Source organism: Salmo salar, chromosome 28 (assembly GCF_965601325.2).
Source record: "Salmo salar chromosome 28, fSalSal1, whole genome shotgun sequence".
NCBI lineage: Eukaryota > Metazoa > Chordata > Actinopteri > Salmoniformes > Salmonidae > Salmo > Salmo salar.
This window is the reverse complement of record NC_138318.1, coordinates 7,758,261-8,334,976: the sequence shown is the minus strand read 5'-3', so window position 1 is coordinate 8,334,976 and position 576,716 is coordinate 7,758,261. Positions and strand designations below refer to the sequence as shown.

The following is a 576,716-nucleotide window of genomic DNA, read 5'->3' as shown; positions in this document are numbered from 1 at the left end:
ATCGCTTTTTTTACGAGAAAAATAGCATAAAAATTGATTTTAAACAGCGGTTGACATGCTTCGAAGTACGGTAATGGAATATTTAGAATTTTTTTGTCACGAAACGCGTCGGGCGCGTCACCCTTCTTTACCCATCGGATAGTGTCTTGAACGCACGAACAAAACGCCGCTATTTGGATATAACTATGGATTATTTTGAACCAAACCAACATTTGTTATTGAAGTAGAAGTCCTGGGAGTGCATTCTGACGAAGACAGCAAAGGTAATCAAACTTTTCTAATAGTAAATCGGAGTTTGGTGAGTACCACACTTGGTGGGTGTCAAAATAGCTAGCCTGTGATGGCGGACATAACGAGTGCATAAAGGAGTTCTGTATCTATAATTCTGAAAATAATTGTTATGTTTTTTGTGAACGTTTATCGTGAGTAATTTAGTAAATTCACCGGAAGTGTTCGGTGGGAATGCTAGTCACATGCTAGTCACATGCTAATGTAAAAAGCTGGTTTTTGATATAAATATGAACTTGATTGAACAAAACATGCATGTATTGTATAACATAATGTCCTAGGATTGTCATCTGATGAAGATCATCAAAGGTTAGTGCTGCATTTAGCTGTGGTTTGGGTTTATGTGACATTATATGCTAGCTTGAAAAATGGGTGTCTGATTATTTCTGGCTGGGTACTCTGCTGACATAATCTAATGTTTTGCTTTCATTGTAAAGCCTTTTTGAAATCGGACAGTGTGGTTAGATTAACGAGAGTCTTGTCTTTAAAATGGTGTAAAATAGTCATATGTTTGAGAAATTGAAGTAATAGCATTTCTAAGGTATTTGAATATCGTGCCACGGGATTACACTGGCTGTTGAGTAGGTGGGACGCAAGCATCCCACTGGCCCAGAGAGGTTAATCTGCAGACAGGCTTTCACAGCTCTCTGTATCTCAGGGCAGAACACCTCACAAGAAATAGACTACACAAAAGTACCTGCTCTATCCAGAATAGCCTACTCTCTCACTTTGACAGCTGGGCCTGCTATCCTTTCACCCTCTTTCAAAAAATACAAAATGTTGCTATTATCAATAGTGGCACTGGGGCTAAAACAATATCCTACATAGTGTTGGATGACTGCACCTAAAAAGTCTGGAGACTCATAAATAATCGAAGAGCTTGCATGTATATGTCCTGACCAAAAGATGAGGAGTCAGTGGTAGAGTCCACTTGACGTTGCAGCACAGCAAGATTCTCACTAGACAGGGGGCATGGGATGTCAGGAACAATGACCCCATTGTCGGTGTTTCTAGATTATCCTACTGATAAAGCAGGTCCTCTACCTGATGAATCTGGAACGCTCAAAAGAAACAAATATGTATTAGTGACAATAAATTTAAAGGAAGATCTGTCAAGCCATTCACATATCACACAGACACATACCTCTGCATAGTCTGGCTCAGACAGGTGTTTGGAGCATTCCGATATGCCACAGCTGGTGAGATGTCAGGTTCGCCTCTGTACTTAAAGGGTGATTATTCCAACTCTTTGTGAAATGCTGCAGATCTGCCAACAGACGAGGTAGGAACACATATCCCACACAGAAGAGGTGCACAGAATTTGACAGGTCAAGGTAGCCGTCTTCCTCCAAACTGTGCAGCAAGTTGTAGTACCGTCATGTCACAGCAATCCAAACATCTCTCCATAAGCGTTCCACTCTAACAGAGAGATAGAAAAGGTTTTGTTGGGGGGAGGAACCTAATCTCTGTGGTCCTGTGGTCTTCCTCCATGAATAGTGAACACTGAGGTGGGTCCGACGTTATAGAAATGTAAGTTGTGTGTGCCTCTGTGAGTGGTTACTGACTGTATGTGACACAGACAACTATGTGAGTTTACCTGAAACATTTAAAAATAGAGGGCTATGTGTCTCACCACTTGGTTATTGCAAGGCTAACCCCCAGGGAAATCATGACTTGGCAGCAATAGGGGCTTGATAGTCCAGTGAAAATGGCTGAGTGTTTACGTGGAGTAAATCTGAAAATTATCTTAAGGGTTTTTTAATTAATGCATGTGAGACAGGTTCCATGTACAACAAGACAGGCAGAGAGGAAGAGAGAAAAAGAACACAGAACAGTTTAATTACCTCTGGTTATGGACACTTTTGCCAGCAATAAAGCTTCCACAGCCTGTTCCTCGGACAGTGAACATAAATCTGGCAATATCTACATTTTCGACCCCTTGATCAGCTCGCACACTGAAAGTAAAGAAAATTGCTTATTTTTTGTAGATATGAAAACAATAACTGAGATATCACCGTTCAATCTAAAGCAGCAGATGTCATTTTCAGGATACGGCAGTACAGTACAGAAAGCAATCTTACAAGGTTTGATGAGAAAGATGTCAAGGGTTTTTATACAGAAAGTAACTCCTCACAAGATGTTACAATATGCATAATACAAGTAATTTTTTTTATTCTACTATATCAATATTTACCTTGAAAGCCATCCATTTCTGCCAACTCCATCCATAAAGTATCCAAAAGTAGTTGCTGCTTTGTTATTGGCCGCAGTGTCCAGATAGAACATCTATACAAGAGGTAGCCTACGCTTAACACCAGACTGGTATTGTGGTTGTTCATTAGGTGATGGGAAAAATGCAATATGCATACAAAATAATATACTTACCTTCATTGGAAATCCATCTATACCGCCAAAGATGACAATGTTGTATCTTGAAAAAAAGGGTTGGAATAAAAAGTGAAATGTTTAACCTATTAACCTGCTTCATTATTTATGTATTACCATTTGATGAAGAACAACTCCAATACATAATTGAAAATGTGTCTACAAATAAGTAAGAAAAAAAAAGTTAAAATAACTTCTTAGATTTGTTGGAGACATTATATATCTTAGTATCATTTGTATCAATGTGGATGAGAGACATTTGCTGAGCAATGCAACAAAGCTGGATTTCTGGTAGTGATACCTGCACCATCTACACGCTGCAAAGATTCCCTAACTCTTCGCCATTGGACACGATGGCCAATTGCTTGGAGACTTCCTTTGACCATTCTAAAGCCCACATGGGGCAACCTTGCCTTAATGGCCCTGACTTTCTGGTCTAACTCTTCATCTGACATATCAGAATAGCATTTCCTGACAGACATATTGTGTTCTTTCATCCTCTGTTACACTGTCATGAAATATGATTATAGATCGACTATGAAACAAATAGGACATGGCCTGCTTATGAGTTGCCATGAAAGAAAGTTAGATGAATTCAACTGAAAATGGCGAGAACAGGCGTTTGTAGCTAAATGTTTTTGGTTAGCTTGAGAATAATAATTGCATGATTTATAATTTATCATCATGATTTATCATACTGTACATATGTACGTATGTACAGTATGTAATATAGTAGAATGTTATGAACCGACACTGACTCGTAGGAGCTAACTACTAGCTATGTAGAAGTTGGATGGAAGAATGCCCAGTGCTGCTTATCTGAGAAGCCATCATCACACAGTCCTTCATAGGAGTCTGAAATGACTTCCTTTGTGTCGGAAAGAAAGGCTGAACAGTATTGGTTGTAGCCAAACTGACACTCAAAAAATGGCCAAAATGGAGGGTGGTTGATAGCGCAATTAAATTGGAGTTTTGTTTTCAAATACATTTTTTTGTTCTCAAAAAATATATTTTTCCATCCTAACAGAAACCCAGAGGGTTTTTCATTTTTCATGGAATAGAAAGTTGTCTAATGAAGGCAAACAATTTAGAATATTCCAATCTTCTTATGCTGTAGCCTACTCCCGACCGTCAAGTTGTACAGCACCATATTTCCATTCATTTACATTTTACATTTAAGTCATTTAGCAGACACTCTTATCCAGAGCGACTTACATTCCATCCTGACGGAAACCCTGAGGGTTTTGTTTTTATCAGAATAGAAACATCATGATATTAATCAAATGAATTAAGCAAGTACCAGTCAAAAGTTTGGACACACCTACTCATTCCAGGATTTTTGTGTATTTTTCTATTTTCTACATTGTAGAATAATAGTGAAGACATCACAACTATGAAATAACACATATGGAATCAGTTAAGAACAAATTCTTATTTACGAGAACAGCCTACTCTTTACTCCCGTCGGGGAATTGAACCCCGGTCTCCCGCATGCCTGCATTTTGTAGTACAGACATGGCTTGCGCTTGCTTTATGTAAGGAATTAGGCACTTTCCCATGTTTACTACAGTATGCATTGTAGGCTATGTTAGCCCTAGGACCATGCCTCAGGACTACCTGGCATGATGACTCCTTGCTGTCCCCAGTCCACCTGGCCGTGCTGCTGCTCCAGTTTCAACTGTTCTGCCTGCGGCTGTGGAACCCTGACCTGTTCACCGGACGTGCTACCTGTCCCAGACCTGCTGTTTTCAACTCTCTAGAGACAGCAGGAGCGGTAGAGATACTCTCAATGATCGGCTATGAAAAGCCAACTGACATTTACTCTTGAGGTGCTGACTTGTTCCACCCTCGACAACTACTGTGATTATTATTATTGACCATGCTGGTCATTTTATGAACTTTTGAACATCTTGGCCATGTTCTGTTATAATCTCCACCCAGCACAGCCAGAAGAGGACTGGCCACCCCTCATAGCCTGGTTCCCCTCTAGGTTTCTTCCTAGATTTTGGCCTTTCTAGGGAGTTTTTCCTAGACACCGTGCTTCTACACCTGCATTGCTTGCTGTTTGGGGTTTTAGGCTGGGTTTCTGTAGAGCACTTTGAGATATCAGCTGATGTAAGAAGGGCTATATAAATACATTTGATTTGATTTACTTGTCAGAGTGCACAGTAGCCTAATAAACAAATGCAGGTGGCTTATCTTCAAAATGCTTTAAGTGCTTTATTAACCAAATGTAAAACCATATACTGTACAGTACTGTATTTTTTAATTAGCATATTTATGCTTTCGTTAGTAAAATAGTGATTAAAACACTCTTTCAAAATGCAGATGTTGATTTAGTTATGGATTTACAACGAATTAATATGGGAATAAATATAACTGATTTACAGAAATAAAGTTGTCTAATGAAGGCAGCAATTTGAATCCTCCAATCTTCTTATGCTGTAGCCTACTCCCGACCGTCACGTTGTACAGCACCATATATTCTATTCCATCCTAATGGAATTCTGAGGGTTTAGTTTTTTGTTTTCTCAGTATAGAAACACCATAATTTTAGTCAAATTAAGCCACATTTTTTTAAATCAATCCCATATACTATGTTATTACAAAAGGTTTTAAATTATTTGGTAATGCCAATATGGAAGACTATCAAACGCTTCTCAAAGATGCCCTCTGGTGGTCAAACTAGCACTAACTTGCAGTAACAGAAAAAATGGCTGACAATTAGATAACGTGCCACAGAATGCCATGCCCGCAAGGTGTGCTGCAGTATGACACAATAATTTAAAGGAGAAACCACTGTAGCAGGTCCTGGATTCCATGCATTGTCACACCTTGATCTGTTTCACCTGTCTTTGTGCTTGTCTCCACCCCCCTCCAGGTGTCGCCCATCTGCCCCATTTTCCAATGTGCATTTATACCTGTGTTTTATGCCTGCTGTTCTATACCTTGCCCCACCTCCCTGGATTATTGACCCATGCCTGCCCGCCATTCTGGACCTTTTGCACCCTCTCTGGATTACTGACCTCCGCCTGCCTTTGACCTGTCTGTTGCCTGCCCCTGTACTAGAAATAAACTTTTGTTTCTTCGACACTGTCTGCATCTGGGTCATACCTGAAACCTGATATGCATAGTCTACAAGCCACTGACGCAGACCTTTGGAACATCTACATTAAAAAAATTATAATAAATCCATAGCCTACATCATCACAATAAAACCATTATTTATTTTAGACAGGTCTAAAGAAACATGATATGAAGAAAATGTAGTCTATTTCAGAAGAACAGAATAGCATACTCATTATCCTTATGTTATGCCCTGATCTGGCTATGCCATATGGCTGTGGGCTACACACGTCCATTTAGCAAACATGATTTGCTTAGAATTACATGGCATTATTTTATAGTATGAAGAATACAAGTGAACATAGATTAATAAAATAGAAAGCATGTTTAATCCAAAAGATTTCTGAGGGAGTGCGCACATGCGGCTATTCTGCGTTGAGCGGTTAACAAAGAAACAGGTCTTCCTATATTCTTAATTTAGAAATAGCCCAACGTTTGTATTTTTAATACATTCTAAGGCTGCATGATACGACTCTAATGATTTGAAAAAAGTTGAATGAAAGGCATGAGCTCTGCTTTGTTATTTGCGTAGGCTGCACACATTTCATCAGTCTCTCATTCACAATTTTACAACCACTTGATAATGCCTCACATTTCAGGGTGGCATCCCCTTTGTGGCCGTAACGCCCCCTAAAAAAATCCATGCCTTCTGCGGCCAGTGGCCGTTGTGCCATTGGGCTGAATATAATAATTATAATTCCCTTCTCCCGGCTGTGTGCTCTGAAGCACCTCTCACTCACATGGCTCTCCCACTGCTGGCTTGCTTCTGAAGTTAAGCAGGGTTGGTCCTGGATGGGAGACCAGATGCTGCTGGAAGTGGTGTTGGAGGGCCAGTAGGAGGCACCCATTCCTCTGGTCTAAAAAAATATCCCAATGCCCCAGGGCAATGATTGGGTACATTGCTCTGTGTAGGGTGCTGTCTTTCAGATGGGATGTTATCCAATTCTGAGGCACATATTGAAGAACTGTCTACATTTACTTTTCATCAGCCAACAAGATGTGTAGGCCTAACGAATAGCAAAAGCACTAGCCTATGTCAGTCTACTATCCCCCATAGTACAAAAGTTGACCTATTCTGTGAGAGAAATAAATACTCTAAACATAGTCTGGGATAGTTGTGGGATGCAATAGATCCCAAATTAATGCGCACACGACAGTAGGCTGGAAGCCCAAATGTTCCAAAATGCAATCAATTAGTGGGAAAACACCATTCTCAAAAGTGACCGCAAATGCAATTATGCATGTAATACTTTTATTATAAAATGTGCATTTGTATGGTGATAATGATTCAACTTGAAACTCACACGCTGCGTATGTATGCCAGTATGTATGCCAGGAATTGTCCAAAGAGCTCCGAGACAGGATTGTATCGAGGCACAGATTTGGGGAAGGTTACCATTTTTTTGGGCAGCATTGAAGGTCCCCAAGAATACAGTGTCCTCCATCATTCTTAAATGGAAGAAGTTTGGAAGCACCAAGACTTTTCCTAGAGCTGGCTTCCAGGCCAAACTGAGCAGTCAGGGTAGAAGGGCCTTAGTCAGGGAGGTGACCAAGAACCCGATGGTCACTCTGACAGCGCTCCAGAGTTCCTCTGTGGAGATGGGATAACCTTCCAGAAGGACAACCATCTCTGCAGCACTCCACCAATCAGGCCTTTATGGTAGAGTGGCCAGACAAAAGCCACTCCTCAGTAAAAAGGCACATGACAGCCCACTTGGAGTTTGCCAAAAGGCACCTAAAGGAGACCATGAGAAACAAGATTCTCTGGTCCGATGAAACCAAGATTGAACTCTTTGGCCTGAATGCCAAGCATCACATCTGGAGGAAACCTGGCACCATCCCTACGGTGAAGCATGGTGATGGCAGCATCATGCTGTGGGGATGTTTTTCAGTGGCAGGGACTGGGAGACTAGTCAGGATCGAGAGAAAGATGAACGGAGCAAAGTACAGAGAGATCTTTGACTAAAACCTCCTCCAGAGCGCCCAGGAATTCAGACTGGGGCGAAAGTTCACCTTCCAACAGGACAACAACCCTAAGCACATAGTCAAGACAACGCATGAGTGGCTTTGGGACAAGTCTCTGAATGTCCTTGAGGGGCCCAGCCAGACCTCGGGCTTGAACCCGATCTAACATCTCTCAACAACCTGACAGAGCTTGAGAGGATCTGCTGAGAAGAATGGGAGAAACTCCCCAAATACAGGTGTGCCAAGCTTGTAGCGTCATACCCAAGAAGACTTGAGGCTGTAATCGCTGCCAAAGGTGCTTCAACAAAGTACTGAGTAAAGGTTCTAAATACTTATGTAAATGTCATATTTCGTTTTTATAAAAAAATTATAATAATCTAAAAACCTGTTTTTGCTTTATGGGGTATTGTGTGTAGATTGATGAGGAAAAAATGTACAATTTAATCAATATTAGAAATGGCTATAACATAACAAAATGTGGAAAAAGTCAAGAGGTCTAAATACTTTCCTAATGCACTGTATCAGCAAAGACTTTTCGAATCCACATTGAATAATTACGCCCTGTACGGATGTATAAACAATTTGCAATTAGAAGACGCATTGTGACCTGATTGTGATCAGAGCTTCCTGACCACCCCCAGAGATAATCAGGTACGCATTATGGCTGCGTTTAGACAGGCAGCCAATTCTGATATTTTTTTCAATAATTGATCTTTTGACCAGTCAGATCAGCTCAAATGTAGACGGATCATTATTCAGCGCTCTAAAATCATAGACCATTGACTTATGCCATCAATTAAAAAAATATATATATATTTTAAGAATAGCTGTAAAATAATTTGCATACAGAGAGGGACCTGGTGGAGGGACAAGAGACACATTTTAATATCATGTGTAGACATTTCTGGGCACAAATGTGGGCACAATAACAATGTGGACAAGATCAAGACACTGGACCAATGTTAGCGGCAGGTATAAACAAGGCTTTGGAGAGAGGAACAGATGGTGACAGAGATAATCAGTGGATGATCACAGCAAGGGGAGAAGAGAAGTAACCATCGATTTTTGGAGACAAGTGTGGTTTTTCACCCAATACCCAACTCAATAAAGTGATCTGATAAATTAACAAATCAAAGTTATTTATGCCCTTATCATGTCATTTCAAGTGCATAATGCATATGATAAGGATCAACAGGATTTCTCCCAAGGGCATAGCACGCCATGAGGTTTTTTATATTTGTTTTCTCACCACATTGGCATAATTACATGTTATGAATTGATGCTCTGGTGATGGGGTTGAAGCAGAGAATAACTCCATCCTACAGTTAGCACAGCAGGTTGTATTAATTTGAATGGCAGCCTATAATTCATATTAGATAAATATGAATCCCTGTGTCTTTTTCCTGCACAGCCCTCCCTGCATGGCTTGGCAGGCAGCAGTGGTTGAGCCGTGGAGGGATACGTTATGTGTTCCAGTGCCTGGGATTCTGTCACTTTCAGCATCATCCCATGAGGCTGCCTTTATCAGCCGGCCCACACGTCTGTGGACAGCCTGATAACATCAGTGTGGCCACCGCACCCTTCCTCTGGCAGCAGATCTGACATCAGAGCTGCCTTAATAAGGGGAAACAGTAGACATCTCAGTTGGAGTGGTGGTCATTCCTTCTGATGGGTCTGTATCTGAATCAGGACAGCCATTTTGGCTAATGCCTGGAGTTGTGTCTGAAGTTTTAGTAGATGGAGGATTGATATGTTTTCCCCTGACCACTGTGTTATGTAATTCCTCATTGAAATAATTGGTTTGGTTAATGAAGTAAGGAAAATAATTGGAAAGGTTACATTTTTACATTAGAGCCATAATGTAAATTTGAGAATGTGTCGGGAGGTAATTGAGGATTGTGTGTCACGTGGCAGCAGTTTTATTCCTGACTTGATGATGGAGACATTCAGTTACAATACATGTTTCTTCAAAGTCACTTAAATAACTTTGGGTTAAAGCCATTATTTTCCAATAGTTTCATTTTGGACCGAACCAGAATTATTTTCGTTCCATTCTATTGTTCCAACCAGCAAAATAAAGTTCTGAACCAGATTTAACCTGTTAAATTAACAGTTTTTTCATTTAGCTTATTAAATGACTTCAGAAATTAGTGCGGATAGAGTAGGCAAGGTAGTTATTTACATGTGTGATGGACAGACAAGTGTAGCCTATGGCGCAAGATACGACTGAAATTTTGCAGGTGGGGAGAGAGCCAGAGTGTTGAAGAGGAGGCTTGAAGTTCTGGGTATCTTATCTTGTTATGACATGCGTTATCTGAACTAGGTCCACAGAATTATACCTAGGAGGAGTGGCTTCTATGGAGGAACTTTGATTTTGTAACATCCGTTGTTGGAATGAGACCAAGGCGCAGCGTGGGTTGAGTTCATCATACTTTAATATAAACGGTGAACCAGCAAAAACCAAAACAAGAAGCAACACAACGAACGAACGAACGAACGAACGAACGAACGAACGAACGAACGAACGAACGAACAGTTTCGCAGGCTACTCACAGCAATGCAAAAACAACTTCTCACACCAGACAGGTGGAAAAAGGGCTACCTAAGTATGGCTCCCAATCAGCGACAATGATGTACAGCTGTCCCTGATTGAGAGCCATACCAGGCCAAAACACAGAAATACAAAACATAGATAGGGAACATAGAATGAACATAGAAATAGAAAATATAGAACACACATCAAAACCCCGAAACACACAAAACAAACACCCCCTGCCACGCCCTGACCAACCTACAAATAACCCCTTTTACTGGTCAGGACGTGACAGAATTACGCTTTCACGTCAGTACAGTAGCCTATGCTTTGGAAGGGAGGAGGGGCAGGCTGCCTAAACATCCACACACACTTGCAAAGATTTTCAGCTTGCCGGCAGACACTGGAATGCATTTGTGAGTGACAGAGGGAGGGCTTTGCATAGGCGCTTTGTTGCGTTTTTTTGTGGGACTAGAAAAAAATGCCTGGAACATAAAATAAAGTTATTAACCGGTTCCAATGTTTTTAAAATAACAGTTCTTGTTGTTCCGGAACAGCATAGATAATTTTCGTTCCCGGTTCCATTTCTGTTCCTTGAAAAATGCATTTTCCGGTTTTCGGTTCTGTCCCCTGAACTGGTTCCAACCACTGGTATAAACCCGACCCACTGGTCACACACTGGTTGAATCAGCATTGTTTCCACATCATTTCAATTAAATTACGTTGAACCAATGTGGAATAGACGTTGAATTGATGTCTGTGCCAGTGGGTAGCCCAATGCATATCACAGTGTGAACTTGGGTAAAGACCTGGTTAATGTCTTTGTATTGTCTCTGTTCATAGGTAGTGTTTTTATGTTGCTCAAAGGTAGCCTATAGAACAAAGTGTTTCCTGTACATGAACAATACTTTAATTGCATCATGCATAACAACATAAAAGAAAAACTGTGCCTGTCTGCTTTTACAGAACTTTCTGACCTCAATATGTTCCATTCACCTTTACCATTAAATGCTGCTTCTCAAGTGTGTATTGTATAACCTGCATTTTAATCGAAGGCAAGGAGTGTGACATCTGTCTTTACAAATCCATTTTTAGATTTTGTGTTATGTAAAATAGCTCCTCTTCATGCAAGGGAAAATGTAGCTTGTGAGATTGGCTAAAGTCCAAGGGCTGGAGCTTTGGCCAACCAGCCAGCAAATACAAAGCACCTTGCCTGTCTCCGCCAAAAGCCTCCCCTTGGGACTGAATTATCTTCTCTTGGAGGTTAACAAGAAAACAAACAGGCTCTCCTTGTCTGCACTTCATTACCTTCCTACTCTCCCACTCGTTCTCTTTCTTGCCTTCTATTATTCTCTTCCTCCCACTCTCTCTCCCCCTACACACAGGGAGTTGTCACTGGCACGTGTCTTGACCTAGCAGATTTGAATTAACGACTGTTGCTATTGAGTTTTCAACCACGACCAATCCCGGTCAGCGATGTTGAGGAAGGGAGACAAACCGGTAGCCGTCATGTCTAGTGCAGCCAACATACGATGCTCAACCGTGAAGGTATGTTTTGGTGTTGCAGTGATATCTATTATCCGAGCAGCATGCTCCCTGCATACAGAAATGTGCACACTGAGTCCTGTTGTTTAATGGGGAAACTCCATCATACCTGCATAGCTCTCTCCCGACAGAGCTTAGCAAGTCTGGATATAGTATAGACAGATATAAGTGTGGCTAGGTTGACTGAGTCTATATCGGCTAGGTACCTTTCATTCCTCAGACATGAACTTCTGAAAGTGCAAAAAGTTTAAAAGTTTTACAGCAAAAAAATGGGCAGAACATCAATTTTCTCCTGCTGACGTTTTTTTGGGGGCAAGGCACTGTTGCATGGCACAGAGGGTACAGCAGGGACATTCATTTTCATGGCATTTAATTGCAGGCCGTCTCCGGCAGATGCACTCATTACATCATAATCTGTGAGAGGTCACCCAGGTCCATCTCTCAGGCGAGGGAGAGGAGAGAGAGGAGTGAGTCTGCCTGTCAGGCTGATGAGCACTCATCAATCAGCCAGACACCTGTTTGGGCAGGGCAAGAGGAGGAAGAGGGACACTGGTCCACTTACTTAGCTGCCTGATGACTCAGGCTAATGGAAACTCCACCTTCAAATAGAGACAAGTTGCAGTAGCGGGCCCCACCGTACATTGTCGAGTTGGCCCATTAAAGTTAATATCAGGGGTTACACTTGATGTGCTATGGTGATCAATTATTTATTCTGTTCTGTTGACTTAAGATACAGTACAGGTAGGAATTGTCTGGTGTGTTTCTATTCTTTTCACTTTTTGCATTACAACTTTTCATTTAGCATGCCAATACTGCAGTGATTGCAAATAGTTACAACTTTTTAAAAAATGTTACGTTCAAAGGCTCCAATAAGTTGCTAGTGGTCATACAATGTGATGCAACAGTAACAATATTGCGCCTCTAGCCTGCATGAGAACTGCTGTATTCATTGGTTTTCATTTTCCCTGTTGGGTCGGAACCCATGGCCAACACTTGGCAAATGGCTAGCTTACAGACAAGGCAGACATGAGGGGCAAATTACCTGACCCAGCAGCAACTACTCCTCCATCTAAGCCAAAGAAAGAGAGACATTTGGAAAGCAGACAGGTAAACAGGGAAAACAATAGAGCCCAGGCCAAGATGGATTTGCGTTCACACAGTGAAGAGCACTAAGGGAGTTGAAGGGATTCAAAACCGACCAAGAAAAACATAACTAGCTGGATAATATATCCTGTTAGATATAAAGTTAAATTATGCTATTTAGTTGTAAATATGTATGTGAGTAATATTTTTGGATTACTTGTTTTGATTGTTTTCAAGCCACACATGCAATAGTTCATATTAGCTAGCTAGCTAATGTTCGCTAGTAGCTTGTTAGCATACTGTGACATTGGTTTGTTTAATTTGAATATAAAATGTTGCTTCACTAGTTAGTCGTAACTAGCTAACTTGTGTGTATAACGTTATTTGACCTTGTGTCTGAAAACCACGCTGATATTGGCTAGCTAGCTATATACTTCCGTTCACACGAGTGTACTGGCATGGAATAACTACAAAGCCCAGTTCAGATAAATAAGATGAGACATTACACAACGGTTTGTCTCACGTAGTTGGCTGTATTCATGTCAACTTTAGCTAAAGTCTTGCAATGAGATGGATCCATTTAGCCATTCAAAGAATAGTGCGCTAACATTCTGTGTTCAGCTAAGCAGCTAGATAGCCCCAAGCAGAGAGCTAGCTAGCTATTTTGCTGTACATACTGTAGTTAGACTGGCTTGCTGACATTTATCTGACAAGTCAAAAAGCGTACCCTGTTTCTCGTGCATGTACTTCATGACACTCGTTTGCTACAACAATTGGCAACTTTGTTTCAAAGTTTCATCACGGAATTGTAAAGCAGCACCGTTACCGTGGAAATGTTCTCAACTGTACATCTCATGTTCTTGATATGAAGTCAGCAGTTGTACAAATCATTCTAAAACTAGCTAGTTTTATCTCTGATCTAGGTCAGTGATGGTCACCTCCAGTCCTGGGGGCTTGAGCTGGAGTCCTTTCAGAATCACAAACTCATCTAGTGGTTTGCTTTCGCTCCTCCAGTATATGAGGCTGGAACCCTACTGGCAGCACTTGACTACAACCTTTGTAACAACCGTTCAGCCTTGGAGAATGCGTAGGCCAGGGCAACAAGACTTAAGTGTTAGTTGTCCTCTCTGTTGTGAAAAAGATTTGTATGATGTAAAACTAAAATATTTCAATTTATTAACTCATTACAATATAATACATGTTATCACTGTTATATTTTCAACAGATATCAACACTACAATTCTGCACGGATAGTAATGAAATTCTATAGACAAAATTTCCAGCAAATATTATTCTATCTTTCAGCTAAAGGAGAGACTACGATAAGTCTCGAAGGTGAAGTGTGTCTACGCATTGAAAATTGCAAAGTACATCCCAGAACTTCAGAGAACAGTGTTGAGAAGACTGGGCTTTCAATTGGGGCTACCAAGGAGAATGATCCTGAGATCAGATGACCCAAGACTCCCTGAAGTGCCACCACCTACAAAGGCTGAGCTGCTACAACTTCAAGGAGATGTCACAACTCAACACAGGGTGCAGTAAACACAACTTTGAGCTGGGAAAGACCGGAGCTTTCTTGTACAACGCTGTGTACTACTCCCTTCACCGAACAGCGCAAACTGTCTCTAACCAGAATAGAAAAAGGAGTGGGAGGCCCAGGTGCACAACTGGGCAAGAGGACAAGTACATTAGAGTGTCTACTTTGAGAAACAGACACCTCACACGTCTTCAACTGGCAGCTTCATTAAATAGTACCCGCAAAACACCAGTCTCAACGTCAACAGTGAAGTGGCGTCTCCGGGATGCTGGCCTTCTAGGCAGAGTTGCAAAGAAAAAGCCATATCTCAGACTGGCCAATGAAAAGAAAAGATTAAGATGGGAAAAAGAACACAGACACTGGACAGAGGACCTGTCTAGAAGGCCAGCATCCCGGAGTCGCCTCTTCACTGTTGATGTTGAGACTGGTGTTTTGCGGGTACTATTTAATGAAGCTGCCAGTTGAGGACTGTTTCTCAAACTAGACACTCTAATGTACTTGTCCTCTTGCTCAGTTGTGCATCGGGGCCTCTCACTCCTCTTCTATTCTGGTTAGAGACAGTTTGCGCTGTTCTGTGAAGGGAGTAGTACACAGCATTGTACGAGATCTTCGGTTTCTTGGCAATTTCTCGCATGGAATAGCTTTCATTTCTCAGAACAAGAATAGGCAGACGAGTTTCTGAAGAAAGTTCTTTGTTTCTGGCCATTTTGATCCTGTAATCGAACCCACAAATGCTGATGCTCCAGATACTCAACTAGTCTAAAGAAGGCCAGTTTTAGTGCTTCATTAATCAGTACAACAGTTTTCAGCTGTGCTAACATAATTGCAAAAGGGTTTTCTAATGATCAATTAGCCTTTTAAAATGATAAACTTGGATTAGCTAAGACAACGTGCCATTTGAACACAGGAGTGATGGTTGCTGATAATGGGCCTCTGTACGCCTATGTAGATATTCCATAAAAAATCAGCCGTTTCCAGCTACAATAGTCATTTACAACATTAACAATGTCTACACTGTATTTTTGATCAATTTGATGTTCTTTTAATGTACAAAAAATGTACATTTTTTCCAAAAACAAGGACATTTCTAAGTGCCCTCAAACTTTTGAATGGTAGTGTACATATTACAACCATTACCTCGACTGACCGGTGCCCCCGCACATTGACTCTGTACCGGTACCCCCATGTATATAGTCTCGCTATTGTTATTTTACTGCTGCTCTTTAGTTGCTTGTTACTTTAATTTCTAATTCTATTCGTATTTATTTTTCTTTAAACTGCATTGTTGGTTAGGGGCCTTACAGTGAAATGCTTACTTAATGTTGTATTCAGTGCATGTGACTAATACAATTTGATTCGATTTTTTATTTGATTTATTATCGACCATGTAGCTAGCTAAGTTAGCTAGCTTGCTACCTTGACATTTGTAATGTTAGCTACTTTTCTGGCTGACAACATGAATATTATAACATATCATTTTTCTAGTACTTGTTCTGAAGACATTGTCGCTAAAACGGAATCAAGTTATCTTCAGTCTTGTCTGTAATTGTTATCGTATCGGCATCCAGAGTTTCAAATTTCTTGTTTCTGTTGGGTTGCCACTAGTTACCACAGTTACCAAAGTCTCAGAGTGGATGTTGATGCTGCGTAAAGTGGGAAATGCAGCGGTGACTACCAATGAGATCTGGGACTTCTGGGATATTGTGTTCAAATCTACAAAAAAACTGCATTCTTGCCAGAGGGGGCAAAAAAAACACACCTGTACACACATCATTACGTAGTGCAGGTTTAAGTGGTTTTATTTTCATTAAGATACTTATCACCTTTTTGTATTTGTTTTAGACTACATCTAATATTACCTCTTAGCCCACATGCTTGTTGTTGTGATTGTATTAGAGAAAGTTTATTCATACCGTATTGACATTGCACTAATTAGACCCACTCAAATGTGGTTTTAATGCAGTTAACTTCATCAACAGTGTGGAACAATGCATTTGATATACTGGGGTTAATTCTGATGCATTTATATTGATGTAATGGATCTTGGCTAACTTTATAAGTATTTGGTACTTCTTTATCACTGTCTCTATAGATTAGAATAGATCAACATTATCGTCTGTTCACATAAATGTACTGTACGTACTAGAAATGCACTGCTTTAATTCATACTTATTCACCAATATCCATGGTAATCTGAACATCACATTTACATTTTATTGTAGGTTGGAAGTATTTCTTTTCCACCTGCAGTGAATTATGATGATGGAAAATAATGGAGGCCCTCCATGTAGAACTCTATAGCTGAACTATGAGAAGCTAAAACAGGATTGTTCAAACTACTCCAGTGTAATACTTTTGGGATACTGTTGGGATTACCTGTGGTTTCCCAGGGTCAATGTTCTCTCCATCTGTTCTTGTTCACCCAATCAACCTTTCTCTACAACCATTTCTACATTCCTACAATTTCTACAGATGAATGTTACAATTAGGTGGTTTGATTGCGGTGAATATGGCAATCCAAGGAGGTCAGTTGTAGGTTACCATTGATATTATCACCATAAATGCCACCAATTTCATTTCAAAGGGTTACCCAACTCATTTGGCCATGTCAGTCATTGAGCATACATACTCCAGTGTGAAGTTTGGCAAAGGCATTACCATTGCATTTCTAAATAGCATGTCTAAGGGATAGGCAATATGTGCATGAGACTATAGAATAATACATACAGTATGTTTTGCAATAATTTCAGCTCAATTGAAAGGTGTTACATAATCTGATTGAGGTGACACAGTTACTAATAATCTAATACCATGTTTAAATTCAGAGAATCCTTTTTCATAAACCCATAAAACCGACAGTTATCCAGTAATAAGAATTTACTTTTGTGTCTGTAATACCATCTGAAGTAGCAATATCCCTTCATGCCAATATATTTTGGTTCTGAATATTCTAATTTCCACTTTGAGAGAGGACACCGATGGGTGTGATAGGGCAAACCACTGATATTGAAGGTTTATTACGTAAAGCATTAGTTTTGTTCTTCTGAGACTTCCTTTCCTTTTAAAATGTTCAACTGTACTACCGTATACGTCTAGGGAGCCATAAAACACCATAGGATGATAAAACACATTGTGCAGTGAAGAGGTAGGGGCTGATTGCTTGTTGCGTGTGATACAAACTCATCCTTCTGATAGATGGATATGGAGATCGATCAATATGTTAGCACTTCATAGTTCTTTAACAGGCTGACATATTGATGGATTTACAGTACCATATCTCATTTGACCACTCAAGTTATAAATGAGTATGTGTACCTGGAGCTGTGCTCTTCGGCTTTGCATGAATGCATTTGGGTAATTACTATTCTCTCATCATACACCCGTGGACGGTCCCCCAGATATGATCAATGATCAGATATTAGCCATTTTTAAGCTCCGGCCAGCCCACACTTAAAATACAAACCATGTCAAATATTTAGAAACAACAGAGTGTTCTTATTGAATGAAAAAAAAGGGTGAAAATGTACTTTTCTGTTCATTAGACAACATTGGAAGTAAATGCCATTGAGTGAACCTGAATCAATAGAAATAAGTCATGTCCATGGTTATTAAGAATGTTAATGGGGAATGATACACTATCTAGTTAACTGCACCCTTATCAGTTAGGAAGTCCATGTGTATAAATGTGTCCCCTATAAGATGAATAGTCTCTGATCAGTTTGCCTGGGAGGGAAACCCCGAGCCGCTCAGTAAGTCTGCCCTCGTAGAGATTAGTCAGCATTTTTCACCATGATGGATTTTACCCCTGGATAGTGAAATGGAATCCATTTACCATATGGTATTGACTCCCTGATCCTAGGAAACCAATCTGTTTGAAATGCAGGAGCATGTTTTGCTACTGTATGCCATTTGATGAACAGATAAAAGAGTAGGTGTATTTTGACTGCTTGACTGAAAACACCTAATTTTAAACAATTACATTAAATGTATTCACTGATGTAGTGCATACACAGAATATTTGTTTTATTGCAGAAACAAGAGCGGTGTAAAAATAGTCTGAAAACAGCCTCAGGTCTTTTGCTTATGCACATTAGCTTGGCATCCAAACCAGGCCTTAACATTTGTATTGCAACTAGTAATTGGCAAAAAGGTAAACAAGTATTTCAAATGCCCTACCTGTGATTGTCACGACAGTGACGGATGGTGGCGCCCCTCCTCGGCCGGGCGGAGCTCGGCGGTCGTCGTCGCCGGCCTACTAGCTGCCATCGATCCCTTTTTGTTTCACTTTCGTTTGGTTAGGTCTAGGTAGGCACGCACCTGTTTTGGGTTAGTAATTAGTAAGGGGGGGTTATTTAGGTTAGCGTAGGATGTATGTGGTTGTACGTGATTGTGTTGCTTGTCCGGGTTTTGTGTGTTCGTCAGAACGTGTATTGAGTTTTCCCTTCTGCCAGTGGTTTCTTTATTTTGTGTACACCACCGCAGAATCTTTCAGGGCTGCGCCCCTATACCGTATCGACCGCGTACAGTACTTCAAAAAAAGAAGTGTGGTCACGAACTCTCTCTGTCTCCTGCGCCTGACTCTACCTCTCCTGTTGTTCCTCGAGCCAGCCCGTGACAGAAATCACGTACCCAACCTAAATGGAGTCAGCAGGAGCTTCAGCGCCAGCCATGTCCATGGAGGAAACCGTCGACCAACACTCCACCCTGCTCCACCGGCTGGGGAACGCCATGGATCAGGTGTTGGCGCGCCTGGAGAGCTGGGACCGACGCGCTCTCGGCCCCCTGAACGCGGCAGGCCAACAGCCTGCGCCCCCACCAGCACCCACAGCACCCAGTACCAGTGGGGTGAAACTCGCTCCCCCCAGGGAGGACGATGGAACGGCGGCTGGGTGTAAGGGCTTCTTGCTCCAGTTGGAGTTATACCTGGCGACCGTTCGTCCCTCTCCCTCGGGGGAGGAGAGCGTCAGCGTCCTCGTCTCCTGCCTCACGGGTAAGGCCCTGGAATGGGCAAACGCCGTGTGGGACAGTCCGGACTCAGCCAGGGACAACTACCCAGAGTTCACCCGCCGCTTTCGGGCAGTATTCGATCATCCCCCGGAGGGGAGAGCGGCGGGTGAGCGGCTGTTTCACCTGAGGCAGGAGACGAGGAGCGCGCAGGACTTCGCGCTCGAGTTCCGGACCCTGGCCGCGGGAGCAGGGTGGAATGAGAGGGCCCTTATAGATCACTACCGTTGTAGTTTGAGGGAGGACGTCCGCCGGGAATTAGCCTGTCGGGACACGACCCACACACTGGACCAACTGGTGGATCTGTCCATCCGACTGGACAATCTGCTGGCCGCCCGCGGACGTCCGACCCGGGCCCTGCTCATTCCACCCTCCAGCCCTCCTGCTCCCACGCCTATGGAGATAGGGGGGGCAGCAGCCAGGAAGACTGGAGGGGGAGGTCGCTCCTGCACCTCATGTGGTCGCAGAGGGCACACTGTGGACCGGTGCTGGGGAGACTCCCCTAGGAGTCCAGAAGGCAGGCAGAGCGCTCCTTTGACACCTCAGGTGAGTCAGCACCAGCCTCACCCAGACCCCCCTGTCCGTCACATGTATGTGTCAGTGTCCTTTCCTTGTTTCTCCCCTCACTCCCGGTTTAAGGCGCTAGTCGATTCAGGCGCAGCAGGGAGTTTTATGGACCGTGGGGTCGCGGCTAAGTTAGGGATTCCCCTGGTTCGGTTGGACCAACCCTTCCCCGTGCACGCCCTAGACAGTCGACCACTAGGGTCAGGGCTGGTCAGGGAGGTCACTGTGCCTCTGGTCATGGTAATGCGGGGGGGTCATGAGGAGCGGATTAGTCTTTTCCTCATCGATTCCCCAGCATTTCCAGTGGTTCTAGGGATTCCCTGGCTAGCCACTCACAACCCTAAGATTTCGTGGGGACAGAGGGCTCTTAAGGGGTGGTCAAATGAGTGCTCGGGCAGGTGCATAGGAGTTTCCATCGGTGCGACTACGGTGGAGAGTCCAGACCAAGTATCCACCGTGCACATTCCCTCAGAGTATGCCGATTTGGCTATCGCCTTCAGTAAAACGAAGGCGACCCAATTACCACCTCATCGACGAGGAGACTGTGCGATAAACCTCCAGGTGGGCGCTGCCCTTCCTCGTAGTCACGTTTATCCCCTGTCTCAGGAGGAAACAGCGGCTATGGAGACATACGTCACTGAGTCCTTGAGGCAGGGATACATTCGGCCATCTCACTCACCCGCCTCCTCGAGCTTCTTTTTCGTGAAGAAGAAGGAGGGAGGTCTGCGCCCGTGCATTGACTATAGAGGTCTAAATGCCATCACAGTGGGTTTCAGTTACCCACTACCTCTCATCGCCTCGGCGATGGAGTCATTTCACGGGGCGCGCTTCTTCACGAAATTGGATCTCAGGAGCGCATATAATCTGGTGCGTATCCGAGGAGGGGACGAGTGGAAAACGGCATTTAGTACCACATCTGGCCATTATGAGTACCTCGTCATGCCGTATGGGTTAAAGAATGCTCCCGCAGTCTTTCAATCCTTTGTGGAAGTGGTTCTCCGGGACCTGCTCGGTCAGGGTGTAGTGGTGTACATCGATGACATTCTGGTCTACTCCACTACACGCGCCGAGCATGTGTCTCTGGTGCGTAAAGTGCTTGGGCGACTGGTGGAGCATGACCTATACGTCAAGGCTGAGAAATGTGAGTTTTCCAAACCAGCCGTCTCTTTCTTGGGGTATCGCATTTCCTCATCAGGGGTAGTGATGGAATGTGACCGCGTTTCAGCCGTGCGTAATTGGCCGACTCCCACCACGGTGAAGGAGGTGCAGCGGTTTTTGGGATTTGCCAATTACTACCGGAGGTTTATCCGGGGCTTTGGGCAGGTGGCGGCTCCCATTACCTCACTGTTGAAGGGGGGCCCGGTGCGGTTGCAGTGGTCCGCGGAGGCGGACAGGGCCTTTAGTCGTCTGAAGGTTTTGTTCACCGACGCTCCGGTGCTGGCGCACCCGGACCCCTCTTTGCCCTTCATAGTGGAGGTGGACGCGTCCGAGGCTGGGGTAGGAGCCGTGCTGTCCCAGCGCTCGGGCGCCCCCCCAAAACTCCGCCCCTGCGCCTTCTTCTCTAGGAAGTTGAGTCCGGCGGAGCGTAACTATGATGTGGGGGACAGGGAGCTGTTGGCTGTGGTCAGAGCCCTGAAGGTGTGGAGACATTGGCTTGAAGGGTAAACCAGGAGGTGGGCAGGTTCCTGCGGTCCTACTGCCAGGACCGGCCAGGGGAGTGGGCAAGGTTCGTGCCATGGGCCGAAATGGCTCAGAACTCTTTGCGCCACTCCTCCACCAACATATCACCATTCCAATGTGTGTTGGGTTATCAGCCGGTCCTGGGGCCATGGCATCAGAGCCAGACGGAGGCCCCTGCGGTGGAGGAATGGGTTCAGCGCTCAAGGGAGACCTGGAACGCTGTGCAGGAATCCCTGGAACGAACCAGGGTACGACAAAAAGCGAGCGCTGACCGGCACCGCAGCGAGGCCCCCGTGTTCACCCCAGGGGAGAGAGTCTGGCTCTCGACCCGGAACCTGCCCCTCCGCCTGCCCTGCCGGAAGCTGGGTCCGCGGTTTGTGGGGCCATTTAAAGTCCTGAGGAGAATAAACGAGGTGTGTTACAGATTACAACTTCCTTCTTATTATCGCATTAACCCCTCGTTTCATGTGTCTCTCCTCAGGCCGGTGGTAGCTGGTCCGCTGCAGGAAAATGAGGTACGGGAGGTCCCTCCACCCCCCCTGGACATCGGGGGGCCCCCGGCGTACACAGTCCGGTCCATCTTGGACTCCAGACGCCGGGCGAGGGGCCTGCAGTACCTCGTGGACTGGGAGGGGTACGGCCCGGAGGAGAGGTGCTGGGTACCGGTGGAGGACATACTGGACCCAGCGCTCATCCGGGAGTTCCACAGCCTCCATCCGGATCGCCCTGCGCCTCGCCCTCCGGGGCGTCCTCGAGGCCGGTGTCGGCGCGCTGCGGGAGCCGCGCGTCAGGGGGGGAGTACTGTCACGACAGTGACGGATGGTGGCGCCCCTCCTCGGCCGGGCGGAGCTCGGCGGTCGTCGTCGCCGGCCTACTAGCTGCCATCGATCCCTTTTTGTTTCACTTTCGTTTGGTTAGGTCTAGGTAGGCACGCACCTGTTTTGGGTTTGTAATTAGTAAGGGGGGGTTATTTAGGTTAGCGTAGGATGTATGTGGTTGTACGTGATTGTGTTGCTTGTCCGGGTTTTGTGTGTTCGTCAGAACGTGTATTGAGTTTTCCCTTCTGCCAGTGGTTTCTTTATTTTGTGTACACCACCGCAGAATCTTTCAGGGCTGCGCCCCTATACCGTATCGACCGCGTACAGTACTTCAAATAAAGAAGTGTGGTCACGAACTCTCTCTGTCTCCTGCGCCTGACTCTACCTCTCCTGTTGTTCCTCGAGCCAGCCCGTGACAGTGATAAATATTCCGGTAGTGTGGATATGACAATTTACATTTCGCTTTAGGCATCTAATTATAATAATATGAATATATAATTTTTCTGTTTTCTAAGAATTGTTGCATTATGAAAACGTTATTTTGTTTAATCTGAAATAGAGTTTGATTCTAAAGTAGTGACTCTCTTGTATGTTAGATTCAATTGATGCAATTTCCACAAGAGTGGGGTGAACGCAGTGAAGTATATTGTGAAGCCATCTGAGGGCTCAGTCAACACTGGAAATGTAACAATGTACCAATTCAGTGAACTGCTCCAATGTATTTCTTCACATGCTGAGCTCTGATCCAATGTGAGTGAGCATGCTGCACCTAGCCAGGGGGTCACATGTGCACTTTGGATGGCTACCTCAGTGTCACTTTGACAATTGGATTGATTAGACAAGGAAGTTTCCAACAGGCTAGCTCCTATTGGTTTTCTCTCTGTAGGAGTGTAACGCTCGTCGTTAGAGGGAGAAGTGCACCAAGGCGCAGCGTGGTAAGTGTTCATGATAATTTATTTCAAGAAACATTCAAACAAGAATAACCAAAAACAACAAAACGAAAGCGCACAGGTCTGTCAGGGTCAGATGCTAAACAGAAAATAACCTGCCACAAACACAGGCTGCCTAAGTATGATTCCCAATCAGAGACAACGATAGACAGCTGCCTCTGATTGGGAACCACACTGGCCCAAAAACAAAGAAACAAAAAACAGACTTCCCCACCCGAGTCGCACCCTGACCTAACCAAACATAAAGAATAATAAGGATCTATATGGTCAGGGCGTGACAAGGAGGGCTAAGTGCCAACTGTCCAACAAGTCGACAGTTCAAAGTGGTAGATTTGCAAGAGATTAAGCAATACATGGTTAAAAGGGATATTCAAGTAGATATTTGTGATGATGGCATTCAAATAATTAGAGCCAAGAACAATAGGACAGAACATACCCACTGATTTATAGTGCATTTTAAGAAACGTGTCACTGTTTGTAAACTGTCGCAAGCATGGACATAAAACAGCATATCTGAAAACATTTTAAAATATCCTCCAAACCATCCATTTGGAGTTATTTCCCTTTTTCTCATGACTGAATTACTGCCAAATGATTGGATGAACTACAGATACAAGGAGAAACAAAGTGACCAATAGCGTCACTGAGTCACATCGGGCTGACTTGTCTTTGACTGTAGAGCATGACTGCTCCGTTCGTGCTGAATCTTGGCTGTTGCATGACTAGACAAAGTGCTTTTGACACCTGGTTATACAGTCCACATCAGACCATGTCAGCAGACTGAATTGAGTCTAGCTTGCATTTCATTGCTCTTTTAAATTCTGTCATTACACATAGATCCCAGGGCAAAGCACATCAGTAATATGGCTGGGGAACAAATGTCCAAGCTAGAGGGAACTGTCACATATCTACTGGCTGATGAAGATAAAGGATGAGTCAGCATTGCTGCTTTAAGCGCAGAGACTTCGTAATAACACTCACTTTGTAACACATTGATATACAGTTTATCATTCATATATACTGTTTTACGTTTAGTGATGTTTATATTTTGTTGCGGTCAATCATGTTGACCTATCCCTTTGAGGCAGAGTTAGACTGAAATATCATGCATTATTGCATGCATCTAGAGCCCAGTGTGTACATTTTGTGCAGCCGTACGGTGCTAGGTTTGCACCTGTTAGTGCCATAACGGAACGACTAAATAAGCGAGCTAGATCATGACACTTTATTTATGTTCTAAGACTGTGTTACATTTTTATTCACTTTCTCTATTTTTTCAACCTTTATAACATATTCTGCTCCCCAAACATTAACAGGTGAAAACGTTGCAAAATATATGATAAGTCTTGAAATAATTTCAGGAGCATCTGCGACTTTCACACGGCTATCACTGTGAGAACAGGGTCGGATCTCTCTCTTCTCTCCTCCTCTCTCACCTCTCATCTTCCTCCCCTTCTGCTCCTAGATCATACACTGTCTGCTGAACCCAGCTTCTTCAACGAGGAATCCAGATTCCCTAACGAGGTGCTAAATGATTCCACTATGCCACCACACCACCCGTGAACTGAGTGATTCCGCTTCCTTCGTAAACAAAGTGTCTGGACAATGCAGCTCGCTGCGTGATGCCAAAGCGGAGAGGAGAAGGAGGCCAAGGCTATTAATGCAGTGTTTAATGGTCTACAGCTGGGTTATTCCACCTCAAAAAGCACAAGAAAAAGGATTTTGATACCCACCATCTCAGATTGTTCTGAAATCGTTTGTGTCGATAGAAAGATTAGCATTCCTGAACACTAGTTTGTTTAAATATAATTTATTCTCTGAGACATTAAGCTAATTGACTGCACCCATTGGCCATTTGAATTTACAGGATTCATATAATATATAATAAATATAGTACCTAACATCCGATTTGCCCCAAACATTTTTTGAACAATGAGTTAGACATGAAGAATACAAATAAATGGTCAAAAATCCCATGTGGACCCCCCAAACCCAACGTCAATTCCACCCCGACAATGAGTATATAGTATCAGTTCTCTATGCCTGACAAGTAGTGTGGAACTATGGCTCTGAGTTTTGTTTCTACATCCTATGTAATGTTTTCTCAGTGAATTGGGTTATGTTTTTTCCCCCTGTTCAGAGAAATTAGTCATTGAAGTTGTTAGGTTTATGTTCCATCCTACATCCTGATATTACCAGGTTCTGAACGCTAAATGCTAAATGGTGCTGTTCCCTCTATTAAGGGAATAGCACCGCCCCCTCAAAGTTAATGGATAGTTCACCCAAATTAGAAAATGACATATTGGTTTCCTTAGCCTGTAAGCAGCCTATGGACAAGGTATGACAGCAACCCATGCTTTAATTTCGATGGCCACTGTTTAAAATGCTAACTTTTTCCACATTGTGACATAAATCCAATGCAAGTCAATGGTTCCTATATTAGCATTTTCACACTTCATATCCACATCATCATAATGTATCAAAAAGGTAGTGTGTAACTCAATGATGTTACTTATAGATGATTTGGATATTAAGTGTGAAAATGCAAATATAGGTAGATTTGTGCCAAAAATGCTAAAAAGTTATCCTTTGAAACATTGGCTAGGTCAACAAAACCAAAGCATGGGTTGCTGTCATACCTAGTCCATAGACTGTTTACAGGCTAAGAAAACTATATGTCATTATGTAATTTGCGTGAACTATCCATTTAACATTGAGGGGGGATTATTATTGAAATTTTGTATCACCTAATAGGAACAGAAACAGTTCCATCTAGTGGTCAGAACCTGTTAATATCAAATCAAATGTAATTTGTCACATGCGCCGAATACATCAGGTGTAGACCTTACAGTGAAATGCTTACTTACAAGCCCTTAACCAACAATGCAGTTTTAAGAAAAATAAGTGTTTGACGGGACATAAACCTAACAACTTCAATTACTAATTTCTCTGAACAGGGGGGAAAAAACCATCACCAAGCTGACGGAGAATACATTACATAGGATGAAGAAACAATACTCCGAACCGCAGCTCCATACTACAAACCTGTCAGACAGAAAATATATACTCGTTGTTGGGGTGGGATTGGCATGGGGTGTGGTGGGTGGCTTTGACTGTTTCTTTGGATCCCTCATGTCTTACTCCTTGTTTGAAAAAAGTATGGCCCAAATCAGATGATAGGTACTGTATTTACTGAGTATCCTTTAAATTCAAATCCTATACATTGAAATGGCCAATTTGTGTGCAATCAATGAGCTTCACTCTTTCAGAGATCAAATTAAATATCAACAAAATAACGTTGCAGGAATGCTAATCTTATCTGTTTCTAACTACAGAAATGATTTCAGAACAATCTGAGACCCAGCTACTGTATGGAAACCATTTAAGAGTCATCCTTCCCTGATGCATAGAGACGTGAGTCACAGAAGGACCATTCTCAGGAAAACTAAGAATGGTAGATGTGTTGGAGGGTTTACTCTGCATATAGACTGGGTGAACAATTTGATATAATTAGGGATAGCCGCCAGCAGGACACCTGTCGGCAACATCCGGTGAAATTGGAGAACGTGCAATTCAAATAAATAATCGTAATATTAAACATTCACGAACATACAAGTATCTTACATCATTTAAAAGCATAAATTCTTGTTAATCTAACTGATTTGTCCAATTTACAATAGGCTTTACAGCGAAAGCATAGCATGCGATTATCTGAGGACAGCGCCCCACATCAACATATTTTTCAACCAGCACAGGCTTCACAAAATCAAAAATAGCGATTAAATAAATTACTTACTTTTGAAAATCTTCCTCTGTTTGTAATCCCAAGGGTCCCAGCTACAACATGTATGGTTGTTTTGTTAGATAAAATCCTTCTTTATATCCCAAAAAGCTACCGCTAAACTTTGTCCAAACAAGTCAAACAACGTTTCTATTTAATTCTCAGTTATCCTAAAATGTAAATAAACTATAATATTTCATACGGAAAGTAGTATGTTCAATAGGAAAGGAAAATTAGTTAGCACGCGCCCTCTTCCTCGAGGGCCGAAAGACTGATATTGTTCCGGTGGTCACTTCACAAAAACTCACAATTCTTGCTCGTTTTTGAAGAAACAAGCCTGAAACCTTGAATAAAGACTGTTGACATCTAGTGGAAGCCATAGGAAGTGCAATCAGGGAGCCAGAATTCCATAGGAACAGTAGCTTTCCATTATAAGAGCCTGGGACCTAAAAAAAAAAACGTTCTGGTAGTTTTTTCTTCGGATTTTCACCTGCCATATCAAATCTGTTATAGTCTCAGACATTTAACATTTTTTAGAAACTTCAAAGTGTTTTCTATCCAATGCCACTAATTATATGCATATCCTGGCTTCTGGGCCTGAGTAACAGGCAGTTTACTTTGGGCACATCAGTCAGGCGAAAATTCAGGAAAATAGACCTTAGCTCTAAAAAGTTTTTAATGGTTAATAATATTTAACTAATAGTAAGACATCTTTGTCCTTCTAGTGTCTGTGTTTTCATGGGCTCCACTCTAGTTCCCTGCAGATAATCTGGGCGTATGGTCACTGGAGATGGCTTGAGCTGACAAATGAGTTAAAAACCGCGTTACATAGACAAGAATGTGTTTTACTAGAGATAGCTTAGGAGTAGAACAATCCCTCATTGTCTCAAATTCATCCTTGCATCTGGGAAACTAAGCCAGGGTGTGGTTAGCGGGCAACATCTGGTGACAATATCTGGTGAAATTGCAGGGCGCGCAATTCAAATAAATATTTGTAATATTAAACATTCATGAACATACAAGTGTCTTATATCATTGAAAAGCATATATTCTTGTTAATCCAACTACGTTGTCAGATTTCAAAAAGGCTTTATGGCGAAAGCATACCATGCGATTGTCTGAGGACAGCGCCCCACATCAACAAATTCTTCAACCAGCACAGGCTTCACAAAAATCACAAATAGCGATTAAATAAATCACTTACCTTTGAAGATCTTCCTCTGTTTGCAACCCCAAGGGTCCAGCTACAACATGAATGGTCGTTTTGTTCAATAAAATCCTTCTTTATATCCCAAAAAGTCTGTTTAGTTGGCGCCATTGATTTCAGTAATCCCCTCGTTCAACATGCAGACAAAGGAGTCCAAAAAGCTACCGGTAAACTTCGTCCAATCAAGTCAAACGACGTTTCTATTTAATCCTCAGGTAGTCTAAAATGTAAATAAACTATAATATTTCACACAGAAAGTGAGGAAAAGTCATAAGTTTGCGCCTTCTCCCTCGAGCGCCGAAAGACTGATTTGCTTCAGGTGGTCCTATTACAAAAACTCCAAATACTTGTTTTTCAAAAAAGAAGCCTGAAACCTTGAATAATGACTGTTGACATCTATTGGAAGCCATAGGAATTGCAATTTGGGTGATGTAGATATATATAAACATTAGCTTTCATTCTGGCCAGATTTTCTTCGGATTTTTGACTGCAATATCAATTCTGTTATAGTCTTAGACATTATTTTAACAGTTTTAGAAACTTCAGAGTGTTTTCTATCCAATGCTACCAATTATATGCATATCATAAATACTTATGATTGTCACGGGTGTCGTAGAGATTGGACCAAAACGCAGCGGAAACGTGTAAACTCATCTTCTTATTTTATTAAAGAAGGAAAACAAAAGAAACACATATACAAAAACAACAAATGACTCTAAACAGTCCCGTCAGGTGCACGAACACAAAACAGGAAATAACTACCCACAAAAACACCATGAAAAACACCCCTACTAAATAGGACCTTCAATTAGAGGCAACGAGGAACAGCTGCCTCCAATTGAAGTTCAAAACAATAAACTAGACATAGAAATAGAAAAAATAGAAAATAGAACATATAAATACAAAACATAGAACACTACCCAAAAACCCCGACAACACAAAACAAACACACCCCTGCCACGTGCTGACCAAACTACAATAACATATAACCCCTTATACTGGTCAGGACGTGACAATGATAACCACTCTAGGCTACCATTCATTGAAGGTAGATATCATAATAGTCTTCGAAAAATTGCCATTGAAAAACAGCACAAACCAATGTGTTATACTTTATGTTCTCTCAACATTATGCCCCTGCCCTCCTTTCAGACTTTGCATGTCCTTGTCAAACAATCAAAAAATATGTTTAAACAGAAAACATCCACAGGTGATCTGGAACTGAAGTGGCTATTTTCTCCTTCAAATGGACACTTCGTAACTCATTTGGTCCTCGCCCCATCCTTGTGTCAAAACTCTTACAATTTGTGCAGTCGTGGACCTGAATCTGCAAACTAATCATTACTCATTCAAATTGTCCAAAATGTTATATTGACACTTTTTGGTATTTGTTAGAGCACACAATACTTTTAAGGGAAAGTACCCATGAAGGACCCTTTTACAGAAAAGGAGACAGATAAGGAGACATGACATCCAAGAGCACATACTGTGGAGACCCCAGTTGCTGTAATGCTTTATTGTGAATCTGTGTAACTTATACTCTAGAAGTCAGGAAGCAGGTGCAGAAGGTAAGTTTAAGAAAGAGAATAAGCAGATAAAGAAAACAGGAGAAGCGTACTGAACCTGAACAAAACCAATACTGCCTGAAGATCAAGGCTACTGAGGGCTAAATAAAATAGAAGTAATCAAAGTAATGATGATACAGGTGTGCATAATGATGGGGAGCAGGTGTGCGTAATGATGGTTAACAGGTGTGCATAATGTGGGTTGCCAGGACGTGGTTAGTAGTCCGGCGACGTCGAACGCCGAAGAGAGGGAATGGGAGTAGGCGTGACAATCTGAAAATAAAGTTGTAAATCTGGACAATGTTGGGGTTGAGGTTGTCGGCCACCGGAACACAACAGCGCTCCTCTGGGCTGTACCCCTCCCAGTCCACCACACCACCTCTGCACGTCGGAACCACTCGTCCATTGCAGGGGACAAGGTCTGGCTCGGAGTCCACGGAGCCAGGGCTGGCTGATATCCCAGGATGCACTGGAAGGGAGTCAGCCTGGTGGAGGAGTGACGAAGTGAGTTCTGGGCGTATTCCGCCATGGAAAGTACCGGGCCCACTCCCCCTGCCGGTCCTGCAGTGATAATAGTGGTAAAACCATCAGAAAGGGGGAGATCAGTTGCAAAGTCGATGGACAGATGTGACCAAGGCCACTGAGGTAGTTTCCCTGCTGGAGAGTGGCTGGGAGGTTTGGATTGGATACATACGGAGCATGAGTTGACATAGTGGGCGACGTCCTGCACCAAGGTGGGTCACCAGTGTTTATCAGAGAGGGATTGGATGGTGTGGGTGATACCTGGGTGTCCAGCGGCAAGGGATGTGTGTGCCCAAGTCAACAACCAATCTCTCACCCTCGTGGGGACGTAGATGCACTCTGGAGGGCAGGTAGCAGGAGCGTGTTCCTTCTCCAGAGCCTGGCGGATGTCCTCATCTATGTCCCAACACACGGGGCCAACGATTTGGGAGGACAGATTGATAGGCTGGAGGGCACTCACAGGGCCCTCCACCAATGTGGAACCACAAGGTGCGGGAAAGCAGGTCCTCCGGCATCCTGGTCTCGAGTTGGTGATTCTCATCCTCGACCAGGAGATGGTGGGGTTATGAAGTTGGAGCCATGGGAGGCTGAGGATGACTGTGTGTAGGAGTGCGGTGGTGATGAGGAAGGCTTTCTTGGTGCATCCTGGTCCCACTGTGATGGTGAGTGTGGCTGTGATGTGCATAATTGTGCCGGATCCCAATGGTCGCGTATCCAGGGCTTGGACAGGAAAAGGAGAGGAGAGCGGGTATAACGTTAGGGAGGAGGTGAGGGCCTGGTCGATGAAGTTCCTAGCGGCACTGCAGTCCACTAGAGCTGTAGAGACAACACTTGAGGGACAGACAGCCAGGGAAATGGGAACCAAAAAGGAAATGATGAAGTCCTTGTGTGCGTTATGATGGTTATCAGGTGTGTGTAATGTGGATTGCCAGGACCGGTGGTTAGTAGACCGGAAACGTTGAGCGCCTGAGAGCGGGAACGGGAGTATGCGTGACAATCTGAAAATAATGTTGTAAATCTAGTATCATTAATTAAATATAGAGTAATAAGATATTTCTTAACAGGTTATTACCATAAATTATAAATAAGGCCTAAAAGAACATACACTATTACTTACAAATGTTTTATAGTTCCTGGAAGTTTTTGGGGAAATGCAGCACCGCAAAAGAAAAAGGTGAAAAACACAAAACAAAGACCAAAAACCTGAGCAGAAAGAGAGAGCAAGATTGCCTGCCTGACACAGAGGGGGATTGTGCAGGTGATAATGATTTCTTACCTCCAGCCCTGAGCCTGAGCTTCTGTGGAGGGGCCATGAAAGTGTAATGCTTTGTCAGAATACAGCATGTCTCCCTCTGTAGATTATTAATAAAATACTCCCAGGTTGTTTAGAACACTACAAGGTCTGTTCCTCTCCCACTGTGTGGATGCAGTATGGCCTCTGCTCCTTTCTCCTCTCTCTCTCTCTCTCTGGATTGGACATATTGTTGGGATTCCTCTTCTTTTTTTGCTCTTATTTCTCTCGTAAGGTCTTGGTATTCTCATTTTCGGGTCAATTTGTGTCTGTTGTTGTTGTCATCTTTGAGTAACAAACAGTGTTTCCTGAAGAATGATAATATAGACACAAAGCAGCAACGAGGAAAAACACTTTTCCTTCTTCTTTCTACTCTCTTTCCTTTTCTGTTGATCTCTTGCAACATTGAAATTCCAAATTAAAGTATGGTTTCTTTCCCTACAAATGGGAATAATAAACTTGAACTTAAAAATCAGAATGATGTTAATTTTCCTACAAGAGTAAATCTTGGCACAGCTCACACATTACATATACAAGACATCTACAATGCCATTAGATAGTACTCATACCCCATGACTTATTCCTAATTTTGTTGTGTTACAGACAGAATAACCTTTGGCAGTGATTACAGCTTTGAGTCTTTCTGAGTAAGTCTCTAAGAGCTTTGCACACCTGGATTGTACAATATTTTCAGAGTTTTTTTTGTTTTTAATTCTTCAAGTTCTGTCAAGACAGCCAAGACAGCCATTTTCAAGTCTTGCCATAGATTTTCAAGCTGATTTGAGTCAAAACTGTAACTATGCCACTCAGGAACATTCAATGTTGTCTAGGTAAGCAAGTCAAGTGTATTTTCGGCCTTGTGTTTTAGGTTACTGTCCTGCTGAAAAGTGAATTTGTCTCCCAGTGTCTGTTGGAAAGGAGACTGAATCAGGTTTTCCTCCAGGATTTTGCCTGTGCTTAGTTATATTCCATACATTTTTATTTTTTTAAACGTATTTTTTTTAAACTACTCCTTGCCGATGACAAGCATATCCATAACATGATGCAGCCACCACCATGCTTGAAAATATGAAGAGTGGTACTCACTGATGTGTTGGATTTGCCCCAAACATAACACTTTGTATTCAGGATATGAAGTTAATTTCTTTGCCACATTTTTTGCAGTTTTACTTTAGTGCCTTATTGCAAACAGGATGCATGTTTGGGATATTTTTATTCTGTACAGGCTTCCTTCTTTTCACTCTGTCATTTAGGTTAGTATTGTGGAGTAACAACAATGTTGTTGATCCATCCTCAGTTTTCTCCTATCACAGCCATTCAACTCTGTAACAGTTTAAAATCACCATTGGCCTCTCCGGCAACTGAGTTAGAAAGAATGCCCGTATCTTTGTAGTGACTGGGTGTATTGATACACTATCCAAAGGGTAATTAATAACTTCACCATTTCCAAAGGGATATTCAATGTCTGATTTTAATTTCTTTACTAATCTACCAAATGTGCCCTACTTTGCGAGGCATTTGAGAACCTCCCTGGTCTTTGTGGTTGAATCTGTGTCTGAAATGCACTGTTCTACATACTAATTGTATGTGTTTGGTACAGAAATGAGGTAATCATTAAAAAATTATGTTAAACACTATTATTGTACACAGAGTGAGTCTATGCAACTTATATGCGACTTGTTACACATTTTCACTCTTGAACTTATTTAGGCTCACCATAACAAAGGAGTTGAATACTTATTGACTCAAGACATAATAGCTTTTCATTTTTTATTAATTTGTAAACATTTCTAAAAACATAATTCCACTTTGACATTATGGGGTATTGTGTGTGGGGTATTTTGTGAAGGCCAGTAACACAAAATGTGAAGCTAGTTGTACTATACATACTGCCAAATTCTCTAAAATTACGTTGGAGGCGGCTTATGGTCGAGGAATTAACATTAAATTCTCTGGCAACAGCTTTGGTGGACATTCCTGTTTTCAGCATGCCAATTGCACGTGCCCTCAAAACTTGAGACATTTGTGAAATTGTGTTGTCCCCAGCACAAGGTGCACCTGTGTAATGATTATGCGGTTTAACTCTCTGGGGTATGTGGGACGTGACCGTCCCACCTGTGGGACACACTATTCAACAGCCAGTGAAATAGCAGGGTGCCAAATTCAAAACAACAAAAATCTCGTAATTCAAATTTCTCAAACATACAACTATTATATCCCATTTTAAAGATACACTTCTCGTTAACCTGTTAGGGCTAGGGGGCAGTATTGACACGGCCGGATAAAAAACGTACCCGATTTAATCTGGTTACTACTCCTGCCCAGTAACTAGAATATGCATGTAATTATTGGCTTTGGATAGAAAACACCCTAAAGTTTCTAAAACTGTTTGAATGGTGTCTGTCAGTATATCAGAACTCATATGGCAGGCCAAAACCTGAGAAGATTCCATGCAGGAAGTGGCCTGTCTGACAAATTGTGTTTCATCTTGGCTCTTTTTATTGAAGACTGAGGATCTTTGCAATAACGTGACACTTCCTACGGCTCCCATAGGCTCTCAGAGCCCGGGAAAAAGCTGAACGATATCGAGGCAGCCTCTGGCTGAAACACATTATCGCTTTTGGCAAGTGGCCAATCAGAGTAATATGGGCTTAGGCGCGTGCCCGAGTCGACCGAAAGCTTTATTTTCTTTCGTCTGTTTACCTAAACGCAGATTCCCGGTCGGAATATTATCGCTTTTTTATGAGAAAAATGGCATAAAAATTGATTTTAAACAGCGGTTGACATGCTTCAAAGTACGGTAATGGAATATTTAGAATTTTTTTGTCACGAATTGCGTCATGCTCGTCACCCTTATTTACCCTTTCGGATAGTGTCTTGAACGCACGAACAAAACGCCGCTGTTTGGATATAACTATGGATTATTTTGAACCAAACCAACATTTGTTATTGAAGTAGAAGTCCTGGGAGTGCATTCTGACGAAGACAGCAAAGGTAATAACATTTTTCTTATAGTAAATCTGACTTTGATGAGTGCTAAACTTGCTGGGTGTCTAAATAGCTAGCCCTGTGATACCGGGCTATCTACTGAGAATATTGCAAAATGTGCTTTCACCGAAAAGCTATTTTAAAATCGGACATATCGAGTGCATAGAGGAGTTCTGTATCTATAATTCTTAAAATAATTGTTATGCTTTTTGTGAACGTTTATCGTGAGTAATTTAGTAAATTCACCGGCAGTGTTCGGTGGGAATGCTAGTCACATGCTAGTCACATGCTAATGTAAAAAGCTGGTTTTTGATATAAATATGAACTTGATTGAACAAAACATGCATGTATTGTATAACATAATGTCCTAGGGTTGTCATCTGATGAAGATCATCAAAGGTTAGTGCTACATTTAGCTGTGGTTTGGGTTTATGTGACATTATATGCTAGCTTGAAAAATGGGTGTCTGATTATTTCTGGCTGGGTACTCTGCTGACATAATCTAATGTTTTGCTTTCGTTGTAAAGCCTTTTTGAAATGTAATGTTCAGAATTGTTTTGCCTCCCAAAACTCCCGGTGAATGAGCACATCAATTTACAGAAATACTCATCATAAACGTTGATAAAATATTAAACTGTAATTCAAAGAATTATAGATACACTTTTCAGACAAGACTGACTTTATTATCAAAATTATTCTATTTACACTTTGTAGTCAATTTTGACACTAGAATAAAGGTTTCTGACTCATATCGATGCTTGATATCTCCCACCTAATGGGAGAAGATCCAAGCAGTGTTGGACTGGTATAATATTAACACTGGAGTGATAGATGTTCAGATGATGATGTGCAAGTAGAAAGTAGAAATACTGGTGTGCAAAGGAGTGTGCAAAGGAGAAGAAAAAAAAAAAAGTTAATAAAAACAATATGTGGATGAGGTAGGTAGTTAGATGGGCTATTTACAGATGGGCAGTGTACAGCTGCAGCGATCGGTAAGCTGCTCAGATAGCTGATGCTTAAAGTTAGTGAGGGAGATATAAGTCTCCAACTTCAGCAATTTTTGCAATTCGTTCCAGTCATTGGCAGCAGAGAACTGGAAGGAAAGGCGGCCAAGGAAAGTGTTGGCTTTGGGGGATGACCAGTGAGATATACCTGCTGGAGCGCATGCTACGGGTGGGTGTTGTTATGGTGACCAGTGAGCTGAGATAAGGTGGAGCTTTACCTAACAAAGACTTATAGATGACCTGGAGCCAGTGGGTCTTGCGATGAATATGAAGTGAGGGCCAGCTGACGAGAACATACAGGTCGCAGTGGTGGGTGGTATATGGAGCTTTGGTGACAAAACGGATGGCACTGTGAAAGACTGCATCCAGTTTGCTGAGTAGAGTGTCGAAGTCGAGGATAGTTAGAAAAGTCAGTTCTACTAGGGTATGTTTGGAAGCGTGAGTGAAGGAGGCTTTGTTGCGAAATAGGAAGCCGATTCTAGATTTAATTTTGAATTGGAGATGCCCTCCTACAGCCTCCTCCACGTCTCCTGATGTACTGGCCTGTCTCCTGGTAGCGCCTCCATGCTCTGGACACTACGCTGACAGACACAGCAAACCTTCTTGCCACAGCTCACATTGATGTGCCATCCTGGATGAGCTGCACTACCTGAGCCACTTGTGTGGGTCGTAGACTCCGTCTCATGCTACCACTAGAGTGAAAGCACCGCCAGCATTCAAAAGTGACCAAAACATCAGCCAGGAAGCATAGGAACTGAGAAGTGGTCTGTGGTCACCACTCCTTTATTGGGGGTGTCTTGCTAATTGCCTATAATTTCCACCTGTTGTCTTTTCCATTTGCACAACAGCATGTGAAATTTATTGTCAATCAGTGTTGCTTCCTAAGTGGACAGTTTGAATTCACAGAAGTGTGATTGACATGGAGTTACATTGTGTTGTTTAAGTGTTCCCTTTATTTTTTTCAGCAGTGTATGTCACAAAAACCAAAACCACAGCTAAATGCTGCACTAACCTTTGATGATCTTCATAAGATGACACTCCTAGGACATTATGTTATACAATACATGCATGTTTTGTTCAATCAAGTTCATATTTATATCAAAAACCAGCTTTTTACATTAGCATGTGATGTTCAGAACTGTCAAACTTCCGGTGAATTTACTAAATTACTCACGATTAACGTTCACAGAATACATAACAATTATTTTAAGAATTATAGATACAGAACTCCTTTATGCAATCGCGGTGTCAGATTTTAAAATAGCTTTTCGGCGAAAGCACATTTTGCAATATTCTGAGTAGATAGCCCGACCATCACGGCTAGCTAATTTGACACCCACCAAGTTTGGCCCTCACCAAACTCAGATTTAGTATAAGAAAAATTGGATTACCTTTGCTGTTCTTCGTCAGATTGCACTCCCAGGACTTCTACTTCAACAACAAATGTTGTTTTGGTTCCAAATAATCCATAGTTATATTGAAATAACTTTTTGTTCGTGCATTCAGGTCACAATCCGAAGGGTAATGCGCGAGCGCATTTCGTGACAAAAAAATTCTAAATATTCCATTACCGTACTTCGAAGCATGTCAAACGCTGTTGAAAATAAATGTGTATGCTATTTTTCTAATAAAATAGTGATAATATTCCAACCGGGCGACGTTGTATTCATTCAAAGACTGAAATAAAAATGGAGTCCTCTCGTGGACGCGCATCTCCAGTGTCATTGTTCCCTGCCTGACCACTCACAAAAACTCCTGCTGTTTTTCGCCCAGAGACTGCAGAGACGTCATTCCACTTTCTGGCGCCTTCTGAGAGCCAATGGAAGGCTTAGAAAATGTCACGTTACAGCAGAGATGCTGTATTTTTGATAGAGATGCCACAGAAGGAGATCAAATTGTCAGACAGGGCACTTCCTGTATGGAATCTTCTCAGGTTTTGGCCTTCCATATGAGTTCTGTTATACTCACAGACACCATTCAAACAGTTTTAGGAACTTTAGAGTGTTTTCTATCCAAATCTACTAATTATATGCATATTCTCGTTTCTGGGCAAGAGTAGTAACCAGTTTAACCTGTTAGGGCTAGGGGGGCAGTATTTGCACGGCTGGATAAAAAAATGTACCCGATTTAATCTGGTTACTAATCCTACCCAGTAACTAGAATATGCATATACTTATTATATATGGATAGAAAACACTCTAAAGTTTCTAAAACTGTTTGAATGGTGTCTGTGAGTATAACAGAACTCATTTGGCAGGCAAAACCCTGAGACATTTTCTGACAGGAAGTGGATACCTGATGTGTTGTATTACCTTTAAACTTATGCCATTGAAAAACACAGGGGCTGAGGAATATTTTGGCACTTCCTATTGCTTCCACTAGATGTCACCAGCCTTTACAAAGTGTTTTGAGTCTTCTGTAGGGAGATCTGACCGAACAAGAGCCATGGAACGATGATGGCCCATTAGACACCTGGCACGCGAGTTCATGTTGGGTACCCTCGTTCCAATACGTTATAAAAGAGAATGCATTCGTCCACCTTGAATATTATTCATGTTCTGGTTAAAAAAGGCCCTAAAGATTTATGCTATACAACGTTTGACATGTTTGAACGAACGGAAATATATTTTTTCCCCTCGTTCATGAAGTGAAGTCCGGCGGGCTTAGATCATGTGCTAACAAGACGGAGATTTTTGGACATAAATGATGAGCTTTTTTGAACAAAACTACATTCGTTATGGACCTGTGATACCTGGAAGTGACATCTGATGAAGAGAATCAAAGGTAATGGATTATTTACATAGTATTTTCGATTTTAGATCTCCCCAACATGACGGCTTGTCTGTATCGCAACGCGTATTTTTCTGGGCGCAGTGCTCAGATTATTGCAAAGTGTGATTTCCCAGTAAGGTTATTTTTAAATCTGGCAAGTTGATTGCGTTCAAGAGATGTAAATCTATAATTCTTTAAATGACAATATAATATTTTACCAATGTTTTCTAATTTTAATTATTTAATTTGTGTTGCTGACTTGACTGCCGGTTATTGGAGGGAAACGATTTCCTCAACATCAATGCCATTGTAAAACGCTGTTTTTGGATATAAATATGAACTTGATAGAACTAAAAATGCATGCATTGTCTAACATACTGTCCTAGGAGTGTCATCTGATGGAGATTGTAAAAGGTTAGTGCATCATTTTAGCTGGTTTTATGGTTTTGGTGACCCTGTCTTTGAATTGACAAAACATTACACACAACTTGTAAATGTACTGTCCTAACATACTCTAAATTTATGCTTTCGCCGTAAAACCTTTTTGAAATCGTAAAACGTGGTTAGATTAAGGAGATGTTTATCTTTCAAAGGGTGTAAAATAGTTGTATGTTTGAAAAATTTGAATTTTGACATTTATTTGGATTCAAATTTGCCGCTCTTGAAATGCACCTGCTGTTGATGGAGTGCACCACGGGTGGGACGCTAGCGTCCCACCTAGCCCATAGAGGTTAAATCGGGTACATTTTTTATCCGGCCGTGCAAATACTGCCCCCTAGCCCCAACAGGTTAACACAGTGTCCAAAGAAGGGCCAGATGTATACAGAATGGTGTCGTCTGCGTAGAGGTGGATCAAGGAATCACCCACAGGAAGAGCGACATCATTGACATACACAGAGAAAAGAGTCGGCCCAGGAATTGAACCCTGTGGCACCCCCATAGAGACTGCCAGAGGTACGGACAACAGGCCCTCCGATTTGACACACTGAAATCTATCTGAGAAGTAGTTGGTGAACCAGGCGAGGCAGTCATTTGAGAAACCAAGGCTGTTGAGTCTGCCGATAAGAATGCAGTGATTGACAGAGTCGAAAGCCTTGGCCAGGTCGATGAAGGCTGTTGCACAGTACTGTCTTTTATCGATGGCTGTTATGATATCGTTTAACCTCTTGGGGCTAGGTGGGACGCTAGCGTGCCACCCGTGGTGCACTCCATCAACAGCAGGTGCATTTCAAGAGCGGCAAATTTGAATCCAAATAAATGTCAAAATTCAAATTTTTCAAATATACAACTATTTTACACCATTTGAAAGATAAACATCTCCTTAATCTAACCACGTTTTACGATTTCAAAAAGGTTTTACGGCGAAAGCATAAATTTAGAGTATGTTAGGACAGTACATTTACAAGAGTTGTGTGTAATGTTTTGTCAAGTCAAAGACAGGGTCACCAAAACCATAAAACCAGCTAAAATGATGCACTAACCTTTTACAATCTCCATCAGATGACACTCCTAGGACATTATGTTAGACAATGCATGCATTTTTAGTTCTATCAAGTTCATATTTATATCCAAAAACAGCGTTTTACTATGGCATTGATGTTGAGGAAATCGTTTCCCTCCAATAACCGGCAGTCAAGTCAGCGTCACAAATTAAATAATTAAAATTAGAAAACATTGGTAAAATATTATATTGTCATTTAAAGAATTATAGATTTACATCTCTTGAACGCAATCAACTTGCCAGATTTAAAAATAACCTTACTGGGAAATCACACTTTGCAATAATCTGAGCACTGCGCCCAGAAAAATACGCGTTGCGATACAGACTAGACGTCATGTTGGGGAGATCTAAAATCGAAAATACTATGTAAATAATCCATTACCTTTGATTCTCTTCATCAGATGTCACTTCCAGGTATCACAGGTCCATAACGAATGTAGTTTTGTTCAAAAAAGCTCATCATTTATGTCCAAAAATCTCCGTCTCGTTAGCACATGATGTAAGCCAGCCGGACTTCTCGTCATGAACGAGGGGAAAAAATATATTTCCGTTCGTTCAAACATGTCAAACGTTGTATAGCATAAATCATTAGGGCCTTTTTTAACCAGAACATGAATAATATTCAAGGTGGACGAATGCATACTCTTTTATAACGTATTGGAACGAGGGTACCCAACATGAACTCGCGCGCCAGGTGTCTAATGGGACATCATCGTTCCATGGCTCTTGTTCAGTCAGATCTCCCTCCAGAAGACTCAAAACACTTTGTAAAGGCTGGTGACATCTAGTGGAAGCAATAGGAAGTGCCAAAATATTCCTAAACCCCTGTGTTTTTCAATGAGATAGGTTTAAAGTCAATACAACACATCAGGTATCCACTTCCTGTCAGAAAATGTCTCAGGGTTTTGCCTGCCAAATGAGTTCTGTTATACTCACAGACACCATTCAAACAGTTTTGGAAACTTTAGAGTGTTTTCTATCCATATATAATAAGTATATGCATATTCTAGTTACTGGGTAGGATTAGTAACCAGATTAAATCGGGTACATTTTTTTTATCCAGACGTGCAAATGCTGCCCCCTAGACCCAACAGGTTAATACCTTGAGCGTGGCTGAGGTGCACCCATGACCAGCTCGGAAAATGGATTGCACAGCGGAGAAGGTACGGTGGGATTCGAAATGGTCAGTGATCTGTTTGTTAACTTGGCTTTCGAAGACTTTAGAAAGGCAGGGCAGGATGGATATAGGTCTATAACAGTTTGGGTCTAGAGTGTCACCCCCTTTGAAGATGGCGATGACCGCGGCAGCTTTCCAATCTTTTGGAATCTCGGCCGATACGAAGGAGAGTTTGAACAGGCTAGTAATCAGGTTGCAACAATGGCGGCGGATCATTTTAGAAAGAGAGGGTCCAGATTGTCTGGCCATGCTGATCTGTACGGGTCCAGGTTTTGCAGCTCTTTCAGAACATCTGCTATCTGTATTTGGGTGAAGAAGAAGCTGGGAAGGCTTGGGCATGTTGCTGCGGGGGGTGCGGAGCTGTTGGCCGGTGTTGTGGTAGTCAGGAGGAAAGCATGACCAGCCGCAGAGAAATGCTTATTGAAATTCTCGATTATCTTGGATTTATCGGTGGTGACAGTGTTTCCTAGCCTCAGTGCAGTGGGTAGCTGGGAGGAGGTGCTCTTATTCTCCATGGACTTTACAGTGTCCCAAAACTTTTTGGAGTTAGAGCTAGAGGACGCAAATTTCTGTTTGAAAAAGCGAGCCTTTGCTTTCCTAACTGACTGTGTGAATTGGTTCCTGACTTCCCTGAAAAGTTGCATATCGCGGGGACTATTCGATGCTAGTGCAGTACACCACAGGATGTTATATCTGGTCTTAGTTCTACATTTTTTGAAAGGGGCATGCTTATTTAAGATGGTGAGGAAATTACTTTTAACGAACAACCAGGCATCCTCTACTGACGGGGTGAGGTCAATATCCTTCCAGGATACCCGCTCCAGGTTGGTTAGAAATGCATGCTCGTAGAAGTGTTTTAGGGAGCATTTGACAGTGATGAGGGTTGGCCGATTGACCGCGGACCCATAACGGATGCAGGCAATGAGGCAGTGATCGCAGAGATCCTGATTGAAAACAGCATTTGGTGCATTTGGAGGGCAAGTTCGTCAGGATAATGTCTTTGAGGCTGCCCATGTTTACGGATTTAGGGTTGTACCTGGTGGGTTCCTTGATAATTTGTGTGAGATTAAGGGCATCTAGTTTAGATTGTAGGATGGCCGGGGTGTTAAGCATATCCCAGTTTAGGTCACCTAACAGAACGTTCACATATGGTGTCCAGGGCACAGCTGGGAGCTGAGGGGGGTCTATAACAGGCGGCAACAGTGAGAGACGTATTTCTGGAGAGATTAATTTTTCAAATTAGAAGCTCAAACTGTTCGGGCATAGACCTGGAAAGTATGACAGAACTTTGCAGGCTCTCTGTAGTAGATTGCAACTCCTCCCCCTTTGGCAGTTCTATCTTGATGGAAAGTGTTGTAATTGGGGATGGAAATCTCAGAATCTTTGTGGCCTTCCTAAGCCAGGATTCAGACACGGCAAGTACATCAGGGTTTGTGGAGTTGTCTCAAGCAGTGAGTATAACACAGTTAGGGAGGAGGCTTCTGATGTTAGCATGCATGAAACCAAGGCTTTTACGGTTACAGAAGTCAACAAATGACAGCACCTGGGAACACCTGGGTTAACCTCTACATCACCCGAGGAACAGAGGTGGAGTAGGATGAGGGTACAGCTAAAGGCTATCGTTGGGGACAGAGTATAAAAGGAGCAGATTTCTGGGCGTGGTAGGATAGATTCAGGGCATAATGTACAGACGGGTATGGTAGGGTGCGGGTACAGCTAATTAGCCGGAAGGTATATTTAATTTAAAAATGAAAAAAGAGATTGAAATATATTGAAATCTATACAAAAGAGACGAAAAAAACATACAATTTACACGGGACAACGACAAAAACGTCTGCACTGCTACGCCATCTTGGACAACAACAGTTTATTGGTCACGGAGGTGACCAAGAATCCGATGGTCACTCTGACAGAGCTCTAAAGTTCCTCTGTGGAGATGGGAGAACCTTCCAGAAGGACAACCATCTCTGCAGCACAGCACAAATCAGGCCTTTATGGTAGAGTGGCCAGACGGAAGCCACTCCTCAGTAAAATACCCGTCTGATGAAACCAACATTGAAGTCTTTGGCCTGAATATGAAGCGTCATTTCTGGAGGAAACCTGGCACCATCCCTACGGTGAAGCATGGTGGTGGCAGCATCATGCTGTGGGATGTTTTTAAGTGGCAGAGACTGAGAGACTAGTCAGGATCAAGGCAAAGATGAACGGAGGAAAGTATAGAGATTAATTTCCTGCTCCGGAGTGGTCAAGACCTCAGATTGGGGTGAAGTTTCACCTTCCAACAGGACAACGACTCTAAGCACACAGCCAAGACAACGCATTAGTGGTTTCGGGACAAGTCTCTGAATTTCCTTGAGTGGCCCAGCCAGAGCCCGGACTTGAACCCAATCGAACATCTCTGGAGAGACCTGAATTATGGGTATTGTGTGTAGATTGATGAGAAAAACAACAACAATTTAATACGTTTTAGAATAAGACTGTAACCTGGGGTGGCAGGTAGCCTAGTGGTTAGAGCGTTGAGTCAGTAACCAAAAGAAATATGTTGTTCTGCCCCTGAACAAGGCAGTTAACCCACTGTTCCTAGGCCGTCATTGTAAATAAGATTGTGTTCTCAGCTGACTTGCCTAGTTAAATATAATATAAACAAACTAACAAAATGTGGAAAAAGTCAAGGTGTCTGAATACTTTTTGAAGGCACATGGCTTCTCCAAATGATGCTAATCCTACAGTCCTGAATGGATGAAATCCATCACTGAGTCAAACAATTATCTTTTATAATTCCTCACACATTTTTCTTCGCTCGTGCAAAGATTGATGTTGAGTTGTATTACCCTAATACGGGGAATTGATACAGCACCCCGGCAGATAACGCTCAAATATCTAATTGCACTTCTAATCTGAAACCTAATTTTAATTTTGAAGGTTGACCCCAATGTGCTGGGAGGGCAACATGGCTGATACTGCTGCACATTGTACTATTTGCAGGAGAATAGTGGAACGGGTCAGGTCAGAGATAAAGCCTTAATAGGGAACACTCACAGGTTATGGCACATGTGCTGAAAACATCCAATCACTTTGTGATTTCATTAAGGAATGGCATTAAGTGATTTGTGGGATGACACAGTAAATTGTCAGCGGCCGCTGGGTGTGCATGAATTGGATAGGAGGAAACTCATTAGGGCCCAGTGCAGTCAAAAATGTGATTTTCTTGTGTTTTATATATATATCCACACTATGAGGTTGGAACAATACTGTGAAATTGTTTGAATAGACCGCCTGTTTTGATGGGATGGAGTATCACCAATAAGAAAGAGTTCCAAATTTCAATTCTCAGTTTTCCCCTCCTCACTCAGACCACTCAGACAGTCCTAGCAAAATTCTTGCGTGAGAAATTGTTCTTTGCTAAGAAGCTATTTTTGGTTTTATTTTTTACATTTTTTATTGAAAACAATCACAGTAAGGTTCTTCATTGTTACACAGAAATTATTTGATATTGAAAAAATAAATGGCTGCACGGGACCTTTAACCAGCTCAATGGAGGAGAGAGGAGCAAAGCAGAGGGAGTAATAAATTCAATATTTTGGGGAAAAAGAGGGGCACAGGCCGACACAATTTTGTATTGAGTCAAATTGATTGTCTTTGACATTGTCTTTGCAAAAAGTGTTAAGTATATGTTTGATAATTTGTTTGATAGTTGGTTCCATTTAGGCTAGTAGCAAGGCTTCCACATTTTTGGAGATACCCCTACCTGAGGTACAACAAAACACAACCATGTTTTTTTAACATCTCTTATGTCTCCCATTTATGAAATGGATGGTTGTTAAAAAATATTTTACTGCAAAAGTGGTTAAATTGATAGATATTGTGACACCCCCTAGATTCAAACAGTGCAGAATAATGTCTGGCTGGAGGGGGGAGTGAACACATAAACTCATGTAACCCAATATTGCAAGCTCTGATATGCTAACATGTGGAATGCAAGTAGTCAGTTGTCTGTCCTACATACACAACATTAGGATATCTTAATGAATCGTGGAAATATATATATATATATATACACTTGTAAACACAGAGATACAATATCAAATACAGTGGCAAGAAAAAGTTTGAGAACCCTTTGGAATTATCTTGATTTCTGCATAAATTGGTCATAAAATTAGATCTGATCTTCATCTAAGTCACAACAACAGACAAACACAGTCTGCTTAAACTAACAACACACAAATTATTGTATTTTTCTTGTCTATATTGAATACATCATTTAAACATTCACAATGTAATTGGAGTCCGGAGTCAGCTAACCTGGAGAACAATCATTGAGATGAGATTGGAGATGTTGGTTAGAGCTGCCCTGCCCTATAAAAAACACCCACAAGAAGAGCAGAAGACCCAAGATTAAGAATTGTTGACTTGCATAAAGCTGGAAAGGGTTACAAAAGTATCTCTAAAATCTGTGATGTTCATCAGTCCATGGTAAAACAAATTGTCTATAAATGGAGAAAGTTCAGCACTGTTGCTACTCTCCCTAGGAGTGGCCATCCTGCAAAGACGACTGGAAGAGCACAGCGCAGAATGCTCAATGAGGTTAAGAAGAATCTTAGTGTCAGCTAAAGACTTAAAGAAATCTCTGGAACATGCTAATATCTCTGTTGACGAGTCTACGATACGTAAAACACTAAACAAGAATGGTGTTCAATGAAGGACACCACGGAAGAAGCCACTGTTGTCCAAAAAACACCTTGCTGCATATCTGAAGTTCGCAAAAGAGCATCTTGATGTTCCACAGCGCTACTGGCAAAATATTCTGTGGACAGATTAAACTTAAGTTGAGTTAATTGGAAGGACCACACAACACTATGAGTGGAGAAAAAAAGCACAGCACACCAACATCAAAACCTCATCCCAACTGTAAAGTATGGTGAAAGGAGCAGAGTCACTGGCTTACTGGTGCTCTTCCATGCCGTCCCTAGGAGGGGTGCATCACTTGAGTGGGTTGAGTCACTGACGTGATCTTCCTGTCCGGGTTGGCACCCCCCTCGGGTTCGTGCCGTGGGGGAGAACTTCGTGGGCTATACTCGGCCTTGTCTCAGGGTAGTAAGTTGGTGGTTTGAAGATATCTCTCTAGTGGTGTGGCAAAGTGGGTGGGGTTATATCCTGCCTGGTTGGCCCTGTCCGAGGGTATCGTCGGACGGGGCCACAGTGTCTCTCGACCCCTCCTGTCTCAGCCTCCAGTATTCATGCTGCAATAGTTTATGTGTCGCGGGGCTAGAATCAGTCTGTTATATCTGGAGTATTTCTCCTGTCTTATCCGGTGTCCTGTGTGAATGTAAGTATGCTCCCTCTAACTCTCTCTCTTTCTCTCTTCTCTCGGAGGACCTGAGCCCAAAGACCATGCCTCAGGACGACCTGACCTAATGATTCCTTGCCATCCCCAGTCCACCTGGTCGTGCTGCTGCTCCAGTTTCAACTATTCTGGCTGCGGCTATGGAACCCTGACCTGTTCACCGGACGTGCTACCTTGTCCCGGACCTGCTGTTTTTGACTCTCTCTCTCTACCTCACCTGCTGTCTCTAACTCTGAATGATCGGCTATGAAAAGCCAATTGACATTTACTCCTGAGGTGCTGACCTGTTTCATCCTCTACAACCACTGTGATTATTATTATTTGACCCTGGGGTCCTGTGTGGCTCAGTTGGTAGAGCATGGTGTTTGCAACGCCAGGGTTGTGGGTTCAATTCCCACGGGGGACATTTTAAAAAATTTATGAAATGTATGCATTCACTACTGTAAGTCACTCTGGATAAGAGTGTCTGCTAAATTACTGAAATGTAAATGTAAATCTATGAACGTTTGAACATCTTGGCCATGTACGGTTATAATCTTCACCCGGCACAGCCAGAAGAGGACTGGCCACCCCTCAGAGCCTGGTTTCTTCCTAGGTTCCTGCCTTTATAGGGAGTTTTTCCTAGCCACTGTGCTTCTACATCTGCATTGCTTGCTGTTTGGGGTTTTAGGCTGGGTTTCTGTACAGCACTTTGTGACATCGGCTGATGTAAAACTGGCTTTATAAATACATTTCATTGATCATGGTTTGGAGGTGCTTTAATTCCTCAGGGCCAGGACAGCTTGCTATCACTGATGGAAAAATGAATTCCAACGTTTATCAAGACATTTTGCAGGAGAATGTAATGCTATCTGTTCGCCAGTTGAAGCTCAACAGAAGTTGGGTGATGCAACAGGACAACGACCCCAAAACACAGAAGTAAATCAACAACAGAATGGCTTCACCAGAAGACAATACGCCTTCTGGAGTGGCCCAGTCAGAGTCCTGACCTCAACCCAATCGAGATGCTGTGGCATGACCTCAAGAGAGTGGTTCACACCAGACATCCCAAGAATATTGCTGAACTGAAACAGTTTTGTAAAGAGGAACGGTCCAATATTCCTCCTGACCGTTGTACAGGTCTGATCCGCAGCTACATACAACTTTTGGCTGAGGGTATTGCTGCCAAAGTAGGGTCAACCAGTTATTAAAACCAAGGGTTCACATACTTTTTCCACCCTGCACTGTGAATGTTTACACAGTGTGTTCAATAAAGACATAAAAAAAGTGTAACTGTTTGTGTGTTATTAGTTTAAGCAGACTGTTTTTGTCTATTGTTGTGACTTAGATGAAGAGCAGATCAAATTTTACAACCAATATATGCAGAAGTCCAGGTAATTCCAAAGGGTTCACATACTTTTTCTTGCCACTGTATGAATATTTATGATAAATGTAAGCTTTACTTTTTGGTAACTTATTAATAGACAACTTTCAAAGTCAAATTTGCTCTCATTCATTGCTTTATGGTGCTGCCTTTGAAAATACATACAGTTACACATGTCTTTTGATGTTGTGGCTATTGTAACTCCAAGGAAAAAAAAGTGGGCTCAGACATCGAAATTACATTTTTTGGGGTCCAAGGTTCCTTGGCGGATTTTGTATCTTTATCCCCTACTCTTGCAATTTAGGCAGGGGGGAGCCACAGATTATCTTTGTGGGCCACCCTAGATTTTGCCTCAAATCCAAAATGGCTTCCAAAATCCAATATGGCTGCCATAATACCATTTGATGGAGGTTAAATCACATGTAAATACACTGCTCAAAAAAATAAAGGGAACACTAAAATAACACATCCTAGATCTGAATGAATGAAAAAATCTTATTAAATACTTTTTTCTTTACATAGTTGAATGTGCTGACAACAAAATCACACAAAAATAATCAATGGAAATCCAATTTATCAACCCATGGAGGTCTGGATTTGGAGTCACACTCAAAATTAAAGTGAAAAACCACACTACAGGCTGATCCAACTTTGATGTAATGTCCTTAAAACAAGTCAAAATGAGGCTCAGTAGTGTTTGTGGCCTCCACGTGCCTGTATGACCTCCCTACAATGCCTGGGCATGCTCCTGATGAGGTGGCGGATGGTCTCCTGAGGGATCTCCTCCCAGACCTGGACTAAAGCATCCGCCAACTCCTGGACAGTCTGTGGTGCAACGTGGCGTTGGTGGATGGAGCGAGACATGATGTCCCAGATGTGCTCAATTGGATTCAGGTCTGGGGAACGGGCAGGCCAGTCCATAGCATCAATGCCTTCCTCTTGCAGGAACTGCTGACACACTCCAGCCACATGAGGTCTAGCATTGTCTTGCATTAGGAGGAACCCAGGGCCAACCGCACCAGCATATGGTCTCACAAGGGGTCTGAGGATCTCATCTCGGTACCTAACGGCAGTCAGGCTACCTCTGGCGAGTACATGGAGGGCTGTGCGGCCCCCCAAAGAAATGCCACCCCACACCATGACTGACCCACCGCCAAACCGGTCATGCTGGAGGATCTTCCATAAGTGTTCAATTGGGTTGAGCTCTGATCACTGAGACACACACACGCACCTTTTAAAACCCCTATACTATTTTGAGACCCCTCTTTCAAAATCACTGAGATCTCTTCTTCTAGCCATGGCAGCCAAAGTAATGAGCAATTGGGCATTTTTATACATTATCTTAATGGAAAACTCCACTCCATTGTTTAATTGTTTCATTAGTCTATTGTTGGCATGGTCCCAAAATGGAATCATCTGGGATGATTTCAAAATACAGACTTGATTGCTGACAAGCAAAACATTTTGGGACAATGTCAGCAATAGACTAATGAAACAAATACCAAAGATAGTTTGGGGGAGGAATTTGCATGATGTGACGTTAATTGTTTAATTAACTCAGGAACCAAACCTGTGTGGAAACACCTGCTTTCAATATACATTGTGTCCCTAATTTACTCAGCTGTTTCCTTTATTTACCTGTACATTTGAAGATGATCTCTGGACTTTGATGTAAAGTAAAGCGGTTGCAGAGGTGGTGGAACTGATCAAGCAGAGACCACTATCTCACAGTCAAGCCCAAGCTACCATGATCACATACAGCATACGCCCACGCACACAAGTTTCACTTTCACACATGCATGGAGCACAAAGAAGAATGAACATCAAGAGAGAATTGACATTGATTAAAGTAGGAAGAAAAATAAATGAATTTGGATGGAATTTATAAAAAATAATAATTAAAGGTTAAATATGGTAAGTATTGAAAGCATGGGGAAACATACTGTGGGCGATATTAAAGGGGGGATTGAAGTAATGCAGTAAAATGGTTAATGTTATAATGTTGTTTGCTTTAAGGTGTGATGCCTATAGACTATGTTTGTTAAGCTTAGAAGAATAAGATGAACAAGGAGGTTGATAATTTAAGGTTATAATGTTGAGATGTTGTAATAATGAAATGTTTAAGTTGCTGGAGGTTTAAGATGTAATGGGAGTAATACGTTGGGTTGGAGGAAGATTAAAATTGACCGAAGAAGGGAATGTTAATGTTTAAAAATGTAATGGTTTAAAAGTTAATGATAATGTCGTGTTGGGTTCTGAGAACATGAAATATACTTATTCATGTCACTGAGGGAGAGAGGGTAATGTATAATGTTTACATTATGTCAGGTTATGTTATTGTTAGCCATTAGGGATCATATGGGAGGGATCCTCTGTGAGGAGAAGAGACACTGTCTGGTACCAGTCACCATAGCAGCCGTGAGTTGGGGAGGAGTGAGCACTTTGGGGCAGAGGTCAGGTCAGATGAAGTGAGGAAGAACAGATATCACTAAGGTTCTGTCTAGCAACAGAGATGCATTGGCTGTTCAGATGTGTAGGAGGAGACTCAGCATAGGAGAAAGGGTTAAATATCAGCGCTTGTGTGAATATGTTTTGGTCAGTTCAGCTGTTCGATCCTTTGGGATGAAGAAACTTGGTTTGAGCTTTTATAGTGTCCATCGAGTTCTTACTATGATATTTAGAACCTAACAGTAGTGTACTAAGGGTGCTAGCTTGCATTGGAAATTCACTGGAGGATGTGAGCATCTTGTGTAAGCAAACGTCCTGCCTAGGCGGGGAAAGGAGTGATGTCCGCTTTAGGTGTTAACCACTGAATGCGTCATGGGGGGTTAACAAAAAGGAAGATGGAGGATATAAAGGAGGCATGATTTGGGAGAATGGGGAACTTTCTTTTTGAGTTTGCTAGAAGAGCCTGTCGCCTGCTGAAAGAAGATTTCTGCTGTAGCTTTTTAGCTTAATTAAGATGCATATCTACATTTTTATTATACTTATATTTAGATTTTATTATACTCAGTTAATGTAAAATTGTAGGAGGAAGCCTTAGGGTTACCTCATTGATAGAGGTGTGGTAAAGTAGCTGTTAGAGTTTTTCGATGGCATCTGAGGGACTAATCATCCTGAGGGGGGAGCCAAAAAACTGTTTATAAAGTTGTAGAAGGTAAGAAACTGTTTTTCTTATTATAATCCTTTTCACATGTGAGTTCCAAATATCTCTAACAGTCGTCCCAGCGTGACATTTTTTATGCACGTTATGTTACAATACACTCACTGTTCCAAAATGTGATTGTTACGCTACAGGACAGGTAACACGCGCTGCCTGCGTATTACCTAAAGACTACGCTTCAATTCGTCAATTTGTAATTATTTTCTAACAAGTTGTATTTTCAAACAGTTTGAATTGAGGTGTGTTCCGCCTCCTCATTAATTCACATAGAAGTAGCCCATTTCAGTGTTGCGGACAAGGAGGAGAGCCCTTCCCCATGTTTTAAGCACATCAAGTATGTAGACATTTGCGCAGTCTTTTACGAACTGGCACATTTTCTGTCTGGGGCTCACGTAGTTGTATTGTTGTTTTCCTTACAAATAATAACTTTGGACATGTGTGTGTTCCTATCAAAGTAAGTGCCTTATTTTCTGTGTATAATGTTGTCATTTCTACTGTAGCATACATTATGTATGTACATTACCAGCGAAACATTTGGACACACCTACTCAGTCAAGGGTTTTTCTTTAGTTTTACTATTTTCTACATTGTAGAATAATAGTGAAGACATGAAATAACACATATGGAATCATGTAGTAAACAAAAAAGTGTTTTATATTTGAGATTCTTTAAAGTAGCCACCCTTTGCCTTGATGAAAGCTTTGCACACTCTTGGCATTCTCTCAACCAGCTTCATGAGTTAGTCACCTGGAATGCATTTCAATTAACAGGTGTGCCTTGTTAAAAGTGAATTTGTGGATTTTTCCCCCTTCTTAATACGTTTGATCCAATCAATTGTGTGGTGACAAGGTAGGAGTGGTATACAGAAGATTGCCCTATTTGGTAAAATACCAATTCCATATTATGGCAAGAACAGTTCAAATAAGCAAAGAGAAACGACAGTCCATCATTACTTTAAGACATGAAGGTTAGTCAATTCAGTCAATTTTAAGAACTTTGAACGTTTCTTCAAATGCAGTCATAAAACCCATCAAGCGCTATGATGAAACTGGCTCTCATCAGGACCGCCACAGGAAAGGAAGACCCAGAGTTACCTCTGCTGCAGAGGATAAGTTCATTAGAGTTAACTGCACATCAGATTGCAGCCCAAATAAATGCTTCACAGAGTTGAAGTAATAGACACATCTCAACATCAACTGTTCAGAAGAGACTGCATGAATCAGGCGTTTATGGATCTGATTGCTGCACGGAAACCACTACTGAAGGACACAAATAAGAAGAAGATACTTGCTTGGGCCAAGAAACACGCGCAATGGACATTAGGCCAGTGGAAATCTGTCCTTTGGTCTGATGAGTCCAAATTTGAGATTTTTGGTTCCAACCGCCGTGTCTTTGTGAGACACAGAGTAGGTGAACGGATGATCTCCGCATGTGTGGTTCCCACTATGAAGCATGGAGGAGGAGGTGTGATGGTGTGTGGGTGACACAGTCTGTGATTTATTTAAAATGAAGGCACACTTAACCAGCATGGCTACGACAGCATTCTGCAGCGATACGCCAATCCATCTGGTTTGCGCTTCTGGGACTATCATTTGTTTTTCAACAGGACAATGACACAACACACCTCCAGGCTGTGTAAAGGCTATTTGACCAAGAAGGAGAGTGATGGAGTTCTGCATCAGCTGACCTGGCCTCCACAATCACCCGACCTCAAACCAATTGAGATGGTTTGTGATGAGTTGGATCGCAGAGTGAAGGAAAAGCAGCCAACAAGACTGTTGGAATAGCATTCCAGGTGAAATTGGTTGAGATAATGCCAAGAGTGTACAAAGCTGTCATCAAGGCAAAGGGTGGCTACTTTGAAGAATCTCAAATATAAAACATATTTAGATTTAACACTTTTTCTGGTTACTACATGATTCCATGTGTGTTATTTCATAGTTTTGTTGTCTTCACTATTATTCTACAATGTAGAAAACAGTTAAAATAAAGAAAAACCCTTGAATGAGTCCAAACATTTGACTGGTACTGTATGTACAGTATGGAGCATAATGTATTTATAGTTTTACTCACATGTTTTCATGTACTGGTGACAAATAATGCATTACGATTTTTTCATAGATTGTAATGGTCACCTATGATGTGTGTAAAATACTTTTTGGGTATTTTGATGTAAAGATTACAATGAGCTATTTGCCAGCTATGTGTGGCACCATGTTTGTTGACATTATACAATGCATTCTGGATGTCACGTAAACGTTTGTCAGACCAAAGATGTTAAAGACACCCCTCTTTTTTTCTTTGGTTGACGGGAAAACAAACATGGCTGCGTACACAAACTACCCATCGTCGAATGACTTTTGATTTCTAGAACGTGTTTGACTCAATTATTCAATCAATGTTGAGCTCCCCCATGATGTGATGAATTATAAATAGTAATTGCTATTAACTAATTCATATTGTGGTTTCTGTCAGCCGAGAGTTCTCTAAATATGACCACTTGTGTTATGTCAATCTTTCCTCAGTTAGCGCTAGGACAAATGTAGCCTTCATTTTCCGTGGATGATTATGTATGCAGTCACTACTTCTGTGAATGTCTGAACATTGCATTCAAAAATAAACTGGTCACATTCAGGACATAACTTTGTAAGGACCGTGTTTGTGCAAAACGTTTCGTTGTGGCTAGCTCAAATGTTGCGTCAATCAAAACTGGACATTCTAAATAAGGATTCTAATCACACCGGTTTGAGCGTACGCTGCAGGGACCACTGTAGAATGATCACCCCCGTTTGTCGGTACCTGTGAAAAGGTTAAATACTAAATAATAGACCAAAAAAAGTATTGGCACACCCCAGTAAGGGTTTACTTAACCTCTTAAGGGTGCTGAAGGGGTTTATCAATTTAATTTGCTGTTGATGCTTTCCTATTATTGATTTGTGATATTTTGATTGATTGATCTGGGATTTTCAATAAACTTGGTTTATTGTTCTGAAACCCTGTGTCATCAGAGAGTCCTACCAGTGCGTGTTGTTTTACTTCCGGTTTACGAAATAGACTTGATTAAATGTAGGACTTTTTTTAGCATCTGGTTAGTTAGTCTATCAGGGACCTGAGTGGCTGTTATAAAGGAACCTAACCTGAGACCCAACTATAGTTACTGAGTGCATTGGTAGGAGTTGTAAGGAGGGGTGTCTCTGGGCTGAAGCCAACCCACAGGAGGGCAACTCACTCATAGTGTGCTAAGGTTGAAACTCTGGCCCGGACGATCCTGAGAAGGCGCCGGGTTTATAAGGTTCAGGGTGAGGGAGCTTAGGCACTCGACTTCGGGGATAGCTCACTTTACTGTATGGCCCTGACTGTTGAGTTTGAGGAACAGTCCCTAGCTGTATACTAGCTCAGAGATAAGGCAGAGCGGCATCTATCAGATCTGTAGGGGTTCATGAGGACTGATAACTGACCTGCCATTGGGTAGGCAGGGCAAGTTTAATTGCTAACCTGCTGAGGTGGTATTTTAGCTTTGACAGTACATATGAGGACAATACACGCCAACATTTTCCAGATGATATTTTGGCTGTTCAATTGTCTCCTGGCATGTGTCAGTCCAGTTCCATGGTGTCTGTCTTTATTAACTGCCAGAGGGGGGACTGATGGTGGAGTGGGCCTATCGAAGATAGTTCTGGGAGATTCAGGATGGAATTGACATTGGCGAGGTGTGTTGGTTAAATGTGGTGAACACCTGTCCAATGAGCTTGTCTTACTGTATATGGTTGCATCCTCCCCATACACAAAAATGTCACCAAGTCAACATGTACGGCAACTCCAGGGCAGACTGGAAGATTCAGGATGGCATTGACATTGAATTGGCACAATTCCACTAACATGTGAAAGCCCAAGTTGATGGCAGTTCTTGTCAATGAGTGTCAGGTTGTGTTGGTTTATTGTAGTGAACACCTGCCTAATCTGCTTTTCATCATGTGTGGTTGCACGCCAGCACCTTCCAGATTGTATTTTGGTTGTTTGAATGGGCCCCCAGATGTGACAGAAAGTGAACATATTCAGGAACTTCAGGTCAGACAGCCAGGATGGTGTTCTGTTTTTTTGCAACGTGCCAGCCCAACCCAAACAGCACGAGTTTACAGGAACATCCCAATGCCCATCACAAATACAGTGAGCCAGCGGAAGGTCATGTTGTATTCAGGCAGCCATATTGGACTAGCAATGAATCAAAGCTTACTTCGAAATAATGAGTTGAGTTAAGAGCCCAATCCTGGAGGCACAAGTTATACCACAGTGGGGGCAAGTTGTAGAGCTAGGGAAAGCGTGTCCAGGGTTCTCTTTCCTTTCGTTAGAGCCTACAAGTTGCTTCATTGATCCTCAGAGGCTCGTGACTTGGAATATTTGGTATTGCCATTCCAGTCTGCTATATCCAGACAAAGGTGTTTAAGTGTAATTATGGCAGGCCTACTAGATTCTCAGCATGGTTGAAGTACACAAAAATAGTTTTGAGTACAGTACACAGATCTGAAATACTTCTCTAATTTAAAACACATACAGGTGATTAAACCAGCCAGGTCGCCCATGATGCAAGTTAAAATTCAACGTCCATCCATGTCTGAGGACGTCGGGAGATGACATGGAAACTGGCTACTAGGGGCAACAGTGAGCACTTTTACCTTCAAGTAGGTTTCGGTTTTGCCTAGAGCATTGTGGATTGGGATGGTGTCCATGTCACAAAAGCATCTGTCTCTGATTCCAAAGAGTGCAAGCTCATATCCACAAAAGAAAGTTGTTTTTGAGATTTTAGTTTTAAGCCTATCCCAAACCTTAACCCTTACCTTAACCATTTAGAGTTAATGCCTAACCTTAAGATTTCGGGGTTAATGCCTAAACTTAACCGTAACCTTAAAAAATCAGAGTTAATGCTTAAACTTAACCTTAAACACTTCCAAATGTTATGTTTGGAACAACTTACAAATGTGAAGTTTGAGAAACACGGATGAACTTCTTATTCTGACGTGAGACTGTAAGAGCTAGTTGAATAAACCACCATGTAATGTTATTGTGCCAGCCATATTGAATTTTGAACACCATAATGGATTTGGTGTCAAATCTAGAAGGGTCCCCTAATATAATTTCAAGAGGATGAACAGTTCAAATCCACAGAGGAACCTTTGACTAAAAAGACATGACAGTTTTCACTGTCTCAGCCCACTTGTTTTCCTTCGAGCCGATTAGATTGCAGTAGCCACAACATAAAAAAGCATGTGTAACTGTTTAAAATATATATATAATTACAGTATATATATTTAATTTTTTTTTATTTTTATCAATCATTATATTTTGAGTTTAACCATAATATTTGCTGTAATATTTCTTATGTATTTTCTGGAGGATAAAATTGAAATTTGTCACATATACTCCCTCTCTGGCCTCTAGGTCACCAGACTCCTGATTATTAAACACACCTGTCACCATCGTCCCGCACACCAGCGCTTATTGACACTCACCTGGACTTCATCACCTCCTAGATTACCTGCCCTATTTATGTCACTCCATTTGGTTCCTTCCCCAGGCGTCATTGTTTCTGTATCTGTTTCATGTCGGTGTGCTGTTCGTGTGTCTTGTTTTGTTGGTGTGTCTTGTTTTGTTCATGTTTGTTTATTAATTAAATGTATTCACTCCCTGAACTTGCTTCCCAACTCTCAGCGTACATCATTACAAAATTGTAACCAGCTTTGTATGGCTTGTTTAAGAAAGGGTGATACTTTGAACAAGGTTTAATTTCAATTAACTGAAAATGAGAAATTGTAATCTGTATAAAGGGAAAAAAGCTTTTTTTTTAACAATGGATGATCCTTTCTTAGTAATCTACTGCATAACCAGTTTGGATTTAAGTATAATTTAGAGAATGTATGCGTGAAGTTTTTAGTGAGAGTTTTAATGCTTTAATAATTTCAGCCCCCCAAACTCCTATCCATTATACAGTGGGTATAGAAAGTCCCCACCCCCTTTCAAAATGTTCAACTTTTGTTGCCTTACAGCCTGAATTGAAAACACATAAAATGTGTTATTTTCCGGTTTTATTTACCCACAGTAACCCACAATTTACAGTAACCCACAATTTATTTACCTACAGTAACCCTCTGAAAATTAAATATAAGTGAAACAGTAAAATACCCTATTTGGATTAGTGAACACCCCCCTTAGAATTGCAAATGCCAACTTGCTGAGGTATAACCAACCACCTTCCAGATCACAAATCACGCTAATTGGCTTCCATCTGTGATCAATTCTAGTGACTTTGATTAGTTCAGAATAAAAGCAGTTGTTCATAGAGGACTCCACTGCTTAGTAGTGTAATTCAAAGCAAATAACCCATTATGGGCGGAAAGGTACTTTCAAAAGATCTACGAGGTCATGTTGTGGAAATGCACAAGTCGGGATGGATATAAAAATATTTCAAAGGCTTTGTCTGTCCCTCGGAGCACAGTTAAGACCATTATTAAGAAGTGGAAGGCATATGACACCACCCAGACCCTGCATAGATCAGGCCGTCCCTACAAACTGGATGACCGGGCAAGGAGGAACTGATCAGAGAGGCTACCAAGAAGCCAATGGCGACATTGAAGGAGTTATGGCAAAGACCTTTATGACAAAGACTGGTCAATGTGTGCATGTGACCACAATATCACAAGCGCTTCACAAATCTGGGCTCTATGGGAGGGTGGCAAGAAAAAAAACACTCCTCAAAGAAATCCACATCTAGTCTCATTTGAGCTTTGCCAAAAAGCACATTATAGATTCCGAGGCCAAGTGCCAAATGGTGCTGTGGACAGATGAGACCAACATTTTGCCTGAACGCAAAACAATATGTCTGGCGAAAACCCAATACCTCTTTCCACCCAAAGAACACGAAGCCTACAGTAAACCATAGCGGTAGCAGCATCCTGTTGTGGTGGTGTTTCTCTTCAGCAGAGACTGGAGCACTTGTCAGGATAGAGGGGAAAATGGACAGGGCAAAATACCGACAGATTCTTGAGGAGAACCTGCTGCCCTCTGCAGGAAGTTGAAAATGGGAAGATGGTTCATGTTTCAACATGACAATGACCCAAAGCACACCGCCAAAGCAACCATACAGTGGCTGAAGGACAAGAAGGTGAATGTCCCCGAGTGGCCTAGTCAGAGCCCTGACCTAAATCCCATAGAGAATCTGTGGAATGACTTGAAGAGCGCAGTCCGTGAGCGGTCACCATGCAATTTGACTGAGCTTGAACAATTTTGCAAGGAAGAATGGGCAAATATTGCACAGTCTAGGTGTGCAAAGTTAGTAGGGATGTATTCAAAGAGACTCATGGCTAAAGGGGGTTCCACCAAGTATTAACTCAGTGGGGTGTTCACTTATCCAAATAGGGTATTTGAGCGTTTTATATATTAATATTTTTTTTCACTTGGGTATTGTGGGTTACCGTGTGTAAATAAAGCTGGAAAAGGTCTGATTTTATGTGTTTTCATTTCAGGCTGTAACATTTTGAAAGGGGGTGGGGACTTTCTATACCCACTCCATCGGCACGTATAATTTTGTCTGACTTAGTGTTCCATATAAAGTTAAATGTTTTGTGCTCATATGATTTAAAAAAACAAGGCATCTGGAGTAGGCAGCGCCATAAGAAAACTGTGATAGGACTATAGAGTTAATCAATGTGATTTTTACATAGGTATACAAGTATTTAACTCTCCATGGTTGCAGGATCTTGTTTATTTTTGCTAACTTTCTATTTAAATTTGATGTGGTAAGTTAATTTATATCTTTAGGGATATGAATACCAAGTACTGTATGTCTACATCATTTTAACTATCCAATACGTAATATGATAGTTATCATAATTGGGTTTCAGTCCTGAGGGGCTAGAGAAGTGATCTAGATCTTCAATGAGATTGTGCATGGATCCAGATTCGAGCAATATCAGAACTCGCAATATTGGGTTAAATGAGCTTAAGTGGGCCACTCCCCTCCAGCCAGTCATCATTCTGCAATTTTTGAGTTTAGGGGGTGTTTTCTTTAGAGCCAATTACAAAAGCCACAACAACAAAAAAACTTGTAACTATGTTTTTTAATCAGAGAAGACCATCCAGCACTGAATGAGAGCACATTTTACTTGGAAAGTTGTCTATTAATCAGCTACAAAAAGTAAAGCTTACATTCATCATAAATATTCATAGTTCAGATTTTTTGGTATATCTGTGTTTACAGGTCTATATTTCCAAGATGCATTAAGATATCCTAATGCTGTTTGTTTGTGTATGTATATATGTAGGACAGACAACTGACTATTTGTATTCGACATTTTTGCAATATCAGAGCTTGTAATGTTGGGTTACATGAGCCTAAGTGCCCCCCCCCCCCCCCCCATAATATCTGAAAATGTAACCCCTTTTTGCAGTAAAATATATTTTCACAACCATACATTTCATAAATGTGAGACAGAGATGTCAACATGGTTGTGTTTTGTTCTACCTCAGGTAGGGGTTTCTCCAAAACAAAATACCTTTTAGAGGATTGGCCACTAGCCTAATAGACATGAACAAGACAAAGGCTCTCCATGGCTGGTTCTACAGTATGAGCATTCAAAACCACTGTTTAATTTACAATAGAAAATAAATCCTTGTAAAGTTATAGCTTTTATGACGATCCTATGGTCACACTTTATTTGGATAGATGGGAATTTCCATCTGTAGATGCTCTACCACAGGAGGTTGGTGGCATCTTAATTGGGGAGGATGGGCTCGTGGGAATGGATAGATGGGTGGAATGATATCAAATGTTACTGATAGTCTGTAGAGTATCTACAGATGGACTATCCAAATATATGTTCAAACATCTGTAAAATATCAGATATCTATATTGCACTAATTCTACATCTTATCTCATTTCACAATCCTGCATTCTGAGTTTTATCAGTTATATCACACCTTTTCACCATATGCAAACCCAGCCTATATTACTCCTCCGAAAGTAAGCTGGGTGTACTGAGAAATCTCTCTCAGAGAGTCTGATCTCTTACCCACAGGGCTGCAGACTTGTGAATGATAATTAATGATATGCTTTACAGGGCCCAAGCTGAGCATGCTGGGCAGCTGAGAGCAGCTCGCAGGGTTTCCATTTATCACCAGTGACAGGGCCATTTATCTGGTCAGCTTTACTGGAGATCCTGTTTCCCTTTGACATGACCAAACAAGGTGGGTAAAGGAGCATTGATAAAAACATGGGATTACTGGTAGCCTTGATATACCCCTGTATGGCCCTGTAGGACAGGGTCCAATCTATGTATTGTGTATTGTGTTAAGAGCTAAGAGTATATAACCCAATGTGGAATACATACTGTATTCTTCAGTACAAAGCTGACTTGCTTTAGTGAAAGGGCATGCTCAGCTGTACATGCACCTCCAGGGTCCCATCTATCATAAAGGGCAAGCCTGTATTTACTTTATGTGCAAAAAGATGGAAAATGTCATTACCTTGATGATATAGGCAATTGGCTAGAATGGTCTTTTCAAAACCTTACATACATCTTGGAGGCATTGACAGTAAATATGCATGGGCAGGAACGCCTGTTGAGGCACAACAATATGACATGTTGGCGGGCCAATTCTCTCTCCTGTAAATTAGATTCATAAATGTTGCGAATCAATCTAGGTTGCTAGGCTGGCTAGTGCATTTTCATAGATGGCGAATCTGCATATCGCATACATGAAAATAAAACGCATATTTCCCATGTTTTGCGTTGTGTAATTGTTTTCATACACTGCACATTATTTGAATAGTAAACAACTTAATGGGATGGTTCTTCTTCTTGGGCCAAGTCACACCAGATCCACTTCAGTATTTAATGTTTGTCCAGGTCCCAGGACGTTGGGAGATGCCTTCAATACCATCCACTAGGAGCAACGTGAGTTTCTAGTAGGCTTGTGGCTTGCTAAGTTGTGGATGGGGATAGAGAAAGGGCTTAAACCGCAAGCTACGGCCAGTCAGAATTAATGGAATTTTTTCTGTTTTAACCCTGTCCCAAACATTATCCCTTACCTCAGTGGTCACCAACCGGTCGATCGGGAGCTACTAGTCGATCTCCAAGGCATTCCTCGTCGATCACCAAACATTTCTGTAAAAGAAACACAGATAAAAAAATAGACTTTCTAAACCCAGAGGCACAACATGCTTGCGAAACAGACCAAACAAACCAGGCCGGGGTTTGGGGTTTGAGAAGTTAATAAGAGAAGAAAAGTCTTCCACAGTTGTTAATCTTCTCAAAATGCAAAGACACAACCTAGGTTCGAGCCAATGTCTTAAGTTGTTGAACATGTTGTTACTCCAACCTCATGAAAGTTACAAACTGACACCTTTTCATTTTCATCAAAAACAACTTTATATCGAAGGAGTGCCTATTGTTTGAAGGCCTGCACATGACAACCGTCATAGCCGATGATGTGTTTCAGCGCATGAGCTTAACTAGCCAACGTCACCATGACAAGTGTAATCAGGGCTCCCGAGTGGCGCAGCTGTCTAAGCCTACCACTGCCCAATCAGATAGCTCAGATCACTGTTATTGAACAGTTTCCTCGAACCATAGACTAAAAAGAAGCCTCGAACTCACAGCAAAGTTGATACTGTGAGATTTCCAAACTTTTAAAACCATGACTAGAGAGAGACTCTAGAATCTATTTTTATGAGTAAGTTCATGTTTAAGTTGTTATTCAGCACTGTCAACACTTTGTTCAGCACTTTTAAGTGAACACTTTAAACAAAATAAATCGACGTCAACCAACAGTTCCGTAAGGACACAAGGACTATACGAAAAACAACTACCCACAAAACCCCTGAAAAAAAACGACTTAAATGTGATCTCTAATCAGAGGCAACGAGATTCAGCTGCCTCCAATTAGAGATCAACCCAAAATACACAACAGAAATATAAGAACTAGATAAACACAGAAATAGATAACATAGAACATAAACCAAAAACACAGAAACACACAAAACAAACACCCCCTACCACGCCCTGACCAAACTACAATAACAAATAACCCCTTTTACTGGTCAGGACATGACAGACTGACCATCAGGGGCAGGCCATTAGACCAGTAAATAAAAAAGCTAATTATTATGCTCACTCAGCTGTGCCTCACAAGCAATACAACAAATGATCTGTTACCAATAAGCTTGTGTTGTTGTTATTAGCAGCTTGTGTCTTTTTTAATATCGAGGAATATTCCACATTCTCTGGGCATAGGAGTAACAACACTAATTGATGCATGAGGCAGACATAATGCAGTGCAACTTGAGTTTCGCTATCAGCTGGAAGACTCTGTCCTCTTTTCTCAGCCTCACCACTGCTCCCTCCCTCCACACAGACGGACCATCAGATGCAGGCCATCAGACCAGTAAATAAAAAGCTAATTATTATGCTCACTCAGCTGTGCCTCACAAGTAATACAACAAATTATCTATTACCAGTATTGATCATATATCTACATTTTTAAATATAATTTCAAAATGGTTTGAGAAGAACAATATTGGCAGGGCAATTCAAGCCAATATGCAGTGGTAACGTATTGGGCCTATAGCCTACTGCACAAACCTCATTGCTACAGAACTGTTTTTAATTGGTTAATGTTGCATAGGCTTATGTTTTTCAAGTCATGTTTAAAAAAAATCCAAGCGGTAGATCTCAGAAAGGGATCTTGATTCAGACAAGGTTGGTGACCACTGCTTTACCTTAACCAGTCGGAATTGATGCCTAAAGTTAAAGGAACATTCTACAGTTTGTCTCCATAACTCCACAGCAAGTTGTTAGTGGCCCTGGTTATCCAAATTGGCCAAAAATAAGCAATACAATTCATTGAACCAGGAAGTCATTTGTTTGGCCCCTGGATCAATCTTTATTTATATACAGTACCCGTACCAGTACTTTCAATTCTTTATTGATCTACCATTTCTATCATAGGCCACTGTAATCGATGGGGGCTCAGGGCGGTACCATTCTGCTCATCTGATGAAGGTGCAAATGGATCAGATTCTAACTTTGAAGACCGAGAATGAGTCAATGAAGGCAGACCATCAGAAAGAGAAACATTATCTGAGGGCAGAGATACGGGTGACAGCTGATGCATTATTCCAGAGCCAGGCGGTATTTGCAGAGAGTCACTCGTCATTAACAGAGAGTCCGACGGCATTGGCGGAGAGTCAGGCGGAGAATGACACGCTGAGGAGGGCGAGGAACAAGTCACAATCCATGCCAGGCACACCTTTGAGCTCTCGAACTCCAACTCCAACAGGCTGAGTGAACATACCTGGCGGGTTCGTCAGATCGTCGGTTCACCCTGACATTTTCATTCCTCTTCTGACAACAGAACTTGACCAACTACTCACCAGGCACAGCAAGGGCCGTCCGGACCATTATGCTGTTCTGCTATTCTGCTATTACAAAGATTGAGAGAATTCCAAGAGTGTGCAAATCTGTCATCAAGGCATACAGTATATCTAAAAATATATATTTTTTCAATGATGTGACTCTCCTCCAATAATTACATTTATAAATTAATATCTAAGGGGAATTTAATCAATTAGTATATTTGAGTTTAACCACAATATTTGTTAGATTATTTGTTCTGTCTTTTCTGGTGGATTAAACTGAAATTGCAACCAACTTTCTATGGCTTTTTTAGAAAATTACGATATTTTGGAGATTTAGTTTTAAAATAACCTAAGAAAAAGGCCATTCTTGAACATGGGGTGAGACATTGTTACTAATTTGTAATTATAGCCAGTTTGTTGTTTTAGAATGATTTATTTCTGTTTTTAGAGCGAGAGAAACCAAAAGCCTACCATCGCCTCATGGGTCTCGGCAAGCACAGGTATTGAACCAGCATCTGTAGCTACGCAGCTTGCACTGCAACGCAGTGTCTTAGACCACTGCACCACTCAGGCACTGTATAATGTGACTAGTCAAGAGTAGCCTACAATACTACAGTAAGAGCAAAGTAATCCTAACATCTTAGTGTAACAGTTTTAGTAAGTAATATTGACGAGTAGTAACAAAAAATAAGTGACAGAGGAATAGCAATTCTTACACTATTGTTCTAAATTCAATAAACTTCTTCATCCTCATAATTCAGTTCATTGAAATTCTATTTTGAAGTCATGCACACTTAGCAGTTTCTATTTGGTTTACGTCACCCATTCATTGTCAGTTAGAGACATGATAGCACCTTGGTACCCAAAAGCATAATCAGTGATCTAACTCCTACTTGCGCTGGTCTAGAGCAATGAAGTAGTGACGCAGGGTATCATACTAAACCACAAATTACCTCCAAGTCCTGCAGCATAATCGCAAAAGCTTTTAGTCGATCAACCACTGTACAATGCATTCGGAAAGTATTAAGACCCCTTGACTTTTTTCACATTTTCTTACATTACAGCCTCATTCTAAAGTGAATTAAAATGTTGTTTTTTTCCTCATCAATCAACACACAATACAGGTATTTAGAAATTGTTGCTAGTTAATTTTTTTTTTAAAAGAAGAAGAAAAATCCCATTTACATAAGTATTCCATCCCTTTACTCAGTACTTTGTTGAAGAACCTTTGGCAGCGATTACAGCTTTTGAGTCTTCTTCGGTATGACGCTACAAACTTGGCACACCTGTATTTGGGGAGTTTCTCCCATTCTCCTCTGCAGATCCTCTCAAGCTCTGTCAGGTTGGATGGGGAGCGTCGCTGGACAGCTATTTTCAGGTCTTTCCAGAGATGTTCGATTGGGTTCAAGTCCGGGCTCTGGCTGGGCCACACTATCTTTCCCTCGATCCTGACTAGTCTCCCAGTCCCTGCCTCTGAAGAACACCCCACACCATGATGCTGCCACCACCATGCTTCATCATAGGGATGGTGGCAGGTTTCCTTGTGATGTGACGCTTGGCATTCATGCCAAAGACTTCAATCTTGATTTCATCAGACAGAGAATCTTGTTTCTCATGGTCTGAGATGCCTTTTGATGCCTTTTGGCAAACTCCAAGCAGGCTTTCATGTGACTTTTACTGAGAGGTGGATTCAGTCTGACCACTCTACTGTAATGCCCTGATTGGTGGAGTGCTGCAGAGATGGTTGTCCTTCTGGAAGGTTCTTCCATCTCCACAGAGGAACTCTGGAGCTATGTCAGAATGACCATCGGGTTCTTGGTCACCTCCCTGACCATGGCTCTTGTCCCCCGATTGCTCCGTTTTTGGAAACTCTAGGAAGAGTCTTGGTGGTTCCAAACTTTTTCCATTTAAGAATGATGGAGGCCACTGTGTTCTTGGGGACCTTCAATGCTGCAGAAATGTTTTGGTACCTTTCCCAAATCTGTGCCTCAACATAATCCTGTCTCGGAGCTCTACGGACAATTCCTTAAACCTCATGGCTTGGTTTTTGCTCTGACATGCTCTGTCAACTGTGGTACCTTATATAGACAGGTGTGTGCCTTTCCAGATCATGTCCAATCAATTGAATTTACCACAGGTGGCCTACAATGAAGTTGTAGAAACATCTCAAGGGTGATCAATGTATACAATATGTACCTGAGCTCAATTTCGAGTCTCATAGCAAAGGGTCTGAATACTTGTGAACAAATATATGAAGGCAACATGAAACAATTTCAAAGATTTTACTGAGTTACAGTTCATATAAGGAAATCAGTAATTTTAAATATATTCATTAGGACCTTATCTATTGATTTCAAATGACTGGGAATACAGATATGCGTATGTTGGGCACAGATACCTTTTAAAAAATGGGCATTACAATGGGCTCAGGATCTCGTCACAGTATCTCTGTGCATATAAAATTTGCTATCGATAAATGTAATTGTTTTCGTTGCCTGTAGCTTACGCCTGCCCATACCATAACACCACCGCCACCATGTGGCACTCTGTTAACAATGTTGAAATCAGCAAACCACGACACCATACACTTGTTCTGCGGTTTTGAGGCGGGTTGGATGTACTGCCAAATTCTCTGAAACGACATTGGTAGAGAAATAAACATTACATTCTCTGGCAACAGCTCTGGTGGACATTACTGAAGTCAGCATTCCAATTGCACACTCCCTCAAAATTTGAGACATCTATGGCATTGTGTTGTGTGACAAAACTGCACATTTTAGAGTGGTATTTTATTATCCCCAGCACAAGGTGCACCTGTGTAATGATCATGCTGTTTAATCAACTTCTTGATATACCACACCTGTCAGGTGGATGGATTATCTTGGCAAAGAAGAAATGCTCACTAACAAGGATTTGTGCACAACATTTTCGAGAAATACGTTTTTTGTGCAAATGGAAAATATCTGGGATCTTTTATTTCAGCTCATGAAACATTTTACATGTTGCATTTTATATTTTTGTTCAGTGTATATTTGGAACTCAGTCTGGGTCTCAAATTATTGTTGAGGGTTAGAAAAATAGAATACACACGGTGCAATTTTGAAATTTGTTTCAGTAGTTTTTCTCTTGTTATGTCAGTCATTGACAGTTACTCGATTAGACCATGTCAGATTTTTTTTTTTTGGATTTGTTAATTAGGCAAGTGGCTAACTATCTAAACTTGTAGTAATCATGGCCGAATTACTGACTGAGGGGCTTGGATTGATCAACAGATATCATATTAAAAACTGCAAACATTGGTCTCCACCAAATGACAAAATGTGTGGAATTGCAAGAAATGAGTTGTAAGACTACTAATTTTCCTCTCCGCCCAATGGCAAAATTAGGACAATTGTATGAAACTTGCTTTAAATGTCAAAGCTCAAAAGAAGTCCCAGATGAAGACAGCTTCAAAGTAACAAAAGTGTATTACTCAAACAGGGGGGCAGGCAAACAACAGGTCAAGGGCAGGCAGTGTCCGAAAGGTACAGAACGACAGGCAGGCTCAGGGTCAGGGCAGGCAGAATGGTCAAAACCGGGAAAGCTAGAAAACAGGAACTAGAGACAGACAGGAGCATGGGAAAATACTCTAGTAGACTTGACAAAATACGAACTGGCAACAGACAAACAGAGAACACAGGTAAAAGTACAATGTGGATAATGGGGAAAATGGGTGACATCTGGAGTGGGGTGGAGACAAGCTCAAAGACAGGTGAAACAGATCAGGTTGTGACAGGCTGGCTGATGACCCAATAAGCGTGCAGAACCGGCTCCAGCCCATGATGGCACCAGCAGTCCAGTCAATAAGGGGATTGTGTCGCTGGAGCCAAGAGAATCCCAATACCATGGGAACTTGAGGAGACTTAATCAGCATGCATTGGATAGCCTTGCTGTGGTTCCCTGACACTCGTAGGTTGATGGGAGTTATATTATGGGTGACCTGGCCTATAGAGCGCCCATTCAGCGCTCTAACATCCATGGGAATGGAGAGGGGCTGAGTGCGGATAACAGCTCAGATGCCAGGGTAGCATCCATAAAACTCTCTCATCGGCTGCAGAGTGGATGAGCACCCAGAGAGATTTCGACTGGTTTCCCCACAGCAGGAAGGCATGGAAAGGGGTGCGATTAAGGGGAGAGGAAAAGTTCTCCGTATGGCCCACCAGAATACTGCCCCTACTGGTGAGCCTGGTCTTTTAGTGGACAGAAGGACACAAAATGACCGGTAGTCCCGCAATACAGGAAACTCTTTGTGTGAAGCAGGTGTACACATTCTGCTGGGGACAGCCTAGCTCTGCCTAGTTGCATCGGCTGAGGAAGAGGTGAATCGGCAGACTTCGGTGACTCTTGGGGGAACTCAGGTAGCCATGGGTCCTCTCGGCAATGGAGACGTCGGGGACTTCCGGGATGCCTCGGAGGCGAGGTGGGCGGGCGAGTGGAATTAGACCTCCTCTCCTTCCTACATTCCCGTAGCCACCCCTCAATCCGGATGGTCAAGGCAATGAGTCAGTCGAGTTCTGTCGGTACTTCCTGGGCTGCTAGTTTGTCCTTAGCATCCTCCAATACTCCGTGCAGGAACATGTCAAACAGCGATTCCGGGTTCCAGGCACTTTCAGCTGCCAACATGCGGAAATCCACCACATAGTCTGCCACACTGCGGGAGTCTTGCCGAAGCTGGAGTAACTTCCGGGCAGGCTCTCCCCGGATAATGGAGAATCAAAAACCTTCTTCACCTCCGCTACGAACTCCTCCAGACTGTTGTTCCCACATGGCCATAGCCCAGGTGAGAGCCCTCCGGGACATCAGCGTGATGAAGTACGCTATCTTCGAGCGATCCAAGGGGAAGGATTAGGGCTGCAGATCAATGATGAGAGAACACTGCGCAAGAAACGCTGATTGGATCCAGACTCTCCAGTGAAGCGGTAGGCTGCCTGACAGACAACCCGCGGAATTGCTACAGCAAAGTGTTCCACGCGCCGTCATGGTGTTCGGCCAAGGTCTGGAACCCTTCCATAAGGCCATGAAGCAACTCCTTGTGCCTTCCAATGGTGGCTCCTTGGGAGGAGACAGCGTTGCGGAGCTGGTCCGAGTCTGCTGGGTCCGTCATGGCCAGTTCATACTGTCAAGGCTCAGGAGAAGACCCAGATGCAGACAGTTTCAGTAGTCCAGAGGTCAGTAGTCCAGAGTAGAGTCAGAAAGGAGGGTGGAGACAAGCACAAAGATAGGTGAAACAGATCAGGGTGTGACATTAAAACTGCAACATTTTCTCTACGCCCCATGGCAAATGTTTATAATTGCAGGAAATAACATTTCAAATCCTAAAATGTTTTGCTCGTAAGGTGGGGGGCCCCAAAACATGTTTTATGTTCGGGCCTCCAAAAGGCTAGGGCCTGGTCTGACTGCATGGAGCCACTGCAGCCCCTCGTGACGAGTTCTCATTTGTTGTTGCTCATGTGTTATAATGATGAGATTACTGCAGTTTCCATTAAGTTTTGCATCTGGAAGACAGGTATGTGGAGGAGCGTTAGATTGGTGTTAGATGGGCGCGACCTCTGGATGAAAACATATCAGGCAGAACCTGAAGTCGATCTAGCTACCACAATGCACACAACAGCACTATATGAAATTATGCTTGTATAAAAACATTAGCTATGAGGGGCAAAGCACTTACTCTGTATCTTGTCCCCACTGGTTTAGGCTGTCTTCGCCAGCCTTCTGTGCCCAGTCCCACTCCTTACAACATACGATCTGTCTTTTTAGCCATTACTGTCTGGACAGTTTCCCCTCAGTTCATTTTTTTAACCAGGCAAGTCAATTAAGAACAAATTCTTATTTTCAATGACAGCCTGGGGACAGTGGGTTAACTGCCTTGTCCAGGAGCAGAACAACAGATTTTTACCTTGTCAGCTTGGGGATTCGATCTTGCCACCTTTCGTTACTAGTCCAACACTCTAACCACTAGGCTACCTGCCACCCCGCTCACTTAGTGTTGCGCAAGCATCCCCAGCTTTGTTGCTGCTCGCGTCTTTGTTGTTTCTATTTGTTTATTTGTGGATTTGCGACAAAATGAGGACTACTTTCACTTGGAATGAGCATTTAAATATTAGGGACACATTGCCAACTGGTTTGTGACCCAAAATTCGGTCCTCATGCACTGAAATATTGCGAAAGGACCATCCACGACTATGAGTTGGTCTACTAGCCAGGAATGTGGAGGTGTACACCTGAGGAGAAAGCAGAGGTGCACAAGGGCTCTCGTGCGCTTTAGGAGATGGGACCTCCGTGCTTCACTTTCTGGCTTGTTCCTCTCCAACAAAACTGACAAACTAAATCAGTCTATACTCCAGAGTTTTATGTTTGATGTTTACTGTTCCGATATATTGTATTCTGTGTAATTGTCTATTGCTGGCAGCACCTTCTCACTAAGTCACATTTCTGGTATTTGTAAATGTACTTGGTGAATAAAGGTGATACACCTGATAAAAGTTGTAATCGTCAAACAGTGCAGAGGGGTCATTACTTGCAGCAGCTATTCAACAACGTATAGGTTATGTGACAGTAGAGAAGCTCTCTGACTGATACAGAACTACCGTCTCAAGACTGTTTAATTAGGAACGCCCACTTTTTAAAATTCCCAGCGTTTGGGGGTGGGACAATCGGTGGTCAGGAAATCAACCTCACTCTTCCCTAAAGCTTGTAATAGTAAAAGAAAAAAACACATGATTAATTGCTTTGATCAACAGAACGCATTTGGAAGCTATTTTCACAGTCCTACTGTGCATGTTCATAACATGATCTGGACAGCGATTTTGAGGTAAAATTCAGAACGTTTCTTTAACTGTCGAGTTTTGATGTTTATCCCCTGCTGGACAAATAGAATACTGAAGTGAGACTGTGAGAATTTGTTGCTTACACACCATAGTTAATTCTGCGATAAATGGACTTTAGGAAATTCCATGAGCCTTTGTATGAATGTTATTGAAATTCACAAAATCTGCACCACTCAGTCCATGAGCAGCCCTTACTTCCTCTTCACTCTTCAATCCCAGCAAATATTGATCCACCAAATTACTTCTCAAGGTCAGCACTCTGGGCAAAGCAGTGCTGTTAGCGATAAGACGGTAAAGCAGGCAGGCAGGCACCAGTCTCGACAGTAGCTGTCTGGGGCTGGTTTGCATGGTGGTGCAGTCTCTGTGGTCTCTCTGGTCTAAACCAACCATGCAGAGTCCAGGTTCACTACAGTGGCTGGTCAGGCACAAACAGAACCCTTGGGCCTCTCCTACTATGACACCTGAGTATGGTGACACTGTACAAAATTTGACCATAGCCTTCACATACAAGGTTGACCAAATGCACAACATACACAGAAACGAACACCAACAAGCATGGACAACCACACTTTCAGACACATACACAACTGGACATATTGATTGGAACTGGCTCAAGGCACCTACACATGGTGCAATGTTCCCATCATGTCAGGATGGCACTACATTGTGTGAAAAGGAAGCTACAGTAAAGGGGATTTTCGTTGCTAGATTGGAGAGACGCTTGGTATTTAACTTTAGTGCCAAATAAAGTGTTAGACTCGCTAAGAGGTCAGCTATGCACATAGTATCCAATGACTTTACCACCAGCAAAGTCATAGAAATGTGTCACTGGAGTGGCACTCCACTTTAAGTCATGATGAGGCGAGAGTATACAACTCGTATGACTCATGACCAGCAGCACTCTGGTGAGCCAATGACAGCAAATTATTCTGACATGTATTTATCAAGATGCCTCATCCTGAATTTAAATTATAATCACTCTCTCTCTTTCCACTGTTGGACAGGGGCATTGCAAACTCTTGGTGTTACACAGCTTAAAGGAGAAAGACGGGGGGGGGGGAGTAATATGGAAGTAAAGCATTACGTCACTTTTAGGTATTTAACTGGTCCCTTCCACAATGAGTTCCAGAAAAGCCCTTCCGATATAATTATAATCATATATGGCCCATGTCGCACTAGTCATTAAAAAACACTCAAATGTAGATTAATTGCATAGAAATAGTAACTATGAAGAGAAGGACACAGCATTAAATAATGCAGGTGAAAATAACAGTGGTTGTGAATAGGGACCTGAAACACTGTTATTGCATAGGTGTTATGTGGTGTTGTGAGCCGAGGTGCTGTGAGCTGTAGTCATAATGAAAGAGATGTCTACCCAGCGGTGATGGTCCCCCGCTCTGCCTCTGCTTGCTGCTAATGGACAGAGGAAAAGACTGATTAGTCACTGAATACCCATCAGGCAAAGCATGCAGCCATTAAACAAGACTACATAGAGAATCCACTCGCTGGCACAAATATCCAAAGACCTGCATGCTGAGTCCAAATACAAGGAGCTTAAAGGACAAGAATAACATACACTAGATGACCAAAAAGTATATGGGCACCTGCTCGTCAAACATCTCATTCCAAAATTATGGGCATTAATATGGGCCCCCCTTTGCTGCTATAACAGCCTCCACTCTTCTGGGAAGGCTTTCCAATCAAATCAAATCAAATGTATTGGTCACATACACATGGTTAGCAGGTGTTAATGCAAGTGTAGCGAAATGCTTGTGCTTCTAGTTCCGACCATGCAGTAATATCTAACAAGTAATATAACCTAACAATTTCACAACAACTACCTTATACACACAAGTGTAAAGGAATGAATACGAATATGTACATAAAAATATATAAATGAGTGATGGCCGAACGGCATAGGCAAGATGCAGTAGATGGTATAGAGTACAGTATATACATATGAGATGAGTAATGCAGGGTATGAAAACATTGTATGAAGTGACATTGTTTAATAAAGTGGCTAGTGATACATTACATCAAGATGGCAATAGATGTTGGAACATTGCTGTCAGGACTTGCTTCTATTCAGCCACAAGAGCATTAGTGAGGTTGGGCACTGATATTGGGCGACTAGGATGGCTCGTGTTTGATGGGGTTGAGGTCAGGGCTCTGTGCAGGCCCGTCAAACTCTTCCACACCGATCACAACAAACCATTTCTGTATGTATTGTCATGCTGAAACAGCAAAGGGCTTTCCCCAAATTCTTGCCACAAAGTTGGAAGCACAGAATCGTCTATAATGTTATTGTATGCTGTAGCATTGATTTCCCTTCACTGGAACTAAGGGGCCTATTCCAAACCATGAAAAACAGCCCCAGACCATTATTGATCCTCCACCAAACTTTACAGTTGGCACTATGCATTTAGGCAGGTAGCGTTCTCCTGGCATCCGCCAAACCCAGATTCGTCCGTCGAACTGCCAGATGGTGAAGCGTGATTCATCACTCCAGAAAATGTGTTTCTACTGCTCCAGAGTCCAATGGCGGCGAGCTTTACACCACACCAGCCGACGCTTGGCATTGCGCATGGTGATCTTAGGCGTCTGTGCGGCTGCTCGGCCATGGAAACCAATTTCATGAAGCTCCTGATGGAGAATTCTGGTGCTGATGTTGCTTCCAGAGGCAGTTTGGAAGTCTGTAGTGAGTGTTGCAACTGAGGACAGACGATTTGTACCCGCTATGTGCTTCAACATTCGGCAGACCCGTTCTGTGAGATTGTGTGGCCTACCACTTTGCGGCTGAACCGTTGTTGCTCCTAGACGTTTCCACTTCACAGTAACAGCACATACAGTTGACTGGGGCAGCTCTAGCAGCGCAGACATTTTACGAACTGACTTGTTGGAAAGGCGGCATCCTATGACGGTGCCACATTGAAAGTCACTGATAACTTCAGTAAGACCATTCTACTGCCAATGTTTGTCAATTGAGATTGCATGGCTGTGTGTTCGATTTTATACACCTGTCAGCAACGGGTTTGGCTGAAATAGTCAAATCCACTAATTTGAAGGGGTGTCCACATACTTTTGTATTTATAGTGTACATAAAATCCCTTGGACTCCCCGCCGTTGTTTTTTCCCTGACATGCTGTCTGACTAAGTATTATATCATGTGCGATTGAGAACTCCTTTGTTTGGACTTAAAATATGTCTGTTGTGTTGGGTATAACGTTATCTTAATCGTACACATTCGTCTCTCTCTATCAACCTCCCGCGGTGGCTGCATCTTTACACTCTGATAGTAGGAGACTATCACACTGCCAGCCTTTAGTGAACCATGCTTTGTTTGTCATACTGTTGACGTGTTGTTCTGCAGAGTTACAATAAACCCAGGTGCAAATTTCACCTGAAAATCTAGAAAATTGCCAAGCAGTTTGTCTTTCCGTTTGTACTCAAGGGGTGCACATCTGTGCCTTGGCATGATGAACAGCTGGCTGAGTGCTGGCGGCATCAGTCTGCTAGGGAGTGGAGACGAGGTTTAGGCAGGTTGCAGGAGCAGCAGGAAGAGAAAGCCTTCCTCAGAATCATAGCCGCCGGAAGTAGGGGTGCTGAGGGTGATAAAAAAAAAAATATATATTATATATAAAAATTACCACCAAATTAGTGCACTAGGTCTTTATTGCTCCTGTATGAGCAGAGCAAATACCCCCCCCCCCCCCCCCCCCCATATTCCTGTGGCCATGCTCAGAAGCCTCCCAGTCGGGTGACTGCCAGTCTGCCTCCATCTCATCGAAGAGGGGCCACTCCAATTTAAAAACCGTCCCTATGATCTCTGTGGAGCCGGGTTTGTGAGGCAGCAGTATTTTCAACACCTCTGTGTGTGTTTTTGGTGACTCCAACAGCCCTGCTATGGAGACAGTGGTCTGTCTGACTGACTCAGGGGATTTGTTTGTTTAATCTCAGTGGTAGGAGGAGGATGACGAGGAGGAGGGTGGGGATGTGCTGCTACCAGTTGAGCTTTCTTCATCTTCTCCTACGCTCTCCTATCCTCTTCTCCTCCTGGCTTCAAAGCCCTGTGTCAGGCTGTGCTGCGCCTCTATCTTCAGACACTAACACACTAAAAGCTGCTTTTAGGTCAGACAGAATGTCCCAGCCTCTGTCCTCATCCAGGGGTCACCCGCCTCTCCTGTACACGGGTTAAAAATAATCTAAGCATTCATTGCTTTATGAAGATGACAAGACGTGATAGTAAATAAAGTGATCTTAAAACCTCTCTGGGGTATGTGGGATGCTAGCGTGGACGCTAGAGCGCTCAGCAACAACAACAACCAATACAGAAACCCGCCATATTGCGGAGCCAACAAAAGACAGAAATAGCATTATAAATATTCACTGACCTTTGATGATCTTCATCGGAATGCACTCCCAGGAATCCCAGTTCCACAATAACTGTTTGTTTTGTTTCGATAAAGTCCATCCTTTATGTCCAAATACCTCCTTTTTGTTCGCGCGTTCCGTCGAGTAATCCAAATGCACTGTGCTCGCGCAGTAAGTTCAGATGAAAAGTCAAAAAAGTTATATTACAGTTCGTAGAAACATGTCAAACGATGTATAGCACCAATCTTTAGGATATTTTTCTCATAAATCTTTGATAATATTCCAACCGGACAATTCCATTGTCTTCAGAAATGAAAAAGAAAGCAGCTCCCGCTGACGGCCACGCGCATGATTTCTCTAATGGCAATCTGCCAGACAGCTGGTGCCAACAGCTCTCATTCTCTTCCCATTCACAGTAGAAGCCTGAAACAACGTTCTAAAGACTGTTGACATCTAGTGGAAGCCTTAGGAAGTGCAAAATGACCCCGCAGACACTGTAAATTGGATAGGCAATCACTTGAAAAACTACAAACCTCAGATTTCCCACTTCCTGGTTGGATTTTTTTCTCAGGTTTTTGCCTGCCATATGAGTCCTGATATACTCACAGACATCATTCAAACAGTTTTAGAAACTTAAGAGTGTTTTCTATCCAAATCTTCTAATAATATGCATATCCTACCTTCTGGGCCTGAGTAGCAGGCAGTTTACTACGGGCATGCTTTTCATCCGGACGTCAAAATACTGCCCCCTACCCAAGAGAGGTTAAGGAAAATGAAGTGTAGAAACTGAAAATAATACATTCTTGCAAGAAATATCAGTTGCACTTTAGAATAACTCCACGTAATAAAGCATTTAGAATGGATTAGTAAATAGTTTATTCATCATTTATTAATCATTACTCCCACATTTGTAAATGTTAACCTAGTTATTCACACATTTATAAACAACTTAAGGTATTTTATGATTCATTAGATCATTCACAAAATGTTTAATATAGGTCCTTATAAACCATTTACTAACCATTACTTAAGTCGTTTTGTGTGGCCTCATCTAAAGTAAGGGCTATTTGTACTTTATAAATACTTTATAAATATTTTCAGTGACCAGTGTAATTTCTCAAGAAAAGATTGACATTCCAACACTACCTGATGTTCCTTAAGGTCTCAAAAGGGCCCCTAAAACATATCAATGGTTAACAAACATTTCCCTTAAAAAACAAATTACAGGCTAGATAGACAGGCTTATTGACCTCCTACTCAACGAGGTCCCCCTTGATCCAGCAACGTATGTGGGGAAGCTGTGTGAACTGTCCATCCCAGGACCCCTGTCTGCCCAATATGAGTGGCCTGACAAGGAGGAGGCCATAGCTGGATTTGTCTCCCGCTTCTATCTTAGGGGTGGCTGAAGCCAAGTGGGTGACTGAAGCCTGCTTGATTGAAGTGCGGTACACGGGTCCCCCTCCTCTCCCGCTCCCCTCCCCATCAATCTCTTTAATTGGTTCAATTTCCTAAAGCATAAACAATTGACTTTTACCTGATATGATATAACATTTTATTACCTTGTACTGTTTTTTTCAAGCATTCAGACGGGAGATGAGTGTTAAAATTTTTACGAATCAATGGGTCCTGCACACTGTAGGGCAGCCGGATGCCTATACAAGGCTTTAATATTTGTATTTACAGTACCAGTCAAAAGTTTGGACACACCTACTCATTCAAGGGTTATTCTTTATTTTTACTATTTTCTACATTGTAGAATAATAGTGAAGACATCAAAACTATGAAATAACACATATGGAATCACATAGTATCCAAAAAATTATATAACAAATCAAAATATATTTTATATTTTATATTCTTCAAAGTTGCCACCCTTTGTCTTAATGACAGCATTGCACACTCTTGGCATCCTCTCAACCAGCTTCACCTGGAATGCTATTCCAACAATCTTGAAGGAGTTCCCACATATGCTGAGCACTTGTTGGCTGCTTTTCCTTCTCATCCCAAACCATCTCAATTGGGTTGACTTCGGGTGATTGTGGAGGCCATATCATCTGATGCAGCACTCCATCACTTTCTTTCTTGGTCAAATAGCCTTTACACAGCCTGGAGGTGTGTTTGGTCCTTTTCCTGTTGAAAAACAAATGATAGGTTGGCGTATTGCTGCAGAATGCTGTCGTAGCCATGCTGGTTAAATGTGCCTTCATTTGAAATAAATCACAGACTGTGTCACCCACACACCATCACACCTCCTCCTCCATGCTTCATAGTGGGAACCACACATGCGGTGATCATCCATTCACCTAGACCTAGTCTCACAAAGACACGGCGGTTGGAACCAAAAATCTCAAATTTGGACTCCTCAGACCAAAGGAGAGATTTCCACCGGTATAATGTCCATTGCTCGTGTTTCTTGGCCCAAGCAAGTATCTTCTTACTACTTGTGTTCTTTAGCCTGTTAGGGCTAGGGGGCAGTATTTACATGGCCGGATAAAAAACGTACCCGATTTAATCTGGTTATTACTACTGCCCGGAAACTAGAATATGCATGTAATTATTGGCTTTGGATAGAAAACACCCTAAAGTTTCTAAAACTGTTTGAATGGTGTCTGTGAGTATAACAGAACTCATATGGCAGGCAAAAACCTGAGAAGATTCTGTACAGGAAGTGTCCTCTCTGATCAGTCCTTGAGCTTCTTGACTCTTTTTATTGAAAACTTAGGATCTTTGCTGTAACGTGACACTTCCTATGGCTCCCATAGGCTCTCGGAACCCGGGAAAAAGCTGAATGATATCGAGGCAGCCCCTGGCTGAAAACATTAGCGCGTTTGGATAGTGGTCGGTCAGAGTACTATGAGACTGAGGCGCGTGCACGAGGCGACCCCATGTTTTTATTTTCTCTCTCTTTGTACTAAAACACAGATTCCCGGACGGAATATTATCGCTTTTTTACGAGAAAAATGGCATAAAAATTGATTTTAAACAGTGGTTGACATGCTTCGAAGTACGGTAATGGAATATTTAGAATTTTTTTGTCACGAAATGCGTCGTGCGCGTCACCCTTCTTTACCATTCGGATAGTGTCTTGAACGCACGAACAAAACAGAGGATATTTGGATATAACTATGGATTATTTTGAACCAAACCAACATTTGTTATTGAAGTAGAAGTCCTGGGAGTGCATTCTGACGAAGACAGCAAAGGTAATAACATTTTTCTTATAGTAAATCTGATTTTGGTGAGTGCTAAACTTGGTGGGTGTCTAAATAGCTAGCCCTGTGATGCCGGGCAATCTACTGAGAATATTGCAAAATGTGCTTTCACCGAAAAGCTATTTTAAAATCGGACATAGCGAGTGCATAGAGGAGTTCTGTATCTATAATTCTTAAAATAATTGTTATGTTTTTTGTGAACGTTTATCGTGAGTAATTTAGTAAATTCACCGGAAGTTTGCGGGAGGTATGCTAGTTCTGAACGTCACATGCTAATGTAAAAAGCTGGTTTTTGATATAAATATGAACTTGATTGAACAAAACATGCATGTATTGTATAACATAATGTCCTAGGGTTATCATCTGATGAAGATCATCAAAGGTTAGTGCTGCATTTAGCTGTGGTTTGGGTTTATGTGACATTATATGCTAGCTTGAAAAATGGGTGTCTGATTATTTCTGGCTGGGTACTCTGCTGACATAATCTAATGTTTTGCTTTCATTGGAAAGCCTTTTTGAAATCGGACAGTGTGGTTAGATTAACGAGAGTCTTGTCTTTAAAATGGTGTAAAATAGTCATATGTTTGAGAAATTGAAGTAATAGCATTTCTAAGGTATTTGAATAACGCGCCACGGGATTCAACTGGCTGTTGAGTAGGTGGGACGATTTCGTCCCGCCGACCCTAGAGAGGTTAATACATACAATTCTGAAAATATTTACATTTATAATGCTAACGCAGAGGTACCAATAAATTGTCCAGTAAACTTATTGTATGCTGTTTTCATGTACATTTCGTTATTTCTAAGCTTCTAAGGTGACTCAGGCTTTGCTAATTATTGTAAAGAAGTGTATCAGTAAACTGTATTCTGTAAGTAGTTACAAATCAACAGAAAAGCAATTGTATATTGCTGCTGTTTGTCTGATATACAACAGTCAATGATCAGCTCTGTTGATCATGAGAGCATTTTGCAGAGAAAATGGATTGAGGCATACTATTTAGGCTCGGAATGTCATGTGGCCCATTGTGTACCTTGTTGCCTGGCAACGACCACAAGGGCGTTTGAAAAAGCTGTCAGTCAAGGCGAGCTCATGAATAAAAGCTCCTCGCCCACTCGGCGTGTTCTTTTAAGCTTCGAACACACCGACTGCGTCATTGCATTTTGGTACACCAGATAGACATTAATTTCCAATGGAATGCTGCGTTTGCCTTGCAGCATTGTGTTGCAGAGGCAGTTGCAGTGCATTCTGTGTGGTGCATACGTTGGATTTATCGAACGTATGCATCAAGTAGCAAAATGTGAATGTTGAATTTTTGTTGCACACATATCCAGTAAAAAAAATGTGGGATTACATAATAAAAACAGTTTGACTGTAGAATGTCTTTGAATTTTGTATTAATTTATTTGCCAAGTAGCATACATATTATTTATTCGATGACATGTAACAAAAATTGTGAGAGACTGTAATATAATTTCCCTGAAATGCATAGTTTTGGAGCGAAATGCAATAATAAATAGTCAAGACAGCAGAGAGTAGGCTCTTTCAACAATTAGACCAACGTTGAGAAAGGTGGTCCTGATCATGCTGTTGCCCCGCCGAAAGCGCAGGTCTGTGTGGGTCCAGAGATGGTCGAAGTCCCGAAAGCAGGCAGGGGAGTTCCACCATCCTATTCAAGAGTTTCGACTGTTTGGAGAGGAATTACGAAGTTACTTTCGTCTGGACAGAAGCCAGTTCGATCATCTGCACCAGATTGTTGGGGCCAGGATCACCCAGATGGATACCAACTACCGGGAGTCCATCAGCCCAGTTGAAAGCCTCGTGATTTGTCTCTGGTAAGCAAAATTCTAGTACATTTTTAAAGCCTTTGATACCATAATTGATTGATATTAGATATATTGTATGTGCAACCTAGCTAGGTAAAGGGCTCTCTAGTTACAATGTGACATCAGATGTACTTTTACAGAATGTTCATTAAAACTATAATTTTCCCAAAGTTGCTTTACAATCATTTTTAATGATGCAATGTTACCAAATAAAAAGAAAGTTGAGGTGCCTTCTGCCTTGATGAAGGTAGGCTAATCTTCTCCAGGACCTCTTGTTGCTCAAGACAGTTAGTCATTCATTACATTCTGGTTGGAATCATGTACAGTGCCATGCAAAAGTATTCACTCCATTGGCATTTTTCCTATTTTGTTGCATTACAACCTGTAATTTAAATGGATTTTTATTTGGATTTCATGTGATTGACATACAAAAATAGTCCAAATTGGTGAAGTGAAATTAAAAAAATAACTTGTTTCAAAAAATACAAAATAAAAAAACATGGAAAAGTGGTGTGTGCATATGTATTCACCCCCTTTGCTATGAAGACCCTAAATAAGATCTGGTGCAACCAATTACCTTCGGAAGTCATATAATTATTTAAAAAAAGTCCACCTGTGTGCAATCTGAATGTCACATGATCTGTCACATTATCTCAGTGTATATATACACCTGTTCTGAAAGGCCCCAGAGTCTGCAACACCACTAAGCAAGGGGCACCACCAAGAAAGCGACACCATGAAGACCAAAGAGCTCTCCAAACAGGTCAGGGTCAAAGTTGTGGAGAAGTACAGATCAGGGTTGGGTTATAAAAAAATATCAGAAACTTTGAACATCCCATGGAGCAACATTAAATCCATTATTAAAAAATGGAAAGATTATGGCACCACAACAAACCTGCCAAGAGAGGGCCACCCACCAAAACTCACAGACCAGGCAAGGAGGGCATTCATCAGAGAGGCAACAAAGAGACAAAGATAACCCTGAAGGAGCTGCAAAGCTCCACAGCGGAGATTGGAGTATCTGTCCATAGGACCACTTTAAGCCTTACACTCGACAGAGCTGGGCTTTACGGAAGAGTGCCCAGAAAAAAAGCCATTGCTTAAAGAAATAAATAAGCACACACGTTGCAAAAGGCATGTGGGAGACTCCCCAAACATATGGAAGAAGGTGCTCAGGTCAGATGAGACTAAAATTGAGCATTTTTGGCCATCAAGAAAATCGCTATGTCTGGCACAAACCAAACACCTCTCATCACCCCGAGGGCACCATCCCCACAGTGAAGCATGGTGGTGGCAACTTCATGCTGTGGGGATGTTTTCATTGGCAGGGACTGGGAAACTGCTCAGAATTGAAGGAATGATGGATGGCGTTAAATACAGGGAAATTCATGAGGGAAACCTGTTTCAGTCTTCCAGAGCTTTGAGACTGGAACGGAGGTTCACCTTCCAGCAGGACAATGACCCTATGCATACTGCTAAAGCAACACTAGAGTGGTTTAAGGAGAAACATTTAAATGCCTTGGAATGGCCTAGTCAAAGCCCAGACCTCAATCCAATTGAGAATCTGTGGTATGACTTAAAGATTGCTGTACGCCAGCAGATCCCATCCAACTTGAAGGAGCTGGAGCAGTTTTGCCTTGAAGAATGAGAAAAAATCCCATTGGTTATATGTGCCAAGCTTGTAGAGACATATCCCAAGAGACTTGCAGCTGTAATTGCTGCAAAAGGTGGCTCTACAAAGTATTGACTCTGGGGGGGGGGGGGAATAGTTATGCATGCTCAAGTTTTCCGTTTTTTGTCTTATTTCTTGTTTGTTTCACAAAAAAAGTATTTTTGCATCTTCAAAGTGGTAGGCATGTTGTGTAAATCACTCTTAGAAAAAAGGTTTCCAAAAGTGTTGTTCTGCCATCCCCATAGGATAACCCTCTTTGGTTCCACGTATAAACCTTTGGGGGAAAGGTTATACATGAAACCCAATAGGGTTCTACTTGGAACCAAAATGTTTTTTTGAAAGTGTTCTCCTATGGGGTCAGCGGGAGAACCTTTTTAGGTTCTAGATAGTACCTTTCTTTCTAAGAGTAGAGTTGGCCTGGGCTACAGTTTATTGATATAATCATAGACTGAATTGTACTGTTTCAAGGCATTGTTAATGATGGTTGATGAGTATGACAATATAATAAGTTGAGCATAATAAACAGTAATGAGGTAGCTATATGAGTAGATCGAATATGTGGGTGGAAATCAAGTTACACACAATATTGATAATTATATTTCAGATTCTTGGCGACAGGGGACTTCTACAGGACCATCGGATTCAGCTTCTGAATTAACTTGCCTGTCCCCAAGAAGGAAGACTGGAAGGCCATCGCTGCCGAGTTCCTGGAGAGGTGGAATTTCCCATTGATGGCAATCATGTAGTAATCAACGCTCCACCGTGCTCGGGTTTGCAATTCTACAACTACAAGAGTACATATTCAGTTGTACTCTTGGCTGTTGTAGATGCCATCTACTGTTTTCGTGTCGTCGATGTTGGTGCTTACGGCAAAGGAAGATGATGGCGAGTCCCTCTGCCTTCGACCAGGCACTTCAGGATGGCACCCTGGAGATTCCACCGCCTGTATCACTCCCTGGGGCTGAAGACCTGGGACCCGTTCCTCACGTCTTCGTCGGTGACGAGACCTTCCCTTTAAGACCCAACCTCATGAGGCCCTATGTTGGACGCCAGCTGCCATTGCCAAAGCCTGTAAGGATCTTTAACAAACGACTGTCTAGGGCAAGGTTAGTTGTTGAATGCGCCTTTGGGATTCTGGCAGCCCGGAGGAGAATGTATCAGAGAGTGCTTGGTCTCAGCCCCTCAAATGTCGATGCCTGCGTGAAGGCCACATGTGTTCTCCACAACTACCTGCGGAAGTCATTCCAGGAGCCGCTCCGGATGGAGAAGGGCACACCAAATGGTCACCTACCGGATGTCACCAGGCCAGGTGCCAACAACATCCCCAGATAGGCACTCAAGGTGTGGGAGAAGCTGACCACCTACTTCTCATCGCCAGCAGGTGAAGTCCCATGGCAGCATGCCGTGGAGTGAAATAGCTATTTTAAGAGCCCACTTACACAAAAGTTATTTTAAAATGTTGTTATTTTAAGGATATTTTGTCCATAAAATAGCATTTTTTCCCAGATTATTTTATTTCTCATTGTCTCTCTTCATTTGGAAGTTATATTTACTTGAAATTTGGGAGTAAAGACCACACCTTAACCCCTTCCCTCTCCAATTAACGTCAGTAATATACACACCTGGCATGGTACATCAGTTGAGCAGTAGCACTAATTAAGGTTATACGACATACAGTTAGTATGATAACAAAGGGAAAGGGTAACCTAGGGTCCTGCAAATAGTACAGTTTACCACCAATTTCACTGGTCTGACAAAACGCAGGTGGGAAAAAAACGAATTAGGAAGAGAATGTTTTTACTTCCATCTTGTCTTAGGTCTGCAAAAGTATAGGGAAGAAATAAGCAGATTAAGTCTAAATTAGATATTAACAAAGACATGAAACCATTAGAATTTAATAAGAATTCAAGTACAGGAAAGAACATGGAAGGTATACTGTACAAGAAATAAAACAATTATTGAAAGAAATGTGTGTGTGTCTGTCTCTGTCTCTGTCTCTGAAAAAAAAAAAAGAATGTGTAGCTATAACACAGCTAAACAAACAAATGGACCCTGGACGTCATGGACCAGTCGATGGAACATAACTTCACAAAAGGTTTCAACACCCTGGTTTTCAAGTAGTTTTAAATTAAATCAATATATTCACTTTTAGTCTTGTAAGAGACCAACAAGAGCATCTGTGAATTCTCCAGTGTATGAGTTTCAATTCTGTCAATTCAGAAATCTATGTAACACTAATAATGAATGCTATCCTAAGACTTTAGAAACAAATGACTTTATGAATTGACTGAATTTAAACAGAACTGCCGTCTGTGAAAGGAAAGGTACAAGGTACAAGGTCAAAACAACAACCAGACAACTCCTCTCCTCTTCCTGTCCTTCCTGTGAGCTTGTCGGTTAAATTGACTCCATCTCTGGAAGGGAAGATAAAAAACACATACAAACATTACATAATATAACACCATAAAAGGTGAGATTTATGTTAACCTCTCTAGGGTAGGTGGCACCAAATCGTCCCACCTACGTAACAGCCAGTGTAATCCCGTGGCGCGTTATTCAAAAACCTAAAAAATGCAAAAACTTCAATTTTTCAAACATATGACTATTTTACACCATTTTAAAGACAAGACTCGTTAATCTAACCACACTGTCCGATTTCAAAAAGGCTTTACAACGAAAGCAAAACATTAGATTATGTCAGCAGAGTACCCAGCCAGAAATAATCAGACACCCATTTTTCAAGCTAGCATATAATGTCACATAAACCCAAACCACAGCTAAATGCAGCACTAACCTTTGATGATCTTCATCAGATGACAACCCTAGGACATTATGTTATACAATACATGCATGTTTTGTTCAATCAAGTTCATATTTATATCAAAAAACAGCTTTTTACATTAGCATGTGACTAGAATTCCCACCGAACACTGCCGGTGAATTTACTAAATTACTCACGATAAACGTTCACAAAAAGCATAACAATTATTTTAAGAATTATAGATACAGAACTCCTCTATGCACTCGATATGTCCGATATGTCAGTAGATAGCCCGGCATCACAGGGCTAGCTATTTAGACACCCAGCAAGTTTAGCACTCACCAAAGTCAGATTTACTATAGGAAAAATGTTATTACCTTTGCTGTCTTCGTCAGAATGCACTCCCAGGACTTCTACTTCAATAACAAATGTTGGTTTGGTTCAAAATAATCCATAGTTATATCCAAACAGCGGCGTTTTGTTCGTGCGTTCAAGACACTATGCGAAAGGGTAAATAAGGGTGACGAGCATGGCGCAATTCGTGACAAAAAAATTCTAAATATTCCATTACCGTACTTCGAAGCATGTCAACCGCTGTTTAAAATCAATTTTTATGCAATTTTTCTCATAAAAAAGCGATAATATTCCGACCAGGAATCTGCGTTTAGGTAAACAGATGAAAGAAAATAAAGCATTCGGTCGACTCGGGCACGCGCCTAAGCCCATAGTACTCTGATCGGCCACTTGCCAAAAGCGATAATGTGTTTCAGCCAGAGGCTGCCTCGATATCGTTCAGCTTTTTCCCGGGCTCTGAGAGCCTATGGGAGCCGTAGGAAGTGTCACGTTAGAGCGAAGATCCTCAGTCTTCAATAAAAAGAGCCAAGATGAAACACAACTTGTCAGACAGGCCACTTCCTGCATGGAATCTTCTCAGGTTTTGGCCTGCCATTTGAGTTCTGTTATACTCACAGACACCATTCAAACAGTTTTAGAAACTTTAGGGTGTTTCCTATCCAAAGCCAATAATTATATGCATATTCTAGTTACTGGGCAGGAGTAGTAACCAGATTAAATCGGGTAAGTTTTTTATCCGGCCGTGTCAATACTGCTCCCTAGCCCTAACAGGTTAACTAAACACTGCTTGTACAGTGTCGTTAGTGGCATAAATATTGGAACAGTGTGGTAAAGTTAGTAATAGTTGCTGTTTACTCATGGAATTTGTATTTCAGATTAAAAGATGAATATGACAGGCAAATATTTAGACAGCAAACTGTTGCTTTAGGATATTTTCTAACCCAGACACAACAGCTATACATTTGCCTCATATTAATACTTTGATCTGAAATACCAATTAGCCTACATGAGTATACTGTAAAAATGAACTACTTTACTTCACTGTCGCAATACTTATGACACTACCTGATACATTTTAACCTTGACTGTTGCTTTTCTTTGCTGAGGCAGCCTCTTCAGGGTTGGCACCAGGCTCATGGCAAAGAGGGTCTCTTCATTCTCCTTTCTGTGAGCATCAGGTTTGGCTGCATCCCTCTCGACGGCTTAGAGGAGCCTCTGCTGAAATGAATTGAGTGGATCTGGGGGCTTGTACCTCCGATGACGCCTGGTGTGTCGTTGTTCCTCTTCATTTTCTCTCCCTGTTTCTCTCCTCGTTTGTTTCCACGGCCACATCCTGTTCAATGAGATCCTCAGTGGTCACTACCGTGAGGATAATAACAATCTCAGGTGGTCCTAGATCCAGAGGTGCTTCCTCCATTTCATCATCTTCCATGGCTGCACCGGTGGTTGTCATACTTGTGGATGATGTAGGTGTTGTAGAGGGTCTCGCTGCACCGGTCGTGGTCGCACTAGTACATGACATAGAGGGTCTCGCTGCACCGGTGGAGGTGGTAGTCACACTTGTAGATGATGTAGAGGGTCTTGATACACCGGTGGTGCCCACACTTGTGGATGACGTAGTAGAGGGTCTGGCTGTAAAATTGCCACTCGTTGCCCATAGGCACAATAAATGGATCCAGAAAAGAAAGAATATGGCAGAAGCGCCAAGGCTGCTGGCCTGAAGCTGCTGACCCAGACCTCTTCTTCTCTTTCTCTGCCCTTCTCTCTCTCTCTGATACCTGTCCCTGAGTCCTCTCCACTTCCTCCTACAGTCTTCTTCTACATAGACATGAACATGATAAGCAGAACCAATACCTAGCATAACTATAGTTATTAGATAGCTATCATGGACATGTCACCTACTGTACACACACACACACACACACACACACACACACACACCACACACACGGTTATCTGACCATATTATCAGTGGTTGTATCTACCATCATTTCTATTACTATTTATCTGACATACACACTCACACTCTCTCACATACACACTCACACTCTTTCAAATATGATTATTTGGCCACGTTATCAGGAGTAGTAACTAGCACCATTTATATTACTATTTCTCTTTCACACACACACACACACACACACACACACACACACACACACACACACACCTCATTGGCTAGGTTAGCAGGCTAGCTAGCTATGTTAGCTAGCTAGGTTAGCTAGCCACATCTAGCACAAGCTCACTACTAAACTGGCCTGGCAATCCAACTATTGTGGACACTTGTCTCCAAGCAGCATTTTCTTGTATATCCCTGTAGCTGTCAGCAGTTGTGTCAAAAAGACACGGTTTTGAGGACACTGCGAAAATGATTCTCTCCTCCATATGTCCAACCGCATGCGACCGTCTGCAACAAGTGTGTAGATACCTGCATTCAGTATAGTTGCGTAGCTGCGTAACATGTTATGCAACATTGATGCAATGACGCAGTCGGTGTGTTTGAAGCGTCAGGCTTCCTGATAGTTAGAGATGAGAGAAAATGTTGTTCATTCAAAGGCTATTTTTACTTTGGAAATAGTATAATTGTGCGGGACCTTTTAGAGTAAATTATGTTGTCAAATCGTTGTTCAGTGATAATAGTAATTTGTCTGATGATCACAATACATTTCTTAATAAAATAAATAAAATAGTGCTGTTCTATCATTTATGTATTAAAATAGCTACAGTTTTCTTAAAAACTAAACATGTCTAATTCAGAAGTGTCTGATAGAACCTCATTGCTCAATCCAGATTGTCATTTCAGAGCCAGAAGTTTCTATCTGCGATTGCACCCCTCTAAAAAAAACTGATTTACAAATGTCTCAGGATTTTTATACTCTGCACTTTAGGTACCTTTAAGGTGAGGACCTTAAATGGAGAGATTTTAATGGGGATTTTTGTATTATGCTAATTTAATTTCCACGAGGGCGCTTACTTCAACCTTAGGTGCTTATAGGTTAAATGGGTAGTGAATTGAATTGTATTTTATTTATTGAGTTATGATGCTATCGATTCATTGATGTAGTGATCTACTCAATGTGCTGTCATGACTTGCCCTCCTGGATGGAGATCAAAGGTGATGGAGATCAAAGGTTTCAAGACCCCTCTCTCCTGGGGGAGTTGGACAGTTTTATGATGGTCGTAAATACCTAGCAGGAACGTTCTCTCCTTTACCATGCAGATTGGAGGACAAAGTGATTCTTCCCGCCAAAACTCCAACATCCAAAAGTGGATAATGAAACAATATTTTGAACACAAAGAACGTGGGAAATGGTCGGGAGGGACTTAACCTCTCTTGGGTAGGGGGCAGTATTTTGACGTCCGGATGAAAAGCGTGCCTGTAGTAAACTGCCTGCTACTCAGGCCCGAAGGTAGGATATGCATATTATTAGTAGATTTGGATAGAAAACACTCTGAAGTTTCTAAAACTGTTTGAATGATGTCTGTGAGTATAACATAACTCATATGGCAGGCAAAAACCTGAGAAAAAAATCCAACCAGGAAGTGTGGAAATCTGAGGTTTGTAGTTTTTCAAGTGATTCCCTAGCCAATATACAGTGTCTGTGGGGTCATTTTGCATTTCCTAAGGCTTCCACTAGATGTCAACAGTCTTTAGAATATTGTTTCAGGCTTCTACTGTGAATGGGGAGAGAATAAGAGGTCTTGGAATCAGATGACTGAGAAAATGACATGAGCTCAGTGGCGTGCGCTCCCGTGAGAGTTAGCTGTGTTTCTTTTCCTTTTTGAAGACAAAGGAATCATCCGGTTGGAATATTATGGAAGATTTATGATAACAACATCCTAAAGATTGATTCTATACATCGTTTGACCCATTTCTACGAACTGTAATATAACTTTTTTGACTTTTCATCTGAATTTACTGCGCGAGCACATTGCATTTGGGTTACTCAACTGAACGCGTGAACAAAAAGGAAGTATTTGGATTTTATCAAAACAAATTAACATTTATTGCGGAACTGGGATTCCTGGGAGTGCATTCCGATGAAGATCATCAAAGGTAAGTGAATATTTATAATGCTATTTCTGAGTTTTGTTGACTCCAAAAAATGGCGGGTTTGGTTTTGTGACTGAGCGCTGTACTCAGATTATTGCAACGTGTGCTTTCGCTGTAAAGCTTTTTTGAAATCTTACACAGCGGTTGCATTAAGGAGAAGTGTATCTATAATTCTTTGAATAACAGTTGTATATTTTATCAACGTTTATGATGAGTATTTCTGTAAATTGATGTGCTCATTCACCGGAAGTTTTGGGAGGCAAAACATTTCTGAACATTACACGCCAATGTAAAATTGTTTTTTTGGATATAAATATGAACTTTATCGAGCAAAACATGCATGTATTGTGTAACATGAAGTCCTATGAGTGCCATCTGATGAAGATCATCAAAGGTTAGTGATTCATTTTAGCTGTATTTCTGGTTTTTGTGATGCATCTCCTTGCTTGGAAAATGGCTGTGTGGTTTTTCTTGTCTAGATGCTGTCCTAACATAATCTAATGTTATGTTTTTGCCATAAAGCCTTTTTGAAATCGGACAGTGTGGTTGGATTAACGAGAAGATTATCTTTAAAATGGTGTATAATACTTGTATGTGTGAGAAATTATAAGATTTTTGTTGTTTTGAATTTGGCGCTCTGCTATTTCACTGGCTGTTGGTGAGGTGGGACGCTACCGTCCCACGGTAGCGTTAAAGAACAATCATGTCAGATAATTTGTTTTTTCTGATATCATTAAAGACGTTACAACGGAAACATTTTAACTTCAAATGTTGTGAAACATATATGACTAAATATGAAACTATTTGTGAGAAGATTAAATATGATTTTAGCCTTCTAAATGAAATAATTGTTTTTTTATATAAAGTTTTACACAGTCAGTAACCAAGCCCACGTGAGCACAGACTTTATGCCAAAAGGATGGAATGGCCCTTCATAAGGGCACAAGGCGAGACCCAGATGCAGACACGGGAGGCAGGTGGTTTGAGTCTTGATATTTATTAAACAATCCAAAAAGGGGTAGGTAAGAGAATGGTCATGGACAGGTAAAAGGTCAAAACCAGTCCAGGAAGTACAGAGTGGCAGGCTCGAGGTCAGGGCAGGCAGAAAGGTCAGGCAGGCGGGTACAGAGTCCAGAAAACAGGCAAGGGTCAAAAACCAGGAGGACTAGCAAAAGAGAACAGAAGCAGGAGTACGGGAAAACCACAGGTTGACTTGAAAAACATACAAGACGAACTGGCACAGAGAGACAAGAAAAACAGAGATATATACACCAGGAATAATAAGTGACACCTGGAGGGGGTGGAGACAATCACAAGACAGCTGAAACAAATCAGGGTGTGACACCCTTTTGCCAGAGTGCTTATAAAGGACTCCTAAATAACTAACATATTAGACCAAAACATGCCAGGTTGCTGCTGGTGTGTAGAGTGGTTCTAGCTCTACCCTGAATAATCAACCATTGAGACCAGAGAAAGTGAGGATTATCCACACGTTGAAATGGTTGGAATCTCTACAGACCAATACATTGCCGGGTTGCTACTGGTGTGTAAAATGGTTTAAAACTGCTAGACCAGTATATGTCTAGCGGGAGCTGAATGTGTGACAAATGCCCCTCTGAAACCCACCAAGTGAAGAAGACTAGACTAAGACATGCACCGCCTGCAGCTCTGCATGTAAAGTAGTCTAGAACTTTGACCAAAGACACCCGGAAGATCTTATCAAACGACCATCTAATGTATCCATTCTAAAGAACACTTCCAGAATAAAGAATGCCTACTACTACAACTGAGGACATTGTGACCCTTGGTGGACAACCAGAGACTTACACAACCAGAGACTTCTGTCGAACCACTCTCCACAGACGGACCGGGTGATTTCAACAGATAGATGACAAAGACATACATGCCGTAAATATATATACATTGCAATTATTTTCGAATGAGTAATCGTTCATGTGCAAAGTATTCATATTCCCATGAGCATAGCTTCCACATGTATGCACAATAAGCCCCTCCCTTTTCATTGTGTACCAAGCCGTCATAGCGGGTTAGTCCACTAGGTACTTTTCATTGCATTATGTTAGTAATCAACATATAATCTATCCTGTGTGTGTGTTTATGTCATTCTGTGTGATTATTTAGTTATATCCTGTGTGTTTACGTCATTCTGTGTGATTATTTAGTTAGTTAGTAAATAAATAATTAAGCCAATTTGTGTATCGCTGAATCATCATTTAGACTAGGGTTCGTGCAGATTTGAAGTCAACGATGTTGAGAATGAGACTGATATGAGGTAACAATAATTAATGGATGACTAATATGATAGCAATATATTCAGTATATTCTTGAGTTAATTCGGGAAACGGTAACTCATTAAACAAACTTTTTCCGCGGTGCCCCAAGGTTGCTAATGAGTTAATTGTTACATGATTAATTTAATCATGTAACAATTAAACATAGTATGTTTGATAAAATAACAGTCATCACATTAATGGTAGTCACGTCATGACAGTGCTTTCTGGTGTATTTGAAGTACTCAATTTTAAAATGGCAATATTTCAGTGTCCTCTTTTTTGGGGAAACTTTGTTTCAGTGTTTGTATTTGGAATTTTTGTGTGCCTGAAATGCTCAATTGATGCAGATTTTAAATGAATAATTATGACAGTATGTTGGGTCTGTCTTCACAGCAGGCTTCACAGCATATCCCCCTTCTTTGCCTTGGAAATCTGATATATATCACAGCATTCCTGCTGCGGTGGTTGACTGGGAAGCTGTGAAGACAGAGTAGATGGTGAATTTGGTGAGCCCCCCCCCCCCCCCCCTCCTATTTATCAGGAAGGGAGCATGTATTAGAGGTTAATGGTTCACTGTCTCAGACAAAACCAATGAGTTGTGGCGTTCTGCAGAGGAGCGTGCTTGGGCCTCTGCTGTTTTTATTGAATATTAATGATATGAAAGATGCTTGTTCTTGCCGTCTTTTTCTATGTTGGAGAGCATACTTAGCACAGAGCTTACTAACATTAGCAAATGGCTTGGAGATAATAAGCTATCTCTGCACTTAGGGAAAACTGAAGCAATTCTTTTTGGGATCCAGACCTAAATTGTGTAGGTCATCTGAAATCAGAGTGAGTTAGGGGATGAGGTGCTGACTACTAAAACCTCTGTTAGCTACTTGGGATCTATCCTTGATGGAAGATTGGGAGGTGTGAGCATGGCCAATAAAGTGCTTGGGAAGGTTAATGCCAGGACTAAGTTTTTGGCTAGAAATCATAATAATTGATAAGGACTCCATGAAAGTGCTAGCTACTGCCCTCATTCAATGCCATTTTGACTATGCTAGTACTTCCTGGTTTGGGGGCTTATCTAAACTTATGAAGGGGAAGCTCCAGATAGCCCAGAATAAGCTGATCAGGGTAGTATTGAAGGTGAGCACACGTACTCACATAGGCAGGAGCTGCTTTTAGGACCTAAACTGGCTGCCTGTTGAGGCTAGGGTGTCCCAGATTAGACTAGGTTTGGTTTACAGGAGTATTTATGGTCCTGTGCCCAGATATCTAAGTGATTACTTTCCTTGTGTTAGGGATGCACACAATCACAGCACCAGATCAGGTGTTGCTGATGTGTGCTTATCCTTTCAGCGCACGGTCAAGTTTCCTGAATTTCCGCCTGTCTGACGTGCCCAGAGTAAAGTGCCTGTTACTCAGGCCCAGAAGCTAGGATATGCATAATTGGTATAATTGGATAGAAAACACTCTGAAGTTTCTAAAACTGTTAACCTGTTAGGGCTAGGGGGCAGTATTGACACGGCTGGATAAAAAACGTACCCGATTTAATCTGGTTACTACTCCTGCCCAGTAACTAGAATATACATATAATTATTGGCTTTGGATAGAAAACACCCTAAAGTTTCTAAAACTGTTTGAATGGTGTCTGTGAGTATAACAGAACTCATATGGCAGGCAAAAACTTGAGAAGATTTCATGAAGGAAGTGGCCTGTCTGACAAGGTGTCGTTCTTCTTGTCTCTGTTTATTGAAGAGTGAGGATCTTAGCTATAACGTGACACTTCCTACGGCTGCCATAGGCTCTCAGAAGGCGGCAAAATGCTGAATCGTGGCTTTGCAGGCTCTGGCTGAAAAAAAGTAGCGCGTTTGGGTAGTGGCTGGTTACAGTACTGTGAGACTCAGGCTCGTGCCCGCGTCGACCGAAAGCTTTCTTTTCCTTTGTCTGTTTACCTAAAAGGATATTCCCGGTCGGAATATTATCGCTTTTTTACGAGAAAAATGGCATAAAAATGTATTTTAAACAGCGGTTGACATGCTTCGAAGTACGGTAATGGAATATTTAGATTTTTTTTGTCACGAATTGCGCCATGCGCGCGACCCTGATTTACCATTTCGGATAGTTTCTGGAACGCACCAACAAAACGCCGCTATTCGGATATAACGATGGATTATTTTGGACCAAACCAACATTTGTTATTGAAGTAGCAGTCCTGGGAGTGCATTCTGACGAAGACAACAAAAGGTAATCAAACTTTTGTAATAGTAAATCTGATATTGGTGAGTGCTAAACTTGCCGGGTGTCTAAATAGCTAGCCCGTGATGGCTGGGCTATGTACTTAGAATATTGCAAAATGTGCTTTCACCAAAAATCTATTTTAAAATCGGACATATCGAGTGCATAGAGGAGTTCTGTATCTATAATTCTTAAAATAATTGTTATGCTTTTTGTGAACGTTTATCGTGAGTAATTTAGTAAATTGTTAGTGAACTCGCCGTAAGTTTGTGGGGGGTATGCTAGTTCTGAACGTCACATGCTAATGTAAAAAGATGGTTTTTGATATAAATATGAACTTGATTGAACAAAACATGCATGTATTGTATAACATAATGTCCTAGGGTTGTCATCTGATGAAGATCATCAAAGGTTAGTGCTGCATTTAGCTGTCTTCTGGGTTTTTGTGACATTATATGCTAGCTTGAAAAATGGGTGTCTGATTATTTCTGGCTTGGTACTCTGCTGACATAATCTAATGTTTTGCCTTCGTTGTAAAGCCTTTTTGAAATCGGACAGTGTGGTTAGATTAACGAGAGTCTTGTCTTTAAATAGCTGTAAAATAGTCATATGTTTGAGAAATTGAAGTAATAGCATTTTTAAGGTATTTGAAAATCGCGCCACTGGATTACACTGGCTGTTGCGTAGGTGGGACGAATTCGTCCCGCCTAGCCCAGAGAGGTTAATGCATGTTGGAATAATACGGCCACAAACAGTGTGTGAACCTCAAAACCCTCCATTACCGGCTGAAGAAAGAGTGACAAAGGCGTTCAATGCAACAGTGACTTTTAACACTCCTATCTGAGTCCAAGCCATTAACCTGGGTACCGGCAGCAGGAGTGCACCAGAGTCCTGAGACTGCGCATGTGGAGTGAGCGTGGAGAGAGATAACATACACATTTCTCTCATGTTCCTGGGTGCTGGAGGGAGAAATGGACCAGACAGGATGGTGATAGCGGCTCAGGTGAGAGACTCGTGTACGTGGGAAAAACGAAGATGAACTGTAACGCTATCTGAAGAAGACAGGCTGGAATGATAATTACCGGGAGAAAGGGGGTGGTCTACACACTGTGAACAATTTAGACTAAGTATGCATTGAGATACTGATCTTTCATTACCAGGCCACTCGTGACAGGAAAACAGGGAAAAAGGAAGGTTATTAGAGAACTCACTGGATGGTAGCTTGGGTCAACCATGAAGGTTTTTTTAGTTTTCTTTTGTTTTACCACGTCATCAGAATTATGTTAAATCACATCGATACATAGAGATTGCTGGATGATCTGGTACAATTAATTGCATACAAAGCTCATAGTCTGTGTTTTTTTGTGATAACATTCAAGGATGAAAACGAAGGCGAGGGCATGGAGACCAGCATCACATGGGTATAGAACATAACGGATGGACGGTTATCTCCCCAGTTTTAGTGTGGTGTGAAATTATTAAACATGTACTTTTTTCTCTTTCCTTTTTAAGCCAATATGTTTTTAGGTTCCGTGGAACATAAGAGTGATCATTGTTCCAGAGGAGGGACTGATGTATATTGACTAATTGATTTGAGAATGGTTTAGTATGTTTATAACTGTAGGAGTGGTAACTAGTGTGTTATGGGTTAGATGGAATGATATATGTGCAAATGTATTTGTAGCAGGAGGCGAGGTATACATGAGGCCTGTGTTTGAGAAAGAATGTTTACATAGGGCTGTTAATAAGGAGAAGTGTATCTATAATTCTTTGAATAACAGTTGTATATTTTATCAACGTTTATGATGAGTATTTCTGTAATTTCACCCGAAGTTTTGGGAGGCAAAACATTTCTGAACATTACACGCCAATGTAAAATGTTTTTTTTTTATATAAATATGAACTTTATCGAGCAAAACATACATGTATTGTGTAACATGAAGTCCTATGAGTGCCATCTGATGAAGATCATCAAAGGTTAGTGATTCATTTTAGCTGTATTTCTGGTTTTTGTGATGCCTCTCCTTGCTTGGAAAATGGCTGTGTGGTTTTTCTTGTCTAGATGCTGTCCTAACATAATCTAATGTTATGCTTTCGGCATAAAGCGTTTTTGAAATCTGACACTGTGGTTGGATTAACGAGAAGTGTATCTTTAAAATGGGATATAATAGTTGTATGTTTGAGAAATTTGAATTATGAGATTTTTGTTGTTTTGAATTTGGTGCCCTGCTATTTCACTGGCTGTTGGCGAGTGTGTCCCGCAGGTGGGACGCTAGCGTCCCACATACCCCAGAGAGGATAAAGGACCTTTCACCCACCTCCATTCCCGATCAATGATTCATTTTAGATTGCATTGTGTACCGTGGTCCTCTTTCTGTCAGTTTACATGCCTACCCCTTTCAGCAGGTGTGATGTATGTGTTTAATCACATGGCCAAGCGTGCCATCCGCTAAAACCAACAGTGGAATACATCCTTTATACATTCTCTTTCTCGCACTCTCGCACATGTGCTCTCTCTGTCTCTCTCTCTCTCTCTGTAATCCCCTGCTCTATCAATTAGGGATTTAAGCAGGAGGTGCAGGATGTCAGCTGTCCTCTGTGTTTAATCTCAACCATTCTTCATCTCCCCGACTCACCATTGCACATATCTTTTATCACTACTTGCTCAGTAGATTTCCCTCAGGAAATGTAGAATCATATTCTTACCTTCACAGGTGAGCATGCTCTGATAAATCGACGGCCTTTCCAGAGGGTATGGACGATAGCAGTGTCACAGCCTTTGAGATAGTGGGTGAGAATGGGAGTTTTGATTTTTATTACCCTTTATCTAGGAAATCCCGTTGAGGTCAGAAGACTGTGGTGGATGAATCAGAATTAGTTGGGTAACATATATAAGACATTATTTACCTGCATAATATGCTGATGTGATATACTTGTTATTAGAATGTATCCCTTTGGACTTTGGTGTTGGCAGTTGCACTTTTCCCTCGCTGGGGCTCAGTCACTTGGGGCCCAGAGAGGGGAGAGGTCAGGCGTGTCTTTTACATGTCTCTGGTGCTATGCAGAATATCAGAAAGGGAAGAGCCTTCCCTGTAGCTCAGTTGGTAGAGCATGGTGTTTGCAACGCCAGGGTTGTGGGTTCGATTCCCACGGGGGGCCAGCACAGAAAAAAAATGTATGAAATTGTATGAAATGTATGCATTCACTACTGTAAGTCGCTCTGGATAAGAGTGTCTGCTAAAATGACTAAAATGTAAAAAATGTAAAATGTAAAGAGGAAAGGATGGAACATTGTCTTCATATGTGAATGTGTCTTTACCTGTTCTTAAATCTTGTGAAGGGATGGTGTGATTAATGGGGAACCAATTACTTGTCTCCACAATGTCTGTGCGCAAGTCACTCCCTCCTTTCGCATTGGGGGGAGGTGTATGGCAGTGTCTGGAACCATTGTATGTCCTCTCTGATGTTGCACTTATCCTGGGACAGTGTATGACATAGAGGCTCACTCCCCTCAGTGAGTTTGTCCAGGAGAGGGGTCAAGAAGGGGTTTTACTTTAGATGGGAGTATCTAGAGTTGACAATTGATTTATGCCATTGGATGAGTTGGTGTTTTTGTGCTATGAAGTACCAGGAACGAGATTAGAAACTCATCTCGGGGACCAAACTGAACGATAATTTATAGCGAATGCTATCTGGCTACAGGATACTCCTTTCTCATTATAAAGTCTTCCTTTGTGACCATTCTATGTATCTGTGGTTCGTCATGAAGGTTGAGAGGGGTGTATCTTGGCTATAAAAGATCTTTGTACTTTTGTGTTGTCACTATGAACGGTTCATTAGAAATGGCGAATCATTGAAAGTCAGTGCTATCTTATTATTAAAGATGTAGTTTAAGTATAACTCTGACTGGTGTGTGAAGTTTGTAACTCTCCTCATTTGGTAATGCAGAAATTAGCCACCACAAGACCTCTTTTACAAGGGAGACCTGGCCACAACTAGATGTCACTTTGATTGTGTCCCCAGGTTTTTTTTTTTTCAGTAGGTAGTGTCACGTTGCCTCTTGTCGCAGGAGTTAACAGTGTTGTTGACTGGGGTTGTAGACACTGACTTTCATAATGTAAAACACTGGGGGTGGTCTTAATCTGTTCCTTTGTGATGTGGTACACAATCTTAAACCTTTGGGGATTACTTGACCAAAGAATATGTTATACAAGTGGGCTACGCTACAGTGTACATATGGCTTTAGTGTCTGTTACCACTAAACAGCTTCACATTTGAACATATTAGTAGTTGTATTTGACAGATTCCCCTGCAGCCTCTGGCTCTGCCCCTGGAGTTTATTGTAGATGAAGTACCTCATTACAGATTTATCTCAAACAGCTGGGAGAAATAAAAATGTAAATGAGTCTCTCCCTAACAGAGTTGTGAGGAAGTGTTATGGATCATTACATGATATGGCCTAACCCTTTCTCCTCATCAGCTGACAAGGGGAGCCAGAAACCAGAACAAACAGAAGCCGTCTGTGACCTTGGGATTATAATGTTCTATGTGCGCAAAGCATAGTTCTGTGACATCGAGCATCAAAGTTTTCTCATCCCAGATCTCAGAACTGTTTTGTAGTTCATTCTTCTTTTATAACCCATTTAGGTCCTTGCCTTAAAACCTCTTATGTAAAGTCCCCTGTTTTGGGGTTTATGTAGATTACATTTAGTTACATTTAAGAGTTAAAGGTACCTAAAGTGCAGAGTATCAAAGTCCTAAGACATTCCTACAGTTTAGGGGGGTGCAATTGCAGACCCTTATAGTTCTGAAATATCAATCTGGGTTCAGTAATAACGTTCTATCTGGCACAGAATGTTACAATTATTTAAATAAAAAAAGTACAGATATTTAATAATGAATCACATCAAATATATTAAAGCGATAGTTTACTAAAATGCAAATCAAATATATCCTATAGAGAACTAGCAACATTGCTGAAGTTTAGCTCTGGTCTCTGACACCCAAAGTCGGTAAACTACAGATAACTGGCAAAATAAAGAAAAACCCAAGTATAAATCCTGTTTGGGAAAGGGGGCAGTATTTTCACACCCGGATGAAAAGCATGCCCAGGGTAAACTGCCTGTTACTCAGGCCCAGAAGCTAGGATATGGGTGTTTTTCCATTGAAAGCCTATCCACCATATAAAGGGATATGACCCAGATCGTGTTCCCTATGGCTTCCACTAGATGTGAACAGTCTTTAGACATTGTTTCAGGCTTTTATTCTGAAAAATGAGGGAGAATGACCACTTTGAATGAGTGGACAATGGAAAGTCCCAGACCTGTTTTGTGCGTGCGACCGAGAGCGTGACTTTCGTTGTTTTTCCTTTATATTGACGACGCTATTGTCCGGTTGAAATATTATTGATTATTTAGACAAAAAACAACCTGAGGATTGATTATAAACATCGTTTGACATGTTTCTACGAACTTTACTGGTACTCTTTGGATTTTTCATCTGCCTGTTGTGACCGCCTTTGAGCCAATGGATTACTGAACAAAACGCGCCAACAAAACTGAGGTTTTTGGACATAAAGTGGGACTTTATCGAACAAAACGAACATTTATTGTGTAACATGGAGTCTTGTGAGTGTAACCATCTGAAGATCATCAAAGGTAAGTGATTCATTTTATCGCTATTTCTGAATTTTGTTACTCCTCTACTTGGCTGGAAAATGTTTGTATGGTTTTGTACGCGAGGCGCTGTCCTCAGATAATCGCATGGTATGCTTTCGCCATAAAGCCTTTTGAAATCTGACACGGCGGTTGGATTAACAAGAAGTTAATCTTTAAACCGATGTATAATACTTGTATGTTTTATGAATTTTTATTATGAGTATTTCTGTTTTTTAATTTCCTGCACTGCAATTTCACCGGATGTTGGCCAGGTGTGCCGCTAGCGGGACGCCTTTCCCAAACAGGATGTGACGATCGTCAAAAGGAGTAGATCAAGGTGCAGCATGGTAAGTGCTCATATTTCTTTATTGTAACTCAGAACACTAAATCAAAATAATAAACAACGAAACACGAACGTCACATTCTGCAGGCTTATTGAGCTGTACAAAAACAAGATCCCACACATATTTTTACTTTATTTTTAAAGCTGCCCAGAGAGGACGTTAGAGGCAACTCATTCCATTGTGAGACTCCAGTGTACAAGAAAGTACCTTTCCCAGCATTACTCCTGAACCTGTATATATATATATTCGGTGAAATCGGAGCGCGCCAAATTCAAAATACAAAATCGTAATATTAAACATTCATGAAAATACAAGTGTCATACATGATTCTTTAGCTTAGAATCTCGATAATCGAACCGCATTGTCCGATCTACAATGGCGAAAGCATAGCATTCGATTATATGAGGACAGCGCCCCACAACAACATATGTTTTCAAACCAGCACAGGTGTCAAAAAATCATAAATAGCGATAAAATAAATCACTTACCTTTGAAGATCTTCCTCTGTTTGCAATCCCAAGGGTCCCAGCTACACAATGAATGGTCGTTTTGTTCGATAAAGTCCTTCTTTATATCCCAAAAAGTCAGTTTAGTAGGCGTCACTGAGTTCAGTAAACCACCCGTTCAACATACAGACAAAGAAGTCCCAAAAGTTACTGGTAAAGTTCATCCAAACAAGTCAAACGACGTTTCTAATTAACCTCTCTGGGCTAGGCGGGACGAATTCGTCCCACCTACGTAACAGCCACTTGAAGCCTGTGGCGCGATTTTCAAAACCTTAAAAATCCTATTACTTCAATTTCTCAAACATATGACTATTTTACAGCTATTTAAAGACAAGACTCTCGTTAACCTGTTGGGTCTAGGGGGCAGCATTTGCACGTCTGGATAAAAAAAATTTACCCGATTTAATCTGGTTACTAATCCTACCCAGTAACTAGAATATGCATATACTTATTATATATGGATAGAAAACACTCTAAAGTTTCTAAAACTGTTTGAATGGTGTCTGTGAGTATAACAGAACTCATTTGGCAGGCAAAACCCTGAGACATTTTCTGACAGGAAGTGGATACCTGATGTGTTGTATTGACTTTAAACCTATCCCATTGAAAAACACAGGGGCTTAGGAATATTTTGGCACTTCCTATTGCTTCCACTAGATGTCACCAGCCTTTACAAAGTGTTTTGAGTCTTCTGGAGGGAGATCTGACCGAACAAGAGTCATGGAACGATGATGTCCCATTAGACACCTGGCGCGCGAGTTCATGTTGGGTACCCTCGTTCCAATACGTTATAAAAGAGTATGCATTCGTCCACCTTGAATATTATTCATGTTCTGGTTAAAAAAGGCCCTAATGATTTATGCTATACAACGTTTGACATGTTTGAACGAACGGAAATATATTTTTTCCCCTCGTTCATGACGAGAAGTCCGGCTGGCTTACATCATGTGCTAACGAGACGGAGATTTTTGGACATAAATGATGAGCTTTTTTGAACAAAACTACATTCGTTATGGACCTGTGATACCTGGAAGTGACATCTGATGAAGAGAATCAAAGGTAATGGATTATTTACATAGTATTTTCGATTTTAGATCTCCCCAACATGACGTCTAGTCTGTATCGCAACGCGTATTTTTCTGGGCGCAGTGCTCAGATTATTGCAAAGTGTGATTTCCCAGTAAGGTTATTTTTAAATCTGGCAAGTTGATTGCGTTCAAGAGATGTAAATCTATAATTCTTTAAATGACAATATAATATTTTACCAATGTTTTCTAATTTTATTTAATTTGTGACGCTGACTTGACTGCCGGTTATTGGAGGGAAACGATTTCCTCAACATCAATGCCATAGTAAAACGCTGTTTTTGGATATAAATATGAACTTGATAGAACTAAAAATGCATGCATTGTCTAACATAATGTCCTAGGAGTGTCATCTGATGGAGATTGTAAAAGGTTAGTGCATCATTTTAGCTGGTTTTATGGTTTTGGTGACCCTGTCTTTGACTTGACAAAACATTACACACAACTCTTGTAAATGTACTGTCCTAACATACTCTAAATTTATGCTTTCGCCGTAAAACCTTTTTGAAATCGTAAAACGTGGTTAGATTAAGGAGATGTTTATCTTTCAAATGGTGTAAAATAGTTGTATTTTTGAAAAATTTGAATTTTGACATTTATTTGGATTCAAATTTGCCGCTCTTGAAATGCACCTGCTGTTGATGGAGTGCACCACGGGTGGCACGCTAGCGTCCCACCTAGCCCCAAGAGGTTAACCTGTTAGGGCTAGGGGGCAGTATTGACACAGCTGGATAGAAAATATACCTGATTTAATCTGGTTACCACTCCTACCCAGTAACTAGAATATGCATATACTTATTACATATGGATAGAAAACACCCTAAAGTTTCTAAAACTGTTTGAATGGTGTCTGTGAGTATAACAGAACTCAAATGGCAGGTCAAAACCTGAGAGATTCCTTTACAGGAAGTGGCCTGTCTGACCATTTCTGGAACTTCTTTGCCATCTCTATCGTTTACTAAGGATCTCTGCTCTAACGTGACACTTCCTACGTCGTCCATAGGCGCTCAGAGCCCGGGAAAAACCTGAATGTCGTCATCCCAGCCCCAGGCTGAAACACATTATCGCCTTTCTCAAGTGGCCGATCAAGGGACTCTGGGCTTATTCGCGTGACCTGACCGCCCCCGTCTTTGTGATTTTTTCCTCTGTTTGCCGAAAAGGAGATTCCCGGTCGGAATATTATCGCTTTTCTACGAGAAAAATGGCATAAAAATTGATTTTAAACAGCGGTTGACATGCTTCGAAGTACGGTAATGGAATATTTAGAATTGTTTTGTTACGAATTGCGCCATGCGCACGACCCTTCTTTACCATTTCGGATAGTGTCTGGAACGCACGAACAAAACGCCGCTATTTGGATATAACGATGGATTATTTTGGACCAAACCAACATTTGTTATTGAAGTAGCAGTCCTGGGAGTGCATTCTGATGAAGACAACAAAAGGTAATCAAACTTTTATAATAGTAAATATTATTATGGTGAGTGCTAAACTTGCCGGGTGTCTAAATAGCTAGCCCGTGATGCCTGGGCTATGTACTTAGAATATTGCAAAATGTGCTTTCACCAAAAAGCTATTTTAAAATCGGACATATCGAGTGCAAAGAGGAGGTCTGTATCTATAATTCTTAAAATAATTGTTATGCTTTTTGTGAACGTTTATCGTGAGTAATTTAGTAAAATGTTAGCGAATTCCCCGGAAGTTTGCGGGGGGTATGCTAGTTCTGAACGTCACATGCTAATGTAAAAAGCTGGTTTTTGATATAAATATGAACTTGATTGAACAAAACATGCATGTATTGTATAACATAATGTCCTAGGGTTGTCATCTGATGAAGATCATCAAAGGTTAGTGCTGCATTTAGCTGTCTTCTGGGTTTTTGTGACATTATATGCTAGCTTGAAAAATGGGTGTCTGATTATTTCTGGCTTGGTACTCTGCTGACATAATCTAATGTTTTGCTTTCGTTGTAAAGCCTTTTTGAAAACGGACAGTGTGGTTAGATTAATCCACAGGTAGTCTAATATCTAAATAAATACTAATATTTCATACTCAGACTAGTATGTTCAATAGGAAAGGAAAATAACGAGGAGCGCGCCCTCGTTCACGCACGCAAAGAGACTACTTTTGCCTTAGTGCTCCCCTTGGAGAAAAAAAAACGATGACTTTCCCTTGGATAAACTACCATTGGGTTTTCAAAAAACAAGCCTGAAACCATGTATAAAGACTGTTGACATCTAGTGGAAGCCATAGGAACTGCAATCTGGGAGGCGGAAGTCATAGTTTTCATTTTTTAAGTGGCTGGGAGCTCTAAAGAAAATTATTCCGGATGTATTTTCCTTGGGTTTTCGCCTGCCATATCAGTTCTATTATACTTACAGACATTATTTTAAGACACCATCTGACGTCACCTTCCGTGATAACCTCAAGAGAGGACAGATCAGAACAACAGTTTAGCTCAATTCATTTCTGTTTCAGGAAATCCAGACACATTGACTATATGACAAATTATTACATTCCCAATTTTCTCTGTAACATTATCTCTATGACAAATGTCAAAGAGCATAACAACATACTGTTACTGTTGAAACCATTTTCAAAATGAGTTCATACTCCCTTATTTTACTGGCGACCTGTTGGAAGAGTTACCAGATCAGGGAGTTAGCACATTAACCCTGCGGGGAATCCCACACTCCAATCCAGCAGTCCCAATCCAAGGACCAGGACCCCAGGAAACTGGTAATTTTCCCTTCGAACAAATTATTCACATCGTGATTCAAAAACATGTTAAATCAAAAATAAACAAATTTGAATAACCAATCAACTTAGAATTGCAACTTTTGATAACGCCATAAGGAAATACTAGTATCTCATGAAGTAATGGTAAAATAGAATAGAAACTGGGGTTTCTCATTCATTTTATAATTAAATCCCACCTGTTTCGATGATTTCTAGTGAGATTGATCAGGTCTCACCAGAAAGTCCGGATACCAGGCATTCGAGAATATTGGATATTTCCTCTCCCTTTTCTTTTCCTGTCCTTCCGAAACCATTTAAAAACCATCCAAACATTTACATCCCTTTGCATACCCAATTTAAAACGGAATTGAAAAGACCTCAAAAAATAAACTCCACAGTATCAACACCACTAATGTATAATCATAACCGGTAATTTGTGTGTGCGTGCTGGTGTGTGTGTTTGGTGAACCATTGGCCACAAACACACATGAACCAGCCTTACTGATCTGAGAAAGTGTACATTTTGTTAGCATTCACTATGCTACATCTTAATCAGCAATCTGAACGTATTAATTACAAACCAAACATGATAATGGTAATTCCACTGTCCTTACTCCAATCATTAAATATTTGTTTTAATCCACTCCATAATTTATGTATCTTTTATTTTGCATGTACTACCCTTAAACACGGTGACTTTATCTCGCCACCGAGTCCACCATCACCACCGCACCCCGCTAACTAGCTAAAGTAGCAATTTCACACCGGTTACACTCACTCCCCTTTTGACCTCCTCCTTTTCCACAGCAACCAGTGATCCAGGTCAACAGCATCAATGTCACAGTATTGCTTCCGTCCCTCTCCTCACCCCTACCTGGGATCAAACCAGGGAACCTCTGCACACATCAACAACTGCCTCCCACGAAACATTGTTACCCATCACTCCACAAAAGTGCAAGGGAAACAACTACTTCAAGGTCTCAGAGCAAGTGACGTCACCGATTGAAATTATGTTAGCGGTCACCCCAATGTTCATGGACAAAAAAAATGTAAAGTTCATTTTAGGTTTAGTAACCCCTTTGCTAATTCCTCGTTACCCCTCCCCCCTTTCATCCATTACAGAAATCTATTTCAGAATGAGACAACATAAAATGTAAATCTATTTCATAATATAACCACATAAAAGTCTCATGAGATCAAAAAAAACAACAAGCTTTTCTGAGTTTGCAAGGAGTGTTTGTCCAGCTCATTTAAATGTGTTACCTCTTTAGAATCCATTCCCCTGGCATTTCGCCTAGATCCTTCAACCCAAAATACTTTTCTCTGTGGCAAATTTAGCCAATTTCTCATCATAAGGAATCTGCAATATTTGATCCTGGCATCTATTAAAAAGTTGGGTAAGATGTGATCTCATAGTCTTCCTTCACATAGAAACTGTAATCTCTATGAACCACTATCGATCGAACCGATGCCATATGTGAAAGTTCCTGTCCTGCTACTTTCCGTAGGATTCGTTGTTGCTCTTTTGAAAAAGATGCAAACACTTGCATAGAGGCATTTACTCTGCAGCAGGCTCCATTCCCACTTTACACTCATTCTTCCAATGTCTGATAGCTCCCTGTTTTAGATGTGGGGCTATCTCCTTACACTTTGTTTTTTTGCTACGTTTCTTTGTCTTATCTTGGCCATTGAAACCACTGTTAGTGACTTTCACTGTGGCCATATTAACCCCTCACACATCTGCGAAGTGAGCAGAGTTATATTCCACTCTCAAAACATCTTGCTCTATTTCATCCACAACCCCTGTAATTATCATTTTGATCACAGGTTTCAAACCTGCCATCAAAGCCGAAGTACAAATTCTATCAATGCACTAACATACCCAGTCTTTTTGCAGCTGAATACCTCAACTAATTTCCCATATTCGAGCCAAATTGGTATAATGCTTGTGCGCTTCTTTCAGTGCCTCCATGGTTTATTTAAAATCCTCTAGCTCAACTTCACAAGGAAAATTGGGAGGTGTCACGGTTGTCGTCGGTGAATGAGGACCAAAACGCAGCAGGTACGTGAATGCTCATCTTGATTTTTAATTATCTTCAAAAATGAACATACAAAATAACAAAACCGAAAAACGAACAACTAACAAACAGTCTGGCAAAGCAAAGCTCAACACAGAACAATCACCCACCAATCACACACACAAACACATCCTAATATATGGGACTCTCAATCAAAGGCAGATAGACAACACCTGCCTTCAACTGAGAGTCCCAACCCCAATTAACCAAACATAGAAACACACACACTAGACTAACCATAGAATACAAACACATAGACCATCAACCAAAAACCCGGAAATACTAAATCAAACACCCTTTACACAAACACACCACCCCGAACCACATAAAACAAATACCCTCTGCCACGTCCTGACCAAACTACAAAAACAATTAACCTTATACTGGCCAGGACGTGACAGGAGGTCTGTCACCATATCAATAGTTATTATTCTTAACCTCTATGGGCTAGGTGGGATGCTAGCGTCCCCCCCGTGGTGCACTCCATCAACAGCAGGTGCATTTCAAGAGCGGCAAATTTGAAACCAAATAAATGTCAAAATTCAAATTTTTCAAACATACAACTATCTTACACCCTTTGAAAGATAAACATCTCCTTAATCTAACCACGTTGTCCGATTTCAAAAAGGTTTTACGGCGAGCTAAATTTAGAGTATGTTAGGACAGTACATTGACAATAGCTGTGTGTAATGTTTTGTCAATTCAAAGACAGGGTCACCAAAACCATAAAACCAGCTAAAATGATGCACTAACCTTTTACAATCTCCATCAGATGACACTCCTAGGACATTATGTTAGACAATGCATGCATTTTTAGTTCTATCAAGTTCATATTTATATCCAAAAACAGCGTTTTACTATGGCATTGATGTTGAGGAAATCGTTTCCCTCCAATAACCGGCAGTCAAGTCAGCACCACAAATTAAATAATTAAAATTAGAAAACATTGGTAAAATATTATATTGTCATTTAAAGAATTATAGATTTACATCTCTTGAACGCAATCAACTTGCCAGATTTAAAAATAACCTTACTGGGAAATCACACTTTGCAATAATCTGAGCACTGCGCCCAGAAAAATACGCGTTGCGATACAGACTAGCCGCCATGTTGGGGAGATCTAAAATCGAAAATACTATGTAAATAATCCATTACCTTTGATTCTCTTCATCAGATGTCACTTCCAGGTATCACAGGTCCATAACGAATGTAGTTTTGTTCAAAAAAGCTCATCATTTATGTCCAAAAATCTCCGTCTTGTTAGCACATGATCTAAGCCCGCCGGACTTCACTTCATGAACGAGGGGAAAAAATATATTTACGTTCGTTCAAACATGTCAAACGTTGTATAGCATAAATCATTAGGGCCTTTTTTAACCAGAACATGAATAATATTCAAGGTGGACGAATGCATTCTCTTTTATAACGTATTGGAACGAGGGTACCCAACATGAACTCGCGCGCCAGAGTCTAATCGGCCATCACCGTTCCATGGCTCTTGTTCGGGCAGATCTCACAGTAAAAGACTCAAAACACTTTGTAAAGGCTGGTGACATCTAGTGGAAGCAATAGGAAGTGCCAAAACATTAATCAACCCCTGTGTGTTTCAATGGCATAGGCTTAAAGGTAATTCAACACATCAGGTATCCACTTCCTGTCAGAAAATGTCTCAGGGTTTTGCCTGCCAAATGAGTTCTGTTATACTCACAGACTCCATTCAAACAGTTTTAGAAACTTTAGGGTGTTTTCTATCCATATATAATAAGTATATGCATATTCTAGTTACTGGGTAGGATTAGTAACCAGATTAAATCGGGTACGTTTTTTTATCCAGACGTGAAAATACTGCCCCCTAGCCCCAACAGGTTAAACCTCTACCGACGTTGTCCAAGATGTTTTAGATTTCTTTATTCCCATCTATAATACACACCTTCTACTAACTATTTTCCAAGGTAGCACTACCCACTTCCCTGGAGAATAGTTATGGTATTTGTGCCTATTAATTGGTCACGGTACTTAATACCTTGTATTAGAACCAATACTATAGCATCTGCAAATGTATTACTGGAGAATACGGATTACTTAATGTCTTATTCCAGTATTGTGCCTCAAATATTTTTGTTGATAACACACATTACCAAAATTATTCACACTTGTCTTCCTATTTCCACATAATCTGTCATGGTTTTACCACCCAAACAGGGCATACGATCAACCTCTCTTAATTGCTACTGCTAATACACCCAAATCCAACAGTGTTCGAATATCTTGTTGCTTTTCTTTTAACCCTGAATGGCAACTTTTTATCCTAGTACACAAGGATGTCACTTTATCCATCCAAACACACTCTACTGCCACATGGCCTTTGCGGCTGAGACTTTCACCCTCTCGTTACAGGTTTAGCAGGGAACCAACCCCACCCAGGTTTTACCCACTAGGACTTACCCTTCGCAGGTTCCAGCCTGCTCGGGCTTACCTTTCGGGACTCACCCTATTCTTATAGTCACATGAACTAACCCACTCGGGATTTACCCCCTAGGACTTACCCTACAGGTACCAGCCTGCTCGAGTTTACCTTCCGGGACTTAGCCTATACTTTATAGTACTAGCCGGAACCAACCTACTATATACCACAAAGCTACGACCGGGCCTACTGAATAAAACACAATCGGCCTACTGAATAAACTTATGCTTTCTAGGTCCGTATCCTATAATTATTCAGCCAATGATTCTCATCTCCCCAAGATGTCAAAATGAGTGGAAACAGGTGTAGGAACTGTGCCTACCTTGTTTGTTGCCAGCTCCTGCTCCACTGATCTAGACTCTCTGGTTTGACTACAAATCGTGGTGAACCCTGCTCGCAGCGCCAACTGTTAGGTTCCAATTCTCTGAGTAAAAAACTCAACGGACACTATGAAAGGTTAACCAAGTTTATTCTTCCCAGAAGGTCAATACAGCTGCATTAGACAAAAACATTTTTATACAAGCACTGACATTTAATCCTTCCTCCTAGGCTGAGTCTCCTCCTACACATCTGTACAAGCTTTGTGTCTTTACTGCTAGGCAGGACACTAAGTGATACGGGCCATAAACCTTTATTTCACCCTTAACGTCACCTGACCTGATCTCAACCTCCCCCCTTCATCATTAATCCATGGCTCTTTCCCCTTATCAACGCCTGCCACATGTGATTGCTTCCCTGCACTCAATATTTCATATTCTCAGAACCCAACAGCAGAAAACACCATTATCAAAAGTGACCGCAAATGCAATTATGCATGTACTGCTTTTATTCTGAAGGTGCATTTTTATGGTGAAAACTCATGCGCTTCTTATATATGCCAGTAGGCTCTACATCTCTTGTAAAGAGGATTAATGTGCTTAATTTTAAGACGTTATTTGGCCACTTTAGTTGTGATACAAACCTTATTAAAACCTTTAGGCCTATGGGCTAGGCTACATGAGGTGTGCGACTATGATTAGAAAAAGTCGCAAAAAAGGCATTGCTTCTTATGCTGGGCATCATTCACAAGTGAAAATATATAATTCACAAGTGATAGGCTAATATTGTCACCCATCAGACTATTTTGGATTTAATCTTTACATATACTAAATCATATATGTGTGACATTTGTTTTGATGAAGAATGGACCATTATCATGCAACTGTCTCAAAACAGGGGCAGCGGAAGAAATATGTCATCTATGCACTTAAATAGCGAATAGAGGACGCTTTTCCCCGTGGTTTATTTTCATGCCAGCCAGGTAGGCTATACTCCTGTTGTAAATATAAGCAATGTGCTTAATATTAGGAAAGTTGAGAAATAAATATAGTAGGCCTAGCCTATAGAAAGCCGATGGGATCCTCGTCTGTTTATTAGCAGCCATCACTTTGTTTTCTCCCGCAATTGCATAGCCTATAGAAATGTTGCGCAACATGAGCTCATGGGCTCTCATGAAGTGTTTGATTAGATTTTCAAATACATTTGTGTTGATGTCTGAGTGATTAGAGGAACAATAGAGTGCTGAGTACCAGGCAGTTAGCAAGTTTGATAGGCTACTAATGACCAGCAGCAGCATCAGAGCTTGGAGAAGCCTGTGGAATTTCACTGCCTTCATGACTCGTGACCGCCGGTGTGGCGGTAATAGGGTCACCGCAACAGCCCTAGGCGTAAGTAAAGGCCCTGTTGTGATGAAGAGAACTTGTTGATTGGTCTATTCTGTCATTCTCAGCTATCTGTTGGAATCATTTCCTTCATGTTGGCCCGTGAACAGAGCACCACCTCAAAGGGATGATTTTCATTTATATCATAGCGAGAGCATTAAAGCAAATAAAGCAAGGCAGACATGACTTCTATGATATCAGTTAGTACGAGAATTGGTTTTCAAAGATCCAAATAAAATGTTAATGTTTTCAAAATGTTTAAAAATAAATGAATATAGGACAAACGGTTTATAATACTGGCACATGCAAATGTACTGTACGGGTTATCTATCGTCACATGCCCGTGAATCATAGAAACAAACATATGTAAACCATATTTCTTTATTAAAGATTAAGAAACTCCAAGCAGCATATTCATAAATAAAATAAGTCTCCCTTAGATGTACTTTTACAGACTATATGGTATGATAGCTTTTTATAATATTTTCTTTAATATTGTGGTGTGGGCATTGATACAGTAACGGGGGGGGGGGGGGGGGGGTAATATAGTAAGGCAGTGAAACACACTAAACCCTTACAGTACAGTAACGTGGGACTTCCTTTTCACCACTGTTAGCTGATCAGAGCCACAGGTTGTATGCAGAACACAGTGTAAAATTAGATCACTTTGGTTCACATTAGTAAGTACTAGTACTTGTACAAAATACACAGGCTTATAACCTCGCCAATTTTGTTTGAGAAGCATGAGCGGAGAACGGGTGATGCGAAACATGATTCTCTCACTTTGAGGTATGGTAGTTCTGTTTATTCTCATGACATCACTTAATTATCGTTCTTTGCTTTCCCTCAATGGCTCTGCAGGGAAATTGGTTACATTTTCCAAGAGGTACGGACAATCCAGTAAATGAAAACCTTTTGAACAGTATGAGTATAGATCACCTATCAGTACTCCTGGTACACGTTGTATTGTGCATATAGGATGTGACGAACGACAACACAATATAACCACTGAGATTGACATTCACTATCTCACTTCCTAGCAATGAGTTTTCCAGAATGACAGGCTAAAGGAAATAAACAGAAACAAAAAGTATACTGCAGGACATACTTGCATTTTAATTGCACTTATGAAAGTCTTGGTAAAGTTTTGCAGTTCATCTTTAGTTGGAAATGTGACATAAACTGCTGCTCTGCAAAGTGCCCAGGTTAATTGATGGGAAAATTCTGTTTATTTTATGAACAGAGCTCCATCAGAATTTAGACATTAGAATATGCCACCTGAACTGCTATTACCAACACTAATAGTTCATAATTTTGATATCACTCCTTTATCTTCCATCTCCCTTGGTGATAATTGCTCTATTACAAATGATAAATATGAGATATTATATATCTACTTTTCTCCCTCTGCAATTCAAATGACTTCACTGCTCTGAAAGGAGAACCTGTATACAGATTTTTAACAATAAATCTTTAAGTACGAAATGAATACATATATTTCTTTCTAAAATGAGCCTTTTTTGTTAAAGTTTTGTTTTAAACATCCCTCCCACTCAATCAAGGAAACATGTAGCATACACTGGAAGGGACATGATTCAATCATGATTTATGTCAGTTAAAGGTTCCCTTTGAACATTCCCTTAACGTGGCTGATGTTAGGCTGTACACGGCACTAGTACCACTAGGACTGCCTTTCTTTGCTGTTGGGGGCTGACTGAGACTGTATCTCCCTCTGTCTTTGACAACATAGGGCTGAAATTGAGCTCTATGAAATACCATCCATTTCATAAATCTGTAGAACTCATGAGAAACAATGTTCACTTCAGTTTCAGCCTTAAACAATGATTCACCAAGACTTTAAGTTAGAAAAAAAAATAATATGAAAAACGTATATATGTCTTACAAACAAAATGATTCCATCTATTTGGAATATTCTTATCTGATACTGAAGTATAAGGTTGTTAAAGAGGTGCATAACAGTTGGAGTTCAACATTATGTCCTATGGTGAATGGGAATCTAAGAATGAACTGTGGAGAGACATTTTTTCGGCACTTAGAAAACAATCACAATGAATTTGCGTCATTATTCATATAGAACAAAATTTACAAAGCCATTCAAACAGTCATTTTTTTTACTTTTTTTTTTTTTTAAATCTTATTTAGTTTTTTTATAACTCAACTTGAAAAATTGAGAATATTCAAAATACACTATAACTTCACTTCGTTCTCTCAGTATTTACAAATATATACAAAAAAATGTTGCTGTTCCTTTGATGTCGGTTGTTCAACAGGTAATAAAAATCTCTTATTTCTCTTGTTTGCACACTTTCCCAAATTTTTTATTTATTTACTTTCCCCCCCACAAATAATACCCCACAAAAATCAGGTGAGGGGTAGGAGATGTGACGTTGAGGCACCATCAGATGGATGTACTGTGGGTGGGCTCAATGGCTTCTGGGATGGGTCCTCCGGGAACTCCCTGGTATGACATTGGCATGGGTGTCTTGGCGGGACTCAGTCGGAACAGCCCCCCGTTGGGAGCTCTGTGTTTGCACTGAATGGAGGGGATGGTGGAGCTGCTGGGGGGGTGGTGGGGGAGTGTGCTGCCAGGGCCCTGAGCTAGTGTCCGACCCAGGCCCACCCCATGGCCCTCCCCCGGGAGATAGGTGCTCACAGACAGGCCCGTGCCCGGGTAGTCCCGCACAGACTCCAGCTGCCGGCTGGGCTGCATGCTGTCGATGTCCTGCGCAGAGATCTCGATAGACGGGCCAGGGATCTGCTTGTGCGCCATGTCCTCGTCCATAAGACTGTTCATACGCCGATGCACCTGTTCCAGATTCACCTCCTTGTCCTAGAGGGTGAAAGAGAGAGGGGGAGGAAGGGACACAGAGGCTGAGATGGGCTGTTCTCCATGGGATTCTCAGGCTTTTCACCAGCTCCATGCATTTAGTTTCCCTCTCCTCTTCCTTAGCTTTTTTGAGGTGGTTTGTTTTCCCAAGCCTCTGAGTGTTTCACTCAACATGCTGATTGAGTAATGTCTGTTTTAAGTGCCCAATTGGAATTGAGGTGACTCAATTACAGGTGTATGGAATGTGCACCTTGAAATCAAACTTGGCCAGTGGACATAGACAGTTTGATGTTTAGTAAGAGGTGTCAAATCTTTGACAGACCGCACCAATGCTGGAGCCAAGCTACATCCTAACCTCTACTGACTGATCTGGGGCACCATGTAACCTTAGGCTTCATTGCTGATGCTACAGTATATTGAAGTAAAGTTGAGGTAATATATTGGTGTCCTATTTAGATGGCCACATATGGGCTTTTACAGTGTCTGTTCTACCTCTCAATAGTGCTGAGCGATTAGTGATTTTTGAGGTCGGTTCAATTTCGATTTTGTTATAAAAAAAATTAGCATGGTCTTCGATTTAAAAAAATTATAAAAATTGTTATATATTAAATGCCCTATACATTATGTGGGTTATGTGCCCATTACTGCTTATCACTTATTAACCATAATTTATTGACATTACTTTACTTTAATAAAATATTTGTTTTATTTGATGACTTTATTTCATTCCAAGTCATCATCTAATCTCTATAGAGCTGCTGCCTGTCTGACAAAATCACTATTTTAGTGGTTCTGCAAAGTAAATATGGCATACTTTTATGACTGCTGAATACCAACTATCAATCACTTAGATCATGTATTTTCAGGTAGAGCTACCTCGCAAAGCAACTGCTCTCTATCCCTCTCGCACCTTCTCTCTTCTCTCCATCAAAGAGGTCTCTGTGTCTGCTCCACACAGACCGGACAAGTAAACGGGCGCGCAATGGATTATGGTCATTGTAGTTAATTACCAGGTTTTCTGCTCTAAACTACGAAGAATATTGGCCTATTGGAAACTACAACATCACACAGTTTGAGCTTGATCTGATTTATCTCTACAGAAACTGAGCAGAAAAAAATGAATGGAATTCAAATAAATAAACTGACTTCGGCGAAAAACGAAAATAACCAACATTTTGGTTAATCGCTCAGCACTACCTCTCAATCAATTACTTACTGATGTTGGCCAGGTGAATCGATCTGATATCAGATCAATATATTTAATACATCTGAGCTGCTGAGGCTGACAGATGTGTCTGTGTCTTTGGATGACTGTAGTTATGCATAAGCTAATTGACACTTGAGGTTCGTTGCTGACAAAAATGCTACATTGGGACATTTAAAGGTAGGAGAGGACAAAACATACTTCAGGGTAGCAGGTATCACTAGCCAATCAGGAGATGTGTCCTAGCACTTGGAGGCTACACTAGACTATTGCAAAAGGCTACTTTGGAGGCAGGCATAACTTGGCTCCAGTAATGGTCTGACTCAACAATGATATTAGTAAAAAACTGAATATGGAGACAAAATCCAAGTTGATCCTTATGTGCAGTACATATACAACACAACATACTGCAGAGGTTAAGATTCTATATGTGGAGCACAAAACCAACCAATGAAAATAAGACATGTTTTGGAATGGAAGACATAATCAGAAATGTGTTTCTATGAAGACCGATGATGATTTACTATTTTATGCTAGGTACTACATGCTCTACAAATGAAAGAAAGGCTGGCCTTGATTATATTGCACTTAGGGAAATGAAGAACTCCTATATTTCAACCATCTTTAGGCAATTTTATGGAAACTCTCTAGTCTAGTGACTACCCTAATGCACTGGAAATACAGAGTATCCTTCTTACTATGCAATTATAATGGATGTTGTTTGGCAACAGATGCAGAAATACCTTGAAATCAACTGACTCCTCTCATAACGACACAGTGTATGTTAGTCATTTGACCATCAGAAGCCATGCCACATCAAACAGTGTATTTAAACTCCACTGTGATTCTACATCATTTACTCTTCCTCTTGTCAATATCAACTGCCTGTCATAAGTAAAACAAAACTAGAAAGCCACTCTATCCATCCATGGTGGCCTGACACTTGATTGAAGGATTTATCGAGGCGTGAGTACGCTGTTTTCAAAGTGGCCTCCGTATGCATAAGACTATGATGATTACGCATACGTCCTGTATTGTGGCTCATCTCTGTATCTGTAACACGTTCTATACACCACCTTCGTCAAACTTGACGAACCCATTTAGAGATATGTATGCAAACAGCCATGACTGCGTATAACAAGTGTTATAACAATGTTTGTAAAAGGCATAATAAATACCTTCATAAAGCATCATAGTGAGGTAGTTCATAGAATATGTCGCTGAATTAACTTCCTCTTATTCCCCATACAATGTTTCTACGTGAGGGTGAGAGACAAGCCCTTGTCATGCACGCATCCATCCACTACAAAAGGAACTAACCAAAAATGGGGAAGAAACAGAATAACAATCAGAGAATAGAAGATTGCCAGAGATGAGATGGTGTTGTGAAGTTTTAGATCAAGATGCCCCCCCCCCCCCTCCCCTCCAAGCCCAATCGGACAGATCAGAGTGCCTCTTTAATGCAGCAGCACAAATCAGATCTTAGGAGCTCTATTCTGACCTGTGTCAATAGCTTCTGCTTCATCCCAGTCTCTTTCTCTCTCTGTCCAAATGTCCTTCCTCCCTTCCGGTGAAGCAGTGGTAATGTCATTATATGTCAATGGACCAGAAACCCTTGCCAGTCTGTAATCCTTAGTAACCTGCACGAGATCATAGAACAGTCAAGAATAAAAACGTATGGATGTCCACATTGACATATAATTGCAATAAGACGTCACACAGGGAATTACTAGGGATTATGGACTGGGTTGGACAGATATAGTGGCTCTTATTGCTGTGGGGTGACAGACCCATGCAAACATCCTGTTTCTGCTCACACTTTAGTTTACGGATCCATGTCAAGCCTTAACCTGTCTCATGTCACATGCAAGGGGAGAGTAACTCTCTCATGTGAGAGGCCTCTTTAGACACGTTCACATAATCGCAGTAACTTGAGTGGATTAAACTAAATAGAAAGGCTTAACGTGAACTGGCAATGAGGTATAAGGTGTAATCGGTGTCAATCAGTTTAGCAGGCACTTAGCAGGGGAAAGTCTTACGAGAATCAATTAAAATGGTTCTCTGTGGTAGGCAGTATAGATGTGTTTACAATTCAGGGTAAGGAACTGTGTTGGTAATCAATGGGTTTTGATTATTTCAGGAACACTAATGTTATGGGGAACTTAAAACAAACTCGATACTGACGTTTTCTCAGAAATGTCATATTTCATATTTGGCTGATTCACATTGACATGAATCAAATAGATACATGGATCTACTCTGAAATAAGGCATTTAAAAAGGTATTCAAATCTCCCTTTGAATGTGTAATCCTCTGGGACCAGTTTTCAAAAGTTATATTTCTCGATTTCACCTATCGGATAGGATTAAATGCATAGAAATTGAATTAACTGAATGGGTATAACCATTCAAGTCAGTGATTTGTCTGTTCTATTCATTCTATTTCTATGCATTTCATCTGGATATAGTTAGTTAATATCCCTACAGAGAATCTTGCTGAATTGAAAATGGCGAAACTTTGGCTGAGCGAAAAAGGTTTTGACAATAATTCAATACAAAGTATGTGACTGGAAAATTTGCTGGGGACTGATGCTCATCACTGTCCGAAATCAGTTGTTCTGACATATTAGTAAGAGACTTGAAAAATGCAGGAATTGCTTATCTCAAAAAAAACATATTGGTTGGGCAGTTTGTTATCCTGAAGGCAGCTTAAGGGTTTATGATTAACATACACCGATGATGTGTGATTAACATACACCGATGATGTGTGATTAACATACACCGATGATGTGTGATTAACATACAGCGATGATCAAATTCGAAGAGTTTCCAAAAAATATCAATAATCAAGATGGAAATATATTAGTAAGAAAATGATAAGGGGGATTCGTCTTTATCTGTGAGCTGTGTGAGGTACGTATGCCATACAAAAACAGATGGATTTGGTTTCAGAGAAGAGGGGGGATAGATTAGAGAGACCAAATTTGATTTCAATCAGAGCACAATCTACAACTGCGTGTACTGGAGCTCGACTAAATCGGGACTGTGGTCTGCGGCTGGATCCTTAAAGTAGAGTGTGGCAGTGTCCTCCCCCTGCTGCCCTGTCCTCCGGGCTCTGTGCTCGGTCACCTCTTTGGGCTGCTCTTGCCCGCAGCGGTTGCTGTTCCACCACATCTCCAGGCCGGCAACCAGGCAGGCCAGCAGCAGTCCGGCGGCCAGGACACAGAAGACCCCGGCAAAGCTGTGCAGCTTCAGGGACCTCCCGTCGGGCGTGGCGTTGGAGTGGCTGTTGAGGTCACAGCGGCCCGTACGTGGCCACCACTTCTGCTTCAGGATGTCCAGGTCTCCTTTTTCCTGCAGCTCCAGGATCCTGCAAGGAGGGGAAATATCTGGGTGTAAGAGACATATGCTTCCTCTGCTTCGCTCAAAACAGGCTGTTGTATTAAGTTAAGGCTGTTACGCAAAGAATTGAGACTAAGGACTAGGACCCTAGTTGCATATATACTACTCATATGCTATCATGGAACTAAAGGAAGAATGAAAAATAGACCTGCTTTTATCTTCCGTAGATGAATGCATTCATTTTTGACAATTCCCACAGCACAGCATTTTAAGTGTGATTTGTTTGAATTATGCCTGCTCAATGAATTAAACCCGACAGTAAACTTCATTAAATGTCAGCTTTAGTATTCCTTCATTGCCACAAATGAAATCCAAAATAAAACAGATGGAAGAACTGCTTAATTAAAAGAAAAATTAGCCATGGCAAAGAGGAAACAACCATTATCAGAGAACCGCCCCTTTGGGCAAACCCTACCGCCACAGCAATTTCTGAGATTAAAAGGAGCCCATGGCGAATTTGTAAGGTTATGGATAGACGAGGGTGCGGAGAGTGGGAAGGAGAGAGGGAAATGGATTATGATGATGGGAAGGGGTCGGTGGCAAGTAAGATGAATCCGTCTCTGTAGAGGAGATGACATTCTGGTTCAGCCTGTTATTACCCCCTGAGCAGCCTCCCAGCTGTCCTCGAAGCACATCACACTCCCACCACCCCCACCACTCCGTTAGCCCTGAATTTCCCAGACGGATATTCATCCAGGCCATCATGAGCGTAGATAGAGGGACAGCGTTCAGTTCAGTGTCGTAGGAATAGGCATTATTGAGGATCTTCCGCGGAGGGACCTCATCCCTTAATAAGCTCTGACCCCGCTCTTCACTTGCTGTGACCCTGCGTACTGAGTGTGCACTCTGAAGGGCCCTGACGTAGCACACCTCGGAAGAGTGGAGAGGATTTAAATGTTCCACCGCATTGGTGACTTATCGAAGGTGTGGGCGTGTGGCCTCCAAGAGCCCCAGATCAAACCTGATCAAGCTGGTTGAAACTGGTTCTGCTTTGTAGAAGGATCATTGTTCCTATCCTAAGACCTGGTTTTAGTCACTAGAACGGCAGTTCATTCTGGTTGTGGAGTTGGGATGGCACTCATTGTTGTTTATTTAGATTTCTTATCTAAAAGATAGTGTGACGAAACATTTTGGGTTGTTTTCATGGATGCTTTGGAGCTTTTATAACTGAGAAGAATCAAAACAAGATGTGTGGGAATGCAGTCAAGACAGTGATTTTGGGATTCATTTTGGGTAAATCCTTGGCCAATATGATTACACAGTCCTAGTTGGTCAAATCACATTGTATTTGTCACATGCTTCATAAACAAGAGGTGTAGACTAACAGTGAAATGCTTACTTACGGGTGCTTCCCAACAATATAGAGAGGAAAAAAAAGAAAAAAATACTGTAATAGAAAAATAATAATAATAACACAAGGAATAAATACACAATGAGTAAAGATAACTTGGCTATATACACGAGGTACCAGTACCGAGTCGATGTGTGGCGGTACGAGGTAATTGAGGTAGATATGTACATATAGGTAGGGATAAAGTGACCAGGCAACAGGATAGATAATAAACAGTAGAGGCAACATATATGATGAGTCAAAAAGTGTCAATGCACAGTCTGGGTAGCTATTGGTTAACTATTTAACTAACTATTTACAGTAGCAGTCTTATGGCTTGTGGGTAGAAGCTGTTCAGGGTCCTGTTGGTTCCAGACTTGGTTCATCGGTACCACTTGCCGTGTCACTGGAGTTTTTGACAATTTTTAGGGCCTTCCTCTGATACTGCCTGGTGTACAGGTCCTGGATGACAGGGAGCTCAGACCAATGGTGTACTGGGCCTTACGCACTACCCTCTGTAGCGCCGTGTGGTCGGATGCAAAGCAGTTGCCATAACAAGTGGTGATACAGCCATTCGAGATGCTCTCAATGGTGCAGCTGTAGAACTGTTTGAGGATCTGAGGGCCTGTGCCAAATCTTTTCAGCCTCCTGAGGGGGAAATCGGTGTTGTCGTGCCTTCTTCACGGCTGTGTTGGTGTTTGGGCCATGATCATTTCTTAGAGAGGGCGTACGCGTGGAGGGCACAACGGTGTTGAACACTGAGCTATAGTCAATGAACAGCGTTCTCACATAAGTGTTCCTCTTGTCCAGGTGGGAGAGGTAAGTGTGGAGTGCAATAGAGATGGCGTCATCTGTGTATCTGTTGGGGCAGTATGTGAATTGGAGTGGGTCCAGGGTGTCTGGAATGATGGTGTTTGTTGATGTGAGCCAGGACCAGCCTTTCAAAGCATTTCATGGCTACAGATGTGAGTGCTACATGGCAATAGTCATTTAGACAGGTTATCTTGGTGTTCTTGGGCCCAAGGTCTATGGTGGTCTGCTTGAAACATGTAGATATTACTGATTGGGTCAGGGAGAGGTGAAAAATGTCAGTGAAGGCACTTTCCAGCTGGTCAGCGCAGGCTCTGAGTACGCATCCTGGTAGTGTCCAGCTCCTTGAAAGTGGCAGCTCTAGCCTTTAGCTCAGTGCAGCTGTTGCCTGTAATCTATGGCTTCTGGTTGGGATATGTATGTATGGTCACTGTAGGGCCGATGTCGTCGATGCACTTATTGATGATGCCGGTGACTGATGTAGTAAACTCAATGTTATCGGATGAATCCCCGGAACATATTCCAGTCTGTGCAAGCGAAACAGTCCTGTAGCTTACATGTGATTATGGACAGATTTACCCAGTCAGCATCCTGCAACTAATGAACAAAGACTTTCAAACTTTGTGAAAAATTGAAGTCAATGCCCAAGTACAGTATTTAGTTAAACTATCCATTTTGAGCCTTTTTTCATGGAAGTAATTAGCATGTTGAATGATTATTCTTTAATCCAAACCAACGCTTGTTATGAATTCATAATCGGTTGATTTCATAAGGCAACTCAGCAGGAACATGCAACTTATTTATTGATTTCAACCTGTGCTGATATAGCAAAACAAATATTATTTTTTGATTGAACCTTTATTTAAGCAGGCTAGTCAATTCAGAACAAATTCTTATTTACAATGATGGCCTGGCAAGAGACAAAAGGCCTCCTGTGGGGACGGGGGCTGGGCTAAAAAAACATTAAAAAAACAATGACAAAAAAAGACAACACAGAAGACACTGGCAACAGCACAAATACAACAGCAAATAAACAGTGTGTGTGTGTGTGTGTGTGTGTGTGCTCGCGTGCAGGCATGTGTGTGGTGTGTGTGTGAAGTAACACAACATGCTTCCTTACATAAGGCAACACAAACTAGTGGATACTAGGAAGAACTACATGTCTCAACAAACTGTTAACCAATTTGTCCTTTGAACTCCTCCAGGGACACCAGGTCCTGGGGTTTTAGGTTGGCTTGGAGGGAATTCCAAGACCACGGGAATGAGTAATGGAAAGACCTTTTCGATGCTCGGTTCTAGGTTTCGGGACTCTTAGCATAAAACAAGATTGAGATCTGAGCTTATATGTGTTTTCATTCCGAGCTAGAAGGGACGATAGATAAAATGGCAGTTTTCCTAAAATGGCCTTATAAAAAACAATATACCAGTGTTTGGGCCTGCCTGTTGCTAGTGATGTAAATCCAACAGCAGCGTAGAGATCGCAATGATGAGTTAGATGTCTCTGATTGGTGACAAAACGAAGAGCAGCATGATACACAGAGTCAAGAGCCTTCAAGGACATGTTGTAGTGATCTCCTACTCTGTAATTCAAATACAACAAGTAGCTCCTCAAGGGTGGTTTAGTGAGAAGTAATCCAAACTAAAAGCATTATACAAACCCATTCTAACTGTGCTACAATACAGTGCATTTGGAAAGTATTCAGACCCCTTACATTTTTCCACATTATGTTACCTTACAGCCTTATTCTCATCAAGCTACACACAATATCCCATAAAGACAAAGTGAAAACAGGTTTTTAGATTATTTTTTTACATTTATTAAAATAAAAAAAAATGAAATGACACTAGAAATTGAGCTCAGGTGCATCCTGTTTGCATTGATCATCCTTGATGTTTCTACAACATCATTGGAGTCCACCTGTGGTAAATTACATTTATTGGACATGATTTTGAAAGGAACACACCTGTCTATATAAGGTCCCAGAGTTGACGGTGCATGTCAGAGCACAGACCAAGCCATGATGTCGAAGGAATTGTCCGTAGAGCTCCGTGACAGGATTGTGTCGAGGCACAGATTTGGGGAAGGGTACCAAAAAATGTCTGCAGCATTGAAGGTCCTCAAGAACCCAATGGCTTCCATCATTCTTAAATGGAAGACGTTTGGAACCACCAAAACTCTTCCTAGAGCTGGCCGCCCGGCCAAACTGAGCAATCGGGAAAGAAGGGCCTTGGTTAGGGAGGTGACCAAAAACCTGATGTTCACTCTGACGGAGCTCCAGAGTTCCTCTGTGGAGATGGGAGAACCTTCCAGAAGGACAACCATCTCTGCAGCACTCCACCAATCAGGCCTTTATCATAGTGGCCATACGGAAGCCACTCCTCAGTAAAAGGCACATGACAACACATGAGAAACAAGATTCTCTGGTCTGATGAAACCAAGATTGAACTCTTTAGCCTAAATGCCAAGTGTCACGTCTGGGGGAAACCTAGCACCATCCCTACGGTGAAGCATGGGGGTGGCAGCATCATGCTGTGGAGATGTTTTTCAGCGGCAGGGACTAGGAGATTAGTCAGGATCGAGGGAAAGATGAACGGAGCAAAGTACAGAGAGATCCTTGATGAAAACCTGCTCCAGAGCGCTCAGGAGCTCAGACTTGGGCGAAGGTTCACCTTCCAACAGGACAACAACCCTAAGAACACAGCCAAGACAATGCAGGAGTGGCTTCAGGACAATTCTCTGAATGTCTTTGAGTGGTCCAGCCAGAGACCAGATTTGAACCCGATTGAACATCTCTGGAGAGACCTGAAATAGCTGTGCAGCGACGCTCCATCCAAGCTGACTGAGCTTGAGAGGATCTGCAGAGAAGAATTGGAGAAACTCCCCAAATACAGGTGTGCCAAGCTTGTAGCGTCATACCAAAGAAGACTCGAGGCTGTAATCTGAGTAAAGGGTCTGAATACTTATGTAAATGTCATATTTCAGTGTTTTATTTTTTATGAATTAGCAAAGAATTATACACTGCTCAAAAAAATAAAGGGAACACTTAAACAACACATCCTAGATCTGAATGAAAGAAATAATCTTATTAAATACTTTTTTCTTTACATAGTTGAATGTGCTGACAACAAAATCACACAAAAATAATCAATGGAAATCCAATTTATCAACTCATGGAGGTCTGGATTTGGAGTCACACTCAAAATTAAAGTGGAAAACCACACTACAGGCTGATCCAACTTTGATGTAATGTCCTTAAAACAAGTCAAAATGAGGCTCAGTAGTATGTGTGGCCTCCATGTGCCTGTATGACCTCCCTACAACGCCTGGGCATGCTCCTGATGAGGTGGCGGATGGTCTCCTGAGGGATCTCCTCCCAGACCTGGACTAAAGCATCCGCCAACTCCTGGACAGTCTGTGGTGCAACGTGGCGTTGGTGGATGGAGCGAGACATGATGTCCCAGATGTGCTCAATTGGATTCAGGTCTGGGGAACGGGCAGGCCAGTCCATAGCATCAATGCCTTCCTCTTGCAGGAACTGCTGACACACTCCAGCCACTTGAGGTCTAGCATTGTCTTGCATTAGGAGGAACCCAGGGCCAACCGCACCAGCATATGGTCTCACAAGGGGTCTGAGGATCTCATCTCGGTACCTAATGGCAGTCAGGCTACCTCTGGCGAGCACATGGAGGGCTGTGCGGCCCCCCAAAGAAATGCCACCTCACACCATGACTGACCCACCGCCAAACCGGTCATGCTGGAGGATGTTGCAAGCAGCAGAACATTCTCCACGGCGTCTCCAGACTCTGTCACGTCTGTCACGTGCTCAGTGTGAACCTGCTTTCATCTTTGAAGAGCACAGGGCGCCAGTGGCGAATTTGCCAATCTTGGTGTTCTCTGGCAAATGCCAAACGTCCTGCACGGTGTTGGGCTGTAAGCACAACCCCCACCTGTGGACGTCGGGCCCTCATACCACCCTCATGGAGTCTGTTTCTGACCGTTTGAGCAGACACATGCACATTTGTGGCCTGCTGGAGGTCATTTTGCAGGGCTCTGGCAGTGCTCCTCCTGCTCCTCCTTGCACAAAGGCGGAGGTAGCGGTCCTGCTGCTGGGTTGTTGCCCTCCTATGGCCTCCTCCACGTCTCCTGATGTACTTGCCTGTCTCCTGGTAGCGCCTCCATGCTCTGGACACTACGCTGACAGACACAGCAAACCTTCTTGCCACAGCTCGCATTGATGTGCCATCCTGGATGAGCTGCACTACCTGAGCCACTTGTGTGGGTTGTAGACTCTGTCTCATGCTACCACTAGAGTGAAAGCACCGCCAGCATTCAAAAGTGACCAAAACATCAGCCAGGAAGCATAGGAACTGAGAAGTGGTCTGTGGTCCCCACCTGCAGAACCTCTCCTTTATTGGGGGTGTCTTGCTTATTGCCTATAATTTCCACCTGTTGTCTATTCCATTTGCACAACAGCATGTGAAATGTATTGTCAATCAGTGTTGCTTCCTAAGTGGACAGTTTGATTTCACAGAAGTGTGATTGACTTGGAGTTACATTGTGTTGTTTAAGTGTTCCCTTTATTTTTTTGAGCAGTGTATAAACCAGTTTTTGCTTTGTCATTATGGGGTATTGTGTGTAGATTGATGAGGGGAAAAAAACGTTTAATCAATTTTAGAATAAGGCTGTAACGTAACAAAATGTGGAAAAAGTGAATGGGTCTGAATACTTTCTAAATGCACTCTGTGTGATAATATATAATTGAAAGGGGAAATGTAAATATACTGAACAAAAATATAAACACAACATGTAAAGTGTTGGTCCCATGTTTCATAAGCTGAAATAAAAGATCCCAGAAATGTTCCATATGGACAAAAAGTTTTTTTCTCAAAAATGTTGTCTATAAATGTGTTTACATACCTGTTAGTGAGCATTTCTCATTTGCCAAGATAATCCATCTACCTGACAGATGTGGCATATCAAGAAGCAGAATAAACAGCATGATCATTACACAGGTGCACCTTGAGCTGGGGACAATACAATGGCACTCTAAAATGTGCAGTTTTGTCACACAACACAATGCCACAGATGTCTCAAGTTTTGACGTAGCGTGCTATTGGCATGCTGACTGCAGTAATGTCCACCAGAGCTGTTGCCAGAGAATTTGATGTTCATTTCTCTACCATAAGCTGCCTCCAACGTCGTTTTAGAGAATTTGGGAGAACGTCCAACCAGCCTCACAACTGCAGACCACATGTAACCACGCCAGCCCAGAACCTCCACATCCGACTTCTTCACCAGCGAGATCATCTGAGACCAGCTACCCGGACAGCTGATGATACTGTTGGTTTGTACAACCAAAGACTTTCTGCACAAACTGTCAGAAACCATCTCAGGGAAGCTCATCAGCGTGCTCATCGTCCTCACCAGGGTCTTGACCTGATTGCGTTGTAACTGACTTCAGTGGGCAAATGTTCACCTTCAATGGCCACTGGCACCCTGGAGAAGTGTGCTCTTCACGGATTAATCCCGGCCAGATGGTGTATGGCGTTGTGTGGGTGGGTAGTTTGCAGATGTCAACGTTGTGAGTAGAGTGCCCCATGGTGGCGATGGGGTTATGGTATCGGCAGGCAGGCATAAGCTATGGACAACGAACACAATTGCATTTATCTATGCTAATTTGAAAGCACAGAGATACCGTGACGAGATCCTGAGGCCCATTGTGGTGCCATTCAGTTCCCGCCAATATCCAGCAACTGCGCACAGCCATAAATTTAAAAAAAAACTAGAAAATGGTGCCGTCTGGTTTGCTTAATATACGGAATTTGAAATTATTAATAACTTTACTTTTAAGTATATTTAAAACAAAATACATTGACTTTTACTCAAGTAATATTTTACTGGGTAACTTTCACTTGAGTCATTTTCTATTAAGGTATGTTGACTTTTACTCAAGTATGACAATTGGGTACTTTTTCCACTACAATTCCCAGTCATGTCAAATCCATAGATTAGGGCCTATTGAATTTATTTCAATTGACTGATTTCCTTATATGAACAGTAACTCAGTAAAATCTTTGAAACTGTTGCATGTTGCGTTTATGTTTTGGTTCAGTGTGCATGTGTATATATAAAACATATAGACAAGGGCATTACAATCATGCATTAAGCCTCTGTGAATGAGTCTTTAAACTACGGTAACTCCTGACCTTTATAAAGAGCATTTTCACTTAGTGTTTTTATAAAGTCACTCGGTAGTAAAAACATATGTTAGTGGGCCTTGTATTTCCAAGATGGCGTAGCAGTCAGACATCTTTGTCCTGTCGTGTCCCTTGTATATATCTTTTTATATCTTTTTCTTCGCATATCTTTTAAAAATATTTTCCTAAACCTCAACTTCTAAATACTCTCCTGCAACCCGCCTCACCCAATGTGGCGTGGATGAAAAAAAAAATATCAAAAGTATTTCTATTTACTTCTGATCTGGAATCCCTCAACTGAAGCAAGCCAGCTAAATTAACTACCTACCAGCTATCAGTCAGCAACCCACTGTCCTATTTCACTGTAGAGCCTCTAGCCCAGCTCAATATGCCTTAACCAACCATGTTGTTCCACCTCCTACATATGCGATGACATCACCTGGTTTAAACGTCTCTAGGGACAATATCTCTCTCATCATTACTCAATGCCTAGGTTTACCTCCAATGTACTCACATCCTACCTTACCTTTGTCTGTACACTATGTCTTGAATCTATGCTATCGTTCCCAGAAACCTGCTCCTTTTACTCTCTGTTCCGAACGTGCTAGACGGCCAGTTCGTATAGCCTTTAGCCGTACCCTTATCCTACTTCTCCTCTGTTACTCTGGTGATGTAGAGGTTAATCCAGGTCCTGCAGTGCCTAGCTCCACTCCCACTCCCCAGGTGCTCTCATTTGTTGACTTCTTTAACCCTAAAAGCCTTGGTTTCATGCATGTTAACATTAGAAGCCAACTCCCTAAGTTTGTTTCATTCACTGCTTTAGCACACTCTTCCAACCCGGATGTCTTAGCCGTGTCTGAATCCTGGCTTAGGAAAACCATCAAAAACCTGAAATCTCCATCCCTAACTATAACATTTTCCGCCAAGATAGAACTGCCAAAGGGGGAGGTGTTGCAATCTACTGCAAAGATAGCCTGCAGAGTTCTGTCTTACTATCCAGGTCTGTACCCAAGCAATTCGAGCTTCTACTTCTAAAAATTCACCTTTCCAGAAACAAGTCTCTCACTATTGCCGCTTGCTATAGACCACCCTCTGCCCCCAGCTGTGCCCTGGACACCATATGTGAATAGATTGCCCCCCATCTATCTTCTGAGCTCGTGCTACTAGGTGACCTAAACTGGGACATGCTTAACACCCCGGCCATCCTACAATCTAAGCTTGATGCCCTCAATCTCACACAAATTAACAATGAACCTACCAGGTACAACCCCAAATCCGTAAACACGGGCACCCTCATAGATATCATCCTAACTAACTCGCCCTCCAAATACACCTCTGCTGTTTTCAATCAAGATCTCAGCAATCACTGCCTCATTGCCTGCATCCGTAATGGGTCTGCGACCAAACAACCACCCCTCATCACTGTCAAACGCTCCCTAAAACACTTCTGCGAGCAGGCCTTTCTAATCGACCTGGCCGGGGTATCCTGGAATGACATTGACCTCATCCCGTCAGTAGACAATGCCTGGTTATTCTTTAAAAGCGCCTTCCTCACCATATTTAATAAGCATGCCCCATTCAAAAAATGTAGAACTAGGAATAGATATAGGCCTTGGTTCACTCCAGACCTGTCTGCCCTTGACCAGCACAAAAACAGCCTGTGGCATTCTGCATTAGCATCGAATAGCCCCTGTGATATGCCACTTTTCAGGGAAGTTAGGAACAAATATACACAGGCAGTTAGGAAAGCTAAGGCTAGCTTTTTCAAACAGAATTTTTTATCCTGTAGTACAAACTCAAAAAGGTTCTGGGACACTGTAAAGTCCATGGAGAATAAGAGCACCTCCTCCCAGCTGCCCACTGCTCTGAGGCTAGGAAACACTGTTACCACCGATAAATCCACTATAATTGAGAATTTCAATAAGCATTTCTCTACAGCTGGCCATGCTTTCCACCTGGCTACCCCTACCCCCGTCAACTGCCCGGCACCCTCCACAGCAACCCGCCAAAGCCCCCATCTTTTCTCCTTCACCCAAATCCAGATAGCTGATGTTCTGAAAGAGCTGCAAAATCTGGACCCCTCCAAATCAGCCGGGCTAGATAATCTGGACCCTCACTTTCTAAAATGATCTGCTGAAATTGTTGTAACCCCTATTACTAGCCTGTTCAACCTCTCTTTTGTATCATCTGAGATTCCCAAAGATTGGAAAGCTGCCGCGGTCATCCCCCTCTTCAAAGGGGGTGACACTCTAGACCCAAACTGCTACAGACCTATATCTATCCTACCCTGTCTTTCTAAGGTTTTCGAAAGTCAAGTTAACAAACAGATTACCGACTATTTCGAATCCCACCGTACCTTCTCCGCTATGCAATCTGGTTTCAGAGCTGGTCATGGGTGCACTTCAGCCACGCTCAAGGTCCTAAACGACATCATAACCGCCATCAATAAGAGACATTACTGTGCAGCCATATTCATCGACCTGGCCAAGGCTTTCGACTCTGTCAATCACCACATTCTTATTGGCAGACTCGACAGCCTTGGTTTCTCAAATGATTGACTTGCCTGGTTTACCAACTACTTCTCTGATAGAGTTCAGTTTGTCAAATCGGAGGGCCTGTTGTCCGGACCTCTGGCAGTCTCTATGGGGGTGCCACAGGGTACAATTCTCGGGCCGACTCTCTTCTCTGTATACATCAATGATGTCGCTCTTGCTGCTGGTGATTCTCTGATCCACCTCTACACAGACGACACTATTCTGTATACTTCTGGCCCCTCTTTGGACACTGTGTTAACTAACCTCCAGACGAGCTTCAATGCCATACAACTCTCCTTCCGTGGCCTCCAACTGCTCTTAAATGCAAGTAAAACTAAATGCATGCTCTTCAATCGATCACTGCCCGCACCTGCCCGCCCATCCAGCATCACTACTCTGGATGGCTCTGACTTAGAATACGTGGACAACTACAAATACCTAGGTGTCTGGTTAGACTGTAAACTCTCGTTCCAGACTCACATTAAGCATCTCCAATCCAAAATTAAATCTAGAATCGGCTTCCTATATCGCAACAAAGCATCCTTCCCTCATGCTGCCAAACATACCTTCGTAAAACTGACCATCCTACCGATCCTCGACTTCGGCGATTGCAGCTATAAAATAGCCTCCAACACTCTACTCAACAAATTGGATGCAGTCTATCACAGTGCCATCCGTTTTGTCACCAAAGCCCCATACACTACCCACCACTGCGACCTGTACGCTCTCGTTGGTTGGCCCTCGCTTCATACTCGTCGCCAAACCCACTGGGTACAGGTTATCTACAAGTCTCTGCTAGGTAAAGCCCCGCCTTATCTCAGATCACTGGTCACTATAGCAACACCCACTCGTAGCACGCGCTCCAGCAGGTATATCTCACTGGTCACCCCCAAAGCCAATTCCTCCTTTGGTCGCCTTTCCTTCCAGTTCTCTGCTGCCACTGACTGGAACGAACTGCAAAAATCACTGAAGCTGGAGACTCATATCTCCCTCACTAGCTTTAAGCACCAGGTGTCAGAGCAGCTCACAGATCACTGCACCTGTACATAGCCCATCTGTAAACAGCCCATCTATCTACCTCTTCCCCATGCTGTATTTATTTATTTATCTTGCTCCATTGCATCCCAGTATCTCTACTTGCACATTCTTCTTCTGCACATCTACCATTCCAGTGTTTAATTGCTATATTGTAATTACTTCGCCACCATGGCCTATTTACTGCCTTAACTCCCTTATCTTACCTCATTTGCACTAACTGTATATGCACTTTTTTGTTTTCTTTTTTTCTACTCTATTATTGACTGTATGTTTTGTTTATTCCATGTGTAACTCTGTGTTGTTGTATGTGTCGAATTGCTATGCTTTATCTTGGCCAGGTCGCAGATGCAAATGAGAACTTGTTCTCAACTAGCCTACCTGGTTAAATAAAGGTGAAATAAAAATAAAATGTAAAAAAATTCCCTCGTCAAACTCCTCCTAAAATGGCTGAGTATAACCACCGAATGACCTCTCAGCCAATTACGGTGCTCAATTCCCTCAGGCACCGTCAACCATCAGTGATTATGTTTATGGCTCTTATGAAGCAGAGAAAGTAATTAGGAATCAAAGGATGTGTGCGTTAAACCATATGCACTTAGACTTAGGATATTTCCTCAAGGTGATGGAAGGAAGAGATGGGGGGATGAAAGGAGAGGGAGAAGGGAGGAGAATTACATACTATATAGAACTGTTGAAAAAGTGACGGTATATCTATAATGCATAAATATTGTAATGAAACAAGGGAGTAGCACGGGGTTCCGAGGCGAGACTCGAACTTGCAACCCTTGGGTCGCAAAGCCGGACATGTTACAGCTGCTCCAAGAAAGCTCGCTTTGGGGAGCGTTAATTGTGCTTCTCAACACCAGGGTCATTACAATATACACTGAGTATACAAAACGTTAAGAACACCATCTCTTTCCATGACATAGACTGACCAGGTGAATCTAGGTGAAAGCTATGATCCCTTATTGATGTCACTTGTTAAATCTACTGCAACAGTGTAGATGAAGGGGAGGAGACAGGTTAAAGAAGGATTTTTAAGCATCGAGACAATTGAGACATGGATGATGTATTTGTGGCATTCAGAGGGTGAATAGGCAAGACAAAAAATGTAAGTGCCTTTGAACGGGGTACGGGGTATGGGTTTATGTCAAAAACTCTAACGCTGCTGGGTTTTTCATGCTCAACAGTTTCCCGCTTGTATAAAGAATGGTCACACACAAAGGACATCCAGCCACCTTGACACAACGGTGGGAAGCTTTGGAGTCAACATGGGCCAGCATCCCTGTCGAACGCTTTCGACGCCTTGTAGAGTCCATGCCCTGACGAATTCAGGCTGTTCTGAGGGCTAAATGGAGGGGTTGCTTGAGGGGGGGTGCAACTCAATGTTTTGAATGTTGGTCATGTTTGGTATACTGAGCATAGATGGTGTATGATGAGGAGAGATGTTGGTGGCATTGCTCACTTCTGGGAGAAGAGGTCTCTGTATGGACTCCCATGCTGCATGGCGATGCCGTAGCCTTTGCTGCTCATGCTGTTTCCTGTGACAGTGATGGTGCAGTCATCGTCCGTCAGTGCGGCGTACTCCACCACAGCCATGTCCCATAGAAAGGCATACGGGCCCTTCTTCGCCTGCAGAGGAATGACAGTCATGACCCTGTTAATGATCCAGACGCTATACATTCTGCCTCTATGCAATCATTGTTTTCCATGATAGAACCTAGAACAATAGAAGGCCTACATGTGGGAATTGCTGTGACTATACTGTAGTATCCCAACTCCAAGAAAGTGTTGTACTCTAATGAACATGTGGAAAACATACATACTTCAATACATTTCCTGCAAAGGTGTCTTTTCTAGTTTGAGTCTCATTGTAGACTGCGCTATTTGCTCATTTCATAGAAAAACCTTTTAGCTTAGAGGGCTCTATTTTCAGCTTTCGCGAGAGGTGCAAGTGTCAAACGTAAGTTAGTTTGCAATTTCATCATGTACAGTAAAAACTGGCGCATTGGCATTTTCCACCCCTTACACCACGTTCAACAATTTACCTGTCTAACATCAGCTCGCTTGCGCTGTGGCAGGGGGGCTGAACTTCCTGATTTAGCCTCGGTTTCAATTCTCCTAATCAGGAAATGCGACTGAGAACGAGATTTGGGTTTTGGAGGTGTGCTTTGTTGTGGGTGTCTCTTGTGTGTGTGATCTAAAGTGGGAAGTATTTGTACTTTCACTCTCCCAAAACACTACACAGTTACTCACCCTTCTAATTAACTTGAAACAGTGTAACCAGGTCTTCTGTTTGGAAGTATTTTATTTTTTATTTAACCAAGCAAGTCATTTAAAAACAAATTCTTATTTACAATGACGGCCTAGGAACAATGGGTTAACTGCCTTGTTCAGCGGCAGAATGTCAGAATTTTACCTTGTCAGCTCAGGGATTTTATCTAGCAACCTTTCGGTTACTGGCCCAATGCTCTAACCACTAAGCTACCTGCCGCCCCAAGTAGCCTAGACTAGCTAGCAAGCTTCTTTCACCAATTAGCTTCAGCCGGCCGATATGCGACCGTGGCAAAGTTGTTTTGACTTTGGATACTCTATGGGGCTAGTTAGGGACCATCAATAAATTACACAATGTGTTGCACACCTTTTAGTTGTCTCATTAAAAGCTTTAAATATTTGTATATGCATTTCTAAAATGTATAGTTGGTTTGAGGTTTTTAATTCATTGAAATACGGAGCTATACATTGAAGAATATTGTCCCGTCTACAGTGTCTAAGGAAAGTATTCAGACCCCTTGACTTTTTACACATTTTGTTAGTCTCATTCTAAAATGTATTCAATAAAAAAAATCCTCAGCAATCTGCACACAATACCCCATGATAACAAAGCCAAAACAGGTTTTTAGAAAATCAAATATCACATTTACATAAGTATTCTGACCCTTTGCTATGAGACTCGAAATGAGTTCAGGTGCATCTTGTTTCCATTGATCATCCTTCAGATGTTTCTACAACTTGATTGGAGTCCACCTGGGGTGGATTCAAATGATTGGACATGATTTGGAAAGGCACACGCCTGTCTATATAAGGTCCCACAGTTGACAGTGCATGTCAGAGCAAAAACCAAGCCATGAGGTCGAAGGAATTGTCCGTAGAGCTCCGAGACAGAATTGTATCGAGGCACAGATCTGGGGAAGGGCACTACAGAGGGTAGTGCGAATGGCCCAGTACATCACTGGGGTCAAGCGTCCTGCCATCCAGGACCTCTATACCAGGCGGTGTCAGAGGAAGGCCCTAAATATTGTCAAAGACTCCAGCCACCCTAGTCACAGACTGTTCGCTCTGCTACTGCATGGCAAGCGGTACTGGAGCACCAACTTTAGGTCCAAGAGGCTTCTAAACAGCTTCTACACCCAAGCCATAAGACTCCTGAACACCTAATCAAATGGCTACCCAGACTATTTGCATTGCCCCCCATACCGTTACCCCTGCATATAGTCTCGCTATTGTTATTTTACTGCTGCTCTTTAATTACTTGTTGCTTTTGTATTTATTATTCTTGTCCATATTTTTCTTAAACTGCATTGTTGGTTAGGGGCTCGTAAGTAAGCATTTCACTGTAAGGTCTACACCTGTTGTATTCAGCACATGTGACTAATACAATTTGATTTGATTTGAAAACATTTCTGCAGTATTGAAGGTCCCTAAGAACACAGTGAACTCCATTATTCTTAAATGGAATACGTTTGGAACCATCAACACTCTTCCTAGAGTGCCAAGCATCACGTCTGGAGGAAACCTGGCACCATCCCTACGGTGAAGCATGGTGGTGGCAGCATCATGCTGCGGGGGTGTTTTTCAGCGGCAGGGACTGGGAGACTAGTCAGGATCGAGGCAAATGTGTACGGAGAAAAGTACAGAGAGATCCTTGATGGAAACCTGCTTCAGAGTGCAGTACCTCAGACTGGGGGCGAAGGTTCACCTTCAAACAGGACAACGACCCTAAGCACACAGCCAAGACAACGCAGGAGTGGCTTCGGGACAAGTTTCTGAATGTCCTTGAGTGGCCTAGTCAGAGCTTGGACTTGAACCCTATCGAACATCTCTGGACAGACCTGAAAATAGCTGTGTAGCAACGCTCCCCATCCAACCTGACAGAGCTTGAGAGGACCTGTAGAGAAGAATGGGAGAAACTCCCCAAATACAAGTGTGCCAGGATGTAGCAGCATACCCAAGAAGACTCAAGGCTGTAATTGCTGCCATTGGGGGCTTCAACAAAGTACTGAGTAAAAGGTATGAATACTTATGTAAATGTGATATTTATGTTATTTTTATTTTTTATAAATGAGAAAACATTTCTAAAAACCTGTTTTTGCTTTGTCATTATGGGGTATTGTGTGTAGATTGATGAGGGGAAAAAACAATTTAATACATTTTTGAATAAGGCTGTCATCTAACAAAATGTGGAAAAAGTCGAGGCGTCTGAATACTTTGCAAAGGTAATTTACTGATGGTCCTTAATTAGCCCCATAGGAATATCGAATGTCAAACCAAATTGACCATGGACATTACGATCGTGTCTCGTGCAGCTGCGCTCCGAATTGATGATTACTTGGGTGCAGCCAGTCACGGGCATGTGGGCAGGTTTGAAATAAACACAACCCAAGAAAAATTGCTACAGTACATTCTGTGATATATATTTTTTTCCGGTCAGCTTTAAATGAATGTTCAGCTTATAAAGGCTTCATAAAGCCTTCATAATGCCTTCATAAGCACTACATAAATGTGTTACAAATCATCTAACCACATGTCATGCTCTATAAAGGGTTCATAAATGTGGAATGACTGTGACATAACCATCAATTTCAAATGTGACATAAGCACCGCTTAATAAAGGCTTTATAAATCATATTAAGTTGAGGCTTCACAAAGCATTTATGACCTTGTCATGCATCTTGGTAGAGCATTGCAACACCAGAATAGTGGGTTAGATTACCAGGACCACCCATATGTAAAAATGTATGCATGCATGACTAAGTCGCTTTGGATAAATGGACCTGACTGGACCTGATCTCAATTTTCCCAAACGTGTTGGTAGGGTGCTTTAAAATCAGTATGTAATTTTTGCCTAATACAGGTTTTTCCCCATATTGCGTTTTCTCGGTTTTGTTTTTCCAGGTTTTGGATTTCCCCCATTTTGTTCTCGTTTTACCCCAGTTTTTAATAGAAAAACCAATTTGGATTTTCTGTGTTCACAAGAATGCTTATACCACGTCTGGGAATTTATTTTTGTGTCGTTACCTTTAATTCAGTGTGTATGCAAATCAAATGCCCACTTGTGGTGCCACTGGACAGCGAAAAACAAGCAAGTTAAACTTTATTTATTGTAATTTAAATTGTTCTGTAGTAGTTATATAAGTGTTGAGTTAGATTACATAGCTACCTCAATCGTTATTTAAAATTATTTTTGTGACTTCACAACAATTGCTAACAGATCTGCTAACTTTATTTGTTGTTACTTTTAAGGTTGGAGCCAACATGCAGTACCTCCAGCAGTCAGATGAGGCAATAACCATTTGTCCTCCAGCTCAGGGGACAAGCTACACTATTCACAGCCCTGTGTAATGTTCAATGTAACTGCATTGCTAGACTTATTGCAACATAATGTATTTGTATTGTTTTAAACATGTATAAATAAAAGAAAATGCATGGTTTAAACTAATATTTATATATTTGAGCTGTTAGTGATACTTCCTTTGGAGTTAACACATTTGTGTTTACATCATTAAGCCTTTATGAATGTGTTATGAATGACCAAAGGTGTCTGACTTTATAGTAAGTACAGTGTCATATAATAAGATACTTATGTATGTGTTATGAATGACTAAAGGTGTCTGACTTTATACTAAGTACAGTGTCATGCGATATAGTCTTTATGGATGTGTTATGACCGGTGGTGTCTCATTTCAAAGTATTACAGGACACAATATAAAGTGTAAATAAATATGTTATACTTGTTCTGCTGATTTATGAAGGTTCTCATGATACACAGGTTACTACTGTAGGGTGTGAGAGGTATCTAGATGGATTGATGGAACTGCAAAGCTTGCGTTTGCATGTGTGTGTCAGAGCCGAGATGATATGGAGTAGTCCTACAGCCCCGGAGACTACCGCACAAGGTACTCCTCTTCAGTTCCCATGCTGGACACCAGGGCTTGATTACAACCTATTACAATGATGCCAACATTTTGTGACTGATCTTTCAGCGGGAGAGAGGGTGAATGTGTTAGACCTGACTGGGCCCAGCAACCCACGGTATGGCTTGTTATATTGTTGTCAAAGATCTGACTTGGTCCAGTCCCTCACGGTATGGCTTGTTATATTATTGTCAAAGACCTGACTTGGTCCAGCCCCCCACAGTATGGCTTGTTATATTGTTGTGTCAAAGACCTGACTGGGTCCAGCACCCCACGGTATGGCTTGTATAATACATGTTTCTGACTCATATCAATGCCACATAGGCTGTTTTCAAAAGAATACGTTTCTTATTACATTCAGTTGCTCTTTAAGACTGACCAAAAGCTGGTCTTAGTGGTAACACAAATGGTCATGGCATGGATTTTGCCAGAGGAGGCCTTATATACATCACCCATGTGTTCTTAAAATATCACGAGCAGCAAAACAGTCATACAGTCTTTATATTGAGCATCATTTTTTGTCCAGCTTCTGTGAAAAGTTTATACTCATTATGTGGGATGCCCACTGCATGAAAGGGATCAGTGACTTTAGGACATTTCCCCATTGTCTTTATATTGAATATTTTTCCAGCTCCTGTGAAAAGTTTGGATGTGTGTCAAATCCTCCATAGTCTACATTGTCTTAGACCTAATATTATATGCCCACGGGGAGCAATTATGGTGCCTCTAACTGAATTTAGACATAGCCTATTTAATTAAAACAAGTTGATGTTCCCTTTTATTATAATTGAATTATTCAATGTCTTTTTTAGGTCTTATCAATACTGAATTTAATCTTGCTTATTGACAACCTTTGGCATGTCCATGGCTCAGACATAATGCAGTTTACAGTAGGCCTATATCAGTGCAAATGAAACGTTTAACAATATATTTCTATAATGATGCCATGCAATTACTTAGAACAATGTGGACTGCAAACATATTCAACATGATAGCAAATAGGGGATAGGTCGACATTTTGTTATTTTGTTTCTGTAGGCTATTTAACAAACTAGGCTATAACGGACTAATATTCAAAGTTGATGACAATGCAATACATACAAGACTGTAAATAACAACCAAATGGAACCATGGAGCACGTTCTGATTGGCCAGTGAAGGGTCAAAGCCTTGACACCTACACCTTGACACCTACAACTTGTTTATTCATCAAAACTAGCCCTTTCGCACCACAGCCAGCTACTGCGCCCATACTTCTGGTTGTGAAAATAGCAAAAATATTTCGGACAAACCGCAAACCTATAGCGCTACCACCAGCGCTAAGATTTACCATTGCGCTAAGTTTGTCAAAATAGAGCCCAGAGACAGAAGGTGCCTGATGTGTGTTTTGATGTTGTATCCAAGTAACTTCTACCTCTTACAGTTAACTAACACAAATACATCTTCCATCCTGCTAAAAGGCTCATTTAGCTGAGTTTGAGACAAAAAGCCTTTGTTTTGTAGTATAAAGACTAAATGTGACAGAAAGCTAATTAAAATGTGTACACAGTACAAATGTGAAGATCTATGATATGAAATATTACTTCTCAGCATATTGGCAGTCAAAGTATTGTTCTTTCTTGGCCATTTATTACGGGCAGTATATGAGATTAACCAATATAATTGTGACAATGTCACAAAACAGCACTTGCAGTTTATTCAGACAGATAGTCAAAGATAATGTTGAATTTGCCTGTCTAATTGGTTTGAAATACTGTGGAACTACAGGCACAGTTTAAGGGAGAACAGTATGACTTCATACTGTGAAACGACAATGGAAAGACAGTTTTTTTTTTGCCAAATCTGAACCGTTTTTTTTTTCTTTTTTGAAATACACAGTAGCTAAGCAATTACTACTTAAAAGAGTTGCCAGCCTGTACTTAGGCATCCTCTCTTTATTGGCATGTACCTGTTTTGTCTTCGTCAACCTACCTTGCGGATGCCTTCTGAGGGACTGGACACAGAGTAGTCATGGCCGTTGTTCTTGCTGATGGTCCGCCACAGCTCTGCGTATGTGCTGTCCTGCTCCAGCGGGTTGGTGCCCTTGTTCTTGAAGTATTCATAGACGGCTGAGTCTCTCACAGTGCCGTAGGACACATCCATCTGCCTGGACAGGTCCTGGAATGTTCTGTAGAGACAGAGGGAAGAACACAGAGAAATACATCAAGTCAAGTGTATTACAAGAACAGATACTGTATGTACAGTAAAGTACACTGTAAAATATACTTTGGGGCCTCACGAGTGGCGCAGCTGTCTAAGGCACTGAATCTCGGTGCTTGAGGCGTCACTACAGACCCGAGTTTGATCCCGGGCTGTGACGCAGCCACCTGCAACCGGGAGACCCATGAGGTGGCGCACAATTGGCCCAGCATTGTCCGGGTTAGGAGAGGGTTTGGGCGGGCCCGGGATGTCATTGCCCCATCGCGCTCTAGCGACTCCTTTGGTGGGCCGGGCGCATGCACGCTGACACGACCGGCAGATGTACGTTGTTTCCTCCGACACATTTGTGCGGCTGGCTTCCAGATTAAGCGAGCAGTGTGTCAAGAAGCAGCGCAGCTTGGCAGGGCCGTGTTTCGGAGGACATTTGCCTCTCCCGAGTCCATACGAGAGTTGCAGCGATGGGAAAAGACTAACTACCAATTGCATATCATGAAATTGGGAGTACCTCCAAGTACTTTTTACATGGGTGTTCAACTTATAAAGATGAGTCACTACTCAAAATGTTACTAATATAATTGCAGATTCTGTCAACTGAACTTGATTCCCTGAATTGACCTACACTACATGACCAAAAGTATGTGCTCATTGAACATCTCATTCCAGAACCATGGGCATTAATATGGAGTTGATCCCCCCTTTGCTGCTATAACAGCCTCCACTCTTCTGGGAAGGCTTTCCACTAGATGTTGGAACATTGCTGCAGGGACTTGCTTCCATTCAGCTACAAGAGCATTAGTGAGGTCAGCACTTAGGCCTGGCAATTAGGCCTGGCTCGCAGTCGCCGCTACAATTCATTCCAAAGGTTTTCGATGGGGTTGAGGTCAGAGTTCATGCAAGCCAGTCAAGTTCTTCCACACCAATCTCGACAAACCATTTCTGTATAGACTTCGCTTTGTTCACAGCGGCATTGTCAGGCTAAAAAACAAAAGGGCCTTCCCCCAAACTGTTGCCATTAAGTTGGAGGCACAGAATCGCCTAGAATGCCATTGTATGCTGTAGCGTAAAGATTTCCCTTCACTGGAACTAAGAGGCCTAGCCCAAACCATTAAAAACAGCCCCAGACCATTATTCCTCCTCCACCAAACTTTACAGTTGGCAATAGGTATTGGGGCAGGTAGCTTTCTCCTGGAATCCACCAAACCAGGATTAGTGTGTCGGATTGCCAGATGATGAATCATGATTCATGCTCCAGAGTCCAATGGCGGCTAGCTTTACACCACTCCAGCCGATGATTGGCATTGCGCATGGTGAATTTAGGCTTGTGTTCAGCTGCTCGGCCATGGAAACCCATTTCATGAAGCTCCCGACAAACAGTTCTTGTGAGGATGTTGCTTCCAGAGGCAGTTTGGAACTCGGTCGTGAGTGTTGCAACCGAGGACAGACGTTTTTACATGCTACTCGCTTCAGCACTCGGCGGTCCCGTTCTGTGAGCTTTTGTGGCAGTTTAGTCTCCTCAACTGGCTCAATAGTCGCATTATTCAATAATAGATCTAAACAAGGTTTAGTGTTGAGTGAGTGCTTTGTCCCAAAGATTATGGTTTTAGTTTGAGATATTTAGCACCAGCCTATTGCTAGTTACCCATTCTAAAACTGACTGGTGCTACATGTTAAGTGTCTCAGTTATTTAATTTACTGTTGCAGCCAATGTGTATACTGTTGCGTTGTCAGCGTACATAGACACACAGGTTATTTATAAAAACAGAAAACAATAATGTCCATAGCCGGCTGCCCTGCAGTACACCACACTCAACTGAATTTGAATGAGAGAGTCCATTAACGAAATCCCTAGACAGATAACTCTCAATCCATAATAAGGCAGAGGATGCAAATCCATAACACCTACGTTTTTTCAGCAACAGGTTATGATCAATGACATCAAAAGCTGCACTGAAGTCTAACAAAACAGCTTCCACAATCTTCTTACTATAAATGTCTTTCAGCCAATCATCAGTCATTTGTGTCAGTGCTGAGCATGTTGAGTGCCCTTCCCTATAAGCATGCTGTTGTTCATTTGTTTTCTGTAAAATAACTTTGTATTTCAAGCACTTGTAACAGGCTGATTGGTCAGCTGTTTGAACCATTAAAAGGTGCTCTGCTATTCTTGGGTAGCGGAATGATGGCACCACGTTGAAAGTCACTGAGCTCTTCAGTAAGGTCATTCTACTGCTAAAGTTTGTCTATGGAGATTGCATGGCTGTGTGCTCGATTTTATACACCTGTCAGCAATGGATGTTAATTTGGGATGGCAGGTAGCCTAGTGGTTAGAGCGTTGGACTAATAACCGAAAAGTTGCAAGATTAAATCCCCAAGCTGCCAAGGTAAAAATATGTCATTCTGCCCCTGAACAAGGCAGTTAACCCACTGTTCCTAGGCCATCATTGAAAATAAGAATTTGTTCTTAACTGACTTGCCTAGTTAAATAAATAAAGGTAAAAAATTGGCTGAAATAGCCAAATTCACTAATTTGAAGGGGTATCCACATACCTTTGTATATATAGTATTTCAAAGCAACACATTAACTTGTTATCTTTTCAAGTTGAAAAATATTTTAAAAATTAACAGAGCAAATTGAGGATAGGCCTATATACATGCAGATGTCAGATGTATGCTCTCAGTGTGAGACAGCTCCAGGTGGGCAAGCTGTTGCATAGCAGCGCTCTGTTTAGACACTCGCTGGTCTGTGTCATAACAACAGTCCAGGGGAAATGAAGGTCAAAATTTCTTATGGACATCACAAGACAGGGAATAATGATGCTGATGAGTTGTTTGTAAGCTTATTAGTCTGTAAACACCAGATGAGGCACAGCAAATCATTTAAGAGAAGTGGTAAAGGGACATTGTTTTAACGTTAAAGGTGGGAAAGCCTGACTTTTAATAAAAACGGACTCTTAAACAAATGAATCACTTTTGTGCTGGATCAGATCAGGGTATCACAAAAAAGCCAATAACATCATTTACACACACCTCATTTGTCTCAAAGAGAGTGAGATAAGCAGCTATCATGTAATAAACACTGAGCAACACAAACCTCTATCCTTACAGAACAATCGAGTGTCTAAAACATGTCATCTTACTCTATCCTGTAGAGAAATCTACCCACAACTTTCTAATAGTTAGTTGCCTTTCTATAAGGTGACAGGCAACGTCCACACCTACTTTATCATCAGTTTTATAAAAGAGTGCTAGCAATTCTAATTGAACTTGATAGCTAGGAGTATTCACTGTGATGCAGTGAAAGATTTCTGATTCGAGTGTGCAATTAAATTAAGCTCTTCATTATGAGCGAAACACATTGCTACTTGGTTACCAATGTGTGGAAGAGTAATTCAAATATGCCGTGCATACCATACACTCTGTGTATACGATTCACCCTTCACTTTTTCCACATTTTGTTAAGTTACAGGCTTATTCAAAAATGATTAAAAACAGGTTTAAAGAAATTTTTGCAAATGTACTAAAATTCAGACCCTTTGCTACGAGATTTGAAATTGAGCTCAGGTGCATCCTGTTTCCATTGATCATCCTTGAGATGTTTCTACAACTTCATTGGAGTCCACCTGTGGTAAATTCAATTGATTGGACATGATTTGGAAAGGCACACGCCTGTCTATATAAGGTCCCACAGTTGGCAGTACATGTCAGAGCAAAAACCAAGCCATGAGGTCGAAGGAATTGTCCATAGAGCACTGAGACAGGATTGTGTCAAGGCACAGATCTGGGGAAGGGTAACACATTTCTGCAGCATTGAAGGTCCCCAAGAATACAGTGCCATCCATCATTCTTAAATGGAAGAAGTTTGGAACCACCAAGACTCTTCCTAGAGGTGGCCGCCCAGCCAAACTGAGCAATTGGGGGAGAAGGGCCTTGGTCAGGGAGACTGAATCCTCGTCAGGCAAGGTGGGCCATGTTTTTCACCCGTTTTGTGTTTACCCTCACTTACAGACCAGGTTCCCAGAACGTCAAGGCAGACGCACTGTCCCGGCTGTATGACACAGAGGAGCGGTCCATGGATCCCACTCCCATCATCCCAGCCTCTTGTTTGGTGGCACAGGTAGTATTGGAGCTGGACGTGGACATTGAGCGGGCGTCACGTGCAGAGCCCGTTCCCCCACAGTGTCCAGCTGGGCGTCTGTACGTTCCGTCCGCTGTCCGCGACCGATTGATCTACTGGGCTCACATGTTACCCTCCTCTGGTCATCCTGGAATTGGTCAGACGATGTGCTGTCTTAGTGGGAGGTACTGGTGGCCCACCTTAGCTAAGGACGTGAGGGTTTATGTTTCCTCCTGCTCAGTGTGCGCCCAGTGCAAGGCTCCTAGACACCTACCTAGAGTTAAGTTACAACCCTTACCCGTTCCACAACGGCCGTGGTCGCACTTGTCCGTGGATTTCATAACCGATCTTCCACCTTCACAAGGTAACACCACGATCCTGGTCGTTGTGGATCACTTTTCTAAGTCCTGTCGTCTCCTCCCTTTGCCCGGTCTCCCTACGGCCCTACAGACGGCGGAGGCTCTGTTTACCCACGTCCTTTGGCACTATGGGGTGCCTGAGAATATAGTGTCTGATCAAGGGCCCCAGTTCACGTCAAGGGTCTGGAAAGCATTCATGGAATGTCTGGGGGTCTCGGTTAGCCTTACCTCAGGTTTTCACCCCGAAAGTAACGGGCAGGTGGAGAGAGTTAATCAGGATGTGGGAAGGTTTCTGAGGTCTTATTGCCAGGACCGGCCGGGGAGTGGGCGGCGTTTGTGCCCTGGGCAGAGATGGCTCAGAACTCGCTCCGCCACTCCTCCACTAACCTCACTCCATTTCAGTGTGTGTTGGGGTATCAGCCGGTTCTGGCCCCTTGGCATCAGAGTCAGACCGAGGCTCCTGCGATGGACCACTGATTCCGGCGCGCGGAGGAGACCTGGGACGCAGCTCACGTCCGCCTTCAGCGCGCCGTACGACGTCAAAAAGCTGCCGCAGACCGTCACCACAGTGAAGCCCCGGTGTTCGCACCGGGGGACAGGGTCTGGCTCTCGACCCGAAACCTGCCCCTCCGCCTGCCCTGCCGGAAGCTGAGTCCGCGGTTTGTGGGGCCGTTTAAAGTCCCGAGGAGATTGAACGAGGTATGTTATAGGTTAAAGCTTCCCCCCAATTACCGCATTAACCCCTCGTTCCATGTGTCTCTCCTCAGGCCGGTGGTGGCTGGCCCACTCCAGGAGGCCGAGGTGCGGGAGGTTCCTCCGCCCCCTCTGGACATTGAGGGGGCCCCGGTGTACTCCGTTCGATCCATCCTGGATTCGAGACATTGGGCGAGGGGTCTTCAGTACCTCGTGGACTGGGAGGGGTACGGTCCGGAGGAGAGATCCTGGGTTCCAGTGGAGGACGTGTTAGATCCTTCCATGCTGAGCGAGTTCCATCGTCTCCATCCGGATCGCCCTGCGCCTCGTCCTCCGGGCCGTCCCCGAGGCTGGTGTCGACGCACTGCTGGAGCCGCGCGTCGGGGGGGTACTGTCACGACTTCTGCCGAAGTCGATGCCGCTCCTTTTTCGGGTGGTGCTCGGCAATCGACGTCACCAGTCTTCTAGCCACCATTGATCAGTTTTTCATTTTCCATTGGATTTGTCTGGTCTCCTTACACACCTGTTTCTTTTCCCAATAATTACATGATGTGTATTTAACCCTCTGTTTCCCCTCATATGCTTGTCGGTGATTGTTTGTTATGTTATGTACGTGTTGTTTAGTATCGGTGTGCGACGGGTTATTGTTTACCCAATTATTTTCTACGTTGGTTTTGGAGTTCGTTTTTTTAATAAATACTCAATTTTTTAACCACTGGTTTCTCCTGCGCCTGACTTCCCTGCCACCTACATACACGGATTATGACACCGGACTTGAACCCTATCGAACATCTCTGGAGAGACCTGAAAATAGCTGTGCAGCAACACTCCCCATCCAACCTGACAGAGCTTGAGAGGATCTGTAGAGAAGAATGGGAGAAACTCCCCAAATACAGGTGTGCCAAGCTTGTAGCGTCATACCCAAGAAGACTCGATGCTGTAATCGCTGCCAAAGGTGCTTCAATAAATTACTTGAGTAAAGGGTTTGAATACTTATGTAAATGTAATATTTCAGTTTTTATTTTTAATACATTTGCAAAAATTTCAAAAAACCTAGATTTCACTTTGTAAATATGGGGTATTGTGTGTAGATTGATTGAACGATTTTATCCATTTTAAAATAAGGCTGTCACGTAACAAAGTGAAGGGGTCTGAAAACTTTCCGAAGGCACTGTATCAGCATTGCTGCTAGGCTACCTCTGGGTCAGTCACCAAATCACACAGCAGTGTATCTATGCCAAGTTACCAGTGAGCATTGCATTGAGCCAGCAGCATACCACCCTGCATCCCACTGCTGGCATGCTTCTGAAGCTAAGCAGAGTTGGTCCTGGTCGGTCCCTAGATGGGAGACCAGATGTTGCAGGAAGTTGTGTTGGAGGGCCAGTAGGAGGCACTTTTTCCTCTGGTCTAAAAACGAATATCCCAATGCCCCAGGGCAGTGATGGGGACATTGCCCTGTGTAGGGTGCTGTCTTTTGAATGGGATGTTAAACGCGTGTCCTGACTCTCTGTGGTCACTAAAGATCCCATGGCACTTATTCTAAGAGTGTTAACCCTGGTGTCCTGGCTAAATTCCTAATCTGGCCTTCATACCATCACAGTCACCTAATCATCCCCAATTTACAATTGTCTCAATAATCTCCCCTGTAACTATTCCCCAGGTTCTTGCTGTAAATTAGAATGTGTTCTTAGTCAACTTACCTGGTGAAATAAGGGTTAAATAAAATAAATTGCACACAATCATTAGTTTACAGTTTAGCAAACTGCTGTCAGTCTGAAAAATGCATATCTCAAACTAAAATGCTATTAAAGGGCATGCCTGCCACAATCTTCACCGGTCGCTATACTCTGGTTTAAAAGAAGAATTCATGCCCATTTGTAATGCAACGGTTGTGTATTTCACAGCTAATAAATATTTGTTTAAAGGCACATGGATGGTTTGCATTTTGGAATGAGCCCTGAGCATATAGTCACTATTGACAGCTTTAATTGAGGTAAATCATAACTTGTGCTGTACCCGACTAAATATAATCTTAGTCGACCGAAAGTCATCTGTATTTTTCTAGCAATCGATTGATTGGTCAATATTTTACAATGTCTATTTTTATATAGATACACCCTATGTGTTTTAATAAAATCAACGATATGCTTGTCTGATGCTGTTTGGTGAAATAAGACACAGATCACTCAAGAGGGAGCCAGAGATCAAGATAACCAGAAGAGAAAAACCTTAACATGATCCAACCATCCTCCTCCCGCTCCTGCTGGCTTTCGCAGATTCTGCCATTACACTCCTGAAGGGGCCAGCAATAGGCTACACAATGAGTTGGCAAACTTTCTCATGTGGAAAGCCAATTCATCTTAACATTTCTACCGATCACAACGCCAGTTATGGTTTTCATATGCACATTTTCGTGAAACAGTTGAATTTAATTTTAACTTTGTGTCTCAATTTAAACTTTGTTTCTCAAAATCATTGTCATGTGGTTAATTAAAACTATCTAAATCGAAATTAAAATACAAACCTAAAAGTTACTTATATTGCCAATGCCGACCATGTAAAAATAGCCAACATAAAGCCAACAAATAAAAACATTGCAGCCTGCATGTAAAAAAATATCCTGATAAAAATAAATATCTTATAAATCACATTGCTACACATGGCCTGTCTGCAATGAACTTGAAACATTGTATCAGCTATTAACTTGGGTCCAGCCTGAAGCTCCCAAGTGTATAAAATATTCTGGGCTCTCAGAGTTTCCAGTGCCAGTGAGCATGGGACAGACACAGCTGTAGGCTATTTTGTGCAAGGGATAAGAGCTCATCAGTTAGACCTATTTTATGACATTTCCACTGGATCAGAGTATGACATTTTTCCCTTTCACGCTGAGTGGTTATCGAAAGGGAGAGAGCTAAAAAGATGTTTCACATACATTGAGGAGCTATTGTCATTCTCAATGGATGTAAAAACGTACTTTGTTTGCTCGCAGTTTGAGGTGAAGAAAACATTGCTGTGGAGAAGCTCCACAACTGATTAGTGGTAGTGCATTAATCCAATCAGAAATATTATCAGATCACCAAATGTGCACATTCATATGCCTACATTTGCGCTCAGGTCAGGTAGCCTATAGGACTACTTCTATGCATAATCAGGTGCATGTCCTTACTCAACATTGACAGTAGCGCTCCAAACAAATGACAATGACTAAATTGACAAAATTCTTAAACGGAACAAAATAAACCAAAACTTGTTTCTCACAAGTGTAGCATAGGTTGTGCACTCTGCAACCAACGTGTCCACTCTGACAATGGGAACGGTAAAAGACTACTTTAATAATATACAGTTGAAGTCGGAAGTTAACATGCACTTAGGTTGGAGTCATTAAAACTTGTTTTTCAACCACTTCACAAATTTCTTGTTAACAAACTTTAGTTTTGGCAAGTCGGTTAGGACATCTACTTTGTGCATGACACAAGTAATTTTTCCAACAATTGTTTACAGACATATTATTTCACTTATAATTCACTGTATCAAAATTCAAGTGGGTCAGAAGTTTACATACACTATGTTGACTGTGTCCTTAAACAGCTTGGAAAATTCCAGAAAATTATGTCATGGCTTTAGGAGCTTCTGATAGGCTAATTGACATCATTTGGGTCATTTGGAGGTGTACCTGTGGATGTACTTCAAGGCCTACCGTCAAACTCAGTGCCTCTTTGCTTGACATCATGGGAAAATATAAAAAAATCAGCCAAGACCTCAGAAAAAAAATGGTAGACTTCCACAAGTCTGGTTCATCCTTGGGAGCAATTTCCAAATGCCTGAAGGTACCACGTTCATCTGTACAAACAATAGGACGCAAGTATAAACACCATGGGACCATGCAGTCGTCATACCGCTCAGGAAGGAGATGCATTATGTCTCCTGGAGATGAGCGTACTTTGGTGCAAAAAGTGCAAATCAATCCCAGAACAACAGCAAAGGACCTTGTGAAGATGCTGGAGGAAACAGGTGCAAAATAATCTATATCCACAGTCAAACGAGTCCAATTTCGACATAACCTGAAAGGCCGCTCAGCAAGGAAGAGGCCACCGCTCCAAAACCGCCATAAAAAGCCAGACTACGGTTTGCAACTGCACATGGGGACAAAGATCGTACTTTTTGGAGAAATGTCCTCTTGGTCTGATGAAACAAAAATAGAACTGTTTGGCCATAATGACCATCGTTATGTTTGGAGGAAAAAGGGGGATGCTTGCAAGCTGAAGAACACCATCCCAACCGTGAAGCACGGGGGTGGCAGCATCATGTTGTGGGGGTGGTTTGCTGCAGGAGGGACTGGTGCACTTCACAAAATAGATGGCATTATGAGGAAGGGAAAATTATGTGGATATATTGCAGCAACATGTCAGGAACTTAAAGCTTGTTCGCAAATGGGTCTTCCAAATGGACAATGTCCCCAAGCATACTTCCAAAGTTGTGGCAAAATGGCTTAAGGACAACAAAGTCAAGGTATTGGAGTGGCCATCACAAAGCCCTGACCTCAATCCTATAGAAAATGTGTGGGCAGAACTTAAAAAGCGTGTGCGAGCAAGGAGGCCTACAAACCTGAGTCAGTTCCACCAGCTCTGTCAGGAGGAATGGGCCAAAATTCACCCAACTTATTGTGGGAAGCTTGTGGAAGGCTACCCGAAACGTTTGACCCAAGTTAAACAATTTAAAGCCAATGCTACCAAATACCAATTGAGTGTATGTAAACTTCTGACCCACTGGGAATGTGATGAAAGAAATAAAAGCTGAAATAAATCATTCTGTCTGCTATTATTCTGACATTACACATTCTTAAAATAAAGTGCTGATCCTAACTGACCTAAGAAAGGGAATTTTTACTAGGATTAAGTGTCAGGAATTGTGAAAACTGAGTTTAATTGTATTTGGCTAAGATGTATGTAAACTTCCGACTTCAACTGTATTGCTGCATTAACAGAAATTACCATAACCGAACAGACATTGTAGATTTTGTATTTTATTATTTAACCTTTATTTAACTAGGCAAGTCAGTTAATAATACATTCTTATTAACATAATGGCCTACTTGTAAATCCCCCCTGCCAAACCCTACTCTAACCTAGATGACGCTGGGACAAATGTGTGCCGCTCTATGGGACTCCCGATTACAGCCGGTTGTGTTACAGCCCGGGATCGAACTAGGGTTGGTAGTGATGCCTCTAGCACTGCAGTGCAGTGCATTAGACCGCTGTGCCCCTTGGGAGGTTAGATAAGAAATTATAGGAATTAATGGTAAGTGTAGGCTACTACTGGTGATATACTATATGTAATGGGACATTGATAGACATTAACAATCAAGGCAAGCAATTCACACAATGAAGTTATGAAACAATGAATGTACACAATTTGGAGAGAGAGCATTGGAGAGTGACATGCATTGCTCATTTTAGCCACACTCCCCTTCTTATTGGATTGTGCCATCCACGCGCCCTCCACAATGGATTAGTCTCAGCCTCCGCAATGGAATAGTTCACTGAGATGGGCGTGAATCAGCCTTGTGCGCCATAAAAAAATTATGTATATTTGCTACTGCTTGACTAAAGAAAATCGTGCACAAGACAGAATTTCGACCAAACAATCAACCAGTTGACTAATCGGGGTCAGCCCTAATTATAACTGATGGACAGGTCAGTTTACGGTCTCATACACTGGTGCGTAGTATGTTAATACTTTCGTATCAACTAACATTTCAAGGGATCAAGTGATGACCGTTAGTTGTGTTGCATTAAGCAACATCTCTTTTTTGGGGTGAGTAGATTCACAATAGGTTGAAATTAAACATGTCTATTGGACTATCCTCATTCAAGCTGATTAAAGCTAATAGCACATGTCAGGTAGTTTGGTGTGTGTGTGGCCAAATAGCTTTATTTTCATGTTATTAAACCAATGCTAATGCCTGGAGTTTGCTAAATGGAACTGGCACTTCGGTTGGAACAGGAGCGAGCAGATGACATGAAAACAGAGCTCTTTGGCCACGCACACCAGTGGTGGGTTTGGCGTAAAAAGAAGGATGGGATGAGCAGAAAAGAACCCCATACCTATTGCAAAATATGGTGGTGGATCTTTGATGTTATGGGGCTATTTTGCTTCCGCTGGTCCTGGGGCACTTGTTAAGGTCAACAGCATCATGAACTTTACCCAGTACAAGGACATTTTAGCTCAAAACCTGGTTGCCTCTGCCAGGAGGCTGAAACTTGCTGTAGCTGCAAGTGTATCTTCCAGCAAGACAATAACCCCAAGCACACATCGAATTCCACAAAGAAATGCGGTGCAACAGCACCCAGGGTTTTGTTAGTATAGAATACATGGGATATATATATATATATATATATATATATATATATACAGTACCAGTCAAAAGTTTGAACACACCTACTCATTCAAGGGTTTTTCTTTACTTTTAATATTTTCTACATTGTAGCATGTATTCAAATGTGTGCTTCGTCAGAAGTTAATTTGTGGAATTTCTTTCCTTCTTAATGCGTTTGTGACAAGGTAGGGGTGGTATACAGAAGATAGCCCTATTTGGTAAAAGACCAAGTCCGTATTATGGCAAGAACAACTCAAATAAGCAAAGAGAAACCACAGTCCATCATTACTTAAAGACACAAAGGTCAGTCAATTCAGAAAATGTCAAGAACTTTCAACGTTTCTTCAAGTGCAGTCGCAAAAACCATCAAGCGCTATGATGAAACTGGCTCTCATGAACACCGCCACAGGAAAGAAAGATCCAGAGCTACCTCTGCTGCAGAGGATACGTTCATTAGAGTTAACTGCACCTCAGATTGCAGCCCAAATAAATGCTTCACAGAGTTCAAGCAACAGACACATCTCAACATCAACTGTTCAGAGGAGACCGCATGATCAGGCCTGCATGGCCAAATTTCTGCAAAGACACCACTACTAAAGGACACCAATAATAAGAAGAGATTTGCTTGGGCCAAGAAACATTAGCAAAGGACATTAGACCGGTGGAAATCTGTCCTTTGGTCTGATGAGTCCAAATTTGAGATTTTTGGTTCCAACCGTCGTGTCTTTATGAGACACAGATTAGGTGAACAGATGATCTCCGCATGTGTGGTTCCCACCGTGAAGCATGGAGGAAGAGGTGTGATGGCGTGGGGGTGATTTGCTGGTGAGTGTGCCTTGAATGCCTTGAATTATAAAAATTGGCTAACAAGCATTCTGCAGCAATACGCCATCCCATCTGGTTTGCGCTTAGTAGGACTACCATTTGTTTTTCAACAGAACAGTGACCCAACACACCTCCAGGCTGTGTACGGGCTATTTGACCCAAAAGGAGAGTGATGGAGTGCTGCATCAGATGACCTGGCCTCCACAATCCCCCGACCTCAACCCAATTGAGATGGTTTGGGATGAGTTGAACCGCAGAGTGAAGAAAAGGCAGGAAACAAGTGCTCAGCATAAGTGGGAACTCCTTCAAGACTGCTGGAAAAGCATTCCAGGTGAAGCTGGTTGAGAGAATGCCAAGAGTGTGCAAAGCTATCATAAAGGAAAATGGTGGTTACTTTGAAGAATCTAAAATACATAATATATTTTGATTTGTTAAACACTTTTTGGGTTACTACATGATTCCATATGTGTTATTCCATAGTGATGTCTTCACTATTATTCTACAATGTTGAAAATAGTAAAAATAAAGAAAAAGCCTGGAATGAGTAGATGTGTCCAAACTTTTGACTGGTACTGTAGATGTGTGTTGCTTAGTGCTTTTTGAAGAGGCCTTCAACATATGCAAAACTACACTTCAACATTCAGGAATATATTGGTCGTCGGTGTACTTTGAGTAAGCACCAAAACAAGTGAGTAAGGATATCTGCTGTATGTGTCTACTTTAATAAATATACCAATTTATTTTGCAACACAAGAATGTATTGAAGATGAACTGATGGAAAGTCATCTTGTATTAGATTTTCTTGAATATAGGTAAAAGAAGCAGCTAGGGAATTTGGCATGTCACCATAGTGTTCAGACAGTCAGTGATATCTGACGTGACAGGCTTGATGACATACTTTAAAGGAAGATACTAAATTAAACATTTGACGTACAATCAAAAAATCCAGATTTCAGAAATCAAAATCATTCCAGACTGTAACATTCCCATAATAATAACAAATGTCCATATTAAGAACATGATTGATGTCAAACTTGTGTAATGTTGAACGAGTGTCTCTAGATTAAATGCCATTTTCAATCAGGAAAACCACTCACTGTCAGTTTATTAGATACACCACCCCGTTCACGAAAATGGATCGCTCCTACAGACTTTGAGTCATGTGGCCGTTGCTTGCTATATGAAGTAGGCAGACAGGCATTGACGGATTCAATTACTGTTTGATTGAAAGTTAGAATGGGCAAAACTAGTGACCTAAGCCTACTTTGAGCGTGGTATAATCGTCAGTGCCAGGAGCGCTCGATACAGTATCTCAGAAACGTCCGCCCTCCTGTATTTTTCACGTATGACTGTGTCTAGGGTTTACCGAGAAGGATTCGACAAACATAAAACATCCAGTCAGCGGCAGTCCTGGCGAAAACAGCTTGTTGATGAGAGAGGTCGAAGAAGAATGGTAAGAATCCTGTAAACTAACAGGCGGGCCACAAACAGACAAATAACGGCATAGTATAACCGTGGTGTGCAGAACGGCATCTCGGAACGCACAACTCGTTGATCCTTGTCACAGATGGGATATTGCAGCAGAGGACCACACCAGGTTCCACTCCTATCAGCTAAAAACAAGAAGAAGCGGCTTCAGTGGGCACGTAATCACTAACATTGGACAATTGAGGAGTGGAAAAACATTGCCTGATCCTACGAATCCCACTTCCTGTTGCGTCATGCGGATGGCAGAGTCAGTATTTGGCGTAAGCAGCATGAGTCCATGGACCTACATTGCCTGGTGTCAAATGTAAGGGCTGGTGGCGGTAGTGTACTGATGTGGGGAATTTTTTCCTGACACGTTAGGTCACTTGATATCAATTGAGCAACGATTGAACGCCATAGCGTATCTGAACATTGTTGCTGAACTAACCCAATAGAGCATCTTTGGGATGAGATGGAACGGGCTGACCCATTACTAGATGCGTGTACCTAATAAACTGGCCGCTGAGTGTACAGCACATTTGCACTGTACTAGTACATGTACAGGAGTTATTTGTTGTTTGCCAAGCATCTTCCCATGGTAAAAATTGAAGCAATCAACCCCCCCCCCTTCTCTCTCTCCCCATTAGAGGTTACTTTAAAATCAATCAATTATTCAGTTAAATGTTTTGCATTCTCAACACATGTATTCAAAATGTGAATAAGAAATACACTGTGGGCTGCCAGACAAATTACCCACTGGACATTGTGAGCATCTTTGTGGTGGCTGCCTGGGTTGCGAATACAAATGAGGTTTGAACAAGGTTGGTTAGATCTACATAATCCACTGATCAAGGATAAGAGGGAACAGAGAGAACAAAGCTGCAAAAATCAGGATGAAAAGATAATTATGACTTCGATGCCTCACCAGCTTTTGGTTTTTGGATGCCTAAAATGTTCTTGTTTTATCTTTTGCCTCTGTCACTTGACACCTTCTCAAATATATTGCACCCACTTCACAGAACTTACGAGCACTTGTTTCAATAAATGGACAACAAAATCTAAAGTCATTAATTGATTAAACCATTACTCAAAGTTTGGAGTACAAAACCTCTCAAATGACATATGACACTAAATTCACACACTCTCAAACGCTGCGTTAGTGTGTGAACGTGAATGCACACGTGTGTTTTTACATGAGTGGGGGCTTTTTATTTATTTTTTATTTCACCTTTATTTAACCAGGTAGGCTAGTTGAGAACAAGTTCTCATTTACAACTGCGACCTGGACAAAAATAAAGCAAAGCAGTTCGACACATACAACAACACAGAGTTACACATGGAATAAACAAACATGCAGTCAATAATACAGTAGAAAAAGTCTATCTACAGTGTGTGCAAAGGAGGTAAGATAAGGGAGGTAAAGGCAATAAATAGGCCATGGTGGTTGAAGTAATTACAATATACCAATTTAAACACTGGAGTGATTGATGTGCCGAAGATGAATGTGCAAGTAGAGCTACTGGGGTGCAAAGGAGCAACTCATGGGACTACTCATGATGCCACAGGCTAATGCACATGCATCACTATTAACACCTGGTAAAAGCTTCCACTGGTTGTACTGTAGCTTCTAATCTAAAAAGTGCAACGGGAGAACCTTCAGAAAGAGGCTCATAGGTGTGGGATGGGAATCATGCGTCCAATGTCCTTTCCAATATACACAGTGGGTATCATAAGTATTCAGCCCCCCTTCAGATTGTGTTAAGTTACAAAGTGGGATTGAAATATACTCAATTGTGATTGTTTTAGAATTGATCGACACAAAATACTCAGTGACAAGAAAATTCTACAACCTTCTACAAATGAATACAAATTAAATAACTAAAATAAAGTTGTTGCGTAAGTATTTACCCCCATTTGCTTAGGCAAGCCTAAATTAGTTCAGGAGTAACATTTGACTTAACAAATCACATACTGTAATAAGATACATGGACTCACTCTGTGTAAAATAATAGGGGTTGACCTGATTTTTGAATGACTACCCCTTCCTCTGTCCCCCATACATACATCAGTAAGGTCTCTCAGTCAAGTATTGCATTTCAAGCACAGATTCAACTACAAAGAATAGGTAGCATTCTGAAAGCTTCATATAGGCCAGTGATTGGTAGATGGGTAACAATAAAAAAAAATCTGACATTGAATATCTCTATAAGCATGATAAAGATAATAATTATGCTGTGGATGATGGAATAAACCGTCAAGACACATCAAAGATACAGTTGTCCATCTGAACTGAAGTGCAGGACAGGAAGGAAACTGCTTTTAGGATGTCGCACATGAGGCCAATGGCTGTTATGGGAGAACACTGAGGATGGAACACTGTGGATAGCGACACATTAATGACCTAATTGACAGAGTGAATAGAAGAATACAAATGTACAGAACAAAAATATTCCAAAACATGCATCATGTATGTAACAAGGCACTAAAGTAATACTGGGGGGGGGGGGGGGGGGATCACGGCAATCACGGCAAAGGAATAGACTTTTTGGTCTAAATGCAAAGCCTCATGTTTTGGGAAAATCCAACACAACACATGACTAAGCAACTACCTCCTTATTTTCAAGCATGTGGTGTCTGCATCATGGTATCGGTATGCTTAACATCGGCAAAGACTGGGGAGTTGTTCAGGATAAAAAGAAACAGGATTGAGGTACGCACAGGCAAAATCCTGGAGGAAAACCTGCTTCAGTCTGCTTTACACCAGACACTGCGAGAGGAATTCACTTTTCAGCAGGACAATAACCTACAACACAAGGCCAAGTTGCTTGCGAAGAAGATAGTGAATGTTTCTGAGTGGCCAAGTTACAGTTTTGACATAAATCTGCTTGAAAATCTATGGCGAGACTTGAAAATTGCTGTCTACCATGATCCCTTGACAGAGTTTGAAGAATTTTGAAAAGAATAACGGGCAAATATTGCACAATCAAGGTGTGCAAAGCTTTTAGAGACTTACCCAAGAACACAGCTGTAACCACTGTGTTTCTAAATATTGACTCAGGCGGGTGAACACCTATCTAATCAAAGTATATTAGTGTTTTATTTTTCATGAATCTTATAAGTTTCCTGACACTTTGACATTACAGAGTATTTTCTGTAGATTGTTGACAAAAAAGTACAAATTTTACTACATTTTAGTCCCACTTTGTAACACAATAAAATCTGAAGTAATCCATGGGAGGTGAATACTTATGATTGGCACTGTTTCCAGTATCTACCCGTTCCACTAGCTATCCACAACCACTACCTACCCTTTCCACTAACTCTGGGTCAGGTTGACATAAATCCACAGCGACAGTTGCAAGAGCCCAGTGTCTGATTCAGCCATGGTTTCCACTGACAGGAGTAGGATGAATGATCAGAATGGCTATAAATAAAGAGCCTCTCCCAACAGCAGCATCAACAGAATGGCTAGAGCTCTGTCTCTGTAACATAGTGTACCAAGAATACAGACAGAAACAATGTTCTGAAAACATCTTCAAAGATTATCTTAAATAAGCATCACACTCTTATGCCGCCCCCCCCCCCCGCAAACATAAAAGCTTGCACTTGTCTTTTCCTAGTACCACAGACTTTGCTGTTAACTACTATACTGAGGAAAAATGGAGTTACTACGAGTGCAATATGTGGCTGTCTCACCTAACCATTTCGGAGACCACTACACGGTGGCACTCTTTTTCACACACCATTTGCACAACATCAGCATAATCACATACAATCGGACATCAAAGCCACAGTGCCCGAGCAAATATACATTGTGCGGGGATAAGCGGCGGATAACATTTGCAGATCCGAAGGCAAACAAAGATGGGATGGTAATCTTGAAAGATCCAACCTCATGCCTCCATGTGTACATGTGTCTGTGTATTTGTGAGCAGGATGGCAATGTAGGCACATCATTATTAAACATGGATTCTACTGGACGATGCCATGATGTTTGTCTGGCATTTCAAACAGTTGGCATATGCCAGCGTTGTGGAATATCACCTTCAGAAGGAAGATGCTGTATTAGATGCTACCGAACACTGCAATAATGCATTAGACATGTCAAGTCATGTTCAGTGAAACATTTTGTGGATGACACTGTGGAGATGTACTGTACTATATGTTCTGCCGCCCATGTTGCTACAGGATGAATGCTCTGCATTACAGCTCTGGTTAATAAAGAAGCATTAAACCTAACGCGTTGTTGCATTAAGTATAAGTTTAATTTGTATTTTCTCTTTATAATGATGAACGGGAACTGTTACTGGTAGTTTTCTGAAAACTGTACTGTGATTTTAATAACAAATAAAATAAAATAAACATTGATTAAGGATTTTGTCTTAACATTAACGCTTCCATTTTCGTTTAAACTTTTAAACGTTCACATCCCTAATATACCTGTAAGTAGATTGGAAATTCAACAGAAAGTTTTTCTTCATTCAACATAACACCCTAGATTCATAATAGTCTGTTGTGAGGCTTTACGAACATCTACTGTTTTACAGTGCATACTACACTGACCACTCACAATGCTTGACCCCCATAAAACACTGACTGACAGCACTGTTGTGAAAACCTTACTCTATGTACTGCCGACAACAAAAGCCAATGAACTCCCCTCTGGATGTTCTTTCTAGTCCCTTAGTGAAGACAGAACATTAGCCAGTCCCACAGCGGGGAGAGCCAAAGTCGTCATTCATGATTTGATCACCCGGGTTAACAATACCTTGACACTTTAATGCAGGAGGGGATCAAATTGAGTCATGGTGTGGAGAGTGGCGAGGAGTGACCTACCGTACGTTGTTGTCCATGCGGGAGACGGTGAGGTAGGCTGCCAGGTTGGCCGTGTAGGAGGAACATACGATGAGGGTGAAGAGCCACCAGCTGCCCATGACAATCCTCAGGGCCACAGAGCTCACCACACTGTCCCCTCCTATAGAGGGAGAGAAAGGACATGTCAATATCCCGACTGGGTGGAAGATAGAGCATCTACAGTTATGAGGTTTCTAATAGGTTGAGGAGGAACAAGTAGCTGGTAACGTGGGTGGATGTATATAGAAAATGCTGTGACAGGAAAGGTTAATAAGGATTGGTGAATGGTTGAGGTCTGTTCACCGTCCCATAACACATTTGCTTGACAATATACTGTACTAAGAAAACAGAATATCTGGACCAAATCCAGATCATGCAAGAGTGATCAACTTCAAAGGCTCCATAACTTGAAGAAATTTGGTTTGGGAAATAATTTTACCGATATGATTCATGTGCAACATGCTAACCCTGTTGGTACGGTGTCTACTAATGGTATACACTCACGTCCGTTCCCTATTTTTGGAGGATGTAGACAAGGGGACGGCCTATCCCAAACGATATTAATTCTGTCGCTAGAGCCTTTAGCACTACATCTAAGGCAGAATGTAATTGCGTAGCCTATACGAATTTAAATCTTCCTCTCATATCATATCACTATATATGCGGATGATATTCTCCTATATGTGTCACATATCAGAATTCTATTTAATCGTTATTATCCACATTCGAAGAATTCAAATTGCTGTCTGGGTATAAGATAAATTGGACAAAATCAGCATTAATGTTGCTTAATGAAGCGGCCAAGAAAGTTTCCATTCCCGCAACAATTCCTATGAAAACACAGTTCCCTTATTTGGGTATTAGTTTACAAACATCTCTGCGTGGTCTGGTGAAGTTTAATTATGAGAATATTTTCAAGGAGGTTGAACGAGATTTAACCGTTTGGGAGAAGTTGCTTGCTTCTTTACAAACTAGTGTCGCTGTCATAAAGATGAATGTGTTGCCACATATTAGTTTCCTGAGCATGATGATCCCACTCACTCCACCAGTAGGCTATTGGGGAATGATTGATAAACATATGCGTAAATACCTTTTGGAATGGCCAACATCCAAAGATAAGGTTTGAGGTGTTACAACAACAGAAGTGTAATGGTGGACTTACATGACGTGGATTTTTACGTTCCCGTCCAGAGGTTTTTTGTCTGCTATTTCTTCTCATCTTCAACTACTATAGCAGAAAGATCTTTCAATGGTTAAAACATGGGTATATTATTTGGCTGTCTATGATGAGGCTGTTGGAGGGGAGGGGACAGCGTGGTGATGAAGCTACTGCATCTCAGTGCTAGAGTCATCACTACAGACCCTGGTTCGATTCCAGGCTGTATCACAACTGGCTGTGATTGGGATTCCCATAGGGCCACGCACAATTGGCCCAGCGTCATCCGGGTTAGGGTTTGGCTGGGGTAGGCCGTCATTGGAAATAAGAATTTGTTCTTAACTGACTTGCCTAGTAAAATAAAGGTTAAATTAAAAAAAATAACTAATAAAAGTATTGATTGGGAGAATGTCTGGGAAAATATATTTCACTCATCAATGAACCCAAAACATAAATTAATTAATTTTAAACTTTGTCATAGATCGTACTGGAAACAATTTGTATGATTTTATGCAAAACAGGCTCAAAGCCCATACTGTGACCTAACCTCAATACACTTGCTACATACAAAAAATATGATATGGGATTGTCCTGAGGTTTATGAGTTTTGGAGGAAAGTCTTGTATATTCTCTCTGACATGATTGATGAAACTGTAACCCTTGAACCAATTCCGCTGTTGCTTAATGATGATACAGGTATGCAGGTGAATGAGAAACAGTGAAAAGTTTGGCTGGCTGGGTTGACTGCTGCCAAAAAAAATGTTGTTCAGCGCTGGTTGCCATCACATGACCTTCATACAGTATGAGGAAATGGCTAGCATACTTTCAGGACGTTATTATGTTGGAGTTATGCACTGCCCGTATGAATAAAGCCAGTCCTAGCATTTTGGAAACATGGAAAGCAGGCGCCTCAGAAATCTCTAAACTGTTGGATATGATGTAGGTGTGTGATGTAAAATGCTTACTTGATGGTGTTATTTTAGCAAATGACTTCGCTGTGTGTATTCTAGTGAAGTGCGTGTGGTTTATTTTAATTTGATTTAAAACCTTTTTTTAATACATTTTTTAAATATATATTATGGGTTGGTGATAGGGTAGGGCCGCCAGAGGTATGCGACCCAATGAAAAACAATTGTTCACAAAAAAAAGGTTCCATAACTTTCAAGGAAAAATGGGGTTATAACGAACCATTGTTTTCCCATACAGTAAAAAGTGTCCACTTGAAATAGTGTCCAGTAGCGAAGGACCAACAGGACAGAGGCTTAAAAGGGTTCAATGGGCTCTCCGCCAGGAGGTAATAGATGAAGCTGGGGGTTCAACAGGACTTGCTGACACACTCATTTAGTCCTTTTGCCAGTCTTGGATTCCAACCAACATATCCTATCTTTTCTTCATTCAAAGGCACCTTAACTGTGCTCTTGTGAGCTTAACAAGCTTGAAATGCAATCACTATGTTACATGGACTGTATACTAGAGTTCTCAGCCTGAACCTGACGGAACCCGACGGCCCGGCCCGGGCTTGTTTTTTTAAAGCATGTTTGATTAGGAATCAATTCACTTATAAGACCTGGCCGGCCTCAAATTCTGTGAATTGAATCGGGTCGGTTTCGGGCTTGCCGTGCTGTGTTAAGAAAAATACTGTGTGTCCTTTACGCCTACTCCGTCTCTCTCTCAGCTGCAGCAGCCACTAGAGGCGCCAGGATTCCAATATTGGCTGGGCCAGAGAAATCTGTGGCCATGACAAACTTTCTTTTCAGATTTTTTTCAGTTTTTCCAATTGCGATATGAATAGGGTGGAGTGCACTCGGGAGAATGATGATGCACAAGACCATGACATGCAGCGCATCTCAGTATCAGGAGAAGCCCATATTCCAATGGCATCTGTTAACCCCGGTACACCCTAACAAAATACACCCTATGACTGTCTTGCTAATGTGCCTTGCTGGACCTTGTAAACTATCAAAAGTAGACCCTTAACTGATCCAATTGTTTTCCTAATCAAACTTGCATTCAAAACACAGGGCTTTTGAGTAATTTATTCAAATGGATGCTTGGCAGAAAATGTAGTTATTTATTTATTGCTTAATTTTTCAAGGCTTCTTTATTTCATTTCAAAATAAAAATACTTGATTGTATTTAAAGTTATGAATGACTCGTGCTGTGTAATGATGTAATGATTGATTGATTATATTGAAGTAGGCTAAGTTACGTTAAGACAGATAAAACAGGACGCGCTCTTACAGCTCGATGGTGGATAAATTAAGGCTAATACAGGAGTCAATAGCAAAATAAGACACTTGATTTACGCTACATTATTTCATGCTATATGCTTCTGATCAGTGATAGATGAGCAAACAAATAAATCAGCTACCACCTTCACTTGCACAGCCGGAAATCAATTAACCAAATATACAGACGGAGATTCAGTAAAACAAAATCACATTGATTGATTATCAGACAAGTCAGAGGCTTTCGGTTGAGAGTTGGACAGCCTACTACGCGACTGAAGTGCAAAATCCACTTGTTAAACTACATAACATGATAGCATTATGTTCTGATCAGCTAATATATGAGCAAACTAGAATAAAGATGATCATGAGCACTCACCTCAACTTACGCTAACATTTCCCAACCTAATTCTTAACAAATATCCAAACGGAGATCCAGTGAAAAAAAATCGGACATTGATTGATTTATCAAGACAAGTCCACCACTTGTCTCAAAGCAGCGCGGCGGTGCTGTCCCAATCAAAACGGTGCTGAAATCATAATCTAGGTGACCACACATGACTTGCTTTAAATTAGTATTACGGTTGGATATGACTTGGGGAGTTTCAGTATAAGCAAGAATTTGATAAATGCCTTCAATTGCATAAGTTTACTTCATACCAATATGTTCGTAATTCAGTCAATCATAACTAAGAGTTTTCCACTCTGCGCTTTTTCTTGGCCCAAGGGCTTTCTCCTCGTCTCCTCACTCCGCTGCCGCCCACCTCCGCCGCATTATTCTCAACACCAGTTTAAATCAATATACTGTGTTCTAGAAATCTGTAATTTTTTTTGGTGTTCGGGCTCATTTAATTTCTGTGATGATGTACCGGGCCTGGGTTCGGGCTTCAGCTCACCGGGCTTGAGTTGGACCGAGCTCAAATGTTCAGGTCCAATGAGAACTCTACTGTACAAATGTGTGTGACATGTATGAGACAGCAACATAGGTTCAGAAACAGCTGTGTGGACTTTTTCACCCTATATGCAACTTTATGGATGGCATTGTAATGCATAGGATCACTTTCATTACCTAAATCGGCTTAGATGTTTATCCGTGCATTAGAAAGTAGAAACATCTTATGATAATTAGTTCATAAATAGTCACAGGATATTTTGAATGAATCATGCATTTTTAAATGTTGCCCACAAATAACACATACAGTACAAGCACATTAACATTTTATGTTTCCCATTAAATATTTGATGCATACAAATTACATCATTCGTTTTCTACTATAAAATAGCCTATGTTGCCTTAGATAAAAGCTAAATGAGTATATAGGAGAGTTGTAAGTCCTACCTTGCTGTACAAAGGCTCCATAGACTATCCAGATAGCACTGTACAGGGAGTTGGACGCCTGTGTGGCGGGCTGCTGGTGTGGCCCTGGAGGATTCTGGGTCCTCAGTGACTGCATCCTGCTTAGCAGGAAGATGAGAACTCCCACCACGGGGATGGCTGCAGCGATACACCCCCACACGGCCAGGTCAAACGGAGCGAACAGTGAGAAGATGTTGATCTTCTCCTCTGGTTTCCTCAGCAAGATCCCCACAGAGTAGTCCATGTAGCGCTTACTGAAGTCCACCGCACTCTCCCGTTCTGGAGTGATGGTAATGGCTGACACGGCCAGGTCAGCTCTCTACGGGGACAGACAGAGAAGAATTATAGCAAACGTCCCCCGGTCAGTCAGGGATGAGTTGGGACTGAAACCATGTTGAAACTGTGTTGGTTAGTGGTCTCAAATGGCATTCTTTCCCTGAGGGTAATATGGCAGGTTGGAAGGTTACACGGGCCATATAGAAAGCCTTACTTTGTTTATAAGCTCCCCGATCATTCCATTCCAGGAGCCATTAGGCAGCTGCGAGCCGTACTTGCTGTCGGCCACCTGGTAGATCTCATACTTGAAGCCCAGGATCTTGGCCAAGGCGTCGAGCACGTCGATGGAGAAGCCTTTGTACCGCTTGGGTTGACCAAGGATGTTCTCAGCCACCATGACGAAGGGATCCTCCTATACCAAATCAAACACAATATCACATCTAAAAGTTTACAACATGAATTCAGGTGCATGTGCTGAATCAGATACTTATGTTTTCAGCAGCAGTGTTCCACACATGCGGAACCCCACAGATCATGTTCACAATTCACAGCACATGGGTGGTAACACAGTCACAAGTTGTTCCTTACCAGTAGTGTTACTACTTTGACCGTCACTCCTTGCATGCCGTTCTCAATGCGACTCTCCTTCAAGCTCCCATTCAGACCATGGACTGAGTCCCACGTAGCCAGCTAAGAGAGAGAAGAGAGAGACAGAGTGATCGAGACTTTCATAAATGTGTGTCGATAGCAAGTGTTCAATTATGTTTTTCTCAGAAAAGAGAGCAATCTCTCCATGGCCTAGTTCTATCTTTCAGGCTGTCAATCACACAGAATTACCCACCAAAATCCATCTCCACCAGACACCTTTTGATATGCCAACCAAAGAAAAGCTGATATTGAAGCCTCTTAAAGACTCCACAGTAATTAATTTTGTAATATGAAAAGGGCATCGTCGACTACTAATTTCATACATTTACATGTTTTTTGAATTTGGCCGGTGAGTGATAGAAGGAGGAAAAAACGGTTACCTTGGTAACAGCTGACTGAGGTAGAGCCATGCTAATGCACAGAGTTATAGTTCAAAGTTAAAGAAGAAAAAATTAAATAAACATATTTCCCTCTCTTGATCTACGCTACAGTGTGTGTGTGTGTGGTGTGTGTCCTACAACCATGTTTGATCCTGGTGAGAAATCTGCTTTGCTCAGGTGGCCTACTGCAGTCCACCGACAAGGCTGCTTCATTGATTACTTGATATGACATTTGTGTTTCTGACAGCATGGCCAGGTGGACAAGTCCTCTGGCTGAAATTAAACACAAACAGAGAGGATTGGGCTCACTGGTCAAACCGTTCGGTCAGTTGAATCTGAACAGACCACCTCCATACAATGGGTATACCAAACATTAGGAACACCTTCCTGATATTGAGTTGGCACCTACTACCATACACCGTTCAAACACAAATCTTTTGTCTTGCCAATTCACCCTCTGAATGGCACACATACGCAATCCATCTCTCAATTGTCTCAAGGCTTAAAAATCATTATTTAACCTGTCTCTTCCCCTTCATCTTCACTGATTGAAGTGGATTTAACAAGTGACATCAATAAGGGATCATAGCTTTCACCTGGATTTACCTGGTCAGTCTATGTCATGGAAAGAGCAGAGTTCTTAATGTTTTGTACACTCGGTGTATGTGTGTCATGGATACCAGATTATCTTATCATGGCTTACCTACAGTACTAAGAGGTCCATTCACAGGTTGTGCGTGTGTGTGTGTGTGTGTGTGTGTGTGTGTGTGTGTGTGTGTGTGTGTGTGTGTGTGTGTGTGTGTGTGTGTGTGTGTGTGTGTGTGTGTGTGTGTGTGTGTGTGTGTTTGTATGCGTGAATGTGTGTGTGACCCATTGCCACAGCAATAACAGCTGATTAAACTCATATCATTTTATGAACAATTTCACACAATGATGTGACACACATTCAAAAATCAATAAACACAATAAAACGGTTCACTTTCATTTGAAAGAATGCTTACACATGACCTGATTTCGAAGATTAACCCTCAGATTTAATAACAGTTCATTTCCAACTTAATCTTCAGCCTAACGTCATTATTACGTTATTAAACGTACCACGTAGGATAATTGTTATTTTACAGGACTACCAAGCATAGAGGCATGCAGTACACAAACGTAAACAAGCATAGGGAGATACAAACACACACACTGTCACGGCTGTCTGAAGAATGGGACCAAAGCGCAGCGTGTGTACTGTTCCACATTTTATTTCAACTGTCAAACTATGCAAGACATACAAATAAACTCATAAACAACACAACAAACCGTGACGAAGCGGTGCAACATACACTTACTCAAAATACAATCTCCCACAAACCCAGGTGGGAAAAACAACTACTTAAGTATGATCTCCAATTAGAGACAACAATGACCTCTAATTGGAGATTATCCCCCCCAAAAAACATAGAAATACAGAAACAAGAACATGACAACATAGAAAATCTAAACTAGACAACCCCGTCACGCCCTGACCTACTCTACCATAGAAAATAAAAGCTTCTATGGTCAGGACGTGACACATACACTCAGTTATAAGCCCTATGCATGCAGTCACTCTACAGATGTTTACTGAACTACACCCAGTGTACAACACATTGACATCAATTACATAGGCTGACCAGAGGAATCCAGGTGAAAGCTATGATCCCATGTCAATGTCACTTTAATCCACTTCAATCAGTGTAGATGAAGAGGGGGAGACAGGTTCAAGAAGGATTTTTAAGCCTTGAAACAATTGAGACCTGGATTGTGTATGTATGCCATTCAGAGGGTGAATGGGCAAGGCAAAATATTTAAGTGCCTTTTGAAGGGGTTATGGTAGTAGCTGCCAGGAACACTGCTGTACACTGTATCAAGCATGCTCCACCACCCAAAGGACATCCAGCCAACTTGACACAATTGTGGGAAGCATTGGAAGCAACATTGGCCAGTATTCCTGTGGAACACTTTCAACACCTTTTAGAGTCCATGCCCAGACAAATGGAGGCTTTTCTGAGGCCAAAAGGGGTGGCAACTCAATATTAGGAAGGTTTTTCTTAATGTTTTGTACACTCAGTGTATATTACAGCACAATATTTACAGTTTATTAGCTACACCACCCCGTTCACAAAAATGTATCGCTCCTACATACATGTGGCCGTGGCTTCTTCAATAAAGCAAGCAGACAGGCATCGAGGCATTCAGTTAGAATGGGCAAAACGAGTGACCTAAGCAATTTTGAGCGTGGAATGATCATCGGTACCAGGCGCAACGGATCCAGTACCTCAGAAACGGCTGCCCACCTGGGCTTTTCACGTATGACTGTGTCTAGGGTTTACCTAGAATGGTGCTACAAACAAAAAACATCCAGTCAGCAGCAGTCCTTTGGGCGAAAACAGCTCGTTGATGAGAGAGGTCGAAGGAGAATGGCAAGAATCGTGCAAGCTAACAAGCAGAACGACATCTCGGAACGCACGACTCGTTGATCCTTGTCACGGATGGGAATAATTCAGGCTGTTCTGGAGGTGAAGAGGGGGTTCGACCTGGTACTAGATGGGTGTACCTAATAAACTAGCAGGTGAGTGTATATTGCCAACAATTTCACCAGTCAGTGAAAACATCGCCATGTGTGTGTGTATCATCATGGTAACCATCTTAAATGTAAAGGGTTCTATGCTTTCTTCACATACTAATGTACTCCTTTTCAGCAGGATGAATGTGCCTGAGCTACTGTAGCCCCACAGGCATATAAAGAAAGGCTAACTAGGAAAATATTGCTTCCCTATGAGCAGCCTGAGTTCAGAGAGAAGACCATTTTTCCGATGCAGATATTCACAGCTGTCCTCTTGCTGATCTCTAAGTCATTAGGGATTTATGTACATTTAGGGCCTACAGCAGTACCAAACACCATGGAATTGTTAAAACCATACTTAAGATGTCGAAACTACTATGTCAACTAATGAAACTATAGCCTACTACTGTACCTCTGTGATTATGATTAATTTCTTTCTTTAATTAATTGAAACAATTACTTTCCAAGCCAGAGGCACAGGGAAAATGATACACTAAATCAGCTGCCTTTTTAAAGTGTATCACATTTTGAGTGATTCACTTTACAAATGTGTTATTGGCACTGTATGCCCTGCAGTCACATTGCAAACTGCAACGTATTCATCAAAGGAAGTAAGTTTTCTTGAAGAACAAATACATGGATCTCAGTAGACAGAAATAGCAAAACACCTATAGAAAATCATAGAGAAATCAGTGGCTCTGAAGCCTACTGCTTTAAACCCGTGGCAGTCTCACAGCATAAAGTCAATATCTACTACAACCCCAGACTCAAAGTCAGGCCTCAACCACAATGAAGGCCTCATAGTAACAGTAGTGAGGAAGCAGCATAAATCATCAAATCCGATCGCATGGGTTACTTTTCAATGGAGTTTCATATATGGCTTTCATTGTGACCCACCATGTTGAACTTTATAATCTTTATCGACCCGGGTACATGTCAATCCTGCACATGAATGGACCATGGTTTCTGCCTCGGGAAGGTAACTCAACTGTGATGTCGTGTCAAACTCTAGCCTCTCTAGGGTAGGGGGCAGTATTTGCACGGCCGGATAAAAAACGTACCCGATTTAATCTGATTATTACTACTGCCCAGAAACTAGAATATGCATATAATTGTTTGATTTGGATAGAAAACACCCTAACGTTTCTAAAACTGTTTGAATGGTGTCTGTATAACAGAACTCATATGGCAGGCAAAAACCTGAGAAGATTCCTTACAGGAAGTGCCCTCTCTGACCATTTCTTGGCCTTCTACACTCTCTTTATTGAAAGCTGAGGATCTCTGCTGTAATGTGACACTTCCTACGGCTCCCATAGGCTCTCAGAAGGCGGCAGAACGGTGAATGATGACTCTGGTGTCCCAGGCTGAAAAACAGTAGCGCATTTGGATAGTGGTCGATCAGAGAACAATGAGACTGGGGGCGCGTGCACGAGCCGACACCATGTTTTAATTTTTTCGTCTTTGAACGAAAACAGGGTTTCCCGGTCGGAATATTATCGCTTTTTTACGAAAAAAATCATATAAAAATTGATTTTAAACAGCGGTTGACATGCTTCGAAGTACGGTAATGGAATATTTAGAATTTTTTTGTCACCCTTCGGATAGTGTCTTGAACGCACGAACAAAACAGAGGATATTTGAACATAACTATGGATTATTTTGAACCAAACCAACATTTGTTATTGAAGTAGAAGGCCTGGGAGTGCATTCTGACGAAGAACAGCAAAGGTAAACCAATTTTTCTTATAGTAAATCTGAATTTGGTGAGGGCCAAACTTGGTGGGTGTCAAAATAGCTAGCCCGTGATGGCGAGCTATCTACTCAGAATATTGCAAAATGTGCTTTTGCCGAAAAGCTATTTTAAAATCGGACATAGCGATTGCATAAAGGAGTTCTGTATCTATAATTCTTTAAATAATTGTTATGTTTTTTGTGAACGTTTATCGTGAGTAATTTAGTAAATTCACCGGAAGTTTGCGGTGGGTATGCTAGTTCTGAACGTCACATGCTAATGTAAAAAGCTGGTTTTTGATATAAATATGAACTTGATTGAACAAAACATGCATGTATTGTATAACATAATGTCCTAGGAGTGTCATCTGATGAAGATCATCAAAGGTTAGTGCTGCATTTAGCTGTGGTTTGGGTTTATGTGACATTATATGCTAGCTTGAAAAATGGGTGTCTGATTATTTCTGGCTGGGTACTCTGCTGACATAATCTAATGTTTTGCTTTCGTTGTAAAGCCTTTTTGAAATCGGACAGTGTGGTTAGATTAAAGAGAGTCTTTAAAATGGTGTAAAATAGTCATATGTTTGAGAAATTGAAGTAATAGCATTTCTAAGGTATTTGAATATCGCACCACGGGATTCCACTGGCGCGATTTCGTCCCACATACCCTAGAGAGGCTAGGGTTCTAACAGCTGTTTGAACAGAAATCCTGATGAACTCTGTGCACATAATCTAGAATCTCAGAAATGTGTAAAGGACAGAATATCATTTCATAATGTACCCTTATGTTTTAAGATGAAAGTCAGTTCCGCTAGCTTTTCCAGTGCCAATTGCTTAGTGGTCAATGGTCATCATTAGCCCCTAGCATTGTACTTGACACCACTGACTCTCAGTATGGCCATGAGAGTACTATTTCCTGTTCTACAGGAAGTCCCATATCCTCCTATTGTATGGGAGCGCTCTGTTTTCTTTTTCTTTTCCTTTTAAAGGAATGGGGGAGTCCCACTACTCACATATTTTTAGTTTTATTGGATAGGACAGAGGTTGATAGGAAATATAAAGGAGAGTGTGCTAAATTAACAATGGGCTGGACTGGAACGCATGCTGATATGTGATCTGGAGGCAGCGGCTTAAGGCGTCCGCATGCTTCCAAGCCGAAACAGTTCGGTAGAGTTTGTGCATATATTATGACGACATTGTGATGCTTTTGTTTGTTTTGGACTTCGATTTTTTTGGTTGTTCGGGCACACACATTTTTTTCTGGAGACAAGCCGAAGTTTGGAACCCGAAGTTTATGCCCCTTCGTTGGTGATTGGTCAACAGTAGGGATTCTTCAATAAAGTCTTTGATGTCATTTACCGAACTGAAGCATGCTGACGCCTTTAGACTGCTACCCTAGTCCACAGGGAACACTTTCTGATCAGCAGCCTGCTCAGACATACAGCCCAGACAATCAATCAATCAATCAATCAATCAATCAAATGTAAAGCCCTTTTTAAATCAGAAGTTGTCATGAAGTACTTATAATGTGGCTAGGAAAAACTCCCTAGAAAGGCAGGAACCTAGGAAGAAACCTAGATAGGAACTAGGCTCTGAGGGATGGAAGCGCATCCTGTTCTCAAGGTGGACAGCTCAATGGTGTGTCTATGCATCGCCAAGCATGCGCTTCCATCCCTCTTCCCTTTCTAAAAACGTCAGGACTCTCAGTCAACTGTGACGTTGCTTTGAGTGGGCGACGGAGCTAAATGCCCCGCTTGCCTCCACTTCACACCTGCTGTGCCCGTTCCGAATACATGTCCTTTCACAGAAATGATCTAAAAACTGCTCGAGGCTGAGAGGATACTGGTGTGACTATCTGTCAGGATAGCTGAACCCCACGTCAATGTATCACACACCCGCTGGCCAATTTTTCCCGGATGATCAAAATTACATTGAGGTTTTGATGGATTACTGCTATGACAGAGAAGATAGTCTGGATGAATGTGTAAAACGATTTCATAAAACGAAAGGGGGAGTTATGAATATATTTGAATTGTTAGAAGACAGAAAATCACTCGATTTTTAATTAATAGTTAATGGAAATAGACAGGCTAAGTAAGTGTTGGTCATACTATGTTTGTTTACAAGAAACTAACCGGTAGTGAATGATTAAATGCTTCCCTTAGCCATGTGGCAGCGCTGCTTAAGTGTGCATCATCAGGTCCAATGTGGCTCAACTCAGTCATGCTCTGAGTCTAGGCGGAGAGAGAAAAGCACAACCATTTAATTGATGTTCTCTTCCATCAATGTTCATAAACCCCCAGCCTTCTCTAACAATGTAATCAGGCAGGGCACCTTAATTTCTAGCTATAGAAAGTATAGGCTTAAAGAGGAACATCAACTCCACTCTCCACTTCTTTGGAAAGCATACAGAAACTACTCTGAGAATACAAAGAATATACTGTTGATGAAATGGTGTATTCGTGTTGAATCCTCTCCTGTGTATTTCATTATTATACTGTCTCTGATCTTTGAGTCTCCCCAGGAAGTGAAATCTCTGGAGACAGTTCAAAGAAAAGCATTGCAACTAAGTGTAATTAGCGTGTGGCAAGAATTGAAATTATTAGAACGCTGGTGGTGCTTTGTTCATTTAAATGCAGGCGGGGGAGGAAAAATAACAATACTGCCACCATCAATAGATGTGGCTTAGGTGCGCTGTTTATTTTTCTCTAATTACCGCAGCACCAATTGTTGCAGATTTAAATTTATCAGAGATATTCAATATCACATCTATTACATTGAATTTAAACTAATTATCAGGCTCTCGTTTATTTTTCACATTTTCAGACCTAGCTCAACTCATCAAGAAATCACAAAATATTATTAGGGACTAACAGTGAAAAGCAAAATCAACAATATCCCCATGTCATTATTTTGCATATATTACTTGGGATTTCTGAATAGCAAATTGTTATTGTTAGAGATTTAAATGATCACGAAAGCCCTGCTTTTTCTTCTCCTTTGAAATGCACTCATTTCAGAACGACTTCTATTCAGTCAAATCCCATTATGTTCCAAATGACTGTGTAATTCAGCTCTGCTCCAGAAAAGAGATGCACATCTACCTGTATGTTTTGGTTGTTGGTGGGCAGAGCTGCCACTGTAACAAGCCTATCTGGCTTCAGAGCCAGCAGGATCCCTGTAAATCTTATCAAAGCTGTGCTACAAGGCGATAAGCCCTTTTCATATTTGAAATAGCCCACTGATGGATCCCTATCTCCGTTTCGCCATTGAAAATCCAAGACACCTATGTACAGAGACCGTCTAACACACTTGTGCCTCCCATCACTTTCTCCCCCTTTCCTTTAACCCCAATCAAAAACGTTATCGCTGTGTCAAACGAACGGAGATTACACCTCTCTGTCCTGGTTGAGATCTAATCAACAGGCCTAGAACCACCGGTGGAATCCACTCTTGCTCTGTGGCTGAGCCATGTTGTTTTGTACTATCTCTCCCAGTAGGGACTCCCCACAATGCAGACAAAAGGCAACACCGACCTATCTGCCTCATACAGCTCTAGTACACCACACTGCATTGTACCTGCTAGCCTAGTCGCTTCAAAGCACGTAGTTGCGTGATGTGAATGATACTTGCAGCACTAAAGATAAAATCACTTTGGCTGCACGCAATACTTGACTCGCGCTGTTAGCCTACCAGTGACATCATGGCTTAATTTTTCAACAGATAAATATTGTCTGTTTCTCAAAAATGCATACTACCGTGCTCGGAGCATGCAAATCGGAGCACGGGAGGGTCGGAGTATGAGTCCAAATCAAAGTATGCGAAACGGAACACGGAGGACACTTCTCGAATGCATACTCCATTTGTACATATTTTGAAGCATGCATCCATGCAAGCTTCAACGGAAAGTATGCAAAGAAATATGATGCAGCCACGTAAAAATGACAAACATTTTCTTGAGCTGGAGCGAGACTGTTGTAGATTATTTTTGCCTGTATAACTAGCTAGCTAGCTGGCTAGCTAGCTAGATCACAATTCACATATATCTGTCACACCCTGATCTGTTTCACCTGTCTTTGTGCTTGTCTCCACCCCCCTCCAGGTGTCACCCATCTTCCCCATTATCCCCAGTGTATTCATACCTGTGTTCTCTGTCTGTTGCCATTTCATTTTGTTCATCAAGCCTACCAGCGTTTTCCCCTTGCTCATGTATTTTTCTAGTTCCTGTTTTCTAGTTTTCCCCGGTTTTGACCATTCTGCCTGCCCTGACCCTGCCTGCCATTCTGTACCTTGTCACACCACCCTGGATTATTGACCTCTGCCTGCCCTGACCCCGAGACTGCCTGCCGTTCTGTACCTTATGTACTCTAATTACTGACCTCTGCCTGCCCTTGACCTGTCATTTTGCCCTGTTCTAGTAATAAACTTGTGTTACTTCGACACTGTCTGCATCTGGGTCTTCTCCTGAAACGTGATAATATCTAGCTGATAATTATGCAATTAAACGTTTGCTTTGTGTATATTTTATTTTGTCTCTATTGTTGCCACTGTCCTGGCTGGAATAAGGTTCAGTGAATGGGGACATGCAGCATGAGGTAAAACAGTAGGGGGAGTGCTGGTGTTTCTCAAATGAAATGGTTTATGCGTTCGCCACACTCTCCTCCTCACAGCAACGTACTCAAGAGAACGTCCTCGGAGAATGCACTTGGAGCATGAGAGTGTGGAGCATGATAGTATGCATATTGAGAAACACCCATTGACTGCTAAATAGAATTGAAGAGCGATCTGGTTCGATGTCTTTTTTTTTCTCGTTTCCTACCCTCTATGCGCTTGGTTTTTCATTACAGTGGTGCTAATCCTCGTATAGAATCATCGTTATTCTTCTGAATATATGGCTCAGTTTTTGAATCCGACTGTAATAAAGGGATAAGCGTTATTGCACGTTACGTAGGGAATAGAGAATGCATTGGTAGTGAGTGTCATGACTTTAAAAGAAGATATATTAGGCTAATTATTAGTAGTCAGCTCATTAACCCCTCTTAGTCTACTGCCCTAATGGCCTAGTCACAATCCCGAAAGGTTAATGACGGTAAGGAGAGAATGTTGGAGTGACGTTTCCATTTTTAGCAAGGTCTTGCAATGCTTGGGCCAAGTACTGGGGATTACTAAGCCTGGGTAAGCAGAAGCTGTATGTGTAAACATGTACTGTTGTAAACAATGTGCATCGTGACACATCCACTATTCTAATGCTTCTAATTCATGGTTAACACTTACTGAGGCTTTCACCTACCTTCCTTCCTGCACTCAACTGCGGTGAGCTTGAACTTTAACACTTGGGTTTAATGCTGGGGATTACTAAACATATACACAGAGTGTACAAATCATTAGGAACACCTGCTCTTTCCATGACATAGACTGACCAGGACAATCCAGGTGAAAGCTAGGATCCCTTATTGATGTCACTTGTTAAATCCCCTTCAACAGTGTAGTTGAAAGGGAGGAGACAGGTTAAATAATGATTTTTAAGCCTTGAGACAATTCAAAGGGTGAAATGGCAAGACAATTTAAGTGCCTTTGAATGGGGTATGGCAGTAGGTGCCAGGCACACTGGTTTGAGTGTTTCATGAACTGCGCAACAGTTTCCCATGTGTATCAAGTATGGTCCACCACCCAAAGGACATCCAGCCAACTTGACACAACTGTGGGATGCATTGGAGTCAACATGGGCCAACATCCCTGTGAAACAATTTCTACACCTTTTAGTCCATGTCCCAATGAGTTGAGGCTGTTCTGAGGGGCAAAAGGGGGTGCAACTCAATATCAGGAACGTGTTCCCAATGATTTGTACACTCAGTATATGTGTATGTGTGAACACGTATTGGTGTAAACAACATGCATCATGACACATCATATATTCGAATAATGGTTCGTATTAAGCAAATACAGAGGTTTTGGGTGTTTATTTACACTCAACGACAGTAGTGCCGAGCTCAAAGCCTGAAACGTTATACTGCAGGGTAGAAGAGGATATAAAATAAAACTGTAGGTGAGAAATAGAAGGGTAGGTCAGAAATAGAACAGTCGAAAAATAAGAAACTGGTAGCAAAGCGAGAAATGTCAACCCTGTTTGGGATGCATTGAGTGGCCAAAAGGGAGAGAAGTGAACAGACAGAAATAGGGACTTACATTTCAATCTCTATTTAGGTCTAATCTATGGAGACATTTCATCGGAGCGAAACGTTTTCTTTGTGATAAATAGCATGGTAGAGGCGCCGACAGGTACAGATGGAGATGGAGATTGAGATCAAGAGAATGTGAAAAATCAAAGATGAGCAAAATATTAAGAAACCAAACAGACATTTTCCGCTTGGAACATGTGACAAAACATTAAAAATCTCTCAGTGTATGTAACCACTTGGTCACCGGTTTATACCTTTGTGTGTTTACCGCTCCACACTTCTAAGGTTACGTGACGGATGTCAAACAACAGAAATAGGACTATTAGAATCCATACCAGAGGCAGGATTAAGTTAGATAAATATATTCATCTCTTCTCAGGGGGTAATAGCCTAGTTTGTTGGAAAGTGGTGGAGACCGGCCCAGTAATAATGAACAACAACAGGACTGAGTGCACTTGACGTGCCATTAGCTGTCCTTTCCTTTCAATACACATAATAAATGTCCATGGGATGAAGGGGAGCCACAGTAAAATGGGGTGTGTGTGTGCTTGTGTGTGTGTGTGTGTGTGTGTGGGGAGTGCATATGTGTGGCTTATGGCTTTGGGCCCGTGGACCCTAATGGCCATAACGTGATACACTGGGTTCATAATTAAAGTTGGAATGCCGGGTGATTAAATCTTCATTACCACGGGTCTGACTCATTCCACTTCCACGTAATTTATTGTACTTATTCTCCATGATGGAAGGTACACAAACCAACCAATACGAAAAACCTATAAAATGTCACAAAATAACAAATATATAAAGAAGAAAAGCACTTGAAACCAGGCTATTTACTAGACACAGTATTCTTTGACACATTCCCCCCCTAACAATTCAAAGACGAATCGCCATTGGGCAATGGCTGACATTTCTCCCAGTCATGGAGCATGGACTTGTTATTTGGGCGAGTCTTATGGAGACGTTTACATCTGACAGGCATCCCTCCTTTTAATGATGGCCATCCTCTCCTGAACAAGCGCCAGTGAAGGCATCTCAGAATAAGAGCGTAGCCGCATAATACACTCTAGTCACTGAGGAGACACAGAGGAGTCTCCCCAATGGGACAGAGGAGCAGACAGCATCTGTGTCTCAATTAATACCCTATTCCCAAATTAGTGTACTTCTTTTGACTAGACACACAGAGGGTTCTGAATAGGACCCTTGTCGAAAATAATGCCCTATATGGGGAATATAGGGTATTATTTGAGAGACAGCCTACAGTGTGTGCTTCCCCAGCCATATACAGTGTGAGCTGTGTTGACAGTGACCCTGTTGCTGCTTGTCCTACAGTCGTCATTACAGGATGATTGACACTGTACTGACTGGTGTTTGATCAGAAAAAAAGCACAGTACTACATTAGCTGAAATAATGTGTGCAATAGAAATGCAATAATGGCACAGCAGTATAGTAGTATGTTAATATATGAGAGGCCTGTCATTGGTGTGTTTATGTCTTAAACGTCCAGTGCAGTCAAAAACTTGATTCTCCCTGTGTTTATATACACTGAGCGTACAAAACTTTAGGAACACTAATATTGAGTGTCAAGATCTCCAACACTGCTGGGATTTTCACGCTCAACAGTTTCCCATGTTTATCAAGAATGGTTCACCGCCCAAAGGACATCCAGCCAACTTGACACAACTGTGGGAAGCATTGGAGTCAACATGGGCCAGGATCCCTGTGGAATGCTTTCGACACCTTGTAGAGTCCATGCCACAATGAAATGAGGCTGTTCTGAGGTCAAAACGGGGGGGTGCATTTCAATATTAGGAAGGTGTTCCTAATGTTTCTACACTCATATAACGCCCAGTATGTGTTTTACTAGGACTTATTTATGAAAATTAATATTGCATTATGTCATTACTATGTTTTTTAAGAAAAACACATCTTAGCATATGACAATCAGTGGTGTAAAGTACTTAAGTAAAAACACTTTCAAGTACTACTTAATACATTTTTGGGGGTGTCTGTACTTTACTATTTATATTTTCACAAACTTTTACTTCAATACATTCCTAAGGAAAGTAATGTACTTTTTACTCCATATATTTTCCCTGACACCCAAAAGTACTCGTTACATTTTGAATGCTTAGCAGGACAGAAACATTTTCAAATTTTCACACTTATCAACAGATCATTCCTGGTCATCCTTACTGCCTCTGATCTGGTGGACTCACTAAACACACATTTTTATTTTTTAAATGATGTCGAAGTGTTGTAGTGTGCCCCTGGCTATCCACAATTTAAAAAATAAAATGCAATTGTGCCGTTTTGGTTTGCTTAATATAAGCAATTTAAAATGTTTTATACTTTTGATTCTTAAGTAGATTTTGCAATTACATTTACTTTGATACTTCAGTGTATTTCAAATCAAATACATTGACTTTTACTCAAGTAGAATTTTGCTGGGTGTATCGTGTGCTCCTTCTCCGGCCTCTAGGTCACCAGGCTGCTCGTTATGGCGCACACCTGTCACCATCGTTACGCGCACCTGCGTGTCATCAGACTCACCTGGACTCCATCACTTCCCTGATTACCTTCCCTATATACATATTATATATATATATTTTTTTTTTATTTAGGGTAGGATCAGCTTAATATTGCGGAAAGATTGCTGCTTCCAGCAATGTAATTGTCTGCATCATTTCCAATCCCCCATATATTTTTTTGGTAAATATATGTATCCATATGCATACACGTACATACACATATGCATACATATACACATACATACATACATACATACACACACATACCTATATAGATACACATACTTTTTTTTGAATATACCTTTATTATTCCCCGCAAACCCTACCACCCTTCCCCCAATTGGAGTGAACCAATAAACAATAACACTTAGGCTTCTACCTTCAGTTTATACATACTATACACATTTTACAGACACAATCTATTTTACAATAGTTATATTTAGTTTGTTTTTAGTCCTTCCTCTATTTCTGATGTCCATCCAGTTTGTAACTGTGCTATTTCACAAAACTTCTGAACCTATATACATTTGACAGACCCCGTATGTTTACATTGGTTATCTTGTTACTAGTCCCACCCTTCAGCTCCATTCAACCCCTCCCATCTATCGCTTAACACCATCCATTTTGGATTTCTATTTGCCAGATATTTTTCAACTGTGCTGTGATGCTTCACAAATGTACTGAATCTTTCTATTCTCATAGTTTCTACAGATTGTAAATAAAAAAAATAAAAAAATCTAAAATAATTATTATATTATTGATTGATTGACTATGGCTTTTAAATCACCCAGTATTGCTATCTGCAGCGTTAGTTCTAGGCAAATGTTGCAATTCTTCAGCCATTCCTGGAACTGTGACCAAAAACGAGCTACATATGGACAATACCAAAATAAATGATCTAATGACTCTGCCTCCTCACTGCAAAATCTGCAGAGCTGGTAAGATTGTATCCCCCATATATATAATGTTCTATGGTTGCAAGAATTTTGTATAGTAATTTAAATTGAAACATTTGAAGTTTTGAATCCAGCGTTGTTTTGCGTATCAATTCATAAACCATGTGCCATGGAATGGGTACATTGAAAATCTCTTCCCAAGTATTTTGCAATTTATATGGCACAGCTGTCAGTTTTTTGGTCCTTAAATTAAATTGGTACATGTTTTTAATTATTACACTTTTCTTTAACCATTTAATGCAGGGCTGACATACAAGTTGCTTACTTTTTTCCCCTTCTACTTGCCTCTTCCATTTTTGTGGTAATATTTTTGAGATTATTTCCTTTTCAAACAACCGAAAGTGAGCAGGTGTAATCTGAATAAAGGGAAAAAGGCCATTCTTGAACAATGGATGAGACATTCCTATCAATTTACTAGAGAACCAGTTTGGATTTAAGTATAACTTGTGTATGACTGATGCCTTTAGTGAGAGGTCTAATACTTTAATATTTAATCATTTCTGCCCTCCGAATTCATATTTGTTATATACTCCAAGTCAATCACACTTCTGTGAAATCAAACTGTCCACTTAGGAAGCAACACTGATTGACAATACATTTCACATGCTGTTGTGCAAATGGAATAGACAACAGGTGGAAATGATAGGCAATTAGCAAGACACCCCCAATAAAGGAGTGGTTCTGCAGGTGGTAACCACAGACCACTTCTCAGTTCCTATGCTTCCTGGCTGATGTTTTGGTCACTTTTGAATGCTGGCGGTGCTTTCACTCTAGTGGTAGCATGAGACGGAGTCTACAACCCACACAAGTGGCTCAGGTAGTGCAGCTCATCCAGGATGGCACATCAATGCGAGCTGTGGCAAGAAGGTTTGCTGTGTCTGTCAGCGTAGTGTCCAGAGCATGGAGGCGCTACCAGGAGACAGGCCAGTACATCAGGAGACGTGGAGGAGGCCGTAGGAGGGCAACAACCCAGCAGCAGGACCGCTACCTCCACTTTGTGCAAGGAGGAGCAGGAGGAGCACTGCCAGAGCCCTGCAAAATGACCTCCAGCAGGCCACAAATGTGCATGTGTCTGCTCAAACGGTCAGAAACAGACTCCATGAGGGTGGTATGAGCGCCCGACGTCCACAGGTGGGGGTTGTGCTTACAGCCCAACACCGTGCAGGACGTTTGGCATTTGCCAGAGAACACCAAGATTGGCAAATTCGCCACTGGCGCCCTGTGCTCTTCACAGATGAAAGCAGGTTCACACTGAGCACATGTGACAGACGTGACAGTCTGGAGATGCCGTGGAGAACGTTCTGCTGCCTGCAACATCCTCCAGCATAACCGGTTTGGCGGTGGGTCAGTCATGGTGTGGGGTGGCATTTCTTTGGGGGGCCGCACAGCCCTCCATGTGCTCGCCAGAGGTAGCCTGACTGCCATTAGGTACCGAGATGAGATGCTCAGACCCCTTGTGAGACCATATGCTGGTGCGGTTGGCCCTGGGTTCCTCCTAATGCAAGACAATGCTAGACCTCATGTGGCTGGAGTGTGTCAGCAGTTCCTGCAAGAGGAAGGCATTGATGCTATGGACTGGCCCGCCCGTTCCCCAGACCTGAATCCAATTGAGCACATCTGGGACATCATGTCTCGCTCCATCCACCAACGCCACGTTGCACCACAGACTGTCCAGGAGTTGGCGGATGCTTTAGTCCAGGTCTGGGAGGAGATCCCTCAGGAGACCATCCGCCACCTCATCAGGAGCATGCCCAGGCATTGTAGGGAGGTCATACAGGCACTTGGAGGCCACACACACTACTGAGCCTCATTTTGACTTGTTTTAAGGACATTACATCAAAGTTGGATCAGCCTGTAGTGTGGTTTTCCACTTAAATTTTGAGTGTGACTCCAAATCCAGACCTCCATGGGTTGATAAATTGGATTTCCATTGATTCTTTTTGTGTGATTTTGTTGTCAGCACATTCAACTATGTAAAGAAAAAAGTATTTAATAAGATTATTTCATTCATTCGGATCTAGGATGTGTTATTTTAGTGTTCCCTTAATTTTTTTTGAGCAGTGTATAAATAGGCCCTTTAAAATTTGTCTGGCTTGCCATTCCAAATAAAATGTTATATTTTTTGTTCATATAATTTAAAAAGCATGTCACTAGATGTAAGCAAAACCATAAGCAAATAGGTAAACTCTTATATGACAAATGGGAATGACGTCGGGTCCGGGAGCCGCTACAGGCTCTCATGCCTAAAGGGCGGCAGGTAGCCTGGTAGTTAGAGCGTTGTACTAGTAACCGAAAGGTTGCCAGATTGAATCCCCGAGCTGACAAGCTAAAAATCTGTCGTTCTGCCCCTGAGCAAGGCAGTTAAGCCACTGTTCCTAGGCTGTCATTGAAAATAAGAATTTGTTCTTAACTGACTTGCATAGTTAAATAAAGTTAAAATAATCGCCAGGCTCCTCTGCCTCCGCCGGATCGCCAGGCTCCCCTGCCTCAGCCGGCTCGTCGGGCTTTCATGCCTTCGCCGGATTGCCTGCTTCCACCGGATCGCCAGGCTCCCCTGCCTGAGCCGGTCTGTCAGGTTCCCGCACCCCAGCCGGCGACAGGTTACCATGCATCAGCAGGGGTGACCGGTCCGCTCCTGGTCCCCGGGATTGTCATTTTGGACGGCGTCCTGCGGCTGGAGACGCGCGTCGGGGAGGGGTTTACTGTCACGTGTGCTCCCTCTCCGGCCTTTAGGTCAGCAGGCTGCTCGTTATGGCGCCCACCTGTCGCACCTGCACGTCATCCGACTCACCCGGAGTCCATCACTTCCTTAATTACCTTCCCTATATATGTCACTCCCTTTGGTTCCTTCCCCAGGCATTATTGTTTCTGTTCCTGTGTCATGTCTGTGCGTTGTTCTTGTTTCTTATTTTATCTTATGTTGTGTTTATTTATTAAAACACTCACTCCCTGAACTTGCTTCCCGACTCTCAGCACACATCGTTACACTGGGTGACTTTCACTTTTACTTGAGTCATTTTCTGTTAAGGTGTCTTTACTTTTACTCAAATATGACAATTGGGTATTTTTTCCACCACTGATGACAATTTGCATTATAGAATACATAGAGAATTTCGATCATGCCGGTTAACCTAGTTTTTTCCATCAATGTATAAATAACCTAGATATTGTAGAGTATATTACTTAAAGAGACAACCAACAGTATCCTGGCAGATTATTGTGTATGCTTTGCCTCAAGGACTGCAGTGTGTTCCACAGGGTTTCCACACTCCAATTTCTGTGTGCAAAGAAACCCAACCCAAGACACCTCAGAAATCGCTGCCAGCAATTTATGGGCCATAACCTCCTCTGTTTTAAAGAAATGGTTTACTGACTACTTTGTAGAGGCTTGCTGTGCTGCAATACCACTGGGTAGTACCACAGAGGTCCGTAGCTTCAGAACTGCGCAGAGAAGAACAAACTCAAAAACATCTGTCAGACTTAAGGCCATCTTGAGCCAAAGGAGGAATGCACATCAGTAGCGGAATCATCATACTCACCCTTTTCACGTCTTTTCCAAATGTCTCGCTGAAGCTGGTGCCCAGAATTTCAAACTGAACATGAGAATTGGATCCATTCGCTTTGAAATCCATTGTTCCTGTGAGACCTGTGATATGTCCCTGTGAGGAGAGAGAGAAAGATAATATAGTTTGAATTCATAGAGTGAGGTCTCAGTGTCACGACAAGACCAACTGTCAAATCAAATGTGATTGGTCACATACAAATGGTTAGCAGATGTTAATGTGAGTGGTGAAATGCTTGTGCTTCTAGATCCGACAGTGCAGTAATATATAAAAAGTAATCTAACAATTCCCCAACAACTACTTAATACACACATCTAAAGGGAGGAATAATAATATGTACAGTTGAAGTTGGAAGTTTACATACACCTAGGTTGGAGCCATTAAAACTCGTTTTTCAACCACTCCACAAATTTCTTGTTAACAAACTATAGTCATTTGGCAAGTCATTTAGGACATCTACTTTGTCGCATGACACAAGTCATTTTTCCAACAATTGTTTACAGACAGATTATTTCACTTATAATTCACTGTATCACAAAAAAGTTTCTGATAGGCTAATTGACATAATTTGAGTCATTTGGAGGTGTACCTGTGGATGTATGTCAAGGCCTACCTTTAAACTCAGTGCCTCTTTGTTTGACATCATTGGAACATCTAAAGAAATCAGCCAAGACCTCAGAAAATTAATTGTAGACCTCCACAAGTCTAGTTCATTCTTGGGAGCAATTTCCAAATGCCTTTTTTTCCCCAAATGCCTTTTCCAAATGCCTTTTTTTCCAAGTACGCAAGTATAAACACCATGGGACCACGCAGCGGTCATACCGCTCAGGAAGGAGACGCGTTCTGTCTCCTAGAGATGAGCGTACTTTGGTGCGAAAAGTGTAAATCAATTCAATAACAACAGCAAAGGACCTTGTGAAGACGCTGGAGGAAACAGGTACAAAAGTATCTATATCCACAGTAAAACGAGTCCTATATCGACATAACCTGAAAGGTCGCTCAGCAAGGAAGAAGCCACTGCTCCAAAACTGCCATAAAAAAACAGACTACGGTTTGCAACTGCACATGGGGACAAAGATTGTACTTTTTGGAGGAATGTTCTCTTGGTCTGATGAAACAAAAATAGAACTGTTTGGCCATAATGACCATCATTATGTTTGGAGGAAAAAAGGGGGAGGCTTGCAAGCCGAAGAACATCATCCAAATCGTGAAGCACGGGGTTGGCAGCATCATGTTGTGGGGGTGGTTTGCTGCAGGAGGGACTGGTGCACTTCACAAAATAGATGGCATCATGAGGAAGAAAAATCATGAGGAAGAAAAATGATGTGGATATATTGAAGCAACATCTCAAGATATCAGTAAGGAAGTTAAAGCTTGGTCGCAAATGGGTCTTCCGAATGTACAATGACGCCAAGCATACTTCCAAAGTTGTGGCAAAATGACTTAAAGTTAAAGCTTGGTCGCAAATCGGTCTTCAAACCTACAAACCTGACTCAGTTAGACCAGCTCTGTCAGGAGGAATGGGCCAAAATTCACCCAATTTATTGTGGGAAGCTTGTGGAAGGCATCCCAAAATGTTTGTGATGATGAAATAAATAAAATCTGAAATAAATCATTCTCTCTACTATTATTCTGACATTGCACATTAAAATAAAGTGGTGATCCTAACTAAGAAAGGGAATTTTTACTAGGATTAAATGTCAGGAATTGTGAAAAACTGAGTTGAAATGTATTTGGCTAAGATGTATGTAAACTTCTGACTTCAACTGTACACTACCATTCAAAAGTTTGGGGTCACTTAAAAATGTCCTTGTCTTTGAAACAAAAGCACATTTTTTTAACATTAAAACAACATCAAATTTATCAACAATACATTGTAGACATTGTTAATGTTGTAAATGACTATTGTAGCTGGAAACGGCTGATTTATTTATGGTTGGGTGAGCAGAAGAACTTGAGTTCCTGTATGTTGTTGTGATTGTTGTGAGTTGTTAATCATGAAGCATACACCCCTGCCTTTCTTGTTCCCAGAGAGGTGTTTATCTCTGTTGGCGCGACTGATGAAGAAGCCCATTGGCTGAACCAACTCCGACAACGTATCCCGAGAGAGTCATGTTTCCGTGAAACAGAGAATGTTATAATCTCTGATGTCTCTCTGGAAGGCAACCCTTGCTCAAATTTCGTCTACCTTGTTGTACAAGAGACTTGACATTGGTGAGTAGTATACTTGTGGGCGGTGTGCACGCCTACGGAGCCTGACCAGGAGGCCGCTCCGTCTGCCTCTTCTGCGGCAACGTTGTTTTGGGTCGGCTGCTGGGATTAGATCCAATGTCCTGGGTGGTGGTCCGAACAAAGGATCCACTTCGGGAAATTCGTATGCCTGGTCATAATGTTGGTAAGTTGACGTCGCTTTTATATCCAATAGTTCTTCCTGGCTGTATGTAATAACACTTAAGATTTTCTGAGCTAACAATGTAAGAAATAATACATAAAAAAACAAAATACTGCAAAGTTTCCAAAGGACTCGAAGCAAAGCGACCATCTCTGTCGGCGCCATCCTGCTTTACCAAGTCCTTTAATATCAAGTTCATAATGAAATCAGTGCACTCCCTAACACGGAACCCAAACTGGCTGCACGCGTGCTCCATCGTGCGCTATCGTGCATAAATGTATTTTGTCCCCCTACACCAAACGCGATCACGATACGTAGGTTAAAATATCAAAACAAACTCTGAACCAATGACATTCATTTGGGGACAGGTCGAAAAGCATTAAACATGTATGGCAATTTAGCTAGTTATCTTGCACTTGCTAGCTAATTTGTCCTATTTAGCTAGCTTGCTGTTGCTAGCTAATTTACCTGGGATGTAAACATTGAGTAGTTATTTTACCTGAAATGCACAAGGTCCTCTACTCCGACAATTAATCCACACATAAAACGGCCAACTGAATCGTTTCTAGTCATCTCTCCTCCTTCCAGGCTTTTTCATCTTTGAACATACATGGTGATTGGCATCTATACTTTCATAGTATTACCACGACGACCGGCAAAACATTTCGCCTTTCAATCAACCACGTGGGTATAGCCAATGAGGAGATGGCACGTGGGTACCTGCTTCTATAAACCAATGAAGAGATGGGAGAGGCAGGACTTGCAGTGCGATCTGCATCAGAAATAGAAATTACTTCTATTTTAGCCCTTGGCATCGCAGACGCTCGTTGGCGCACGCGAGCAGTGTGGGTGCATTAATTGAATAACATGGATTTCTAAATGTATTTTGCGATGCTCTCGCACACTAAGTGTCTGCTCTGGTCAGCATGTGAGACAATTAATATTGTGGTTGAATCAGTTTGCATGTTTGAATCAATGTCACTGTGCTAGGGACTGGCCAATTTCTCTAAGACAAATACAGTCAAGCCCAAAATTATTGGCACTCTTGGTAAAGATGAGCAAAAAAGACAGTAGGTGAGAAATAATCCAAATACTGAGCTATATTGTATGCAAAAGAAATTGGAAAATTATATTATTTTAGACTAATACAATTACTCAGAGAAAGAGAATTTGTTTAACAAGTAATCGTTTATTTTTGCAAATGTATAGGGATCAAAACTATTGACAACCCTGTTTTCAAAACCTCATCTGATCTTGCGAGGATAACGGCATTGAGTCTTTTTCTAAAATGTTTTATGAGATTGGAGAAAACATTAGGAGTGATCTTAGACAATTCCTCCATAAAGAATCTTTCCAGATCCTTGACATCCTTTGTCTATGCTTATGTACTGCTTTCTTCAATTCAAAGCCCAGGTTTAAAATGGGGTTCAAGTCCAGAGATTGATGTTGATTTTCTGGACATTTATTTATAGATTTTGATGTGTGCATGGGGTTATTGTCTTGCTGGAAGATCCACTTGCTGCCAAGTTTCAGCCTCGTGACAGTGGCAACCAGGTGTTTGGCCAAAATGTCCTGGTACTGGGTAAAGTTTGTGATGTTATTGACCTTAAAGGGATAGCTCACCCAAATTACAAAATGACACAACGGGTTCCTTACGCTGTAAGCATTCTATGGACAAGGTATGACAGCAATTCATGGTTTAGTTTAGTTTACCATGCTAACATTTTAGCATCTGTGGCACAAATCCCATTCAAGTCATCATCTATAAGTGACTATGTTGAGCTTCACAATTTTAGATACATTTGGATGATTTGTACATGATGCGCAAAAAAATACTAATATTGGTCCCATGAATTGAATGGGATTTGTGTCACATTAGCATGTGAAAACAGTGCCAAGGAAACTAAACCAAAGCACGGATTAGTGTCATACCTTGTCCATAGACTGCTTAGAGCAGTGGTCACCAACCTTTTCTGAGTCAAGATCACATTCGCAGTCAACGACCATGCTGGAATTTTCCACTCAGATAATTTTTCTTTGAACATGATTTAACAAATGTAAGCCTGTGCAACATTAACCTAATAAAAACAGTTATTTGGGAATGAGGTTTGTGCAGTAGGCCTAATACAGTAGTCCTAATAAATGCTATTCTTGGCCTGAAATAATTACCAAATAATTTGCTTTTTTATTTTACTGGGCTGATGGTACCTGCATCTGATGGTCAGTCTCAGTGGAAGGAGAGAACAGCAGAGGGTCTGCCTCTTACGGTCCCTGCTCTCTCCTTTCCGCCTCTCACGGTCCTGCTCTCTCTTTTCCTCAGGTGAGACTGGGGTGTATTCATTCTGCCAAAGAGTTGCAAATTGTTTCGTTTTGCAACTAAAACAAGAGTTTCTATTGGACAAATGGAGGTAGGTCTCTCCCTGTTTCATTCAGTTTGCTTCTGTTTAAGAAACGTTTTACAACAAAATCGGCAGAGAATTAATTAAGCCTGAACAGAGAGAGGGGACACCGTCACCAATCTAGTCGCATCGCATTATTCCTGCTTCATGCACAAATTCATGTTATATTCCTCAATATTAAAATAGACTCGACGAGCTGTTAATGCAAATAAGAAGCACGTTTTATGTTTTGTAAAAGTGTTGACATTGCTGAATAAAAACAAACATTAACTCACTCATAAAAACAGCAGCTCTTTGCTATATTCTTTGACAGACTCTTTCTGGTCATGGTTTTAAACATCATGAAATTTCACATAGGCTAGTATCAAACTTTGCTGTGGGGTCGTGGAAGATGTAGGTACGGTGATTTGGGCTTTCCAATTGGCCAGCACAGTAAGCACACTTGATTTAGCCACAGCTCTCCTGGTCCACCAGGTAGGCGGAGTTTGTCCCATCAAACAAATGACATGGTTCAAAATGGGAACACTGTCTTCACGGCGCGCAGGGCTTCTGAAATAAGTGCACCTACTGCCAACAGCGCAATACAAAAAAAATTATAAAAAAAGGAGCGCACAGCTTTATCATTGGCTTTTCTACAGAAACGTTTGGTGATCGGCTAGGGATGCCTTGAAGATCGACCGACCATTTGGTGACCACTGGCTTAGAGCGTAAGGCAAACAATATCCAATTTTATAATTTGGGTGAACTATCCTTTTAACAAGGGGGCCCAGGACCAGCGGAAGCAAGCTAGCCCCATAATACTAATTATCCACCACTGTCACGACTTCTGTCGAAGTCGGTTCCTCTCCTTGTTCGGGCGGTGTTCGGCGGTCGACGTCACCGGTCTTCTAGCCATCACCGATCCATTTTTCATTTCCATTTGTTTTGTCTTGTTTTCCAACACACCTGGTTTTCATTCCCTCATTACGTGTTGTGTATTTAACCCTCTGTTCCCCCCATGTCTTTGTGTGGTATTGTTTGTTGTAAGTGCATGTGCACATTGTTGTCTGGTGCGCGATGGGTTTTGTACCCATTCTTTATTATTTTGGATGCCGGTGGTTATATATATATATATATATATTAAACTGCTCCGGTTATTACCCAGTTCTGCTCTCCTGCGTCTGACTTCGCTGCCACCAGTTATGCACCCCTTACAACCACCATATTTTAACACTGGTGTGCTTGGCCAAACAGCTCTATTTTCATGTAATTCACCAAATGTAAACGCCTGGAGTTTGCTAAACGGCATTGGCAGTTGGGTTGGAACCGGTGCTATGGTCAGATCACATGACAATAGAGCTCTTTGGGCATGCACACTAGTGGTGAGTATTGCGTCGAAAGAAGGATGCATTATACATTAAAAAAAAAACATTTTAAATATGGTGGTTTATCTTTGATGTTATTTTCCTTTTCTGAGCAATTATGTTAGTATGAAATAATAAAATTGTCCCTTTTATTGTTATTTATTTGTATTTATTTGATAGTCTTTTTTACTCATCTTTATCAAATGTGGCAATAATTTTGGACCTGACAGTATATCTCTCCACAGCCCTCTGTGGCTCATAGAACGTTAAAGGAGCATGCAATCGAAGAACGCACACAGGCATGCACACACGTTTTCCCATGCTGCTCTAAAGACCACATTTGGAAAATGGGCCCCCGAAAACCTTAGGAGATTCTGCAGCGCAAATCTAGTGTGTAGCTCCAGTGTTGAATGAAGATGTGAGTGCGGTGGATGGCAACAGGAGAAATTTCATGGAAGCCGAGGGCTGGCAACCATCTGCATCTCCCACAGCTGTGCATCTCCGGTTGTGACACATGTAGAGTGAATTAGATTCAAGGGCAGTTTATTTTACTCTTTTCTGCTTCGTACTATTTTCACGGCCTTGAGCCCTTTTGCTTCCGAAAAATATTGGATTCACAACTTGTGTACCTTGAACAACCTTTCAGGTATTCAGCATGATGAAAGTCATGAAAGTCACTGTACAGTGCCTGGCAACGGTATTCATCCCTCTTGTCGTTTGCTTAAAGAAAAAAATAAGCAAACATGTTTGGTGTTCCTCAAAAGGCATGTGGGAGACTCCTCAAATGTATGGAAGAAGGTGCTCTGGTCAGATGAGACTAAAATTGAGCTTTTTGGCCATCGAGGAAAACGCTATGTCTGGCGCAAACCCAACACCTCTCATCACCCCGAGAACCTTATCCCCACAGTGAAGCATGGTGGTGGCAGCATCAAGCTGTGGGGATGTTTTTCATCGGCAGGGACTGGGAAACTGGTCAGAATTGAAGGAATGATAGATGGCGCTAAATACAGGGAAATTCTTGAGGGAAAACTGTTTCAGTCTTCCAGAGATTTGAGACTGGGACAACCCCCCCAAAATACAACCCCCCCAAAATCCATTTTAATTCCAGGTTGCAAGGCAACAACATAGGAAAAAATGCCAAGGGGGATGAATACTTTCGCAAGCCTCTGTATATATACATATAAAAAGGTTAATATTCATGTTCTGAACTAAAATGTTGTACTAAATTTACCATCTGGATGTTCTCCAGCATGGACCAGCCTCCATTCCATGGCTTGGTGGACTTCTTGATGCAGTTGAGACTGGCCATGCTGTGCCACTTCCTGTCCACCAACTTCCTGTGGAAGGCGTTGGCTAGCGCCAGAACGCTGTCATACAGGTACAGGTTGGACACCTGAAGTACAGACAGTAAAAGGCACATAGAGAGAGTGAGGAGGGAGAAAACAGCATAGAATCACATATAGAACTCTAGAATGGACATTGGCATCATAGCAACATGACTGAAAATCAACCATCTTGGTCATTCTAGAAACTGCTTGTAAAATGTTGTATTAAACAATACATTTCTAGGATCTCTGTTGAAAACACACACATCAGAGATTGGAGACCATGGAAACCAGTTAAACAGTGATATGTGATTAAATCATTGTTGATGCACAACCTATTCATTGTACAAAAGTAAAATTGAGGCTGCACCATTAGGGAATGGTAGGACTGGTGTGTTTTGATGTGTTTAATAGGACCAGGATTTCCAATGGGTATTCTCTGTTTGTGAGGACTTGGAAAGGTACTGCATAAACAAAGTTCAGAAAAGCTTTATAAACAGAGCTCTGTGGTTGTTTCTCTAAGCAGCGCCACAGATGTTGCTCTGGCTCTGACGGGGAGTGAAGGGGTGCTAATCCTAATTACCTCCGGGAATAGAAAGCACTCTGACTGGGAGTGGGACACAGCTGGGGACATCAGGAACCGCTGGGCTAAATGAGCCCCACATGAGGCCCCCCAAAACACACATGCAGGCACACTCTCAGACAGACACACACGCGCACGCGGGTGCGCATGACGCACACAGGACCGCAAGACGCCCACGCACACTCACACAGACACCCCTATCAAAGTGACACAAAGCATGACAGTCCCCTTGACCAGATGTGAGTCCAGCGCCAGAGTCAACCCAGCGCCATGGAGCAGAAACTAAATGCACAGTGACAAATAAGCAGCGGAGCAGTCCAACTGTTTCAGAGACAGAAGACGCAGACATTACACTAGGCTATGATAATGACATCCTCTGCACTGACAATTCATGCCATCTCCCTTCTCCACTACATTGGAAAAGCAACATTAAGGATCGGCCCCTTTTTTCAATTTTCGCCTAAAATGACATACCCAAATCTAACTGCCTGTAGCTCAGGACCTGAAGCAAGGATATGCACATTCTTGATACTGTTTGAAAGGAAACGCTTTGAAGTTTGTGGAAATGTGAAATTAATGTAGGAGAATATAACACTTTAGATATGGTAAAAGATAATACAATTTTTTTTTGTACCATCATCTTTGAAATGCAAGAGAAAGGCCAATATGTATTATTCCAACCCAGACGCAATTGAGATTTTGGCCACTCGATGGCAGCAGTGTATGTGCAAAGTTTTAGACTGATCCAATGAACCATCACATTTCTGTTCAAAATTTTGTATCAAGACTGCCCAAATGTGCCTAATTGATTTATTAATACATTTTCAAGTTCATAACTGTGCACTCTCCTCAAACAATAGCATGGTATTATTTCACTGTAATAGCTACTGTAAATTGGACAGTGCAGTTAGATTAATAAGAATGTAAGCTTTCTGCCAATAGAAGATATGTCAATGTCCTCGGAAATGTTCTTGTTACTTACAACCTCATGCTAATCACATTAGCTTACGTTCGATCAACCGTCCCACGGGGGACACACCAATCCTGTAGAGGTTAAACAACATGGAGCTGCATCCGCATGATAACACTATATATGGGCTATGGCATACATTCACCCCTCATCATAATATGATAACTTAATTATTATGCCTTTTGTCATTTTAGAGTGTGAACATGACATATGGATGAGGATCAGACCAACAATGGGCAGGCCAACTAGAGTGTAGTAATGCATAGAGCAGTCTACACTAGTCTGTGGCCAGAGTAGAAGCCTCAAGGACAGCTATGAGCCGGGCTAACTAAGTCTAGGCAGGGCTAAAGCTGGGCAGGGCTAACTAAGGCTGGGCTGCTGACTGCATCTGCTGGGTAGTTTGTAACTGAAGAACTGGGACAGCGACACTGGCTACAACGTCCCCATCAATCCCAACCCCCTGGACCTAAATCTCTCCACCACTGGCACTTAGAGAAGACAAAAACAACAACAACGAGCATTCTCTCTATGTTTTCTCCCCGTGCCCTTGTCACCCTTCTTCAGTCCTCTCCTCCGCCTTGTTGTTAGCTCTGCGTGGCCTGTCCTGATCTCTGTGTTTTTGACGATAACCTTCAGATTACTTCACCATCACAACAGGTTTGATACAAGAGGTTCAACCAGAGATCAACAAGTGACCCCTTTAGAAGCCTCAATCAAGAGATCTGTGATCGGCGATCTCAGTCAAACTCAATGTCACCCAGAGAAGTGGAATGGAACGCCACATTATGGAAGTGATTTGGTGTACGCCAGCATGACCTACCACTGGCTCTGAGTAAATAAAGCCTGTGTGTCTACAGTATGTATGCGGATGACTCAAAACTATACAAGTCAGCTACAACAGTGAGTAAAATCATTGCAACACTTATCAAAGACCTGCAGTCAGTTTCAGAATGGGTGGCAAGAAATAAGTTAATCCTAAATATTTCAAAAAATAAAAGCATTGTATTTGGTACAAATCATTTACTTAACCCTAAACCTCAACTAAATATTGTAATGAATCATGTGGAAATTGAGGAGACTAAAATGAGGAGACTAAATTGCTTAGAGTAACCCTGTATTGTAAACTGTTACGGTCAAAACAAATTGATACAACAGTAGCTAAGATGGGGAGAACAACAATATCAACAAGGCAGGTCATACAGGCCCTAGTTTAGTCACACCCGGACTACTGCCCAGCCGTGTGGTCAGGTGCCACAAAGAGAAACTTGGGAAAACTACAACTGGCCCAGAACAGGGCAGCACGGCTGGCCCTTAAATGTACACGTAGATCTAACATTAATAATATGCATGTCAATCTCTCATGGCTCAAAGTAGAGAAGAGAATTACTTCATCACTACTTGTTTTTGTAAGAATTACTGACATGTTGAATGCACCGAGCTGTCTGTTTAAACTACTAGCACACAGCTCGTACACCCATGCATACATATCCCACAAGACATGCCACCAGAGGTCTCTTCACAGTACCAAAGTCCAGATCAGACAATGGGAGGTGCATAGTACTACATAGAGCCATGGCTACATGAAACTCTATTCCACATCAAGTAACTCACGGAAGCAGTCAAATAAGATTTAAAAAAACAGATAAAAATACACCTTATGGGACAGCGAGGATTTGTGAAGAGTCACACAAACAGGTACAAACACACACATACAAACACACATAGCATACACGTACACCTGGATTGTGTGTTGTACTAGAGTGGTCGCCAGAGGGCACACACTTAATCTATTGTTAAATCTGTTTTAAAATTGTATTATTGTGTACTGTATATTACTGCCTTAATTTTTGCTGGACTCCAGGAACAGCAGTAATGGGGATCCACAATAAATACAAAATACAAATACCGACAGACTGAAGGTGCGGATATGGCTAATTTGTTAATACATGGCTAACTGACATCTTTCCAGGGGGAAAGTAGATACAGTAGTGTTGAAATTGCAAATGTTGTGATAAACCACTGACGGGGTTCGCCGGCAGCATGAACCAGCGTTTGCCATGTCATGAAGGTGATTTAACATCAAAGAGCATTTAACCCTCTTTTTCATGAATTATTGAGATAGGAGTCCCCTGAGGAGTTGGGCCATCTGCTAACGGTTAGCGATAGCGAGAGTTCAGCTGGGTTCAAGGTTTTTTCCATTCAGAGACACCTCTGGTTACATTAATGAGGAACAGAGGGGAGGGATGTTAGAGAGCAGCATCCGTGTGATTTTGTTGGGTGGTTGATTAATAATGTCTAGCTGCTATCTAGCTGCCAAGGGGTATCTTTGATACATTTGTCATCATACTGTATTTTTGTTGATTCCTATACTGCGTGTATTCAAAAGGGGCAATGTATTCAAAAACATATTCTTGTCATAAACTGCAGGAAGTGATTACTCAGCGTTTACTCAACCGAGTTTGTGAGAATGTCCGACTATTATTTGTTGGATTGTTATCAATAAACCCTGAACAGTTTCTACCTCCAATATATATATGTTTTATTCTACCTCCAATAGTTAGTTAAATAGCTACCTAGACTATCTGCATTGACCCTTTTTGCACTAACGTTTTTGACTCATCACATATGCTGCTGCCAATGTGTATTATCTATCCTCTTGCCAAGTCACTCTATTCCTAGTTATATGTAAATACCTACCTCAATTACCTCATACCCCTGCACATCGACTCTGTACTGGTACCCTGTGTATATAGCCAAGTTATCGTTACTCATTGTCTATTTATTATTACGTATTTTCTTTCTCTCTGCATTTTTTATGAAGCATGTGACGAATAAAATTTGATAAAACATTTTTTGAATAAAGTGTAGGTTACTTGATGAGTAAACTAGAAACATGTATATGAGTGGGAAGTTTAGTCTGAAAAAAGACTGTTAAGAGACTCAGGAGACTGAAAGCAAAACAACTAACAAAACAAAATGAGTCAATAGGAACCACAGGGTATCTAACGCCTCGCTAGCATCCTGGTCCTCTCAACCATAGAAATAGAATCACAAGGATTGGCATCCCCATTCTCCTATTGATTATGTTTCCATGCTCTCAACCAACTTTTCTTTATCTGTCCTTCAGACCCCAAACACCTGTCACTGTATTCCAACACATGTCAATTGCCCAGCCTTGTGGAACTTCTCATCATCCATTGTCACTCAATGGGAGATACACTATACAGTATGTGCTGTTGACCCCCAGGGGGCCTCAGGGGCCAGGTCACAGGCTCAGTGATACTCTAAACAATCAGAAGGCTCTTTCATTCTGGGGCTGTCACTGCCGTAACATGTGATAGGGGTCACTGACTTTGTCCCATTGGCAGCATCAGTTAACAGTAAAAGTAAACATTGGCATAGAACTCAAATGTATTCAATACACATTCTTGTTATTTCATATTTATTTATTATGATCGACCTTGAACATATTATGAAGCGCAAGTGCAATTTGGCTCTGAATGTCATATGTGGGGATATATTTTTTTTCCTGAACAAATCTCCTGACCAGGAATAACTCGGCACTAGGGCCCCTGGTCAGGTAACATGGTCAGGAAAGACTCTCGACCCTAGGCATATGCAGTAGAAGTCGGAAGTTTACATACACCTTAGCCAAATACATTTAAACTCAGTTTTTCACAATTCCTGACATTTAATCCTAGTAAAAATTCAGTTAGGATCACCACTTTATTTTAAGAATGTGAAATGTCAGAATAATAGTAGAGAGAATTATTTCTTTCAGCTTTTATTTCTTTCATCACATTCCCAGTAGGTCAGAAGTTTACATACACTCAATTAGTATTTGGTAGCATTGCCTTTAAATTGTTTAACTTGAGTCAAATGTTTCGGGTAGCCTTCCACAAGCTTCCCACAATAAGTTGGGTGAATTTTGGCTCATTCCTCCTGACAGAGCTGGTGTAATTGAACCAGGTTTGTAGGCCTCCTTGCTCGCTCACGCTTTTTCAGTTCTGCCAACAAATTTTCTTTGGGATTGAGGTCAGGGCTTTGTGATGACCACTCCAATACCTTGACTTTGTTGTCCTTAAGCCATTTTGCCACAACTTTGGAAGTATGCTTGGGGTCATTGTCCATTCGGAAGACCCATTTGCAACCAAGCTTTAACTTCCTTACTGATATCTTGAGATGTTGCTTCAATATATCCACATTATTTTTCCCTTCCTCATGATGCCATCTATTTTGTGAAGTGCACCAGTCCCTCCTGCAGAAAAGCACCCCCACAACATGATGCTGCCACCCCCGTGCTTCACGGCTGGGATGGTGTTCTTGGGCTTGCAAGCATCCCCCTTTTTCCTCCAAACATAACAATGGTCATTATGGCCAAACAGTTCTATTTTTGTTTCATCAGACCAGAAGACATTTCTCTAAAAAGTACGATCTTGGTCACCATGTGCAGTTGCAAACCGTAGTCTGGATTTTTATGGCGATTTTGGAGCAGTGGCTCTTCCTTTCTGTGCAGGCTTTCAGGTTATGTCAAAATAGGATTTGTTTTACTCCTGATATAGATACTTTTGTACCCGTTTCCTCCAGCATCTTCACAAGGTCATTTGCTGTTCTGGGATTGATTTGCAATTCTCGCACCAAAGTACGTTCATCTCGAGGAGACCGAACGCATCTCCTTCCTGAGCGGCATGAAGGATGCGTGGTCCCATGGTGTTTATACTTGCATACTATTGTTTGTACAGATGAACGTGGTACCTCAAATAAAATCAATGTTTAATTGTCACGTGCACCGAATACAACAGGTATTACAGTGAAATGCTTACTTACAGGCTCTAACCAATAGTGCGAAAGAAAATGATGTGTGTGTGTGTGTGTGTGTGTGTGTGTGTGTGTGTGTGTGTGTGTGTGTGTGTGTGTGTGTGTGTGTGTGTGTGTGTGTGTGTGTGTGTGTGTGTGTGTGTGTGTGTATGTATGTAAGCAAAGAAATAAAACAACAGTAAAAAAACATTTGAAAATAACAGTAGCAAGGCTATATAAGGACACCGGTTAGTCAGGCTGATTGAAATAGTATGTACATGTAGGTATGGTTAAAGTGACTATGCATATATGATGAACAGAGAGTAGCAGTAGCATAAAAAGAGGGGTTGGCAGGTTGTGGGACACAATGCAGATAGCCCGGTTAGCCAATGTGCGGGAGCACTGGTTGGTCGGGCCAATTGAGGTAGTATGTACATGAATGTATAGTTAAAGTGACTATGCATATATGATAAACAGAAAGTAGCAGCAGCGTAAAAGAGGGGTTGGGTGGGGGGGGGGGCACACAATGCAAATTGTCCAGGTACCTGTTCAGGAGTCTTATGGGTTGGGGGTAAAAACTGTTGAGAAGCCTTTTTGTCTTAGGCTTGGCAGTCCGGTACCGCTTGCCATGCGGTAGTAGAGAGAACAGTCTATGACTGGGGTAGCTGGGGTCTTTGACAATTTTTAGGGCCTTCCTCTGACACCGCCTGGTGTAGAGGTCCTGGATGGCAGGCAGCTTTGGCCCAGTGATGTACTGGGCCGTAAGCACTACCCTCTGAAGTGCCTTGTGGTCGGAGGCCGAGCAATTGCCGTACCAGGCAGTGATGCAACCGGTCAGGATGCTCTCGATGTTGCAGCTGTAGAACCTTTTGAGGATCTCAGGACCCATGCCAAATCTTTTTAGTTTCCTGAGGGGGAATAGGTTTTGTCGTGCCCTCTTCACGACTGTCTTGGTGTGTTTGGACCATTCTAGTTTGTTATTGATGTGGACACCAAGGAACTTGAAGCTCTCAACCTGCTCCACTACAGCCCCGTCGATGAGAATGGGGGCGTGCTCAGTGCTCCTTTTTCTGTCATTCACAATTATCTCCTTAGTCTTGGTTACGTTGAGGGATAGGTTGTTATTCTGGCACCACCCGGCCAGGTCTCTGACCTCCTCCCTATAGGCTGTTACGTTGTTGTCGATTATCAGGCCTACCCCTGTTGTGTCGTCTGCAAACTTAATGATGGTGTTGGAGTCGTGCCTGGCCATGCAGTCGTGGGTGAACAGGGAGTACAGGAGGGGACTGAGCACGCACCCCTGGGGAGCTCCAGTGTTGAGGATCAGCATGGCAGATGTGTTGCTACCTACCCTCACCACCTGGGGGCGGCCCGTCAGGAAGTCCAGTATCCAGTTGCATAGGGAGGTGTTCCTTAGCTTGCTGATGAGCTTTGAGGGTACTGATGACCTTCAGGCGTTTGGAAATTTTTCCCAAGGATGAACCAGACTTGTGGTCTACAATTGTTTTTCTGAATTCTTGGCTGATTTCTTTTAATTTTCCCATGATGTCAAGCAAAGAGGCACTGAGTTTGAAGGTAGGCCTTGAAATACATCCACAGGTACACCTCCTATTGACTCAAATTATGTCAATTAGCCTATCAGAAGCTTCTAAAGCTATGACATCATTTTCTGGAATTTTCCAAGCTGTTTAAGGCACAGTCAACTTAGTGTATGTAAACTTCTGACCTACTGGAATTGTGATACAGTGAATTATAATTGAAATAATATGTCTGTAAACAATTGTTGGAAAAATGACTGTGTCATGCACAAAGTAGATGTCCTATCCGACTTGCCAAAACTATAGCTTGTTAACAAGAAATTTGTTGAGTAGTTGAAAAACGAGTTTTAATGACTCCAACCTAAGTGTATGTAAATTTCCAACTTCAACTGTTAGACCTTGATGTGAAGTTGCCAGAAAAGGTCCCTTTTTGAACTGACCTCCAGTGACTGTAGGTATCCTTCCTGTGGGTCACAGAGCAGGGAGGAGATACGGTGGTTGTTCCTCATGCAGCGCACGTTGCTGTCCCTCCACAGAGGAAAGATCTGACGAATCACTGTCATCCGCCCCAAAGCACTGTGGGCCAGCTCCATGATCTCCGTATCACTGATCTCCTATAACGAGAGGTGGAGAGAAGGGGAGAGGTTGAGAGAAGGGGACAGACATGTTACAGCATAAAAACTCTATAGAGATTAATTTTGAAGTCCCTGTGTATGGTCACCACATAAGAACAGTCTCAGTCGGACTAGTGTAAGTCTTATCAGTTGTTGCCAGTCTCCTGACAAGACCGACAAGTCCTACTGAGACTGTCCTTATATGGACACCGTACCTGAAGAGTACTTTCACTTTGATTCAGAACAGGCATGGGTACAGTGGCCAAACCCATCTAAACAGCACAATGCACATGAGAATGGAAACCCACAATCAATATTCAAGCAATTTTCTGCATGTAGAAACTGCAATATCCGCTGAGGGAAAGAATGTGTCAGAGGGAAATTGGTCATTTAAGTGTTTGACGTCCAAGTGAAAGAGTCATGAAAAGGGAAAACTTAAGCGAGAGCTGTGTCCTCAGAAATCTATGGTGTACGGTGTCCATATTAGGACAGCCTCGGTCTCAGCAGGTGGCAGTGCTGCAGGAGCTGCATCCTTAAGATGAATCTCTTAGATTAGTAGGAATAAGGATGCTTTGATTCGTGGTGAAAGAGCATCTTCCTTCTGCTCTTTCGTTTTCCTTGGGTCTGCTTGTTGTTGACAACACATAGCTCACTCAGCCTCCAGGCAATCTCTGAGCTCCTGCCGGGGAGACCAACCCGACCCAGGGCCCCATTATCTCACCCACCACATCCACCCCCAGGATAGGTGCTAGTCAGCCACTGCCAGTTCCCAGGCTCCCTGCTCACCCCACCACCACAGCTGTTGGCTTGTCTTCTCATATTTCTTTGTTTTTGTGGTATTTTCTGCTTGCTTGGGCTTTCTGTCTGTCTGAAGCAGCAGGGAAGCTTACGGTTCTATATCACTTCCACATCAATGAGAGAGTTGATTCTTGCATGATTTGGTAATAATAACAGGCACATCTGGTGCTGACCGTTTGGCATGATTCATTCATGCGACAATTATAATGTGATATAGGGGAAATAAATGCTGGTCGCAGCATTATAAAATAATACTCAGAGCTGACAAATGAGTTAGGTGCAGATTCTCTAACAAAATTATGAAGCAAAGCCGTGTGGGTAATGTTTTACTCATCATCACAATGGTATTTTCTCCACATAAAGATGCCAGAGTTTTACACACTGATTTTTTTCCGGTAAATGTAAATCTGGAAATCCCCACAGCAGTGTAGGCCAGGAGGAGGGTTGGGGGTTGGTGTTAGCACTAAAAGCCTCCTAATGCTCTTCTCCACTTTCTGAGCCTGGCCTCCCATGCCCCTCCTGATTTCACACTCTGATGTGTCCAACATCTGCAGGTGCTGTACAGACTGGGCCTCTATCATGCCAACCCCCGGGGAAGACCATCTGGTCATCCAACAGGTCCGAATACTGGAGCCAAGCTACTCTAGACTCTCAAGCCCCAGACAGGAGAGTGGCCCAGGGTAGGGACGATGGACAACAGACTATGGACTTGCAATGAGTTTACGAAACATTAAGGACACAAGGTCTTTCCATGACATAGACTGACCAGGTGAATCCAGGTGAAAGCTATGATCCCTTATTGATGTCACAAATACAAAAATGTGTTAAATCCACTTCAATCAGTGTAGATGAAGGGGAGGAGACAGATTAAAGAAGGATTTTTAAGCCTTGAGATAATTGAGAAATGGATTGTGTTTGTGGGCCATTCAGCGAGTGAATGGGCAAGACAAAAGATTTAAGTGCCCTTGAAAGGGGTATGGAAGTAGGTGCCAGGTTTTGCAACACTGCTGGGGTTTTCACACTCAACAGTTTCACATGTGTATCAAGAATGTATCAAGAATGGAAGTTCTTAATGTTTTGTACACTCAGCGTATAACAGACGGATATTTGGATGGAGGACACAACTGTTTACCCCTGGCAAAAGTCCATGATCTCTTTCGTAAACACTCATGTTTATTTAGACAGAGTAGTGTTGATCTTGGCCTGGGCCGTTGCAGCCCCTGTAGCAGATGAATAAGTGATGTAAAGCTACAGCATTGTTCTGGAGGATCTGTCTGGTAGTACAACACCAAGGTTAGAGTGTCTCAGCTAGGACAAGCTAGCTACACAGTGTGAAAGTGCCTTATGGTGGTACTGGAACCATCAATTGCAATACATTGCAGGCTAATATTACAATGACAAACGATTTGCTGGTTCTGACAGAAAAATTAGAAATTGTTTTTAACAAGCAGCCTCAAAAGCAACAATTTTTTAACCTAAAGTATTAACAGTGCACACTACACACATTAGGGGGGAGTGGGGTAAGTTGTGCCTAAGGGGTAACCTGAGCCACCTTTTCTTCTAGGAAAAAGTACACAAAATTAAAAATTTGACCAAAAATTTCAGAAGAGGTAATCTTTTCATGGAGGAAGAAACAACATGGACAACGTGCTAAGCAAGTTATGTCCAAAAATTGGATTTTCACTAAGTAAAATGAATTTAGAGGTTAGGGGTTTCATGATGCTTGTGTCTAAACCAAAGTAGATAATTTTTAGACTGTTTTATACATCAATTGGGGTCTCTATGAGCTTCAATATGAGGTCTTAAACCTAGCATGAAAGTTCATCATTGTAGCTGTGTGGGCTAATAGTCTAAATGTTTGAACTAGTGTAAGTTGAGCCAATGGTTGAGCCATGGCAAGTTGAGCAAATTGAAGTGCTTTCTTCCCAGGCATAATGCAAGGCATTATTGCTGAGATATGAAGTAACAACAGGGCCGTGCCTTTGTAAAAAGTGTTACAAAAAAGTACAAAGTGTTTGTTAGGTCTTAAGCCTGTGTTAAAATATGCTTAAAATTATTACAAGACAAAAAGAGATTGTGATTTTGTTGAATTGTGGTTTTAAAAACCTAATGGTAATATCTCATACAGTTTACATGAATTCTGATTATTTCCAGGATATACAACATCCTGAAATATATGTAGATATCTTTGTAAGATAGAATACTACATTTTACTTGATGGTGTGATGCTGAATGTAAAAAATTGCTCCCCTGCGTGATTCTACACAACTCTGGAAAATCTGAGTCACACAAACTTCTGATCTCTCTTTAAAGAAGATCCATATCATAACGCTTTTCTCAGAAACATATTATTTAGAATAGTTGTTCTTATTAATTTTGACTGATATCAAATGTAATTATTAAACAAATGACATCTGCAGGAAAGAAAATCTAAGCTTGCACTAATTAAACACATTTCTATATTAGCAACAAATATTATGCCTGATGATGTTCAAAGCAAATGATGCATGCAGGGTCTCCATATTTAACAATAGCATTTTATTTATTTAATACATTTTTGAATAAGGCTGTAACGTAACAACATGTGGAAAAAGTCAAGGGGTCTGAATACTTTCCGAATGCACTGTATATATATGTATATTGAAACAACCCGTAGGCAGTGTGTCTCGAGTCCGGTCTCGAGACCACAAATTGAGTGTCTTGTCTCGGTGTCAGATACATTTTTACTCGGTCTTGACTCGGTCTTGGACAATGAGTAATCGTAATTTCTTCCTGAGACCTGCCGAGCCCAGCGGAATAAAAAAAACATTCAGTCAGCTTCTAAAAATGGTTTTGTCAGGCCAATCATCCACAGTCCTTTCTTAATACAGGTAACTGACAAAATAAAGGAAACACTAACATAAAGTGTCTTAAGAGGGCATTGGACCACTACGAGCCAGACCAGCTTCAACCCACCTTGGCATAGATTCTAGTGTCTGGAACACTATTGGAAGGATGTGACACCATTCTTCCACGAGAAATTCTATAATTTGGTGTTTTATTGATGGTGGTGGAAAATGCTGTCTCAGGCACCGCTACAGAATCTCCCATTAGTGTTGAATTGGGTTTAGATCTGGTGACTGAGATGGCCATGGTATATGGTTTATATCGTATTCATGCTCATCAAACCATTCAGTGACCACTCGTGCCCTGTGGATGGGGGCATTGTCATCCTATGGGGGCATAGACATGGTAGGCAAAATAATGTCCTGTCCAGCATTTTTATACATGACCTTAAGCATGATATGATGTTAATTGCTTAATTTACTCTGGAATAGTGCTGTTACATGACCGTATTACCGCCACACCAGAGGATGCGAGTCATGAAGGCAGTCAAATTATACGTGACCGTTTAGGGTAATTAGGCTTCTCCAATTTCTTGTGCTGCAGCTGGTCATTAGCAGCCTACCAAACTTGCTAACTGCCTGGTACTCAGCACTCTATTGTCCCTCTAATCACTATGACATCAATGCAAATGTGATCGAAAATCTAATCAAACACTTCATGAGAGCTCATGAGCTCATGTTGCGCAACATTTCTTTTAGGCTTTGCAATTGCGTCAGAAAACAGAGTGATGGCCTCTATTAAAAAGAGGAGGATCCCATTCACTTTCTATAGTCTAGGCCTACTGTACTTATTTATCAACTTTCCTAATATTAAGCACATTGTTCCTCTTTACAACAGTGTCACACCTGCTCCCTCTCCCTCCCTGGCGCTCGAGGGAGACCTGCAGTTATTTGCTTGACAATCACTGGCTGACAAATTTTCATAACCGCCACAGCCCTACTCAGGAACCACATCTGTGTGGAAGCACCTGCTTTCAATATACTTTGTATCCCTCATTCACTGAAGTGTCTCCATGATTTTGTCAGTTACCTGTACATTCATATCCACTGCTAACTTTATGCCTAACCTTAAATACTGAATTATTACTATATACAGCCAATTTTGACTTTGCAGCAGGCCCAACTAGTGGAAATCTCTCAGCTCTGCCTCCAGGACAAGACTCATCCCAATAAATGTCAACTTGCTCTGTGCAGCTACCAGGGAAGAGTGGGGGAAATTGTTTGAAAGTTGAGCACTCACTATCTCTGTTTAAAATGGACTGTTCCCGAGTGTGTACATTTAAGTCAAAATATCTTTAATGATAAGAAGTAGCTTAGTATTGAGAAGACATGATAAAAACATAGCTTGACCAGTCTTGATTAGTCGGCTCTGGTAGGTCATGGATCTTTACACATGTTAAATTCTTGTTAAGCTTACTGCCAATATCAGAAATGTCTATGTCCTGGGAAATGTTCTTGTTACTTACAACCTCATGCTAATCACATTAGCCTACGTTAGCTCAACCATCCCGTGGAAGGGACACCAATCCCAAAGAAGTTTTAATATCCCCTTTCACCTTGTCTATCCTCAAACCACGCCCCAGTTCAGTTCAGTAAGCAATCTACTCCAAACATTTATTTAGTAGGCCTATAATGTACAGTTAAGAACATAACTACTGTTCCCTGAAAGAGGGAACGAGGTATAACATTCTATGGGGAGTCAGCGACCAATCACATTCTCCTGAAGAAAACTGAAATCATGGCCAACAGGCCAATGGATGTCAAACCTGCCCTCGGAAGCCCCACCTTCCTGGCTATAATACCAGGGATTGCATGAATTTCCTCAATTTAGCACCGCTCTTCAGCGAGCCCAAATTCCCTGACGGTGCAGGGACAAAATATGTTATACCTTGTTCCCTCCTGCAGGGAACAGTAGTTATATTCATAACTGTATGTTCCCCTTTAGTCGGTCACTCTGTATAACATACTATGGGGACATACAATCACGCACCAAGCCAGCTCAGAGGGTACCTAACTATGAAGCTCACGGTAGCCCAAGCACACACAGGTTCCACCAGCTCCAAAAAGGGGTTGGCAGGAACTGGAACATGTTGTCATACACAAAGATCCAGAGCATCACAAACATGCTCAATGGGTGACATGTCTTAAGTATGCAGGCCATGGAAGAACTGGGACATTTTCAGCTTCCAGGAATTGTGTACAGATCCTTGCAACATGGAGCTGTGCATTATCATGCTGAAACATGAGGTGATGGCGGCGGATGAATGGCATGACAATGGGCAGGATCTCGTCACGGTATCTCTGTGCGTTCAAATTTCCATAGATAAAATGCAATTGTGTTCATTGTCCATAGCTTATGCCTGCCCATACCATAACCCCACCGCCACCATGGGGCACTCTATTTACAGCTTTGAGATCAGCAAACCGCTCGCCCACACCGGCCATCTGCCCAGTACGTCGAGGACGCAGATGAGCTTCCCTGAGACGATTTCTTACAGTTTGTGCAGTAATTCTTCGGTTATGCAAACCCTCAGTTTCATCAGCTGTCCGAGTGGCTTGTCTCAGACTATCCCGCAGGTGAAGAAGCCGGATGTGGAGGTTCTGGGCTGGCGTGGTTACACATGGTCTGCGGATATGAGGCCGGTTGGACGTACTGCCAAATTCTCTAAAATGATATTGCAGGTGGCTTATGGTAGAGAAATTAAAATTCAATAATCTGGCAACAGCTCTGGTGGACATTCCTGCACTCAGCATGCCAATTACATGCTCCCTCAAAACCTGAGACATCTGTGTCATTGTGTTGTGTGACAAAACTGCACATTTTAGAGTAGCCTTTTATTGTCCCCAGCACAAGATGCACCTGTGTAATGATCATGCTGTTTAATCTGCTTCTTGATATGCCACCCCTGTCAGGTGGATGGATTATCTTGGCAAAGGAGAAATGGTCACTAAACAAATTTGTGCACAAAATTAGAGAAATAAGCTTTTTGTCCATAGGGAACATTTCTAGGATCTTTCATTTCAGCCAACACTTTACATGTTGCATTTATATTCAGTGTAATACACCACACTGGCTCCTCAGATGCAAATCGGTATTGGACTGAAAGAGAGAGGCATAAGTCGTCGGACACCCCAGACAGAGCAAAGAAACAAGACATAAAAAAGTGACAACGGTGTCGCCAGAGACAAGTTAGTTTATAAATGTAAACCAATCCATACATTTTAAATACAGTACTGAGTTTTTTGAAAAGTTTAGACTTGTTCCACAGATTTTAGTGTTTTCTTTTTCAGCTTTGAGATTCCAGTGTTCAAGACAGTAAGATTTTTGGGCAAAATAAGTTATTGTCTTATGTAATTTCACAGGCTCTGGCCAGTCGGCATTTTTAATAACTTCCCCTGAGATTGAGGACTTGATCGCAGCAGCATTCCGGAGAAGAAGGGCCAAGCGGGCTTATGGGAATTAAAAGTGGAATCAGAATGAAAACCGGAGCAACCATCCAAGTCTACCGCAGCCCTACCCAAAACATCTCATGTGCAATAGAACACAAACAATTACCTTAGAGACTATTTTCACTGACTCTTCACACCTGCTTCTCAAGAGACTTTTTGAGAAGCAAACACTTACCTACAGTGCCTTGGAAAAGTATTCATTCCCCTTGGAGTTTTTCCTATTTTGTTGCATTACAACCTGAAATTTAATTTATTTTTATTTGGATTTCATGGAATGGACATAGACAAAATAGTCCAAATTGGTGAAGTGAAATGCAAAAAATAATTTAAAAAAAATAAAAATGGAAAGGTGGTGCGTGCATATGTATTCACTCACTTTACTATGAAGCCCCTAAATAAGATCTGGTGCAACCAATTACATTCAGAGGTCACATAATTAGTTAAATAAAGTCTACCTGTGTGAAATCTAAGTGTCACATGATCTGTCACATGATCTCAGTATATATACACCTGTTCTGAAAGGCCCCAGAGTCTGCAACACCACTAAGCAAGGGCACCACCAAGCAAGCAGCACCATGGAGACCAAGGAGCTCTCCAAACAGGTCAGGGACAAAGTTGTGGAGAAATACAGATTAGGGTTGGGATATAAAAAAATGTCCGAAACTTTTAATATCCCACGGATCACCATTAAATCCATTATTAAAAAATAGAAAGAATATGGCACCACAACAAACCTGCTAAGAGAGGGCCACCCACAAAAACTCACGGACCAGTAAAGGAGGGCATTAATCAGAGAGGCAACAAAGAGACCAAAGATAACCCTGAAGGAGCTGCAAAGCTCCACAGCGGAGATTGGAGTATCTGTCCATAGGACCACTTTAAGCCATTCACTCCACAGAGCTGGGCTTTACAGAACAGTGTCCAGAAAAAAACATTGCTTAAAGAAAATATAAGCAAACGTTTGGTGTTCGCCAAAAGGCATGTGGGAGACTCCCCAAACATATGGAAGAAGGTCAGATGAGACTAAAATTGAGCTTTTTGGCCATCACGAAAAACATATGGAAACCCAACACCTCTCATCACCCCGAGAACACCATCCCCACAGTGAAGCATGGTGGTGGCAGCATCATGCTGTGGGGATGTTTTCATTGGCAGGGCCTGAGAAACTGGTCAGAATTGAAGGAATGATGGATGACGCTAAATACAGGGAAATTCTTGAGGGAAACCTGTTTCAGTCTTCCAGAGATTTGAGACTGGGATGGAGGTTCACCTTCCAGCAGGAAAATGACCATAAGCATACCGCTAAAGCAACACTCGAGTGGTCTTAGTGGAAACATTTACATTTCTTGGAAAGGCCTAGTCAAAGCCCAGACCTCAAACCAATTGAGAATATGTGGTATGACTTAAAGATTGCTGTACACCAGCAGAACCCATCCAACTTGAAGGAGCTGGAGCAGTTTTGCCTTGAAAAATGGGAAAAAATCCCATTGGCTAGATGTGCCAAGCTTATAGAGACATACCCCAAGAGACTTGCAGCTGTAATAACTGCAAAAGGTGGCTCTACAAAGTACTGACTTTGGACAGGGGGGGGGGGGGGGGGGAGATAGTTATGCATGCTCAAGTTCTGTTTTTTTGTATAATTTCTTGTTTGTCTCATAATAAAAAATACTTTGCATCTTCAAATTGGTGGGTATGTTGTGTAAATCAAATATACAAATCCCCCCCCAAAATCACTTTTAATTACAGGTTGTAAGGCAACAAAATAGGAAAAATGCCAAGGGGGGTGAAAACTTTCGCAAGCCACTGTAAATACAGAACACCCACCCTTACCTACAGTTGAAGTCGGAAGTTTACATACATTTAGGTTGGAGTCATTACAACTCGTTTTTCAACCACTCCACAAATTTCTTGTTAACAAACTATAGTTTTGGCAAGTCAGTTAGGACATCTACTTTGTGCATAACACAAACAATTTTTCCAAAAATTTTTACAGACAGATTATTTCACTTATAATTCACTTTATCACAATTCCAGTAGGTCAGAAGTTTACATTCACTAAGTTGACTGTGCTTTTAAACAGCTTGGAAAATTCCAGAAAATTATGTAATGGCTTTAGAAGCTTCTGGTAGGCTAATGGACATCATTTGAGTCAATTGGATGTGTACCTGTGGATGTATTTCAAGGCCTACCTACAAACTCAGTGCCTCTTTGCTTGACATCATTGGAAAATCAAAAGAAATCAGCCAAGACAAAAAAAGAAAAAATTGTAGAACTCCACAAGTCTGGTTCATCATTGGGAGCAATTTCCAAACACCTGAAGGTACCACGTTCATCTTGTACAAACAATAGTATGCAAATATAAACACCATGGGACCACGCAGCCGTCAAACCGCTCAGGAAGGAGATGTGTTCTGTCTCCTAAAGATGAACATACTTTCATGCGAAAAGTGCAAATCAATCCCAGAACAACAGCAAATGACCTTGTGAAGATGCTGGAAGAAACAGGTACAAAAGTATCTATATCCACAGTAAAACGAGGCCAATATCGTCATAACCTGAAAGGCCGCTCAGCAAGGAAGAAGCCACTGCTCCAAAACCGCCATAAAAATCCAGACTACGGTTTGCAACTTCACATGGGGACAAAGGTCATACTTTTTTGGAGAAATGTCTTCTGGTATGATGAAACAAAAATAGAACTGTTTGGCCATAATGACCATCGTAATGTTTGGAGGAAAAAGGGGGAGACTTGCAAGCCGAAGAACACCAACACTATGAAGCACGGGGGTGGCAGCATCATGTTGTCGGGGTGCTTTGCTGCAGGAGGGACTGGTGCACTTCACAAAATCGATGGCATCATGAAGAGGGACATTATGTGGCTACATTGAAGCAACATCTCAAGACATCAGTCAGGAAGTTAAAGTTTGGTCGCAAATGGGTCTTCCAAATGGACAATGACCCTAAGCATACTTCCAAAGTTGTGGCAAAATGGCTTAAGGACAACAAAGTCAAGGTATTGGAGTGGCCATCACAAAGCCCTGACCTCAATCCCAAAGAAAATTTGTTGGCAGAACTGAAAAAGCGTGTGCGAGCAAGGAGGCCTACAAACCTGACTCTGTTACACCAGCTCTGTCAGGAGGAATGGGCCAAAATTCACCCAACTTATTGTGGGAAGCTTGTGGAAGGCTTCCCAAAACGTTTGACCCAAGTTAAACAATTTAAAGGCAATGCTACCAAATACTAATTGACTGTATGTAAACTTCTGACCCTCTGGGAATGTGATGAAAGAAATAAAAGCTGAAATAAATCATTCTCTCTACTATTATTATTGTATACTTCTGGCCCTTCTTTGGACACTGTTAACAACCCTCCAGACGAGCTTCAATGCCATGCCGTTCTGGAACTCCAATTTGAGCAGCAGCAGCTGAAAAATGAGCTCCTACAAATATTGAAATTTACATGGTTTTTAGAGTGAAGTACATCGGAAAAAAGCAAAAGAAAACTGCAAGACTGAATAGGAGAAAAAACAAGCAACAAACAAAGAAGATAGGCTTTTGAAAAATAACTATTTTTCATAAGATTGTAGTTATCTTAGCTAGCTGAATTGTTTACCAGTTGCTAAGCAGTTGCTAGGGACTCTTTTGGAAGAAGCTAGCTAGCTAACGAAGAACAACAAAGAATATCTAGTTAACAGAAGAAAAGAAAGAGAAAATCAGGACAGAAGAAAAAGGATATCAAAGTGAAACAGTTCTCTAAAGACAGAAGAGACAATAATACAAGAAACAACACTTCTGTAGCTTGTCAACTATGTGTCTGTCTATCCCTGTTCTCTCCTCTCTGCACAGGCCATACAAACGCTTCACACCGTGTGGCCGCTGCCACTCTAACCTGGTGGTCCCAGCGCGCACGACCCACGTGGAGTTCCAGGTCTCCGGCAGCCTCTGGAACTGCCGGTCTGCAGCCAACAAGGCTGAGTTCATCTCAGCCTATGCTACCCTCCAGTCCCTAGACTTCCTGGCGCTGACGGAAACATGGATTACCACAGATAACACTGCTACTCCTACTGCTCTCTCTTCGTCTGCCCACGTGTTCTCACATACCCCTAGAGCATCGAGCCAGCGGGGTGGTGGCACTGGAATCCTCATCTCTCCCAAGTGGACATTCTCTCTTTCTCCCCTGACCCATCTGTCTATCTCCTCATTTGAATTCCATGCTGTCACAGTTACCAGCCCTTTCAAGCTTAACATCCTTATCATTTATCGCCCTCCAGGTTCCCTTGGAGAGTTCATCAATGAGCTTGACGCCTTGATAAGTTCCTTTCCTGAGGATGGCTCACCTCTCACAGTTCTGGGTGACTTTAACCTCCCCACGTCTACCTTTGACTCATTCCTCTCTGCCTCCTTCTTTCCACTCCTCTCCTCTTTTGACCTCACCCTCTCACCTTCCCCCCCTACTCACAAGGCAGGCAATACGCTTGACCTCATCTTTACTAGATGCTGTTCTTCCACTAATCTCATTGCAACTCCCCTCCAAATCTCCGACCACTACCTTGTATCCTTTTCCCTCTTGCTCTCATCCAACACTTCTCACTCTGCCCCTACTCGGATGGTATTGCGCCGTCCCAACCTTTGCTCTCTCTCTCCCGCTACTCTCTCCTCTTCCATCCTATCATCTCTTCCCTCTGCTCAAACCTTCTCCAACCTATCTCCTGATTCTGCCTCCTCAACCCTCCTCTCCTCCCTTTCTGCATCCTTTGATTTTCTCTGTCCCCTATCCTCCAGGCCGGCTCGGTCCTCCCCTCCTGCTCCGTGGCTCGACGACTCACTACGAGCTCACAGAACAGGGCTCCGGGCAGCCGAGCGGAAATGGAGGAAAACTCGCCTCCCTGCAGACCTGGCATCCTTTCACTCCCTCCTCTCTACATTCTCCTCTTCTGTCTCTGCTGCTAAAGCCACTTTCTACCACTCTAAATTCCAAGCATCTGCCTCTAACCCTAGGAAGCTCTTTGCTACCTTCTCCTCCCTCCTGAATCCTCCTCCCCCTCCCCCCCCCCTCCTCCCTCTCTGCGGATGACTTCATCAACCATTTTGAAAAGAAGGTTGACGATATCCGATCCTCGTTTGCTAAGTCAAACGACACCGCTGGTCCTGCTCACACTGCCCTACCCTGTGCTTTGACCTCTTTCTCCCCTCTCTCTCCAGATGAAATCTCGCGTCTTGTGACGGCCGGCCGCCCAACAACCTGCCCACTTGACCCTATCCCCTCCTCTCTTCTCCAGACCATTTCCGGAGACCTTCTCCCCTTCCTCACCTCGCTCATCAACTCATCCTTGACCGCTGGCTACGTCCCTTCCGTCTTCAAGAGAGCGAGAGTTGTACCCCTTCTGAAAAAACCTACACTCGATCCCTCCGATGTCAACAACTACAGACCAGTATCCCTTCTTTCTTTTCTCTCCAAAACTCTTGAACGTGCCGTCCTTGGCCAGCTCTCCTGCTATCTCTCTCAGAATGACCTTCTTGATCCTAATCAGTCAGGTTTCAAGACTGGGCATTCAACTGAGACTGCTCTTCTCTGTGTCACGGAGGCTCTCCGCACTGCTAAAGCTGACTCTCTCTCCTCTGCTCTCATCCTTCTAGACCTATCTGCTGCCTTTGATACTGTGAACCATCAGATCCTCCTCTCCACCCTCTCCGAGTTGGGCATCTCCGGCGCGGCCCACGCTTGGATTACGTCCTACCTGACAGGTCGCTCCTACCAGGTGGCGTGGCGAGAATCTGTCTCCGCACCATGCGCTCTCACCACTGGTGTCCCCCAGGGCTCTGTTCTAGGCCCTCTCCTATTCTCGCTATACACCAAGTCACTTGGCTCTGTCATATCCTCACATGGTCTCTCCTATCATTGCTATGCAGACGACACACAATTAATCTTCTCCTTTCCCCCTTCTGATAACCAGGCGGCGAATCGCATCTCTGCATGTCTGTCAGACATATCAGTGTGGATGACAGATCACCAGCTCAAGCTGAACCTCAGCAAGACGGAGCTGCTCTTCCTCCCGGGGAAGGACTGCCCGTTCCATGATCTCGCCATCACGGTTGACAACTCCCTTGTGTCCTCCTCCCAGAGTGCTAAGAACCTTGGCGTGATCCTGGACAACACCCTGTCGTTCTCCACTAACATCAAGGCGGTGACCCGATCCTGTAGGTTCATGCTCTACAACATTCGCAGAGTACGACCCTGCCTCACACAGGAAGCGGCGCAGGTCCTAATCCAGGCACTTGCCATCTCCCGTCTGGATTACTGCAACTCGCTGTTGGCTGGGCTCCCTGCCTGTGCCATTAAACCCCTACAACTCATCCAGAACGCCGCAGCCCGTCTGGTGTTCAACCTTCCCAAGTTCTCTCATGTCACCCCGCTCCTCCGCTCTCTCCACTGGCTTCCAGTTGAAGCTCGCATTCTCTACAAGACCATGGTGATTGCCTACGGAGCTGTGAAGGGAACGGCACCTCCATACCTTCAGGCTCTGATCAGGCCCTACACCCAAACAAGGGTACTGCGTTCATCCACCTCTGGCCTGCTGGCCCCCCTACCTCTGAGGAAGCACAGTTCCCGCTCAGCCCAGTCAAAACTGTTCGCTGCTCTGGCACCCCAATGGTGGAACGAGCTCCCTCACGACGCCAGGACAGCGGAGTCAATCACCACCTTCCGGAGACACCTGAAACCCCACCTCTTTAAGGAATACCTAGGATAGGATAAAGTAATCCTTCTAACCCCCCCCCCTTAAAAGATTTAGATGCACTATTGTAAAGTGGTTGTTCCACTGGATATCATAAGGTGAATGCACCAATTTGTAAGTCTCTCTGGATAAGAGCGTCTGCTAAATGACTTAAATGTAAATGTAATGTAAATGTAATACAACTCTCCTTCCGTGGCCTCCAACTGCTCTTAAATACAAGTAAAACTAAATGCATGCTCTTCAACCGATCGCTGCCTGCACCTGCCCGCCCATCCAGCATCACTACTCTGGACGGTTCTTACTTAGAATATGTGGACAACTACAAATACCTAGGTGTCTGGTTAGACTGTAAGCTCTCCTTCCAGACTCACATCAAACATCTCCAATCCAAAGTTAAATCTAGAATTGGCTTCCTATTCACAACAAAGCATCCTTCAATCATGCTGCCAAACATACCCTCGTAAAACTGACCATCCTACCGATCCTCAACTTCGGCGATGTAATTTACAAAATAGCCTCCAATACCCTACTCAATAAACTGGATGCAGTCTATCACAGTGCCATCTGTTTTGTCACCAAAGCCCCATATACTACCCGCCACTGCGACCTGTACGCTCTCGTTGGCTGGCCCTCGCTTCATACTCGTCGCCAAAGCCACTGGCTCCAGGTCATCTACAAGACCCTGCTAGGTAAAGTGCCCCCTTATCTCAGCTCATTGGTCACCGTAGCAGCACCAACCTATAGCACGCGCTGCAACAGGTATATCACTCTGGTCACCCCCAAAGCCAATTCCTCCTTTGGCCATCTCTCCTTCCAGTTCTCTACAAAAATCTCAAACTGGAAACACTTTTCCCCATCACTAGCTTTAAATACCAACTGTCAGAGCAGCTCACAGATCACTGCACCTGTACATAGCCCATCTATAATTTAGCCCAAACAACTAACTCTTCCCATACTTTATTTATTTATTTATTTTGCTCCTTTGCACCCCATTATTTCTATTTCTACTTTGCACTTTCTTCCACTACAAATCTACCATTCCAGTGTTTTACTTGCTATATTGTATTTACTTTGCCACCATGGCCTTTTTTGCCTTTACCTCCCTTATCTCACCTCATTTGCTCACATTGTATATAGACTTATTTTACTCCATGTGTAACTCTGTGTTGTTGTATGTGTCGAATTGCTTTGCTTTATCTTGGCCAGGTCGCAATTGTAAATGTGAACGTGTTCTCAACTTGCCTACCTGGTTAAATAAAGGTGAAAAAAAAACTCTGACATTTCACATTCTTAAAATAAAGCGGTGATCCTAACTGCCCTAAAACAGGTAATTTTTACTAGGATTAAATGTCAGAAATTGCAAAAACTGAGTTTAAATGTATTTGGCTAAGGTGTATGTAAACTTCCGACTTCAACTGTATATACAGAACATTACCCTCTTCTTTTTACGACTCCTTATTACATATTGTGTATGTTTTTATAAATGTTTATGGCATTGTTGAGGAGAGCTTGCAATTAAAAAAAAAAAATTGTCCCTAACCCTTTTTTTGGAACGGGGTTTTGAATATATTTGTTTACTTATGAAAGTAAGTGCAAGGGGCGTCCCTACAGTCCATGGTTCGAGCCCAAGCTGTATCACATCTGTCCGTAATTGGGAGTCCCATAGGGCGGCACGTGTAGGCCGGCATTGTAAATAAGAATTTATTCTTAACTGACTTGCCTAGTTAAAAACAGGGTTTCATTAGAGATGTTGTATTTTATCATTTGTTTGTCTATTTGAACACTTCTTCTTTTTTGGGGGGGGGGGCATTATCGTGCAATTGTATATATTTTTTTAATTGTACTTATGTCTTGGCTCATCTTGAATACTTGTTTTTATCATGTTTTATTTAATTAGAGATGTTATGTTTTACCATTTGATTTTTGAACACTTCTATTTTATGGGGGGGGGGGGGGTGTCTGTGACAAAGTAAGGGAAAGGAGGGGCCTGTAACAATGGTGAGGTGTGAGCATCAGGATATCGAAATGGCATGTCTCAGGCTGAACACATTGGCAGTCAGGATCTCTAGTTTCCACCTTAGTCTTGTTAACACCCCATGGTTCCCGTTATCCAACAGTTGGTGGAGAAACCAGCTTTTGAGTGTTCAGAGATAAAACACCTAAGTTCTTACGACTGGCATGGAAGTCGCGAGAGTCTTCAGAGGTGTAAGGATAATTAGGAGTCTGAAACTAGGGTATTTTGGTGCAGTATATTAGTAAGGGCAGATCGAGGAAGTTATTATATATTTTGTATTTTTATCTATTATTTAGAGACCCATTTGGATTAGCGATCATTTTTAGAGTGGCGCTTTATTTTCTCTCAGCATGCATTATGTCACCATTCTGAATGTATAAAGAATCCATATGTTCTTCTGTAATATGAACACAGAAATACTAGATTAGATTTGCGTTGTTCTGGTCTTGGTCTTGACTCGGTCTCGGTCTTGACTCGGTCTCGGCCCCCTCGCCCCCTCCCGGTCTCGGTCTTTCAGCCAATACTGAAAAACAAGTGTGGCATGCTAATGCTAAATGCTAAATGACTTAAATGTAATGTAAATGTAATGCTAATGGTCCAGAGACCCAGACTATGTCTATGGCAAAGACCTAGGCTGCGTCATAAAAATTACATCCTATTCCCATTGGGCTCTGGTAAAAAGTAGTATACTATATAGGGAAAATACTGCTATTTGGGACACACACCTACACTCTGTATGGTGGCATATTTAAATAAGTGGATTGCGGTACCAAAACTGTTAAAACAGATCTTTCTGGAATTTAAATTCTTAATTTGCAACTGGCAGAGCGACAACACCGGTGAATTAAGCAAGGGATGACAGTTTTGAATTCATAATTCATAAAATGAGAATTGTTTTTCCAGAACTGCAAATGCTTAAGTGGATGTGGGAGAATCAGGCATATTGAAATGTAAACAGCCAAAGAGGAAACGCTCAGGCATCCTTAATTAACCACTTGGCAATGCTTGTAATGCGTTGCATCAAACAATGAACATTCCTTTTGTTAGAGCTCAGTGTGCAGTGACTGAACATTATAAGACACACATTGCAAGGTGCTACTGAACTTCAGTCACTGTGGGTGACTACTGAGCTAAGAGATGTCTAAAGGACGTTCCCTTAATCATCAACTCACTGTTTTTGTTGTTGTGGGTATATAGAGGGAGGGCAAAGATAGTAGTTAGGAGGAGTAAAGAGAGAGAGAGAGGGAAAAGAAGCAAAGAGGGGGCCAGACAGCGATAGAGAGAGATTTAAAAGCAGCATTAACATAAATACTCTTGTCTTTGCCTACCTCATTGACAAACACCCAGTGACTGTCCTTGGAAGCCAGGTTGGTTTCAACAGCCTGCAAAGAAAAAGAGAGAGGAAGAGAGAGAAAAAAATAGGTTACCATACTGCAAGTGAACAGCTAAGACCGCGGAGGGAACAGGCAGATTGAGGGCAGAAGACTTGGATGTATTGCCATTGTTTCTATCCAACAGAACCCATGTAAAATCCTCTACAGTCTTGTCATTATCCAATTATACAAGGAACAAACATAACACCCATGTGGCTTGGCAAACCATGGTGTACAGACAGCATTGGGTCCACGCAAGGCTCACAGCTAAAGACCCTCCAAAAACCCATTCACTGGACTGGAGCTCAAATCTGTCAAGAACTGAGCTCAGAATGTTCACAGAGAATGACTTGACTGAAAATAGTGTTGTTAAAATGTCCTTTGTTGTTCTCCCGTTTGTTGTTCTCTTGGTGGTACTGCCTTTCCCACAGTCCACTGTGTTGGCAACCCGTTCCAGCAGAAAGTGTACCTTCCAAACCACAAGCCTTTTGTACACCTTAGAGCTGCAGTTTAGGTAGTGCCAAAATGTTTTAGCACCTAACATGCTAGCCTTTTGAAATACTATAATTGCTCTGTGTAAGCCTACATTTTACATCGCATTGCTTGCTTGGTCCTATGTGTCATCACTGCCTGTTTGGGTCAGGTTACCGTGGACCACAATCCGACAGAGACATCTCTCACACCCACCAGCGGGGGAGAGATCGAGAGGTATGGAGGTGGGGGGGTTTATGACACCTTCAGCCCATTTTACAGTGAGGGAAAAAAGTATTTTATCCCCTGCTGATTTTGTACGTTTGCCCACTGACAAAGAAATGATCAGTCTATAATTTTAATGGTAGGTTTATTTGAACAGTGAGAGACAGAATAACAACAAAAAAATCCAGAAAAAAATGATTTGCATTTTAATGAGGGAAATAAGTATTTGACCCCTCTGCAAATTTGACCCCTCTGACTTAGTACTTGGTGGCAAAACCCTTGTTAGCAATCACAGAGGTCAGACATTTCTTGTAGTTGGCCACCAGGTTTGCACACATCTCAGGAGGGATTTTGTCCCACTCCTCTTTGCAGATCTTCTCCAAGTCATTAAGGTTTCGAGGCTGACGTTTGGCAACTCGAACCTTCAGCTCCCTCCACAGATTTTCTATGGGATTAAGGTCTGGAGACTGGCTAGGCCACTCCAGGACCTTAATGTGCTTCTTCTTGAGCCACTCCTTTGTTACCTTGGCCATGTGTTTTGGGTCCTTGTCATGCTGGAATACCCATCCACGACCCATTTTCAATGCCCTGGCTGAGGGAAGGAGGTTCTCACCCAAGATTTGACGGTACATGGCCCCGTCTATCGTCCCTTTGATGCGGTGAAGTTGTCCTGTCCCCTTAGCAGAAAAACACCCCCAAAGCATAATGTTTCCACCTCCATGTTTGGTCGGGATGGTGTTCTTGGGGTCATAGGCAGCATTCCTCCTCCTCCAAACACGGCGAGTTGAGTTGATGCCAAAGAGCTCCATTTTGGTCTCATCTGACCACAACACTTTCACCCAGTTGTCCTCTGAATCATTCAGATGTTCATTGGCAAACTTCAGACGGGCATGTATATGTGCTTTCTTGAGAAGGGGGACCTTGCGGGCGCTGCAGGATTTCAGTCCTTCACGGCTTGGTGTTTACCAATTGTTTTCTTGGTGACTATGGTCCCAGCTGCCTTGAGAATATTGACAAGATCCTCCCGTGTAGTTCTGGGCTGATTCCTCACCGTTCTCATGATCATTGCAACTCCACGAGGTGAGATCTTGCATGGAGCCCCAGGCCGAGGGAGATTGACAGTTCTTTTGTGTCCATTTGCGAATAATCGCACCAACTGTTGTCACCTTCTCACCAAGCTGCTTGGCGATGGTCTTTTAGCCCATTCCAGCCTTGTGAAGGTCCACAATCTTGTCCCTGACATCCTTGGAGAGCTCTTTGGTCGTGGCCATGGTGGAGAGTTTGGAATCTGATTGATTGATTGCTTCTGTGGACAGGTAACAGGTAACAAGGTGAGATTAGGAGCACTCCCTTTAAGAGTGTGCTCCTAATCTCAGCTCGTTACCTGTATAAAAGACACCTGGGAGCCAGAAATCTTTCTGATTGAGAGGGGGTCAAATACTTATTTCCCCCCTTAAAATGCAAATCAATTTATAACATTTTTGACATGCGTTTTTCTGGATTTTTTTGTTGTTATTCAGTCTCTCACTGTTCAAATAAACATACCATTAAAATTATAGACTGATAATTTCTTTGTCAGTGGGCAAATGTACAAAATCAGCAGGGGATCAAATGCTTTTTTCCCTCACTGTAAATCTTAAGGCAGCAGATAAAATCCCTATGTCCTCTCAGTGTGGAGGAATGGAATGTATGATGGGGCTACGGAGAACCTAGCACAGAACAGTATATTGCAATAAATGGACTTTGGGACAATATGTTTCGTCAGCCAAAATGGTGGTAATGACGATAGATGGAATATGAAAATGAATGTCGTTTTTGTTATGTGATTAAAAGTTGAATGACGATGCTATAACGAAAAGATTGTAACTTGAAGAATTTTCCTAATATGTACCTGATTTTTCCATACTGTACGTTGTGTGGAACATTTCCAGATCAAAGAGAATGTTTTTGTAAAGATTAAATGTGAAGTTAGTTGTCTAAATTGGATCAGAGTAAAATCCAGACCAAGCCTCGTAACTAGTTACGCCCTGAGAACTTGCCATAAAGATGGAAACGTCCCTTTCTGACCCGAGGGTATAAAACATGTGAGTTAACCTGTTTGGGACAGGGGGCAGTATTTTCACGGCCGGATAAAAAACGTACCCGATTTAATCTGGTTACTACTCCTGCCCAGAAACTAGAATATGCATATAATTAGTAGATTTGGATAGAAAACACTCTAAAGTTTCTAAAACCGTTTGAATGGTGTCTGTGAGTATAACAGAACTCATATGGCAGGCCAAAACCTGAGAAGATTCTATACAGGAAGTGCCCTGTCTGACAATTTGTTCTCCTTCTAAGGCATCTCTATCAAAAATACAGCATCTCTGCTGTAATGTGACATTTTCTAAGGCTTCCATTGGCTCTAGGAAGGCGCCAAAAAGTGGAATGAGAGCTCTCCAGTCTCTGGGTGAAAAACAGCAGGGGTTTTTGTGAGTGGTCCTGCTGAGAACAATGACACTGGAGTGCGTGTGTACGAGACGACTCCATGTTTTTCTTTCAGTGTTTGAATGAATACAACGTCGCCCGGTTGGAATATTATTGCTATTTTATGAGAAAAATAGCATAAACATTTATTTTAAACAGCGTTTGACATGCTTTGAAGTACGGTAATGGAATATTTTGACATTTTTTGTCACGAAATGCGCCCGCGCGTCACCCTTCGGATAGTGACCTCAACGCACTAACAAAACGGAGCTATTTGGATATAACTATGGATTATTTCGAACCAAAACAACATTTTTTGTTGAAGTAGAAGTCCTGGGAGTGCATTCTGACGAAGAACAGCAAAGGTAATCCAATTTTTCTTATAGTAAATCTGAGTTTGGTGAGGGCCAAACTTGGTGGGTGTCAAATTAGCTAGCCATGATGGCCGGGCTATGTACTCAGAATATTGCAAAATGTGCTTTCACCGAAAAGCTATTTTAAAATCTGACACCGCGATTGCATAAAGGAGTTCTGTATCTATAATTCTTAAAATAATGATTATGTTTTTTGTGAACGTTTATCTTGAGTAATTTAGTAAATTCACCGGAAGTTTGCGGTGGGTATGCTAGTTCTGAACATCACATGTTAATGTAAAAAGCTGGTTTTTGATATAAATATGAACTTGATTGAACAAAACATGCATGTATTGTATAACATAATGTCCTAGGAGTGTCATCTGATGAAGATCATCAAAGGTTAGTGCTGCATTTAGCTGTGGTTTTGGTTTTTGTGACATATATGCTTGCTTTGAAAATGGCTGTGTGATTATTTTTGGGAGGGTACTCTCCTGACATAATCTAATGTTTTGCTTTCGCTGTAAAGCCTTTTTGAAATCGGACAATGTGGTTAGATAAAGGAGAGTCTTGTCTTTAAAATGGTGTAAAATAGTCATATATTTGAGAAATTTAAGTTATAGCATTTTTGAGGTATTTGTATTTCGTGCCACGCTATACCATTGGATAATGGTGAGGCGTTCCGCTAGCGGAACGTCTGTCCCTAACATTAAGAATTTACATTCAGACTAGGTGGACACCCGCTGCAGCCAAGGTCCTAGTTAGTTGCAACCCCAAAACGCAAAACGAGGTTGAAGAAGACAAAGGAACCATTTAACAATCTATGCTACGGATGAGTAGCTGTGTCTTAGAGGGTGAATTCAAGCAGGACCACCCGGTTACCACTCTCCAATGAATTAAAAGATTTTAGAAAGGCAGGGCAGGATGGATATAGGTCTATAACAGTTTGGGTCTAAGGTGTCTCCCCTTTGAAGAGGGGGATGACCGCGGCAGCTTTCCAATCTTTGGGGATCTCAGACGTTACGAAAGGGCTATTAGTAGGGGTTGCAACAATTTCGGGCGGATAATTTTAGAAAGAGAGGGTCCAGATTGTCTAGCCCTGCTGATTTGTAAGGATCCAGATTTTGAGAGGGTGTACAGAGGGTGTACATCCGTCCTGATGCAGAGAACGTGTACTGCCAACACATTCCACCTGCGGCGCATTTGAGTTGGTCCGGGGCTGACTGGACCACCTAGGCAGTTAAGCACGCCCAGCTAGACACTGCCCATATGTTGGCCCTACTCCAAAAGTTCACAGTCACCCAGTCAGAACTAGCAGAGCCCAGGTCAGAAAAACGATTAATCGGGGCGCTACTCTTAATAGGTGCAGGCGTAGGGTCACCATTTGCCCTAGGTATCACTGCCATCAACGCAGTCAGTCTAGCCACAGTTAAGAGAAATGTTAGGGAGATTACTGAAGAGATCCCACTTATCCAGCAACAGATGAAAGCACAGGCACTCAGGTTGCAACATGTGGGAAAGTCTTTCCAAACACTATTCTGGTGGTAAACACACATGCTACTCTCCTGAACAAAACCCTCCTGTCTGTAGGAAAGCTAGTAGAGGTCATGATCCATGACTATGCCCATGTCCAATTGGTTCGATTGTTATTGGAGGATTTTCTCCATGAAGGTAGCTCTTTTATGGACCACGTGGCCATGAATAGAATCCTCTCATATCTAGTGCCCCCTCTCAATGGTGCACGACATATTGACCTCAGCTACTACAACCACGATAAGGCCATTAAAGTCACATTTGGCCTACAGTCTGGGGCCGGCAATCCCAATAAACATTGATGTTGATCGTAATGAAGTGGGATTTTTACTGACGCTGCCGGTTGTTGAACTGGAGAATAACTATAGATTGAAAATGGTTCTAAATGTAGGATTTTGGCACGACAGTACCCACGTAAAAATTGCTACACACCCAGTCGTAGCTTATCAGGAAAACAATCCAGATTTATACCTCACCCCTAACCTGTTAATGTGTACTCTAACCAAAGACATACTCTACCTCTGTCCTAGCAAACCATTCATCAGGGATAACACTGAGTGTCTTTGTGGTCTTAAGCCTATCACCAGCGAAGAACGCTGTAAAGCCAAACTAACAGCAAGGGATGGGGCCACCACCACACAAGTGGAGGTTGTAGAGAATCAATGGTTGGTTGACACACAGTTCGCGTCCGTGACTATGACTTACGAACACTATGACTCAACTACCCAATTGAACCTCCCCAACCAGACTGTTTTTGTTAAGCTACCAGAGGGGGTGATTATCTACATAGACGACCTCGCTCTATGCCAACTCCCGACGACAGGATAGACACAGAGTTTGAAATGCATGACGCTTTTGCTAAGCATTCCCTTGAGTTACCACAAGCCATTCAAAACCAAATCCAGTATGGGGACCAATGACAGTTGATCTTAGCGTACTGGATGAAGCACTTTTAGTTGAACCGACAGATTACAAGCCAAAAGAGTGGTCTGTCACCCGCTCCTGGACGGTGGCGGACAGTATCCTGACTGTTACCATGATCCTTGGTCTTATTTCCCTTGGTTTGTGCACCTACAACGTACACAGGCACACACGTGCAATGGAAGACCTAATGAGGTCTTATACTAGGATCACCAGTGGGACGGAAACTATCCCGATTTTTGAAAAGTTGGCAATAGATCCTGAAACCCCATCAGGGGTCCATCCACATCATCCCCAGCCTCCTCTGCCGAATTCACTAGGTCAGCCCTGTAATGCCCCCAATGTAAGCTTTGTCATTCAGGGTGCCGTTTTTCCAAGTGCCTTAACTACCCACCTTCAAGTAGGATTGCCCTAGATATGACATTAGAGACAATGCCATGATAGAGTCATTTAGCCAAGACCGTGGACGTATAGAACATAGTCCAAATTAGATGATTGAGGTGTGGTAGGTATATTTTGTATATCTTTTGTTAGTTTTTTAATACATTTTTGTTCCATTTCCTTTGACATTTAGGAAGTGATAGAGCCATAGACATGTTACGGATACAGGTATCCTGTATGTATCCTGTGTGTTTTGTATCTCTCTCCTTCTCCCCTCACAGGTGACAATCATCACTCCCCAATCAGTCATCAATCAGTCCCCAAACAGAAGACACCTGCTCCGCTTCCCTCACCCAATCACAGCCCCTTTCCCTTGGTTTAAAAACCCCAGTCAGTTGCTCTCTCTCTAGCTGCTTCTTCTTACTCTCTGTGTTCAATCTCTCTCTCTCTCTAGCTGCTTCTTCTTACTCTCTGTGTTCAATCTCTCTCTCTCTCTCTCTCTCTCCTCTCTCTCTCTAGCTGCTTCTTCTTACTCTCTGTGTTCAATCTCTCTCTCTCTAGCTGCTTCTTCTTACTCTCTGTGTTCAATCTCTCTCTCTCTCTCTCTGTGTTCAATCTCTCTCTCTAGCTGCTTCTTCTTACTCTCTCTCTCTGTGTGTTCAATCTCTCTCTCTAGCTGCTTCTCTCTCTCTCTCTCTCTCTCTCTCTCTCTCTCTCTCTCTCTCTCTCTCTGTGTGTTCAATCTCTCTCTCTAGCTGCTTCTCTCTCTCACTCACTCACTCACTCAACTACATGTCACATTTGTCCAGGTTATCCTGTGAGTTTTGTTGTTTGACTGTTTGTTTGGTGGGAAAAGGGGGTACCAAGACAAGTCGCCCATGGGCATACATTACCCGTAGGAATACTTTGTCTAAGTACCCTAGTTAGAACTGGGCGGACCACCCACTGTATTTTTGGTTAGTTAGCTAGCTGTTCTTGAAGTAGGCTAGTCTAGTTTAGGGGTGTTTTGGATTATTGTTTCTTTGTTTGGGTCCCTTTTCTCACACCCCTTTACCGTGTGTTTAAAATAAACCCTGAGTGTTTGACGGTAGATTTCAGTTGTCTGTGGTTTTTGTTCTCACTGTTACTTGTCACTATTATAATTTGCATGATTTATGTTACGGGTCTCGTATCCATCCCCCCCTAGACTGCTGGGCCAAAGGGATTCGTAACAGACAAGTTCCACATACAACCACCAGTTAGTGCCACAACGCCACTCATTTGGGGAAGAAATGTAATGATGTATTGCATTATTGTTATCTGTTTTTAACGTCTGACCAATTTACTGCCTAGATCCACTAGCCGGGACAACCGGACGACGGGCAGGAATGCACAGTCACTGCCGGACTTCCCATGTCCATTCTGGTGGTGATCTGCAGCTTGCAGAAATCCTACCAGGGTAAACCTGGAAGGTTTACGATGATTCACAAACCAGGACATCCGATGATCATTCTTATGGTGGGTTGCAACATGCAGAATCCTTCCAAGTTGAACCCACCAGAGGGGGACTGTCATGACTGGCCTGTTCGTGTCAGGTTACCGTGGACCACAATCCTACAGAGCAGTGGTTCTGAAACCTGGTCCTGGGGACCAAAAGGGGTGCACATTTTTATTTTTGCTCGAGCACTACCAACCTGATTCAAAGCCTCATGATGAGTCGATCATTTGAATCAGCAGTGTAGTGCTAGGGCAAAAACAAAAATGTGCAGCCCTTTGGGTCCCAAGGACCAGGATTGAGAACCCATGATAGAGACATCAATCACACCCTCCAGCAGGATTGAGATTGAGAGGTATGGAGGTGGGGGGGGGTTTATGACACCTCCAGCCCATTGTAAATCTTAAAGCAGCAGATAAAATCCCTTTGTCCTCTCAGTGTGGAGGAATGGAATGTATGATGGGGCTACGGAGAACCTACCACAGAACAGTATATTGCAATAAATGGACTTTGGGACAATATGTTTCATCAGCCAAAATGGTGTTAATGACGATAGATGGAATATGAAAATGAATGTCGTTTTTGTTATGTGATTAAAAGTTGAATGACGATGCTATAACGAAAACATTGTAACTTGAAGAATTTTCCTAATATGTACCTGATGTTTGCATACTGTACGTTGTGTGGAAAATTTCCAGATCAAAGAGAATGTTTTTGTAAAGATGAAATGTGAAGTTAGTTGTCTAAATTGGATCAGAGTAAAATCCAGACCAAGCCTTGTAACTAGTTACGCCCAGAGAACTTGCCATAAAGACGGAAACGCCCCTTTCTGACCCGAGGGTATAAAACATGTGTTAAGAATTTACATTCAGACTAGGTGACCACGCGCTGCAGCCAATGTCCTAGTTAGTGTCACGACTTCTGCCGAAGTCGACTCCTCTCCTTGTTCGGGCGGCGGTCGATGTCACCGGCTTTCTAGCCATCGCCGCTCCATTTTTTTTCATTGATCCATTTGTTTAGTCTTGTTCCCTGCACACCTGGTTTTCATTCCCCAATCACACTGCATGTATTTATTCCTCCTATTCCTCCTTTTGTTAAACATAAATTATTGTGACTGTTTTTTGCGCGTTTTTGCACTTTTGCCTATGGGCTGGAGGTTTTGACGCAGTTGCGTTCGTCTGTTGGTTTCTCCTGCCTCAATAAAGTGTGCGCCTGTTCATAACTCTCTGCTCTCCTGCACCTGACTTCACTACCAGTACACACACACCTGACAGTTAGTCGCAACCCCAAAATGCAACACGAGGTTGAAGAAGACAAAGGAACCGTTTAACAATCTATGCTACGGATGAGTAGCTGTGTCTAAGAGGGTGAATTCAAGCAGGACCACCTGGTTACCACTCTCCAAGGAATCATGTTTACAATGCTTTCATTCCTGAGTATGGTCAGTTACACGGCTGACTGTACTCAGAAGACCCCCTTTCAGAACAAGGACGAGAAAACGGACCATTAACCTGTTGGGTCTAGGGGGCAGCATTTGCACGTCTGGATAAAAATTTTTTACCCAATTTAATCTGGTTACTAATCCTACCCAGTAACTAGAATATGCATATACTTATTATATGTGGATAGAAAACACTCTAAAGTTTCTAAAACTGTTTGAATGGTGTCTGTGAGTATAACAGAACTCATTTGGCAGGCAAAACCCTGAGACATTTTCTGACAGGAAGTGGATACCTGATGTGTTGTATTGACTTTAAACCTATCCCATTGAAAAACACAGGGGCTTAGGAATATTTTGGCACTTCCTATTGCTTCCACTAGATGTCACCAGCCTTTACAAAGTGTTTTGAGTCTTCTGGAGGGAGATCTGACCGAACAAGAGCCATGGAACGATGATGTCCCATTAGACACCTGGCGCGCGAGTTCATGTTGGGTACCCTCGTTCCAATACGTTATAAAAGAGTATGCATTCGTCCACCTTGAATATTATTCATGTTCTGGTTAAAAAAGGCCCTAATGATTTATGCTATACAACGTTTGACATGTTTGAACGAACGGAAATATATTTTTTCCCCTCGTTCATGACGAGAAGTCCGGCTGGTTTACATCATGTGCTAACGAGACGGAGATTTTTGGACATAAATGATGAGCTTTTTTGAACAAAACTACATTCGTTATGGACCTGTGATACCTGGAAGTGACATCTGATGAAGAGAATCAAAGGTAATGGATTATTTACATAGTATTTTCGATTTTAGATCTCCCCAACATGACGTCTAGTCTGTATCGCAACGCGTATTTTTCTGGGCGCAGTGCTCAGATTATTGCAAAGTGTGATTTCCCAGTAAGGTTATTTTTAAATCTGGCAAGTTGATTGCGTTCAAGAGATGTAAATCTATAATTCTTTAAATGACAATATAATATTTTACCAATGTTTTCTAATTTTAATTATTTAATTTGTGATGCTGACTTGACTGCCGGTTATTGGAGGGAAACGATTTCCTCAACATCAATGCCATAGTAAAACGCTGTTTTTGGATATAAATATGAACTTGATAGAACTAAAAATGCATGCATTGTCTAACATAATGTCCTAGGAGTGTCATCTGATGGAGATTGTAAAAGGTTAGTGCATCATTTTAGCTGGTTTTATGGTTTTGGTGACCCTGTCTTTGACTTGACAAAACATTACACACAACTCTTGTAAATGTACTGTCCTAACATACTCTAAATTTATGCTTTCGCCGTAAAACCTTTTTGAAATCGTAAAACGTGGTTAGATTAAGGAGATGTTTATCTTTCAAATGGTGTAAAATAGTTGTATTTTTGAAAAATTTGAATTTTGACATTTATTTGGATTCAAATTTGCCGCTCTTGAAATGCACCTGCTGTTGATGGAGTGCACCACGGGTGGCACGCTAGCGTCCCACCTAGCCCCAAGAGGTTAAGAGAAAGGACACTGACATCGTGTGGACAATCAGAGTTACACCCGGTAACCAAAGAAGTCCATCATCAGAGGAGAAGGCGAACCCGGTCCACGAAGAGACACCCCATCGGAGACCTTCGACAAGTAATTACATTCTATTCTGACCCATAAGAGCGGCAGTTCGAGGCAAGGTGTTAGGGCTAAACTAAGAATAGTTTACAAATGTATCCAAGTGTCCTTTTCTCTCGGGCACTCTCTCTTTCTATCTCTTTTTAAATCCCCATTTTGTGTAACACGTGTCATATTGTGTTGGTCTGCTAGGGACCTGTTTCATTGTACTAAGTTCTAATCAATAGCCTAGACTGTGTGTTTGTGTATGTGTACCTTATATTATCATTTTAGCTTATTAGTAAATAAATAATCAGCTATATTGGTGTGGTACGGACTCATTTAGTGGGACTCAAGTTTGTGCAGATTCCCGGAATATGCGACGTTCAGGATGAGACTGTAGAGGAAATGAATGAATTAGCGACTGTTGTAAAATCGATAATCTGATATTCTTTGAGTTCATTTGGGAAATGGAAACTCAATAAAAACAAACTTTCCCATGGTGCCCCAGGTTACTGAGTTAATGATTACCTGATTCATTTAATCAAGAAATTATAAACAGTTAATCATTCGATGAACAGCAGTTGTCACATTAATCAATACAACGTCACGACATATGCCATATGTGGTAATCACAACAGAGACTTTCTTGTAGTACAATCAAAATTGTTATTTAAAATGCCATTTGCAGAAAGAAAGGCCTGCACATGGTTTAACCCTTACCCTCCCATACTGTATTCATACTCACATATAAAACATTCTGGTTGTACAGTGTCCATATTAGAAAAGCTTAGCATATTGCGTCATAGAGAACAAAGAAGATACATGTGCAGCATCTGCCAGCTGAGGTGCCCTATACAAAAGCTATGGATCACTCCGTGTGATCCTCCTGTCCTCAGGTTGGTTAGGCCTGCCAGATGTTCTCAAATGGCTCCTCATTTGCCTCCCTTACCATAAGATGGCTGTTACATATGTAAACACTTCCGTGGGTTCATGTTAACCATAAATATGTAGTGTCCTTTCATAGAATGTCACGATGTAGGCTACACTGCATGAATAATTATTTTGACTGCTCTAATATGGCTAGTTTGTTATAATCACATAGAGGTGGGATATGGCTAGTAGTCAATTAGTTAACATGGGTTTGTATGCAATTATGAATCAATCATTGGTTGTACTGTCAAATGAGGGAACTTTGATTCATATCCTATGTATTAAACCACAACATTGAACCAGACAGAGGTCAGTGGATCCAGACCTCATACAGTAGACCTCACTGAGATGCCCAAGTCCTTGCTAATCAAATCTCAATCATCGTTCGACCTTTATGCATTTGATTACCTGCTCAGGTACCTGTCTAAACAGTATCGGATCTCATTCTCAATGGATCCAATTACTTACACACAAGACAGACCTCCATATAGGTCTATTATAGTGAATCAGTAGGTTTTATTCACAGTGTGACATTTCAGAGGAAAGCAAAAGGTGGAAAGCATGATGTACATAAGAGGTGTATCAGGGATAATTGAGAGCATGTCACAGCCTCTAGATGTCCCCTGAACAGCCCAACCAGGTCCTGCCACCATTTATTTAGTCCTATGAGTCATCAAACTTTCCTCACCCTATAGCCTATAGTCTAGCTGCATATAATGCTGCATATAATCGCACATGTCCCCAAAAGCAGATTATATTTACGTGTGGCCCGTCCCCTCTGTCCATTGTGTGATTTTATTTGAGGTGGTTTGTTGGGACGTGAGGTGGTTTGCGGGTACATGAGGAGTAATCTTTGAGGCTGCACTGCCCATCAGAGGTGCTGCTGATGACTCTAGGACTGCTTGGTCAGTTTGGTCCCTGACTGTGCCACTGAGTCATAACATTGACGGGAGAAGAGAATGGACACTCCTGCATTGTTGGGGATTATGGTGAGTGAAGTTAACATGAATGTGAAATAAAAAATTGGTGTACAGTTAAATTCATTTGCAAGGAAATCCCTGTGAAAATGCTCATGTCATTCAAATGTCATTCAAATGCAGAGCACAATGGATATCTAGAAACACCTCATAAAGAGGCATTCAAGTCAAAACCTTCCCCTCTCTGTCCAATCCAGGTCTGTGTCCCAAATGACACCCTCTCAACTATATAGTGCAGTATGTAGGGAAAAGGGTGCCATTTGGAATGCACCCCTGAAATCTCCAGCATGGGGTTCTTGATCGTGGCACTGGGCAAAGTGAGTGTTGGCATGGCTGGTCACCACTTGGACAGCAGCAGCAGCTGATGGGTGGTGATGTTGAGTGTGGTTCAGGAGGCCTCCAGGGAGGTTGGCAGAGTGGATTGGACCTGGTAGATCTGACCGCCTATAACGAGGCAGGGACTGAAGGGAGACCACTGAGGGGGTACCTGGGTGGAGGCACTGGAGAGAAACTGCTCTTAATACAGTGAAAAGGTTCTGATCTAGAATTCCACAGAGATTATGTGTGTTATTCTATGGGTCAGGTCAGGCTACTCTGTTCAGTTCAACCAGTCATTTCTCTACACAAATGAAACATGCATGGATAGACTATTTAAAGCAATATTGTGCACTTAACGTCGCTGCTATCTGCAACATGACACAATCAATGTTATCAATTCGGTAATAAAACAAAGAAACATGTTGAACACATTCTAAAATCCACTTTTCGTTCACATTCTATTTGTCTCTTTTTTCAAGCTAAAGAAATTAATACATGCACGATTTTCTGGCCTCAAACTAAAACACACAAGTCTACCTAAGTGAGAATATATATATTTATAATAATGGTATCATTATTAGGTCAGTGGGGCTATCAAGACAGCATGCAAATGTTCCTTATGCAAACAGTGTGTGCGTGGGTGGTGGAAGTTGAAAGCTGGGGGGGGAATCCCATCAGGGAATCTGCATTTCTAGAAATCTGTGAAAGTATGTTTGAACTCTGCTTCCAATCAATGTGTCTTGGCAACCGCCTCACCAGGAATATAGAACAGCCTTACTCCATTTCACAAAGAGACACATCCTGATTTGTATATAAATTACAAAAAGTAATTAAGACACTGCTTTGAAGAGGATGTATTTCAGGGAGAATTTGGTTGCTTAACATATAGGCTACAGGTGAAGAACTCACACCAATTTACTGAAAAACTAGCATTCTTTGATGTTTCAGATGTGGGATCTTAATTTATCCCTTTTGTTGCAGGAGGAAAATAATTCAGGAGCAGGAGGATTTTAAAATCGGAAATAAATATTTAGAATCGCCACAGGTGGCAGCTGGAAGCGCTGTTTGTGTACAATGCACACCGTACCTACATTGTACCTAATGTAGGTTACGTGCATGCTACAGCGCGTCTCGAGTGAATTCTTATGTGGATTATATTAAATTGACATACAGTAGTGTGAAAAAGTTTTAAGCAGGTGTGAAAAAATGCTGTAAGGTAAGATCGTTTTCAAAAATAGACAAGTTAATAGATTATATTTATCAATTAACTAAATGCAGTGAGTGAACAGAAGAAAAATCGAAATCAAATCCATATTTGGCTTTGCCTTCAAAACAGCATCAATTCTTGTAGGTACACTTGCACAAAATCCCATTGTAGGCATATAGTCAGGTGTATGATTAAACAATTATATCAAACAGGTGCTAATGATCATCAATTCAATATGTAGGTTGAAACACAATCATTAACTGAAACAGAAACAGCTGTGTAGGAGGAATAAAACTTGGTGAGGAACTGCCAAACTCAGCTAACAAGGTGAGGTTGCTGAAGACAGTTTCCTGTCAAAAGTCATACACCCTGGCAAGACTGAGCACAGCAACAAGACACAAGGTAGTTATACTGCATCAGCAAGGTCTCTCCCAGGCAGAAATGTCAAGGCAGGCAGGGGTTTCCAGATGTGCTGTCCAAGCTGTTTTGAAGAAGCACAAAGAAACGGGCAACGTTGACGACCGTAGATGCAGTGGTCGGCCAAGGAAACTTACTGCAGCAGATGAAAGACACAACATGCTTACTTCCCTTCGCAATCGGAAGATGTCCAGCAGTGCCATCTGCTCAGAATTGGCAGAAAACAGTGGGACCCTGGTACAACCATCTCCTGCCTGGAGAAGTCTAGTCAGAAGTGGCCTTCATGGAAGACTTGCGGCCAAAAAGCCATACCTCCGACGTGAAAACAAGGCCAAGTGACTCAACTATGTACGAAAACACAGGAACTGGGGTGCAGAAAAATGGCAGCAGGTGCTCTGGACTGATGAGTTAAAATTAGAAATATTTAGCTGTAGCAGAAGGCAGTTTGTTCGCCGAAGGGCTGTAGAGCGGTACACAAATGAGTGTCTGCAGGCAACAGTGAAGCATGGTGGAGGTTCCTTGCAAGTTCGGGGCTGCATTTCTGCAAATGGAGTTAGGGATTTGGTCAGAATGAATGATCTCCTCAATGCTGAGAAGTACAGGCAGATACTTATCCATTATGCAATACCATCAGGGAGGCATCTGATTGGCCCCAGATTTATTCGGCAGCATGACAACGACCCCAAACATACAGAGAAAGTCATTAAGAACTATGTTCAGCGTAAAGACGGAGTCCTGAAAGTGATGGTATGGCCCCCACAGAGCCCTGATCTCAACATCACCAAGTCTGTCCGGGATTACATGAAGAGAGAGAAGCACCTGAGGCTGCTACATCCACAGAAGAACTGTGGTTGGTTCTCCAAGATGTTTGGGCCAACCTTCCTGCTGAGTACCTTCAAAAACTGTGTGCAAGTGTACCTAGCAGAATTGATGCTGTTTTGAAGGCAAAGGGTGGTCACACCAAATATTGATTTTATGTAGATTTTTCTTCTGTTCACTCACTTTGCATTTTGTTAATTGATAAATCTAAACTATTAACATGTCTATTTTTGAAAGCATTTTTACTTTACAGCATTTTTTCACACCTGCCTAAAACATTTGCACAGTACTGTATTTGTAGGTGTAGAAATAATTATTTTGGTTGCCTCAATGCCGTGTGTTCTTGCGGTTAAAGCCACTGAACCCAAAAGACATTTGCCAGAGTCAGCCCACTGCTCTTTGACCCATGGATGAACATCTATTTTCTACATATTCATTCTCCGTGGTTACAGGGTTAAAACAGAAACAACTCAAAGGTTAACAGTTTAGGCATTCATTCTGAGTGGTTAAGGCTATGGATTGGGTAAGGCTTAAAACAAAATTATTAAAACAATGTGCGTATGTATCATCAGTATTCATAGTATTCTTAGTGCTTGCTAGAGCATTGTGATCTGCCGTAACGCAGCGGTCTAAGCAGCGTGTTCCGGCTCCAAGCCTCATGAGTGCTGGGCGATATAGTGACCAGCCTGAGCCACAAGTTAATTGCATTCATTCAAATGTTTTCAATTAGTAAAAATGAATAGTCTGATAATGTACACGTCAAAGAAAAGTGTCTCAGCTCAACAAAATCGTCTTTGGATAGCCTGAAATGAATAAACAGCTTTACGAAATAAAAAATTGAAGCCACACAATACAAGCTTTCAGTCCACACCAGAGACGATAACTACACTGAATAAAAATATAAATGCACCATGCAAAAATGTCAAACATTTTACTGAGGTAAATTACATATAAGGAAATCAGTCAATTTAAATAAATTCATTAGGCTGTAATGTCCAGATTTCACATGACTGGGAATACAAATATGCATCTGTTGGTCCCAAATAACTTTAAAAAAGGTAGAGGAGTGGATCAGAAAACCAGTCAGTATCTGGTTTGGCCACCATTTGCCTCATGCAGCAAGACACATCTCCTTCGCATAGAGCTGATCAGGCTGTTAAATGTGGCCTGTGCAATGTTGTCCCACTCCTCTTCAGTGGCTGTGAGTAGTTACTGGATATTGGCGGGAACTGGAACACGCTGTCGTACAAGTCAATCGAGAGCATCCCAAACATGCTCAATGGGTGACATGTCTGGTGAGTATGCAGGCCATGGAAGAACTGGGCCATTTTCAGCTACCAGGAATTGTGTACAGATCCTTGCGACATGGGGCCGTGCAAGATTATGCTGAAACATGAGCTGATGGCAGAGGATGAATGGCACGACAACGGCCAACAGGACCTTGTCACAGTATTTCTATGCAATCGATGAAACGCAATTGAGTTTGTTGTCTGTAACTTATGCCTACCGCCCATCATGGGGTACTCTGTTCACAACATTGACATCAGCAAACCGCTCGTCCACACAACGCAATACACAATGTCTGCCATCTGCCCGGTACAGCTGAAACAGAGATTTATCCATGAAGAGCACACTTCTCCAGCAGCCATTGAAGGTGAGAAGTTTCCCACTGAAGTCAGTTACAATGCTGAACTGCAGTCAGGTCAAGACCCTGGTGAGGGCGATGAGCACGCAGATGAGCTTCCCTGAGATGGTTTCTGACAGTTTGTGCAGAAATTATTCGATTGAGCAAACCCACAGTTTCATCAGCTATCTGGGTGGCTGGTCTCAGACCATCCCGCAAGTGAAGAAGCCAGATGTGGAGGTTGGCTGGCGTGGTTACACATGGTCAGCGGTTGTGAAGCCGGTTGGACGTACTGCCAAATTTTCTAAAACGATGTTGGAGGTGGCTTATGGTGGAAAAATTATCTGGCAACAGCTCTGGTGGACATTCCTGCAGTCAGAAGGCCAATTGCATGCTCACTCAAAACTTGAGACATCTGTGGGATTGTATTGTGTGACAAAACTGCACATTTTAGTGTGGCCTTTTATTGTCCCAAGCACAAGGTGCACCTGTGTAAGGATCATGCTGTTTAATCTGCTTCTTGATATGCCACACCTGTCTGGTGGATGTATTATTTTTGCAAAGGAGAAATGCTCACTAACAGGGATGTAACAAATGTGTACACAACTTGAGAGAAATAAGCTTTTTGTGCATATGGAACATTTCTGGTATCTTTTATTTCAGCTCATGAAACATGGGACCAACACTTTCCATGTTGCATTTAAGAACAAATATACATAGCCTAACGATAAAATGTTGTTGAGCATCCACACTGGAGGACAGTTTATCATTCTACAGTAGGCCTACATCTGTCAATCAATTGATGGCCCAAATCAGCTTATCAACTCAGCCAGGGAAACACAAACAGTAGGCTAGCCTATTTTTGGTTTTCATACCTTTTCGTTACGCAACTATGGATAGCCTACAGAATTTAGCCTATTGGAATATAATAAAATAACAAGGGGCCTATTGCAACCATCGATGTCACTAGATTATTGTCAGCTGATGTCTCGTTAAACCATCAGTATGCGCTAAATTCCCCCACACAGCTGATCTCAATTGCAACAATTATTGAGAGAAAAAAAGACGGTGTTATCTTAACGTTAGTCTTGCTTGCATCCAGTCTTTCAAGATATGTTTGCCCTCTGGTTTGGTATTGTAAATCGGAACAACATAGTACTTTTTGAACAGACTAGGGCCGATTTATCTATTTGACAAGCATTCCGCACAATATAAAAAAAATACTTCCTAGAATGTTGTCCTTAGTATACGCTTGACACTTGTATGTCTATCTATCTTGTGTTATTAAGCTATATAAAACAACGGTTGTTTATGTGTATTGCTGCATTTCAGATACATTTGTCTACGTTTGAATGTTGCAGTAATAGGACTTAAGCCTTGCGTATGAGCAAGTGAGTGTGACAATTATTTTGATAGCGAGCCCTGATCCCAATGACTCGACCTCCGCCCATGACGAGAAAGAGAACTGCTCATTTTCAGGGACTCACAAGGCTCATTTGAATTTCCTGATGCACCAAGAGTGATCAAGTTAAGATCTAATACCTGTATTTGATTGCGCCATCCATGTTGCTGTTTAATTAAAATGTGCCAAAGCATGCTTCCTATTAAAGTAGAAGAAAAAAGAAATACATTTCCAGCCATGCACAGCTTTCCATATATTTCCTAATTAAGCATGCATATGCAAACCACACAACTCCCTTAGAAAGGAAACCAAAGAAAAGAAGGATGAAGATGTGTTTTGCATCAAGATTAATTAACGCCGGAGTTTAGGTCATTAGGTGTACAATATTGAAAATTAGTTTTAAACTCAGTTCCTTACATGCTAATGAATGCTTCTGATTAACATATGTGCCAGATTGGTGATTTGAATCCTGGTCTCCTGCGCGCCACACAACTGTGTTAGCCCACTGAACAAAAGGTTAGGCTCTGGCTCGGGAGGTAATAAGTCTTCAGAAGGCTATTACATGATCATGGCATTGTATGCAGATCCAGAGAGAGTGGCACTGAGGAAACCAAAACAATAGCATCACTCCTTCTATTCTCACATGTCATTTTCTCACTCAGAGGTGGTTTAAAAATATCATAAACAAAACCCACTAATAGCATAATGAACTCTGAAGAATTGAGGCAGAGAGAAATACCACATTTCAGACCAACCTGATTCCAAATGGATTTTGCTTGCTGCGTCCTTGCCGAAAGCTGACGAGGGCCCTGCGAAACCCTCAGCAAGACCTTGTAATATATATTGTGTAACTATGGCAACAGTCTTCACAGCTGCATCCAAGCAGTATTTTGCAAGTTTTAATGATGTTTCTTTGTGGTTTTTATTGGAATAATTTCCACCAGAATCTAAGTAAACTACACGGTAAATGGACTGAATAGAAAATGAGGGATGTTTCAGGTGCAGACATTAAGGGACTGTTTCCCAGAAACAGATTAAGCCTAGTCCTGTATTAAAAAACTGTCTCAATGGAGAATCTACATTGACAATGCTTTTTAGTCCTGTTTAGTGTCTGGGAAACTGGCCCGAACTGTATGCCGAGTTTGGTTTCCTGTTCTGCATTAGAATGAGCCACTACTCTTTAAGCCACACGTTCATAAAGGAGCTGTACATTACCCTCAAACGTTCAAGTGAACATCTTTTAAATGGTGTATCTATATTTCACATTTGTGGACATTTTTGACAGATCCAATGTCTGATAATATGATGATTTGATTGTTCCATTGTTTGTACATTTCCCCGTCCTGTTTGCTCAGATACCTGCATTGAATTTACACACATACACATACACACAGCTGATATTAGTCTCTAATTGGAGCAACATGTCCATCTGCCACAACACCAAGTTGATGAATAGCCATCCTAAGAATAAGATAGGGAGACAAGAGCTGGCGCAATACAGAGTGCAGGAAATGGCTTGTAAATAGCTACATACTAGAACCCTTTCCACTTCTATTTTGTTAAGTGGCACAAGAGAAAAGGCAAAAACGCCACAAAAACCACTTGACATGTTGAACACAACTAGTGGAGAAGCCAATCATGGCATCTGGGATATGAGACCGGAACAAGAGTCATAGTTCTGAAGCCCCCTGCAGCCAGCCAGTGCTGAAATCTCAAAGCTTGGCAGACTACGGTGCAGTGATATGTCACACATTTCCCTTTTCCACTATCAATATGGATGGGCATCGAGGAGGACAGTGATTGCAGTACCTGGAAAAATCCCTGTAGTAGTGGTCCTGTTCTTGTTCTTGATAACAAGGGCTTTTGAGCAGCGACTTCAGTCTCGCCATTTACCACCACGAGAGGGAAACTGAAGGGTTGTCAAATGGCGAGGAATTGATGATTTCATCACTTGATTTCCCTACTCTGCGCCAGCTCATCTTTAGTTGACACGTTTCTCTGTTCATGAAGACAACTCAACACGATCTGTGGGCTATATTCTCAACTGTCTGGCATAAATAATGAATTTGACCTTCAGCTCAAATGTCGAGACAACGTTAAGAAAGCATATAGAGAGAGAGTTGATATGCAAATTATTAAGTTCTTGCGTTTGCAAGTCATCATATGGGGGTCGAATGGCTCAAGTCAATAAAGCCCACAGTATTTAAGAAGCCAACGTATTCACTGAATGTACAAAACATTAGGAACACATGCTCTTTCCATGACATAGACTGACCAGGTGAAATCTATGATCCCTTATTGATGTCACTTGTTAAATCCACTTCAGTCAGTGTAGATGAAGGGGAGGAGAATGGTTAAAGAAGGATTTTTAAGCCTCAGGACAACTGAGACATTGATTGTGCATGTGTGCCAGTCAGAGGGTGAATGGGCAAGACAAAATATTGATGTGCCTTTGAATGGGGTATGGTTGTAGGTGCCAGTAGAACTGGTTTGAGTATGTCAAGAACTGCAATGCTGCTGGGTTTTTCACGCTCAACAGTTTCCCGTGCGTATCAACAATGGTCCACCACCCAAAGGACATTCAGCCAACTTAGCACAACTGTAGGAAGCATTGGAGTCAATATGGGCCAGAATCCCTGTGGAATGCTTTCGACACCTTTTAGAGGCCATGCCCATCCTTGTTCTAGAAACTGCTTTGGCTCAGTTGGTAGAGCATGGTGTTTGCAACATCAGCATTGTGGGTTCGATTCCCACGGGGGGCCAGTACAAAAAAAAAAAATGAAATGCATGAAATTGAATGTATGCATTCAATACTGTAAGTTGCTCTGGATAAGAGCGTCTGCAAAAATCACTAAAAAAATGCCCCAATGAATTGAGGCTGTTCTGAGGGCAAAAGGGGGTGCAACTATATATTAGGAAGGTGTTCCTAATGTTTTGTACACTAGGTGTATGTATTTTAACATGGTAAACTAAAATCAGGGAATGTGTCTCTGTACCGGGAAAGCAACAGGTAGACTCCACTGATAGGTAGGCCAGATGGATCCATTTCTCAGAATAAGACATGAACGTGCAATGCGCAAAAACACTGGCCTGTCAGGTTTGATTGAAACAGACCTCGACTTGATTATGTACATTGAGTGTGCATGTAACGCTCATGAATGTGTGTGTTAAAGCAGTTTCTAGAACAAGGATGGGCAACTTCTATAGGGGTGGGGCCACAAAAATCTGAACTCATCGTGAGGGGCCGCAGTTGCTCCCGGGTCTGCATGCCAACATTCATTCTATCTTTCTCTCGCTTACACATAAACCATACACAGACAAGCATGTTTCCTCTGCACATGCATACACATGCACAAACAGTCTACATATTATACAGTGTATGCCTAATTGCGCTTGCGTTGCAGCAATTATATCGGATACTCCAGACGCCAATAAGATGGAGGTTCTGTCCACTGTCGTGAGAGAAAATCTGTCAACGCTGTCAACTTCACTAAGTTGATTTAGCCTGTGTGTTATTTCAATGTGAGCGGAATGTACATGCATTGAAATGTAAAGTAGATTATTAATTGGGCACATAGCGTCTGCCTACTTTTTGGAGTGATGCTGAATTTACAATCGCATACAGTATACTTGAAACAACTATATTCCACCCACTCAATCTGTCTCCCGTGAGTCGCACATCAAAGACATGCAGAGATATTTCAATTTTAAATGAATATGCAGTCCAAATGACTGCCTCTGCGCTCTAGTGTTAACAAGCCTTATGAACCAGAATCCTAATTTATCATATACATTAAAAAAGAGCATTGGGTCATGTAAATAGATAACCAATATCTACCTGGACGATCTGCATTGACCCATTTTGCACTAACTCTTTTGACTCATCACATACACTGCTGCTACTGTTTATCTATCCTGTGTATATAACCAAGTTATTGTTGCTCATCGTGTTTTTTTTCTCTCTCTGTATTGTTGGGAAGGGCCCGTGAGTAAACATTTCTCTGTTAGTCTACACCTGTTGTTTACGAAGAATGTGACAAATAACATTTGATTGGATTTAAAGATGATTTCACTGTCCATTTCAGATTGAGCAGTGACTGCATCCCCGTAAGAACCTACACCCACACAATTTCCTCTTGACTCGAGCGTCATCTCAAAAGTCAGAAGGGGAGATGGCATGCTTCTTCTCTCTCTCCGCCTAAACAAGTCATGACAGCAAAGTCAAATAAACACCTACTGATCTCCCGTCCTTGCTTAAGTCACATACAAAAACGTAAAATGTCTGTTCCTTTCCTTTGTTTTTTTTGCTGTTCTCTTTCTATTTCTTTCTATTTCTTCTCTTTTTTCCTTCATTAATCCTACACCTATTCCTAAAATAGGTTTGCTCTTATGCTGGCGTTGCAAATAGCTCGGTGCTCAATCTAACCATGCCCAATGCTAAGTTTAGAACTAGAAAAGGAGAGGAATGGTGGAAAACATGAGGGACGGACATATACAACACCCATTCTGCCAGTCACATTCTGTTAAAGGTCCCCAAAGCGCACACATCCTTGTGCCGCTCCTCTTTTCAGTTCGCTGCAGCTAGCGACTGGAAAGAGCTGCAAAAAAAACACTCAAACTGGACAGTTTTAGCTTCATCTCTACATTCAAAGACTCAATCATGGACCCTCTTACTGACACTTGTAGCTGCTTCGCGCGATGTATTGTTGTCTTTACCTTTTTGACTTTTGTGCTGTTGTCTGTGCCCAAACATGTCTGTACCATGTTTGTGCTGCTACCATGTTGTGTTGCTGCCATGTTGTGTTGCTACCGTGTTGTTGTCATGTGTTGCTGCCATGCTATGTTGTTGCCCAAGGTCTCTCTTTATGTAGTGTTGTCTCTCTTGTCGGGATGTGTGTGTTGTCCTACATTTTTAATCCCAGCCCCCGTCCCCACAGGAGGCCTTTTGCCTCTTGGTAGGCGGTCATTGTAAATAATAATTTGTTCTTAATTAACTTGCCTAGTTAAATACAATACAAATAAAATAAAAAACATATTCAATGTAGACACCACCACAGGATAAAATGTGTTTGAGACTGTATAAATTGCATCTTCCTAGGCCTTAGCAAGCCTCCATCCACACAGTATAATCTCAATGTATTTTTCGCCTCTATTTTTCAGCCTGTATTTTTTCCAATTACCAAGGTGGATGTTTTTATATGTTTCCTAAAGGAAAGTTTTTTCCCCTTGTGGGTGTATTGATGGTAGTTGAAACCTGGACATGGGTTTTAAGACTCATATTTCTAGACCATGATGTCTTGTTAGGAGTATTTTAAAGCAGTTAGGAGCATTTTAAAGCATCTCTGTTGTATGTTAGTGTGTTAGTGTATATATGCACGTGTATGTGTGTGCGTGCATTTCTTATCTTCTATACTTGGAACAAAACCGCACACCAGCTCTTATTATTGTGAGGTTGCTGGGAAGTTTTCTCTCCCTCAGCGGAGATGAGGTGCTCTCTCTCTCTCTCTGGGAGTGACCATCTACTGCATCTTGCCATCTTGATGTAATGTATCACTAGCCACTTTAAACAATGCCGCTTTATATAATGTTCCCTACATTACTCATCTCATATGTATATACTGTACTCTATACCATCTACTGCATCTTGTCTATGCCGTTCGGGCATCACTCATTTATATATTTTTATGTACATATTCGTATTCATTCCTTTACACTTGTGTGTATAAGGTAGTTGTTGTGGAATTGTTAGGTTATATTACTTGTTAGATAGTACTGCATGGTCGGAACTGGAATCACAAGCATTTCGCTACACTTGCATTAACATCTGCTAACCATGTGTATGTGACAAATACATTTGATTTGATTTGATCTTAAACCGATTTGTAGAGGAGAAGATAGGATTTGGAGCAAGAGAAATTGAGCAGTTGGAACAACACAGTATTTTTGTCTCTAGTCTCCACCTAATAAACCTGGATAAAGCTCCTTGGATACAGTGAAAAAACAAAAAATGAATATTTTAGAGATAAATATGGTCATCACTGCCTGTGGATCAAAGAAGACAATACACTTAATTAAAAATAAATAGATTATACAACAGATAAGCAACTATTACAATGCTACTAGGCTGATAGCAAGGCTGTACATTAAACACCAATGCCACCAATAATACAATCTTGGTGCGGCAGGGCTGCTGAATGACTAGACTTTAATGAAAGGGTTGAAGTGAGAGGATGACAAACATGGCTCAGACAAAGCATCTAATGGGGCTTTGAAATAGATCATGACTCCTTCATTGTCTGACTGTTGAAAATGAGGCCTTTTTGCACTGATTATAGACTCTGGGCATTTTGTCCATGGTGAATCACAGAGTGGGGAACAGATTGGAGCTATAATCTATTTAAGATAATGTGTTACACAGAAGATAATTCCATGAAACAAACAACATCATACTTTGACCCAGCTAATATTTAGTCGGTAAGATTGCAAACCTATGGTAATAACATTGGCCACAGTCCAATTTATTACTATTATTATCCATACCCTACTACATTACTGCAGCCCAATCTTCCCGTGCTGTAAAGCCTACTAGTGGACTGCAGTCTACTTGTTTTTCCTCTACTGAATCCAGCCTGTATCTGCTGCCTGTTTGCCTGCTCACCACATGGCCCAGGCATCCAGACTGACAGCTATTGCATGATGCCTTCATAATTCTGCGGCTCCTGTGTTTCCAGTGGGACATCACAGCTGCGGCACACTGTCACTCCCAGAGAGAGAGAGCACCTCATCTCCGCTGAGGGAGAGAAAACTTCCCAGCAACCTCACAATAAGCTCTCCCATTCTTAACCACCCCTCCCCCTCCATCATTCTCTCTTTCCCTCTCTTCCCCCTGTTCCCTCATCATGTCCCAAACAGTCCACAATGAGCCGGGTGACTATGACAGACTCCAGACTCGCTACTCAGAGTTCTGGTTGAGGGGATAAAGGGGACAATGTAAGAGCACAATATGACAGTAGTGACAGCTGCCTCACACAATAAGGTGTCTATGCTATAGTCTTACACTTTCCTCCATCCTGTATGAGCCCAGCCAGCTGGTGAGGAGGCACAGCAGCTCTTGTTATAGAATCTGTCTGTCTGCTCAGATTCTTATTTAGATATCAGATCTGGCGTTTTGCGTCTGTGTGTGACTGGGCTGAAAACCTCATCAAGTGTTGGATTGGCCAAGATAATGGCTTTGACTGGTGATTGGGGTTTCTTGTTGAAATCTTTTAAGCTATTTCTTTGAATGTGTTGATGTGTCATTTAAATTTCGGGTGCGTAAAGGGATAGTTCATGCCAACGTACTAAATTATTTGGAGGCAGTGGCCAGATAAACAAAACCAAAGCATTGATTGCCGTCTTAACTGTCCATACATTGCTTACAGAGTAAGGAAACCAATAAGTACGTTTTTATTTGGGTGAACTATCACTTTAAAACTGTTTTGGAAGCCTATGTTGACTGTCGTAGACAAAATGTAACTAAACCAGAGGAGGCTGGTGGGAGGAGCTATAGGAGGATGGGCTCATTGTAATGCCTGGAATTAATGGAACCGAGTTAAACATGTGGTTTCCATATGTTTGATGGATTTAGAAACCATTCCAATTATTCCATTCCATCCATTACAATGAGCCCGTCCTCCTTTAACTCCTCCTCTGAACTAAACTGCATATCAATTTAAGAAAGTATTCTCATTGTGGGGAAGGAATGATACAGTATTAAACTCTTCCCAGGCTTGACTGAATGAAGTCTGCCTGTAGTTTTTTGCTCCGCCACAGATGTTGACGATGAGGTCACTCAGACTGTAGATCATAATGAAATGACCAATTTCCAAGGTAAAGACCTTGTTTTCATCATCATATTCTTCCTAGGAGTTTTGGACATTGGTGAGTATATGAGCTATAACAAATATCTATTTAGAATCATGGATAGGCCAGTCAAATGCATTCTGGGTGATTGAATGGCCACAACAAGAGTGTTGAAATGGCAAATGTAATAAGCACCTGGGTTAAGACTGCAGAAGAGAGAGGCTAGCATTGGCCTCAATTATAGCTCAATCTAGTGAAGGCTTAACTGAATGAACAACAGAGACTGAATGCAAATATGAAACCTTATTGAAATAGATTTGGGGGATGGCCCCGTCTCCAGGGGATGACCCCCAGAGCCAGATTGCCAGGATGGCAGATAGCGCTTTGAATGGCAGCTGCCATCAGAAACTACCACTTGACTACATTATGCAGATAGGAGAGTCTTTTAGAAGATAGAGGAGGCAGAGAGAGGAATAGAAGGGAGTGATGGATGGGGAGAGGCAGGATGAAATGTTGCCGTTTGGCTTCCATTCCCTTCAGAAAGAGGGATGAAAAACACCGTCTTTTTAATGTCCTGCTGCTTTAAATGTACAGGTAACTGCCAAAATTAAGCAAACACATGAGAAAATGAGAGATGCAAAGTATATTAATAGTAGGTGCTTCCACACAGGTGTGGTTCTTGATTTAATTCGTAGGGTCATGTATAAAAATGGCCAGTTGCACAATATTTTTGCTACCATGACTAAGACCAATTAGTGGAAAAATATCAGAATTGGGCTGGCTGTGTAAACGCAGCCAAAGGAGAATAGGGGCTTTAAAGTGTGTGTGTGTTATGGGAGATTCTGAAGCGGTGCCTGAGATAGCTTTTTCCACCACCATCAACAAAACACCAAATCTCGGGGAAGAATGTTGGCCAGTGTCAACCGAGCTGGTATTTATCAATGTGTTAACTAATAGAGTTCCAGACACTTGTAGAATCTACGCCAATCTATGTTTGCCATGGCCCAACGCCCAATTAAGACACTTTATGTGTTTCCTTTATTTTGGTAGTTACATGTAGAGTGGGGTCCGGAATTACTGATACCTTTGATAAAGATGAGGAAAAATTACTGTGTAAAATAAATAATTCAAATACTTAACTATACTGTATACTCCAAAAATGTCTGGAGACTGAAATGGTCAATTAACCATTAACATTTCAGACAAAAACCTGGTTACCTTTGCCAGGAGACAGAAACTTGATCGCAAGTGGATCTTCCAGCAAGATAAAATACCCAAGAACACATCAAAATCCACAAAGAAATTGTTATTTTAACAATTAGCCCCCGTTTTAAAAAATGTTGCCTAAAATGACATACCCAAATCTAACTGCCTGTAGCTCAGGACCTGAAGCAACGATATGCATATTCTTGATACCAATCGAAACAAAACACTTTGAAGTTCGTGGAAATGTGAAATGAATGTAGGAGAATATAACACATTAGATATGGTAAAAGATAATACAAAGAGATAATACAAATGCAAGAGAAAGGCCATCATGTATTATTCCAGCCCAGGCACAATTTAGATTTCGGCCACTAGATGGCAGCAGTGTATGTGCAAAGATTTAGACTGATCCAATGGACCATTCTATTTCTGTTGAAAATGTTGTATGCCCAAATGTGCCTAATTGCTTTATTAATACATTTTCAAGTTCACAACTGTGCACTCTCCTCAAACAATAGCATGGTATTATTTCACGGTAATAGCTACTGTAAATTGGACAGTGCAGTTAAATTAACAAAAATGTAAGCTTTCTGCCAATATCAGATATGTCTATGTCCTGGGATTTTTTTTGTTGCTTACAACTTCATGCTAATCGCATTAGCCTACGTTAGCTCAACCGTCCAGCAGGGGACCCACCGATCCTGTAGAGGTTAATAAGCACCATGCTCCTACCAACTGAGTTGTTGGACATGTCAGACACATGATTTGTCTTAGGAAACAGTATGTAAGTGACAGTATGCAAATAGATATGTAGGCTGCAACAGTACCTGCCTAGCACTGTGCACAGCTGTCCTATGAGTTAAAGAATCAAACCATAGCATTGAACAAACTCATTCAGTAATAAAACCAAAACCTCCAGGTGTCGCCCATCTTCCTCATTATCCACAGTGTATTTATACCTGTGTTCTCTGTTTGTCTGTTGCCAGTTCGTTTAGTTTCGTCAAGCCTACCAGCGTTTTTCCCATGCTCCTGTTGTTCTCTAGTTCCTGTTTTGTACTTTTCCTGGTTTTGACCATTCTGCCTGTCCTGACCCTGAGCCTGCCTGCTGTTCTGTACCTTTCGGACTCTGCTCTGGATTACTGACCTCTGCCTGCCTTTGACCTGTCGTTTGCCTGCCCCCCTGTTTTAGTAATACACTTTTGTTGCTTTCAAACTGTCGCCATCTGGGTCTTCTCCTGACAATTGGGTACACAACACTCATTTCAAATCAATAAGTCATACAATTCCAGACTCATTCAAAATTCAGAGCGTCATTTCCTTTTATTCTGGGAAATATCCAAGTCTGTGTACATAGTGTTTACTTTAATTTTCATGCTCAGACAGACAGACATGTCAGATACATTTGCCCAGTAGTTTCCTAAGAGATGCAGTTAAGCTATGGTAAATGATGTGTCTACTTCCTAAGGCAATTCATTCATACACACAAGACCAGAGGCAGGGAATTAAAATAAAGTGGTTTATATTTGTGTGAGCATGCGCATGTGTGCGTGTGCCTGAGCCTCTTGACCCTTTACGAGCCTCTCTGAGGCAGGACGCTATAATACGCATGACTGGGAATGAGACTCAACTTCGCACCACCTTCCTTTCCACAGCATGCGATGTGAGGGGAATATAAACATCCACCTGCCACTGTAATTAGGATATAAAATCTTTACTCTCCTTTATTTTTCGGTGATAATCAATCACATTTATAAATACCAGCTCAGTTAAGACTGGGCCACCCATCATCACATTACTGTGAATATGAGCTCAGTGAGCATAGTGCCTAAACCTGCCACTGTTCCACACACACCTCCATTACAGGGCCTGAGAGGCTGATTACCACCTTGCACACACTATGGGAGGGAGAATGGCCCATTGATTTTCACTACTGTGATCCCAAAACAGGGAACACATGGTGCCATATTAGGGGAGAGTGGGATCATTTGAGACAAAAGGGTTAGTTGAGCTACCCCCTTTTCTAGGAAACCATATACAGAAGTAATCATGTGACTAGGGCTGTTGCGGTGACCGTATTACCACCACAACGGCAGTCATGAGTCATGACCGCAGTCAAATTCCAAGTGACTATTGAGTTACGGTGATCTCCTTTTATGCACTTGGGACATGCGTTTGTAGTACCCAACTCGCTAACGACCGTCATATTGCTAATGGCCTGGTACTCAGGGCTTTACTGTCCCTCTAACCACTCTGACATCAATGCAAATAAAAATGTTGACCTCACTGTGAGGATCAATTGGAATTAAGAAGTTCAACAACGGATTGAAACTGAGTGGAAAACATGGTCGATGTGGATGTTGTTTCCAAGCCAAACACAACGAAATTGACACCACTTTCTATGGTGATGATTAATTCAAACCATTTAAGATGTTGCACGTAGAACACCCATACACATATTAGAGCTTATGCATACGTATAGGCCTATATATGAGCCCAAGCCCGAAAAAAAAACGGAATTAAAATAATGATTGTGCCGTTATACAATACATGGCCTAATAGCCTACTGCATATTATGCACAGCAGAAAAACATACAAAAATAAACAGATGTAAGTTGTCTTTTGTACATAATTGGTCTAGCCTATGCTCTAAAATAAAATAAAAATTACCGTGTGTACTCTATTATTACAGTATGCATACTGAATAGACCGGTTACCTTACCCTACGCTCCTAACATTCTATCCATGAGTCTGGGAGAGAACATATAGGCCTAGGCGATGCTGTTGGTTCACTGATTGTGCAGGGCGGCTTATTTACAGAGTTAGCCTGCAATTATAGGGAATTTGAATTTGATTTTGAATAGCCTAGTAATTGGTAATTTTTTATAGTTTGATAATTGATAGGCTGACACATTACCTTTTGGCTAGAGAATGTCTCACCACTGTGCGTTTCCATTTTCTCCTCTCTCCTTCATTCCTTTCTCAAGCGCACAGAGATGGGGGCTGTCAACAGTTTCATTAAATACGTTTCATTGTGAAAACATGTTACTGTCAATGTTCTCAAACAGATTTCACTTAGTTTCCCAAATTAAGCACTGGGTAGCTGCAGGAACATGGTTTTTGAGCCCATGGCATTCAGTTTAAGCCTTTCACTGTCACTCAGCGAGAGGCTGCATGCTCCTCAAACAGTGGTTGATGCGTGAATGAAATAAGTGTTCTTATAAGCCCATTTCTATATGCAATCCTGTGTGAAAGCAGAGTTTTGATGGTTGCTACTAAGAGGAAGATCCCAGCTGTAACTCATGTATATTTATTTCTCAGCTGCTCCACTAAAAAAACAGAGTATTTTACCCGGCATGATTTAAACTGCAGGAAACGGCCTCCATTAGCTATTTGAGTGCATACAGATTACATATTTTTTTTCCCCCTGCCCATGTTTGATAAGGGGCCATTCTAAATCAAAACACATTTTACATATTAGGAAAGACAAGACTATATTGAGAATAGTCTGATGGGTGTAAATATGATCACTTGATGAGAGAACAGGGTGTGCAGCCTGAGGCAAGGAACAGAGCGCAAGCTTTTTTTGCAACTTTTTCAAATAGTCAATAGCCTATAGTCACACCATGCCGCCCATGTACAGTGCATTCGGAAAGTATTCAGACCCTTCCCTTTTACCACATGTTGTTACATTACAGCCTTATTCTAAAATGGATATAATTGCTTTTTTTATATTTTTTCCCTCATCAATCTACACGAAATAGCCCATAATGACAAAGCAAAAACTTTGAATTTGCCAAAGGTGCTTCAACAAAGTACTGAGTAAAGGGTCTGAGTACTTATGTAAATGTTATATTTAAGTTTTTATTTTTAATACATTTGCAAAAAATTCTAAAAACAAGTTTTTGCTTTGTCATTATGGGGTATTATGTGTAGACTGATGAGGGAAAAAATATATTTAATCAATTTTAGAATAAGGCTGTAACTTAACAAAATGTGGAAAAAGTCAAGGGGTCTGAATACTTTCCAAAGGCACTCTACCACAACCCAATCCATGAATTACACTTTGACCTACCAGCACCATCACCCACTGTCACAGGACACCATCACCCTCTGTCACAGGACACCATCACCCACAGACCCCAAGAATGCTCAATTTACCCTATCCCTTTGCTCATCTTACCCCATACCCGGGGTAATTTGCACCAAGCTATGTTTTCAAAACGGTTTACATAAATTCTGATTATTTCCAGGGATATACCACATCCTGAAATATATGTAGATATCTTTGTTAGAAATAATACTATATTTACCTAATAATGCTGAATGTAAAAAAAAAAGTCTCAACATACCACACTCTCCACTACAAGACTTGAGCCAAACGTTTGGTGTATATTCAATAAAATATGCTTTTGTAATTGTCCAAAAGGATGACTAAATCTTGCGATCTTGCAAAATTCCTGAGTTTTTTCCCTTCTTTCACCCATGTCCTTAATTGGATATCTGGCCAGAGAGAACATTATGATGTGCTGTGTACTCAAAAACCTGGAATCACAGCAGCAGCCTCCTCAGGGACCAAAACAACACCTTCATTTGCATCCTCTAATCCTGTAATAAAGGGCATAAACCATCTTAAATAAATGACTTAATACACAGGTCAGGTGTCTAAATATCCCCTGGAGGACTCCAATCACAGCCCTCTTGCTTTTCTCTTTCTCCCTCCCTTTCTCTCTCTCTTTCTCCATCTCTTTGTCACTCTCTCCACCCTCTCTTTCTATTTCTCTCCACCCCGCTCCTACACCCCCCCCCCCCCCACTCTCTCTCCATCTATGACAGGTCAGTGACTGTGTGCTGTGCGGTCCACAGCTGCTGTGGGAGCCAAGAGCAGTTGGGGTGTGGCCTGGCCAAGGCAGCCGCTCTCCAGGAGAGATGGAGGAAAGAGCCATGGATTAATACTCATTCCGGACCTAATCTGATTTTAATGACAGATTAAGGGCCCAACAAGCAACAGCTTTGTTTGCTGCAGCATGGCCCGGTCAAACTAATCCTCCCGTGTTTCGTTTCCGTGAAAACGACAGGAGAGAGAGGGAAGGAGGGAGAGAGGGATGGATGGAGATGGGTTGCAGCAGGCCACTTAACGTGGAGGAAATGAGAACAAGTTCCACCAGCTTCAGAGTCTCATCGACACATTATTGCCATGCCAGACTACGCACAGGCAACTGATGACAGAGATGTCATGCACACATTACCAAACGTCATTAGCTAACTGCACTTATTTGCACCTGGACGTGTGCATTTAGTCTTGTCAATTACGCAATAACATTCAACTCCGCTTCAGTCAGTCAACAATATCGCTCTGTACATAAACCAATGTGCATATTAGGCAATCTCTAAATGTCTTTTGCCCCTTCGGACCCGTCGGAGGTAAAAAAATAAAAAAACGAATAGCTTGAATGACGGCGGTGCAAGAAAACATGATTAAAGCCTATATATCAAATCACTTACTTCTCCATTAGTATGATTAATGGGACTGGCTAGGGCCTCAGACAGAGGCAAGGCTTGAAAAATGATACAATTACCTGTTTTTGAATAGGGAAGGGGAAGCCCTACGCTGCTCAGGATGGCATGGAAAGAGATTCTCTCAGGGTATGGAGATTAGTGAGGATGGAGAATGGTCTCTCTATTTCTATGTTCATTCATCTGAGCTGGTAGAATAGTAGTAGAGAGATATTAGTAGGATTGCAGATAGAGGTCAAGGCCCCGATACTGCTCCAGAACAACCCCAGCCGCAGTATTGAAACATCTGTAGAATACACATAGATTCTCCATTAGCCTACTTGATTAACAAGGCTATTGATGATGGATCCACTCCAGGGTTTGGGGTCCATTCTATTTCAATTCCAGTCAATTCATAATGTAAACCAGAAATTCAACGTCAAAATTTTCCACATTGAAAAGCATTGGCGAAAATTGGAATTGGAATTTCAGCATTTCCTAAATTGACTGGAATTTAAATGGAATTGACCCCACTGCACTCTATGCGGACCGAGACTCGTACGAACCATCCGGACCTCGCAAGCATACCAGGCTAATACTGACCCCCACCAAGATCACATTAAAACCAACATGATTGTTTGTGTGAATCAGACCAGTATTTAATTCTGATTTAATATACTAAGTAACAGTAACAGTAAAACTTTCTTTTGATAGTAAATCTGTACAGGCTCAGCAAAATAGCAATAAGCTACATTAGGGTTTTACATTGGCTACACCATGCAATGTACTACCGCAGATATGCTTTACATTGGCTATACCGCAGATATGTTTTACATTGGCTACACCATGCAATGTACTACCGCAGATATGCTTTACATTGGCTATACCGCAGATATGCTTTACATTGGCTATACCGCAGATATGTTTTACATTGGCTATACCGCAGATATGTTTTACATTGGCTATACCGCAGATATGCTTTACATTGGCTATCCTGCAGATATGTTTTACATTGGCTATACCGCAGATTGAAAGCAGTGAATTGAACTGCAATCCAGCATGATTGAATCGCTGGAAGTCATGCTCAGAAGATGACACTTATTGTCAGGTGGCAAAGCATTCATAATCCACAACCAGAATCACCTTCTCTGTGTGTGTGTCTACCAATGAGGCAATAACAACCATACAGAACGCTACCACTCTCCATCCTCTGAATATTTCTGTGATCGCATCAGCAATAAGGGCGAGGAACAGAGAGACAACGAGAGAGAGGACGAGAAATACAGAGAGAGAGAGAGAGTGGAGGAAGAGGAGAAGGAACAGAGAGAGGGGAGAGAGAGAGAGAGAGAGAGGAAAGGGAGCAGAGCGGAGAGAGAGAGAGAGAGAGGAAAGGGAGCCGAGCGGAGAGAGAGAGAGAGAGAGAGAGAGAGAGAGAGAGAGAGAGAGAGAGAGAGAGAGAGAGAGAGAGAGAGAGAGAGAGAGAGAGAGAGAAAGGCGTCTGTCTGGCACAACACTCCCCGCCAGCAGCACAAGGAATAACCATTTTATTTCCTCATCCTGTGTGTGTTAGCAGTGTTTTGGCCAGTGGAGCATACAGCGAGGTAGGGTCGGCCAGAAAATAGGGCCCTCGTTGAATTGATTGTGTGAGACACTGCGGGGGCGGTAGAGTGGGACGAGTGTTGAGGGACTGGGGGAGGGAGGGGGGGGGGGGGGGGCTGGCAGAGGTGTGTGAGATGCAGAAGTGGGAGAATAATAGGAGGTGTACACTAATTGTTAGCGGGTGGGTTGTGCTGCTGGAGTGGAACAGTGCTACTTCAGTACAACGACGGCTCCTTCAAGTTCAGCTGGCTACAGTGCACGGTAGGTAGGGGCGAGCATCACCGTCATCCCCTCCTCCTCTTTCCCAGACTGCCCTAGGTTTATTAGTCCCTGCTCAGTGTGAGCAGGGAGCAGCCACGGCAGGGGGTCGGCCAGGGCGCTGTGGACCACCTCATTTGTCCTTGTCTCATTTCCACCCGTGTGTTTCCACCTCATGCTCTCCCCTGCCAAGCAGGTCTACCATCATGGTGAGCCTCTGTGTGAAAGTGATTACATTCTTGTGCCTCTACCACCATGTTGTCCTCAGTATTCACGGCTCATGCTGTTTACTGCTTGGGGCTGGGTGGTAGTTGTCATTCTACTTGATGTGCAAGTCAGCAAAATGCTCCCATCTGCCAGATGGGTAAACAAAATAAATGATTGGAGTACTGGTAATATCAGTACATGAAAATGTCAAATCATGTCAAATAGCTCAAACCGCATGACAGGGAATCGTTTTTTTTGGGGAGCGCTTTGGCCCGGTCAATGGCTCATGGTAAAGCCACTCAGAAGGCGCAAATCCTCAAATCCTACACACGACAGTAAACCTCAAAAGGAGATTGGGAATATTAACAGTTGCCAGCCTATTAAATGAACTCGTTGGCATCAACGAAGATGTTGTTGTGTGATATCCGAGTATTTCCTCTCACTTCAAGACCTCTGGGTAGACCAGTGCTGTATAAGCCCAAAGACATTTAAAACAGTATGATGGAGTTCCAAAATCACATTGCAAAACTGATTTCCACCACCTGAGGAAATTGGAGAGAGGCCAGAACGAGAGAGGCCAGAATGAGAAAGACAATACACATCCTGCAGCGTCGACCCAACAATTGGATTGTATCCTCCTCCTAAGCCATTCTCGCAAACTTATGACCGAGTTCATTACAAAAGCCTACATCCAAAAGCCCATCTGGATAGAACTGTGAAGCTTCAGTCAAAGGGAAAGTACAGTATGCATAAACATCTCCCTCTCCGTGACAAGCCGACCAAATGCCTCCAGATAATCCCAGAAGATCCCTAGGTAACACTGAACACAGGATTTAACTGACAATGCCATTCAGAGGGGAGGTGTGTGCGTGTGTAGCTGTGTGGGATGGGAGTGCGTAGGTAGCATTGCCCCCATGGAAGTGCGGGGGCATGGGGATGATGGCGATGCGTGGGTGATACAAAACTACATTTGGGATCAGAAATGTATGGAGATCTGGTACTGTATATGCCCAAATACATTTAGAACAATATGATAGAGTTGTCTGAAAATTCGGATTGTGTGAAATTCAGCCTGCATGCATCATGTACTGCTGTTGTCTGAGTGAGGTACTGTCTGCAGCTTGCTGTGTAGCCAATGCCAAACTGTAGTGAGCAATAGAACAGTTTCCCTCTTGAAGGACAATATATACGTACGTCCTGATCACACTCTCTCTATAAGCCCTACACGCATCATTCTGATAGAGATAAAATGACAAATGCAAAGGTCAATGTTTCAAAATGATTAGTCCTGATAAATAATACAAGGAGGGCAGCAGAAAGAAAAGTGCTTTGATAACAACCTCGCTGGCTTTTAGTGCCGTCCGTCTCCTAATTCCTGTACTGATGCCAAGCCTGCCATGCCAGCCAGGGCAATGAGTTCACAGCAGCTTGTTTCCTCTCTTTACCCCCTCCCTCTCTTTCTCCTCTCTTCCCCTCACCAGAAAGGAAGAGACAAAGCGAGAGAGTTAACTGGGACAAAAAAATCTGTGTACTCCAGCAGATGGTGTTTTTTTGTGGGTTTTTTTTGCTCACCAAACGAGGAGTCAATGAGGAAGTTTGTCTCGGGCCTAACAACTCCCATGCCAATATATCCTCTAAAAACCGGGTTCCTCGGGCATTATCACTTAAGTTTTAGGCTACATGTGAGAGGTCATAAGACTACAGTCAGTGCCCAGATTTCAGTTACTATTCCATTTAACCTATATGAACTTAAATGAGGAATATTCTGTGTATTCATGGATACAGGGATACTCATGAGCGGGATATCAAAGGTGCATAAGACCTTAAGCGGGATATGAGCTAATATCCGGAATACTGTTTGCATATAAACATGGGTTAATGAGAAAATGTCGAAAAATGTAATGGCTAATTTGCTACGCGTGACTTATTTGATCTAATCAAAGTTTCGTAATGCTTAGGTTGTTACAAGTGTACTGATATAAGTAGGACACATGACATCCAGACAACGTGAGGAAAAAAACACTTTATATCAGAGTTGTGCCTGTTATTCACATGCGTATCTGCCCTCTCATTGGCTAGAATGGTCCCACCTGATCTTGCCTTCCATTTTTTTAAGACATTTCTTTCCATTGTTAGAGCAGCAGTATCTGGTCAATATAATGGATCATCTTTGCCCTCACTCCCTCTTTTTTCCCCCTCTTTCAAACTGCCTCCTGTTCTCCGCCCTCTCTCTCGGTCTCCCCGCTCTCCGATCCTCCTTCATCCCTTTCACTTGCCCTTCCCCCTCTCCCTCTGTCTCTTCCACTATGCCCACTCTCTCTCTCTCTCTCTCTCTCTCTCCAATCCCTCACCCTCTTTCCCTTACCTTTTTCCCTTCCCCCTCCCCTCTGTCTCTCCCTCCATCTCTCACTCCCTCTCTCAGCTGCAGGCTAATTGAAAGTGAAAGCTACTGATTTCACAGATTCCGCTGGTGTCACCTTGTCTGTGCATGTTGTGGCATCAGTGAGTGCCATGGGGCACCTCTGAGTCAGGGTATACAAATAAAATCAATAAAATTGTATTTGTCACATGCACCAACACAACAGGTGTAGACTTTACTGTGAAACGCTTACTTACGAGCCCTTTCCCAACAATGCAGAGTAAAAAAAAAAGCTGGGAAAAGAAAAAACAATAGTAACACAATAGAGGCTATATCCACAAGTAGTACTGGTACTGAGACAATGTGCTATGTAATATGTACATGTAGGTACAGTAGGGGTAAATGTGACTAGGCAATCAGGATAGATAATAAACAGAGTAGCAGCAGCATATGCAAAGAATATAAAAGTGTGTGTGTGTGGCGTCAATATGCGCTCGCGCGCGTGTGTGTGTGTGTGTGTGTGTGTGTGTGTGTGTGTGTGTGTGTGTGTGTGTGTGTGTGTGTGTGTGTGTGTGTGTGTGTGTGTGTGTGTGTGTGTGTGTGTGTGTGTGTGTGTGTGTGTGTGTGTGTGTGTGTGTGTAGTGTGTGTGAGAGTGTGTGTGAGAGTGTGTGTGTGTGTGTTGGAGTGCCAGATTCTCAGTGAGTGTGCATAGAGTCAGCGCAAAAAAAGGGTCAATGCAAATATTCAGGGTGGCCATTTGATGAACTATTCAGCGGTCTTATTGCTTGGGGGTAGAAGCTGTTCATGAGCCTTTTGGTCGTAGACTTGGCACTCCGGTACCACTTGCCATGAGGTAGCAGAGTGAACTTGGGTGGTAGTGGTCTTTGACAATTTCCCGGGCATTCCTCTGTCTCCGCCTAGTATAGAGGTTCTGGATGGCAGGGAGCTGTAGCACCATGCGGTTGAATGCCAAGCAGTTGCCATGCCAAGCGGTGATGCAGCCAGTCAAGATGCTGTCAATAGCGCAGCTGTATAACATTTTGAGGATCTGAGGGCCCATGCCAAATCTTGAAGAAAGGAAGAGGCGTTGTCTTCCATTCTGATGTTGAGGGAGAGGTTGTTGTCCTGGCACTGACCTCCTCCCTACAGGCTGTCTCATCGTCGTCAGGCCTACCATCGTTGTGTCATCAGCATACTTAATGATGGTGTTGCAGTCGTGGGTGAACATGGAGTACAGGAGGGGACTGAGCAAGCACCCCTAAGGGGTCCCCACGTTTTGGGTCAGTGTGGCAGATGTGTTGTTGCCTACCCTCACCACTTGGTGGCGGCCCGTCAGGAAGTCGAGGATCCAGTAGCAGAGGGAGGTGTCCAGTCCCAGGGTCCTGAGCTTAGTGATGAGTTTAGAGGGCACTGTTACAGGGCTGAGTGCTGGGTATACCACGGGACGAGAGGCATGGTATCACTGATCACCCACAGCCTTGATCCCCAGACCCCCCAGGGCCTCCAGTTCCCTTACCCCTGTCACCCCCACCCTAATCCCCCCAGCAACACCACCACCAGCCTGGGCACCAGGCAGCAGTCACCTGCCCCCACCTCCGCAACTCTCTCACCTCCTCTTCCTCTCAGTCTCTCCAGACTGTCCCTTAGAACACTTTCTGTATATTTGATTGGATATCAACAGGGCCCAGATGATCTGACGAGGACCAAGTCAGGGCTTTAATTACAGGGCTACAATTAGGATCCAGAGATTTTCCATCTCATGGTCAAGTAAAAGCCCACATAAACCATAACCGCATGGAATGTATGAGCTATTTTAATACAGCCTGTAGAATTAAAAAGTATAGTTTAATGTAAAAAGTAATTGGTTTCACACAGGCCTTGAAACAGCTGAAGGGTAGTTAACCATTCTTTACAGCAATACACCCACTGTTCTTAAAGCCTATGGATATGGAGGCTCAAAGCAGACAATAAAGTACAGAAGACAATTGTCCTAGATGGTGTCTCACCCACAATTGAAATCCACCATGATGTATTTCATAGCTGTCAGGATTCTAGCTTAACTTAGAGCTCAGCTTTACACATCTCATTTAGTGGCATATTTTCTATAGAAAATGAAAAGAAGTAATCTACCACATTATCGTTTGTAGCACCACTTACGTTGAAGGACAATTTATATTGTAAAGTGCTGAGAAGAATCATTGCAATGTGAGTGTAAACATAGTCAATATTTAAGCCAAAAGTTTATAATCTAAATAAATGTTCCTGGAAATAAGAGTAAATACACTACATGAGCAAAAGTATGTGGACACCTGCTCGTCGAACGTTTCATTCCAAAATCATGGGCATTAATATCGAGTTGGTCCCTCCTTTGCTGCTATAACAGCCTCCACTCTTCTGGGAAGGCTTTCCACTAGATGTTGGAACATTGCTGCAGGGACTTTCTTCCATTCAGCCACAGAGCATTAGTGCGATTGGGCACTGATGTTGGGCGATTAGGCCTGGCTCGCAGTCTGCGTTCCAGTTCATCACAAAGGTGTTCAATGGGGTTGAAGTCAGGGCTCTGTGCAGGCCAGTCATGTTCTTCCACACCGATCTCAACAGTTTTTGTATGGACGTCGTTTTGTGCATGGGGGTATTGTCATGCTGAAACAGGAAAGAGGCTTCCCCAAACTGTTGCCACAAAGTTGGAAGCACAGAATCATCTAGAATGTCATTGTATGCTGTAGTGTTAAGATGTCCCTCCACTGGAACTAAGGGGCCTAGCCCGAACCATGAAAAATAACCCCAGACCATTATTCCTCCTCCACCAAACTGTACAGTTGGCACTATGCATTAGGTTAGGAAGCGTTCTCCTGGCATCCGCCAAACCCAGATTTGATCGTTGGACTGCCAGATGGTGAAGCGTGATTCATCGCTTCAGAGAACAGGCTTCCACTGCTCCAGAGTCCAATGGTGGCGAGCTTTACACCACTCTAGCCGATGCTTGGCATTGCGCATGGTGATCTTAGGCTTGTTCCATGGCTGTTCGGCCATGGAAACCAATTTCATAAAGCTCCCGACGAACAGTTATTGTGCTGACGTTGCTTCCAGAGGCAGTTTGGAACTCGGTAGTGAGTGTTGCAACCGAGCACAGATGATTTTTATGTACTGCGTGCTACGTAGTAGCAGAACGTTCCGGCTCTGTGAGCTTGTGTGGCCTACTACTTTGCGGCTGAGTCGTTGTTGCTCCTAGACGTTTCCACTTCACAATAACAGGTCTAGCAGGGCAGAAATGTTATGAACTGACTTGTTGGAAAGGTGGCATCCTATGACGGTACCACTTTGAAAGTCACTGAGCTCTTCAGTAAGGCCATTCTACTGCCAATGGTTGTCTATGGAGATTACATGACTGTGTGCTCGATTATACACCAGTCAGCAATGGGAGTGGCTGAAAAAGCCGAATCCACTAATATAAAGGAGTGTCCACATACTTTTGTATATATAGTGTATCATACAAACTTTCCGTTTTAAAGCTTGTGAGTTTCTTAGATAAAAAACAAGTGAAAATATACTCCGAAAAGGCAGAATGGGCATCAATATGCTGAGTACCTCTGTCCCCAATACACCTTTTTACAGAAAATTGCTACATTTACCACGACTAGGTTATAATCTAGGAAGTCATTCCAGTTTTCCCAGATACTGTAGTTCGCAATTGCCCAATCGACTTACTTCCTTCCATTGTCAAAACATTATAAAGACTGCAGAGGGTTTCGAGCAGTACAATGCTTGTTTTTGTCTCAGAAAATGTACCAGCTCAGATGTCAGGGCACCAATCATCAACCTCCCATGGTTGACTCCCCGATGTACCAGGAGTTGGAACCAAAATTATTTTCCAATCGTTTTATTCTGACAGAACCATTCTTTTTTTATTCCGTTCCACTGTTCCGACCAGTAAAATAACGTTCTGAACCAGTTCTAACCAAAATAAACGTATGGTTTATATCGTTCCTTTCTGTTCCTTTTTCAACCTCTGAAATCTTTTTTCTTCTTTTTTACATTAAATTACTTCGCCAATCATGCAGTGCGGATAGAGCAGCTTGCTATGGAGTGGGCAAGCTATAGCTCAGTGAGTCGTTTACATGTGTGATGGAAAGACAAGTGTCGAGTGTGAGATCCAACTGAGATTTTGCGATAGAGGGTGGAGGAGAAGGCTTGGCTTGAAAAGCTGGGCATCTTGTGATGACATGCATTATCTGAATTTAGCCCACAGAATTATACCTAAGGAGGAGCAGCTTCTACGGAGGAACTTTGAATGTCTTTGAACTTCAGAGTTGGCTTAATGTTGGACCAGAGAAGGTAGATGACAAGTGTGCAGAGCAGCACCGGATTTCAAAACACGTCTTGCCTTTTTTGTAGTTGATAAATTCAATGTGATATGTGATAAGTATAGTATCCCTAACTAGCACTGAAAGTTATTCCATACTTCTCTAATAAAAAAATCTCTCTCCCTAGCTTCTGAATCATGCTTGTAACATCAGTAGAACACAGCTATGCTTCGGATTGGGAGGGGCAGGTAGCCTACACACAGACACACTGGAAAAGATTTGCAGCTGGTAGGCAGATGCTGGAAGAAGTTTCAGATTGACAGAGAGAGGGCTTTGCATAGGCACTTTGTTGCAATGCCCGGAACATAAAACAACGTTATTAACCGGTTCCCATGCTTTTAATGGTTCTGTTCTGGAACAGTATAGATCATTTTCATTCCCAGTTCTGATTCTGTTCCTTGAACAATTTAGTTATTTTCCGGTTTTTTAACGTTCTGTTCAATGAACCGGTTCAAACCCCTGGTAAGTACCATCACAATTTTATAGCTAATGAACAGTAAATACAATATAGAAAGCAATTCCAACCCCTCATCCAAAAAACTCCCAAACCCCAAAGAGAGTACAGAAGTCATAATACCCTGACCAAGAATGAGTTCAAATGAGAAATGACATGTCTGAGGAGACAAAACCTGACAGGCCAACACAACTCTGAGACTTTCTCTCAGACAGACAATCACCAGATCCTGATAAGTCTGACTCCCTGAGTTTCCTTCTCAGGGCCAGAGACTATTCAGGCTGCAGAAGGCTACCTCACCCAAAACAATGCCGGAGCTTGCTCTTTTTCTACCCTCTCTCTCTGCCTTCTCTCCCTCTCCATCTCCTTCTCTGCTCTCTCTCTCCTTCTTTCTCTGCCGTCTCTCCATCTCTTTCTCTGCTCTCTCTCCATCTCTTTCTCTACCCTCTCTCCCCCTCTCTCTTTCTCTCTCTCTGCCCTCTCTCCCCTTAACCAACAGCATAAGAGGGTTACGGAGACGCAGAGTGAAAGAAGCAACTTTCTTTGTAACAAGGACAAGCGGCAAATTGGTACTAGACACCAAAAGACACATTCAGGGAGGTTAAGACCTGTCCAATCCAACTCTTAAAAAAGTCCTCTAACTTCAGTGCACCCCTTTCACTTTCAAATGGACGGCATCCGAGGGGTAAAGGGCACCATTTCTAAGGGAAAGAATGAGGGCTATTTACAGAAACGTCCTCTCACTGTCAACTGCGTTTATTTTCAGCAAACTTAACGTGTACATATTTGTATGAACATAACAAGATTCAACAACTGAGACATAAACTGAACAAGTTCCATACACATGTGACTAACAGAAATTGAATAATGTGTCCCTGAACAAAGGGGGGGGTCAAAATCAAAAGTAACAGTCAGTATCTGGTGTGGCCACCAGCTGCATTAGCTGCATCTTCCCTGTAACGCACAGCGTTGAGATTGCCTGCAATGACAACAAGCTCAGTCCGATGATGCTGTGACACACCGCCCCAGACCATGACGGACCCTCCACCTCCAAATCGATCCCGCTCCAGAGTACAGTCCTCGGTGTAACACTCATTCCTTCAACGATAAACGCGAATCCTGGTGAGACAAAACCGTGACTCGTCAGTGAAGAGCACTTTTTGCCAGTCCTGTCTGGTCTCGCGACGGTGGGTTTGTGCCCATAGGAGATGTTGTTGCCGGTGATGTCTGGTGAGGACCTGCCTTTTAACAGGCCTACAAGCCCTCAGTCCGGCCTCTCTCAGCCTATAGCGGACAGTCTGAGCACTGATGGAGGGATTGTGCGTTCCTGGTATAACTCGGGCAGTTGTTGTTGCCATCCTGTCCTTGTCCCGCAGGTGTGACGTTCAGATGTACTGATCCTGTGCAGGTGTTGTTACACATGGTTTGCCACTGCGAGGATGATCAACTGTGCGTCCTGTCTCCCTGTAGCGCTGTCTTAGGCGTTTCACAGTATGGACATTGCAATTTATTGCCCTGGCCACATCTGCAGTCCTCATGCCTCCTTGCATCCTGCCTAAGGCATGTTCACACAGATGAGCAGGGACCCTGAGCATCTTTCTTTTGGTGTTTTTCAGAGTCAGTAGAAAGGCCTCTTTAGTGTCCTAAGTTTTCATAACTGTGACCTTAATTGCCTACCGTCTGTAAGCTGTTAGTTTCTTAACGACCGTTCCACAGGTGCATGTTCATTAATTGTTTATGGTTCATTGAACAAGCATGGGAAACAGTTTTTAAACCCTTTACAATGAAGATCTGTGAAGTTATTTAGATTTTTACAAATTATCTTTGAAAGACAGGGTCCTGAAAAAGGGCCGTTTCTTTTTTTGAATGAGTTTATGCATGATCAATATGTATGACCCAGAGTACCACATTTAACCACTAGCCTGCATTATCTGGACAGATTACTGCACATAAAACCATTCCATAGAGCAATATTGTTAATGCATGTTTTTTGTTTTTTAGAAGTCACTGCTTTGAAGGCTAGAAATATATCAAATTGAAATGAAGTGGTTGTGCGTGAGTCATTCTATTCCAACCAGAGCCCCCAGGAGACGGCTGACTGGTTGATCTAAATATCTCCAAACATGAACCCGGGCATGAAATTGAGAGACACACAACCAGCACCATTCAGTGTACAAAGGTTTACTGTGTATAAAGACGATCTTCCATTACAATCCTATTCCATTACTTTCTGTTGCATGTCCTGAGGGGTAAGGAAATTCAATAGCCTCGTGTCCTTTAACAAAATAACGTTAGTAATGTTATCGCTCCTAGAGCTGACACAGTAGCTAGGCCTATACAATAAATTGGTCTTCTCTCTCTCTCTCTCTCTCTCTCTCTCTCTCTCTCTCTCTCTCTCTCTCTCTCTCTCTCTCTCTCTCTCTCTCTCTCTCTCTCTCTCTCTCTCTCTGCAGTCTCCACTGCGTTCGACATGATCTTCTACAGTCAAACCTATTCCACACACTGTCATGGGGTGTTTATGCACTGAATGTCCTGTAACATCCACTGTAAATCTCTATAATAACATGAGATATCTCATTTTTTATCCGTATATGTGTTTCCCATTGGATGGGAGAGTAGGAAGGATCAGAAGGCTAGGGTGAGTGAGGTGTGTTTGTCTTGGTGTGTATGGCAGGCAGCTGAGGCATTGCATGATGACTGTATCATAGTAAGCACAGATCGACTGTCTCAATATCACTGCTGACTGAGCTCCACATATTTCCACGTTCCTGTTGACTGGAGAAGACTGCTACAGTATATCACTTACAGTACATGTAACTGTCAGCTAACGAAACAGCGTAGTTCCGAGCATTTGATATACAGCTTTATTATTTACTGTTTACCCTCAGTCCACCACTCTTACAGACGATGAGAAAATAAGGATATGATGAAAAAGAATGACTAATAAGTCTACGAATATGCATGAGGGTTAATTGTGAAACAAGGGGAAGGTTGTGTGTGGGTCTGTGTGTGTGTGGGTGTGCAGTGTGTGTGTGTTCGCATCTGTGCATGTGTATGGGTGTCAGTTCGCATCTGTGAATGTGTGTGTTGCGTGTGTGTGTGTGTGTGTGTGTGTGTGCGTGTGTGCATCCATGTAAAGCATGTGTGCGTGTGCATGAATGTGCACACAGAGTGCATATGTGCATCCAAGTGCGCGTGTGTGTGTGTGTGTGTGTGTGTGTGCGTGTGCGTGTGCGTGTGTGCATCCATGTAAAGCATGTGTGCGTGTGCATGAATGTGCACACAGAGTGCGTATGTGCATCCAAGTGCGTGCGTGTGTGTGTGTGTGTGTGTGTGTGTGTGTGTGTGTGTGTGTGTGTGTGTGTGTGTGTGTGTGTGTGTGTGTGTGTGTGTGTGTGTGTGTGTGTGTGTGTGTGTGTGTGTGTGGTGTGTGTGTGTGTGTGTGTGTGTGTGTGTGTGTGTGTGTGTGTGTGTGTGTGTGTGTGTGTGTGAAGAAGAAGACTCTATCACGCTGTGCTTGGGGAATGCTGATGACTTGGGAGGGGGTCATTAGCATTCACCCATCATAGTGTGTCTCATAATGAAGTCTTATGCAGTGACCAGTCAATGGCAACATAACAGCAAACAACATCAAAACAGAAAGCCAGGGGTGGAATTTTAACCCTGTCCTGATGCTGAGGCTTACATCAGCCTGGGCTGTTTGCATCGTCTCGTTATGTTTCATTTGACATACTATGACAACATAAGGCTGGGAGTAAACGATCCAAACGTTGAGAGAAATGAACATCAACCGCAGATTCTGCTTATTTTCTCTCTAGAAGATGCTTACTGGGGATTCATAGGAACCTTAACATTTCTGTTTGTTATGTATCATCCATCCGCCCAGACACTGCTGGTGTTTATCTTTGGCATTCTGTGTGTGGCCTAAGGCAACACTATAAGTGTATACAGTGCATGTCTATACACTCACCTTGGAAAACCCTAAGCTAAGCACAATACGCTTTGGATGACATGATGTGTTAATTAGAAGGATAACCAGTAAACCATCTGCATTGATAGTGCCATAAAGTTGGCTGTGTGTTTGTGTATGTGTGTGTCATGTGTGTGCGTGTGCCTGGCTGTCTGCCTGCCTGCAGCTTAACGTCCCCGCCCAGTTGTGCGGCTAGGAGAAGGTGGCTGGTTGCGGGCTGCAGACTGGAGCCACAGCCCCAGAACAGGGCACAGAGATGAGAGAAGAGGCAGGTCAGAGCAGTAGGATAAATGGAGATTTATAAGGGACATGTTTTTTTAAAATGTCCTTAGCCCACAGAGGCCAGGCCAGCTCGGGCTGGAGATGGTCTGGATGGCACATCCTCTCCAGGGAGAGAGATAGAGGGATAGGAGGGGGGAGATGAAGGAGGAGGGAAGGAAATATATGGGGAGAGGAGGGGGGGAGAGATGGAGGGAGAGGAGTCTGAGGATTGATGAGAGAGGGGAGAGCGAGAGCAAGTATGTGGGGAAAAAAGAGAGGGAGAAAGATGGAGAAGAGAATGGCCAAGGGCTGTGGTTGGTTTTCTAGACAAAACATTTGAGACTGTCAGCCCCTTGAAGTCATGTTGTGCTATGACATCTAACACCCTTCTCTGCTCCGTGCAGGGCTGACTTTAGCTTTATAGTGCAATGGACAGCACACTATTTTGAGTCGCTATTTGCTAAGAATAAACAGGGAGCCACAAGCGTTGGTTAAGCACACTTTATTAGGGCTTCCGATTTGTAATTAGTCATCTTAAGTAGACACATTAGGCATATTAGACAATTAACATAATACACAACACATTAGATAATGTGTTGCTTTAGGCTACTATTTGTACTTGCTTGACCACATTTTCTCAGCTTAGCAGACAGTGCTACTTCCTGGTGGCTAAATAACACTCTTTCTGCCGGCTGCAGCACTGGATTTTTTCAATTTATTTCATCTTTATTTAACTAGGCAAGTCAGTTAAGAACAAATTCTTATTTACAATCTGCAGAGCGAGGAAACTAACATGTAAAGTTCAAAGTTGTCCTCAACAAATCTCTCTCTCTCTTTCTCTCGCTCTCTACCCCTGTTACTCTTCCTCCTTCCCTTCACTTCAGATCTACCAGACAGCTCTGATCCCTGACACATTTTGAGGTCTCCTTCTGTATGCACGAGGGTCATTACAGTACGTATCTCTCATCTTTCCAAGAACACAGTATGCCAGCTCCGATCAGTCCTCCACCGAGCCGCTCCACCTGGCTCAGCATGCCCAATGACCGCAGCCAGAGGAAATGTGCTGAAGAGGGCCTCTCCTGCCCCAGAAGTGCTGACGCCGCCAAGGTGGAGAGAGCACACCAATGTTTCACTGGGTGACGCAAATGTGGATGTCAGAGACGTGGGCCAGCATGCCGTGTGCCACACTGCCACACTCCCTACCCAGCAACTGCTGCCACTGCCACATAATTTTGTCCCCGGTGCTACCATTTATAAGGTCCTCTGCTGTACCACAGTAGCAGAGAACCCCAAATGGCACCCTATTCCCTATTTTGTGCACCAATTTTGCGCACTATATAGGGAATAGTAGTGCACTATATAAGGACAAGGGTGCCATTTGGGAGGTAGACCATAAGTAACACAATAAAGGAGCTTAGTTAAGGTGAAACAAGGTCCGAAATTGTCATGCTGTAGCACGCCATACATCGAAAAATGATAAAACCTTAATGCCTACATTTGATGTAAACTATAGCGGTTGTGGTGTTGGAGAAAATACTGTATGCAGTATGGGAGAACATCTCCCAACAAAGTGATTGGTTCCCTCCCTTTTCCCCAGAACTGAACCCCCACCTCCATCCCTCCATCCCTTTCCCATCTTGAGATCTTTAGAAGAAGGAACTGAGGCCAGGACTCCCACTCAGATCTACAGGGGGGCCGGTAGACGCAGATTAGGAGATGGGGTCCAGCTCAGGCTTAGCCCTGTGACTATATAACCCATACGGTGACGAATCACTCCAACCCCCATTGCACCACACTGTGCCACCCACCTCTGGCATCTGTTGACAACTATAGCAGGAACAATCACCTCTCCAGTAGTACAGGAATTCTCAACTCTCAAATTAAAAACACGTTCTGGCAAATACAGAAGGTCGAGCCGTGAACTTTCAGTGTTGCTGAGGGCATTGATTTTACTGTCAGGACCTCAGTTGTCGGTTCATGAAAAAGGGAAGTGTCAACAACAACAACAAAAACATTCCTGTGTTCTCTCACTCTGATTCTCTTGTTGCCTAAATCGAACTTGTGTGAAATTCTATTTGCAGGGAGCCTCTGGTAAAACTTGCCTGAGTCTGAAAAGGTTCTGGTTGGTAGACAATAGGCCCATGCAGTGTGACTGACGGCTGGCCATTGATCCATAACGTCCTCTGTTGAATCCAGCTAAACAGGCTGGTAGGGATCTATGCCAGATGCACCGCCGTGCTAAGTAGAGACCCAACCAACAGGATCCTGTTCTATCCTGGGCTGTGTACCAAATTACACAATATTCTCCATGAAGTGCACTACTTTTGACTAGGACCCATAGGGGCTCAGGGCCCTTTATAGGGAATAGGGAACCATTTGGGACACAACCCTGGTGGCCCTTGAGAAGATCTGCCCTGCCGGACAGCCAGTCCCTGATTGAGGGAGAGAAAAAAATGGCAGCCAGACGTGGAGCTGGGGAAGACGTCACCCACCCTGCGGTGCTTTGTCCTCAGCCTCCACAGCACAATGCGGGGCTACTGCCACCGAACACTGACACTCTGGCCCTCCACCAAACAGCCTCCAGCATCCCCTTTCTGTTAACACTTCTGTTTGGGGCTCTTTTAGACTCTACGTGAAAGTCTGGGGCTGTATTATCCCCGGAATGAGGGTAGGAGTAGGAGGGGAGTTGACACAGGGATGTGGGGAGCTCTGGAGGAGCTCTGGAAGACCTCTGGAGGAGCTCTGGAGGATTCAAGTTTCTTCAACACCTGCAGGTGGGTTTCTGGGTGTTTCTGTGCACATTTACGCCTGGATCCACATGCTGCACTCCCTACTGCACCCACTATTCCACCTGCAGTTATTCTTCCCTCATGTTGAAATCCGATTAGGGAAAATATATCTTCATATATGACAGTCAATTTGATGTGTCCTTGAGGGGAAATGGAGACGTGATTGAATGTTTCTAAATCTGCAGTTACATTGGTTCTAAGGCATGTAAATGTTTACTCACGTCACTCAGTCTGGAGTGATCTGGACACTTCATTTGAGTTAATGCACTGTGCAAGAGGAACAAATGAGTGTTAATCCATGCATGTGTGCTCATCTTTAGAAATGTGGTTAAACTAGCATTATCCTACAGCGGACAAACATCAGACAAACATCATCCTACAGAGACACACTGGGGAGAGAGAGAGAGACAGGAAGAGGGAGAGAGACAGAGAAAGACAAAGAGAGCGAAAGAGAGAGAGAGAGAGAGAGAGAGCACGAGAGAGAGAGAGCGGAAAATGGGGGAGAGGGAGAGCGAGAGACAGACAGACAGAGAGTATCTGTCTCCTCTCATCTTTCCTCTCCCCTCTCTCTCTCCTTCTCTAGTGTGCCGCTTGTGGGCCGGTGGTGGCCATTCGACACACGCAGTATCGCCTTACGACCTGCAGGTGCCAGTGGTGAACAAATGTTCACCCAGTGTAACCTTCCACAGCCTGTAGTCAGCCAGCATGCTAAATCAACTGTGATGCTTGACACATTGTATCAGCGTTTTATCTTCAGCTTCCAATCAAACCTGGGAGACAGAATAACAATCTTACTCCCCAGAAAATAAGTTCTAGGTGTCCAGATTCAGACAGGGATGAAGTTTTCTTTGATAAGAATCTACAGAGAGAAAATAGGTATGAAGTAAATCAATGTAAGCCAGGAACAAATAACATTTCCTTTTTCTGTATAAACAAAAGAAGCTAATCTAAAAGTCAATCTTTGTGTGCTTCTCCCGTCTCCCTGGGGGGAGAAAGACGGAGATGGGTCTTTCAAACAATCTGTGTTTCATCCGGGGAGAATACTTTTAAAAGTAAGTCTCGGGCACTTCATACAAATAAGAGTAATGATAATCCATCTCCTTAAGAACCTGTCAACAGCAACCCTTTTACTCTTTCTTTCTCCTCCCCTTTGAAAAATGTTTGCCTCAAACCAATACAGAAATGCTGTGCTTCCTTCCATTTCTGCCTGATGAGTTTCCAAGACTGTTCCCCCTCCATCTGTCCTGTAACGCAGCTTTCAAGAATCTCTCACTGTAACATAACAAGGTAAAATGTGCATCGATAACGTGAATTCAACGTGAAATCAACAAAACACGTCACCATGTCATTGGATTTAAGTCAAAAGTTGTGCGAAAAAAAGACAAAATGCCCTTAAGTTGATTACTTTTTTTCAAATCGAATCAGTTTTCCACGTTGATTCGACGTCATCACACTCCCTTTTGGAGGTTAAAATGAATGACCAGTTTGGGCTCAGTGGGTGTACTCAGTACTCAGCAATAGCTCTCCAAAGCTTTCTATGCACGCTGTCATTTCTACACAGTTTCATTGCATGTTATTAAAGTCACAATCTGTTTTATAAGCAGACAACACAACACAACACATCACACAGATGTCAGTGAGCAGATGCTGCTTCAGCCATTTTATATATTGAGATTGTGACAAACTGTCTCGGACCTGGAGAGGAGAGAAATGTGAACACACATGAAGAGCCTTGCAGTGCTCCATCACTCTGTTTTGCTCTGCTACAGGCCCGGGATCTTACACACTGAAGGCCTGAGGATAAAAGGGCTGGCTAGATTGACCCGACTGCTGGCCACTGTCTGCTCCATCACCCAGAATAGCCAGAGTGAGAAATGTGAGTGAGAAATGTGAGTGAGTGAGTGAGTGAGTGAGTGAGTGAGTGAGTGAGTGAGTGAGTGAGTGAGTGAGTGAGTGAGTGAGTGAGTGAGTGAGTGAGTGAGTGAGTGAGTGAGTGAGTGAGTGAGTGAGTGAGTGAGTGAGAAATGTGAGTGTATGTGCCTGTGTATAAAAAAACGGATGAGAGTGTGAAGAAGTGAGTGAGAGAAAGTGAGAGAGAGCGAGCAAGAAAGTGAGAGAGAGAGACTGCAAGAAAGTGAGAGCAAGAGAGAGAGAGAGAGAGAGAGAGCACAGGTGAGAGAGAGAAAGAGAGCAAGAAAGTGAGAGAGAGAGAGAAAGAGAGCAAGAAAGTGAGAGAGAGGGGAAGTGAGAGAGGAAGTGAGAGAGAGAGAGAGAGCAAGACAGAGAGAGAGAGCGCAAGAAAGTGAGAGTGAGAGGGGAAGAAAGCAAGAGAACGAGAGTGTATGAGGGAGTGAGAGCGGGTGGAAACGGGGAAGATGAGGCTCCAGACAGAGATAGATGATCCGTTGGCAGCCATGATTTTCCCAGAGAATACAGTGGAAAAAGGAACAGAGGAGATCATAATGAGGTAGAGGAGAAGAAGGCCAGCCGAGGGGCCCTCAGGACACAGGGGCCTGATAAGAGCAGACAGCCAGCTAGATAAACTCTCCATGCAGCAGGGAAACACATTCCTCATAACACAGCTGGCCTGGAGTGTTGCCTGCCCTGCCTGTCTCTTTACCCACACCCTGGCAAGCACACTATGGTCCCTACAGTATCCACAACCACCATGCCAATCATGAACCAGGATCTGGGCTTACAGGATACATTGAATATGGCGATTCTCCTTTAACACCAAGAAAGCAGCCATTCAACTTGCCATTCACCAGCTTTCCAAGCTTAATAATCTCAGAATATGCTCGGTACATACCAAAGAATGGAGTTTTATTGAGCACTTGGGCCCCCGAGTGGTGCATCGTCTAAGGCACTACATCTCACTGCTAGAGGTGTCACTACAGACCCTGGTTCGATTCCAGGCTGTATCGCAACCGGCCGTGATTGGGAGTCGCATAGGGTGGCGCACAATTGGCCCAGCATCGGCCGGGTTAGGGTTTGGCCGGGGTAGGCCGTCATTGTAAATAAGAAATAAAGGTTAAATAAAAAAGCAACTATCGTCGTTACGGCCGGTATGTACTTCCAAATAAAAAGTTACATGCAACCGAAAAAAAAAATGCCTTGTCTGGAAAGAATCGAAGTATCGTTTTTGACCAAGTGCGCATGCACCATATTCACCTCTTCTGCACCACCTGTAATATTAGTAATGGAATTCAAATACACTAAATATAGCCTATCTGGAAATATACAATGACTGTAAAAATGTACCCTATATTGTCTACTTAATCTACCTATTGCTTTCCATGTAGCGCGGGTGAAACCACAGATTGATATGGTGTTCATACACTGTTGTAGGTGAGAAAATCAATGACCTTCCCTGCTGCTGGATCAGCCGACCTGTGAGCGGCAGTAGTTATTGATTTTATTAGAGGTGCAGAAGAGGTGGATTTGGTCAAAAACAATACTTTGATTCTTTCAGTAAAAACTCCATTATTTTGTAAGTACCGAACGCATTTTGAAATGATTAAGCTTGAAAATCTGGTAAATGACAAGATGAATGGCTGCTTCCTGGGCTTAAATGAGAATCAGCATATTCAAAGTCTCCTGTAAACCCAGATTCTGGTTCAAGGGCCACACAGCCACCTTCACACCCAGCTAGCAGACTCTGGATGACAGAGGATGGGACAGAGGGTGTCCAAGTGGTCTCTCAAGCAGTTATAGACACCTGTATGGTCTTGGAGTGGCTCCAGAGGCCCAGTCAGGGGTACGCTGAGGTAAGCTGAGGTGATACTGAGAATTGTAAATCATCCACCGCCAAACCTGACAGGCTGACTCTACTCATACCACCATGAAGTCTATGGTGCTTACTCAGCAAACCGCTGTAAAGTACCATAGCAGTGCCTTACCGAAACTTCCACATTAGTACTAATCAATTGTCTCTGGCATTGTCATCCTCCTCATCATCATCATCAACATCATCATTATTATCATCATCAATCTCATCATCGCCATCATAATCACCGTTATCCTCATATTCATCATCGTCATCCTCATCAAATCCTCCTCATCATCATCATCATCATCTCTATAGCACTGGCAGGTTGTCAGCATCAGATAATACGTGCAGCAACACAGCGAAAATGGGGGGAAAAAACAGACTCATTACTTAAACAGATCTCTTGATCTGATCATTTCGAAGTGATGACATTTGGCTCGCTTAACTCAACCTTTCAGGCCGACTCCCAGACAAAGCCAGCTTCTGAACAGTGACACCACCTGTCTCACGGCTGTGCTTGCAAACGCGGCATTGCGGGCAATGGAGACACCACATTGCATATCGTCCTTAATAGATTGGCTCAGCCACGCACACACGTGCACATGTGCTCACACACACACACACACACAAACACACACACTGCTGAGGTAACCTGTTCACTGTTTCCCCATGTCATTGCCCCCAGCAGGACACAATGAGCCCTTTTTGGATAATGACATTTAGATTGATGTAATCCGAGTCCGAGGGAAGGCCATTAGCTGGCCTGATCTAATGGAACCTCCTCTCTTTTTTTAATCGCAGTAGGGGGAGAGTTTTCTCTATGCTTAAAATTCCACTCGGAAAAAACCCTATCGGACGTGCATAATTATTCCTGGCCACACCCGTTTGCTCCTGCAGGGGAATGTGGCAGTGATGGATACTGGTGTCAGTAGGTGGGTGGGTAGTGTGTGTGTGTGTGTGTGGGGGGGGGGGGGGGGCTGCAACAGGCAGGTGTGACTCACAGCACGTTGGGAGTGGAGTGCTGAGTTGGGTTTCTGGTTGGGGTGGTGGTGGTGTTGATGTTGGTGGTTCCAATTTCTCACCTAGGACACTCTGGGCATAGCTCTCTGTACTGGCCATAAGGATGAGAAGTGGAGGGATCTGTATCTGTATGATGGAAAAGTGTAACAGTCTGGATTCACAGTGGGAAGAAGCAGCGGAAAGGGAGAAGTTCTGTAGTGATGGTTGGAAGAACCCCTGCTTTTCTGCCAGGGTGACCCTATGTGATTAATACAGTCCAACTTTCTACAGCTGCTAATAAGCCCCATCCCAGCTCACTCCCAGCCCTAAACTCTCCCATGATAGGCAGTGAACTAGCAATCCTGGCCCTGTCACACCCCATCTTGTCCTTAGGGAGTGGCTACTGGGAGCTCCCCGTCGCTTCCATTCAGCCATTTTGGAATCTGTGACTACATAAACCAGACACAACTGGTTTCAAGTGGCCAAGAGACGTCATGTGATCTCCTACAGCTATCTAATGGACAAACTGGGAATCAGACAGAGGGTATATTTACATCAATGGATAGGTAGAGACTTCAGCTTCGTTACGGTACGTTGCACAAGCCCTGCACTTTTAAAATGGTTGTGTTCCAATGGGAATTAGCACATATTTAGAGTGCCACCATCATTTCTTTATTCCTACAAAACTTTACAAAGATTTATTTTGTTACATCCCTATTACTAGGCTATTCAAAATCAAATACAAATTCACTGTAATTGTCGGCTAACTCTGTAAGCTGCCCTGCACAATCAATGAAACAACAGCATCGCCTAGGGCTATACGTTCTCTCCCAGACGTGTGGATAGAACATTTGGAGCGTAGCATAAGGTAACAAGTCCATCCAGTAAGCATAATAATAGTCCACACTCAAAGGCGATTACTCAAATTAGTTTAATTTTGGAGTATAGGTTAGACAAATTATGTACAAAAGACATCTTAAATCATTTTTTTTAATGTTTTTCTGCTATGTGTAATACGTGGTAGGCTATGTATTGTATAACAGCACAAGCAACATTTTAATATGTTTTTTTGGGGGGGGAGGTCATGGGCTCATAAGCCCATGGGTATGCATAAGCTCTAATATGCATATGAGGTTAATTAATCATCACCTTAGAAAGAGCTGTCCATTTTGTTGTGTTAGGCTTTGAAACAACATCCACAATGACCATGTTCTACACTCAGATTCAACCTGCTGTTGAACTTCTTTCTTCAAATTGATCATCACAGATACTGTTTTGATGACAAGTGTTTGATGTGATTTTCGATTGCATTTGCATTCATGTCAGAGTGGTTAGAGGGACAATAGAGCCCTGAGTACCAAACCATTAGGATCTCATGGTCAATAGTAAGTTGGGTACTACCAAAGCATGTCGAGGGTGCATAAAAGGAGATTACCGTGAGTCACGTAGAAATTTAACTGCAGTCATGACTCATGACTGCCAGTGTGGCAGTAATACTGTCAACACAACAGCCCTATTCATCACCCATAGGAGACTTGAACCTCACCCAGAGAGCTGTGCATGACAGTGTGTGGTTAGCTAGCCAAATCCTTAGCTAGATTTGGCCAAAATGACCCTAGAAATAGAATGCCATTCTAGTTCTGGTTAGACAGCTGACGATGTACTCTCCACATACTGTCTTTATAGGCATATCAATGTGATATTTATTGAATAATTTTTTTTAACATTTTCTTTGTAACACAAACACACCCATCGATTTTTCTTTGATAAATGTATCTACTCTCAAACTGGGTGATGTTAGTGAAATGTCCATATATAGTCTAAACCTGTAGGGATATAAGTAGTTCTGGGATTTGTCCCCCGAGAAATCTGTAACAGCGGACATAAGAGGACACAAGACAAAACTAGCCAGTTATAGAATATTGTGTTGTATGAAAGCTGAGCTGACTGAACACCGGGCATTCAACAAGCAGTTAATACCGTCCCCATGGTAGCATGTCTTTATACATGACAAGATGAAACGTTGAAACTAAGTTACAAGCTGCTTTCGTTGCAAGGTTGTCACAACGTCCACAGAAGGTGGCGCCTCTCCCCGTTCGGGCGGCGCTCGGCGGTCGTCGTCGCCTAGCTGCCACCGATCAGCTAGCTGCCACCGATCTCCTTTTCTGTTTCATTTGGTAATGTCTGTTTAGGTTAGCACCTGTTTTGTGTTAATTCATTAGTGGGGTATTTAGGCTGTCTGTTTTGGGGTTGGGTTTGTGAGGGATTATTTTGTGTCATCTTTTCGTAGGTTGGGGATTTGATGTTCCTCTGCCGTACTGTATTAGGCATTAGGGTTTGTTGGGCTGCGTCCCGACTCTTTTTAGGATTCTATCCTTCATTGGAGTTTTGTACTCTGCCTTGTTTAACGGCACTTTTTGGACTTGTTCATTAAACGTGTGTTTTCACGTACCTTGGTCTCCTGCGCCTGACTTCACCCCTCCTGCATGTTAGAGTCAGTCTGACAGAATCCCGCACCATATATCATGGAGTCAGCAGGAGCAGAAGCATCAACCCCATCCGTGGAGGAACGGGTCACCCAGCACGCCAACATCCTCCATCGCCTGGGTACGGCTATGGACCAGGTGTTGGCGCGTCTAGAGAGCTGGGAGAGAAGCGCTCCCCCACCCACGCCAGCTGTTTCCCGACACCCTGCGCCCCTACCAGCGCCGACAGAGTCCAGCCACAGTGGGATTAAGATCGCGCTCCCGAGGGAGTTCAATGGGACGGCCGCTGGGTGTAAGGGGTTCCTACTCCAGCTGGAGCTGTACCTAGCGACCGTTCGCCCCACTCCGTCAGGAGAGGAGAGTGTTAGTGCCCTCGTCTCTTGTCTCACGGGTAGAGCCCTAGAATGAGCCAACGCCGTCTGGGAGGGTTCAAACTCGGCTAAGGACAATTACCTGGAGTTCACCCACCGCTTCCGGGCGGTATTCGATCATCCCCCGGAGGGCAAGGCGGCGGGTGAGTGACTGTTCCATCTGAGACAGGAGACGAGGAGCGCCCAGGACTTCGTGTTGGAGTTCTGGACCCTAGCCGCTGGAGCGGGGTGGAATGAAAGGGCCCTGATTGATCACTACCGCTGTAGCCTGAGAGAGGACGTCCGCCGGGAGCTGGCATGTCGGGACACCACCATCACCCTGGACCAGCTCATTGATCTGTCCATCAGACTGGACAACCTGCTGGCTGCCCGCGGGCGTTCCAATCGGGCCCTTTTCGTTCTACCTCCCAGCCCTCCTGCTCCAAGATAGGGGGGGCTGCAGCTAGGAGGACCGGAGGGGGAGGCTTTTCCTGCGCCCACTGTGGTCGCAGAGGGCACACTGCCGACCGGTGCTGGAGAGGCTCGCCCAGGAGTTCAGAGGGCAGGCAGAGCACCACTTCAACACCCCAGGTGAGTCAGCACCAGCCTCACCCAGAGTCCCCTGTCGGCCACATGCATGCCTTAGTTTCTTTTCCTGAGTTTTCCCCTCACTCCCAGCATAAGGCGCTAGTCGATTCAGGCGCGGCTGGGAGTTTTATGGACCGTGGGGTCTCCAATAAGTTAGGGATTCCCCTGGTTCAGTTGGACCAACCCTTCCCCGTGCACACCCTAGACAGTCGGCCACTTGGGTCAGGCCTGGTTAGGGAAGTCACTGTGCCACTGGTCACGGTCTTCCCTGTGGCTCAGTGGTAGAGCATGGTGTTTGCAACGCCAGCATGGTGTGTGCAACGCCAGGGTTGTGGGTTCGATTCCCACGGGGGGCCAGTACAAAAAAATATATAATAATAATAATAATAAATAAATGAAATGTATGCATTCACTACTGTAAGTCGCTCTGGATAAGAGTGTCTGCTAAATGACTAAAATGTAAATGTATGGTGATGCGGGGGGGGTCATGAGGAGCGTATCAGCCTCTTCCTCATTGATTCGCCGACATTTCTGGTGGTACTGGGAATTCCCTGGCTGGCCACTCACAATCCTAAAATTTTGTGGAGACAGGGGGCTCTTAAGGGGTGGTGGAGGGAGTGCTCGGGGCAGGTGTATAGGGGTTTCCATTGGTGCGATTACCTCACTGATGAAGGGGGGCCCGGTGTGGCTGCGGTGGTCGGCGGAGGCGGACAGAGCCTTTTGTCGGCTGAAAACCCTGTTTACCGAAGCCCCAGTGCTGGCGCATCCGGACCCCTCTTTGCCATTCATGGTGGTGGACGCGTCCAAGGCTGGGGTTGGAGCTGTGCTGTCACAGCGTTCGGCCGCGCCCCCGAAGCTTCGCCCCGGTGCTTTCTTTTCTAAGACGCTGAGTTCGGCGGAGCGTAACTATGATGTGGGGGACAGGGAGTTGCTAGCCGTGGTCAGGGCCCTGAAGGTGTGGAGACATTGGCTTGAGGAGGCGCAACACCCTTTTCTCATCTGGACTGATCACCGTAATTTGAAGTACATCCGGGCGGTGAGGAAACTGAACCCTCGCCAAGCGGGCTATGTTTTTCACGAGATTTCAATTCACTATCTCGTACATACCAGGTTCCCAGAACATCAAGGCCGACGCACTGTCTCGTCTCCACGACGCCGAGAAGCGGTCCATCGACCCCACGCCCATACTTCCAGCCTCCTGTCTGGTGGCACCGGTGGTCTGGGAGGTGGATGCGGACATCGAGCGGGCGTTGCAGTCAGAACCTACTCCACCTCAGTGTCCCGCGGGTCGGAAGTACATCCCGATCGGTGTCCGCGATCGACTGATCCAGTGGTCGCACACGCTACCCTCCTCGGGGCATCCAGGGATTGAGCGGACGGTGCGGGGTCTTAGAGGGAAGTACTGGTGGCCCACCTTGGTGAAGGACATGAGGCTCTATGTCTCTTCCTGTTCGGTGTGCGCCCAGTGTAAGGCCCCTAGACACCTGCCTAGAGGGAAACTACAGCCCCTCCCCGTTCCACAGCGACCATGGTCCCACCTGTCGGTGGATTTCCTCACGGATTTCCTCAGTGTAAGGCCCCTAGACACCTGCCTAGAGGGAAACTACAGCCCCTCCCCGTTCCACAGCGACCATGGTCCCACCTGTTGGTGGATTTCCTCACGGATCTCCCGCCATCTCAGGGGAACACCACGATCCTGGTCGTTGTGGATCGGTTCTCTAAGTCCTGCCGTCTACTCCCTTTGCCCGGTCTTCCTATGGCCCTACAGACCGCGGAGGCCCTGTTTACTCATGTCTTCCGGCACTACGGGTTGCCTGAGGACATCGTCTCTGATTGAGGTCCCCAGTTTATGTCCCGGGTGTGGTGGGGGTTTATGGAGCGACTGTGGGTTTCGGTCAGTTTGACCTCAGGTTTTCACCCCGAGAGTAATGGGCAGGTGGAGAGAATTAACCAGGATGTGGGCAGGTTTATGTGGTCCTATTGCCAGGACCGGCCGGGAGAGTGGGCGAGGTTCGTGCCATGGGCGCAGAACTCTCTTCACCACTCCTCTACTACCCTGTCGCCCTTCCAGGTGGTGTTGGGTTACCAGCCGGTCCTGGTGCCCTGGCATCAGAGCCAGACTGAGGCTCCTGCGGTGGAGGACTGGGTACAGCGCTCTAAGAAGACCTGGAGTGCCATCCAGGAATCCCTTAAACGGGCTGTGGGACGGCACAAGGAGAGCACTGATTGCCGCTGCAGTGAGGCCCCCGTGTTTACCCCGGGGGACAGGGTCTGGCTCTCGACCCGGAACCTGTCCCTCCGCCTGCCCTGCCGGAAGTTGGGTCCACGATTTGTGGGGCCGTTTAAAGTCCTGAGGAGGATGTGTCTCTCCTCAGGCCGGTGGTAGCTGGTCCACTGCTGGACGCTGAGGTGCGGGACATCCCTCCGCCCCCCCTGGACATCGAGGGGGCCCCGGCGTACACAGTCCGGTCCATCTTGGACTCCAGGCGTCGGGTAGGGGGCCTGCAGTACCTCGTGGACTGGGAGGGGTACGGTCCGGAGGAGAGGTGCTGGGTACCGGTGGAGGACATCTTGGATCCATCACTGTTGTGGGAATTCCACAGCCTCCACCCAGATCGCCCTGTGCCTCGCCCTCCGGGTCGTCCTCAAGGCCGGCGTCGGCGCGCTGTGGGTGCCGCGCGTCGGGGTGGTACTGTCACAACGTCCACAGAAGGTGGCGCCTCTCCCTATTCGGGCGGCGCTCGGCGGTCGTCGTCGCCGGCCTACTAGCTGCCACCGATCTCCTTTTCTGTTTCATTTGGTAATGTCTGTTTAGATTAGCACCTGTTTTGTGTTAATTCATTAGTGGGGTATTTAGGCTGTCTGTTTTGGGGTTGGGTTTGTGAGGGATTATTTTGTGTCATCTTTTCGTAGGTTGGGGATTTGATGTTCCTCTGCCGTACTGTATTAGGCATTAGGGTTTGCTGTGCTGCGTCCCGACTCTTTTTAGGATTCTATCCTTCATTGGAGTTTTGTACTCTGCCTTGTTTAACGGCACTTTTTGGACTTGTTCATTAAACGTGTGTTTTCACGTACCTTGGTCTCCTGTGCCTGACTTCACCCCTCCTGCATGTTAGCGTCAGTCTGACAAAGGTGTTGTAAAACACATTCCAGTGTTGCAAACAATTTTTCAGGGAGAATCGCTATTGGCTCCTTGATTTCTCGTGGGAAGTCTCTAAATTATTTTTTGCTATTGCCGCGACGACGTCACAGCACCAATTTGCCTTGCTACAGCACAGCTGTGGTCCCCGATGTAGTGTTTACTGCGTCCCCTCCCCTTCTGCTTCTCTGCCTTGGTGTGCACCGTTGTTGTGACTTCTTTTTGCGGCAGAATTGACTGGGAAAAGTTACTAAATGCTATCAAAACCATAAAAGTTGGTGGCAAAACTCCCCAAAGGCAGCCTGAAATGTATCTAAATTTGTCGCTAGCCCCTTTATGACTAATAGTCACTGAATGGGTCTGACAACTCATTGAAATTGGCAACACTGGTAATTTGTAATTGTTACTGTAATGTTTTTTGTTGTTGTATGGGCTGCTTCTCAATCCATCGCTTCCGCCAACGGCAGCCTTCCGCATCTGCGGAGGAAGGTGGCCAAGCTACGTCTGTAGCGTTCAAACGGTTTGGTCCACAAACTACTAGGGCTAGAGAAAGATGAGGCTCTCACAAATACGTACATGTTGGTTGTTTTGCTAGAACGCTCACAAGCTTCACAAACTACACATGAAGGCTGCCCGGTACCAGTTAAACAAATGAATGGAAGTACTGTATGTGGAAGTAGTTTAGTACCTAAATAAAGGGCTTAAATATGTGTAAAACACATTCTTTATATTTTCCTGATGTTTTTATATCTCTCAGATATAGGACAGCATTTAAAAACAAACTTCCTTTAGATTTATTTTTACTATCTGTTTTTCCATTTATGAATATGTTATTCAATGTGATTCTATGGGCTAATAGCAGTAAGGCCAAATTCAATATTCAACATTTTTGGGGGATACCTAAATCAAATATCTAAATGATCCTTGCTATGACCATCTTAAAACAATCCCCCCCCCCACCCCCCCCCCCCCCCCCCCCGCTTAGACTCTAGAGGGTTTTAAAGAACAATGTACTGTACACAATGGGGATCTAGGGTATTGCATCAATAATTCAAGTTAATAGTGACACGTTTCTTCCTAGTTTGTGCTCACAACATGTTGACATGATACTCATTTCAAATGCATGTTCTTACTAAATCGACAGAGTGAAGCTTTTTGCTGTTACACTATTCCCTGGTGTTAGCTACATCGTTAGACTCAGCACTTTCACTGTAGCTAGCTCGGCATTTCACTTTGTCAGCACTCAAGGATTTGAGCTTTAAGCCTGATGACATCCTCTTCTGTTCAAGCCAGCTGCAGCTGTTATCATGTACGCTGCCATATTGCTTTTTATTAGAGTTAAGTGAGTTGACAAGCACTCGTGGAGAAGTAAGGATAGACACCCAGCAAGGAACATAGAACATTCAGACAGACGCCTTAGAACAAATGGAAACAGAGCCTCTGTGTGTGTGCCTTGTGTGTGTGTGTGTGTGTGCATACCTGCGTGTATGCCTTTGCATGCCCTTGGATGGTGTTTGTGATGTTTGCATGGCGTCTATGATAATGGGAACATCGGATATAGCGATGGGTCCTGATGAAGTACTCCTGGCTTGTCTGACAGACTGACGTTCTCCCTGCTGTACCATCGATGAGCCCTCCACTCAAGCCATACTGACTTTTCAAACTGCCTCAATTCCAATCATTTTGAATCGTAATTTGATGTTCATTAGTGAATGATGTACATGGTTAACAAGAGGAACACAATGGAATACGTTTCTATACATTTTTGTGTTATCCTCAAAATGTGATTTTTTTTTATTGTCATATACAGTATCTCACAAAAGTGAGTACACCCCTTACAGTTTTGTAAATATTTGAGTACATCTTTTCATGTGACAACACTGAAGAAATGACACTTTGCTACAATGTAAAGTAGTGTGTACAGCTTGTACAACAGTGTAAATTTGCTGTCCCCTCAAAATAACACAACACACAGCTATTAATGTCTAAACCGCTGGCAACAAAAGTGAGTACACCCCTAAGTGAAAATATCCAAATTGGGCCCAAAGTGTCAATATTTTGTGTGGCCACCATCATTTTCCAGCACTGCCTTAACCCTCTTGGGCATGCAGTTCACCAGAGCTTCACAGGTTGCCACTGGAGTCCTCTTCCACTCCTCCATGACGACATCATGGAGCTGGTGGGTGTTAGAGACCTTGCACTCCTCCACCTTCCGTTTGAGGATGCCCCACAGATGCTCAATAGGGTTTAGGTCTGGAGACATGCTTGGCCAGTCCATCACCTTTACCCTCAGCTTCTTTAGCAAGGCAGTGGTCGTCTTGGAGGTGTGTTTGGGGTCGTTATCATGTTGGAATACTGCCCTGCGGCCCAGTCTCCGAAGGGAGGGGATCATGCTCTGCTTCAGTATGTCACAGTACATGTTGGCATTCATGGTTCCCTCAATGAACTGTAGCTCCCCAGTGCCGGCAGCACTCATGCAGCCCCAGACCATGACAGGCCCATCACCATGCTTGACTGTAGGCAAGATACACTTGTCTTTGTACTCCTCACCTGGTTGCCGCCACACACGCTTGACACCATCTGAACCAAATAAGTTTATCTTGGTCTCATCAGACCACAGGACATGGTTCCAGTAATCCATGTCCTTAGTCTGCTTGTCTTCAGCAAACTGTTTGCGGGCTTTCTTGTGCATTATCTTTAGAAGAGGCTTCCTTCTGGGACGACAGCCATGCAAACCAATTTGCAGTGTGCGGCGTATGGTCTGAGCACTGACAGGCTGACCCCCCACCCCTTCAACCTCTGCAGCAATGCTGGCAGCACTCATACGTCTATTTCCCAAAGACAACCTCTGGATATGACGCTGAGCACGTGCACTCAACTTCTTTGGTCGACAATGGCGAGGCCTGTTCTGAGTGGAACCTGTCCTGTTAAACCGCTGTATGGTCTTGGCCACCGTGCTGCAGCTCAGTTTCAGGGTCTTGGCAATCTTCTTATAGCCCAGGCCATCTTTTTTTCAGATGCACAGAGAGTTCTTTGCCATGAGGTGCGATGTTGAACTTCCAGTGACCAGTCAGTATGAGGAAGTGTGAGAGCGATGACACCAAATTTAACACACCTGCTCCCCATTCACACCTGAGACCTTGTAACACTAACGAGTCACATGACAACGGGGAGGGAAAATGGCTAATTGGGCCCAATTTGGACATTTTCACTTAGGGGTGTACTCACTTTTGTTGCCAGCGGTTTAGACATTAATGGCTGTGTGTTGAGTTATTTTGAGGGGACAGCAAATTTACACTGTTATACAAGCTGTACACTCACTACTTTACATTGTAGCAAAGTGTCATTCCTTCAGTGTTGTCACATGAAAAGATATACTCAAATATTAACAAAAATGTGAGGGGTGTACTCACTTTTGTGAGATACTGTAAATCATACATATACAAAAGAATGTGGACACCCTTTCAGATTTGTGGATTCGGCTATTTCAGCCACACCTGTTGCTGAAAGGTGTATAAACTCAAGCGCACCGCCATGCAATCTCCATAGACAAACATTGGCAGTAGAATGGCCTTACTGAAGAGCTTAGTGACTTTCAACATGGCACCGTCATAGGAAGCCAACTTTCCAACAAGTCAAATTTCTGCCCTGCTAGAGCTTCCCCAGTCAGTTGTAAGTGCTGTTATTGTGAAGTGGAAACGTCTGGGAGCAACAACGGCTCAGCCGCGAAGTGGTAGGCCACACAAGCTCACAGAACGGGACCGTCGAGTGCTGAAGCGTGTAGCGCTTCATGAAATGGGTTTCCATCACCGTGCGCAATGCCAAGCGTCGGCTGGATCGGTGTGAAGCTCACTGCCATTGGACTCTGGAGCAGAGGAAACGCGTTCTCGCTATGCGGACAACTGTTAGGGTTTAAGATTAGACTTGTCAGGCCTGTGAGTGATAGAACAACAATGTATTTTATCAGTAGCAGCACAGCAGATCACGTATCTCCGCGTGTGACGAATGATACAGTCTCAAACAGCACATCCATTTCATATCTGTGCCAAGGTAAATGGCATACAAATCTGCTTACAATCACCATTCAGCTCAGTAAACCATCACAGCACTATCCTGCAGTGTACGAGCCATAAAGTAAATCACATTTGAGCAGGACTCATTAGAAGCAGGTATAAGGACCGGGCTTGGACACATGACACTTTGTAAACAGAGCGGGATTAGAGGATTCTTGAAGACAGGGTGTTTCTCCAAGTTTCATCCCCCCTGCACGATGCTCTTAATCATTGTTAATCACGGGATTTGTCTCCCATCAAATAAGTCCTTGCTGGCACAGTAGGACAGCATAAGTAATGAGGCAGGACATGTGTGAGGGAAAGGAGGAGAGAGGAAGAGAGAGGATGAGGAGAGGGACTGAGAGAGACGGAGAGAGAAAGAGAGAGAGAGAGAGAGAGAGCTGAGATGATGGTAGTTGGCTTGGCTGGGATTCATGTTAAAAAAGGGCAAGTCATCTGTAATACTTCTATGTAGATCTGAAGTGTGATTTATTTAACTGATAATGCAGAGAAGCTGGTGTTTCGAGGATATATTGGCACGGGTGTTGTTAGGCCCGAGACAAAGTCGAGGGATGGCAAACCATGCCAATACATCCTCCAAACACCGACTTTGAGGGCATTATCACTTTTATACAACGGGTTACTAACATATTCAAATAATGACATATTCATCAACAACTTTTTTTTATTCATTTATTTATACCTTTTCATCCCTCCACAAGATATAGTCCCGACACAAATCTACGGTTGCTACCCAAGCCAGCTGGTCGGTCTTTCCATCGGTTCGGGTGCTAGCTAACTAAATGTCACGTCAAAAAGTGCAGCCAGAATAACAACAAAGTAGCTGCATTTGCATTTGTTTAAGCTGTTTTCTAGAGACTTTTCTATACATCCATAACAATGAGCAAATGGGGAGCGATTTCACTTGGCATAGAAAATGAGCTCACCCGTCAGGACACTGTTGTTCAGAGCAGCTAGCCAACAACACAGCTAACACAATCACTTCAAACTGAAGCTGGAAACACTGCAAACTAGCTGCCTTTCGTTTTGTTTGACCTTTTTTCAATTGACATTTCTTTGTATATATCCATAAAAATGATGCCAGCTGATTCATGATTTCGACTTGTTGAGAAACGCTGCCTGCCTGTTTGTCTCGTCCCGACTCCCGACACGTTAATTTCTATAGGACAGCTTGAGATCAAATTTGAATATTGAAACAATGTTGCAGATGTCGGAGAGACAGACAACAAGGTTTATACAAATCTCCGCTGGTGAAAACGAAATGTTAGTCTAAAAGAAATGTGAGATAATGTCTAGATGCTTTTTATAGTGGAGATCAAGTTTATAAAGTGCCTGGCTGGGCTGATGAGACAGTGGATTGCACAGTCAGATGGAACAGAGTAATGTCATAGAATTAACCAGTGATAACTTGTGGAATAGACACCGGCTGGAATGCGGTTTTAACCAATCAGCATTCAGGATTAGACCCACCCGTTATATAAATACAATTAACATATGGACTGTATGTCCTGTACATAATTGTGTACTTGTGTTCCAAACAAAATGTTTCTTAATTTACGTACAACAGCAATGAGACAAGTATCTCCCATTACCATCACAACTTCTTGGAAAGATAGCGCAAGCCTGAAGTCAATATACACTACATTCAGTAAGGTACAACTATAAATACTTTATTACAGAGAGAGCATCATTTCATGTCGGTGATAGATGTTCATGGTACTTGAAATGCAATAAGTTGATCTCTTCTCCAAATGTAGCCCCCGGATAGCCTATTTTCTGATTGCAGAACATTACCCCTTACTTAAAAAGGCTAAGTGCAGAGAAGCCTGTCTTGATATATATTCAGGGTTGCTGGGATACAGGGCTGCTGTAGTCACTGTGTTGTTCAAGACTGGCAAATATCTCAAACTTTTGACAAACCAAAAATGAATGGCAATCATAGAGTTCTGTCAATATTTTGGAAATCGAACTTAAATGCTTGAATCCCACTGGGGACTTTTGGTCAATTGCACACAGGCCCAAGGTGTCTTGACCAAGAAATACAAATTTGTATAAGAAGAATTTGTGATGCAACTGGCCTGAAATGGACTTTTATCACCAAACTTCAGCCTCTATACCCAAATTAAGTCTAGCCAGAATGAATGACCTCGCTTGAAAAAAAGGTGTAGTGTACAAAAAAAAAAGCAAATCCTTGTGAGTTGTTTGATTGTGTGTGTGTGTGCACACACGTTTGAGCCCGACTGCGTGCATTAAATGTTTTACATTTTAGTCATTTAGCAGACACTCTTATCTAGAGTGACTTACAGTAGTGAATGCATACATTTCCTACATAAAAAAAAAAAAAAAAAAAAAAAGTATTTTATTTTTCTTCCGTAGTGGTCCCCCGTGGGAATCAAACCCACAACCTTGGCGTTGCAAACACCATGCTCTACCAACTGAGCCACACGGGACCTGTGTATGAGTGTCCGTGTGTGTGCCACAGCTCTCTGACCTTCCTTTAATCACTCCCCATGCTTCAAAAAAATACCTCTCTCACCCCAACCCCTGTTCTCTCTCCTCCTGCTGCTGGGTTGGCTAATGAGAAACCTGCCATTCTGTCATTTACCGTGCACACAAACACACACACGCACGCACTGTCCCTCCACCCACACACACAGAACCTCCCCTCCCTCACCCACATACACAGCTCTCCACATGCTCCTCACCCCCCTCCTCAGGAGGTGGAACCTTGCCCACCACGTGTCATCCGTCATCTCCTGGCTGCCTGATGGGCAATGCCACTCAATCTGTCTTCCCTAGCCACGACAGCCCCAGCCCGGCCCAGCCTCCCTCTCACCTCAGCGGGCAGAAAAAACACGGGGAAAAAGAGGAGGAAGACTGGCAGAATGAGGATTGATGGAACACCCTGACAGTGTCCCAAATGGCACCCTCTTCCCAGAGCCTATAGGGCTCTGCCCAAAAGTAGTGCACTATATAGGCAATAGGGACGTACGCCTTCAGTGACTGAGGTCTGGCAGGGCCCTACAAGGGAACAGCGTTGTTGGGAATAAATTAAAAGCGGTGTCACTTCACAATCTGAGGCCTTGGTAAGTCTGGAGGCAGCACTGCGGTGAGCTGAGCATCTGCACAGTGTGAATGTTAGGTGAAATTCACAGACTCCGCAGGAGAGACAGGGGACCGAGAAGAGAGACAGGAGCGAAAACACAGCGTTGTACTGGTGGAACTGCACTAGAATGTGTGTTTAGCAAGGGGTTTACCCATCCTTATCGTGCCTTCCATCCTTCTATTAACTTTCCATCCACCCACCTATCCCTCCATCCTCAACTTGGGCCCTAAAACAACAGCTGTGTAACAGCTCTGAAGGTGAGATAGGTCGTGGTGCGTGAGTACTTTTCTCCGCAGCCAGTAAATTGTGTAAGCCCATATCCTTGCCAGTTCTACCGATAGAACGTCTCTCAAACAACCTCGGACGTCTCTATTGAAGATCGACGCACAGACGCGGATTGTCATGTACCATTGCTTTGGCTCGAGAAAAAGACTAGATTACAAGTTCTGTAAAGCTCTGTACAGGAAACCACACCGAGCTCTTTAACACCCGAGGACATTAGTAGACCGCCATCTCTTACTGACCACATATGGCTGTCGTTCTACTTGGGATTCCAGCGTGTCTGAAGAGAGAGCGCACTCCCACATCAGAGATGCCAAAACAGCATCCACTAGCTACCACATCCAGCAGCTAGCAGAGAGGAAACATGAATATTTCAGCGCCAAATGATTAAAGTCACCTAGTCCTTTTCATCATTGTTTAAAGTAAGTGAACATGTTCAATGTTGACCTCCTCTCCTCTGGAGCGGGAAGGAAAGAAAAACAACTGAACGAGGCAAAATGGAAACTGGGTGTGAACACTAACAACTGAGGAGAAGCCGCTGATTGAAAGGAGACGATTGCAGGCATTCGGTTAATCACTGCATCAATCCTTCTCTTCTGTGGACATCACTCGTTCTTCCTGACAAAGGTATGCTCTGGTATGTTTTCTAGGAGCAGCAGGGCTTCCTCTCCTGTATAGCATAGTTGCTGAAGACTCTTCACCGAGTGTTAGAACTGAAAGCCTGAGTGTGTGACTTTGGTGTGTGTGCGTGGGCGTGGGAGCAGCCTGAATCTTGACTGAAGGGAGACACAGCGGGGGTCCTGGGTACCTAAAGGGGCAGTGCCATGGTTCTTGCTGTGCCTTTAACAGACGCTGTCTGCATTTAGTCACAGCATTTACCACTCACAAAAAGAGATAGCAAAGGCGCAGGAGATAAAAGAGTGCCACAAATTTCACAGCACCGTGTGGATTACCTCTGCACCAGCCTCCCCTCTATCTCTCTCTCGCATACTCTCTCTCGCATACTCTCTCTCTCTCTCTCTCGCTCTCATATTCAACCACAGCCATATTGTTTGGAAAAGGGAAGAAAGATCACACATATCTCCTTTCAGCCACTCTAGCTTTAATCAGAGACTCAGCAAGGTAGTCTGTGTGAGACACTGCTCTCATATGTGCATTCCCTGTGTCCTGGAACCTAGGCTATGGACAGCTTACAAAATGGCTACTAAGCATGAGCGTGGAGTCTGGAATCATAGTTTATTGAATCACAAGTGGATGTGAATGGCACATTTACGCTTGAAAGCGAAAAAACATTTCCTTGTCACATCTCAAAAAGACTCATAACGCATTCATGTTCTTAAAGAGGCAATTCACCTTGTGCTTTTACTATGTCAAACAATTGTAACATATAGGTGGCTCCAGGAATCAAACCCACAATCCTGGTGTTGCAAGCACCATGCTCTACCAACTGAGCCATACAGGACCACAAACATGGCGGGTGAGCCATGTCTTCTTACCCTAGCCTGTCGGTTAGTGCTCATTTGCCATAGTCACACGAGGGAACAAAACAGCCCAGACATGGAAAACAGAATCAATCATCAAAGCAGACACCTGGCTATTCCTGTACACAGTGGCTCACCACCCCGTCACGTGTACACATAGATTTCCACTCAGTAGTGCTGAACACCAAGGCAATTTTTTAGTGCTTGCTGACAAAACGCTTTATCATTTCTATTATTATTTGTGAGATACAACCTCTAAATCAAACATAATGTTCCGTGTGCTGTCCTCAATCAAAATGAAATAAAAAGTCAACGATTTCCTTGAACAAGCGTATCACGACGTGTCATATAAATTACATAAAGGCATCCATTATCTGGAGATATCCACACCACACTGAACCAGGGACTTGTGAAGAGACCGAGACTGAGACTGAGACTGAGACTGAGATAGAGACAAGCTGTGGTGTCATCATAGTGGGTGTGTGTGTGCTCCTGTGGTACGGATGTGCCTTTATATTCTCTTTCCATCAATGACCACACATTCTCGGACAGAGCTACTGCAGGATCAGACCTTCAGGGTGTTACTTGTCCTTATACTAAACGTCCAACTGCCCAACAGCCACTTGAAGTCAGGCGGCAGCAGTGTGGGATTGCAGAAAGAAACTGCCAGAATATCTCTTTGCAAAGTACCTTGAATTTTGTCTCATGTCTACTCAAGTGAGAGTGCTCACCTGTCATCTCTGACAGCTACAACAAGACAGGCTGCTGCGTCATTTTATTCCTCAGACGGCCAACCGACTACATCTCGCCCACCAGCACCCCGGCTATACTTCCCCAAAAGGCCACAGTAGAAGAAAAAGGAAATAACTCTCAATAACACACTTGGCCAACAGAACTGTCTTAGTAACTACAGCATGACCTACACACCTTAGGGATCAGAGAGGAGCAAGAGGCCTTAACACTCTAAGCAGCCTACATGAAATAATACTATGGTATACTATGGTATAAATACTGTAGTATTCACTGTAGTCAGAAAAAAAATGACACTGAATACTGTAGTATTTAGTATTAATATTTAGATTTACCCATAGTATAAATACTGTACTAAAATAAAGCTGTAGTACATACCATGGTAATTAATGTAGTGTTTTTGTGGATTGTAGTACACAGAAATATTTCCTGTAGTGTTTTTGCGGACTGTAATATATTGTCGTATTTACTGTACTGTTTTTATGGACATTACTGTAGTATTTACCACAGTATAGTGTTTGTGTTTTATTATCTTTGACATACTGTAGAAATGGAGGCTTTCTCCTTCATGAAACCTACTGGAGAAATTCTAAAAGAGCACATTTTCCATAACCTGTAGGTAATGAGGACTGGGGTCTGAAATGGATAGTTCAGCGCTTCTCTTTTCTTTATTACTTGTAGGAACACAATATGGTATATACTTGGCATGTAAGTTTGTCATGTACAGTATGGGTGGCACAAATTGCGATATGGCGGAAATGTTAAAAAAGTGTAGTGTTTTTGCGGAGAATATTGTAGTATTTCCGAGAGTGTTTTTTGTGTGTGGATAATACTGTAGTATTGAGGGATACTACAGTGTGTAGTGTAATATTCTACAATATACTACAGTAAGTACTGTAGTATTCTATAGTAATCTGTAGTATTTTTTCATGTGGGAAGTTGAAGTGAAAATCACTTGTCGATCCAGGGCAATGCCAGTGGTGCAGCACTCAACACTCGTCACTAATAAACAAGTCCAAATCTCCCCTCCAACCAATAGACAGTCTGTCTGTCTGTCTGTCTGTCTGTCTGTCTGTCTGTCTGTCTGTCTTTCTGGAGGCTGGACAGAATAGATGTAAGAACACCAGACTCCATCCAGACAGACAGGCAGTGTTATTTTACAGTATGGAACAGCGTGTCTGGTTTACAAAGCAGTACAGCTAATTCAAATATTCACAAACATTTCCCGAGGCAGAGTAGCAATGGGAGTCGGAGTATGACGAGGCATTAAAGATTAAAGCAGGTAGCTGCCACCGGCGCCCAGTTTGACTGACATTCCAAAGAGAATGCAGCTGCCCAGTCAGAGGTGCCATGGTTACACCTTCTTCTCTCATTGCCTGCTAAAATTAAAACTTCTAAAAATATACAGCCTGCCTGGGCTGAGGCTCGGAGAACTGACTCATCCATATGCATGAGAACGGTGTTCCTTCTCCACTCTGCCTGTTAGTTGTGGACGGGCCGTCTGCTCTGCTCTGCGGTGCTGAGCCTGAGTCCCAAGACATCTCCCGGGACAACTGACAGACTGAGCTATTAGGAGGCATGTGTAATGTCTAATGATAGACAATGCCCCCAAACCGTATGTTGACCAGGGGGGATTTCTAGAGAGGGAATATCAGGATGATCACAATCGTCTTGAAGAACCATCTGGCCTAAATGGCCATGAACTCATTTAACCTACAGCCAGAAGAGGACTGGCCAACCCTCGGAGCCTGGCTCGTCTCTAGGTTTCTTCTTACAGTAGATTCCTGCCACTGTAGGGAGTTTTTCCTAGCCACTGTGCTTCTGAATCTGCATTGCTTGCTCTTCTGGGTTTTAGGCTGGTTATCTGTATAGCACTTTGTGACAACTGCTGTTGTAAAAAGGGATTCAGGAAATACATATGATTGTTTGATTCATTGATTGACAATGTCTCATGGAGGTCAACACTTTGTCTGATAAGTATTGGCTAGGATAGGCTATGTCTGGGGGTGTTTCTGTTTGTGTGCACAGACATGTAAAGGACATGTGTGTACTGTATGTGTGCTCACACGTGTGTGTGTGTGTGTGTGTGTGTGTGTGTGTGTGTGTGTGTGTGTGTGTGTGTGTGTGTGTGTGTGTGTGTGTGTGTGTGTGTGTGTGCAAATGTGTGCTCACACCTTTTTTTTCTTCTTTTTTAAAATGTAACCTTTATTTAACTACGCAAATCAGTTAAGAACAAATTCATATTTAAAATGACGGCCTACCCCGGCCAAACATGAACGACGCTGGGACAATTGTGCGCCACCCTATGGGACTCCCAAACACGGCCGGACGTGACGCAGCCTGGATTTGTGTGCGTTCAAGTGCACCCACGAGTATGTACGTGTGGTTATACCTAGGCCTAAATTCTCTCACTTACCTGTTGGATGAAGGCCTCTGCTCCTCGGGGGCTGAGCAGTAGGATGGCCCGTCTCAGCGTGTCCCTGTAACGGTTGAGCTCCTCTGTCCTCATGGTGTTGAAGAGGTTCGAGAAGACTTTACTGATGTTCCTGTCCACTCTCTGTAGAGATACGTCCAGCCCCTGCCGAGATGTCTGATCCAGGAAACTCTGTAGGCCACGGATATCTGAGGAGAGGAGGAGGGTGAGTGGGGTTAGACTAACTGGACTCGGAAAACCCACTGACTATGAACTCGGAAACCCCTCTAACGTCCTGCAGAGCCCTCTGAGTACATCAAACATATCGCATAATTATGGCCCACAGCATCCATTGCACTTTTTACTCAGATTCCATCTCTCAATAGCATCATTTGACTAAATTTTATATTTCCACTGTGATTGCTAGCCCGTGGTGGTTCCAGTGTTAAGTGGCATATTTGAAACCCATGACTAGAATACACAAATAATGAATTCTCGACATGCTGACAAGGACAGTCATTTAGATAAACGCACACACAACAAACACGCTGCTTTGAGATTCAACCACAAAGACCAGGGAGTGAAATTATGTGGCAAGTGGTAACGTGGTAGGCACAGCTTGTCCCATGAATTAAACGTAAAATTGAGGATTAGCTGATAACTAAAAACATATATAGTGAACCTGAAACTATTTCTCGAACAACAATCATACACATCAAAGCGAACAAGATCTGTCCTCTCCTTGAGCAAAACTTAATAACCTGATGTGGCTAGGGGGCAGTATTTTCACGGCCGGATGAAAAAACGTACCCGATTTAAACTGGTTACTACTCTTCCCATAAACGAGAATATGCATATTATTAGTAGATTTGGATGGAAAACACTCTGAAGTTTCTAAAACTGTTTGAATGGTGTCTGTGAGTATAACAGAACTCATATGGCAGGCAAAAACCTGAGAAAAAGTCAACCAGGAAGTGTAGGATCTGAGAATTGTAGTTCTTCTTTCTAGTCCCTTTCGAAACTACAGTATCTGTGGGGTTACGTTGCACTTTCTAAGGCTTCCATTGGCTGTCTAAAGCCTTCAGAAAGTGGTTTGAGCATTCTCCTGTCACTGGGCAGATAATAGGAGCTCAGTTTCTGAGTGGACTGCCTGGCAACAAAGGGATTGTATATGCGCGGTCATGCGAGCACGCTGTTTTTTTCTTTTTCTCCTTGAATGAATACGCTATTGTCCGGTTTGAATATTATCACATTTCTACGTTAAAAATACCATAAAGATTGATTTTAAACAGCGTTTGACATGCTTCTAAGTACGGTAATGGAACATTTTGACTTTTTGTGTCTCGAATTGCGCAAGCCTTTGGACAGTGACCTGAACGCACTAACAAAATGGAGGTATTTGGACATAACTATGGATTATTTAGAACAAAAACAACATTTCTTGTGGAAGTAGCAGTCCTGGGAGTGCATTCTGACAAAGATCAGCAAAGGTAAGAGTATATTTCTAATACTAATTCTGAGTTTAGGTTGCCGCGAACTTGGCGGGTGTCTGTATACCCAGAATATTGAAAAATGTGCTTTCTCCGTAAAGCTATTTTAAAATCTGACACAGCGGTTACATAAAGGAGTTCTGTATCTATAATTCTTAAAATAATTGTTATGTATTTTGTCAACGTTTATGATGAGTATTTTTGTAAATTCACCGGACGTTTTTGGTGGGCATCCATTTTCTGAACATCACGCGCCAATGTAAAATGCTGTTTTTGGATATAAATATGAACTTGATCGAACAAAACACACATGTATTGTGTAACATGATGTCCTAGGAGTGTCATCTGATGAAGATCGTCAAAGGTTAGTGCTTCATTTAGCTGTGTTTTGGGTTTTATTGACACATGTCCTTGCTTGGAAAATGGCTGTGTGGTTATTTTGGTCTATGTACTCTCCTAACATAATCTAATGTTTTGCTTTCGCTGTAAAGCCTTTTTGAAATCAGACAATGTGGTTGGATTAAGGAGAAGTGTATCTTTAAAATGGTGTAAAATAGTTGTGTGTTTGAGAAATTGAAATTATTGGATTTTCGAGGTTTTTGTATTTCGCGCCACGCTGTTCCATTGGATATTGGCTAGGCGTTCAGCTAGTGGAACGTCTGCCCTCAACAGGATTTAAGGGAAGCCTCCAACTAAACATCTGTATGTAACAATGGAAGAGGTTTTTACAACAATGTCAGCAGAAGATAGGGCATTGCTGACAAGCATGAACAAACATTTGAAAAAAGCTGAATTTATTGCCTGTGTTAATGGAGGAGGTTGAGGCCCTCAAATCAGGAATGGATTACAGCAATAAAATGGAAGAAATACGAGCTGAAAATAAGATATTGAAAACGACCGCGGACTCCCTATAAGCCACTACGGAGAGGCTATGGTATGATAATAACACAATGAAAGCAGAATTACTTGATCTGAAGTGCAGATGTATGAAGAATAATATTGTTATGATGGGAATAAAGGAGGATGAAAATGAAAACTATCTGGCAACTGAGAATAAAGTCAAGGTTTCCATGAAACTTAATCTCAAGATAACGGACGAACAGGTGGATACAATTGATTTTCGATGGGCTCATCATTTTGGTGGCAGAGGGGAGGGAAGGCCCGGTCCGTTCTCCATTAATGAACAATTTCTCCATGAAATAGTGGAGAGAACGTGCCCTGTACCCCACTTTCAAAAGGCTCCGAGCAGAGAAGCAGAATGTTTGTCTTGTAGTTCTTCAAGGATTCGAAGATAACAATGTGGCTATGAGTGATACCTCACGCTGAGGTAGTCCCCGATACGCAACATTACACAGCACTACACGTTACAATCTTATATTTTTTGTATTTGTTATTATTGCATGATGGACTCATCCTTTGTATTCATACAATACGGAACCTTGGACTATATGAACTTAACATTTGTCTTGGATTTATGGGAAGGCAAAAACGGCTGAGGCGAACTTTTTTTTATTTGATGGGCCGCACAAATTTTAAAATGGTCAAACCAAGGTTGGGTTTTGAGTTTGATCTGATACAATGTAATTTTAGCGATTGGGGTATATTGTGACTTCAATGCTGTTACACTGTAGCTGCCCTTCTAGCAGATGTGAATTGGTACGACAAATATTGACCGATCGAATGTGGAGCTAGGATAGGATAAACGATTGATACAGTAAGAGGGTCAATAGCCTGTCTAGGTTCTCTACTGGAGTAGGCCTATACGATCCTGTAACAATTGGTGTCACTATCTTTAAACACCATTTAAACCATAAATCTCTTTTTTTTAATGCAAAGGACATATTGTTCAGATACACACCAGCAAATGGGTTAGGTGTTGGTCAACGGGATCTGTTGACTCTGCTAGCGTGCAACTGGCAGGTTTACACAGGGTTAAACTGATTATAGCTGAAATGTATCAATAGAGCCAATATGATAACTGGCTTATGGAAGCACTTCTCTATGCGAGAAGTATATAATGTTTTTACACAATCTATATGTGCTACCGGTATCTTTCCTCCCCAGTGCTATAGGCCTATGTGTTAAACAGCCTCAGTGATAGATCAACAACCCTAGTGTAAAAAAAAAAACAAAGAGGAAAAAGGGAAATCCAATACAAATATTTTACTTTGCCTTTGGGATGAAATGGATGCGGTATCTATCTATATGCATATACTGTATATAGTGCCTTCAGAAAGTATTCATACCCCTTGACTTATTCCACATTTTGTTACATTGTGTTACATCCTTTATTCAAAATGTATTAAATATACTTTTTTTCTCACCCATCTACACACAATACTCCATAATGACAAAGTGAAAATATGTTTTTAGAAATGTTTGCAAATACAGAAATATCTCATTTACATAAGTACTCACCCCCCTGTGTCAATACTTTGTAGAAGAACCTTTTGCAGCTTTCCACACCTGGATTGTGCAACATTTGCACATTATTCTTTTCAAAATGATTGTTGATCATAGCTAGACAACCATTTTTAGGTCTTGCCATAGATCGTCATTTAGATTTAAGTCAAAACTGTAACTTTGTCTCTCAGGAACATTCACTGACTTCTTTGTAAGCATCTCCAGTGTAGATTTAGCCTCGTGTTCTAGGTTATTGTCGTGCTGAAAAGTGTCTGTTGGAAAGCAGACTGAAGCAGGTTTTCCTCTAGGATTTTGCCTGTGCTTAGGTACCCTTCTTTTTTATACTGAAAATTCTCCCCAGCCCTTAAAAATTACAAGCGTACCCATAACAGGATGCAGCCAGCACTATGCTTGAACATATTGAGAGTGGTACTCAGTAATATGTTGTATTGGATTTGCCCCAAATGCAACACTTTGTATTCAGGACAAAAAGGTAATTACTTTGCCAATTTTTTTGCAGTATTACTTTAGTGCCTTGTTGTAAACAGGATGCATGTTTTGGAATATTTTCATTCTGTACAGGCTTCCTTCTTTTCTCTCTGTCAATTAGGTTAGTATTGTGGAGTAACAACAATGTTGTTGATCCATCCTCAGTTTTCTGCTATCACAGCCATTAAACTTCGTAACTGTTTTAAAGTCACCATTGGACTCATGGTGCAATCCCTGAGCGGTTTCCTTCCTCTCCAGCAACTGAGTTAGGAAGGACGCCTGTATCTTTGTAACGACTGGGTGTATTGATACACCATCCAAAGTGTAATGAATAACTTTATCCATCTACCCTTCTTTGTGAGGCATTGGAAAACCTCCCTGGTCTTTGTGGTTGAATCTGTGTTTGAAATTCACTGCTCGACTGAGGGATAATTGTGTGTGTGTGTGGTACAGATATGAGGTAGTCATTCAAAAATCATGTTAAACACTATTATTGCACACAGAGTCCATGGAACGTATTATGCAATTTGTTAAGCAAATGTTTCATCCTGAACTTATTTAGGCTTGCCATAAAAAAGGGGTTGAATACTTATTGACTCAAGACATTTCAGCTTTTCATTTTTATTAATTTGTAAAGATTTCAAAAACATAATTCCTCCTGAAATTATGAGATATTATGTTTAGGCCAGTGATAAAAACAAATCTCAATTTAATTCATTTTCAATTCAGGCTGTAACACAACAAAATGTGGAAAAACTCAAAGGGTGTGAATATTTTCTGAAGGCACTGTATACCGTACGTGTTTGGGTACTGTCTATCCGGATGTGATGTATGTCAAGTAACTATATTCCTACTATGTACAGTAACTACTGTGAAGAAAAGAAAGAGAGAAGTGACATGTATGTACAATGAGTCTAGAATGTACATGTAACAACAAGCAAAAAGAGATGTTAAAAAATAGGCTAATAAAAACTTTTGCAGTGTTTTGGGTTTGACAACAGCAGAGCAGCCTTGGCCCAGACATTGTGAAATATTGTGAGATATTGTGCATTGTGCCCCACACTGTGGAGTAAATTGCCTGCCTGTCGATCTCTGCTGCTGGCAGTTCAGTAAGTGTTCAGCGGAAGGAGAGTGGTAGAGGAGGTCTGGGTAACTCAGTGCTTTCTTTATTGTGTTCTCAGGGCCTCTTACTCACAGTCCTAGCCTATGGTGGGGCTCCGGTAGCTAGCACCTGTCTACAAGTCATCTTCCTTTGTCCACAAGTCATCTTCCTTTGTCCGGGATTAACAATTCACCACCGAATAGAGCGGTTTCATTGCTACAATTACTTCTCATTTGCATCATGGTGAATTCTCTTCTTGGTGTGATAACATATTCAGCTATCGCTGAAGTGATCCATTTGAAATGTCTGAGACAGGTGGGTTCATTCGAACATCTCTCCTTCTCCTTCTCCTCTCATTGCTGCCTATTAGGAGTGACAGGTAGCTTGTAGAAAGTTGTGTCTGGCTGTCTACTGTAGTCCTATGCAGCTCCCTCTCCCCAGAGTTTAGTGGCAAAAATCCTGCTTAGTCTATGTTTCCATGGTGAAAAAGGAGATAGTAACAGGTCTTCTTTCACAATGTTCTCACCAAGTCTTCTCACCAATGGCAGTTGTTGTAGTCTCTACAAAACAACAACAAACTACAAACATTTACTTCCTATTGATTCATCCTGAAGAGTACAGTGAGGAGTGCCTTGTGGGGGGTGTATTCCTCCTCAGAGCGAACCTGGCAATTATCTGTATTAATCAAACTTCTTGGCTTGGGGAGATTACTATGAATCATACATGGGGCGGCTAATGTCTTACTAGCGTTTAACCCCTGCAGGTAGAATTGGCCTTGCTGTGAAACCCATTACATCGTCCACTTTGCGTGTTTTCATTCCTGTTATTTTATACCATATGGATATTGTGAGAATATTGGTGAGACTATTGGTATCCACTTATACTGAACTAAAATATAAACGCAACATGCAACAATTTTACTGAGTTACAGTAAATTCATTAGGCCCTAATCTTTTTATTTCACATGACTGGTCTGCGGTTGTGAGGCCGGTTGGACGTACTGCCAAATTCTCTAAAACGACGTTGGAGTTGGCTTATAGTGGAGAAATTAACATTCAATTCTCTGGCAACAGCACTGGAGGACATTCCTGCAGTCAGCATCCCAATTGCATGCTCCCTCAACTTGTGTGACAAAACTGCACATTTTAGGGTGGCCTTTTATTGTCCCCAGCACAAGGTTCACCTGTGTAATGATCATGCTGTTTTATCAGCTTCTTGATATGCCACACCTGTCAGGTGGATGTATTACCTTGGCAAAGGAGAAATGCTCACTAACAGGGATGTGTGTATGGACAATTTCTGGGATCTTTTATTTCAGCTCATGAAACATGGGATCAACACTTTTCATGTGGCATTTATATTTTTGTTCAGTATATATTTCACTTGGGGGGAGGGGGGGACCCAGACACTGCTCCTTATCATTCAAAGCATAACTTGGGTGGGTTTGAGAAATCCTTGTTTATGAACATTCTAGATTTGCATTTTCCTCACTTTTCCTCAGCTAATCCCTATAGATTACAGCCCAAATCTTTTGTCGGCTGCAGAGAGAGTGGCAGTGATGGGCTCTCCAAAGCTGCTTGGCTTCGCCTCATGGACTTTAGCAACAGCTGCTGTGATCCCAGTGAAATTTAACTAAGACACTTAGGGGAGCATCATAACACGCAGCATAAGAGATAATCAAAGAGGAGCAGGAGAGCAAATCTCATCAAAGAGGCCCCATCTCCACCGTCTCTCCACTGGCGGGAAAAAAATTGGATTTTACAGGATGTGACTTTCTCTCTCTCTCTCTCTTTCTCTCTCTTTCTCTCTCTCTCGCTCTCTTGCGCTCTATCCCTCTCTCTCTCACTCTCTCTCTCTCTCTCATTCTCTTTCTCTCTCTCACTCTCTGTAGCTCTCTCTATCGCTCTCTCTCTCGCTGTTTCTTTATTCGTGGGTTATGTGAATCATCATGAGGGCTGCCACTACCGCGTGAGGATTGCAGAGAGCACACACACATCCACTTGCATGCACAGGCACAAGCACGCACACTATTCCTAGCCACAGACACAGACCGCAGAGGTGAGGTGAGGGGCTGTGTGATACAAGCTGACAGTCCAAATATGGCCTTTTGTGTGACAGTGCTGACCCCAATGCAATGGATCGAGGTAAAAGCATGCATGAGAAGCCAGCTGAAGTTCATGTGACATAATACTCCAATCACCCTGCCCTCCTCTCAACACTGCATGACATAATCAAATGATTGTGATGCTAAAGAGAGATGATGTCAGTGGATGGGTTGTACACAGTATGTCATCATGATAGGGCTAAATAACAAAAGTAAACAACCAAACCTCAAAACACACAATGATTACCCTCAAGAGAGGGAAGGACGGAGGGATCAAAGGGGGAAAACCCAACAGCTCATAGGATGATATCACAAGCTATCACAGAGTATGTCCAAAATGGTACGCTACTCCCTATAAAGTGCACTACTCTTGACCAGGTCCCATAGAATAGTGCACTATATAGGGAATAGTGTGCCATTACAGTATGTAAACAGCTATTCTCCTCTCTCATTATCAATGAAATGTCCAAAATTAGTATCCATGTAAACAATGCAACATAAATTGGATTAAATGTTTGACTCAACACAGATGTAATGAATGACAGGACATTTGAAGTGTGATTAAGCTAAGGCAGAGATCCACTCAGCCCACAGCTCACATTACAGCCCAAACTCTTTACAATCAGGTTCTAGCCTTATTCAATATTCAAATGGAATATCACTTTTCAGTCCCTCTGTATGTTTCGAATCCATTATATTGATGCAAATCAAAGTAAACACAAATAAACAGAAATCATCAGGTGCTGACAGCTGTGCACTGTCGAGCGCGGGAATGAAGAATTGTGAATATGAAGGTCCCACTGACAGTTAATTTTGCTCCAATCTTCATAAAAAGACAAGCATTTTAATTACCCCCTTCAATGAGACTCGCACGTGTTGCTCTGTGTGACTACGCATTTTATTTTCTATTTCCTGCGGTTTTGAAGAATAATTGAGACTTTTACATTTTCAACTCTGCTGACAGGTGTGACATTTGCCTTCGGGAGGCATATTTCTCATCGGCTGTTCAAGCGGTCTGTTTATGGATGAGAGATTTCTGCTATTGAATAACCATAAAAACACCCTGTATGATCTTTCAGACAGCTGTAAGTAATAAGCAGAGGACAGGATGGAAAAAAAGATGGAAGACAGATGATCGAATTCAATAGAATAGAAGCCGACATACATCGCCGCCAATGTTGATGCTGTGTTGTTGTTGACAAACCTCTGCGCGCGCGCGCACACACACACACACACACACACACACACACACACAGCTCTTATTTTAAAACTGGAAGGATCTAGCTAGCCTGAGTGCCAGTCTGTTTGTGCCATCGTGCCAATTCCTTTTTACTCATAGTCATGCCAATCATTTTTGTTTTGCTTGACAAGGACTGCAATGGTATAGGCAAGAGCACAAACTGATCTGGGAACACGCTAGGAAGGATCTACCTTTGAAGGATCTACTTACGAAGCATTACCTAGGCTCTAATAATGTTGTATTTTTTCAGTTTACAAAGCCATTCTGTGATTGTGTATGACCATAGGAAAAAGAGCTACATGCATTTCAATACAAGCCCAATCAATGCATTTTGAATGAGAACAGTTTCTCTCTGGGCTCAGCTCAGTCTCTTCCACATTGTTGTTGCATGAGGACCGACTGGAGAGAGGAGCTAGCGAACACTGTCCTAGTCCTGCAATCTGTCACCACCATCTGCCCTCAGGACAGAGAGAAGAACCTTGGAGACATGTGTTATCTCGCTGTGATGTCATCTGTCTGTCTACGCGCCACGCTCTACACCAGCCGACTGAGGAGGGAAAGAATCGCTCACCCGAAAAAAGGTGGAAAGAAGAAAATACCGAAAAAGGAGAGAAAGGCACCTTTGACAGCCAATTACCTGACGTTGGAGAAATGCTACACATCAACCTTTTACGAAAGCCATTCTCGCAAAAAAAAAGAGATGTTTTTCCAGAAGAGCCCTGGCAGTAATGTGACGAGCATGTCCTGGAATGGTGGGATTTAATTGTGAGATTGTATAATTGAACAGTGTGTTCTCTCCTTTGACTATACAAACACTAAATGTAAATTTGCCCCTCAAGTAGCAGCTCTTCTCTCTCAACGAGTTTTCATGTCCTGCCAAGGCGCTATGCAAATTGTTCAAATCAAAGAGCTACGCTCCATTTTAAGACCGCAATGAAAAATCGATATCATAGGGATCTGATACATCACACGTGAGGGCAAGGATAACTAGTGTCAGTGATAACTCGATTTTCCCTCTGCATAAACAACCCTTGATACCGTACGACACCCAGATATCATGTAAGCGTCTTAATGTTTTCCAGTTACAGAGAGGGCAAGCTAATTATGCTAAGTGTGGCTTTCCACAAGGTCACATGGTTATCAAAGCTCAATTCCCACTTGATAAACAACACTAATTGGTACAAGCACTTAAAAATATGAATAAAAAAAAGGACACAAATCATCACGCTGTATCAACCCAGCCAACCGACTAATGAAACCCTCCCAGTAGAGCAACTGTTTACATTGCATCAAAGTTTCAAAGATCCGCACGGTCTGTTTGTCCCTCTGATGATCCAGAGGATGCGTGTTGCCCGGCTGCCTGCATATCAAACACAGCCAGACCAGGACATCCAGCGGGCCTCATGTAACCGGATTAACAGGATTTATATGTCAGCTCTCTGGACAATCCCATGGATGCTCTGACTCCTACTCTGTGTGAGATGGGTTTTTTGAGACGGCTTAATGACCCCCGAGGCTGGTCTATAGAGACCCCTTTTGAAGGCCTCTGAATTTGTGCCTGAGCCTATAGGCTAGTGTGTGTCTGCGCTACTGTACTCTACGAGTTGGCTTCTTCTAGCCAGGCGACAGCTACTGTGTTCGGCTTGCCCTTTGCACTTAAGTGACGTCACTAAAAAAGGATACGGCACCGGGTGGCTCTCTCTCTCTCTGCTGATATCTATTTCTGTCGCTGCATAGTGCCCTTTAGAACGTTACAATCACAAGTGGAGGAGAGAGGAGAGGGGAGACGTGGGTGCATAGAGGACAGAGAGGGAGGTGGGAGTTTGAAGTGGGCGGTGGGGGGGGGGGGGGTTGGGGTTAGTGGTGGGCTAGCCGCTGGTACTGTTCACACCTTGTTTCATTACGCTAGCAGCTCTCTGCAGATGTTTTCTTCTTCAGATGCATCTCTGGGATGACTCACTCACTGACTGTTGTGTCCAATAAAATCCGTCCCTCTCCCTCTCTCTCAGAGAACGTCAAGACCAGACTCATTATATCTGGGGAGTATAGAAAGGTAGCAAGGCAATTGATACAAGGCGAGATAATGTATCGCTTTTAAAAAAAAGATGAACTTTTGTGATTAGCTGGTAAATGGCACTTAGAGATGGGCCTATACTTCAACTGATTTATGTTTTGTTTTTATTGATTTTCAACATGAACTGTAAAGCCAGATGGAAACCAAAGAGGAAGGGCCTAAATCTTCATCTGTTTTTTTGTGAGTGTGTGTGCGCGTGCTCGCGCGTATGTGTGTTGGAAGCGCAGAGACATAATAGAGATATATGTTTGAGAAACGTGACGAGCGGATGAAAGACGTAGTAAGGATTGCAACCATGCTGATGGCATCAGAGGAGGCCATTAGTGAGCCATCTGAATAGGAGTCCTGTACGATACCAGACAAAGGTGAAGACGGGCTGAAGACAGGCTGCACAGTGTTGGCTACATGCATCTCTATCCTTACGAACAAGATGCCCGTGTTCTCTCATCATCTTCTACATGTAACTCTTTGGCTTATCAATAGAGGCTTCTTACAAATTCCCATCGGCAAGCCTAAAGTCAGGGCCGAAGGAAATACCGAACATGGAGAAATTACAACTTTTCGGAGAATGCGCGACAGGAGAAAATAATGATAAAGAGAAAAACAAGAAGTTCCACCTTCTTTTCACACGAGATACAACATCCAAAACACCTCTAGCAGTGTATTCTCCCTGTGACCATGAAAGGATCCGAGAAATATAATCACGTTTTACGAATCCAAAAGAACATACTTCCAGCCACTTATCCTGCGCCGTCGACAAAGACCTGGCTCGCAGACACGTTATAATGAATTTCATGAGACTGCAGCCATACATCCTCAGTTCGACGAGGAGTAGCAACCAGCTTGGCCGTGGCAATTGTGTGTATGTTTGGGTGTGCGTGCATGCGTATGCCTGTGTGCATACAAGATCTGTTCTTAAGCAGCACCTGGGACTCAAGAGTCTGGCATGCAATGTGCTCTCCCTTCAACCATCTAAGGCCAAATGCTGCTGTATCTTTCGTAGAAAGAGTGATGGGTAAATGGAACTTATATACGGTAGGTTGTTAGATCGAAGGTCAATTGACAGGTGAGAAAGACACCTCACACCTTGAAATCCATGAATTAATGTATGGGTGTTTTTATTTGAAAAAAATGAACATTTCCCAACCTCAGAATCATGTCTTGTGTCCAGCGCCGCGGGCAGGTTGGGAGACAGAGCAACAACAAGCAAGGCATTGAAGGGCTAGCTAAGCCCAAGATCCATTATGAATGCCATCCATGTCGTAAAGGCAACATTTGCAGTGACAAGCTCAACCAAGGGGCTGTGGGCTTCAGCCTTAACAGCAGCCGGTAGGGTACTAGACCAGCAGCACTTGAGCTCTTCTTAGTTTATGTGGCATGAAGCAGCCACCAGACAAAACAAGTTAAGACTCCCGGAAAAGATGTCTGTCCATTGCCGGACCATTAACCCAATCAATCTCGGTAATGCAAAGTGCCAGGCAGGCAGGGAAAGGCAATGGGAGAGAGTGGAGCAGTTTAAATAGTTGTTAGAGGTACTTTCTGCCTGGAGATCTCTGTACCAGAACAGTGTTATTCCCACCAGCCATCCACAGAAACATAAAGTAAATGTAGCCATTAGGAGAAGTAACTGTTGGCAGGGTCCGAAATGACTACTTTAACAGATTTTTGTTAATTGAAATATAATTGACCTACTGTGTAGCCCAACCTTGACCCCTGCTCTGGTTGTGTGTGTGTGTGTGTGTGTGTGAGAGAGATGACATGTGCGCTGTGCTGGTTCAGTGGCGAGAGGCAGTGTTATTAAACTGCATCACCCGAGGAGGAGCGCGGGGTGAGTCCATCTCTCAGCACCTCTGTCAGTCTGACGCTAGCCACGCTAACCGTCGCCTGCTGCTCTCAACCATCCCCTCCATACCACCACTTCACACCACCACAGGCCCAGACTGCATTAGGACACGCACCAGCACAGGCGTAATTGCCCACGCCATCCTTTCGCCTGTTGATGGACCAAATTGCCAAATCAACAGGCAGCTACCTCGGCAGCACTGCAGTGTTGAGGAGAGGCCAGACTGCACTCCATTAATCGTAGGGAAATAGGGACGTGTTTGTTATGTCAAGAAGGCTTGCAAGATAAATTGTGCCTAAGACGATGGAAAATTGTTTAATAAACAATTTTATTACCCCTGGAGAAGATTTTGCTTGAATACACTGGGATGACATGACAAGACAATTAGCAGTAACAAAATCTGTCTCAGCATCAAATGTTGGTGTAGGACTCTTACATATGTGTGGCTCAGTTGGTAAGTCTAAAAATAAGTCTAAAAATGTACGCAATCACTAATGTAAGTTGCTCTGGATAAGAGTGTCTGCTAAATAACTTTAAACATCCATGCCGTCAGGCCATAGGCTGCACTGTGAAAAGTGTTACCCTCTCTCAAAACCATGATGTCAGACGGAGAGGGCAAAACACAGAGATAAAGAGCAAAGAGGGGAAAGGCTACTCACAGGAGCTACTGCTGATCACAAGAATCTGTCCATTTCGCCTGGCCGCCGTACACATCCAATGACTTATCTCTCTGTTGCTCCCCATTTCTGCAATGTTGTCCCTGTGTTTTTCGAGGCAGGCTTCTGAAGGACATTTCTATTCTCAGACTGATTTGGGCGTTGCGCCAGTCCGTGCCCGGGTTTAGAGCCCAAGACGAGGATGCTGCATTCTTATAACCTCTTCACATCACAACGCTTTACCGCAGCAACAGTGATTACCGTTAGCGGCAATGCTCAATCTATTCTGCGTAGCCCAGGCTAGATTCATATTGTCTATTTCATAGAGATATTCGAATGAAAATGAATGCTCTTCTTTATATACCATTTATCAAGGTTTAATCAAGATATAGCTAGGCACATTCCCTTATCAAAGCCAGCTTAAACACGGTCGATGTGATCAATTTGATTCGAATGTAATCAGATGAATCAATTAAATATTGAATATAAAAGATACATTACAAGTGCAAGGGGGTAAAGGGATACCCTGGAGCCTATTTTTCCACCCATCATTCCTGTAAGACATCTTAAATATTCAGGCGCTCTTGTACTGAAGTCTGTAGGACTATGGGCGTTGAATCAAAAAGTCATTTGTTTAGGATCAAAAGCCAAAACGTAGCAACAGTATAGCAACAGTAAAACAACAGTATAGCAACAGTATAGCAACAGTATAGCAACAGCATAGCAACAGGTATGGCAACAGCATAGCGACAGTATAGTGAAAGTATAGTGGCAGTATAGTAACAGTATATTGACAGTATAGCGACAGTATAAAGACAGTATAAAGACAGTATAGTGACAGTATAGCGACAGCCGACAGTATAGTGACAGTATAGTGACAGTATAGTGGCAGTATAACGACAGTATATTAACAGCATAGTGACAGTATAGCGACAGCCGACAGTATAGGGACAGTATAGTGGCAGTATAGCGACAGTATATTGACAGTATAGTGACAGTATAGTGACAGTATAGCAACAGCCCCCTCAGCACCCCAGTTATTTAGATCAATGAACTGTAAGGGCCAAACATAGAGGTTGAGCTAAACGATTGAACATGATGGGAGACAGATAGGAAAGCAATCCGACCCCACATGGCTAAAACAGGACTCATTCCACTGTGTATAGTTCCTTCTATGACAGTATAGCTATATTGTTCTTTTTTTATTTCCCTACTGTGGTTTGTAAGGTCAACCCTAACCCTACCCGGAAACACACAACACAAGATCTATGACAGGAATGCAGTATGAGGCAGGAGGCATTTTCACAAGTCCCCTCTGAAGAGAGTTGCAATACAATGTGATGACAGTAGCATACAAAATGCATTATCACCTTGTGAGACAGTCTGTCTAATGGAAGCACAAACATAGAGTCAGGGGACCTGTCAGTAGAGGTAATCAAAACAACTCCTATTGTTTTTCTTTCTGTTTTATCAGTGATGGATATGGTGGTTTTGTCTCGGTTCAGGCTGCAACTACATTGCCCATGATTGCCTGATGATTGCCTAGTCACTTTTACCCCTACCTGCATGTACATATTAAGTAAATTACCTCAACTACCACGTTCCCCTGCACATTGACTCTGTACCAGTACTCCTTATATATAGTCTCGTTATTGTTATTTTATTGTGTTACTATTTCTTTTTCTTTTTTGCAAATGTGTATACTTTTTATCTCTGCAGTGTTGGGAAAGAGCTCTTAAGAAAGCCGTTCACAGTAAAGTCTACGCCTGTTGTATTTGGCGCATGTGAAAAATATAATTCGATTTGATTTGATACAGTGGGGAAGTACTGTGGAGGTGTGACTGACTAGATCTGACATGCAGTAACTTATCCACATCAAAGTCCATACTGTAATTATGACATCGGTGTTATAGTGCTCGAGACCAGTCTAGATACCACATTTAGTGTCTCAGGCCAAATATATACACTCCTTTCTTCAAACATTAATACAGTATCTTAACAGCCTTTATATCTATTATAGACATGTTTGCTCAGTGAAGAACCTATAGGTCTTCAGTGTGTGACAGGTTAGTACAGTGGTGAACCTATAGGTCTTCAGTGTGTGACAGGTTAGTACAGTGGTGAACCTATAGGTCTTCAGTGTGTGACAGGTTAGTACAGTGGTGAACCTATAGGTCTTCAGTGTGTGACAGTTTAGTACAGTGGTGAACCTATAGGTCTTCAGTGTGTGACAGGTTAGTACAGTGGTGAACCTATAGGTCTTCAGTGTGTGACAGGTTAGTACAGTGGTGAACCTATAGGTCTTCAGTGTGTGACAGGTTAGTACAGTGGTGAACCTATAGGCCTTCAGTGTGTGACAGGTTAGTACAGTGGTGAACCTATAGGCCTTCAGTGTGTGACAGCTTAGTACAGTGGTGAACCTATAGGTCTTCAGTGTGTGACAGGTTAGTACAGTGGTGAACCTACAGGCCTTCAGTGTGTGACAGGTTTGTGATGTTGAAAGGACAGCTGTAATACGAGCGCACTCATGTAGGACAGTGAACTTTGTAAAACACAAAGGGCCAGTGGTGTAGTGGAGGCTATACGCAGGTATACAACATAGTCCGTATACCCACTTTTTTTCAGTGGGCATTGCGTATACTCACTTCTTAATCCCCACTGATATGTATCAAAGTAGTGTAGTGGAGGTATACGGCTTATCAATTATGTAGTACAATAGAGAAGTCATGCAGTCAAAGACCAAAATCGCCCTCTTTGGCCTCACGGGTGGAATGTAATTCATATTTTTAATAAAGATTATTTCAAAAAGCCAGATGAAAATCCGGTGTTTCTATGTCAAACAGTTTTGTTATAGTTCAGTCTTCTGTGACGTATATAAAGTTTAATATTGGGACGCAAACAAAAATTTTATAAAGCCCATAACCATGTGTGTGAATTGTATACTTTTGTTTCAAAGTAGATTTGTTTAAGACTACCAATAATCACTCTGTGTGACCCTGATTTAGCCCACTGCAGTGAAAGTTTAACTTCTTGTTGAAAGGTATTCTTGAAAAGGGAGAAGGTAACAAATTAGCAACAACATCCTCTTTGATAACACCTGCTGCTGCCGCTGCAAACTAACCTACAACAAAAGATAGCTAGCTAGACAGTGGGAAAACTACTGCTTGCTATTGCGCAGTAACCTGTTGACCTTTGAGAAGGCAGAAGTTTCCCTAAGTTTCCAAAATGGTCCCACCCATTACAAGTCAAAATGTGATTTGTTAATTCCACTGTCACTCAAAAAGTTTGCCCTTATACAGTTAAACGGCATATGCCTTCTATCTAGCTCCTGATGGCTTAGCCAATGGCTGACTGGTTGGATTTTTTTTAATCTTCAGTGTTAATCCTTTCCTTTACAACAAAAACTAAAGAGATTAAATCAGAACATAATTGAAAAGAATAATATAAAAATAATTATTAGTATTTTATAAATCCTTAGCCCTTCTCTGAAGGCATAGAAGGCCCTCATTGTTCCCCACTGTGTTTGGGTTAGTAATCATTTGTAAAGTGGCTCTATTTGCCCTCAGCATGCATTTTTTCACTGTTCTGAATGTATAAAGAATCCATATGTCCTTCAGAAATATGAACACAGAAATATTAGACCTTTTGAACTCTTATGTTGGCAATTTGACAAAATTACAATCATCGTCTTGCATTGGATTCGCATTTTTTTGGTCTCGGTCTTGACTCGGCTCTCGGACCCCTTGTCCCCCTCCCGGTCTCGGTCTTGACTCGGTCTCGCTTTAGGTGGTCTTGAACACAACACTGTATGACACACTCAGATTAGTGAAGTGCTTTTAGGTCATTATCAATACAACGTCACAATAAGGTTCAGAGTGTTTGGTTTGCCTGCTGGGGGGCAAGGAGACCCCCAGCTCCGCCGGAACCATTGACAACTGTGTGACGTTTTTAAAGGATTGTTAAATAAATGTTAACTATTTGGTTGTAATATCGTCATCTCCTGAAGACTATAATCAGAACTACACATTTCTGATTATTCCGTGCAAAACAATTGCACACATTTAGCTCTATCATCAGAGTTATACAGCAAGTAACTCCATAATTTTCATGATCAGTAAAACAGCAATTGATCATGTCATTTCAGATATGTGAGGGTAGTCTCACGATATCTCTCAATATTGGCCACCATTAATTGGATATTTGAGTGATATAAAATGAAAGTGAACTACACATGAAAAGTATCAGCGGTTTCCCATCTCTTGTGGGCTCGGCCTGTCAAGAATTTGCAAATGTACTATTAGCTGATAATGTTTACTTTGCAAGCTACTGGTAGAATCTTTGTACAGTTGGCGAAACATAGTGGTAAGTAGACCTAATGTACTCTTTTCTCCAACCAATGTAGGTCTACCTACAAAAGTTAGTTAACATTATCCTGTTTTCAAAATTATTTTTAAGAGTGTAGCTGACAGACATGATAGGCTACATTAATTGAAGGACCACCTCAAATTGGCTAGCTAGCTAACAACGGATGACATCAATTAGGCTAGTTAACAAGCTAACTTTCAGGGGATAAACTAGATGGCTGTATCTGCTTGTCATCTATAGTGATGATGACAGTAGTCCGACTGACAACTTTACCAGGATGAAGACGTCAAGCTCTTTCCGAAAGCCTAATCTCTGATGAAGCAAGCTAAATGACATGTTGTTTGCTTACCTAGCTAACTAGCTAGCTACATGCCAAAATGATACAGTAGGCTACCCTCATGTACAGTTGAAGTCGGAAGTTTACATACACCTTAGCCAAATACATTTCATCTCAGTTTCACAATTCCTGACATTTAATCCTAGTAAAAATTCCCTGTTTTAGGTCAGTTAGGAGCACCACTTTATTTTAAGAATGTGAAATGTCAGAATAATGTAGAGAGAATTATTTATTGTTTATCTTTTATTTCTTTCATCACATTCCCAGTGGGTCAGAAGTTTACTTACACTCAATTAGTATTTGGTAGCATTGCCTTTAAATTGTTTAACTTGGGTCAAACGTTTCGGGTAGCCTTCCACACAATAAGTTGTGTACATTTTGGCCCATTCTTCCTGACAAAGCTGGTGTAACTGAGTCAGGTTTGCAGGCATCCTTGCTCACACACGCTTTTTCAGTTCTGCCCACAAATTTTCTATTGGGTTGAGGTCAGGACTTTGTGATGGCCACTCCAATAACTTGACTTTATTGTCCTTAAGCCATTTTGCCACAACTTTAGAAGTATGCTTCGGGTCATTGTTCATTTGGAAGACCCATTTGCGACCAAGCTTTAACTTCCTGACTGATGTCCTGAGATGTTGCTTCAATATATCCACATAATTTCAGATATCTCCAGAAAGTACAATCTTTGTCCCCATGCGCAGTTACAAACCGTAGTCTGGCTTTTTTATGGCGGTTTTGGAGGAGTGGATTCTTCCTTTCTGAGCGGCCTTTCAGGTTATGTCGATATAGGACTCGTTTTACTGTCGATATAGATATTTTTGTACCTGTTTCCTCCAGCATCTTCACAAGGTCCTTTGCTGTTGTTCTGGGATTGATTTGCACCTTTCGCACCAAAGTACGTTCATCTCTAGGAGACAGAACGCGTCTCTTTCCTGAGCGGTATGATGGCTGCATTGTCCCATGGTGTTTATACTTGTGTACTATTGTTTGTACAGATGAACGTGGTACCTTCAGGCATTTGGAAACTGCTCCCAAGGATGAACCAAACTTGTGGAGGTCTACAATTTATTTTCTGAGGTCTTGGCTGATTTCTTTTGATTTTCCCATGATGTCAAGCAAAGAGGCACTAAGTTTGAAGATAGGCCTTGAAATACATCCACAGGAATGCCTCCAATTGACTCAAATTATGTCAATTAGCCTATCAGAAGCTTCTAAAGCCATGACATAATTTTCTGGAATATTCCGAGCTGTTTAAAGGCACAGTCAACTTAGTGTAAACTTCTGAACCACCGGAATTGTGATAAAGTGAATTATAAGTGAAATAATGTCTGTACAAAGTAGATGTCCTAACCGACTTGCCAAAACTATAGTTTGTTAACAAGAAATTTGTGGAGTGGTTGAAAAACTAGTTTTAATGACTCCAACCTAAGTGTATGTAAACTTCCGACTTGAACTGTATCTGCAAATACATGATCAATTGATGTTTACTGATCATAACTCTGATGTATAACTCTGGTGATAGAACTACAGTGCCTTCAGAAAGTATTCATACCCCTTGGCTTATTCCACATTTTGTTGTGTAACAGCCTGCAATCAAAATGGATTAAATAGAAATGATAGCACATTTATTGAAAATGAAATACAGAAAAATCGAATTTACACAAGTATTCACACCCCTGAGTCAATACATGTTAGAACCACCATTGGCAGCAATTACAGCTGTGAGTCTTTCTGGGTAAATATCTAAGAGCTTTGCAGACCTGGATTGTACAAACTTTGCACATTATTATTTGTTTAATTCGACAAGCTCTGTCAAGTTGGTTGTTGATCATTGCCAGGCATCCATTTTTAAGTCTTGCCATAGAGTTTCAAGCTGATTTAAGTCAAAATTGTAACTAGGCCACTCATGCACATTCAATGTAAACTTGGTAAGCAACTCCAGTGCAGTGTATATTTGGCCTTGTGTTTTAGGTTATTGTCCTGCTGAATGGTGAATTTGTCTCCCAGTGTCTGCTGCAAAGCAGACTGAACCAGGTTTTCCTTTAGGATTTTGCCTGTGCTTAACTCTATTCCATTTCTTTTTATCCTAACAAAATCTCCATAGTCCTTGCCGTTGACAATCACACCCATAACATAATGCAGCCAACACTATGCTTGAAAATATGAAGAGTGGTACTCAGTGATCTGTTCTGTTGGATTTGCCCCAAGTACAACACTTTGTATTCAGAACTTAAAGTTAATTTCTTTGCCACATTTTTCACAGTTTTACTTTAGTGCACAATTGCAAACTGGATGCATGTTTTCAAATATGTTTTATTCTGTACAGGCTTCCTTCTTTTCAATCTGTCAATTGCAGTCTGGTTAGTATTTTGGAGTAAAGACAACGTTGTTGATCCACCCTCAGTTTTCTCCTATCACAGCCATTAAACTCTCTAACTATTTTAAAGTACTATTGGCCTGAGAGGTTTCCTTCCTCTCCGGGAACTGAGTTAGGAAGGAGGCATGTATCTTTGTAGTGACTGGGTGTGTTGATACACCACCCAAAGTGTAATTAATAACTTCACCATGCTCAAAGAGATATTTAATGTCTGCTTTTTATATTTTTACCCATCTACCAATACGTGACCTTTGCGAGGCGTTGGAAAACCCCCCTGGTCTTTGTGGTTGAATCTGTGTTCGAAATTCATTGCTCGACAGAGGGACCTCACAGATAATTGTATGTGTGGGGTACAGAGATGAGGTAGTCATTCAAAATTATGTTAAATACTATTATTATGTGACCTGTTAAGCAAATGTATACTCCTGAACTTATTTAGGCTTGCCATAACAAAGGGGTTGAATATTTATTGACTCAAGACATTTCAGCTTTACATTTTTTATTAATTTGTAAAAATGTCTAAAAACAGATTTCCACTTTGGCATTATGGGTTATTGTGAGTAGGCCAGTGACACAACATCTCAATTGAATAAATGTTACATTCAGGCTTGAACACAACAAAATGTGGAAAAGATCAAGGGGTGTGAATACTTTCTGAAGGCACTGTAAATGTGGAATAATCTGAAATGTGTAGTTATGACTACGCTCTTGAAGAGGTGATGATATTAAAATCAAATAGTTATGATATTTATGTGGCAATCTCTTGACAACGGCATGTAGCTGCCAATGGTTTCAGTGGAGCTGGGGTTTTCCTTGTCCCCCAGCAGAAAAATGTAACGCTCTGCACCGTATTGTGATGTTTTATTGATAACGACCTACAGTATATGCCTAAAAACCATATACAAATATATTGTTTGTGGGGAAAAGAGCTGATCATTGTTAAATCTTATGATTTGCCAATGATATGAAAAATGCTATGTTGTGAGGACCCAAAACATCCTCCACTGATGCAGCAGCAGGAGAGGATCCTATGTGTCTGACATGAAAGACTCTGATGCCATAACATCCAATGAGACCCCGCTCAAAGGCACCTTTCAGACTGCATCACATGTTCCCATCTCACTGATAAAACAGCTGGGGGAAAGTTTTCAGGGGTGTCAACAGTCGGAAGGGAAATATATTTTGGCAGCCAACAAGGTCTAGATAAACTCAGAGTCACGTTAGAGAATTTGAGAGGCACAGGAGAAGACATAATGGTCTTGAGGGGTATGTGATGAAGCCTCCATGTACAGCCAGTCCAATGTCAGCATTAGACGTTCATCCATGTTTCTCAAACGTCAAATTTCGAAGTTGTTGTAAACTTCAAATTTCAAAGTGTTTAAGGTTAGGTTAAGGCATTAACTCCAAATGTTTAAGGAAGGGGTTAAGATTTGGGATAGGCTTAACCCTTGTGTTGTCTTAAGGGTAAAAAAGGACCAGCCACTATGTTCAACAGCAGAGAAAACCCCCTAAAGGATATTCTTTGTACTTGAAATTTGATGACTATTCATAGATTGACCCCAAAATGTGAAAAAGTGAAACATCACATTTGTTCATATTTCCATGAAAGCTGTACACCACCAGGGTGCAAAGATTTTCTTAGGGTAATTTTTGACTGGGCAGTTACAAAATAATTTACACACCACAAAAACCACAAAGACACACGCACACACAGACACAAGGAAAAATGTAGATTGTGTGTTACTGATTGAACTCAGACAAAACTAAAACTCCCCTCCACGATCCCACACGACTCAAGTTCACATTCAAAATAAACAACATTTCAGACAAAATAAACATTTCTTGAAAGCATTGTTTACTAATGGGGAATGCAGTCAGAGGCTATAAAGGTGCTGCAGATGACAGTCCCCCCAGTTCTCTCTTTGCTAAAGCCATGAGTGCACATTTCAGTGCCAAACAGGTCGTGGATCAGATTTTTTCAGATGCCGAGGAGAAACAAGAGAATAATGATTTAGAAGAGGAGGAGGTATCTGAAGATGGGGACGAGTACAACCTAGAGCGCGATGCATCATCTGCAGATGAAGAAGAAATGCCCCGAGCTGAAAGAGACATTTTTGTCAAAGAACAGCAAAATAACATGGTCCTTGTCACCATATGACAACCAGGGCAGGATGGCAGCACAAAATGTCATAAGGATGACCCCAGGGCCCACAAGACATGCAGTTGCCCATGCTCAGGACATCGCCTCAACATTATACATGTTCATCACACCAGGCATCGAAAAAATCATCCTGGAGATGACAAATTTGGAGGGTTTCTGTAAATATGGAGACAACTGAAAAAGGATGGATGAGATTGACCTGCGTGCCTACATAGGGTTGCTAATCATAGTTGGTGTGTATAGGTCTCGAGGCGAGGCTACATGTAGTCTCTGGAATGCAGAGAGTGGAAGGGTGATTTTTCGTGTCATGATGCCACTGAAAGTCTTTCACACTTTCTCAAGAAGGCTACGATTTGATAACCGTGAGTCAAGACCTGCAAGACGTGTGAGAGACAAACTGGCGGCCATACGAGAGGTCTGGGAAAAGTGGCTGGAGCTTCTGCCATACGTCTACAACCCTGGGCCTGAAGTAACAGTGGATGAGAAACTGGTTCCATTCAGAGGTACATTTTTATTTTCATATCTGTAATGTAAGTGATTTTCACTGTCCATTTTATTATGTATTGCTGTAATATCATTGATTTATGTGATTGTTTTCTGTGACTTTGATACTAATAACTGCCCAGCAAGCCAGCAAAGTATGCCATCAAGATATGGGTGGCCTGTGATGCACAATCCAGCTACACTTGGAAGATGCAAGTCTACACAGGGAAGCCGACCAGTGGAGGCCCGGAGAAGAACCAGGGGATGCGGGTTGTGCTTGATGTGACAGATGGACTGAGGGGGCACAATGTCACGTGTGACAATTTCTTCACCTCTTATGAACTCAGCCAGCAGCTCCTGAAGAGGAAGATCACCATGGTTGGCACAGTTAGAAAGAACAAGCCTGAGCTCCCATCTGCAATCATCGCAACAAGGGCGAGAGAGGCCTTCTCATCAAAGTTAGCCTTCACCCCCACCACCACTCTAGTTTCTTACCTCCCAAAGAGGAACAAGAATGTGGTCCTCCTGAGCACACTGCACAAAACGGCTGAGATCAGTAATCATGAGGACAGGAAGCCAGCCTACAACCACAATAAAGGAGGCATGGAAAACCTGGACAAGGTGATTGGAACTTACAGCTGCAGGAGGATGACTGCCAGCTGGCCCCTGCTCATCTTCCATAACATAATTGATTTGTCCTCATACAATGCCTTTGTGATATGGAACAAGATCAACCCTACCTGGATGCCTGATAAGCGGAACAAGATGAGGGTGTTCCTGGAGCAGCTGGGAAAGGCACTTGTAACCCCACACATTCAAAGAAGAGAGCGCCTCCCCCGCACAGCAGCCTCTGCAGCGCTTGTGAAAGCTGTTCAGGGGGCTGAATCTTGTTCTGATCCACCTGAGGCTGCAGCTGGGGCAGGCAAGAGGAGGAGATGCAATTCTGCCCCCCAAAGAAGGACTGTGAAACAAATACTATGTGCTGCACATGTGAGAAATACATCTGCAAAGTCCATGCACACACACTTGCGTACTGTCCTACATGTGCCAATTAGAGTTGATTGATTTATGTTCTTCACATTTTTGTTTTCTATCTATTATCTTATTTTATTCTTATTTATTTTTGTTGTTTATACACCTTGTGGGTGGGGGCAATGATTCAAAAAATGGGAGAAGACTAGTATTTTGTAGTTGAATTCGTCATTGTACAGTATATAAGAATATATCACTATGTTGCCAAAAAAGTTAGACTTATTGTTTCCCTTCAATAAAATGCATTCAAAACTACTTTCTGCACATTTCTGCTACTTTCTTAGGCTATAGAAGTGCTATCTCTTACTAAAGAGAATTATGTTTACACCTATGCAGTACCTTTAGCAATAATAATAATAATAATAAACCTCTAATTTAGTAAAGAAAACAACAGTTGTGTTATAATAAAAACTAGTGGTGTCCACTGATTTAAATGCAGTATTTCTGCATTGTGAAGAGGGAAAACTCAGATATTCACAAAGTTTGTAACAGGTTGTTTCTTCATGCAAAATAGATTAGGGGTTTAAAATTAAATGAAGCTGCTTTATTTTAGGGGTTTAGTGAAGGTGGGTCATTTTTTACCCTTAGGACAAGAGGAGTATACAGAATGTTTAGACTACACAAGGTTTAAAACAAAAATCTCAAAAAACAACTTTCTATCATTGGATTCAAACTCACAACCTTTGGAATCAGAGGCAGATGCTTGCGTCCACCTGCCATCCCCGCCCACAATGCCTAAACAAAACTGGATCCTACTTGAAGGTAACAACACTCACAGTTGCCCCTAGTGGCCAGTTTCCACGTCATCTCCCGAAGTCCTCAGACATGGATGGATGTCGAATACTGACTTGTATCACAGGTGACCATGCTGGCAAAATTGTGGTGTTTTACAGCCAGTTTCCAGCAATTCTAAACATTTTTCCATAGGGTGGAGAGAAATGTTTGCTGTTTTTAATATGATATCTGTGAACACCAGTGGTACTATCTTTTCTTGTACAGTCTGTGACAATGGCATCACCAATTAGTCAGGAGCTTGACGTGTCTCTTTGAAATGTTTCTCATTGAACTTATTTTCCTTGTGACCATCTGCAGCTGAGAATAAATGCTCAGAGTGTCCCCAGGACTTGTTAACACATTTCAATGAGGGCTACTGATCATCTGCATCCCAAATGGCACCCTATTCCCTTTATAGTCCACTACTTTTGACCAAGCGCCATAGGGACAGACAATCACTGCTTATGAGTGCTAATGACAACAACAAAAACACGTCTTGAGCAAAGTCTCCTTATGTCTTTTTTCACTTGGTGTACGGTGTCCATATTAGGACAGCCTCAGTCTCAGCAGGAATTATTTCAATCCACCTCTATTATGGACAGAATGGTAATCATCCTCCCAAGTATTTGAGTCCATAAAAGTGCTCCTCATCTGCAAGGTTAGATATCAGGACCAGTGGAGAAGTAGGAGAGTAATGCCAACTGGCATCAACAATAACTGGAAAAGTCAGGGAGAATAGGGCTGTAATCTCACACACATAGGGAAAGAGAAAACAGGCTATTCTGTCTTTTGGCTTGCTTCAGAAAGTATTCTGATACATATATGTATTCACACCCTTTGCTGTGAGACTCAGAAATGAGCTCAGGTGCATCCTGTTTCCATTGATCATCCTTGAGATGTTTCTACAACTTGATTGGAATCCACCTGTGGTAAATTCAATTGATTGGACCTGATTTGGAAAGACACACACCTGTCTATATAAGGTCCCACAGTTGACGACGCATGTCAGATCAAAACCCAAGCCTTGAGGTCGAAGGAATTGTCCGTAGAGCTTAGAGACAGGATTGTGTCGTGGCACAGATCTGGGGAAGGGTACCAAAATATTTCTGCAGCATTGAAGGTCCCCAGGAACACAGTGGCCTCCATCATTCTTCAATGGAAGAAGTTTGGAACCACCAAGACTCTTCTTAGAGCTGCCCCCCGGCCAAACTGAGCAATCGGGGGAGAAGGGCCTTGGTCAGGGAGGTGACCAAGAACCCAATGGTCACTCTGACAGAGCTCCAGAGTTCCTCTGTGGAGATGGGATAACTCTAGAGAAGGACAACCATCTCTGCAGCACTCCACCAATCAGGCCTTTATGGTAGAGTGGCCAGATGGAAGCCACTCCTCAGTAAAAGGCACATGACAGCCCGCTTGGAGTTTGCCAAAAGGCACCTAAAGGACTCTGACCATGAGAAACAAGATTCTCTGGTCTGATGAAACCAAGATTAAACTCTTTGGCCTGAATGCCAAGCATCATGTCGAGAGGAAACCTGACACCATCCCTGCGGTGAAGCATGGTGGCAGCATCATGCTGTGGGGATGTTTTTCAGCGGCAGGGACTGGGAGACTAGTCAGGATCGAAGGAAAGATGAACGGAGCAAAGTACATACATGTCGTTGATGAAAACCTGCTCCAGATTGCTCAGGACCTCAGACTGGGATGAAGGTTAACCTTCCAAAAGGACAACGACCCCAAGACAATGCAGGAGTGTCTTCGGGACAAGTCTCTGAATGTCCTTGAGTGGCCCCGCCAGAACCCGGACTTGAACCCGATCGAATATCTCTGGAGAGACCTGAAAATAGCTGTGCAGTGACACTCCCCATCCAACCTGACAGAGCTTGAGAGGATCTGCAGAGAAGAATGGGAGAAACTTCCCAAAATACATGTGTGCCAAGCTTGTAGCATCATTCCCAAGAAGACTCGAGGCTGTAATCACTGCCAAAAGTGCTTAAACAAGGTACTGAGTAAAGGGTCTGAATACTTATGTAAATGTAAAACATTCTAAAACATTGTTTTTGCTTTGTCATTATGGGGTATTGTGTATAGATTGATGAGTGAAAAAAACCCAATTTAATCAATTTTAGAGTAAGGCTGTAACGTAACAAAATGTGGAAAAAGTCAAGGGGTCTGAATACTTTCCGATTACACTGTTACTGGGCAGGTGTTTTAGTCTCCAGGATATGCTGAAATATGGGAATGACAAAGAGACTGAGAAGACTAAAATAACCCTTTGAAAAGACTTTCACAAAAACAGGGTTGTTTGTGAAATCTGGACTACATGTGCAGTACATACAGTATTAAACCAGTGGTCACGCTAAGAGGCTGAGAGCTTTACAGCAGCACATTCTGGTCTCGCAGAGAAAATATGCATTCTACATCATTGGTCCTGTCAATCACACTGAAAGCTTGCACTCAACTGAGTGATTCATGAAAAAACTGTGTAGGACCTTCCCCAATTACATGTTTCTGTTACACAGAGTTCCATGCAAGTGCTCCAAAAGATGGAGGGGTATCGACTGCATTGGAGTGCTCCTCCTTCTTTCACATGGCTGGGCAGGCAAACTGGGTCTTGACCTGGGGCTTGAGCTCTGCAGTCTCAAATAGGGTCAAAGTGTTATGACACCGGTCGACTGGCCTGGGGAGCCTCGAACAGATCAGCACCTGGAGAGAAGTTGCCTTGGATTAACCGTAGGTTTATAGGAATCAAACACGGTGAGCTAAATTGTAGATTGTAAATATTCACGTCAGCCATAAGACAGAAATAAGTGAATTAGTGATGGGTGGGAAAAGGATGAAAGGAAAACAAAATGCTAATTTCATCCAGAGTAAACAGGAATATTAGCCCTCATGGAAAGACATGGGGATCCACAGAGGGTACTGTTTGATAACACCTGGGTAGTTATGTATCCAATTAGGTTGAAGGGCAACTAAAAGATGCTAGGAGCCCTTTAAGCCATGCATTATAGTGCATGAAATAAGAGAGGAGGAGAGAAAAGGAGGAGAGGGGGGAAATAAGTCTAATGCTATGCTAATGAGAGTGCAGTGTTTTGGTTGAGAAGCAGATGCTAGGCTAATGCCTGTCTGTTTGTGAATAGGACCACAGGGAAGCGCGAGGATGACCATGCTTAACTTACAGAGGGTATTTAGTGAGGTAAAAACCTCCTAACTTTAAGCGTACCGACATACCCACTTGTGGACCATGAGTGCTTATTTAGGGTCAATATTGTATTTTGGATCACAATGAATAAGATTACATGCACATGTGGGACCTAATCCTAGATCAGCATGTAAAATGCATTTAGTTCACTGCTATGTAGGCCTTATAACAGGTTCAAGTAAAGTATTTCCAGATTTTCACCAGAATATAGTAATAATACATATTGCTTGTAATTCAAGTAGTGGCTTTGAGATTTAATGAGAGGGAAAGCTTTTAACTGATTCATCTGACAGTGAAGCTAAGAAATAGCTTTAAAGATATTTAAATATTAGTATAAATGTAACATCTGTCAACTGGATCTGCTGATTAGAGTTTACATGTCTACCACTCCAATAAAGTTATGTGCTGTAGTCACGGTAACAATGGACAAGGAAGTGGAACTGTCAAAGACCACCACAAATGACTTTATTAGTTGTGTATTTCAAATAATTATGTTTTTAAACTATTTTGACTTTAGTCAAAGCAAAGTTTTGGGATACATCATACTTTGTTGGAAAGTACTTTTCTGCAGGAAATTAACGACAGAATCTTTTTCAACAACAAAAATGTTCAACTTTTTGCCAGTCATATAAAGTCTTCATGTCACTATAGCGTTGACTACATTTAAAACATGGTAAATACTCTATGTGTAGCACATGGGGATGAGTGAAACGTACTCCTCAGCCTTAAGTGTCCTGCTTGCATCGCCTCATTAGCTAGCATTTGATGTGGCGCGGTAGAGGTCCTGAGTTTGCACCAGGTATGGACTGAATCGGGGGGAAGCAGTACATGCTAAGCAAGCAGCGTGACATCCTTTACATAAAGTATGCACTCTTGCAATGATATTGCAGTTTTTCAAGAAAACGCAGTGTCACAGTACTCTGGTCTTGAATGTTTATCGGTTCACAAGAGGGGTGTGAAATAGAAACCTCACACCACCCCTTTGCGACTCCAAGTACAAGGGTAAGAAAAGCAACTACTATAAACACTTACATAGTGATACAGCATGTTAACACATCTTTGGAGAGAGACAAACAAACGTCCCATTAAAATGGGTGTGATTCTCTCCCACTGCGACACCAGTTAGTGCTCAGGTACACAGTGTGGGGGAGTGAGCAGAAAAGCAGCAGGGGAGCACATTAACGACACAACACCCTTAGTTCATCGCAGCTTGAGTAGAAAATCAAACTCTTCTTTCCTGGGCACCATTTTGTTTCCCAACAATTCCTTCTGTGGTTTTAATGGAAACTGTTGGAAACGGTAGCTCCTGTGGTGGCGGCCATGTTCCCAGGATGCACTCCTGCAATGCGCAATGCTTGAAAATGAGTCATCCACCTGTCGTCTGTGTGAGAACAAGGGAATATCAATTTCTCTGGAACTGCATCACAAAATACCTATTCCAGGAGTGATTTGAAAACCATTCTACAATCAAATCCCCATGAAGTCACTAACTGCTATATCTACATTTCACATGTTTTGTTCTTGTGCCTCATGGATTGATGACTGAAACATATCCTTTTTATATAATACAGTATGTGTATTCCCCTTGACATCCTGCCACTGAAACCTGGCTCCAGGGACAGAGACCAGCAGTCCACATCTCACAATATGTGGGCCAACAGGGGCAAGAACTGTGAGTGGAGCAGATGAGATGGAGGGGAGGACTTTGTCGCCAAAGACCATCACATGGGCCTGTGAGCCAGCAACAGCCATCTGCTGAATAGCAGAGTGTTCAGGACCATGGACAGGGACCAGAGTGGGCTGACTATCAGCTCATAGACACAAGTCTGGTTGCATCCCACAATGTTCCAGGTTGCACGTATGTATAGTGAGTTTGGCATTGAGCAAGGTTCCCTAATAGGGAAACTCGTCCCACGGGTGATTTTATTTGGCCCCCCAAGTTTTCTGAGACCACCAAAAATCTAGAAAAAAATATATGGATTTTTCAATAATCTTTGTTGTTGGACATAAAAGACTGTAAATCACCAGGAAATTAGCTCAAAGTGATTTAAATTTTGCGGAAATCTGTTCCCAAGTATTCCCACACATAAACAGAGAGGATCCTGAGTGGTGCAGTGGTCTAAGGCACTGCATCACAGTGCTAGCTGTGCCACTAGAGATTCTGGGTTCTGGTCCAGACTCTGTTGCGACCGGGAGACCCATGGGGCGACGCACAATTGGCCCAGTGTCATCTGGGTGAGGGGAGGATTTGGTCGGCAGGGATGTCCTTGTCCCATCGCTCACTAGCGACACCTGTGGCTGGCCGGGCACAGTGCACGCTGACACGGTGGCCAGGTGTACGGTGTTTCCTCCGACATATTGGTGTGGCTGGCTTCCGGGTTAATGGGCATTGTGTCAAAAAGCAGTGCGGCTTGGTTGGGTTGTGTTTCGTAGGAGTTTCAGCGATGAGACAAGCAGGTAACTACTGACTACCAATTGGATACCACGGGTTAAACAAAAAGGGGTAAACATTTTTTTTAATAAATAAATTATTAAACAGAGAGGCAGTCATAAGCCAATGTAATCAAGCTTTGAAATGATTCTGTTTTTGTCAAATATTATATATTTTTGGGATTCTTGCATTCAATTTGCAGTGCACAAATTATTTATAACTATGTTCCGGTCCCCTCGACCATCCGCTCAAAGAGAAATCGGCCCACAGCTGAATGTTATTGGGGACCCGTAGTATAGAGGAACTGCCTACGTCACTGTCTTATCTGCTTGTTGCCCACATCTCCCGGACAAAAAATAGTCGCTAGCAAGATAGAAATCACAGAGGTATTTTTTTTTTATGAGTGCATTCCGCAATTGGCTAGTTTACATCAACTACCTTCACTAAAGCAAATGCAAAGGTTTTGCATGCAAACGTTGGTTTCAAATCGCGATGTTCTGGCATGTTTGCCTCGTGATATGATGAGAGAGTTGTCTTTCTGAAGAGGACCCTCCCCGGAACAATTGTTTCCTCTTTTCGAAGTTACCAAGAGAGTCTGTCATTAAACCCAGACACTGCTGTTGCCTAGGGTCTCAGTTTCCAAGACTACATAGACACTGGCCCTGTTAGAATACTTCAGAAATGCATCCTTCCTACCTTTCTTGAAGTAATCACAGACCTAGATTGTTTGCATTGGTGAAACTAATAGGTTGGTTACCTTGCTTCCACCTATCCACTCGTATGTGCTTACCTCAAGGAAGATAGGAAGGAAGGATGTATTTCTATTGTACTCGAACAGGGCCACTGAGCTCAGATAGGAAGAGAGGTGGAGAGAGCACACCAGGAGAAGGGTGACTGACGAGTGATGTTATTCTTAGAGCAGCATGATAGAACGCCACCCATAACATGACATGATCGGTATCTCCAAGATGTGCTGGAGTTCAAAGCTGAGTTAACTGAGGCCGTGTCTACACTTGACACTTAATGTGATTTCTACTATCAGAATACGATGAGAACACGAATTGCGTTCGTCCAGACCTGACAATTAATGCGAGCTCTGTTATGCAAGCTTGTTATCCGAATACAGTCTTTACAGCATTTCCTTTTCCGTATTCCTTTTACCGCGCATTATACAAAACAACAAAAAATGGAGCTGGTATACGATAATGTGTGCTCCTTTTTGTAATGTTTCGGATGATATGCAACAGAGGTCGGGCCTGTACTAGGCGTGCACTCATAAGGAGAGAACAGCAGAGGCACTTCATGTACTCATGCATGTGACTCTTGGCTGTGGCTAATGCGGTGTCAGTGGAGAAGAGGATGTGGTCCCAAGAATGGTCCCACAATTGGTGGGACTATGTTGTCCTCCAAGCCTTTACAGAAGCACAGTGGATGCACAACTTCCGTATGCGAAAGCATACGTTCCTTCATATTTGAGAACTGCTGCAGCCCAATCTGTGTCGGCAGCATACCCAACTCTGTGCCCTGGTGTCTGTCCACAAGAGACCTACTGGGCACAGACGTCAATTCAACATCTATTCCACTTTGGTTCAACGTAATTTCCTTGAAATGACGAGGAAACAAAGTTGATTCAACTAATGTGTGCCCAGTCTGGAGTTGGTGTAGTACACTGGTGGTACGTTACTAGATCTTGCTACCATGTGATCGGTTATCTGTTTAAGTCATCATTCATGAGGTGGCCGCAGCTCTGAACACTGTGCGTAAAAGGTATATGAGCATTCCCAAGGGAGAACGGCTCCAGGAGGTTTTGCGCAGATTCAAGGAGAAGTGCAAGTTCCCCCAACGTGCCGGGGACGTCGACCTATCATATCCCCTGAAGAAAATGGTACAGATTTCTACAACAGAAAGGGCTGACATTCGGTGGTGCTTCAGGGAATTGTCGACCGCCTTTCTAGGTAAAAGTCTGCCGTGTTTAAAATCACCTGTTATAGACACAAGCTACAGACTTCCACTTCCTAACACTATTTTGTTAAACAACTATACTGTTTTTGGACAATTACTATTATTCAAAATGCCAAAATAAAATATCTAACCTCAACAGCTTCTTCACCAGCATTCACATTGGCTGGGTAGGCAGCGTCCATGACGCACAAGTGTTGTGCAACTCCAAGGTGTTCGAGCTGGGACATAGCGGTGACCTCCTACCAGATGTAAGCATGCTAAAGAATGTTATAAATCATCATGTGAAATTCAAATCAAATAAATTTTTATTTGTCACATACACATGGTTAGCAGATGTTAATGCGAGTGTAGCGAAATGCTTGTGCTTCTAGTTCCAACAATGCAGTAATATCCAACGAGTAATCTAACCTAACAATTTCACAACAATTACCTTATACACACAAGTGTAAAGGAATGAATAAGAATATCTACAAAAAAATATATGAATGAGTGATGGTATAGAACGGCATAGGCAAGATGCAGTGGATAGTATAGAGTACAGTATATACACATATGAGATGAGTAATGTAGGATATGTAAACATATAAAAGTGGCATTGTTTAAAGTGGCTAGTGATACATTACATCAAGATGGCAAGATGCAGTAGATGGTATAGAGTACAGTATATACATACGAGATGAGTAATGTAGGGTATGTAAACATAAAAGTGGCATTGTTTAAAGTGGCTAGTTATACATTACATCAAGATGGCAAGATGCAGTAGATGGTATAGAGTACAGTATATACATATGAGATGAGTAATGTAGGGTATGTAAACATTATATGAAGTGGCATTGTTTAAAGTGGCTAGTGATGCATTTATTATATCAATTTTTCCATTATTAAAGTGGCTGGAGTTGAGTCAGTATGTTGGCAGCAGCCACTCAATGTTAGTGATGGCTGTTTAACAGTCTGATGGCCTTGAGATTGAAGCTGTTTTTCAGTCTCTCAGTCCCTGCTTTGAGGCACCTGTACTGACCTCGCCTTCTGGATGATAGCGGGGTGAACAGGCAGTGGCTCGGATGGTTGTTGTCCTTGATGATCTTTTTGGCCTTCCTGTGACATCGGGTGGTGTAGGTGTCCTGGAGGGCAGGTAGTTTGCACCCGGTGATGCGTTGTGCAGATCTCACTACCCTCTGGAGAGCCTTACGGTTATGGGCAGAGCAGTTGCCAGGCGGTGATACAGCCCGACAGGATGCTCTCGATTGTGCATCTGTAAAAGTTTGTGAGTGTTTTTGGTGAATTTCTTCAGCCTCCTGAGGTTGAAGAGGCGCTGCTGCGCCTTCTTCATCATGCTGTCTGTGTAGTTGGACCATTTCAGTTTGTCCATGATGTGTACGCCGAGGAACTTTCTACCCTCTCCACTACTGTCCCATCGATGTGGATAGGGAGGTGCTCCCTCTGCTGTTTCCTGAAGTCCACGATCGTCTCCTTTGTTTTGTTGAAATTGAGTGTGAGGTTATTTTCCTGACACCACACTCCGAGGGCCCTCACCTCCTCCCTGCATGGCCACGCAGTCGTGGGTGAACAGGGAGTACAGGAGAGGGCTGAGAATGCACCCTTGTGGGGCCTCAGTGTTGAGGATCAGCGGGGTGGAGATGTTGTTACCTACCCTCACCACCTGGGGGCGGCCCGTCAGGAAGTCCAGGACCCAGTTGCACAGGGTGGGGTTGAGACCCAGGGTCTCGAGCTTGATGATGAGTTTGCAGGGTACTATGGTGTTAAATGCTGAGCTGTAGTCGATGAACAGCATTCTTAGATAGGTATTCCTCTTGTCCAGATGGGTTAGGGCAGTGTGCAGTGTGATTGCGATTGCGTCGTCTGTGGACCTATTGGGGCGGTAAGCAAATTGGAATGGGTCTAGGGTGTCAGGTAGGGTGGAGGTGATATGGTCCTTGACTAGTCTCTCAAAGCACTTCATGATGACGGAACTGAGTGCTACGGGGAGGTAGTCATTTAACTCAGTTATCTTAGCTTTCTTGGGAAAAGGAACAATGGTGGCCCTCTTGAAGCATGTGGGGACAGCAGACTGGGATAAGGATTGATTGAATATGTACGTAAACACGCCAGCCAGCTGGTCTGCGCATGCTCTGAGGACGCGGCTGGGGATGCCGTCTGGGCCTGCAGCCTTGCGAGGGATGACACGTTTAAATGTTTTGCTCATGTCGGCTGCAGTGAAGGAGAGCCCGCAGGTTTTGGTAGCGGGCCGTGTTAGTGGCACTGTAGTACTGTCCTCAAAGCGAGCAAAGAAGTTGTTTAGTCTGTCTGGGAGCAAGACATCCTGGTCCGCGACGGGGCTGGTTTCCTTTTATAGTCCGTGATTGACTGTAGACCCTGCCACATACCTCTCGTGTCTGAGCCGTTGAATTGCGACTCTACTTTGTCTCTATACTGACGCTTAGCTTGTTTGATTGCCTTGCGGAGGGAAATTGAGGTGGTTATGAAGTCTCTCATACTGTGCTGTTTGTTGTCTTTTTTCCCCCACTACTGCTAAATGAGGCTATTATGCATTAAACAGACATTTTTACGTATGGGTTTTATGCAGTGTATATAGTAAATTGAAATGTATTTATGGTTTGTATTTATTTGTAGTCATATTTTACCCTTAAACACACACACTGGTAAGTCTGCTTAATTCACATCAGAGTAATTTAGATGCTCAATAGACATATTTTTGTTTTGTCACAATAGCATGTACAGACAGAGTAGATTAGTAAGCAACATCTGGCAGTGCCCTCTCACTAACATCATTTTTGAAACATTATTTTAGGAAAGCAGAGTCATCGAAAGAACCAGAGTCCCCCTTGCCAATGTTTTGGGAAAAAGCTGAGAAATAGGGCTGGAGACATTTAAGGAATTAAAATTATAAACAAAGCTTTGAATGCAAGGACTAACTGACCATGATTTTCAGATTATCGTTTTAAGCATATTTTGATACTACACTGTGTATTTTTGTATTTATTTTGTTGACAAACATCGGTAAAACAATCTTACATACTGCTCAAAAAAATAAAGGGAACACTTAAACAACATATCCTAGATCTGAATGAAAGAAATAATCTTATTAAATACTTTTTTTCTTTACATAGTTGCATGTGCTGACAACAAAATCACACAAAAATAATCAATGGAAATCCAATTTATCAACCCATGGAGGTCTGGATTTGGAGTCACACTCAAAATTAAAGTGGAAAACCACACTACTGGCTGATCCAACTTTGATGTAATGTCCTTAAAACAAGTAAAAATGAGGCTCAGTAGTGTGTGTGGCCTTCACGTGCCTGTATGACCTCCCTACAACGCCTGGGCATGCTCCTGATGAGGTGGCGGATGGTCTCCTGAGGGATCTCCTCCCAGACCTGGACTAAAGCATCCGCCAACTCCTGGACAGTCTGTGGTGCAACGTGGCGTTGGTGGATGGAGCGAGACATGATGTCCCAGATGTGCTCAATTGGATTCAGGTCTGGGGAACGGGCGGGCCAGTCCATAGCATCAATGCCTTCCTCTTGCAGGAACTGCTGACACATTCCAGCCACATGAGGTCTAGCATCGTCTTGCATTAGGAGGAACCCAGGGCCAACCGCACCAGCATATGGTCTCACAAGGGGTCTGAGGATCTCATCTCGGTACCTAATGGCAGTCAGGCTACCTCTGGCGAGCACATGGAGGGCTGTGCGGCCCCCCAAAGAAATGCCACCCCACACCATGACTGACCCACCGCCAAACCGGTCATGCTGGAGGATGTTGCAGGCAGCAGAACGTTCTCCACGGTGTCTCCAGACTCTGTCACGTCTGTCACGTGCTCAGTGTGAACCTGCTTTCATCTGCGAAGAGCACAGGGCGCCAGTGGTGAATTTGCCAATCTTGGTCTTCTCTGGCAAATACCAAACGTCCTGCACGGTGTTGGGCTGTAAGCACAACCCCCAACTGTGGACGTCGGGCCGTCATACCACCCTCATGGAGTCTGTTTCTGACCGTTTAAGCAGACACATGCACATTTGTGGCCTGCTGGAGGTCATTTTGGTAGGGCTCTGGCAGTGCTTCTCCTGCTCCTCCTTGCACAAAGGCGGAGGTAGCGGTCCTGCTGCTGGGTTGTTGCCCTCCTACGGCCTCCTCCACGTCTCCTGATGTACTGGCCTGTCTCCTGGTAGCGCCTCCATGCTCTGGACACTACGCTGACAGACACAGCAAACCTTCTTGCCACAGCTCGCATTGATGTGCCATCCTGGATGAGCTGCACTACCTGAGCCACTTGTGTGGGTTGTAGACTCTGTCTCATGCTACCAATAGAGTGAATGCACCGCCAGCATTCAAAAGTGACCAAAACATCAGCCAGGAAGCATAGGAACTGAGAAGTGGTCTGTGGTCCCCACCTGCAGAACCACTCCTTTATTGGGGGTGTCTTGCTAATTGCCTATAATTTCCACCTGTTGTCTATTCCATTTGCACAACAGCATGTGAAATGTATTGTCAATCAGTGTTGCTTCCTAAGTGGACAGTTTGATTTCACAGAAGTGTGATTGACTTGGAGTTACATTGTGTTGTTTAAGTGTTCCCTTTATTTTTTTGAGCAGTGTATTTTGAGTTCTGATGGGGCATGACAGTCGAACTAACCTCATGAGGCATTTATAAGTAATATTCTTCAAGAATCAATGGGTACATATCATTCATTTATAAGTCCAAAAATGGATGGAGCAACTGCTGAGTGGCCCATATAACAGATTTATATTCTCATCACTTAATCCAAAACATCTTATAAAATTTAAACCAAATGTACTGCATCTTTCAGTGCTCTACTCAACTCAACTCGGGCTCAACAAGTATCACTACAAAGTCGTAAAATGAACCACATTAACTCTGGCTTATCCTCATCTTGGTCGTCCTGACACTGTTGTTGTTGTGTGGGGCAATGCTGGTAGAAGGGGTCTAGCAGGGAAGCAGGTGCAGGTGGAGCACACTGCTGATGGTAATGACCAATATTTGGTGCAGGGTGGGCAGCAGACGGACCGGGGCCAGGATGGAGAGCCCAAGGACCGGGGTGGTCAGCATACGGACAAGGATGGGCAGCCCAAGGACCGGGGTGGACAGAAGACGGACCAGGGCCAACAATTGATGATGACTTTTCATGCGAGTGTTGTTCAGCTTGCAGCTTTAGCTGGAGATCAGCATCATTGTGAAGGTTGGTTACCATACTTTTCATAAAGGTGTCAACTGCACTCTCAAATGTTGTATTTTTCTTCTTGCTGCCTCTGACTCCAGAACTGGTGAGGAGAGGAGGAGAAGGAAGGAAGGAAGGAAGGAGAACAACAGTTGAACATTTAAAATATCTAAGCTCCTAACATACTGTAACCATCCACTAGCAATGACTTATTTGAAACTAATTGTAGATAACATGGCTGTGGGGGAGGATAGTTATACACGTGTATATAAAATGATTGATTCTATGATTAGAAAGAGATATTAATTTACTTTCGCCAGAGATGTGTTCTGTCTTTGATATGGATTTGCTTGGACCAGGATCAGTGTGCTCTTGGTCACGGAACATTTGAAGGGGCGGATAGAGATGGTGTAGAGTCTGTGATGCAGAATAAACTGGTGGTGGGTCCGAGGAGGCAGTAGTAGGAGCATCCTCTGAAAGAAGAAGCATCCATGACAGTTATTGCTTTGAATAGTGTAACTGTCAGGCACATGGAGGTATTTTCAGAGGCATTCAATGTGCTTATTGTCAGTTCCTACCTACCTACTACCACTACCAAAATGATATTCCCTAGGTTACACTGTGTATTCATATTCAAGCAATTAAAGGTCATGCATGCTGCCCCAACACATAATATTGACAAAGCGCATTCTAATGTAAAAGACCCTTGCTCAACACTAAAAGGTTGTATTCTATACTCATTTGCAGAGAAAAAAGTTATTCATTTGTTAGATAAGATTTAAAATTCAAGGGACCCCAAATTGGGCCCCAAACCCAAGTTTAGGAGCCACTGAGCTAAACACTCTCCAATAACGTTATAGGACCAACCGTGGCACACGTTGCCGAGATGTCGGCATGTTTGAGCAGCAATAAACTGCCAACATTTAGCAACTTTGCTCGCGAAACATTACAGTTCACTAATAATTATTGTCTAAATTAATGTATGGAGAAGTAACTAGCTACACTAACAATGTAGGTGACAGGATAGCATCTACAAGTAGTTAGCTAATAACGTCAGCTATATCACTTGAAGATAATGACATAGCAACACGTTAGTCAGCTAGCAAGCTAGAAAGTTACCTTTAAGTTCCAGATTGTCAGCATCCTCATCATCGGTATCAGCGCTGTCCAGGACCACGGACGGGAAGTTGGTCGTTCACCCAACACATAAAGAAATTGACATGTCGCCGTGCCATTCCCGCTCCGATTATTATCGTCTTTTACCTTCTTGTACACCCCTTTCAAATGTTAATCTTTTGCTGGTCCTGCAGCCAGGTGCTTACGTATTCTTTCCCTTCCATTTTCCTGGCTATGTACAGTGAGGGAAAAAAGTATTTGATCCCCTGCTGATTTTGTACATTTGCCCACTGACAAAGAAATGATCAGTCTATAATTTATTTATTTGAACAGTGAGAGACAGAATAACAACAAAAAAATCCTGAAAAACGCATGTCAAAAATGTTATAAAATGATTTGCATTTTAATGAGGTATATAAGTATTTGACCCCTCTGCAAAACATGACTTACTACTTGGTGGCAAAACCCTTGTTGGCAATCACAGAGGTCAGACGTTTCTTGTAGTTGGCTACCAGGTTTGCACACATCTCAGGAGGGATTTTGTCCCACTCCTCTTTGCAGATCTTCTCCAAGTCATTAAGGTTTCGAGGCTGACGTTTGGCAACTCGAACCTTCAGCTCCCTCCACAGATTTTCTATGGGATTAAGGTCTGGAGACTGGCTAGGCCACTCCAGGACCTTAATGTGCTTCTTCCTGAGCCACTCCTTTGTTGCCTTGGCCGTGTGTTTTGGGTCATTGTCATGCTGGAATACCCATCCACGACCCATTTTCAATGCCCTGGCTGAGGGAAGGTGGTTCTCACCCAAGATCTGACGGTACATGGCCCCGTCCATCATCCCTTTGATGCAGTGAAGTTGTCCTGTTCCCTTAGCAGAAAAACACCCCCAAAGCATAATGTTTCCACCTCCATGTTTGACGGTGGGGATGGTGTTCTTGGGGTCATAGGCAGCATTCCTCCTCCTCCAAACACGGCGAGTTGAGTTGATGCCAAAGAGCTCCATTTTGGTCACATCTGACCACAACACTTTCACCCAGTTGTCCTCTGAATCATTCAGATGTTCATTGGCAAACTTCAGACGGGCATGTATATGTGCTTGAGCAGGGGGACATTGCGGGCGCTGCCCCAGATCTGTGCCTCGACACAGTCCTGCCTCAGAGCTCTACAGACAATTCCTTCCACCTCATGGCTTGGTTTTTGCTCTGACATGCACTGTCAACTGTGGGACCTTTATATAGACAGGCATGTGCCTTTCCAAATCATGTCCGATCTATTGAATTTACCACAGATGAACTCCAATCAAGTTGTAGAAACATCTCAAGGATGATCAATGGAAACAGGATGCACCTGAGCTCAATTTTGAGTCTCATAGCAAAGGGTTTGAATATAAATAAGGTATTTCTGTTATGTAGTTTTATACATTTGCAAACATTTCTAAAAACCTGTTTTCGCTTTGTCATTATGGGGTATTGTGTGTGAGGAAACAAATTATTGTATCCATTTTAGAATATGGTTGTAATGTCACAAAATGTGGAAAAAGGGAACGGGTCTGAATACAGTACTTTCCAAATGCACTGTATGTGTCATTCAGAGGGTGAATGGGCATGACAAAAGACTTTAAGTGCCTTTGAACCGGGTATGGTAGTAGATACCATGTGCTTCGTTTTTTGTCAAGAACTGCAATGCTGCTGGATTTTTCACGCTCAACAGTTTCCTGTTTGTATCATGAATGGTCCACCACCCAAAGGACATCCAGCCAACTTGACACAACTATGGAAAGCATTGGAGTCAAAATGGCTTGATGTCAATACCCAACACACTGGATATGAGGTGAGGTCACTTTTTCTCCCTGCGGTTGCTAGTTCTGGCCTGTATAGAGTGAGGCCGGAATGTCCTAGGTGTACGGATGACTGGCCAGCCAGTTAATACTTTTCCTAGTCCCAAAGACTGGAACTATTTGATATTCACTTAATTTTCTCGCTCCAGAGAGCTGGCACACAGCACCTCTGCTTCTCAGGTCCAGTGGAGAAACTCCACACTCATCCATCCTCCAGGCTCTACACTCCACAGTACGGAAGAGGAAGAGGGTGAGAGGGGTACATCGTCCTTCCTTTCTATCTTTATCCATCTCTTAAAAGCCCTTTTTTGCATATGGAGTTGCGAATCCGGATTGGACAACCCTTTCATAAATGCATTTTCACCACGTCTTGGTTAAGCGCATCTCAGAAGAACGCACGAGACGGTGACTCCTTTCAAATGACTTCTTCCCTCCCACTGTTTCACTCAGAGCTGAAGAGAAGCCGTCGAAGGAGGAAGAGGCAGAGGGGGAAAAAAAGGACTTCAGCTTCAAAGTAGAGTAGAGAGCCAAATGCAATTGCGCATCTAATACCAGGCTAATGCCCTGGCCCCTACCAACAAGCACATGGAGGAGCTCAGCGTAATCTGCCTGGGTCTAAGAGGAAGCTACACTAGGCCTACACCCTCATTCTCCCCCAAGAGCATTGGGATCCCGTTTAAATATCTTGGCTGAAAACACACCTCGCTGTCACAGGCAAATGGCTGGATCCCCAGGAGCTAGGGGAGCGAGGAGAGAAGTGTCATTTATCATGGCGGCTGCTGGTGCCTCCCGCCTTCCCTCCATCGGCGTTCCTGACTGAGGAGAGGCAAGGCGAGGGGGAAGAGACTGAAGGGTCTTAGGCTGCTGTCAAACCCTACTCTATTAGCAGGAAAGGCGCCGTTTTTTTATGCAGAGTGATTACCCAAAGGGCAAGGGGTCGGTATGATGTGTTGAGATGTATCCGTTATCCGTTTTTTTTCTCATAAAACTACAATATAGTGTTTTTATAGATTTGAGCCTGCATATTATGTTATCGTGACAGCTACAGTGTAATGCATCACATTACTTTACATTAGACGCAGTATGAATAGTCTCCATAAAACTTAATCTTGTCGCAACAGGACAGGCATTGTAACGGAACTGCCCAACTCAGCTCTCGTAGAGGAGAAAAAAATGGCAAAACACAAAAACAGTTAATAAAGACAAATGTGAAAGTGTGTTCAGCTCAATCTACCAGGTCCAGTGAGAAAAGCCTTCATGTCGTATCAGATCATATTATATCACACCTATATCACCTTTGAGAGAGAGAACTAGAGAACTTCAGTGCTAAGACTTTTTCTCAGTCTAGGTTGTTGTAATAAAAAAATGTAATCTTTATTTAACTAGGCAAGTCAGTTAAGAGCAAATCATTATTTACAATGACGGCCAAACCCTGTAATGGGAGGGTAATGGGAGACTTCAGTATGGATGGACTTGGAGGACTCAAGTTCGTGTTAAGAACAAATTAAAGTGAGATGACTGGTGATCTCAGCCCCCCCCCCCCCTCTCTCTCTTCCTCCCATTATCTCCATCTCTATCCTACTCTCATAGCACTCCCATCGCCCTCACAACCCCCCAGTCTCCTAGACCATCCACGTCACATGGTGAGGGCCCAAGGTGAGTGTGGTGTGTGGAGTTTAAGAAGGAGACGGAGTCATTAACACACACTGCATCTCACCCAGTCCCTATTCCCGCTACCGCCTCTTCCCCTCAGTGAAGATCCCTGGCCAATTAGGGACTATAATGAGAGGCAACATCAAAGCATTGACGATAAGAAAGAAAATAGAAGAGCCCAAATATTGGAGCTGCTGCAGGTGTCCAGACAATATCACTCGCAGGCCCCGTTGAATGCTTAATCAGCGACAACAAATTGCCGCTGCGAATCTGACGACCATGAAGGCTCCGCTCAACGACATCCCCTAAGAATTCATCATCAGCTCGACTTCTGTGAAGTCCGACCACTGATGAGAAGCTACACTCTGAAATACTGTGTAGAAGCGGTCATCATGATTGCCTCAAAGTTAAAGATGGTCAAAGGAAAGGGTCTTAGTACTTTGGATGAAATTGGCAGAAGGAAGTCGCCATTGACTCTCCTAACACAGATTTTTGTTTTTAAGCATAGAATGCACCATGTAGGCTAGTGTATGTCTACTTAAAGTAATGGGAGGTTTTTAATGTTTCTCCCAAAGAATACAATACTGGTACATTTAACAACAAGACTCAGCCATTCTGAGACCGGAATATAATTACCAGGCTGGCATTCTCTGTTGGCTCACTGTGACTGTGAATCTGGCAATGGCTTAGTGTAAATGAGGCCGCTTTTAAAAAATGTGTATTAGTTAATATAGCCATAAATATGTATAAGCCGTCATAAGATTTTAAGTGGATTCTCAAAATAACTGAATTCCTATTAAGAATTGAACATGATGAGGAGTGAGCGCTGTCACTGGATATGGATTCCAATTGAGAGCCATACATTCATTCACATGTAAATTAAGCCAGAATTACTGACGCTTTTCATAAACGTCTGGCAGTAAAATTTACATCCAGTCTGGCTGGCTTAAATCAGAATGAGCTCTCTCAGGCAGCTCTGGTATACGTGGGAAATATGGAGCGGCATTAAATTAAATCATTCACACGCGCACGGCCCTACACTACACGCAAAATAAAAACAAACTAAACAGCCGCCAAAGGGACATCTGTACTGTGGCACCTGACAATTGATGATAATTCACCTCCTTTCGGCACACCCTATCCTCTCCTCCGCTCCCCCAACGGTTCACACCATTCCCAGAGTGAATTCACTATGATACACATTTACATCATCTTCAAATGATCAAGATGTTAACCATGCTAACGAGGCCAGCACTTCCTGTGCTCCCACATAGGCGTCAACTAGTCTGCCTTCCAGAGGAGAGGAACGGAGAAGGGCTGGCGGGCTGCTTTGAAGCTGGGTGCTGCTGGAGGATCAGCCTGGACCTGTGATGTGAGGTGACTTCTGTTGGCCTCTCCTGGAGAAAGCTGCCTCAGAGCATCAAGCAGCTCTGGGAATTATTACTCAGCATTATATCAGAAAGTATTCAAGCCGGATTACATTTTGCACACTTTGTTGTGTTACAGTCAATTTAAAATGGATTCAATTGAGATTTTGTGTCACTGGCCTACACACAATACCTCATAAAGTCAAAGTGGAATGAGGTTTTAATAAATTTTTTGAAATGAATAAAAAATGTCCAGGCTTTTGCCATAGATGTAAAAAGTGCTTGTCTCTGGACCACACACACTTTAGATTGCATTCTGCTAAGGCACTTGTCTCTCTCTACATTGGTCAGCTACATTGGTGACCAGGGTGGAATCCTTCTGATACGTCTATGGGGCCTGGGCACTCCAATGCTCCTAGAGAGAAGGGGGAATACTGAAGAAAGCGTTGATGATAGTTCTACAGTCTCCATCAGAGGTACAGGCTTTTGGCATAGATGGTAAAGTTCTCGTCTCTGGACTGCAACATTGTAGGATTGTGCCTTCCACGGCACTTGATATACACTACATGACTAAAATGCTCATCTCATTACAAAATCATGGGCATTAATATGGAGTTGATCAACCCCTTTGCGTCTATAACAGCCTCCACTCTTCTAGGAAGGCTTTCCACTAGATATTGGAATATTACTGCGGGGACTTGCATGCATTCAGCCACAAGAGCATTAGTGAGGTCGTTCACTGATGTTGGGCGTTTAGGCCTGGCTCGCATTCCTATTCATTCCAAAGGTGTTTGATGGGGTTGCAGTCAGAGCACTGTGCAGGCCAGTCAAGTTTTTCCACATTGATCTCGACAAACCGTTTCTGTATGGACCTCTCCTTGTTCACGGGGGCCTTGTCATGCTGAAACAGGAAAGGGCCCCCCCCAAACTGTTGCCACAAAGTTGGAAGCACAGAATCATCTAGAATATCATTGTATGCAGTAGCATTAAGAAATAAGGGGCCTAGGTCGAAACATGAAAAACAGCCCCAGACCATTATTCCTCCTCCACCCAACTTTACAGTTGGCACTATGCATTTGGGCAGGTAGCGTTCTCCTGGTATCCACCAAATTCAGATTCATCCGTCAGACTGCCAGATGGTGAAGCATGTTTCATCACTCCAGAGAATGCGTTTCCACTGCTCCAGATTCCAATGGTTACGAGCTTTACACCCCTCCAGCCGACGCTTGTCATTGCGCATGGTGATCTTAGGCTTGTATGTGGCTGCTCAGCCATGGAAAACCATTTCATGGTGCTCCCGATGAACAGTTCTTGTGCTGACGTTGCTTCCAGAGGCAGAATGGAACTATTGGAACGATTTTTACACGCTACGCGCTTCAGCACTCGGCGGTCCCGTTCTGTGAGCTTGTGTGGCCTACCACTTCACGGTTGAGCCGTTGTTGCTCCTATATGTTTCCACTTCAATATAACAGCACTTACAGTTGACCGGGGCAGCTCTAGCAGGGCAGCCATTTGATGAACCGACTTGTTGGAAAGGTGGCATCGCATGACGGAGTCACCGAGCTCTTCAGTAAGGCCATTCTAATGCCAATGTTTGTCTATGGAGATTGCATGGGTGTGTGCTCGCGTTTATACACCTGTCAGCAATGAGTGTGGCTGAAATAGCCAAATCCACTAATTTGAAGGCGTGTCCACATACTTTTGTATATATTGTGTACATTGATTGGCTGGAATGAAGCGAATGGAATGGTATCAACATCTTTTTTTTTCACTCTATTCCACCAATTCTACTCCATTCTAGCCCCTGTTATGAGCCGTCCTCCCCTCAACAACCTACACTGCTATCTACATGCTTTTATTTGGGTTTCTATTCAAAGTATATGATTGAATGTTTCTTAAAGCTTGCAGCTATTTACTTGAAATGAGACATATACTCATGTCAAAACATAATTCAAAAATGTCATTTTTTGAGAGATAGCTAATGAAACACACTTGACTTTTACAGTAGCTGGCTAGGCTAGTCAGACTAACATTAGCTAGCTTTAAATAAATTGGCTAGATAGAAGCAGGCCATTGGCTGCCTTCATCACAAGGAGTATGTATGAGAGTTCTGATTGGTTCCAAGTTTAGCAGTTCGGCAAATTTGAATTAATTGAAGCTTCACGTTTTTGGCTTCGGATCACCACGTAGGTGGTGTTATCCGGATTCATAGGCTAGTAACGCTACAAGCTAAGATTAACAAGAAAGCAGATGAGCTTAAGACTAAGGCCACAGTAGGCGTCTATTTAAGCACTAATGCTCTGTAAATATGTAACTCTTTCTAGTAAGGGTTCGGGGTACATCCTTACTTAGCATTCTCGCCAGGCTTAGGCAATAGCTGCCGTTAAATGAGCAATCGCAGAGTTCACTTGTTTGGCTGTAGCAGATAGGATCTGCTAGATGGAGACTAATTAACTGATAACACTTTATTACATGACTTGGGCAGATGGTAGGGGTGACTGACTTGGGAGTGGATTTGTCCTCCGTTTCCTCCACTCAGAAAGCCTAGCCATGCACTCCTGGGGGAACTGTTTGTATAAATAAATCTGTCAGGGTTCATGTCGTTCCTGCATTCTGCAGGGTGTCTCGATAATATCATCACTCATTTTGAATGACACAGCGAGGGGTAAGGGAGCGGTAAAGGTAATAGGAGTTCTAGGAGTGACTCAGCAGATTTCAATCCAGACATCTCCTCTCCTCCTCGTCGTCCATAAATGAAATCACCTCCGCAGGCTGATATTTGTTTATTTATACTGAGGCTGGCATTACTATCAGGACAGTGGGCATTAGGAACTGCTACAGTAATAACCCCCCTGACTTTACGGCCTGTGATTCATAAAGGTACACCACTAAATATAATGAAATTGCTGCGGACCAAACGTCTAGACTGGGAAAATACAGGTAACTGCCAAAATAAAGGAAACACCAACTTAATAGGGCATTGGGCCACCACAAGCTGCCAGAAAAGCTTCAATGCACCTTGGAATAGATTCTACAAATGTCTGGAACTCTATGGGAAAGATACATTTTCCCATGAGTCATTCCATAATTAGGTGTTTTGTAGATGGTGGTGGAAAACGCTGTCTCAGGCGCCACTCCAGAACCTCCCATAAGTGTTCAATTGGGTTGAGATCTGGTGACTGAGACGTCCATGACATATGGTTTTCTTCGTTTTCATGCTCATTAAACCATTCAGTGACCACTCATGCCCTGTGGATGGGGGCATTGTCACCCTATGGGGGCATAGCCATGTTAGCCAAAATAGTTCAATATACTATGCATCCCTCACTTACTCGTATTTCCGTTATTTGGGCAGCTACCTGTACACGCATAAGCAAAATTATGAAGCCTAGAAGTAAATGAATAATTTAAGCTAGAGTGCTAATAGGCTAAGTATTAGCACATCAGGTCAGGCACATGGGGTGTTGAACTGATGCTGAACTTCAATGCCCTGCATTCAACTCTGATAGTGATTATGAAAATCTTATGTGGCGAACCCTGAACCTGTGTATCCACTCAACCAGCTTACCCTGACCCCTATAAATGACCTATCACCAACATAAAAATACACTGAGGGTACAAAACATTAGGAACACGTTGAGTTGCACACCCTTTTGCCCTTAGAACAGCCTCAATTCATCGGGGGCTGGACTCTACAAGTTGTCGAAAGTGTTCCCGAGGGATGCTGGCCCATGTTGACTACAATGCTTCCCACAGTTGTGTCAAGTTGTCTGGATATCCTGTGGACCATTCTTGAGGAAACTGGAAACTGTTGAGTGTTTCCAGGTGGGTGTGAAAAACCCAGCAACGTTGAAGTTCTTGACACTTTCAAACCGGTGCGCCTGGCACTTACTGTAGTACCTTTTGCACTCAGAACAGCTTCAATTTGTCAGGAATGGACTCTGCAAGGTGGTAAAAGCATCTACAGGGATGCCGGCCCATACTGACCCCAGTGCTTCCCACAGTTGTGTCAAGTTGGCTGGATGTCCTTTAGGTGGTGGATCATTCTTGATACTCACGGGAAACGGTTGAGCGTGAAAAACCCAGCAGTAGTGTATTTCTTGACACAAGCCGATGCGCCTGGCACCTTCAACCATACCCCGTTCAAAGGCACTTACATTTTTTTTCTTGCCCGTTCACCTTCTGAATGACACACACACACAATCCATGTCTCAATTGTCTCAAGGCGTAAAAAAATCCTTGTTTAACCCGTCTCCTCCCCTTCATCTAAACTGATTGAAGTGGATTTAAGTGATATCAACAAGGCATCATCACTTTCACCTGGATTCACCTGGTCAGTCTATGTCTTGGAAAGAGCAGGTGTTCATAATGTTTTGTACACTGAGTGCATAGATATACTACAGCATATCAGCTCCAGACAGCATTGTAAAACCATCAGGCGGAAACGAAGGCAGAAACCCATGTACAGCATTGTAAGGTCACAACCCTGTGAGTCAACACCCATCATCCAGCCCTCATTGCTTTTCACCTCACTCTCCCTTGTTTTATTTCTGTTTTCACAAAGTCAGGAGGCTGGCTAACAGGTGCCTCTTATTGGTGCTGATGAAAACAGGAAGTCCCAGCATGCGTATGGACCCTAGTCGAAAGTAGTGCACTGTATAGGGGACAGGGTGCCAATTCAGTCCCTGGTTGCAGCCAGCCTTAACCAGCCCATCTGTATGGGATTGGGAGTCCATATTTGATGTGGCACTAGCTGTTGTGTCACGCTTGGTGGAACATTCGACGGAGCCGCAGCGTGAGCCAAAGCACTGTGTGAAGGACGGAGCAGATCAATGCAACGGGTAAATCAATTCAATGAACTGTAGCGGTGATGTGTTTTCGCCCTTCTCTCCACATTTCTTCATTCTATAGAGACCCGCTGTCTAAATCCTGAGTCCCAACGCCTCCCACAGGATAATGACATAGCCCAGCCAATGGCAGAGTGGGGCTCGATTATTAAAGCTGCAATATGTAACTTTTTGGGAGACCCAACCAAATTCACATACAAATGCGAGTTATAGATCTGTCATTCTAATGGCAAAGCAAGTCCAAGAAGTGGTAGATCTGTTCTATGTGCGCTATTTCTTGGCTTCGCATTCTTAAGTTTTGTTTTTGCATCTTTTACTTTCGGTTTTGTACACCAGCTCCATACACCTGAAAATACAATATTTTGGGTTATGGAAAATATATTTCACAGTAGGTTAAGATGGTACAATGATTCTCTGTACTTTACTAGAATTTTAGTAACCAGGAAATGGCGGAGCGATTTCTGCATAGTGCACCTTTAATTAATTAATGTATTTATTCATTCATTACTCACTCAGTTATTTTTTACAAGACTGACCCCATGTTCAAAGCAGTGCTATGTAGCAAGTGTTGTGCATGGTATAACCAAAATGACTGCTTTCACAATCAGCTATGATGGCAACTAGTTTGGCTGACGCAACCCGGGTAAAGTCAGGAGGACTTCGAGTTAGGTGTTAGCCAGAAACATGGAGAAAGCAGAGCAGTAAACATTGTTTCAGCAGTTTTTTCTAACCATATGCCAGCCAAAAACTGTCTACACACTGTTCATGGGGCTGAATTTAAAATTAAAATAAAATGCTATGTGGGCATCACTGCCCACATTTCTAAAACAGGTAGAGGGATTTGCCCTTTTGTCCTTTTGTCAGCAAGCAAGAAGAGGGAATTGTCTGTGCTTTATGGAGCGAAGCAGGATTTCCATGAGGAAGTAACAGAGAAAAAGAAAGAGAGAGAAAGCGAGAGTGCGACAGCAAAATAAACAGAGAGAGAAGAGAGAGAGACACAGACATTGTGAATTAAGAGAGAGAGAGAGACACAGACAAAGTGAATTAGAAGAGAGAGAGGATGCAAGACAGACAGAATTAAACAATGAAAGGGAGAATGAGCATGGAGGTTAAGAGAGGACAGGGGAGGCAAGGGAGGCAGGGTGGAGAAGGGGGAGATGGGATGGAAGCAGCAATGCAATCCAAGGTCTCTCCTTAATCATCATCATTCAGCTGTCAGGCCTGGGCCAGGCTGGAGCCAGGCCTGGACACCCAAACCCAGACCCCATCTGCTCCTAATAAACTTAAACAAAGGCCTTAATTTGAATAAATGTGCCTTTTTCTCCTCCCCTCACTTTTTAATGCCTTTGCTCATCAAAAGGAGGGATATTGCTGAGGTTGGGTTTGGAGTTGTGGGGAGGAAAAAGCTGGCTTGTATATGCCTGTTTATAATCCAACTCATTTGGTGAGTCAGATGGTTCAGTGACAACCATTTTTTGCGCTCTGTTATGACATTTGATTGTAAAGTGTAGTGTTGCGCAACCCTCTTTTGTAACGTCCACATGCATGTTTGTTTACCTTGAGAACAGGAAGACATTACGCATCCTCTACGGCCTCTAAAACTCTTTGAAATACTAGAAAAATATAATAGAACATAATAGAACTGTATGCAGGTTTGAGGTCAGGCGTTGTCAGAGGAAGCCCCAATTTTTTGTTCGAAAGGCTCCAGCCACCCAAGCCATAGGCTGTTCTCTCTGCTACCGCACGGCAAGTGGTACCAGTGCACCAAGTCTGGAAACAATAGGACCCTGAACAGCTTCTACCCCCAAGCCATAAGATTGCTAAACAAAACTGCTTAATAGCTCATCAAATGGCTACCTGGACTACCTGCATTGACCTTTTTTTGCACTAACTCTCTTGCACTAACTGTATGCACACACCCTGGACTCTACCCATACAGTCACATACTTACATTGACACCCCAACACACATACACACCCACGCACTACATATGTCCACACACACACATAACATGCGCACACATGCATACTGGCGCCACACAGACTTTCACACTCACCACATATGCTGCTGCTGTCTATTATCTATCCTGTTGCCTAGTCACTTTACCCCTACCTACAGTGAGCTCCAAAAGTATTGGGACATGACACATTCTTTTTAATTATACAATGACTATGAGGTTAAAGTGCAGACTGTCAGCTTTAATTTGAGACATGCTAACCTCTCATGATTACAATAACAGGGGAGGTTAGCATTTTTGGGGAGTAATGATTTGCATGCCTCTGTAAGATTCATTCAGGATTATCCGTAATCATGGTAGCATCCACATTAATGTAGAATTGTTTAGAAACATATTTCATTCTTATTTACAATAAAAGTGACTCAAAATGACAATACATTATTTACCATTCATTTCTATTGGGCACAAAATAATCTGAAACAATACCAAAACAAACTGCAAATGCATCCAACAAGTTTGTAGTTACAAGCTTTATGTAATCATTGTCTGCTGGGAATATGGGACCAACTACTAAACTTTTGACTACTTTAATACACATAAGTGAATTTGTCCCAAAACATTTAGTCCCCTAAAATACTTTTGGTCCCCTAAACCTCGTACTCCTGCACATCGACTCGGTATTGGTGCTCCCTGTATATTAGCAATGTTATTTTTACTCATTATTGTTATTCGTTATTCACTGTGTATTCATTTCTTGTGTCACTATTTACATTTTTATTAAACGTTTTATCTTTAACTCTGCATTGTGGGAAAAGGACCCATAAGTAAGCGTTTTACTGACAAATACAATTTCATTTGATTTGATGAATTGGCTAAAACTACGTGGGGATGACGCAACAAGCTGTGTACAGAACTCCATAGGAATTGAAGTTATATGAAGATGTTGTGGGGAAAATATTGAAGGATTCACATTAAAACCAATCCTCTACAGACTAACACTTTATATTCACTAGCTATCTTAATTGCCTTAGAAGTAAATTGACATCACTTGCTTTCTTAAAAGTCCAATTATAGGAAGCAACACAAGTTAATACAGTGAAACAAACAGGTTTATGAATGCAATTAAAACCATTCATATTAAAATGCCACATTTACTAATATAACAAATGAAGAAGCGCAAAACATGAAGATATAACAGCCGTTTCTAATCTGTTCTTCATATGGATAGAGTGCCATATCAGCTTGCTCATGATTTTGATCAATAACAGAATAACAGCCGGAAACGTTAATATCTTACCCCTACCATGGCCTATGCCACCCACACATGCACTGCAATCTGCTACACTGTTCTGAGAATCCAAATCCCATGGTGAAGAACTGAAAGTCCCTCATAGGCTGTGTTTAGACAGGCAGCCCAATTCTGATATATTTTTCACCCTTTGGTCTTTTGACCAATCAGATCAGCTCTGGAAAATATCTGATGTGATTGGTCAAAAGACCAGTTAGTAGAACAAATATCAGAATTGGGCTGCCTGTGTGAACATGCCGGTAAGCAGTCATCCGACAATAATGAAATAACCTGGGTAATACTGATAAAGACCCTGGTTCAAGGGCATCACTGAAGCAAACCAAACATAGACAGGTTGAACTTCTGAACTTTTCTGTTGCCTCTCTCTACCTTCACAAATGTAGACATACAGACCTATAATGGAACAATATAAAATAGGAAATAGTATTCTAATCTAAAAGCATTGAGCTGCAAGGAACATGCTGTAAAATCATGGTTCCAATCATGGAGCTGCTGTACATTACATTTCATCATACATTTACATTTGTCATTTAGCAGACGCTCTAATCCAGAGCGACTTACAGTTAGTGCATTCATCTTAAGATAGCTAGGTGGGACAACCACATACTGTATCACAGTCATAGTAAGTACATGTTCCTCAATAAAGTAGCAATCAGCAAGGTCAGAGCTAGTAAAGGGGGGGGGGGGGGGAGTAAAGTGTGAGCATGAGTTCTCAAATGGGGATGTGATACTATTTGACTCATTTGATCCTGATTAACACCATTCAATAAGTCTCAGGAACAGGTGGTTCGTTGATGAGTAAGACAGCCTCTCTCCCTCTTCTCACATCGAGATTCCCATGTGACCGTGAGTAAGCTCCATTTACTCCATCCGATCATTCAACCCTGAGGGGCTCCATTGATTGGAGCACCTGTGTCGCCGGAAACACCCCACCCTTCACCTCTCGCCCCCATACCCCTCGTCATCAACCTCCCTCCACCATGCTCCAGAATCCTTTTTAAGCTCCGGCTCTGAAGCAAGTTTACTACCTAGCCACAGCGGGCGCCAGTCCATACTCCACACTTACCATACTCATTGTCATAGAAGACAATGAACTTCTGCCAGCGCAGTTCGCCGACCAGCGTGAGCATGACTTCGTTGAGGCGGACGGGCGGGCGCGCCGCTAAGGTGTAGCGCTGGCCATCAGGACTAGGGTTGAGCTGGCAGGCGGTGCGTGGCGAGCCCTCGCCGCTGCGCTGGACGTACAGGTGCGGGATGTGCATGGCGTCAGTCAGGGATTGGAGGGCGCTGGCCGATGCACAGCCTGTAGAGGTGACCAGAGCCAGGATGCCCTGGGTCATCAGCTCACAGGCTGGGGTAGGAGGTAGAGAAAGAGAGGTAGAGAGAGGGAAAGAGGATTAGTACGGTAAAGTAAGCAGCCCATCAATCCAACTATAAAACACATACTGTATATTGTCAGAACAAGAAAATATAATATTACGAAAATCGAATTCTAGTCTTCAGTGAATACTAATGCTCACATTACAGCTTTGAACACATTGCCTTAAGTCAAGGTAAGTAAATGATTAAGACTAATGATAAGAAGAAACAGTTATTATAAAGAGTCACTGAGTCAATTGCTTCATGACTTCCCTTTGCAATCCCTCAGTTTTGATACACAACCACTGTATGCAACAGTGACTGTGGGCTTTGACAGTTCTACAGTGGACAGCTGACACAGATTACGCATTGCGTTACAGCAACTATAAAGGGATCTGAGTCTCAATCCCCTATAAAATCTTCTCTCCTCATGATTAGTATGACCATTTTCCGAATCTTCTCCACTATTTAGCTCACACATTCCCTCGCCAGACTTGGCAACCTTGAGCACTGACTGATCTTCATTTTAGAGGTCCTACAGAGCTAGGGCAAATTATTCCCGGTTGAGGGATTTAAAAACGAGACACACAGAACTCAGAGTGATCTCAAGCCCATTCGTTCACTGCACCATGAGTCCGCGACAAAGGAGAAAAGACAGTCTCACACTAACACCCGCCCACTGCAGAGGGCTTATGTTACGTTATCCGCAGCAGCTTAAGTAAGACCTCCAGAGACTAGGGTTGTATCCCAAATGGCACCCTATTCCCTACATAGTGCACTACTTTTGAACAGAGTCCTATTGGTGCTGGTCAAATGAAGTGCACTTTATAGGGTATGGGATGCCATTTGGGATGGAACCCTTGGCTTGGACTGGGTGAATCCACAGAGTATAAGAGCATCGCTTTGGCTTTAAAACAAATACTGCTAATGAGGAAGTAATCAAAGAATGCACAGCACTATTCACAGCCCTAAAGCATGATGGGATTGATCTGCTTCACTCCCCATGTCTTTCAAAGAAAATCCCCCCTGTTCCTTTCCCCTGCTTCCCTGGTGACAACACATCCCAGGGCAAACACCCGGGAGCCCAGCCCAGGCCCCTTACCTCCACATCAGCCAACATAATGGATCTGGCAACTGGATTTCCTTGATTGTTTTAAAGCTACCCAAACGGTGTCAAATGAAAATGAAATTAAAAGTGCCTCTAAAACCGGCTGGGATCGATACAAGGTTGGGGAAAAGAGCGAGCGAAATTGTTTTTAATAAAAAGAGAGAATGGGGCCAAGATGGGGTGAGAAGGAGGATTCATTGAATGACTTGCTGACACAAGACAAAAGGGATTGCTCATTGTCTGGCTGGCTATTACTCAAGGCCAATTGAGTGTTAATTCCTGTTACACTGAATTAAAAGCTCTGGTTTGTTGGTGGGTCTCCATCAATAGGACCTTTGCTCACTGTCTATATGCCCCCTGATCCCCCTACACACAGGCTTTTACAAACACACACACACACACAGTCTTGTACAGCTATCCTTGAGGGGACACACAATTCAGTCCCATTCAAAATCCTATTTTCCCTAACCCTAACCTGTAATCTTACCCTTAGCCTAACCTTAACCTTAACCCTAACCCTTAACGTAATTTTAACCTGAACACTAATTCTAACATTAACTCTAATCCCCCTAGAAATAGCATTTGACCTTGCGAGGACTAACAAAATGTCTCCAGTTTGTTTAATATTGAAGAATAGTTAAACACGTCCACACACACACACACAAGTATTGGGACATTGAGACATGTTTTGGCTCTGTGTTCCAGCACTTAGGATTTGATATCGGGTGAACCGTTTAGAAATTACAGCACTTAAGTACATAGTGCCAACATTTTACGGGGACCAAAGAATAGGGACAAATTCACTTATTTGTATTAAAGTAATCAAAAGTTTAGCATTTGGTCCCATATTCCAAGCACACAATGACTACATCAAGCTTGTGACTCGACAAACTTGTTGGATGCATTTGCAGTTTGTTTGGATTGTGTTTCTGATTATTTTATGCCCAATGGAAATTAGTATTAAATAATGTATTGTGTCATTTTGGAGTCAATTTTATTGTAAAAAAATCAGTTGAATATGTTTCTAAATATGTAATGTGGATACTAACATGATTACGGATAGTCGTGAATGAATTGTGAATAATGATGAGAGAGAAAGTTAGACGCACAAATACACTATATATACAAAAGTATGTGGACACCCCTTCAAATTAGGGGGTTCTGCTATTTCAGCCACACCCGTTAATGACAGGTGTATAAACTCAAGCACACAGCCATGCAATCTCCATAGACAAACATTGGCAGTAGAATGGCCTCACTGAAGAGCTTAGTGACTTTCAACGTGGCACCATCATAGGATACCACCTTTCCAACAAGTCAGTTTTGTCAAATTTCTGCCCTGCTAGGGCTTCCCCGGTTAACTGTAAGTGCTGTTGTTGTGAAGTGGAAACGTCTAGGAGCAACAACAGCTCAACCGCGAAGTGGCAGGCCACACAAGCTCATAGCAAGGGGCCGCCAAGTGCTGAAGAGCGTAGCGCATAAAAATAATCTGTCCTCGGTTGCAACACTCACTACCAAGTTCCATTCTGACTCTGGAAGCAACGTCAGCACAAGAACTGTTCGTCGGGAGCATTACGAAATGGGTTTCCATGGCCGAGCAGCTGCACACAAGCCTAAGATCACCATGTGCGTCAGCTGGAGTGGTGAAAAGCTTGCCACCAATGGACACTGGAGCAGTGGAAACATGTTCTCTGGAGTGATGAATCATGCTTCACCATCTGGCAGTCCGACAAACAAATCTGGGTTTGGTGGATGCCAGGAGAACGCTACCTACCTGAATGGATAGTGCCCGTAAAGTTGGGTGTAAAGTTGGGTGGAGGAGGAGTAATGGTCTGGGGCTGTTTTTCATGGTTTGGGCTATGCCCATTAGATCCAGTGAAGGGAAATCTTAACGCTACAGCATACAATGACATTCTAGATGATTCTGTTATTCCAATTTTGTGGCAACAGTTTGGGGAATGCCCTTTCCTGTTTCAGCATGACATTGCCGATGTGCACAAAGAGAGGTCCATACAGAAATAGTTTGTCGAGATCGTTGTGGAAGAACTTGATTGGCCTGCACAGAGCCCTGACCTCAATTCCATCGAACACCTTTGCATTGGAACGCCGACTGCTAGCCAGGCCTAATCGCCCAACATCAGAGCCCGACCTCACTAATGCTCTTGTGGCTGAATGGAAGTCCCCGCAGACACGTTCCAACATCTAGTGGAAAGCCTTCCCAGAAGAGTGGAGGTTGTTATCGCAGCAAAGGGGGGACCAACTCCATATTAATGCCCATGATTTTGGAATGAGATGTTCGACAAGCAGGTGTCCACATACTTTTGGTCATGTACTGTATTATACCTCCAAGACATACCTCACCATTACAATAACAGGAGAGGTTAGAATTTATATTTGAGGGGTATGATATTTATGCCTCTGATATTTATGTAACTTTCTCACTCATCATTATTCACGATTCATTCGGGATTATCCGTAATCATGGTAGTCTCCACATTCATTTTAGAATTGTTTAGAAACATATTCCATTCTTATTTACAATAAAAGTGACTCCAGAATGTCACAATACATTATTTATCATGAATCTCTACTGGGCACTGAAACACAACCAAAACAAACAGCAAATGCATCGAAACAAATTTGTAAAGTCACAAGCTTGATGTAGTAATTGGATGCTATGAATGTGAGACCAAATACTTAACTTTTTACTACTTCAACACACATATAGGTGAATTTCTTCCAATACTTTTGGTCCCCTATGTACAAAAAGGGCTGTGACTTCTAAATGATTTACCTGATATGGATGAAAATACCCTCAAATGAAAGCTGACAGTCTGCACTTTAACCTCATAGTCATTGGATTATTTCAAATCCAAAGTGCTGAAGTGCAGAGCTAAAATAACAACAAAATTGTCACTGTCCCAATACTTTTGGAGCTCACCGTAGTTCAGTAAACACCTCACCTCATGAACAGATTAGTGATTGAGGCTCCAGCACAGCGTCCCATTAGTGAGTAATCCATTTTCTTGAGTCTAGACACACCCCTCATGTCCTATTGGAGTGTTATAATTGCTAATGAGTTTTTCTCCAAAAAGAGCTAACGTGTGCATCACAACTAATTATCTTGATAAAATACACATTTTTCATACCACCACCAGTCTCTGTGTGGGCTATGTCCTTCCTCAAACCAAAGGAAACTACAACATGGCTGTTTCTAAGCATCGATTTGCTGAGTCATACAACGTCTCTATCATTGTACAGTACCTTTGATAGAAATGGATGGGATGGTCGGCGGCAAAAATAGTACTCCGCAAGAAATGTTATGGAGAACGGAGAGAACGGGAGCAGACTTCAGAGGAAAGAGAATCGTCTCGAGGGCTGAGGGCACATATCCCAATGTCATTTTCCATTTTCATCCTCCATGCTCAGGGAAAAGAAATCAGGCCAGGAAATCAACATGATTCAAAAGACCAGTTAATGTGAAATCCAGGAAGATATCATTGGATTCACAGAAGAGGGGAACACCAGACTGCTGTAAATTGAACACATGCTTCACCGGATTATGGTAAGTGGGTTTCATCTGCTCTAAATCAATTGGGTACCAAAACAGAGTAGAGAGGGAAACGACGTCCCTAAGAAAATGCAACCTGAAATCTCAGGTGTCGGCAATCTTCCCAATTGCTTATTCAAGAAATAGGACGACCCTGTATTCCAACAATTTAAAGTCTGTAGACTGCTCCATGTTTATCAAATGACCTCACTCCAACTTCAGTGGGCCCCTGTGCCATTACTGTAGGTAGACAATCAGCTTCATCTCATTTCAGTGCCAGTTCACTTTAGATGCGGCACCAATGGGTTGAAATTCTAATCTACAGTGGTTCCACCTTTAAAAGCTGCGAGTTTACACTGCGGGACTTAGAGGTACCCAGCGTCATGGCTTCATTGCTCCAGACCACCGTAAGGGCGAGTTAGAGCACTCATTATGCATTTGGGTCGCACGGTTTTTATATGACCAATCATATCGAGTGGTTCCAATGACTAATTTGACACGAGCCACCCGTCGCAGGTGACATTCTTCAGCAAAGATGGCTGACAAAACATTACGGTGGAAGCAAATGTAAGTAATTATGACGTCATAACGAGTCATAGAATGGAATAGAAACACCATACTATTAATCAAATTAATTAAGCAAGTACCAGTCAAAAGTTTGAACACACGCATTCATTCCAGGATTTTTCTTTATTTTTACTATTTTCTACATTGTAGAATAATAGTGAAGACATCACATCTATGAAATAACACATATGGAATCAGTTAAGAACAAATTCTTATTTACAAGGACAACTTACTCCTTCCTCCCCTTCAGGGAATTGAACCCTGGTCTCCTGGGGTTCACTTTCCCATGTTTACCACGATATGTATTGTAGGCTATGTTTACTTGTCAGACTGCACAGTAGCCTAATAAACAAATGCAGGTGGCTTATATCTTCAAAATGCTTCAAATGCTTTATTATCCAAATGTAAAAGCATATACTCTGCAGTACTGTATTTCTTCATCAGAATCTTTATGCTATCAATAATAAAATAATGATAAAAATACTCTTTCAAAATTGAGATTTTGATTTAGTTATGGATCCATAACGAATTACTATGGGAATAAATATCACTGAATTACAGAAATGTTGGAACAAAGTTGTCTAATGAAGGCAAACAAATTGTTGCTTACTGGAAAATACTCTTTCAAACACACTTGGTGACATTGTACAGCGCTATGGCTATTATGGCTATTAGCAGGGCTATATTTTGGCCTTTATAAATATTATTTTGGCCTTTATTCATATTACAATCGCTCACTGTCATTTTAAACAAAATAATCTCCAAAATATCGTTATACAGTATATAGCCTTCCCGTCTATTTCCCGTTTCGTGCTGCTCTGAGACAAGCATGGAGAATGTTCATGATATTCTTAAGATATATTTGTTGACTGAATATAAGCAAGTGATGTCTGCTAAATAATCAAGTTAGGTTTTTCCAGAAATAAACCATTCTAAATAACAAACTGGCTTCATTTACAAATTAGTGAGAATGTCTCACCCCATGATCAAGAAATGCCTTTTTCTCGCTCACTCTAGGTTAAATGAAAATAAAATCTCAAAAATATTGTTACTTTTGAAACAAAGTGACTATTATTGTTGTTATTATTATTGATTAATTTAGAATGATATAAAAGTCCCTTAGATATTCTCAGATATTCTCACAGATCCTAATGGAAAATGCCCCTTAGATATTAATTTAGAATCCTCCAATCCTCCAAATGTAATTATTGGCGGAGAGTCACGTCATTGAAAAAAACATGTTTAGATTTACTGTAGGCCTACCATAGGCGAAATGAGTATTGGTTACACTACAATTAGGGTGTGGAAATGCGCTGTAGCCTACTCCCGACCGTCACGTTGTACAGCGCAATATTTTCCATTTCATCCTAATGGAAACCCTGAGGGTTTTGCTATTCGTTTTTCTCGGAATAGAAACACCATAATATCAATCAAATTAATTAAGCCAAATTTCTTAAAATCAAGCCCATGTACTATGTTATTACAAAAAAGGTTTTAAATTCTCTAGTAAAACTAGCACTAACTTGTATTAACGTAAAAATGGCTGACAATTAAATAACGCGCTATAGAATGCTGCAGCAGCCCGCAAGGTGTGCTGCAGTATGATGCAACTTTTAAATGAGGAACCACTGTACAGCTTAAATGTGTCTGTCTGTCTGTCTGTCTGTCTGTCTGTCTGTCTGTCTGTCTGTCTGTCTGTCTGTCTGTCTGTCTGTCTGTCTGTCTGTCTGTCTGTCTGTCTGTCTGTGTCCTCCTCCAATTCATTCCCCAATCTTCCTTTGGTTCATTAGCGTGAGAGAGGGAAATGTCACAGGCGGATTGTGTGCGGCATGAGCCTCAACTTTGAAGCGTATTCCACAGACGACACAGGATGGGATAGGAACGTCATTGGTAAGAAGTAATGATCTATTAACGAGTGGAGGAGGCACTAAGACATGCCAGAGGCCCTCATCCATCACCCATAGACATCTCAGGGACAATGCCATTTTTCACCAGCAAAACAGGAGGAGGCAGTGTTTGGGGGAAATTCAGACTGATGACGTGTGTTCCAGGCTGTGTCCAAAATGGCACCCTATTCCCTACATAGTGCAAAACTTTTGGCCCTGGTGAAAAGTATGCACTATGCAGGGAATAGGGTGCCCATTTGGGACGAAACCCCAGTTTATCCTCAGAATCCATTTCAGTGATGCTGTAGAAAATGATCTTAATTATTCATATCTGAATAGCTGCAGAAGGTTTGAATTCTCAACAATTTGCCTCTGTGTTCTACATTTGCATATATTTTTTTATGTGTTGTCTAATTAAAATGATGCAGTAATACTTTTAATCTAGTTTGTCTCTAAACCCTCCATCAAAGTCTCTGAAACCATCTATTCTGTGGATTAGGGTAATGTAACATCAACAGCATTGTCTCTCACAATAATCCCACTCACTTGAACCACATTAAAATCTATATTTTTTTTTACATTTATTGGGTTCAAAGCAGACACTTCATTCATTAACTTTGGAATGTCTGGTTTTAGTTGAAAGATACAACAATAAAACAAATCCTACACTAGAGGGCTTTTGAATGCCTCGTGGGACAATCAGAACTGTCCTAGCCTGGTTGTCCAATCTGTTTGTGCCTCTCTGCATTCGTTCATTGACATGACAAACATACAGTATACAGTGCCTTCGGAAAGAATTCACACCCCTTGACTTTTTCTACATTTTGTTATGTTACAGCCTTATTTTAAAATGTATTAAACTGTTTTTTTCCCCCTCATCAATCTACACAAACCATTTCTGTATTGACCTTGCTTTGTGCATGGGGGCACTGTCATGCTGAAACATTGAAGGGCCTTCCTTAAACTGTTGCCACAAAGTTGGAAGCACAGAATCATCTAGAATGTCATGATATGCTGTAGCGTTAAGATTTCCTTTCACTTGAATTAAATGGCCAAGCCCGAACCATGAAAACCAGCCTCAAACCATTATGCCTCCTCCACCAAACTTTACAGTTGGCACTATGCATTCGGGCAGGTAGCGTTCTCTTGGCATCCACCAAACCAAGATTTGTCCATCGGACTGCCAAATGGTGAAGAATGATTAATCACTCCAGAGAATGCGTTTCCACTGCTCCAGAGTCCAATAGTGGAAAGCTTTACACCACTCTAGCCAACACTTGGCATTGCGCATGGTGATCTTAGACTTGTGTGTGTGGCTGCTCAGCCATGAAAAGCCAATTCATGAATCTCCCGACGAACAGTTATTGTGCTGATGCTGCATCCAGAGGCAGTTTGGAAGTCTGTAGCGAATGTTGCAACCGAGGACAGACCATTTTTACACACGCTGCGCACTTCAGCACTCGGCGGTCCCATTCTGTGAGCTTCTTTGGCCTACCACTTTGCGGGCTGAGCCGTTGTTGCTCCTAGACGTTTTCACTTCACAATAACAGCACTTACAGTTGACCAGGGCAGCTCAAGCACGGCAGACATTTGACTAACTGACTTGCTGGAAAGGTGGCTTCCTATGACTGTGTCACTGAGCCCTTCACTACGGGCCATTCTACTTTATAATGTTTGACTGTGGAGATTGCATGGCTGTGTGTTCGATTTTATATACCTGTCAGCCACAAATTTGATTTGATTTAATGTGGCTGCTGTAGCTAAATCCACTAATTCAAATGGGTACTTTTGGCTATGTAGTGTATATGTGCTGTATAACAAGGATAGTTGTCTAAAGCATGTACAGAGGTAGGACAAGGTTAGAATTTCAGAATTCTCCATCCTGTGAAGTGACTTTGAGAACACAGACAGAGCCAGTCTCTCTAAGGGCAACAGTGCGTGTGTGTCTCGGAGCAGAGAGGGAGAGAGGGTAAAGGTGGACTTCAGGCCACAGCAGGAGAGGGCTGTCGGGGGAATAAGAGTATAAGAACTCTTGAGAGAGGCTCAAAGAGTCTACATGCATCGTTATTAGAAGGAAGGGGAGGAATATCTCAATAATGTATTGACAAAGGACTATGAATTACCATAATATCAGGGAATTGTTTGATCTATGTAATTTGAAGTTTTGATCGTGATTATTGCTGCATCACCCCTATATCAATATCAAGCCTCTTTGATGAGGTTTAATAAGAAAAAAGACGAATAGATAATTTCTCAAAACAAGACAATACTTCATTGAGAAAATCAACGTTGATGGCTGAGCCCTTCTCCACTCTAAGTGGGCATTCAACGCCCTGTTTTTCCCTTTTCCGCATGGCCACAGCAACGCTTTTTTAAATTCCTTTGTGCGATTCTGAGCAGCTAGAAGATTAGAGCAGCGTTTTGTGTGAAATACAACGCTCTGATTACCCCGTTTGTTGACTGCTGTATTCACATCTCCTTCACGGAACACTTGCCATCCAGGCAGAAAGCAATGCAGACTATTGTGAGAGTGAATGGCCATTTGAATACAATTTGAATACCAATCTGCTCACAATCATACTATACAAGAGATGAAACAATACTTGGCAGTCATGATCACAGAAGACAACTCAAAAGTTTTACGAAGCAGTAACACTTGCACATCTAAATCAAAGCGACTAAGGAAACATAATGCTAAACCAAGGATACCAGCTGATTTGAAAGCACAAAAGCACCACTGATCTGAATGAAAGGGGGCTCTTTCTCTCCTTATTCAGATGCTGCATTGTGAAGAACTTAACTTAGCCTGATCACAAAGCAGAGATACTAATGAGTGAGATGATATCAGAGTCCTCATCAATATACCTAATTACAGACATTCATTTATGACAAAGAGGGGATCAACCACGGGCATAGTGGGGAGTCTGGCCTTGGAGTCGTTTAGTGTCTTTGTTAAGAGCTGTTCACAAAACAGTTGATAGAGTCCAGTAGAGTGACACTCAGCGGTCTGCTTCACTCTCTCGTGTTTGATATATACTGAACAAAAATATAAAACGCAACATGCAACAATTTCAACATTTTTACTGAGTTACAGTTCATATAAGGAAATCAGTCAATTGAAATGAATGCATTAGGCCCACATTTATGGATGTCACATGACTGGGCATAGGCCCACTCAGTTAGGAGCCAGGCCCACCCACTGGGGAGTCAGTCCCAGCCAATCAGAATGAGTTTTTATAGCCATATAGCAGACAGAAATAGACAGTTTCATCACCTGTCCAGGTGGATGGACAGCTACGTTTATGCTGCTGCAACTCTTTCGCTGCTGCTATTCACATTAACTATACATTCATGTACATGCTTTATATTTCTGTTACGTATATAATAACAACGTGCATCTTTGACATGATGTTTAATGAGAGAAAAAGTGGTGCACTGTTTGTGACATCCTGATGGAGGAGGCATTGAATGACAAAATCAGTTGGGTTATTATCATAAGCATTCTTTTTCATTGAGTTCCAAGAGTGGCTGAATATCTCCTACAGATCCTCAGTTCCTTAGTTGGACTGTACAGTACAGAACGTGGCAACCTACCTGAGTTAAATGTGAGGTAACAGTAATAATAGAAAACACATTGCACCAATCACTCAACAATGGTGAGTGTGATTAGAGTATTAAGTAACACTTTACTGTAGGTGCCCATACTCATGCATTTACAAACAGCTCTGTAACACATTATAAACTTGGTGGTATATGAGACGGTATACCATGGCTATGACAAAACATTGATTTTTACCGCTCCGATTACTTTAGGAACCAGTTTATAATAGCAATAAGGCACCTTGGGGCGTTGTGGTATATGGCCAATATACCACGGCTAATGGCTGTATACAGGCATTCCGATATGCGTTGTGGTATATTGGCCATATACCACACCCCCTCGTGCCTTATTGCTTAATTAGAATATTTGTCATAAACTGCCATAAGTAGGTTTTAAATAGTATGGCATAAGATGTTATAAAACTAGTTATAATGGGTGTTATAGATGACCGTTCATCCTGTTGTCATATGGCCTAATGTCAACTGTTAATAACTGCTATTATACAGTCTGCATGGCAACACATGTCATATGTTATTACATACCACTAAAGGTCATGAAAGCGTTATATAATTTACTAAACTCTGTGTCACATTAAATTGAATGGGATGATGGTTGTCATAACCATGTCATATTATAGAGTGCACAGACACCTTAAGCAAAGTGACATTATTTGAGGTGTTATAAAACAGTTATGAATGTGCATAATACCACAGGATGAGTTGAGAGTATCCCAAAACCATTCAGGATCTCCAAGAAACAAATGTGAGAAGATACAGTGCCTACAAAAAGTATTCACACCCCTTGACTTGTCCCCCAAAATTGTGTTTCAGGCTTAATTTAAAATGGATTAAATAGATTTGCTTTGTTGCCACTGGCCTACACACAATGCCACATAATGTCAATTTGTACAAATGAATTAAAAATGAAAAGCTGAAATGTCTTGAGTCAGTAAGTATTCAACCCCTTTGTTATGGCGAGCCTAAATAAGTTCAGGAGTAAAAATGTGCTTAACAAGCCACATAATAAGTTGCATGGACTCACTCTGTGTGCAATAATAGTTTTTAACATATTTTTGAATGACTACCTCATCTTTGTACCCCACACATGCAATTATATGTAAGGTCCCTCAGTCGAGCAGTGAATTTCAAACACAGATTCAACCACAAAGACCAGGGAGATTATCCAATGCCTCACAAAAAGGGCACCTATTGGTAGATGGATAAAACATGTATAAAAAACTACATTGAACATGCCTTTGAGCATGGTGAAGTTATTCATTACACTTTGGATGGTGTATCAACACATCCAGTCACTACAAATATACAGGCGTCCTTCCTAACTCAGTTGCCAGAGAGGAAGGAAACCGCTCAGGGATTTCACCATGAGGCAAAAGGTGACTTTAAAACAGTTACAGAGTTTAATGGATGTGATAGGAGAAAACTGAGGATGGATCAAGAACATTGTATTTACTCCAAAATACTAACCTAATTGACAGAGTGAAAAGAAGAAAGCCTGTACAGAATAAAAATATTCCAAAACATGCATGCAGATGTATACCTTTATTTAAGGTTAGGGTTAGGCATTAATAATAGACAATGTAATAATGTGACACAAAGTTTGGTCAATTATATAACACCCTGTTATAACATCTGGTATGGAGACACTTATGTAGCATGTAATAACATATGACGTAAGCTGTCAAGCAGAAAGTATAATAGCAGTTGTTACTAGAGCATATGACAACATAACATCCATTACAGCACGCTTTATAATATCTTATGCCGTTCTCATAACTATTTAAAACCACTTATGACAGCTTATGACAAATGTTGTAATGTGTTATATAGCTGTTATAAAGGCTAATGAATGCATGAATAAGGACACCTACAGTAAAGTGCTAACGACTATTATATAAAACACTTAACAAGTGCATGTGTAAAATGTGAAGTACGAGAGTCAGAAAGGCTGTTTAAAACACCAACCCACCTCTTTACAGCTCACATTTCTAAAGTAATCAGCCCAAAAAAACAGTTAACGTCTGCCTTTGTAATGGGCGAGGACTTTCAAAAGAATGTTTAATTCTGTTTTTCCTATTAGAAATACAGGGAATACATTTCACCAGTCAATTTTTGCCACCAACACTTTAGGAGAAGTGTGGCATGAAAGAGTGGTGATGCCTTGAAGTGATGTCAAACTTAAAGAAAACATCAAGGCTGTAGAGATCAAAGTCAAGAACTAAAAATGAACAAACATCACAGACAGGAGGGAAGAGGACAGCTCACAGGGTAAATATAGACACAGGTCGTCTCTGAGACGTCACCCAGAGGCCCGTGCTAGCGTTGTGCACATCTCAAAATGCTAATGTCATCAGAAGTACATTTTAGATCCCATAGGATTTGATTGAGATCTTCAGAATCACACCAGCCATCCTTTTCCTATCTCTGCCTATTTATCTTTACTGGTACTAACAGTAGTGTCTGAAATGGACATGAATAGTGTAGACTTGGCTCTCCATCTGTCTCGGAGGACCTGTCCTAACTTTCACATTACGATGTCGAGCGAAAGCTCAGGGCACTCCCTTTCAAAGAGGTTCCTCTAGTCTGCCTGACCAGATAAGAGGAGCCCAGGTCAGAGGACACCTGGGGACAAAGCCTCTCACGTCAGCAACAAGACAAAAACACTGCCCTTTACTGAAGATGAGAGAACACCTACTGAGTCTAGAGAGACACACACACACACACACACACACACACACACACACACACACATGCACGTATGCTTACATATGCCTGCGCTTGCACAAAATAGCTTTTTTCTATTTTATCTACTGTTCCTTAGAGAGAGGAGCCTGGGGCATTATCTTTGTGTCTTGGTGGGTGTTTTTTCCCTCTCTCCATGTCTCTATTTTGAAAGTTACTGAGTTATCCACACACATGCCAGCTGAGCTTGTTACTCCAGAAGTCAAAATGTAACAATCGGTAGCACAGCGGAGCCTCTCTGTTGGCCGTTGCTTCCACCCTGGAGTCCAGAGATGAGAGAGAGATTCCCTTTCAACCGATTAGAGGGCCAGGCTAGACTACGGGACAAATTACCTCAGCAGCATTTGGCAGACGTACATGTATCCCCATCACCGTAGAATGTCAGCATCCCCTGTTTAAATTGGTAAAATGTGTTGGAGCCTGATAAAGCTGATTGGCTCCCATAATAGACCCTCATGGGCCGTGCGAAGCATGTGAACCAATTTAGGTTGGCCGAAATGTAGCAGCATATACGCATATGGATATACCCAGAAGGTTCCGCAAATCAATTTATATTTAATATCTTAGGACAGCAATTTAAATTACCACATCCATGAAAGCTTTAAATTACATACAATTTTCGAGGTCTTAGGCGATGGATATACTGTAGATGTGTCTGCTAGAAATTGAATCCTGACTGTAATAGTTATTGTTATAATATGACATTTGTCATGGAAAGAGGCAACACTGACCTTTTGAGAAGGAAGGCAACGAGATAAGCAGTTGAATTGGTGGAGGTAGCCAAGCCAACTAGGTGAAAAATCTACCGCTGTGCCCTTGAGCAAGACACTTAACCCTAATTGCTCCTGTAAGTCGCTCTGGATAAGAGCATCTGCTATATGACTAAAATGTCAATTTAGATGGTGAAATAGTCTTTCCCGTGTAATTACAGACAGTAATTCCACTTTCAACAGAAGACATTCTCTCTCCACAGCACAGTAAACCCATACCTTCCCTAACACACCAACTCAATATGCAAAGTGTGTCACTCTTTAATTCCCCTTGCTTCACCTGAATATGCAGCAGCATCCAGACAAACAAGAGGTGTCATTTTTTTTTCATTTTAATACCTGGCTTAAATTACAGGACATATCATTGTTGTTTTTTACTGGGGCTTTTATGGATCTACTCAATCCGTGTTATCACCTTGAAAAGTCCTGCTTCCCCCCCAAGGTTCACTCTCTCAACGTGTACCCGGCACAATCAGCTGCCTAGTTTCCCCTCCCAGATTAAACTGTACATTAGCGAGGGTTAGAGAAAGGTAGCAGTTCTGGGGGTTTTCTGGGCTTTCATCCATGTTATCTGGGGTTTCAGCCACCTTTAACATAATTTGGTTTCATTGTCATGTTTAGGTCATGGAGACCTTGTATGCGAGTTAGCTGGGACCTCGAAATGGGGAACCTTTTGCAGGAGCTACGGTAGTGAATTATTATTCCATTGTCTAGTAGTATGTAGTCTATGTAGCCTTTTCAGGTGCAGAAACAGTGCTGTCACCATCACTACATCACTCGCCAACAGCCCGTCCACTAGAATAATACAATCATTAATAGTCCTGAAGATATTGGATCTCACGTCAGCCAGTGAGATGGGCTTTTTGAGGCTCATCTCTGGGCACTGAGAGAATAATTTGCATTCACTATGGAGCAGGGTATTCGTATTCACTGCAAACAACATTTGGCTCCATTAGATTCCAAATACACTGAGTGTACAATACATTAGGAACACCTTCCTAATATTGAGTCGCACATCCTTTTGTCCTCAGAATAGCCTCAATTTGCACCAACAGGCTCCAAGACAGCATATACCCCCAAGCTATAAGACTGCTTAATAGCCATAAGACTGCTAAATAGTTAATTAAGTGGTTACACAGACACTGAGTGTACAAAACATTAGGAACACCTTCTTAATATTGAGTTTCATCCCGTTTGCCCTCAGAACAGCCTCAATTTGTCGGCAAGATGTCGAAAGTGTTCCACAGGGATGCTGGCCCATGTTGACTCCAATGCTTCCCACAGTTGTGTCAAGTTGGCTGGACGTCCTTTGGGTGCTGGACCATTCTTGATACACACGGGAAACTGTTGAGTGTGAAAAACCCAGCAGTGTTCCAGTTCTTGACACATTCAAACCGGTGCACTCGGCACCTACTACCATACCCTGTTCAAAGGTAACCCGTTCAAAGGTATTTTGTCTTGCCCATTCACCCTCTGAATGGCACACATACACAATCCATGTCTCAATTGTCTCAAGGCTCAACAATCATTTTTTTAACCTGTCTCCTCCCCTTCATCTACACTGATTGAAGTGGATTTAACAATTGACACCAAGAAGGGATCATAGCTTTCGCCTGGATTCACCTGGTCAGTCTATATCATAGAAAGAGCAGTTGTTCGTAACGTTTTGTACACTCAGTGTAGATTGAAACAGAGAAATAGATTTGATTGATTTGTGATGCGACGCCTTGAGAGTACATTTTTTTTGCTGGATCATTCGTATCTACACGGTGCTATCTAGGACCTAAAAGGGTTCTTCGGCTGTCCCCATAGGAGAACCCTTTGACGAACCCTTTATGGTTCCTGGTAGATCCCGTTTAGATTACATGGAACCTAAAAGGGTTCTCCTATGGGGACAGTTGAATAACCCCTTTGCAACCCTATATTCTAAGAGTCTAGGCTACATTGCTCGCCAGCCATTTGGAGAATGTAAAGGGAAAATATTTAACAATCACATCCCCATCATAGACTACCTGGATGATACCAGACTATGTCCATAATGATAAATATTTAAGTAGAATACAGAATTTTTCCCTGAAGGCCAATTCAATACTATTCTTTTTTTAATATGTGCCAGGAGTATTGATTTCATTTAAATGATCTATCCACCTGCACCTGTCAGTAACGCTATATTCAATCCTGGAGGGAAACAGAAATGTATCACCTTCTTCCTGACTAAGTAATTCATCAGAAGCCAAACCTCTAACTCTATTCTTAACCTGATACCTTCAACAACGCAAATTGGCTTCATGTCAAAAAAAGAACGACACCAAACAGTCTTCTTAGCTTTTGGTCCCAAGCTCTGTTTTCATCTAAAAATAAGCAGCCGTTGCTTACCATTTCCTGGAAATACATATGCAGATAGATACAGTGTATGTCATTCTTTGTTCACTGTGGTCTGTGGTGTCTGCTGAGCGTGGTGACGATGACAATGTCTGAATAAGAAGGGAGGAGGAAAGCGTTCTAAGATCTGACGAAACCAGCGCCATTGTGACTCCAGGCCCAGCCTCGGACATTGTGCTATTGATTAAAGGTTATAAAAGCAGCTGACATTTGAATTTCATTTGGCCTGTATTTTATTTATTTTTCTCACAGAGCTTTCGAGAATAAGCAGGTGTATTGGCAGCTTGTGACATTTGTTAAGTCAACTTCCCCTTTGCGTTTGGCTTTGGGAATCTTAAACGCTCAGGCGTTCTTTTTTTTTTTTTTTTGGTCCAGGGCACAATGAGAGCTCTGCCCTGGGCGGAGTACAGAGGCGAATTTGGGATTTGCACAGAGGCGGGTTTGGAAATGAATAGAGCCGACGCTTTAAATATTTTACTTTTGCTCTCTGTGTTCTCTGTGCCTTCAATGGAGGCCAATGCAAGGTTAAAAGGGGTGAGAACTTTTAAACGAATTGCCACTTACAGTAGATTGGTCTATTTCATTACTTGCTGTCCACTGCCCACCTCCTGAAGAAGAACAGCGTTTTATAACATTTGCGATAAGTTAAATATTCCCTGTAATTGTACAAATGATGTATAAAACCGGTCCAAAAACACGCCTGTGTAATCTCTCACTAAGCATCCAGCGAGCGCATAGGGACTTTTTGTTTAACACAAATGTTTATAATATAGTATTTCTGCATTGTTGCTCAGAGCAACACTGAAAATACTTCCCTTTCGACTGAGCCTAATTGAGCGAGTCATTGGATCTCATAAAAGTGTGCAATTTCATATTGATTCAGCCTAAACAAAACATAGCACTTAATTTGCTAAACAGCATCCCGTGCATATGCATCAGAACTGGCACCTCGCCTCACTTCTGATTGTGCGCTCAAGCAAAAAATGACTGAAATTAAAACCTAGATTTTAGAATCCCTCAATGAGGAGCAGATCAACGTTTCCTGTTCCTCTGCAGAGAAGGCCAATGTGTGTGTGTGTGTGTGTGTGTGTGTTGAAAACCAACTACTGCTTTTTTTCCTCACCAGGAAGTGTGTCCAGGGGCTACAGACCGTGACAGCCAGGGCAGAGACAGAGACAGAGAGGAGGTGTGGTTGAGACGTGTGGCGATGTGGAATTATTACTAGAGACCTTGGTTAGGTATGTGAGCTGTTCCAGCTTATACAAACCAAGGCTTGCGCTTGTGCAATGCTACTTGGTTAGACATCATGGGTCTGTGGGCTGGAATGCACAAGCACAAATAACCTGCAACGAAATTAATGGGTGTCTGGATGGGTTTCACTTACATGTATCTCACTGTCTCACACCCACATTATGGCTCACGCCACTAGTGTCTAGAGGGGATAATGTGGTTGGTGTGCAAGAGTTGATTGGTGGGCCTATACAGGAAGTGGGTGTAAGAGAGTCTGAAGGTATACACCTCCTTCCATTAAGCTACATCCCCCTAACTGCAAGGTGTGTGATTCGGAGTGAGGATGCAGGTATCCGGGAATAACCTCAAGGACTGAGAACGATAGGCAGTACGAGACCCATGTACAGGCCAACCAACCACACGGCTGGATTAGTAGGGCTGCTCCTTTGCCCCGTTTCGGGGCAGCTGTTGGGGAAACTGTAGGGAGATATCAAAGTCTAAAAATGTGTTGTTCGTGCTGGATTAGACATCAAGGAGTAAACCGGGAACCCGTGTTGGTATTAGCAGGGAGATGTGTAAAAATTGGGCCCTGTGCTGTTACTCTCATCCATAGTGATTGTGTCCTTGGTGTGAACGCCTTGCACATATTTTGTTTTTCATTACCTCTCCACTGATCCGCCAAAGGTCCTGTGTTGACTGAATGCTAATGGCAAAGGCGATTTGTCTAGGGGGAACCTTTACGCACTCACAGATGCACTCCCAAACTCTACCGAATACGCACACATGCATGCACTCACAGATGCAGCCATGCACACATGGGCACACAGACACATACACGTATACACACACAAATATACACTCGTACCCATTCTCTCAGTGAGGATGAGCCCAGAATGAGAATAGATGAGAAACACCTCTGTTTTCCTCATCATCCTGCCACATTAGAAATGTGTATTTTTAGGTTACATTCTGCTACTTCGTGAATTCTCTCTGATAACAAATAACATTTGATTACAGTTAGAAATGATAGCCTGTCGGTAAATGCTGGTATGTCAAATTAACTTTGCCAAAACATTGTATTTGCTCTGAGTCAAATTCAATTTGTCACATTGAATTTGCTCTCGTCAAAGACAAATCAAAAACTTTCATCTGATTTAATTACCTCATTGGATTACAAAGCTTTAGAAAATGGTGAACTGGAAAGATTCTCCTATTACACTCTCAGAAAAATCTAGAACCTAAAAGGGGTTCTTCAGCTGTCCCTCACGTCAGAGAACGCCTCAGCTCCTATGGTACAGTCTCAGAGAAAAGGGTCCCAAAAAAGCGTACCACAGGAGCTGAGGCTTCCTCTGACGTGGTGAAAAGACCGAGGCGAGACCATGTCTCATTGCAGAGCGATAGCCTGGGCTAATACGACCAAGACCACCAGCACGCAACCTTCGATGGGAAATGACACCTCACTTAGCTGAATATGTGTCAAGATTCCTGGCCTTTTTCTGCTCATCTGCCACTTAGGGTGGGAGGAGAGAGTGGCCGGCTGAGGCGCAGTGAATAGCGTTGCTGGAGAGATGGCACGACTCCCACAAAACGCAGAATGGTCTCTTCACAGCTCATGATTACTAAGCATCTTCGGCATACTGGAAATGTAGGGGGGGGGGGGTCCTATCACAGTGCACGGCTGTTCTCCTCAGTGGCTGCTTGGCTCGAAAGAAAAAAAGAAATAGTGCAGCATTGTAAAGTGTAAACCATAATGATACTGCAGTATTGTTAGAGGAGAGGGAGGCGTTCTGAGTATCTCTCGATTACTCCATTTCTCTTGCTCCCTCCCTCTCTTTCTTTCCGTCTCTCTCTCCCTCTCCCTATCTTTCATTCTGCATCTCTCTATTTCTCTCTCCACTATGCCGGCACCACAGCCCGGTTTATTTTACCACAAGGAACACTTGCAGCTTGCACACAGACACTGGGAACAGAGCGGGAACTATTTCACTGGCAGAGGGCGTCTCTGGCTCGCTCTTTTAAAACGACGCGCAGCAGCGTGACTGCCATGTCTTCTTAGACACAGTAATACCATGGCATGTTTATCTCACGAAACTGTGTTTGCTTTGGAACAGTAAAGCACATGAAATGCCAGGGGGATATGAAACAATACAATACAGAACAGTACAGCAGAGAGCTGGTTTATACAGGCTGGGTTCATTGTGTCGTTTTCCATTGAATGCAAACTAATCTAGTGTGCATAGATGACCGACTCCCCTCTGTTATCCGCTCTGTGGCACCTATTGAAATGTGTGAACAAGGATTGATGTTGAGTATTATACACACTACCGGGACCTCATAGAAAACCGTGATGAGACTGATCATGTTAATCTACCGTGTCAGTGAGTTGATATACTGTAATAATGGCTTTGGATGGCAACTGGAAGGAAACAGTTGTACTTCCATATCACTAGCTACCAATTTCTTCTGGTATCTCCACTAATATAACTCCAAAAATACACATGAAAGATGGTAGAAGCGATACTTCATAATCTTTCGAAGGCATCGCCGTGTGTAAGAAACAACAAGCAAAGAGACCACTTTTCCCAGCATGATAAATGGTGAACACAGCATCCATATTGTTTTTATCACACTCACAGCAATATTGCTGTTTTTGTTGTGTGTGTTGCTGTGCTGGCTGTCACAACTAACAATGTTCCTCTCTGACAACACAAGGATCAGGCAACTCCCATGCTAATGAGCAGTCAGTTGCTTTTTCAGCCTCAGTGCTGGGCCAGATAAATGTGAATGTGTGGAGAGGATTTGAAAGGTCTCCCAGTCCCAGTATACTTTTTCAAAAATTATACAGATGTAGGATATTAATGTATTCACTCTTTTGTTGCTGAGAAGTTTTCTGCACTGCAAGAAATACAAACTTGTAGTGTATTTGAGTTTTAAAAATGGCTTCTAAAGTTTGTAATTTCCAATTTGAAAATTCAGACTTGATTTGCCCAAATGAAAAATGTATCAACCCCTGCAAAAATGTCTATTAATTATAATGAACATAATAATTCACATTTCGAGTTGCTGCAGGATTATTTTCCTGCTGTAGCAAACTGGCTCAAATTAAGATCCTACATCTGTAGGAGGACATGGGCAGGAACATACTGCAGGCTTCAGCTAATAAGATAATTTGTCACTAGGAGAAGAACTGGATATTGCTTAGATGTTCTCTTCTCCTCTCTTATCTACTGTCTTTCCTATATCTCTCTCTCGCATGCATTTTTGCATGCAAAAACGTCAACCAAAATATACACAAGATAAATCCCTTCAGATATGATACAGATCTGTAAATGACTACTTTTCACCACTACTCAAAAGCAGCAGATTTCCATACTATTCTAAACTGCCTTAGCCATCACAAATCCATACATGAAACTTTAAACAGCGAGCAGAATGATTAGCAGCTCCAAGCAAAGTGACTGACAACTGTATGTAATTATCTGTACAAGGTGAGGAAAAATGATCAAATGTGATCTCTCTTCTCCTTGAGTATTAAAACCAGGATGCGTCGCACGCCCACACACATATCAAAAGGAAAGGACAGAATCTATTTCCCCTTTGTCGTAAATCTCGCAGAACATTGAAAAATTAAATGTATAATGTAGTTAAGGGGGTGGATATATTACGTCTCGGCCTCCTTGCCAGGGATTGAGAGATAACTACATGATAAAAAGTATGTGGACAGCTGCTCGTTGAACATCTCATTCCAAAATCATGAGCAATAATATGAAGTTGGTCCCCCTTTGCTGCTATTATAGCTTCCATTCAGACACCAGAGCATTAGTGAGGTCGGGCACTGATGTTGGGCGATTAGGCCTGGCTCGCAGTCGGCGTTCCAATTCATCCCTAAAGGTGTTTGATGGGGTTGAGGTCATGGCTCTGTGCAGGCCAGTTAAGTTCTTCCACACCGATCTTGACAAACCATTTCTGTATGGACCTTGCTTTGTACACTGGGGGATTGTCATGCTGAAACAGGAAAGGGCATTCCCCAAACTGTTGCCACAAAGTTGGAAGCACAGAATTGTCTAAATGTCATTGTACACTGTAGCGTTAAGATTTCCTTTCACTGGAACTAAGGGCCACAGCCCGAACCATGAAAAACAGCCCCAGACCATTATACCTCCTCCACCAAACTTTACAGTTGGGGCAGGTGGCGTTCTCCTGTCATCCGGCAAACCCAGATTTGTCCGTCGGACTGCCAGATGGTGAAGCGTGATTCATCACTTCAGAGAACGCGTCTCCACTGCTCCAGAGTTCAATAGCCGTGAGCTTTACACCACTCAAGCCAACGCTTGGCATTGCGCATGGTGATCTTAGGCTTTTGTCCGGCTGCTTGGCCATGGAAACCCATTTTATGTTGCTTCCAGAGGCAGTTTGGAACTAGGTAGTGAGTGTTGCAACCAAGGACAGCTTCAGCATTTGGTGGTCTGGTTCTGTGAGCTTGTGTGGCCTACCACTTTGCGGCTGAGCCGTTGTTGCTCCTACACGTTTCCACAATAACAGCACTTACAGCAGCTCAAGCACGGCAGAAATTTGCTGAACTGACTTATTGGAAAGGTGGCATCCTATGACGGTGCCACGGTGAATGTCACTGAGCTCTTCACTAAGGCCATTCTACTGCCAATGTTTGTTTATGGAGATTGCATGGCTGTGTGCTTGAATTTATACACCTGTCAGCAATGGGTGTATAGCCAAATCCACTAATTTGAAGAGGTGTCCACATACTTTTGTATATATAGTGCATCTGAAAAGTCTCACGCCTCTCCTACCTTGAGAAAAGTCAGGCGTGATGGAAGTTGATGGAAAATGGAATTGAAATGTTATGGACTGAATTTAGAAGTAAAATCTACAGGGGGATAGATAGCACTCAGGAGCGGAGCAAGTCTTAGAGCATAGTTAATTACATTTCGTGGCAGAGATGCTTTAGAATAGCTATTACCCTTCATTAAAGGCAGCGTTTGATTGTTAAAGGAAATAATACCCCTTCTCATTGTCATATTCCACCCTTGGGGGAAGAGCAAGCCTGTATCAAGAGAGTTGTGTTGCAACACAGTAGGGCATTTCTCTCTGTGATCAGTATTTCACTCAACTGAACACACCTGATTGCATGTTGCAATGAGGTAAATGTGGTCCTACGTGGCTCAGTTGGTAGAGCATGGTGCTTTCAGTGCCAGGGAAGTGGGTTCTGTTCATGCGGGGGTCACTAATATTAAAATGTATGCATTCACTCCTGTAAATAGCTTTGGATTAAAGTGTCTGTTAAATCGTTTTTTTTTAATGCAGGCATAAAGATTCAATTGTAGATTTATTTCTACTACTCACTTATTGCTCCCATCATGCGTTCGTTATTTTGTGTATGGGAAAGTGGGATACCTAGTTGTACAACTGAATGCATTCAACTGAAACGTGTCTTCCGCATTTAACCCAACCCCTCTGAATCAGAGAGGTGCGGGGAGCTGCCTTAAACGATATCCATGTCTTCGGCACCCGGGGAACAGTGGGTTAACTGCCTTGCTCAGGGGTAGAAAGACAGATTTGTATCTTGTCAGCTCAAGAATTTGATCCAGCAACCTTTCGGTTACTGGCCCAACGCTCTAACCACTAGGCTACCTGCCACCCCAATATGTTTGTTATTCTTGCATGTAATACCAAAGATACCCAACAAGCATGTCATTTTTATCTCCATCTTCTAGAGTGCGCAGAAAAAGAGAATATCTGAGCAAAGGTGTTGCAATCTCCCAAACACTTTGATCTTCTTGTCAACAGCCACGGGCTGTTTCTAAAGGAGAAAATATCTGGGAATATAAAGGTATATAATATTCTCAACTACTGACCAAGGAAACAAACAAAAGTTTTATTCCTATGCCTGAGGAAATGCCCATGTTTTTTTCAGCACACAAAACATGTCTTATTTACCTCATACAAACATCATAAATAAACCTCATATAATAAATAAATGAACCATTATGTAATATTAGATACATTTCCTGTCTTATAGCACAATGCATCTTTTTTTAAAATAGTTTACTGGATAAATAAAAGTTGCAGTTCAACAAGTCTGACTTGGAGATCCATTTCATAAAGCTGATAGGCAGTTGACTTTCATGAAGATGACATGAGGCAATTTATATTAATTATGATCCCAATCAATATCAATCCAGATGTGTTGAGTGTGTCATTTACCGAATCAGTATAAACAAAGAACACAACGTGTATTGAAGCTGACACATACTGTAGATATATTGATTGATCATAACACAACAGTAACATGCGCTCACATTGCCTTCATTGTTGTTTTCCTTACAAATAATAACTTTGGACATGTGTGCGTTCCTATGAAAGTGCCTTATGTTCTGTTTTCCGTGTTGTCATTTCTACTGTAGCATACATTATGTATGTATGTATGTATGTATGTATGTATGTATGTATGTATGTATGTATGTATGTATGTATGTATGTATGTATGTATGTATAATGCATTTACAGTTTTATTCATATGTTATTCATATTCATATGGCAAATAATGCATTCTGATTATTGCATAGATTGTAATGGACACCTATGATGTGTGCAAAATACTTTTACACATACACATGGTTAGCAGATGTTATTGCAAGTGTAGCGAAATGCTTGTGCTTCTAGTTCCGACAGTGCAGTAATATCTAACAAGTAATCTAACAATTCCACAACAACTATGTAATACACACAAATCTAAGTAAAGGGATGGAATAATAATATATACATATACATATATGGATGAGCGATGACCGAACGGCATAAAATACAGTATATACATTTGAGATGAGTAATGCAAGATATGTAAACATTATTAAAGTGGCATTATTAAAGTGACTAGTGATCCATTTATTATAGTGGCCAATGACTTCAAGTCTGTATGTAGGCAGCAACCTCTCTGTGTTAGTGACGGCTGTTTAACAGTCTGATGGCTTTGAGATAGAAGCTATTTTTCAGTCTCTCGGTCCCAGCTTTGATGCACCTGTACTGACCTCGCCTTCTGGATGGTAGTGGGGTGAACAGGTAGTGGCTCGGGTGGTTGTTGTCCTTGATGATCTTTCTGGCCTTCCTGTGACAACGGGTGCTGTAGGTGTCCTAGAGGGCAGGTAGTTTGCCCCCCGGTGATGTGTTGTGCAGACCTCACTACCCTCTGGAGAGCCCTGTGGTTGTGGGCGGTGCAGTTGCCGTACCAGGTGGTGATACAGCTTGACAGGATGCTCTCAATTGTGCATCTCTAAAGGTTTGAGAGGGTTTTCGGTGATAAGCCAAATTTCTTCAGCCTCCTGAGGTTGAAGATGCTCTGTTGCGCCTTCTTCACCACACTGTCTGTGTGGGTGGACCATTTCAGTTTGTCCGTGATGTGTAATATACCCGGAAGCGGTGGGTGGTGTGCACACCTCCGAAGTCTGACCAGAAGGCCGCTACATCTACCTCTTCTGCAGTGACATTGTTTTTGGTCAGCCTCTGGAATCAGATCAAATGCCCTGGGTGGTGGTGCAAACAAAGGATCCGCTTCGGGGGAAAGTCATATTCCTGGTCGTAATGTTGGTAAGTTGACATCGCTATGATATCCAATAGTTCTTCCCGGCTATACGTAAGAAATAATACATTTAAAAAAAAAAAAAATACTGCATAGCTTCCTAAGGACTAGAAGCGAGGCGATGCCATCTCGCCAAGGTTGTACTGATTATAATGAGCTAATGCTAAGCTATTTGCTAGCTATGTGTGGAGCCATGTTTGTTGACATTATACAATGCATTCTGGGTGTCACGTAAACGTCTGTCAGACCAAAGATGTTATAATGGTGAAGGAAGGTGAAGGAATGGTTAACTCATCTTTCGAGTACTTGTGGAATTGAATGAAGGGAAGTGAATGATCGTAGACGACACACACCCTTCAACATGCATACTGCAAATTGACCAAACTTATCTTGTCTTCTCTTCTGATCTTTGGTTGATGCGAAAAAACAAACATGGTGTAGCGCACAAACTACCCATCGTCAGATTACTTTTGATATTTTGAAAGTTTGTTCTCAATTATTTTGATCAATGGTGAGCTCACCTGTGATGTGATGAATTGTAAATAGTAATTGCTATTAGCTAATTCATATTGTGGTTTCTGTCAGCCAACTGTTAGCTAAATATGACCGCTTGTGTTAAGTCAATCTTTCCTCAGTTAGCGCTAAGACTAATGTAGCCTACATTTTCAAGGTTTGGATGAGCGTGTTATGCTGTCACTACAGTGAATGTCTGAACATTGCATCCAAAATTAAAACTGGTCAGATTCAGGATATAACTTTGAAAAAACAGTGTGGCCAGCTCAAGCGCTGACTGTTACGTCAATCGAAACTGGGCGATCTAAAAAAGCATTCTAATCACACCGGTTTGAGTGCGAGCTGCAGGGACCACTGTAGAATGATCACCCCCGTTTGTTAGTACGTGTCAACGGGTTAACCTCTTGACGGTCGCCTAGGATAGGGGGCGCCACAGCGCATTTTGAAAAAAATGTGTGCCCATTTTAAACGGCCTACTACTCAAACTCAGAAGCTAGGATATGCATATAATTAATACTTGTGGATAGAAAACACCCTAAAGTTTCTAAAACTGTTTGAATGGTGTCTCTGAGTATAACAGAACTCATATGGCAGTCAAAACCCCGAGACAGATCGAAACAGGAAGTGGAATTCTGAATTGCGAACTCAACTTCATCACGTTGCCTATTAATCACACCGTGAGCTATGGTTCATTGAGCACTTCCTATTGCTTCCACTAGATGTCCCCAGTCTTTACAAAGTGGTTTGAGTCTCCTACTGTTAAAACTGAATGAATGAGACGCTGTTGAAATTGGTCACATGAGGAGGGCCATCACCATTATGACGCCGGCGCCCCTGGTTACCCTCCCCTTTCGAAACGTTTTGAAAGACAATGCAATCATCCTCCTTGAATCTTATTGGCTCTCTTGTTGAAAAACGACCTGAAGATTTATGTTATACAACGTTTGACATGTTTGAACGAACCTAAATGGGGAAAAAATGCATTTTCTCGAAATGGCTGTCCCGTGGCCGACGGAGCATTTGGATCAGCCTTCAGACACGCTAACAAGAACAAGCTCTTGGAACATAAAGGAGTAATTTTTTCGAACGAAAATACATTTGTTGTGGACCTGGGATTCCTAGAAGTGCTTTCTGATGAAGACAACCAAAGGTAAGGGATTATTGACAATAGTATACAAGACTAGATGTGATATGCGATTGTTCCAAGATGGCGCTGACCTGTAACGTTAGCCTATTTTTCAGAGTATCGCATCCCGTTTCATCGCAAAGTATGATTACCCAGTAAAGTTAATTTTAAATCTGGCATTACAGGTGCTTTCAAGAGATATTAATCTATAAATCTTAGAATGACAATATTACATTTTAAAAATGTTTTCGAATAGTAATTTAGTAAATTGTAGCTCTGTTTCATCGGATGCATTTGAGGGAAAATAGTTAGTCAACGTTACGCACCGATGTAAAATGATGTTTTTATATATAAATATGAACTGTATCGAACAAAAGAATGCATGTATTGTGTAACATGATGTCCTAGGTGTGTCATCTGATGAAGATTGTCAAAGGTTAGTGCTGCATTTAGCTGTTTTTTGGTTATTTGTGATGCATGTGGTTGGTCGGAAAATGTGGCTACTTTTACGATATACTCCTCTAACATAATCTAATGTTTTGCTTTTGCTGTAAAGCCTTTTTGAAATCGGACAACATGGTTCGATTCAGGAGAGGTGTATCTATAAAACGATATAATTTGAAAAAAAAATTGAAAAAAAAAATTATTACATTTTGTTATGCTAATGGCGATATGATTTTTCGCTGGATGTCGAGGCCGCACAGGGGTTAATCACATTGAAGTCCAAACTGTTTAATCAGAATGCCGACGTGTGCTTTGATGCCCTATGCGCCAGGCGGCGCAAAAGGAATGAGCGAGTGAGTGGTAGCGTGAGCTATAGCATTTCAGTCGAGATCCACTTATGCTCAATTGACAGCAGTTGAGAGTACACACCTGGACAAGTGAGGAAAACAAACATAACAAACCTGAGAGTCATTAACGGTACATGGGTCATTTGTCATTACTGTTGATGACAAAATACTTTATGGTCTACCTTTGTGATTCTGACTGATCCAGGATCAGTATCAATGAGACGATGCGTCATTGACACTGACTGCACCATTTGCCACTGTCTCCTCTCCCCTCCCCTCCCAGTCCCATCTGTACCTACTACTGACAGTGTGACTAGCATTGTAGCAGTGTAATAACAAAAACAACCATCACGTTCATTAGCACACTCTCCACGTGACCAGGAGCATTCTCACATTCGGTAAATGGGGGACACGCATGCCTGTAGGTAGAAGGAGACACAGGAGTGGGTCTGTCAGGTGTGGCTCCCACATCAGCCATTTTGGTTCCAGGGCTGTTCTAGTGTCTTGACACTGTGACGGGCCCCTGAGGAACAAGATTGCCTACAGGAGAGGGTGCATTTAGGTGTGGTTCCCACGTCAGCCATTTTGGCTGATGGGCTGCTCTGGTTTCCTGACACCTGCCCCCTGAGTAAAATGGCTAGGCTAAATCCCATGGTAGTACCTCTAGAGGTGACCTTAGCCTTTGAGACAACATCAGAGCTGAAGAAGGGTGATTCGGTATTTGATTTATTTGACTTGGTATGAGCATGGCCCATGGCTGCTCCGGGACCCAACCCGTATAATCTCCGCTAAATGAATTCTGTCTTTGAGTAATGACTGGAAAGAGGTGACAGCACAGGCAAAAGCTGTCCTAAAAAGTCGCCATTAAAAATGCCTCTGTATTGAAATACACCTCTGCAGTGCTAAGATGGAAAGCTTAATTGTGGCCCATGAAATTCTATTCTGATAGAAGGTAAATATGGTATGGTGAGAGCATGCATCAATACACAACAATGAGACTCAAATTAAGTTCCATAAAGTACATTGGATGAAGAGGCAGCAGAGGTAATTTCTAGTTTCCCCAAGGTAAAGTAATGAATCCATCAACCGGCAAACATCATGTGCAACAAGACAATGAGAATAGTCCAACGTTTAGTAACAGGAGAGAATCACCGCCGTCAAATATTATCATTGGGTTGGCCTTTTTTACTCATAACATGGCCGGGAAGATGCACTTCTCCATGTGGAAAGGAAGCAAAGGAAGATGCTTTGTTCTTGTAACAAACAAACTGAGGCTGGACGAAAACTCAAAGGCTGTGTGACGTTGGTGGATTGACATTATCCTGGGAGAGAGCCGTGTGTAATCTTGTCCGAAACGATCACGCTGCAACCAAAACAGGCAAAACAAATGACACCTCTCTGGAGCGGCCTCAGCCTTCAGTAACGACCGAGGCCCACAGCTTGTTCAACATTCACCAAGCACCTTGTCATATTAGCACCTCCACACAGCAGCCACTAACAGGCCAAGGGAAGAAAAAAATCTCTCTCCCTCTCTCCCTCTCTCCATTAGCAGAGACAGACAAGAGCATTCTCCTAGGGCCATAAATAGTGTATGGGGTTTAAAGATGTACGAGATGACGGGGGAATACGGGAAACGCTGACGGCTGTTCAAAACAACAGTAAGTGAATGCGACACCATCATTGCTAATCCTGTGATTGCAATTATGCATTGTTGGGCTAAGCTGCAGATGTGGGGTGTGTTTGGCACAGCGGGAGAGGCGGGAGAGGGACACAGAGGATGGCCAGTGGTGATAGTACTGACAGGGCACAGACGGGACAGAGGGGTGTATGAACACACAGAACCTGGGACATACTGCAGGAACTGGAAAAAAGTTGGAGCAAATACACAAGCACGCACACACACATACACACACACAAACACTGTTTGCCACATTCAACAACACGATTATGGGTGGTTAAATACATTCCACAGCTGCCGGCCATTTGTTGAAAAAAGCCAGTCAAATAAAACGTATATTAAGAGAAACTGTGGAACACTTTGCTGCAATATGAATCACAGTGATTTACAGTATAATAGAAATAGTACAAATGTAAAATGTCTGGGTAAAATAAATCAATGATCTTTAAATGTGTTAAATGGGAAGCAAAAGTAAGGAAATTGCTATAGTCCTAATCGTACATGGTGCCTTCAAGACCAGGCTGAGCAGGAATATGCCAGTGTGCTGGCAGAGCTTTGGACAAGAAATAGAACAAGGATACTGTGGGTTCTGTCAAATCAAGTCAGTATCATACTGATGAAATAGTTTCTACAAATCTCTCCTGTATAGCTTAAACTGACACCTTTACAGGGATCATGAACAGGCAGAGCACTAGTGGAGCTCAGTTGAAGTTATAAATGATTACTAGGAGACTTAAGGGGAATACTTAACGGCTGATGATACACTATACATACAAAAGTATATGGACACCCCTTCAAATTAGTGGATTCGGCTATTTCAGCCACACCCGTTGCTGACAGGTGTATAAAATTGAGCATACAGCCATGCAATCTATATAGACAAACATTAGCAGTCGAATGGCCTTACTGAAGAGCTCAGTGACTTTCAATATGGCACCGTCATAGGATGCCACCTTTCCAACAAGTCAGTTCGTCAAATTTCTGCCCTGCTAGAGCTGCCCCGGTCAGCTGTAAGTGCTGTTATTGTGAAGTAGAAACATCTAGGAGCAACAACGGCTCAGCCGCAAAGTGGTAGGCCACACAAGCTCACAGAACGGGACCGCCGAGTGCTGAAGCGCGTAGCACATAAAAATCGTCTGTCCTTGGTTGCAACACTCACTACCGAGTTCCAAACTGCCTCAAGAAGCAATCGCACACAAGCCTAAGATCACCATGCACAATGCCAAGTGTTGGCTGGAGTGGTGTAAAGCTTGCCACCATTGGACTCTGGAGCAGTGGAAATGCGTTCTCTGGAATGATGAATCATTCTTCACCATCTGGCAGCCCGACGGACAAATCTGGGTTTGGTGGATGCCAGGAGAACGCTACCTGCCCCAATGCATAGTGCCAACTGTAAAGTTTGGTGGAAGAAGGATAATAGTCTGGCGCTGTTTTTCATGGTTCGGGCTATGCCCCAGTGAAGGGAAATCTTAACGTTACAGCATACAATGACATTCTAGTTGATTTTGTCCTTCCAACTTTGTGGCAACAGTTTGGGGAATGCCCTTTCCTGTTTCAGCATGACAAAGCGAGGTCCATACCGAAATAGTTTGTCGAGATCGGTGTGGAAGAACTTAGCTGGCCTTCACAGAGCCCTGACCTCAACCCCATCGAACAACTTTGGAATGAATTGAAACGCCGACTGCGAGCCAGGCCTAATCGCCCAATATCAGTGCCCGACCTCACTAATGCTCTTGTGGCTAAATGGAAGCAAGTCCCCGCAGAAATGTTCCAACATCTAGTGGAAAGCCTTCCCAGAAGAGTGGAGGCATTATAGCAGCAAAGGAGGGACCAACTCCATATTAATGCCCATGATTTTGTAATGAGACGTTCAACGAGCAGGTGTCTACATACTTTTGGTCGCGTATATGAGCAATAATACCTCGGCAAACAAAGATGACATAGTCAAAGATCAGAGCTACTGCCGTCTTGAAAAATGACACTGAGATGCAATTAAATCGTCAATGATATTTCCAACAGGAGATAATGGATTTTTGTTTTGTAATTAGTTTGCCTAAATAAAGCCATCGCAGTTCAACAAAACAATGGAATTGCTTGTTGACACACGTATCACACTTCTTCATGGCATAGCTGCTCTCTTGGTGACAAGCACAGCGACTTAGAATGCATGTCTAATACATTCTTCTCCATGGGAATACAACCACCATATTGAAGTGTCACTCATGCATACCATACCCCATGCAATAACCATGCAACACATGTATTGCTCCTTCATATTCAGGGCGTCACACCTGACCTGTGGAATGAGAGCAGCCAGATTAGAGCGAGAGGCGATATAATGAACGCCCTTACATGTTCAGCACACGTAACCTACCTGTCACTTAACCTACTGTGGCTAGACTTAGAGATGGCAGGAGGCTTGCTTCTCTCTCTCTCGCTCTCTCTCTCTCGCTCTCTCTCTCTCTCTCTGCCCCCTTCTACTCCATGTATTATTCTCTCTATCTCTCTTTCTCTCCCATTCAGTCCCTGTGAAAAAGGGAAGTGGCCTTGTCAACTGAGTGGGAGTACAGTATTCTGACGGGCCAGGATACTATAAATGAAAGGTCCACCTACTGGCCTCCTGGGTCGTCACAGTTTCAGAAAGAGAGGGAACGAGGGAGAGAGGGAGTGAGTGAATGAATGAATGACAGGACACAGGAAAGGAAAATGACAGCCCTCAGAGCAGCCAAGCCTCTAATTTCCTCCATTTTGGTTGATAAGGATAAAATTCAAATGAAAATCTGAGAATGGTTCTGTTAGAAACTAGTCAAGATTACCGTCCTTACCGGTACCACCCGCATAATTAATTTTCTTCCAAGTTACAAGGACAATCTCTCTTACCTTTCACTTTGTTTCAATTGTCAGATTAGCTGAAATTCAATGAAAAACCCAAGGAGCCAGTATAATACAGTAAGTTTAATGGTGTGGCTGGAGAAGAGAATTGCACATAATAAGCTCTATATCTGAGCATTTTCTAATCAGCAACTTCTGGGTTTGGAGAGGGCTTCAGCTCTGCTCGGCATCGCCCTGCCTGCCTGCCTGTCTGCCTGCCAGAGCCATCCTCTCCACTAAACAAATTAGCACCCTGAACAAAAACCTGACATGATACAGCTTTCTAGGGCGCTGTATGTCAAGTACAATGTTCCTCTGGTGCTCTGGCAGCTCCCGGGGACCCCAGGGATGAGGTCTAGCTTATTTTAGAACAGAGGAGAGCCTCCCTGCGCCTCACAGAGACACACTTTTATCACCATTGCAATTAGCTGTGAAAAGCTATTTCATGCCCAGATTGAAAGAGAAGCCTATTGAAGGCCACAGTGACACTCCTCATGCACCTGTGTGCCTTATACAAATTAGTAACAGTATGGTATGGCTCCCTAACATGCAGGTTTGCCAACATTGTCTGCTTGGCAACTTTTATTAAAGAGTGAATTTGATTATTACACACAGAAACGGCATTTGGACAACAATTATCGTATGCTATGTACAGTCTATAAAACCGGTCCTATCCAATGAGTTGTTTAACCATGAAAATTGCCTTATAATGATTCTCATTCATCTCGATGGAGATGTGAAGGGGGCAGGGAGATATCTGGTGGAGGCCATGCTGGGATGCTCTCGAGGATGCAACGCTGGCTCCTCAGTTGTCATGACAAAGCTGTCACTCCTTATATAGAGGTGCGGAGAGATGAAGCGCTAATTTAATAGCGGGATGAGCAGGAGGCACACACACACACACATCCAATCAATGTGGGCTCTTTCTGCCATCAATTTGGGTGCAGCAGCACTGTCTGCATCTTAAGTCAACAGCAGATCCCGAGGACGGTGATTTAGGTGATGGCATATAGGCAATCACAGGTCCTCAAGCTGTGTCTACATATCAGACACAGGGACAGAAGGCCATACTGATGAAAGGCATGTCATGCTGATAGCACACATCATAGTGCTGCATACATGGACTATTAGAAATGTAGCTAGAACTAGGGTTGCAAAGGGAGGGTATATTACTGGAAACTTTTGAATTGTGGTAAACTGCCAGAATTTTTGTATCTTTCAAGCATTTCATAGAATCTATCACAAGACATAGTGGCCCTTTTGGGTACTTCAGATTATCACAGGTGTCTGTAATAATCTCTGGCCCTCTGTGTGGCCTTATCACATGTAAAATATATGAAATAATTGAATAAGATGATTTTAAGATAAAAATAGAATGAGAAAGCTGTAAAACGTTATCCTACATATAAACCATCAACTTAGTGAATACCATTGGTGTTTAATATGAGGATTTCGCCATGAAATATCCTTTATGTATATTTATATTTACAAACCTGTATTTATTTATGTTACTATGTCAATATGTATTTGTTGTCGATGTTCTGGAATAACACTGGTGGCATATGTGAAAGTCAATAGTTGGAAGAGTTGCAGAGTTAATTGAAGATAGTGTCATTGTTGATTAGATGCTTTATTCATTAATTAGGCTATTTTCTCTTCAACCATATGGTTTATCTACTAGAAACTCATGGACAATATGGACACATACATAATAAATGATTAAAACATACTAATATATATTTTTTAAGTTATTCAAGTATAAATTACCAAAATATTGCCATAGATTCTGTTAATTAACAAAATTACTGAATATTCCTGTAATTTTGGTAAATTACCAGAAAATTACCAGCAACCCTAGCTACAACTCAAATCAGGGTTTCTATGTGACTGCCTATAGTATGATGCATAGGGTATGGGGTAGGGCGGGGAGCAGGAAATCATTTCTGACCAATGTAATATTAATAAGCTGCACAGTAAAACATGCTGACAAATTGGAATTAGCTTATTCCAGTGTGGATGAATTACTTTCACATATGCTATATGATGAGATGGGAATGGTACGGCATAGCCTAGCCTAGCTGCAGTATCCATTATCCTTCCATTTCAATCTCATGCTAAAGCATGAATTTTATATCTCCATATTAACATACTGAGAGGCAATACCTTTTGCTATGTTTTACACATTAGCTCCATTAAGACCTGTGTGTAAGTGTGTAGCACTAAAGGTAGGAATGGTGTGTGTTGCTGCATCTGAACTGAGGTATATTCTCAACACTGAAACTGTCATGCACACACATAGCCAAGGTTTGAATTAAATACAACAACAAAAAATGACGTTCTAAGTGAAATATTAGCTTTTGTCTGAAGCAGAAAAAGACAGGCTAATTTGACGTATGCACTGACAAGGCTTTTCAGCATAGGCAGCTTGACTATTGCTAGAGTACTGTAGCTTTATTATTCTACGGTACTTCAACATCAGATGTACTCAGATTGGATGTGTTGATTAGGATTCAACCGTCTCTCAAACAGCCTAATGTATACTCTTAGAGTAGGTTTACCCCATTAATGTACTTGGCAATGTAAACTTGTGCTGAAAAGGCTTATTAATGCATACTGCAGGTCTGCAGTATGCTTTTGCATTTGCTGTCTTTTTCTAAGCTTATATTTCACTTAAAACATATATTTTTGATTAATTTCCAGGTTTTTTCACCCAGAAGGTCTGAAAAAAGCACAAGTCCTACCACAAAACGTTATTACTGTGCATTATAACTATTGGAAATTGCATAAAACAACAGGCTGTCAATAGTATCCTAAGGTGGTTTGTTTTCAAAATGGTACAGCTCTTTAACAGTCTAAGCTACTGACACTAGACCAACTGTAAAAAGGTCTTACAATTACATAACTAGTTTATGAACTATGTAACGATTTAAATGTGTACATTTGCATAAAAGGTCCCCCATGATGGATTTTCTGAATATCGCGTTGGGCCGAACAACACCATTTACCTGTTTGTTTGTTTATTTGAATCCCCATTAGCTTTTGCAGAAGCAGCAGCTACTCCTCCTGGGGTCCAGAAAAAACACAAAAACATGACAAGCAACAAAACACTGATAGACAAGGACAGTCACATAAATTAAAAATACAATGATATACAAACAATACAACAACAAAATAATACAAACAATACAGCAACAACAATAATGTGTATGTTAGAGTGTGTCTGTGCTGTACATGTGTTTTTGTTTATGTCCCCTCACAGTCCTCACCATTCCATGTAGTTTAATACATTTTTTAAAGGTCATTTTTCATTAGCAGGCATAGTGTGCCTGTGACAGCCAATACAGCATGGCTTGAAACACTGCTCATCCAATCAGCATCCAGGATTCAAACAACCAGCAAATAAACTAGCCGTGGCCATGATGCACATTCAAGTTAGTTCAGACAGCATGATTGGGAGAGGTAGGGGAGGTGTAAGATTAGAGATAGACGTGTGACAGAAAGAGGCGGGGCAACGAGCCCAAGGGCCGGTATTTATATGCCCTCCAAAGAAAAGTCGGTGGACCAAGATTCAATGGCCAGATTAGTAAGGAAGAGGTGGTGTTTGCTCGGTTGTGCCTATGACATTGCACAGTACATGGAACTCATCATTACATCTGGTGGGCAAGCATGTGAATGGTTTGTGTACAGAGTGTATGGTTGATGAAACAGTGACGCATGTGTTGATGTATTGCTGTAAGTACCGGTATGTGGAAGAGAGTGACAGGTTGATGTGTAGGGTTATTGAGATTGGACAGGGATATTGGGTATGGGGGAGGGTTTATTAGACGTTAGTAGGGCTCTTTCTTTTTTCTTATGAGTACAGGATTAGGTAGGAGAATGTTTGTTTCTTTATTCATTGAGTCTTATAAGCTATGATTGATTACACAGTCCAGTACAGTAGGTGGCGACATGCAGTTCTAAGGTTTGTTTGTGGCACCATAATACCATAGAAATACTGTATGTTTTGTTATCTGTTTTAACAAACTTTTATTCATTTTTGTATTGTACATAGTTTTTTTTGTGGGGTGGTTTTCATATAAGCCCCTGGGCTTCCAACCACACCTGCACACTTTTTAAATGTTTTTTATTTGTGTTGTTGTCTATCACTTGTTTCCTTTGGTGCAAATAAATAAATAAAATAATTAAAACCGGGAAAGGTTTTGCATAGGCGAGTGAATACCATACCGTAACGTCAGGACAGCCGGTGGGTCGAGAGCCCTGTTTAACAAGCTGTTGGACTGGTTCAAATCGCTATTTTGGGAGCGAAACGGAGGCAAGTGGTTAGGTTGCGGCGATGGAGGATATGGAGGGAAGGTTGGAGAAGCAACAGCTGGACGGAATCATGGTAGAAGCAGAAGTGCTGGTTGGTTCTGACGGCGCGTTGAGCGAGCCCCGCGAGAGGGAGTGGAAGACTGTGGCAACGAAAAATAGAGGAAAAATAACAAAAGTGGTAAAGGATCATGGGTTTCTTGTTGCAGTGTGATTTGCTAATATACTTGGGAGATCGATTTGAGGGCAAAATTGCTAAAAGTATGGCCATGTCTCAAGTGTGTGTCAAATGTAATAAGCATGTAGTTAAAGAATCTGATGATGTACGGTGTACCAATTGTGGTAGAAATCACGTTGCCAAATTCCCGGAGTGCCCTGCTATAGTAAAGGAGGATCCAAGGATCCAAGCTGTATAACAGGTATTCTACAGAGAGGCGAGGGAAATAGTTAAGGAGCAATTAAGGAGAAAGTGGAGCTGAGGAAGCTATGGCAGTGGATGACCCGCTGCTGGTTCAGAATGTGGCTCAACGGTTGAGGTATACTGATATATTGATCGTAAAGGAGGTGGATTCTGTGGCGCTTATTGCGCAGGTGATTAATTGTTCTGCCCCCCAAAAAACAAGAAGTCTAAGAAACTTGACAGAATTGTAGGTGTGGCTGAAAAGTTTTTGGGTCTGCAGGAATTAAGAAGTGTTCATTGTCACATACAATGGACAGGTGCAGTGAAATATGTTGTTTTAACAGCCGAAGCATCGCAGGAAATACTAAATGACGATGTGCCCCCCTCCCAGGCCCCTGAGCCTGTGTAGAGACTTGATTTGGATTGGACGGTGACTGAAGGAGTGGGATGTTTTTTTGCATTTACATTCCGCAATGGACATTTTTTCTACACTTTACTACCCATACAATAGGTGGCGGAATGCACATTAAATGTGTGTGGAAGCCATTATACCAGAGAAGAAGAAGAAGTAGCGTTCATGCCTGGAGTGGTAGACACACTTTGTTTAATCCGAATGATTGACGGAAAGAAGGAAGAAAGCCTATCGGTTTTGCTGTCGTTCGATTATGTTTTTCTACTGACTCATGTACAGTAAAATGTGGGTATGTGAGATATGCGTTGAGACCGTATGTACAAAAGCCGCTTCAGTGTTATAATTGTAAAACATTTGGAAACATGGCAAGTGTTTACAGAAGAAACAAATATGTTGTTGTTGAAGAGTCTGAGGAAGAACGGTGCTGTAATTATAATGGGAATCAACCTCCCGAGTTCCCAGAGTGCACCTGTTCGAGAAAAAAAGAGGTTGCAGTAGCTAGGATGAGAGCTATCCAGCAGGTCTCCTATGTGGAGGCAGTGCAAATAGCAGAAGGAGCAAGTGGAGATAAGATGAGAGTGATGCACAACAGCCTGTAGTGAATGTCTTTCATCAGCAGGATCCTGAGATATAACAGTGAAGAAGGTATACTTTGTTGTGGTTATTGTGCAAGTGATAAATTGCACTGGACAAACTAATAAAAAAAAATCAAAGAAACTAGAAATCACTGTCAAGGAGGCAAAAAGGTTTTGAGATCTTCTGGATTTCACGGCCAAAATGTTTCAGGGAATACTGAATGAAGCCTGTGTAGGAAATTGAGAAGACATTTGAATCTGACTGAAGGAGTCAAGTTTGGGTTTTTGTTCACCCTTCCCCCTTAATTTCTGCATAGGTGGCATCATGCACCTCTAAAAATAATTTTAAAAAAAGAAAAAAGAAGAATAAGAAGAAAGGCTGTGTGTTTAATGAGGACCACAATACTCTCATGGCCATCAATGAGCAGGACACACTGCGCTGGTAGAAAAACACCCACAGAACGGGCATTCCCACTGACTGGTCTCAGTTCCAGGTGCAACACACACACAGCGGGCTAATGGAAGTTAATGGGGCCAAATGGACTGTACTGTAATATGGGATGATGTAGACGTCAGCCCCTTTGCAATTGTCAGAGTTAGTCTAATGTAGTGAACAGTGTTACAAGCTAATGTAGCACATTGTGTAACAGTAGTATTTGGTCCAACAATGTGACCATTATTAGAGACTGCTGGAGGGTAATATACTGGGCCAGCCTGCCTTGTTGTTCAAAGGAGTCTAATGAAACCTCTTTTAGGAGTGGGCACCAGAAAAGAAAAGCAAAAAAGGGAAGAAAGAGGTAGAGCACAGCAAAGCACAATAGAGATGACCATGTCTCCATCTGCTTTCATGACCTCATGCAACAGCACAACTATCATTCAGTAGTTACCATCTCATTACGATGAATCATCAATTCCTAAGTAATGATTGGTTTGTTGATTGTTTGTAAATAGTGTTATTGTATTGTTGATTTACAGTACCAGTCAAAAGTTTGCACACACCTACTGATTCAAGGGTTTTTCTTTATTTTTGCAATTTTCTACATTGTAGAATAATAGTGAAGACATAAAAATGATGAAACAAAACATATGGAATCATGTAGTAACCAAAAAAGTGTTAAACAAATCAAAATATATTTTATATTTGAGATTCTTCAAAGTAGCCACCCTTTGCCTTGATGACAGCTTTGCATTCTCTCAACCAGCTCGTGAGGTAATCACCTGGAATGCATTTCAATTAACAGGTGTGCCTTATTAAAAGTTAATTTGTGGAATTTCTTTCCTTCTTAATCCGTGTCAGCCATCAGTTGTGTTGTGACAAGGCAGGAGTGGTATACAGAAGATAGCTCTATTTGGTAAAAGACCAAGTCCATATTATGGCAAGAACAGCTCAAATAAGCAAAGAGAAATAACAGTCCATCATTACTTTAAGACATGAAGGTCAGTCAATTCGGAAAATTTCAAGAACTTTGAAAGTTTCTTCAGGTGCAGTCGCAAAAACCGCCACAGGAAAGGAAGACCCAGAGTTACCTCTGCCGCAGAGGATAAGTTCATCAGAGTTATCAGCCTCAGAAATTGCAGCCCAAATAATTGCAGTACCAGACACATCTCAACATCAACTGTTCAGATGAGACTGTGTGAATCAGGCCTTCATGGTCGAATTGCTGCAAAGAAACCAATACTAAAGGACACCAATAAGAAGAAAGTTGGCTTGGGCCAAGAAACACGAGCAATGGACATTAGCCCGAGGGATGGGAAAATGGCGTCGAAGAGGACGGCTGACGTTTTACATGCCGTAATCAATTGTGCTATTTTGTTAGTTTTTTTGTGTTGTTTGTAACTTATTTTTCAACTTATTTTAAACATAATGTTGCTGCTACCGTCTCTTACGACAGAAAATAACTTCTGGACATTACTCACCAAGGACTGGAAGAAGCTTTTTCCTTTAACAAGTCCGACGAGAAAGTGATACTGCTCTCCCGGGAACAGGTGCAGATCCACGTCATTTGTGTGAAGAAAAGACGGCGGAAAGGAGGACACAGATCAGGCTGATTTTTGAGAATCTTTAGGCGAGCGGGTAAACTCACATTGCCATCAATTCTACTTGCTAACATGCAACCACCAACCAACATGCAACCAGGATGACCTATGATTACGATTATCCTACCAAAGTGACATTAACTTCTTTGGGATAGGGGGCAGTATTTTCACGGCCGGATAAAAAACGTACCTGATTTAATCTGGTTACTACTCCTGCCCAGAAACTAGAATATGCATATAATTAGTAGATTTCGATAGACAACACTCTAAAGTTTCTAAAACTGTTTGAATGGTGTCTGTGAGTATAACAGAACTCATATGGCAGGCCAAAACCTGAGAAGATTCCATACAGGAAGTGCCCTGTCTGACAATTTGTTGTCCTTCTGTTGCATCTCTATCGAAAATACAGCATCTGTGCTGTAACATGACATTTTCTAAGGCTTCCATTGGCTCTCTAAAGCCGCCAGAAAATGGAATGGGGTGTCTGCTGTCTCTGGGCAAAGAACAGCAGCAGAATTTGTAAGTGGTCAGCCTGGGGACAGTGAGACTGAGATGCGCATTCACGAGACTACTCCATTTTTTTCTTTCAGCCTTTGAATGAATACAACGTTGCCCGGTTGGAATATTATCGCTATTTTACGAGAAAAATAGCATAAAAATGTATTTTAAACAGCGTTTGACATGCTTCTAAGTACGTTAATGGAATATTTTAATTTTTTTTGTCACGAAATGCGCTCGCGCGTCAGCCTTCAGATAGTTACCTGAACGCACGAACAAAACGGAGCTATTTGAATATAACTATGGATTATTTGGAACCAAAACAACATCTGTTGTTGAAGTAGAACTCCTGAGAGTGCATTCTGACGAAGAACAGCAAAGGTAATCCAATTTTTCTAATAGTAATTCTGAGTTTAGTGAGGCCCCGAACTTGGTGGGTGTCAAAATAGCTAGCCGTGATGGCCGAGCTATGTACTCAGAATATTGCAAAATGTGCTTTCGCCGAAAAGCTATTTTAAAATCTGACACCGCGATTGCATAAAGGAGTTCTGTATCAATAATTCTTAAAATAATTGTTATGTATTTTGTCAACGTTTATCATGAGTAATTTAGTAAATTCACCGGAAGTTTTCGGTGGGTATGCTAGTTCTGAACATCACATGCTAATGTAAAAAGCTGTTTTTTGATATAAGTATGAACTTGATTGAACAAAACATGCATGTATTGTATAACATAATGTGATGAAGTCATCTGATGAAGATCATCAAAGGTTAGTGCTGCCTTTATCTGTGGTTTGGGTTTATGTGACATATATGCTTGCTTGGAAAATGGCTGTGTGATTATTTGTGTCTATGTACTCTCCTAACATAATCTAATGTTTTGCTTTCGCTGTAAAGCCTTTTTGAAATCGGACAATGTGGTTAGATTAACGAGAGTCTTATCTTTAAAATGGTGTCAAATAGTTGATTGTTTGAGAAAATGTAATTGTGGTATTTTAGTTGGTTTTGTATTTCGCGCCGTGCGATGCCATTGGCTGTTGGCTAGGGGTTCCGCAGGCAGAACGGGGTTCCGCTAGCGGAACGTCTGTCCTCAACAGGTTAAGAACTGTAATATCCTATGTTTCACCGTGTCGTGGCTGAACGATGACACGGACAATGTAGAGCTGGAGAGATTTTCAAAACACCAGCAGAACAGAGAAGCTACGTCTGGTAAGACGAGGGGTGGGGGTGTATGTCTTTTTGTCAATAACAGCTGGTGCGCGATGTCTAATATTAAAGAAGGCTCAAGGTATTGCTCGCCTGAGGTACCTTATGATAAGCTTTAGACTACACTATCTACCAAGAGAGTTTTCATCTATATTATTCGCAGAAGTCTATTTACCACAGACCGATGCTGGCACTAAGCGCGTACTCAACCAACTCCATAAGGCCATAATCAAAAAAGAAAATGCTCACTCAGAAGCGGCGCTCCTAGTGGCCGGGGACTTTAATGCAGGGAAACTTAAATCAGTTTTACCACATTTTTACCAGCATGTCACACGTTCAACCAGAGGGAAAAAAAACTCTAGACCACCTTTACTCCATACACAGAGATGCATACAAAGCTCTCCCCCACCCGACATTTGGCAAATCCGAACATAATTCTATCCTGCTTATGATTCCTGCTTACAACCAAAAACTAAAGCAGGAAGTACCAGTGACTCGCTCAATACGGAAGTTGTCAGATGGCGCGAATGCTACACTACAGGACTGGAATATGTTCCGGGATTCATTCAATGGCATTGAGGAGTATACCACCTCAGTCATAGACTTCATCAATAAGTGCATCGACGTCGTCGTCCCCACAGTGACCGTACGTATATATTCCAACCAGAAGCCATGGATTACATGCAACATCCGCATCGAGCTAAAGGCTAGAGCTCAGTGACGCAAGTGACGCGAGCCTACCAGATGAGCAAAATGCCTTTTATGCTCGCTTCGAGGCAAGTAACACTGAAGCATGCACGAGAGCACCAGCTGTTCTGGATGATTGTATGGTAACGCTCTCCGTAGCCAATGTGACCAAGACCTTTCAACAGATCAACATTCACAAAGCCGCGGGGCCAGATGGATTACCAGGACGTGTACTCAAAGCATGGGCGGACCAACTGGCAAGTGTCTTCACTGACATTTTCAACCTCTCCCTGACTGAGTCTGTAATACCTACATGTTTAGCAGACCACCATAGTCCCTGTGCCCAAGGAAGCAAAGGTAACCTGCCTAAATGATTACTGCCCCGTAGCACTCACGTCTGTAGCCATGAAGTGCTTTGAAAGGCTGGTCATGGCTCACATCAACAGCATCCTCCCGGATACCCTAGACCCACTCCAATTTGCATACCACCCCAACAGATCCACAGATGATGCAATCACAATCCACACTGCGCTTTCCCACCTGGACAAAAGGAACAGCTATGTGAGAATGCTGTTCATTTACTACAGCTCAGCGTTCAACACCATAGTGCCCACGAAGCTCACTACTAAGCTAAGGACCCTGGGACTAAACATCTCCCTCTGCAACTGGATCCTGGACTTCCTGACGGGCCGCCCCCAGGTGGTAAGTGTAGGCAACAACACGTATGCCACTCTGAACAACAGGTCTGCCACTCTCAGGGGTGTGTACTTAGTTCACTCCTGTACTCCCTGTTCACCCACGACTGTGTGGCCAAACACAACTCCAACACCATCATTAAGTTTACTGATGACACAACAGTTGTCGGTGATCACGATGAGACAGCCTATAGGGAGGAGGTCAGAGAACTGGCATCGTGGTGCCAGGACAACAACCTCTCCCTCAGTGTGAGCAAGACAAAGGAGCTGATCGTGGTCTACAGGAAAAGGAGCTGATCGTGAACTACAGGAAAAGGTGGGCCGAACAGGCCCCCATTAACATCAACGGGGCTGTTGTGGAGCGAGTCGAGAATTTCAAGTTCTTTGGTGTCCACATCACCAACGATCTATCATGGTCCAAGAACATCAAGAGAGTCGTGAAGAGGGCACGACAAAACCTTTTACCCCTCAGGAGACTGAAAAGATTTGTCATGGGTCCCCAGATCCTCAAAAAGTTCTACAGCTGCACCATCGAGAGCATCCTGACCGGTTGCATTACTGCCTGGTATGGCAACTGCTCGGCATCTGAACGTAAGGCACTACAGAGGGTAGTGCGTACGGCCCAGTACATCACTGGGACCAGGTTTCCTGCAATCCAGGACCTATATAATAGGTTTCAGCCTGCTAGAGTTAGCGGCAGGCGGGCAGGTGCGCAATATCCACCATCGTAGTACGGATGAAGCCTGACCTGAAATGTGAAGCTAACTAAAGCTGGCTAGCTTTATAAAAGCCTAAGTAGATCTAACTTGCTTTGTAGTATACCACTCTGTTGACAGACACAGAAAGACACACAATGACACACACAGTAACCACTTATACTGGTCTACCTTACTGATAAGACCATGTCAATTTTCTCTCCTTCCTATCTATCTCCCTCCTCAGTGTTCCTCTGAAGAGGCCTGCCTCAGGATGAATGAGACGGAGTCAATACCACCACCTTGTCTCACTAAAGAACGTTGAAGGCAAGACTGAGGAGTGTAAGTACAGTATCACGGTCTAGGAGAGAGAGGCGACATGAATAAGTAGCGCCAAGGGCGGGTGGGTCGCGAGACGAATCATAGACATAAAGTAATACAGGATCACATACAAATGTTTAACAGAGTTCGAAACGAGCCAGAAGCTCACTCCACACGTAGTTTAAAATGCCAGGGACGGTACCTTTTTGGGTGACTCAAACCATTGGTACGTTGTCAAGGAGGACGGTGACGTGTGTTTGCGAGCGGAGGATCACTGGTTTGAGCCCAGTGTGGGCCAGGGACAGTGGAGGGAGATATACTGTTTTTGCACTCGCACTACACACTTGATTCAAATCCTCAACACTTGATGATAAGTTGATCATTTGAATCGGCTGTGCAGTAGTAGGGTAAATACAAAAATGTGAGCCCTTTTGGGTCCCCAGGTACAGGATTAGGACATGCTGTTCTATCTAGACTAATCATATTCCTCACCTCACCTCTCCCTGACTACTGTGCGTAGACATGATCCAACTCTGTAAGCACATTGACTATACTTCAACGAATGTTTGTTACGTGTACCTGTTCGCTTTCTTCGCCGACCACAAGCATGTAGGTTAGATATGAGACCATTGCTTGTTTTGTTTAAGTTTCAGTGTTGCTACAGTTTGAAAACAAAGTCATTTTGTCACTATTTATGTTTTTCAGGTGATTCTCTAAAGGACTCTATTCCTCGTAATGCAATAAGTTTAATCAGCTGTGTAAACTGGGGCTGGGGAATAAGTGTGACACCAATCAGGCCCCGAGGGCTGTAGTACCAAGATGAGGATGACCAGATCGAGATGGATTCAACTGTCTCGGCGCGAGATCCAGCATGATCTGATACAGGGCTATCCTGGAGAGTTACCGTCTTGTAAGTTTTCCCCAACCCTAATCTAGTGCACCTGATTCTAATAACTAGCTGGTTGATAAGCTACAGGAGGGTAACTCTCCAGGAGTTCTGAACCTCCACCTAGTCCCCCCACCTTTTTCTCTTGTAACCTCTCTCCCTCTGCTATAGCCATCTTTGATGAAATGGACTGAGAGTGATTTAAATACAGGCAGCTTGCAGCTACCACGTTTAACAATGTGTTATTTATTCACCATTACATAATTAAAAATAAAGTTTATCATCTTTGTTCCATATTCTTGTTTGATTGTGGTTGTAGGATAATATGAACAGTACTGATGACTGTATTACAATCAGGTTGGTAAGGTTGACTTGAGTGAAATATTATGTTTTTTTATGTTTTAGTATTGTAATACCAACGCTCTTCATTTCTAGGCTACATGCCGCCCTTAGGGCTCTGGTCAAATGTAATGCACTTAATAGTTTGTCACCTCGCGGCAAAACATTTTAGTGGCCCCTCTTTTGACAGTGGAGAGAAAGATTTTGGTTTTAAAAGTTCATTTCCTCCACTTCTACTAATTTTGCCATGGGATGAAGAGATAATCTAAGTTTTATGACAAAATATATGCAATTCTACTAATTTTGTAATGACTTATGCCATGTTAATATGATCTGACGAATGTTTTCTACAGCTGACCAGTTCCTTTTTCACACATCACAGGAGTGATTTGTTACAGGCTCCTTATTTTTTAAGGCACTAAAGGCCCAGCTCAAAGCTAAATTCTTCTTCTATCTAAATAGGATTTAAATAACTTATCACTCCCCTATCGTAGACACATAGGCTGTGAGAACTGGTTAGAACCTTGAGTAAGCAGCTCTTTGTGTAGATGAAGTATATAATGACTGTGTGGTTCTATAATTTCTTAGTTCCTCTCCGGTTTATCCTAATTGTGATCTCCCCTGCAACTGCTTGAATAACTGGATAATGAGCTCTGCTGGATCCTTGGAACACGTTTTTCTCAACAGTAACAAAATCAATCGGGGTCCCCTGGAGGTCAGGGTCCTGCATGCCCGGTTGGTATTCGGTTATGATTACTACAAGTGTAGATAGCTGGCTAGACTAACTACCAATCTAACAATTGTTAGCTGACATGGCTAATTGAGTGGCTGTCAGTGACAGACATAACAAGAGAAAAAATAATGATGCACACATTTTGAAATTGCACCTGGTGTATTCTACTATTCTTACCCTCAATAATAACTTGAGACCCCACTGAGTAATTTTTTTATTTTTATAATAATGTTTTGGTTGGGAGTCTAAAACCTGGAACCGGTACTGATTGCACAATTGCCGGAAAGTTAGTATAAATCAGGCTAAGATGCTTAAAACATCAGTCAACAGCAATCTTAGTGCAGAACAAAATTGCCCAGACATTTATATGTATGATTTTGCAACGAGACTCCAAATAAAATTGGAGACATGGCCAAAGAGTAGCTAATAACGACAATCAAAGAAAGAATAGACTTAGCTATAATGTTCTACTTCTGTTTGATGAAACTGTCGTGGCATTGATTTGATTAGCTAATTGTGGAGAGGTTGGTTTGATGCAACAAAATGAACGTTTGTAGCCAATCAGAACTCATACCTCTCCATACCTGTTAGTTAATCTGCCTTGAATTTAATTGTGAACATGGCTGAGATAATTGAACAAAATAAGTATGTTAAGGGTCAATGTTGTCAAGGTACAATGAGTTAGCTAGAAAGCTAGCATACTTGTGCCATAGCTGGACTGCTCAGGCGAGGCGTGAACCCGGGAGCCTGGCTAGCAACGGATATTACAATGTCAGCTAACGAATACAGATACAATTTCAATAATGTACGTTGGTTTGAATAAAATATTGAATATCGCTTAGATATTCCTGAGAACAAAAATACATTGAGTGTCAATGTTGTCGGGCTATAATGTTAGCTAGCCATCTAGCTAAAAACTTGTGTAGCTAGCTACTGTAGCTAGGAGACGAGAGAATGGCTAGATTTCAGTTTTGCGTCACAGCTCGGCACATAGAACACATAAACTCAGCAAAAAAAGAAACAGCCTTTTTCAGGACCCTGTCTTTCAAAGATAATTCGTAAAAATCCCCAAAACTTCACAGATCTTCATTGTAAAGGGTTTCAACACTGTTTCCCATGCTTGTTCAATGAACCATAAACAATTAATGAACATGCACCTGTGGAACGGTCGTTAAGACACTAACAGTTTACAAACGGCAGGCAGTTAAGGTCACAGTTATGAAAACTTAGGACACTAAAGAGGCCTTTCTACTGACTCTGAAAAACACCAAAAGAAAAATGCACAGGGTCCCTGCTCATCTGTGTGAACGTGCCTTAGGCATGCTGCAAGGAGGCATGAGGACTGCAGACATGGACAGGGCAATAAATTGAAATGTCCGTACTGTGAGACGCCTAAGACAGCGCTACAGGGAGATAGGACGGACAGCTGATCGTCCTCGCAGTGGCAGACCACGTGTAACAACAGCTGCACAGGATCGGTACATCTGAACATCACACCTGCGGGACAGGTACAGGATGGCAACAACAACTGCCCGAGTTACACCAGGAATGCACAATCCCTTCATCAGTGCTCAGACTGTCCGCAATAGGCTGAGAGAGGCTGGACTGAGGGCTTGTAGGCCTGTTGTAAGGCAGGTCCTCACCAGACATCACCGGCAACAAAGCCGCCTATGGGCACAAACCCACCGTCGCTGGACCAGACAGGACTGGCAAAAAGTGCTCTTCACTGACGAGTCATGGTTTTGTCTCACCAGGGGTGATGGTTGGAATCGCGTTTATCGTCAAAGGAATGAGCGTTACACCGAGACCTGTACTCTGGAGCGGGATCGATTTGGAGGTGGAGGGTCCGTCATGGCCTGGGGCGGTGTGTCACAGCATCATCGAACTGAGCTTGTTGCCATTGCAGGCAATCTCAACGCTGTGCGTTACAGGGAAGACATCCTCCTCCCTCATGTGGTACCCTTCCTGCAGGCTCATCCTGACATGACCCTCCAGCATGACAATACCACCAGCCATACTGCTTGTTCTGTGCGTGATTTCCTGCAAGTCAGGAATGTCAGTGTTCTGCCATGGCGAATCACTAAGCCCGGATCTCAATCCCATTGAGCACGTCTGGGACCTGTTGGATCGAAGGGTGAGGGGTAGAGCCATTCCCCGCAGAAACTTGCAGGTGCCTTGGTGGAAGAGTGGGGTAACATCTCACAGCAAGAACTGGCAAATCTGGTGCAGTCCATGAGGAGGAGATGCACTGCAGTACTTAATGCAGCTGGTAGCCACACCAGATACTGACTGTTACTTTTGATATTGAACCCCCCTTTGTTCGGGACACATTATTCCATTTCTGTTAGTCACATGTCTGTGGAACTTGTTCAGTTTATGTCTCAGTTGTTGAATCTTGTTATGTTCGTACAAATATTTACACATGTTAAGTTTGCTGAAAATAAACGCAGTTAACAGTGAGAAGACGTTTATTTTTTTGCTGAGTTTAGATTTCCAATGAGGACATGCTGCATTTCTCATTTGAATGAGACTGTAATATTCTTCTGTTTCTCCTTCAACAAAAATGAAATATTGGCCTGTTAGCTAACTAAATTAACTAAATTACATGGAGGGTAAGTTTACCTAACTTACCCGAGATTTTTTCAATTACATCAACAAAACCATTCTTAGATATTCAAATGGAAGTCGCGTCTATAATAAATAATACACCAACCTTGACACACTGGCCTTTATTGTACTAACAATCTCAGTGGCAGAGCTCAAAGAGGCACTATCTTACTCTTTCTCTGCCACATGCTTACACACGCATGCACTCTTGACACAGACACGCAAACACCCAAATAGAGATATGGAACTGTTTGAAGGTGTGGAGCCCTGACCCTTCTATCTGTCTCTCTGTCCGTCCATCCTCCAACCTGCGGCTCCACACTGCAAAAAGAGATCAGGTTGTATAGCGTGGCACACAGCGTCTCGTTATGCCTTCCCCACTCATCTTTATTTCATGGCTGGCAGACGTAAGAGGCCGGCCCGCTGGCACATGTAAGGGTGAATTTCCACATTAATTATTCTCAGGCTGCCCAGCCTGAGGGCTTGCCGCAACCATGAACAGTCGCCTCACATACTGCACACGCACATACGCACACAGGGACATATACACAGGATCATTGGGTTGAGTTGCATCAATGTAAACATAGCAGATAATTGTCTTCCCTTTCAGTTATTGGCAATTTGAATAGTTCATGATCAAATAGCAAAATAAACAAATTAAGAAATATATCTAACATTTTAGCCCGTTTTACAGTATGACACGCTACAAGGCAAACAGGCAACATACTACCACGTATAACCTTGTATATTATTCAGTTAATCAGCCATAAAACCCAAGTCTTACATGTATTTAACAAATCAAATAATTTCACAGGTATGGATTTCTTGACACCTCTTCAGGCACCAGTGAGGCTGTCATGTTCCGCGTATTGACGGCTGTAGAAGCCAATTACCAATACAAGCTTTGGTGGACACCTGCGGATCAATAGGTCTTTCCAACTGATCTCACCCTAGACACTCATTTCTGTTTAAAACGATGCCTAGATCCCATCAATAGTCTGCACTTTCACTATTTCTGCGGCAGGCATGCAGGCAGGCAGGCAAAGCAAAAAAATGAAAAGTCAACAGATTGTGTTGGTTCCGATTTCCCCAGAGCGAAACAACACTTGAATTGCACTTCATCTTCTCTCTCCATGAAATAAAACGTCAGTCAGAGGGCAGCCATATTGTCTGGACAACCAAAAACAGCTCTATTTAGCAAGTGCCAAGGCCTTCGTGACTCGGAGCACAACGACTGAAAGCAGAAGAAGTGACAAAGGACACATCCCAAATTGCACCCTTTTCCCTATATAGTGCACTGCTTTTGACCAGGGCAAAATTAAGGAATTGTGTGCCATTTGGGGATGAACATAATACTCCTAGATCTCTGTTGACTGTGGCGGCTGGCTAGAAGGTTGATGGCCACTATCATGGTACACAGAGCCAAAGGCATCCAAGGGCCAATCCTACCCACTGTGACAATGTGTGTCCATTTCCACTCAAATGACAGTGGCCTGCTTTTACCATCTGCGGCCCAGTGCTCGACATCTTCCTTTCACTCTGAGTTCCACCACCAAGGTCACATAGGTACAGGAAGCCAACCGTGTGTAAAGAGGGAAAACAGGGACCACACATGCGCACACACACACACCACGCACACAGACCTACTCATGTACTTTTGAAAGTACAGTCCACTCCTATGACTAGGCCCTATCTATATGAAATTGCTTATGAAGATAACCTCTTGGACGAAAGAGGTGCTACGGAACCCATAAGGACGTAGTATTAGACTTCACAATTGTCAGAGTGAGTTCATTAAAAGGGAATAGATGGGAGGGATGAGCAGACACAGACTCCCCGTGGTCAGTGGCTTTGGAGCCATGCCCCCGGCCAGGACTGAGCTGAATCCACATCCTTCCAACACACACACACAGAGAGAGAGGGAGAGAGAGCGAAAGAATGGAAGAGAGCGAGAAAGAAAGAGATAGAGTGAACGAGACAAAGAGAGAGAGAGAGAGAGAGAGAGACGAGGTGCAAGAAGAGAAGCCTCATCAGCATGCAGAACACATAGAGCCCAGAGAGGAAGGAAACTATTGGAGCTCGGCAGAGGAAGCACAACCCTTAACAACGGTGCAGTAAGCCAGGCTCGGGAGGAGCCATCAATAGCTTATCGCTGTCTGTCACTCACCTCCCATATACAATGCGATAGCCATTTACCCAACAACCTCAGCTAGCAGTCTGTGCCCCTACCCTCTCATTGTCCACTGCGTGTGTGTGTGTGTGTGTGTGTGTGTGTGTGTGTGTGTGTGTGTGTGTGTGTGTGTGTGTGTGTGTGTGTGTGTGTGTGTGTGTGTGTGTGTGTGTGTGTGTGTGTGTGTGTCTGTGTGTCTGTGTGTGTGTGTAGGCTATGTGCTGATAGGTCTGTCAATCTTTTCTCCCTCAGCAGTTTCCACACACATTGTTCACTGTTTGTTTATGTGCCATATCAAGATATTAGATCAGAAAGAACAGTCATGCTCCGATAAGGATAGGGCAGAAATGTAAAGTCAGTTTAAAAAAAAGGTAAAGAAAATAATGGTAATGTCAGTCATAGTAGAAACAGGCATTTTTCACGGTTTAGACTGAATTATCACTTGCAATGTGTGTCATTTCAATAGACTCGTGGATTGCCAGTGCCTGGAGCGAGTTCTGGAATACTGACAAATGGAGCATTGTCTTGGTGACACGCAGTTCCTTGCTGTCAAACAATTTTAGATTTTGTGCTGGTCCTCCTACAGTGTGAATGTATTATCCAATTCACTGAGAGGCAGAAGCCAAGTTTCCACAGACAGAACTGTGCATCTCTGCAGCTGGCCTATTGGCATGCAGCACGTGACACTACACACATACACACAGACAATACACACATGCAGGCAAGCAAACACAAACATACACAGACATTGGGGAATTGCATGTGACACACACACACACACACACACCCCCCTCTCTGATAAATGCAGTCAAACCAAAATCGAAATGAACCCAGGCTTGATCATCTCTCACATCAGCATGTGCATACATTGTGGAATTTTGTAGCTAGAATACACTCAGGCACACAGACCCACACATTCACAGTGAGTCCCAAAGGCCCCGGAAAGGGCTCATTGTAGAGAGGGTGTGCTCTGTGCCCTCCCCCTCCTCCCCCTCAAACCCGGCTCTCCTTCATCCACTCCTTCCCCATCTCTTCTGGGAAATAATCCAGGTCGTCTCCTGCCTTGGTCAGCGGTGAGACTCTGACCGAGTAAGAGAAATCTCAACTGCGGCACTGTTTCACATGATACACACACACACACACACACACACACACACACACACACACACACACACACACACACACACATACACATTCATATATACACTTAAGCACCAGTCAACAGAATATTCTCTCGTCAACCCAATATCTTTCCATCAAGATTAACCCCCTAATATTCCATAGTGCCACACAGCCAGTGAGTTTATGGACAAGAGCACTAGGACAGACAATCATACGGATGAGAGGGCGATTACACCCAGAATAAATATTACCACTACATGGTGGACTCATCTCACCATCCTGTGTGTGTGTATGTGGCCTCATTGTAACGGCCTGAATGGAATAAATTGAATTTATAAACACATCAAACATATGGAAACCACATGTTTACCTCCATTCCATTTATTCCATTCAGGCCGTTAAAATGAGCCCGTCCTCCTAAAGTTTCGCCTACCAGCCTCCACTAGTGTGTGTATGTGTGTGTGTGTGTGTGTCCATTTGTGCGTGTGTGTGTGTATCGGCAGTGAATATCCCCACGTCGGATGGCAGGTTTACGTAAGCCATGGAGACATAAGGCTCCCCCAAATGTGACAGGGACAGATTCTGTAACATACACGCCATCTATTCTCCCTTCCGAGCCTTGATGGGACGAGACGTTTTAATTCACCAGGGTCAGGATGCAGGACTTGAAAACTGTACTGTTGTCAGATCAAACAGCAACATGCTTTGTGACTCCTATCGTTTAGGCTTTCTTTTTCCTTCAAATTACAGAGGTGGATGGGTTTGGAGAAAAGGTCCTTTGATTTGTATAACCTAGGCTACAGCTGCAATATGTAACTTTTTTTTATTTAACTAGGCAAGTCAGTTAAGAACAAATTCTTATTTACAATGACGGCCTACTTGTAAACCCCCCCACCCCCAACCAACCCGGTGCGCCGCCCTATGGGACTCCCGATCACGGTCGGTTGTGATACAGCCCAGGATGGCACTCGGGTCAGTAGAGACGCCTGCTTTAGACAGCTGCGCCACTCTGAATTCCCACTTTTTGGGCGACCTGACCATAATCACATAGAAATATACATTTTAGATCTGTCATTGTAATGAAAGCAAGTCTAAGAAGCGGTAGATTCGTTATATGTGCACTCTTTCTATGCTTCCCATTCTTAAGTTATGTTTTTGCATTTTTTACTTTCGGTTTTGTACACCAGCTTCAAACAGCTGAAAATACAATATTTTTGGTTATGGAAACAGCTGAAAATACAATATCTTTGGTTATGGAAAATATATTTCACAGTGGTTTAGATGGTACAATGATTCTCTACACTATACTTCCCTATTTTGTCACATAAACTGAAATTAGACAAACAGTAAACGCGATTCCTACATAGTGCATCTTTAATGCTACTTGACTCCTGCTGTTGGACCTTGGAGGGCTATTGATTTGCTTTAACCATCGTGGATGTCAATGAGGGGGACTTGAGGAATGGGTTCAATGACATTTCTCCACAGAAAGAGATAATTCCTTCCCGTATGAAGGCAGATACCCGTGCTAGCGTAAACAATATTATCACCCCTCTTGTCACTTGCTCTCCATATCTACACGTTTGTCTCCTTATCTCATGTTGAAATACTGTTGCATACAGAATAAATGTTGAATAATGATACGTTGGAATTAAGCATGAATCATTTTCTGAGTTAGTCTTTCTCTGGTATAAAGCTCCTCAAGGTATTTTACAACACTATCATAGCATGAGGTAGGCCTAATCCTGACCTTTGCTTTAATTACCTACCTCTCTGTGGACCCAGCATGAAATTACACTTCATAATCCAGGCGACTAGAGCCTGTTAATTTTAGACGGCATATTCTTAATATATTCTACTCTCCCTAGGGCCCCCTGTTGACCAATCGGAATCAAGTTCAGTTTGATTGACACACTATTTACGTAAACATGGGACATGTCACAGCTTCCAAGGAAATCAAGACACACAGAGACTGTGTTTCATTACTCTGTGTTTTTTGTGTACCTGTGTGTGTCTGTGAGTGACTGTGTCTTTTCACACCCACACACTGAAAGACACAGGCAGAGACAGCATGGAGCTTTTGATCCTACATTAAGCATTGATTTCTAGTACCTCAAAGCCAGACCAGCAAAATGTGACCCTGTTCTATGATAGGAAGCTGTGCCGCCACGTTCACACCTCACTTCCTGTGCACGGCATGGCATGCACTAATTGAGCTAACTGGCCTTGTGTGTCTTATTAACGCTTGGCACATGAATGAAAGAATGGAGAAATCATTAGGCCTACTTGTATTAAATAACATTGATCAACCGCAATTAACATGCCGTAATATACAGTGAGGGAAAAAAGTATTTTATCCCCTGCTGATTTTGTACGTTTGCCCACTGACAAAGAAATTATCAGTCTATAATTTTAATGGTAGGTTTACTTGAACAGCGAGAGACAGAATAACAACAAAAAAATCCAGAAAAACATATGTCAAAAATGTTATAAATTGATTTGCATTTTAATGAGGGAAATAAGTATTTGACCCCTCTGCAAAACATTACTTAGTACTTGGTGGCAAAACCCTTGTTGGCAATCACAGAGGTCAGACGTTTCTTGCAGTTGGCCACCAGGTTTGCACACATCTCAGGAGGGATTTTGTCCCACCCCTCTTTGCAGATCTTCTCCAAGTCATTAAGGTTTCGAGGCTGACGTTTGGCAACTCGAACCTTCAGCTCCCTCCACAGATTTTCTATGGGATTAAGGTCTGGAGACTGGCTAGGCCACTCCAGGACCTTAATGTCCTTCTTCTTGAGCCACTCCTTTGTTGCCTTGGCCGTGTGTTTTGGGTCATTGTCATGCTGGAATACCCATCCACGACCCATTTTCAATGCCCTGGCTGAGGGAAGGAGGTTCTCACCCATCGTCCCTTTGATGCGGTGAAGTTGTCCTGTCCCCTTAGCCGAAAAACCTCCATGTTTGACGGTGGGGATGGTGTTCTTGGGGTCATAGGCAGCATTCCTCCTCCTCCAAACACGGTGAGTTGAGTTGATGCCAAAGAGCTCCATTTTGGTCTCATCTGACCACAAGACTTTCACCCTGTTGTCCTCTGAATCATTCAGATGTTCATTGGCAAACTTCAGATGGGCATGTATATGTGCTTTCTTGAGCAGGGGGACCTTGTGGGCGCTGCAGGATTTCAGTCCTTCATGGCGTAGTGTGTTACCAATTGTTTTCTTGATCTCAATTGTCCAATTGTTTTCTTGATCCCAGCTGTCTTGAGATCATTGACAAGATCCTCCCGTGTAGTTCTGGGCTGATTCCTCACCGTTCTCATGATCATTGCAACTCCACAAGGTGAGATCTTGCATGGAGCCCCAGGCCGAGGGAGATTGACAGTTCTTTTGTGTTTCTTCCATTTGCGAATAATCGCACCAACTGTTGCCACCTTCTTACCAAGCTGCTTGGCGATGGTCTTGTAGCCCATTCCAGCCTTGTGTAGGTCTACAATCTTCTCCCTGACATCCTTGGAAAGCTCTTTGGTCTTGGCCATGGTGGAGAGTTTGGAATCTGATTGATTGATTGCTTCTGTGGACAGGTGTCTTTTACACAGGTAACAAACTGAGATTAGGGGCACTCCCTTTAAGAGTGTGCTCCTAATCTCAGCTCGTTACCTGTATAAAAGACACCTGGGAGCCAGAAATCTTTCTGATTGAGAGGGGGTCAAATACTTATTTCCCTAATTAAAATGCAAATCAATTTATAACATTTTTGACATGCGTTTTTCTGGATTTTCTGGTTGTTACTCTGTCTCTCACTGTTCAAATAAGCCTACCATTAAAATTATAGACTGATCATTTCTTTGTCATTGGGCAAACATACAAAATCAGCAGGGGATCAAAAACTTTTTTCCCTCACTGTAACTTGTATTTTTGGCAACAAAACACACCCACCACTGTGCTAATAAACTGACCTTCACCTCACACAGAGGTTTTATATTCAAATGGAGCTTAATAACCGTGAGAGAAAATACTATTCTATTTTCTTTCACCAACTAAATTATATACATTTTGGAGTTAAAATTGTATTTTCAGCTCATTACATCCTGGGATATAATTCATTCCACATTATTTGCAGAGTGAGAGCCATCATCCATCTCCAAAAGTTATTAAGAGGAATGGAAAATATGAGTTTTCTGTGTAATCAGGGCCCTGTTACTGATTGCGGATTTGACTGGAGTGCATAGGGAAAATACCAGAGGAGAAGTCCATGCCATTGTCATTACCTTAGTAAACTAGAGGATAACATCTACCAACTACTAAACCCAGAAAAAAAGAACCGTCCTCTCACTGTCAACTGCGTTTATTTTCAGCAAACTTAACATGTGTAACTATTTGTATGAACATAGCAAGATTCAACAACTGAGACATAAACTGAACAATTTCCACAGACATGTGACTAACAGAAATTGAATAATGTGTCCCTGAACAAAGGGGGGGTCAAAATCAAAAGTAACAGTCAGTATGTGGTGTGGCCACCAGCTGCATTAAGTACTGCAGTGCATCTCCTCCTCATGGACTGCACCAGATTTGCCAGTTCTTGTTGTAAGATGTTACCCCACTCTTCCACCAAGGCACTTGCAAGTTCCCAGACATTTCTGGCAGGAATGGCCCTAGCCCTCACCCTCCGATCCAACAAGTCCCAGACGTGCTCAATGGGATTGAGATCCAGGCTCTTCGCTGGCCATGGCAGAACACTGACATTCCTGTCTTGCAGGAAATCACTCACAGAACAAGCAGTATGGCTGGTGACATTGTCATGCTGGAGGGTCATGTCAGGCCACCACATGAGGGAGGAGGATTTCTTCCCTGTAACGCACAGCGTTGAGATTGCCTGTGATGTTTGGTGAGGACCTGCCAACAGGCCTACAAGCCCTCAGTCCAGCCTCTCTCAGCCTAGTGCGGACAGTCTTAGCATTGATGGAGGGATTGTGCGTTCCTGGTGTAACTCGGGCAGTTGTTGTTGCCATCCTGTACCTGTCCCGCAGGTGTGATGTCCGGATGTACCGATCCTGTGCAGGTGTTGTTACACGTGGTCTGCCACAGCGAGGACGATCAGCTGTCCGTCCTGTCTCCCTGTAGCGCTGTCTTAGGCGTCTCACAGTACGGACATTGCAATTTATTAACCTGGCCACATCTGCAGTCCTCATGCCTCCTTGCAGCAAGCCTAAGGCACGTTCACGCAGATGAGTAGGAACCCTGGTCATCTTTCTTTTGGTGTTTTTCAGAGTCAGTGGAAAGGCCTCTTTAGTGTCCTAAGTTTTCATAACTGTGACCTTAATTGCCTTCTGTCTGTAAGCTGTTAGTGTCTTAACAACTGTTCCACAGGTGCATGCTCAGTAATTGTTTAAACAGTGTTGAAACCCTTTACAATGAAGATCTGTGTAAGTTATTTAGATTTCTACGAATTATCTTTGAAAGACAAGGTCCTGAAAAAGGGACGTTACATTAGAGGGAGCCATGCTCAGTTGACCCCAAAGCCTGTTCAAACCAACTTTGAACAAAACCCTATGGTATTGACCCTGGATGATGTATTACAGAGTAATGAGGCCTGTGTCACTGACTCATCTTACAAAGAAAAAAGGACAAAAACACATGCACACACACAACCGCCACACAGACTTCATAGAAACCAAAAGGTTACTGTGGAAAACACTCGCTTCAATTTACGACCCAAAGCGGGTCAAATTAAGTTGTGCTCAAAGAGGCTACCTCTGTCCCTTAAACACAGAGCTTTCTAATTCGGTCCCTATGCATGACTGATCAGACGGAGAGCAGTAACAGCCTCTCCCTGTGTCCCATTAGTGCGTTGAACTAGTGCTATCCATTAACCACCGTCCTCATTAAGTCCAAACAAAACACTGTCTAATTCAAATAAGATGGTGTGATGTCAGAAGAGCCCGGTAGAGAGCATTTTGGGAGTGAGTTGCAAAATAATGTTGCCTAACTCAATTGCAGGAATAAACCAGTGGAGGGAGGCTGACGGAAATTCACAAACACACCAGAAATACAGAGTGGGGTGGCTGAAACGATGCTGTTAAATAGGATTGAAAGATACAAGCGGTGAGGTACAGTATGTACAAAAATCGTCCCCCCCCCAGGCCCTCTCATAGCAGGGAGTTTTCCTTGAGTTAACAAACGAATGTCATTAATAACAACGTGTCAAATTATCACTCAAGGTTGCAGTCTGTATCCTATTTATTTATAGAGCATTCACTCACAGATGCTGTGAATGTTATTTTTAATATTTGTTCTGGATTGACTTTAGATGGATTATAACGTTAGCTAGCTAGCTAAGATTGAGGGGAGACCACCACATTTTAGCTAGCTACTGTTAGCATTGATAGCTATTTTAACTAACTTTGCTAGCTAATGACAACATTGCCATCTATTGAAAGTAAATTTGATGACATAATATTGATGTCAAAGTTGTTTCCTAATAAGTATTACTTACTTTAGCAATGTAATTGTATTTCCAGGCCACTATATTAGACAAAACAGTAGTTAGCCTCAATCCAGAATGACTGGGCTTATCATGACTTTTGGGCACCACTATGAAACATTCATAACAATGGCATGACCCGAACGAGTGACGGAGGTGCAACCTATGAGTACTGGGAGCATTGCACAACCCAAAGGGCATGCAAGTGAATTCAAATAGAGTGCAAAATTCCATTTTGGTATGGACGTTTTCATGTGTGAGTGCGTACATGTACATGCTTTACAAGTACACAAGTCTTTTCAAGTGAGACAAGTAATGTTCATCCGAATCATTCTGCTTGACGATCATCCTTAAATCACAAACCTCTACACCATCCCATTACTTTCTCTCAGGGACCAACCAAGATGGCGCCGATGGAGAAGGCTGACGTCTTACGAGTTCAAACATGACTTTGCTATTTAGTGACTTTTCCCATGTTTATGGATGTGGATCAGTCCTATCAGAGAGACTTGAAAAACTGCAATAGTATATGCCGTGCAGAAACTTGGCTGGCTCAATCTATGAACATAGAACCAGTGGTGTAAAGTACTGAAGTAAAAATCTACTGAACAGAAATATTAACGCAACATGTAAAGTGTTGGTCCCATGTTTCATGAGCTGAAATAAAAGATCCCAGAAATGTTCCATATGCACAAAAAGCTAATTTCTCTCAAATGTTGTGCACAAATTTGTTTACAACCCTGTTAGTGATTATTTCTCCTTTGCCAAGATCATCCATCCACCTGGCAGGTGTGGTATATCAAGAAGCTGATTAAACAGCATGATCATTAAACAGGTGCACCTTGTGCTGGGGAAATCTATAGATTAGAGCCTAATGAATGTATTTCAATTGACTGATTTCCTGTAACTCAGTAACATTTTGAAATTGTTGCATGTTGCGTTGAAAATTTTGTTTAGTATACTTTAAAGTACTACAGTACTTAGATATTTGGGGTATCTGTACTTTACTTTAATATTTCTATTTTTTTTACTTTTACTTTACTACATTCCCCAAAAGAGTATTACTTTTTACTACATACATTTTCCCTGGCAACCAAAAGTACTCGTTACATTTTGAATGCTTAGCAGGGACAGGAAAATGGACCAATTCACGCACTTATCAAGAGAACGTCCCTGGTCATCCCTACTGCCTCTGATCTGGTGGACTCACTAAACACACATGCTTCGTTTGTAAATTATGTCTGAGTGTTGAAGTGTGCCCCTGACTATCCGTAAAAAAAAGTTAAAAAGAAAATGGTGCCGTATGGTTTGCTTCATATAAGGAATTTGAAATAATTTATACTTTTAATTTTACTTTTGTTACTTAAGTATATTTAAAACCAAATACTTAACTTTTACTCAAGTAGTATTTTACTGGGTGACTTTCACATTTCTATTTCTGACAATTTTGTAATATTTCAACCACTGCATAAAACTCAGTGGTTTCTCCATGTAGGGGCATGATCAGACGATGGCAGCCTCGGGCAAGTCCAAAGGAAGAGGGGTGTGCCTCTTCATAAACAACAACTGGTGCGCTGCTTCCAGTGTGAAGGAAATCTCAAGCTTTTGTTCACCGGATATAGAATACCTCATGGTAAGCTGCAGACCTTTTTATCTACCAAGAGAGTTCTTCTCCATAATTATCACGGCTGTCTACATCCCCTCACAAGCCAACAGCACTTTGGCACTCAATGAACTGTATAGGGCCATAAACAAATAAGACACCATAGACCCAGATGCAACTTTACTGGTGGGCGGAGAATTTAACGAGGGGAGACTTAAAACCGTAAACTCTAGACCCCTTTTATTCTACCCACAGAAACACATACAAGGCCCTCCCTCACCCTGCCTTTTGCAAATCAGACCATGACTCTATCTTCCTGCTTCCTGTTTAGAAACAAAAGCTCAAACAGGAAGTACCAGTGATACGCTCAATACGGAAGTGGTCCGATGAAGCAGACGTGAGGCTGCAAGACTGTTTTGCTAGTAGAGACTAGGATATGTTCATGGGATTTATCCGATAGCATTGAATAGTTTACCACATCAGTCATGTGCTTCATCAGTAAGTGCATAGACAACCTCATCCCCACAGTGATAAAAAAAATGGATTACAGGCTATATCCTTGCTGGGCTAAAGGCTAGAGCTACAGCTCACAAAGAATGGGACATGGACGCACACAAGAAAGCCCGCTACGACATCAAACATGCAAAAGGACAATATAAAAGGAAGATGGAATCCTATTACACGACTCTGACGCTTGTCGGATGTGGCAGGGCTTCCAGACAATAACGGATTACAAAGGGATACCCGGCCATGAGATACCCAGTGATGCAGAACTCCCAAATAAGCTAAATGCCTTTCATGCTCGCTTCGAGGAAAACACAGAGTCCTGCATGAAAGCCCGTTGTTCCAGATGACTGTGTGATCTCGCTCTCCGTAGCCGATGTGAGTAAAAACTAGAGTCGATGCATTGGATCCGTCTCAATCCACCGCATCCGAGTGGGTTGAGAGCTTCAAGTTCCTTGGCGTCCACATCACTAAGGTCTTAACATGGTCCACATACACCCGCACAGTCATAAAGAGGCCGCGACAGCTTTTCTTCCCCCCTCAGGAAGCTGAAAAGATTTGTCATGGACCCTCGCAACCTCAAAAAGTTCTACAGCTGTACCATTGCGAGCATCTTGACTGGATGCATCAACGCTTGGTATGGCAAATGCACCTCCCCCGAAATCAGTAAATATAAATAAATTCACTAGGCTCTAATCTATGGATTTTGCATGACTGGGAATACAGAAATGCATATGTTGTTCACAGATACCTTAAACAAAAGGCATGGATCAGAAAACCAGTCAGTATCTCGTGTGACCACCATTTGCCTCATGCAGCGCAACACATTTCCTTCGTATAGAGTTGATCTGGCTGTTGATTGTGGCCTGTGGAATGTTGTCCCACTCTTCTTCAATGGCTGTGTGAAGTTTCTGGATATTGGCGGCAATTGGAACACACTGTTGTATATGTCGATCCAGAGCATCCCAAACATGCTCAATGGGTGACATGTCTGTTGAGTATGCAGGCCATGGAAGAATTGGGACATTTTCAGCTTCTAGGAATTGTGTACAGATCCTTGCAACATGGGACCATGCATTATCGTGCTCAAACGTGAGGTGATGGTGGATGAAAGGCACAGCAATGGGCCTCAGGATCTCGTCAAGGTATCTCTGTGCATTCAAATGGTCATAGATAAAATGCAATTGTGTTTGTTGTCCATAGCTTATGCCTGCCCAAAACATAAACCCACGGCCACTATGGAGCACATTGTTCACAATGATGACATCAGTAAATCGCTCGCCAAAATGACGTCAGACACAGTCTGTGGTTTTTAGTCCTGTTGGACGTACTGCCAAAATCTCTAAAACAACGTTGGAGGCGGCTTATGGTTGAGAAATGAACATTCAATTATCTGGCAACAGCCACGGTGGACATTCCTGTAGTCAGCCTTCCAATTGCATTCTCCCTCAAAACTTGAGACATCTGTTGCATTGTGTTGTGTGACAAAACTGAACATTTTACAGTGGCATTTTATTGTCCCCAGCACCTGTGTAATGATCATGCTGTTTAATTAGCTTCTTGAAATGCCACACCTGTCAGGTGGATGGATTATCTTATCTTGGCAAATGAAAAATGCTCACTAACAGGGATGTAAACAAATTTGTGCACAACATTTTACAGAAATAAGCTTTTTATGTTTGGAACATTTCTGGGATCTTTTATTTCAGCTCATGAAACTTGTTTTGTACAATCGGTGTATCTACACACTCACACACACACACACACACTACACTTACACTCTCACACAAAACCCACACACATTCACTACATATACACACATACCGACAACACACATGCACACACGCACATACACAAACATACACACACACTCATCATATGCTGCTGCTACTCTGTTCTTTATTCTTACTCTTATTGTTATCCATCCTGAAGCCTAGTCACTTTACACTGCCTTTATGTACACATATACCTCAAATACCTCGTACCCCTGTACATTGATCTGGTACTGGTACTCCCTGTATATAACTTAATTCTTGTGTATTTTATTCTTCTTGTGTTACTCTATTATTATAATTTTTTACTCTGCATCTTTGGGCATGGCTCGTAAGCAAGCACTTCATGGGAAAGTCGAATACGATTTCATTTGTTTGTCAATTTTGGTTAATAGCCTATGTCACTCTGGTTGTTGGAGCTATCTGTTGTATGGTGAACTTGGGCTTTATCCAGGTTTATTTGTGAGTAAATCTGCCTTTGATAATAGCCAGTGCCTCCCAGCCACCGACCTCACCGCACGTCACTGGCTGAAGTGCAATGTACACTCCTGCATAAGCACCATCCACACACAGAAAGAACCGGAAACAAGGTCTTACATGCGCCCATGGCTCTTTGAACAATTCTACTGTATGTTTTAAAGTAACTGCCCATTGTTTCCAGATTTCTATGAAATAGAAATAATGACTTGGCAAAATAAATGTAACAGTTAAATATTGGGGTAAGATATGATGATGAAATGCTGTGTCCTCTTATATGCTGATGATCTTATTTTGACGGCAGAAACTGAAGAAGACATGCATAAAATGTTATTATGTACAGGCAATTGGTGCAAAAGATGGAGACTCATGATCAACCAGACGATGCATTTTACTAAACCAGATACTAAGAGAAGTGTTTTTCAATTTTGTTTTAGTGAAGAAATTCTTGAGTTTACTAGCAATTATAAATATATATATATTTTTTTTTTATGAACAGGACCTTTCTTTACGTCACATCTGCCTGACTCAGCAAGTAGAGAGCTCTTGGTGGAGTTATAGGAAAAACAAAAACACTCAAAGATATTGGTTATGCCACATATTCCAAACTGTATCAGACATGTGTGTCCTGTTCTGGACTATTCAGCAGGAGTGTGGGTTGCTACGAGGTATCTCAAAAATGAACATGTCCAGAACAGAGCAGCATGTTATTTTTTAGGTATCCAGACGTTTGCACCTATACTGGCAATAACTGGGGGCATGGGCTGGGAACCCTGTGAGGTGAGATGGAAGGCGTGTATGGTTAGACTTTGGAATAGACTGTTGGATATGCGAACTGCCAGAATAGCCAGCAAAGTTTTTCAATGGGATCTCTCCATAGGTGGAGCCTGGGAAACCAAAATGTCTGACCTTTTCCAACAGTCTCTGTGAACATAGATGCTAATCATTAACCCAAACTGAGAACCTTTTTGTTTGATTAAGGGTGAATGAGTGTTTAAGAGAGATATTATGTACAACGTCCCTAAAAGCAAGAGATTTTTATGTGCACAGGTAAGATCAGGGATATTTCCCCTACGTATTGAAACAAGTCGGTATTGTGGTGAAATGGAAGAAGAAAGACTGTAACTTTTGTGACCTCGAAGAAATTAATTTTATCCTCTATTGGCATTTCTACCACGACATACACTTGTCCTTATCCCAGAAAGCCCATCAGATATACTATGGCATTGTGTGGCTGAGCGATGAGGAGAAACATAAATGTTTTTTTGTCCATTGTGTATTTCCATTTGTGGAATTTTTTGATAAAGCCTGGAATAAAAGAAAAAGGGCGACCTACAATTAAATGATAAAAATGTCAAGCTCCTATATAACAAATGGCACGCATGTATATCGTTTGTGTGTAGGCCTGTCTTACACTTGAATCTTCTCTTTGTGAGAGACTAGGATCAAATGTCTTTTGCTTCATTTTTCAGTGTTCATTTATTTGTATATATTTTCATATTTTTACTGCTCTATGGTTATAATTATTGCTTGGATAACCTTATTTACTAGTATGTATAGATGTATTTTTCACTCTTTATGCGGTGTGCACTGCATAGAACACCGGAAGTATTATCACAGAATTATCACACTGAATTATTTTTATGTTTGTTTATGTGTCAATTAGGGATGGGTTGCTAACTGGTGATTTGACATGAAAATAAACATGTCAAATTTCAACAGCTTTTCTGTGTTGGAATGGTGTGGGCGTACCGCACCAACAAAATGGTGTTGGCATATACCGGTCATTATAAATAATCATGTGAGTAGCCCATTGATTGGCCAGCTCAATCTCCTCAGTAGTATGACATCATGCTCTATGAGGAAATAGCAAGCATTTTTGAAACGGTCTGTTTGAGATACAAGTTTGAGGTGGAGAATTGAAGTGTTTTATTTTCCAATTCATGCTTTAGCCACCAATAAGGGTATAGAACTACTCAACAACATTATTTGCGCATGAGTTAACAGAATATGAAATATTAAAAAGTAATATTTTCACTCGGCAGTTACTTTAAGTTTTTTATTCTTAGGTTTGTCATGACTAGTTTCTCATGGTAGATTTGAAGACGACTGCCAATTAAATTAGGTTCTGTAGCGTACGAGGGGTACTTTGAGCAGGTATTTTGTTCTGTGTAATCTCATTGCAGAGAACATTCTTAATACAGACTGTTAGGAGTGCCCCTCAAAATTAATCTCAGGTACAATCTTCACAGGTTTAATATAATGATAGTTATCTCTCAGTAATAATTGATTAATATTCTAGATAATGTAGGAGATCCAAGCACAATGGAGGATAGCTACAGTTAGATACAGAAAATGTCTACTGTAATTTAATTCCAGAACTGGAATTAAATTACAGTGTAATTCCAGAACTGGAATTACACATGAAGTATAAAAACACTTTGCGTCACAAAACATTTTATGCGGAAGATGAACCGTTGAAAGAGAGGATTCATTTGACATTCTTAGCTATCATATTATATTGTACTATTGTAAAGTGGTTGTTCCACTGGATATCATAAGGTGAATGCACCAATTTGTAAGTCGCTCTGGATAAGAGCGTCTGCTAAATGACGTAAATGTAAATGATATGAATCTGGTTTAAATGAAACAAACATATGGAACATGATATCCCTGAAACACAGGGTTAAGTGTATATAAATTCCTGTACAGTTTGACAGTAGTCAAACAAAAGGTTTTCTGATTACTCTGTCTACATGTCCACCAGGGAAAGCAATCCAAACAGGCTTTGCTTTATCATTGTCTTTCCTTTATTCATTTTTTTTGTCCAATCATAATTGAGTTGGACTACACTAGGACATAGCAGGAACCATAGCAGAAAAAAAGTAGTTGTGCTTCCTTGCGGCCGTCTCTGGGGTCTGGTCACATGACCAGGCCAAGGGAGTGGGAGCAACGGTAATCACAACCAGAATGTAATTGAAGGTTTGAATGACAGCTGTCTGGTGATGATAGGAGGCAGTAATGTGATTATAGCCATGGTCCCTGCAACTCTCACTGCCTTAATCACATTGTAGGCCAGTGCCTGTGTGTACAGTGGTGGTAGAAGCCTGTATTCACACAGCACAACTCACACAGTCCCTGCTCTACTCTGCTCTAGAGGAGAACTAAAGCGAATGGGAGTTTGTGTCTCAATAGTAGTGAGCGACCGTGGAAACCCATTAATCACAACAAAATAGCCATTCAGAAGAGAAGTTATAGGGTGTGTAGGTACAGACCCTAATGAGTCAGATGGATGCACCTTATACAGGTGAGGAGCCCCTATGGTGTCGGTCTAAGGCAAATCTGAATCAAAATGTGCAATGAGTGTGCTTGACACACAATTTTGCGCATATCTCTTATTGACATCAATGCATGATTTAAAATGAAAACTCTAGTTACACACACGTCCTAAGATAGTAACTATCTACTGGCATATCGGGCATCCCCGCAGCCCCCACGAGCGCTGTGGGCCCATGCGCACGTCATCGATGTCCATTAAAAAAAAATAATAATTGAAATGATTTAGACAGTAGCCCTCCAAAAAGTCATTCGTAAACCTTTTTATTTCCATATGTACTAGGAAGCTAAGTGTTTGTTTCTTGGGCTTCAGGAATGTGACTAGAAAAGTGTCTTAGGCCTTAAAAAAAAATAATGTTTTAACTGATTGAAAGTATAAGGGGGATATCAGTGAACAAATACCGTGATCAAGGCTACAACGGCACCACTGCAATGAGTGGAGCTTTCTGAGGTGTTCAACAGAGCCGTTTTATTTCTCTATTTGGTTAGGTCAGGGTGTGATGTTGGGTGGGCATTCTATGTTGTCTATTTCTTTGTTTTGGCCGAGTGTGGTTCCCAATCAGAGGCAGCTGTCTATCGTTGTCTCTGATTGGGAATCATACTTAGGCAGCCTTTTCCCACCTGCGTTTTGTGGTTAGTTATTTTCTGTTTAGCGTATGTGCCTGATGGAACTGTGCGTTTTCGTTTTTCCCTTTTGGTTATTATGTCTGAGTGTTTCTTGAAAATTAAAAAATCATGAGGTGCGCTTTGGTCCCCTTCTCATTCTAACAACAAGCGTTACAATATCAGACTGAGAGCCTAAAGCTTCTTAGGTAGTTCTTTTGGAGTTTTAGTTCAGAAGATGATCTCTCCACAGAAGCGACAGTTACAGGGATGGTAAAAAAGGGCATGATTGCAGTAGCAACATCAGGGAAACTGGGCAGAAGGGAGTGGTGCTTCAAATACAGCAGTTCTGCAACATCTTTAATTGAGCCTCTCATTCTCCTTAATTGCCGGCCTCAACATATTACGGAAAGAGATTAACTGTATAGGAAGCTCTGGAGACAGGTTGTCTGGATACTGGAAAGCCAATAAATTGGCAGATGCAAGCAGACAACAGTTCTTGAGGGTTTGGACAAAAAAAGCTGTTTGAAATTTCGATCATACTGGTGAACCGGCTTTTTAGTTGTGTGGTTGCAATATCAACAGTCCCTTATCTCTGGTATATCTTGGCATGCACTGTATCATTCAAGACCACGTTTAAATTGTGTGCAGCACAATGGACATATAATGCACAATGTCTCAGGAAAGACTGTCTGGGTTGACAATACTCAGTTTAGAAAACAGTCGGGCCAGCAACCTGGACCCACAGGCTGTGGTGAAAGCATTTGCTCACAAAAAAAGGAGGATTCAGGAGAACAGGGTAGTCTCTCAAGTTGGATTTAATTTGATTTATCTCAAATATTGCAGGCCACTTGTGGAGGCTATTAGCCAGACAAAACCTGCTGAGTTCAACCATAAATAGTGGCAGAATTTACCCTCAAGCCGACTACTTTTTCGTCATTGTTAGGCTATTTGATGAAGGGTCCAGATAAACTGCATTACGCCAGTGTAACTGTCCATATACATTGCATTCGGGAAAGTATTCAGACCCCTTGACCTTTTTCACATTTTGTTACGTTACAGCCTTATTCTAAAATGGATTAAATGTATTGTTTTCCTCATCAATCTACACACAATACCCCATAATGACAAAGCAAAAACAGGATTTTAAAAATGTTTGCAAATTTATTACAAAAAGAAAACAGAAATACCCAATTTACATAAGTATTCAGACCCTTTGCTATGAGACTCGAAATTGAGCTCAGGTGCATCATGTTTCCTTTGATCATGCTTGAGATGTTTATACAACTTGATTGGAGTCTACATGTTGTAAATTCAATAGATTGGACATGATATGGAAAGGCACACACCTGTCTATAGAAGGTCCCACAATTGACAGTGCATGTCAGAGCAAAAACCAAGCCACAAAGTAAAAGGAATTGTCCGTAGAGCTCCGAGACAGGATTGTGTCAAGGCACAGATCTGGAGAAGGGTTCCAAAAATGTCTTCAGCGTTGAAGGTCCCTAATAACACAGTGGCCTCCAGCCTTCTTAAATGGAAGAAGTTCGGAAACACCAACTCTTCTTAGAGCTGGCCGCCCGGCCAAACTCAGCAGTCGGGGGAGAAGGTCCTTGATCAGGGAGGTGCCCAAGAACCCAATGGAGCACTCCACCAATCAGGCCTTTATGGTAGAGTTGCAAGACAGAAGTGACTCCTCAGTAAAAGGCACATGACAGCCCGTTTGGAGTTTTCCAAAAGGAACCTAAAGGACTCTCAGACCATGAGAAACAAGATTCTCTGGTCTGATGAAAGCCTGTCACCTGAATGCCATGCGTCACGTCTGGAGAAAACCTGGCACCATCCCTACGCTGAAGCATGGTGGTGGCAGCATCATGCTGTGGGGATGTTTTTCAGCAGCAGGGACTAGTCAGGATTGAGGGCAAGATGAACAGAGCAAAGTACAGAGAGATCCTTGATGAAAACCTGCTCCTGAGCGCTCAGGACCTCAGACTGGGGTCCAACAGGACAACGACCCTAAGTACACAGCCAAGACAGTGCAGGAGTGGCTTCAGGACAATTCTCTGAATGTCCTTGAGTGGCCCAGCCAGAGCCTGGACTTGAACCCAATCGAACATCTCTGGAGAGACCTGAAAATAGCTGTGCAGTGACACTCCCATCCAACCTGACAGAGCTTGAGAGGATCTGCAGAGAAGAATGGGAGACATTCCCCAAATACAAGTGTGCCAAGCTTGTAGAGTCATATCCAAGAATACTTGAGGCTGTAATCGCTGCCAAAGGTGCTTCAACAAAGTACTGAGTAAAGGTCTGAATACTTATGTAAATGTGATATTTCAGTTTTAATTTTTTATAAATTTGCAAAAATGTCTGAAAACCGGTCTTTGCTTAGTCAATATGGGATACTGTGTGTAGATTGATGGGGTGGGGGGGAACAATTTAATCATTTTTAGAATACGGCTGTGACTGGGCCAACAAATGTTGAAAAAAAATCAAAGGTCTGAATACTTTCCGAATGCTCTGTAGTTTCTGACTGGGCCAAGAGGAGGAACTAGACTATGCTAGTGTCACCTACTTTATCTCAAAATTTAGCAAAGGTGACATGGATTTACTCTGTTGTGATGGGGTGGCCCTGACTGCGACGTAAAATCAGTGTCACTCTGGGCCCAAGTGGGAATTTCCTCTTGGTGTAATCGTTAAGACTGTGTTTTCCCAAGTGGGGGAACAGGGTTCAGTTCCCACCAGTTACATAAACAAGTAGGCAGGCGGGGAAGTGAAGAGGAATAGTGTTGTACTCTGTTTTGCCCCAACCTCTAGGGCCAGACACTGTTACAAGTAGGGAATATGATAGGCATGCTTTGTTAAGCAGCCCGCAACAGTAACACTGCGGTTTTTTATTAGTTTTGATGTGTTTACACTGTAACCTATGGTGTCCTCTGAGAGAACCAAGACCGTCGGAAAGAGAAATCAAATCAGTGTATAAGAGATTGCATGAAACGTCAATGGTGTTAGACTGCGAAATAACACAGAGCTCCCATTTACTTTACTGTAGCGTGAAGACAACACAACACTATCTCTGATTATTGTTTGAGTCAGTGTGTAAAACAAAAAGTTTCAACATCCAAAATCCTTAAGAAGCAATACACTTTTTGTATGATGGTTTCTCCATTGTCAAGGCATACAGCATTGTATGGGATTGGCAAATATTAGGCCTAAATCGATGAGACAAAAGACAAACTCAGAAATGTTCATATCACCGCAGTAACCCCACTGTTCCATAATTATCCAGTGGAATTAAGCCTTGCCACAGGACAGTCAATGAACTTCACAAAGCCAGCATGACTGATGTGTGTGAAATACATCTCTATTTCAAATTGCAAATCACCAAAGCAGGTGAGGGGAAAGGTGGGTGCAGTGGAACGGATTGATGTCATCACAACAAAACCCCATTTCCCACCTCATCTCATCTCCGTGCCTCTGCTCAGCCACGCTCTTAATTCTATCACAGATTTAAATACGACGACACACAGGGCCCCTCTTCATCTCCCGCCTCATAAAAATGCATCAACTAAAAGCCAAAAGCCAATCCATGGACAACAGACAATTTATATATTCCCATCTTCCATTCCAACCATCTGTCTCTCCCTCTCTTACTTCTCTGTCCTCTTGCTCCGGCCTAAAAAAATGGAAAATAGTCAAGCTGGTGATTTTGGAATTTCAATTGCAATGTTTCTAACATTAGCTAACTAGCCACTTAATATAACTTGTTTTCTTGCAATGTATGTTAGCTAGCTAATTTAGCCATGTTATGAATACAACTCCCATCTGATGTCGACATCAGGATATGATCTGAGAGCACAAGTTACAGTGGTTCCTCCTTTAAAAGTTGCATCATACTGCAGCACACCTTGCGGGCTGCTGCAGCATTCTGTGGCACGTTATTTAATTGTCAGCCATTTTTTCTGTTAATACAAGTTAGTGCTAGTTTGACCACCAGAGGGCATCTTTGATAAGGATTTGATAGACTTCCATATTGGCTTTACAAGAGAATTTAAAACCTTTTTTGTAATAACATAGTATATGGGATGGATTTGAAGAAATATGGCTTAATTAATTTGATTAATATTATGGTGTTCCTATTCCGAGAAAAACAAAAAACAAAACCCTCAGGGAATGGAAAATATGATGCTGTACAAACTGACGGTCATGAGTAGGCTTGGGATATGTCTCTATAAGCTTGGCACATCTAGCCACTAGGATTTTTGCCCATTCTTCAATACTCCAGCTCCTTCAAGTTGCATGGGTTCCTCTGGTGTAGAGCAATCCTTAAGTCATACCACAGATTCTCAATTGGATTGAGGTCTGGGCTTTGACTAGGCCATTCCAAGACATGTAATGTTTCCCCTTACACCACTCAAGTGTTGCTTTAGCAGTATGCTTAGGGTCATTGTCCTGCTGAAAGGTGAATCTCCGTCCCAGTCTCAAATCTCTGGAAGACTGAAACAGGTTTCCTCAAGAATTTCCCTGTATTTAGCAACATCCATCATTCCTTCAATTCTTCCCAGTCCCTGCCGATGAAAAACATCCCCACAGCATGATACTGCCACCGCCATGCTTCACTCTGGGGATGAGGTTCTCGGGGTGATGAGAGGTGTTGGGTTTTCACCAGACATAGCTTTTTCCTTGATGGACAAAAAGATCAATTTTAGTCTCATCTGATCAGAGTACCTTCTTCCATATGTTTGGGGAGTCTTCCACATGCCTTTTGGCGAACACCAAACGTGTTTGCTTATTTTTTTCTTTTAGCACGGGCTTTTTTCTGGCCACTTCCGTAAAGCCCAGCTCTGTGGAGTGTACGGCTTAAAGCGGTCCTATGGACAGATATTCCAATCTTTGCAGCTCCTTCAGGGTTATCTTTGTTGCCTCTCTGATTTATGCCCACCTTGCCTGGTCCATGAGTTTTGGGGGGCGGCCCTCTCTTGGCAGGTTTGTTGTGGTGCCATATTCTTTCCATTTTTAATAATGCATTTAATGGTGCTCTGTGGGATGTTCAAAGTTTCTGATATTTTTTTATAACCCAACCCTGATCTGTACTTTGACCCTGACCTGTTTGGAGAGCTCCTTGGTCTTCATGGTGCCACTTGCTTGGTAGTGCCCCTTGCTTAGTGGTGTTGCAGACTCTGGGGCCTTTCAGAACAGATGTATATATACTGAGATCATGTGACAGATTATGTGACACTTAGATTGCACACAGGTGGACTTTATTTAATAAATGATGTGACTTCTGAAGGTAATTGGTTGCACCATATCTTATTTAGGGGCTTCATAGCAAAGGGGATGAATACATATGCACCACTTTTCTGTTTATTTTTTAAATTTCACTTCACCAATTTGGACTATTTTTTGTATGTCCATTACATGACATCCAAATAAAAATCAATTTAAATTAACAGGTCGTAATGCAACAAAATAGGAAAAATGGCAAGGGGGGTGAATACTTTTGCAAGGCACTGTAGCCTACAATACATACTGTAGTAAACATGGGACAGTGCCCAATTCCTTACATAAGGGAGAGCAGGCCATGTCCAGACTTTCCCGGTGACCTCAAGTACCTTCAATAATGGCTGTACTAGAGAATGTGGGCACGCGGGAGACCGGGGTTCAATTTCCCGACGGGGAGGGGAGGAAGTATATCTGTCCTTGTAAATAAATAACAATTTGTTCTTCACGGATTCCATATGTGTTATTTTATAGTTGTGAGATCTTCACTATAACTCTACAATGTCGAAAATAGTAAAAATAAAGAAACATCATGGAATGAGTAGGTGTGTCCAAACTTTTGACTGATACTTAATTAATTTGATTAATATTATGGTGTTTCTATACCAAGAAAAGCAAAAAACCCTCTAGGTTTCCGTTAGGACGGAACGGAAAATATGAGGCTGTACAATGTGACGGTCGGCAGTACTGTACTGGGCTATTTAGCTAAAGAATCCCTGTGTTGTGCGGGCAGGGCACGCGGGAGACCGGGGTTCAATTCCCCAACAGGGAGGGAGGAAGGAGTAGGCTGTTCTTGTAAATAAGAATTTGTTCTTAATAACTGACTTGCCTAGTTAAATAAAGGTCAAATAAAAATAAATAAATAAATACAATTGAGTGGCTAGACACACTACACACATAATTTTACCAGGTTCCCATGAAGCAATTGTAATGACAGTCCACCACAACATACCCTAGAGTTTCCTGAGTAGCAAGGGGTAGTTTGTGTTTCATTGTGTATTAAAATGTTGTCCAAGGCTGCAACAGTAACCAAGGGGGTCTGGGCTTAGCGACGAGTCAATTATGATGCAAATTCCACAAATACCATATGGTTCTGCTTAATATGGGTCCTTACTGAAGTCCTAAATGTAGGACTTCAATAAGGCCTCTATTGGTTTTGTAGTTAAATGGCATGGTTGTCATAATCATTTAGCTCTGCCTCCTTTTAGGAATGTAGAATTCAAGGCATATGGCACGGCAAAATATTAAGCAGAACACTGACACACAGTTGGTCAGCCAGAGGGTTAAAAACCGAGTTAAACCTTTTTAAAAGAGAGCAGAACACACATTCTTAACATAAACTGTGAGTCTGATTATATTGGTTTGTTTGAACCACAACTGGATGGCAACATTACCCCAGATGAAACTGAAAAAGCAGTTCTACCAATTGCTACCATCACATGACTAGAACAGAAGTCACAGGTCAACATCCTTTATGTCATTTTTAGTGGTAACAAATGCTATGGCTAAACTGTCACCTTTTATTTTTATTTTTAATGAACCTTTATTTAACTATGCAAGTCAATTAAGAACAAATTCTTATTTACACCTCTACTGACAACTTTAGTTTGCTTGGGTCTCTGTCTCTCCCTTTATAAAGGGGGAGGTAAACGGTAAGGCAGCCCTAGGTAGGAAAGGAAAGCACAATACTGTATCTCAATTGCAAGTCACTGAATAGAGAAATCATCTATACAGTGCCTCTATATAGAGTGCCTCCAGGACTCAACATTCCTCTGGTGAGGGTTACTGGTGTCCTGGGGTGTTTTTCTATCTCTTTGGGTGACTTTCTTCATTGCTCTCTGTCTTCCCTGTTCGGCAGTGTATCAGCCGTGTAACGCAACATTGCCAAGCTAAATGGATCCAACTGCAGCGCAGTACCCCGCAGGGGAGGAGTGTCCATAAAAAAAAGAGGGCAGTCAGATCATCAACTATTTGTTAGTGAGAAAGGGAAATCACGACCTTAAGCAAAACAATGAATCACTTAGTCTGTGACTAGAGATGAAAGATCCTCACTGCCCTCGAAAAAACAACAACCTCGTATACAGTTATCTAAATGATAGAAAGGAAACAGTAGCAGTACCCTTCCTCTCTCCTGTTGCACAACCTGGTCCTCTCCTCCTAACCTTGAGATGATTGGTCAGGATTAATCGTACCCTTCCAGGGAGGATTCCCCTGACTGGTTAACTAGGGTCTCAGGGGGCTGGGGGAGTTCGGGGGTGGGGGGGGGGGGGGGGGTGCAGAGGGAGAGGTGACAGGCTCTTAATACCCAAGTGCTGTAATTAAAAGGAGAGAAAGGGTAAAAATATGAACCCTTCATGGCAAAGCCATCTATCCATTAATTTGCAATGGGTGGCAGTAACAAACGACCCTCTTTGTTGGCTCCAACATCCCTGGCCCCTGCCATCCCCCCTCCCATCCACCCCATCACCGACTCTCGTTCAGTATGATAAATTATGCATGATAACCCATCAGTAGTCCCCCCACCCCAACCCTCTTCCAAATGAGTCTGGTTGACATGTGAGATGTAGTGTACAGAGAGGTCGGGTCTGGACTAAAGTCTCCCTCTCCCTCTCTCCCTTTCTCTCCAGTAAGTGAAGTTGACCCAAGTAGTGGACCACGCCATCTGAATTTCCATTTAGCCTCCTGGTCCATGTCCAGTGTATGGTAATGAGCTACACCCCTGACCACTTTTCTTCCTCTCCACAGAGAGAGAGGCAGAGAGAGGCAGAGAGAGAGAGAGGCAGAGAGAGAGAGGGGCAGAGAGAGAGAGGGGCAGAGAGAGGTAGAGAGAAATAGAGAGAGAGAGGCAGAGAGAGAGAGAGAGAGAGAGGCAGAGAGAGAAGCGGAGAGAGAGAGAGAGAGAGAGAAAGAGGCAGAGAGAGAGATAGACAGAGAGAGAGCATGGCTGGATGGGTGTGTTTGAAGGTGACACCTTTGCCAGTAAGTGGTTTTAATTAACTGCCTCCTTTTTAATCCTTTGATGATATTGTTTAAAGGGAATGAACAAGGGACTTTGTTAAATGTAGTACATGTGTCATTGACAAGACTCTGATGAGCCACCCCTTCCTGTCTTTCGATGAATAAATTTAAGTCAGAAACTTCTTGGCCATGACAAATTAACATAAAATAACAAGTTGTTACAATAAGACGTAAAGCCATTCCGCCAATGGCATGCCCTTCACACGACACGCATGGGAACAATTAGCACTGGAACGATGGGGATACAGCTCATCCAAACCAACATTAGATCCTATTCCTGGGAAGGACCGGGTAGATCTTGGAGTTGACATTGGAGAAGGACAAGTCATTGTTTACATGTGACAGTGAGATTGAATGGTGAGTGGTGTTCTGGGCAGACAATACTATTGAGCATACGCGTGCACACACACACACACACACACCCACACGCAGGGGGCACAGATGGCACCGCTCATTTTGGTGTGCTATCATTGCTGGTTTGCTTAACCCATAAGGTCACAGGATCTCTATGCATTGATATTTATGCCTTTAAGAGAGAGGGGAGCGAGAGCAGAATTTGAGATGAGAGTGCATTGTTAAGAGGGGGGAAACACTCAGGCAAATTGTGTCTTGTGAGGTGGAGCATAGCTGAGCACTGGTTGGAGGGGCGTTAGATTTGGACTGGCATACCCTGGCAGCACAAGACAGGGGGGGGCACGATGCCCGCCTCACACACTCCTCCCTGATTAACCCTCTTGGCAGAGATGCATTTCAACAGAGAGAGAGAGAGAGCACACACACACACACACACACAAACACAGACCAATCAATCACAGAGAAAGCACATAACGCCCACTTGAAGTAAAAAGTGGCCTCGCAAAAAGATTAATCTGTGTTTATGAGTGCTGAGTACCATCCTCCCACTGGGCCCAGACGTCAGTTCAACGTCTAGTCTTGATTTACACTTGGTTGAGTTGTCAACTAACATGAATTCAATGTAAAAAATATATATAGAAAACATGTCACCATATCATTGGATTTAGGTTAAAAGTCGGGTAAAAAAAAAATTGAAATGCACTTACGTTGGTGACTTTTTGCAAACGCAATCCGTTTTCCACGTTGATTCAAAGTCATCACATAGATTTTCTGGGTTGCAATGAGGTGGAAACATTTTTGATTCAGCCAGTTTTTCCCCAGTGGGCTACTTCTCTACACATAAGCCACAACAGACATATAAGCAGGTCTGGCTTTGACAGGATTTCTGACAGCTAGGGCCAAACAAAGGACTTCCTACCACATGGAACCCCTGGTTACAAAATTGACGAACCAAACCCTGTGATTCAGAGCACAATATGACTGAGTGGGTTGACTCTGTAAAGCTATTGTGTGAAATAAAAGTGTTTTTGTGAGGACTGGTGCCATGTGTTTTTCTGCAGCAGAAAGAGGGTGAAAAAGAGGGGGAATGAGAGAGAGAGGGAGAGAGAAAGAAATACAGTGCTGCATCAACTGCATAAGCAGGAAGGATGAGGAGGAGGGGGTGGTGGTGGTGAGGGGAGGGGGTCCTATTGGCAGAGAAGAGCAGTTGGGATATGAAAACATAAATGATTGGCCAAAGCTGCTGCAGCCAATGTGATCTCGTATCCCTGAGCAGACCATTGGGACGGCCAATCGCCTCCTGGCGCTGTGTACAGTACTGTATTGTATGCAATACACAGATTACAAAATACAATATATTTCTTATCTACATTACTGAAATTGCCCAATCAAAGCAAATCCACTCATTATCCTCTAAAATGGGGTATTAAGCTAACATATGGAATAGTTTTAAGATGGTCATACAATGGATCAATTAGCTATTTGATTTTGAATTTTAGGACCACTTTAGGTATCAAAGAAATATATTTAAAACAATATTTGATAAAATATTGAATTTGGCCTATTACTAGCCCATAGAAACGTATTGAATAACACAAAGACAGTAAAATAAAGAAATCATAGGAGACATAAGAAAGCTCAGGATATATACAGTATATATAGAGTACCAGTCAAAAGCTTGGACACATCTACTCCTTCAAGGGTTTTTCTTTATTTGTACTATTTTCTATGTTGTAGAATAATAGTGAAGACGTCAACACTATGAAATAACACACGTGTAAATCATGTACAGTTGAAGTCAGAAGTTTACATACACTTAGGTTGATGTCATTAAAACTCGTTTTTCAACCACTCCACAAATTTCTTGTTAACAAACTATAGTTTTGGGAAGTCGGTTAAGAAATCTACTTTGTGCATGACACAAGTCATTTTTCCAACAATTGTTTACAGACAGATTATTTCACTTATAATTCACTGTATCACAATTCCAGTGGGTCCGAAGCTTACATACACTAAGTTGACTGTGTCTTTAAACAGCTTGGAAAATTCAAGAAAATTATGTCATGGCTTTAGAAGCTTCTGATAGGCTAATTGACATAATTTCAGTCAATTGGAGGTGTACCTGTGGATGTATTTCAAGGCCTACCTTCAAACTCAGTGCCTCCTTGCTTGACATCATGGGAAAATCAAAAGAAATCAGCCAATACCTCAGAAAAAATATTTTAAACCGCCACAAGTCTGGTTCATCCTTGGGAGCAATTTCCAAACGCCTGAAGGTACCATGTTCATCTGTACAAACAATAGTGCGCAAGTATAAACACCATGGGACCATGCAACCGTCATACCGCTCAGGAAGGAGACGTCTCCTAGAGATTAACGTACTTTGGTGCGACAAGTGCAAATCAATCCCAGAACAACAGAAAAGGACCTTGTTAAGATGCTAGAGGAGACAGGTACAAAAGTATCTATATCCACAGTAAAACGAGTCCTATATCAACATAACCTGAAAGGCCGCTCAGCAAGGAAGAAGCCACTGCTCCAAAAGCACCATAAAAAAAGCCAGACTACAGTTTGCAACTTGCACATGGGGACAAAGATCGTACTTTTTGGAGAAATGTCCTCTGGTCTGATGAAACAAAAATAGAACTGTTTGGCCATAATGACCATCGTTATGTTTGAAGGAAAAAGGGGGACGCTTGCAAGCCGAAGAACACCATCCCAACTGTGAAGCACGGGGGTGGCAGCATCATGTTGTGGGGGTGCTTTGCTACAGGAGGGACTGGTGCACTTCACAAAATAGACGGCATCATGAGGAAGCAAAATTATGTGGATATATTGAAGCAACATCTCAATACATCAGTCAGGAAGATAAAGCTTGGACGCAAATGGGACTTCCAAATGGACAATGACCCCAAGCATACTTCCAAAGTTGTGGAAAAATGGCTTAAGGACAACAAAGTCAAGGTATTGGAGTGGCCATCACAAAGCCCTGACCTCAATCCCATAGAACATTTGTGGGCAGAACTGAAAAAACGTGTGCGAGCAAGGAGGCCTACAAACCTGACTCAGTTACACCAGCTCTGTCAGGAGGGATGGGCCAAAATTCACCCAACTTATTGTGGGAAGCTTGTGGAAGCCTACCCGAAACGTTTGACCCAAGTTAAACAATTTAAAGGAAATGCTACCAAATACTAATTGAGTGGATCAGTTGTGTTGTGACAAGGTAGGTGTGGTATACAGAAGATGGCCCTATTTGGTAAAAGACCATAAGTCCATATTATGGCAAGAACAGCTCAAATAAGCAAAGAGAAATGACAGTCCATTACTTTAAGACATGAAGGTCAGTGAATACGGAAAATCTGTGAATTATGCCACAGGAAAGGAGACACAGGGTTACCTCTGCTGCAGAGGATGCATTCATTAGAGTTACCAGCCTCAGAAATTGAAGACCAAATACAGTAAATGCTTCACGGAGTTCAAGTAACAGACACATCTCAACATCAACTCTTCAGAGGAGACTGCGTGAATTAGGCCTTTATGTGCAAAGAAACCACTACTAAAGGACACCAATAAGAAGAAGATACTTGATTGGGCCAAGAAACACAAGCAATGGACATTAGACTGGTGAAGTCTGTCCTTTGGTCTGATGAGTCCAAATTTGAGATTTTTGGTTCCAACCGCCGTGTCTTTGTGAGACGCAGAGTAGGTGAACGGATGATCTCTGCATGTATGCTTCCCACCGTGAAGCATGGAGGAGGAGGTGTGGCAAAAAAACAACCTCAATACTTACCTTCAGATGAGTCCCGTGACACTTGTGGGGGTCGTAGAGCAAAATAGAGAACACCACCGTTCGGATGCTAAAGATGTTTTAGTGAGAAGACCGATTTTCGAGATGTCTCATGGTCTGACAAATACCGCTGTAGCTCGGCCACCTTCCACCGCAGATGCGGAAGGCCAACATAGGCGGATGCAATGGATTGAGACGATATCTCTATCTTAAAATTATGGATTTTGATGGGGATTTTTTTATTATGTTACTTAGATTGACTCACGGGTCCCTTAAGGATTAAAGCATTCCAAATTAACCGAACATCAAAATGTCTTGATGAAAAAGCTGTCAGATAAAACAGAACATTCTCACTAGAGGCAGTTTTACAGCTGCAATTTCAGGCTACCACAGTATTGAATTTGTGCTTTAAACCTTTATTTTCAGCAAAGGCTTTTTTATGGATGCCTGCAGCACAAGCCACTCATCGATTAAACCTAGCATCAGGCTCCATTCAATATGTATGTTTCTTTTCTTGCAGAAAACACTGAGCTTCACTGTGTACCTTGCTGTATAAGATTGTGGAATATGATTGGTTTCAAAATCTAGGCCCTGTCCAGAATCAACCTCTAGCCCCTATACCCCTTTTTTTGTCAACTACACACGAACAAAAACAGCGTTTAATGTCGTGAATGCCACAGCAATCCACTACTCTTGTAGTGCAAGAGTTGTGTTCGTTTTTCAGACGAGTTCCTCAACTAGGGGAGGGATTCAATCAGATTTCGTCTGCGATGCACCTTTTAAAGGCAATGTCTCCGGGTTTGCGGAGACCGCATTCCTGGTAAACACAGCATCTGTCGGCTCAATCGGAAATTACCTTTAAATGGCGCATAGCCGACAAAGCGTGTTTGGATTGAATTCTGGCCTACATGTACACATTCTTGATACTTCAGGCTGTAACAGTTCAGCCTTCAGCCACTGGGCAAGACATCAATTCCACGCTGATAGAAAACAATAGCACAATATCGTATTAATAGACCAGCTAAGGCTGTCTTGTCTTCCAACTGGGCGGAGGGCATAGAGCTAAAGTGACATTGCTCAATTGGTTTGTTAAACAATCATGTCTTATATTTGTGATTAATTCATGGACCACCCCATACTGGAGTTAGTAGCGGGAGAACATAACAAATGCACTCATAATCTAATCCACGGCCACTTCGGTTGGCTCAATCAACAGCCTCCCTGCGTTCCCCTTGGCTCAGGGACACTTCCTTGCATGCCATGCTCCAAACTGACATCTATAAGAAATGGTCCTCTAAAAGTCCCATGCTGATTAAAGGATATAATCATTCATGTGTTGCCTACTTAAATAAACCAGCATTCATTGCTGCAGAAAGATGAAGTCGCCTGGATGATATGTACTGTAAATGGGGTCTGACCATTGGCCGGCTGGCGTCTTCATTAATTCATTAATGGTGTGCGTTGCTGCAAGAAGTATTATACTTATTATGCAATGAAGCTTTGGGTATATTTTTTATAATTATGAAATCTAGTTCAAGGATGGATTTTTTAAAATGCATGCATTCTTGCTTTTTTAGAATGTCCATCTCCACCGTTTCTTGATGTCGTACAATACTAATAAAGCATATCGGTGGGGAGGGTTCTTCAACGGTGCAAGGTTAGCAACTGTAAATTACATTGATCTCATTTTCACAATCTTGAAAATCATTCCCCTCTCCTCCCTCCCATTACATTGATCTGGACTTGAGTAGCTGCCAATGTCTTTGAAAAGTCCTAGGAAACGTCCCAGTATTCCTGTGTTTATTTATGGTTCACTGTCAACAACCTCTACCATGGGCCAATGACTGAGGCAGAGTTTAACCTCTGAGCCATTGGCTTTTTAGTCCCACATCCACTTTCAGGGAGCAACATAAGCCGGTTAAATCCCCCTGATTAAATCTCCTCTCTCACACCAATCAGCTGTGGTGTGTGTGTGTGTGTGTGTGTGTGTGTGTGTGTGTGTGTGTGTGTGTGTGTGTGTGTGTGTGTGTGTGTGTGTGTGTGTGTGTGTGTGTGTGTGTGTGTGTGTGTGTGTGTGTGTGTGTACGTGTGTGTGTGTGTGTGTGTGTGTGTGTGTGTGTGTGTGTGTGTGTGTGTGTGCTTTCTCTAGTGTGCCAGCTTTTCCTCACAGTTGTCTTACAACTTAATAGACTATGCTTAGACTATGCTTGCTCACAACACCCTTGTGATGTTCCTTGGATGACACCTTTTTGTTTGCGTATTCAACACCCCGGAGAATATAATGCAGGGCAAGCTGTATCAACACCTGGTATGTAAATCCATTCAGATATCAGTATGGAATAACTAAACTATTCTGTCCTGCTGGAGAGGGACAGATGTGTCCGTTTGGGTAATTGGTATACAGATTACAAAAAGCTAATGTGTTAACACAGTGATAACGAAAAGCTGAGTTTTAGGGTAGATGGGTGACATTAACATACAAAGTGTTGAAGCCCATTAACAAGGAAGTCCTCAAAAGGATTCAGTCTCAGCGTGATGATGCGTATTGTTAAGAACAATATTTTCAGATGATTATTCCCTATTGGAATTTGGCCTCTAGGTACCCACTTTCAGGCCAGAGGTCACAATAAAGTAGGCCTCAGTAACTGGTATCTGGGCCCCTGAGCCATAATGTATAGTCTATTCACTGCCTATGTCTCTGCCTTGATTGAATGATTTGGCACCGGGCACGGAATGGTGAAACCGCGAACAGATAAGGCATGAGTGTTTAGGTCAACCCTGCCTGCTGGAGGGGGAGAGATTTGCTGCAAACCTCTTAGAGGAACGTGTCTGGTCTCCCATATGTGTATGTCTGTCTATGTCTGTCTATATCTGTCTATGTCTGTCTATGTCTGTCTTTGTCTATTAAACCTTTAAATATAGAAGTTGTTTTTTATATTTTGCATCTAGCATTTCTCCACACTGTAACCAGGTTTTCAATTCCTAACAGTATGAAGGGGCATCCCCCAAGGCTCTGTCTCGGTGCCTGATGTATTCTCACCAGAAGCATGGAACCATAAAGAGCTATAAAGTAAGCTCTGATTTGTTTTCACACTCCGCTTGGTGAGATTTGATTTGCCATGATAAGAAATAACGCAATACCCGGGGAGACGTTTCCTAAAATTGCAATTCTTCGCACAGACAAATTAATAATTTTTGGTTTGTCATGTTGGTCAGGAGGGAGGGAAACAATTGTATGTGAAAAAAAAAGGGAAGGAATTTGCATGGTATTGGCACTGACAGATATTATGTCTTTGTGATGATTAAATCAGCCGGTGTAAGTTGAGATTTGCCTCTGTTGTTTGGTTTTATTGTCCTTCACTAATGGCTCCAGTGGAACACTATCAGCAATATTAATGACTTTCAAGGGGCATCAAGGGAAACTATGTGGCAATTGGCAAACATCAAGCTTATATTTCATAATTAAACTCATCAGAACTCAGGAAGAGTTTGTATTGTGGAAGAATTAATCACAAAAAAAAACACCCAACCCTCCAGTCCCCAAGCAAGTCATGTCAGAGCTTCCTTTTAAAGTGGTCCCCAAGGTGGGAAACAGGAGATGGACTCACAGAGACACTTCAGCATCACCAGGCACAGCCCTCAGACAGTGGACTGAGTGCACTCCAGGCCCTAGGAAAACAATGGCAGCTCTTCTCAGAGTACCTCCGTCAAAAAGGCTGAGAAGCTATAGGCATAAAAAGGTATGTGGGTGTACTGTAGTGTGAACATCACTGGAGAAGCGGTACTCTAGGCCTGGGGAGGTCACTGGAGTTCTGTTACAGTATTTATGGGGGGGAGGGGACATCATCAACAGGCCGCAACAGAGTACACACCGTGTCCAGCAGTGTCAGTAAACAATGGGGTCATGTTTGTCGGGTCTAGTATCCAAACCAACCACAAATTCCCTGTAGAGCGGTGATTGAGCAATACGAGTGAAACAACAGACAATGGACACTTCTTCCTTTCTTCTTTTGAGTGATACTTCATTTTTATCACAGCAAGATGCAAGATTAAGTGCAACATTTCCATGCCGCTTAGAGCGGTGATTGAGCAGTAGGAACCAGAGAAACAAGGAGGTGTTATTCTTTTTCCTTTTGAGTGATATGCTACTTACAGTACACACTAAGTATGTGGACACCCTTTCAAGTTAGTGGATTCGGCTATTTCAGCCACACCCGTTGCTGACAGATGGGTAAAATCAAGCACACCGCCATGCAATCTCCATAGACAAACATTGGCAGTAGAATGGCCCGTACTGAAGAGCTCAGTGACTTTCAACGTGGCACCGTCATTGGATGCCACCTTTCCAACAAGTCAGTTCATCAAATTTCTGCTCTGCTAGAGCTGCTGTTATTGTAAAAGTCCAAACGTCTAGGAGCAACAACAGCTCAGCTGCGAAGTTGTAGGCCACACAAGCTCACAGAACGGGACTGCCGAGTGCTGAACGCATGTAGCGCATAAAAATCGTCTGTTCTCAGTTGCAACACTCACTACCGAGTTCCAAACTGCCTCTGGAAGCAACGTCAGCACAATAACTGTTCATCGGGAGCTTCATGAAATGGGTTTTCATGGCCGAGCGGCCGCACACAAGCCAAGAATCACCATGCGCAATGCCAAGCGTCGGTTGGAGTGGTGTAAAGTTCGCCACCATTGGACTCTGGAGCAGTGGAAACGGATTCTCTGGAGTGATGAATCACGCTTTCCAATCAGGCAGTCCGACGCACAAATCTGGGTTTGGCGGATGCCAGGAGAACACCACCTGCCCGAACGTATAGGGCCAACTGTAAAGTTTGGTGGAGGAGGAATAATGGTCTGGGGGTGTTTTTCATGGTTTGAGCTAGGCCCATTAGCTCCAGTGAAGAGAAATCTTAACGCTACAGCACACAATGACATTCTAGATGATTCTGTGCTTCCAACTTTGTGGCAACAGTTTGGGGAAGGCCCTTCCCTGTTTCAGCATGACAATGTCGCCATGCACAAATTGAGGTCTATAAAGAAATGATTTGTCGAGATTGGTGTGGAAAAATTTGACTGGCCTGCACAGAGGCCTGACCTGAACCACATCGAACACCTTAGGGACGAATTGGAACGCTGACTGCGAGCCAGACCTAATCGCCCAACATCAGTGCCCGATCTCACGAATTGTCTTGTGGCTGACCTCACTAATGCTCAGTCCCCGCAGCAATGTTCCAACATCTAGTGCAAAGCCTTCCCAGAAGAGTGGAGGCTGTTATAACAGCTAAGGTGGGACCAACTCCATATTAATGCCCATGATTTTGGAATGAGATGTACGACGAGCAGGTGTCCACATACTTTTGGCCATGTAGTGTATCTAAAATAACAAACAATATTTGTTTCATTTCACCGTTAGTTGTATAGCTTTAACGTTGCATGACTCACACCATCCACACAGTTACCAGATAGTAATGGAGGAGACTCGTAATGACTGATATTGTAGGATGTTTGTTTTCCCAGATCCATACATTAAATGCACGGATCAGGGCTTTCAGAGAGAATGCAATTACATGGGAACTGTCTGAGCAAATGTCACGGACCTTCTACATGTAAAGCACTACGTTGTCTAAAACCGTCTTGACAGAACATTGAGCAGCAAACTCTTTATATAGACAAATGGTCAGATAAGACAGAAAGAAATATGGAGCATGGATTTTCTCATCTTCTCATGGTAAATTGCTGTGCAGTTGCCATATGATGATAAATCCACCATATCCACATAGTCAGATAAGCCATCCTTCTGCCTTGTCAAAACCAACTTTTGTCTGCTAAACTTTGGGAGCAGACTGTTGACTGAAAGTGACATGATTTATGACCCCTCCAGACCTTTCTCCCACGTGGCTCTGCTTGTTTCAGGTGGCCTCCTCCGCTCCCCATCAGACCCAGGTCCGAAGGCCCCTTGGATGGGGCAGGGTACAGACTAGACCTCAAAGCCCTTTACCATGCGTCAACCAACGCATTAGCATGTCACTCATCTATCCATGTTAACAGACTGTCCTGCTCAGATAAGGGTATCACGACGGCTGACTGTCAGCTTACATTGTGTTTGAGAGCCAATATAGCTTTCACCGGCCAGCATTGATGATTTACATCACGCAATTAGCATGAAATTAGCAAGTGGTAAACAAAGCCAATGCTCCACTTATGATAATCACTCATTAGCATGTAAACTCCCAAAGGCACATCATCCACTTTAAAGTCTCCAGCAAGTGTCAGAGGAATTTGAATAGACTTAATTGAACACCAAAAGTGAAATATACAATTGTTTAAACTCATGAGTAACAACAGAACACATGAATTAAAAAGGAAGCTGGAGGACAACCTTGAGCCTGGTGGTGAGATTCCAAACAAAAAGTAATCGGTAAACAGAGGGTTATGTATCATAGAAAGATAAAAACAGAAATTCAACGGCAAAGCAAAGGAAATAAATCTCCAAACAGGGTCTCTACACCAGGGCTGTTCAATTTCGGTCGTGGTGGGCCAAAACACGTCTGCTTTTTGTTTCTACAGTACCTGGTAGTTCATTGCACTCACCTGGTGTCCAAGGTCTGAATTAGTCCCCGATTAGAAGGAGAGGATGAAAACCAGAAGTGTTTCGGCCCTCCAGGACCGATATTGAACATCCCTGCTCTAGATTCTGTTGAGACAAGATATTGGATGAGAGGGACCTGTGTCGCCATCCTACATCCCTGAGGGACATTAAAGAGGCCCCATGAACTCTTGAGTATGCTCCTGATTCTCTAAATGAAGACATCACAGAGACACCCCTATCAGCCAATGCCTATGGGACTCCACTCCTAATGATCTCCACTCAGAAGTGTCTCTACTGCACCTCACTGGGACTAAATGATCAGACAAACATCAAAGACCTGTGAGTCTCACTCATGGCACGTTGCCCAGAATGGATGAATGGGAAGGATTTCTTCTTCAGAAAAGAGGGGAATAAAATGTTATGTTTCTCCCATCGAATCCAATAATATCATACTCCTGCGACCGGCCTCATACCGATGATAAACTGTAACCTATTGTGCCAAGTAATCATACTGTAGCCTACTGCACAGACACTGCCCTGGGGAGTGTCTTACTTGAAATGGTGGATCAACTGTCAGAATGATGAAAACATTTTACTCGTCTTCCTGTTCGTGTTATGTTGTTGCCGTCAAGCCAAACTGTGGGTGTTGTTTATTTTCACTGACCTTAGCTATCCTGTTATGAATAAACAAATAAGGACAATGGTGAGCTGTAAATAAACCTGCCCACAAACACAGTGATTTCATCAGGGAGGCTTCAGAGTTATTTTTAGAGGAAACTCATAACTCAGGTCACCTGTGAAGGTTGTACTTCGGTACTCAGAGGAACAAAACGCTTTTGAGGTGAACAAACTATGACAAGACATTTCGGATTGAAAAGAAATGAACCATTACTCCCATATCTCAACAAATGTTAATTAGCTTGCCAACTAGCCAAAACCTTAATTCCAGGCATGGAACTAAGCCTTCTCCCCTGACGTACGGTTTAAACAAGTTCTGCTAAGAACAATCCGAGACTGAACACAGACGGGTTCCAACTCAAGGGGCAGAGTTTATAGAGTGATATGAGAGACAGGTCAAACTACAGCAGCTCAGGGTAAGACAACAAACCCTCTAGTCAAATGTTCAGCTACGGTAAACACATGTTATTTCTCAAACTAAGTCAGCGTTTAATTTATACAACATTCAACAAAGAAAAGTGCTCAGAGACGGAGGGGGATTTTTGCTCATTTGTAGAAAACACGCTGGCTCTAACAACTACATTTACATTTACATTTACATTTAAGTCATTTAGCAGACGCTCTTATCCAGAGCGACTTACAAAATGGTGCATTCACCTTATGATATCCAGTGGAACAACCACTTTACAATAGTGCATCTAAATCTTTTAAGGGGGGGGGGGGGGTTAGAAGGATTACTTTATCCTATCTTAGGTATTCCTTAAAGAGGTGGGGTTTCAGGTGTCTCCGGAAGGTGGTGATTGACTCCGCTGTCCTGGCGTCGTGAGGGAGCTTGTTCCACCATTGGGGTGCCAGAGCAGCGAACAGTTTTGACTGGGCTGAGCGGGAACTGTGCTTCCTCAGAGGTAGGGGGGCCAGCAGGCCAGTGGTGGATGAACGCAGTGCCCTTGTTTGGGTGTAGGGCCTGATCAGAGCCTGAAGTTATGGAGGTGCCGTTCCCTTCACAGCTCCGTAGGCAATCACCATGGTCTTGTAGCGGATGCGAGCTTCAACTGGAAGCCAGTGGAGAGAGCGGAGGAGCGGGGTGACGTGAGAGAACTTGGGAAGGTTGAACACCAGACGGGCTGCGGCGTTCTGGATGAGTTGTAGGGGTTTAATGGCACAGGCAGGGAGCCCAGCCAACAGCGAGTTGCAGTAATCCAGACGGGAGATGACAAGTGCCTGGATTAGGACCTGCGCCGCTTCCTGTGTGAGGAACTACAGTGGCTCCAGTTCACAGGGAAGGTATTTTACATGGAGGCATATTTAATTTGGCCCAGAAGCGTGTCTATAGGGAGCTGTGTGGTGTCAACACTGCATGACTGAAATAGCGGAGGCTCCTCAGAGGAGGAAGGGGAGGACCATCCTACTCAGTCAATTTTAGAAAAATGTTCAATAATGAAGCATTAAACAGTTATCCTTTTTAGATAAAACTATACTAAATATATTCACGTCTCCAATTACCGGATTACAACACTGTTTTGCAACAAAGGTCTACAGTTGTCTCAAGAACACACTCTAGGCTAGCACTATGGTGTAGCCGAAGGACAGATATTTCCCATCCTCCTCTGGCTACATTGACTTCAATACAAAACCTAGGCGGCTTGTAGTCCTTACCCCCTTCCATAGAGCTACATGATAATTAGGACCACTTCTGGTGGACGTCCTCCAACCAATCAAAGCTTTTGCAGTATGAACTTGCATGTTGTCCATCCAATCATAGAATTAGGATCAGAGAACAGATCTAGTGTGGTGTATTGGGTTTGTGCCACAGACCATTATGGGGGTTCTATGTGTTGAGATGCTTGGTGAGTTGGTAAAATATTGGATAGAGATTGAGAGTGAAGAGTGATAGTTGAGAATTTTTGGGATATTTTTCAATTAAAATTTGTCTCTTCAAACTACAGGAGATGGTGGAGGTAGATTGTATATTGTTTAGTTGGTTTTGTTGATTTCAATAGATAGTAAGTAGATAGCTAGCTAGCTATCAGATAGCCATAACCAGTTAGCTGACATAGCATCCCTCTCTGTTTGACCTAGGTGTTTGAGTAGGCTAAACTAGCTAGCTGCATTCGATGCTAGCTAAGTAAGTGAAACAAATATATACTACAAAATATAATTTATTCAAAAATTAAAGAGAAACAAGAGAGTGAGAGCTCTCTCGTTTCTCTTTAATTTTTGAATAAATTATTGTCTTTCTCTCTCTTTTAGTAAACTACTCACCACATTTTATGCACTGCAGTGCTGGCTAGCTGTAGTTTAAGCTTTAAGTAGCAGATTCATTCTCTGATTCTTTGATTTGGTGGACAACATGTCAGTTCATGCTGCAAGAGCTCTGATAGGTTGGAGGATGTTCTACAACCTTTCATAATTACTGTGTAAGTCAATGGAAGGGGGTGAGAACCATGACCCTCCTAGGCTTTGTATTGAAGTCAATGTACCCAGAGGAGGACAGATGCTAGGGGTCCCCCAGCTACACCATGGTTCTACTCTACAGAGTGCTGCTGAGGCTACTGTAGACCTTCAAGGAAAAACAGTTTGTTTTAGTCAATTATTTGGTGACGTGAATATATTTAGTATAGTTTTTCTTAATGAAATTCACTGAGGAGGATGGTCCTCCCCTTCCTCCTCTGAGGAGCCTTCACTGCTACCAGAGTGCAGTTTTCTCCACCAGAATGGTCAGCTAATGCTAACAACAATGTACAGTAGTGGATTTTTCAAACTGCGCAACACACCGAGAAGGTAAGAAGAGGGTGACAAACAGGGTGACAAGCAGCTTATTGGCAAGAGCTGGCTTTTACTTAGGGGCACGACGAGAGGTAAGGTTCAGCTAACAAGGGCAACTACAAGGAGCTTGTAGAGGTAATTGCACATTACAATGCTTTACTTTCTGAGCATTTGGAAGTTTGTACTGTCTTCTCTGGGATGTCGAAATCAATTTAGAATGATTAGATCGCTTCCATCGCATCATCCATTAAAAGTGAGATTACAAAGAGAGCTTGACGTGTCACATTTTTTTCACGCTCGCTCAAGTAGGCTTTCCACTTTCCTCTGGTATTTATTTAGCAAAGGTAATAACACATCATCACTCCGGACAGACACAAGCATAAACTTATTACATAAATGTTGCAGCAGACTAGGATACACCTAAACATTAGGTGACATGCTGTATGGGATGAAAATGAGAATTAATTTTTTTGTCTGATCAACTGTAGGTTACTAATAACAGTAGCTGTATACAGCCTACACGCCCTGTCCATCTGGTCAGGGTAAACAAATTGGTAACGTTGTGTATTTATAGTCAACTTGTTTGTCAGGAGAAGATCAAATTTGGTTGATATGCAAACTTGGGCTGTCTAGACTTCCTAGACCTTTTCAATCCAACATGATTAACTGGAATTAATCAATTAACATAATAGTGATGGCAAAGTCTATGAGTTCATATTTAATTGAGGGCAGGACAGCATCCATCCATGATAAGCCTGTCCTGCACTGAAGCTTATGAACACCTTAACCTCTGTCCTGCACGGAAGGAAAGTCTCTGAACACCTCAACTCATGCCTCATACCCTCATCCACTGCTGTGATCCCTTCCCAACTGTGTAAGTAGCCCTCTCATTCCCATTCCCCATAATATTGTACTATGCATTTTTTTTTAAACCTTATTTGTTGTCTCCATACCGTAGATCTCCTATCCTCCTAAATGTTTAAAGTCACCAGCGTCCACTGAAGGAGAATAAGTGGAGCTACAGAGGGCTTCACCACAACAGGCTGTACAATATCGTTCCCACACGTCACCTAAAACATTAACGCTTGGGTTTTGGCCAAGGTTTGAAGAATGAAGGTCGTCAGAAGGTAAACATGAATTATACACACAGGACAAATTAGCTTGGAGGCCACAATAAGCAATCTGATACAGCAACTAAATAATGTATTTTGTTGGATTTAAATAAGGAAATGTCATTTGCATCCTGGTTTAAGACGCTTCCGTATGTAAAGTTGGTAGATAGTCCAAAGCAATTTGTCGAATCAAGTGCTTTCCTTAATCATGATGTCAGGCACAACACAGCAACAACTGCTTTGTAATTTACAACAATTGTAATTTAGACTAATATGAAAAAATGATGTAGCACGTACACCCAACTATGGAATCAACAGCAGATGGAAAACTGTTGCGTATGAGCCTATTATTTGAAAAGTGTTTGAACAATTTGGCATATAGATTATACAAAGAATTCTACAAAAGGAATGGGATCCTTGCCTTTCAGACCACCTCTAAGTAAGCATCTGCATTGAGGTCCCCCCAGCTCCCAGCCAAACAGCAAGGTCATCAGTGATCACATTCAAGCCGTGATAAAAATCCACAACAGCTCTTTCAGCCTAGATTGTCTGCTATTGATTTACCTTTACAGTTTAAATGAAATGTCGCCACCCACCTCTGCATGGACGCTAACAAGCAGCTACTTCTTCTCCATCCGGTTGGAATTCTCCAGTGTCCACCGCGGAATGGAAATGAACAGGCACACAAAAACACTGCTGATGTCATTTAGGCTGTGTGCTGCACAGCTCAGTGGCCTAATCTAGCTTTACTACTTCGCTTTTCCCTCCATTCTGCCTCATATTGAGCCCCTTAACAATGTGGCTCAGTAAGGCCGGGATTAATAGGATGACTTGGGCTACTGAGCGCAATAAAAGGCACTTAATAAACGCTGCCATGGCAATTAGCCCTGACCTGAGGAGGTGCCCATGCCAGCCTGTGCCCACTGGGCCTAATGGTGCCACCCGCTGCCCTTTCCAAGTCTTCCAGAAGACTGGTGTTTCTCTGGTGCTAGCTATAAATGTACTACCCTCTCCAGCCTTTGGCCCAAGCCTGGCCTCTCCCCATTGTAGGTCAAGTCCATTTAATTGTGCAATGAAAGGCACATTTGCTAGCTTGGCTTTTGACCCCTTAAGAGACCTCTTATGTGGCGCAATTTCTGGAAAGAGGCCCTGTTTTCACCCGTTGGCGATTGATATGAGAGTGTGTTTCGAGTGAAGCAGCAGGACAGATACAGCAGTGCCTATATTGCGTGTTCTGTGCTGGCAATAGTGGGACAAGCTTAGACCGAAACTGTGAGTGCAATACTTGGAATTGCTCTATTTTTGGTCATTATTTGCAAGGCCTTTTTTATGCACTGCTTCTTGATGCTTCCCAAATATTGAATTACATCAATAATTCAAAGACTCAAGGTGTTGTGGTGTATTGTATATTTTCAGATGGTTGGGAGACCTTTCTCCAGCCAGTGCAGGTATTTTGAGATGTACTGTGCATTGCCAAATATAAATACATGAATAGAATGACAACATTTGTATGCCCTCAGTATGTGCAACAACCATTTCCCCTTTAACTGCAATCCTGTTGCTTACCCTTTTACCCCTCAAACAATTAACGCTGATTATGTACTTAGTGCAACATAAATGCTTACTTGCAGCCATGAGAGGTACATTCATACCAATTCATTACTGAATTATCTGCCCCACATCAAGACTGAGAAATAATAATTTAGCCTATTGCTATTGGAAATAAAATGAGCTCCTGTTGAAATGCCATTATACTTTGTTCAGTATAATGGCCTCACAGTACTCCTTTTGCATAGTTTGACATTTTCAATTTACAGCCCCAGATAGGTGACTCTGATTCTCCTTCCCCACAGAATTCAATCAATGCAGATGGGCTTCTTTCAGCAAAGATTGGCCATATTTCGGCAACCTGTGTATAGAAGAGCCAGGAAAAAGACAGTGTCTCACTCAGATTGGCTCATAGTGAGATTGCTTGAAAAGAGATGGAACTGATTGTCAATGGAACGCATTGACTATGCTGAATAAATTGTATTCAATCAATCAGGTTCTGCAATGCAATACAATGGGTATTGATGCGTCTTTGAATTACGGTATTGAATCAAAATGAATATTGAGTGCATGGCAAAATGAAATCAATCATCATTTCATAATAACTCTTGATTTAATCAAATCATTAGTGACAAAATAAATTAGGAGTAATCCGATAAGTGTGATGTTGGTTGTTACTTTTATACTGAATGGCACAACATGCTATCCAGGACCTCTACAGTGTATCAGGCGGTGTCAGAGGAAGATCATCGGCTCTCGGACCGACTCCCGAGACAGCTTCTACCCACCAAACTATAAGACTGATAAATAGTCATAAGACTGCTAAATGTTATGTTTCTCCCATTGAACCCAATAATAGGACTATCTGCACTGACGGTATCATGCACTGACTCTATCATGCACTGACTCTATCATGCACTGACTCTATCATGCATTGACTCTATGCACACTCACAAGACTACATACAGTATACACACTCACACACACTACACGGTCACACAAAACCCACACACATTCACTACATACGCAGTACACACACACACACACACACACACACACACACACACACACACACACACACACACACACACACACACACACACACACACACACACACACACACACACACACACACACACACACACACACACACACACACACACACACACACACACTCATCATATGCTGCTGCTACTCTGTTCTTTATTCTTACTCTTATTATTATTATTATCTATCCTAAAGCCTCACCACTTTACACTGCCTTCATGTACACATCTACCTCAAATACCTCGTACCCCTGTACCTTGATCTGGCACCGCTACTACCTGTATATAACTTCATTTTATTCCTCATGTTACTATTTCAAATGTTCCCCCCCCACTCTGCATCAATGGGAAAGCTCGTAGGCAAGCATTTCACGGTAAAGTGTACACTAGAGCTCTGCTACCCGACCCGAGCCTGACGGCCCCGACCCTATACATCGGGTTAGGGCTGGGTGGGGCCTGTTTTTTCCATCAATAACTAGGGTACGGGCAGGGCAGGGTATTACTAAATTGATCACTAACATTTCGAAGCTGAGCCATTTGCGCATGCTCTGCTGCGCAGTACAGACTGAGATCATAACATTGTGTCAGAAGTGCTTCAACCTCATCGAATATGAAACAGGAGAGATTATTTCACAGAAAATAATAATGTTCCTTGAGTTTTGTCAGCGTTTAGAGTAGCTAACAGCTAACTGCTCTCTCATGCCTCTTCATTGAGCTGAGCAGCCCAAGCGGGAGCCGTTGCTATGGATATTCACAGACTCAGAGCACATGCACAGCGAGCTGAGCGCAGGGAGCGAGTGACAAATAGAGAGAAGCAGCTAATGGATTTGCTAACGGAGGAAGTTATTTCTGATTTCGAGGCAGGGCTGGGCCTTAAATATGGCTGAAGGAATCGGGCCTGGGTAGGGACTGAACGTCGGGGGCATGGGCAGGGTGTAACGTGCGGCGTATAGAGGGGACCAAGGCGCGGCGTGTTGAGTGCTCATGATTATAAATTTGAAAAAATGAAACACTTTACAAAGGAACAAAAACGACAGCAAACAGTTCCGTCAGGCAACAACCACAAAATGGAAAACATAGAAAACCACCCCAAAACACCCCGTCACGCCCTGACCTACTCTACTATAGAAAATGACATCTAACAAGGGTCAGGACGTGACAGTACCCCCCCCAAAGGTGCAGACTCCGAATGCAAACAAAAACAAAAACAACAAAAGCAACCACAAAACACAAAGGGAGGGTAGGGAGGGTGACAAATGTCTATGGCGGCTCTAGTGCAAAACCCAGAACCTTACTATCCCGCAGATCTTCCAGCAGCGGAGGAGGCTCCGTTTCAGGGCATAACCCCTGTTCCGCCCGCAGATCCCTCCGCTTCTGTAACACCGGACCGTGGATCGTCATCGGGGGAATCGGACTGTAGATCATCACCGGAAGCTCTGTGCTGCAGACCGCCGCTGAAGACTCCGGGCTGCAGACCGCTGTTGAAGACTCCGGGCTGCAGACCGCCATTGAAGACTCCGGACTGGGGAGCGTCGCTGGAGGCTCCGGACTGGGGAGCGTCGCTGGAGGCTCCGGACTGGAGGCCGTCTCAGTAGGTTCCGGACTGTAGGCCATCTCAGTAGGTTCCGGACTGTAAAACGTTGCCGGAAGCTCTGGACTGGGAACTGTCGCCGGAAGCTCTGGACTGGGAATGTGCACTGGAAGCCTGATGCGTGGAAGTGGCATAGGTGGCGCCAGACTGGTAACACACACCTCAGGACGAGTGCAGGGATCAGGAACAGGACACCCCGGACTTGGCATGCGCACTGGAGGTCTGATGCGTGGGACTGGCCTAGGTGGCGCCAGACTGGTAACACGCACCTCAGGGCGAGTGCGGAGAGGAGGCACAGGACGTACTGGGCTATGGAGGCGAACTGGAGACCAGGAATGCTGAGCAGGCATACTCCTTCCTGGCTGAATGCCAATCTTAGCCCGACAATGGTGGGAGCTGGCACCGAGCGCACCGGGCTGTGAGTGCGTATGGGCGATACAGTGCGCATCACCACATAACACGGTGCTCGTTCAGTCACTCGCTCATCAGCACGCCCGCTCCGCAGCGCTCTCAACGCCAGCACCTCTCTCCGGAATCTTGCGTCGAGCTCCACGCTCGACTCCCTGACTGGCTCCGGTTCACTCCTCGGCTCTCCACGGTAAGCACGGGAAGTTGGCTCAGATCTCCACCCTGACTCTGCCAAACTCTTGCCTCTTGGTGGATATAGCACCTCGTAGTATCGCCGCTCCACTTTTGCTGCCTCAATCTCCTCCCTCGGGCGGTGATACTCCCCAACCTGCCTCCAGGGTCCTTTCCCGTCCAAAATCTCCTCCCAAGTACATTTTTCCTGCTGATCCCTACCACGCTGCTTGGTCCTTTTGTGGTGGGTTGTTCTGTCATGTGCATCGTAAAGAGGGGACCAAGGCGCGGCGTGTTGAGTGCTCATGATTATAAATTTAATGAAAAAATGAAACACTTTTCAAAGGAACAAAAACGACAGCAAACAGTTCAGTCAGGCAACAACCACAAAACGGAAAACATAGAAAACCACCCCAAAACACCCCCTGTCACGCCCTGACCTACTCTACTATAGAAAATTACATCTTACAAGGGTCAGGACGTGACACAGGGCTTGGGCTTAAAATGCTGCCCATGCAAGGCTCTAGTCTACACCCGTTGTATTCGGCGCATGTGACTAGTGATGGGGGGGGGAATCAAAACAGTTACATATCGGGATATTATTTTTGGCAATATATCGTATTGTTTTGACAATATCACAATATTATTTTTGCGCTAGTTGGCTGTACCTGCACCAAAATTCCAGTATTTTTCCTTCATAGATTGGCAATTTGTTTTTACACTTTAATTTCCATGACAGATCAAAAGTTTTTTCTCATCCCAATGGTTCAACGTCATTTCATTGACAAGACATGGAAACATTGTGTGTGCCCAGTGGGATGGCTCTCTTGTCCCTCTGCAACAGACATATGGTGAGCAATATGTTTGGAAAATCGAATCACAATGTAATCACAGTATCGAATCGCAATACATATACAGTGCATTCGGAAAGTATTCAGACCCCTTGACTTTTTCCACATTTTGTTACAGCCTTATTCTGAAATTGATTAAAAAAATGTTTTCAAATCAATCTACACATAATAACCCATAATGACATTCTTTGACATTTTTGCTAATTTATTAAATATAAACAATGGAAATATCACATTTACATAAGTATTCTTACTCTTTACTCAGTACTTTGTTGAAGCACCTTTGGCAGCGATTACAGCCTTAAGTTTTCTTGGGTATGACACTACAAGCTTGGCGCACCTGTATTTGGGGAGTTTCTCCCATTCTTCTCTGCAGATCCTCTCAAGCTCTGTCAGGTTGGATGGGGAGTGTTGCAGAACATATATTTTCAGGTCCTCAGCATTCTACATACAATACCCCATAATGACAAAGCAAAAACATGTTTTTAGAAATTTTAGCAAATTTATATAAATTAATAAACAGAAATACACTTTTTACCTAAGCATTCAGACCCTTTGCTATGAGACTCAAAATTGAGCTCAGGTGCATCCTGTTTCCATTGATCATCCTTGAGATGTTTCTACAACAAATCCACCTGTGGTAAATTCAATTGATTGGACATGATTTGGAAAGGCACACACCTGTCTATATAAGGTCCCACAGTTGACCGTGCACATCAGAGCAAAAACCAATCCATGAGGTCAAAGGAACTGTCCGTAGAGCTCCGAGACAGGATTGTATCAAGGCACAGATTTGGGGAAGGATGCCAAAAAAATTCTGCAGCATTGAAGGTCCCCAAGAACACAGTGGCCTCCATCTATCACGTTTCAGGTAAAACTCAAATGCAGACTGTGTTGAAGTAACAATGTGTATTACAGCAACAGGGGCAGGCAAACGATAGGTCAAGGCAGGCAGGGGTCGATAATCCAGAGTAGTGGCAAAGGCACAGGACAACAGGCAGGCTCAGGGTAAGGTCAGGCAGAGGTCAGTAATCAAGAGTAGTGGCAAAGGCACAGGACGGCAGCCAGGCTCAGGGGCAGGCAGAGTGGTCAGGCAGGTGGGCTCAGAGTCAGGACAGGCAAAGTTCAGAACTAGGAGAGCGAGAAAAAGAGAGACTGGCAAACAAGACGAACTGGCAACAGACATACAGAGAACACAGGTATAAGTACCCAGGGGATAATGGGAAAGATGGGCGACACCTGGAGGTGGGTGGAGACAAGCACAAGGACAGGTGAAACAGATCAGGGCGTGACACCATCATTCTTAAATGGAAGATGTTTGTAACCACCAAGACTCTTCCTAAAGCTGGCCGCCTGGCCAAACTGAGCTATCGAAAGAGGAGGGCCTTGGTCAGGGAGGTGACACGGTGGTCACTCTGACAGAGCTATAGAGTTCCTCTGTGGAGATGGGAAAACTTTCCAGAAGGACAACCATCTCTGCAGGCCTTTATGGTAGAGTGGCCAAACGGAAGCCACTCCTCAGTAAAAGGCACATGACAGCCCACTTGGAGTTTGCAAAAAGGCACCTAAAGACTCTCAGAGCATGAGAAACAAGATTGAACTCTTTAGCCTGAATGCCAAGCGTCACATCTGGAGGAAACCTGGCACCATCCCTATGGTGAAGCATGGTGGTGGCAGCATCCTGCTGTGGTGATGTTTTTCAGCAGCAGGGACTGAGAGAATAATTAGGATCAAGGCAAAGATGAACGGAGTAAAGTACAGAGAGATACTTGATGAAAACCTGCTCCAGAGCATTCAGGACCTCAGACTGGGGCAAAGGTTCACCTTCTAACAGGACAATGACCCTAAGCACACAGCCAAGACAACACAGGAGTGGCTTCGGGACACTTGAACCCGATCCAATATCTCTGGAGAGACCCGAAAAAAGCTGTGCAGCGACGTACCCCATCCAACCAGGCAGAGCTTGGGAGAACCTGCAGAGAAGAATGGGAGAAAGCCCCCAATACAGGTGTGCCAAGCTTGTAGCGTCACACCCAAGAAGACTCGATGCTGTAATCGCTGCCAAAGGTGCATCAACAAAGTACTGGTAAAGGGTCTGAATACTTATTTAAATGTGATATTTCCGTTTTTTATTTTTAATGAATTAGCAACAATTTCTACGAATCTGTTTTTCTTTGTCATTATGGAGTATTGTGTGTAGATTGATGAGGGGAAAAAAAACATTTGATCAATTCTAGAATAAGGCGATAACGTAACAAAATGGAAAATGTCAAGGGGTCTGAATACTTTCCGAAGGCACTGTATAGAATCGTCAGAATCACAATACATATCGTATCGGCACCAAAGTATCGTGATAATATCGGGACGTGCCTGGCAATTCCCAGTCCTACATGTACAGTAACAAATACAATTTAATTTCATTTCATTTGAGCAAGGCGTTAACTCTAATGGCATTACTAAGCCCAGTGTCTACTAGCTACCATCAATCTCCCCCAGACAAGAGGTTCTGCGGTAAGCAGTGCTTATAAAAGCCCCTCAGTCTAATGATTGCTGATGTTGGATGTTTAGATAGGATGAGTACATTTTAGATGGCCGTCAGGGGTTCCACTACAAAACCCTCATAAGTCTGATAGCCCCTATAGAGCAATTTACATTCCAGGATGCATCAGAAACTTTCCCCATGATGATGTCTTATTTGGAGGGAAAACACAGATGGTGACAGTGGTGGTAGAGAGTATTACTCCAGAGCATCGTAGGAGAGAATACTGTTCTGTTCCACTCACTGATTGGGAGTACTGATAAACCCCAGGGCTGAAATTTGAGGAACTGACTTATTGTAAATGTGGCATTCTATGATGGTGTCACGTTGAAAGTCACTGAGTTCTTCAGTATGGGCTGTTCTACTGCCAATGTTTGTCAATGGAGATGTCATGGGTGTGTACTTGCTTTTATACAGGTGTGGCTGAAATAGCCACAACCATTCTTAGGCTTGTTTGAGAGGTACTGATATTGACCGATGTGGGAACCCTAAAAATGCCCCTGCTAGAGCTGCCCCGTAAGTGCTGTTATTGTGAAGTGGAAAAGTCTAGGAGCAACAACGGCTCCGCCATGAAGTGGTTGGACCACCAAGTGCTGAAGTGCTGAAATTTGTCTGTCCTCGGTGGCAACACTCACTACCGAGTTCCAAATTGCCTCTGGAAGCAACGTCAGCACAAGAACTGTTCTTTGGGAGTGTCATGAAATGGGTTTGCACGTGCGAGCAGCAGCACACAAGCCGAAGATCACCATCCGCAATGCCAAGTGTCGGCTGAGTGGTAAGTATTGTAAAGCTCGCCACCATTGGACTCTGGAGCAGTGGAAACGCGTTCTCTGGACATTGAATCACGCTTCACCACCTGCAATCCGACAGACGATGCTGGGTTTGTTGGATGCCAGGAGAACGCTACCTTTCCCGAATGCATAGTGCCAACTGTAAAGTTGGTGGAGGAGGAATAATGGTCTGGTGCTGTTTTTCATGGTTCAGGCTAGGCCCCTTATTTCCAGTGAAGGGAAATCTTAACGCTACAGCATACAATGACATTCTAGATGATTCTGTGCTTCCAACTTTGTGGCAACAGTTTGGGGAAGACCCTTTACTGTTTCAGCATGACAATGCCCCTGTGCACAAAGCGATGTCCATAAAGAAATGGTTTGTCGAGATGGTGTGGAAGAACTTGACCGGCCTGCACAAAGCCTTGACCTCATGAATTGGATGAATTGGAACGCTGACTGAGAGGCAGGCCTATTCGCTCAACATCAGTGCCCAACTTCACGAATGCTCTTGTGGCTGCAGCAATGTTCCAACATCTAGTGGAAAGCGTTCCCAGAATGGAGGCTGTTACAACAGCAAAGGGGGGACCAACTCCATATTAATGCCCATGATTTTGGAATGAGATGCTCGACGAGCAGGTGTCGACATACTTTTGGCCAGTGTACGAGACAGGAAAAAGAGGGAGGAAGAGAGAAAAGAGAGAAAGAGAGAGAGTGAAAAGGGCAGACGGGGCAATCTCTAACCTCTATTCTCTTTATACTACATCATTCAGGGTCCAAGAAACGATCTCGACCCATCACTGCTCGACTTATGATGCTGTTAAATCAAACCCGCAGTGCAGTAGCAGCCTTTAGACTCTACACACTGCTGTTGGATGTGCAATTTCCAGCTTAAACATTGTGCAATTGGTTTCACATTATATTCTACAGCATGTGTACCATTTAAAACAGCTGACAGTAACCTGTGTAAAGTAACCTTGGGATTTGATTAGTTTTATGCTGTGACTATTTTATTGAACGCCATTTTTCTTTTTTGGGGGGTTATCAGATTGTGATTTTGGGAGCGTCTACTATAGGGAAACTATAGTATTCTGTATCTTAAATAATCATCCAAATATATTATGAAATATAAGAAATATACAAAACATTCATGGGAAAGTTTATGGCAACAAATACTGGTTACTCAATGTTACCCCAGTAGCACAGTTGGAAACTTTCAGTAAGTTGCTGCTTCCATTGTAGTTTGGTTTGAGGTAAGCAGGTCAGAACAGCAGTTTTAGATTCTCTCAGTGTTTTGTTGTACTCAAAATCCAAGCATGAAATTCATGAATTGGCTTTATTTACTATACTTGACTGGCGGCTGCAGAACCAATTGGATAAAACATAAGCACCTTATTGGAGCTTAAATACCCCTCACAAACCCAAATTAAACTTTCCATTACCCTTGTCTTGAAAGGAGGTCTTGGCAAATTGCCCACTATGGGGTGAGGTAAATGGATGCTTCTTCCTTTTTGAAATAGCTTCAACCCTGCAAACAGGGGACGTCCTAAGGACATTTGGCGACGTTCTTATTAAGTCCCTTAACCCTCCTGTAGTGTTGCGGTCGAATTGGACCGGTTTACAAGTTTTCTCTCTAAACCATTGTGTTAATTTAATCTGATTGTCATAAGGTTCCATGACTTTGTCCGCACAGGGCATCTGAACACTGAAAATATATTTTTATGATTTTCATTACATTTTGGGTGTTTTATTTAACTTTTGTACACGTGTTGTTCCTGGTCAAAAATGACCGGTCATTCGAAATGAATGGGTGAGACTACAATTAGTGTATAAAATGTTGTACAGACACATGTCTCCTAGACCACCACATGCATGTGTGTTTGAGCACACACACACACACACACACGCACACACACACACACACACACACCTCACCCTCCTTCTTGGCTTCCATGGCAACCCCCACGGGAACCTTTCACAATCAAAACTTGTAATGTTCAGTAGAACATAAGTTGATAAAAAGATCTAACACAACATTAGGTTATAATATATGTATTATTATGGATTTATAATCAGCTATAACGGGGCAGTCATTTTGGACTGGGAAAACAGAATTAATTAACAAGAAACGAACACAACAGGAGGGTTAAAGGGTTTCGGCAAGACGTTATCCATTGAACATTCAATGACCACAAGGGGATGTTTCATGATGGTCAAGGGGACATCGAATGAGGTCCCAAGGGAAATTTCTCTAGGGGACCTTTGTGTAATTCCCTGTAAGTTCCCAGGGCGTCACTGAGGACCATGTCAGGAGATTTTTAGGATGTTCTCAGGACTTTCATTTTACTAGCCCTTAGGAAGTTGTGTGATGGTCCCAAGGGAAGGTTCTCTGGGGACTTTTGTCTAGTACCCTGTAAGTTCCCAGGACATTACTGAGGACCACGTCAGGGCATTTTTAGAACGTTCTCAGGACTTTCATTTTACTAGTCATTAGGACATACTGGAGTGATTATGGTTCCAAGGAAATGGTCAGCTAAAGTGGTCAGGACGTTTTGTCATGGTCCCCTGGATGTTTTGTCTCGTTTCCACTTTGTCCCGGGGACGTCCCCGAGGAAGTATTTACTATGTTCTTGGGACGTTGTGTCATGTTCACCTGGTGGTTTTTGTCACGTGATGGTCCTAGGTGTCCCAAGCCATTATACGTGAAGTAATCAAATCAAATGTTATTAGTCACATGTGCCGAATACAACAAGTGTAGACCTTACAGTGAAATGCTTACTTACGAGCCCCTAACCAACAATCCAGTTTAAAAAAAATACAGATAAGAATAAGAGATAAAAGTAACAAGTAATTAAAGAGCAGAAGTAAAATAACAATAGCGAGACTATATACGGGGGGGGGGGGGGGTGTACCGATACAGAGTCAATGTGCGGGGGGTACCGATACAGAGTCAATGTGCGGGGGCACCGGTTAATTGAGGTACTATGTACATGTAGGTAAAGTTATTAAAGTGAATATGCATAGATGACAACAGAGAGTAGCATTGGTCGAGAGGGGGGGAGGGGCAATGCAAACAGTCTGGGTAGAGATTTGACTAGATGTTCATTAGTCTTATGGCTTGGGGGTAGAAGCTGTTTAGAAGCCTCTTGGACATAGACTTGGCGCTCCGATACCGCTTGCCGTGCAGTAGCAGAGAGCAGTCTATGAGGGTGGGTGGAGTCTGACAATTTTTAGGGCCTTCCTCTGACACCGCCTGGTATAGAGGTCCTGGATGGCAGGAAGCTTGCCCCAGTGATGTACTAGGCCGTTTGCACTACCATCTGTAGTGGTTTGCGGTTGGAGGCTGAGCAGTTGCCGTACCAGACAGTGATGCAAGCAGTCAGGATGCTCTCAATGGTGCAGCTGTAGAACCTTTTTGAGGATATGAGGACCCATGCCAAATCTTTTCAGTCTCCTGAGGGGGAATAGGTTTTGTTGTGCCCTCTTCACGACTGTCTTGGTGTGCTTGGATCATGTTAGTTTGTTGGTGATCTGGACACCAAGGAACTTGAAGTTCTCAACCTGCTGCACTGCAGCCCCGTCGATGGGAATGGGGGCGTGCTCGGTCCTCTTTTTCCCGTAGTCCACAATCATCTCATTTGTCTTGATCATGTTGAGGGAGAGGTTGTTGTCCTGGCACCACACGGCCAGGTCTCTGACCTCCTCCCTATAGGCTGTCTCGTCGTTGTCGGTGATCAGGCCTACCACTGTTGTGTCATCTGCAAATTGAATGATGGTGTTGGAGTCGTGCCTGGCTGTGCAGTCATGAGTGAACAGGGAGTACATGAGGGGACTGAGCACGCACCCCTGAGGGGCCCTCGTGTTGAGGATCATTGTGGTGGATGAGTTGTTACTTACCCTTACCACCCGGGGGCGGCCCATCAGGAAGTCCAGAATCCAGTTGCAGAAGGTGTTTAGTCCCAGGGTCGTTAGTTTGGTGATGAGCTTTGAGGGCACTATGGTGTTGAACGCTGAGCTGTAGTGAATGAATAGCATTTTCACATAGGTGCTCCTTTTGTCTATGTGGGAAAGGGCAGTGTGGAGTGCAATAGAGATTGCAACATCTGTGGATCTGTTGGGGCGGTATGCAACTTGGAACTTGTCTAGGGTTTCTGGGATGATGGTGTTGTGTGCCATGACCAGCCTTTCAAAGCACTTCATTGCTACAGACGTGAGTGCTACGGGTCGCTAGTCATTTAGGCAGTTTTCCTTAGTGTTGTTGGGCACAGGCACTATGGTGGTCTGCTTAAAACATGTTGGTAATACAGACTCGGATAGGGAGAGGTTGAAAATGTCAGTGAAGACACTTGCCAGTTGGTCAGCGCATTCTCATAGTACACGTCCTGGTAATGTGTCTGGCCCTGCGGCCTTGTGAATGTTGACCTGTTTAAAAGGTCTTACTCACATCAGCTGCGGAGAGCGTGATCACACAGTCTTCCAGAACAGCTGGTGCTCTCGTGCATTCAGGTTAGAGTCACGCTCCTTGAAAGCGGCAGCTCTAGCCTTTAGCTCAGTGCGGATGCTGCCTGTAATCCATGGCTTCTGGTTGGGGTATGTACGTACGGTCACTGTGGGGATGATGTCATCGATGCACTTATTGATGCAGCCAATGACTGATGTGGTGTACTCCTCAATGCCACAGCCTATGACTGTGGTGGTATGTAAACAGCTACGAAGAATACAGACGAAAACTCTCTCGGTGGGTAGTGTGGTCTACAGCTTATCATGAGATACTCTACCTCAGGCTAGCAATAACTCGAGACTTCCTTAGATATCGTGCACCAGCTGTGTTTTACAAAAATACATAGTCCGCCATACCCTTGTCTTACCAGATTCCGCTGTTCTATCCTGCCAGTACATCATATAACCAGCCAGCCAGCTGTATGTTGATATTGTCGTCGTTCAGCCACGACTCCGTGAAGCAAAAGATGTTACAGTTTTTAATGTCCCGTTGGTAGTTTAATATTCCGCATAACTCGTTGATTTTATTCTCCAAGGATTGCACGTTTGCTAGCAGAATGAAATGGTATGGGGGATTTAAAGGTCCAATACAGCTGTTTTTCTTGGTAACAATTAAGTACCGTACTGTGATTGTTTTAAATTAAAATGGTTAAAAAAAAGAAACAAAAATAGCTTCTTAGAAAAGAGCAATTTCTCAAGGAAATATTCTGAGTAGGAAGTGGAAAATGGAACATAGAACTCTCTTTCTTATTGGTCAATTAACTAATTTATCACCTGGTGATGTCACCAGGCAGGGCAAAACTCCATCCCACTAAAACAGGCTGTCTTTTCAAGCAGATCTTACAACAAAAGAACATTATCATAATTTTCACAATTTCACAGTATTAATCAAATTTTTCAAATTTTCCATACACACAAAAAGCTTATTTCTCTCAGATCCCTGTTAGTGAGTATTTCTCCTTTGCAAAGATAATCTGTCAAGAAGCTGATTAAACAGCATGATCATTACACAGGTGCACCTTGTACTGGGGACAATAAAAGGCAACTAAAATGTGCAGTTTTGTCACACAACACAATGCCACAGATGTCACAAGTTTTTAGGTAGTGTGCAATTGGCATGCTGACTGCAGGAATGTCCATCAGAGCTGTTGCCAGACAATTGAATATACATTTCTCTACCATAAGCCGCCTTCAATGTAGTTTTAGAAAATTTGGCAGTGCGTATAACCAACCTCACAACCGCAGACTATGTGCATGGTGTTGTGTGGGCAATCAACGTGTACAACAGCATGTTTCAGTTTCTGCCAATATCCAGCAACTTCGCACCGCCATTGAAGAGGAATGGGACAACATTCCATAGGCCACTACCAACAGCCTGATCAACTCTATACGAAAGAGATGTGATGGGCTGCATGAGGCAAATGGTGGTCAACAAGATTTCTTGTGTTTTTCTGATCAATGCTCCGATTTTTTTGTTTGTTGGTGTTTGTGACCAACAGATGCATATCTGTATTCCAAGTCATGTGATATCCATAGATTAGGGCCTAATGAATTTACTTCAATTGACTGATTTCCTTATATGATCTGTAACTCAGTAAAATGTTTGAAATTGTTGCATGTTGTGTTTATATTTGTCAGTTCAGTATATAAAACAAAGAAAAATCATGTTTTTGACTGCACTGGACCTTTAATGTAAGTGGTACTGTACGCTGTTCAGCTCAAATAGTATAAAAATCTTTCATCAATGAGATTCCATTTTGCATCATCACTTACTACTGACCCTTCAATATGATCTCACCTGGGATTTGAACTCACAATCTCTGGATTTTGAGAATGCTGATCTTTCTGCTGCGCCACAGTCTTTGCAGAATTACAGAAGTCCCCAAGACATTCATTTCTTATAATACATCTCCGCACTTAGCGAAAGAGTGCCATTAGCACTGCTCTTTTAGTCATCAGTTAATCTGACTATTCTCTCATCACTGATTTAATTTACTTACAGGTAACTGCCAAAATAAAGGACACACTTGAGTATGAGGGATATAAAAGTGTTTTCTTAATTTTGTCAGTTACCTGTATTTCAGCTATTTGAGTTTGGGTTTTCAATATAGTTGTCATGTGTTGGTGGGGCATATTGTTCTGTTGTAATGTTAATCCTGAATCACTATAATACATATAATAGTTTTCTTGACTGTACTTTTAACAGAGCTGAGATTTACTTTGAAGTGCAAATTGTTGGAATACAGGTGAAATCAGTTATTGACACAGACATGGTGGCATAGCAGGAAGATCGGAATGCCGTGAACCAAGAGGATGTGAGTTTGAATCCCAGGTGAGGACATGTTGAATAACAATTACTGCATAAATAAACCTACACAATGTAATCATATATGTCAAAGTGTGTCACATATGTACAGTAAGTTAAAAGCACTGTTTGTGCGTGGGTGTCCCTAGCATTGACAAAGAGCTGTGAATGGATCAGTGGTTTACCGATCAGGGCCTTGACACGCTTGACAGTAGTACCAAGGAGTGATGTGTAATGATATATATATTTTTAAATGTTTCTTTGGGACCATAATGAAACTAGGGTGCACGTGCCCTGGGTAGAACATTTAAAAAACAGAAATAGGGGGGCAGACATTTTTACTGCGAACATCAGGTGAACCTCTAGGGGACCATGAAACAACGTCCCATGAACGTCCTTAAAACAAACTAGACAAAACCGCCAGGGGACCATGACACAAATCAATCTAATGACCGTTCCGGCAATACAAATGAGCACAGAGCAATAACTTTAGCGTACACAGCTCTGTGCATTAGGCTATATTCTACAGAGGAGAGTCTTTTGTCCAGAGATTTTAGTAATGTAGCCAGTCTACAAATGGTCTGAGGGAACAGTGCCGGGCCCGGTTTCCCAAAAGTATCTTAAAGCCAAGTTGATCGTTAGAACCATTGAGCTCAATGGTTCTAAATATGAAATTAGCCTTAAGATGCTTTTGGGAAAACTCGCCAAGATCAGTACAGGGCCTGTTAGAGAGCAAGTTTGGAAGAGGACCGAATACTGTACCTTGCTGAACTCCTTGCCTCCCTCAACTCTTCTTCGAAAGAAAAGTCATCCTGCGTTCTTCCATATCACACCTCTCTGGCCCCACTGCTCTTGTTCCTTTCACAGATGAATCATCATTCGGCTCTGCCATCTCCACTGAGAGACCTACTGTACACTCACATTCACACTCCCACACACTCCAAAAAAAAACTCAGCAGATGCCTCAGTTCAAAGAAAGTTTTTTGTCACCCACATCTGGTTTGGGACCACATTATAAAAGCTTCCATGCTCCAGTGCCAGCGGTTATACTTCGGTTCGAACTCTAGATCACATTATGCAAAATTAGGTAATGCCAATAGTCTCTTAAACTCCATCAGTGACCATAGCAACACAGTGAAATAATGAAGATATGCAACATTCAACGACATTATGTTTCGTCCTTGATGAATGTCTAGATGGTTTCTACACAATGATATATTTACGGTCTCCTTCCACTATACAGAGAGTACTCTCAGCTATTTCATATGCCATCATCTGCCAGCCATAAAGTACATCTCGTACATCACAGCCAGAGATGATAATAACATGTGAAAAGTACCCTGAGACTGTCTAATTTATAGCCATGGCTCGTTTATGTCTGAGTGAATTAATTACCCACCAGCGTTTTAGAGCACTTTGCCACACCGACATAATGTAAGTCCAAGCCCTCTCTCTCCCCACACACCAACATACATTGGGCTGTAATGTCCAGAGCACGATAGTTACTGCTAATAGAACAATAGGTGGTTGGAAAATAAACCAAAATCCATGTTTACCTTCATCTTAAAATACCTCTCCTGCTTCAACATTTGGGTCACTCTTCAGTTGCCCAAAGTTGGCCACAGTTTCATCAGTCTACTGTTCCAAAGTTCCGACTCCTGCCCCAGTGAACAGGTTTCAGATCTGTCACTCTAATTTCAACAGTGTGTGTTTAGGCCTCTCCCAAACTCTAACTAATGACACCGGGGCGAAAACATCTGCTGTGCTCTCCAAAGACACACCGACTTGCGACTCCACAGCTTGCAACGGCTAGAGAGGCATCAGCGTGCCATTGTTGGTCCCATCATACCAATATGCCATGCTGGCACTGTGTCCTGGCATTGATGGATTTTGCAGAAAAGCGTGGAAAAGTAATTTAAGTCTGTTTTTATGCATTGGATTGATGAATGTTCACTTGCCAAGGGCATCTTCCCATTGAAATGGATGAAGATTTATAGCATGCATTCTCTGTAGTGCACTTCTGTTCTCCAGAGAGTGCCCGTTACTTACTGTATATAAGACTCTTTCGGTAGCCACTAGTTACTGGCGTATTACATGGTATTACTACAGTAATAAGCCTATATTACACCATAGGCTGGTACCAGAAAGGAAATTGGTGCATAACAATATATCTTGATTACCTACAATTTGAGCTAAGTTCTTTGAACAACAGTAGTTTGGTTCAATTAGAGCTTGTCGATCAAGCCTCTCTAAGTCAAATTCTCCGATTGATAACCAACATGACAATTGCTTAGTGTTGGGGTTCAGTACCATTTACCATTTACTGCGGTATTGCACAACAACACTTACAATTTCATCCACAGCTGGATAGATTGTCATGAGGTGAAGCCAGTCACAGAGCTAAGAATGAGAAGACACTGATAGACTCGCACACACTGAAGGCCAGTACTATTAAATAATGCGAGGGGGGAGAAGCCTGCAAGGTCTACTGAGCACTATTTCATGAAATTATCTATATTAACATGAAATACTTGATGTCTTTATCAGTATTGCGCTTATGTGCCATGATGAAGAGAAATAACAAGGAGGAGAGAGAGAGAGAGGAAGTGAGGGGGGAGAGTTTTTCTGTCTTTCTTCCTTTTCCTACACAACGAGTGCCGCTTGAGCTTTGAACGGCGAGATGAAGGGGACTTGGCCATTCTGCTTGTGTGGGCAGAGAGTGAGTAGCGACTACTCCATAAGCTAGTGGTTTAAGAACAGCCCTCTCTGCCGGACAATTATAAACTCCAAATCCTATTTTATCTCTTCTCAACAGCTTGGACCGTTGTGTGTCAAGGCCACTAATTCTTCAACATATTTTATAGCCTTACTAGTACCACTTAATGCTCTCTTAATAAAACAAAAGGGCTAGAGGAATTGAAAAAGATTCTATTTTCCCATCTCATGTAGTAGTCTCTAATAATGGTGCCCTAACGCGCAAGTTATTTTCAATCTACTTGAAACGACTTACAACAGCACTGACAGGTTAGCACAGTGCATGCATGATATAAAACGTCTGCGCTGAAATAATAACATCTATTATTGCATCCCTTGGCTTCTGCAGCCTACGGTCAGCATAAATAGTCCCAACAAAACACTGGAAACGTTTTAGATCATTATTCACTACAGACACATCCATAGTGCGCGCGCACACTCACACACACACACACACACACACACACACACACACACACACACACACACACACACACACACACACACACACACACACACACACACACACACACACACACACACACACACACACACACGATACAACACATAGTAAACCCTGGGCAGCCTTAGTCGGAGTCACTGAAAAATGAGTTGGGAAAGTGGAGGTGAGAGTAAGAGATTGTAGTCTCTCTCTATAATGGCCAGGCTGGCTCCCAGGAGGCTATGGTGTATGCTCCTCGCTCAGCGATACAGCCACTCTTAATGGGTTATTATTGTCCTCTGCGCTCCCTGCACTCCACACTGCTTCCCACACCACGGCCACTGGCGCTGCTGCTCCATGCCTAGGAGCCGGCTCGGCTGTTCTAAAGACAATGCGAACCAACCAGTGTTACTAGCCAGGCAAACTAAATATCTCAGCCCAGTTAATGCACATTAGGAGACTGCCGTTGCTGCGTGGAGGGATGCAGAGGGACAAATCGGGACGTTTGTTTTTCAGAGCGATGGCCTGGCGCTGCCTCGCCTACCGCATGTCAGTTTTATCTCTCTAGTGTGACTCATTGAAAGGAGGGAAAAGGGTGAATAGGAATAGATAGGACGGGGTTCATTTCCTGGCCAGGCTCTTTCCCCTTGTATGGAGCAGCAGCCTTTGGATTCTCAGAGAAGAGAGGAAGAGACGAGGACATTCCATCTCTTGGGTGCGTCATGGCCCTGTGCTTGTAGATGTGTACTGTGTCTGTGATACAGTACCATAGTGTAGCTGGGACTATGGAGGTGTACAGACAAAGAAGCCTCCATGTGCTGTCGAAGCTCTTCGGTGACGTTAAGGTCGCTTCTTCTTGGTCGCTCCATAAGGGATGAGCATGCAAACTACAAACCACATGTTAAGTACACGCAACATGGAAGCATTTTAAAACGACCACATATGACTGCGTATTCAGTCTGACTAGAAGCTACTGTAGGCCTACACGTACTGTAAAAATATACAGACCTAAGATAACAAATTACTGGTATCATGACTATAATCCAAACAGCGCTTAGTTCCTTCCACAGTGATGTCATCCCTGGTATGGATTAGGGGGTGATTAAAAGGGGTACTATAGTTGGGACTTGGCCAAAGGGATCAGTATGCCTTGTCTACACTATATTTGAGTGGAACTTGAACCTGCCAGATAAGGAAAAGGAAAGTTTGAGATTGACATTTCATTACACTCTTCTTTCCTCTTTCTCTTTCTTTTCCCACATTAATCAGCATAAAGCTAGCAGAATCGCCACAACTTTAACCCCAAAGTTAAAAGCTGGGAAAAGTTTTTGAAAGCCGTCTATCATGAAAAATCTTGACACTGACAAAGATTTCCTTGAAATCGGGCTTCTGCTCGTATATCAGCTTGTGAACGCTAGTATGGTTGGCATGGATTTCTGCTTCCCTGATGATGCCTGTATATATTAGGATTTCAACACATGACTGATGCATGGGCTGAACCAGCTTCCTGCTTTCATTTGATCCAGGGTACCTCAGTAATAAATACATTTACAGTGAGGGAAAAAAGTATTTGATCCCCTGCTGATTTTGTACGTTTGCCCACTGACAAAGAAATGATCAGTCTATAATTTAAATGGTAGGTTTATTTGAACAGTGAGAGACAGAATAACAACCAAAAAATCCAGAAAAACGCATGTAAAATTTTTTAGAAATTGATTTGCATTTGAATGAGGGAAATAAGTATTTGACCCCCTCTCAATCAGAAAGATCTTAGACTGACCATTTCTTTGTCAGTGGGCAAACGTACAAAATCAGCAGGGGATCAAATACTTTTTTCCCTCACTGTATTTGCCATTACATAGCCCTGCCATATTGTTGCACACATCAGGATGGTTTGAATAAACTGATATCGGTGAAATCGTGGATTATTGCCACAAGGCAATCTATGGAATGAATAGTTCGAACCTCTTCATAGAGAAAGATAAGGCTAGCCTGGAAGGTGTTGAATATGTATAAAAAAGGAAAAATGCTAACGATTTTTCATCCCGCAAATCATTTAAAATAATGCTTCTGGCTGATGCTATGCTACAAGCATAATTGTACTATTTTAGTCACTCTTTTAACAGCCAAGAGGAAGGAAAAAAACGTATCTCTTACCTTGAGACCGAGAGGGAGAACCAGTGCCAATGCTGTGCTCAGCCCGAGCTGCCATACGTCGCTGCTTGGCCCAAGGAGTTATTCTATTCCCTTAAATAGGATGGGATGGATCAATGAACCTCCATTAGGTACCTGGGCACCCTGAGCCCCTGCCAAACATTGCCATCTCCATCCCTTCTACCCCTCTCCCCAAACCCCCCCCCGCCCCTACCCACTCCAACTACTCCCTGCGAAACAATCCTACAATGCATTGCACAGAGAGCTCTGAATCATTATTGGGCGTAAAGAAGGCCGGATATGGGTGGGTTGTTGAGAAAAATGCCACAAGAGACAGAGATGGTAGTAATTTGCCATTATGTTCTTCATGTCCGCTATGTTTTTTTACACAGGCTCTCATGATATACTGTACCATCTATAGATTCTGGAGGCAGGAAAATGTGTTTATATTGCAGTACAGTATATCAGCGTTGAAAACAACAACAAAAATATTTCACTGACAAACATGCCCTGTGTCAAAGTGATAAAGTTAAAGTTAAAAGTGAAGTCATTCCAGTGTTTTTTTATTTTTATTTTATTTCTAGTGACCCTACAGTAATATGATGGAGGGATAATACTGGCATTACACACCTGGCTAAAAGAAGACGGTAGCTCTGTTGGAATACCCTTTATAGGTAACTTTGACGCCTTCTGGAAACAGAAGATACTCCACAGGAATGACTCCACAGGAGTCCACAGGAGTCCATCCAAATCATCTTGGCTCCTGGACTCTGTTCACGCATTTTAAGGCTGCGTTGACCCAAGACCAGCTCAGTTAATCCCTACCACTGGCTTTCATCAAGGTGCCCACTTAAGAAAAAGCTTCAAACTGTAACCAGTGCCTGCAACCTAGTTCAGGTTATCAGTCAACCTACCAGGTTAGTTACAAACAGCAAGGGAGTGAAATCATCAACATGTTTTGAACAAATCTTACTAATGCTGCAGAAATTTGCTTAAAAACAGTATCCAAATCCATAGGATGTATTGATCACAATATAGTAGCCATATCTAGGAAAACCAAAGTTCCAAAGGCTGGGCCTAATATAGTATATAAGAGGTCATTCAATAAGTTTTGTAGTGATTCTTATGTTGATGATGTAAAGAATATTTGTGGTTCTGTGATGTGTAATGAGGAGCAACCATACATTTATGAAATTGCTTATTGTAGTTACTAATAAGCATGCACCCATTAAGGAAATGGCTGTAAAAACTGTTAAATCCCCTTGGATTGATGAGGAATTAAAAAATGGTATATTTGAGAGGGAAAAGGAATGCAAATAAGACTGGCTGCACAACTGATTGTCAGTTTGAGAAATCATGTGATAAAACTAAGTAAAAATAAAAATGATATAAAATAATTTATATAAAGAATGATAGTAAAACGCTTTGGAGCACCTTAAATTACATTTTGGCAAAAAAGGCGAACTCGGCTCCATCATTCATTGATCAGATGGCTTATTCATCACAAAACCAACTGATATTGCCAACTATTTTAATGATTTTTTTAATTGGCAAGATTAGCAAACTTAGGCATGACATGCCAGCAACAAATGCTGACACTCCACATCCTAAAATATCTGACCAAATTGTACTTTTGAATTCCGTAAAGTGAGTGTGGAAGAGGTTAAAAAATTATTGTTGTCTGTCAACAATGACAAGCCACCGGGGTCTGACAACCTGGATGGAAAATTACTGAGGATAATAGTGCATGATATTGCCACTCCTATTTGCCACATCTGAAATGTAAGCCTACTAGAAAGTGTGTGCCATCAGGCCTGGAGGGCAGCAAAAGTCATTCCGCTACCCAAGAATGGTAAAGTCCCCTTTTCTGGCTAAAATAGCCGACCAATCAGCCTGTTACCAATAGTAAACTTTGGGAAAAAATAGTGTTTGACCAAATCCAATGCTATTTTACAGTAAACAAATAGACTACTGACTTTTAGCAAGCTTATAGGGAAGGGCATTTCACGAGCACTGTACTTACACAAGAGACTGATGATTGGCTGAGAGAAATGGATGATAAAAATATTGTGGAGCTGTTTTGTTAGACTTCAATCCGGCTTTTGACATTATCGATCTTAGTCAGCTGCTGTTGACAAAATATATGTGTTATGGCTTTACACCCCCTGCTATTTGTGGATAAAGAGTTACCTGTCTAAAAGAACACAGAGGGTGTTCTTTAAAACCTGTTAGGGATAGGGGGCAGTATTTTCACGGCCGGATAAAAAACATACACAATTTAATCTGGTTATTACTCCTGCCCAGAAACTAGAATATGCATATAATTAGTAGATTTGGAGAGAAAACACCCTAAAGTTTCTAAAACTGTTTGAATGGTGTCTGTGAGTATAACAGAACTCATATGGCAGGCCAAAACCTGAGAAGATTCTATATGGGAAGTGCCCTGTCTGACCATTTCTTGTCCTTCTATAGCATCTTTATCGAAAATACAGGATCTCTGCTGTAACGTGACATTTTCTAAGGCTTTCATTGGCTCTAGGAAGGCGCCAGAACGTTGAATGATAGCTCTGCAGTCGCTGGGCGAAAAACAGCAGGGGTTTTGGTGAGTGGTCCTTCTGAGAACAATGGCACTGACGCGCGCATGCATGTGACGACTCCATGTTTTACTTTCAGTGTTTGAACGGATACAACGTCTCCCGGTTGGAATATTATCGCTATTTTATGAGAAAAATCGCATAAAAATTGATTTTAAACAGCGTTTGACATGCTTCGAAGTACGGTAATGGAATATTTTGAATTTTTTTGTCACAAAACGTGCCGGCGCGTCACCCTTCGGATAGTGACTTGAACGCACGAACAAAACTGAGCTATTTGGATATAACTATGGATTATTTCGAACCAAAACAACATTGGTTGTTGAAGTAGAAGTCCTGGGAGTGCATTCTGACGAAGAACAGCAAAGGTAATCCAATTTTTCTTACAGTAAATCTGAGTTTGGTGAGTGCCAAACTTGGTGGGTGTCAAAATAGCTAGCCATGATGGCTGGGCTATCTACTCAGAATATTGAAAAATGTGCTTTCACCGAAAAGCTATTTTCAAATCGGACACCGCGATTGCAGTTCTGTATCTATAATTCTTAAAATAATTGTTAGGTTTTTTGTCAACGTTTATCGTGAGTAATTTAGTAAATTCACTGGAAGTTTTCGGTGGGTATGCTAGTTCTGAACAAAACATGCTAATGTAAGAAGCTGGTTTTTGATAGAAATATGAACTTGATTGAACAAAACATGCATGTATTGTATAACATAATGTCCTAGGAGTGTCATCTGATGAAGATCATCAAAGGTTAGTGCTGCATTTAGCTGTGGTTTTGGTTTTTGTGACATATATGCTTGCTTTGAAAATGGCTGTGTGATTATTTTTGGGAGGGTACTCTCCTGACATAATCTAATGTTTTGCTTTCGTTGTAAAGCCTTTTTGAAATCGGACAATGTGGAGAGTCTTGTCTTTAAAATGGTGTAAAATAGTCATATGATTGAAAAATTGAAGTTTTTGCATTTTTGAGGTATTTGTAATTCGCGCCACTCTATACCATTGGATATTGGTGAGGCGTTCCGCTAGCGGAACGTCTGTCCCTAACAGGTTAATGGAAGCCTCTCCATCATAATCCAGGTAGAATCAGGATTTCCCCAGGGTAGCTATTTAAGCCCCTTACTTTTTACAATCTTACTAACGACATGACAGTAAAGCCAGTGTGTCCATGTATGCAGATGACTCAACACTATACACGTCAGCTACTACAGTGACTGAAATGACTGCAACACTTAACAAAGAGCTGCAGTTAGTTTCATAATGGGTGGCAAGGAATAAGTTAGTCCTAAATATTTCAAAAACTTAAAGCATTGTATTTGGGAGAAATCATTCACTAAACCTCAACTAAATATTGTAAATAGTAATGTGGAAATTGAGCTAAGGTGATTAAACTGCTTGGAGTAACCTTAAGGTGATTAAACTGCTTGGAGTAACCTTGGATTGTAAACTGTCATGGTCAAAACATATTGGTACAACAGTAGCTAAGATGGGGAGAAGTCTGTCCATAATAAAGCGCTTTTTTGCCTTCTTAACAACATTATCAACAAGGCAGTTCCTACAGGCCCTAGTTTTGTCGCACCTGGACTACTGTTCAGTAGTGTGGTCAGGTGCCACAAAGCGGGACTTAGGAAAATGACAAATGGCTCAGAACAGGGCAGCACAGCTGGCCCTTAAAAGTACACAGGGAGCTAACATTAATGATATGCATGTCAATCTCTCATGGCTCATGGCACTAATTGTTTTAGTGAGAAGTGTTGACAAGTTGAATGTACCGAGCTGTTTGTTTAAACTACTAGCACACAGTGCGTCAACAGTGAAGAGGCGACTCCGGGATGCTGACCTTCTAGGCAGAGTTGCAAAGAAAAAGCCTTATCTCAGACTGGCCAATAAAAAGAAAAGGTTAAGATGGGGAAAAGAACACAAACACTGGACAGAGGAACTCTGCCTAGAAGGCCAGCATCCCGGAGTCACCTCTTCACTGTTGACGTTGAGACTGGTGTTTTGTGGGTACTATTTAATGAAGCTGCCAGTTGAGGACTTGTGAGGCGTCTGTTTCTCAAACTAGACACTCTAGTGTAGTTTTCCTCTTGCTCATTTGTGCACCGGGGCCTCCCATTCCTCTTTCTATTCTGGTTAGAGCCAGTTTGCGCTGTTCTGTGAAGGGAGTAGTGGGCCTCTGTACGCCTATGTAGATATTCTATAAAAAAAACAGCAGTTTCCAGCTACAATAGCCATTTACAACATTAGCAATGTCTACACTGTACTTCTGATGAATTTTATGTTATTTTAATGGCCAAAAATGTGCTTTTCTTTAAAAAAAACAAGGACATTTCTAAGTGACCCCAAACTTTTGAACGGTAGTGTACATTGTAATATTGTTGTATGGTGGTATTATAGATTTTCTATTGTAGATATGTAGTGGTGCAATAATGTTATACAATGTACTGTTTTATCTTTTGTTTGATATGCAATGTAAGTGCCTTAATGTGTTTGCACCCCAGGAAGAGTAAATGGGGATACCTAATAAATACAAATACAAATAATAGTAGTATCGTGATGTATATATGCTAATGATATTCAAATACATGCAGTATCATGGAACAGCAAGGGGGTAAATCATATCAGGTAAATCTAATTTAAAAAAGGGAATCATTGGTATGAAAGGGGAAATTACAATCATCTCTTATTTGGACCTGTGTTTCCGGGCCCATCATGGCATAATGCCACATATGTGCCCATGCTAGATAGATACCACATACTGACCAGCATACTCACACACAGCTGCTAAGTGTTGCGTAGCTTAGTCTTTGATCATCAGTGACTGAGAATACATACTGTAACTTGAGAAGGACAGGGTTCATGTCCCATCATGCCGCCTGACTACCCTCACATGGGTAGAGTGGTTCAAATGGCCAAGTTCACTGTGCCCAGTACCCTGTTCTGCCATCTAACTGACAGGATTAGCATAGTGCTGACGCGCTAATTGTTTCAGAAGTCTCACTAATATCTCTACTGACGGATACTGTGTGCCGGCGTGCCAATAGGCAACGGCCAACAACGGGCACAGAGTGCAAGCCGGCACTGTCTTTGTTGTCTCATGTTTTTGTTGTTGTTTTTTTCTGTCTCCTGCTTTCATCAGATCTCAAACATCGTCACTCCTGACTCCTTCCACATCCCAGTGAGCGGGTTATCAAAAACACTCCTCGCAAATTTCCGCCCTGAAACAGCATGGGGGCTTGGTGGGAAAAAAAGCAATGGGACGCCGCAACAACAACCAACAACCATCAGTCGCATTTCTGGGACACGCCGGCACAGGTCAATAATTCAAAGGGAGGTATTGACACGTGCTGGCAGTTCTTCATGCTGAGGAAACAACATGCCACTTCCAACCAACTAGAGAGGGCTAGATCTGGGGATGGATGTGGAGCAGCAGATGTGGAGCAGCATTCTCTTACGGACTAACTAGAGGGGCATTAACATATATAGTCAGCTACTGCAGTGGATAGAGGCCTCCCTCCATTTTGCATTTCAATCTCCCTCTTTGAGCCTCCTTTCCTCTCCATATCCAAAGCACATTGTTTTGTGAGCGACGGGTTACATTTCTGCACGGGATATCACGAGACAACTCCTCTTGCCCTGTCCATCCCTCAGGGGATGGAGGGATGAAGAGAATACACTCTGTTGTGAGAAGTTGAGTAGAGTGCAGACCTGGGTTCAAATACTATTTCAAACATTTCAATTCCTTTCACCTACATCCGAAGTACAGTGCCAGAAAGTATTCACGCCCCTTTACTTTTTCCACATTTGTTGTGTTACAGCCTGAAATAAAAATTGATATTTTGTGTCACTGGCCTACACACAATACTCCATCATGTAAAATAGGAATTATGTTTTGAGAAATGTTTACAAATGAATTTAAAATTAAGCTGAAATGTTTTCAGTCAATAACTATTCAACCCCTTTGTTATGGCAAGCCTAAATAAATTCAGGAGTAATAATTTGCTTAACAAGTCGCATAATAAGTTGCATGGACTCACTCTGTGTGCAAAACATTATTTTTGAATCATCTCTGTACCCCACACATTCAATTATGTGTAAGGTCCCTCAGTCGAGCAGTGAATTTCAAACACAGATTCAACCACAAAGACCAGGGAGGGTTTCCAATGCCTCAAAGGGCACCAAGAAAGGCACCTATTGGTATACCTCTCAGGGATTTCACCAAGACATCAATGGTGATTTTAAAACAGTGTACAGAGTTGAATGGCTGTGATAGCAGAAAACTGAGGATGGCTCAACAACATTGTAGTTACACCACAATACTAACCTAAATGGCAAATTGAAAAGAAGGGAGCCTGTCAAAAACATGCATACTGTTTAAAACTGCTAAACATGTGGCAAAGAAACTAACATTATATCCTGAATACAAAACGTTATAGTTGGAGAAAATCCAACACAACACAAGCATGCTGGTGGCTGAATCATGTTATCAGTATGCTTTTCATCGGCAAGGATTAGGGAGTTTTTTAGGATAAAAAGAAACAAAATAGAGCTAAGCACGGGCAAAATCCTAGAGGAAAACCTGGTTCAGTCTGCTTTTCAACAGACCCTGAGAAAAAGATTCACCTTTCAGCAAGATAATAACCGGAAACACAAGGCCAAATATACACTGGAGTTGCTTACCAAGAAAGCATTGAATGTTCGAGTGGCCTAGATACAGTTTTCACTTAAAATGGCTTGACAATCTATGGCAAGACTTGAAAATGGCTGTGTATCAATGATCAACAAACAACTTGACAGAGCTTGAAGAATTTAAAAAAAATGATGTGCAAATATTGTACATTCCAGGATTGCAAAACTCTTAGAGGCTTACCCAGAAAAACTCACAGCTGTAATCACTGCCAAAGGTGATTCTAACATGTGTTGACTCAGAGGTGGGAATATTAATGTAGATGAGATATTTCTATATTTCATAGACGGGTGAGAAAAAAATACAATGTAATCGATTTTAAATTCAGGCTGTAACAAAACAAAATGTGGAATAAGTCAAGGGTATGAATAGTTTCTGAAGGCACTGTAAATATTTACAGTATATATATTTTATTTGAAAAGACAAGTAGTTTAATATTTGAATGTATTTGGAAACACACTTGGAAAATATTTTGAATACTAATTTAACCCAGGTATTTGAAAATAGTATTTGAAATAAGTATTTGAAAATACTGTCAAATACAATTTGGCTGACTATTTGTTTTTTTTACTAATAACCATTCAAATACTCAAATAAAAGTACTTGTTTTGGGCTGTGTATTTGAAAATACTCAAATACACAAAGTATTTTAAATACCAGATACTCAAATAAGCATACACTACATGACCAAAAGTATGTGGACATCTGGTCGTCGAACATCTAATTCCAACATTGCTGCACGAACTTGCTTCCATTCAACCACAAGAGCATTAGTGAGGTCGGGCACTGATGTTGGGCGGTTAGGCCTGGTTTGCAGTCGGCTTTCCAATTCATCCCAAAGGTGTTCGATGGGGTTGAGGTCAGGGATCTGTGCAGGCCAGTCAAATTCTTCCACACTGATCTCGACCAACCATTTCTGCATGGACCTCGCTTTGTGCAAAGGGGCACTGTCATGCTAAAAAAAGGCATTCCTCAAACTGTTGCCACAAAGATCGAAGCACAGAATCATCTAGGATATCATTGTTGCTGTAGCGTTAATATTTCCCTTCACTGGAAGCAAGCAGCCTAGCCCGAACCATGAAAGAAAGCCCCAGATCATTATTCCTCCTCCACCAAACTTTACATTTGGCACTATGCATTGGGGCAGGTAGTGTTCCCCTGGCATCCACCAAACCCAGATTACTCCGTTGGACTGCCAAATGGTGAAGTGTGATTCATCACACAGAATCCATTTCCACTGCTCCAGAGTCCAATGGCGGCGAGCTTTACACCACTCCAGCCAACGCATGGCATTGCGCATGGTGATCTTAGGCTTTTGTGTGGCTGGGAGGCCATGGAAATGACCATTTCATGAAGCTCCCGTCGAACAGTTCTTGTGCTGACGTTGCTTCCAGAGGCAGAGTGTTGCAACAGAGGACATACGATTTTTACGAGCTACGTGCTTCAGCACTCGGCGGTCCCGTTCTGTGAGCTTGTGTGGCTTAACACTTCGCGGGTAAGCTGTTCCTATTACAGCACTTACAGTTGACCGGGGCAGCTCTAGCAGGGCAGAAATTTGACAAACTGTCACAGGTGTTGTCGGTGAATGAGGACCAAAACGCAGCAGGTACGTGAATGCTCATCTTGATTTTTAATTATCTTTCAAAACGAACATACAAAACACAAAAAAACGAACACTCGACAAATAAACAGTCTGGTAAGGCACAAGGCTATACACAGAATAATCAACCACAAATCACACATACAAACACACCCTAATATATGGAACTCTCAATCAAAGGCAGATAGACAACACCTGCCTTCAACTGAGAGTCCCAACCCCAATCAACCAAACATAGAAACACACAACCTAGACTAACCATAGAATTACTAAACATAAACCAAAAACCCGGAATTACTAAATTAAACACCCTTTACACAAACACACCACCCCGAACCACAGAAAACAAATACCCCCTGCCACGCCCTGACCAAACTACAAAACAATTAACCTTATATACTGGCCAGGACGTGACAGTACCCCCCCCTTAAAGGTGCTACCCCAGAAGCACCTTAACAAAAAAATAACCCCAAGCAACACCAACAAAAAGTCCCCTTTTCTAAAGGGAGGGAAGGGAGGGTGGCTGCCGTCAACGACGGCACTGTGCTACACCCCCCCTCCCCAACCCACCTATTTCTGGAGGTGGCTCTGGCTCCGGCCGTTCCAGGCTGTCGGGCCACTCTGGCTTCGCCGGGGGGCAGTCGGGGCAGTCTGGCAATTCGGGAGAGTCTGGGCAGTCTGGCAATTCGGGACAGTCTGGGCAGTCTGGCAATTCGGGACAGTCTGGGCAGTCTGGCAATTCGGGACAGTCTGGGCAGTCTGGCAATTCGGGACAGTCTGGGCAGTCTGGCAATTCGGGACAGTCTGGGCAGTCTGGCAATTCGGGACAGTCTGGGCAGTCTGGCAATTCGGGACAGTCTGGGCAGTCTGGCAATTCGGGACAGTCTGGGCAGTCTGGCCACTCCGGCAGTTCAGGGCAGTCTGGCAATTCGGGACAGTCTGGGCAGTCTGGCAATTCGGGACAGTCTGGGCAGTCTGGCCACTCCGGCAGTTCAGGGCAGTCTGGCCACTCCGGCAGTTCAGGGCAGTCTGGCCACTCCGGCAGTTCAGGGCAGTCTGGCCACTCCGGCAGTTCAGGGCAGTCTGGCCACTCCGGCAGTTCAGGGCAGTCTGGCCACTCCGGCAGTTCAGGGCAGTCTGGCCACTCCGGCAGTTCAGGGCAGTCTGGCCACTCCGGCAGTTCAGGGCAGTCTGGCCACTCCGGCAGTTCAGGGCAGTCTGGCCACTCCGGCAGTTCAGCGCAGTCTGGCCACTCCGGCAGTTCAGCGCAGTCTGGCCACTCCGGCAGTTCAGCGCAGTCTGGCCACTCCGGCAGTTCAGCGCAGTCTGGCCACTCCGGCAGTTCAGCGCAGTCTGGCCACTCCGGCAGTTCAGCGCAGTCTGGCCACTCCGGCAGTTCAGCGCAGTCTGGCCACTCCGGCAGTTCAGCGCAGTCTGGCCACTCCGGCAGTTCAGCGCAGTCTGACCTCTCTGGCGACTGTTGACTGGCGGGCAGCTCTGACGACTGTTGACTGGCGGGCAGCTCTGACGATGACTGTTGACTGGCGGGCAGCTCTGACGATGACTGTTGACTGGCGGGCAGCTCTGACGATGACTGTTGACTGGCGGGCAGCTCTGACGATGACTGTTGACTGGCGGGCAGCTCTGACGATGACTGTTGACTGGCGGGCAGCTCTGACGATGACTGTTGACTGGCGGGCAGCTCTGACGATGACTGTTGACTGGCGGGCAGCTCTGACGATGACTGTTGACTGGCGGGCAGCTCTGACGATGACTGTTGACTGGCGGGCAGCTCTGATGAAGACTGTTGACTGGCGGGCAGCTCTGATGAAGACTGTTGACTGGCGAGGCTGGGTTGACGCACTTGTAGCCTGGTGCGTGGTGCTGGTACTGGGATTACCAGATTATGTACACGCACCTCCAGGCTAGTGCGGGGAGCGGGAACAGGACGAGTCGGACTGGGTTGACGCACTTCCGGGTCCGCACGAGAGACAGGAGCTGGAAACCCAGGGCTATGGAGGCGCACAGCCGGTCTAGATCTTACCTCCTGCACAACCCGCCTTGGCTGGATGGAACTAGTAGCCCTGTACGAGCGGGGTGCTCGTACAGGGCAGACTGGGCTGTGCAGGGGCCTGATGGTAGCCGTGCGTAGAGCGGGAGTTGGGTAGCCTGGTCCTCGGAGGCGTACCGGCGACCAGATGCGCTGCGCAGGCATCCTCCTACCAGGCTGGATGCCCGCTCTAGCACGGCACCTGCGAGGGGCTGGAATAACGCGCACCGGACTGTGCGTGCGTATGGGTGAGATAGTGCGCTCCTCAGCGAAACATAGCGCTCTCCACCCCATACGCTCCTCCATATAACCACGAGTAGCTGGCTTCCGGCTCTTCTTACGCCTAGCCAAACTACCCGTGTGCCCCCCCCCAAAATTTTCTTGGGGGTGCCTCTCGTGCTTCTCCTTCAGCGCGTACTTGGCCTCGTACCACCGCCTCTCTGCCTTGGCTGCCTCAATTTCCTCCTGCGGGCGTCGATAATCCCCAGCCTGATGCCAGGGTCCGGCCCCGTCCAGAACTTTCTCCCAAGTCCACTTCTCCCGCCAGTCCAACTCGAACTCCGTCTGCTCCTTCCTCTGCTGCTTGGTCCTTTGGTGGTGGGTGATTCTGTCACGGTTGTTGTCGGTGAATGAGGACCAAAACGCAGCAGGTACGTGAATGCTCATCTTGATTTTTAATTGTCTTTCAAAACGAACATACAAAACACAAAAAAACGAACACTCGACAAATAAACAGTCTGGTAAGGCACAAGGCTATACACAGAATAATCAACCACAAATCACACATACAAACACACCCTAATATATGGAACTCTCAATCAAAGGCAGATAGACAACACCTGCCTTCAACTGAGAGTCCCAACCCCAATCAACCAAACATAGAAACACACAACCTAGACTAACCATAGAATTACTAAACATAAACCAAAAACCCGGAATTACTAAATTAAACACCCTTTACACAAACACACCACCCCGAACCACAGAAAACAAATACCCCCCTGCCACGCCCTGACCAAACTACAAAACAATTAACCTTATATACTGGCCAGGACGTGACACAAACTGACTTGTTGGAAAGGTGGCATCCTATGACAGTGCCACGTTGAAAGTCACTGAGCTCTTCAGTAAGACCATTCTACTGCCAATGTTTGTCTATGGAGATTGCATGGCTGTGTGCTCGATTTTATACACCTGTCAGCAACAGGTGTGGCTGAAATAGCCAAAACCTCTAATTTGAAGGGGTGTCCACATACTTTTGTATATATAGTGTATATTTGAGCCCAGGTCTGGTAGAGTAAAGGGTTTCTCATTACGCCCATGTACCCATTCTGCTTCTGAATCAGGACAGCTCTCTCTCTTTCTCATCTCTCTCTAGCTTTCTCTCTCTCTCATCCCACCGCATGCCCATCATTTACCCATAATTAATCAAAGCCTGGACCGGGACAGTGAAACATCATTTCCGGCTCTGCCATAAATTCACATCCCCTTCTCCAATGGACTGTGAACTTAAATCACTCAAAATAAAATAGTGGGTAAGATGGCTACGGCTACCACGGCTTCACAGTCTTAAAACCGGCGTACTGTGAGTGATAAAAGTGATGCCCACTCAACAGCTCATCTCACAATTAAAAGTGGTAACCTTTGAACCTTTATGTAATATATAGCGCCATAGATGGATGGCTGGATGGATAGATGGATGGAAAAGGTCAGAGGGTCACCTGTTGATCTGGGAGGACAAAGCCCACACACAGCTGCCTCTGAAGTCATCAACATGGAATGTGACTGACTGAGCTGAGTGGAGTGGAGCTGACATGAAGGTAGCTAGCTACCAACCTCAGCTTGCCCTGAAGATACACAGAGGGAAAATGCATATAGTGCAAATACTGCCAAGCGAACACACGCATCAGCAGTACATCAGTACAGACAGACAGGTAGGCAGAAAGCTTACACTCAGCTTCTACTGGACCTCAGCATTATACACTACACAATAATGTTGGTACAACAATAGAATAGAGGCACTGTAGTAACGACAATAATTATCTGTAGGATATGTGCTAAAACATATCATATATACACTGTATCATATTTGATCAAGTCATATCTCTAGTGCACTGAACATTTTCGGGCACCATCACACTTCCTTTATGATTGTGTTCTTATTTTTGGACTATTTCCTATTGTTGTTGCATTGTCTAGAATCACAACCCGTCCATTTTCATTGTCCTGTGCCTGACCCTGCTCTCTGGTCCTAGGCAATTTCCTCTTATCTGATTAGGTCAACATTTCAAAATTAGCATACAAACAGTTTCATGTCCTAAACTCCATTCATACTCACAATAATCATTCACTAAACAGGATACAAGCAAACTACAGTTTAACTTGAAATATGTTGCATTTTGACAGAATCCATCAGTGCATTCGAAAGGTATTCAGACCCCTTGACTTTTTCCACATTTTGTTACGTTACAGCCTTATTCTATAATGGATTTTTTTTAAATCATCAATCTACACATAATACCCCATAATGAAAAAGCAAAAACAGGTTTTTAGAAATGTTTGCAAAGTTATCAAAAATAAAAAGCTGAAATATCACATTGAAATAAATATTCAGAACCTTTACTCAGTACTTTGTTGAAGCACCTTTGAAAGCAATTACAGCATCCAGTCTTCTTGGGTATGACGCTACAAGCTTGGCACACCTGTATTTGGGGAGTTTCTCCAATTCTTCTCTACATATCCTCACAAGCTCTGTCAGGTTGGATGGGGAGCGTTGCTGCACAGCTATTTTCATGTCTCTCAAGAGATGTTCGATCGGTTTCAAGTCCGGGCTCTGGCTGGGCCACTCAAGGACATTCAGAGACTTGTCCCGAAGCCACTCCCGTGTTGTCTTAGCTGTGTGCTTAGTGTTGTTGTCCTGTTGGAAGGTGAACCTTCACCCCAGTCTGAGGTCCTGAGCGCTCTGGAGCAGGTTTTCATCAAAGATTTCTCTTTACTTTGCTCTGTTCATCTTTCCCTCGATCCTGACTAGTCTCCCAGCCCCTGCCACTGAAAACCATCCCCACAACATGATGCTGCCACCACCATGCTTCACCATAGGGATGGTGCCAGGTTTCCTCCAGATGTGACACTTGGCATTCAGGTCAAACAGTTCAATCTTGATTTAATCAGTCCAGAGAATCTTGTTTCTCATGGTCTGAGAGTCTTTAGGTGCCTTTTGGCAAACTCCAAGCGGGCTGTCATGTGTCTTTTACTGAGGAGTGGCTTCCGTCTGGCCACTCTTAAAGGCCTGATTGGTGGAGTGCTGCAGAAATAGTTGTCCTTCTGGAAGATTCTCCTATCTCCACAGAGAAACTCTGGAGCTCCTTCAGTGTGACCATCGGGTTCTTTGTCACCTCCCTGACTAAGGCCCTTCTCCCCCGATTGCTCAGTTTGGCCAGGTCTAGGAAGAGTATTTGTGGTTCCAAACTTCTTCTGTTTAAGAATGATGGAGGCCATTGTGTTCTTAGAGTCCTTCAATGTGCTGCAGAAATGTTTTGATGTCCTTCCCCAGATCTGTTCCTCGACACAAGCCTGTCTCAGAGCTCTACAAACAATTCCTTCGACCTCATTGCTTGGTTTTTGGTCTGATGTGCACTGTCAACTGTGGGAGCTTATATAGACAGCTGTGTGCCTTTCCAAATCGTGTCCAATCAATTGAATTTACCACAGGTGGACTCCAATCAAGTTGTGTAAACATCTCAAGGATGATCAATGGAAACAGGATGCACCTGAGCTCAATTTCGAGTCTCATAGCAAAGGGTCTGAATACTTACGTAAATAATGTATTTCCGCTTTCTATTTTTATATACATTTGCTAAAATATCTAAAAACCTGTTTTTGCTTTGTCATTATGGGGTATTGTGTGTAGATTGAGGAGGAAAAATATGTATTTAATCAATTTTAGAATAAGGCTGTAACGTAACAAAATGTGGAGAAAGTAAGGGGTCTGAATACTTTCCCGAATGCACTGTATACCATGCATATCCCGTACATACAATAAACTTTATACAACCATAGCGAATTAATTTGGGCAGACCACACAAAAATCTTTTGTTAATAATACTGGTGATGAATCATCTGAATTTGAGAGGGGCAATGGCAGCTAGAAACATTTACAACCAGCAGATTAATATACCTCCATATCAAATTCTTGTTTTGCCATTTTCCCACAATGCTTACTCAAGGATTTCCCAATCATTACCGGCTTAAAAACACAAGACCTGGAGAAAAAGAGAAAAGATGGGAAACAGGCAAACCCTCATAACATGAAAACAGAGTGAGGCAAATTATTTGTATTTGTATTTATTATGGATTCCCATTAGCTGCTGCCAAAGTGAAAACATAATATCCTTCGACTTTCCTGCAACACACACACACACACAAGCAGAGTATGCAGATTTCACTGCGGCATCATTCGCCCTGCTTCTGAGTTTGTCTTGAACTGTTTGTATGTTCCACCTGACATCAACCCCACAGCAGAGGGAACCACATCCTGCAGTGGTTCAAGTTGAGTGAACCTTTAAACTGTTTTGTCGGTACATTTTGTTTGTGTGTGTGTGTGTGTGTGTGTGTGTGTGTGTGTGTGTACGCACAAACATATCCCCTTAAGCTATATAAACTGGGGTGGACTGAAGCACTGAACAAAAGCTGACACGGGAAAAGAAAAGAAATGCACAGAGAGACCTTCTCCTCGGCTGAAATTAGCGGACAGACGCAGGCACGCACGCACTCACGCACACACACACACACACACACACACACACCCTAATCACTGACCCCAATCAAAGACAAAATGAAACTTAATCCTATGATAACTGCAGGTGTACAGCAAGATGATGCAGTGAAAGAGCCTGGAAAGCTGGGAACCTACTGCTGTTGCTGTGGTAACCAGGCAGCAGCTCCATCTTAGATATATAGGAAACAGTATATCTATTATATACTACTTATTCAATTGTGTGACCAAGATACTACCCACTTTATATTTGTAAATTCAGTGAAACTTGACATAGCACATTCATCATCTCTACTGTATCTCCTATTGTGTACATACAGTATCAGGCTATTACTAGGCATACTCCTTCTTCTATTACTTATAAGTTTTGATGTAACTCTTTATTATTTATATTGATCATTGTACTGCAATGTTGAGGGAGCTAGCACACGAGCATTTCGCTGCACATTTTATACCTGCTGTAAACTGTGTACGTGACGAGTAAAATTAGAAGCGATATCTTCCGGGCACTCATCCTCCTAGATCTATCCGCTGCCTTCGACACGTGAACCCTCACATCCTCCTCTCCACCCTCTCAGGGCTAGGCATCTCAGGCTCTGCACACTTTTGGATTGCTGCTCCTACCAGGTGACGTGGAGAGGATCTGTGTCTGCACCACGTACTGTCACTACTGGTGTCCGCGAGGGCTCGGTACAAGACCATGGTACTTGCCTGCGGAGCAGCAAGAGGATCTGGCCCTCCCTACATTCAGGCAATGCTCAAATCTAACACCCCAACCCGAGTGCTCCGTTCTGCCACCTCTGGTCTCTTGGCCCTCCCACCCCTACGGAAGGGCAGCTCTCACTCAGCCCAGTTCAAGCTTTTCTCTGTCCTGGCACCCAATGGTGGAACCAGCTTCCCCCTGAAGCTAGGAGAGCAGAGTTCCTGCCCATCTTCCGAAAACATGGGAAACCCTACCTCTTCAAACAGTATCTTAAATAAACCCACAGCACCCCCCTCTCCCCTGTGGTTGTCCCACCGAGCTATCTTAAGATAAATGCACTAACTGTAAGTTGCTCTGGATAAGAGTGTCGGATAAATGACTAAAATGTAAATAAAATGTAATCTCCCAATCACCGCACTCTTAGTGATAAATACCTCTGCCTAACACTGAACCCTATCACACATCTCTTACCTGTCACATCAAGACCCCCCGTAAGCCCCTTTAACCAAGCAATCCTCAGCCCCGAAATGAAGGGGCCTATACAGAGCTCTCTAATTCCTGGGTGGAATGGAGAGAGAGTGTAGAAAGTGGGGATATCTACACCAATAGCCACTATGGCTCAGCCCTTATGAGTGAGGCATTAGATTTATGCTGCTCCAGCCCCAGTGGCCTTGATAACCTGATAATAACACCTGATAACACCCCTAATCTGGAGGGTTGAGTTAGTTCAGCCTGGCCTCTCTGGCCCCGCAAGCACAGCTGAACCTCTTCTCATTCAGAGCACACTCCACAGACTACACAGGAATGATCAGGCACACACACACATAAGTGCTTAGGCACGCACGCACACACATATACACAGGGACTGAGAGGGACCTGCTGTCCTGCTGTCACTACTGTCATTACAGCTTCTGGATTCTATCTCTGATCGGGTGTGCTGCTGAGGGACTAAAAATAAATACCTTAATAGCATTATAAACATTTCTATTTCTCTTCTCTGCTTCTTTTAGTGGAAAGTTCTAAAGGAACGAGAGGCTGACCAAAAGGCACTGTGTTTATAATTAAATAAAGTTTCTTTAGTCTGTGTGTTTGTATTTTTCCATTGCAAAAAAAGTAAGTGTCTGGATATTGACATAATGAATGAAAACATTGTAAGTAAAGACTTATTTCACACCAAGTTGCAAGGCCCTATGCCCTTCCACTTCCCATTTATATAACCCTGCTGTGTATTGTAGAAAGCATTTATAATCAATTTAATGCATGAGTACAGTTTTCAACTCAGTGGGCTAAGAGCTAAAATGAGGGTCTCTAAATAGGTCTCTTAAAACACTGTGTGTATGTGGGGGGGGGGGGGGGGGGTGTCATTGAGTTGAATAGAGCAGACATTGAGAGAGAGAGAGAGAGAGAGAGAGAGAGACACACACACAGAGAGAGAGAGAGACAGAGAGAGAGAGAGAGAGAGAGAGAGAGAGAGAGAGAGAGAGAGAGAGAGAGAGAGAGAGAGAGAGAGAGAGAGCAGACAATGCAATATGGAAGCCATTCTTCCTTCAGATGCTAGCTGGCCATTGACTCACAACGCCTTACAATACACAATGTCGTATATTACCTTATCTATTCAGAATTGACCGATATTTCACCCCCTGCGTTTGTGACACATATGCCTTTCAATAGCGAAGACATGCCACTCTGAAATAAAAAAATATATAAGAAAAATGTCTTCATCCATTTTGAAGCCTTACTAGAAAATTCTGGCTGATCTGGTGACAAACAAACTGGTCTCTGCCCAAGTTGAACACAAAGTCTCCAGTCACAGCTCTGGCAGAGACAACGCTGACTGTTTATCAGTGGAGTTCACAGCTACCAACTTAATCCATCCACACTCACAGAGAGAACTCCCTCATTATGTCAAGCTCCCATGTGACAGATAATGTCACATTTTCCTGGGCGGCTCTCTCTGCCACCCACACACTTTACCTCTATTGCTGACATTCTGGGGTTAACTGTGATTGGTTCCCGGAGTATTGCAATCCCTGTGTATCGCCATTTCAAAGTATGCAGACAGTGATTGGGTTCATTTCCTGTTTCAGTGTGATGTATGTGTAATAACCCCGGCGTTGGAGTCACAGCACCGGCTCACTACACAAAGGTCTCGAGGAGGACAGGTGTGTGGGTAGCTAGGCACCTGTAAGCACCATTTTATGTGTGAAGTGAACAAACCAATGGGGTGCCATAAAAGGCGTTCTCCACCGTCCTACTACATAATTCATCTTCCCTTTCCTTTAGTTGGTTATTTATAAACTTCAAAAACATGTACCTACTGTGAAGTCTAGGGGCAGTAAGCTAAGGAGTCAAGCCAGTATTCTGCGATAGCAATTTCTTGGGTAAAAATCAACAATTCCTCACATACTATGCATATTGCCATGCAAAACGTCAGAATTGCCGTTGCAAAATTAAGCCAATATCACAAACAATCCCTGTGGAATCCTGGAGGGACTGGCTATGATCTTTTCATGGAAATGGTTGCTTTTAACACTCCTGGGTTCCTCAATCCGAAAGCAGACAGAATGTATATTTCGGGAAGGGTTGTTACCAAACTGGTTGGATGACAGCTTTTTCAGCTGCCAAATGTGTGTGTGTGTGTGTGTGTGTGTGTGTGTGTGTGTGTGTGTGTGTGTACGTACGTACGCACGTATGTGTTTGCACAGATGCACACCACTCCATGGTGTAGCACCTGCCAGCTGTGTTGAACTGTGCCGATTTATGAAAAGGGACTTTAATGGTTTGCTGCCTCTGGTCTCCAGGGATCTTTGAATACAATGGCCTTATTACATGGACAGGCTAGTAGAAGCCATCAGCTCAGCCATGTGTTGTTGGAGGTGAGAGGAGGGAGGGGGGAAGAAGAGAGGAGGGGAGAGGAGAGGAGGAGGGGAGAAAAGGGGAGACCCGGAAGAAACTCAGGACTTGCTAGATGCTAAAGGAGCTGGGAGGCTGACAGCTAGGAGCAGCAGGGTAGATGCCAAGAGGGTGAGAACATTGTCTGACAAAGACATGAACAGACTGACAGACAGTTGTACTGAGACATAGGCTACTATGGACTGATAAACAGGCACCTCTCAGTCAGCATGTCAGGAAAGAAACTCCCTCGTTAATAAATGCCCCAAGTCCAATTCAAGATTCCTGGAAGTCCACCTTTTCCACCCACCTGTCAGATTCCATTGTTGTTTACTGATAGAAGCGTAAACACCATTTGAATAATTGAAGCCTGAACCATCAAGAGGAAATGAACATAAAATAAATAGAGTGAATTAAAAGTTTTTTTTTTTTAAACAACAGAGGACACCATCTGTCCTCTCCCCAGCTGTCAGCCCCTGCTAAGCTCACTCTCTCTCCCTCTTTCTACCTCCCTTCCTCCCGCTCCCTCTCCTATTTCGGTCGTGGTTGCCGCCACCTCATCTCTACATCTGGGTGTAGATTGCAGGGGGAGCAGGGAGCACAGCTGACCCTCATCTTCTTGCCATCCTCTTCAGGGTCAGGCAGAGGGCAGTAGACAGAGCATGGTTGAAGGAGACCAGGCCAGGTGGTCAGGGTTCCAATTTAGACAGTGGTGCTCAGGTTAAAGAGTTAGTTGGCCCCAGACGCAAATCAACAGAAAGCAAAACTAACTGTAACTGTATCGCAGATACATTTGAGCCATGGTTGACATACAGTACAAATGCCAGAAAGTATCAAGGCATTTATCCCAACAATACAGTTGTCCAAACAAAACAGAATTATATTTTATAAGAGGAAGCTAAATATTTTAAGCAGATGTTTTCTTTTCCGTCTCATCCTCAACCTATGAATGACAATTACTGTAAGCAATTCTTTCCAAATAATACAACAAATAAAACATTTACAAATATACCAAAAGATCAGTACAAAGGCCAAATTACAGCAGAATAACTTTTTGAGGCTATAAAATATTTTCGGTCTGGAAAAACGCCAGGGCTTGATGGCATACCGATATGCCACATATACTCAAAGTTCCATTATTAGCTTGTTTTAACTACTCCTATAGTAAAAATTATTAAAACAAGACCCAGATGGCAAATAATAAAGATCCAGTCCATCTAAAAAAAAAATGGAGGCCTCTTACACGTCATGTTGTGATGCAAATACACTAGCAAAATGCATAGCACTCTGAATTAAAAAGGTTTTACCAGGTATTGTTCATCCTTATTAGACAGGTTTTTTACATGGATGATAGATTGAAGATAATATACGACAACTACTATAAATAATAGAACAACATAAAATATCTAAGAAGCCAGGCCTGGTATTTATAGCCAATTATCCTCTATGGGCTTGCGTCCCACCTACTCAACAGCCAGTTGAATCCTGTGGCGCGTTATTCAAATCCTTAGATATGCTATTACTTCAATTTTTCAAAAATATGACTATTTTACACCATTTTAAAGATAAGACTCTCGTTAATCTAACCACACTGTCCAATTTCAAAAAGGCTTTACAACGAAAGCAAAACATTAGATTATGTCAGCAGACTACCCAGCCAGAAATAATCAGACACCCATTTTTCAAGCTAGCATATAATGTCACATAAACCCAAACCACAGCTAAATGTAGCACTAACCTTTGATGATCTTCATCAGATGACAACCCTAGGACATTATGTTATACAATACATGCATGTTTTGTTCAATCAAGTTCATATTTATATCAAAAACCAGCTTTTTACATTAGCATGTGACTAGCATGTGACTAGCATTCCCACCGAACACTGCCGGTGAATTTACTAAATTACTCACGATAAACGTTCACAAAAAGCATAACAATTATTTTAAGAATTATAGATACAGAACTCCTCTATGCACTCGATATGTCCGATTTTAAAATAGCTTTTCGGTAAAAGCACATTTTGCAATATTCTCAGTAGATAGCCCGGCATCACAGGGCTAGCTATTTAGACACCCAGCAGGTTTAGCACTCATCAAAGTCAGATTTACTATAAGAAAAATATTCTTACCTTTGTTGTCTTCGTCAGAATGCACTCCCAGGACTTCTACTTCAATAACAAATGTTGGTTTGGTCCAAAATAATCCATCGTTATATCCAAACAGCGGCGTTTTGTTCGTGCGTTCTAGACACTATCCTAAAGGCTAAATAAGGGTGACGAGCATGGCGCAATTCGTGACAAAAGAATTCTAAATATTCCATTACCGTACTTCGAAGCATGTCAACCGCTGTTTAAAATCAATTTTTATGCAATTTTTCTCATAAAAAAGCGATAATATTCCGACCGGGAATCTGCGTTTAGATAAACAGACAAAGGAAAAGAAACCATTCGGTCGAAGCGGGCACGCGCCTAAGCCCATAGTACTCTGAGTGGCCACTTGCCAAAAGCGATAAAGTGTTTCAGCCAGAGCCTGCCTCGATATCGTTCAACGTTTTCCCGGGCTCTGAGACCCTATGGAAGACGTAGGAAGTGTCACGTTATTGCACAGATCCTGAGTCTTCAATAAAAAGAGCCAAGATGAAACACTACTTCTCAGACAGGCCACTTCCTGCTTGAAATCTTCTCAGGTTTTGGCCTGCCATAGGAGTTCTGTTATACTCACAGACACCATTCAAACAGTTTTAGAAACTTTAGGGTGTTTTCTATCCAAAGCCAATAATTATATGCATATTCTAGTTACTGGGCAGGTGTAGTAACCAGATTAAATTGGGTACGTTTTTTATCCAGCCGTGCAAATACTGCCCTCTATCCCCAACAGGTTATCAAAAGGCCTTTATAAATGGCTGGATTTTTAAAAGTGTTGGTGAGTCTCTTATACAATGGGTAAAAGTAATGTATAGCAACCCCAGAGGTAAAATAGCGGCTATGTCTCAGAGAGTTTTGAATGGTCAACATGAGTTAACTTCACTAGGGTAGGGGGCAGTATTTTCACGGCCAGATGAAAAACGTACCCAAATTAAACGGCCTACTACTCGGGCCCAGGAACTGGAATATGCATATTATTATAGTAGATGTGGATAGAAAACACTCTGAAGTTTCTAAAACTGTTTGAATGATGTCTGTGAGTATAACAGAACTCATATGGCAGGCAAAAAAACGGAGAAAAATCTAAGCAGGAAGTGAGAATTCTGGTGCTTGTAGTCCTTTCAAGTCTTGCCAATCGAACACACAGTGACTAAGGATTCATTTTGCTCTTCCTAAGGCTTCCACTAGATGTCAGCAGTCTTTAGAACCTTGTTTGAGGCGTCTACGATGAACAGGGACCCGACTAGAAGGCATGGAAGTTGGTAACCCAAGGAATGACATCACTTCATTGGTGTGCCTTCATGAGAGTGTTAGATCTGTTCCAAAACCTTTTTCAAGACAGAGGAACCGTCAGGTTGAAATATTACTGAATCTTCACGTTCTATAGGCCCTAAAGATTGATGTTTTACAACGTTTGACATGTTTGAACGAACGTAAATAAAAAATGTTTCAACTTTTCGTCGTGAAAGTTCCCTCGCGCACCCTACATTTGGAGTACCTTACTGAACGCGCAAACAACATGGAGTTATTTGGACATAAATTATGGATTTTATCGAACAAAACAACATTTGTTGAGTACCTGGGATTCCTGGAAGTGCCTTCTGATGAAGATCATCAAAGGTAAGTGAATATTTCTAATACTATTTATTAATTTAGATGACTCCAACATGGCGGCTATCTGTATCGCCTAGTGTTTTTTTCTGAGCTCAGTACTCAGATTATTGCAAAGTGTGATTTCCCAGTAAAGTTATTTTGAAATCTGGCAATGCGGTTGCATTCAGGAGATGTTAAGCTATAATTCCTTGAATGACAGTTTAATAGTTTATCAATGTTTTTGACAAGTATTTTTGTAGATTGTGGAGCAGATTCACCGGAAGTATTGGAGGCAAAATATTTTCTGAACGTCACGCGGCAATGTAAAATGCTGTTTTTATATATAAATATGAACTTTATCGAACAAAAAAATGCATGTATTGTATAACATAATGTCCTAGGAGTGTCATCTGATGAAGATCGTCAAAGGTTAGTGATTCATTTAGCTGTGTTTTGTGTATTTGTGATGCATGCTAGTTGCTTAGAAAATGGCTGTGTGGTTATTGTGTCGATGTACTCTCCTAACATAATCAAATGTTTTGCTTTCGTTGTAAAGCCTTTTGGAATTCCGACAATGTGGTTCGATTCAGGAGAAGTGTACCTATAAAATGGTGTAAAATAGTCCTATGTTTAAGAACTTTGAATTATGACATTTTGTGGTTTTAAATCTGGCGCTCTGATTTTTCACTTGCTGTTGAATAGTGTGGGACGATTTCGTCCCACCTTCCCTAGAGAGGTTAAACAGGGGTGTCCGCTGTCACCATATCTATTTGTTATGGCCATCGAAATGCTAGCATTAAAATCAGATCAAATAACAACATTAGAGGATTAGAAATCCAAGGATTAAAATCAAAGGTGTCCATGTATGCCGATGACTCAAGTTTTATATTAAGTCTGCAAGCTAGATGCCTGCATCTGGACTCTCTGGACTAAAACCTAATTATGATATGTGAACAATATTACATTTTGGATCTTTAAAAAAATGCAACTTTTACATAACCCTGTAGATTACCTATAACATGGATTTACGGTGAAGTAGACATTTTCACAGTGCCTTTGAAAATTGCTCAGATCCCTTGACTCTTTCCAAATTTTGTAACGTTACAGCCTTATTCAAAAATGTATTAAATAAATAAAACATCTCAGCAATCTACACACAATACCCCACAATAACAACCCGGAAATGTAAAAAAATAAATAATAAGTATTCAGAACCTTTGCTATGAGGCTCGAAATTAGGCTCAGGTGCATCCTGTTTCCAGTGATCATCCTTGAGATGTTTCTACAACTGATTGGAGTCCAACTGTACTAAATTCAATTGACTGGACATGATTTGGAAAGGCACACACCTGTCAATATACGGTTGAAGTCAGAAGTTTACAGACACTTAGGTTGGAGTAATTAAAACTCTTTTTTTCAGCCACTCCACAAATGTCTTGTTAACAAACTGTAGTTTTGGCAAGTCGGTTAGGACATCTACTTTGTGCATGACACAAGTCATTTTTCCAACAATTGTTTACAGACAGATTATTTCACTTATAATTCACTATATCACAATTCCAGTGGGTCAGAAGATTACATACACTAAGTTGACTGTGCCTTTAAACACCTTGGAAAATCCAGAAAATTATGTCATGGCTTTAGAAGCTTCTGATAGGCTAATTGACATCATTTGAGTCAATTGGCGGTGTACCTGTGGATGTATTTCAAGGCCTACCTTCAAACTCAGTGCCTCTTTGCTTGACATCATTGGAACATCTAAAGAAATCAGCCAAGACCTCAGAAAAAAATTGTAGACCTCCACAAGTCTAGTTTATCCTTGGGAGCAATTTCCAAATGCCTGAAGGAACCATGTTCATCTGTACAAACAATAGTATACAAGTATAAACACCATGTGACCATGCAGCTGTCATACCCCTCAGGAAGGAGATGCGTTCTGTCTCCTAGACATGAACGTACTTTTTTGTGAAAAGTGCAAATAGATCCCAGAACAACAGCAAAGGACCTTGTGAAGATGCTAGAGGAAACAGGTACAAAAGTATCTATATCCACAGTAAAACGAGTCCTATATCGACATAACCTGAAAGGCCACTCAGCAAGGAAGCCACTGCTCCAAAACCACCATGAAAAAGCCAGACTACAGTTTGCAACTGCACATGGGGACAAAGATCGTACTTTTTGGAGGAATGTCCTCTGGTCTGATGAAACAAAAATAGAACTGTTTGGCCATAATGACCATCGTTATGTTTGGAGGAAAAAGGGGGAGGCTTGCAAGCCGAAGAACACCATCCCAACTGTGAAGCACGGGGGTGGCAGCATCATGTTGTGGGGGTTCGTTGCTGCAGGAGGGACAGGTGCACTTCACAAAATAGATGGCATCATGAGGCAGGAAATGTATGTGGATATATTGAAGCAACATCTCAAGACATCAGTCAGGAAGTTAAAGCTTGGTCGCAAATGGGTCTTCCAAATGGTCAATGACCCCAAACATACTTCCAAAGTTATGGTAAAATAGCTTAAGGACAACAAAGTCAAGGTATTGGAGTGGCCATTCACAAAGCCCTGACCTCAATCCCATGGAAATTTGTGGGCAGAACTGAAAAACCGTGTGTGAGCAAGGAGGCCTACACACCTGACTCAGTTACACCAGCTCTGTCAGGAGGAATGGGCCAAAATTCACCCAACTTATTGTGGGAAGCTTGTGGAAGGCTTCCCAAAACATTTGACCCAAGTTAAACGATTTAAAGCCAATGCTACCAAATACCAATTGAGTGTATGTAAACTTCTGACCCACTGAGAATGTGATGAACGAAATAAAAGCTTAAATAAATCACTCTCTACAATTATTCTGAGATTTCACATTCTTAAAATAAAGTGGTGATCCTAACTGACCTAAAAAAGGGAATTTTTACTGGGATTAAATGTCAGAAATTTGAATGTCAGAAACTTTAAATGTCTTTGGCTAAGATGTATATAAACTTCCGACTTCAACTGTAAGTTGACAGTGCATGTCAGAGCAAAAACCAAGCCATGAGGTCAAAGGAATTGTCCGTAGAGCTCCCAGACAGGATTGTGTCGAGGCACAGATCTAGGGAAGGGTACAACAAAAATTCTGCAACATTGAAGGTCCCCAAGAACACAGTGACCTCCAGGATTCTTAAATGGGAGAAGTTTGAATCCACCAAGACTCTTCCTAGAGCTGGTTTCCTGCCCAGAAGGGCCATGGGAGAAGGGCCTTGGTCAGGGAGGTGACAAAGAACCCAATGGTCACTCTGACAGATCTCTAGAGATCCTCTATGGAGATTGGAAAACTTTCCAGAAGGACAACCATCTCTGCAACACTCCACCAATCAGGCATTTATGGTAGAGTGATCAGGTAGAAGCCACTCCTCAGTAAAGGCATATGGTTTGCGAAAAGGCACCTAAAGATTTTAAGACCACGAGAAACAAGATTCTCTGTTCTGATGAAACAAATATCTAACTCTTTGTCCTGAATGCCAAGCTTCACGTCTGGAGGAAACCTGGCACCATCCCTATGGTGAAGCATGGTGGTGGCAGCATCATGCTTTGGGAATGTTTTTCAACAGCAGGGACTGGAGACTAGTCAGGATCAAGGCAAAGATAAACGGAGCAAAGTACAGAGAGATCCTTGATGAAAACCTGTTCCAGGGCGGCTCAGGGGGGAGCCCGTAAGCACACAGCCAAGACAACGCAGGACTGGCTTCAGGACAAGCTTCTGATTGTCCTTGAGTGGCCCAGCTAGAGCCCGGACTTGAACCCAATCGAACATCTTTGGAGAGACCTGAAAATAGCTTCCCATCCTACCTGACAAACCTTGAGAGGATCTGCAGAGAAGAATGGGAGAAACTCGCCAAATTAGGATGTGCCACGCTTGTAGCGTCATACTCAAGAAGACTCAAGGTTGTAATCGCTGCCAAAGGTGCTTCAACAAAGTACTAAGTAAAGGGTCTGAATACTTATGTAAACATGATATTTCAATTTTTTATGTTTAATAAATTAGCAAACTGTCACGTTCGTCGTTAGAAATGGAGGACCAAAACGCAGCAGGTATGTGTATACTCATCTTCTTTAATTACCGGAAAAGAAGGAAAAACCAAACAAACACATATACAGAAATAAACAAAACGATGAACGACGAAATGACAGCCTTGAAGGCACCACAGCAATCCAAGAACAATCTCCCACAAAATACAAGACAAACACACCCAACTAATATAGGACTTCCAATCAAAGGCAACACCAAACAGCTGCCTTCAATTGGAAGTCCACCCCAATTAACTCAACATAGAAACACACTCACTAGACTACACATAGAAATACATAAACATAGACCATAACCCAAAACCCGGAAATAATAAATCAAACGCCCTCCTAACTAACACACCACCCCGAACCACATAAAACAAATACCCTCTGCCACGTCCTGACCAAACTACAATAACAATTAACCCTTATACTGGCCAGGACGTGACACAAACATTTCTAAAGACCTGTTTTTGCTTTGTCATTATTGGGTATTGTGAGTAGATTGATGAGTAAAAAAAATGTGTAATAAATTTTAGAATATGTCTGTAACCTATCAAAATGTAGAAAAAGTCTAGGGTCTGAATCTTTTCCGAAGGCACTGTACTTGATATTCATATCACAAAAAATATAAAAAGAGCTCGCCTCAATTAATTTAAATAGAAAACTAGTAAAATAGACAAGATCCTGCAACCATGGAAAGGTAAATACCTGTCTAGTTATGGAAAAATTACACTGATTAACTCACTTACTGATGGCGCTGCCTACTCCTGATGATTCGTTAATTCAAATGATATGACAAAACAATATTTTGCTTTATCTGGGATGCTAAACCAGACAAGTGTACCTATCTATATAATGAATATGAAATGGGTGGATTGAGACTATAAATACAAAAGCACTTAACCACTCTCAAAAACTTCACTAATACTAAAGTTTTACTTGAACCCTAAATGGTTCTCAAGTAGATTACTAAGAAAAGCTCATCCATTGTTTAAAAAAAGAAAAGCTCATCCATTGTTAAAAAATATATATTTTTGCCTTTGTACAGATTGCCTTGTCTCATTTTTAGAGTAATTGAAAATGAAACCTTTTTCAAAGTATCTCTCTTTTTCAAACAAGCATTGCAGAGCTGGTTTCAATTTCAACTTCATCCCCCTGAAAAGATAGAACAAATATTACAACAAATATTATGGTTGAACTGAAATGTGCTGGTTGATAAAAGGGAAAATGGAAAATAGTTTTTTTAAATTTTGTATCATGATATTGTAAATTGGAATGGTAGAGTTATGTATTTCATGGAGTAATTAGAATTATATGGGAAGGTCTGCTCCATCCACGATTACAACCAATTGATTACAGCACTACCCCAAAAATGGAGGAGGCAGGTGGCACCGGAAGTTGGTAGGAAACTGGTCTGTCTGCCCAAAAAGGATCAAAACTGCCAGAGGAACAACAATTGCATAAATCGGAAAGTATACCAGTTTTATTTGAGGACCAGGATGTTGACAGCTGTGCCATACAGATTGTAAAATAGTTGGGAAGAGATTGTTGATTCCCAGCTATAGGGTGTATGAGTTGATATATAAAACAATGCAAGATTCAAGACTTCGTGATTTTTAGCTAAAATTATTGTACAGAATTCTTGCCACCAACAAAAAGTTGAATATTTGTGGCATACAATCATCGCAGCTCTGCAGATTTTGTCATGAGGATACAGAATCAATAGACCATTTGTTTTTGTAGCCTGTTTCTGGTCCCAGGTTCAGGAATGGCTGAAAATTACTAAAAAATGTACCCTAGAAATAGCATTATTGGGAGATTTGGAGAGACCTAGTAATTAATTTACTAATATACTAATACTCTTAGTAAAATTATTTATCTTCAACTTGCAATCTGTGGATTCTATTCGATTAGATGGATTAAAATTGTATGTGGAGCATCACAGCATAGTTGAAAGATATATGACGCGTAGATATCTGAAGAGGGTGGCGAGCAGAGATAGGTGGGATGGGCTGAGGGAAGCTGAGGGTTGGGATGTGGAATTGGAGAGTGGAGTTACGGATGATTGAGGGGTAGCTCTCTGGGAACTGTGGGGGGGCTCTTGGAGAGCTGGTGGCCTGGCGGTTGATAGCTTGGGCCAGTGGCTGATGGTTTGCTGGGTCGGGTCCCCGCTTTTGACCTTATGGGGAATCTGTCGAAGTGCCCTTGAGCAGGGCGTTGACCCTGGTTGCTTCTGTGGGTCGCTCTGGATGGGAGTATGTTAGATGACTGAATGTAATGTAAATGTTGAGCGGCTTCACTGGAAGTAGATTGTATGATTTAAAATTAAATAAATATACAAAAAAAATACTGTAATACTCTAATCAGAAGAGATCCACCTGAACCCACTGTTGTCCATTGCATGAAGCCATGAAGCCAGACAATACATTGGTATGTTTCACACTCTAACTAAGAGACAGACAGTGAGAGGATGAAAGCAAGCACCACACCAGTGAATGCATGTCTCTGCCCAGTCATGTGAGAAGCTAGTGTGAGCGGTGTTCATTACACCCAGTTCAACTCATTATAGCCACCGTGGGAGATAGGAGGAGGAGAAGAGAAACTTACAGACAGCCTCACTGGCTTTCAAAAAAGAGAGATGAGACATGACTGAAATAGCTAAATAAATGTTGCCCTCCATTCACAGCAGAAAAGGAATCCACAGATTACGGAGGAAACGTATGAGGACAATGCCATCTGTTCAATAAAAGGATTTTGGACTGAGATACATTAGAAATGTTCTAGTAATGGATTATGCTACTCCTATAGAGAAGTTCCTCAACTGTTCATCATCATGAAGCAGCTACCTGGATGAAGCAGGGCGGCCATTTTGTGCTAGAAGTCTCACTAACTATCAGTTATTATTATGGTGGGGAAAGGAGATGACAAGAGCAGTTTGAGAATCAAGCCAGGGCCTGTATCAAGCATCTCAGAGTAGGAGTGGGGATTTAGGATCAGTTTTCCCTTTTAGATCACAATAAATATGATTATTAGTATAGGAAGGACTAGATCCTAGATCAGCACTCCTATTCTGAGATGCATATGGCCTCTGGTTTACAGTAGGACTTCAAGCCAGTGTTGTGTTCGAGACCACCTAGAGCAAGACCGATTCAAGACCGGAGCAAAACAATTCCGAGTCAACACTAAGACCGAGTCAACAACATATGGATTCTTTAGACATTCGAAATAGTGAAAAAATGCAAGGCCTAAGAATTTCTAAAATAATAATTATAATATAGTAATAATAATGGTAATGATGTTATTATTTTCAGTGATGTTTCGATTGAATCTGCTCAGTTTTTGTTGGAAAGGAAAGGGTTGACACTGAAGAGAGAAAAAATACCCAATCAGAATTTTTATTTGGTGGTGTCTAGGGAGATAAATCTAGTTAGCTATGTCATACATTGGCTAGGCCATCAGAAGCTAGATAGAAGGCATCTGCCATTCAACTGTAGGGCAAACATTTTGAATGACAGTGGAATCAACAAATCACATTTTGACTTTTAATGGGTGGAAACTTCTGCCTTTTCAAAGGCCAACAGGTTACTGCGCAATGGCAAGCAGTAGTCTTCCCATGGTCTAGCTAGCTATCTTTTGTTGTAGGCTAGCTTGCAGCGGCTGCAGCAGGTGTTATCGAAGAGGATGTTGTTGCTATTTTGTTAGCACTCCCTTTTCAAGAATAACTTTCAACAAGAAGTTAAGTTTCACATGATCATCATCTGCTGAGTGGAACTGTGTTTTTTATTGCAGCGCTTGCTTTGAAAATAACTTATGTGTGTGAAACATTGTTGCATTTAAAGTGGAACTGACAGCATTTTAGCAGCATGAAATCGTATTAAATTCTGTTCATATACACACCCAGGAAGAGTATGACACTTAAAAAAAATTATAATCTGACAAGCGACCACTTCGATATGGTCTTTTTTACGTTTTCATAAATTCTTAGAATGTTTGGAAATTACGTATACTAAGGCATTTGTGAAAATTCTATAGCAATATAGAATTGTAGCCTCCTTGTCCTTCTGCAACTTGCCTGCCAATGCATGCTTGTCCCAACCAAGCACCCAAGCTAACTGGTTAAAGTTGGCCTGCTTGTTACTTAGCTACTTCCAGACACAAACGAGAGAACACCTCACTCTGACAACTCTACTCGCCGTAGCAGAGCTGGTTAGGCTGTTTACATGTTATCTCGAGCGTTCATGACTAACTATTACTTTTTTTTGACACCGGTCATATTCAGCGGGTGTTGCGTGTTCTTAAATTCATCAGTTGTTCTGCGCTCTGGCACACTCAGACGAGAGTGCTCTGAAATCAGAGTAGATAGCCAGAGTGAATTTGCGAATGCAAGAGATATGCTAACTGGATAACAGGCGTTCTTGCTAGCCAACCAAATAACACCTGCAACGCTATCTGTGTATAGCCACCGAAAAACGATATGAGGTAGAAAAGTCACTCACCCACTCCTCCAATGGCATGACATCCTCCTAGCAGCTAGCAAGTGTTAGAAGTGGGTATACTCAAATTTAGCCAAAAAGTTCCCAGACGGCCTGCTCAGTGAAGAAAATGTGCCCTGTGTGAAAAATTCTATGTTTTCCCATGTTTTTTCTCTTTTTCTCCTATGAGATTTCCTATAAATGGTTCAGATTTTCACTTTCAAAATCACCAGTTGGCACACTCTTGCTGCCTGGAGATATTCCACTGAAACTAGGTTATGAGCAGCACGCATGTGCTTTGCGATTGTGTGGGCTAATTTGTGCATGATTTCTCTATTGTACTACATAATTGATAAGTTGTATACCTCCACTACACTACTTTGATACATATCAGTGGGGATTAAGAAGTGAGTATACGTTGCATACCTGCGTACAGCCTCCAGTACACCACTGGCCTTTTGTGTTTTTCAAAAAGTGCACTCTCCTACATACAGTAAGTGTGCTCGTATTACAGTTGCTGTCCTTTCAGAATCACGAACCTGTCACACACTGAAGACCTATAGGTTCACCACTGTACTAACCTGTCACACACTGAAGACCTATAGGTTCACCACTGTACTAACCTGTCACACACTGAAGACCTATAGGTTCACTACTGTACTAACCTGTCACACACTGAAGACCTATAGGTTCACTACTGTACTAACCTGTCACACACTGAAGACCTATAGGTTCACCACTGTACTAACCTGTCACACACTGAAGGCCTATAGGTTCACCACTGTACTAACCTGTCACACACTGAAGACCTATAGGTTCACCACTGTACTAACCTGTCAAACACTGAAGACCTATAGGTTCACCACTGTACTAACCTGTCACACACTGAAGACCTATAGGTTCACCACTGTACTAACCTGTCACACACTGAAGGCCTATAGGTTCACCACTGTACTAACCTGTCACACACTGAAGGCCTATAGGTTCACCACTGTACTAACCTGTCACACACTGAAGGCCTATAGGTTCACCACTGTACTAACCTGTCACACACTGAAGACCTATAGGTTCACCACTGTACTAACCTGTCACACACTGAAGACCTATAGGTTCACCACTGTACTAACCTGTCACACACTGAAGGCCTATAGGTTCACCACTGTACTAACCTGTCACACACTGAAGGCCTATAGGTTCACCACTGTACTAACCTGTCACACACTGAAGACCTATAGGTTCACCACTGTACTAACCTGTCACACACTGAAGACCTATATGTTCACCACTGTACTAACCTGTCACACACTGAAGACCTATAGGTTCACCACTGTACTAACCTGTCACACACTGAAGACCTATAGGTTCACCACTGTACTAACCTGTCAAACACTGAAGACCTATAGGTTCACCACTGTACTAACCTGTCACACACTGAAGGCCTATAGGTTCACCACTGTACTAACCTGTCACACTGAAGGCCTATAGGTTCACTACTGTACTAACCTGTCACACACTGAAGGCCTATAGGTTCACCACTGTACTAACCTGTCAAACACTGAAGACCTATAGGTTCACCACTGTACTAACCTGTCACACACTGAAGACCTATAGGTTCACCACTGTACTAACCTGTCACACACTGAAGACCTATAGGTTCACCACTGTACTAACCTGTCACACACTGAAGGCCTATAGGTTCACCACTGTACTAACCTGTCACACACTGAAGGCCTATAGGTTCACCACTGTACTAACCTGTCACACACTGAAGGCCTATAGGTTCACCACTGTACTAACCTGTCACACACTGAAGACCTATAGGTTCACCACTGTACTAAGCTGTCACACACTGAAGGCCTATAGGTTCACCACTGTACTAACCTGTCACACACTGAAGGCCTATAGGTTCACCACTGTACTAACCTGTCACACACTGAAGGCCTATAGGTTCGCCACTGAGCAAACATGGCTATAATAGACATTAAGGCTGTTAATATACTGTATTAATGTTTCAAGAATAGAGTTTATATATACTGCCCTGCAGAGCAGTTTTATGAGTTTTTTTATGAGTTTTTTTACTCTGCTGGTCTTAGCTGGTGTCTGGAGTCCTCAGTGTCCTCACTATCCGAGACTGAGTCAAGACCAAGTACAAATGTATCCAACACCTAGACAAGTGAGACCGGACTCGTACTGCAACAGTGCTACCAGCTCTGCAGTGTTAGAAGAAGCTCATCTCTAACTGAATAGAAACTGTGTGTCTCTGTGCCTTCACCACTGATTCTGTAATACAATCAATGAGACGGTAATTGAAATATACACAATGATACCTCAGCAATTTTAGTTCCCGCTAAGTTGATTACATTTCTACATCTGTACATGCTGAGGAGACAGGGATAAAGAAAGAGCGAAATTGGTTTGCTCACGCATTAAGCTCACTTTAATATATTTGAAATGAGTTTGGTGTAAAAATCCGCCTCAGTCTCAATCCCCTGCTGCTGATGTGAACCAAGCTGCTGGAGAGGAAGAGCATCCCTTGTATAGAGAGGAGAGCATATTGCCTGAAGTTTGCAGGATGATAACAGAGACAAAGCCAGTTTGCATGGCTAATTAGGGCTTGCACTGAACTAACCATTACCACATTACAGCCCTCTTTTCCCTCCGAGTCCTATGATAATACCCTCCTTATGTATCGTGTATAGGCCTAACCTCAAATCACATACACCCATGCTATGATGACACACGACATAAACAATTGATTTTATAAGCTAATTACATGGGTTCTAATCTTGAAATTCCAGAACTAAAATATTGCATAATTGTGTCAGATGCTTGGTTCAGTTCTGGGGGGGGAGACGTATTAGAAAAGATACTAGAACAAGGAGCGGAAGTAGGGCGTAAGCTCCACCCCCCTCTCTTTGCAAGTTACAGGCAAGTTCATGAGCCAAATGTCCCCTCCCCTTCCGAAATTCGAAAGATGCGAACACCTGCAAAATCGTGATTTGTCCAAATGATCACTGACAAAACATCTGCGCATCCCACAGTCTGTTGACAGACGCCACGATACCAGTTATGTTAGGTGCGTCGGTCCATGAGAGAGATTACATGGGTTATAACAATGTTCCAGTGCTACATCAACTTCACGTCCAGCATTCGAGGAAGTGCTTAGTTATACGTACGTGTCTTCATTATAAGGTTAAGCATAGCCAGTAGCGCTCGATAAATGAAAGACAGACATTGTCATCATCAGCACAGATAATCTTGTTTTAAATGTCTGCTTGTGTCTTATTTCCCCCTAGATCCCATTCCAGGGCTGGTTAATAGGTGAAATGACGCCAGATGTTCTCCCTTGTCAGATGCCTCGGCGCCCAGCCAATGGCTGAGCACTGCAAACAGCAAAACTGGGCTGGCTAGCCCTCCCTCCCTCCCTCAGCCAACCTAATTTATTATCCTACACTACAGATACAGGCCTAAATACATAATGCCCTTTTCAATAATATATGGTTCTGTATGGGCCACAACTTTGTGCAGCATGGGAATGTATTTCTTACATTAAAACACTGGTGTTTCATAGCAGCATGAAGGTCACACAGCAGTAGTTCAAGTGAAATTGGGTCCAGAGAATGCTCAGGTTGCCATTGTCCACCATGCCCGGGCACCCAGCTGGTAATTCTCAGCCCAGCACAGTAAATACTTTGGGAAATATAATTCTTCTTTCTGCTCTTGCTCACTGTGTCCCCATTCCCCCTGAAACCACCATGGGCCAATTAATGTAGATGCATTCATGATATGCACACATCTGTTTATGGCAATAACATTTCGCAATTGGGGGTGATCCCAGAGAAGAGTGTGCCTTATAGATCATTACTTAACTCTGTGGCCCCGGCCCCCGTCTCCACCAGGCCCATTAATAGAATCCTGCCAATCTCCCCCATCCATCGCTGCTTTCCCTGCCTTCTCATCCCTCTGTTCTCCTGCCTTCTCACTTTGGAAACAAGCATTTTAATTAATACTTTCAAGTGATATCCTCTGGGTCCACATTGTACATTTTGTTGTGCATGTCTGTTACACAAAATAAATTAAATTAAATTCAATCCCTTCTCATCCTCCCATCTCCTACAGCAAACATCCCTCCACAGCCATTGAAGTCTCTCTCTCTCTCTCTCTCTCCTCAAGCAGACATATCCTGCTGATCCCCGACCCTTGATGAATGGCACCTCAACAAAAAACACTCGTGGCTCTTTTGTTCTTGCAGCGTTGCAGTGTCTTGCGTTATCAAAGACACATTGCAGGCTTTCGGAGGAGAGATCAGTGTCTTCAGCACGTTTGTGTCCATAAAACGACATGTCTTCAGAGACTTGTGACGAATACTGTATGCGCGGCTCCCATAAATAGCTTCAAAATGCCAGAGCGAAAGGTCAAGAGTGAGACCCACTAACTCAGCCACAGAAATGTTTGTGCACAACTACCAAGAACAAATCAAGGTAGTGAGAAACAGCGAGAAGAAGACAGGAAGCTAATGTTCAGCTGGTGTGACCAAGGATAATAAATATACACGATGAGTCTCACGTTGCAAAAGAGAGGCCAACACATGAGCTGTATTCAACCATCGGAGAGATTCACTTGAATACAGTACTTTATACACGTCAAATATACAGCGCCGCGTCCACACAATGAATCACACTGTGCAATTTTTCACTGAGCTGTTTCACGTATGTGATCTGTGACATTGTACAGGCATATAAGATAATATTAATCAGGTGATGGCGAGCTAATTGAAAATATATCTGACAGCATTGCGAATACAGCACACAATTAATCACCATATTCCAGTCATGTGGAGAGGCTAAAACCATTAACTAATTTAAGACAATAAATCCTACCCAGTTACTAGAGTGGTTAATTGCCAGTTGTGTTAAGGAGAGAGGTGGATGGTGGAAGGGCACCACACTACACACACACACACACACACACACACACACACACAATCCTCCATGAGGGAACAGACCTCCACCCCCCACATCCCCTTCTCGCTGCCCTTCTCCTCTCTCACCCTCTGATTCACCCCCCCTCTCCTTTAGTTATTTCTGTGTTGTGGTGGTGGTGGCTCATTTGTGCCACCCCCTCCCCTCTCCCCCTAGTCTGGTCCCTCCATCCTCGCTGTCCATCTCCCCAGCCAGCCCTCTGTGTTTTTCTCCTTGGTAGCAGCACTGCGTTAGCCCTTATTTGCGCCACCACCACTCTCCTCCCGTGCAGCCGGTCCAGCTGATTAATAGAAGTCAGACTTTCTTTCGTTTCCGGGACATCCGTTTCGCCCTGGTTCCCAACATAAATGTTTGGACCTCGCAGTATGATGGTGTGTGAGGGAGCTGTGGTGACCGAGTGGGGGTGTCCGCCTGCAGACAGGAGGGAGCACAGGGGGCCAATGGGGAATGGAGGATGGGTGGGCTGGGGTAGACCTGGGCCTGGTGTTGGGGCTGGGGCTGGGGCCCTCCTCTTGGGGCTACTGGGCCTTTAGCCTGGAGGCAGTGAGGCAGTGAGGCAAAACACTGGGCTTTACTAATGCTTCTGTCAACAAGGACCTAGCTGCACTCCTCTGGCTAACAGACCAAAGACCAGCACAGGAGCAGTACAGCTAGGAGTGTCTTTATGACTGGGTCATAAAGGGTCATGGGGAATTACCCGGCTCAAGCACTGATAAAACAACACACACAGTTCATTTGTTTTCATTCCTTTTTTATTTTATTTACTGACCGTGGCCCAAGAGACTCATAGTTGGCACTCAGGCTAATTAATTAACCTTATTTTGGGTGTGAGAAATGTTCAAACACGGAAGTGCAGGTTTCCAATTTGAGGCCCACTAGGGAAACAAATTGGTCTGTCAACGCAAATTGCTCTCTGTCACTGGCGGGGAAAGGGGGGGGGGGGGGGGGGGGGTGATATGAACAAATGCACCCCATTTTCAACCGGGTTACTTCATCCATAGAGATTGGCTTTAAAATACGACTCACCATCATGGACGGTAATTGGATTTAGAATTAAAAAACCCAACACATTGATTATCAAGGCCATTAGATCAGCTGGTGAGAAAATTGGGCAGAACCTAGTATCACCATGTCAGGCACAAGAATGTGCCTTAGATAAAGTGGGGAATTGAAATATGCCAATGTCAACGACACATGACTGGGCAAATCCATCGTGTTGATCTGTTTGATAAAAGTCCCCCAGCACTGTGAGAAGCTTGATTTCTCTCTTCTCTCTTATTCCTGTGAGAGGCCTTTGCGTTTTCACTTTCAAGGCCTCTTAAATGAGGAGATACAGAGAGAGAGCGAGAGAGAGAGAGGGCGAGAGAGAGAGAGAGAGAGAGGAGAGAGAGAGAGAGAGAGAGAGAGAGAGAGAAAGAGAGAGAGAGCCCAGAGGAGAGCACCATGGGTGACTGGGTAAGTGAAGGAGGGTAAGGAGAGCTCATCAGAAATAAGCCAGCGAATCAAGACACCAACGGGGGCTAATTGTAGTGTGGAGGAGAGGGTAAGAGAGGGTAGGCCCTCTGAGGGCAGAGACCCCATGGGTTCTTCTCAGTCAGTGCAGCATAGGAAATTCTCTCTCTAGTTTCCAGTTTAGACGCTCTCTTCAATTAATCCTCATCTCCTGGTTCCAGGACCGGCACCGGCCCCAAAGATGTTGCTGAACGCTCCATCGGATAACTACTCGGAGGAGAATCCTAACTTGAAGGAGAACTATTGCTTGACGGTCCCTGGGATCAGAAATGCTGAGTAATGCTGCTCTAGTCCATAAACCCATCCAGAACCAACAGTGATGAATTGCCTTGGCCAGTAGACAATGAAGTGCCAATTGAATTAACCCACATGGAAAAGCTCACATTGATCTGAGCAATGGATCTCAGTCAGAAACTACAGAAGATGTTGCATTCTTCTCCAATGACAGGTCAAACACCTCTGAACACAGACTCATGCCCATAAGAACTCCCTATCAGAACGCCATACCCCATGGAGACAACCAGCATACATTACTTTCATATGATATTTTACCTGCACCTGTAAAATCAACTCGATATGCATATTTACAGCGTTACACCTATACTTATACTAGTAACTGAATCTGCTTACAGGTAATGGAGAATCCCTGGCCATGGGGATGATCCGTGCCCCCTCCCCCTTTCCCCATAGTCACCGTCCACACCTGCAGTAGGGCGCCAGGCAGCCTCCTCTCCTCCGTTCCCCCTCTCACCTGTGAATTATTGTCTGCACTTGGCTGCAGACAATGTCAGAGTACCAGGAGCAGCAAGCTAAATCTGCTAATATCCCCCACTCTGTTTCATGCCCAGGTGGGCAGCTGACGGCTCCGCAGGTCCCTGGCACTCCAGCCAGCTCCAGCCAGCCGATCTGGACCAGGAAATGGCCAACAGAGGGTGACTGATAGGGGGACCACATTTAAAATACCCAAACGTGAGACAACAGGATGATTTTGTGGAACATTCGCGGGACAGTGTAGGCTACATTAATACTTTTTGGGGCAGCATCTCACCCCGCAAAACATCCCTCCATCAAGCGAGCTTCTGAAGCATACCTAGCCGACAAAATGCAGTGATGCAGAAACGAGAGACTATTTGGGAATATTTGGCCAAGGAAACATTTCTGGTTGGTCTCAGGGAATGTAGAACAGCTAGGAAGGGAGACTTTTAAGACTGGATTGAGTGAAGTAACAGAACAGATGTTGAATGAGCAACTAAGGATGAAGGGCCTCACAAGTTTGGCGAAAAGACCTTGTATCTCTGTCCAATACAGCTATTTACTTACTTTTGTGGCTCTTTGTTAGAAGCACGCTGTTTGTAAGTCCTTATAACTGTCCTCTCCATGTCACGCTGGAATCTAGCACGAAAGGATTTGACAAATGTGATTGGTTGACGATATGACATTGACCTACGCCTTGTCTTGCACTGCGTAGAATATCAGATCTCAACAACTATTGGGGTGTTTAACATCACCAGTACCACATCCTTATGACATACAGGTATATATTGTCATAAGCACAACGTGACTGCAAAAGCGAGGTTGGAATGTCAATTCTCATCAAATGAAGGGGAAGTCTGACTGACTAACACTCTGAGGGCCTGAGTGAAATGTAGCATAAAGAGGTTCACATGGAAGGGGCTCACATGAAGCCGTAGCCAGGGGGGGACAGGACATACTGTAGGGTCTGAAATAGCACCCTACTCTCTATTCTGACAATTTTTTAAACTTGAACACTGTGGACTATGTAATGTCGCTGCACCTTCCAACGAAGGCAGGTAAATGCAGCAACAGACAGCTATGACACAAAAGGGTCATATCTGTATTGATTGGCCTTCTACTGGTGTGAGGTCTTCCATGTCAATCTGTGGTAAGTAGTACGGCAGCACCTACTAAACTGACAGTATTCGAAGATCTGAAGGGATCTGAGGCTGAGGCAAGACGAGGACATTATCCACTGTCTAAACCCACAACATCACTAACTCACAATAAAAAGTGTCCAAAGTAGTACATTTCTAAGCATATGCAATCATGCACTTGGGCTGTCACTCAAACCCCCCCCAAAAAAAACAACTCTTCCTCCTCAAGCACACAAAAGGCTCAGCAACAGCTCTCTCATTGTCTTTGACTACATAAGGACAAAAAGGGTCTAGGGACTAGTGTGGCCCCGGCATCGCTAGGCTAGCTGCCCTTAATTCCAAGGCCGGCCAGGCAGTGTGAAAATTAAACCACAGTCATGTTGTAAAGGGATTATTATGGGGATTGGCTACACACAAGATGATATTGTACCTTATCTGAGCAGATAAGTACACATTTCATTTTCAAAGTACTTAATTTGCTCCATGTTTCACATTCAGAAGAACTTCCTCAATCCCCCAATTAGTATGCAGTCCGAATGGAGAACAGGCTTATTGCAGCCATGTGTCGACACACTCCGTGACCACCTCCCCAGTAAATTGTGTCATTGGCGATACCCTGGTCCGGTGTGTCCTGGGTGACCAAGCTCGGGCTGCAGTCTTTGGGCTGTTAAAGTAAAGGACAGTCCACTGGACGTCTCAAAGTTTCAACTTTAACCAAACTTTGCATCCCATTCATTAGGCCTACAATTCTGATATGACTTTGTGTTAAACCAATTCTGTTGTACGGGATAGGCTATTTTAAACGCTGATCGTACCACTGATATTTATAACAAACGGTTACTTGTGTCCTCCACTTCACTGGGTATTGCCTATTGAGCTAATGCCATTTTAGTTCATCTTAATTTCCGAGCCTTCACGTTCCATATAATAGTGGTTGTTGTAATGTAGAACAGATTGAAGGCAGCAAGGTGGCAATAAGTAGGAACAACACTAGAGCAGCGGGGCCTGTTTTGAAGCATAGTCTGTGTTGAAGGGGCTGACACATAGTGCATAAGTACTCATTTACTGCCTATTACCCGGTGCTGCCTCTCCCTGGAGTAATGCAGTGCCATTAAACACAGAGCAGGGGGAGCAGGGGATAGCAGAGGCGGAGCAGGTGGAGAGGGGGAAGAGAACGGGGAGAGCTGGGGCAGAGCAGGTGGAGAGCAGGGGGAGAGAAGGGGGAAAGCAGGGGGAGAGAAGGGGGAGAGCAGGTGAAGAGAAGGGGGAGAGCTGGGGCAGAGCAGGTGGAGAGCAGGTGAAGAGAAGGGGGAGAACTGGGGGAGTTGGTGGCGAGCAGGGGGGAGAGGAGGGAGAGAAGGGCGAGAAGGGGGAGAGCAAGGAGAGAAAGAGAATCAGGAAGAAATAACAGGGCTAACAATGGGACAGTCCCCAGTGTGCCCCTCTTAAGGCCAGCAGCACGGCCTCTCTTAATTAGAGAGTGAGCAATGGAGCAAACGTACTCCATACATACTGTATATATAGACATACACACAGAGACGCATGCACACACAGACAGGGCACACACACGACACAAAGTACACACCAACACTCAAGTAGTACCCACACACACATGCAAGCTTGCGCACTCTCTCACACACACACAAACCTTGTTTTCTCACTTCAAATCAACCCAGCTGGCCCACTACACAAGAGTTCTTGAGAGGCAGATGCTATTTCTGCAACGTAAACGTTGAATATTTGATCTTGCCACAGTTCAGCAACACAGCGCACACAGCAGCTTTAAACAACATGACACAGAATACCAAAGAGATTATGTACACACAGAAATCAGATAAAAGTGACTGCAATCATGTACAGGGAATACACTACAATCCATGCCCACAACCCTCCACTTGAGCTACTGCACTTGAGAAAACATTAATAATAAACACAGGCTAATTGGTTAATTAGGGGTTGTTTTATGTGGTGGAAGTCACGGATCTCCTGGGAGGTACAGTACTCAACCTCGGGGAAAAACTACCAAGCAGCTAACTGCACACGTCCCAACCTCTCCTCTTCGACTCAGTCTACCCTTGTGGCTAGTAAGATGACAGTCACGCGTGTCAGAGCTCAGTGCTACTGCAGTGCTTCATGGGCCTGGCTTATCGTATCGTAGCATTCACAGCTTGAACACATTAATAAGCCGACTCTGTGGCACAGACGATTCTATTAGTGGGAACGCCAAAGCTATTTTTCCTTCCAGCATTCAAAGGAGGAGACGCCCGCTTTTCCTGCAGCACTGCGCGGACATTCCGGTATACGCCCCCCCCCCCCAAACAGTGACTTTGCTGAGCTTTCATATAATCATTCATTAAAGCGGAACAGATAAACCCTTTACACTCGTGGGAATTGTCCTATATGGATAGGGCTAAATTGAAATGTTTCTTACAAAAGAAATATGAAAAGCATATGCATAATGTCACTGTCAGATGAAAAACATGTAACAAAATTTTTGCCAATTTTCCTTTTTTTATGACTAGGACCTAGAAAATGTAGTCAAAATAGCTTCTTAAGTTTCATAATTGTATGTTCTTTAATGGAAAAATATGGCAGTTTTTCAATTTCCTAAAAAGTTTCTGTTTAGTAAAAAAAAGTTTATTTTCTGTTTTGTTTTCATACGACAGCAATGACAAGCATAGTCGCAATTGAAAAGGAACAGTTTGGAGATTAAGGATGAAATTATTAGACCAAAGTTGAGGACACAAGAGTTCACCTGACACACGACTGAATCCAAACATTGCACAGTTGATTTTATGTGCATTTTACAGTTACTGTCCTTTGTGCCGCATTTATTGATAACAAAATCTGAAAATAAGCTGCATACGTTCAGTAACATAAGAATATTCCTGAAAAATGTGGGGTAGGTACAACATAAGACAACAAAAATGACAAGGGTATGAGTGAGAGGACTAACTGGTGTCTCCAAGTGGTCACACACCTCTCCAAAGTGGGCCAAGTTCCTAAGTCATTTCAATGCGCTTTTATGACTCAAAGAAGAGTCTTCAACTATAAGGTGCTTATTTCAGCTCCCCTAGCTGTGCCGTTGAAGAATTAGAGAAAGCACAGGGGGAACACAACCCTGAATCCCCCCCATCACAAAAATACTGGTGCTGTTTACACAATCCAAACACAGGCCATCATAAATCGCAATCTGGGTCAGGTGGGCAACATTTGAAAGTTTGTTCTATTGCCAGCATGACTAGCTAAGTTATAGAATGCGACTTCACAGTGTTAGGCTTTCACAAGTCAATTCAGAGAAACAGATTGTAATTCTGGTGCGCATAGAATGGTCACGAGCGCATCCAGATGCATGTTCCATGGCAAATTGTCTTCACAACAGACAAACATAGGTTCATTCTGTTCAGAACAACCCAGGGTATGACACCATGTCATACTGTAACTGTACATTCAAACATAGTGATCATAAACCTTTACACTGTATCTGACATGAGTTTTATGATATGGAAATGTGAAGTGCACATTTTGACTCGCGGGTGTTTGGCTTGCTCGTATGACATCGAAGCGGCGTTCACTACAATCCTCAACGTCTCATCTTTCAAAATGCATCGAGTCCTCATCATTTACAGCATTTCCCTCACTCAGACAACCAAACATTGCGGGAGGGAAGGGGGGGGGCAACTTTTTGTGGCTTGCTCAAGTTCAGAACGGCTGTCAGTCAAAACCATTACAGCGCTGGGAAGTGCAGAGCCTGAGCTCTGACATCATTTCTAACACACTGTACAGCCACTGCGTTCCAATGTCGGCACTTATCAGAGCCCAAATCTGCCATTTTCAACCCATTTTCAACCCGTAAAAGACAACCAGTGATAATAACCCGGGCAGCTACTCTCTGCCTCCAGGGGCAGAGGAGAGTGGAGGGAAGGGGTGGGAAGAGGAGGGCACGATTGATGGAACAATATGAACTGGCCTCAGCATATGCCCGGGGAAACCCTTTTCCATTTGCTCATCATAAAAGACTAGGAATAAATAGTCCTGTCGGCCGGTCAGTTGATACCCGGAGGACCGCAGGGACAGTGCACACACACAGAGCGAGAGCGAGAGAGAGAGAGAGAAAGAGATGCGGCATGTATGAAGGAACAGAGACAGGCAAAAAGGTACAGACACACACACACAGTGTGCAAGAGCAGAAAAGGGCATGAGCACAGCCATGGAAAAAGCCAGAACGAACCAATTGTAGTAGGCGTACGTCTTGTCACACATACACCATGGTGCCAATATCCAGAGCTGAAATCCCACTTCTCTACACTGTGGGGAGACAGGTGGAGCTTCATGTCACAGCAGCCTCAGTGACAGAGATACATTACCCTGATAAACAGTCCTAAAGTCGCCCGCTGCGTGTTAGCCATAATATTCACTGTCGAGGGAAACTTTTTAATGCGATTAGCTAGGGACTGCTGCTTCCAGTTAGGGATACACTTGGCCGTCTCAAGGAGGGGGGAATCAGAATTCAATTAGCCCCTATGACACTTCTCCGCATGCCCCTCCACCTCACACACGCACACATGCATGCGCGCGCGAGCGAGCGAACACACACACACACACACACACACACACACACACACACACACACACACACACACACACACACACACACACACACACACACACACACACACACACACACACACAGCAGCAGCAGCGGCATAACAAGCTGATAAATGACACAGGAGAGAGGATGGAGGGAGGATGGAGGAGGGGGAGGAACACTCTGGCATGTCCTCCATCTTCTATGGGAATCGCTCACTCTGTTGACGAGCAATGCTTCACTTACCCCCCACTCCAACACACCCATGCACGGGCACCCGCGCACACACACACACACACCCAACACACACATACTGCCCTCCAACCCATTTATCTCCTTCGTTAGACGAGAGTTTCTCTCAACACGGCAGGCAGCTCATACCCCAAGATACACTATTTGTTTAGAGCGGCTGTATGGTCCATTATTATGTATTGTGCCCCCACCCGGGATATGACCGACCTGCATTAGATCAAATGAAATAATGGACCATATGTACTTTACTGTCAGTATATAGAAGGCAGACAGCGTGTGTGTGTGTGTGTGTGTGTGTGTGTGTGTGTGTGTGTGTGTGTGTGTGTGTGTGTGTGTTTATGACAGCTAGCCCTAACTCCCTGCCATTCTCTCCACGTGTCACTTTCTTTGGGAAGAACTTTATATAATAATAATAATGTGTGTGTATTAGGAGTGTTTTTACAGCTATCCTTTATTAAAAAGGGTATTTCAGGTGAAACACTATTATATTTGCCTACCAAATCAGACAAATGAGTACAGAAGAAATATCACTATTATCACTATTTCTGAGAAATAACGATCCACATGTGGTGACGGCTGCATCTCAAAGTAGGCCTAATCGTTTTCAATGTTCGGTTATTTATCTACATTCCATTTATATTCGCTTGTAGACTAAAAGATGAGGACAATAGAGACTATTTTGGAGAAATAGCGATCCACATGTGGTAGTTCCTGGGCTCTGCCACTTTGTGATATTGTAGCTAAATCTAATCTACAAATTATATTGATTAAATTATTCTGTGTTTTTATGTGTTACATTTTTATTTACTTCTGGTTGATGAAACAAAAATATGTTTTAGAAACTAGACATACAGTAACCCAATTATAGCGGGGGTTCTGAAAACCCTCCGCGACCCCAACCATGTGAAAAAACAAAATGGTAATTTACAGCCAAAGTTAACTTTTTTTATTCGAGGCTAATGCCCACAATTGAAAAACATTCTAACAGTATTTCTGATTGTCTTCTCAACTCACCATCACATACTTTTAATGTGGGACTATGACAGTCAATTGGAAATGAGTCTGACATAATGTCTCTTATCTCACCACCACTAAGGAGATGGGTGTGATTGATGCATGTCACGTCGGAGCTTCTCAAAGTCAGGGGGCGTGGTCAACAGTACGCACCTCATCTCTGCTGTCACATCCAACCTGGATCGATATTTGGTTTTAATGCAGATGAGAGCACTGAATCCAGCTTCACACAGATGTGAGCTGGCAAAAGGTACCTTGAGTTTTAATGCTCAGAATGAGACGGCAGGTTATTCTGTTTGAGTCAGGAACCAAAACTCCTCCGTGGGGACCCGTGAATGTGTTGTCTGCAGCATTCGGTCACATTACAGCTCGATCAGATGTTTGATTTCACTTACCGGCATATCAACTGAGCCAGGATCACAGTCAAACGGATTGGGAAGTAGGTCCCAAAATGCTCTTCCAAGTATTAGAGGTGAGCAGTCATCACTCGTGTGGGACACTTATTGATGCTGTTTTCTGTTAGAAACATACACAGCCGAGGGAAGGGAGCATGGTTTGCTTTTGAAATACTTTTTTCCCAGTAAAAAATTATTTCCGCTGAATCCACTGATTCGGTTACTTTTGTATTTCCCCTGCCTGCTTTCATTCAGTTCGTTCAGTTTCCCAAATATGTCTGTTACATAGGCAAGGAATCATAGCCGCGAGAAGTAGAGGTGCTGAGGGTGCTGCAGCACCCCTTGAAGAATCAAAATGTAAAACTACCAAAGTAGTGCACTGGGTCTTCACTAGTCCTGTATTAGCGGACCGATATACCTGCTCTCCCTCAACAAATATTTTTTTTAAATGTGGTTTGATGTAGTTTACAATCGAAGTTACCTGCTGCAGTATATCTCAGAGTTCTGTGGTCAGCTCTTTTGCCTCCAGTTGCTCTCGGTGTATCATACAATGCGTCCATATGGCAGAGGGAGACACATTCATAACTAGAGTGCAGAGGTCTGCCCGCCGTCCCACCATAGATGGAGCCCCATGTGTGCAAAAGCCCACCATTCAATCCCATGGAACACATTTTTCATCAATATAGCCACGCAGCGCACGGAACATCCCCTGTGCCGTTTCATGCTCGGGAATTGTGAGACAGAGCATTATGTCCTTGTGAATAGCATCCCCCGACATGTATAGTGAACAAAAGTCAATGCATGGGCATCTCGGCCCTCACAGCTAACGTCCATTTGGAGAGCATAAGCTGGGGAGTTTTTGCCTTTTTCAGTCAGAGTATCCTCTTGATTGCTAGCAATAGCATACCTTTTTTTAAACCTTTATTTAACTAGGCAAGTCATTTAAGAACAAATTCTTATTTACAATGACGGCCTAGGAACAGTGGGTTAACTGCATTGTTCAGGGGCAGAACGACAGATTTTTAACTTGTCAGTCTGAGCCCTGGGATTCAATCTAGCAACATTTTAGTTACTGGCCCTATGCTCTAACCACTACGCTACCTGCTGCCCCAAATAAATTATTTGTTTAACAGTGTTTTCTGACAAAGGTATGGATGTGAGTTTCTGTGTCTCTGTCTCCCCACGCATTGTTTTCAACATATCAATTGTGTCTGTTATTATCAAAGTTTCTGCAATAGTGTTTGGTTTCATAGCGTATAGAGCCTAGCCATTCACCATGGCAATGATTCAAGTGCAAGGATCAAGTGTGGCTTTTTCACATGATCTAAGTGGTGGAATTTTCTATTTTAGATTTTAATCATTTTTTAAGGTTAACCACATTACAATGATTTTGAGATACAAAGATGATATCATAATATATATATTATTTGCGTACATATTTTTTTTCTCAGGATTTTGGAAATTCTCCCGCGACCCCATTTTCATATCAGACATGGGGTTGCAAACCCAATTTTGGGAATTGTTGAATTATAGCCTTAATTTAGCCTTCTGTGTATTTACCACAATAAATGAGTGAACAGCTGTTTCCCTGCCAATCTGTTTGCATGTGCAGTGGTATTGGTGCGGTAAGAGAGCGCTGCAGTTTAGTTCGCTGTGGTGGAAGCGTCATTTTTGTGAACCATTTTTTTTTGGGGGGGGGCTTAACCACGTTGTCTAAAAGAGTTCCAAATTCCCTGAAAAAAACAAAAATATATCATCTATATAGCTAAAAACAACAAGGCGATGTCAAAACAAGCTGACATTGCGGTAAAGAAAGCGTGATTTATCAATTTAACTGATTTTACTTTCCTCTTACTTTGGACAAAATCAAGACAAAAATAGAACTGTTTGGCCATAATGACCATCGTTATGTTTGGAGGAAAAAGGGGGAGGCTTGCAAGTTGAAGAACACCATCCCAACCGTGAAGCACTGGGGTGGCAGCATCATGTTGTGGGGGTTCTTTGCTGCAGGAGGGACTGGTGCACTTCACAAAATAGATGGCATCATGAAGAAGCAAATTTATGTGGATATATTGAAGCAACATCTCAAGACATCAGTCAGGAAGATAAAGCTTTGTTGCAAATGGGTGTTCCAAATGGACAATGACCCCAAGCATACTTTCAAAGTTTTGGCAAAATGGCTTAAGGACAACAAAGTCAAGGTATTGGAGTGGCCATCACAAAGCCCTGACCTCAACCCCATAGAAAATTTGTGGGCAGAACTGAAAAAGTGTGTGCGAGCAAGGAGGCCTACAAACCCGACTCAGTTAAACCAGCTCTGTCAGGAGGAATTGGCCAACATTCACCCAGCTTATTGTGGGAAGCTTGTGGAAGGCTACCTGAAACATTTGACCTAAGTTAAACAATTTAAAGGCAATGCTACCAAATACTAATTGAGTGTATGTAAACTTCTGACCCACTGGGAATGTGATGAACGAAATAAAAGCTGAAATAATTCATTCTCTCTACTATTATTCTGAAATTTCAAATTCTTAAAATAAAGTGGTGATCCTAACTGACCAAAGACAGGGAATTTTTACTAGGATTAAATGTCAGGAACTGTGAAAAACTGAGTTTAAATGTATTTGGCTAAGCTGTACGTAAACTTCCGACTTCAACTGTACATGAATTTGACTCTGTGAAATGGTGCTGCTGTAGACAGACAATAACAGACAGCTAACAAACAGACAGACAAAAGAAAATATGGACCAAATATATAGAAGCAGAATGTACACAATCCACAAACATTATGTTCACTATGGACACTGAAGCTAAAAAGACTATACTATAAACAATATAAGCTACAGTACATTACAACCATATGTGTAGAGATGGATGAAAGAAAACAAATTAAGAGAAACAATTTAACAGGATCATGTGCAATGGGGGGAATATTGAAAAAAAGAGAACCATCCCGCTCTCCGAAAAGGTTGGTTGGTGCGTAAAAACCAGCGAGGCCAAATAAGCAAAAAATAAACTCAGCAAAAAAAAGAAATGTCCCTTTTTCAGGACCCTGTCTTTGAAAGATAATTTGTAAAAATCCAAATAACTTCACAGATCTTCATTGTAAAGGGTTTAAACACTGTTTCCCATGCTTGTTCAATGAGCCATAAACAATTACTGAACATGCACCTGTGGAACGTTCGTTAAGACACTAACAGCTTAAAGACGGTAGGCAATTAAGGTCACAGTTATGAAAACTTAGGACACTAAAGAGGCCTTTCTACTTACTCTGAAAAACACCAAAAGAAAGATGCCCAGGGTCCCTGCTCATCTGCGTGAACGTGCCTTAGGCATGCTGCAAGGAGGCATGAGGACTGCAGATGTGGCCAGGGCAATAAATTGCAATGTCTGTACTGTGAGACGCCTAAGACAGCACTACAGGAAGACAGGACGGATAGCTGATCATCCTCCCAGTGGCAGGCCACGTGTAACAACACCTGCACAGGATTGGAACATCACACCTGCGGAACAGGTACAGGATGGAACCAACAACTGCCCGAGATACACCAGGAACGCACAATCCCTCCATCAGTGCTCAGACTGTCCTCAATAGGCTGAGAGAGGCTATACTGAAGGCTTGTAGGCCTGTTGTAAGGCAGGTCCTCACCAGACATCACTGGACCAGACAGGACTTGCAAAAAGTGCTCTTCACTGACGAGTCGCGGTGTTGTCTCACCAGGGGTGATGGTTGGATATGCGTTTATGGTCAAAGGAATGAGCGTTACACCGAGGCCTGTACTCTGGAGTGGGATCGATTTGGAGGTGGAGGGTCCGTCATGGTCTGGGGCGGTGTGTCACAGCATCATCGGACTGAGCTTGTTGTCATTGCAGGCAATCTCAATGCTGTGCGTTACAGGGAAGACAACCTCCTCCCTCATGTGGTACCCTTCCTGCAATATGAAAATACCACCAGCCATACTGCCCGTTCTGTAAGTGATTTCCTGCAAGACAGGAATGTCAGTGTTCTGCCATGGCCAGCGAAGAGCCTGGATCTCAATCCCATTGAGCATGTCTGGGACCTGTTGGATCGGAGGGTGAGGGCTAGGGCCATTCCCCCCAGAAATGTCTGGGAACTTTCAGGTGCCTTGGTGGAAGAGTGGGGTAACATCTCACAACAAGAACTGGCAAATCTGGTGCAGTCCATGAGGAAGAAATGCACTGCAGTACTTAATGCAGCTGGTGACCACACCAGATACTGACTGTTACTTTTGATTTTGACCCCCCCTTTGTTCAGGGACACATTTTTCCATTTCTGTTAGTCACATGTCTGTGGAACTTGTTCAGTTTATGTCTCAGGTGTTGAATCTTATGTTCATACAAATATTTACACATGTTAAATTTGCTGAAAATAAACGCAGTTGACAGTGAGAGGACGTTTCTTTTTTTGCTGAGTTTATGTATCCGCACTCATTTGTATCCGCACTCATCATTTGGGAAAAGTGCCTAAGGGCAACTTCTACCCAGAGAAAAGCACACAGATACTTCACAGATTCTTCCCTGAATCACATAGAGCCTTAACCCAGAAGTCAGTCTGAGCAGCAGCAGAGGGCCTCAGCTGAGACTCCATTGAATTGGACTTCAGAAATCTTCTCCTCCTGCAGTGTATCTAATGAATTGTGATAGCCGGAGTCACGGGGAGAATCAGCTTTATGAATAATACATGACCGCTGCTGCCGCTGCCTGCCGATTACAGAATCGTTGATTAAACCCCCTAAGGTCGATGTCCGTGTCCGTGCGGAAATCGAATTAGCATAATAAAAAAATCCTCCTCACAAAATCGTCTGTAGTGTCTGAACGGTTTAGCCCTCTATGGAAAACTGAGAATCTTACAAACACGATGGTGTTCGTCATTTTGCTCTACGACCTGTCAAGAGACTCTGTCTGAAATCAGTACAGCCGATCTGCCAACTTCTGCCAGTAGCATCCAAACCGTTTGGGCTACACACTGATATTACCCTTATGTGCAAAGGTGAAACTCTCACGAGCATGTATATGTTGGTTGTTTTGCTCAAGGACGCCCACAGGCCTCAAAGAACTCGTCTGAAGGCCCCTTGTACCAGTTGAAAAAAATGGTATAAGTACAGTATACAGTGCATTCGGCAAGGAAGCACTCCTTTATCCACATGTTGTTATATTACAGTTTTACTAAAAACTTGATTAAATACATTATTTTACTCATTAATCGACACACAATATCCCATAATGACAAAGCGACAATTGTTGGAAATGTATTAAAAAGAAAAAACATAAATACCTTATTTACATCACTTTGCAGACCCTTTGCTATGATACTCGAAATTGAGCTCAGGTGCATCCTGTTTCCATTGATCATCCTTGATTGGACATGATTTAGAAAGGCACACACCTGTCTATATAAGGTCTCACAGTTGACAGTGCATGTCAGAGCAAAAGCCATGAGGTTGAAGGAATTGTCCGTAGAGCTCCGAGACAGGATTGTGTCGAGGCACAGATCTGGAGAAGTGTACCAAAACATTTCTGCAGCATTGAAGGTCCCCAAGCCTACAGTGGCGTCCATCATTCTTAACCCTTGTGTAGTCTTAACATTCTGTATACTCCCCTTGTCCTAACAGTCAAAAATGCCCCACCTTCACTAAACCCCTAAAATAAAGCAGCTTCATTGATTTTTACACCCTAAATCTATTTGCATGAAGAAACAACCTGTCATTCATCACAAACTTTGTGAATATCTGGGTTTTCCCTCTTCACAATGCAGAAAGACTGCATTTAATCGGTGGACACCACTCGTTTTTATTACCACACACCTGTCATAATTGTTTTCTTTGCTAAAGTAGAGGTTTATTATTATTATTGCTACAGGTACTGCATAGGTGTAAACATAACTTTTTTAGCAAGAGATAGCACTTGTATAGCCTAAGTAAGTAGCAGAAATCTGCAGAAAGTAGATTTGAAGGGAAACAATAACATGCTTGAACTTTTTGGGCAACATAGCGATATATTCGTATATACTGTACAATGAGGAATTCAACTACAAAATACTGGTCTTCTCCCATTTTTTTAACCATTGCCCCCACCCACAAGGTATATAAACAACAACAATAAATAAGAATAAAATAAGATAATAGATAGAAAACAAAAATGTGAAGAACATAAATCAATCAACTCTAATTAGCACATGTAGGACAGTATGCAAGTGTGTGTGCATGGACTTTGCATATGTATTTCTCACATGTGCAGCACATAGTATTTGTTTTACAGTCCTTCTTTGGGGGGCAGAATTGGCATCTCCTCCTCTTGCCTGCCCCAGCTGCAGCCTCATGTGGATCAGGACAAGATTCAGCCCCCTGAACAGCTTTCACAAGCGCTGCAGAGGCTGCTGTGCGGGGGAGACGCTCCCTTCTTTGAATGTGTGGGGTTACAAAGTGCCTTTCCCAGCTGCTCCAGGAACACCCTCCTCTTGTTCCACTTATCAGACATCCAGGTATGGTTGATCTTGATCCATATCAAGCAGGCAGTCATCCAGCAGGCAGTCATCCTCCTACAGCTGTAAGTTCCAATAACCTTGTCCAGGTTGTCCATGCCTCCTTTGTTGTGGTTGTCGTCCAGGATGATGGCTGGCTTCCTGTCCTCACGATCACTGATCTCAGCCATTTTGTGCAGTGTTCTCAGGAGGACCACATTCTTGTTCCTCTTTGGGAGGTAAGAAACTAGAGTGGTGGTGGGGTGGAGGCAAACTTTGATGAGAAGGCCTCTCTCCCCCTTGTTGCGAAGAGTGCAGGGGGGAATCAGGCTTCTTCTTTCTAACTGTGCCAACCATGGTGATCTTCTTCTTCAGGAGTTGCTGGCTGAGTTTAATCAGTAGCACACATAATCTCAATTTCTCATTGTGTGTGTGTGTGTGTGTGTGTGTGTGTGTGTGTGTGTGTGTGTGTGTGGTGTGTGTGTGTGTGTGTGTGTGTGGTGTGTGTGTGTGTGTGTGTGTGTGTGTGGGTGTGTAAATTATTTTATAACTGCCTGGTCAAAAATGACCCTAAAACAATCTCTGTACCCTGGTGGTGTACAGTTTTCATGGAAATACGAACAAAGGCGATGTTTCACTTTTTCTAAGGTTGGGGAAAATCTAGGAAAAGTCATGAAATTTCAAGTTGAAAGAATATCATTTAGGGGGTTTTCTCTGCTGTTAAACATAGTGGCGAGTCATTTTTTACTCATAAGACAACACAGGGGTTAAATGGAAGAAGTTGGGAACCATCAAGACTTCCTAGAGCTGGCCGCCTGGCCAAACTGAGCAATCGGGGGAGAAGGGCCACTCCCGATGGCCACTCTGACAGAGATGGGAGAACCTGCCTGAAGGACAACCATCTCTGCAGCACTCCACCAATCAGGCCTTTATGGTAGAGTGGCTAGACGGAAGCCACTCCTCAGTAAAAGGCACATGACAGCCCACTTGGAGTTTGCCAAAAGGCACCTAAAGGAGTCTCAGACCATGAGAAACAAGATTCTCCGGTCTGATGAAATCAAGATCTAACTCTTTGGCCTGAAAGCCAAGCGTCACATCTGAAGGAAACCTGGCACAGTCCTTACAGTGAAGCATGGTGGTGGCAGCATCATGCTGTGGGGATGTTTTACAGAGGCAGGGACTGGGAGACTTGTCAGGATCGAGGGAAAGACGAATGGAGCAAAGTACAGAGCTTCTTCTTGATGAAAACCTGCTCCTGAGTGCTGAGGACCTCAGACTGGGGCGAAGGTTCACCTTCCAACAGGACAACAACCAAGACAACGCAGGAGTGGCTTCAGGACAAGTCTCTGAATGTCCTTGAGTGGCCCAGCCAGAGCCCAGACTTGAACCCGATCAAACATCTCTGGAGAGACCTGAAAATAGCTGTGCAGCAATACTCCCCATGCATCCTGACAGAGTTTGAGAGGATCTGCAGAGAAGAATGGGAGAAACTACCCAAATACAGGTGGGCCAAGTTTGTAGCGTCATACCCAAGAAGACTCAAAGCTGTAATCACTGCCAAAGGTGCTTCAACTAAGTACTGAGTAAAGGGTCTGAATACTTATGTAAATGTGAATTTCATTTTCTTTTCTTTTTATATACATTTGCAAAAATTAAACAAACCTGTTTTCGCTTTATCATTATTAGATATTGTGTGTAGATGTATTATTTATTATTATTATTTAAATTATTTAATCAATTTTTGAATAAGGCTGTAACTTAACAAAATAGCAAAAATTAAAGGGGTCTGAATACTGCACTGTATATGTAAAATTCTCCCATTTGCCTGTCTCCCAATCTAATTGCATTACTGTCTGAATAAAACCGCCTAAACATAAAAATGTTTTTTTTTTGTTGCATACTTTAAATGTAATCCCCCCCAAAATCTCAAAGTAACAAAATTGTCGAATTTTGAGTGTTAATTAATGTTCAAAGCACTTGACCTGTTTCACCCTGGTCATAGGCCTAAGCCTATGTCAAAATACATAGAATTACAGGAAATTAGATATAAAACAGTACAGACCCAATCTAGGAAAAATCTCACTCTAAGCTTTCTTCAAAAGTTTACAGCCCTGTGTGTTAAAGCCATGGGGCCATGAGGGTATAGCAGTGTGTTTTAGCCCAGCATGGTTCCCTAAACATTTACCCTGGTCATGACACCCCAGTGCCTCCCTACACGCTGTGAACAGAGCAGAATAATGTTGTCCCACTGAGAGTGTGGAAACCCTGGCAGGGAAGATGAGGGAGGAAAGGAAAGTTGAATGCCAAAAATATGGGGTTAAATACATGTTGTTTTTGTTTTTTTAAATGACATGTTTCCAAATCTTTTTTATAATCTCTCAGATACAGGATAGACACTTCATATTTTTGGGGGACTATCTGTTGTTCTATGTGGTGTATTTGTTATTCAATGCGTTTTAAAGGGCTAATAGCAGTAAGGCCCCTCAAAAAATGTCTTTTTTTTTTTTTTAGATATAGGTTTTTTTAAATAAAAAATCGAATAGCTAAATGATCCTTGGTATGACCTTCTTAAAACAATTCCATAAGCTTAGTAGAACCCCCTCCCCCGGCTAAGACAGGGCTTAGACTCTGATGGGTTAATTTGGCCCTGAGAGCGACCCTATACGCCCAGCTCCGCCCCACCATATAGCTCTATCTACTCCCCCAAGGCCTCATCGGCACTCTCAACACATTACATGTATGGCTTCTCGGCCTATGTAACACTGGCATGAGTGAGTGAGTGTGTAAGTGAGTGATTGTGTGAGTGAGTGAGTGAGTGAGTGACAGAGAGAGAGAGAGCGAGAGACCAAGATGCCATTGTTTGTAGGCTCCAGCCATCGTGGTTCAGAGGTGTAGAGCTGGACACAGCAGGCAGAACTGGAGAGATATTGACGTGGTAATGGTGAGTGGAGCGGGCAAGATGGAGGTAAGGGGCTGCTATGGCCAGCTGCCAGCCCTTTCCTTTAATCCCTCCTCTTCCCTGCCAGGGTTCTTCTCGCACTCTCAGTGGGACAACATTACTCTGCTCTTTTCACAGACCCATGTGTTAACTGGGCGTGTAGGGGGGCAATGGGGTGTCATGACCAGGGTAAATGTTTAGGGAACCATGCTGGGCTAAAACACACTGCTATACCCTCATGGCCCCATTGCATTAACACACAGGCCTGTCAACTTTTGAAGAAAGCTTAAAGTGAGATTTTTCCTAGATGGGGTCTGTACTGTTTTAAAGCACATTTCCTGGAATTCTATGTATTTTGACATGGCTTAGGCCTATGACCAGGGTGAAAACAAAAACACAGGTCAGGTGTATTCGGAATGGTTTGAACGTTAAATGAACACTCAAAATTCAACGACTTTGTTACTTTGAGATTTTTGGGGGATGAAATGTAAAGTATGCTGATATATTTTAGGTGGTTTTATTCAGACAGTAATGAAATTAGATGGGGAGACAGGCAAATGGGAGAAACAGTGGGAAGGTCAGTGGGAATCTTCTGCACTGGAAAAAATCATATGAATGGCTGATGGCAGTGGGTAACCAAATCATAGATTGCAGTCTCCTTGTCCATAGACTGCTTTCAAGGTAAGGACACAAACATTTTGTAATTTTGGTGAACTATATCTTTAAAATAGGGCTGGTAGAAATCCTGCTAGTTCTCCAGGAGGGTTGGCCACCCCTGATCTGTGTTTCCCAAGTGCTGGGTGTTTGAAAATGTCACCCAACCTTCAAGAAAAAGTGGAACAATAAAATACTGTAAATGTGGGGAATAACAGTAGGGTTCTTGCTGACAAGCACACTAATTACCCTTTATTTCAGCCCATTGTTAGGAATGAGAATTGTTCAACTGATAATAAAATATCCTGAAGACAAGATGACATAAATATTCCCCTACACCTAACCAAATACATTTTCTATTTATTGGACCCCACTCTAGAATCAAAATTATACTTTTGGGTTCACAATCTGTTTGACAAAATTATTTTCATTGTTACAAATCAGGGCACCCTACCAAACTTCCCAGCTAAAATATATTATAGGTCTGTCTGCTGCCTTTTCATTGTCACAGCCTAAAAGCCCATCTTGGAACGAGGGGACTAATGCAAGTGCGGATTAAATCGATTTTAGTACATTCTGTCAAAAGGCTGCATTTTGCAATACAGAAAGGAGTAATAGCAACCTCATTTTGTTGACAACATTGTACATAAAACAGCGCTACCGTGCTGCTCTTTTTACAGTTGTATAAACTCATCGAAGAACGTTTTCTCTCTCCATTAAACTCTATATTAATATTGAGGGGCGGTTCTTTAACATGTGCCTCCAATCCCCTTGATTCCATACATAAGTAGACCAATCATATGCTTCCATGAGCCACGGTTCACAGTGCTGTGGCAAGACAGGACAATGACAGAGGTTCCGTGTGTGATGTTGGATTGCGGCCGCAGATGCTCCGATTTTCAAAAGGATTTGGAGTTTAGAAAAATAAAAGCTGTACTTTCCAATGCGTGAGATATAAGAGGTGTGGCATGTGAGCGTGAGAAGAGGGTCACATGCATGTGTCTCACGGCCAATGCGTGAGAGTTGGCAGCTCTGAACACACAACACCACAAAGTGTACTATACAGCATAAGATTTGAAAAATACGTTCCCCAGCTGTTATCCCCATATAGCAGTTGAATGGCACTGAGACGCTACAGATTTTGAATGACCAGTCCTCATGACTGGAGATTCACTCGTCAGTAAAGCATTAGCTAGCTAGCTAGCTATAGCCTACCATTAGCTAGCTAGCTATAGACTACCCTATACTAGCTAGACATAGTTTACCATTTGCAAGCTAGCTATAGCCTACTATTAACAAACAAAGTATTCAAATGTATACACTCACTACTGTAAGTCACGCTGGATAAGAGCATCTGCTAAATTATTAAAATATAAATTAACTAGCTAGCTATAGCCTACCATAACTGTGTCTGAGTCTCACTTAAAAGGAACATTGTTAGAACCAATACTGACTGAAGCCCCAAATGAGCAAGCCATGCAACTTTCACAGCTGGCTGAATGGCTGACTATAGTCTGGCTGGATTCTCTTCCTCCTGAGACTCTTGTACTAATAAAATGGTGTTAACTTCCCTTTTTCTTTTTTCCTCTATGAACGATTGGTTCCGGCTAATGTCTGAGCTGTGGTGATAAAACCCTACAGTGCCGTTATTGTAATATGTAACATATAGGGGAGGATGAGAGGAGCCATAATGTGATGCAAAGGGCAGACACAGTAAGATGAAGCAGCATCATGTTTTACTTGGATAAATTCACCATCCTAATAGATCAGGCAGCAGCAATTTATCTATTGCACCAATGGCTGTGTTCGACAAGTACTTAGTTCTCTCGATTGACTTGGGCATGTTTCGGAGAGCAGGAGAGTAAGACATCTCACATAATAACAACTTATAATGGAGCCCAAGTGTAAAATAAAAATACATCCTTTGCATTCATAAAATAAAGGCGGTGGGTGGACAATGCAGAGAAAGGGTGCGGGCCGGGCTTCATGACAAAGTTAGCCTTCATGAGTCGCTGGCCTGAGATGGCACTACCTAAGCCCCTCGTAAATCTGGCTGTCCCAGACTAAGGTGGGGAAATAAGGAAAAGGGGTCACAGTATCACTGTACTTAGGAGACATGAGTTTTTCTCTAGCAGATAACCCCTATAAGATTAATGGTGGGTGTTATTCATCGATGGACGCTTAGATTACCAAAGGTTGCATGGTCACCTGTGTACATCCGAAACTGCGATTCCTGAGAATGAATTAAAACACACACACACACACACACACACACACACACACACACACACACACACACACACACACACACACACACACACACACAAAAACAGGCATAGGATGCATCTCGTCAGAATGGGTGACCTTGAAAGATTTACCTCAGTTTCACAAATGTTCTCTGATATCGGCACTCTCTCAAATATCAGTGTTTGACCATCTAAACAGTCCCATAGCAAGGGCCTAAAACCCTACTTGAGATCCATACACCTACAGTATAATGGGGGGGAGGGTGTTTATCTGACATGTCAGGGTGTTAGCACTTGAACACGGCTCTGAACATCATACAAATACTAAGTATAAACATATGGGTGAGTGTGCCACAGTCATTCCATATTCATGTGACCTTGACATCCTCTAGCTCACGTGTCAAACTCGTTCCACGGACGGCTGAGTGTCTGTAGGTTTCTGCTCCACCCTTGATTGAGGTCATTAATTAGTAAGGAACTCCACTCACCTGGTTGTCTGGGTCTTAATTGAAAGGGAACACCAAAAACCCGCAGACACTCTGCCCTCCGTGGAATGACTTTGACACCGCAGCTCTATCTAGTCTTGATTTTCCTGGCTCTCCTTCCCAGGGATCTCCCTGGCGGTGGGAGTTAGTTCATTGGGAGTTAATTCATTGGGAGTTAGTTCATTCAGCAGTGAGGCCCTGGCCAGTTTAAAGCCCCAATGCAGTCGTTTTAATTGTATTTTTTAATCATCACTGTATGTCTAATAAATCACTGTGTGTTTATTTCATTAAAATAAAATGTATTTCCCTGAGCCTCCTTTTGACGTTGAAATGCTCAGTCTGATCACGTTTGACTGCACTGCCCCTTTAAGGTTCTGCCACTCGCCACTCACCTAGGAAGTTAAATAATGAGATGTCCCAAAAAAGAGGAGCAAGGAGAGCGAGAGCATCCCTGGGGCTTTCTTGTTATCCAATCACACTTAAGCATGATGATGTCCATTAGAGTAGCCCCGTGGTTTGCTGACTTCAGCAGAAGACGGCCAGGAGGGAGGGGAGCTGAACCTCAGAGATACCCTTGGGCGGCTCAAACAGGAGACAGTGGAGATGACACACTGCTGCTTCTGCACCGCAGGCACGTTCTGCTCAGCCCACTACATTGGAACCTATGTAGAATATGTTAAAGAGATTCATTAGTCAGATAGTGTATGCACAGTACAGTGGTCTACTGGGTGATCAGACACATGCATCAACCCCTACAGGAACATTAGCATAACGAATAAGCCCCAGTTCAAATAGCTTCACTGTAAGCACTTCACTGGAGTACTGCACTTAAAGCACCTCCAAACCTCCCTTAGGCCATATCCTATCCCATGAGACTGATATATCTGAGAGCACGTATCCACTTTTGTCTGATTGCTTGTTTGTATTTTGTTGCCGATCTGCGGGGGCTGCGAGCGATTGTGCCACATCGTAATTACAGAGAGGACATTGTCGTAACATGGCACTGCAGCAATGCATCATAGGCAGCATTAGGATGCTTCGCAACCGAAGGCGGGGTAAAGTTATTAATGTTGTCTCCAACCCGTGGCAGCGTTAATTCCACTAATACAGCTGAGTGGTAGCAGAGTGATTCAGCCTCAGTCACATTACTGATGATCAGACAGCACACAGGAGGGAGGGGGGAGTGACCGCAGCCACCAACAGCAACAAGACACGGTCCTATCTGGGATGGTGGTGTGACTGAGTGAGCACTAAAGGACATGGGACATGCCCTCTCGCCAAAGCTGAGCACAGCACAGTCCTAATTGTGCAAGATAGAGGCAACATTGGAATACCCGAGTGCAGTCGTGCATGTGTAAATCCACACGGTAGGAGGATGGCCTTTAAAAATGTGGGTCAGAGACCACCTACCCCCCCCCCCCCCCCCCCCCCACCCCCTGCCACAGCTGAAACAAAATCCTAGGGGAAACACTGGATGTCATCTGTATTGGAAAACCAGGCTACAAGCACATCGATCATAACTGGTATCTATCTGCAGCTGTATTGTTTTGTGTAGTACGTCACCCTCATCTATGTCTGTCTAGCTGCAGTACAACGCCTTACCCTGTTGTTTTACTGTGGGAGCCCCATGCGAACACCCCTGTTTTCATGTGATAGGTACTAGTGTACTGAACGCTATACTGCACAGGACCTCTCTGGCCTAAAATAGATGGTTTCCCTCTGAGAATCAAAGAGAGAAAACAGAGCAAATTACATTTACCAGAAGTAGAGTTCTGCTGCGGCAAGACAAGAATTGAATCACACATTTTCTGCACCGCCACCCCGCTGCATACATTTCCTCCGACTCTCCCCCTCGCCCTCCCTCCCTCTCCCTCCCTCTCCCTCTCCCTCTCCTCCATTTCCAGGAGAGATCTATGTCTCCAGATTCCCACTAAGACCATGGTTGCTGCTCCCCGTCTATTCCGAGTCTTCGACGGTCAGACATCGATGATCACACCATCACGACAGGATGTTGCTAAGGTACCAGGCTAAACACCAAGCTGATAGGTTAAGCTCTTAGCCAATATTTATTCCCCACTTTTTCTTTATGGTGTCTGGGGCCTTGCCAAATAATCGCTGTTTGAACTCTTCCTGATGCAGCCAATCACCGCCATGACAGAGCAGAGTCGATCCCAGAGGAGAGGAATGGGGGGCTGTGAACATTACCATTAACACGAGCAGTAGAGGAGACCTCACCTGCCAACCAATGACCCTGGTACGCCAATGTCTGCGTGTATAGACACATAAAAGCAGGAAAGCTCCTGTTTATGTCTGTTAATGTGAATTGACCTATCAAATACGCACTCTGTCACTACACCAATCAGCAGGCATGTTCAAAAGGCAGCCATGGGCAGTCAAACAAACAATGTCAAGCTAATAGGGGCCACTGGGGGACAGAGCACTTCAGCGACTGACTTCTCATGTCACAACACGTGTCAACCCGCCATGTGCCTTTTAAAAAGGACAGCATATGTATTTTCATTGTGTACAGTACCAGTCAAAATTTTGGACACACCAACTCATTTAAGGGTTTTTCTTTATTGTTACTATTTTCTACATTGTAGAATAATAGTGAAGACACCAAAACTATGAAATAACACATATGGAATCATGTAGTAACCAAAAAAGTGTTAAACATATCCAAATATATTTTATATTTGATGAGATTCTTCCAAGTAGCCCACCATCGCCTTGATGACAGCTTTGCACACTCTTGACATTCTCTCAACCAGCTTCAGAAGGAAAACTTTTCCAGCAGTCTTGAAGGAGTTCCCACATATGCTGAGCACTTGTTGGTTGCTTTTCCTTCACTCTGTGGTCCAACTCATCCCAAACCATCTCAATTGGGTTGAGGTCGGGTGATTGTGGAGGCCAGGTCATCTGATGCAGCACTCCATCACTCTCCTTGGTCAAATAGCCCTTACACAGCCTGGAGGTGTGTTTGGGGTCATTGTCCTGTTGAAAACAAATGATAGTTTCACTAAGCGCAAACCAGATGGGATGGCGTATCGCTGCAGAATGCTGTGGTAGCCATGCTGGTAAAGTGTGCCTTGAATTCTGAATAAATCACAGACAGTGTCACCAGCAAAGCACCCCCACACCATCACACCTCCTCCTCCATGCTTCACGGTGGGAACCACACATGCAGAGATAATCTGTTCACCTACTCTGCGTCTCACAAAGACAAGGTGTTTGGAACCAAAAATCTCAAATTTGTACTCATCAGACCAAAGGACAGATTCCTACCAGTCTAATGTTCATTGCTTATGTTTCTTGACCCAAGCAAGTCTCTTAATATTATTGGTGTCCTTTAGTAGTGGTTTCTTTGCAGCAATTCAATGACAATGGCCTGATTCATGCAATCTCCTCTGAACAGTTGATGTTGAGATGTGTCTGTTACTTTTATTTGGGCTGCAATCAGAGGTGCAGTTAACTCTAATGAACTTATCCTCTGCAGCAGAGGTAACTCTGGGTCTTCCTTTACTGTGGCGGTCCTCATGAGAGCCAGTTCTTGCAACTGCACTTGAAGAAACTTTCAGTTCATTCAATTTTCCGTATTGACTGACCTTCATGTCTTAAAGTAATGATGGACTGTTGTTTCTCTTTGCTTATTTGAGGTGTACTTGCCATAATATGGACTTAGCCCTATTTGGTAAAAGACCATCTTCTGTATACCACCCTTAACTTGTCACAACACAACTGATTGGCTCAAACACATTAAGAAGGACAGAAATTCCACAAATTAACTTTTAACATGCACACCTCTTAATTGAAATGCATTCCAGGTGACTACCTCATGAAGCTGGTTGAGAGAATGCCAAGAGTGTGCAAAGCTGTCATCAAGGCAAAGGGTGGCTACTTTGAAGAATCTCAAATACGTGTGTGTGTGTGTGTGTGTGTGTGTGTGTGTGTGTGTGTGTGTGTGTGTGTGTGTGTGTGTGTGTGTGTGTGTGCGTGTGTGTGTGTGTGTGTGTGTGTGTGTGTGTGTGTGTGCGCGTGTAATGTATGTGTGTTTGAGTGCTTGCAACCCCCCATTTCACCAAGCCACTTTGTCACTGCAGGTTTGATGGATTGGACTGGACGTTCCCCACCTCTCTCTGTCAACTGTCACAGTGGGCCCACTAAAGACTGCCATAATGTGATGTTTCTCCCACTGTTCGACTGGCTGCACTTTGCCCTGGGAAATGATCCAGGACAGATGAGAAATGTCTGTCTCTTCAGATGACAACCCCTGTGGGATTAGGATGTCGACCACAGTCCACCGTGACAGATGCCGACTTCAGATCATGGCTGTTTAGCTTTTTTTGCGACCACTTTGAATTCTCCTCTGATCGCTGGATGATTTCCCATGCGCATTGTCTCATTCACCGAACTGCTTCGTTCCCCCAACACATGCTGACTCCACAAAACGTACCCTCTAGATGGACAACTATAAACCAAACAACTATAAACCTAAAAATTGACTGTATAGATACTCCCTAAAATACCAAAAACACTGTCCGAAATAGCAATGGATGAGTTCAGACTATGCTGCCTGCATCTTATCTGATTCATATGGACTGTGGAGATTGTTTGCTCTTGTTTTACAGTTACAAATGATAATACACCAACAGGATGTATATTTTATATATTGTTGGCCGGTGACAAGATTGTCAGCATGTGCCAAAGCTAAACCCAGTAGGTCAGAAGAGACTGTAGTATCTTAAAAATTGTCACATATACCATAAAGGTGCAATGAAACGTGTTGTTTTACAGGGTTAGCCATTGTAGTACGGCGACCCTGGAGCAAATTGAGATTAAGTGCCTTGCTCAAGGGAACAGTAACAGATTTTTTATTTTGTCAGCACAGGTATTCACACCAGCAACCTTTCAGTTACTGGCCCAACGCTCTAACCGCTAGGCTACCTCCCGCCCTGATATATTATTCAAAAAGTCCAAAGGCAATTTGGAGAAAAAGAAATATGCTAACATCTCAGATAATTGTAGTGTTCACTACATTACCAGGTCAATGTGTGAAATATAGTTCCCTCGGAAAGTATTCAGACCCATTGACTTTTGTTACATTACAGCCTTATTCTAAAATGGATTAAATAAATACATCTGTGCAATCTGGGGTGGCAGGTAGCCTAGTGGTTAGAACCTAGTGGTTAGAACCTAGTGGTTAGAGCGTTGGACTAGTAACCGAACACAAACACCTCAGATTATGTAAAATATGGTCTAGACTACAACATATGTGAAAATAATTAAATCAGCGTTCACTCGTTTTTAGACAATTGATGTAAAGGTCAAAAATGGACAAATTTTTTGGATTAATTGCTTTATCAAGAAATTCTAAAAATAGTTTGACAACCCTGTTTGTAAGCTTTTAAATTATATCCAACTCAATCGTTTATCTTTTCCAGTGATGAATACATGAATGTCTCATGGTAGGGGTATGCAAAATAGGTCAACTTTGAGCACCTCTATCTACTAAATATGTTGGAAAAATTATACTTTCTGACCACTTCTACCACGGGCAAATATCTCTGGAAAGTTCCGTTCAAATCAAAAGGAGTGCAGTCAAAAAGTGATTGAAATCAAATGGAACTACCCTATAGAAAGGCAGCGTATTACTTGAAATGTGCCTATTATTTTGTATAACTAACCCCCTTCAGAGTCACATTTAGAATGGCAAATCATAGTATGTACATTTGGAAGTGAATAATATGGAGTTATAAAAGTGCACGCTGATAATGTGATATGATTGTGCTTTACCTCCAACATAGCAATCAGCTTCATATTTGACCAGTTCAGAATAAAAGCATGGAGAGGAGCCACTTCAGTCTGCAGTGAATTAGACGTGTCCTGCCAACCTGTGTAATCTACTGGGAAAAAACGAATATGCCCGTCTCTCCAGTGGCACCACGACAAGGTTGGATAGAACTGCCGTGACGGGAAAGGTGAGGCTGACATTTCAACAAGAGCCATGGCTTGTTGGAGAAATAGTTCATCCCAATTTGCATATCAGAGCTGACAGGGAGCTCGGCTCAGATTATTGGCACAGCAGCAAGCAGTCTGCAGCAAGGGGCAGTTAATTGATCCAGTCACAGATTTATGTGAAATATGTCCATATAAGGAGCAAGTATTGGGCTTGGACACATCTCCAATTTAAGGGTTCAATCTCTGGTCGTGTTCGTGGAACTAGGGGGCCGTGGAAAACTAAGAGGGAAAAGAAGATGCGACCGGAGATAGAGGAAAGTTGACATTTCAATCACTACAGATTTAGAACCACTGTCAGGATTCATAAAAAAAATGCCCAGCGAAAGAGAACATTCATTCCCCCCCCCTCCTCTTCCCACCCGCTCACAGACTAATTCACGACAGGTAAAATATGTGCTTTTCCATTTATATCCTCACACACTGCTGAGAACAAATCATAGCCTGGCCTTTTTGTCTTGCAAACACTTCGTAACTGATTCGCAGGTCTGAGGCAAACAGCGGTGTGGTCTAATTCTTTTGAATAGTTGATTTTTTTCCGGAGCTTTCTGGGAAAGAGGTTACTCTATAGATAAATGTACTATCTCCACCATCCTCTGCGGTACTCCACCACTACACACTGAAGACAGAGAGCGTGCTTCAAATAATATTCTGTGAAGAGGGATAACATCAACAGAGAGAAAATAAACTTCAGTCCTTTTTATTGATTACCAGGCTCCAATCATTGAGGTATTTTCAGTGGGTGGCGGTCCATACTGGGTCTATTTATCCATCATGTCACAGCCGCCCATCTTAGAAATTAGAGGTTGCACAGAGAGAGAGAGAACGAGAGAAAAAGAGAAAGAGAGAGAGAGAGCGAGAAAGAGAGAGTGAGAAAGAGAGATAAAGAGAGCGAGAGAGACAGCGAGGGTTGTAATTATAGGGACCTGTCAGCAACAGGTTAATCCCAGTAAACACAGTCATCTACCCAATACCTTCCTCCACTGCAACCAGCCTATAGCAGAGTGGATAACCCACCAGCAGATTTAAGTGGTCCCAGTCTCAGCACTCAAAGCTTGGTTTGAGGTCAGTACTGTATATATGTTTGTGGTATCGGTGAAGGCATTTCATTGGGGAATGGGGATACATTTTTATGATGGGAAATTATAATACACACCACAATACATACACACAAACACTTACACATATATACACACATGTATTCATTATCTTTAGCTGGTTAAATGTTTGCAGTTTGCATGTTTCAGTAATGATTAACATCGTTAAATAGCTGTTAATCTCTGCTCGATTCAGCTTTTAGTATATTTCGCATTTTTATACATAATCTGTATTTCTACTGAAGAAAGCAATAATGAATCAACACACTACTGTAAATAAATGGACACTACTTGTTATAAAACGGAAATTTCTCTCTGTAAATCAATGGAGAGAAATGCTCAGTCTGAAGCCATTCGGCTATGGGTTTCACAGCCCTATATCACCTTAAAAAAGGGTTTATTTACAACCTATGGGGTATAAGATGTTGAGAATAGTGGCAAAGGAGTCTGAAATTAATTAAATACCCTAACCCTAAACTATGTTCAATGTCAGCAGCAATTTCCAGTCAGAAATGCTCAGTCTGAAGCCATTCGGCTACAGGTTTCACAGCCCTATAATAATGATACAAGTTATATCACCTTGAAAAGGGTTCATTTACAACCTCTGGGGTATAACATGTAGGGCAAAGTGGTATAGGAGAGTCTGACATATAACCCCTAACTTGAGATCTGTCTTCGCCAATGAGAACCAAGAGGGGCCTAGCTTCGTCCTTCGTGACTGGGAAAGACCTGGATTCTAGGCCGTAGAAAATCCTACATCCATGTCATTAGATCTGAACAGGATGGCTCAACAGTGATTCATATTACTGGTTTGCTTCCCAAAAAAGGATAGTTGTGTTTTGCAGCATAACACACTTACATTATGTGTCTACCCATATGATGTGAATCATTGTCAGGTTATTAGATATATAAACTTCAGTAACAAAAGAACACCATGGCTGCAATAACACTCTAAACAGTTTGTTTGTAAATGTGTAGAATGTGTTCGTTTTGGGTCCCCACTGGTAAATGAACTGATGTAAATTAGACAGTCACAGAGGATTTCCTTCTGAATAACTGGTCAGGGCATAGCACTTTCCATTCAGCTTCAGGCAACTTTGATGTAAGGCTTGATCCCACCTGTAGTAACTACTTCTATCCGTCATGCCCATTGTTGCTTTTCCATTGTTCACTAGATATATCTACTTAATTACACCCAACACAATGTTGAAAAAAAACAGAACGCTTCCCGCCACTAGATCACATATCTAGACGTGAGCTGGACATGATCCCAACGGGGCCACCAATGTAGCGAAGGAAAGTGAACGCTGCTACAGGGACTCTAACCAGGGCTCATACGTGGCAAAGTGAGCTCTATCAGCCGTTGTCATGAAAGCCTAGTATTCCTCTGGGCGGACAATATATGCCTACAATGTTGGCATATGCCTTGTTACAATAGCCCAAGTATATAACATGATTGTTACGAACGTAATAATCATCATGAAACGGCCTTGGAAGTGCCATAAGTGCAAGTTAACATGATTCATTATTTTGCATGAACCTGTTTAACTGCATTGATATGGCTTAATTGATCATAGTCCAGACTCGTTATAGTTGCAAATACCATGCAGCTGCACCAGGGGAATTTAAACCAAACAGATTTATTTTGCAGGTCTTCTGTTTCCCCACATTTATTGATGAATTAATTTCTCGTAACGAAAATGTATCCCCATTCCCCAATCAAATACCTTCATCGATACCACCAAAAAACCTGAGAAATACAGATTTTTACTCCAATCTGGCAACCCTCATAAAATCCAACATAGCATCAGTATCCCAAAGTATTAAGCGAAAAAAACAAGCATAGAAAACAGCATTAGCATTAATAAAAATTAATACAAACGTAAGGCTACTTTTACTATTATAAGTATTTCGCTGACAACCTGGTTGATTAACAATATTGAGTTGTTAAAACGTTTGTTTTTGTATATAAATAAACGTGGAACATAAAAAAGACAGTGTAGAACACCATTGCCCAAAATGCATTGCTCCAATAACTTTGAAAAGATTGTTCCGAAGTTTGCCCCCCCAAAATAATTTTTCTATTAATGAAGTTGCACAAAAATGTGTATTTTTCTAAGAATTATGTCACGCAAAAATGTGTGTATTTTCACACAAATTAAGCCACACAAAAACGCACAAAATGTGCTGAAATACTCTTTGTACATATTTGCACGAATTGAGTGTGAGATTGTGTTGTTATAGAAAGTGAAGGGGGGTAGCAGCAGTATACTTGAAAGGCAGAGGGAAAACATTAAGGAATGCACAACACTCCCGTCCCTAGCAACAGTAGCCATCCAGCGGAACAGTGAAAAGTTCCAATGAATCTCCTGAAGGGGCGTCATGACTGGGTTAGTGTTGCTAGCTCATTAGAGCTCAGCCTCTGACTGGCTCAATATAAACAGGTAGCTGGGTGACGTCTGGACAATTTACACCCACACGCGCGCACACACCGAACAACACACAGGCGTGGGAGCTGGGAGGCTGGTGTTGCATGCAAACGATTCCCTTATTCACGTCACCGCAAAATTGGCTTCATTCTTCATTGTCTTTGAACGATACAATATTGTCAAGATAGTTACTGCGATTTTATTGCAATTTGATGTTCCAAGCATACACTACCGGTCAAAAGTTTTAGAATACCTACTCATTCAAGGGTTTTTCTTTATTTTAACTATTTTCTACATTGTAGAATAATTGTGAAGACATCAACACTATGAATTAACACATATGGAATCATGTAGTAACCAAAAAAGTGTTAAACAAATCAAAATGTATTTTAGATTTGACATTCTTCAAAGTAGCAACCCTTTGCCTTGATGACAGCTTTGCACACTCTTGGCGTTCGCTCAACAAGCTTCATGAGGTATTCACCTGGAATGCATTTCAATTAACAGGTGTGCCTTCTTTGTGGAATTTCTTTCCTTCTTAATGCGTTTAATCCAATCAGTTGTGTTGTGACAAGGTAGACAGAAGATAGCCCTATTTGGTAAAAGACCAAGTCAATATTATGGAAAGGACAGCTCAAATCAGCAAAGAGAAAGGACAGTCCATCATTACTTTAAGACATGTTGGTCAGTCAATACAGAACATTTCAAGAACTCTGAAACTTTCTTCAAGTGCAGTCGCAAAAACCATCAAGCGCTATGATGAAACTGGCTCTCATGAGGACAGCCACAGGAAAGGAAGACCCAGAGTTACCTCTCCTGCATAGGATAAGTTCATTAGAGTTACCAGCCTCAGAAAATGCAGCCCAAATAAATGCTTCACAGAGTTAAAGTAACAAACACATCTCAACATTAACTGTTCAGATGAGACTGTGTGAATCAGGCCTTCATTGTCGAATTGCTGCAAAGAAACCACTACCAAAGGACACCAATAAGAAGAAGAGACTTGCTTGGGCCAAGAAACACGAGCAATGGACATTAGTCTGGTGGAAATTTGTCCTTTAGTCTGGAGTCTAAAATTGAGATTTTTGGTTCCAACCGCCGTGTCTTTGTGAGACGCGGTGTGGGTGAACGGATTACCATGGAGGAGGAGGTGTTATGGTGTGGGGGTGCTTTGCTGGTGACACTGTCAGTGATTTATTTAGAATTCAAGGCACACTTTACCAGCATGGCTACCACAGCATTCTGCAGCGATACGCCATCCCATCTGGTTTGGGCTTAGTGGGCTATCATTAGTTTTTCAATAGGACAATGACCCAACACACCTACAGGCTGTGTAAGGGCTATTTGACCAAGAAGGAGAGTGATGGAATGCTGCATCAGATGACCTGGCCTCCATAATCCCCCCAACCTCAACCTAATTGAGATGGTTTGGGATAAGTCTGACCGCAGAGTGAAGGAAAAGCAGTCAACAAGTGTTCAGCATATGTGGGAACTCCTTCAAGACTGTTGGAAAAAGATTCTATGTGAAGCTGGTTGAGAGAATGCCAAGCGTGTGCAAAGCTGTCATCAAGGCAAAGGGTGGCTATTTGAAGAATCTCAAATCTAAAATATATTTTGATTTGTTGAACACTTTTTTGGTTACTACATGATTCCATAAGTGTTATTTCATAATTTTGATGACTTCACTATTATTCTACAATGTAGAAAATAGGAAAATAAAGAAAAACCCTTGAATGAGTAGGTGTGTCCAAACTTTTGACCGGTAGTGTATCGCTCATTACATGTCGGTTGCAGAGAAACAATGGAGAAAATGAGTTTTGATCAGTCATGGAAATAAAAGTGCTGAAAAGATGTTGGCTCACTATTTAAAAAGAAGATGGAGAACATGCTGTAGGATGAAAAATATCAGAGTTTTGACGCAGGTACTGCTGACTAGTGTTAGCTGACGGTGCCTTTTAGCAAATCGATACTTGGAGTCAAAGTACCAATATAAAATTGTCTAAAATAATATTGCGATATGTAAATGTATCGATTTTTTCCTCATCACTACTTTACAACCAGAGGAGAAGTATCTTTTCCACGGCCCACTGTGATTGTTGTGTATCTACAGTGAATTTGGAAAGTATTCAGAACCCTTGACTTTCTTTTTATTCTAAAATGGATTAAATGTGTTTTTCCCCTCATCAATCTACACATCAATCTACACACAATACCCCATAATGACAAATTAGAAATTATAAAAAAGAAAAAAGAAATATCCCATTTGCATAAGAATTCAGACCCTTTACTCGGTACTTTGTTGAATCACCTTTGGTACAGCCTAAAGTATTTTGGGGTATGAGGCTACAAGTTTGGCACACCTGTATTTGGGGTGATTCTCCCATTCTTCTCTGCAGATCCTCTCAAGATCTGTCAGGTTAGATGGGGAGCGTTGCTGCACAGCTATATTCAGGTCTCTCCAGAGATGTTCGATCGGGTTCATGTCCGGGCTCTGGCTGGGCCACACAAGGACATTCAGAGACGTGTCCTGAAGCCACTCCTGTGCTGTGTTGGCTGTGTGCTTAGGGTCGTTGTCCTGTTGGAAGGTGAACCTTCTTCCCAGTCTGAGGTCTTGAGTGCTCTGGAGCAGGTTTTCATCAAGGATCTCTCTTTACTTTGCTCCGTTCATCTTTGCCTCGATCCTGACTAGTCTCCCAGTCCCTGCCGCTGAAAAACATCCGCACAGCATGATGCTGCCACCACCATGCTTCACTGTAGGGATGGTGCCAGGTTTCCTCCAGACATGATGCTTGCCATTCAGGCCAAAGAGTTCAATCTTGGTTTCATCAGACCAGAGAATCTTGTTACTCATGGTCTGAGAGTCCTTTGGGTGCCTTTTGGCAAACACCAAGCGGGCTGTCATGTGCCTTTTACTGAGGAGTGGCTTCCGTCTGGCCACTCTACCATAAAGGCCTGATTGGTGGAGTGCTGCAGAGATGGTTGTCCTTCCGGAAGGTTCTCCCATCTCCACAGAGGAACTTTGGAGCTCTGTCAGAGTGACCATCGGGTTCTTGGTCACCTCCCTGACCAAGGCCCTTCTCCCCCAATTGCTCAGTTTGGCCGGACGGCCAGCTCTAAGAAGAGTTTTGGTGGTTCCAAACTTCTTCCATTTAAGAATGATGGAGGTCACTGTGTTCTTGGGGACCTTCAATGCTGAAAAAATGTTTTGGTACCCTTCCCCAGATCTGTGCCTCGACACAATCCTGTCTTGGAGCTCTATGGACAATTCCTTTGACCTCATGGCTTGGTTTTTGCTCTGACATGCACTGTCAACTGTGGGAGCTTATATAGACAGGTATGTGCCTTTCCAAATCATGTCCAATCAATTAAATTTACCATAGGTGTGCTCCAATCAAAGTTGTAGAAACTTCTCAAGGATGATCAATGGAAACAGGATGCACATGTGAATGTATTCCGTTTTACAACTGACTATGTATCCCCCTTTCCCCTCCTGTAAATAAGATTTACAGGAGGGGAAAGCAAAAAAAGAAATGTCCTCTCACTGTCAACTGCGTTTATTTTCGGCAAACTTAACATGTGAAAATATTTGTATGAACATAACAAGATTCAACAACTGAAACATAAACTGAACAAGTTCCACAGACATTTGACTAACAGAAATGGAATAATGTGTCCCTGAACAAAGGGGGATCAAAATCAAAAGTAAGTCAGTATCTGGTGTGGCCACCAGCTGCATTAAGTACTGCAGTGAATCTCCTCCTCATGGACTACACCAGATTTGCCAGTTCTTGTTGTGAAATGTTACCCCACCCTCCACCTCCAAATCGATCCCGCTCCAGAGTACAGGCCTCGGTGTAACGCTCATTCCTTCGACGATAAACGCGAATCCGACCATCACCCCTGGTGAGACAACACCGCGACTCGTCAGTGAAAAGCACTTTTTGCCCGTCCTGTCTGGTCCAGCGACTGTGGGTTTGTGCCCATAGGCGACGTTGTTACCGGTGATGCCTGGTGAGGACCTGCCTTACAACAGGCCTACAAGCCCTCAGTATAACCTCTCTCAGCCTATTACGGACAGTCTTAGCACTGATGGAGGGATTCTGCGTTCCTGGTGTAACTCGGGCAGTTGTTGTTGCCATCCTGTACCTGTCCCACAGGTGTGATGTTCGGATATACTGATCCTGTGCAGGTGTTGCTACACGTGGTCTGCCACTGCGAGGATGATCAGCAGTCCGTCCTGTCTCCCTGTAGCGCTGTCTTAAGGCGTCTCACAGTACGGACATTGCAATTTATTGCCCTGGCCACATCTGCAGTCCTCATGCCTCCTTGCAGCATGCCTAAGGCACGTTCACACAGATGAGCAGGGACCCTGGGCATCTTTCTTTTGGTGTTTTTCAGAGTCAGTAGAAAGGCCTCTTTAGTGTCCTAAGTTTTCATAACTGTGACCTTAATTGCCTACCTTCTGTAAGCTGTTAGTGCCTTAACGACCGTTCCACAGGTGCAAGTTCACTAATTGTTTATGGTTCATTGAACAAGCATGGGAAACGGTGTTTAAACCCTTTACAATGAAGATCTGTGAAGCTATTTGGATTTTTACGAATTATCTTTGAAAGACAGGGTCCTGAAAAAGGGACGTTTATTTTTTTGCTGAGTTTATTTTTTGCTTATAATTTAGAAAAAAATCTAAAACCTGTTTTCTCTTTTTCATTATGGGGTACTGTGTGAAGATTGATGATGGTAAAACAATATTTTATCAATTTTAGAATAAGGCTGTAACTTAACAAAATGTGGTAAAAGGAAAGGGGTCTGAATACTTTCCGAATGCACTGTATTTCGTTTGCTCTAACTTCCTCATAATTCCTTGTATTGCTGCAGGCCTGGTGCCTTTTTAATGAGCCCAGCTGTATTCATCAACATATTTGCATGGGATGCTGAGTCCATTAGTTAGTCTGTTAGATTTCCACTGCATATTATTACCGGCAGGGATTTGCCTGCCAGAGGCACACCATCACCACACCACTCCAGCTACAGCTACAGATAGATGTGTCGATGAGCTGCCAGACTGCATAAGGAATCTCCTCGGTGTGTATGTGTGTGTGTGTGTGGGTGTGTGTGTGTGTGTGTGTGTGTGTGTGTGTGTGTGTGTGTGTGTGTGTGGTGTGTGTGTGTGTGTGTGTGTGTGTGTGGGGGTGTACATGCGTGCATGTAAGCCTGTGACAGTTCTCAAGCCAACATGAACTGCATCAACACCAGGGTAAAAAGAATAACCTGGCCATTCTGGGTCATTAATGTAAGCAAGCCTTTGACAGAAAACATATGAGGCATTTCTCAATGCCAGGTCAAATAAGGTTATATTGCTGTGTTGGAGCTTTGTAGCTGTGTTGTTGTATACAGAATGCTTAGAGCCATGTTACTGGGTTGTTGCTTACATATCCAGGCCTCATCAATGTTGCAACAGCAAAGTTACCCCCCAGGCGTGGTGAGAATCTTCCGGCTCCTTCTATCGATCTGAGATGAGCCTGCTAACTAAGTCGATGAGGCTCACAGTGGGGAGGGGTTAAGTCATGTCACAGGCCCTGCATACACACACAGGTACTGTACGTATGCATGGATGTGCCCACACACACGTATGCCATCTCGCACGCACACACACACACACACACACTCTGATCCTGTATCATCAAGTCACTTCACTCCTACCTACATGTACAAATTACCTCAACCAACCTGTACCCCCTCACACTGACTCGGTACCGGTACCCCCTGTATATAGCCTCGTTATTGTTATTTTATTGTGTTACTTTTTATTATTTTTTTTTACTTTAGTTTATTTGGTAAATATTTTGTTCAGTCTTCTTGAACTGCACTGTTGGTTAAGGGCTTGTAAGTAAGCATTTCACGGTAAGGTCTACACTTGTTGTATTTGGCGCATGTGACAAATAAAGTTTGATTTGATCAAGCTGAGCCAGGAAGGCCAAACACTGCTGGCCCCGACCGTGAACGCCTCACCTGTGGTCACACATCACTGCTGTGCTCATCACAGAGGTCCACCACAAATAGCGATGGCCACAGCACAGCATCGAACCACAAAGATGGAGGACACACAAACAAATGAATCTGGATCATGGGAACCAACAGCTATGGTGTTTAGTTAGATGAGTAGATGGATGAATTATCCAGTTAGGCTAGTTATCCAGTCTCCTTTCGCATCCTACTGTAGAATACCTGCCAATACTAGAATACTCTGGAATACTACCCTAACGGGTACAGGGCCAGTATTCATAAAGCATCTCAGAGCAGGTTTGTTGATTCAGGGTCCTCAAACTCAACTCTGGACCTCGAAGCGTGATCCACCGCGTTTTCTCACTGTTCCCCTCTAATCGGGGACTGATTTAGTCCTGGGACACCAGGTGGGTACAATTAATGATCAGATAGAACAGAAAACCAGCAGGTTCCGGACCTCGTAGGGTAGGGGTGTCAAACTCAGATGTTAGGGAGGTTAGGGAGCAGGACTCACGCCTGACATCACCCATGACACCCACAGATGGACAGGGCAGAGGGAGGGAGGGGAAGGGAGTGAGGAAGAATGTCTCCCCAGGAAGATATCTCCACCCGAGGGCAAGCCAGCCAACACCAGAGGCTTGCACTCATTCAAGTGGGCCTAGTCGATAGGGTGAAGTTATGGAGTTAATCCACTAATGAAGGCATCCAGGGGTAGAATGGAAAGCACAGTGTACTATACAGACAGTGTATAAGAGACAGTCGGGAATCTGGCGACATCGCCTGTATAGAAGCCCATGGGGGTGTTAGAGAATTCACTGTGCATCCCGAATGGCACTTCTGACCATAGCCCTATGGGGAATATACACTGAGTGTACAAAACATTAGGAACACCTGAACTTTCCATGACATAGACTGGACCAGGTGAATCCAGTTGAAAGCTATGATTCCTTATTGATGTCACCTGTTAAATCCAGTTCAATCAGTGTAGATCAAGGTCTGGAGACAGGTTTAAGAACCATTTTTAAACATTGAGACAATTGAGACATAGATTGTGTATGTGTGCCATTCAGAGGGTGAATGGGTAAGACAAAAGATTTAAGTGCCTTTGAACAGGCTATGATAGTAGGTGACAGGTGTACCTGTTTGAGTGTGTCAAGAACTGCAACGCTGCTGGGATTTTCAAGCGCATCAGTTTCCCCATGTGTATCACGAATGGTCCACCACCCAAAGGACATCCAGCCAACTTGACACAGCTGTGGGAAGCATTGGAGTCAACATGAGCCAGCATCCCTGTCGAACGCCTTCGACACCTTGTAGAGTCCATGCTATGAAAAAATGGAGTCTTTTCTGAGGGAAAAAGTGGGTGGAACTCAATATTAGGAAGGTGTTCCTAATGTTTTTTACACTCAGTGTAAAGGTAATAGATGGCCATTTGGGACCCAATCTGTGCTAATTCAAGACACTGGCAGAACTGCTCGTGTCATAGTGGGTCCTTGGAAGGAGGCGACAAAGAAAGCTGCTGCACTAATCAATCTTGGACTAGAGGCTTTCTCACTCAGATAATGTAGCCCTCTAAGTGATGAAATAACCTTTAAGCACTTGCTGTTTTCTGACAGATTAAGTCTGTGCGCTACCTTACATTAATTCAAGGAGAATTTGAACCCTCAACAACAAAATTACACACGTAGGAACATCAATCCAAATCTCCTCTGCCTTTGCCTAAGTGGGAAGAAGACTGAGTTGTGTCTGTGAGGGGCTCATAAATGATCTGTTTCCTTAAAGATTTTGTATAAGAATCTAGGAAAGGAAAATAATGTTTATTTTCCCAAGACTCCAAAGAGAGATCTATCTAGGCGGCTGTTAACAACATTTACATTACAACCGCTGCGCTACGTGTATCCACATACTTATTTCCCCCAGCGTCTGTGCAAGTGGCCAAGGGTCATAAAATGTTTCGCATCCGCCCACCCAAGCAGCTTTCACTCTCGGTGTGTATGCATGAGGACCAAATAGGAGAGCTGGAATTGTGATGAGGAAGTAGTGCAGTAAGAAGAGTAGAAGATGGACATCAAGACCACAGAACTGTAACGGTTCAACACAAGTTAAGAGCAGGAGATGCAGGAGAGGAAGAGGAAGGAGAAAGAGGAGAGACCGATGAACACAGAGAGAGGAAGATAAAGGATGAGAGTGAGAGCGTGTGAGAGAGAGAGAGACTACAGAGAAGGAGTAGGTGGGGTTTTTTTTCAGAGAAGAGCAAGAAATAGAAATCATATGTACAGTACAGTGAATAATACGGGGGAAAAACTGCTTATCAAGAGGGTTAAATTGACAGAGAAGACGGTCAATCACTCACTTACTGTACAAAGCCAGTGACGGCCATACAAGCCTAGCGTAATAAACTGTGTTGACTGACACAGCCGAGTAGCGAGTAGCCATTCACATGATGTCAAGGCCATTAGCTACAGGGCAACCATCTTTTAAAACGGCACAGGCATATTTCACTTTAACTGGATACAGCTAACGCGTGCCGCAGCAATACAGCCTGTCACTCTTTGTTCCCTCCATTCCCTTCCTCTTACCTCCATCCACCCTCTCCATTTAATGAATCTGTCTGAGCATGCTTGTCTAAGGCTCACCACACTTCAATCAGTAGCATGCTGGAGCGCATTGCAGCAGCCTCCCAGGTAAATGCAGGAGCACCCAGGGGAGAACGAGACCCAGCCTAAACAAACCTGTCATATGCAAATGAGATCTGCCAACACGGGAGAAGACGCATTATAGGAGACTACAGTACAGACTGACTGGCCAATATCTGTACAGCCCACAGGCATGGAGGATGGAAGGAGGATTCCCCAGACTCCTCATCATAATTACGATCCTCTGGATTTGACTAGTGCTACATAATGGATTGCTTTTGAATATGTTGGGTTGGGTGTGAGATGTGTCGCCGTACTGAAATGCTTATTGTTATGGCTATTGTTGTCACACTTCCAAGTTTTTTGTTGCGGTTATTGTCTGTTATTGCAGGTTTCTGTTATGTTTAGGGATGAGCACGGTTATTTGAATATTTGAATATCCGAACGGACGTTAGTATTCGAATACTTGCCAGAGTATTTATTTTGGAGGAAAATAAATCATAGGCCTATTTTAATGAAAAGGCTTTGTCTCAATTAAATACAATGACCTATGTGACATTGCTACACACAAGGATATACCATGACATTTGATATTCTTAATTTAATAAAACAAACTTTTGAATGTACTTTTTATGGCGTGTGCCCCATAAAAAGACCTACCGAATAGCCTAGACAGGTTTCACGCATGTAGCTTGTTGTTGTTGGCACTACAGTCTGAGGCTCCATGTGTAGCAATGTGAAGTGGGAGATCTTTAATCAACGCAAACTGGAATTAAAATGACGGAATTAACTTAGCTAAATGAGAAGGAGTAGGCTACAACGAGCAACCGACAGGTACAGTAGGTTTAATCTGAATAGAGTTGTTCTAGACAAGGACGGAGAGCGCAGCAAAATAGACGTAGCTAGCCTAGCTAGCTAGTCAGCTGGCTACTGGCTAGCCAACGTCTGGCTACGTCTGGCTAGCCAACGTCTGGCTAGCCAACGTCTGGCTAGCCAACGTCTGGCTAGCCAACGTCTGGCTAGCCAACAGCCAACGTCTGGCTAGCCAACAGCCAACGTCTGGCTATCTTAGCTTGGTTCTTTACATCTATTTGATGCAGTAAAGAACAGGCACTGCCAGGTGGATGATAGATAACCTATGGTATTTACAAGTTTGTCTAACTAGAGCGAGTCTCTTTCTCCCAATATCCAATGTCCCAGTGTCCAAGTTTAAACAACGTACCAAATAAACATGTTTTTGACTATCCGGATAAAATGTTATAATATTATTTGAATAGTGAAATTATTGAAATGCCCATCCCTAGATATGTTTATTGTTGTTTTACTACAGCTTTGGATCAATATGTAGCTAGGGTTTTATAATAAAAAAATACATATGTTTTTACTGAGATAGCGGAAACTAATGGTGCCATTCGTGTGAGTACAGAGTGAACGTTGTTAGGCATGTCATAGTGATTCTTCTTCCCTCACGTATACAGTATATTCACACTGTGGACCGTATATCTTACGACACTAAGAGTGCAGACTACACGCAAGGCGTGGAAAGCCACAGGCAAATTTATGTTTATGCATCTTCATTCATCATTAGAGGTTATTTGGCCATGCTTGAGAGGTAATGGACGTGCCAACAAAAACACTGTGAAATAGATGACTTTATCCTCCGGGCTCACACAGGGATTTCCTCCTGAACCATTTACAGTACGTATAGGGAAGTAAATAGAGCTGACTGGCATGGCTAAGGGAAATGGAGAGTATGGAGGTGTTTCAAATGGCACCCTATTCCCTACATAGTACACAACTTTAGACCAGATCCCATATGGCTCTGGTCAAAAGTAGTACACTACATAGGGAATAGGGTGCAGTTTGTGACAAATCCCAAACCTTCCATGACACTGAACTCCTGTCTAAAACTACAACCCTCCTTGTTCATCTTCAGGCAAGGTATGATGACGCTGTATAATATTTACCGTTTTTCTGCTCTGTCCCCTTGTAGTGCCTGAGCTATGCTACTCACAGTACAGTATGCTGTTCATTGGCACTCAACGCCTCTGTAGAACACAATCATCCCTGTCCTTCATTACATACATATCTATGCAATACCTTCATCCGTCCTCTGAGATGAGAAAGAGAGAGAGAGAGAGAGCATAGTGCCAGGTTTGTATCGTGGTTTGAATATCTTCAGTGCTACAAAGCAGGTTGCAGATTCTAAAGGCTTACATGTGATTACAGTCCCTTGGATCACTGTGAGACAGACTAGAGAACAGAACTCATCCGTCATCCAGTCACACTAGAGGGGATTATATACACATCCTATAGAATTATGGCTCCGGAGGTGTTGGAAACACAAACACCGGTAAACACAAACACACACCCGTACGCACACCCGTAGTACGCACACCCGTAGTACGCACACCCGTAGTACGCACACCCGTAGTACGCACACCCATAGTACCCACACCCATAGTACGCACACCCGTACGCACACAACGTGTACAAACAAACACACACTTTTTATGTATAAACCTACCTCAGTCCATTCAGTAGCCCTGCACATTGAATAAGGTTCTGGTACTGACCTGTATATACTTGCATTCTCATGTTTCTTTAACTCACACCATAGTTGTTATTTATTTTTTATTATTATTACATTTGTTCTATTATTATCTATATAATTATTATCTATATAATTATTATTATCACTGAATTGTTAAAAACACTCTCAAGATAAGAATTTCACTGTTTTACACCTTTCGTATCCTGTGCACGTGGCAAATAAAAGTTGAAAGTTGAAACCTATATGCACACGCACGCACGCACACACGTCTACAGGGGAAAAAAGAGAATGACATAAGGAATAATGACTAAACAGATGTGGAGAGGTACACTGTAGTACACATAGAACACCAGGCATTTTAACATCTGTAATGACAATCTACAGCCATGTGGTAGTAATAAACAACTTCTGGCTTCACGTCATGCTACATAAACCCTACAGACTAATGAGCAGGGGAGCGAGGAGATGATGGATGTACATGCACAGTGGTGTCTGCATGACAGCAGTGATGCAGATTTAGTGGGAATAGGAAAGCAGTTGGTAAAGATAATTAAGAAAACAGACGGTTAAAGAAGCTTTTTGATTAAATCATAAACATACGGGTGGAGTGAGTCCACATGGACATCAAACAAACCCCATAATGATGAACGATTCTCTCTCTCTCTCTCTCTCTCTCTCTGGAGGAGAGGAAATGTGGAAGCAAATGCACTTCCTGTATATGACAGTACACTCCTTCTCCACTAGCACGTCATCAGGCAAATGAAGTTTACAGAGGAGGAATCCCCCCAAAAACGTGTCTAAAGTGGTCAAAATAATGTAGCTAGTTGTGCTGAAAATGTTAGATCAAGTAGTGTCTGCATGCTTTCTCGGAGAAAAACACAGCTGACTCAACGGGGGCGGGGCGGATTTCGGCAAAGGATACTCAGATGATCCATTTAAGTATCCTCCGTCTAAGGAGGCAATCGACAAGAAGAGCAAACTCCTCCCTTCAACTATTAACACATTTCATACTCTCCTACGCATGGCGACCACTTATCGGTTTCCGGGTCACAGAGGAGACGACGGCCTTCGCTCGATTGAGAATCTCCCTGTGTCACTCTCCCTCGCTCACTCTTCCCCCCCCCCCCATCACTCTATCCTCCTCTCTTTCCCCTGATTGTTAGTCCACAGCGTAGCTACGCTAACAGCCGGCTAATGAGACAGTGAGGGAGAACAACGGGTGTTGTTGTTGAGTACAGTCAAGGCACCAGGCTGGCTAAGAACCAGACCAGGGAGAGGCTGTGAATCAGTCGCCCAAACAGGCAAGACAAAGGCCCGATCCCTTCACCTTTAAGATAACCCAATTACGCCCATATAAGTGCACCTCACACAGTCTCACAGGGACCCAACATTGGAGCGATGGAACAACAACATTTGTCATTTGTCTCCCTGTCTCCAACAGGGACAATTAGTTCCGCTTGTTGACTTGAGATGGAGAGATGGTTTCCGGTGAGATGGAGAGAGGGGAGAGGGGGAAAGTGAGGGGACACATCTGCGATTCAGCCACTGCCCATAGCGATTCCCTCTCCACTGCGTTGGGACAGAGGCGAGGGACCTAAAACAGAGGCACACAACCAAAACTATTGAAACAGAGCTAATACCACAGGGCAATGGGGGGAAAAAAACAGTAAAAAAAAACAGAGTGAGTCAGATAGTGAGGTGAGGACTAATGGGGAAGGGGGTTCATATTAGAGTAAAACAATATGTCAATCAGGGGTAACATTTGAATTTTAATACCCTCAAAGAAGTCGACTGTATAAGATATCCCAAGAAAGACACTTCTGAGAAAATCATCTCATCCACTATGCCAAGAATTGGCATAATTATACACAAACTCCAAATCACCTGGGTAAGGAGCTGATCGTGGACTACAGGATAAGGAGGGCCGAGCACGCCCCCATGCACAACGACAGGGGTGTAGTGGAGCAGGTTGAGAGCCTCAAGTTCCTTTGTGTCCACATCACCAATAAACTAACATGGTCCAAACACACCAAGCCAGTTGGGAAGAGGGCTTTCTTTAATGGAAGCTTCTCTAATGTCAAACATGTACAGTATGGTGTACCGCGGGGCAGCTCTCTAGGCCCTCTACTCTTTTCTATTGTTACCAATAACCTGCCACTGACATTAAACAAAGCATGTGTGTCCATGTATGCTGATGATTCAACCATATACGCATCAGCAACCAAAGCTAATGAAGTCACTGAAACCCTTAACAAAGAGTTGCAATTTGTTTTGGAATGGGTGGTCAGTAATAAACTGGTCCTGAACATCTCTAAATCTAAGAGCATTGTATTTGATACAGATCATTCCCTAAGTTCTAGACCTCAGCTGAATCTGATAATGAATGGTGTGGCTGTTGAAGAAGTTGAGGAGACTAAATTATTTGGTGTCACCTTGGATCGTAAACTGTCATGGTCAAAACATATAGATTCAATGGTTGTAAAGATGGGGAGAGGTCTGTCCGTAATAAAGAGATGCTCTGCTTTTTTGACACTACACTCCACTAGGTAAGTCCTGCAGGCTCCAGTTTTGTCTTATCTTGAATATTGTCAAAGGAAAGTACAGTATTATTCAGAGCCATGAGTGCATGGAACTCCCTTCCATCTTATATAGCGCAAGTGAACAGCAAACCTGGTTTAGAAAAACAAATAAAGCAACACCTCACGGCACAACGCCTCTCCCCCATGTGACCTACTTGTTGTGTGTATGTACTGATATGTATGTGTAACTGATAGATGCACACACACACACTACATGTTTTTAAATGTACAGTACCAGTCAAAAGTTTATACACACCTACTCATTCAAGGGTTTTTCTTTATTTTTACAATTTTCTACATTGTAGAATAATAGTGAAGACATCAAACCTATGAAATAACACATATGGAAATATGTTGTAACCCAAAAAAGTGTTTACAAATATTTGAGATTCTTCAAAGTAGCCACCCTTTGCCTTGATGACAGCTTTGCACACTCTTGGCATTCTCTCAACCAGCTTCATGAGGTAGTCACCTGTAATGCATTTCAATTAACAGGAGTGCCTTGTTAAAAGAACATTTATGGAATTTCTATCCTTAATGCATTTGAGCCAATCAGTTATGTTGTGACAAGATAACCCTATTTAGTAAAAGACCAAGTCCGTATTATTACAAGAACATGACAGTCCATCATTACTTTAAGACATGAAGGACAGTCCATACGGACAATTTGAACGTTTCTACAAGTGTAGTCGCAAAAACCATCAGGGGCTATGATGAAACTGGCTCTCATGAGGACCGCCACAGCAAAGGAAGACCCAGAGTTACCTCTGCTGCAGAGGATAAATTCATTAGAGTTAACTGCATCTCAGATTGCAGCCCAAATAGATGCTTTACAGAGTTCAAGTAACAGACACATCTCAACATCAACTGTTCAGAGGAGACTGCGTGAATCAGGCCTTTATGGTCGAATTGCTGCAAAGAAACCACTACTAAAGGACACAAAATAGAAGAAAAGACTTGCTTGGGCCAAGAAACATGAGCAATGGACATTAGACTGGTGGAAATCTGTCCTTTGGTCTGATGAGTCCAAATGTGACATTTTTGTTTCCAACCCACTGTGTCTTTGTGAGATGCAGAGTAGGTGAACGGATGATCTCTGCATGTGTGGTTCCCACCGTGAAGCATGGAGGAGGAGGTGTGATAGTGTGGGGGTGCTTTGCTGGTGACACTGTGGGTGATTTAGGCACACGTAACCAGCATGGCTACCACAGCATTCCGCAGCAATATGCCATGCCATCTCATTTGTTTTTCAACAGGACAATGACCCAACACACCTCCAGGCCGTGTAAGGGCTATTTGACCAAGAAGAAGAGTGATGGAGTGCTGCATCAGATGACCTGGCCTCCACAATCCCCCAACATCAACCCAATTGAGATGGTTTGGGATGAGTTGGACCGCAGAGTGAAGGAAAAGCAGCCAACAAGTGCTCAGCATATGTGGGAACTCCTTCAAGACTGCTGGAAAAGCATTCCAGGTGAAGCAGGTTGAGAGAATGCCTAGAGTGTGCAAAGCTGTCATCAAGGCAAAGGGTGGCTACTTTGAAGAATCTTAAATCTAAAATAGATTTAGATTTGTTTAACACTTTTTTAGTTACTACATGATTCCATATGTGTTATTTCATAGTTTTGATGTCTTCACTATTATTCCACAATGTAGTAAATAGTAACAATAAAGAAAAACCCTTGAATGAAAGCGTGTCCAAACTTTTGACTGGTACTGTATTTCAATTGTAAAGTCTTTTATCTGTAATGTCTTTTTCGTTATATGTCGGAACCATTGGATTCGGCTAATGGAGATACTAATAAATCAAATCAAATTCTATACTAGGCAATTACCTCGACTAACCCATACCCCCGCACATTGACTCGGTACCCCCTGTGTATAGCCTCGTTATTGTTATTTTATTGTGTTAATTGTTGGTTGGTAAGCATTTCACGGTAAGGTCTAAACCTGTTGTATTCGGCGCATGTGACAAATAACATTTGATTTGATTTGAATAGCAATTCAGATTTAGAAAACAAACCTCTGCCTCTCCCCTCTCCTCCCTGTCTCCCCCCTTTCTCCCTCCTTCTGCTTCTCCGGCATCCCAGCTCCAGGGGGAGAGGGAGAGCGCTTCCCTTCCTCCCGCCTGCCATTGTGCCGAACGAGGCATACCCCTGTCTCTTTGATTATTCCAGCTTTTCGGATCATTGGGAAATCCGGGTCCCGCTGGGAAGATAATTGGCAGTAAATTAGATGATTTGCCATTCCGATGGAGCAACCGACCAAACTCTTCCAAAACCACTGATTACTCCCAATCAGGGCAATCTCAGGATTATTCCTATAATTTAAAGTTGTGCCAGCCGCATTCACACCACAGACAAAAAAATAAAACATCTAACTTTGGAAGTGCCACGCAGTTTGTTAGCAAGCCAATTACTTCCTAGCAGAGCTCTCTTTACTCATGTTGGTTAGGGATCACAACAGCTCTGTTCAGTGTGGTTTTGAAGTGCTCTTTCAGTAAAAACAGTGCATTGGAAAACTTCAAAAGCATCACAGCTGAAGAGACGCTGGCAAGATCAGCGTGTCTCTGAGCTGTCACAGGTCTTCCGGTTGAAAAGCACACGTTGCATCCCATACAGTTGGTACTGCTGGGGGGGGGGGCATGATAAAAGCATGCATGAAATGTGGCACATCAAATTTTCTTGAATGTGAGGAAAGGATGAAATCTAACCCCATAGCCCACTGTGAGTGGATGGAAATGATGTGGAGGATGCTTATAAGGCATTAAAAAAAGTTAAATAACTTCCAAAAGTATACATGAGAGAGAGAGAGAGAGAGAGAGAGAGAGAGAGAGAGGGGGGGGGTGGGTGCTTCTAACGAACTTACAACCAAATGCCTGTGGCTGTGTATAATATGTCCATGTCACAGCGTCCATGTTGTCATAGTGTATTGGGGTTAATCCTGATGGCTGGGTGGGAGACAAGAGGCCTTACCTGGCTTTTCTCATTCTCTGACCTTCTGTCACCCTCTGCCACAGCATCATGGCCACCTATTTAATTTCCTTACACTACGCTAAGCTCCTACTGTAGTACTCATGCAGCTTCTGCAGAGTTGTGACGGCCATTGGATCGACAATCTCTGGAATCTGGAATGTTACACAACAGAGGACTCTATTGTATGCACGCATGACTTGTAAGTCGCTATGGATAAAAGCAGTGTTTCCCCTAGACTTGTTTTCAGCAGTGGTGGCAAGGACATGCTGTTCACATAGACTTCCAGTCATTGAGCCAACGCTATCCACTTACAAACACGTCTGGGTGTCACCCCCTGACCATAGAGAGCCTTTTTATTCTCTATTTTGGTTAGGTCGGGGTGTGACTAGGGTGGGTAATCTAGTGTGTGTATTTCTTTGTTGGCCTGGTATGGTTCCCAATCAGAGGCAGCTGTTTAGCGTTGTCTCTGATTGGGGATCATATTTAGGCAGCCATTTCCCCACTGTGTTTTGTGGGATCTTGTTTTGAGTTAGTGCATGTGCGCACTCCATAGCTTCACGTGTTCGTTTATTCTTTATTGTTTTTGAGAGTTTCATTTAATAAACATGTGGAACCCAGATCACGCTGCGCTTTGGTCCGAGTATGCTTCCAATGACGATCGTGACACTGGGCAGTATTCAAAACCTCTTGGATTTCTTCACATTTTTATTGTGTTACAAAGTAGGATTCAAATATCTACACAAAATTCTCAAATGTCGAAGTGGAAGAATTTTCTTTTTTTAATAAAAAAAATCCTAACTAAAATATAGTCGTTGCATGGGAAGATAATTGGCATAATTCAGACCCTTTTTTTAATAAGCAAGCCAAAATTAGATCAAGAGTAAAATGTGGCTAAATGAATAGCAAAATAAGTTACATGGGCTCACTGTGTGAAATAATAATGGTTGACATGATTTTTTTAATGACTAACCCTTCCTCTGTACCCTATACATACAACATCTGTAAGGTCCCAGGGTCAAGTATTGAATTTCAAGCACAGATTCAACTACAAAACCAAGGTGCTTTTTGAAAGACTCAAAGAATGTAGATGGCTGACAATAACAAATCAGACATTGAATATCTCTTTAAGCATGGTCAAGTTAATAATTATGCTGTGGATTATGTATTAAACCACCCAGACACAAAGATACAATCATCCCCCTGAACTGAGTAGCATGACAGGAATGAAACTGCTCAAGGATGTTACCATGAGGCCATTGGTGATTTTAAAACAGCTACAGAGTTCAATGGCTCTGAAGGGAGAAAACTGAGGATGAATGAACAACATTGTAATGACTCAACAATAATGACCTAAATGACAGAGTGAAAAGAAGAATACAAATATACAGAATACAAATATGTATACTGTATGCCACAGTGCACTAAAGTAATACTGCAAAAAAACGAATAATAATACACTTTTTGGCCTAAATGTAAAGCTTTATGTTTAGGGCAAATCCAACGCAACACATCCCTGAGTAACTGCCTCCTTATTTAAAGCATAGTGGTGGCAGCATCATGGTATGGGTACGCTTGACATTGGCAAATACTGGGGAGTTTTCAGGATAAAAACAAATGGGGTGGAGCTAAGCACAGGCAAAATCATATAGGAAAAACCTGCTTGAGTCTGCTTTACACCAGAGACTGTGAGAGGAATTCACCTTTCAGCAGGACAATAACCTACAACACAAGGCCAAATCTACACTAGAGTTGCTTACCAAGAAGAGAGTGACCAAGTTAATTTTTAAAAACTTAAAATCTGATTGAAAATCTATGGCAAGACTTGAAAATGGCTGTTTAGCCACGATTCCCAATATCTTGACAGAGCTTGAAGAATTTTGAAAATAAATAATGGGCAAATAATGCACAATCAAGGTGTGCAAAGTTCATATAAACACAAAGGTGTTTCTAAATGTATTGACTCAGGGAGCTGCAACAACTATATTTTAGTTATAAAATAAAGTATTAATCAAAACAACAACAAAAATGATTCTTACACTTTCACATTAGAGTATTTTGTGTAGATTGTTGACAAAAAAAATGACAACTAAATAAATTGTAATCCCACTTTGTAACACAATAACATTTGAAGAAATCCAAGGGGTCTGAATACTTTTGCAAGGCACTGTGTATATATATATATATATATTCTATCCTATTTTTTTTGCAGCAATTGCAACAATTTAGCAGCAATGGGCCACCACTGCTAAATGAATATAGGGGAAACACTGTTAAAAGTATCTGCTAAATGGCAAATATTATTATATTATGGTGAAACACTGGATACCATCCTCAACAACTAATTTCATTAGCGGCCCAATACAGAATTGAGGACCTTGAGCACTTTGTTGGCACTACACTGTTAGAAAAAAAGATGCTATCTAGAACCTAAAAGGGTTCTTTGGCTGTCCCCATTGGAGAACCCATTAAAGAACCATTTTTGGTTCAGGTAGAACTCTTTTGGATTTCATGTAGAACCGAACCTAAAAGGATTCCACCTGGAACCAAAAAGGGTCATCCTATGGGAACAGCCGAAGAACCCTTTTGGACCCCTTTTTTCTAAGAGTGTACTGTGTGGGGACGCAATCAAAGACAGGACTTGTGGACAGTGAGATGTATTAGGATCATAAAAATGCTCATTACAATGCTTGCAAGTCCCACCAGCCATATTTGAGCCCACTATAAAGTGTGGCAACACTCCTCAGAGAAGTACAGTACAACAGAGCCTTGCTAATTAGAGACTGAGTCTGAAGGAAGAACCTTTCTCAACTTAAGACAAAGGAATGAAATGGTCACTCAGTTGCTCGTTATCTCCCTGATTGTTTCACTTCTCTTTGCAATATAAGAGATAATAACTGGGCAGCGAGGCTCCATTTTGGATCTAAAGAGACTGGGAGGCTGCAATAGTCCCAGACTACCGCTGGAAAATAAAATAACTTCCTGATTGGGGGGAGTCAATGTTTAGAGGTGAAAGAAATATATTCAGATAGTGGAAACAATAAAACATTAGGCGAAATGGAAAATGGGTTCAAATGGTTTTGGTCCAACGGGGGTGATCAATTTCACTTTCCCCAAAAAATAAGACAGGCAGGGAGCCTTGAAACCTCTTCAGTTATCATCTCATACTGCCCATTTATTTTGTCTTTAAGGACAACTTGAATTTCTCCTTCACTTATCGAGGTGAAATAAATCCTACCTTCTTCACGGCAACAATAAGATTATAGCCCAAATGCAATTGAACAAATTGAGGTATTAATTCCACACCTCTGTACATTTGTGAAAAACAACGGTGTTATAGTTAAACTCAATGGATTTACAAAGGCAGACATGCACCCTCTTAATGGCTGCCATTCTAGGCTATTTGAATATAATGAGTGTCCTTCTATGGGGGCTGCACAGCAGGGGCATCTGCAATAATTTGGTATTAGTTTGTATTCAATTACTTAACAATGAGTTCATCATAATCTCAGGTGGCTGACTCAGACTGGGAAAGTCAAATAATCCACTGACTGACAATCCATTAAGTGTCTCCTCAAAACCTCAACAAGAACACTCTCTTTCCTATACTCCCCTGCTTAATGTGTACCAGTGGAGGCTGGTGGGAGGAGCTATGGGAGGACGGGCTCATTGTAACGGCTGGAATGGAATTCATAGAATGGAGTCAAACATGTGGTTTTCATATGTTTGAGGTGATTGATACCGTTCCATTTATTCCATTCCAGCCAATAGAATGAGCCCATCCTCCTATAGCTGCTCACTGCTCGTTGCTTGTCTGTATTGCTATTAGAATTGTTTTTAATAACCTGCCCAGGGACTGCGGTTGAAAATTAGCCGGCTGACTAAAACCATCACATTTGCTGAAATGTTGATTAATGTGCACTGTCCCTGTAAAAATAAACTCAAAACCAGCTGCTTCTAACGTAAACAACCTTTACAAACTCTGCTTCATTTCATTCTTCGACACACCATTATAGCATCTCTCTCTCTTCCTCCCTCACTCCCTCTCTCAACCCCTGCCAGTCTAAAATACACAGATTGTAAAACACGCTGAGCAGAATTGACGCAACAGGTGGAACCCACACTGATCCATCACAGCAGGAACCGTTGCCATATCAACCGCCCATAGACCCGGAACAAAGCAACCGGAGTGTGTGTGTAGAGAGAGAAGGGCTGTACTGGAGTTTGTGGATATACATCCGAATTAAATGATGTTGTACATGAATAATAAGAATTAGTGAGACCATGGTGCATCATTCCACTTACTTTTTGCGTACAAATATTTGCCTTAGCGTTCTAAGTGCAAATGGGAACAAAAACGTCCCATTCAAGATTGATCTTCTTGATATGAACAATTGGAACAAAATCTCCCATTCAAGTTTCATTTTCTTGATATTGAAGATTGATCTTCTTGATATCATTTGACTCTTGCGAGAGCAGCACGATTTAGAAGTTATCAACGCATTATCATATAAGGTCGTGATTCAACTCACACTTTCAAAGAACACAATAAGAACAAATCCTATGGCTGTGACCTGTAAAGAAACCGATCATGCTCACTCATTACAGCACAAGAAGCCAACCATGATGGACTTCAGAAGATGACTTAAATGGAAGGCTTACTGTTTTCTTACGGCTCTTTGTTGTATCTCTGTGTTATTTCTGTTCTTTAACCGCGTTCTTCAAACTGCCTCAAACTGCCTCAAACTGATAGAAGGAAGTTTAACAGAGTGAAAGGGGACTTCTCTCTCTTTCTTTATTGGGGATTTGGGCAGTTATAAGGCTATGCCTGGACATTAATCAGTTAAATCCCAAATGGCACCCTATCCCTATATAGCGCCCTACTTTTGACCAGGGCCCATTTGGGGGACACATTTATTTTTGCATGATGTGTTGCCTAGAGTGTCTTCCTCCTTCTACACTCCATTCTCTCTTTCCCCCGGGTCACCCGCCTACTCTCAGACAATGAGTCCTCAGGCCCTACCTTGTCCTGTTGACTTATTCATGAAAATGTTTAATAATTTGTCGGTTTAAAGGTTTATATTACAATGCAAGCACATTCTCCTCTTTTGGCCTTTTCACCAGAGGTAAGCAACAACATAGATAATAGATCGTTTCACCAATGTCACCACAGGTTTTCACGTGGCTATTCCAACACTGTAAATTCATGAAAACCCAGCCTGTCTAAGCGACTTTCTGGGGTTATCTTCAGAGAGCCACCACATTTTTACAACCTTCGCCAGTTCCTAAGAGTTAAACTATCAAGCGGTACAATTCCCTGCTCTGACACCCCCCCCCCCCCCCCCCTCCCCCTCCCCCAACCTGTGTGCAGTTGAACTTTAGCCACGCTAGCTTTGCTACCAGCACTGCCCATGCTAAGCTAAGAGAATCACAGACAAATGAACAAATAACGGACATGAAAAGCGCTATTGGAAAAGCCTGGTGATCTTACAGATTCTATCTCCTCCTGCTACGTGGGGCATTGGTAGTACTGTGTTCAGACTGGGTTCCCACTGTTCAACAAGTTTCTACATATCACATATTAATGTCCCTACACATTAATGTTGTCACGAATCCCACCGAAGGTGGCTCCCCTGCCTGCTCGGGCGGCGCTCGGCGGTCGTCGTCACCGACCTACTAGCCGCCGCTGATCCTTTTTTCCTTTTCGTTTGGTTTGTCTTATTGGTTGCACCTGTTCCTCATTTGTCTTTTGATTTTGGTTATTTAAGCCTGGTTAGCCCGCCCAGTGTTGTGCGGGATTATTTAGCGTCAGGAGGAGACGTTGGCTATGGAGACATATGTCACGGAATCTCTGAGACAGGGGTATATTCGGCCCTCCATGTCACCCGTCTCCTCGAGTTTCTTTTTCGTGAAGAAAAAGGATGGAGGGTTGCGTCCGTGCATTGATTATCGAGGTCTAAATTCCATCACAGTAGGGTTCAGTTACCCACTACCTCTCATCGCTACGGCGGTGGAATCATTTCACGGCGCGCGTTTTTTCACGAAACTGGACCTCAGGAGCGCATACAATCTGGTGCGTATCCGGGGAGGAGACGAGTGGAAAACCGCATTTAGTACCACATCGGGCCACTATGAGTACCTCGTCATGCCGTACGGGTTAAAGAATGCTCCAGCCGTCTTTCAATCCTTTGTTGACGAGATTCTCAGGGACCTGCACGGACAGCGGGTGGTGGTGTATATTGACGACATCTTGATTTATTCCGCCACCCGCGCCGCGCATGTCTCCCTGGTGCGCAAGGTGCTTGAGCGACTGCTGGAGAATGACCTGTACGTCAAGGCTGAGAAATGTGAGTTTTTCAAACGAGCCGTTTCCTTCCTGGGGTATCGCATTTCCACCTCGGGGGTGGTGATGGAGGATGACCGCGTTAAAGCCGTGCGTAATTGGCCGACTCCGACCACGGTAAAGGAGGTGCAGCGGTTTTTAGGGTTTGCCAATTACTACCGGAGGTTTATCCGGGGCTTTGGTCAAGTTGCTGCTCCCATTACCTCACTGCTGAAGGGGGGTCCGGCGCGCTTGCGCTGGTCAGCAGAGGCGAACAGAGCGTTCAGTCGCCTGAAGGAGCTGTTTACCGTTGCTCCAGTGCTGGCTCATCCGGATCCCTCTTTGGCATTCATAGTGGAGGTGGACGCGTCCGAGACTGGGGTGGGGGCCGTGCTATCACAGCGCTCGGGCACGCCACCCAAACTCCGCCCGTGCGCTTTCTTCTCTAGGAAGCTAGGGCCGGCGGAGCAGAACTATGATGTGGGGGACAGGGAGTTGTTAGCTGTGGTCAAGGCTCTGAAGGTGTGGAGACATTGGCTTGAGGGGGCAAAGCACCCTTTCCTCATCTGGACTGACCACCGTAATCTCGAGTACATCCGGGCAGCTAGGAGACTGAATCCGCGTCAGGCCAGGTGGGCCATGTTCTTTACCCGTTTCCGGTTCACCATCTCTTATCGGCCAGGTTCACTGAACACGAAGGCCGACGCACTGTCCCGCCTATATGACACCGAGGAGAGGGCCATCGATCCGGCTCCCATTCTTCCGGCGTCGTGTTTGGTAGCTCCGGTGGTGTGGGAGTTGGACGCGGAGATCGAGCGGGCGTTAAGGTCGGAACCTGCACCATCGCAGTGTCCGACAGGGGTTCAGTACGTACCGCTTGGTCTCCATGATCGATTGATTCGATGGGCCCATAATCTCCCCTCTTCGGGTCACCCTGGGATCGAGAGGACAGTGCGGAACCTGAGGGGGAAGTACTGGTGGCCCACCTTGGGTAAGGACGTGCGGTTTTATGTTTCCTCCTGCTCGGTGTGCGCTCAGAGCAAGGCTCCTCGACACCTGCCTAGAGGGAAATTACACCCCCTTCCCGTTCCACAGCGGCCGTGGTCACACTTATCAGTGGACTTCCTCACTGACCTTCCCGTATCACAGGGGAACACCACTATCCTGGTCGTTGTGGATCGGTTCTCGAAGTCCTGTCGTCTCATCCCGTTGCCCGGTCTCCCTACGGCTCTGCAGACTGCGGAGGCCCTGTTTACCCATGTCTTCCGGCACTATGGGGTGCCCGAGGACATCGTTTCTGATCGGGGTCCCCAGTTCACGTCCAGAGTTTGGAGGGCGTTCATGGAACGTTTGGGGGTCTCGGTCAGCCTGACCTCGGGTTTCCACCCCGAGAGTAATGGGCAGGTGGAGAGGGTGAACCAAGAGGTGGGTAGGTTTCTAAGGACGTATTGCCAGGACCGGCCCAGAGAATACGTGCCATGGGCAGAAATAGCCCAGAATTCTCTACGGCACTCATCAACCAACATGTCACCGTTCCAGTGCGTGTTGGGCTACCAGCCGGTCCTGGCTCCATGGCACCAGAGCCAGACCGAGGCTCCTGCGGTGGAGGATTGGGTGCAGCGCTCGAAGGACACCTGGAGAGCCGTCAAAGACGCACTTACAAAGGCGAGTGGACGGCAGAAGAAGAGCGCTGACCAGCACCGCAGTGAGAGCCCTGTGTTTGCACCAGGGGATCGAGTCTGGCTCTCGGCTAGAAACCTGCCCCTCCGCTTGCCCTGCCGGAAGCTGGGCCCGCAGTGTGTAGGGCCGTTTAAAGTCCTGAGGAGGATAAACGAGGTGTGTTCCCGGTTACAACTTCCATCTTACTACCGTATTAACCCCTCGTTTCATGTGTCTCTCCTCAGGCCGGTGGTGGCTGGTCCCATGCAGGAAGGTGAGGTGCCGGAGGTTCCTCCCCCCCCGCTGGACATTGGGGGGTCCCCGGCGTATAAAATACGCGCCATTCTGGACTCCAGACTTCGGGGGCGGGGCCTACAGTACCTCGTCGACTGGGAGGGGTACGGCGCGGAGGAGAGGTGCTGGGTACCCAGGAGGGACATTTTGGACCCTCCACTACTGAGGGAGTTCCACCGCCTTCATGGGGATCGCCCTGCGCCTCGTCCTCCGGGTCGCCCTCGAGGTCGGTGGCGGCGCGCTGCGGGAGCCGCGCGTCAGGAGGGGGGTACTGTCACGAATCCCACCGAAGGTGGCTCCCCTGCCAGCTCGGGCGGCGCTCGGCGGTCGTCGTCACCGACCTACTAGCCGCCGCTGATCCTTTTTTCCTTTTCGTTTGGTTTGTCTTATTGGTTGCACCTGTTCCTCATTTGTCTTTTGATTTTGGTTATTTAAGCCTGGTTAGCCCGCCCAGTGTTGTGCGGGATTATTTAGCGTCAGGTTGTGTTTTGTATTTGGATGTGCTGGCGATCTACTACTGTTCTATTTTCATGCATGCTGTGCACCTGTTGTTTGGGCACTTTGCATTTTTCACGCCCGTTGTGTTGGCGTCGATCGTGTTGTGTTTTTATTGAATAAACACACAGTTCCTCACCTCACACAGTACCTCATTAAGTTAATTTCCTTGATTTCATCTCACAAATGAATTAGCCTCTGCACACACAATGCATAATTGAAAGCACTATATACATACAGAATGTTATTGCTAACTGTACATACTGTAATTCCCCAATGGCTGACACAAAAGGAAAGAGGAGGAGAAAGCTTCCTGCAATGCTGATCATATCACAAGCATTTCGCTACACCCGCAATAACTTCTGCTAAATACACGACATGACCAAAAGTATGTGGGTACCTGCACGTCAAACATCTCATTCCAAAATCATGGGCATTAATATGGAGTTGGTCCCCCCTTTGCTGCTACAACAGCCTCCACTCTTCTGGGAAGGCTTTCCACGAGATGTTGGAACATTGCTGCGGTGACTTGCTTCCATTCAACCACAAGAGCGTTAGTGATGTCGGGCACTAATGTTGGGCGATTAGGTCTGGCTCGCAGTCGGCGTTCCAATTCATCCCAAAGGTGTTCGATGGGGTTGAATCAGGGCTATGTGCAGGCCAGTCAAGTTCTTCCACACCGATCTCGACAAACCATTTCTGTATGGACTTCGCTTTGTGTACGGGGGCATTGTCATGCTGAAACAGGAAAGGGCCTTCCACAAACTGTTGTCACAAAGTTGAAAGCACAGAATCGTCATTGTATGCTGTAGCATTACGATTTCCCTTCACTGGAAGTAAGGGGCCTAACCCGAACCATGAAAAACAGCATCAGACCATTATTCCTCCTCCACCAAACGTTATAGTTGGCACTAGGCATTGGGGCAGGTAGCGTTCTCCTGGCATCCGCCAAATCCAGATTTGTCTGTCGTGATTCATCACTCTAGTGCAGGCTTGGGCAACTCCAGTCTTCGGGGGCCTGATTGGTGTCACACTTTTGCCCCAACCCCAGCTAATACAGCTGACTCCAATAATCAACTAATCATGATGCATTAAAAATGCAATTAGTTTAAATCAGCTGTGTTTGCTAGGGATTGGGGAAAAGTGTGACACCAATCAGGCCCCCGAGGACTGGAATTGCCCAAGCCTGCTGTAGAGAATGCGTTTCCACTGCTCCAGAGTCCAATGGCAGTGAGCTTTACACCCCTCCAGCAGACGCTTGGCATTGTGCATGGTGATCTTAGGCTTGTGTGCGGCTGCTCTCCCATGAAAACCCATTTCATGAAGCTCCCGACGAACAGTTTTTGTGCTGACTTTGCTAGATGCAGTTTGGAACTCGGTAGTGAGTGTTGCAACCGAGGACAGACGTTTTCTATGCGCTTCGAGCTTCAGCACTCGCTTGTGTGGCCTACCACTTCACGACTGAGCCATTTTTGCTCCTAGACGTTTCCACTTCACAATAACAGCACTGGGGGCAGCTGACCGGGGCAGTTGACGGGGCAGCTCTAGCAGGGCAGACATTTTACGAACTGACTTGTTGGAAAGGTGGCATCTTATGACGGTGCTATGTTGAAAGTCATTCTACTGCCAATGTTTGTCTATGGAGATTGCATGGTTGTGTGCTTGATTTTATACACCTGCCAGCAACGGGTGTGGCTGAAATAGCCGAATCCACTCATTTGAAGGGGTGTCCACATACTTTTGCATATATTGTATATTTGTTTGCGACCAATCATTTTATTTTATTTTATTTATCATACCACCATTAAAGTCCGTCTTTAAGCCTCTTAGGTACACAGTATAATACTCCCTCCATATAGGTTATTTCCTGGAGAGGTTGGGTATATTTGAATACCTTTCTAACAAGCCACCTTTGCAGTATGAATAGTCCCCCCAGAGGCATTAGACACATAGCTACTTGAGGGGAAATTGGCATTATATCAGTCAGTGGGGGATCCTATGGACTCATCCTACTAACACCCACCCCTGCGTACAGTGCTATAGATTCTTGATGAGAGTTACACGAGCTAAGCTTTTACACAGTCACTCCCTTCATCTTCATAATTGATGTATTTTCTTGTAATGGGTTAGGTAGGTAGGTAGGTAGGTAGGTAGGTAGGTAGGTAGGTAGGTAGGTAGGTAGGTAGGTAGGTAGGTAGGTAGGTAGGTAGGTAGGTAGGTAGGTAGGTAGGTAGGTAGGTAGGTAGCAGCGGAAGCTTCTGAGGGGAGGACAGATCATAATAACGGCTGGAACGGCGCTAATGGAATAGCATCAAACACATAGAAACCATGTGTTTGATACCATTCCAGTCATTCCGCTCAAGCCATTACCACGAGCCCGTCCTCCCCAATTAAGGTACCACCAACCTCCTGCGGTAGGTAGGTCAGTAGGCTTGTGAAGTGCGGTGGTAGTGTAAGTGCGACGATTCTCTCATGGCTCAATAAGAGGCATGGGAGACAGCCGTAATAGCTACCCTCTGATGTAATGAGACAATCTCGCCTTAATTGCACAGTTTAATAGTTGAGCCATGTACTTGCTAATTTGAGGCATTTGCCTGCTAAACAGCAGTCATTTTTAGATGATATTCCCCGTGCTGTAATCACTCCAACTTGCTGTTGTGAAACAGTTTTTTCCCCAAGGTTTGTTCACGTTCTCTCTTAACAATGCAAATGGCTTCTTGAGATAACTACAGGTCATTGCATCTCTCTGTTTGTTTCTTTCTCTCTGCGTGTGTCTCTCTCTGCCTCTCTTTCTATCCTCTTCCTCGGTAGTACATGGTTCTCTCGAAGGCACAACGGTGACTCACTCTGATTGAATATTGTAATGCAGCAGCGAGGTGTATTTGACTGAGCAAAAAGTCTGACATGTCAAATGAGGGATGCGATTGCAGAGCGTGGCGTTCCAGTACATCACCATGGAGGGTGCTGCTTTCTCCCTCTGTGGCCCTGCAGATGGAAAGCTGCCAAAGACAGTCACTAATAACTAAGACCAGGAGTTTTTCTTTACAATGTGACATGACCAGGATAAACTCTAGGCCTTAGTTAGGCTATAACTACATCTACAGTAAGAGACGGGATATCTTTCCTCTCAATCCAAATCTCTTTATCACTGCGAGTCAAATGAACCAGAACCCAATAGAGATAGGGAAAATAATATCCTAGAACAGCCAGAAAACATTTCCATTGGGTAGAGTTTAAAGCCCCAGAATGTATCTGGGATCTTTACTGCGATGGATTGCAGAGATCAGAGATTGTAATGGCATTTGCCAGAATGCTCTTTCTCCCTTTGAAAACGAGCCAGAATGAAATCACTGCAACCTCGGAAACTCTTTGAAACTCATTAGCCACTTAACTGCCAGGCCAAATTTGGCAGATTTATGTGGGGCTTGGATCCGGAAAATGATCCTGCTTAAAGATGCGCTCTTGAACTTTGGTATAATTTCATCCAGTAGTTTTGAAAGTGGTGCTCACGAGCCAAAAGTGGTCCCAGTTTATTGTGTACTACATTATCCCATTGTGTACTATGTCATCCATTTTGTGTACTATGTCATCCCATTGTGTACTATGTCATCCCGAAAAAAATTGCAATTCGTATGATATGCTACGACTCCAATTCGTGTAATATGTTACGAATTTGTTGTGCTTAAGATCTCGGAGTACATCTTTAAGATCTCAATGGTCATCACTGATGAATTCAGGGCCTGGTGGAGAAGGCGGTTCCATCAAAAAGGCCCAACCAAGACTAAACCCTACCAAGACTTGAGTATAAGCCTATTTACTGATTGGCTTCACTGACCTCAATAATGTCAATGGCGAGTTGATAATGTCAAAGGTTATAGAAAAGCCGTAGGCCACATAAGCTGTCGGAAAGGTCAACTAGCAGAGGCCATACACTGCAACTGTCTCTATCGACATACTATCCTTCTCTGACCTACCCTCTGGATAACATGAAAACAGTCTAACCAACTCTGCAAGGGCGAGTAAAATGGTCAGAGTGAGGTGTTCTCTCATTTGTGTCTGAAAGTAGATAGCAAGCTAGCCAACGTTAGCCAGTTAGCATAGGTACTTGACTGCCGTTGTGCGGACAGAAAACTCGGATCAACCCTAGGGTGCGTTCGTAAATTCCCTCTGGAGAGCAAGAGAGTGCTTAGAGTGTGCTCTGGGAGCTCGTAAATTCAGAGCGTTGTCAGATTGTTCATTCGAAAATTCAGAGCATTTCAACCTCGAACCGTTCAGAGCGCACACTGGACGCTCTGGCCGAGGAGTAGGGTTGATCCGATTCACAACGGCAGTCAAGCACCCAAGCTAACTACCTAAAGTTAGCTAGCAGGCTAGCTACTTCCAGACATCAACGAGAGAACACCTCACTCTGACCATTTTTCTCGCCCTAGCAGACCTGGTTAGGCTGTTTTCATGTTATCCAGAGCGTTGGTGACTGTTACTGTGCTGCTGGCAACACTTTAATTTGTCTTTTTTTGCTGACATTTACTGACACCGGCTGTATTCAACGGGTGTTGAGCGTTCGTAAATTCATCAGTTATTCTGCACTTTAGCACACTCAGACAAGAGTGCTCTGAAATCAGAGTAGATAGCCAGAGGGAATTTACCAACGCACCCCTACTCCTCGGCCAGAGTGTCCAGTGTGCGCTCTGAATTTACAAACAGACAATCTGACAATGCTCTGAATTTACAAACGCCCAGAGTGCACTCTGAGCACACTCTGGCACTCCAAATTGATTTACAAATTCAATCTGGCGAATTGAAGAATCAGAAGAATACTCAGGGATGTCATCATGATTCATTTCATCCCCACCATCGGAGTCGTTTACATTCATTAGGCCTTCTTGCCATTGTAAATTACGCACGCTCTCACTGTGTACCCCAAATAGGCCAGAATAGATTGAGATTACATAACATTTTGAGATTAGAATATATCAATACAATAGAATGGCCTGCCCTTTTCTTCATTCACACTTGGTGACATAATTATGCATTGTTCGCTTCCCCTCGCTCATCAACTCATCCATTCTCCCCCATCATACTTTAGCCTACTTCATTTATGTAATCTCTTATTATAGGCATTGTGTGAAATTAGTTTTGGTATAGTTTAGGTTCCAGTGGAGGCTGCTGAGGGGAGGATGGCCATAATAATGGCTGGAACGGTACAAATGGAATGACTTCAAACACATGGAAACCATGTGTTTGATGTATTTGATTCCATTCCACTAATTCCGCACCAGCCATAACCACGAGCCCGTTCTCCCCAATTAAGATGCCACCAAGCTCCTGTGTTTGGTTCATTTTCGAGGCAATTATCAGGGTGATTTTCAATTGGGCACGGCATCTTCAACTATGGAGAGAAGGAGGGGAGCAGGCCCTACTGTCGAGAGGAGGGGAAACAGGGAAAACCATATAAAAATGACATGCCTTCCAAAAACTGACTATTACATCAATTCTGTTTGTGATATAAAGAATCTAACAACGACAGTGTGTATTATAGAGTTATTTGGGAAACGTCAAGGACGGAGTTGGGAAGGACTTTAAAAATTGTTTAAATTGTTTAAATTCATGAGCAGTCCAAATGACTGCTTTAGTGGTTCTATAGTGGGTTTTATGGTAATGAAATGTAATTGAACTGTAAAAATGTATTTGCCTACCTTTTTAAAGTGGCATGAACACAACACAAGTCATGATGTTTTCATCTGATTGTAAAACAAATCACTTCAAAAAGTAGGTTACCTTTGCATGGTAGTCCAAAATAGCATCCAATCCACTGAAACAGCGGCCTTCTGTCTTACAATATGTAGCCTCATGTATCTGATGCAGTTTGGTAAAAAGGGAATGTCATCCCATACTCTTTTATTCCAGACATCTTCAGATACATGGGCTACACATACTAAGACAGAGAGGCACTGTTTCGCTTGCTCGGATGCTTTATCTGACAATGATAGGTATTCCTGTCAGCGTGCGCGTCTCGGTCAAATGAATTATCAATATTTCAATATTTTCTTTGAATGGGCCAGGAGGTACGTTAGGGTGGGCCAGGCCCCCTAATGGCCCACCCTTTAACGCAAGCCCTGGGCTTTTGGCTGTGCTGTAAGCTCTTAGACTCCATATTCATACATATAAATGCAAGGCATAGAGTGTATTTATGTCCCAGTATTAGGTGACAGGCTAATCTATGGTATGGCTTAAGATCTTAACAGTGCACCCACTTGATCAGTTACGGGCAATGAAGGAAAAATATGGTTACTTTACACAGGCGTTTTTACATGGGTAAGTGTGATTTTTTTTTAATGTATCAGTGACTTTTGCCATTCTCGCTACCAGCTATGATGGACATTAGCATCTACAGCAGTTGATTTAAATACAGTCATCTGATTAGCATGCCACGAGTCTCTAGTGGTTAAAACGACCCAGCGAGAGCTGCCGTAACACATATATATTACACTACCTGATCCATCATTCATCCCTCACTGCTTCCATCCGACAGTTAACGCTCCTTCCCTATTCCCTTTCATTGCTGGTGGCAGGATAGTAGTTATGTTCCACAGCCACTAGAAATACTGAATGAAACATGTTAAGAGTCTTGTTTTAGATGCTGAATTAACGAGGGTCGATTTGGTGGGCTTAATTACGGAATCTGTGAGAATAAGGCAGGACAGTAAAAAAAGGCTGCTCTGACTCCACTTTTCCAATTACAGCAGGCTACCACTCCACTACCAAATCATAGATTTATGGAATTCAGGCCTTGCTAGATTAATAACAAATAACTCTGGTAAATAACTACAGCAGAAATATTTTTTTCTTGGGGATTTAGAGGCGCTACTGTTGAGTGGTGGTAATGTATCTCTGTTAAATTGATATGGATATACTGCGAGGATATTGGTGCTCGCAGGAAGGAAAAAAGAATAACACCGCAAATTCTCCCCTGAAGAATCAGATCAACTACCTTAAGTGCTGAGATACTCTCCCAACATGGCATATTCTGTAACATAGGCACCCTGGCAAGAGTGAGCTCCAGTATCCTCTACAGCCACCTTGACATTTCCACTCTCTGCTCTACTCAGTGGCTAAGAGTAGAGCAGAGCGGCGAGGGTGCCTTGGTGAAGTGCACTCAATAAGAGGCATTTCCCCTCTCGGAGAGTGGTGGCCCATGGCCAGGTCCACAGCCTCCCCTGGCTCCTAAATCAATGTTGCTCCCACGACTCCAGTTTCCCTGACTACAGGCCGACCTTAACCCTTCTGTGCTTCAAAATCCATCTCCTCCCACGGTCCCTCAGCGGTCACGGCCTCACTCAGAAGAGACACCCAGGGACGGCGCAAAGCTGTGTGGTTGCCAGTATGACAGCTCCACACACCAAAGAGCTCAACCTCCAACACTACTAGCTACATGGAGCTGAAAGGAAGAAAAAAACTCAAGATAAATTGGCTCAGTTCCATTTTCTCATTTTAGAGTATTTTTGGGAAGCCGCCTCTTCCCTGCTTAATACACTTGACCCTCCTCGCATGAGAAGTGGCAAGTTACTCCTACAAGTCTGACTCAGCTCCTTAACAGGAAGTGCAATACCACTGAATGGCAAATATCAGATCATCTCTGCTGTACTAAGACATGAGAGATTGCCAACGGTTGACAGCATGTGCTATATAATGGCGTAGTCGGCAGGATCCAATAGACATGCAGTCAGTGGGTGCCTATCATGTAAGCAGATCAGTACAGAGAAAGAGAGACTGAGGGAGCGAGTCAGAGAGACAAGTTAAGCGAATAAACTAAGCGTGCCGTTGGCAGGCACATCCGTGGGACAGAGGATGGTCATTTGTCCGCGTAGTGGGAGCCATTCCTCACACCGGAGCTCCCGCTCATTGGATTCCCAGGTGTCCTGAAGTTGCCTTTTTCTCAGGTAACATAGAAACACGCACACAACCATCCTCAAACAGCAGGCCTCCACTACTCTGAGCCCGAGCTCCTTGCCAGGCAGCCAGAATAAATTTCAAATCAGTGTTTGTATCAGATGCCGGGATATGAGTCCGGAAAAGTAGGCAAATTAATTATCCAGGACGGATTCGTTTTAAAGCGCGGCACACAGCTAATGGGTGATGCTGCAGAGACAACCACGGCTGTATATCTTGTGGAGATAGAACTGGGCTTGCACTTTTGGATCTTTATCCACACTCCAGCTATGCATCTTCTTTCTAAATTGCACCAGTCTGGGAGAATAAGTCAGGGCGGCAACATGATTAATTCTGCCCAATTGTTTCCTCTGTCATAAAATGGGTGTCTTTCAGGCCAGCACTGACTGATGCAGACTCAGGGTTGGAGCTGGCTGCCAGCTGGGTATGAGTGATTCTCAGAGCTCTCTGTAGAATCACCACAGAAGAGAGAGCGAGGGAGAGGGAGGAGGAGAGAAGGAGATCAATCTCATCACTTTGGGATCCTGGTGTCACACCATTTCTGGTCCTATTTGAGCAGTTGCACAGGGGTGACTGCACATCGAAGGTGTGAGTTTCTCTACCTTCACATGGAACATAAGAGTAGGCTTGAGTCTTCTGTGCTCTAGTCTTATCGTTCTTACCCATTGTATTGTACTTATCCATTGTACTCCAGCAGACTATGTCACCACCAGGAAACAGGGGAATGTTCTTAATAAACACTCATCTCATCTGCATGGCCACTGAAAAGGTCATATCAATTAAACGCTTTTCACCGTCAGCACAATGGTGCACTTAAAGCCTGGAGAGAAAAGGTTTTCTGTTTAGTTTTCTAGTGAGATCAATATTGATGCGGTAATCATGGAATTCAACCAGAGAATGCTGCTCCTCTGACAATGAGGAGACAAAAAGCGTTGATTTGTTTTAGACGCAGGACAGTGGGTATTGTCTGTGTAAAGAAAGGATCGTGGAAATTTCTCTACGAAATAAAACAATCATTCATTCAGCAGAGGATGCCAGGGTAAAATGATTGTTTTTACACTAATGCAGTGGTAACGGAGCTGCTGGTCATAATAAAAAAATGGTAAGTAGCCTAATTTGCTTGACTTACAGTGAGAAGAAAAAGTTCAAATCAAAAAGTCGAATCAAATCTTATTGTTCACATACACGTATTTAGCGGATGTTATTGCGGGTGTAGCGAAATGCTTGTGTGTCTAGCGCCAACAATGCAGTAGTATCTAAAAGTGCAGTAGTATCTAAAAAGAGAAAAGAAATATATAAATATTAGATCGAGCAATGTCATATTTACATATTTCTTAATTCCATTCTTTTACTTTTAGAGTTGTGTGTATTGTTGTAAATCGTTTTGAGATACCCCTGCACTGTTAGCAAATGTCCAATAATGACACTTCAGCGTCGGAGTCAATAAAGAAATCCTACCGTTATAAAAACTATTCTTTGAGTGGAGATGCTGAGTGTGAGGTTCCAACTCCAATCATTTTTGCTGAAGCATTTTATAGCTAATGAAAAAGGTCATTTGACAGAAACTTTCAGACATTGTTCTTGATGTTTGAGAACAATAGTTTTATATAGAATCAAATCAAAGGCTTACTGTAAAATAATTGCTTGTTCCAAGGATGAAAAAACGACTCCCTAATCTCCATTATTAATGAGCTCCCACTGTCATAAGAAACGCTAATGCTTTGTCTTGTATGTGATGCGTTTTCAAACAAGCTAAATCAACTTTACTACAATGAGCAAATGGGTGTGTGTATGTGTCACGTTTATCTGCTCTCTTATGAAATGCCTTCGTTGGTGTTTTGAGTTATTCTGTATCCGTGAGCAACCGAAGCAAGAGAGCTATGGTAATGCATGCTTTCCTTGTCCTCAAGCAACACAATATGGACATCCATCTTTGGAGATGAAGGCAAATTTGCACATTCAGAATGAAACACTGCCCAACACTTACCATCAACAACACAGGCCTATATGTGCCTCCAGTATCTTCACTTGGTATTGGTTATTCACTCCTACAAGATTCCACCAATCATGTTACTGGACATAAAAACACAAATACTGTATGTGCCTCCAGTATGTTCACTTGTATTGGTTCTTCACCCCTACAAGATTCTACCAAATCATGTCACTCTCACATGTAAAATGACACAAAGCAACGGTGTTCTGTTCTAAGTCAGCCAGAGATCTCTCTCTCTCCTCCCTCCCCACAGGAAGAGCATCATTTCAGCAGCAGCACGGCCCCCTGGGAGTCTATCGGTTCTATTGGTCACTGAGAGAGGAGCGGGCGCTGAGCGCAGGGCTTACTGGACAGCAGGACACATCACAAGGTGTGAATCCCTCCCTTACCCATAATCCTCCACACCCCAAGCTGTCAGCGGTGGTCTCAGAGGGCTGACTATCTGGCGTGGAGGAAAAGGTCAGCGACGAGTGGGAAGTCATCGAGCCACTCCCTGGCTGTGCCGTATTGATCTCCTCTGCCCCTCAATGTCATTAATTGAAAAAGCCCAGGGACTCAACTGTGACCAATTACCGAGCAGCCTCCAATGGTATTAGATGCCATTGTTTGTGTACTTGTGTGCAAAGGCCACATATACTTACATGCAGTTAACATAGATTTTGCTGAAAGAGATTTATGCAAATAATGAGCAGCACCGCCCTTCGCTGCTATTGACCTCCTCCGGAAGGTCGTGGAAGGCAAACTGACTTGGTGAGTTTCCGTTTCAATTCAACATCAACAGCTTCTAATGTACTGTATGTAACGTATACGGACTCCTGGCAAGTAATGACGACATGGCTTACGAGCAATTGAACAATTAAACTTTGAATTCCACTGTTCCTACCTTCCCCCTTGAAAGTAGCAGGATACATTGCAAATAAAAAATGACTGGTCATTGGTCAGAATAATCAGATCAGATTGTGATGGTGTTTTTGCTGTGGGCCGAAAACACCATCCTACCTGAACAGGCTGAAGTTGTTTGTTTTTTTAAGCTCTTACACTAAAAGGGCATTATTATAATTTTCACAATTTCAGAGTGTTATTCCTACCTTAGTGTGGAAATATCATTAAAAAAAAGGAAATTACGTTTTTGACTGCACTGCCCCTTTAAGCAGCAGTTGTGCGTCTTCGTTCCAGAAAAAAAAGGTACAGGCAGATTCCAGCGTACGGATGTTACATTTGTACACAAAATCAAAACTTTAATGTCCCACAGAATGGACTAAATAAATAAATGAAACTTTTGATGTGTGTGTCTTGGGGGGAGTGTATACCAAAAAGAACGGACTTCTAAATATTGGCATGTCGGACAAATAAAGCAAATAAGAGGTTGTATGGATGTTACACGAAATGGACCAACTTTTTGGGGTGACTGAACTCATTAGCAAAGTCTGTGAGTTTGTAAGTGTCAGGTCAAAACATGGATAGACCATTTTGAAGAAAAGGCTTGGCTGAACACAAAAAAAAAAACATAATTTTGAAAAGACTGTCATTAACATTATTACTTGAGAGGAAAAACAACTGTTATATGTTGTACAACCTTCGTTATGTTACAGTCTGAAACAGAGGCTAATTTCTTGATCAACATCTACCATCATCACCAATACAACTCACTATAAAACAAGCAAATTAGGCTATCTGTTTTGAAAGCAACATGTCTTTAAAGGCTGCCTCACAGTGGATAGCAATGATGTGTGGAAAATGGAGTCGAGTCCTGCTCGACTCAATACTTCCACCTAGCTTTCTATCCACAGAAGATACTGCTGCTCAACTATTTTGGGGAGCCTTAAGCCTTGTTCACTCTAATCAAATTTTTGAGCATATTTGATTTTAAGAATTTTTTCCCCCTGCAGTCTGCACAGCCAAAAACCACGTTGAATCAGATATTTCAAGCCACTTTCAAACCCCTATCTTAAGTGGTTTGTGGTTTGCTTTCTTTCTTAAGTGGTTAAGTGGTTTGCTTTCAAGTGGGTTTTAGGCTGTTATTTGGCATATCTTGTTGCTTGCTAGCTACTCTGTTGACAGTTTGACAAGAATATGTGGTAGCTAACTAGCTTGTTAATTGTTTACAGACAAATTAATGGCCAGTGGTGTAGTGCTATGTTTTAAGGTGAGGGAGCGCCAAAGAAATATGTAAATTATGTCATAATTTCCTCAATGTTTGTACCTACAGGTGTAGCCAATTGAATAGCCTATAATTATAGATTATACATCAAATAAATCCGCCAATTGCAACGTCTGCCTATTCAACTGGTTTTTTTTATTACTGTTTCGTGAGCATATTAGTGCCGATGGTTTTAAGAAACTATTAGCCTTTCTTGTATTTTGTTTCAATCAAATCATACACTGTATCCTGCCTAGTGGCACGCTCTGTTGCATTTTGGCGCATTATATTTTTTGTACAATTTAACCTCTTTTAAAATATATATACAGTACCAGTCAAAAGTTTGGACACACGTACATATTCAAGGGTTTTTCTTTATTGTTACTGTTTTCTACATTGTAGAATAATACTGAAGACATATGTGGGAACTCCTTCAAGACTGTTGGAAAAGCATTCCAGGTGACGCTGGTTGAGAGAATGCCAAGAGTGTTCAAAGCTGTCATCAAGGCAAAGGGTGGCTACTTTGAAGAATCAGAAATATAAAATATATTTTGATTTGTTTAACACTTGTTTAGTTATAGCATGATTCCATATGTGTTATTTCATCATTTTGATGTCTTCAATATTATTCTACAATGTAGACCATCCTAAAATCTACAAAACATTAGGAACACCTTCCTCAATTCATCGGGGCATGGACTCACTCTACAAGGTGTCAAAAACTTTCCACAGGGATGCTGGCCCATGTTGACTCCAATGCTTCCCACAGTTGTGTTAAGTTGGCTGGATGTCCTTTGGGTGGTGGACCATTCATAATACACATGTGAAACTGTTGAGCGTAAAAGCCAACATAGCCAACTTAACATGCAAAACATCCATGACATAGACTGACCATGTGAATCCAGTTGAACACTATGACCCATTATTGATTCACTTGTTAAATCCACTTCAATCAGTGTAGATGAAGGGGAGGAGACAAGTTAAGGATGTTTAAGCCTTGAGACACGGATTGTGTATGTGTGCCATTCATAGGGCGAACGGGCAAGACAAAATATTTAAGTGACTTTGAACGGGGTATGGTAGTATGTGCCAGTTGCACTGGTTTGAATGTGTCAAGAACTGCAACGCTGCTGGGTTTTTCACACTCAACAGTTTCCCATGTGTATCTAGAATGGTCCACCACCCGAAGGACATCCAGCCAACTTGACACAACTGTGGGAAGCATTGGAGTCAGCATGGGCCAGCATCCCTGTGGAATGCTTTCGACACCTTGCAGAGTCCATGCCCCGACGAATTGAGGCTGTTCTGAGGGCAAAAGTGGTGTAACTCAATATTAGGAAGGTGTTCCTAATGTTTTGTACACACAGTGTACATATTTATTTGGTTTGTCATTCTATAATTTTTTATGGAATTTTTGTGGTAATTAAAATATAACTTATTTAGAATTTATCAGAATTAAATCGTTTTGCCAACTCCGTGTAGCACTACACCCCTGGCTGTGTCTAGCTAAAAATGACTTGTTTTGAAAGTTGGGTCATCTTATCCTTTGAGGTTTTAGAAGTGTTTGTACACTATGATTATGAACATTCAAAGCAGCTTGGAAACTCCCATGGCAGGCATTGTTGTCACCTGAGCTTGCCACATAACTTCTGAGCGATAGGCAGCACAAGAACCACCACCAATCAGCCTACACCACTGCACACGCACCCGTTGTTACTATGACAACTAGCATAGCCACGTCAGCAAATGACTGCTTTCTGAACACACACAAATCTGACTTGGTCACTTGTAACTTGCTGTTTGGACAGTCAGTATTCCAAAACGGGCCTGCAGTGTAATCAAGGCTTAAGAGCTTCAAAGAGGAACAGGAACACTTTAAATTATCCTCTTCTCCTCTTAAAAAATGACTAGCCTACAAACTGCACTTGAGGTATAGTTATGCTACTAAGTAGCCTACTAACCAAATATGGCGAAAGAAGGAAAAAAATGCATTTCAAAATAATTCAATGGCATCCCTTACCTTCCTGGACCGCCTGGAAAGGGTTGTTCGCCTCGACAAGTTTTATGGAGTGTGTGATTTTCTCGCTCTGCAAAATGTCGTCGTTGAGACTGAGGTCTGAGATCGCCAGCTGGAAAACCTCGTCATCCCTCACTGCGTTCTCCTCGAATATGGCACCTGTTGAAAAGATGCAACTGTCAACATTGCAATATGTGTAGAGATGCATTGCAAAAACTAGGAGTGTATTGATTATGCCAAATCTGTTGCAAAACGTTTCGTAAAAATAAAAAAACAGAACAAAACGGGGAGGGACCTTCTTCTTTAAATTTGTATTGGTGGACCGCAACCAACTGAAAGATGAATACACCACCACCTACTCTACTGGATTGTGAGGCATGTCACGGCCTCCCTATTCATCAATTTCTCTTATCTAGCCCTGTGTTTCCGCCTACTGTTCTGGAGTGTGAATTCATTATACTTTGTGACACAAAAAGGGAAGGAAAAAAGAACAGGGAAATAGGAAGAAAAATTGCCCTTCCAACTAACCCTACACCCATTAAAAACCTCACCATTATTCCACTACTTGGCCCTATCTGATCATACACCAGGCTGGGAGCCTGGGAGGACGGGACACTATCGTTCAACACAACTTGTAACTCTTCTGCAGTAAAATCTTGTACACCCAAGTACTTCTCTGCAGCTGCCACCACAACATCTATTTCTGTGATTTACGTTAAATGTATGCAGTACAGTTGATAACCATGAATATGAACGCTAAGAAACCAACCTTACTGAAGCACCTATCACTCTCTATTGGCTTCAGCTTACACACAAGGAGTCTCTTAGTATCCCTCGCCATGGACTCATCTTCCTCTACTATTCACTTCACTGCCTCAGCATACGAAACCTTCTGTACTACTCAGATCCTGGCAACCTCAACCTGCTTTTCTCTCACCGGACACTTCTGATCTCCAGCACCATGGGTACCCTTACAGTTAACACACAACTTTTCCCACCGATACTACACATTCATTTGTCTCATGCCATCCTGCACACTTCTCACATCTAAAAATCTCCCTCCTACATATTGCTGCAACATGACCATAAACTTGGCACCTAAAACACCATAATGGGTTCGGGACAAAAGCTCTCACTGGATAACTGACACATCCTAACTTGACTTTGTAGGGTAAAGACTGCATTAAACTCAGCAGAACAGACAGTGTCTTCACTGTTTCACCACGCTCTCCACCAGGTCTGCGTCCCACCAAACAGCGAGCGTCACAGACACCGGGAATCTTCCATTTCAGTTGATCCTCCTCACCACTTAGGGATAGCCCCCTTTTTTTCAATTTTCGCCTAAATGACATACCCAAATCTAACTGCATCTAGCTCAGGCCCTGAAGCAAGGATATGCATATTCTTAGAACCATTTGAAAGGAAACACTTTGAAGTTTGTGGAAATGTGAATTGAATGTAGGAGAATATAACACAATAGATCTGGTAGAAGTAAATACAAAGAAAAAAACAACCAGTCTTTTTCTAACACCATCTTTGAAATGCAACAGAAAGGTCATAGTTTTAGCCATAACTCTGGTTGTAATTGCGATAGTGTCCACAAGATGGCAGCAGTGTATGTGCAAAGTTTCAGATGGATAACTTGAAGTAAGAATGAACAACAAGACTTTTAGTGTAAAGTCCCCAGGTACATTTGGGCAAATCATGAGGGAGACTTTCGCATTCATATTCCATTTGTCTGGCAGAATATGGTCAAATCTGTAAACTTTGCCTTTGATTTAGCTTTCTCAATTTTAGTCGCCATATTATAAGTTCAACAATTCGTTAACAACCAGTTTTCATAACTCTGAATATCCTTAGAATTTTTGTCCAAAATGAAAAGGCATGCTGTTGTACAAGGTTAGTAGCTACATTTTACGACAAGTACATGGTTTCCAGCTCATTAGCTATCTAGCAAGCTTTGCTTGACCCCGATTGGTGCTTATTTGACAAAGATACAGTGGTTCAAGTCATGGCCACCCGCGTCATCGGCGTGCCATGAAGGCGTCGCTCTCTGACCAAATATGGTGTCCTATAGGATATACTACACCCCCAATGAAATAGTGAAGTCTTGTTACCTTCTAGGATCTCTGAGGAATAGATACGAACGTGATTTGACTCGTTGAAACAACGTTTAGGGTGAGATTTTCACAGATTCCTTTCTTTGCAAATTGAACGAGTGGAAATACAAAATCGATCGTGCATGCTATATGGACCTTTCTTGGATATGAAAAAGGATTTTATCTAACAAACGACACGTGTTATCTCTGGGACCCTTTGGATGATAAATGAGAGCAAGATTTCAGAATGTAAGTACACATTTCACCTTCAGAGGTGAATTTATCAAACCTATCGCGAAGAAAAAAGTGTTTTGTTGTTAGGAGCTCTCCTCAAACAATAGCATGGCATTTTTTTGCAGTAATAGCTACTGTAAATTGGACAGTGCAGTTATATTAACAATAATTTAAGCTTTCAGCCGATATAAGACACATATGTACCGACATTTGTTGTTTCTCTAAAATCTGTGATCTTGACATAACGCGCTGCATGATTTACAACTGTCCCGTCGACGAAACAGCGATCCTTATTAACGCCTCCCCAGTTATCACTCCTTTCAATGACTCAACAGTCCCCAACCTCTTCTCCACCCAACCTAACACCACGTATGGATCAGTTAGAAGGCACAGATCTATTCTCACTCCAGAATCATCTTTGTCATCATTGGGACAAGGCTCATACTCGGCGGTCTTCACCGCAACCTGCCGCCACAGGTAATTCATCCTCACTCTTGTCATGTTACATTTCCCGAGCTACCAGAGTATGTTTTTTTTTTTTTTTTTTTTTGTACATGATGCCAATCTTCCTCACCACACCACTTCCCTCTACACTCAGCTCCATTACTTCTTCCTCGTTTTCCAAAAATGTCCACATCTCCATGCTCTTTCTGCTCCTTTATCCGCTGTAGTAGCAAACTGTTCTTGGTTCTTGTATCTTGGATTTGCCACCATGTCGCGTCGACTAAAAAAGCTCTACCAGCCGCCAGTACTCCCCTTCCCAGGGAGGGACCTACCTGAATGTGTCCAATAGAAACTCTCGTTTTCGTTGCAAAACAGGACAGGATGTTTTACAACTGTTTGGACAAATGATTACACCCTAGACCAACACAGGCAGTTGCGTTTCAGTTTCAGAGAAATCTCATTCACCTGACACTTCCACCTATGTGCAATTACTCTGGGTAAGAGGTTAGTTTCAGAGCAACCATTACAAAAGTAGGCCCTAATGTTAAGGATACAATTAATCAAGAAATAGATGACATGACATTATTTTCTCTTAAGATGTAGGTTTTCAATGATCCTTATTAGCATTATAAGGAAAGGTTAGTGGATTTACAGTGAGTGGGTGGATGCCAGATCAAGACTTTTCACTTTCCCTGCCTGTCAATCTGGCACATGGTGATTGGTTACACGCAATGTATATATTTTACCCCCTGTACATTCATTTCAGCACCATGGAGAGCAAGAAGGTTGTAGGCCTACATAGACTCTCTCAGCTCCAGCTACTGGGCCCTGTTTTTCAAAAGTTATCTGATCGGATTTCGGCAATCGGGTAGGATAAAATGCATAAAATAGAATGAATAGAACATGGCATCATTGACTTTAATTGGGAAGCCCATTATATTCATTCTATGCTACACATTTAATCCTATTTGACTGCCAAAATCCGATCAAATAACTTTTGAAAAACTGGGCCTTGATTGAAGATGTGCTTTAACCACATATCTAGGACCAGATTATCCAAACCCTATCCATTATTTTACCATTGGGAGATGGGGGGGGGGGGGGGGCTTCTTGTTCATGTATCTGTGGTTAGGGGCAACTTCTACCCACTCCTCAGCTTCAGTTACACTGTAAAAAAAAATCCTGTTGTTTTGATGGTAACTTACTGGCGGTGTAAGTTACTGTAAAAAAGGTACAGTATGTTACGGTAACATACTGTGGGCCACCCTTTTTTAACAGTAATTTACAGGTAACTGGCTGCCAATAGCCAGTTACCATAAAAACAATCCGATTTTTTTTTACACTTTACTGTAGATATGGGCCGCGCTTCACAAGAGCTCTGGAAAAGAACGTCTGCTAAATGAATAAAATGTAAATGTAAAATAACCTTGCCTACTTTATGGTAGAACTGCCTAGACTTTACCATCCATTCAAGTTTCCTGGAGTTGTTTGTTGATAGGCTACATTATCCATCATCTGAAGTCAATTATTGTAAACAGCGTTCAGACTGGATAAAGTAGCCCAGATGTATGACGGATGTGTCGTATTTTGCAGGTGGTCAAGCGAATAGCCTTCCTTGATGTATAACTGGTGTGTTCATCTTATTTAGCATGGGATCAGAATAGCGCATCTGCCTTCTCTATTTGTCGGTGAGAACAGATTAGATTCCTGTGTTTCGAGCTCGCCTTTCATTGCAGGGCTGGATAACCAGCGCCTCTATTTCGCCCCATCACCCCGTAAATCATTCCACGTCAGGTGTCCAACTCATTGGACATACCTATTTCTCCTTTGCATAAGGAACAGCTTCAGCTTTTGGCCAGAAGGATAACTTGAAGAGGAGAGGAAAGGAGAGGAGGGTGAAATTATATAGCAATAAGGTAGCGGCAAACGTAATATTCTCTAGGCTATTGGTCCCACTTTACGCACAATAACACAGATAGTCCTTACCCGTTTGATATCAGGAGTTGGACCATACCCATTAGGCCTAACATTCAGATATTGAACATCTAATATATTCACACCTAGAAGGAGGAACTAAGCAAAACAAATGCCTCAGAGACGGCAAACCAACGATTGGACGAGACAGATCCTCGCGAAAAGGTTTAGACCGGAATGGAACTCTGACACACTCAAAAGTGGGCCGTCTTTTGGTTTCCAAGTCAGACCATCGTTGATTTGAGGGCTCTCCAGAGTTTTTGTGCATGCAGCAGCAGACTGGCTATGAACAACGAATATTTGAACCGCATGCGTCAAGCAAGCCTTAAAACGAGAATCCATTGTATTCGAACGTAATGGTGTACCACTCTTCAACCTCACCCATTAAGACAATTCCATATGAAGTTAATCAGAAAGAGGATTGATTGTTTAAAACATGTTTAGTATATAGCCTACGCAGCATACTCAAGGCTAAAGCTTTATAATGGCTTTGCACTCCAAGCCTTTTCTATCAAGATCCCGATACAATCACATTGGATTCCGAGAGAACAACATTTTCCAAAACACATCAAAACCTTAACGGGCATGGAATGAACGTTTTAAAAACATTAGAATAACCAAATCCAGACACAAAGCCCTGGTTTCGACATTGAGGATGGGGGTGACAAAAGTGCAACGTAACCAACAAGTCCTAATGGCTACATTAGAATGATTCCAATTTGCTTCAAACCTGGTTTGTTAGTTATGTTTTATATTACGGTAAGGCCGACAAAGTGCAAATGCCATCGACGATAATGCATCCAATAGCCTTTGCATGTTTTAGTTATAAACCCCCGCAACAGCCTAAATGCCTAAACTACTGTCTCAAATGTAAGATGCTTCAGCTGTTATCGTGCTGGATGGCTTTATTTCAACATATTAACTGTTGATCACTGCAGCACTATTGGATACTTAACATGCAAAGGTTTCGATGTAAAATTAAACAACAATTGATTGTTTTTCTGCTACGGTCTGCGTGTATGTGTGTGTGTGTGTGTGTGTGTTTGTACGTGCATGCTTGCTTGCATACATGCGTGTTTGCATTAGTTGTCTTTGATCAAACAAATGTCATTAAACACATGCCAGTGACATTATTTAGAAATACAATATTCTAGTTATTCGTATTGACTCCCTCCATCTCCCCCGCCGCGGACATAAGTTGTTTTAGCAAAATGTACATTTATGTCAGATAAAATACATTTGGCAAATCTGACATATTACACACCCAAATTCACCAAACAGATTACACTGGCATCTATTCTAATGTTGGATTAGGACATACGGGTTTAGTATTTGTCCCTTTGTCATTTATTTCCTTCGCGGGCGTTTAACATTTCGCTCACGTTCAATTCAAAGTTCATGCTTATAGATGGGGAGGGGGAGGAGGGGATGGGCAATCCTCTAAAAACACACGTTGGTTCAGTCCGTCTGATCTAAGCAAATTAGTTCCATCTTGCTTTGGATTTGTGGTGTGAATTACAATATATTTACAATATTGTCTATTCACATGATTTCGGGAAAAGACACATTGGTGGTGCACTTTTCCAGAGACTTTCAGTCAAGCATTTGCAAAGCCATTCATAAGATATTGTATAATAGGCAACGCAAACTGACAATTTAATCTGACCATGGCCTCATGGTTTAGAATTCAAATGATGCTGTAAAATTGCCACAGCTCCAGGGATGGGGCAACGCTATTCACCCGAACTACATATCATCATCGTTTATACGGTATTTAGTTGTAACTCGCTCTTCATACTAACACATTCATCCTTATGCCTTCCTAAATGTATCTTACATTTAAACAACAAAAAGAGCACTGTTTTATTCTACGCACTAAGGGGGTTTATATCACACCTCCGCGTTTGCACCCCGTGTCCCCTGCACAATCTCCTTACCGATGTGAATGATGGAGTCCGCGCTCGCCACTGAATTGCATTGCAATATCCATAAGGAAAGGCATATTATCAGCAATTCCATCTCCGGTTTTGGCGAAAGCAGCTCATCCACCGTCCCTCGTATGTCGGACAAATCCAAATAAGCAACAGTGCATGAACCAGTTGTTCAGACTGTGAATAAAAGCCGAAAACAAAACTATAAGGAAGGAGGAAAAATGTCAAGGGGTTTCCTGGGGATAGAATAAGTAAGTGCAAGGGAGGTGGCGGTTGGGCAGAAAAGGCAGGGAAATACTCGGCTTTTCGGTAAGGAAGGCTGAGAATCCAGCGCGCTCTGCGGCTCTCGCTCTATCCAGCGCTCGCGGAGTCTGAGACATATCAAACTGCAAACTGCGGAGGAGGGACACCCCCCACGCGCTCTCTCGATAGCTCTCTCGCTCTCGATTTTCTCGACCCACGTGACTGCAGAGACTCTATCTACAACGCTAAGCTGCCCGGAGAAGACAGGGAGAGATGGAATCCGAGCAAGCCGGAGACGGCGACGGCGATCAAGACATGCCCCTGAGGCTCGGTCTGTCAGCGAACGCACATTACCATGGACTGGAACCTGGAAAACCAAAGAAAATCCGACATTAAAAAACACATGGATGGCGCGCAAAGCAGACTTGCATTGCAGTGTAAGTAATCGCACCGGGCGCATAACTTCCGATGTATAGTTAACTCTCATAACAGAACTATCAATTGCTATTATCGAATGACATAACTAGATTGGTGCATGATAACCTGTAGCAGTGGTGATGCACAAGTAGGATATAGCGCGCGGAAAGGTCTGTGTATGTGTGCGTAAAACCTTTCCACACGTACAGGTTTATGGGGACCATTTAAAGCGTTGAAACGCCCCAGTTATATGTGGAAATTTACTAAATGGCATTAATCGGAAAGAACTGAGGTGGAGAGGACTGTTTCTACTAAAGCTGTCTGCTTGGAGAGAAGGCGCGAGTGCATGTGCTGCTGGGGAGGGGATACCTGCGAGGTAGTTTGGACATAGAGGTTAGACGGCTGGGTAGAGAGCACATCTATCATGGTTTGATACAAGAGCTCTAGTAGGTCGGTTAGCCCACTGTCTTTGGGACTTTTTGATAACGATGATCTTTTCTGTATTGTAGGCTATTTTCTGACAACTGATTCCAGTGTCTCTGCTACTGATCAACAAACCATATCAATTATATTTGGAGACATTCATGATCAAATATTAAATGTTGTTTCCAATAGGTGTACTAATGCCTTGTACCCAACTGTTCATGCATGATGGAAATTGACTTATCGAACCTCTCATAATTTATGGAGAGACTGCATACATGGACATGGAGCCAAGTGACATCATTATGTTCGTCTATTTGCTGGACTACCAGGTTTATAGTACATGTTGATAATGTAGAGGACCGAAGAAGGAAGACGACATCTCGAAACTCCAAAATCGACTGAACTTTGTGGTTTTTTTTTTTTTTCCGATTACAGTGGTACGTTTCAGATAAGAAATCTTCATACAAGAGATGCAACTATAATATTCTTAATCTTACAATTAAAGGATATTTCTTGCGATTGAATATGAGACGGAAATTTCCCTTAATTGTTTGGCTAAGTCTGTTTTTATCACGGAGAGATTTCAGCACAAAGGATCCATGGACAGCTCCGGACTACTCCTCGTCCTATGATGCGCTCAATGTCAGATCATTCATGTAGCCAGCCGCGCTTAGACATACACCTACGGTATGGTATAATAATAATAATAATAATGATAATAGTAATAATACTTATTTTGTCCCTGTAACTGTATGAACGTACGATTTAATTATGGCTTGAAATGAATAGATAATGTGTTTTTGGTAAAAAGGCTATTCAATATCCGTCTGAAAACATATTTGACTGCTTATAGCAGGATTGGGCCAGAGGCACATGCAGTGAATTGGGATTTAATGTCAATTGGCGTTCACGGAAAGGAAAGCGCGCCCGCAGCTAGACTCTGGTAACAAGTGGTTGCTGCAGCTTGAGCTCTCTCCCAAGATGAAAAAGGTGTGAGGGCAAGAGAAAACACGGATTTTCTTAGAAATTACATGAGGCTGATAGAGCACCGTGTCGTAGTCTATAGATAGTTCAAAATAGATGGTGAACCGAACCACACAATAAGAAAATAACTGAATTACATACAAAACGCAGTTGTCAAGCATGCCACCAGTGTAGACCAAGTAAAATGCAAGGACATAATTTTCATGAAAACAATACATATAGGCTACAATTGTGTTACAATATAAAATAAAATAACATTTTGTAGCCAGTGTTGTGAGCATTTGAGTATTTTATCCTCGGTTCAACTCTTGATTCTTTGGTAGCAGGTCCAATGCAGCAGATGGTATCTCAATATCAAATAATTTATGGGTAACAACAATGAACTACCTTAATGTGATTGTTTTCAGTTAATGGTCTCAAGCTAAAATTTGACAACGACTGTCTGGGATTGCTCTAAGTGGGGAGGGGGAAACTGAAAACTAGCTATTATTGGCAGAGAGGTTTGGGAAGCTAAATGAACCAATTTACTGACAACACTCCATCCCACCAAAACAGACTGGAATTTCAGGGGGTATTTTCAAACAGCTCTTACACTAAAAGGGCATTATCATCATTTACACAATTTCACAGTATTAATCCAACCTCAGTGTGGATATATACACTGAGTGTACAAAACATGAAGAACATCTGCTCGTTCCATGACATAGACTGACAATGTGAATCCAGATGAAAGCTATGATCCCTTATTGATCTCACTTGTTCAATTCACTTAAAATCAGTGTAGATGAAGGGGAAGAGACAGGTTAAAGAAGGATTTTGTAAGCCTTGAGTCAATTGAGACATGGATTGTGTATGTGTGCCATTCAGAGGGTGAATGGGTAAGGAGGGGGGTGCAACTCAATATTAGGAAGGTGTTCCTAATGTCTGGTATACTCAGTGTATATAAAACACAGGGAAATCACGTTTTTACTGCAATGGGCCTTTAAAGAAACCTCCAGCAGTCTAGCCAGTAATTGAGGTTGCAAATTGCCCATCTGTGAAGTCCCATATGTGCAACAAACAAATTGCATTTCCTTATACATTGTCAAGAACTGTCAATATTTCCGATGCTAAGAAGCAATGAAACCAGTAATGAAGTATTAATCCATTCTGACAGCACATTAACGCCTTGAGCGATGAGGGTGCAATTATATTGTCAAATGAACAGGAATATATGCCGCTAGCAGTATGTTGGGAAGAGATGAGTAGGTATGAATCTCTTTCTAGGGTAGGAGAAGTTGATGTTGTCATATTTTGATGGGACTGTTTGGCTGTTGTTCCTAATATAGACCAAATCAGGCAAGTCATTGAAGTGAATTTGGCATGCTGTTCTGTAGTTGTGAATGTTTACTGAACAAAAATAGAAATGTAACATACAACAATTGCAAAGATTTTACTGAGTTACAGTTCATATAAGGAAATCAGTCAATTGAAATAAATTCATTAGGCCCTAGTCTATGGATATCACATGACTGGGAATACATATATATATCTGTTGGTCACTTAAAAAAAAAAGTTGGGGCGTGGATCAGAAAACCAGTCAGTATCTCTTGTGATCACCATTTGCCTCATGCAGCACAACACATCTCCTTCGCAGGCTGTTGATTGTGGCATGTGAAATGTTGTCCCACTCCTCTTCAATGGCTGTGTGAAGTGTCTGGATATTAACGGGAGCTGGGACACACTGTCATGCACGTCGATCCAGAGCATCCCAAACATGCTCAATGGGTGGCATGTCTGGTGAGTATGCAGGCCATGGAAGAACAGAGACGTTTTAAAATTCCAGGAATTGTGTACCCTTGCGACATGGGGCCATGCATTATCATGCTGAAACATGAGGTAATGGCGGCGGATGAATGGCACGACAATGTGCCTCAGGATCTTGCCACGGTATCTGTGCATTCAGATTGACATCAATAAAATGCAATTGTGTTCGTTGTCTGTAGCTTCTGCTTGCCCATACCATAACCCCACCGCCACCATTGGGCACTTTGTTCACAATGTTGACATCAGCAAACCGCTTGCCCACACAACACCATACATGTGGTCTGTGGTTGTGAGACCGGTTGGACGTATTGCCAAAATGACGTTGGAGGCGGCTTATGGTAAGAAATTAAGATTCAATACTCTGGCAACAGCTCTGGTGGACATTTCTGCAATCAGCATGCCAATTGCATGCTCCTGCATAACTTGATATCTGCGGCATTGTGTTGTGTGACAAAACTGCACATTTTAGAGTGACCTTTTATTGTCCCTAGCACCTGTTAGGTGGATGGATTATCTTGCAAACAAGAAATGCTCACTAACAGGAATGTACTCAAATTTGCGCATAACATTTGAGAGAAATGTGATTTATGTGCATATGGAACATTTCTGGGATCTTTTATTTCAGCTCATGAAACATGGGACCAACACATTACATGCTGCGTTTATATTTTTGTTTAGTATAGGTTAGTATTGTGGAGTAAGATCAATGTCATTGATCCATCCTGAGTTTTCTCCTATCACAGATATCAAACTCTAACTGTTTTAAAGTCACCATTGGCCTTATGGTGAAATACTTGAGCGGTTTCCTTCCTCTCCGGCAACTGAGTTAGGAAGGATACCTGTATCTTTGTCATGACTTAGTGTATTGATACACCTTCCAAAGTGTAATAAACAACTTCACCATGCTCAAAGGGATATTCAATGTCTGCTTTTTATTTTTGTACCCATCTACCAATATATGCCCTTCTTTGTGAGGCATTGGAAAACCTCCCTGGTCTTTGTGGTTGAATCTGTGTTTGAAATTCACTGCTCGACTGAGGGACGTTACAGATAATTGTATGTGTGGGGTATAGAGATGAAGTAGTCATTCAACAAAAATCATGTTAAACACTATTATTGCACATAGAGTGAGTCCATGCAACTTATTATGCGACTTGTTGGGCACATTTTTACTCCTGAACTTATTTAGGCTTGCCATAACAAAGGGGTTGAATACTTATTGAAGCAAGACATTTCCACTTTTGTAATTAACTGGTAAAAAAAAAATCTAACATTATTCTGCTTTGACATTATGGAGTACTGTGTGTAGGCCAGTGACAAAACTCAATTGAATCAATTCTAAATGCAGGCTGGTACACAGCAAAATATGGAAAAAGTCAAGGGCTGTAAATACTTTCTGAAGGCACTGTATGGCCTCTGATACTTCTAACCTCACAAACTACTGTCCTTGTATCCTGCATGACAATACAAATTATGTAAATGCTTCACACTGTAATGATGTATTTAACATGCTTTATGGGGTCAATAAAGAATAACTTAAACTACATCTGGGGGTTTTATCATCAGTAATAAATGGCCATTTGAGCTTTGAGATAATAATTTGATTCAATTGCATGATGTACAGTGTCTAGTGAATATCTACACACCCTTTCCACAGTATTTACGTTTTGCTGCCTTCAAATTTAATCTAATACAATGTACTCACATTTTCAAAGACAAATTCTTGAAAATGTTCCAGATTAGTTGAAAATACACAATCAAGGCATCTTAGTTTTTTTTGTCTTCACACTCCAGAGTTAATACTTGCTGGAAGCACCTTTGGCAGCCATTACAGCTGTGAAATTTGTAACAATAAATTTGTAACAACTTTGCACAAATCTTTGGGTAACATATATCCATTGTTTTTGTCAAAATTGCTCAAGCTCAGTAAATTTGGTTGGGAATCATTAATGGACAGCGATATTTGTCTCTGATTTGCAAGCAAATTTAAGTCAGGACTGAGATTGGACCACTCAGGAATACTCAACACCTCTTGGAAAGCAATTCTGTGTCTTTGGTATTAAAATGTGTGTAATTGTCCCTCTGAAAAATACAACTCTATCCCAGGGTTAGGTTTTCAGAAGACTGTGGCGGGTTTTCCTCTAACTTTTTACCTGGGCTTTGCTCCTTCCATATTTCATTGGATCCTGACAAACTCTCAGTCCCTGCTGGTGACAAGCATACCCATAACATGATGCTGACACCACATTACTTGAAAAATTGTATCTTTTTAAATGAAATTGTAAGGCAGTAAAATGTGAAGACTGTGCAAGAAGTGTGTAGATTTTCACTACGCACTGTATATCCTGCATGGCAGAAATGTGTTGAGGTCTACAGTATAAAGTGTGCATACATTACAAATTGATGTGTGATAATTGGTGCCCTGTAGTCTTCTCCAGATGTGCCAGCTGCTTGAGGGGTTTAATATCTCAATAGCTCATCAAATTCAACTCTAACAGAATATAGGTCAGCAATCTGAGTATGTAAATTAAGAGAAATCTTAAAACAAACCTGAAATTCTGCAAGAAAAAAAATGGAGGGAGTTAATTCCCTCAAGCAGTGGTCTATGAAGTATAATCACTGAGAACCTTGGACTCAGTCAATCCCCTGGGTACCTTTTTAAATCTTAGACAAACAGAGGCGGTCTAAGATTAGTGGCCGGTTGGGATGGAATTTGAAATGTCGAACTTATTCCAAGCTAACAAATAGATATGATAGTCATTCAAAAAAGTTTAAGTACGCCAATTCAACATCCAGTCTAGCGGGCCTATGTTGTTCCACAGGTCGATGCAGCCTTCAGACTAATCTTTTTTTTTTAAGTACATAACGTCGACGAGGGCTATAATACAGGTAGCTTCATTAATTCAGTCCCTATAACCTTACTTTGAGAGTGAAATCTCTAAAATTATGAGTCGAGATACCAACCCTCAATATCAATCACCGGATCCTTTTAGTGGGAGAACCAGAAATGTCATTAGCTATTAGGAAACCACATTACAAAGGCCTTCATTTTAATAGAAAAGGCATGCATTAGATATACCTGACACTGCAATGGAGAATAAGGAACACTTCCAGGCTATGTCCCAAATCACACCCTATTCCTTAGTGTGCTACTTTGGTCAAAAGTTGTGTGCACTATGTAGGTAATCGTGTGCCATTTGGGACACCTTCGTCTTCCACCTAATATGTCAAAGCATTATTTGATTTGCCAGTGCAAGCTTTGTTCCTGACTCTTAGCTCCATCCATCTCTGGGAGAAAACATAACATCCTCAAAATCCAAACCCATTACTGGAAACAGGCCCACCAATATACAGAGACAGATACCCATTCAGTTTATGGTCTCCCTGCCAAATCACTTTGTCTTCTGAGAGAATATGAGCAGAACCCTAATCTTAAAATGGCATAACAGCTTGTGTGTGACTTCCTGGTAATAGAGGGGCACAAGCTTGTCATCTTAATTTATTGGGCAAGATATAGTATTTTTTTTATTGTTCTGTTTAATGAAAATCAACAATTGCAGAGGACCTCTCTCTGTTGGTGCCTAAAGGCAATTAGGATTGGCCCACAGTGAACCCATGTCTTTAACCTCTGGTCCTCTGCCACTGCAATGTATGACCGACCACACAGCCCGTTATCAGCCTCAAAACGTCAACCTGTCATGTTTTTGCAAAAAGTTAGATTCAACCGATTGATGCTTATGTCAACTTGCCATGCTCCCATTAAACATTGCGCTACCAATGGAAAAAATAGAATCATGAACCAATTGAGGCTTATGTCAATACATTGCAGTCAATTGGAAAATATGAGTATCATAGGGTTGGCGCTTATGTCAATACATTTGAGTCAATGGGAAAAGATAAGTGTCACAGGGTTGATGCTTATTGTCAATTAAAAACAAAAAAAACGAAGACAGTTTTAAGTGAGAATAGGCATTGGTCTGAAGCTGAAAAAGAAAGGAAATTCACCAGCACCACAATGCCTATTCCACCCATGCTCTACCAAGGTTATTCAGCACACTGCTTTGACATACTACAGTAGTTATGTTGGTATTGTACTTACTTAGAATGCAAACCTTCCAAACAAGCCTAATTCATACTCTTAGAGGAGGTGCTTCCACAATAATGTGATTTGTACTGGATTTGTATTGGATTCTTCACACTCCACAGTAAGACATTATCTCACTACACTACCTTTTCATGCTTTGCTTTTATACTTACAAGACCATCAGGCTTGGTTGAGCTGTTTTGTCTTGTTGTAATGTGGTGTATGCCTGTATTTCCTGAAACCTTTAGTTTAGCACAACATGTCATTGAAATAAAAAAATCCTAATAGCATCATTTTTTGGTAAGTAGGTGCCCAACATAAAATCAGGAGGTGGTGTATTGGACCCAGTAGCTCAGATAGATAGAGCCTATGTGCATTCCTGATGTCTGTAACTGTTAGCTTACCTGTGTAATGCTAAGCGTGCAATTGGCATGCTGACTGCAGGAATGTCCAACAGAGCTGTTGCCTGAGAATTTAATGTTAATTTCTCTACCATAGCAGAGAACATCGTTTTAGATAATTTGGCAGTACATCCAACAGGCCTCACAACCGCAGATCAGATGTAACCCCACCAACGCAGGACATCCACATCCGGTTTCTTCACCTGCGGTATCGACTGAGGAGGGGGAAGGGGGGGTGCTGAGAAGTATTTATGTCTGTAATAATGCTATTTTGTGGGGAAAAAATCATTCTGATTGGCTGGGCCTGGCTCACCAGTTGGTGGACCTGGTTCCCAACTGGGTGGGCCTATGCCCTCCCAGGCCCACCCATGGCTGCGCCCCTGCCCAGTCATGTGAAATCCATAGATGAGGGCCTAATTTATTTATTTAAATTGACTGATTTGCTTCTATGATCTGCAACTCAGTAAAATCTTTGAAAGTGTTGCATGTTGCATTTATATTCTTCTTCAGTGTATTCGGAAAGTATTCAGACCCCTTGACTTTTTCCACATTTAGTTACGTTACAGCCTTATTCTAAAATTGATTAAATTAATTGTTTTCCTCATCAATCTACACACAATACCACATAAATAAAAAACAGAAATACTTTATTTACATAAGTATTCAGACCCTTTGTTGTGAGACTCGAAATTGAGCTCAGGTGCATCCTGTTTCTATTGATCATCCTTGAGATGTTTCTACAACTTGATTGGAGTCCACCTGTGGTAAATTCTATTGATTGGACATGATTTGGAAAGGCACAAATCAAATCAAAATCAAATCAAATTTTATTTGTCACATGCGCCGAATACAAGTGAAATGCTTACTTACAAGCCCTTAACTAACAATGCAGTTTTAAGAAAATACCCCCCAAAAAAGGTAAGAGATAAGAATAACAAATGATTAAAGAGCAGCAGTAAATAACAATAGCGGGGCAATATACAGGGGGTAACGGTAAAGAGTTAATGTGCGGGGGCACCGGTGTTGAGGTAATTGAAGTAATATGGACATGTAGGTAGAGTTATTAAAGTGACTATGCATAGATAATAACAGAGAGTAGCAGCAGCGTAGAGAGGGGGAGGGGTCAATGCAAATAGTCTGGGTAGCCATTTGATTAGCTGTTCAGGAGCATGGTGGTGGCAGCATCATGCTGTGGGGATGTTTTTCAGCGGCGGGTATTGGGAGACTGGTCAGGATCGAGGTAAAGATGAATGGAGCAAAGTACAGAGAGATTGTTGATGAAAACTTGTTCCAGAGCACTCAGGACCTCAAACTGACTGGTTCACCTTTCAAAAGGACAACGACCCTAAGCACACAGCCAAGACAATGCAGGAGTGGTTTCGGGACAAGTCTCTGAATGTCCTTGAGTGGCCCAGCAAGAGCCCGGACTTGAACACGATCGAACATCTCTGGAGAGACCTGAAAATAACTGCGCAGCGACACTCCCCATCCAACCTGACAGAGCTTGAGAGGATCTGCAGAGAAGAATGGGAGAAACTCCCCAAATACAGATGTGCCAAGCTTGTAGCGTCATACCCAATAAGACTCGAGGCTGTAATCACTGCCAAAGGTGCTTCAACAAAGTACTGAGTAAAGGGTCTGAATACGTATGTAAATGTTTTTAATACATTTGCAAAAATGTCTAAAAACCTGTTTTTGCTTTGTCATTATGGGGTATTGTGTGTAGACTGATGGGGGAGGGGGGCAATTTAATACATTTTAGAATACGGCTAACGTAACAAAATGTGGAAAAAGTCAAGGAGTCTGAATACTTTCCCGAAGGCACTGTATATACCGGTAAACATCATTTTTACAGCAGGACACTGTAAAGTCCATTATCCTTCTGAAGAGTATGAATTAGGCTGTTTGAGAAGTTTTGAATCCTAAGCAACCTGCCTAAACATAGTTACCTGCCTAAATAAGTACAATACCAACATAGCTACTGTAGTAGGTCAATGCTGTATGCTGGAAAACCTTGGTAGAGCATGGGTGGAATAGGCAGGTTGCTTAGGATTTTTTGTTTTTATTTTCCATGGTTTTTACACCGGAAGTTGATTATGCAACATTATTATACATTATAATACAGATTAACACATGTTCTCCTTGTGAACCCTCACAATGTTGTAAGATTCCAGCTCATAATCCTACTAATCATTGCTCAAAGCAAATTGGCGAGAGCAAGGAAACAAAGACTGAAGAAAATATTTACTATGCGATTGCACAATGTAGCTGCTAGATGACTAGAGGAGCTCAAAATATGGATGAGCTGTTCTCAATGGAAGGGTTCTTCCATTGAGAACAAGGCGAGGTGTGATCATGAATACATCATGGTGATCCACCTCGGTGGAAATGACTTGGGACACACAAAAGGGACAGCGCTGGTGCGTCAGATGCAAGCTGATTTGGAGGTAGTCCATACAAATTGTCCCATGGACAAAGGAGGTCTACACTGACATCACACAGCGGAGGAGTTGGATGTTCCAGTGGGAGTACGATATCAAGAAGCGCATAGAGATAGCCCAGCTGGTATTTGCATTTCTCTGTGACAGGTGCATGCCCACAATCCGCCACTTTGCCATGCCATAAATCACTGTGTCCCTTGGCAGTACCATAATGCAGTGTTTCCCAAACTCAGTCTTGGGGCCCCCCTTGGGTGCACATTTTGCTTTTTGCCCAAGCACTACACAGCTGATTATAATAATCAAAGCATGATGATGAGTTGGCTATTTGAATCAGCTGTGTAGTGCTTGGGCAAAAACCAAAATGTGGGGCAGGACCGAGTTTGGGAAACCCTGCCGTAGGGATGGCATGCATCTCACAGATGAGGGACCTCTTCCTCGAGAGTCTTACAGTAGTACACACCAACACACTCACTAGCACTTACCTGCCTCTCCACGAACCCAAAGGCTCTTTTAAATTAAACCTAATAAATTGAAATGAGTATGTGTGTCAAGAGGG

General features: G+C 42.6%; 1 protein-coding gene and 1 non-coding gene across 3 annotated transcripts; both read right to left on the bottom strand.

Moving 5' to 3' along the window:
- Positions 1–110,559: 110,559 nt before the first annotated feature.
- Positions 110,560–565,791, bottom strand: LOC106589364 (glutamate receptor ionotropic, delta-1). Of its 2 annotated transcripts, XM_014179240.3 has the most exons (17): positions 565,365–565,791; positions 558,680–558,835; positions 338,683–338,967; positions 285,817–286,022; positions 212,975–213,028; positions 195,596–195,769; positions 187,174–187,335; positions 179,785–179,904; positions 161,815–161,916; positions 161,441–161,638; positions 160,933–161,269; positions 156,192–156,330; positions 137,297–137,492; positions 130,598–130,764; positions 116,950–117,190; positions 115,323–115,461; positions 110,560–112,620 (listed from the first exon to the last, which is right to left on the bottom strand). In XM_014179240.3, exons 1-17 carry the CDS (start codon positions 565,444–565,446, stop codon positions 112,214–112,216), a joined length of 3,165 nt encoding a protein of 1,054 aa, XP_014034715.1. In that variant the 5' UTR covers positions 565,447–565,791; the 3' UTR covers positions 110,560–112,213. The 2 variants fall into 2 exon arrangements, with proteins under 2 accessions (XP_014034715.1, XP_014034716.1); XM_014179241.3 differs by lacking the exon at positions 115,323–115,461.
- LOC123731487 (U7 small nuclear RNA) lies at positions 283,953–284,005 on the bottom strand. Its single transcript, XR_006762640.1, has one exon. It is a non-coding gene; the product is annotated as a U7 small nuclear RNA (small nuclear RNA).
- Positions 565,792–576,716: the final 10,925 nt, after the last annotated feature.

Bases quoted from the DNA above. Each gene is read 5' to 3' on its own strand.
- LOC106589364 (XM_014179240.3), bottom strand. From the start codon at position 565,446: ATGGAATTGCTGATAATATGCCTTTCCTTATGGATATTGCAATGCAAT. The intron at 161,270-161,440 runs GTAAGGCTTTCT...CTGTCCCCGTAG, and splicing joins TCGGGGAGCTTATAAACAAA to AGAGCTGACCTGGCCGTGTC. The intron at 115,462-116,949 runs GTGACCGAGCAC...GATCTCGTGCAG, and splicing joins GGCAAGAGCAGCCCAAAGAG to GTTACTAAGGATTACAGACT.